Source organism: Kogia breviceps, chromosome X (genome assembly GCF_026419965.1).
Source record: "Kogia breviceps isolate mKogBre1 chromosome X, mKogBre1 haplotype 1, whole genome shotgun sequence".
Lineage (NCBI taxonomy): Eukaryota > Metazoa > Chordata > Mammalia > Artiodactyla > Physeteridae > Kogia > Kogia breviceps.
In genome coordinates, this window is record NC_081330.1 from 49,165,588 (window position 1) to 49,742,303 (window position 576,716).

The window sequence follows — 576,716 nt, forward strand, 5'->3', positions numbered from 1 at the left end:
CCATTTCCAGTTTATACCTATCAGAAATTTTCAACCCTCTGTCCAGAATCCTTGGTACAGGGCATGTAATCTAAGCTGGCTAAAGCAGTGGGAAATGCTGTGACAGAAGAATTTTTTTTTTTTTTTGTCTAGAAAATATGCTATACATTGTGAACCCTGGAATTTCAGTAGCCGTTTCACCACTATGAAGTAAGCCAGCCTGAGGACAAAGCACACTTTATTTATTTATTTATTTATTGTTTTAATAAGTATAATATTATGCAAATCATGGATGGTTCAAGACAAATTGTACTATTAAAGGCAATGATTATTCCTTTTACAAAATAACAATCATAATAATATAATAGATAATTTATTTGAATATTTACTATAGAAGGCCTGTAACACCTGCTTCTATGTTTTTAGCATGGGTTATTTAATTTAATTCTTACCTAATTCTATGAAGCATGTACATGCTTTGTTGGTTTTTTTTTTAACATCTTTATTGGAGTATAATGGCTTTACAATGGTGTGTTAGTTTTTGCTTTATAACAAAGTGAATCAGCTATACATATACATACATCCCCATATCTCCTCCCTCTTGCGTCTCCCTTCCACCCTCCCTATCCCATCCCTCTAGGTGGTCACAAAGCACTGAGCTGATCTCCCTGTGCTATGCAGCTGCTTCCCACTAGCTATCAATTTTACATTTGGTAGTGTATATATGTCCATGCCACTCTCTCACTTCGTCCTAGCTTACCCTTTGCCGTCCATATATCCTCAGACCCATTCTCTACGTCTGCATCTTTATTCCTGTCCTGCCCCTAGGCTCTTCAGAAACACTTTTTAAAATTCCATATACATGCATTAATATATGATATTTGTTTTCCTCTTTCTGACTTACTTCACTCTGTATGACAGTCTCTAGATCCATCCACATCTCTACAAATGACCCAGTTTCATTTCTTTTTAAGGCTGAGTAATATTCCATTGTATATATATGTGCCACATCTTCTTTATCCATTCATCTGTCAATGGACACATAGGTTGCTTCCATGTCCTGGTGATTGTAAATAATGCTGCAATGAACATTGTGGTTCTTGTCTCTTTTTGTATTATGGTTTTCTCAGGGAATATGCCCAGTAGTGGGATTGCTGGGTCGTATGGTAATTCTATTTTTAGTTTTTTAAGGAACCTCCATACTGTTCTCGATAGTGGCTGTATCAATTTACATTTCTACCAACAGTGCAAGAGGGTTCCCTTTCCTCCACACCCTCTCCAGCATTTATTGTTTGTAGATTTTTTGATAATGACCATTCTGACTGGTGTGAGGTGATACCTCATTGTAGTTTTGATTTGCATTTCTCTAATGATTTAATGATGTTGAACATTCTTTCATGTGTTTGTTGGCAATCTGTATATTTTCTTTGGAGAAATGTCTATTTAGGTCTTCGGCCCATTTTTGGATTGGGTTGTTTATTCTTTTGATATTGAGCTGCATGTGCTACTTGTAAATTCTGAAGATTAAGCCTTTGTCAGTTCCTTCATTTGCAAATATTTTCTCCCATTTTGAGGATTGTCTTTTTGTCTTGTTTATGGTTTCCTTTGCTGTGCAAAAGCTTTTAAGTTTCATTAGGTCCATTTGCTTATTTTTGTTTTTATTTCCATTTCTCTAGGAGGTGGGTCAAAAAAGATCTTGCTGTGATTTATGTCATAGAGTGTTCTGCCTGTGTTTTCCTCTAAGAGTTTGATAGCATCGTGCCTTCCATTTAGGTCTTTAATCCATTTTGAGTTTATTTTTGTGTATGGTGTTAGGGAGTGTTCTAATTTCATTCTTTTACATGTAGCTGTCCAGTTTTCCCAGCACCACTTATTGAAGAGGCTGTCTTTTCTCCACTGTATATTCTTGTCTCCTTTATCAAAGATAAGGTGACCATTAGTGCATGGGTTTATCTCTGGGATTTCTATCCTGTTCCATTGATTTATATTTCTGTTTTTGTGCCAGTACCATACTGTCTTGATTATTGTAGCTTTGTAGTATAGTCTGAAGACCGGGAGCCTGATTCCGCCATCTCCGTCTTTCTTTTTCAAGATTGCTTTGGCTCTCCAGGGTCTTTTGTTTTTCCATACAAATTGTGAAATTTTTTGTTCTAGTTCTGAGAAAAATGCCAGTGGTAGTTTGATAGGGATTGCATTGAATCTGTAGATTGCTTTAGGTACTATAGTCATTTTCACAGTGTTGATTCTTTCAATCCAAGAACATGGTATATCTCTCCATCTGTTTGTAACATCTTTAATTCATCAGTGCCTTATAGTTTTCTGCATACAGGTCTTTTGACTCCCTAGGTTCGTTTATTCCTAGGTAGTTTATTCTTGTTTTTGCAATGGTAAATGGGAGTGTTTCCTTAATTTCTCTTTCAGATTTTTCATCATTAGTGTATAGGAATGCAAGAGATTTCTGTGCATTAATTTTGTATCCTACGACTTTACCAAATTCATTGATTAGCTGTAGTAGTTTTCTGGTGGCATCTTTAGGATTCTCTATATATAGTATCATGTCATCTGCAAACAGTGACAGCTTTACTTCTTCTTTTCCAATTTGTATTCAGTTTATTTCTTTTTCTTCTCTGATTGCTGTGGCTATGACTTCCAAAACTATGTTGAATAATAGTGGTGACAGTGGACATCCTTGTCTTGTTCCTGGTCTTAGAGGAAATGGTTTCAGTTTTTCACCATTGAGAATGATGTTGGCTGTGGGTTTGTCATACATGGCCTTTATTAAGTTGAGGTAGGTTCCCTCTATGCATACTTTCTGGAGAGTATTTATCATAAATGGGTGTTGAATTTTGTCAAAAGCTTTTTCTGCATCTATTGAGATGATCATATGGTTTTTATTCTTCAGTTTGTTAATGTGTTGTATCACATTGATTGATTTGCATATATTGAAGAATCCTAGCAATCCTGGGATAAACCCCACTTGATCATGGTGTATGATCCTTTTAATGTGTTCTTGGATTCTGTTTGCTAGTATTTTGTTGAGGATTTTTGCATCTATGTTCATCAGTGATATTGGCTTGTAGTTTTCATTTTTGTGACATCTTTGATTGGGTTTGGTATCAGGGTGATGGTGGCCTCGTAGAATGAGTTTGGGGGAGTTCCTCCCTCTGCTATATTTTGCAAGAGTTTGAGAAGGATAGGTGTTAGCTCTTCTCTAAATGATTAATGGAATTCACCTGTAAGGCCTTCTGGTCCTGGGCTTTTGTTTGTTGGAAGATTTTTAATTACAGTCTCATTTTCAGTGATTGGGATTGGTCTGTGTACATTTTCTGTTTCTTCCTTGTTTAGTCTCACAAGGTGTGCTTATCAAAGAATTTGTCCATTTCTTCCAGGCTCTCCATTTTATTGGCATATAGTTGCTTGTAGTAATCTCTCATTATCCTTTGTATTTCTGCAGTGTCAGGTGCTACTTCTCTTTTTTCATTTCTAATTCTATGGATTTGAGTCTTCTTCCTTTTCTTCTTGATGAGTCTGGCTAATGGTTTTTCAATTTTGTTTATCTTCTCAAAGAACCAGGTTTTAGTTTTATTGATCTTTGCTATTGTTTCCTTCCTTTCTTTTTGGTTTATTTCTGATCTGATTTTTTTTTTTTTTTTTTTTTTTTTACGATATGTGGGCCTCTCACTGTTGTGGCCTCTCCCAATGTAGAGCACAGGCTCTGGACGAGCAGGCTCAGAGGCCATGGCTCATGGGCCTAGCCACTCCGTGGCATATAGGATCTTCCCGGACCAGGGCACAAGCCGTGTCCCCTGCATTGGCAGGCGGACTCTCAACCACTGCACCATCAGGGAAGCCCCTTATCTTTATTATTACTTTCCATCGGCTAACTTCAGGGGTTTTTTTGTTCTTCTTTTTCTAATTGTTTTTGGTGTAAGGTTAGGTTGTTTATTTGAGATGTTTCTTGTTTCTTGAGGTAGGATGTATTGCTCTAAACTTCCCTCTTAGAACTGCTTTTGCTTTATTCCATAGGTTTTGGGTCATTGTGTTTTCATTGTCATTTGTTTTTAGGTATTTTTTGATATCCTTTTTGATTTCTTCTGTGATCTCTTGGTTATTTAGTAGTGTATTGTTTGGTCTCCATGTGTTTGTTTTTTTTACAATTTTTTTTCCTGTAATTGATATCTAGTCTCATAGCATTGTGGTCAGATAAGACACTTGATACATTTTCAGTTTTCTTAAATTTACCAAGGCTTAATTTGTGACCCAAATCTGGTCTATCCTGGAGAATGTCCCATGAGCACTTGACAAGAAAGTGTATTCTCTTCTTTTTGCATGTAATGTCCTATAAATATCAATTAAGTCCCTCTTTTTTAATGTACCATTTAAAGCTTGTGTTTCCTTATTTATTTTCATTTTGGATGATCTGTCCATTGGTGAAAGTGGGGTGTTAAAATCCCCTACTATGATTGTGGTACTGTGAATTTCCCCTTTTATGGCTTTTAGCATTTGCCTTATGTATTGTGGTGCTCCTATGTTGGGTGCATAAATATTTACAATTGTTATACTTCTTCTTGGATTGATCCCTTGATCATTATGTCGCATCCTTCTTTTTCTCTTATAATAGTCTTTATTTTAAAGTCTATTTTGTCTAATATGAGAATTGCTACTCCAGCTTTCTTTGGATTTCCATTTGCATGGAATATCATTTTCCATCCCCTCACTCAGTCTATATGTGTCCCTATGTCTGAAGTGGGTCTCTTGTAGACAGCATATATATGGGTCTTGTTTGTGTATCCATTCAGCCTGTCTACGTCTTTTGGTTGGAGCATTTAATCCATTTACATTTAAGGTAATTATCAATATGTATGTGCCTATTACCATTTTCTTAATTGTTTTGGCTTTGTTATTGTGGGTCTTTTCCTTCTCTTGTGTTTCCTGCCTAGAGAAGTTCCTTTAACATTTGTTTTTTTTTTTTTTTTTTTTTTTTTTGCGGTATGCGGGCCTCTCACTGCTGTGGCCTCTCCCGTTGTGGAGCACAGGCTCCGGACGCGCAGGCCCAGCGGCCACGGCTCACGGGCCTAGCTGCTCCGCGGCATGTGGGATCTTCCCGGACCAGGGCACGAACCCGTGACCCCTGCATCGGCAGGCGGACTCCCAACCACTGCGCCACCAGGGAAGCCCAACATTTGTTTTAAAGCTTGTTTGGTGGTGCTAAATTCTCTTAGCTTTTGCTTGTTTGTAAAGGTTTTAATTTCTCCATGAAATCTGAATGAGATCCTTGCTGAGTAGAGTAATGTTAGTTGTAGGTTTTTCCCTTTCATCACTTTAAATATGTCCTGCCACTCCCTTCTGGCTTGCAGAGTTTCTGCTGAAAGATCAGCTGTTAACCTTATGGGGATTCCCTTGTATGTTATATGTTGTTTTTCCCTTGTTGCTTTTATTATTTTTTCTTTGTATTTAATTTTTATAGTTTGATTAATATGTGTCTTGGCATGTTTCTCCATGGATTTATCCTGTATGGGACTCTCTACACTTCCTGAACTTGATTGACTATTTCTTTTCCTATATTAGGGAAGTTTTCACGTATAATCTCTTCAAGTATTTTCTCAGTCCCTTTCTTCTTCTCTTCTTCGGGACACTTATAATTCAAATGTTGGTGCATTTAATGCTTTCCCAGAAGTCTCTGAAACTGTTCTTAATTCTTTTCATTCTTTTTTCTTTATTCTGGTCTACAGTAGTTCTTTCCACTATTTTATCTTCCAGGTCACTTATCCATTCCTCTGCATCAGTTATTCTGCTATTGATTCCTTCTAGAGAATTTTAAATTTCATTTACTGTGTTGTTCATCATTGTTTGTTTGCTCATTATTTCTTCTAGGTCCTTGTTAAACGTTTCTTGTATTTTCTCCATTCTCTTTCCAAGATTTTGGATCATCTTTACTGTCATTACTCTGAATTCTTTTTCAACTATAATGCCTATTTCTTCTTCAGTTGTTTGGTCTGGTGGGTTTTTACCTTGTTCCTTCTTCTGCTGTTTGTTTCTCTGTCTTCTCATTTTGCTTAACTTACTGCGTTTGGGAACTCCTTTTCACAGGTTGCAGGTTCGTATTTCCCGTTGTTTTGGTGTCTTCTCCCAGTGGCTAAGGTTTGTTCAGTGGGTTGTGTAGGCTTCCTGGTTGAGGGGACTGGTTTCTGTGTTCTGGTGGATGAGGCTGGATCTTGTCTTTCTGGTTGGCAGGACCACATCCGGTGGTGTGTTTTGCGGTGTCTGTGAGCTTGTTATGATTTTAGGCAGCCTCTCTGCTAATGGGTGGGGTTGTGTACCTGTCTTGCTAGTTGTTTGGCATAGGTTGTCCAGCACTGTAACTTGCTGGTCGTTGAGTGGAGCTGGGTCTTAGCCTTGAGATGGAGATATCTGGGAGAGGTTTCATTTTTTTGATATTACATGGAGCCAGGTGGTCTCTGGTGGAGCAATATCCTCAACTCGGCTCTCTCAACTCAGAGGCACAGGCCTGACATCTGGCTGGAGCACCAAGACCCTGTCAGCCACATGGCTCAGAATAAAAGTGAGAAAAAAGAAAGAAAGAAAGAAAAATAAAATAATTAAAATAAAAAATTAAATAAATTATTTTAAAAAATTAAAACGTAATGAAAAAATAGAAAAGAAAAAAGAGAGAAGAGAGCAATGAAACCAAAAAACAAATCCACCAATGATATCAAGTGCTAAAAACTATACTAAGAAAAAGAAAAATAAAGAGAGACAGAATCCTAGGACAAATGGTAAAAGCAAAGCTGTACAGACAAAATCACACAAAGAAGCATACACATGCATACTTACAAAAAGAGAAAAAGAAAAAAAATATCTTTTGGCAAGTGTGAGGTCTTCTGCCAGCATTCAGTAGGTGTTCTGTATGAGTCTTCCACATGTAGATGTATTCCAGATGTATTTGTGGGGAGGAAGGTGATCTCAATGTCTTACTCCTCAGCCATCTTGAAAGTCTCTCCCAAAAAACACTTTAAAAGGGCAGAGCTGAGAGTTTTGCTGATCATATCACAACTGAAGCCTATCCTACCTTTGAGCTTTGAATTTCATGAGCCAATAAATCCCCTTGTTTGTTTAGTTTGAATTATCTTTTGTGTTGCTTACAGCATAGAGTCCTACCAGATTTAGAAGGTAGAAACCTCGTGAAGTTGGTGAATGATGACTTTCTTAATGATTTGATGTGGGAACAACTGAAGCAAAAATAAGTCCAATTTTAAGAAAAACCATATCATCATTTCATAAAGAAGCACTCTGGGTTCATTTTCACATCATCAGAGCAACAATACCTTTACCACAAATGATTGGAGGGATAAATTAGAAGGAAATGCAGGAATAGATGTCTAGAAATGCTTTTGAAACCTGAAATCTGATTTTAAAGTGAGAATCCCTAACCCACCTCCCCCAATAGAAAGTATCACCCATTTTGTGACCCTCTACTACAGTTGTCACAGCTACTGCTACATCCTCTTGCTAGATTTTAGTCCTTTCACTTCTGTCTTTTATGAGATCAAACAGCAACAATCATTGCAAACTGTTTTAAGAAATAACATAAGCAGAAATGGCATGTAAGCAGCTGCATATATGCATCTGGAGCAAGGGTTTTCAACCTCATAAGAATCACCTGTGCAGCTTTTAAAATTCCATACCTCACGCCCAGGCAAATGTGATGCAAGTAGTCATTTTATAGTTATAAAAGCTGATTTAAGGAAAGTCAGCTAGTATTTCCTATATATTTTCATGGATCTATATTCCCCAAACCAGAAAATTTTGACTCTAATAATATAGTATTTACAATCAAGTAATGATATGAAATTGACATTTATATTTTCATTTAAGTCATTTGTGCAGCTGATTATATTAAGTCTTGATTCCATCAGCATATCTTATACTACTATAAATTGATACTTTAAAGCAGTATCATATATTAAAAGGGGCAGAATTTTGATTTAAGATAGATCTATATTCTAAACCTGATTACTTAAACAGTAATTTAACTAGATTTCATCTCAATTTTTTCATTTCTAAACTGTAAATCATTAGGCTTCTTCAAAGGATTTTGGGGAAAAATAAGTTAGATAATGAAGGTATACACCTACCATAGAATTTTGTATAAAGTAGAAGCTAGTAAATTATAGTTATTGTTACTTTAATTCCTTGGCTATTTAATTCTTTTACATGTAATTTTAAAAAATTTGTTTGCTTTAGAATGGTGGTGGAAAATTACCAGTTTGGAGAGACTTGGTATAGTAATGAGAGACCCATCAGTTTAGTTCTCTGAGCCCCAGCTAGGTTGTTGGTGAAAGGAAACTGAAGGCTCAGTGCCTTAAACCTCCCAAGAGTAGCCTAGTGATCTTTAAAAATCTGTTGCCTGCTAGGATTTATATTTGTCCTGAAACAGAAATTATGTGAAAAAGAAAATAATGGAAAAGGTCATAGTTGTGCATTATGTGTATGTTGTTGACAAGGCACAACATTACTCACGTTTAATGAAGTAATAAGACTGTGACTATGGCAATGATCAATTAAATAACAGTGTAAGCATCCATAGAGTAAGGGTATAAAGATTCCAGGTAAAGTTATACAGTTAGATTTATTCGAATCTGTTGTATAGTATGTTATAACTATCATTCACTATAAAATTGTACCCTAGAGAACTTTAATTACAAAATAAATGATTAAATAGAAGTGTGGTACTAGACAAAAGAAATATTATGCTGCAATAACTTTTCACCTCCTACCTGATAATTTGGAAATGAATGAGAACTAAACAGTATTATGCTCAGTGCAGTGTTATTTTCAACTTTTAAAAAAATGCTATTACTATTTGTCCAGCATCTCTTACGTATCCGGAAGGTTTATGAATTTTCTTAACATAGGAAAAGAAAGAATGTGGGACTCAAGAAGACTATGTACAGGATCATAACATTAATTTAAAACTAGTGGAAGGAAAGGAGAAACTCATATATTACTGACAGTGGTTGTGCCTGGTCATTATATGACTGTTGAAAATCCATAGTGGATAAAATAGATTTTCTTGGGACCTAAGTTTTATACTTATGAGGTCTTTATGGAACCAGAAAATTTTGACATAGTTTAGTTGACTATTTCCATAAAAGATACGTTTTAATCTCTGCTTTGATATTTTCATCATTCACGTTTCATTAGGTTGCTGTCATTAATAATGTCAAATACTGCCTATTATTTTGTACTTTCTTATTGATGAGCCCTTAACCATAATCCATTAAGACATTACGTTCATTTAATGTTTGTTTTCAGCATCTATTTATAAAACATATTTTGTCTCCTGCAACTTTTTTTTTGGTTCAAAAGTAGGGAACTTAAAATTAGTATTCAATCTGGAAAGAAGGAAATCATACTAGTTATATCAAGTAGAAAGAGATTTAGCACAAGGAATTAGGTGCTTGCAAAATCGTCAGAAAGGTGGTGGACTGAATGTCAGGGGTGATGTCACTAGTGTTCAGGCTCACTGCCACAGGGAATCAGAGAGTTACTACCATGCAGAATTAGGAAACTAAAGGAATCCCCTGAATACCTTACAGCTCCTCTTCAATCTTGAGAAGGGTGAGTGGGAGGAGAACACAGAAATAACTTCAAACAATTCGAATCTGGGAAGCCCAAACAGCTGCCTGCCACTACTGTCAGTGGAATAAAATGGCTTTTTCTTCTATTCTTCCAAATCTCACATGAAAACATCTTTATAATATCTTTATAAAAGATAAAATAGATATAGAAAAAAGTGAAGGGTTGGTAATCTGGGAAATGTTGCAACGCTTCAAACTCTTGCAATGGAGGGGGTAGCATAGAAGATAATGGAAAGGTTGCCACAAGTCAGCATACAATATTCATCACAGTCCTCTCCTTTGGCAAATAGCATCCATATACACGCTTCTGTTTAAATTCTTAAGCACCAACAATAGCAAACATCTATTTCACCTAAGCGATTGCAGCTATTCTTCATACAAACAAAAGGAGACCCAAAGTCCTATCAGTCAGGCATCCTTCTCTGCAGGGTGTTAATTCCTCTTCTAGAGAAGCCACATGACACTTTTGATATCCTGTAGCTTAAAGACTAAACTATAAGGTTAACAGCCACTAATACTTCTTCATTTAATAGGGGAAGGAGAGAGACAAAATAAAAGACCGATGTTTGCCAATTACACAAATATATATTTACAAAGAAAGCAAGGATGAGAATATGTCTACCACACCCCTCATTTCTTCAGTAGTTCAAATTAAGAACTTTAGTACCCATTTCCCGTTCATTTGTTCTCAGCAAAATCTTTTGCTGGCCATGGTTACTTGGTGGTACTGTAAGCCAAGACTTCATTCCTTAAGAGTCTCAGCACTTAGTGGTGCTGCTGGTACTGGATTTTTGGGCATCTTCCATTATTAACGTCCACTGGGCATGGAAGTACTAAGAGACACTCTATAAAATCCTCTAGTTTCCAGACATCTCTGTTCTGAGAAGCAGCAACTCTATTTCCCATTGATAATCAGGATCAATCACCCCAGTTATCACAATATTTCAATATGGTGATGCTAATTTTCAACAATAATTATCATCGTACTTGTATTTTCCTTTTTTTTTCCACGCTGAGTTTACATGATGCCAATATATCCGTATTGGATGTTGAAGTTTTCTGTTTTGATATTGGTGTAAGTTATTTTATAGATTGACTTTATTTAAAAATAGCTTTGTTGAAATTTTCTACTTGAACAGGTGGGTTAGCAAATTTCAAACTGTCTGAGATAGATGTGTAGTTTTACCTGGGCTAACAAGGAAATACATTACTTGCTAATATGGCATACTTTTTTTCTGCTCTCACACACACACAAAGGTCTTGAGAGATAAGAAAGTACTATTAACTCCTTGGGTTGAATTCCACATTATAGATAAGACATTTTGTAGATACACCAACATAAAGTAGTCTGAAAGAATATAATTTGGTTTTTCAAAATGTGTTTTTGACATGTTATGGCATACGAGATGAAAAGTTGTTCAGAATAAGAATTTTTTAAAAATCTGATTTGGGTATTATTGGGACCACCAGTCCTTTGAGAGGAGCTTAGGACTTGAATAATTGGGCATTAGCAACAAGCCTGCTGTTTCTGAATAATCTCCTTTTTCTCTGAACTATTTACTTATCAACCCCTTATCTACACAAAAATGTTAAAAGCTAAAACTTTCATCAAGAAGTTTTGAAATACAAAATATGCAGATATTAGGACACACGTTGAAAATTGACATGAAGGATGAGTAGAAGTCACCAGGTGAATAGATATATAGGGCTGGGAATTCAGGAGAATATTCATGGGAAAGCTATGAACACTAGAAAAATTGAAGGAAACTAGGTATATGTGGAGAGCAAGGAGAAGTTAGGAAGAAGAGAAGATGTAAGATGTTGGGGAGGTAAATCAGACCAGGTCCTTAAGGATCTTTTAAAACAAAAAAACAACAAACAGTAAAGAGTTTGTACTGTGTCAGGAGAGCATGGAGAATGTACTGGAGGGAAGTAAGTCTGGAGGAAGGGAGATCAGATAGGTGGTTGTTACAGGAGTCCAGACAGGAGTTGAGAGTGGCATGGACTGGGATATTGGGAGTGGAAATTCAGAAAAATAGACAGATTTAAGAGTTCACTAGAAGATAAAATAAATAACACTTAGGACTAATTAAATGATTGAGTGGGTGGACCAGTCAAGACATTCCCTTGGACAATGGTAGATGGAATACTATAAGCACAAAAAGCATATTTAACTTTGTTCTTTGGCCCATAAGGCTAATTACAACAAGAAAACAAAGGATATATACCATATAAGAAAAGGATATCTACCCTGGAAGAAAACAAAGAAACAAACTGTGCAAGAAAACAAGGGATGTCTACCATATTTTCTTTTTTAAAAAATTGAAGTATAGTTGATTTACAATGTTGTGTTGGTTTCAGGTGTACAGCAATGTGATTCAGATATATATATTCCTTTTCAGATTATTTTCCTGCATAGATTATTACAAGATAGTGAATATAATCCCCTGTGCTGTATAGTAGGTCCTTGTTGCTTATCTGTTTGTGTCTAGTAGTTTATATCTGTTAATCACAAACTCCTAATTTATCTCTCCCACCCACCCCTCTTTCCCCTTTGGTAACCATAAGTTTGTTTTCTATGTCTGTGAGTCTGTTTCTATTTTGTAAATAAGTTCATTTGTGACCATATATTCTTTTGCTCCCTCTTCCTGACATGAGTACATGAACACATCCTGCCCTCACTCCCCTACTCAAACACACAAATATTTACCAGGAAAGTTTAGCAGTGGTTTCCAAATGCTAGTCTACCTACAAATGGGCTGAATCAGAATAATTTTGGAGGGAGGTATGTACTGAAAATACAGATTCCTGGATGCTATATACTAAATCAGCATTACTTATGTGGAGCCCAGAAAGCTACTTTTTAAATAAGTACCCCAGATATGTGTGCACAGGCAGGTTTGTGAACCAAGGTAGTGAACTCTATATTGACCCTGGACTTCTGATATCCACTTAGTATGTGACCGCAGGAGGAAAGCAGAAAAGTGTCCTAGCCAGTGAACTCGCAAAGGGTACTGGTTCCGTTTCAATGATTTTCTCCTCCAATCAACAATGAAGAGACTGGATAAAGTGTTTTCTCCCATTTATGGTTATGCTCTATATAACTGTGAGGGAAGAATGAAACAGAATCAAAACCAGAGTACATCTAAATTTATGGCCTGATTTATAATTTTCCATTCTCTCTTACAGCAACCTCAACTCTTTTTTTCATTCTTTCACTAACTTACTTTTGATACTACTAACTGATTCACCATGAAATACTTTATGTATGGTAATAATTGTATCATTAAATAATGTTTGCTTATAGTAAGTAAAGCAAAAGAGGGAAACTTTTTGAGGAAGTTCAGAACCCAACTATTTTGTTCATAGGGGTTATTATGTTTATCAGTTACTTTAGTTATGAGTTGTTTATTATGATCAATGTTCATAATTAATTGATTAATTATTAATGCATCTCACCCTTTCTTTTCCTTATTAACTAAAGTCACATAATGTGATAATAAAATGTACTTAATACATAATGGCTCTGTTTAAATGTATAAAATTTGCTAATTGTTGAAATAATTCTTACAATATTATTAGCACCCTGTACTGAGCATTATCATTTCGTTAGTTACAGAAATTTTTTTTTTTTTTTGTAGCTCATTCTGTGCGCTTCCTCTATTATTTGAAATTTAAGAAATACATGTGCTGATTGCAGGATGGGCATGAATTGCAGTTCTTGAGAATGTGATGGGAAATGACTTTGAAGAAGATATAAACGTATATTTAATGACATGCAGCAAGAGTGAAGTATTTTTCTTGGCTTTTGAAGATCATCTTCTAAACACTAGCCTATGCCTACCTGTGTGAAGCTAAAGTTATGCATAAAAAAACTCTTCATTCATTCACGTTGTTATATAATTTTAAGTGCTAAGATTTTCCTTTGATGGTTTAAAATAATATAGAACAACTCAGAATTGGAAAACACAAGTAAATTTTCACTGTTATCAACGTTCCTTAATAGTATGCAAGAAGTTTGTATTTATTTTGGTCTTACAATGAATTTCTTCCTTATCTCCTTATCCTATAGTCTTAATCAATTTTTTCTGTAATTTTTAAATTCTTGCTTTTTACATTTAGATCTGCACTCTATCCGGAATTAATATTTGTCTGGAGTAGCAATGTTGTGCTGGAATCCGCTTGCAAGAGATGATTGGGTGCATCTCTTCCCAACTGTACATTCCATGCCATCACAGCAGTAGCTGGATTACCCACGGTGGGAGTCTTTACATCACAGATATCGGCAAGTGCTAAAAATCAGGCTTCAGATCCCCATGTCCCAGAGAATGGGTTGTTAAACATTTCCTGTCACATCACTTGAAGGTAGGGATCTAATTTTGTCTTATTTCCCATATGGAGAACCAGTTGTCACAGCATCATTTGATGAATAATTCATCCTTTATTCATTGAGTTGTGATGCCACCTCAATTATATACCAGAACTGGATTATATACATATCTACGTCTTGTCAGGAGTTTAGCTGAGCTGGAGAGAGCTGAGTTGCTAGGTGTTGGAGTAGCCAGTTAAAACAACAAGCCAAAATGATAGTAACATTCAAGGCTTTAATCACTTAATCACTGTGACAGTATAAGCAAGAGGCTAAACCAGAGAAAGTGCCAACAACCTTGTTCTCTTTCCCCTGCCATGGAATGGTGAACCAGTTGAGGGTCAAGTGGATCAGTGCAGACATGGGGTTTATCTCACTGTCAAGGAAGCCCTGAACAAAAACTCCTGCAGTTTTCTGGACCTGAAGACCAGAGGAGGGTGAGAGGAAAAAACTAGGAATGGAAAAGTACTGGATATTGAGTTAAAGTGGAGAAAAATTGCCCCCACCTCCATCAAGAGCTTTCAGCAAAGATACCTGAGGAAGGCCTCTGTTGAAAGTCCTCTAGAAAGAATCTTTGGAATGAAGACACCGAGGCTAGGTATGTAGGTATGTGTAAGGGGATGGCATACCAAGTGGCCTGAGTCAAGGAGGGCAACTTCCTTCAGAGACTTAATGCACTGGCTGTGCATCAAGTCTGGGGTGGGGACGACAGCTTTCCCCCATGAGGCCTGCCAGGTAAAGCCATTGTGGATGCCTATGGTTGGACCTGAAAAATCACACATAGGATTTTTGGCCAGGAGCCAGACTCCTTAAGTCTGTTTCTTTGTTTATTATTATGCCACTCTGTTCTATTTTTCTATCTCTGGGCTGTAGTTAAAAAATTCAAATTTATATACAACTTTGGATATTTGGGAAGGTGATTCCCTTTTCCTTCTCCTCTTCTTATTCTTCTTCATTTACTTATGGTCACATTGTTATTTGGACTTTCTTCTATAGGAACATCATAGGAAAATTCCCTCAGAAAGCTTTATGCATTTACATCCACCATGTATTTTTATCTGCCGTGTATTACCCCAGACCTAGGCTATATCAATTTCTCAGCTGATAAGTCCTTAGGCTATAATATAAATTTGGATTCTAAATCCAACTGAGGTAAAATCCTAGGGTTTTGGTTTGTCAGTAGAGACCTTTTTTTTGTTGTTACCCAAAGCCCTGTCTTCCTGCTATTCCCCTATGTTGGTAGGTAAGGTTTTTCTAGTGTACCTATTCTCTGAGGATGCAGCTCTTAAAGGGTCCCAGACCTGAATAAGTATCTCAGATTTAACTACCTGTCTGTCTTGGGCCCCAGCCCCGTCTCCTGCATGGATGTGAGAACACAAATGTATCTTTCCATATCATCATATTCTACATTCTATTTTAGTTTCTTGATTTCATATATGTTGTATGTCAGGTTTCCTAAAAGCATAGTCTCAGAGATTTGGCATGAAAATAATTTATTGAGTCAATGTTCTTAAGGAAAAATCTAAAAGGAAAAGGGAAACCAGGATAGGGAAAGGGGAGTACCTGAGCAAGGATGTGGTTTCAGGGAAAATCTAGCTTTGACTTGATCCTCAGTGGAGAGTCTGGAAGGGGTGGAAGATGGAAGTCTGGAGCATAAATCAAATTGTAGAGTTGTCTATCTTTGAGACAAGGGGGCTAGAGTTTTGTATCCTAGTATCAGTCAGTCATAGGGATATTGGGACAGGGTGAGGTAAGGCAGCTCTTGTCAGCCAAGGGCAATTCTCCCACAAATGGAGACAGCTATGAGCTGTTAGTAGTCAACATTCACAGCATCTGGGAGAATGGGTACACAAGCCAGGTAAAAGGTATCTGAATGGGGCAATGACAACATTTGCAATAATGTGTTACCGGCTTCAGCAGCTTGGTGTGCCAATACAGTATCTCTCAATTTTCACTTTTACTGTTTATTGCTCACTTATCTTCATTTATACAAAGTTTGTCATCTCCCTCCAGAGGTCTCTTTCTCTGGTGAAACATTCACAGAGACTATGGACTAATCAAAAGGCTCCTGTTTCCAAAAGCCACATAGATGGAACTCGGAATCTTACTAGCCCCAGTGTATGTAGACTGTAAAGTATAGCCTGCATATTGTCAATCTGCACAGTCCATTGGTCCTGCAGAACCCATTCGAAGTCCAGCACTGCAGTGATGCCCTTGCTCAGCCATGCACTTGCTAGTGCTGTTATATCACCTATTCTCAAACTCCAAGATAACATCTCTTTTAGTCCTCCATATGTGTTTCTTCATTGTTCCCAAAGTATATCCTTCTACAGTGGTGATTAGGTCCAAAGAAATTTCCAGATGTAGCAACTTGGTATATTCAGCCTACTGGTATACCTATTGGCCTTATATTTATATGACTAAGGGAGGTCGCTCAACTGAATTTTCTGTTAATAACAAAAATATGATTCCAAGCAATTTTCTGTCTCTTCTGGACCAGGGTTTCTCAACCTTGGCACTATTAACATTTTATACTGGATAATTCTTTGTTGGAGGGAAAGCTGTCTTGTGCATTATAGAATGTTTAGCAGCACACATGGTGTCTACTCACTACATGCTAGTAGTACTGCCCACCTACTCTCTAGCTGTGACAACTAAGAATGTGTCCAGACATTTCCAAATGTCCCCTGAGGGTCAAAAATCAGACCTGGTTGAGAACCACTGTTCTAGACATAAAGGCTGAATAATTATAAAAATCCCTTATCAGCAGCCATCCCATTATATGTTTCTCATTGTTCCCTTAGTTATGTAACCAGTTGGAGGCAAGTGGCTATACGTCCCTCATAGTACTTAGCATAGTACCTTGTACATACTAGTTGATCACTTCTTTGTATATATTAATCTACTATTTGTTCTTGCCTATTCTTAACATAAAATCAATCCACTTGATTTTAAAAGTCATTACACATGTGCTGCTGAATGAATTGAGAGCCAGGTTCAGTCTGGAGAGAATCGTTTATTCAAATGTTCTAATCAAATTTCTTAAATGTAACAAGATGTATGTGTCATAATTCTCTGCCACATAAGTAAATTTAATGAAATTAAATGTTTTAATTAAAAACCTTATTTAATTTTTTTTTTTTTTTTTTGGTGATATGTGGGCCTCTCACTGTTGTGGCCTCTCCCGTTGTGAAGCACAGGCTCCGGACGCGCAGGCTCAGCGGCCATGGCTCACGGGCCCACCCGCTCCACGGCATGTGGGATCTTCCCGGACCGGGGCACGAACCCGTGTCCCCTGCATCGGCAGGCGGATTCTCAACCACTGCGCCACCAGGGAAGCCCCCTTTATTTAATTTTTATATAGGTTTTCTTTAATGCCATGAAAATATGGTTGAGTATATTTGTCTACAAAAGTTGTAAGCATTTATTCTTAATTGGTTTTACTCAGTTGATTAATTAGTTAGTGATCAGGGAATATTTGAAATTATGTCATATTCCCAAAATATTCTGGCATTACTCTCTCTCGGCAGTTTAGGGACAAGGCCAACTTACTGGTCACTATAAAGTAGGCAAGGGGAGTGTTTATTGAAGGTGAAGATTTTGAGAGGCATGAATTTAAAAGCAGAGGATGAGTTGATAAAAGGAGAGAATGTAAATGTTGAGAGGTAGTTGTATGCTCCATTTATAAAAATGACATAATTTGCTTTAGGTCATAATCTAAATTTTGTGATATCATCTTCTTCACTTCAAGAATTGTTATATCAGAACAGTAAGTTTGCATAGTTAATGAGTGTTTTGCATAGGAAATAGAACATGATTGCCAAAGTATCAGAGCAATTAGTAATAATGAATAGAGAAATGAAAATTCTCTATTCAAAATTCCTCTTTTCTTAGAACTCAGCAAGATGGAAAGGCTTAAACTAGAATATACAAGTGTTTTTTCAATTATTCTTTAAGTTTTATGGAATCTGTACAGTTGGTCCTCCATATCTACAGGCTCTACATCCCTGGATTCAACAAACCACAGATAGAAAATGTTCAGAAAAAAATTCTGGGAAGTTCCAAAAGCAAAACTTGAATTTACTGGTTGCTGGCAACTATTTACATAGCGTTTACATTGTATTTACAGCTATCTGCATTTCATTGTATTAGGTGATATAGTTAATCTAGAGATGATTTAAAGTATATGGGAGGATGTACATAAGTTATATGCAAATACTATGTCATTTCATGTAAGAGACTTGAGCATCTACAGATTTTCATGTCCACAGGGTCCTAGAATGAATCCCCATGAATATCAAGGGACAACTGTATTAAATATTGGTACATTTGGTATAATTGTAATTTATGTTATGTATCTGTTCCTCTGTAACTAGTGTAGCAAGATTCTATGAGGAATTTTAATCATTAAATTTTTCCAAGGGCAAAGTCTCACAAAATTATAGCAAAAATGTTTAATAGGTTACTGGGGTAAGGTAATTTACAGACTATTCTAACCAAATGCAGCAACATTTCATGTTCCTGATCAGTGATGGAACTTTTAAATGAGACTTTTGAATCTCTTGAATTAATGAAGTATTTTGGCAGTATTTCATTGAAATTCTGCCATTAACATTGGCACTCTTGTGTGGTAGAAAGAACATTTGAGCAGCACTAAGAAAATAGTTTCTAGTCCATATTTAACACTCATTCACTGATTATGTGGCACTGGATAAAATACCTTGCTTGCCATGCCTTAGTTTTCTCATCTGTAAAATGAAACATAAATTCCTTCTATGAATTATATCTGATCAGGAATAAAACTTCTACATATTATACTCTGTCTTTCAGCATTCAAGCAATCAACATTTATTTAGAGCCTCTTATATGATAATTCATTCCATCCACCTGTTGGGAACCAAGGTATCGTTCTCAATCTTGGCTGTGTATCAAAATCACTGGTGAGCTGTTTTAAAACTACAGATTCCTGAGCCCCACCCTAGACTTCTTGAGTTAGAAAATCTGGGTGTTACACTGTGGCATCTATATTTTTAAAAAAACATACCACTCCCCATATGCTTCTTTCTTATCTGTAACAGAGTTGAGTGTAACTCCTGTAGGGCATGAAGAATAATAAATAAATCATAAAAAATCTTACAACTTAGTTGGGGATATAAGTTCAGTACTGAATATAAAGCACAGGCTAAAAAATATATAAGCATAAATATTAAAGAAAGGCCAAAATTAAGTAAGTGGAATAAGTAGAGGATGCAGGGTTTTAATTGAGTTGAAGTTGGAAAAGGGGGGGGGTAGGGGAAGAAAGGTGATTTCCAGGAAGGAAAATTTGAGTACTGATGATTAAAAAAGATTAGTTGGCTTTTACTGCAGTGAAGTCTAACCAGATTAGAGAGAAAGATTGGTGAAAAATAGAAATCTGATTCTTGGCTTCTTAAGTTCCTTTTTTATTAAAAATTTTTATTGGGGTAAAATTGATTTACAATGTTGTGTTAATTTCAAGTGTACAGCAAAGTGAATCTGTTATACATATACATATATCCACTCATTTTTAGATTATTTTCCCATATAGGCCATTATAGTGTATAGAGTAGAGTTTCCTCTGCTCTACAGTAGGTCCTTAAGCAAACTAAATGTTCATCAACAGAGGAATGGATAAAGAAGATGTGGTACATATATACAATGGAATGTTACTCAGCCATAAAAAAAAGATGAAGTAATGCCATTTGCTTCTTAACTTCTTTGGTTGTTGTTTGATCACTTTTTTACAAGGTGTATTTAATTTATTAATACAATTACACATAATGGTTTAGTCAGATGTTATAAATAATATATTAAAGTGTTTCCTTTACTATTTCATGAAATAATGTTATTTTAGTATGTCATATGCATCTATGACAACAGTCTTTACCATCATTACAACTACTTTTTTTTTTTTTTTTTTTTTTTTTTTTTGTGGTATGCGGGCCTCTCACTGTTGTGGCCTCTCCCGTTGCGGAGCACAGGCTCCGGACGCGCAGGCCTAGCGGCCATAGCTCATGGGCTTAGTTGCTCCGCGGCATGTGGGATCTTCCCGGACCAGGGCACGAACCCGTGTCTCCTGCATCGGCAGGCAGATTCTCAACCACTGCGCCACCAGGGAAGCCCTACAACTACTTTTTGAATCATTTAACAAAGTTCTCCAGAGCACTTCTTCTGTATAAATAGTTTTGAAATTTTGCTCTCTGTTTGTTGCTGTCAATTTTTCGAAAGCATAAGTACCATTTGCATAACACTAACACAATTTAAAATAATCTTGTAGGTATGTATTTTAAATCTCTGCAATTTTTCTGCTTATTGAATTGCTTTTTACCTTTTAAAAACATTTTAATATAAAATATGATACACATATTAAAAGAGCACAAAACATCACTGCACAGTTATATGAATGATTATAAAGTGAATTTTGTTTTCACTACCATCAATATCAGAAAATAGAACATTGCCAACCACCCCCACCCAGACCGAAAATAATTTTGTGCCCCTTCCTGGTTGCAGTTTCCTCCCTCCTCCAAGAAGTAATCACTATCATGGTTTTTCTGGCAATTACTTGTTTGCTCTCCTTTATAAACTTGCCACTAATATGTGTACCTAAAATTTTCTATTATAGTTTTGCCTGGTTTTTTTTTATTTTTATTTTTTACAATTAATTAATTAATTATTTTTGGCTGCATTGGGTCTTTGTTGCTGTGCGCGGGCTTTCTCTAGTTGCAGCGAGCGGGGGCTACTCTTCATTGCAATGTGCGGGCTTCTCATTGCAGTGGCTTCTCTTGTTGTGGAGAAAGGGCTCTAGGCATGCAGGCTCAGTAGTTGTGGCTCATGGACACCACAGCGCAGGCTCAGTAGTTGTGGTGCACGGACTTAGTTGCTCTGCGGCATGTGGGATCTTCCTGGACTAGGGCTCAAACCTGTGTTCCCTGCATGGACAGGCAGATTCTTAACCACTGTGCCACCAGGGAAGCCTCTGCCTGTTTTAAATTTTCTATGAAAGTTATCACATTATATGTGCTCTTTTGTGTCTTGTTTTTTTTTTCTCAACATTATGTTTATGAGATTCATCCATGTTGCAAATAGCTGTAATTAATTCATTTTCATCACTGAATAGCATTCAACTGAATAATAGTCCACAGGTAATGTATCCATTCTACTGTTCATGGACATTTGAAATGTTTTCGATTTTTGGCTATTTCAAACAATGCTGCTCTTAACTTTAGTTTACATTTACCTGTTGCAGGAGGGGAATTGATGGGTCACAGGAAATGAGTATCTTCAACTTTACTAGATAACGCCAGTCTAGATTCTAAAATGGTTTTTTTGTGTTTTTTTTTTTTTTGTGGTACGCGGGCCTCTCACTGCTGCGGCCTCTTCCGCCGTGGAACACAGACTCCGGACGCACAGGCCCAGCGGCCACGGCCCACGGGCCCAGCCGCCCCGCGGCATGAGGGATCCTCCCAGACCGGGGCACGAACCCGCGTCCCTCGCATCGGCAGGCGGAATCCCAACCACTGCGCCACCAGGGAAGCCCTAAAATGGTTTTTATACTATCACTAGCAGTATGTGAAAATTCAGCAACATTTGGAATTGTGTATCTTTTAATTTTTGGAGGGAAATGTGTTTGTTATAGCTTGAGTTTTTCCCTGATGACTAATAAGGTCGGGCACCTTTTCAAATGTTTATTAGCCACTCAGATATCCTCTTTTGAAAACTGCCTGACCAAGACTCTTATCCATTTTCCCAGTGTTTTTTAATTTTATAAATGTTTTTAATATATCGGGAATATGAATCTCTTGTTAGTCGTATGTGTTGCAAATATCTTCTCCCACTGTTGGTTTATACTTTTACTCTCTTAATGGTGTCCTTTGATGAGTAGAAATTCTTAATTGTAATGTGATATAATTTATCCATCCATACTTTAAAGCTTTATGATTCCTGCTTAAGAAATTCTCTCCTACCCGAAGATAATGAAGATAATCTCATTTGTTTATGATCTAGAAGTTTCATTGTTTTACTTCTCACATTTAGATGTACAATTACTTCCCTGTTTTATTATCTTTCTTTTTTTTAAACATCTTTATTGGAGTATAATTGCTTTACAATATTGTGTTAGTTTCTGATTTATAACAAAGTGAATCAACTATACATGTACATATATCCCCATATCGCCTCCCTCTTGCGTCTCCCTCCAACCCTCCCTAGCCCACCCCTCTAGGTGGTCACAAAACACCAGCTGATGTACCTGTGCTATGCAGCTGCTTCCCACTAGCTATCTATTTTACACTTGGTAGTATATATAAACACATGCCACTCTCTCACTTCATCCCAGCTTACCCTTCCCACGCCCCGTGCCCTCAGTCCATTTTCTACATTGGTGTCTTTATTCCTGTCCTGCCCCTATGTTATTCAGAACTTTTTTTGTTTTGTTTCATTTTAGATTCCATATATATGTGTTAGCATACAGTATTTGTTTTCCTTTTTCTTTTTTTTTTCTTTTTTTTAAAAACATCTTTATTTGAGTATAACTGTTTTACAATAGTGTGTTAGTTTCTCCTTTACAACAAAGTGATTCAGTTATACATATACATATGTTCCCACATCTCTTCCCTCTTGCGTCACCCTCCCTCCCACCCTCCCTATCCCACCTCTCTAGGTGGTCACAAAGCACAGAGGTGAACTCCCTGTGCTATGCGGCAGCTTCCCACTAGCTATCTAATTTACATTTGGTAGTGTGTATATGTCCCTGCCACTCTCTCACATCGTCACAGCTTACCCTTCCCCTTCCCCATATCCTCAAGGTCATGCTCTAGTAGGTCTGTGTTTTATTCCCATCCTACCACTAATCTCTTCATGACATTTTTTTTTCTTAGATTCCATATATATGTGTTAGCATATGGTATTTGTTTTTATCCTTCTGACTTACTTCACTCTGTATGACAGACTCCAGGTCTATCCACCTCATTACAAATAACTCAGTTTCATTTCTTTTTATGGCTGAGTAATATTCCATTGTATATATGTGACACATCTTCTTTATCCATTCATCTGTTGATGGACACTTAGGTTGCTTCCATGTCCTGGCTATCGTAAATAGAGCTGCAATAAACATTTTGGTACATGACTCTTTTTGAATTATGGCCACTACTATGTCTAGTTGTGGGATTGCGGGGTCATATGGTAGTTCTATTTGTAGTTTTTTAAGGAACCTCCATACTGTTCTCCATAGTGGCTGTATCAATTTACATTCCCACCAGCAGTACAAGAGGGTTCCCTTTTCTCCACACCCTCTCCAGCATTTATTGTTTCTAGAGTTTTTGATGATGGCCAATCTGACCAGTGTGAGATGATATCTCATTGTAGTTTTGATTTGCATTTCTCTAATGATTAATGATGTTGAGCATTCTTTCATGTGTTTGTTGAAAATCTGTATATCTTCTTTTGAGAAATGTCTATTTAGGTCTTTGGCCCATTTTGGATTAACCCAATCCAATTTGATAACCCAATTTGATTTTTTGTTAGTGAGCTGCATGAGTTGCTTGTAAATTTTGAAGATTAATCCTTTGTCAATTGCTTCATTTGCAACTCTTTTCTCCCATTCTGAGGGTTGTCTTTTGCTCTTGTTTATGGTATCATTTGCGGTGCAAAAGCTTTTAAGTTTCATTAGGTCCCATTTGTTTATTTTTGTATTTATTTCCATTTCTATAGGAGATGGATCAGAAAGGATCTTGCTGTGATTTATGTCATAGAGTGTTCTGTCTATGTTTTCCTCTAAGAGTTTGATAGTGTCTGGCCTTACCTTTAGGTCTTTAACCCATTTTGAGTTTATTTTTGTGTATGGTGTTAGAGAGTGTTCTAACTTCAAACTTTACATGTACCTGTCCACTTTTCCCAGCACCACTTAGTGAAGAGGCTGTCTTTTCTCCACTGTATATCTTTCCCTCCTTTATCAAAGGTAAGGTGACCATATGTATATGGGTTTATCTCTGGGCTTTCTATCCTGTTCCATTGATCTATATTTCTGTTTTTGTGCCAGTACAAGTATAGTTGCAAAAATCCTCAACAAAATACAAGCAAACAGAATCCACCAGCACATTTAAAGGATCATACACCATGATTATGTGGGGTTTATTCCAGGAATGCAAGGATTCTTCAATATATGCAAATCAATCAACGTGATACGCATATCAACAAACTGAAGGAGAAAAACCATATGATCATCTCAATAGATGCAGAGAAAGCTTTTGACAAAACTTAACACCCATTTATCATAACCCTGCAGAAAGTAGGCATAGAGGAAACTTTCCTCAACGTAATAAAGGCCATATATTACAAACCCACAGCCAACATCGTTCTCAATGGTGAAAAACTGAAACCATTTCCACTAAGATCAGGAACAAGACAAGGCTGCCCACTCTCACCACTCTTCTTCAACATAATTTTGTAAGTTCTAGCCACAGCAATCAGAGAAGAAAAAGAAATAAAAGGAATCCAAATTGGAAAAGAAGAACTAAAGCTGTCACTGTTTGCAGATGACATGATACTATACATAGAGAATCCTAAAGATGCTACTAGAAAACTACTAGAGCTAATCAATGAATTTGGTAAAGTAGCAGGATACAAAATTAATGCACAAAACTCTGGCATTCTTATACACTAATGATGAAAAATCTATGAGTGAAATTAAGAAAACACTCCCATTTACCATTTCAACAAAAAGAATAAAATATCTAGGAATAAACCTACCTAAGGAGAAAAAAGACTTATATGCAGAAAACTATAAGACACTGATGAAAGAAATTAAAGATGATACAAATAGGTGGAGAAATATACCATGTTCTTGGATTGGAAGAATCAACATTGTGAAAATGACTGTACTACCCAAAGCAATTTACAGATTCAATGCAATCCCTATCAAACTACCACTGGCAGTTTTTACAGAACTAGAACAAAAGATTTCACAATTTGTATGGAAACAAAAGAGACCCCGAGTAGCCAAAGCAATCTTTTTTTTTTTTTTTTGCGGTATGCGGGCCTCTCACTGTTGTGGCCTCTCCCGTTGCGGAGCACAGGCTCCGGACGCGCAGGCCCAGCGGCCATGGCTCACGGGCTTAGTTGCTCCGCGGGATGTGGGATCTTCCCGGACCAGGGCACGAACCCGTGTCTCCTGCATCGGCAGGCGGATTCTCAACCACTGTGCCACCAGGGAAGCCCGCCAAAGCAATCTTGAGAACGAAAAATGAAGCTGGAGGAATCAGGCTCCCTGACTTCAGACTATACTACAAAGCTACATTAATCAACACTGTTTGGTACCATCTAGAGTATTTTTAATTTTATTTATTGTGTTTTTCATCATTGCTTGTTTGCTGTTTAGTTCTTCTAGGTCCTTGTTAAATGTTTCTTGCATTTTCTCTATTCTATTTCCAAGATTTTGGATCATCTTTACTATCATTTTTCTGAATTCTTTTTCAGGTAGACTACCTATTTCCTCTTCATTTGTTAGGTCTGGTGGGTTTTAACCTTGCTCCTTCATCTGCTGTGTGTTTTTCTGTCTTCTCATTTTGCTTATCTTGCTGTGTTTGGGGTCTCCTTTTTGCAGGCTAGAGGTTCGTAGTTCCCGTTGTTTTTGATGTCTGTCCCCAAGGCTAAGGTTGGTTCAGTGGGTTGTGTAGGCTTCCTGGTGGAGGGGAGTACTGCCTGTGTTCTGGTGGATGAGGCTGGATCTTATCTTTCTGGTGGGTAGGTCCACGTCTGGTGGCATGTTTTGGGGTTTCTGTGGCCTTATAATGATTTTAGGTAGCCTCTGTGCTAATGGGTGCGGTTGTGTGCCTGTCTTGGTAGTTGTTTGGAATAGGGTGTCCAGCACTGTAGCTTGCTGCTCATTGAGTGAAGCTGGGTGTTATTGTTGAGATGGAAATCTCTGGGAGATTTTTGATGTTTGATATTACATGGAGCTGGGAGGTCTCTTGTGGACCAGTGTCCTGAAGGTGGCTCTCCCAAGTCAGAGTCACAGCACTGACTCCTGGCTAGAGCACCAAGAGCCTTTCATTCACACAGCTCAGAATAAAAAGGAGAAAAAGTAAGTAAGTAAGTAAGTAAGAAAGAAAGAAAGGAGATATAGTAAAATAAAGATAAATTTATTAAAATAAAAAATAATTATTAAGAAAAAAAATTTTTTAAGTAAAAAAAAAAAAACAACAGACGGACAGAACCCTAGGACAAATGGTGAAAGCAAAGCTATATAGACGAAATATCACACAGAAGCATACACATACACACTCAGAAAAAGAGGAAACAGAGAAAAAATAATTTATCTTGCTCTCAAAGTCCATCTCCTCAATTTGGGATGATTCGTTGTCTATTCAAGTATTCCACAGATGCAGGGTACATCAAGTTGGTTGTGGAGATTTAATCTGCTGCTCCTGAGGCTGCTGGGAGAGACTTCCCTTTCTCTTCTTTGTTCACACAGCTCCCGGGGTTAAGCTTTGGATTTGGCCCCACCTCTGCATATAGGTCGCCGGAGGGCATCTGTTCTTCTCTCAGACAGGATGGGGTTAAAGGAGCCACTGATCAGGGGGCTCTGGCTCACTCAGGCCAGGGAGATGGAGGGTTACTGAGGCGGGGCGAGCCTGCAGTGGCAGAGGCCGGTGTGACGTTACACCAGCCTGAGGCACGCCATGCATTCTCCCAGGGAAGTTGTCCCTGGATCACGGGACCCTGGCAGTGGCGGGCTGCACAGGCTTCCGGGAGTGCCGGTGTGGAGAGTGACCTGTGCTCGCACACGGGCTTCTTGGTGGTGGCCGCAGCAGCCTTTGCATCTCATGCCCGTCTCTGGGGTCTGCACTTACAGCCGTGGCTCGCGCCCATCTCTGGAGCTCCTTTAAGCAGCACTCTTAATCCCCTCTCCTCGCGCACCAGGAAACAAAGAGGAAAGAAAAAATCTCTTGCCTCTTTGGCAGGTCTAGACTCTTTCCGGGACTCCCTTCTGGCTAGCCATGGTGTACTAACCCCTTCAGTGTTCATGCAGCCAACCCCAGTCCTCTCCCTGCATCTGTCCAAAGCCCGAGCCTCAGCTCCCAGCCGCCGCCCACCCCGGAGGGTGAGCAGACAAGCCTCTCGGGCTGGTGAGTTCTGGTCGGCACCGATCCTCTGTGCGGGAATCTCTCCATTTTGCTCTCTGCACCCCTGTGGCTGCACTCTCTTCCGTGGGTCTGAAGCTTCCCACTTCTGCCACCCACAGTCTCTGCCCGTGAAGGGGCTTCTAGTATGTAGAAACCTTTCCTCCTTCACAGCTCCCTCCCAGAGGTGCAGTTCACATCCCTATTCTTTTTTTTTTTTTTTTTTTTTTTTTTTTTGCGGTATGCGGGCCTCTCACTGTTGTGGCCTCTCCCGTTGCGGAGCACAGGCTCCGGACGCACAGGCTCAGCGGCCATGGCTCACGGGCTTAGTTGCTCCGCAGCATGTGGGATCTTCCCGGACCAGGGCACGAACCCGTGTCTCCTGCATCGGCAGGCGGATTCTCAACCACTGCGCCACCAGGGAAGCCCCACATCCCTATTCTTTTGTCTCTGTTAGTTCTTTTTTCGTTTGCCCTACCCAGGTATGTGGGGAGTTTCTTGCCTTTTGGGAGGTCTGAGGTCTCTGCCAGCGTTCAGTGGGTGTTCTGTAGGAGTTGTTCCATGTGTAGATGTATTTCTGATATATCTTTGGGGAGGAAGTTAATCTTTCCTCTTACTCTTCCGCTGTTTTCCCAAACTCCTTCTCCAGCTCCATTTTTCTTTCTCAAGATTGCTTTGGATATTCAGGGTCTATTGTGTTTCCATGCAAATTTTGAAATATTTTGTTCTACTTCTCTGAAAAATGCCATTGGTAGTATGATAGGGATTGCATTGAATCTGTAGATTGCTTTGGGTAGTATAGTCATTTTCACAATGTTGATTCTTTCAATCCAAGAACATGGTATATCTCTCCATCTGTTTGTATCATCTTTAATTTACTTCATCAGTGTCTTATAGTTTTCTGCATACAGGTCTTTGGTCTCCTTACATAGGTTTATTCCTAGGTATTTTATTCTTTTAGTTGCAGTGGTAATTGGGAGTGTTTCTTTAATTTCTCTTTCAGATTTTTCATCATTATAGGAATGCAAGAGATTTCTGTGCATTAATTTTGTATCCTGCTACTTTACCAAATTCATTGATTAGCTCTAGGGTTTTTCTGGTAGCATTTTTAGGATTCTCTATGTATAGTATCATGTCATCCGCAAACAGTGACAGCTTTACTTCTTTTCCGATTTGGGTTCCTTTTATTTCTTTTCCTTCTCTGATTGCTGTGGCTAAAACTTCCAAAACTATGTTGAATGATAGGAGTGAGAGTGGACAACCTTGTCTTGTTCGTGATATTAGAGGAAATGGTTTCAGTTTTTCACATTGAGAACGATGTTGGCTGTGGGTTTGTCATATATGGCCTTTATTATGTTGAGGTAAATTCCCTCTATGCCTACTTTCTGGAGGATTTTTGTCATAAATAGGTGTTGAGTTTCGGCAAAAGCTTTTTCTGCATCTATTGAGATGATCATATGGTTTTTCTCTTTCAATTTGTTAATATGGTTTATCACATTGATTCACTTGCATATATTGAAGAATCCTTGCATTCCTTGGATAAATCCCACTTGATCATGGTGTATGATCCTTTTAATGTGTTTTTGGATTCTGTTTGCTAGTATTTTGTTGAGGATTTTTGCATTATGTTCATCAGTGATATTGGCCTGTTGTTTTCTTTTTTTGTGACATCTTTGGTTTTGGTATCAGGGTGATGGTGGCCTCGTTGAATGAGTGTGGGAGTGTTCCTCACTCTGCTATATTTTGGAAGAGTTTGAGAAGGATAGGTGTTAGCTCTTCTCCTAATGTTTGATTGAATTTGCCTGTGAAACCGTGTGGTCCTGGGCTTTTGTTTGTTGGAAGATTTTAAATCACAGTCTCAATTTCAGTGCTTGTGATTTGTCTGTTTATATTTTTTATTTCTTCCTGGTTTAGTTTCGGAAGGTTGTGCTTTTCTAAGAATTTGTCCATTTGTTCCAGGTTGTCCATTTTATTGGCATATAGTTGCTTGTAGTAATCTCTCATGATCCTTTGTATTTCTGCAGTGTCAGTTGCTACTTCTCCATTTCATTTCTAATTCAATTGATTTGAGTCTTATCCCGTTTTTTCTTGAAGAGTGTGGCTAATAGTTAATCTATTTTGTTTATCTTCTCAAAGAACCAGCTTTTAGTTTTATTGATCTTTGCTATTGTTTTCTTCATTTATTTTTCATTTATTTCTGATCTGATCTTTATGATTACTTTCCTTCTGCTAACTTTGGGTTTTTTTTTTTCTTCTTTCTCTAACTGCTTTAGGTGTAATGTTATGTTGTTCATTTGAGACGTTTCTTGTTTCTTGAGGTAGGATTGTATTGCTCTAAACTTCCCTCTTAGAACTGCTTTTGCTTCATCACATAGGTTTTGTGTCATTGTGTTTTCATTGTCATTTGTTTCTGGTATTTTTTGATATCCTCTTTGAGTTCTTCAGTGATCTTTTGGCTATTTAGTACTGTGTTGTTTAGTCTCCACATGTTCCTATTTTTTACAGATTTTTTTTCCTGTAATTAACATCTAGTCTCATAGGTTTTTGGTCAAAAAAGATATTTGATATGATTTCAGTTTTCTTATATTTACTAAGGCTTGATTTGTGACCTAGGATATGGTCTATCCTGGAGAATGTCCCATGAGCACTTGAGAAGAAAGTGTATTCTGGTGTTTTGGGTTGGAATGTGCTATAAATATCAATTAAGTCCCTCTCGTTAAATGTATCATTTAAAGCTTGTGTTTCCTTATCTATTTTCATTTTAGATGATCTGTCCATTGTTGAACGTGGGGTGTTAAATTCTCCTATTTTGATTGTATTACTATCAATTTCCCCTTTTATGGCTGTTAGCATCTGCCATATGTATTGAGGAGCTCCTAATTTGGGTGTATAAATATTTACAATTGTTATATCTTCTTCTTGGATTGCTCCCTTGAGCATTATGTAGTATCCTCTTTGTCTCTTGTAATAGTCTTCATTTTAAAGTCTATTTTGTCTGATATGAGAGTTGCCACTCCAGGTTTCTGTTGATTTCCATTTCCATGGAATATCTTTTTCCATCTCCTCACTCTGTCTGTATATGTCCCTAGGTCTGAAGTGGGTCTCTTGTAGACAGCATATATACAGGTCTTATTTTTGTCTCCATTCAGCCAGTCTATGTCTTTTGGTTGGAGCTTTTAATCCATTTACATTTAAGGTAATTATCAATATGTATATTCCTTTTACCATTTTCTTATTTGTTTAGGGTTTGTTATTGTAGCTCATTTCCTTCTCTTGTGTTTCCTGCCTATAGAAGTTTCTTTAGCAGTTGTTTTAAAGCTGGTTTGGTAATGCTGAATTCTAGTAGCTTTTGCTTGTCTGTAAAGGTTTTAATTTCTCCATCGAATCTGAATGAGATCCTTGCTGGGTAGAGTAATGTTGGTTGTAGTTCTTTCCTTTTCATCACTTAAAATACGTCCTGCCACTCCCTTCTGGCTTGCAGAGTTTCTGCTGAAAGATCAGCTGTTAACCTTATGGGGATTCCCTTGTATGTTATTTGTTGTTTTCCCTTGCTGCTTTTAATATTTTTTCTTTGTATTTAATATTTGACAGTTTGATTAATATGTGTCTTGGTGTGTTTCTCCTTGGATTCATCATGTGTGGGACTCTCTGTGCTTCCTGGATGTGATTAACTATTTACTTTCCCATATTAGGGAAGTTTTCAACTATAAACTCTTCAAATATTTTTTCAGTCCCTTTATTTTTCTTTTCTTCTTCTGGGACCCCTATAATTCAACTGCTGGTGCATTTAATGTTGTCCCAGAAGTCTCTGAGACTGTCCTCAATTCTTTTCAGTCTTTTTTTCTTTATTCTGCTCTACAGTAGTTCTTTCAACTATTTTATCTTCCAGGTTACTTATCCATTCCTCTGCCTCAGTTTTTCTGCTATTGATTCCTTCTAGAGAATTTTTATTTCATTTACTGTGTTGTTCATCATGCTTGTTTGCTCTTTAGTTCTTCCAGGTCCTTTTTAAATGTTTCTTGTATTTTCTCCATTCTATTTCCAAGATTCTGGATCATCTTTACTAACATTAGTCTGAAGTTTTTTCAGGTAGACTGCCAATTTCATCTTCATTTGTTTCATCTGGTGGGTTTTTACTTTGCTTCTGTATCTGCTGTGTGTTTCTCTGTCTTGTCATTTTGCATAACTTACTGTGTTTGGGGTCTCCTTTTTGCAGGCTGCAGGTTCATAGTTCCTGTTGTTTTTGGTATCTGCCCGCTGTGAGTAAGGTTGGTTCAGTGGGTTGTGTAGGCTTCCTGGTGGAGGTGATTAGTGCCTGTGTTCTGATGGATGAGGCTGGATCTTGTCTTTCTGGTGGGCAGGTCCACGTCTGGTGGTATGTTTTGGGGTGTCTGTGACTTTATTATGATTTTAGACAGCCTCTGTGCTAATGGGTGGGGTTGTGTTCTTGTCTTGCTTGTTGTTTGGCATAGGGTGTCCAACACTGTAGCTTGCTGGTTGTTGAGTGGAGCTGGGTCTTAGCATTGAGATGGAGATGTCTGGGAGAGCTTTCACTGTTTGATATTATGTGGAGCTGGGAGATCTCTGGTGGACCAATGTCCTGAACTTGGCTGTCCCACCTCAGAGGCACAGGCATGACATCCGGCCAGAGCACCAAGACCCTGTCAGCCACACGGCTCAGAAGAGAAGGGAGAAAAAAGAAAGTAAGAAAGAAAAATAAAATAAAATAATTAAATTTTAAAAAAATATTTAAATAAATTAAAAAGTAATAAGAAAAAGAGGAAAGAAAGAAAGAAAGAAAGAAGAGAGCAACCATGCCACAAAACAAGTCCACCAATGATAAAAAGTGCTAAAATCTTTACTAAAATAAAAACCAAAAACGGACAGACAGAACCCTAGGACAAATGTTGAAAGCAAAGCTATACAGACAAAATTACACAAAAATTCATATACCTACACACTCACAAAAAGAGAAAAAGGAAAAAATATATATGTATCGTTGATACCAAAGTCCATCGCCTCAATTTTGGGATGATTCGTTGTCTATTCAGGTATTCCACAGATGCAGGGTACATCAAGTTGATTGTGGAGATTTAACCCACTGCTCCTGAGGCTGCTGGGAGAGATTTCCCTTTCTCTTCTTTGTTCGCACAGCTCCTGGGGTTCAGCTTTGGATTTGGCCCTGCCCCTGCATGTAGGTCGCCAGAGGTCATCTCTTCTTTGCTCAGACAGGACGGGGTTAAAGGAGCAGCTGATTAGGGGGCTCTGGCTCACTCAGGCGGGGGGAGGGAGGGGTACCGAATGTAGGGTGAGCCTGTGACCACAGAGGCCAGCATGATGTTGCAACAGCCTTAGGCGCACCATGTGTTCTCCCAGGGAAGTTGTCCTTGGATCACGGGACCATGGCAGTGGTGGCCTGCCCAGACTCCAGGTTGGGAAGGTGTGGATAGTGACCTGTGCTTGCACACAGGCTTCTTGGTGGCTGCAGCAGCAGCCTTAGCTTCTCATACCCGTCTCTCTTGTCTGCGCTGATAGCCGCAGCTTGTGCCCGTCTCTGAAGCTCGTTTAGGTGGTGCTCTGAATCCCCTCTCCTCGCACACCCCGAAACAATGGTCTCTTGCCTCTTCGGCAGGTCCAGGTGTTTTCCTGGACTCCCTTCCAGCTAGCTGTGGCCCACTAGCCCCCTTCAGGCTGTGTTCACACTGCCAAGCCCAGTCCTCTCCCTGGGATCTGACCTCTGAAGCCCAAGCCTCAGCTCCCAGCCCCCACCCCTCCCGGCGGGTGAGCAGACAAGCCCCTCAGGCTGGTGAGTGCTGGTCGACACTGATCCTCCGTGCGGGAATCTCTCTTCTTTGCCCTCTGGACTTCTGTAGCTGCGCTTTCTTCCATGCTTCTGAAGCTTGCCCCCCACCACCCCTGCATCTCCGCCAGTGAAGCGTCTTCCTAGCGTGTGGAAACTTTTCTTCCTTCACAACTCCCTCTCTGAGGTGTAGGTCCTGTCCCTATTCTTTTGTCTCTGTTTTTTCTTTTTCTTTTGCCCTACCCAGGTAGGCGGGGAGTTTCTTGCCTTTTGGGAAGTCTGAGGTCTTCTGCCAGCATTCAGTAGGTGTTCTGTAGGAGTTGTCCCACATGTAGATATATTTCTGATGTATTTGTGTGGAGGAAGGTGATGTCCATGTCTTACTCCTCTGCCATCTTGAAGGTCTCTCCTGAATGTTATCATTGTTCTTATCTGTAACTACTGAGTTCCTCCTCTAATTGTACCAAATACTTTTCTAGGAACTTTTTTTTAACTTTCTTGTAATATCTGCTTTTATTCTTACTTACCATCCTTTCTGCATCACTATGAGGAATTCAGTATAAAAATTAATTTACCTATTTCTTTGAATTGGCCAGCCAGTTCAAGTAAAATGTTTGATTTGGTTTAGCCATTTAGACCCAACTTGGGTAAACTTTTACTCAATTCCCAAGGCCTGTAAAATAAGTAAATCTTCTATTTCCTATTTATGAGGTAATTCCTTTTAATTTAATGAAAAAATGGTGTTACTTAGTGAAGAGTACATATTTTAAATTCCACACAAAGGAGACTTTCATTCTAGTGCCAAGGATGATAGACTAATAGTAATTGGGACAGTTAGTAAGTCTGAGTTATCACAAGTCTACATACTTGAATTTTAAGCAAAATGATTCTGTCAGCTACCATCCTAATAGCTTTTAGATTTTGTGAAAATGTTCAGTGGATAAATGACCATGTAAAAACCCTCTGAATGCCCCTATTCCCCTACTCATTTAATCAATGGTCATAATACTAGCAACTTTTCCTTTGGCCTGTCCTTAAACTGAGTTTATGAATATCTGAGAATATTGAAAGCATTAAGAATGAGGGGGAAATATGCCTTTCCAAATGAATACTTGGAGAGTGTTGGCTTGATTATCTTTTTTTGCTCTGGCTGTTTTGTTTTGATTGTGTAAAAACTACCATCATCCAAATTTCTGTTCCATTTCATGAAGGGGCAAAGTTTCCCTGTAGTATCCTTCACGCCATTTGTACATGCAATTGATTGCAGCTGTATCCAGAAGAAAGGGAACAAATGTTTTGCTGATTCTACTGCCAAGAAGTAGATTAAATTTGGAAACATATCATTGATGGACAATTAAAGCTTAGAAACATGGGATTTGCTAACTTAAACCCGGAAGCAAAGATAAGACACATCACTGTGTTTTCAGTCATGATTCTTATTCAGTTGGTTATAGTCTGAATATTTAGATTTAACATTTAATGAAAAAAGGTTTATTTCTAAATCATTTTTGTTCATTTTGTAAAGAACTGATTCCTTCCTATAGAGGCATTTTTAAATGTGCTTCTTTTTCAAAGCCATTGTTTATATACGTTAAAGGCAAGAATCATCTGTTTGCAAAAATTTATATCTGAAGTCTACCTGGGTGCATGCCCTACTCCCCTCCCCCCCACATAAACACAGACATAGACAGAATTGTATATAAAAGCGTGTTTTGTGAAATGACAGTAGAAGGGAGGTTTTCTGAATCAGGTTTTATGAGATAAGAATGAAAATCCATTTTATTTGAAATGTATCGTGCCAGGATAATTTCTCAAAACAAACAAAATGTTATCTTGTTTACTTATTTTCTTGCTAATTTTAGGACTTTTGAGTATTGTTTATTTTATGATATCTAGGTCTCAGACATGGGACAAGTCCCTAAACCTCTTTTCAAATGATGTTCATGCCTTGATTTTCTCTTCCTCTGTTGTTGAAGATTTGGCCTAATTCAACAGAGTGCCTTGTTTATCTCTATTTGAGGGGCTTCTCTGGTCAAAAGAAATCTGCTGTGGATCATCATGCTATCAGAAATCCATGCCTCTTCAACTTGATGAAGGCACTGGCAACATGACTGCCTTGGATGTCATTTGAGGCTGGATGGATATCCTGAGGTTTCTCAGAGAAATCTGACAAATACTTGGCAGAGTGGTCACCATTTCTAACAGATTTCATCAGCACTACTCTGTCAGATGGAGGAACATTTCAACACCAACCGGGTATATTGAACACCAGAGCTGCAGAGCTGGCAGCATCGCATACATTTGTGAGAGAACATTGGGATGAACTTGTAACAATCATCAAACAGCTGCAGTCAACATCCGTGTCATGGGAACACATTTTTCTCCTGACTGCAACATGTCAAAACAAAAACCCATCACTAGAGGCCAATGGGAAAGCCGTATGAATGCCAGGATTTAGATAATTGTGTAAGGTTTTGAGTCCATTTGAAAAAAAAAGGTATTGAGTGTTAGACACATGCACACTTGCAATGGCCCCCTCTTCTACTTTAGAGTTAGTAGATAGCTTTTCAGTAAATGCTGGCTTTTGTTCTCTTAATAGCTTACCTCTGATCTCTCCTTTCTTTCCCAGGAGTCTAGCTGTTTTTCAAGGCCTGGCTGGCATAACAGAAGATAATTATATCTTTTCCCTGAGATCTGTGTTGTAATTTGACTTTTGTGGATTGACCCTGGTATCAGGGTCAAAAAATAGTGCTACAGGGCTCTGGAACTTGCTGTACATAGACAATAGTTCATTTCCAGAATGAGCTTATTATCCCTTAAAACCTTATATCAAAGTGAGATGGGGAATTTAGGTGACTAGCAAGATAATTCAGAAAATACAGCCCTAAAAAATCTACTTCTGCCTGAACTACTTGAATGAATCAAGAGAATTTTCTTTTTGCCTGAATTAGCCATCTAATTGCTTCAATTCTATACCTAATTTAGTTTCACTTCCAATAAAGATCTCTACCCTCTCTTTTTCCCCTTTTTACTCCAACCTATCTCCCCATCATCATGTACTTTTACTTTCCTAGTAATTCATACAAAAAATACACATTGAAGATACATAATTGTAAACAGCTTGTTTTACTTGCATTAGAATATTAAATAACTTCAAAAAATTTAACCATTTTTAAAATTGAAGTATAGTTAATTCACAGTATTGTGTTAGTTTCAGGTGTACAGAAAAGTGATTCAGTTATACACACACACACACACACACACACACATACATATTCTTTTTCAATTTTAGATTCTTTTCCACTATAGGTTATTACAAGATATTGAATATAGTTCCTTGTGCTATCAGTAGGCCCTTGTTGTTTATCTATTTTATATATAGTATTGTGTATTTGTTAATCCCAAACTCCTAATTTATCTCTCCCTCCCAGCCCCCTCTATCCCCTTTGGTAACCATAGGTTTGGTTTCTATGTCTCTGAGTCTGTTTCTGTTTTGTAAATAAGTTCATTTATATCATATTTTTTAGATTCCACATATAAGTGATATCATATGATATTTGTCTTTGACTTCACTTAATACGATAATCTCTAGGTCCATCCATGTTGCTGCAAGTGGCATTATTTCATTCTATTTTTATGGCTGAGTCATAGTCCATTGTGTGTATATACCACTCTTTTTCCATTCATCTGGTGATGGACACTTAGGTTGCTTCCACGTCTTGGCTATTGTAAATAGTGCTGCTATGAACATTGGGGTATATGTATCTTTTTGAATTAGCATTTTCTCTGGATATATGCCCAGGAGTGGGATTGCAGGTTCATATGGTAACTCTATTTTTAGTTTTTGAAGGAACCTCCATACTGTTTTCCATAGTGTTTGTACCAATTTACATTCCCACCAACAGTGTAGGAGGGTTCCTTTTTCTCCACACACTCTCCAAAATTTGTTACTTGTAGACTTTTAAATGGTGGCCATTCTGACTGGTATGATGTGATACCTCATTGTAGTTTTGATTTGCATTTCCCTAATAATTAGCAATATTGAGTATCTTTTCATGTGCCTACTGGCCACCTGTATGTCTTCTTTGGAGAAATGTCTATATAGGTCTTCTGCCCAGTTTTTGATTGGGTTGTTTTTTGATATTAAGCTGTATGAGCGGCTTGTATATTTTGGAAATTAATCTTTGTCAGTAGCATCATTTGAAAATATTTTCAAATATTTGCAAAAATCTTTTCAAATTTAACTTCTGTTTTAATTTAATTTTTGGTTCTGAAGCATCTTATCTAATTTTGCATTAATATTACATTTTATATGTGATGATATTACTTTTACCTGTTAAAGATGTTTATTTGAAATATAACGTAATATGTTCCAATAACTACTGTCCCACTTTAATACAGTAATAGCGGTAACTAAGCATAAGAAGGCAACTACACTAAAGTTTTCTACATGTTAAATAATAATGAAGCCTTGTCACCAAAATGAAATATATCATATCAATGACTATGCTTTCCAAATTAATGTTTTGTAGTAACACAGGAGACAATTAAGACAAATACTCTAGAAAACCTGAAATGCTATAAGATTGAGAAAACATACACTTGTTTAGTATACCTGAAGGTCAAGAGAAGTAAGTTTATTCACACACTAATCAACTCACTTTAGTCACAAAAAATGAGATGTTATCTTCTAGAATAAGAAGAAAATAGACACCAAATTAGTAAGAATATCGAGACATAGATAATTTTTGTTTATAATATTAGAAGTCATATAAAATATTAAAATGATATAAAGGATGAAAATCCACTACAAATCTTATCTGAACTTCATCTTAGATATATATGCTGTAAGGAATGTGTTTGACTTAGGTGAAATTTTTGACAACCTGTGAGGTATATTAATACAGTTCAACTTGGAAGATAAGAATAAATTCATGATAATGACAGACATGGAATTAATTTATCAGAAATCCCAGTGTTCTTTACCAGCAAAAGTCATTTCCAGATATGGACCACGGCAAATGAGATTTTAAGGTAACCTACTGTCAGATGAAGACTTGCATTAGATTTCTTTAGGTCAAAGGAGACAAGAGAATTCCCTTGTTTGGTATATAAAGAATGGAAATTACTTTGAAGAACTGAATTTTTTGTTTATAAAAAAGAGATTTATGAAATATTTAGTAAAATAATTGAACCAAGACTAAACTTTATAGTTAATGACCTTATCTTTGTTTCCTTCAACTGGGAAATGTAATGTATCTGCCCTTAGATACAGGTCTGCTGACATTTTGCTAGACCCCGGAGCCACTTCTCACCTTCTTCTTTGATTATTCCTCTGATATTCTTTGAATTTCACTTTCAGCTTTCTGAAAACAAATCCCAAATTATTGTTCTGCAGTGCACAGACTATATATTGGTTTGTGTCTGAAAACTCTCAGATTATTGTGGGAGGAACAGTCTGGGTGAGGAATGGCTTAGGTTTCAACTAAAAGGGCCAATCATGAAGTTTTCTTAAAGCAAAATGTACAATCCAACCTGAATATATGCAGCCCCAAATCTCTGACACATTCAAAAAGTACTGGAAAAAAACAAAGAGGTATAATATTTATTTGTACTAGAGGACCAAACCAGTACAGTAAAGCAAGAATAAGTATTACAAAGCATAAGGATGCATAAAGAGTAAAACTATTAACAGACATTATGATTTTTTAATTTAAAAGTTTTATTAAAATATAATGTTTAAAGTTAAAAACATGACTCATGTAAATAATAAATACAAGTCAAACATTTATTCAACTCATTAATTAAAGAGGGATCCAGTAAGATGTTAACAGTGGTGCAAAAGGAAAATTGAGGAACAAAAATTTATATAGTCAAAGTCCTGCTAAGACAAATTTGCTAATAAATGCAAAACAGTTAATATCCTACATAAAAATAAACTGTGTTTATCTTTTCTACTGGTTAGAAATCAATTGCATCTTGCTGGATAAAATTAATGTGCATGCCATGAACAGGAATCATTTATGTTGCCGTCTGACAAGAATTATTTTAATTGTTATTATTTTTTCTACAAGGTAACTTCTACCTCTACAGAGATATAAAATAACTTAATGAATAGAATGTCAGAGGTACAGGCATACCTCATTTTATTGTGCATTACTTTATTGTGCTTCACAGATACTACATTTTTTTACAAACTGAAGTTTTCTGGCAACCCTTTACTCAGTTGAGCGAGTCTATTGGTGCCATTTTTCCATCACCATTTGCTCATTTCATGTCTCAGTGTCACATTTTGGTAATTCTTGCAACATTTCAATCATATTAATATATTAATATAATAAATTATATAATATAAATATAATATTCAATATAATATTATATATAAATATATAATATATTAATATTATCATATTTGTTATGGTGATCTGCATTGATGTTACTATTGTAATTGTTTTGGGGTGCCATGAACTGTATTCATATAAGATGGTAAATTTAATTGATAAATGTGTGTTCTGACTGCTACACTGAATGGCCTTTCCCCCAATTATCTCCCTCTCCTCAGACCTCCCTATTCCCTGAGACACAACAATATTGAAATTAGGCCAGTTAATAACCCCACAATAGCCTTTAAGTGCTCAAGTGAAAGGAAGAGTCACGTGTCTGTCACTTTAAATCGAAAGCTAGAATGATTAAGCTTAGTGAGGAAGGCATGTAAAAAGCCAAGATAGCCCAAAAACTCAGCCTCCTGAACTAAACAGTTAGCCAAGTTGTGAATGCAAAGGAAAAGTTCTTGAAGGAAATTTAAAATGCTACTCTAGTGAGCACAGGAATGATAAGAAAGTGAAACAGGCTTATTGGCGATATGGAGAAAATTTGAATGGTTTAGATAGAAGATCAAACCAGCCACAACATTCCCTTAATCAAAGCCTAATCCAAAGGAAGGCCCTAACTCCCTTCAATTCTATGAAGGCTGATAGAGGTGAGGAAACTGCAGAAGAAAAGTTTGAAGCTAGTAGACATTTGCTCATGGGATTTAAGGAAAGAAGCTATCTCCATAATGTAACAGTACAAGGAGAAATAACAAATCCTGATGTTGAAGATGCAGCAAGTTTTCCAGAAGATCTAGCTGAGATAATTAGTGAAGTTGGCTACACTACACTACACAACAGATTTTCAATGTAGATGAAAGAGCCTTCTATTGGAAGTAGATGTCATCTAAGACTTTCATAGCTAGAGAGGTCAATGCCTGGTTTCAAATCTTCAAAGGACAGGATGACTCTCTTGTTAGGGGCTAATGCAGCTGGTGACTTTAGTTGAAGCCAGTGTTAATTTACCATTCTGAAAATTCTAGGGCCCTTAAGAATTGTCCTAAATCTACTACTCTGCCTATACTCTATAAATGGAACAACAGAGCTTGGATGACAGCACATCTGTTTGTAACATGGTTTACTGGCTATTTTAAGCCCACGGTTGAGATCTTCTGGTCAGACAAAAGAAGATTCCTTTCAAAGTATTATTGCTCATTGATAATACATGTGGTTTCCCAAGATCTCTGATGGGAATGGGCAAGGACATTAATGTTGTTTTCATGCCTGCTAACACAATATCCATTCTGCAGCCTATGGATGAAGGAGTAATTTTGATTTTCTTATTATTTAAGAAATACATTTCATAAGGCTATAGCTGCCATAGATGGTGAATCTTCTGATGGATCTGGGCAAAGTAAATTGAAAACCTTCTGGAAAGGATTCACCATCCTAGATGCCATTAAGAACATTCATGATTCATGGGAAGAGGTCAAAATATCAATGTTCATAGGAGTTTGGAAGAAGTTGATTCCATCCCTCATGGATGACTTTGAGGGGTTCAAGACTTCAGTGGAGGAAGTAACTGCAGATGTGGTGGAAATAGCAAGAGAACTAGAATTAGAAGTGGAGCCTGAAGATGTGACTGAATTGCTGCAATCTCATGATAAAATTTGAAAGGATAATGAGTTGCTTCATATGGATGAGCAAAGAAAGTGGTTTCTTGAGATGGAAACTACTCCTGGTGAAAGTGCTGTGGAGATTTTTGAATGACAGCAAAGGATTTAGAATATCACTTAGACTTAGTTGATAAAGCAGCAGCAGGGTTTGAGAGGGTGGACTTCAATTTTGAAAGAAGTTCTTCTGTGGGTAAAGTGCTGTCAAATAGCACTGCATGCTACAGAGGAATCATTCATGAAAAGAAGAGTCAATTGATATGGCAAACTTTATTGTTCTCTTATATATAAATAATTTGCCCCAGCTACCCTAACCTTCAGCAACCACTACCCTGATCAGTCAGCAGCCATCAGCATCGAGGCAAGACCCTCTACCAGCAAAAAGATTACAACTTGCTGGAGGCTCAGATTATGGTTAGCATTTTTTATCAGTAAAGTATTTTTTAATTAAGGTGTACATTTTTTAGACATAATCCTATTGCACACTTAATAGAGTATACCATAGTGTAAACATAACTTTTACAGGCACTGGGAAACCAAAAAATTCGTGTGACCTGTTTTATTGAGATACTCACTGTATTGCTGAGGTCTGGAGCTGAATCTGCAGTGCCTCTGAGGTCTGCCTGTACACTCACACTTTAAACAGATAATCCCCAGAGGTTCTGCTAGACCAGGAATCTGCAAACTCTAGCCCTTTGGCCAAATCTGTTTTTATAAAGTTTTATTGTTACATAGCCATATCTGTGTTGTCCATAGTTGCTTTTGGAATACAGTGACATAGTTTAGTAGTTGTCACAGAGATTATATGGCCCCAAACCTAAAATATTTATTACTTTACCTTTTACAGAAAAAATTGCTGAGCCCTGCACAGGACATTACACAGAACTCCATTGAAAAGACACCCAGTAATCTCTTTTGCCCATTTCCAAAATTTGGATGAATGTTTTTTAAAATCCTATGGATATTGAAATAGAGTGAAATTAGCAATCTTACAACATACAAATCAAAATTGAAAAAGTGTATCTCTATATAGTAGCATAATAGAATTGGAAAATAAATATTAGGGACAGGAGGGTGAGTGTGGCTATAAAGGGGTAGCACAAGAGAGCCTTATGGTGATGGAACAGTTCTAGATCTTGACACAGTTTATGGTTGCATGAATCAACACGTGATAAACCTGCATAGAACTACACACACGTAACAAGTGCATGTAAAACTGGTGAAATCTTAATAAGCTCTGTGGATTATACCAATGTCACTTTCCTGGTTTTGATATTATTCTGCTATCATTATGCAAGATGTCACTATTGGGGGAAACTGGGGGAAGTGTACACAACTTCATGCATTTGTTTGAAAAGTCCTGTAAATCTATATTTCAAAGTAAAAACTATATATATGCTCACAAAAATCATAGTTTTCACAAAAATAATTGTTCTCTTAGAATGTTCATAGCAGCTTTATTAGCAATAGCCAAAAATTGGAAACAACTCAAATATCCACCATCAGGAGAATGGATAAAGGTATTATAGTATATTCATATAATGGAATACTACTCAACAATGAAAAGAATTGAACTTCTGATACATGGAAAAACATCAATGAATCACATAGATATTATGTTGGGGAAAAAGCTGAACTCAAATGTATCCATACTATATGATTCATATGTAGTTCTAAAACAGGTTAAAAATATTAAAAATGACATATGGTTGTCTTTAAGTGAAGGTGGTGTGGTGGGATTGACTTATAAGGGGCATAAGGAAACTCCTCAGAATATAGAAATATTATGTATCTTGTTAAAGAGTAGGTCAAGCAGATATAAGTTTTACACACACATTCGAAAATAAGTATTAGATTAAAGTTAATAATTTTGCATTGTTGGTGGTATATTTTAGACTTGAGCTAATGAATAGATATTTTGAGCATAATGGAACCAGTGTTTTCACAGTAGAGAACAGAGGTACTAGTATAACTCATTGTTCCAGAAAGTAAGGAAGTACCCCAAGAATGATGGAGACAATTCAGAATGACACTGAAGCTAGCTAGAAGTGTTTTCACCGGTCAAATCTAGAATGATTTGAAAATCAAAACTAATAATGAGATTACTAGTTTCTATCCCATTTAATAAAATAAGAATCTATGAATAAATACTGATAAAAATTAATCAGTTATTTAATAAGCCAGTGAATGAGAAGGAAAAGCTTTCTTACAGTAGAATGCCATTAGAAAGAATGATTGAGTGAGGAAATCATCAATAAATGCTAAAATTACTGGGCAAAAGTTTGATGAAGAACAGGATATTTGCATAATTTCAACACATCTCTCCACAAATCATTAATTTTAAGTGAAAGAATAGTAAATTTATAGTGGAGAAACTTGGCATTCATTAAGTTAACTAAGTGATCAAAGTTATTATCACCAATTATGGAGCATATCAACATCGTGTACCTCCTGACATGATGTGCTGAGAAGGGTGTATCACCTCTGCAGTATTTCTTCCAAACTACATAACTTGAATATATTCATGAGGACACATCCAACACAGCCCAACTTAGGAATATCCTACAAAATAATTGTCCTGTACTATTAAAAAATGTCAAGGTCAACAAAGATAAAGAAATACTGTGAGACTGTTTTAGATGAAAGGATACATGACAAATAAATATACTGTTTGATCTTAATTGGATCCTAGAGTAGGAAAATTAGATATGAATATATAAATGTTCCTGGGACAATTGACATAATATGTTATAGTTATGGACAAGAATGATTGTGTTTTTAGGAAAAACATACTAAAATGTTCGGGGACAAAATAGTACAACATATCCATAGTGATTCCAACTTGCTCTCAAACAGTTAAAAAACTAACTAACTAAATAAATAAATAAATGTGTGTGTGTGTGTGTGTGTGTGTGTGTGTGTGTGTGTGTGTGTGTGTGTGTGTGTAGGAGGGGGGAGAGAGAGATTGTAAACAATCAGTGAATCTGGATAAAGAATATACAGGACTTCCTAAATACTATGTTCAATGCTTTTCTTTCTTTTTTTTTTTTTTTTTTTTTTTGTGGTACGCGGGCCTCTCACTGTCGTGGCCTCTCCCATCGCGGAGCACAGGCTACGGACTCGCAGGCTCAGCAGCCATGGCTCACGGGTCCAGCCGCTCCGCGGCATGTGGGATCTTCCCGGACCGGGGCACGAACCCGTATCCCCTGCATTGGCAGGCGGATTCTCAACCACTGCGCCACCAGGGAAGCCCCAATGCTTTTCTTTAAGTGTGAAATTATATAAAAATAAACAGTTACAAAAATACAATGTTTGCTTAGCTGTTCACAGATCATTTTTTTAGGCATCAAACCTGTACCAATAGTTTGCAAATGGAAGAATGTGGAGAGAGTAGGCACTGATTTCCTTCTGCCAGAAAAAACCTGAGGCATTCTGATGTTTTTTCCTGATACATACATAAGGGATTTTGCACACAATAAGCACTTGAATACATGTCAGCTATTGATATTATGGATCTTTAGCTACCAGATTTCTTTTCTGCTCTCATACAGTGGGCCTGAAGTAAGTGCTCTTTGCCTCCAGGCTCCTCATTTATCTCCTATGGAGAGTTATATGGTCTTTTAAATTGTATCATCTCGGTGCTCCTGTTTGCTGAATAACAAACTGCCTCAAACTTAATGATATAAAACAATAAACATTTTATGTTCATGGATACTGGTGGGTCAGGAATTAGGAAAGGACTAAAGACAAGGGAGAAGAGCTTGTCTCTGCTGTATAATATTTGGGACCTCAAGTGGGAAGACTGACAGGCTGGCTGTGACTTGACATTGGGGACTGGGATCATGTGAGGGCTATTCACTGACATGTTGTGCACTGATGTGGAGATTGAGACGGTCCATGGGTGCACCTACGTGTGGCCTGTCTGTGTGGCTTGGTTTCCTCCCACAGTGGAGGACTCTGGGTAGTCAGACTTTATCTATGGTGGCTCAGGACTCCAGGCAGGAGTCTTCTGAGAACAAGGCAGAGGCTGCACTGCCTTTTCTGACCTTGCCTCAGAAGTCATGCAGGTCCTCTTCTGCAACATTCTTTTGATTACAAGAAAGTCAAAACCCACCTAGATTCAAGGGAAGTGTACATAGACCCCACCCCTCAATAGGTGGAGAATCAAATTTATATTGCAGAAAAGCAGGTGGGGTGGGAATTATTGTTGCAGCCATTTGGGGAAAATACAGTCTATCCCACCAAGTCTTTTTCATTTCAAGGAACCACTCATCTGCCTTAGACCCTTTACCTTTCTCACCATTTCCAATGATTTCCTCTTTAATTTTACAGAAAGAGTCCAGAAAAGCTGTTCTCTAAAAACTCACTATACAATATCAGTGGTAACTATATCAATCCTACAAAAATCAGTCTCCAAAAATTTGGAAACAGAGTGTGACCAAAAGAATGTAGATATATTGAATGTATTATAGATGCATTCTTTTAAATTGGAAATGTATTCCCATTCTACTGATATAAGAATCTCTGGGATGGGACTTGTGAATCTATCATTTAACAGCCTTTCTAGCATCACCTGGGATCTTATTAGAAATGCAGAATCAGAATCTGTATTTTAACAAGATCCCCAGGAAATGGGTATGCACTTGAAAGTTTGGGACTCTTGGCTTAATTCTGATGATCTTCCAGGTGTGGAAACCAATTTCTTTAAAAGCAGTGTTTATCAGAATGTGGTTGACCAGGACCACCTGCAGCAGAATCATTTACTGAAGCTCTAGAAGTTGAGGCCATGGAATCTGCATTTTATTAAAGTCCTCTCCCCTCATCAAAAGTGATTCTTATGCTAACTGAGGTTGGAGAACCGCTTCTCTTAAGCAGTGTTCTTGGCATGGACATCACACCAGCAGCATTAGTATCACCTGGGAACTTAGAAATGCACATTCTTTTTTTTTTTTTTTTAATTTTATTGAAGTACAGTTGATTTACAATGCTTTGTTAATTTCTGATCTACAGCAAAGTGATTCAGTTATGCATACATATACATTTTTTTTCATACTTTTCCATTATGGTTTCTCACAGGATATTGAGTCTAGTTCCGTCTGCTATACAGTAGAACTTTGTTGTTTATCCGTTCTCTATATAATAGTTTGAATCTGCTAATCCCAAACTCCCAGTCCATCCCTCCCCTACCCCTATCCCGCTTGGCAACCACAAGTCTGTTCTCTATGTCTGTGAGTCTGTTTCTGTTTCATAGGTATGCTCATTTGTGTTGTAGTTTAGATTCCACATATAAGTGATACTATATGGTATTTGTCTTTCTCTGTCTTACTTCGCTTAGTATGCTAATCTCTAGGTCCATCCACGTTGCTGCAAATGACATTAAGAAATGCACAATCTTGGGTGTTATTCCAGACCCACTGGATCCAAAACTCTAGGGGTGGGGCTCAGCAATCTGTGTTTTAGCAAGCCACTGGATGAATCTCATGCACACTAATCTGAGAACTACAAGGCTAGGCAAAGTACCCAGAAATAGCTAACATCAGATTATTAGCTTACCAGACCCAGGTTTGTGTTGCTGACACTAAAGAATTTCACTCAGTTTTCCAAACCTTGTTCATTACTTTAGCTAAAAATTATGAAAAATTATTTTGCATCATGTCAGTGCTTTTATAGGGAAACACATCTATTGTCATTTCTACATTTTGGCCGAGTGCTTTCATTTAAATTTCCAGGTACAGCTTTGGTGTTTCCAATTTGTCACATGCACTTCATCAATATTAAATAGCATAGAATATTGCACGTAGCCCCTTTCTTTCGTACCATTTACCATTACAGATGAGTGACAAGTATAGCCCTTTCAAATCATATGTAAGTGACTGATAGCCCACCTGTATCTGTTGTCTACCAACTGTTTAGTTGTCACGGGTATAACAGCATGTCTGTCGGCCCGAATAGACCCAGTGTTAATGAAAAGGAACGCCTGGGCAGAGCAGAGTCTCTGACTCTTGCCCCATCAGTTGAAACAGCTGTGATGTACAGCCTGCCAAGAAAGGGTCAAGAAGGGCAAGCAAGCTTTGTAAGAAAGAAAAAAATAAAAAGAGGATACAACTTATGCTCCTCTAAGTAAGCTGGTCCCACTGGATATGGAGAATGACTGTAAAAAGGCCCAAGAGGTGTCTCTGGGGAGTGGGTTTAAAAGGAGAGGAGATCCTGCCTCTGTCCCCACTGCATATGTAGCTATGACATCATTATAATACTTGTGGTATACCACATTTCAAGGTTTTGTAGAATTGTCACTGTCCTGCATTACAGTGTATAGATAACCAGCTGTGAGTTTGCTGGGTGGCTGATAGCTGGTATTGTATGCAAAGTTCTGCATGATGGATATGTCTGGGATGAAATGCATTATTTGGAGATTTGATAGAAAACTGAGTTTCAGCAGTGTGAGATGGTCTAGATATGGTTGTTACATCAAAATGAAAGGGATGGTAAGATATCCATTTTGTAAAAGTAGATGTATGTGCACTGAAAACAGACTGGAAGGAAATATAGCCAGATGTGAGTAATAGTTATGTCTGGGTGGTCAGATTACATTAATTTAATCTCTCTACTTGTCTGCTTTTCCAAGTTATCTATAATAAAAATGTATGACTAGGTGTTACTTTTACAGTATAATTTTATAAGATGACTTAGTTTTGCTTAATGAAAAAGGGCACTGAAAAGGTATACATCTCACTACTGCTAAATCAGATGCAGTGCCTTCTCTGGTGCAGTGTGGTCTTGGACCAGTAGCAACGACATCACTTGGAATGTTAGAAATGCACCCAAGTCCTACTGAATCAGAATCTTCAATTTTACGAGATTCCCAGGTGATGTCTGTGCACAAAAATTTTGGAGAAGCATTGCGGTAGTGCATTAGTCTCATTAGCCTTAGGAAAGAGAAACATCCATGCTAAAATGTTAAATTGCTATATCAGGTATTGCATTCAGATAGACTCTACTGAAAGTAGAATTTTCAAATTGAGTCAGGCTACTTAATTTAAATGTTACCTATGCATAAGATGTATAGGTAAAGGAAATTAAAGAATCTATAGTAGAGAAAATTTATTAAGGAGGGAAAATGAAACCAAATGCAGCTTATTTCTCATTTGGTTTTCTTTCTCACTAACATCACTTTGTATTGCAGTGGTTCAGCACCTGGAGATAAAGTTTGCAGCCAACCAAAAGTAATAGTAAGCTTATGTAAATGTCAGGAATTCCCACGGTGCCCTCCTTTCTGCAGTTTCAGGGAAAATAGCTTCTGCAAAAGCTTGGATTGTAATTATTACAGCTGGTGGGTTTTTCTAATGCCACAGCCATTCAAGAATCATTTATAATTGGTGATGTACTTATTACCAAAGTGTGAAGCACAGCAAGTCCAGACTCCTGTTTTTTTGGTATGATTTACGCCTCTATTCTTTCTCTTTTTACGCTCTTCTATAAGCTGTTATCAAATGTAATATATTTCATTTTTTCTGAATATTTCCTAATATATTATTTAGTAAACACTTCAGAATCCAAATAGGTGACAGAATATATATGGAGTTTTAAAGATCCCAGTTTACGAATGCATCCAGTATTTACATAGGTTGTTAGAAAAGAAGGGTGTATTGCTACTTCTGACTTTTTTAGTAGATAGTTACTTATACCGCTTCCTCTCCCCCATCCCCCATTCTGTGTGTGAGTGTGTTTCTGTGTTTGACTAATGAGAGAAACAGAAGGAAAGCAGCATGATGTGTAGCCTAATACAGTGTTTCTCCAATTTAATGTGCAAGTGAAGCACCTGGGAATTGTGTTAAAGTGCAGATCCGGAATATTTCCTTAGCAAGATCAGAGAGGAAAGAACCCAGACTTCAGAGGCAAAAAAGACCAAAAAACAAACAAAAAAAAAACTTAAAAAACAAAAAACCCACAAAACTTAGCCCAGATAATTGATCTTGTGTAAGTTACTTCAATTCTATGATTACTTTAACTTGGATTTCATCATCTGTAAAACGGGGCTGAAAATTGTGAGGATTCAAAAAACAAAATAACACTTGTAAAGCACCTGACACATAGGAGAAACTCAATAGATAGTAGTCATTGTATTATTGCCATTAGATGAATGGTCTGGCATTTCCAACAGATTGAAGGTAAAGAGGTGTCAAATGAAACATCTAACATATGTCATGATGTGAAATCTCGAGCTTGCTTATGTCTGATCCTTTTCTGCTCCTTTAACTGCAAGAATATCCCCCTGGGCCATGAATTGACAGAGAAGAAAAATGGGATGCTAATATCATTTCAGCAATCCCAACTTCAGTCCAGAGCCTGGATTGCATCACTATCAGTTTGGGATATCATTTTTTTGCAGGATCTTTTTTCCCTTACAAGGGATTGAACCTGTGCCCCCTGTAGTGGAAGCATGGAGTCCTAACCACTGGACTGCCAGGGAATTCCCTTGGGTATCATTTTTGTTCTTGCCTTAGCAATGAATAGTAGTGTTGGGCTGCACCCCACGGGACTACAAGGCCTGTACTTGCCCAGCTTCAAGACCTAAGAAAGAGCCCAGAGTCAGCAAGAGACATCAATGGTTTAATGGATGGGGGAGCTTACACATCTGAAGCAAGGTTTTGGAGCGACACACACCACCATGTGTGATGGATGGCAGGCAGGACACAGCGACAGTCTTCACTCTGAGGTGGTGGGGGCGGAGATTACCAGTTATAGGGGAATTGATGTCAGGTGGGCTCATTAGTTACCAGGGAAACCAGTAGAGGGGCATGCCCCTCATCACCCGTTTGATAAAAACAGTCATTAGCTGGGGCCTGGGGCAAGTACTTAGGAAGGTCAGTCATGTGCATAAGATATAGGTAAAGCAGGCACTGGTCAGGCAGGGGATGTACAGAGAGCAAGAGAACAGCCATCTTCAGCGGCGTGACCATACAGGTAGCACCTAATCCTTCAGACTTCATAGACTTTTTATTTTCTTGGTTATAACCTCACATCATTTTGTTTTTTATTTTTGTTCTTTTTGTTTCTTTGTTTTGGATAAGAATTGGAATTCTCACTCCAGCTAAGTTGCCTTAAGCTTCCTTGCAATTCCAGAAACACTCCAGTTCTAACTCCAGCTAATCCTATGACAGTCCTTGGGTTTACCCCAGTCCTTGGAGAGAGAACCAGATGGTTTTAGACCTGCCAATAAAAATATTGAAATGAATTTGAACAGATTTGTTAGTCAAATATTCTAGCCTCTGATTGCACATGGAGATCCCCACACAAAATTCCCTGCACATCCACAAAATTATTCCCTCATGCATACTGTTTATATTATACTAGAATGACACACTCAACCGACAGTAAGGGTAAGAAAGGGAATCCCAGCCTTTTGTGTTGGTGTTTGTTTCCTAGGAGTTCCATTTCCTTGTATAGATTTTATACAATACAAGGTTAGTTCGCAGGTACCCTTCACACGTCGAGGTGTTCTGAGTTAAAACTGTACTTTTTTTCTGTGAAAAATGCCATTGGTAATTTGATAACGATTGCACTGAATCTGTAGATTGCTTTGGGTAGTATATTCATTTTCACAATATTGAGTCTTCCAATCCAAGAATATAGTAGATCTTTCCATCTGTCTGTGTTGTCTTTGATTTCTTTCATCAGTATCTTATAGCTTTCTGCGTACAGGTCTTTTGCCTCCTTAGGCAGGTTTATTCCTAGGTATTATATTCTTTTTGTTGCAGTGGTAAATGGGATCATTTCCTTAACTTCTCTTTCTGATTTTTCATTGTTAGTGTATAGGAATGCAAGAGATTTCTGTGTATTAATTTTGTATCCTGCAACTTTACCAAATTCATTGATTAGCTCTAGTAGTTAAAAAATCTACAAACAATAAACACTGAAGAGGGTGTGGAGAAAAGGGAACCCTCTTGCACTGTTGGTGGGGATGTAAATTGATACAGCCACTGTGGAGAACAGTATGGGGGTTCCTTAAAAACTAAAAATCGAACTATCATATGACCCAGCAATCCCACTACTGGGCATATACCCTGAGAAAACCATAATTCAAAAAATACATGTACTGCAATGTTCACTGCAGCACTATTTACAATAGCCAGGACATGGAAGCAGCCTAAATGTCCATCAACAGAGGAATAGATAAAGAAGATGTGGTACATATGTACAACCAAATATTACTCAACCATAAGAAGGAACGAAATTATTCCATATGCAGAGATGTAGATGGGCGTAGAGTCTGTCATACAGCGTGAAGTAAGTCAGAAAGAAAAAAACAAATATCGTATATTAACGCATATACTGTATAGCACAGAGAACTCTACTCAGTGCTCTGTGGTGACCTAAATGGGAAGGAAATCCAAAAAAGAGGGGATATATGTATGCGTATAGCTGATTCACTTTGCTGTACAGCAGAAACTAACACAACATTGTAAAGCAACTATACTCCAATAAAAGTTTTTTTTAAAATGGTACTTTTTTCTTAGTCATGGTTGAATGCATGATTTCTACTTTGACATCTAACCTTCAGTGAATGGTTCTGAAATTTCAACAGCTAGGTATTCATTAGGTCCAGAATGACTAGTTGGACTTATTTTTCTTAGCTCTCTTTGAACTTATTCCTGTAAGTAGTGTTAAAACTTTTCTCACACTTGTCCTATTTTCTGGCAAACTCAGAGTCACATTTTTTATTTTCCATAGTCACTTACACATATAACTCATCAGTTTCATTTTATTTCTGCTTGACTTACTGGCATAAAGTTATCATTCAATGTACAATTATTATGGTGTATCTATTCAAAATATATCAAAGCTTAGTAAATCACCAGTGTAAACATCACTAATACTATCAATACTAATGCAATTGCTATTGCATTATTGCTAATCATGGACACTATTATTAATATACAGGCATACTTTGTTTTATTGTGCTTTGCTTTATTGTGATTCACAGATACTGCAGTTTTTACAGATTGAAGGTTTGTGGCAACCCTGTGTCTGTAACAAGTCTATCAGTGCCATTTTTCCAACAGCATTTGCTCACTTCATGTCTATGTGTCACATTTTGCTAATTCTCATAATATTTGAAACTTTTTCAGTATTATTATACTTTTTATGGTGATCTGTGACCAGTGATCTTTGATATTACTACTGGAAAAAGGTTATGATCTGCTGAAGGCTCAGATGATAGTTAGCATTTTTTAGCAATAACCTATTTTTAAATTTATGAACATTTTTTAGACATCGTGCTATTGCACACTTAATAGACTACAGTATAGTGTAAACATAGATTTTATATATATACCGAGAAACCATAAAATTCATGTGACTTGCTTTATTGAGATATTTGCTTTATTGTGGTGGTCTGGAACTAAACCTGCAATATCTCCAAGGTATGTCTGTACTGTTATTATTAATAATGTATGATACCTTATGGTGTGAAATACTCAGATTATAGATTTTAATCATATTGTGAATGTATGTATTTTTTTTCTAAAAATTATTTCAAACATTAATAGTTTTATTCCAGTATAAATTTTATGGTCAGTCTTGACTGATAAATATTTATTGAGCATCTACTAAGTTTAAGGTCCAGAGCTAGATACCAAGGGTATGTAGTTATTTGAAAGTTTAGGCCTTTGAGGAACTTGTAGCCTAGTTGGGAAGACAAAGCACATTAAAAATCAGAAAATCCGTGGGTGGAAATAGTCCCTGTCTTAGTCTGCACAAGGTGCTTTAATAAAATACCATAGAGTGAGTGAGTGAACAACCTACATTTATTTCTGAGTTCTGGAAGCTGGGAAGTCAAAGACCAAGGGCCAGCGGATTTGGTGTCAGGTGACAGCCCACTTCCTGGTTTGTAGACAGCCAGCCTTCTCACTAGGGACCAACGTGATCTTTCCTAGGTGTGTGCTCATGGGGTGGGAGCAGTAAAAGAGAGAGAGAGAGAACTGTCTTCCTTTTCTTATAATCCCATCATGTGGCCTCCACCCTCATGGCCTAAACTAATATTCATTACATCCCAAAGGCCCCACCAAATACCATCACATTGGGGGATAGGCCTTCAACACATGAATTTTCAAGGGAACACATTTAGCTCATAATAATCCATAACATTTATCTTGCTTATCTGATCCTTAAGTCCTCTCTACAACCCCATAAAATAGTCACACCATCTCTTATTAAATATTTCCAATAGCAGGGACTTCATTATCTCCTGAGGTAGCAGTTGATTCTGTGTTAAATCTGTTCTGACTATTAGAAATTTCTTTTTCAACTTGAGTTGAAAGTGATCCCCCATAGTTTTTGACCATTGGCCCTGGTTCTATCTTTTGGACCCTATAGAACCATTCTGTTTGCTTGCCATACAGGAATACTTAGAGTAGTCAGAAATAATTAGCCTATTGCCTCTTACAATAGCTTCTCTTCTCCAAGATAAACATCCCTAGATTCCTCGGAAATTCATTCTGTGCAAGTCATGGTTTTAATTTTTCTTAATCTCCCGGATTCTGGCCTTTCTACATGCATAAAATTTTAAATAATAATATGATATTGTATACATTAAGTGCCTAATAAGTAATTCAGGCAATGAGAGTTATAGGAGTTCAGAGAGAATATTAACTGAGGGCCAAGTGATTGGGCAGCGTTTAGTGGATGAAATCATTCTTGCAATGGTTCTTAGAAACATGAAGATGAGAGAGGGAAATGTGAAAAAAAGCCTGAAAAGCTGCATTGTATGTGGCTACTTCAGGAACCATGTTCAGATCAGTTTATCTCAACTGGGTGCCGAGTATAGGCATTGAATCATTCCACTGAAATCCATTTAAAAAACATCTGTACCAAAGTTTGATTAATTTTTGTCCTATATCCTCCCTAACAAATAATAGCCAATTTTTATGCATTTCCATGTAAAGCAAGAGGCAAGTGTATTTGAATTTCAGTAACTTACCTCAGTTTTGAGAACACCTCATGAAAGTTTTAAATGGATTATTTTGAGTGGGCTGATTTCCTTGTGATGTGATGTGCTAGGGAGAGACCTCCCCTGCCATGAATTAGATGCTTCTAAAGCAGGAGGTTCTGATGAAAACACCAAATTATCTAAGCTTTGGTTTCAATGGAGTCCAGTCAATCGAAGACCCAAACATATGTAACATATTCTGTGAAACTTTCACTGACTCTCACAGGCTGGAAGTAAAAAGTACTAAGGAAAGAAAGGAGAACATGGGGTCAGGATGAGTAAGGACACATTGGTATAATTATGGGATAAGCTGTGGGTAGGATACATGTTCTCTGCTAGCACATATGGTGTTCAAAAGAGAGCTGGGTTGCATGTAGCCACATGGTATAGTATGTTTATGATATATATTGTGTAACCTGTGTGGTGGAGGCAAATATCTAGTAATGCTTGTTAGTTTTATCTACTTAGGTCAGAGGATGGCTGGCTGTATTGGGATGGGTGAGCTATTTTTTTGTATATTTTATTGAAGTATAGTTGATTTACATTGTTGTATTAATTTCTGCTGTACAGCAAAGTGAGTCAGTTATATATATACTTTTTCATATTCTTTTTCATTATGGTTTATCACAGGATATTGAATATAGTTCCCTGTGCTGTACAGTAGGACTTTGTTGTTTATCTATTTTATATATAGTAGTGTGTATATCTTAATCCCAAACTGCCAGTTCTTCCTTCCCCCATCCCTCCTCCCCCTTGGCAACCACAAGTCTGTTCTCTATGTTCGTGAGTCTGTTTCTGTTTCATAAATATGTTCCTTTGTGTCGTATTTTAGATTCCACATATAAGTGATATCATATGGTATTTGTCTTTCTTACTTCACTTAGTATGCTAATCTCTAGGCCCATCCATGTTGCTGCAAATGGCATTATTTCATTTTTTATGACTGAGTAGTATTCCATTGTATATATGTACCACATCTTCTTTATCCATTCATCTGTTGATGGACATTTAGGTTGTTTCCATGTCTTGCTTATGGTAAATAGTGCTGCTATGAACATTGGGATGCATGTATCATTTTCTTTTTTTATAAATTTATTTATTTATTTATTTTATTTTTTGGCTGCATTGGGTCTTTGTTGCTGTGCATGGGCTTTCTCTAGTTGCAGCAAGCAGGGGCTACTCTTCATTGTGGTGCATGGGCTTCTCATTGTGGTGGCTTCTCTTGTTTCGGAGCATGGACTCCAGGCACACAGGCTTCAGTAGCTGTGGCATGCAGGCTCAGTAGTTGCAGCTTGCGGGCTCTAGAGCGCAGGCTCAATAGTTATGGCACACGGGCTTAGTTGCTCTGTGGCATGTGGGATCTTCCCAGACCAGGGATCGAAGCCTTGTCCCCTGCATTAGCAGGCAGATTCTTAACCACTGCACCACCAGAGAAATCCCAGGGTGCATGTATCTTGTTGAATTGTAGTTTTGTCTGGGTAAATCCCAGGAGTGGGATTGCCGAATCATATGGTAACTCTATTTTTAGTTTTTTGAGGAAACTTCATACTGCTTTCCTTAGCAGCTGCACCAATTTACGTTCCTACCAACAGTGTAAGAAGGTTTCCTGGTGAACTATTTGAATGAAACCCTAAGAAGTAGCTTGTCAGAAGGGCCAAGTCTAGGTACGGCTATTGTGTGAAAGCTCTCATAATAAATCTCTTCCTGTAGCTTGAAAACATTTATTCATTACTTACGAAATAATAACTGACCATCTCGTGTGTCAGAAACCTAACAAACCCTGGAGATGGTGAACCAAAACAGACAGTCCCTCTCTTTGAGGTCCTCATGATTGAGGCTGACAGACAGAAATCAATGTCATATTCATGTGCAGAACTATCTGTTAACCTAACTGATCCAAGGAAAAAGAAGAGGTGCTATGAGAATAACATGGTGTGTGTCCTTTGTGTGTTCTGTGTATTCCCTACTGTACCTAGAGACACCAGCCAGTTGCTGCTACAGGCCTCGATGGGGTGACCCTCAATTTGCTGCTGCTTTTTTTTTTCTCATTTGAGGTTATGATTAAATTTATTTATTTATATTTATTTAGTTTTTTACACCTTTATTGGAATATAATTGCATTACAATGTTGTATTAGTTTCTGCTGTATAACAAAGTGAATCAGCTATATGTATACCTATATCCCCATATCCCCTCCCTCTTGCACCTCCCTCCCACCCTCCCTATCCCACCCCTCTAGGTGGTCACAAAGCACCTAGCTGATCTCCCTGTGCTATGCGGCTGCTTCCCACTAGCTATCTGTTTTACATTTGGTAGTGTATATATGTCCATGCCACTCTCTCACTTCATCCCAGCTTCCCCTACCCCCTCCCTGTGTCCTCAAGTCCATTCTTTACATCTGTATCTTTATTCATGTCCTGACCATAGGTTCTTCAGAACCATTTTTTTTAGATTCCATATATATGTGTTAGCATATGGTATTTGTTTTTCTCTTTCTGACTTACTTCCCTCTGTATGACAGACTCTAGGTCCATCCACCTAACTACAAATAACTCAATTTTGTTTCCTTTTATGGGTGAGTAATATTCCACTGTATATATGTGCCACATCTTCTTTATCTATTCATCTGTCGATGAACACTTAGGTTGCTTCCATGTCCTGGCTATTGTAAATAGTGCTGCTATGAACATTGGGGTGCATGTCTCTTTCTGAATTATGGTTTTCTCTGGGTATATGCCCAGGAGTGGGATTGCTGGGTCATACGGTAGTTCTATTTTTAGTTTTTTAAGGAACCTCCATAGTGTTCTCCATAGTGGCTGTATCAATTTGCATTCCCACCAACAGTGCAAGAGGGTTTCTTTTTCTCCACACCCTCTCCAGCATTTATTGTTTCTAGATTTTTTGACGATGCCCATTCTGACCAGTATGGTGATACCAATGAGGTGATACCTCATTGTGGTTTTGATTTGCATTTCTCTGATGATTAGTGATGTTGAGCATCCTTTCATGTGTTTGTTGGCAGTCTGTATATCTTCTTTGGAGAAATGTCTATTTAGGTCTTCCACCCATTTTTGGATTGGATTGTTTCTTTTTTTGATATTGAGCTGTATAAGCTGCTTATATATTTTGGAGATGCAATCTACAGATTCAATGCAATCCCTATCAAACTACCAATGGCATTTTTCACAGAACTAGAACAAAAAATTTTACAATTTATATGGAAACACAAAAGACCTTGAGTAGCCAGAGCAATCTGGAGAGAGAAAAACAGAGCTGGAGGAATCAGGCTCCCAGATTTAAGATTATACTACCAAGCTACAGTAATCAAGAAAGCATGATACTGGAACAAAAACAGAAATATAGATCAATGGAACAGGATAGAAATCCCAGAGATAAACCCATGCACATATGGTTACCTATCTTTGACAAAGGAGGCAAGAATATACAATGGAAAAAAGACAGTCTCTTCAGTAAATGGTGCTGGGAAAACTGGACAGCTACATGTAAAAGAATGAAATTAGATCACTTCCTAACACCATACACAAAAATAAACTCAAAATGGTTTAAAAACCTACTGTAAGGCCAGACACTATAAAACTCTTAGAGGAAAACATAGGCAGAACACTCTATGACATAAATCACAGCAAGATACTTTTTGACCCACCTCCTAGATTAATGGAAATAAAAACAAAAATAAACAATGGAACCTAATGAAACTTAAAAGGTTTTGCACAGCAAAGGAAACCATAAACAATATGAAAAGACAACCCTTAGAATGGGAGAAAATATTTGCAAACGAAGCAACTGACAATGGCTGCTTCTTTATCTGGGCCCTCACAACACTCAAGTCAAGTCATGCTTAATTTATGACAATTACTGGATGTCAGTTTAGTTAGCTGTTTATACATCTGTCTCCCCAAGTAGAATGAGAATGCTTGGAGGGACACTCATTCATCCCAGCCCTGTACCCCTAGCCCAGTGCTTGGCACCCAGTAAAGGTTCAATAAATGTTAGCCAGAGGACTAAATAAATCCCACTGCAGTATAGTTCAGCTTAAAATTATATCCTGAGCCAGCATTTTTTCCACAAATAGTGTGGAACCACAAGACCTCTTTACATCTGTAGGACCTTAACTATACTTACACCCTTACCCCCCTGGGCAGAAACCGTTCCGAGCAAACAACAAAGGCCTGGAAAACAGGACATGTCTGAGACATGCCCTAACCGCGAGCAAACAACTACGGCGGGGGGATAAGAATGATTAAGCCAAAGAGTTTAAAGGTCGCCCTAGCCAACCATAACTCATGTGACTCAACCCCCCACCACAAAAACACGAAAATGTAAAGTAGGCATCCGACAGCTAACCAATCAAGGAACTAGAGCCAAGTCCCCACTCCGGTCCGGAACAAAACAAACCAATGAGAAAAAAACCCTTGATATATCCACACTTTGCATAATGAAAAATGAAAGCTATAAAATGTATGTGATTCCGCTTGGGGGGGTTCCTCTTCGGCCTCCTGCGTGAGGACCAAGGAACCCCGGTGCACCGGCTCCTAATAAACCTCTTGCGTGTTGCAGCGACTCTCGACTCTTGGCGGTTCTTGGGCGAGCTGGGATCCCTCGGAGACCGTTCAGGTCTAACACATCAATTATGTTCTCATTTTCCTGCATATCCAATGGTACTGTTTTATTATAGAACGAAACTGTGTAAGTTCCATTCTTTTAAACTCTATGCTCAATTTCAAAGTATGTGTTTGAAGCTCAGTTAGAGATAAATCAAAAAATGTTTAAAGATATTATTTAGAAAATCAGCAACCTTGCATTAGAGACTGAAGTTCACTGAATTATTGGCTTGGGAGCAAAGCTTTAAAATGTCAAATAAATCCCGAGTGTCTTCAGTGAATGTGTTGGGCAGATTGTGATGTTGCTAAATATAAACTTGATTGGGACTGTGGTGATGTGTTTGAAACATTTCCACCATGATTATCTTTCTTTTTCTGGGGGGGGGGGTTAATTGCTTTTAATAGGCATCCAGTTTACTGCTTTATCAGCCCTTTTGCTTCTCAGTTTTACTACTAACACTTCTGCTAAAACTCTTTCCAGAGGCTAAAATATGTCTGCATACATCCAGTCTATTTAACGTATACCATAGGATGAGATTAGGATATTACAGAAGGAGGACTGTGAAAAGAATTTAGAAAAGTAAATTTTTTCTGGTTGGCCTGCCTTAATAAATATGGGTAACTCAGTAGATGATTGTACTGCAATAAGTATGCTAAAAGATATCTCTGAGTCAGACAGTGACACAGGCTATGAGACTCTTGACCCTCATGATGGAGGCCTCAATTCATTAGCCAACTTGAATTTGGTCAAGGAAAGAATAGACTCCCACAAAAGCGAAATTCTCCTTAATGAGCTGTTAATTGTTTACAGGCAACAGAAGTTGCCTGATGATATTTCTTCTAATTTTACTAATGTATTCCTGGCACTGCTGCTCTGATGGCCTCAGGCAACTCTATCATAAAAAAGCAGGTGTGCTTAGCAGGTATAATAAAAGTATAATAAAAGTGCAGATGTGCATAGCAGGTTTGTCAGTTGATATGCTCATATCAGCTTAAAAGGACTTCACATTTCTATAAACTAAGAAATGAATCACTACTGCACTGATTCTCTGATTGCCCTCTCTTCATCATTTTCTCTGCAGGCCCAGACTGACTAGGCTATTTTACAGGAGTTGGAGATGACACATTAACCTACATTACTTTGTCTCACAGATGGCATCATTTTATCTTATGTACAAAGAGACTGACAAGTGACATTGTTGCATTGATTTTATTGTGTTAGGATATGGAGAGCACTGGATGTGATGAATATGTTATCTGGGACCGGAGTTTGCATCTGGGACTTGGCGCTCTGGTAGGATAGAGGGAGATTTTTTAAAAGGGCATATAGAGGGTGGAAAAGGAGAAGTTAAGAGAGAGTGTACCCCTTCTATAAGCAAAATATTATTTTCTATACATCAGGGAATACTGAAGACCCATAGATGGTTCTCAGGCTAATATAGTCATTTGGCACTGAAAAGTGGTTTTTAAACTGTGCTAAAACTGTCGACTGAAGGTTTTTCAATTCCTGCCCATAGTTACAGACTTGCTGGTAACTTTCATTAACCAAGGAACCTAGAGATGCTGTAGGGCTGAGCTAATGATTGGCTTCTTGTCAATGCTGAAATGATAGGGCAGCAAGTTCCACTATTAAGTCATATATGAGATAAGAATCCTCTAAAATGTATATGTGTGTGTGTGTGAGTGAGTGTGTGTGTGCAAGTGTGTGTTTATATGTATGCTTTTCTTTAGTGGTGGTCCCTGATTGCAAGTGTGGAAGGAGTGGGAGTATGTGGAAATTCAGAAGAAATACAAGTTTTATCTGACCATGTAGGATGAGTCAAGAATAATTTTGTACTTTCTTCTGACATATTCAGGGGAAAGAAAACTGTCAACTGGGTAGAATCCTCTGTCTATTTCTTCTGTCAGAAAGCTATATTTTTTGTTATAGGTACCTGCCGTTGTGAGAATGGAATTATCAAACTTGTTTTTATACGAAAAGGGCTCATTAAACTCAGCAAAGCATGCAAATACCAGTGTAATTTATTATCATAGCCAATAATGAAGTGTTCTTTTAAGGAATTTAATGCCACCTGTTAAAACGCAGCTTTTCTAGATCAGAGCCAGAGATACTTTCTTGCTAGTGCATCAGGCATTAATTTTACTCCCACAAGATATATCCCATATATTTCTGGGTGCAAGAAATATCCCATTATTTTCTAAACCAAATGAAATCTGACATGAAATCCCTCTTATGGGGGCCATGGGAGGGATTTAATGTCACTCATTATGGGATCTCACTTCCCACCATGGGTTGTGGGAAGGCTTTGGGGTGTTATGCAATCCAGAGTTTGAGAAAGTCCCTCAGTTACTTGGTGCATGAAGGTCCCAAGCCTTCGTTTTCCACTGGGAGTTGTGGTACTGCTTCTTTTCTGACTGACTTGGGCACAGGTCTTGGGACTGGGATGGAAGGACTAGTGTATTTGTTCTCTAGATGGAACTTACCTGAGGTTCCATCTCTTCCCTATCAACTCTCAGGGCTTAAAAGCATATGTCCTAGCTCTTTGGGGACCACAAAAAGCACAGTCATTTTCCAGTCTTGGAGACTCTCTCATAGCCCCAGGATCAGCTATTTCGCCCGCCTATCTCTCCAAGCACTTCTCTCCATCCTGTCTCTCTTTGGGATGATTTTGCATATTCCCTTCCCAGTGGACCTTTAGAGACACAAGTTTGCCACTCTCTCCAGTGGGAGAGTGGGGCAGGAAATATTGAAATCAGTCTGTATCATTCAAATTACCTCATCCTGATAGCAGTAGTTTCATGAACTCAAGAACAATGGCTCCTATCACTGCAAAGTGAAGAATTGTTCCTGTAGTTGTGTCTATTGTTGAGTAACAAATCATGAGGACAGAGAGGCAGACTGTGTCTCAGACTAAAAGCTCTTTGAGACTAACATTCCCCAGGTATGGCTCCATTGCATCACTCCCCTCCTTTAAAAAATTGTGTTTCTCCCGAAACAGACTCACAGACATGGAGAACAGACTTGTGGTTGCCAAGGGGGAGGGGGGTCGGGGAGGAAAGGATTGGAAGTTTAGCAGACTCAAACTATTATATAGAGGATAGATAAACAAGAAGGTCCTACTGTATAGCACCGAGAACTATATTCAATATCCTGTGATAAATCATAATGGAAAAGAATATAAAAAAGAATATGTGTATATATATGTATAACTAAATCACTTTGCTATACAGTAGAAATTAACACAATATTGTAAATCAACTATACCCCAGGAAAATAAATTTTTTTTAAATGAGTGTTTCTCATTGACTATCAAAATAAAACTTTTCTCACCTCTTCAACATAGTCTCAACCTACCTTTTCAGTTTTGTCTCCTGTCCATACTTCATACTCAGGCAAAATGGACTCTGTTATCTGAACATTCCAATATCTGGTCGGTATCACCTGAAGGCCTTTGTTCTTGCTCTTTTGACTCGAATGCTCTCCCTTTGTATCTGCCTTTTGAGAGCCTACTCATTACTCAAAGTTCAACCCAGATGCTATTTCCTTCAAGGATTCTTTCCTGATTCCTTTGATTTGATTTTCTTTCTTTCTCCTTTGAACCTGAGAACATTTTGTTTGTCCTTTTCTTTCTATAATTCTCATATTCTTACACTGTAGACTGTAGTTGATTATATTTTTGCTCTAGCTTTTCAGCTAGATTGCACATTTCCTGATGGCAGGCACTGTGACTAAGGGCTGACAGATTTCCTAGCATAGTGCCTTGAGAAGCTAGACATGCAACAATTAATTTCGAAATTAGTACATCATATCCCGAGCTATTTTTAGGTCAGACATTGTTTTTTCTCTTTTTTCTCACAGTGCCTCCAGATGTTTGTGGCTCTAGCTGTTTTTATACATGTGAATTTCTCTCTCCAGCATTTTTACACCTTGGCCTCCTGCAGAATAAACACATATCTAGCTGTTTGTTCCTGTTTTTTTTTTTTTGTTTGAGCTTTCCTTGTAGTTTCTGTTCTGATTTATTACTGACAAACCATTTCTTTGTCCCTTTTGCTATGTTTCTCTTGGATGTCATTCAATTGTAATGGAATAGAAGAGGTGATGCTAGACGACACATTTATCTAACTTTTAAAAAAGTTGATAGAAACTCTAGGCATTATAAGAATAATTCTAAAACAAACAAGCAAACAAAATAACATTGTAGCTTTTTATTTAAAAAGTGGAAGGGGGGACTGTTCCAAACTAGAAGGAGCTTATTTGTGCCTTTGTGAAAACTGGGTCCCCTGTTTTTCATACTATTCACCTCCACCTTGTAAACGCCTACACATACTTCATAAACCGGGTCAAGTAACTTTTTTAGTAAAGTTAGTTCCACTTGGTGTGTGCCACTACTCTACCTTCTACTAATATCAAATATAACAAGTATCACATTGTGCTGTCCCTTTAAAATACTCCTCACTATTTTTTAAAAATTTATTTTATTCAAGTATAGTTAATTTACAATGTTGTGTTAATTTCTGCTGTACAGCAGAGTGATTCAGTTATACATATATATATATATTCTTTTTCATATTCTTTTCCATTATAGTTTATCACAGGATATTGAATATAGTTCCCTGTGCTGTGCAGTAGGACCTTGTTGTTTATCCATTCTATATATAATAGTTTGCATTTTCTAGTCCCAAACTCCCACTCCATCCCTCCCCTACCTACCCTCCCCTTGGCAACCACAACTCTGTTCTCTATGTCTGTGAGTCTGTTTCGTAGATAAGTTCATTTGTGTCATATTTTAGATTCCACATAAAGGTGGAATCATATGGTATTTGTCTTTCTCTTCACTTAGTATGAAATCACTAGATCCATCCATGTTGCTGCAAATACTCCTCATTATTGTAACGAATTATTTTATGAATCTTCCTTAAACACAGACATTGGCATTAGCCTATGATTCCATAGGGCAGGTAACATTTCTCTTTCTCAGTTAAAATCCCAAGTGCTTGCCATTTAGTAGACTATTCATAACAGTCTGTTGCATAGGATGTGCAAATATTTCTTTTATTTGTTCACATACTTTTCTTCCCTATTCAGCTATGCAGTGACTATATTCATTTTTGTCCTATGCCCAGCACCTAGTTCAGCACTTAAAACATAGAGAACACTTAGTAAATGTTTGATAAAGGATACATTAGTGAACTATAAGGTATGTATATCAGGTGCACAATAGTTCCTGCGCCAGAGTCTTTGCTCTTCAAAGGTGTGGTTGGACCCAACTCCTTTTTATCTTTCCAGAATTTAACATAGTACCTAATGAATTGATGGTACTCAATAAGATGAAAGAACCCCTAATTCTAAATTCTAATGCTGACTTGCTCTGTATCTCAGTAAATCATTTGCTTAGTCAATACATATCAACTGAGTGTTTTCTGAGTGGAAGGCATCTACCACCTTTTAAATTTTCCTACGTTTCAGAAATGGAGGAAACACTTTCTAGATTTTGTATAGTCTGGGATATTAGAGAGTATTGGGGATAATATTAGCAATATTTTGAAAATAGGGAAAGTGAAATAAACAGTGAACTTGGAGTAACCTAAGTATTTTGGTTAATTTCATATTTATGATAGTTAAATGTTGCCATATACAAAACACATGGTTTCCATTTCTCAAAGCATTAAAATAAAATAGCCCTAATACTACGGTGAGTGCATTTTTTTGTTGTTAATTTGGAAGGTTTTCTGGTTCTTGGAGTACCTCTGAGGAGTGATGGAATTGGATGATTCCTCTTCAGCTTAATTCTCAATCTATAGACCTGGCATGTGTAATCTTGGGAAGACAAGTCCTTGATTTTTCTGAGCCAGTAAGGCTTTAACCTAATGTACTGTTGTGAGACCCTCCATGTAGCAACCTTGCCCAAGCATGTTATCCAGAAGAAGCCTGTCCATACTTTTGGCCAATGCATAGCCTTTGACTGCTTGGGTAGATGGCTAACTATCTTAGAAGCCTCTATACAATAGAAAGGTAGAAAAGGGGCGGGATACATAGACATCTGAGCCCTGCTGTGTAAAGGGGTCTGTTAATGTTTAAAACTCATGCTGTGAAAAGCTGAAGAACCAAAAATTGTGTAAAAAAAGTGGGCTCACATACCAAAAGAAAAGATTTCTGTTTGCACACGACAAAACTTCCAATGTTGTGCCATTAATCACTCCAATAGTTTGCTTTATACAAAACTAAAAGTCACATGTCACGATCCTAATATGCTGAAGAGGGAGGAAGGGAGAGAACGTTAAACATAATCATTATGCAAAAACTAACTTTATAGAAGGGATAATGAACATTTATGATCATCCAGGGACAGAACCCTTGGTGAGAATAAGACAGTGCTAAACGCATGCTAAACAAATAATAGGTGCAGAATCTTGATTTAATATCATTTAAAAATATACCTGAGTGATGCCAAATGAGCATCTAACTATGAAATATCATTTACATGTAACACAAAGAGTGAGAGGCTTATTTGGAACTGCATTAACATTGCAAACACAGAGGCCCAGTATTTCAGTAATGAAAAACTTGTTAACCTGTCTGGATAATATATCCGTTTTAATCAATTTTATTGTATTTCATACATTTGTTAATATATATGTGGAAAAATGTTCAGGATTAGAATATATTTAAAATCATCAAGTGTACCAAACAAAGCCAGTATAATTTTCTGGGTTTCAGTCTAATCCAAGGAGAGATTTTTGGTTTTGATCTAATTCCTTAGAAGTTGAAATAATGAAGTATACAATATGTACTATTTCCATAAGTGATCATGCCTCTGTTAACCTTATAACAGAACTAGATATTAAAATGCGGACACTTACTGAGGAGATTAAATATCCTTTTATTGTAAGACTGTAGTGAAATTAATCAGAATTTGAATATTATTCTGACCTTGATATAATGATAGTATCTGAACACAATATAAGCCATCAACAGTTTTTTCATCTTCTGTTTTTAGTTTTTTATTATTGAAAAGAAATGAAATTTGAAGTTAAAGCAATGTATCAGTAAGGCTTATTCATTCTGGTGAGACCCCCAAGCTACATAGGTTCTGGTTCTGCCATTAGCTAATATATGGCTTTGAATAAGTCCCTTCAGGTCCTCAATTTCTTCATTTGTAAGTTTACTCTTGAAATACCAATATGTCATAATTCTAAATACATGAGAAGATTAGGGCTCTGCTCTCCTGACAGTACTTAAAGAGGGGTAGGAACATCTTATGCAAAAAGATGGGCGGGTACTTTACCTGACTAAATTTTTCTTGAAAGCCAATGATGCTGAAAACGCAGCCTCTGTGCACCAGTGCCTAATCAAATCTTGGAGACAGAGTTTTGGGTGAAGTTGAAAAGAATGGCTTTATTGCTTTGGCAGGCAAAGGGGGACGTGGCAGGCTCCTGCTTCAAAAACTGTGTATCCCAATCCAGGATGATTTGGTGAGGAGTTGTATAGCAATGGTTCAAGGGCGGGGTTGCTGATAAGGATTAGGGTGTGTGAAGAGCCTGCACTCCTTAAATCTAGTCTCAGGTAATCTCTTGATGAGCTTCTCTGGTTCCTTTAATCTGGCCTCAGGTGGTCTTCTCTGGAATGAAGAATGCTAACATCTTCCATTTGTTGAGGGTTTTAGTTCTGTAAAGAACTAAAATATATTGTTATGTGTATCCCTTAAGGTGGAACCAGGACCCTGCCCCAAGGCTGCACTATTGTTTTTGGCTGCTCCTCCCTTGTCTCTGCATCCCCTTCCCTGATTAGCAACTGTTTGAACCTGCCATTTGGAACTCATGGAAGGTCATGGAGGCTGAATAAAGCCTATTTCCTACAAACAAGAAACAGGGGACACAGAAAGGATTTGTACCCTGGAGTCCACAGGTTCCTGCTCAGTTTCAATAAGAACAGGTGTTTGGTGGTTAGATGTTTGCCCTGCCATACAGATGGGTCCACTTAGATAAACTTTCTCTCTGGTAATAATTCTTTTTCTGGGAAAAATCCCCAATTTAAATTTTTCTAGGTAGTTAGGGAGGGGCAATAGTTTCTCTTAAACCCACAGGGCCTCAGCTGCCTTTAAATTCAATCCTCATGCCAAACTCGCACATCCTGGGGAGGATGCCTGTTCTGAACCCCTGCAATACCTTATCATTACCCAAATATTTCATCCTTTTTATAAGTTATGAATATTCGAAGGAATATTTCTTTAAAGTCTCTCAGTGATCTTCAGTGATAATTTTAAAACAAACATCACTAGTTCCTTTTGCTTTGTTTCTTGTATTAAAAAAATGAGCTCCAAAATAGGAAATATGTTTGTTTTTAACCACTGAAAGATATTTTAGAAGTCTCCCTGACTATTAAATATTACCAGTTGACATTCAGCATAACCCAAAATGTAACACTAATTTCTTCAGAGGATAGAAGATAGCTCAATTTACTGGGCACAGTTTAACAGTGGCATAACTAAGGTGCAGCCAGGCCAGAATGCTTACTAATTAGGACAGATTCCTGACCCTCCATTTCACTTGTGCAACACCCACTAAAATCACTAGGAATCTTGCAGCAACTCAGTTTTCTCATGTAGCCCTCAGATCTTAAAAGTATTGAAGACCTTAATCAGCATGTAAATGTTGTATTTTCATAAAAAGAGGAAGAATTTGCACATCCTCAAAATAATTCTCTGTGGACTTTTACATATGAGGAACCACCAAGGTGATTTAACCAGATTGAAGACCACAACCTAAACAAAGAGAAATTACAGTCTCATCTCTGCCTTGGCCTTGGACCAGGTCTCCATTGGCAACACTAAGTAGAGGATTGGAGTTTTTCTCGAGATATCTTTATGTTTGAAGCAGAATTTAAAAATGATCTTTGTTATTTAAATACTTATCAGGACTCTTAGGATGAAAGTAATATTTTGGTGGTAATAACAATGTTGCCTTCATGAATTGGAACATAAAAATAACAAAACTGAGCATGCCTTTGTTGAATTACTCTGTATGTTTCTTTGTGCATGTCCATATATATATATATATATATATATATATATATATATATATATATATATAAGTTCAAATTCCAGTTATGCTTTATTTAAGAAACACACACTTTAAAAAAAAGTTTATGGGACTTCACTGGTAGTCCAGGGGTAAAGAATCCACCTTACAATGCAGGGGGTGTAGGTTCCATCCCTGATTGGGGAAGTAGGATCCCCTGTGCCGTGGGGCAACTAAGCTGGTGTGCCACAACTACTGAGCTTGCGTGCCTCAACTAGAGCCCGTGTGCCACAAACTAAGGAACCCATGCACCACAACTAGAGAGAGAAAACCCTCACACCACAGCTAGAGAGAAGCCTGCATGCTGCAACGAAAGACCCCACGTGCCACAACTAAACCCGATGCAGCCAAAAATAAATTTAAAAAAAAATGTATGAAGAATTTTCCTACTGAATCTTTTTAAAAAGTAGCAGGTGACAAAGTTTTTACATGGCATTATTAAATTAAATTGTTCCCATATAAAACATCGTCCCTAAAATCCTAGCTAGATGACTGACAGGGAAGGGATTTTGCTTTTCTTTAGGACTTAGTTGGATATTCACCTCTTTCTGATTGATTGAGTTTTGTTTTTGTTTTTTTTGGTTGTTGTTGTTTTGGTTTTTTGTTTTTTAATTTCTCAAGATAGAAATACTGTATAGCTTTTGTTACATTTGTGCCTTGGGAAAAGATAGTGTATTCGTTTCCTAGGGCTGATTTAAAAAAGTACCCAACACTCACAACAGAAATTTATAGTCTCACAGTTCTGGAGGTTAGAAATCCAAAATCAAAGTGTCAGCAGGGTTGGTTCCTTCTGAGGGCTGTTAGGGAGAACATTTTCCATGCCTGTCTCCTAGATTCTGGTTTTCTGGCATCACTCCAATCTCTGTCTTCATCTTCACATAGCGTTTCCTCTAGTCTCTGTCTCTTCATATCATCTTACCTCTGTGCACATCTGCCTTTGTGTCCAAATTTACCCTTTTTACAAGGACATAGTCATATTGGATTAGGACCCACCCTATTGATCTCATCTGAACTTCATCAGCTGCAAGGACCTTATTTGCATATAAGGTCACATGCACAGGTATTGGGGGCTTAGGACTTCAGATCTTTGTGGGGGAACACAATTCAACCCATAACAGATGGAAAGTTGAAATCTGAAATTAGAGGAAAAACAAAAATGAAAAGGGAGGACATTTTGGTGACAGACTTACATGAGTTGAACAGAGATAACCAGAATGTGCCATGTGGGATTCTGAACTACTCTGATAACTACTGAACCACAAATCCAGAATGTTTAGATAAGGTAGGCAAGAGCAGGTACCTACTGAAGGTTTAGCTAGATGAAGGGCCAATATTCCAAAAGGTTGAAGAGTCAGTGCAGCATTCATGGACATGGTGATCTTAAAATACAGATTGTTCTCTGCATTATTTAATTTTGCTTGTTTTGAACATATGTGTTCATGGTTACCAAAAGGAGCTCAGATTTCTATAGTGGATTTTGCTATTTTTTGGAACTAGAATATAAATGATCAAATAGATGCTAGGGAACTCTATACAGCCTGTAAAAGAAAATCTGTTGTAATAAATTACCCTGCTACAAGAATCCAGCCAATATTTGCTCCCCCACCACCCCGAACTGGCCTGATATGGAGTGATGTACTAGTCCCCAGTTTCAGAGTATACTAGAAAAAGTATTTTAATTAAAGTTTGGAGATACATTGTTAGTTAGATTTAAGTATGATTGGTATAAAATAAAAGAGATTGCTAGTTATTTATTTATACCCTAGGCTTATTGCTTTAAAAAGTGCTCAATTATAATTATTTAATTTATTTATAAATATATTAGCTATGATTGTATTAATTTAATTTAATTTACTAGGTTATCTCATTTAAATCTCATTTAATTCTTAAAATAGTAATTTTATTAGTTTTCAAAATTAAGGTATAGAACATTTTTATTTCAATTTAAATTTCTGTTAAACTTTATGCTTTGTAGTTCAAACACAGACCTCTATCACTACTTGCTGGCAATATATTCTAAAGCTGGGGAAAAATCAGATTGGAAAGAAAGATCTCATAAAAACTGAAAGTATACTCTAAAACTATTGACCACAGCATCACAGCATGGGTAAAAATGGATGCATATTTCACAATCTCAGTTGAAGTAGATATAACCATGTCTCATACTTGACTGGAATATACTGGTGGCCTTTGAGGGTAATAATAAACATTAACAATCAACAGAAATATCCCAATCTCTTTATGTAGTGAATATTAAAGTTTTCGACTGTGGGTAATCAGCATGACATTTTGCAACTTTAATCATTAGTTCAAGTTCAAAGCAATATTCCTCCAAATTGTTGTCTGTCTTCAACTCCTAGTGGAGTTTCCCTGTGGAAGAAGATAGTCTTTGAAGTCACTGAAGCTCTGCGGTAGTCATTTATATTTAACAAAACAGAAATTACCAGTGCCACTATCTTTTCAAGCTTTATTGAAATCCTTAGACATCTTCTTTTTCCCAAGTTCTAAATGAACAATGTGCTACCAACTTAACTAAACAATAGGGTATGCTGTCATGAATTGTCAAGTAGCTGAAGTACCTTTAGTGGAAAGCAAGTATTGTTCTATTGCCTGTACTAGCTTAAGAGTACGGTACAGAAAATCAATAACCATATTCCCAGAGCTGGGACTAACTCACTGTGTGACTTTAGGAAAGCTACCTTCTCAGGTTCTCAGGGTACTCATTTGTGAAATGAACAGGTTGGACAAATTAATCACTTAAGTTCTTTTCAGTTCTAATATTCTATGATTGTATGGTTTAGTGTTTCAACCTGTTTGGTGGCCTTCAAGTAATAATTAGAATTAATCTCTCTCAATTCAAAATATCATCCTTTGATCATAACATAAAACACAGGAGAACCACACAAAACAAATGTATAGTTTAATGAATTATTGTGAGGGGAGCAGGTGTATAATCACCACCTGGTTCAAGAAATAAAACATTGGCAACTGCCCCATGAGCCCTTTCATGTGCTGCATCCCAATATCAACTTCATCCTTCCTTCTCCTCAAAGTAACCACTATCTTCACTTTTCAAATAATTGCTTTCCTTGTATTCATTGAATTCAATGGTTATTTTTTACTTTATAAATCACTTTATTGAGGTATAATTTGCATACAATAAAATGCACTTACCATTAAGTGTTTGATTGCTTTTAAGGAATATATACACTCATGTAACCAGCAGCCAAGTTAAGATGTAGAATATTTATTTCAATTAACCCTAAATGTTTCTTTTTGTCCCTTTGCAGTCAGTTCACATCCCTCCTCCATTCTTAGTCCCAGGCAACCTCTCTTCTTTTCGAGCACATTCTATGTGGAAGTCACTGTGTTTCAGAGAGTGAGATAATGGATACATACAGGCTTTTCCATCAAGAAACTTATAAGACAATTGCCATTTCTATTTTGCTCACCAGTGTATCACCAAACACAAGTGGAGTGCATGGCAATAGTAAGCACTCAATAAATATCTATAAAATGAAAATTCAAGGAGTATACAGATACATACACGGCAGAATATTACAAAAACTATAAGAAAGACACAAACAAACGTTCTATGACATAAAACACAGGAAAGGTTTGAGATAAGGCTGGAAAAATAGATTGAGACTTATATAGTGAATGCCTTTGAAAATCATGCTCTTTTCCTTTATTTCTAGGTAGTGGGACAATCACTGAAGTTTTTGGACAGGGGAGTGATGTAATTACATTTGTATAATACTTTAGGAAGATTAAGTTTGTGGCAGTGTATAGGATATATCAGAAAGGAAGATATAGTTGGCAAAGACCAGTAAGGAGATAATTATGGTCGCCCAGACATGAAGTAATGAGGTACTGAACTGGGGGTTGTAGCAGGAGAGGACTTTGTGAAGATACATTCTACAGACCATTGTTCCTACCATACAAAAGTCTTCTCCATTGAGTGGCCGTTTTCTTCTTCAACTAGAAGAATACTGGATAAAATTACAAACGTTTTGCTGATTCAGTAGTTTTACATCTATAGTGCATATCTAATTTCTTAACAAAAGTACTGGCATCATCTTCTACCCTAGCTACATGTGTCACAGAAGTATACCATGACACCCTTGCAGAATCCCCAGGGATTTTCCCTTAAACATAGTGATGAATTCTAAAAAATTTTCATGTGTTTGCCAAAATTATAAGTTGTGGCATTTCAGAGATTCGTCTCTCCCATCCCTGAAACAACCTCTTTTTTTCAATCTTGTAAAATCCAGGTAAGTTACTTAACTTAACCACATGGGTCTCAGATTTTTGGTGGGTTTTTTTTTCCATTTATAAAATGCAGATGATATTTTCTACCTTATAGAGCTATTGCACAAATTAAGTAAAATTATTTTTCTAAAGTGCTGAGCCTGCTGAGCAGCATAGGAGAAGCTCAGTAAATCTTAAATACTATTGATATTGCTATTATCGGTTTTATCACTGTTAATCCTGTAGCAAAACAATTCACACAACTTCTATTAGTGTGGGCACAGCAAGTAAAGAATTTAATGCTGGTAATCCAGTGTCTTTGTTCTCAGAATTTAAATTTCCACCATCTATGGAGCTACAGTGTACCTCATAATGATCATTGCCTTTTCTTTAGAGGAAATGTATTGGGAGTACTAGTCATAGTTATTAAAAAAAAAAAAAACAAACATGGTTTACATTTGGAAGAGAGAGAAAATGAGAATGCTTATGTTTTTTTCTCTTTTGCCTTCACGTTAGTTCTCTGATTGTCATCTGTTCATTCTCCCCTTTTGTAACAAACAGGAAAACCAGTTTTCTAGAGCCATTTCTTACACCACTGATTTTTCATGACCAAGGTGGTGATGGGCTAGCTCAATCTATCTTGTGAAATGTTTAAAAAGTGGGTCAGTTGGAATTCCTCTGAATATAGAAATGCTTTCTGATGAATGAGTTATTTCCTAGAATTTTTTCCAATGTTTGTAATGTTCTCCATGAACCAGAGATAGTTATCATGATTTATTATAGAAAGTCATAGTTTGGGTCCATGCCATGTAAAGAAAGAAGAGAAACAAATAAATGTAGAGGGAAAAAACCCACTTAGTACAGACAGTCATTAAATTAACATTATTAAATTATATTTGTTTCTTGAATACAATTTTGGAGAATATCAGATGTGGATAATTTAGAAACATTAGCATGAGCTAATTATGCAAACTTTCATGGTCAGTTTCAACTTGCATATGTTAATATTAAATGCAGTTTGATTTATACACATTTATTATAATTTCTTATGATTTATCAATGACAAAATGAGTGATGATTATCTCAGTAAGGAAAAATAGAAAATTTTTTAAAATGAAATATACATATTTAATATTCAAAGTCAATATTAACTCTAGTTTCCCCTTTGAAGCTATATGAGAAAGATAAAATGCCACAGTAAAAGCTTGGGGAACTAAATCGTATTAGAGAAGTATATTTAAAGGATAAGTGAGCTCATTTTATAAGAATCTAATAAAATATCATAGTGGAAAGAAATGTTTCTTCCTCCCCATTAATGTCAATTGTCAGATTAGTTCTAGATTTTAAACCCAAATTTGTTCTTGCTGGTTTTGAAATTTTGTTTAAAGTTGTGAGTCTTTATCTTTCGTTGACCTATGCTGTCACAGATGTGATGCTTTTGATTTCCCTTCCAGCTTATATAATGGAACTTTTCTTTTTGGAACCTGGTAATTTTAAGATTAGAATTCTTTGTTTGAAAGGAAGCTACCATTGGCTGACCTCAACCCTTTTCATTTTTGATCTCAGGTTCATCTAAACCCCATGATAGCACCAAGGTCCAAAGTTTTTAAAGATACAAATTTCTTTTATTCCCTATTCTCCTTTACAGAAAATAACATCAACTAAAAACTCCTTCTGTCTGAAATTCTTCCTCTTTGTGTTCAAGGAAAGTTGAAATGGCTCTTGAATCTCTTTATGCAAAGGTGTTATTTCAGTGTCTTGACCCTCTAGTCTTCAGCTTCACTTACAGCAAGTGCATTATTGTTTAAAGGTGATTCATTCTTCAATATTAATTAATGTGTAAATTTAGATTATACATATGTGAAATATTCTGAAATTAGAGGTAGAACTTCTAAAACAAAGTTTCTATGATGGTCTGTAATTTCTGAAAATGGATAAGAGCAAATTACATTAAAATACAGAGTTTAAGTTTTTAAAAATAGTTTTATCAATTTTTTTTTTTTTTTTTTTTGCAGTAGGCGGGCCTCTCCCTGTTGTAGCCTCTCCCGTTGCGGAGCGCAGGCTCCGGACGCGCAGGCTCAGCGGCCATGGCTCACGGGCCCAGCCGCTCCGCGGCATGTGGGATCTTCCCGGACCGGGGCACGAACCCGTGTCCCCTGCATCGGCAGGCGGACTCTCAACCACTGCACCACCAGGGAAGCCCTATCAATTTTTTTTTTAATCAAAGAACTTGCAAATAGGAAAGCAGGAGTAAATCAGTGCATCAGTGACCCAGAAACTTGAGGCAGGTAATTCTCCTGGAATTCAGTCCATTGGAACAAAAGGAAATATAAGAGAAAAGTTAATAGACATAGAACATAGATTCACAAGTTCCAAGATCACTATAAATGGCATTATTTGAATAGAAACAGAGAGAATAGAAGAAAAGAAATACAGAGTAATAAAAGAATACATACATTAATTCCTTTAGTCAACAAATTAGTGCCATGTCCCAGGCACTGTTCCAGACTCAGGGAAACATTAATAATAATATTTTAAAAAGCAGATAAAAGTCTCTGCATGCATGGCACTTACATTTTGCTTGGAAAGACCTACACTAAGCAGGATAAATAAATAAAATATAATGTGTTAGAGTATGAAAAGCATTGAGGAAATAAATAGGCAAATAATAAGAATTTGAAATAATGTGATAAATTTTTCATTTTGGATGTGGTGGTCAAGAAAGGCCTCACTGCCCCAGAGACATATGGGCATTGAGGTGAAGTGAGGGTGTGAGCCATGCTGCAGTCTTCAGGAAGGGCATCCCAGATAGAAGTAATTATAAGTATGAAGACCCTTGAGTCAAGAGCATATGAGATATGTTCAAGGAACAGAAAGGAGGTTCACTCTGGAGAGAACTAGGGAAGAATAGTAGGAGGTAATGTCAGAGGAAAAAAAGGACAGCTTGTGTAGTTTTGGTTGTCACAGTAAGAACTTTGATTTACTATGGAAAGCCATTAGAGGTTTTTGAGAAGAGGAGTGACATTATCTGACAGGTGTTTACAGGGTCGTAGACCATATCTCAACATAATAAAAGCTGTTTATGACAAACCCACTGCCAACATAATACTCAATGGTGAAAAGCAGAAAGCCTTCCCGCTAAACTTTGGAACACAAGGATGCCCATTCTCACCACTTCTATTTAACATGTATTGGAAGTCCTAGCCTAGCTACTGTAATCAGACAAGAAAAAGAAATAAAAGGTATCCAAATTTGAAGGGAAGAGGTAAAATTGTCACTATATGCAGGTGACATGATACTATATATGGGATCTTAGACAACTCTTTCAATGTTTTGTTGTTTTTTTATATAAAGGAAAAAAGAGATGTAGCCTGGTATCTAGAGGGAAAACCGGGTCAGAGATTTCTTGTGTGTGTAATGGGAGAAGTAACAGTTTATATACCAATAGGAATTATTCAATAAAGAAGAAAAAATTCATAATAAAAGAGAAGAATATCTGGAACAATGTCCTTGAAAGGTGGAATGAAGATAGGGGCTTATTCACAGGAAGAGGCATAGGCTTGGAGCATGGGCAGTCCATTCATAGAAATAGAAAAGTACAATATATGGGTAGAGATACTGGTAGGTAGGTAAATGTGGTGGTGAGAATAGATGGAAGTTCTCACCTGGTTATTTTTTGCTCAGTGGAATAGGAAGCAAGGTCATCATCTCTGCATGAAGATGGGAGAAGAGGCACTAAAGGTTTAAGAAAACAGAGCAAGTATAGAATAGTCAGCTAGAAATGTTGGAGAGTGAATGTGCTAGCGGAAATATGGCATGATACCCATTCAGCATTAAAGGCTTACTTGAGGTTAATAGTCATGAATTAAATGTGAGACCATTCAGTACGATTGTGTGTTTTCTACAGCCATGTTCAGCTGCAGGGGTTGCAAGTATAATAAGCAGCTGGAGAATTTGATTTAACCAAGGTTTTAGTCTCATGATCTAAATAAAATGAAGTGAGAAAGAGAGGCATGGGAGGTAAGGGGAGGCATAGGATGGTATATGCACAAGATTCATTACACTAATTGAATTTGGAACTTAAGCTGCATCATGAGTGAAGGCCATATATCAAGGAGGTGATAGCCAGTGAAAAGGGTTAGGATCAAAGTTTGTGGGTCTTAGTTCAATGGAAAGACTGTTAGAGTCAAGGTAGCAGAGGAAGTTAGCTGGAAAGATAAGTGGTGGTTAAAAATTGGAATCTTTGAAATTAGAATTATGGAGTAATTTCAGTTATTTTAAATCTAAGGTCAAAGGTGTGACTATGGGATTAAGTGACTGAGGTAGTTGGAGGAACAGATTATGGGAGGAAAGGATGTCCAGAAACTGAGAGGCCAATTTATTGGAATGATCTTCTAGGTGAATTTTTAAATCTCCAAGAATTATGACAGTTAGTGTTTGAGAGTGACAGTGAGACTGGAGCTAAAGAAGTGAAGGTGAATGAACTGGGGATCTGCAGACCATTGAAATAAGAGAGTAAGTGGGTGTTTTTATGGGGGAGAAAGAGTGTGATCTCAAAAAGTCTAGATAATGGTCATGAGGAAGGTGTGCCACTGTCCCAAATCCACCTGTTTGTTCTCTGTATCTATAACTCTGTTTCTTTTTTCTTATGTTTGTTCATTTGTTTTATTTTTTAGATTTCACATATGAATGAAATCATACAGTATTTGTCTTATTTCCCTTACATAATACCCTCTAGGTCCATCCATGTTGCTGCAAATGGCATAATTTCATTCTTCTTTATGGCTAAGATATATTGCATTGTGTGTGTATATATATGTGTGCATGTATATTTATGTGTGTCTATACACACACACACACACACACACACACACACACACACACACACACCACTTCTTCTTTATCCATCCATTGATGGGCACAGAGGTTGCTATCATATCTTGGCTACTATAAATAATGCTACAATGAACATAGAGTTGCATATACCTTTTCAAATTAGTGTTTTCATTTTCTTCAGATAAATACCAGGAGTAGAATTGCTGGATCATATGGTAGTTCTATTTTTAATTTTTTTGAGGAACCTGCATACTGTTTTCCATAGTAGTTCTACCCATTTACATTCCCACCAACAGAGCACTGTGGTTCCCTTTTCTCCACATGTATGCCAACACTTGTTATTTGTTTTTAGTTTTTTTTTTTCATAATAACCATTTTGGCAGGTGAGAGCTGATACTCACTGTGGTTTTGATTTGCATTCCTTGATGATTAGTGATGTTGAGCATCTTTTCCTGTGCCTGTTGGCCATCTGTATGTCTTCTACTGAAAAGTGTTTATTCAGATCCTCTGCCCACTTTTTAATTGGGTTGTTTGGTTTTTTGATGGTAAGTTGTATGAGTTCTTTGTATATTTTGGATATTAACCAACCCCTTTTGGGGTATATCATTTGCAAATGTCTCCTCCCATTCAGTAGGTGGTCTTTTTGTTTTATTGACAGTTTCCTTTGCTGTGCAAAAGCTTTTTAGTTGGTGTTACCCCATTTGTTTATTTTTGCTTGTTTCCCTTGCCTGAGGAGACATATCCAAAAAAAATCACTAACACCAATGTCAAAGTGTGTACTTCCTATGTTTTCTTCTAGAAGTTTTATGGTTTCATGTCTTACATTTGTCTTTAATCTATTTTGAATTTATTTTTATGCATGTTGCGTAAGAGTAGTCCAGTTTGATTCTTTTACATGTAGCTGTCCAGGTTTCCCAATACCATTTATTGAAGTATCTGTCTTTTCCCCATTGTATATTCTTGTGTCTTTTGTCATAAATTAATTGAACATAAGTGTGTGGGCTTACTTATGGGCTCTCTATTCTGCACCACTGATCTATGTGCCTAATTTTATGCCAGTACCATGCTGTTTTGATTACTGTAGCTTTGTAGTATGGTTTAAAATGAGGGAGTGTGATGCCTCCAGCTCTGTTCCTCTTTCTCAAGATTGTTTTGACTATTCGGGGTCTTTTATGTTTCCATACAAATTTTCAAATTATTTGTTCTGGTTATGTGAAAAATGCCATTGATATTTTGATGGGGATCGCACTGAATTTGTAGATTGCCTTGGGTAGTTTGTCACTTTAACAAAATTAATCATTTAAATCCATGAACACGGTATGTCTTTCTATCTGTTTGTGTCATCTTCACTTTCTTTCACAGTGTCTTATGGTTTTCTAAGTACAGATCTTTTATCTCCTCAGTTAGATTTATTTCTAGGTTTTTTATTCTTTTTGATGCTATTGTAAATGGGATTGTTTTTCCCAATTTCTCTTTCTGATAGTATGTTATTAAGTGTATAGAAATGAGACAGATTTCTGTATATTAATTTTTTATCCTGCAACTTTACCGAATTCACTGATGAGTTCTGTTAGTTTTTTGGTGGTGTCTTTAGGATTTTCTATAGTACCATGTCATCTGCAAACAGTGACAGTTTTATTTCTTCCTTTCCAACTTGGATTCCTTTTATTTCTTTTTCTTGTCTGATTGCTGTGGCTAGAACTTCCAATTGTATGTTGAATAAAAGTGGTGAGAGTGGCATCCTTGTCTTGTTCCTGATCTTAGAGGAAATAATTTCAGCTTTTAACTGTTGAGTATGATGTTTGCTGTGGGCTTGTCATATACGGCCTCTATTATGTTGATGTATGTTCCCTTTATATGCACTTTGATAAGAGTTTTTATCATAAATAGATGTTGAATTTTGTCAGAAACTTTTCCTACACTCATTGAGATGATCATATGATTGTTATTCTTCAGTTTGTTAATGTGGTGTGTCACACTGACTGATTTGCAGATGTTGAACCATCATTGCATCCTTGGGATAAATCCCACTTAATCATGGTGAGTGATCCCTTTAATGTATTGTTGAATTCAGTTTGCTAATATTTTGTTGAGGGTTTTTGCATCTATGTTCAAGACTGATAATTGGTTTGTAATTTTCTTTTTTTGCAATATCTTTGTCTGGTTTTGGTATCAGGGTGATGCTTGCCTCAAAGAATGAGTTTGGAAGCAATCCTTCCTCTGCAATTTTTCAGAATTGTTTGAGAAGGATAGTTGTTAACTCTTCTCTAAATGTTTGGTAGAATTCAGCTGTGAAGCCACCTGCTCCTGGACTTTTGTTTGTTGGGAGTTGTTTTATTACTAAGTCACTTTTATTACTGATATTAGTCTGTTCATATTTTCTATTTCTTCTTGGTTATTCCCTCTTTACTCTTTTATTTATCACTGTAAAATGGGGAATATAAAATGTACTGCAGATGGTGAGGAAAGGCCAATTCATGATCTAATCAGTGGAAACCATGTGTCATACATTTTTCCTCTGATTAGCTCTTCAAAGATTTTTCCTGAACCTTCAAAGAGGCTTCCCTAGGTAAAGTTTACTTCTCTGTGAGGTTTATTTAGGTGCTTAGTAATAGTTAATCACCTTATCTAGGTGAGTCAGGAGAACTTCAGCCATAATAGCTGAAACAATTCATTCTCTTTTTTCAAAAGATATTCAGTGTGTCTGTGGATAAGCAAGAACTAAAAATCATGGCATCTGATATATATCTATATATATATCTATAGATCTATATATCTACATCTATATATATCTATAGATCTATATATCTATAGATATATAGATCTATAGATATATCAAATGCTATATCTATATATCTATATCTGTATAGATATATAGATATAGATATATATACATACATCTGGCTGATTCAGACAGTTTTTCTAAGGAGTACACAGCACAGATGGAGAAAGAAGTAAGAGAAAAAAATTAACATAGAAGGATTCTGTAATGATAGTACGACAGGTTTTATACAAGAGAAGAGCCATGTCGTTTGAAACATCCTTTGAGACAAAACAATGGGATATACAATTGCATGACTATAACTAAGCTTTTGAAATTTCTTTTATGGCCAGTCTTTAGGATAAAGTGACCTGAAAAACAGAGATTCAAAAGAATTATACTTTTGTATATGATGTTTCAACTCTTTTAAATAGTCATCTTTAATAAGAAGAACCTAGATATGGCTGAAATCATCTTTAGTGGAGATTTTTAGAAGGGTGGTTGTTTCTAAAGTTATGTCTCTCTGCCTCATGATACCTTTCTATGATTAAAACCTGAATAGAATGCTAGACTGAATAGAATGCTAGGGCACCTATTGACTCTGTGATCATCTTCAGCCCCTGCTCTTCTTAAAACCAGAGGAATAGAATGTCCTAGAAGCCTGCAAAAGATAATTGATCAAAACTTCAAGCCTTGACATTCATTCTCCCAATAAAAAGCCTTTTTACCTAACTGAACTTGACAAACTTAAACCTAAGTTCCACTTCACTGCTCCACCTGGAACACTGTTTCACCTGTGAATGTGTTTAAGTTGATAGCTGTTAACATCTCAAAACATGATCACTATTTTTTCCCAAAACTCTCTTTTGCTAAGTCCTCTAGATGTCGAAGATGTTTCCTTCCCTCATCCATTTTCACTCTGAGAATTGTTTAAATCTCAGTCTTCAGAGCTTACTGACTACAAATTATCTCCCTTTGCTCCTTCAATAGACTGATTTCAAATGGCCACAAATCTGACAATCAAGGAATTGCCCAAATATAGGTAGATGAGCTAGACCTGTCCAGGAATATTTGTTAGCAATAACGTACTCATAGTATCATTTGTTTCCAAAGATCTATATGTTTGACATATAAATTCTTTCATCTTAATATACTTAGACTTTTAAACAATCTAACCACTTGACCAAGTAATATGGCAGACTGATAATATTGGTGTCTATAATGCTAAATGGGTAATTTCTAAGTTATCTAGTATTTACAATATGACTATTCATTTCCATGTAGACTGTACTCACTGATAAAATAGACACGACAGATCTTAAGTTATGTATTAATATCTGTGTATCAAGTCAGATATGGATAGCCCAGTTATCTGTCCACATGAAACTGTTTTGGTTTCCTTTACCTAATATTTTGGGTGTCTACTGAGGAGAAGCATGATGCTAAGCAATGTGTAGTCACAGTCTCTCATAATCATCAAACTACTGTATTAGCTTTGAGGTAGGTAATTTATAGAAGAAGCAGCTGAGGCTCAGAGAAATTAAATATCTCATGGAAGGTCACAGAGCTATCCACTGGAAAATCTCAAATAAGAAATGAGATCCAAATCTGTCTTATTTAAGCCTGTGTCTATTCCACTACACCCTTCCTCTAGTCTACTTGATAATTAGAGACTACCAGATTTCTAGGACCAAGGATGATACTGCTAAAACTAAATATAACACACATGGACTGGAAAGATGACTCACTTGAAGGCCATGCTTCGATAGACACCCATCAAAGAAAGAGGATAAATTTACTAAATCCAGTCTATGTGAAATGGCAGTGACTGAATTCAGTAGGGTTGCTAGGTAAAATACACCTAGTTAAATTTGAATTTCAGATAAATAAGTAATTTTTTAGTATAAGAGTGGCCCATGCAATATTTAGGGCATACTTGTATTTTAAAAATTATCCCTTATTTGAAATTAAAATTTAACTGAACATCCTGTATTTTTATTTGCTAAATATTGCAATCCTATGAATAAAGCAATTGTGGTTAGAACTTCCAATTTCAGGGAACCATTCAGTTGTGTTTTCTATTAGCCTTTTAGAAAAATAGTCTTGATCTAGTACATAGTGATTGGATAATCGCATGAATGTTGTGCTCTGAAGTAGGGAAAGGGTTTTGTTTGAGGTGGAGGGCAATAAATTTAACAATATCCAGAACTTTTGTTCCATGCCGAATACAGTTTCTGAAATCGATTCCTCATATATTATGGCACATACAAGGTGGCACTCATTGCACCTGAACTTTTAGAATAAAATTCACTGATGGAACTAAACTATTGGAAAAAGAAAATAACCTTTTATGGGCCATGTTTTTTCACTCCATGACTACACAGTGTAGTAGGAAAAAAGCACTGACCTTGAATTAGAAAAGCTGAGTCCTGCTCCCAGCTGTCACATATTAGGCAAGTGACCTAGGAATAATATCTCTCTGAACTTAATAATACCTCTCTGAACTATCTTCTCTGAACTTCACTTTCTTTATATATATAATAGGGGCAATAATTCCTGTCCAGTCTATTTCACATAATTGTTAATAAGCCTAATGAGGTAATAGATACATAGCATTCTGTTAAATTGTAAAGCACTCTTCAAAAGGTAAATAATTATCTTCATTTTCCCCCAAAAGAGCTTTAACTGATAACTAATTATGATATTGAAAATACTAATAATGAATAAACAACTTGCCTTTCAGAGAGACTTGGTTGTTTTCTGATTTTTGGTTTTTGGCAGCAAGAAAATATTTCATTGCTTTGTGATTTACTATTCTGGTATTTTGCATCTATAAAACCATTTGAAATGGACTAGTTCCAAGATGAGTAAAAGTAAATAAAAAATTAAACTATCCTGAGAGAGATTATATGATATTTTGTGAATGTGGATTATGTGATCCCGTATAACATATACTCATGGAAGTGTGATAAACACTATCAGTCACATGATGTATGCTGATGATATAATAAGCCTTGAAAATAATGTTGAAGCAATTTTATTCAGTGACAGGATGAAGTTTCATTAAAATCTTGTCAACCAAAATTATCAGAAAGAAAATTTCCAAGTTTTTTTAATGGTTAAGGAAGCTGATCCCCTATCAATTTAAATCTGTTAGGAATTAAGTGGGAAAGTATTTTAATAATAGCAATAGTTTCAATTATTAGAGTTAATGATTTACATCTCCTTCATTGCACATATACAAATATGTAAGAAGGTACCGTGAAAATCATCCTTATATCATGACATCTTTTTTTTGGGGGGGGGGGCTTTTTTGTGGCTTTCAGGATCTTAGTTCCCTGACCAGGGTTTGAACCCTGGCCCTGGCAGTGAGAGTGCCAAGTCCTAATCACTGGGCTGCCAGGGAATTCCCATGACATCTATTTCTGTGATTTAGGACTGCCTACTGGAATATTGCCTCAAATAGTTATTGATGTAAAGGAAACAAAGCTATTGACAACAAGCAGAGATGGTTCATAGTGCTACGTATTAAGAAAGAATCAGTCTATTTTTAACTAAACTATTTTTTTTTGTAAAGCCATTAGGGTTCTCTCTCTCTCTCTCTCTTTCTCTCTTTCCCTCCCTCACATTCCCTCTCCCACTCTTTCTTCTCTTCCCTCTTCCTCTCCCCCCTCTTTTCTCTCTCTCCTGTATCCTCTCTAATTTTAATTTTTCTTCCTTTCAAAGAGTATGTTTGTTGCACATTAAAATGAAAACTTAGGGATCACTAGTCTTTTCATCACTATTAATTCTGCCTTCTCAGAGTGGCTTCCAGCAATACTTTGAGAATTATTCTCAAATCTTTCAAACTAATCTTTGAAACCCATAGGATGTTTATTTATTCTCTTCGATGTCATGGCAGTGATATGTAGATTTTTATCAAAGAACTGCTTCTGAAAATCAAAATTGCTGTCAGTGAGACCAAGGAAAAAAGTTACTTGTTAAATGGGGTTGTTTAATTTTGATACAATGTTTTACTTTTTTCATTAAAGCATTGAGATGTCACATGTAAAGCATCCCATTAAGCCACAGTCTGGTTGGAAACATGGTGTGGACTTAAGAGTGGTCATTGCAGCAATGGCCACTATGAACTGTTTTCTTTTATGGAAGTATTTTTAGCTTTGATTATTTGGTCCCATTAAACCTTAATTAAAAGTTAGATATTTTTGGAAACCATAAAGAAAACGAAAAGACAACTTACAGAACGGGAGAAAATATTTGCAAATGATATGGCCAAGAAGAGCTTAATTTCCAAAATATACAAACAGCTCATACAACTCAATAACAAGAAAACAAACAACCCAATCAAAAAATGGGCCGAAGAGCTAAATAGACATTTCTCCAAAGAAGACATACAGATGGCCAGTAGGGATATGAAAAGATGCTCCACATTGCTAATTATTAGAGAAATGCAAACCAAAGCTACAATGAGGTATCACCTCACACCAGTCAGAATGGCCCTCATTAAAAAGTCTACAAATAAGAAATGCTGGAAAGGGTGTGGAGAAAAGGGAACCCTCCTACATTGTTGGTGAGAATGTAAATTGGTGCAGCCACTGTGGAGAACAGTATGGAGGTTCCTTAAAAAACTAAAAATAGAGCCACCATGTGACCCAGCAATCCCACTCCTGGGCATATATCGAGAGAAAACTCTAATTTGAAAAGACACATGCACCCCAATGTTCATAGCAGCACTATTCACAATAGCCAAGACATGGAAACAACCTAAATGTCCATCAACAGAGGAATGGATAAAGAAGATGTGGTACATATATACAATGGAATACTACTCAGTCATAAAGAATGAAATAATGCCTTTTGCATCAATATGGAAAGACTGAGAGATTATCATACTAAGTGAAGACAGAGAAAGACAAATATCATATGATATCACTTATATGCGGGATCTAAAATATGATACAAATGAACTCATTTAGAAAACAGAAACAGACTCATGGACATAGAAAACAAACTTATGGTTACCAATGGGGAAAGGAGGGTGGGGGGAGGGATAAATTAGGAGTTTGGGATTAGCAGATACAAAATACTGTATATAAAATCGGTTAACAACAAGGTCCTAATGTATAGCACAGGGAACTATATTCAATATCCTATAATGAACCATAATGGAAAAGAAAATGAAAAAGGATATTTTTCCCCTGTTCTATATAATTGCAAATTTCCTCCATTTTTAGTTCTATTTTCAGAATGGATTCTTACGTTGCCAAGAGTAAGACTCCAATTTAACACATTATTTACTATCTGCAGATACTGATCTGGGCAATGTTGAGGTAGAAAAATTTTATTCTTCAGCACCAAAGACCACCTCCCTTCCCTTTTGTTCAAGGCATCTGCTTCCATTTCCTTTGCCTGGCTCAGAAAGCTGATCTTATTTTATTTTCCCTTTACTATTTATGTCAAAAGTGTCATATGATGATCTTCCCAGGATTATTTGCTTTTTAGAATTGAGTACTAGGAGAAGAACTAAAGATACATACAGACACACACACACACACACATACACACAATGTTTTCATATATATACATACATATCTATATCTATACATATTTATCTTTATATCTGTATGTATATATAGAGAGATATTAGGTAAGGGCCAGGAGAATCAGAACCTGAAAGACCTAGAGGTTGTGAGAACACTGCCCTTTTCCCCGCATTCATATTCTACTGAATCAAGACCCTGGTTCTTTTTTTTTTTCCCTGGTACGCGGGCCTCTCACTGTTGTGGCCTCTCCCGTTGCAGAGCACAGGCTCCGGACGCGCAGGCTCGGCGGCCATGGCTTACGGGCCCAGCCGCTCTGCGGTATGTGGGATCTTCCTGGAACAGGGCACGAACCCGTGTCCCCTGCATTGGCAGGCAGACTCTCAACCACTGTGCCACCAGGGAAGCCCCCTGGTTCTTTTTAGGATCACTATTCTTGCTGAATCCTTCCTTTGCAGTAGACTTTTAGTCCCATGAAAGCAGAGGCCTTTTACCACATTGGTCATTTTTGCATTCTTAGTGCCTATAAAAATGCTAACGTATATTTGTTGAATTAATAATCAGAGAACTTTTAAAATTCACATATAATCTCATCAACCAGAAGTAGATGCTGCTAACATTTTAGTGCATTAATTTTCAGTTGTTTCTCTGTGTCACTTTCCCTCTCTCTCATTGGTTCTCTCTACTTCATTTAATATGAGTCGTCATTTTTACCAAATCTCCAAGACCCATCTCAGCAGTGTATTAGAACCACTAAACAGCATCCTTGCCACAAAAAAAAGTCACAATATCAACAAACTTTCATTTATCCATTTATATTTTCTGCCCCCTTTGATACAACACCCTGAGGATCTATTCCAAGATTTACTCACTCAGTTCCTGCCATTCCATGTTAGCCAGGTCCTTCAGCTCCTTTGGTGTATAAGCCATCTACTCCCTTGGTAGACCTAGCACTTCTCCAGTAGGATCAGGCTGAACTCTGACTCTGGTTGTTGGTCTGGAGTCTAGGACAGGAGATAGGGCTAGATCCTGAGGGGGGCCAACATTGTCTTATAATACATTTACCTCACTTGAGCCTTCTGCATAGTCTTCAATCAAGGGAACTTCTCTCTTCTAACGAGGAAGGGTGATGGCATTTTTTGGGTCCAGAGGGTTAGGGGGAATCTAGGAGTTCAAGTTGATCAAGTGAATCTACTCAGATATTCTCATTCAAAATTTGTTAAGGCCCCATTCTTTCTCTATGAGGACCCAGACTTTGGCATAAAGACTGCCCTAGGCTGAGAATTCAACCTCCTCTGATGCTCAGTCTCATGATCAAATCCCATGTCAGTCTGCATTCTGGCTATAGGAGATTAAGGTCTTTTTAAAATGCTTCCAAGGAGGTCTCACTCATTGCTTTGCATTGGTAATAAGCGATCTGAGCCTGTCATTTGCTTTCTTCAAAGCATCACTGGTGCTTAGCAAGAGTCATCCAAAACCAGTCTGAATAGTTACTAAGCTCCCTATATTTTGCAAACACCAGAGACTTTACAAAAGGTAGTGCATCTCTGCATTCCACCTACCACTACTAATAGGTACTATTTGCCATTTAGCCACTGAGACTCTTTTCTACAACCTCTTGTGTTACCAAGCATATTAGTTCTTATTTCATAGAAGCAAGCTTGAAATGGGATTTTTGAGAAATTGATTTATTGAGGGGTCACCTGCCAGTAAATCCTTTAAGGGAGTGAGGAAGGGGGATTAGAGCAGAGGAAGATCCAAGGCAAAGATGTGGTTTGAAGTGTAGTCTAGCTTGTTTCAAGTGGGAGGCCCTGCAACATGAATGATACCACAGAGTTATCCCTCCTTGAGACAACGGTTGGGCATTTTGCACTATAAACTCCCAGGTATTTCCAAGAAAGACAGCTCCTTGCTGCTGAGGCCAATTCTCAAGAGGATGGAACTGTGAACTGTTAACATCCAATACTTATAGCAGCTAGGAGAATAGTTGCATCACTCAGTAAAGTGGATCCAAGCAAGGCACCAACTTATACTGTGTGGGCTCAGGGGCAAAGTTTGTGCAGAAACCTGGACACTATGCTGATGAGTGGGGGAAGAACATTCTAGGCAAAGTAAATGGCAAGTGCAAGAGCCCTGAAGTGGAAATATTCTTGATGCATTCTAGTAATACCAAGAAAGCTTAATGGAATATTACTCAGCCATAAAAAGAATGAAATAATGCCATTTGCAGCAACGTGGATGGAAGTAGAGATTATCATACTAAGTGAAGTAAATCAGACAGAAAAAGGCAAATACCGTATAATATCACTTATATGTGGAATATAAAAAAGTGATACCAATGAACTTATTTACAGAACTGAAGTAGACTCACAGACATAGGAAACAAACATGGTTACGGAAGGGGATAACAGTGGTGGTGGTGGAGGACATAAATTAGGAGTTTGGGATTAACATATACACACTACTGTATATAAAATACATCACCAATGGGAACCTACTGTATAGCACAGGGAACTATATACAATGTTTTGTAATAACCTCTAATGGATAAAAATCTGAAAAAGAATATATATGTATTCAGTTTTACATATATATGTGAATAACTGTATCACTTTGCTGTACACCAGAAATTAACACAACATTGTAAACCAACTATACTTCAATTAAAAAAAAAAAAAGAGAGAGAGAGAGAGAGAAAAGAAAAGAGGGCTTCCCTGGTGGCGCAGTGATTGAGAGTCCGCCTGCCGTTGCAGGGGACGTGGGTTCGTGCCCCGGTCCGGGAGGATCCCACATGCCACGGATCGGCTGGGCCCGTGAGCCTTGGCCGCTGAGCCTGCGCGTCTGGAGCCTGTGCTCCGCAACGGGAGATGCCACAACAGAGAGGCCCGCGTAGCACACACAAGAAAAAAAAAAAAAGAGAGAAAAGAAAGCCTGTGCTATGGGCGTGCTGTGAGTGCCGGGAGAGTAGTAGATTAGGTCAGAGAGGTAGTTGGGCTCGAATGTGAACAAACGGCTTTATAGGCCATGGAATGGACCTTGGATTTTACTCTGAATGAGATGAGAACACACTAGAGGATTTTTAACAGGGAAGTGACATTGTCTGACTAACATTTTAAAAGACTCAACCTGGCTGCTGGGCTGAGAATAGACTGTAAAGTGGTAAGGGTAGAAGCAGGGAGACAAGTTAGGACACTTTTGTCCTAAGGCAGCAGATGTCTGTGGTTTGAATTAAAGTTGTAGTGGTAGAGGTGATGAGAAGCGATTGGATCCTGGATATATTTTGAAGGTCGTCCTAAAAGAATTTGTGGATGGATTTGATGTACAATGTGTGAGAGAGAAGTAAGGAAGTTTGGGGCCTAAACATCTGGAAGAATAGATGAGCTAAATAAATCCTGGGAGGCACAGATCTTTGACAGTGGAAATCAAAAGTTTGGTTTTGGGTATCTTAATTTGGAGATGACATTTAGAATCAATTGCAGATTTAGAGTAGGTAATGCAATATACAAGTCTGGAGTTCATAATTGATTAAAATAATTCCCTATTATTGAACATTTAGATTACTTCCATTATCTGTTGCTGTTATGAATGACATGGCCATAACTATTTTGTTGTATACATTGTTATACATTTGTCAAGGTTCCTAGAGGTGGAAGTTCTTCCTTCAGACTTTAGATACATGGCATTAATTGTGTCCTCCACAATTTTATAATCACTTCACCCTCTAACTAGCAGTGTACTGTTTCTCAATACCATTACCAATCCCAAATATTATTATTCTTTTAAATAGTTGTCATTTTGACAAATAAAAAATGGCATTTCTCCTACTATTGATAAAATTGAGGATCTTTGTTCTAACGTTTGTCCCTCTTTCTTTCCTTTTATTTTTTGCTAAATTATTTGAGCTTCTTTAACAAAGTACCACAGAATGGGTGGCTTTAACAACTGAGTGGTTGTTCTAGAGGCTAGAAGTCTGAATCAAGGTGTTAACAGGATTATTTTCTTCTGTGGTCTCTCCTTGGCTTGTACATGGCCATCTTCTTTCTCTGTCTTCACATGGTCTTATTTCTGTGCATGTCACTGTTCTAACCTCCTCTTTTTATAAGGACACCAGTCAGATTGGATTAGGGTCCATCCACATGCCTCATTTTACTAATTACCTCTTTGGAGGCTCTATCTCCAAATACATCCATATTGGCTGCTACAGCATCAACATAGGAATTTTGAGGGTACATAATTCAGTCTTTAGAACAAACGATATTAACTCTTTTCATAAATATTCCAATTGCATTTGTTCTAGTGTTTAAATTGTCCATTGACTTTGTTAATGGAGTTTTTTGCCAGTAAAGAAGTTTAAATTTAACCCCTTAATTCGTCTAAATTCAAGTGTGTGATATGGTACAAGAGAAAGCTCTAATTTGACATTTTCTCCCATGTATCCCATTATCTTCATACTCTTTATTGCAAAGTTATTCCTACATTAATTTGTATTTCTTTACTTACCATGCATTGAGAACTGTTTCATCAAGCATCTGTTCATGCTTGGGTCATTTCCATGTTGTTTTAACTTTTATAACTTTTTAATTTGTCTTTAATATTTGGTTTGATCTCCCACTCATTTTAATTTTTAGACTTAGTTATTTTATTTTCACTTGTTTCAAAATGATCTTTGGAATCATTCTAAGTTTCCCCCTACAAAAAAATCCATTGAAATTTTCATTGCAAAGTAGTCCATATTTTATGTTAGAGTTGTTCCTTAATAGCTTGTAGTTTTGGTTGTTTTGAAAATGTCACCTTTTCCTAACATTTTTTCTTACAAGTTATTTCTAATATTAAGGAATACATTTATTTTTGCATACTTTTATATTTTTATTTTGTTTACCATTTTTTTGAACTCTTGTGATACTTCTAATGATTTATAAATTCATACTTTTGCATTTTTAGGCATATGGTAATCTAAAAATAGTGATAATTCTGTGACCTTTTTTTCTAACATAACTCAAATTTCTATTTCATGCATTATTGAATTAGCCAGAATATCCATATAAATATTCATTTCTATTGTTAATAGCAATGGTTCCATAGCTTGAACTTTATTTTCATTGGAACGTTACAGGTATTTCTGTATCTTTTACCTACACCTGAAATTGGATCTATTGAGGTAATCTGTACAAATGATCACATGAAAAACATGTTTGTTTACTGTTTTTCATTGAAGTTCCTATTACATAGACTGCATTTCATTAGGTAATCCCTTTACTCTGTGAAATGTGGTGAGTGAAAAGAAGTGGGTGATATTTTCTATCCCATGCCTCTTACGATTCTCTGAGTGATATCTTTAATAGTGTAACTCATTCTTTTCTTAAAAATGTTAATTTGAATCAATAAAAATCACTGCATACCTGTAATATACAAGGCTCTGTGCTGTGAGCTGAGAATATAGATGAATTAAGCTTTGTCCTTAACCTCAAAATTTTCTTTCTATTGGGGGAGACAGATACATAAACCAGTGGATGCAATACATTATGACTTATGGAAGATAGAATGAGAACACAACAGATGGTATAGTAAGTTTAACCTGGGTTAGTGGGAAAGTCTTTTTCTGAGGATATGGAGGAGATAACACTTAAGATGAATCTTCAAAATTGGTTTTGCATGTTTGGCAGGCAAGCAAGCAAGAAAAGGCCATTGCAAACAGGAAGAACAGCATGAGCACATCTGTCTGTAGGTGTGAAATGTCCTAGTGTATTTGAAGCTTAATGGTATTTCAATATTGCCTGCTTTGATTGTTTAGGCATCAAAGAGCCAGAACATTCAAATAAAAATAAACTATTAATCATGTTTGTATTACTTGCCACTTTCAATTGTCTGTGATTCTCCTCTCCTCCCAGGTTTTAGTGTAGATTATTAAGAATTGACTAAAGTGAGACTGAAGTTAGATAATTGAAAGAGCTCAGAAAAAAAGTGCTACACAAATGAAAGGAATTATTGACTGAATATTAATTTTCATTTCCCTGACTAGTACAGTGGTGAAGACTGCTAATTATCTCCCAACTTCATTCTCCCTTTTGTATATAGGAATAGAATTTATTTTGGGCATATGACCAACTAGTCAAAGACTACATTTCACAGGCTCTGTGCTAGGTATGTAAGGCTAGCCATTGTGACCAGGTTTTTGCCAATGGAATGTGAACAGAAGTGATGCGTCTCATGTCTAGGCCATTCATTTAAAAGAAAGGGGCATTTCCTCTCTTGTGTCTTTATGTCCTTCCTTCAGGCTGGAATGTAAACATGATAACAGGAGCTATACAACTCTCCTGGACAAGGAGATGGTAAGTATGTATCAATGATATCAGATCAGTATGTTAGAAGGAACCAGGATCCCTGCTGATTTTGAAGCTGCCTACCCAGGTTCTGATGTGAAATAGAAATAAATCTCTCTAGTTTAAGCAGCTAAACCTAGTATTAGGACCTAGTATTCAAGGTCTCTTGTTCATAGCAGCCAAATCAGTATCTAACATAACACAGGCACTATTTCTAGAAAAGGATTAAAAGAAATTCTTAGTGATTGTGGACTTGTCAATAAGTGAACCAACTGACCAAAATGAGAATTCTGCATTGGTAACCTTGGCTAATGCTCATGAAACAGTTAGAGAACTCTGCTGTAGCATCTCTCTCCATCTATAATGGAGAAAACACTTAAAGCAAATTTTTATTTTCATAATTTAAATATGTCTAATTACACAGGAAATATTTTTCACATATCAACAGAATTAACACTAAAATAAATGTAATAGTCACCGTGGGGGAATTTTCCTAATGTGATATGAAAATAACTTATATAATTAAAAAATATATATTGATTAAGCTATTTCTGACGTATTGTCTTGAGGGAGTAAAAAGAAAAATTATCATATTGATTAATCCAGAAGCTCTGTGCCATTCTAAGCCCTCAGAGGGAAGTCTTCTTACTTGCAAGGAGCAGAGTGACTTTGTGCCTGATAATTTTGCTCAGAATGATCAGTAGAAGAAAACGGAGGTTGTGAGTCTAACAGATGGCTTTAAAATTTCTCCTTTTGACAAGGAAAGCAAAGCAAGCTGAAAATATATCAACAGAAATGTTGATTTGTAAAGGTTGTACAGCTGGTGCACTACTATCAGATGAATCAATAATTAAAGGATGATCTCTATTTTTCTGTGGTACACAAAGCAATAAATGGCTGCTGAGATTAAGTAATAATTGAATTGACTCAAAGGGCTTTAATCAATCTTAAAAGCTGCTTATTGTAAGCATACCGCAACCAAACACACATATCAAAACAGAAAAAAGTCTTTCTATTCAATTAGCAGGTTTGGAAAACATCATACTTTCTGGGAAGCATCCCAGGGAGATGCTGATTAGTCAGAATGAAAGACTGATCAAAGGTATAGTTAAAAAGGGAATGTTTCTTAAAATGTCAGCTCAAAAGACTGAATTATGTTTGATAAGGGATTTGGAGTTAGTGATTATTTTAGAAATGATGTCATTTAGGTCTTATGTATAATTGGAGATTTAAAATATCTATTGCAGCCAATTGAATCAAATTAGATTTCTTTGAGACTTTGATGCTTCAAATAAATCATTGGGCACATGGAGAAGTAGTGTTCAGCAATAGAAAAAACACTGAAATGGGAAAACAAGAGACCTAGGGTCTCGTCCTACCTCTGCCATTAGCTAAATGTTGCCAAAGGTCTCTTCCAGCTTTGAATTCTGTGATTTCCAAAGGAAATTTCAGTCTTGCCAATGACAAAATTTTATGTATGTCCCTGAATTTGAAATTTGCATGGAAAAGGATTTAGAAAATTTAATTTGATTCAGATCTCAAAACTCAGACCTCAACCTAGTGAATGAGAGAAGACTTTTTCTGGTTATGATTGATAATGAACCAATTATAAGTGTATTTACCTGATTGGGACCATTCATAAATGCAAACAACTCTATTCTTGGAGGGCAAAGGAGGTTACATCTGCTTATTATATGCACAAATGAATTGTATTTTATTAAAAGCCACAGCTTGCTCATAAGTGTTATGAATAGCATACATGGATTTGCTTTTCTCAGAGATTTAAGAGGGAAATGATACTTACAACACTGGAATGGTGAAAAAGCATTTGATTTAGCAGAAAGGAATTTTTATGTTTCAGGTTTTACGGGCTTTTGGTTTTTAGGAGAACTTCATTAAATGGATTGTAACCATATATTCTCAACTCACAGCCCACATAATAAGCAATTCCATAAAGTCACCTTTCTTTATACGATTGTAAAGTATTACACAGAGTGTCCTAGTATCATTACTATTATCTATTTGTGGTCATTGAAGAATCTTAGTTATACAGATCTCACTACACTAGTCCACTACAGAAGACTACATAAGAAAGATAAGAGTATACCATTAATTATACTTTTATTTACATGAACTAATGATTTTCTTAAAACAAGTGCTGAAAGGTATTCGCTTAGAACTAGTCCCAGTAATAGAGTGACAACTCTGTATATTGTTTCTAGACTTTTTTTCATAATGATACTAACTTTATTTCATTAGCAGAGGAGAATACCCTGAAGGGTGCTTCAGTACTTGGCAACATTCAAAGTGGCACCAATCAGTGGCAGCTACTTCTGTTAATCTTTAGAAGCAGTAATTAAATTAAAATGAATTTTCCGCCTCAAATCTCATATTCCATGTCAGTAATATTCTTTATTTGCCAAGATATTTTTTTAACTGAGTTAGACAGATGGTTGTCTCTCTTTGAAAGACAAGGCAAAAAGCCAAAATAAAAATGTCCAAAATAGCATGCTTCTATTAGAAATAGGAATTTTGGGATTTCCTATGTTTGAAATATATTATCTCGAGGCTTAAAATATCCTTTTTTAAAGAAAAATAAGCTTATAAATCTAAATTTGTAAAATGTAGACTCATACCTTGTCAAACCTGAAGCTCAGGGTACTATAGGCATAATAATAGTGTGAATTATAAGCTATTGTAACAGGTCTAAATCAAAGTGTTATGGGATCAATTGTCCACACCCCGCAAAAAAAAAAAGAATAATGAGGTCCTAACCCCCAGTACCTGTAATGTGACCTTATTTGGAAATAGGATCTTTGCAGACATAATCAAGGTAAGATGAGGTTATACTGGATTAGAGTGAGACCTGAACCCAATGACTAGTGTCTTTACAATGGGAGAGAGATTTGAAGACCAACATACAAACAGGGAAGAAGACCATGTGAGGACAGAGGAAGAGAAATGCCAAGGATTGCATTAACCACCAGAAGCTAGGAGAGAAGCATGGGACAGATTTTCCCTCACTGCCTCTAGAAGGAACCAATTCTGCCAACAACTTGATCAGACTTCTGGACTCCTGAACAGTAAGAGACTAAATTTTTGTTGTTTTAAGCCACCCAGTTTGTGGTACTTTGTTAAGGCAGCCCTACGAAACTAATACAAAGATATTTTGGTAAAGAATCACTCACTTAGGGAGTGAGTGAGGAAAAGGAAGGAGAGAATTTACTTTAAAGATTATATGCCTACAATATTTGTCTTTCTGTTACTGGCTTATTTCACTTAGCATGATGTCTTCCAGGTTTATCCATGTTGTCACAAATGGCAGGATTTCCTTATTTTTTAAGGCTGAATAATATTCTATTGTATGTTTAGACCATACTTTTTTTTTTTTTTTTTCGGTACATGGGCCTCTCACTGTTGTGGCCTCTCCCGTTGCGGAGCACAGGCTCCGGACGCGCAGGCTCAGTGGCCATGGCTCACGGGCCCAGCCGCTCCGCGGCATGTGGGATCCTCCCGGACCGGGGCACGAACCCGCGTTCTCTGCATCGGCGGGCGGACTCTCAACCATTGTGCCACCAGGGAAGCCCTAGACCATACTTTTTTGATCCATACATCTGTCAGTGGACATTGGTTATTATTGGTTATTGTGCATAATATGGCAATGAACATGGGAAATCAACTATCTCTTTGATATCCTAATTTCAATTATTTTGGCTTATACTCAGAAGTGGAATTGCTGGATCATATGGTAGTTCTATTTTTTAATTTTCTGAGGAACCTACATTACTGTTTTCCATAGCTGCTCTACCATTTTACATTTCTACCAACAGTGTACAAGGGTTCCAATTTCTCTACATCTTTGCCAACACATACTTTTTGTTTTTATTTATAATCTCCATCCTAAGAGGTGTGAGGTGATATCTCATGGTTTTGATATGCATTTCCCTGATGATTTGTGATGATGCACACCTTTTCATGTACCTGTTAGCCATCTGTATGTCTTCTTTGGAGAAATACCTATTCAAGTCCTTTCCCCCTTTTTTAGTCGAGTTGTTTGGGCATTTTTTGCTATTGATTTATAGGAGTTTATTTCGGATATTAACTCATCAATTATATGATTTGTAACTGTTTTCTCTCATTCCATAGATTGCCTTTTCATTCTGTTGATTGGCTCTTTTGCTGTGCAGAAACCTTTTAGTTTGATGTAGTTCCACTTGGTTTTATTGCCTGTGCTTTTTTGGTTTTATTATCTGGGCTTTTGGTGTCATAGCTAAGAAATCATTGCCAAGACTAATGATTCCACTTATATGACGTATCTAAAATTGTCAGCTCACAGAGAATACAATAATGGTTGCGGGGGGCTGTAGGGATGGGGAAATGGGGAGTTGTTCAATGGGTATAAAGTTTACTTACATAAGATGAATAAGTTCTAGAGACCTGTTGTACAACATAGTCCCTATAGCTAACAATACTGTATGGTGGGGGGGGTGGGGGAGAGAAATAGGTGAGGCAAAATTGTTAGACCTGAACGGTCTCCGAGGGATCCCAGCTCGCCCAAGAACCGCCAAGAGTCGAGAGTCATTGCAACACGCAAGAGGTTTATTAGGAGCCGGTGCACCGGGGTTCCTTGGTCCTCACGCAGGAGGCCGAAGAGGAACCCCCTCAAAGCGGAATCACATACATTTTATAGCTTTCATTTTTTATTATGCAAAGTGTGGATATATCAAGAGTTTTTTTTTCTGATTGGTTTGTTTGTTCCGGACCGGAGTGGGGACTTGGCTCTAGTTCCTTGATCGGTTAGCTGTCGGATGCCTACTTTACATTTACCGGAGTGGGGACTTGGCTCTAGTTCCTTGATTGGTTAGCTGTCGGATGCCTACTTTACATTTTCGGTTTTTTAGTGGTGGGGGGTTGAGTCACATGAGTTATGGTTGGCTGGGGCGAACTTTAAACTCTTTGGCTTAATCATTCTTATCCCCCGCCGTACTTGTTTGCTCACGGTTAGGGCATGTCTCAGACATGTCCTGTTTTCCAGGCCTTTGTTGTTTGCTCGGAACGGTTTCTGCCCAGGGGGGACATTCCAGTATCTTATTGCCAGCCGAAAAAGCTCAAAGCTCAAAAGTATCGATAGGGAAGTAGGGGTGTAAGTATAGTTAAGGCCCTACAAAATAAGTGACATAAGGATACGAAATGTACAGTGTGGGGAATATAGTAAATAACTATGGAATATCTTTGCAAGGTAACAGATCATAACTAGACTTATGGTGATAATTTTGAAATGTATAGAAATATTGAATCACTGTGCTGTGGAACAGGAACTAACATAGTGTTTTAGGTCAATTATACTTCAAAAACAAATAAAGAAACTCATAGAGAAAGGGTTCAGATTTGTGGTTACCAGAGGCAGAGGTTGTGGGGAGAGGGAATTGGATGAAGGCAGTCAAAAGGTACAAACTTCCAGTTACAAGATAAATAAGTACTAGGGATGTAATGTACAACATGATAAATATAATTAACACTGCTCTATGTTATATATGAAAGTTGTTAAGAGAGCAAATCCTAAGAGTTCTCATCACAAGGAAAAAAGTTTTTTCTATTTCTTTAAGTTTAATCTATATGAGATGGTGGACATTCACTAAACTTACTGTGATAAACACTTCATGAGGTACGTTAAGTCAAATAATTGTGCTGTGTGCTTTAAGCTTATACAGTGCTGTATGTCAATTATATCTCAATAAAACTGGAAGAAAAAAACAGGGAATGTAAAAAAATGAACAAAAACAACAAAAAACCCAATACTGTTTGGTAAACTGAAGAATGTCTTGAGAGGGTAGATCTCATGTTAAATGTTTTTACCATAAGGAAAAAACAAAGGGACACAAGAAGCCTTTTGGAAGTGATAGATATGTCTACTACCTTGATTGGTGGTGATGGCTTCATGGGTATATGCATATGTCTAAACTCATCATATTGTATACATTAAATATGTGCAGTTTCTTGTATATCAAAGATACCTCAAAAAGCTGTCAAAAAGAGATCACTTTTATAATTCAATTTGTATAACAATATTTGTTTTGGGAATGTGTACAGCCAATTTCACCAGATTATGGTTGAAAGAGGAGGTGGTTTATTTTATATAGATGTATTTTTATTTTGGCAAGGCTCTTTACCCTATAAACATCTATGTTACACTTATTAAGAACTTTGGCAAACCTAAATTCATAGTCATCTACCAAGCATTTCTTACTCTCAAGGACATTAAATCACTTTTAAAGTGGAAATGCTATCACACTGGCCTAAAAAATTCAAGCCACAGAATGGTGTATCTGTCTGTCTATCTATTTATCTATCTGTCTATATGATTTTGACTTTTTGCAATGTAGACTGCTCTGTAACTGGGATAAGGCCCTTAACTGTGTTTCCTGTTCGACTTTTGGTGAACTCATGTAACCACTCCTCATATTTACCATGTTTTTGAATTTCCATTTAAAGACATAAGAGTATCATAGTGAGTCTGCTAAAAATATTTATTGGGTGCCTATAGTGGTACAGATGCTTTCCAGGTGCTAAAAATCCTATGCTAAGGATCCAAGATCGACTCAGTCCCTATCGTCAATGAACTTACATTTCAGTGGGGAAAGCAGAGAATAAAATGCAAATAAGTGAGAAGATTTCTAGTACTGAAAATAATAAGAAGAACTATACTTTCAGGGAGGGTGACCAGGTGGCCAATTTAGCCAAGGGTTGGGGAAACCTTTGTGGAAAAATGGTATTTGACTTGAGACTTGAAAGATGAGAAAGAGGCAGCCATATAAATATTTGGGAGAATAGTCATCCAAGCACAAGTCTCTCTATATATATACATCAAAGTGTATACATATAGGATTGGCCAAAAAGTGCATTTGGGTTTTTCCATAACATTTTATGAAAAACCCAAATGCACTTTTTGGCCAACCCAGTATTTCTTATAATATATATTTCAAAGTATTTCATATATATTTATTTATTCATATTTCAAAGTCCTTGGAACATAAATAAGAAATAAGCTTACTATGTAAGTAGAACCAGTTTGACTGGAGCACAATTAATGAGGAGGAGGATGGAAGGACCTGAGAGTGGAGATACAGGAAGAAGCTACATCATATATGAGTTGTAGTGCAAGATAAGGAGTTTGTATTTTATTTTAGGTTTCATGGAGAGATACTGGAAAGTTTTAAGCTATGAAGCACCCTTATCTGATTGATGTTTTCACAAAATTATGGGAGGTGCTGTAAAGCAGACAGGTTGTAGGGGAAAATGAGTAGAAACAGGGAGACAAATTAGGGGACTATTGCAGTAGTCCAGGCGAGAGATGATAGTGACTTGGACTGGGATTTTCAAATCCAGTGGAAATGTATTTGAAACATTTTAAGGGTAGAAATATCTTTGGAAATAGATTTTTGGAGGTATGACAGGACTTACTGATGGAAGGACCTGAAATCTGAAGGAAAGAGAAGAATCAAGGATGAGTCCTACCTTTTGTTATTAGTCTCAAGAACTGGGTGTTTACTCAAAAGGAGAAGGGTTGGCAGGGAGCAGATTTAGAAGTAAAACCCTCTAATCCTATGTGGGCTCTGTTAAGGTTGAGAAGTCTATTAGACTTTGCAAGTGGCAATGTGGAGTAGGGAGTTGTATATATTATATGATTTCTGAAGTTCAGAAGAGCAGTCCAGGCTGGAGCTATAAATATGAGAGGCATCAGTATATAGAATTGAGCTCATGGTACTGGATGAGATAGCTTAGGGAGAGTGTGTATAGAGGAAACAAGGGGTAAGGAAAGACTCCTGGGGCACTCCAACTTCTAAAAGTCTTATCCGGGAGGAAGACCCAGCAAAGGAGACTAAGAAAAAGTGTCTAGTGACAGAGAAAAACTAGATGATGATTCAACGAGAGCCAAGTGCTGTTGATGGGTCAATAAAATTAGAGCAGAGATTCCCCCATTGGCTTGGGAAAAATGTAAGTCATTGGTTTCTTTAGTGAGAGCTTTTTCAAGACAAAAGGAGTTGAGTTCCCGAGTATAGATAAGTATTTGGAAGAGCATTTCAATACCATGGTTTGAAAAATAAATGAAGAAATTGAGTTAGTGAGTAGAGACAAATATTTGGAGAATTGATACCCTTGAAGGAGAATAGAGAAATGGAGATTTTTTTGTTTATTTGTCATGTTTTTAAGATGTGTGATAATGATGCATATTTGAATGACAATGAGGATGGTTCAGCAGAGAGGAAGAAACATAATTGAGTAGGGTAGGACATAATTACAGGAGTAAAGTGTTTCCGAAGGTGAGAAGGGATAGGATTCAAGCAGGGCCCAAGGGAGCGTACTCCTAGAGGATACTTCTCCTATGATAGCAGCAAGGCAGTTCAATATGGAGTTTATTCAGTTCTCTTGAGGCAGATTTTCTGGGTTCAGATCTTGTGTTTGCTACTTTTTTTTCCCTATTTTTTTTGCTGTTTTGTTTTGATAAACTTGGACAAATGCTTTCATTTCCTCGTCTCTAAAATGTGGATGATGTATGGTATCTAAAAAAAAACCAAACACAAAGAAACAGAGATCAGATTGGTGGTTGTCCGAGGCAGTGGGAGGGGGAATTGGGTGGAGGTGGTCAAGAGATACACACTCTAGTTATAAAGTAAATAAGTCCTGGGGATGTAGTGTACAACATGGTGACTATAGTTAACAGTCCTGTTTTATATATTTGAAATTGCTAAGAGAGTAGATCTTAAAAGTTCTTATCACAAGGAAAAACAAAATCTTTTTAACTATGTGAGGTGATGGATGTTAACTAAACATACTGTGTCACCATTTCACAATATATACATATATCAATCATTATGTCATAAGCCTTAATCTTATAAATTATAATATATAATTATATCTCAATAAAACTGGAAAAATTAAATATGGATGAAATAATAGCACACACCTCATAGAGCTGTCATAAATATTAAATAGATTGAAGTGGATGAAGTGTATAAAGTAATGCTTGGCACATAGTAAGTTCTCAATAAAACCCAGCCAATGTTGTTGTTGCTGCTGCTGTTATATATAGGAACAGATGCAAGTGTGTAGTTGAAATTATTGATGAGAAGATGAGGAAGTTGTCAGCTGATTGTACCTCTTATGTCTAAGAAGAATGCCATGAGATTTTCAGAAGGATTAGTGAAAAAGAAGTTGAAAATTTGAGGAGAAAGGAGAAACTATTAAATGGTTATTTTTTTCTAATTAAATACATTCTAATATCAGTGGAAATAATCTAGTACTGGGAACTCTATATCACTGAATTGTTATGAGGAGTAAATGAGATAATGTTTAAGAAATTCTTAAAAAGTACTATATGAATGGAATTATTATTTTGTCAACACTGGTAGTTGTAAAGAGAAATGTTTCCTCAAACAATTTGGGGTAAGGAAATGATAAAGGATATTATGTAATTGGTTTGATTTTGCTCCTTGAATCATCAATTTATTATTTTTTAATGTTTCATAGACATTGACTATATTAGAGCATGTCTTTACTTATTCATATAGATTGCATTTTTACTAAGTTTGAGGCAAAAAGTAAAGTCCATAAATTCAACATTTATTTAGGTAGTGAAGGATTATAGTTTCAAAATATGGAATATACCACTTAGTGTTTACAGTACTCTTATACTCCAAATGTGACTATTTAACAGGCTAAGTTTATTTTAAAACAAGACTTAGGTATTCATGTTTGTAGCAAATAAATGGCATCTAAAACTCCTGGCAAAGTTACCATTTTGACAACATGAAATTTTCCCATCCAGCTGGTCATTAGGCCTTTCCAACTGTCAATGTCTCTTGCAATCTGCTTTAATAGTAGCATATAATTAGCTTTATACAGATCAGAGACATCGGGGGGGTAATATTCCAATGCAAATATCAAAATCCCAAGAAAGTTAACTCAAAGAGACATATGTCCCCACCATCCTTCATGACATTCTTTAGCTCTGAAGGCTGTAACAGTTGATTTGTGTAAGGTACTTTGAATCATAATATGGAAATATTGTAATTAAATACCTACTGGAGTTCTGGAAAATATATTCAGAAGAATGATATAAATGGCAATATGTCATTAATGTACATTGTCCTTGCATATATAGTTCAGTAATCACTTCAAAGAAATATGCCAAATAATTAGGAAAAAATGATTTCTAATCCTAGAGTGAATTTTTCAAGATTTGGGCATATGGGGAGTTTAAAATCAGTACAACTTTGTTTGTAAGGTAATGTATTATCAGAATAATCTAAAATTAATCTAATAAATTTAATGTATCACAATGAGTTGTGTACACATTTCCACACCTATACACATAGACACATGAAGATTCTCTAGGATAAAGGGGACAAGATTGTGATGCTCAAATAGAATTTGAGACATCTTTTTAATCTCTTGAGTTAAGGAATTCCATTTTGGAACTTTATGATTTCAACACCTAATGTCTTTAATTCTCCTTTAACAAGAATGTCTTCCTCCTTGGGTAGTTTCACACTACCATAGAAAGTGCCTTTATGAAATGTAATCTTTAGAGTGTCTACTAGATAGAAGTATAGTCAGCTGCTCTCCAGGCTCTGATTACGTAGAAGTATTTGCAATAGTTCTTTGTGGGGCTTCCCTGGTGGTGCAGTGGTTGAGAGTCCGCCTGCCGATGCAGGGACACGGGTTCATGCCCCGGTCCGGGAAGATCCCACATACCGCGGAGCAGATAGGCCCGTGAGCCATGGCCACTGAGCCTGCGCGTCCGGAGCCGCAACGGGAGAGGCCACAACAGTGAGAGGCCCGTGTACCGCAAAAAAAAAAAAAAAAAAAAAAAAAGTTCTTTGTGAAAGTGTTGTCTAAGCAGAGGACTAATGGCAAAACTGTGAATAAGACACATCCTGTGTGTGGAGGATATGACTTTTCACTAGCAGATAAAAGAAAATCACATGTGCCATTACTAAGAGTTTCAGTTGCTTTGCAACACATTAATTTGAGGACTATCAATAATTAAATATTCCTGTTCAGTGAAAAATGGAATCTACCAGGCTTCAGATCTGCCTATAGGAGACTTGCTGTTTGGCAGAACAAGTCCAAGACACCAACTGTGTGTCTCAATTTGTAACGTAGCCAGGTCCATGATGCCAACTCACGCGAAAGTGCTGAGTTTACCATCTACTGAAGACTAGCTTTGGCGGTATGCGGGCCTCTCACTGTTGTAGCCTCTCTGGTTGCAAAGCACAGGCTCCGGACGCACAGGCTCAGCGGCCATGGCTCACGGGCCCAGCCGCTCCGTGGCATGTGGGATCTTCCCGGACCGGGGCACGAACCCGTGTCTCCTGCATCGGCAGGTGGACTCTCAACCACTGCGCCACTAGGGAAGCCCTAGTGTTAGCTTTATTACAGCTGCTAATGATGAATTGGGCAATAACCAGAATCCATTGATAGTAAGAAGGAAACCGCAGTCTGGAATTTACATGCGAATATCCTAAGTGAAAAGTGTTCACTAATAAAGTCTGAACTAAATGTCAGATGGGATTTCTTTATTCCTTTTGAGTTTTTCATAAGCCTATTGCCTGCACCCCAGAGAGTTGACAGGAAATTCCTGACTCGACTTTCTCATTCTCCATCGAGTTATTTGTGTTCCTTGATGATTATACTCTTTTCATAAAACCATACTCATTTTCTGGCTGAGAATCATTAAGGATTTGTTTACAAAGTCATTTATGTTTCTGTATAAACCACATATTCTAGCTCCTGGTCAGTACTAGAGTGGACCAACTGAGGACTTAAAGGACAAGCATTCTCACTCATCTCTGAAGCTTCATGGCAGCTCATTAAATTACCCACGTGACTGGGATTTTAGGCAAGTCAGGGCAGGGAAGGGCAGAGCAGGGATATTATATTAATACCCCCACTTGAAGGCTGAAAACTTGGAGACCCAGAAAAGATAAGTGATTTGTCCAAGGTATACAACTGGTTACATTCAAACACTCATTAGGAAATCATAGGTCCTATTTTGATTGTTTTCCATCACTTTATTCTGACCTTTAATATCTTATGGCAACATAAGTACAGCTTATTTCCACCCCTGATTTCTCAGTTACAGTTCAAGAGTATAGTCTATGTAGAAAATAGATCTCCCTAGTTTCAGTGACTTATGGAATATTATGATTGCCTTGCAATAAATAAACCCTAATATAAATTCCACAAATACTGCAACATGTGAATATATTAATGAATGACTTAAAATCCTCTACTAAAAAAGTGATTTTTATGAATATTTCAGTTACCTGGCCAATTCATGATTCACCTGATATGGCTGTTAAGCTAGATGTCCCCTTGCTTCCCTTAAGGATTCCTTCTAAAGCCACACACACTACCTAGTGTTGCTTTTTTTGGTTATAGTTCCATATACCTTGAGCAAGTGATAAGCATGTATAAATATTGAGAAGATTATAGACCTTCCAATCATATAGCACCTACACTCTCCTAGAGATCAGGGCAATTTACTAACTTCACCTCCAAAGGACACAATTATACAGTGGTTAAGTGCATAACTCCCAGAATGAAATGGACTTGGGTTTGAATCTGAGCATAGGTTGATTTATTTATTAGCTGTCTGACCTTGGGCAAGTTACTTAACCACTCTTGTTCTGCATTTTTTCATCTGTGAAATGGGAAAAAGACTGGCTCCTGCCTCAGAGCATTGAGGAAAGAAGTAGCAAATTGACTATTGTAAAGCGCTTAGCAAAATGCTAAGTGCATATTATGTAGTCAATATTTAAATGATAGCTGCTGTTGCCACCACCACTGCTGCAGCTGCTATTGTTGTTATTGGAGCATCATTAGAAATCCCACAGAAGCAAATTGGGAAGGGGAATGGACAGGCAAAGAATAAGGAATAAGTGATACATTGCCTCTGTGTGTAGTAGAAGTAGAAGAGAATGATGGCTTACTAGCTTATTTCTTGAACTTCCCCACATAATTCTGAAGACAGTAAAGTGCCATTTCTGGTTTGTCAACTATGCCTCTAACTATTTTGAACAATCAGGGTTATAAAATAAAAACCAAAGCACAATTTTGCAAGCATTTTTGCTTTTCTTGTAAAGTATGTGCCACATGCTTAGGAGAAATTTAATCAGCTGGTGATGATTCACATATTCCTAAATCATCACTACTGATGTGGAGAAGCCTTTTGATAGGCAAAAGTTTTTTATTCTTGTTATAGCCATACAATCTGTCCTATGGAAAAATTGGTTACTTTGTTTCTTAAATAAATGTATTTAACATTAAAGATTTGGTTTCAAACTCTGAATTTGTTGATTTGGGAGGTGGAGGGGACAAGGGAGAGAAGGGAGAGTTTAGAACATTGTAGAACGAGCATTTCCATCCATAAGAAAGAATTCTGATAGACACAGAATGTTTGAGAGCGAGGTGATTATACAACAGAAACTGATTGCTTGTCTCTTTGTTCTCCTGAACACCCACAAAACACTCAGAAACATCCATCTGAAAGGTATTTTAACTAACGTAGTGGCAAAGAATGTCACAGACAAATGATCTAAGTGACGAAGTAATTTTAAGTGGACAAGACTGGTATAACATGTAAAAGAGCATAAATACTGGTGTTTATGCCAAGCAACTGATACTCAGGATCATAAAGGAAGTTGAAGAACAGGTCAAAATCTATATAATTACAATGCTTTGTCATGGACAGTATAATAGCTTTTAAAAATGAGCTTTTGACTGCAGAAATAACTCTTTGTATAGTATGGAGAGACACTTATTTATTATTTGCCAGAACTCCAAACACCATTAAGTGGCTACAAAATGATAGGTCTAGTCCATTTATTTCTTGGACAAATCAGGCAGGTTCTTTGGCACACAATGAGGAATAAGCTTCTGTGAGGTCTTTACCAAGATTCTGTTCCAAGGTCCTGCCAAGAAAGAGGGCTGGTATAAGATTGCTTCCCCTAGTCTAGCAGCCCATGTTCAAGTGTTCCTAAACATGTTAGGTATTAGAGTATAGAATTTCAAAATACCAAAAGCAAGTTACAGGCAGAAATGCAGGTGGTCCAGGGCCTTGCCTTCAGAAGCCCGACATTAGTAACACACCTGAAGAAGACGAATGTCTCAAGAAAGCACTTGTATTTAACCAAGTCATAACAGCAAAAACATAATGGCTATTTATTAGTTTGCAGTGATTAAAAAAATAATCACAGTTGCTGAAATATTTGAAGTCTGCATAACCAGTATATTCCCTCTCTGTAGGCATTTATATGGAACCCAAGTTATAGTCAGAAATTTGCTTGGTGAGAATGGAATCAAAACAAGAGATATTAGATTGAAGTTTTAATGTTATCAAGCTAAAATAGATAATCACAATAAAATTGATCTTACCAATAGAACTAAAATTCTTGACGTTTTGCCAGCAATTCCCTGTCCCCATTTTTATGCTAGAAATAGCTGTAAATATGAAAAGGTTATGATTAAAGGCCCTTTATCTACTGGTTAGTGCTTGCATGGTCTCTGCTAACCTTTGCCTCTGTGATGCTCCTTTTCCATTTCAATGACTTATCATTACCTTCTGATTTTCCTTTGATTTGATAATAACTTCAAGCAAGTTAGAGTCAAATCCTGTGGGCTTTGGAGTTGTATCAGTCAGGGTCCCAGGAAGAAAAAGCACACTTTAGGTGGTTCAAACGAAGAAACATTAATGGATGGATGTAAATCACCCAGAAACTACCACTAGTTAAAAGTTGTTACAACCATTAATCCTGAAGGGATTATAGTAGTTGAGTAAAAGCAGGAACCATGGAGGGGACTCTCAAGGGCAGGAGGTGTAATCATGAAGGGGCTTGAGTACCTCTAGTGACAAGGTGCTGAAGTAAGAAGGCCTTAGGGAAGAAGGACTCTGACTTTTTCTTCTCCTACCCTAATATTCCCTGCTGGTGCCTCCTGTTTGCCTAACCTCATGGAAAGGTAGCTGGCAAGGGAGCATGGGTAATTTAGTCCACAGAAGTCAGACTGCCAGGGAACAGAGCAGGAAAGAGAGGGGGTGGAGGTGGATATTGCTGGTAGTTGTGGAGAAGGGAACAAAAGATAATAACCAGCATAGACTCCTGTCTTTGTACATCTTTCTAGAGACTTTTTTGTCTTAGTCTGCTTGGCTCCTATAACAAATAAAGTACCATAGACTGGGTGACTTGTAAAAGGTAGAAATTTATTGTTCATGATTCTGGAGGCTGGAAGTTTAAGATCAAGGTGCCAACATGGTTGGGTTCTGGTGAGTGCTCTTTTCTGGGTTGTAGGCTGCCAACTTCTCCTTGTATTCCCATGTGGTGGAAGGGGACAAGGGGAAATTTCTTAGACCTCTTTTGTAAGGACACTAATCCCATTCATGAGGACTCTGGCCTCATGGCCTATTCACCTCCCAAAGTCCCCACCTCCTAATACCATCACCTTGGGGGTCAGGATTTTAACATATGAATTTGTGAGGGACTTAAACATTCAGACCATAGTGCATTTTCTGTGGTCATCTGGCTCACTGTGTCCTGATCTTATGTTCTCTCAAAGGAAAGTCTTGTTTATCTCATATCTGATGTCTTGGTCACAGAGTGTTTACTGTAGTCCCCCAATCACTGAAATCATAATCTAGAAAAATAAGACTGGTTCATTACTGGAACCGTAGAACTAGTGAACATTGGGAGCATATCTAAAAACCAAAGTCAAACTTGCTTATTCTCTAATCTGGAACAGAGTATAGGAGTAGAAGAAAGAAAAAGATAGAAAGGAAGAAGATGTGCACGGTGGTGAGAATACATGTGTAATGGGAATGTATGTGATCCATGATCCATCATTGTGCACCAAGACACAGGGTTTTTTTTTTTTTTTTTTTTTTTTAATCATGAGGGAACTAGTACTGCTGCTGCCCTACATACTCAGGAATTCTCAACCAGGGCAGAGAAGAGAGAGAAAAAATGATAGTGTTTGTTGGAAAGACAAAACCACTGAATGATTTCTAGGGAGAAAAAAGAGAAACTTTGGCTTTGACATTGCTTTCAAATAATTAGTTATCAAGCAAGCCCACTACTAACTTTGAATGAAATATGCAACGATCAAGGCAAGGAAAGTTTACTGGTTTTTACCACTTTCAAGTATAATCATATCCTCCTGCAAATAACATGTCCTCTAGCCAAACCGGATTTTTTGTCATTTCCTTGCTTCCCACTCCAGTATAGTCCCTCATTCTGTTTCTTCATCTTTACCTATCAAAATTCTGCTCATCCTTCAAGGCTCATTTCAACATTACTTCTGATCTTTGATGAAGCCTTTTTTTTTTTTTTTTTTTTTTTGCGGTATGCGGGCCTCTCACTGTTGTGGCCTCTCCCATTGCGGAGCACAGGCTCCGGACGCGCAGGCTCAGCGGCCATGGCTCACGGGCCCAGCCGCTCCGCGGCATGTGGGATCCTCCCAGACCAGGGCACGAACCCGTGTCTCCTGCATCGGCAGGCGGGTTCTCAACCACTGCGCCACCAGGGAAGCCCTGATGAAGCCTTTTTTTAAATTATTATTTTTTAAAATAAATTTATTTATTTGTTTTTATTTTTGGCTGTGTTGGGTCTTTGTTGCTGTGTGTGGGCTTCTCATCGTCGTGGCTTCTCTTGTTGCAGAGCACAGGGTCTAGGTGCGTGGGCTTCAGTAGTTGTGGCTGGCGGGCTCAGTAGTTGTGGTTTGCAGGCTCTAGAGCGGAGGCTCAGTAGTTGTGACGCACAGGCTTAGTTGCTCTGTGGCATGTGGGATCCTCCCAGGCCAGGGATCGAACCTGTGTCTCCTGCATTGGCAGGTAGATTCTTAACCACTGTGCCATCAGGTAAGCCCAAAGCCTTTTCTTGATCAACCTGTATTACTGTATTTATTCTTCCCATGTAGTTGATCACCTTTTGCATTATTTTAAAGTTGCCTGTAAGATCTTTGAAAGCAGAGGCAGTATCGAGTTAATCTTTGTTTTCTCAGCAACCACTAGCATAGTGCCTGGGATACCCATCTTTGGCATAAAGAGCCTTTGGACTCCTTAGATGCCAACATAGTGGGTGCAGCTTTTTGCTAGTGTTATTGACAACAGTGGCATCATTATTATATATGCTAATAGAAACCATGGAAGCAGATGTTCTTAGGAGTAAGGATTTAAAATGTCAGTGGATATGGATGTTGATGATATGAAAACGTCTGTCTTCACAGGACTGAGTTTCCCTCACAGAATGCTAATAATTCTATTACTCTTATGAGCACTTCTTTTCCTTGTAAATCACCTATTTCATAAAACTTTTTAAAAAGTTATCCTCAAGTTCTGTAAAGAATGAAAAATGAAGATGCTGTTCTTTTCTAATTTGGTACTATTCACAACCATGACTCCCAGTTCGTTACTTATACCCTAACAAGTATTCTCTATCACAGGATCTATTTCCAAATTACAAGAGGTAATATACATTCTAATTGGATCCTTGTTATCTATCTAAAAACTGCAAATGAAATAATTACTTAACATTCTGCCTTCAAGATTTTATCAATTTTTAATGACTAAATTCTACTTTCACGTTAAAAAAGTTCAGCACTTATCAGCAACTATGAATATAAAAATAAAGTCTAATGTTGTAATAAAATGCAGTACATAAAAATGGTATAGAAATATAACTGGTGGTTAATTAAGAGATAATGCTTGCAGTATTGAATAGTGTCATCCTTTGGCACAAATATTAAGGTGAAGGAAAGTCATTATTTTAAGAGCAGGGAAGTAATTTATAAGCATCATATTTATGCTGCAGCCTGATTTACAGGAATACCATCAGATGATGAAGACAAGGAGGGTTATGTAGAAGAATGGTGTTCTTGTGCCCATCGACTCTCTGCAACAGATGCCTTTCTGTTCTTAGGCACAATGCCCTACCTTGACTTTATTTTTCTTCTTTGTAAGATGGAGGACACTTCTCTGCTTTAATTACTTCATATGATTTTAGTGATTGCAAAATAAAGAAAAAGATAAGAGAGAATATTGACAAATTAAACAAATGTTATATAAATGTGGGAGAAGGCATACATACACACACACCGAACAGACGTAAGCTGCATTGGTATTGGTTTTTTTTCCCTTTTCTTTTTTTTTTTTTCTATTGAAGTACACTTAATTTACAATGTTGTGATGGTTTCAGGTGTACAGCAAAGTGATTCCATTATACATATATATCTATTCTTTTTCAGATTCTTTTCCATTATAGGTTATTACAAGATACTGTATATAGTTCCCTGTGCTATACAGTAGGTCCTTGTTTATCTATTTTATACATAGTAGTGTGTATCTGTTAAACCCAAACTCTTAATTCATCCCGCCCCCCAGTTTTCCCCTTTGGTAACCGTAAGTTTGTTTTCTATGTCTGTGAGTCTTTTTCTGTTTTGTAAACAACTTCATTTGTATCATTTTTTTTTAGATTCCACATATGTGATATCATATGATATTTGTCTTTCTCTGTCTGACTTACTTCACTTGGTATGATAATCTTTAGGTCTGGTATTGATTTGAAGTAGGACTGTTTAGTCCATTAGAAGACAGTATGTGCTTCACAATAATTTTCTTAACTATTCCACAGTATATGCTCTAAGATGCATATATGACTAGGAATTAAGGTAAAACAGAGAGCCCTTAAAGTTATCCATTCATGAAAAAAATATGAACTCACCAGGGACTTGCAAGATATACTTCCTATGTCACTTGTAAGATGGACTCCAATGTCATTTTTAAGATTCAAAATCTCCAATTTTTGTTAAAAAAAGAATATTTGAAGTAATTTTAGCAAAAAGATTGAAAAGAATATAAAATTATATACTATAGATATATATAAGATCAAGCCAATAAAGTGACCAAATCTAGGGCAATTAAAAATGTCCTCAAAAATGTACTTTGTAGTGAATCAAAGGCCAGTTAAGAAGGCCTTTCTCTGTGTGTGTTGACATTTTCTTTATATTTCCATTACAAGTTATAATATTGTGATTTTTTTAAACATCTTTATTTGAGTATAACTGTTTTACAATAGTGTGTTAGTTTCTCCTTTACAACAAAGTGAATCAGTTATACATATACATATGTTCCCAAAACTCTTCCCTCTTGTGTCACCCTCCTTCCCACCCTCCCTATCCCACCCCTCTAGGTGGTCACAAAGCACAGAGATGAACTCCCTGTGCTATGCTGCAGCTTCCCACTAGCTATCTAATTTACATTTGGTAGTGTGTATATGTCCCTGCCACTCTAATATTGTGATTTTTAAGGAAAAAAAATATATATTTGGTCATTCAGATGACCAAAATATATTCCTCATATATATTTGGTTTTCATCCACAGTTCCAGGCTTACAGCTCCCAAAGCCCTTGGAATTTCCTTAGCAGTAAGACCAAGGGGAGCACCTCTTATTATAATATTTGGTATCTTGTCTTCAGTTCTTGAAATCACTTCAGAGCCATAAAGCTGAAATGGGTATCATGTTATTTTTATAACAAGCACCTTTTCACCACAACTGGGTTTGTGTTCATGAAGATGACTTTTAGAAAGCACCTAAGCACCTGGCTGGTTGCCAGGGTAACCAATCACAAATAAAGGGTTGGAACTTTCAGTGCCACCCCCTGATTTCCAGGGAGGAGCAAGGGGCTGCAGATTGAATCAATCACCAACGGCCAGTGAGTTCATCAATTATGCATATGTAGTGAAGCCTCCATAAAAATCAAAAAGGAGGGGATTCAGAGAGCTTCCAGGTTGGGGACCAGAATGCTTTCATGTGCCATTGTGCTGGGCCCCAAGCTCCACTATGACAGAAGCCCCTTTGCTTGGGACTTCACCCTATGTATCTCTTTATCTGGCTGTTGATTTGTATCCTTTAATATCCTTTGTAATATATTGGTAATCTAATGAGTAATCGGGTTTCCTGAGTTCTGTGAGCCATTCTAGCAAATTAATTCAACACAAGGAGGGGGTCGTGGGAACCTATGACTTGTAGCCAGTCAGTCAGATGTTAGTTATCAACCTGGAATTGTGATTAGCATCCTGAGTTGGAGGGGGAAGTACAGGTAACATCCTGGGTTTGCGATTGGTGTTTGAGGTGGAGGGCAGTTTTATGGGACTGAGCCCTTTACCTGTGGAATATGAGTCTATCTCTGGGTAGATAGTGCCAGAATTGAGTTGAATTCTCAGACATCCTGCTGGTGTCCAAGAATTCCTTGTTGGTGGGGACAAGCCTCCATATACATGTTGGAATTGGGTCTAGGAGCCCAAAAATACTAGTAATTTAAATCAACTAAATATCTAGTATTTATAATAATAGTAGTTTTGATAGACTAGTCAGTGATTAATCTGTTGTTTGACAATCAGTTGTAACAACAATAAAGAATCAACAATGCTAATCATCAGTGAATGACTACAGATATGGCACTTGGGAATCTGTAACGTGTTATAACCAGATACCACATAATGAGGTTAATAAAAGTTTTTTGAAAGAATAAGTGAATGAATAAATAAATGCTAGAGATTCTCATCACTCATTTAGCAATTTTGTTTCTGTTTTCATGTGTTATATTTATGCTTTCTTGCAATACATATTATGCAAATAAATGCATATGTATTCAGGTATACAATCTCATGGGGGCAGATGTATTTTGGAATTCAGAAGTTTTTTTGATTTAGAAAAGTGATATGGAGCATATACTGATTTGGGGTAACAGCTCAAGTGGGTCTGAATCAATACCTCATCCAAATATTTACAGTATATGGGAAACAAAGTTTATGAAGCACAAACCTCAGTCGGTTAAGTTCAAATTTTGTTGAACTGAATAAGTTGGTCACCAAATTTGGAAAAACTCTTTGTTTTCAGAGCATTTTGGATTTTAGAATGATAGATAGGGTATAGTGCCCTGTAGTAGTTTCTACCAAGGCTAACTGAAATGACAAGTATGATTATGTTGGCCTCCTTTCAATCTGAGAAGTTTTGTTTTTGTTTTGTTAACCCCTTTTTTAGCTGAAGGAGAGGGCTTTGAGTTGACCTGAGGCTCTTTTGGAATATGAAAGGGATGGTTTGGAGTCCTTCTGATGGAACAGAAGGCAGAATCAGAGGCAACTCTTTTCATGAGGGGATCTCAGAGAACTAGGTAAACACCAGCTTGAGAATGCCAGAGAGTTGGAGAAAGGCATTTTCTCCATTTTTGCTTGCAACACAACATGGCTCAGTCAGACACCTGAGTCCTGAGGCCTGAATATGGGACAGTGATATTTTTGCACTCAAAATGTTTTGCAGCTTTAAGGAGCATAGGGAGGCAGCATTGCCAGAGGCGAGACCACCCTCATGTGGAATTAACCAGTAGCACACAGGGACAAAAGATCTTAAATTAACATGAAAAAAAGATTTGCCCTCTGGATTTTGGTGAGGGTGGAGGGCTCCCATGAATTCCCAGACACAACTGAGGGAGGATTTGGTGGGAGCTTGAGATCTAATTGCAGGTGGATGAATGTAAAAAGCTAGTGAGATTTGAGCATTAATGTTATTATAACTTTTTTTTTTTCCCGGTACGCGGGCCTTTCACTGTTGTGGCCTCTCCCGTTGCGGAGCACAGGCTCCGGACGCGCAGGCTCAGCGGCCATGGCTCACGGGCCTAGCCGCGGCATGTGGGATCTTCCCGGACCGGGGCACGAACCCGTGTCCCCTGCATCCGCAGGAGGACTCTCAACCACTGCGCCACCAGGGAAGCCCTATTATAACTTTTATGCAGTGCAAACTGAAAAATCCCTGGGGAAATTCTGGTTACACTTACATTTCTGAGGATTATGTATTTAGACTTAAAATGCAACTTTTATACCATCATAAACTAAAGTTATTTAAAATTTATAATTATTTAGCAGGTGTGGTGGCGAGGTCTTGAGTGGGTTGCAGAACGATACTGATGCCTGAATGAGATCATTCATTTGGTTAATAATCATTTTAGAAATAAAAATGGGGACCAAAGAAAATTTTACACTGCCCTCCTCCCAAACTAGCTAAACAAACAAAAAATACTGTCAGTATGAATATGTGGGTCAAGAAGGAGGGATGGACTTGTGCTTGGGCAGTGACCATCTGAATGTTAGTTGGGTCTTTAAAACAATCATTTGGTTTGTTACTCTGTCAATATTCACTCTTTAAATAATATTTATCCCTGTAAGAATCATGATTGACCCATTTTTGTGTGTGTGGCATTTTTACCTCATTATGAAGTACATTTAAGAAAAAAGAAACATTTTCAGAGGGAAAGATCAGGGTTATTTCCATGATATCCTAAATAATACAAATGAGTGATAAAAGACACTGATTAAAGTCTTTTAAGACAAAAAGAATAGAATAATTTGGAATTTAAATTTAATTTTCAAAAAGTTATTGAAGCAATATAAAAATCACTATTTATGTTCATTTGTATATAGTTGAATGTGAATTAATAATGTATATTTATTTTATTGCTTATAAAAGGTTTTAATATCTGCAATTATAATGTTACAGATATTAAATTCAATTAAAGAACCAAATGTGCTAATTTTTCCTTTAAGTAACAAAGTCATTTTCAAGTTTTAAGTGTATAAGAAGCATTTTCAAATTGGATGCAACTTTTTATATTAAGAGAACAATTTAAACCCAAAAGCATGCAAATACATTTATGTTTTAATTTGAAAAAAAAAATGTCAGTGAAAACAACCTTATAAAGATATATCAATTTGCAGCCACAAAAGCCAATTGTAATATCAGGAAAAAAAATTGCCACAATAAGAATTTACTAAGGAAAGAGTGGCATCACCTTTAAGTTCAATCACATGTTCACTGCATGCAGTCATTTGTTAAACTCTAGTCTGTCTGTTCTAATTTGTTTTCGATAAGCCACTAATATTGTCCCTATCATTCCTCTTCAAAGCTCTTTATATCGGTTTTTCTCTTTGTTCTACAGCATTGCCAATAGTAAGGGATTTCAATTGTGTAACAGAAAGAATGGCTAAAAATTCCATTGATTCATTGTTAACCAGAGAGCATTGAAGAGAAATTTGAAAGTTATGCATAACGGTAACAGATTGGAGACTGAAAAGAAAGGAAGAAAATAAATGTAAATATTAGTGAACTCATTTTCCCTGTAGGAGTATTGATTTCATTCATCTTGCTTGATAGATAGGATGACTAAGCAAAAAATCCAAATCCAAAGGCATCAATTGAACAGGAGACAGGAGTGTAGTAGAGGAAAGGTGAAATGATGAATGTTATTTCGTTAAAAGAAGGAAAAATGCAATCCTTCTTCATGAGGGATTCATCATTTTTCTTCTTGTTTTCAAGCCATCTTAATAAGCATTTGATAAATGCCCATTTAGCTATAAGAGAAAAATTATGCTTAAAACCTTAGCTCATGGGTCATTTTTCAAATATTTCATCATAATAAAAAAAAAACTTTATCAGACTCCCTGTACGATTGTTTAATGTCTTGGCTTTAACTTTTCTAATAGTCATAGAGAAACACTAAGAAATTTCATCATGAGCAATAGCAAATTTATGACCAAATAGTGTATCATATATATTTCCCCAGCAGCACTAAGAACAGTTTATATGAAAATTTCACTGCAGATATTGGTCTCAGTAGATAGCACATTATTCCAACTGCATATATGCAGACTTAAGATGAAGCTATGCTCACAGGGATTCCATGATATTAAAATGTGGGGGGATTGTGAAAATTATAAAAACTGTGGAATGAAAGTTGAGAATACAAATATTTACAACTGTTAGTGTGCAGGCCAGCTGTCATACATATACATATGGAAGTTTCAGAAAGAATTGGAAGGGATAAAAGAACAACCACGCTTTCTCTCATTTCATATAGAAAACTAGTCTTTACATTTATCTCCATTGAATAGATAGTCTATTCCAGATAGTTGTGCTAGAAGGTATTTGTCTAGCAAAGATGTGTTATATTCAGCATGAAAATAAAAGAAAAAACAAAGATTTATTTAATGTTTTATTGACCAGATTGGGAAGATAAAATCTACTTAAAAATACATATGAAAGTATATTATGTGTACAATCTAAAAGTCTTCAATGGTGTCTTAACATTTGTTGCATTGTTTGCAATAGTATACATTTAATGTCTTAGCAAATAAGCGATATTTTGTGTGACTTTACTGAGAACAAAAAATAGTATTTGATCTGACCACATCCCTGATAAAAATATGAGGGAGTGAGAAATGAATAATCTATTTGTTAGATAGCTAGTGGGAAGCAGCTGCATAGCACAGCGAGATCAGCTCGGTGCTTTGTGACCACCTAGAGGGGTGGGATAGGGAGGGTGGGAAGGAGGGAGACGCAAGAGGGAAGAGATATGGGGATATATGTATATGTATAACTGATTCACTTTGTTATAAAGCAGAAACTAACACACAATTGTAAAGCAATTATACTCCAATAAAGATGTTAAAAAAATCTATTTGTAAAAGCATCTTTATTAAGTGGGAAAAGAAATGTAATTTGGCTGACATTCTAGACTTAATATTAACAACAGCTACTCTGAATTTAGTTCCTATTCTGTGGCAGGACGTTTACAATATTAGATTAGATAATTATCAAAATATGCCAGTGAGGTATTACAGGTACCCTGCTTTTTGAAAGTTTGCTTTGTCACTTCGCTTTTACTTAAAACCTACGTTAGTACCAGTTTTTGCTAACTGAAAGAAATCCAAAGAATATTTCCACTTTTATGAAAAAATGGTGAAAAGCAAAAATAGCGTTCAGCGTTTGTTTTCAAGCAGCGCATACCCTGAGCAAGGGAAGTGGCATCGCCAAGCTTCTTTCCCTGGGGAACTACACTCGGCGTCTCAGCATCAAGCCACCATAGCTTTGAACTGTGTCTGCGAGCATTTGTGGTTTATCTGTCTTGATTTATTTTGGGCATCTGTTAGCAAGATGTGACTAAGATAATTGCTTCTTCGTTTTACGCCATTTCGGAGTGGGGGATAGGAGAACCTGTATTACTGTTATCAATGTTATCTCCAAATTACAAATTCTGTTACAGAAGCTCAGAGAGATCACATGACTCACCCATGTTTGCATAGCTAGTAAATGACAGAGTTGGAATTCAGACCCAGATGTTATTCACCCAAGTTTGCCTGAAACAAAGTACCTTAGCTCTTAACGATGAAACACAAATCTTGAGGAATGGGTATAATGCAGGGTTTTTTCACTGATAGAGCAGGGAGAGAGCATAAGGACTGCACTGTTTTGAATTTTCCCATTGTTTAAGGGAAATAGAGTAAAAGTGTCAAACTTCTTACCTGGAAATGTTTATCTGAAATGAAGTAAAACTAGCCAAAATTCCTGGACTGGTCTTTGCCATATGACCAAACACAGATGAGAACGAAAAAATCATTCTGGGATTGCTGTTCATCATAAAATATTTTGCAAAATGTTGAAAATAGCAAAAATAACACTTTTTTCCAAGATAGATTTAGGTAGTCAGAGATGATTTGCTCATTAAAGTTAGAGACACCAATTATCTCCGGTGGGTTTTAGCAGCTGGAGATATTTCATTTGTGTCATCTAGACATGACTGTTTGTCAATATACTCACCGAACAGACAAATAGAACTACTCTTTATTGCTGTGCATGATCACTGATTACAAAAGGCAGTTAATGTTCCAAGAATGTTATATGTATTCCATCTCATTTAATGGAAACGTAGTACTCTTTCCTTTGTATTTCTTATTCAAAATTGCAAACACCAGCTCTGGATATGCATCTGCAGTGTTGCACACAGAATAATTTGCACCAGATAATGTGGATGTTTGACTACTTTATTTAGTCAAATTAGATCTAGTAATTAGTACTGTGGTACCACTCTATTTCATATGGAAAACAATTCATTGAGTGGGAAAAATAAAGCTAAAACACTGGGCTATTGCTCACCCTTGGATCTCGTGCTAATTTTTGGTTGAAGAGATTCTACTAATTTGGGAAAATTCCTTACACATTTACTCTAATATGATGAGCACTTTTAAAATTGGAGGAAATCTTACAAAAGCAAAATTGACCACCTGTGGCTCTCTCCTTATCACCACTTTTTAGATGAATTACACTTACTGGTAAGTTAGGATGCCCCTGCATCCCTAGTTCTCACCCAAATAAGTCCATAAGGTAAATATGACCAAATGGCAGGATCCAACTTTAATCGTGTGCTTATGCTCCAATCTACTTGTAAAATTTGTAATGTGTTCATTACAGCACTTTGGAGCTGGGAAACACCTTTCAGGTAACTTAATTAGAGAGAAGAAAATGTCCAGAGAAGCTAGTTTGTGACAGAACTAGGACCAGAACCAAAAATTTCTCTATTCCGATCCAGAATGTATTCTGTATTGCACCTCTTCAATTTTATTTGCAGATATAAGAAACAGATAATTGTCTCTTTTCTTTGTACTACTTATGCACTTAAGACATGCACTCATGAAAAATATTTCCTGAAAAATGTGATTTAAGAGATAATTTCCTTACAGTTACGTACATAAGCTCATTGCTTGTGCTGAGGAAAAGAATATGAGGACAATTTAGGTTTTATTATAAGCATCCTTTCTATTGTAATACTCTTCTGCGGGCTAGGGAACCCTTCAATATGTCTATTTCACTGAAATTTGTTTCCTACACTTAAAATTCAGGTGCTCAATCCATAATTTAGAAAGATTCATTGAAAGAGAAATGTTTAATTAAAAAAAAATCTATGGAACAAAGAAAATGATCATGAAACAAAAGCCTGAAACACTTAACGGAGCATCATGTCCCTTTTTGGAAAGGATTAAGGACAATCGAAAAAGGAGGAAAAAACTTTTGTTTTCTGATATTGAATGATAATACTAAATGATAATGTTTGTTTTGCTTAACCTCGTGTCATTTCATGCATACTTCACAGTATTACTATACACTGTCATTATATGCCGTCAGGATTCCATCCCCAATTGAATGTTTCTTATATAAGTAAAACAAATCATAACTTTATGAATATGGATGATTGATGTAGAAAATGTGCAGCTTAGAATTTGGCATTTGTGGGCTTCCCTGGTGGCGCAGTGGTTGAGAATCCGCCTGCCGATGCGGGGGACACGGGTTTATGCCCCGGCCCGGGAGGACCCCACATGCCGCGTAACAGCTGGGCCCGTGAGCCATGGCCGCTGAGCCTGCGCGTCCGGAGCCTGTGCTCCACCACGGGAGAGGCCACAACAGTGAGAGGCCAGCATACCGAAAAAAAAAAAAAAAAAAAAAAAAGAATTTGGCATTTGGGGTTTTCTAAATATACACATTTAAGGCTCTTCTCTTGTTAAAAACTGTCTTGCTTAATTCCATCAACACTTTTCTTTGAAATACTCTTTTCTCATCATCTTTTCTCTCTTCCATTCTCCTTTCTCGAGCCTTCTCCTGTATATGCTAGTGTTTATGTTGTTTCCCTCGGTCAGTCCTATTACACTCCCTTTACTTCCTTCCTTTGACATTTTCTAATTGAAGGTCCTAGATGTTGTGGTGATTAAGGGCTCTGAATTCACAGGATGGCTGAAATAGATAGGCTTATCACAGATTAGCAGTGAAGCCAGCTACACATTCTTAGTGCCTCTGAAGTGGAAATGGCTTCATAGTTTAGTAGCCCAAGTCATCCTTTGAAACAGATGCCCTTAATTTTTCTTCAACTAAATGCAGTAGGCTTTATTGATATGGCTTAAATTTCTTTGATTCAGGTTTCTGACAGGGACACCCCAGGGGTTTCTGGATTCAAAGGGGGAAGGGGAATAGAGAGATAGGACTGATTAAGATCTTTAAAGAAGAGTTGGCAGATACACAAAATATAACCTCCCTATCAACCAAAAAGAGTCCCTGAACCAGTTAGATGATAGACCAGTAAATAGAGGTGAGAGAAATTTTAAGTAAGACAGGTAGACATGTATCTTCGATGGTCCAGGAAAAGCAGGCTTAATAACATTACCACTCACTTCAGATCTCTCGGCCTTGTACATAAAGGAATCCAAAATTAAAAGTTGACTGACTTGATCATTAACAATAGGAATGAGCTAAAATAATACATCAGTAGACATTTTACTCTGGATCCTCAGTATCCAGAAGAGGCTGAAGCCCTTTCAATGGACCACTGGATATTCTCGGAAAGGACTCTTCTCTCCTAAAGAAAGATAGTATGGTACCTTTGTTTCAACAATTATAAAGATGACATTTATTAGCATAGGAAAGAGTCCAGAAAGGTTTGTGGGTAGCTTATAAGTATTTATTTCTTTGCTTGTTGTAAGTAAGGTTCGTGTTATCAGAAGCCCTTTCTTTTTAGACTTGTGTTTTTCAGAAAAGTGTGTCCTGATCTATTAAAGTAAATCATCATCAATAACATTTGGGGTTGAGTGGCCTTTAAAAATACTCATAAACACTGTACTGCATTGTTCTTTTAGGAATGAACCAATAATGGGCTTGTGGAAAATAATAAAGCCATACTTGATTTATCTCACATTAAAACTCAGTTGCCATGGATAAACAGAAAGGTCATAATGCATAGCACAGGGTACTATACTCAATATCCTGTGATAAACCATAATGGAAAAGGATATAAAAAAAGAATGTCTGTATGTGTATAACTGAGTCACTTTGCTGTACAGCAGAAACTAACACAACATTGTAAGTCAACTATACTTCAATAAAATTAAAAAAAAGATTCAGATGCCAACATACAGGGAACATAGAGGCTAAGATATTCTTGTTCCTTTGTTTATATACAGTATTGACTTACTGTTTATTGACCATACTTTGTGTATCATCTTCTAAGCGATTATATTACTGATCTTATTGTGTTTTATATAGTAGAACTGATCTATTCATAAGCACATTTTCAGGAAAATAAAGACAACTTCCATGATAGAGCTGTATAAGCTTAACTGAAACTATTTAGACCTAATTTGTCTTCAAATTGCCGTGAATTGTATACATCTTCCCACTCTATTGTTATTGACTGAAAATGTTTCCCGCTCTATTGTTATTGACTGAAAATGTAACTCATAAATGGCATTCACACCTATAAATTGCCATAATCAACTTTGCTCTTTAACTGCTCATGATAGTTTGTAATTTCTCTTTAAATACTGCTTTCCTTTATTGTAGAAGTGAAACGGAATGGAAACCATGTAAGTAAATAAATGAAGTAAAAGATATCCTTCAAATATATATTCTTCAAGTATCTAGAACAACTTGCTAATTTAATTTTCTTTGGTCCTTCAAAAAAAGGTCTTTTTTGGGTCACCTTTTCTTCTCTGTGTTCTCTCTCTAGTTAAGAGATTACATTTATCACACAGCATTATTAATTCCTGCATGCCTGCCTCTCCAAATATACTGTGTCATCTAGTTTATTCTCACATCTTGTTCCAGATATTTATTGCTGTGTAAAAAATACTCCAAAACTTAATGGTATAAAGTGGTTTGAAATGACAACATTCTTCTTCTTCTTTTCTTCTGCTGCCTCTTATTAATAGTAGTGGTAGTAATAGCTGTAATAGTAATAGTATTATATTTTATGAATTTGTGGGTCAGGAATTTGGCAAGAGCTTGGCTAGGTTGTTCAACTCTGACTGACATGGCATAAGTCTAGGCAGCTGGTGCTGGAGGACCTACATACAAGATGGCTTCTTGACACAAATATCTGATGTCTTGGGCTCCTTGGCTTCTCCCTCTTTCTTCAACTGTTGTCTCATTTTTTTATAGGACGTCTCTGTGTGGCTTGGACTTCTCACAGCATGATAGACTCAGAGTAATCACGCTTCTTATATGGCAGCCACTTTCCCCAAAGCAGGTGTTCCCAGGGACCCAGGCAGAAGTTGCAAGACTTCCTGTGACCTGGCTTCGAAACTCTTAGAACATCACTTCTCCCACACTGAATTGGTAAAGCATGTTTTTAAGCCAGGCTCCATTCAAGAGAAGGGGAGGAATAGACCCCACCTCTCAATGAGGGGATGGTATACACATATAAGAGAGGGAAGGAATCAATGATAACCATCTTGAAGAAAAGATCCCACACATCTCCAAGCTTTAGAGAGCAAAATGTTACGTCTTTATTCATCTTTGTTTCTTCAGTGCCTTATAGAATGCTTGGGTTTAGTAAATTTATAAGTGACTGACTATAGTTCTCACTTCTAAGCAGAAGATTCAGTATCCCTCCCAAAAAGAGTTACTGAATTTACAGTTGCCTGCTCAATACCTCTATCTTGCTGGTATTTCAAATTCCAGAGGCCCAAAATGGAGCTCATAAAAATAGCTTATCTTCTAGGCTACCTTAATCTCACCATTCTCCCAGTCATGGTGGCTCAACAGCTAAGAATCCTTGAGTCCACCATCTTTATAGCCTTTCACATTCATCAACTTCTGTTGATAATACTCTTCTCTCATCTGTCCCTTCCTTTCCACTATTATGATAGCCTTCTAATTTTCTATGTCCCCACCCTGACTTCTATAATTTATCCTATACTGCCAATTAAATTTTTGTAATACATAGCTCTAATCAAGTCACTTCTCAACTCCATACTATTGTGGGTGAAATGTACAGTACTCGGTCATGTATGACCACATTTTTTTGTGAAAGTCCTATTTGCTGCCAATTTATAAGTGAATGCTGAAGCCCTTACCCTTTTTAGATTCACAAGTGACCCTTCTAGAGGCTCCCATAGCAAGCTGTACTCACTGCTGTGTTTTGTAGTGTGCCATTTTGCTTCTGTCTCCCTCTGTCTCTCTCTGTTTGTCTCTTTTTTCTCTTTCTCTCTTTGTATCTCTCTGCCTTTGTCTCTCTACCTCTCTCTCTCTATGCGTGTGTGTGTGTGTGTGTGTGTGTGTGTGTGTGTGTGTGTGGTGTGTAATTTCTTCACTGAACATTGAGGGAGGGACTATATCATGTGTGTTTATGTGTCCAGAGCCCAACTCAGTACCTTACATGTAATAAGTGTCTAAAAATATGTGATAGAAAAATAAGAAAAATGAATGGTGGCCTATTATGGCCTATGCTTGGATAAACCATGTATAATGGATAGACATCAGGGAAAACTGAATTGGGAGAGAGGTGCTTTTGAGAACTTCCATTATCATCTTTCAGTGCCACAGTTCATGGGCTTTGCCCTGGCTTCTCAGGATCCTCATTAGTGTGTGCCAATTGATGGATTTCTGGGAGTAGCCATGAACACATTAAACTATATTTAAAATTGTGCATATTGTGTGTGTGACCATGACCAAAATGGTTAAAAACCACCTCTCTGGGTTTATCTTTCTCTTCTTATTAAAATTAACCTTAGCTATATTTTATTGCCTAAAGGATTTGTGAGGTTACTAGCTTGTGTATCTGACACCTAATTCCTATTTTTAAAAAATACATTAAGATATAATTGACATGTTATATTAGTTTCAGGTATACAACATAATAATTTAATATATGTATATATTATGAAATCATCACCACAATTAGTCTAGTTAGTACCCATCACCACACAGAGTTTCAAATTTTTTTTCTTGTGATGAGAACTTTAAGATCTACTCTCTTAGCAACTTTCAGATACACAATATAGTATTAACTATAGTCACCATGCTGTACATTATATTCCCAAGACTTATTTTGTAACTGGAAGTTTGTACCTTTAGACCCCCTTCACACATTTGCCCACCCACATCCCCCACCTCTAGCAACCACCAATTTGTTCTCTATATTGGTTTTTTTTTTTTAGATTTCACTTATAAGTAAGATCATATGATATTTGCCTTTCTCTGTGTGACTTATTTCACTTAGCATAATGCTCTCAAGGTCCAGCCATGTTGTCAAAAATGGCAGGAGTTCCTTCTTTTTATTGCTGAGTAATATTCCATTGTGTGTGTGTGTGTGTGTGTGTGTGTGTGTGTGTGTGTGTGTGTATAGCACATATTTATCCATTCATCTTTCGATGGTCACTAAGTTGTTTTTATGTCTTGGCTATTGTAAATAATGCTGCCATGAACATGGGGGTACAGATATCTTTTCAAATTAGTATATTATCATTATTATGTTAATCTAATAATATATAACCCTTGTTATGTGGGAAAGGCATGGCCTAAAAGGATACATCCTTATTGATGGTAATTTGTAATGTCTGATAGTGTGTTATATACAGGTAGATTTTATTTGAATCCCCACATTATCATATACTAGTTATCACTTTTTATCTATGAATCTCAGTTTTCTTATCTGAAAAAAATAGGAACAATAATACCAATTGTAGAATTTTTTATTTTTTTTCAGTATGCAGGCCTCTCACTGTTGTGGCCTCTCCCGTTGCGGAGCACAGGGTCCGGACGCACAGACTCAGCGGCCATGGCTCATGGGCCCAGCAGCTCCGCGGCATGTGGGATCTTCCCAGACCGGGGCACGAACCTGTATCCCCTGCATCGGCAGGCAGACTCTCAACCACTGCGCCACCAGGGAAGCCCCTGTAGAATGTTTTTATGGAGAGTAAATTAGATAATATACATAAACCACTTAGCAGAGCTACAAAACAAGTACATTTCTAATAAGTGTTAGTTCTCACTCAGGCTGGTTGAAAATTTATTTGGAGGGCCTGCTCCACCAGTTATTAGCTGAGGGAAAGTTATTTAACTGTTCTGTGCCTCAGGTCTTCATCTGTACAATGTGAAGCTTGAATAAGAAAGTAGATATAAAGACCTTAGAATAGTGCCTTGCACATAGCAAACACTCAACAAATGTTAGGTGATTGTATCATTGTTATGGAAGATTGGACTTTGCATGTATTGTCTTCTTTTTATACAATCTTTGTAGTTCAACATATATACAGTCTTGTACAGTAGGACCTTGTTGTTTATCCATCCTATATATAATAGTTTGAGTCTGCTAATCCCAAACTTCCAATCCTTCCCTCCCCACCCCTGTCCCCCTTGGCAACCACAAATCTGTTCTCCATGTTAGTGAGTCTGTTTCTGTTTTGTAGATATGTTCATTTGTGTCTTATTTTAGATTCCACATATAAGTGATACCATATGGTATTTGTCTTTCTGTTTCTGACTTACTTAGTATACTGATCTCTAGGTCAATCCATGTTGCTGCAAATGGCATCATTTCATTCTTTTTTAAGGCTGAGTAATATTCCATTGTATATATGTATCACATCTTTATCCATTCATCTGTTGATGGACATTTAGGTTGCTTACATGTCTTGGCTATTGCAACTAGTGCTTCTGTGAACATATGAGTGCATGTATCTTTTCGAATTATAGTTTTGTCTGGATATATGCCTAGGAGTGGGATTGCTGGATCATATGGCAACTCTATTTTTAGATTTTTGAGGAACCTCCATACTGCTTTCCATAGTGGCTGCACCAATTTACATTCCCACCAAAAGGGTGAGAGTGTTCCCTTTTCTTCACACCCTCTCCAGCATTTATTATTTGTAGACTTTTTAATGATGGCCATTCTGACTGGTGTGAGGGGATACCTCATTGTAGTATTGATTTCCATTTCTCTAATATTTAGTCATGTTGAGCATCTTTTTATGTGCCTATTGGCCATCTGTACTGACATCTACTCTTTTAGCAAATTTCTTGGCTTTCTTTTAAGGCTTCCATGATGATAGCAAGGTTTCATTGTGCTGGTTTTTACCATCCTTATTACTATCCATTTCTACTTTTCTAGGTAATACACAGAACACTACTCATGGGGGCTAACAGAATGTACCTCCCACTGATGTGTTACAAGGGCCTGCATTATGGTAATGATACAGAGTTCTTTTTCATTTTTGTAAGAAGATTCACTGAACTAGATTTGTATTTAATTATGAAAATATCACAGTAGCATTTCCCTCAAAAGTAATCCGGATTATATCTCTCATTCTGATTCCTCTTCCTAACCTACAAGGTCCTATATGTCTGGCCTGCACCATTCTCCTCACATTTATCTCCTTACTCCTTCCTGAGAGTCTCTCTGGACCTACTTCTGTCCCTCCAGTGCACTGAGCACCTTCCCTCCTTAGGCCGTTTGTAGATGCTGTTCCCCCTCCCTACAATGCTCTGTCCTTTATCTGGCTAACATCCTTTTTTTTTTTAACCCAAAGGAACCATCTGTTCCTAGACTTTAAAGTTGTGTAATTGTTATTTTCTAAGTAATCCTTTTTTTAAATTGAAGTATAGTTAATTTACAATGTTGTGTTAGTTGCTTTTTTTTAAAACATCTTTATTGGAGTAGAATTGCTTTACAATGGTGTGTTAGTTTCTGCTTTATAACAAAGTGAATCAGTTATACATATACATGTGTTCCCATATCTCTTGCGTCTCGCTCCCTCCCACCCTCCCTATCCCAACCCTCTAGGTGGTCATAAAGCACCAAGCTGATCTCCCCGTGCTATGCAGCTGCTTCCCACTAGCTGTCTATTTTACATTTGGTAGTATATATATGTCCATACCACTCTCTCACCTTGTCCCAGCTTACCCTTCCCTTCCCCTCAATGTTGTGTTAGTTTCAGGTGTACAGCAAAGTGATTCAGTTGTGTGTATATATATATATATATATATATATATATTCTTTTTCAGATTCTTTTCCATTATAGGTTATTACAAGATACTGAGTATAGTTCCCTATGCTGTACAGTAGGTCCTTGTTTTTTATCTATTGTATATATAGTAGTGTGTACATATCAATCCCAAACTCCTAATTTATCTCCTCCCACCCGCTGCTATCCCCTTTGGTAACCATAGTTTGTTTTCTATGTCTGTGAGTCTACTTCTGTTTGGTAAATAATTTCATTTGTATCAATTTTTTAGATTCCACATCTTATCTTCCTTTTTGTTTCAACTTAAATGTCACTTTCTTCAGGAGGCCTTTCTTTATCTCTCAGAAAGGTAAAACTTCCCCAGTTATCTGCTCACTCAGGTTGTTTTACTTTCCCTCATAGACCTAATGCAAATAGTAACTCTTCTGCTGTTTGTGCAAATCATTGTCTAATGTCTTTCTCCCTCATTAGACTCTGAATTTCAGGAAGATAGAGACTCTCCCTGTCTTGTTCATGGTGCTATCTGTGGCACCTCCCATGGGGCCTGGCATTGTGGAGGTTTTCAGTAAATATTTGTTGCATGAATGAATGAGGTCTTGGAAGAACTGCAACCTACTCCACTGTCCTTGGGTTTATATTCAGGGCATGTGCTGTTTTCAAAGGCATTAATATAATTTACATTAAGGGTACCACCTTAATTAGAGATTTTCTGTCATTCTCTGTGCCCATGTGGAAAAGCCCTAATTTCACATGCATATGATGGGGACAGATGTAAGTAAGTAGAAAGGATGAATAAAATATTTAACTTATAACAGAACCAATTTTATGAAGGCATTAAAACATTTAAGACCTTTTGTTTCCATTTCGCTCAAGCTCAGTTCTCATCTAATTCGTTTGTTTGTTATATTAAGTCAATTGGTAACAACAGAAAGTGGGAGACACCTGATTTTTTTTAAAAAACCAGCACTTAGCACTGGGTATTCCTCCAACATGGCTCTGTAGTACTAATTAAGCCGTTGAAAACTGCCAGGCCTAAGGTATTAGCAGGTAATAAGAAAAATAGAAGTGGTAAGTTACAAGAAATGAAAGAATAGATTGGGGAGTCAGATCTGAGTTCAAACTACAGATCTTCCATTACTCGTTGTGTGACTTGGGGAAAGTTACTCAACTTTTCTAAACCTCAGTTTTTACATTGGTAAAATGTGCTTACTAAAATTTGCCTTGCCCGCTCATTGTGAAAAGCAGAAGAGATTATATGAAAGATTAGGGAGCCTAGCATTTTATATAATAGTAACTCATTACAAATGAGGGAAGTTAGAGGAAAAGGAAAAAAAATCAGAGAGACAGCTAACAAAAGGAAAAGAAAGAAAATGGTGCAGTTGGTTTGAAGCAGGGCTGGCTTCAAGAGGTGAGTAAGCAGTTACTGAAGTGGGAGGAGACACAACAGGTTAAGGTTTTACAAATCCAGCTGTAACAGGTTATGCTAGAGTAAGTTTATAGAAACCATTGTTATGGGCTGGATTGTGTTTACCTCCAAAATACATATATAGAAGCCTTAGCCTCCAGTATCTCAGAATGTTACTGTATTTGGAGATTGGGCTTTTAATGAAGTAATTAAGGTAAAGTGTTTTCATATGGGTGGGCCCTAATCCAATAGGATTGGTGTCCCTATAAGAAGATGAGATTAGGATACAAACACAGACAGAGGGATGATCATACGAGGACACAGAGGGAAGGCAGCCATCTGCAAGCCAAGCAGAGGGTCCTCAGAATGAAACTAGTCCTGCCCACTCCTGGATCTTGGACTTTCAGCCTCCAGAAATGTAAGGAAATTAATTTCTATTATTTAAGTCACCTAGTCTGTGGTATTTTGTTATGGCAGCCATAGCAAACTAATACAGCCACAAAGGTTGCTTCATTTTAAAAGGAACCCATGAGAGATAACACATGTGAAAATATCTACTACAGTCCTTAGTTCATAGGAAATGCTCCATAAGTACTAATTGAATCTGTTGACAAGCAGAATGTTCTAAAGGAAAGCTCAATATGTTGGCGACAGAGGAGCCGACCCTATTCCCTGTTGGGTTGCTAACTAGCCTTAGGACCTTCATTTCCCTGGACCTCAGAACTTTCACCTGTAGAAGGAATAGTTTAGGGCAAATCAATTCTGCTTTTCTGTAGAATTGAAGAATCGAATTGTTGGAAAATCCTGATCTCCTAAATGTGTTACCGGCAGAGATGAAACTTGAAATCTGATCTTCAGATTCTCAGAGCAGTGTTCTTTCTTGCTGTAAATTTTCTGCAACCCTGAAATGTACTTAAGAGACTTAGAGAGGGATATTCCTGCTTTTTTTTTTTTTAACATTAAAACTTTTCAATACCAGAAAGTTGCTGTTGTGTTTGCTGTGGAAATCTTCTGATTTCAGTAAATATGGTGTTGAAATGTTCATTGACTGTGCTGCATTAAAGATTGCTTTCAAGAGGGCTAATTTAAATGAAATCAACATGTAAAAGAACAAGCCACAAGCTAGTCTGCTTTCTGATTAAGAAATTTATCTTCTGTAATTGCATAGCCAAAAGAAAGGGGTGGGCGGGGGGGAACCACCGCTGTAGCCTACTTGTGGCTTGGTCAGAAGCAGCTGTTTACATTTTGAATTGATGTTTTCTTGGTGATGAGGCCTCAAGGTCCAACCCATGTGCTGTTGCAAAATAAATTGGTGACAGCTGTGAGTTTATCCAAGAAAAGGTAATATTCACCTCTTCAGTTTCATCATATAAAATAGTTTGGGGCTCTACAGTAATGGCAAAGTTTTTGTTTAATACAATTTAGACAGGAATAGTTGTTAACCTATGTTTTTGAAACTAACAGAAGGTAAATCCTACGTACAATACTGAAATTTACCAACTTGATCTTAAACTGGAAATGTGGAACAATCTTATGTGCTTTATAACTTGTACTCTGCGTTGTGTGAGCTCAAGTTTGAACTGCGTTTATTCAGAATGGTAAAAGCCATTTGACTTCTTGCTTTGATTATATTACTTTTTAAAAGTCAAAATAATAATTGCTAATGTTTATGTGGTACTAATTATCATCCAGATACTGCTCTAAATGCTTTAACTATATTAACTCATTAATTCTTCACAATAAATCATTTAATCTTCACAACTATGAAGTAAGAGGTATGTGACTAGCTCAAGATCACAAAGCTCACAGTGGCAGAATTGAGATCCAGGCAGTTTGACTCCAGAGTCCGTGATTAGAGAATCACTTTGTGAGCTGTTTCCCCAAAGGCAACACCCTTAAATTACCAATATCCCACATGCAGTAGCTTGGTCTTTTATTGACCTCTGATTTTACTTACTTAAGGCTTGATAATCCTCAGACAAGTTATCTTTGACGAGTAAGGTATGAGATAGAAAAGAAAATTTGCTCTTTACTAATATCTTGAAAGTAATCCTAAAAAGCTGATATTTGGGCATGCAAATATGAATTTCCAATACTTCCAATCAGCTTCAGCTCCAGCTGGTCTGCTGTAATGCACAAATTAGGATCTGAGCCCAGATTCCATTAAAGAGAAAGCAGGAGATTTGAGATGATGTGCATTTTAACTGTCACACAGGCTCTACATCTGCTTAGCAGAGTGTGGCTATCTTATTACATTTGTTTTTCCTGTTAGAAATAACCTTAACACACATCTTTGAAAATTTGAAGGTGGTAAAGTCACAAGTATCAAAATTTAGATTGTTGGCTTCATTAGATATATGTCCTTTTCTTTCCAAACTCAAAGTTTATTAAATGTTTGAATTTCATTTTACCAAAAAGATTTCTATCAGCAGAATGTTATGAAAACTTTCATTAAATATTTTAAGCATATATATGCTTTTTAAATTTTATGTACTTTACTTTCTTTTTAAACCTGTTTCAAAAATGTACAAATGGAATGAATCTATAAAGTATGTGGATATTTCCACAAAGTTGGATGATTTTATATATGTGTATATAATATATATGTAATATAAGCATTAAATATTTTTTTCCTTTTGATATTTGAGAAATCACCAAATTTCAGTATGGGTTATTCTAGTCAATTAGATGCTTTGTGCTCTCTCAACCCCACTGGGGCAAACATCTGGATCTCTGGAGCAAATGAATGACTAGCCCATTATTTAGGATCACTCTCTAGATAGCTCTCTAGCCTCTGAGCTGTGCACCTTCTTCTAACTGGTAGCTTCCTGGTTAAAAGCATCCTGTCCAGTCAGTCTTTCAGTCCCCTCTAATTTCATATTCTTTTTTTTTTTTTTTTTTTTTTTATGCGGTACGCGGGCCTCTCACCGCTGTGGCCTCTCCCACCGCGGAGCACAGGCTCCGGAAGCGCAGGCCCAGCGGCCATGGCCCACGGGCCCAGCCGCTCCACAGCACGCGGGATCCTCCCGGACCGGGGCATGAACCCGCGCCCCCTGCATCAACAGGCGGACTCCCAACCACTGCGCCACCAGGGAAGCCCTAATTTCATATTCTTGTCATCCCCAGCCACTTCTTTGAGGATACCAGGCCAGCTGTATATATTGATATGGGGCCAGAGGCCCCAGGCCCTCTCCAGACCTGAACCCAAACTTAACTAAGGCAGAAAATATAACAAAGGCCTTAGCTTGGGGCTTAAAATCTTGTTGCCCTAAATTGAGTATCTGCTGTGATCTGGGGTCCAATGTAGCCTCCAATCCTCTTTATCACCAATACTCACTGCCACCAATGCCTAGCTCCTCAGCTGGCTCAGTATATATAGTTGAGCTTCAATCTCAGTTGTCCTGTCTAGCATTCAAGTTGTCTGTTAGAATTTAAGCCTATTCTAAGTCACAATCCAACTATCTGGTACTTTAATACTCTATTGAAATTTTGCCTACCACTATCGTGAAAAATAGACTCAATTTCTCATATCTTGAGCTTTTGGATGGAGTCCTACCTTGACTTGACCCAACACCCAAAACTATAATGCTTAGCACCTTAATAATATCCCACATGTCACCAATAATTACTTGAAGCATAGTTAAAATTCTCTACCCATTGGCTTACTCAGCTAACATTTTAAGGCAAGATAATTCAGCGAGACAATTTCTGCTGCCTCAGAACTTACTGGCCTTTATTCCATCACCAGGTCCAAGCATGTGTAAACCTAGAGCCTCTCACCATTTTGCTATGGAAGAAGATTTTTTTTTCTGATAAAATATACATAACATAAAATTTACAATTGTAACCACTTTTAAGTGTGCAATTCAGTGGCATTAAGTACATTTATATTGTTGTGCAACCATCACCACTATCCTTCTCCAGAATCCCAAACTGAAACCCTGTACCCCCTAAACAATAACTTTCCATTCCTCCTTCTCTCTGGGCTTCTGGTAACCACTATACTACCTTCTGTCTCCATGAATTTGCTTATTCCTTAGTACCTCATACAAGTGGAATCATAATATTTTTACTTTTGTGACTGGCTTATTTCACTTAACATGATGTCTTCAAAGTTCAACTATGTTGTAGTATGTATTGGAATTTCATTCCATTTTAAGGCTGAATAATATTCTAAGTAAGTGCTATATTTTGTTTATCCATTCATCCATAAATGGATATTTGGATTGCTATCACCATTTTTATTGAAGTATAGTTGATTTACAATGTCTTATTAATTTCAGGTGTACAACATGGTGATTCAATATTTTTATAGATTAAGATTTATTAAAAGTTATTACAAGATAATGACTATAATTCCCTGTGCTATACAATATAACCTTGTTGCTTATCTATTTTATACACATTAGTTTATATTTTGTAATCCCATACCCCTATCTTGCCCTTCTCTCCTTCCCTCTCCCCAGTGGTAACCACTAGTTTGTTTTCTATATCTGTGAGTCTGTTTAGGTTTTGCTATACATTCATTTTTATTACTTTTTAGATTCCACATACAAGTGATATTATACACTATTTGTCTTTCTTTGTCCTTATTTTACTAAGCATAATGTTCTGTCGGTCTATCCACATTGCTGCAAATGGCAGAATTTCATTCTTTTTATGGCTGAGTAATATTCTATTCTTTATACATTTGTCTGTTGATGGACACTTGTGTTGCTTCCATAGCTTGATTGCTAATTATTAGAGAAACGCAAATCAAAAGAAGATGAAGTCACGCCTGTCAGAATGACTATCATCAAAAAGTCTATAAATGTTGGCAAGGACATGGAGAAAAGGGAACCCCTGTGCACTGTTGGTGGGAATGTAAATTGGTGCAGTCACTATGGAAAACATATGGAGATTCCTCAAAAAAACCCCTAAAAACAGAACTACCATATGATCCAGCAATTCCATACCTGATATTTCTCTGAAGAAAACAAAAACACTAACTTGAAAAGATACATGCACCCCAATGTTCATAGCAGCACCGTTTGCCAGAGCCAAGATATGGAAGCAACCCAAGTGTTACCACCTTTTTGGATATTGGTGAATAATGATGCTATGAACATGGGTGTACAAATACCTGTTTGAGTCCCTGACTTAAATTCTTCTGGGTATATAATCAAAACTGGAATTTTTGGATCATATGGTAATTCTGCTTAAGTTTTTGAAGAACTACCATACTGTTTTCTACTGAGGCTGCACCATTTTACATTCCCACCAGCAATACACAGGGCTTCCAATTTCTCCACATCTTGCATGCTTGTTATTTCTTTTTTTAAAAAATTTTTCAATTTTTGATATGGCAATAGCCATCCTAATGGAATTGGAATGGTATCCCCTTGTAGTTTTGATTTGAATTTACCTAATGACTAGTAATGTTGAGCATCTTCTCAAGTGCTTATTGGCCATTTGTATATCTTCTTTGAAGAGATATCTATTCAAGGCCTTTGCCCATTTTTCAGTGGGGTTGTTTGGGGTTTTTTTTCCCCCTTTGTTCTTGAATTGTGGGAGTTCTTTATATATTCTAGATAGTCATCCCTGATCAGATGTATGATTTCAAAATATTTTCACCCATTCTGTGTGCTGCCCTTTTACTCTGTGGATAGTGTCCTTTTGATGCAAAAAAGTTTTTAATTTTGATGAAGTATAATTTGTCTGTGCTTTTAGTATCATATCAAGAAATCACTGCCAAATCTAATGTCATGAAGCTTCCCCCTATGCTTTCTTCTGAAATTTTTAGTTTTAGGTCTTATGTTTAAGTCTTTGATCTACTTTTATTTTTCTATATGGTATAAGATAAGGATCCTACTTCATTCTTTTGCATGTGGATATATAGTTTTCCCAGTACCATTTGTTGAAAAGACTGTCCTTTCCACATTGAATTGTCTTGGTACTCTTATAAAAAGTCATTTCACCATATATGTGTGGGTTTATTTCTAGATTCTCTATTCTATTCCAATAGTCTATGTCTCTATCTTTATGCCAGTGCAACACCATGTTGATTACTGTAGATTTGTAGTAAGTTTTGAAATCGGGAATTCTGAGTCTTCCATCTTTGTTCTTCTTTTTAAAGATTTTTTTGGCTATTGAGTTCCCTTGAGATTCCATATACATTTTAGTATGGATTTTTTATTTCTGCAAAAAATGTCATTGAGATTTTGGTAGGTATTGCATTGCATCTGTAGATTGGTTTGAGTAGTATTGATATCTTAACTACCAAACCATGACCATGGAATGCCTTTCCATCTATTTATGTCTCTTAAAATTTCTGTTAGCAATGTTAAGTAGTTTTTAGTGTACAGGTCTTTCAACTCCTTGGTTATGTTTATTCCTAAGTATTTTTTGATGCTACTGTGAATGGAATTCTTTTAATTTCCTTTTCAGATAGTTTATTAGTCTATAGAAGTGCAATTGATTTTTGCATCTTGCAACTTTGTTAGAACAAATCCAGTAGGGGTGTGTGTGTGTGTGTGTGTGTGTGTGTGTGTGTGTGTGTGTGTGTGTGTGTGTGTGATATTTAGGGTTTTCTACATAGAGGTGGTGAAAACAGGCATCCTTGTCTTATTCCTGAACTTAGAGGAAAAGATTTTAGTCTTGTCATTATGGATTATGATGTTAGCTATAGGTTTTTTATTTGTGGCCTTTATTATGTTGAGGCAATTTCCCTTTATTCCTAGTTTGTTGAAGTTTTATCATGAAAGGGTGTTGAATTTTGTCAGAAGTTTTTTCTGTATTATTTAGAGTAACATATGGTTTTTTCCTTCATTCTGTTAATGTAGTGTATTACATTGATTGATGTTCAAACATCCCTAAATTCCAGAAACAACTCTCACTTGGTCATAGTGTATAATCCTTTTTTTTTTTTTTCCCCAGTACGTGGGCCTCTCCTGTTGTGGAGCATAGGCTCCAGATGCGCAGGCTCAGCAGCTATGGCTCACGGGCCTAGCTGCTCCGCAGCATGTGGGATCTTCCTGGACCCGGGCACGAACCCATGTCCCCTGCATCGGCAGGCAGACTCTCAACCACTGCGCCGCCAGGGAAGCCCTATAATCCTTTTTATATGCTTCTGAATTCAGTTTGCTAGTATTTTGTTGGATTTTTTACATCAATATTCATCATGAATAATAGTCTGTAGTTCTCTTTTCTGTAGGATGTTTTTCTGGCTTTGGTTTCAGGCTGGCCTCATAGAATCAGTTAGGGAGTGTTTTTTAATTTATCCATGTATTTACCTTTGCCAGAGATCATTATATCTCTATGTATAGTGAGTTTCTCTGTACTGTCATTTCATTTCAACCTGAAGGACTCCCTTAAGCAATTCTTATAGGGCAGGGCTAGTGGTAATGAACTCCCTAAGCTTTTGTTTATCTAGGGATGTCTTATTTTCAAACTCATCTTTGAAAAAATAAAACAGTTTTGCTGGGTATAGAACTCTTAGTTGACAGATTTTTTTCTTTTGGTACTATACTCTTAAAAATATAGGGCTTCCCTGGTGGCGCAGTGGTTGAGAGTCCGCCTGCCGATGCAGGGGACATGGGTTCGTGCCCCGGTCCGGGAAGATCCCACATGCTGCAGAGCGGCTGGGCCCGTGAGCCATGGCCGCTGAGCCTGCGCGTCCGGAGCCTGCGCTCCGCAATGGGAGAGGCCACAACAGTGAGAGACCCGCATACCACACACACAAAAAAATCATCCTGCTGCTTCTGGCCTCTAAGTTTTTGGGAATCTACTGATATGTTATTAAGGATCATGTACACATGATTATATTTTTGTTGAAAATTGGACATTTGGAAAACCAACCACCTCTTTCAGTTTATGTGGATGGGCTCTCTGCTAGAGCAGTCCTATACTTATTAGCTGGATGTGCTTTGAGTTGTAGGAAAAGCCCCAGGTGAAGGCTTAAGGTATTCTCAAATCTTTTCCCATTCTGAGATCCAAGTTATGCTGATTTACCCTGTCTGAGCTATGTGTTAGGTAAAACAGAGACTAGTTTGTCAGGCAACCCTCAGACAGGTTAGAAGATTGCAGATGAAGTACGTTCTGCCTCCTCTGGATTCAGGCTAATTTGGAACCAGATTTCCATCTTTTCCAGAGAAGATTATGCCATACCAGGGAGGGGATGATACCAAGGCAAGTGAAAACAAACTACTCTACAAACTACTCTTCTTGATTGGACATTTGCTTGATTGCTGTAAGACTTTTGACTATCTTTGAGAGCTCTTATAAAGCCAGTATTTCTCACCTCTCTCTCATATATATATATATATATATATATATATATATATATATATATATATATATACATGTAATAAATTTCCATAGAGAATGGGCACCTAGAGCTTCCTAGTCCACCATTTTGCTGACCTCACATGGAAGTCTTACCTTAAGACTGTTGTATGAATACTCAGCCCCTCTTTTGACCCCCCTCACAACATGGCTTATCTATTTGGAGAAGGGCCTTGAAGTGGTGTACTGCTATAGCTAAAACAGAGACTTGAGTGAAAGGGATACCTACAGCTATGAAATATAAATTAAAACCACAGTGCTACTCAGCACATACCCACCAGAATGGTGAAATAAAAGATGGAAAAAGCAAGTATTTGAAAGGGTATGGTACAACCAGAACTCACATACTACTGGGGCGGAAGTGTAAATTATTATAAGCTCTTTTGTCATTATATAATAAAACTAAACATAGGCATAGATAAGACCAGAAATTTTATTCTTAGGCATGTACCCAAAACAAATTCACACCTATGTTTACCAAAAGATATATACTAGAATTTTCAAAGCAGCACTATTTGTAATAGACAAAATTTGGAAAGTAGCCCAGTGTCCTCTGAATGTAGAATGGGTCATTTTGTTGTGGTATAGCCATACAACACAAGGCTCTACAGCAATGAGAATAAAGGATTTACAACTGTACTAAATAATATGGATTAACCTCAGAACCATGAAAACAGCAAGACACAAAAGAGTACATACTATATGACTTTATCTGTATTGAGTTCAAGAACAAGCAAAACTGGCCTCTGTTTTAGAGTTAATACTGTGGTTATGCTAAGGAGAGGAAGTGACTGGACAGAACATGAGAAGGATGGGTTTTCAGTTTCTGATATTTAAATTTTTCAAACAGGCTTGTGAAAAAGCATCAATCTGTATACTTTTTATCTTTCCATTTTCCTATAAGTGTGTTTTATTTCAATAATTAACAATAAAGAATTAAAAAGAACAATTTGGAATGACCTAAATTTAAAATCCAGCCCTACCACTTAGTAGTTTTATGAGTCTGGTCACATTTCTTAATTCCTCTAAAAGCCACAATATCCTTACCTGTATGATGATGTGGATGGTGGTGATGATGGGAAGAAGAAATATAATCACTTTGTGTCGATTTCACCCCCACAGTAACCCTGTTTGGTAAATAATAGGTAATAATGTTATTTTCATGTAACAAATGAGGAAAGCCAGGCACACAAATGTTAAATAACTAACCCATTTCATCCTGATCCAGAATTCAAATCTAGGCACTCTTGCTCAAAAGTCCATACTCTAAACCCACTATATCCTTCCCTAAGTAGGACTAATAATAAAAAAAAAAGATGTATTTAAAAGAGTTTAGAAAACTGTAACCCAATAAACATGTTAGGCCTCCTTAATTTTCATTAATGATACAACATTACCTCTAGCTCTCTTTCCCATGCCTACTTTTCATAGTTATACTCTGACTGTATCCCACAGGTAGCCAATCCAGTATTCCTTTGACCACACTTCTGGAATTCCCTGTCTTTCTGGTAGTGGATTGCTCCTTAAATGCCCTTTGAGGAAGCATGGTGAAGAGGTTACAATTTCCTCCTTAGGCCAGTTACTTTCCACATTTACATATGGGCATTTCTTATCTGCTCCACAATCATATATTTAAGGGCAGAAGACCTTTTAAATCTCTATTTTCAGTTCCTAGCTGATGGTTTAGAACATATTAGGTACTCAATAAATGTTGAATTTGTTATTCAAATTAAAGACCTTCTACTCCTTGGGGACCTGTCATTATTTTATGTATATTTTCTTGATTAAAGATGTTTTCTAATGCTATTAAAACCAAGGAGTTGACGGTGACTGGAAAGCAACGTGGTAGGTTCTTCGGAGCAAAGAACCTATCATACTGTTTTGGTAACAACTTATTTAGTCTGTAAACATAGCACCAACTCAGCTAGTCACCAAAACTTTTCAGTTCAGTCTATTGGAATATCTTTCTTCTGGGGACTCATCTCAAATTTTATCATGGAAACCAATGAAACATAAGATTTGTTTTACATAAATTAGTTTTACAGCTACATTTTTGGAAACACATCTGTTCCATAAAGAGAAAGAGCTTTACTTACTGCAATAACTTCCTTTGTGCAATGTGAATGACATTGTATCTCTTGTGTTTAATGAACCTTCCCATTATCTACTTGTCAGTTGGATGTAGACATTAGCAATTTTGGATCATGGCTCCAAATCTGGTCTCATTCCTATACTATGAAATCCTTGGCTGAACCTCACATTACAGTGCAATCCATTGCATTCCTTGCCAGCAAAGATAACCACAGAGCCATTCTAATCTTTGCAATTGCTAAATTTCCTCTCGAAGTTTTGGTAGACTGGCTGGGAGCTATCTGTAGTGTGTTTTCCTGGCTACCATCAAGTTTTCCATCTGCCAGTATTTCACGCTGCCCAGGTATGAACTCATAAGCTAAATAGCTCTCTCAAATCTATAATTATATTATAGGGACAAAAAGCTGAAATGGTACACACTTTATTTAAATTAAGAAAGAAAATAATGGAGGAAATACAAATTATTTGCTTGCCTCATCTGAGATTTGGTAGCACTTCAATGATAATTTGAGGTCTGAGAGGAAGCTTCTTCTTCTGGCCTTGGAATAAAGCCACTTGAAAAAATAGAGTGATGACACAGAAAAAGCAAGTCAGTTACCGTGTTTTAACTCATGAATATTCAGCCAAAGTGATTGGGGTTCTGTTTATCATCTCTAAATGTCAGGTGTGTGTGTGTGTATGTGTGTGTGTGTGTGTGTGCGTGGTGTGTGGGGTTGTGTTTTGCTTTTTGGGGTAAGGCTGTAGTTCTTGGGGAAGAGAAAAGAAACCATGGATATTACAACTGGGTGACAGTGGCCGTGGCAGCTGTGGCTTTTAGAAACTTACCAACTACTATGATTTATAACACTTCTTTTCAAACTACAAGTTGAGAACTATTAGTGGGTTATAAAATTTAGTAGGTCACAACTAGCATATTTAAGAAGTAGAATAGAATAGAAATATCAGTATGCATCACATATAAAGTATTGATTTATAAAACCAGGTTTCATGTGTACATGCAAAGGTATGCAGACACACATGTATGTGTACTAGGTCACAATGTAAAACAATCTGTGTTAAGGTAAAAAAGTTTGAGGTCCTCTGATTTAGAGATTAAGAGTCTTTGTCCACCTTTTATAATCTTGTCAGAATAAAAGATGATGTGATTTCTCCTGAGTTGAGAGGATTGAAAGAAACACTAGTATTAACATGTTAAAATGAATTATACATTTTCTTGGTGCTGAAAAATATCAAGATAATTTAGAAAAATCTTAGATTAAATTATTTCATGAGATATATATTGATGTTTCAAATAATCTTTCTAGAAAAACTCCATTTTGAACACAAACAACAAGAATCCGGGTAAATTTAAATCTCTGGGAGTACTTCAGAACCCCAGGGATTGTCCAACTTCATGAGCCTGCCTGAAGCCGAAACAGAACTCCCCTTCTGCTCACCCCCCAACACACATACACACAGACACACAAAACCTGTTGGCTGCAGTGACCATGAAGTTGCCTGTCTAAACCCACAGTCCCAGCAGGGCTTGGGCCCCTTCTTGGGCTCCTGTGGTGCTCCTTTGAGGCCTCTTCAACATGATGCTGGTGCAGCTACTCATAGCATACTTCAAGCTATTTTAGTTTTCAGTTATTTTCACTTCAATGAGAAAATTGAGTAGGCTATTTGATGATTCATTCGTTTTCGACATCCATGGCCTGAAACCAATCAGGTTTTTCTTGTCTGCAGAGCCTGTGATGGTGTCCATCTATCTATGAGCTGTCTTTTCTAACCCTCCATCCAAGTATATATACTCCCTGACTTCAGATACAGACAACTTCTAAACCCACAACTGCTTTCACCTGAATTAAGAAAAATGCTTTGATTCTATCCATGTGATGTCAGATTAGAATTGTAAGTAACATTTCCATTTTTTTTCAGCTAGGCTTGCTGTTTTATAGAAATTGTCTGAGATATTTGAGTATGGTTCTACTTATGTGGCAACTGTTCTGTCTGGCATTGACAAAGTAAAATAGCATTTTTGAATGGCAAACCCATTTGTTTGCTAGCCTTGTTTATCCAGAGGATCAGAGGGAGTATGACTCTGCCAGTATGCACAAAATAAATGGTGTATGGAAATAAAAATTCATTCATTTTATATTGCCTCAGTGATCAATGAAGATCACTACTTGATTGATCCAGCTGTGGTGATCAGAATTAATCAAGAAAATGGCTAAAATTAATGGATTGACAGTGCTATGGTATGGGTTTGCCGCTACCTAGAGCTACTCCTAATCGTTCAAAGAACACCACACTTATTGTTTATTTTACTTTATTATTATTTTTAGCCAATTTTACTATTAAAATGGGCATGTATTTTACAAATGACAATAAGCCCATCAGTGTGATAAATATAATAATGTAAAAGTCTTTGATTGCATTTGTAATGACCATCAATTTTCCTCTCTAATTACATTAATTATAGCATTACATACCTTTGCAATTTGTACAGGATTGTACTCAATTAAGTTCATGTTGTATTTCAATAAAGCATTTTTGCCACCATCATAAATCTTTGGAACACTAGGTCATGGAAATAGTGGCAACCGAAGATTGATCTGCAGTGTTGGAATTCAGTGGGAAATCATGTCTTGTTATTGATTACTAAAATAGTCATTAATTTATGGAAGCTGGTTGGAGAGTTTGGCAAGTTTAGAACTTATTTCAAAATCATTCCTAATTTGAGCCACAGCTTTTCTCAGAGATGGAGTGAGGATGGGAGGGAGGAGGGGGGAGAGGTAAGGGAGGTAAGAAAGGAGAGAGAGAGAAAAAGAGAATATAAATTAAAATTTTAAAATTGCACAATGATTCTATGTTGCATTTTGTTAAACAGAGTAGGGTGAAGTGTGTGGAGGTAGTTATATCAAGGTCAATAGCAACCTGATATTACCAGGCCGCAATCAGTTTGAGTAATTGGTTTCTGACAGTAATCTTTATTCTCTCAGAAATGTTAACTGACAGAAAATACCTAGCTATTCAGTCTAAAAGGAGATGGCTCGCCGTAAGAATTCAAGTAGCTGGTGAAAAACAGCCCAGGGTAAGCTCTTTCTTTGTTTTCAAAATGGAAATAATCTAAAGGTACAGTCCTGTTTTCAGGCAGTAATTAAAATGGTATAAAAAAGAATCTAGAACTTGTTTGTAAAAGGAAGGCAAACTCCACGCCTAGGAATTTCATAATTTGTCATTTAGTTTAGGATACAGTATGAATACCATATAAGAGTATTTTTTGGTCATGAATACCATAATGGAGGTCTTATTCTGTTCCAGGTTTCAAGTGTATGTTTTATTTACCTTATCTTCATTTAGAGCTTTGAAGTACCTGTGACTAATTACGTAAGTTGACAGATTGGATATAAATGACTCTCACTTTTTTTTTCTTTCTCATTTTTAAATTCTGAAAATGTGTTTGGAATAGTATAGGTTATGTAATGATAGGGAGCTTCTGAGCTTTCACCTACGGGTGGAAGATTTGAACACCAGCAATGTAGCATGGCTGATAAAGAAAGAAGCCTAGTATTGTTGTTAGATTTTTATTTCTATGGTAACCATGATGTCACTGGTGCCTGCAATGCTTAAACCTTCCATCTCTAATAACTTGAGCTGATCTAGCAGGACAGAAATGTAAAAATGAAAAAAAAAAAAACCCTAATTAATAGAATGTAATCACCAGATGTAATGATATAAATAATATTTGGGAATGTAAGAGCTGAATCTTGGCTGGGACTGAAAGAAAAACATAGCACAAGGTTTATTTTATTAAAAGAAGAAGCACTTTTTTGATATAATGACTATGATGTGAGTGTAAAAGAGGTTAAAAAATACAGTAGAGAAGGAACTATCCATATGCTATAGGCTTTATTTGTAGCTAGAGAAGACAGACTGGGGGAAAAAAATCATGCATTGGGGATTAATGTTTAATTCCTGTTAAGAAATGCAGAAAATAAGTGACATGTATATAATCCAACAATAATATTGCTAAGAAGCATATTAATGATTTTATTATATTTCAGAATATTGTTTGCTATTTATACTCCTTTTCCTAAACTACCTTCATTCTCTTCCCAGTGCTACAGGAAGCTTCTTTTTTACTCTTGCTATCTTTGGCAAAGAATAAGAGGCCATTTGCTTGCTGAGCTATAGTCTATACTCTCAGGGAGGAGTGGACTTCTTAACTACATAGGTTTGGAAAGAAGAAAAGATGTGCCTTGCCCATAATTTTAAGAGAGAGAAACAAAAACATTGCAGGTACTAATAACAACCAGAAACCTCCCAGAGGGTTTTTGAAGGAGATAACTGAGTGACTAGGAGTGGGGCTTGAATTCCATTCTCTTCAAAGTGATCTTTCTTATTCCTCAGCAAAGGAGCTTTTTCTAGTCAAGCCAAGGTAATGGAGAGAAAAATCAGAAGTTTGCTGTGCCTGCCTTCCTCACTCTGGTCCCTGCCCAGTCTTACCCTCGTGGCCAAGAAGCCTGGTTCTCAAGTGCAGAACAGGAGTGTCACACAATACTGCCTCACCTACCTCACCTATTCATGGTAATTGTGGTTGAGGTGGAGCCGAGTGGGAGTGGCATGCCAGGGGACTGTCCCTCCTACCTTCCATCACCCTAGCTAGCCCCATAATGGTGGAAGGTAGGGAGGGGGTGGTTTCTAGGTAGGTCAGAGTTCGAGACTCTCCTGGGTTGTTTTTGTGAAGCCACTCTGCCACAGTACTGGCTGGATTTCCAAACTAATGAAACTCCTTGTTTGCAATCTAATGTTTTAAATATTTACAGTGGACAGTTCTTCCCCATTAGAGAGAAATAACTTGCTTAGCTTGATCATATGCCTTCCAGCACTATTACTTTTCTATTGTTATCTGACTGCAGCTATCAACTATATAGACACTAGAGTGATAAAAAGGTGTCCGGTTGACATACAAGCTGAAATCCAGCTGACTATGAGCTCTGTAAATCTCTGCTTTATAAACACCTCTATCCTGGATAACATATTGAGGAAAAAAAGACAAAATAAGAATAACTCTTTGTACTGCATTGACAGCACAGTCATTCAGCTTTCAGTGGGCAAGACACAACATTTCCCTAAAGAAAATATGGTCTTGTATTTCGGGTTTGATTGTACCATGACTTAAAATTACCTCTTACTTATTTATAAATCTATGTATCCTAACAGTGGAGACAAAAAGAAACTATTTTACACATAAAGAGATTGCTAATTGTACAATGACAACTACCATAGATTAATAATACTAATCATAGCTGACATCTATTATAAAAGTGTACTTTTTTTTTTTTTTTTTTTTTTTTGTGGTACGCGGGCCTCTCACTGTTGTGGCCTCTCCCGTCGCGGAGCACAGGCTCCGGACGCGCAGGCTCAGCGGTCACGGCTCACGGGCCCAGCCGCTCCGCGGCATGTGGGATCTTCCCGGACCGGGGCACGAACCCACGTCCCCCGCATCGGTAGGCGGATTCTCAACCACTGCGCCACCAGGGAAGCCCGAAAGTGTACTTTTCAAACACCAGGTGTCTGAGACTATATGCTAAGCAGAGGACAGAAAATGACATGGACTTAATCTGTGCCCACACTGAAAAAGGATCTGAAGAATTTCTGGCATGACTTGCTTGCAATGTTATCTAGAAAGGAAAATTAAAGACTCTCTCTCTTTCATAATGCCCTCTAATGATACTAACACTAGGCCATGTACTTTAAAGGAAGCCATGCGGTACAGGGTAGAGATTAAGAGGATGCCCTTTAGAGACAGATTGCTGCATTCCAGTCCCACCTCCACAAAGTACCAAGGACAGTTAGATATTGGGCAACATTTTCAACTTCTTCATGTCCCAGTTCCCTCAGCTGTAAAAGGAAGACAGTAGTACCTACCTCAGAATATTGTTATGTGGGTTAAATAATGCATGCAAAGTTCTTAAGGAAGTGCCTAGTCCACAGTTTGTGTTCAACAAATGTTAGCTACTTTTATTAACTGTTGTTTTTTCATTGGATCAAAATTGCCCAAGTTTGAAAAACTGGGAGGAGAGGGAGGCAAAGAAAAAAAAAAACAGTACTTCATATTTCAAAAATATTAAAAGGCTATACATGTGTTCAGAATACTAATAGGATTTGGAAAAGTTTCTGGTCTTTGTCCTCTGTCTTTTCCATTCCCTGTAGCTTTTCAAATTATTATTTTATTTACCACTCCCAACCTTAAAAATGTCAGTTTGTTGACACATGTAGTCATTTATTTCCCATTGTAGAGGTCAGTATGGCCCATTTCACACTGTTCCCATTGCCCAGTGATGGAAGTAATGAAAACTTTTTCTAGCATCTCATCCTTTAGCCTATAATCTTCTCCAAGCAACTCTGACTGTGCCTGACAGACATCTTAACCATATAATTATGCTATTATTGCTAGTTGTTGAGTGATTCATCAAGAGTGATATTCCCTGTAGGTGTTGTGTCATTGCCATTTTTTGCTAACTGTGGCTTTCATATAGTGTCACATGTTTCTAGCCTCCTCTCTTATTAGATGATTAGCTATCTGATGGAAAAGACCTTTTTCTGTATATCAAACAGACTCCAGAGTGTCAATAAATGTTTGGGGAATGAAAGTAAGGGAGGCCCACATGAGTGACCACCAAATATGAGACCAAGTAGTCCTAGGGAAGGAAAAAGATCAATATCTAGAGTCCAAATTTGACTCTATCTCTTATTAGTTGAGTGATTTTGTACAAATTAGCTAACTTCTCTGAACCTCGGTTGTCTATTCTATAAAAAGGGTTAGTGGTCCTACCTGTCTTCTAGAGTTGTTATAGGCATCAAGTAAGATGACGGTTAAGAGACTGCTTTGTAAACTACACATTTCTGGACAAACATTTGCTGTCGTGGTGATGGTACTTCATGCCTTAGCCTGCAATGGAAGTGACATTTCTGTCAGATTTTGGTGACTAGTCCCCATGTTGTTTCAATGATGTACCACTTCTCTGTTGCTATCTCTGTTGCTATATAACAAACCACCCCCAAACTTTGTGGCCTAAAACAGCAGCAACGACAATAATTATTTTTCTCGTGAATCTGTGATTTGGGCAGGCCTTGGTGAGAAGAACTCATCTCTGTTTTGCTTGATATCAGCCTGGGGATATTTGAAGGCTGAAGGCTAGAATCATCTGGAGGCTCACTCACATGTCTGCCAGTTGCTGCTGGCTGTAGGTCAGAATTTTTGATAGGTCCATGAACTGGAGCACTTATATGTACATTGACAGAGAGGGAGAGAGTGAGCACATCAAGAAGAAGCTGTATTTGCTCACTCATATTCAGGGAAGGAGGATTTGTTTTCCATGTCTTGGTGGGAGGAATGTCAAATAACATATAGATCACCACCACCACACTACTAGCTGGCATTTTTTTGAGTATTTAATACATGCCAGATACAATACTGCATTATATCATTTAATTCCTGCAAAATATCTATGGGGTTAACACCATTGTACCCATTTTAAAGGTGACAGATATGACCCTCAGAATGTTAGATAGCTTCCCAAAATTACATAAGGAAGGCACTAGGACTAAATTCAAAGTCATGTCATTAATCACTACAATATACATCCTTTCCCTTTGACATTACACTTGTGTGATGATAGGAATGCTTTTTCTTTTGTGGAGTGGGGACTGACTGCTAAGCGATGAATCAGTGAATAAAATTCATTTGGCTTTACTGCTCTGATAGAGGAACATATTTGGCACCTTTAAATGATGCTGCATTAAAGTAAGAACCTGCCAGCAGCTCTTTCTGAAATGAGTGCCTGACTCTAGTCAATAGAAAACAGTTGAAAACTCTTACAATCGGTACCCTTTGAATAATAAGCTCTCAAGAACTTATAAGATACTTAGTGTTAGAGAAGATACCCAACAAGTAGGTGTCTAATCTAACTCAGTCACCAGTCAGGAAGCCTGGGAGCGTGTGGTTTAAAAATATAGAGAAAATGAAAGTTAGTGACTCAGCTTCTTGGACTTGATGAGCTCTGTGCTTTAGCAACTACAGCAAATGGAACCCCTCACTAGATGATGGCCAGAGACATTGGATGCAGTGACCGTGATGGTTCATTTCTATGACCAATGCTGAGGATTGCCTTGTGATTACAGTAATCATTGCCAGTGCCATTCAACTTATGAACTCTGCCCAGCCTTGTTCATAGAGCTAACAGGTTGCACACTTATTTGTTGGCTTTGGAAAATCCCAACATGTTGCCCCTGCCTGAAATGCCTTGATTGACAGTAGGGATGTCATTAATTTAACTAAATAAGTGCAAGGCCCTCTGATTTCCTTGGCTCTGTCAGCATAGCCTCATGGAGGGTGGTACTTATATGTGGGAGGCAAACAGCTGTATATGGCTGTCCTTGAATGTGGAATGAATTTGGAAGGAGAAAGAGACCCACAAAGGAGAGGGAGATAAATTTCAAAGGATGTTTAATACATAGTGTCAAATGAGATGGGTGAAATGAGTTTGATAGTATCATTAGTTAGCCATGCCTTTTGGGACATTCAGATTCAAAATTGAAAAAATAAAAATGGCTGTACACATACAATCACACATTTATTTTCATATTCTTGCTTTACTCAGATTCAACTGTATTGTCACTGCAAGGAATGTTCCCTTTTAAAAAATTCATGTATTAAAATAAATGAACTATTTAAGCTACCGTCCAGATCTCAGTCTTTTAGTTTTGTTTTTGTTTATGGGGAAATTCAAGTGAAGCAAAGTAAAACTCTTTCATACATGAGCTAAATATTTTTGGTCCACTAAGTCAACTAGTAAAGACCATTTCTATAAGACTGTGGTTTGTCTTAATGGAATGTTGTTCCAATTTGGACAGAAAAGAATTCCAAGAATAAAATCTTTGGGGAGAAGAACATCAATGCATGAAAACTGAACTTAAGATGCTATAGTATCTGTCACTTTTTTCTCTTGCTCAAATCTTTGTTTCTTGAAAGTTTAAAGCTATTTAAACTGAAGGGATAAGTCCATTCTAGGCCTATGTAGCTTGCTGTCCTTTTTTTCGCCTGCTAAGCATGAAACACTTTGGAATCTGTCAAGTGAAGTTTAAAATGGGCAGTTATCCATGAGAACGACACATGTTTTTACTCCACAGAGGTAGATATTTAATGAACATATGGGCATTTGATGAACACATAATTATCTTATAAACATTTGTGATGTTTTCAACAAAAATACTACTTTTAAAGAGAGCAAGAGAAGTACATTTGGTGGTTCATCACTGTAAGTGTATTATTTCATTCCAAGATTGAAGAGGCAAAAGTTGATGCTGTACCTATCTGCCAAGTCATAACTGTTTATTTCCAGATGACTCCTGTTTTGATAGATCTTTCAAGAAGCTACATTCAATTTTTCACTGTATCCATATAACTCCAAATATCTAAGCACTTAAGTTTCAGAAGTCAGGGCCTGGGAATCCAGACTACAGGTTTAATATTGGGGAAAATTTTAGATGTTATTAAATAGCAAGCAGATCTTAAATTTTCTCAAGGTTTATGAGTGTAGCAAATGACAAATGTGGCACAGATGAGATGTTTACTAGTATATACTCTGTACACAAAATCAGCCAAGGTATGTATCATCATTAAATGTTTCATCCCACAAAATGGCTATACTCAAAAGCCTATATTATTTTGATTGATTCAGAGCTGTCTTCAGAATTCATGACATTAAGATTGTACTTCTCTCAAATCTAATAAGATTTCCATATAAATATTTTATTAATGCCTGTATCTATATGTACTCCAACTAGAAGAAAAATTTTCTTTTATGTGTGAGGACAGTGGATTTTTATGTAGATTTGGAGGAGAGGGCAGATATATGGAATGTTCTAAATTATATGTTCACAGCCCAAATCTAAGCTTTCCAATTGGGTGTCTATACCTGCCCCCAAAGAGTTTTAAGGTAATTATTGTATAATATTTGGCTAAAAGTAATCTACTCGTAGTCTTTCAGGACCCACAGAATGGTAGGAATTAGCATGCCTATCTGAATACCTCAGCCTCAAATACGTGCTTTCCCCCAGTTCTTTTGAAAATAGAAGACTAATGCATTCAGCCCACAAATATTTTTTGAGTGTCTAACATGTGCCACTTTTATACAGCTCATCATACTGAATTATAATTATTGTTTACCAATATTTTTTTCCTGACTAGACTATGTTCTTTAAGAGAAAAGAGATTATGCCTTAATCATCTCTATACTCTCCTTATTCAACACAATGAATGACACATAGGTGCTCAATAAATGAATGGTGAATATGTGAATGAGTATGTAAATAAAGGCCTAAGCACATGACTGAAAAATCTGATCAACCTTGTAGCAATGGGTACAGGGAAGTAGAGGAAGGAACTATTTCTAGCTTGGAGAAGAGAGTGGTAGGAATACCACAAAAGACATTGGGAATGAGGTGACACTTGAGCTGGACCTTAAAGGATGGATAAGAGGCCATTAGATTTGGTTATCAGTCCTTGGTCACTTTAGAAAACAGGTTCAGTGAAATGTTGAGGGCAAACAGCAGATTGCAAGAGGCTAAAGATCGAGGTAGGTATGAAAAAATAGAGATATAACCTCTCCGTTTAAATAATGTTACGATGAGTATAAACTATCTAGAGCCATCCAGACCTAGATTTGAATCCTGGTTTTGCCCCTTAAAAGCTGTGTGAATCTCTTGGTGCTCTAGCTTTCTTACTTCTGAAACAAGAAAAATGATACTATCTTTTGTGAATATCGAATGAGAAATTAAATACTCACTAATTAAGCTATAAAACAAGGAGGGAAAGGATGGTAGCAGGAGAGAATTGCGGATTAGAATAAGGAAATTTATTTTTCACCAAGGATCTTGAGATCTCAAATGAGTGACGATGATTTTCTCATAGTAAAATCTTATATAAGATTCCTTGATACTTCCTAAATCAAGAATTTTAGCAATCAAGCAAATGATTTTATTTGACTTTGGTGTCTCTCCAGTTCTTATCTGTTTACCTTTTCCCAGTGCCTTTAAACTATTGAGCAGTCTTTCCTAATGAGTCTTCATACTTACAGAGATTCTCATATCTGTTCAGCCTGCTTTTGAAATGTACCTGTGATGTGTCCTTAGGATCATGCTATAAGAATTACAAGGTAACAAAATCATATTAATGTCACTTTTTCAACTAATATATTTGAATTTCAGAAGGGGTCTTGCAGATGCACAATGGCTTAAGCCATTTGCCTGTAGATAATTTATATTCTGCCAGTTTCCACAAAGGATTTGTCATGGCACAATAAACTAAAACAGTGACTCTGATTAGTGATGAGAATTTTAGATGTGATTTTACTCATTAATTTTTTGGAACTCCTTGGATAGATTTGCTAGGAATCTGATGCAGGCCTGCAAGAGAACCATTTGCTGGAAAACAGGTACCCAGTGAGCCTCAAAACGTATTCTACTCAGGTTTTCCCAATGGATTAGCTTTGGATCCCAAATCAAATTCCATTTGGAAAATATGCTGCTTCTAAGTTTCAGTATCTTTGTTTGTATCAGTATTATTGGGGTGGCTTATGTGCAACCAGATGCATCTATTTAAAATGTATAATTTTGACAGATGTTTATCTCTGTGAAACCATCACCACAATCAACACCTCAAAAGGCTCCTCGTACCACTTTGCATTCCACCCCTACCCAGGCAACACTGATCTGCCTTCAGTCATTATAGGTTTGTTTGCATCTTCTAGAGTTTTATATTAATAGAATCATACCTATGCATTCTTTTGTGTCTGACTTCTTTTCAGTCAGCATAATTATTTTGAGTTTTATGCTTGTTGTTACATGTTCCAGTTATTCATTATTTTTATTGATGAGTACTACCATTGATTATCCATCTATTTATAGATATTTGGATTGTTTCCAGTTTTAGGCACTCTGAATAAAGCTGCTATGGACATTCATGTACAAGTGTTTTTGTGGACACATATTTTGATTTCTCTGGGATAAATATCATTCATGGAATGGGTAGATTATATGGTAGGTGTATGTTCAATTTTTTAAAAGTAATTGCTGACCAGATTTCTAAAGTGGCTGTACTATTTTACATTCCCACATGGAGTTTACAATAGTTCCATTCAATCCACATCCTTGCTAATATGTGGTATTTTCTTTTTCTTCTTTTAGAATTAGTCTTCTAAAGGGTTTATAGTGGTATCTTGTTCTCTTAATCTGCATTTCCCTGATGTCATACATCTCTTCATGTGCTTACTGGCTATTTATATATTTTCTTTTGTGAAGTGCTTGTTTAAATTTTTTCATGTTTTTATTGTTTTTGCCTTATGATTATTTAATTATGAGTCATTTTTATATTCTGGATATAAATCATTTGTCAGAAAGACGTAATGAAAACATTTTCTCCCATTTTGTATCTAGTCTTTCTTGGTATGTTTTGAAGACCAACATTTAAAAATTTTTAAAGAGTAGAATTTTTCAGTTCTTTATTTTACCATTTGTGTGTTTGGTTTTTATCTAAGAAGTTTTTGTCTAACCTAATGTCACAGAGGTTTTCTCCTTTGTTTTCTTCTAGAGCAAAACTGTTCAATAGAACTTTCTGAATGATGGAAATATTCAATATCTGCACTGTCCAAGATAGGAGCCACTAGCCAATTTTGGCTATTGAGCACTTGAGATATGGCTAGTGAGACTGAAGAGCTGAATTTTTAATTTAATTTACTTTTTAATATTAAATATAAATTGAGATATATGGCTGGCTGCTGTATTACACACTGTCATTCTAGAGGCTTTGTAGATTTAACTTTTATTTTTACATATCTGATCCACATGTTAATGGTGGTATATTGTATAAGGTGAAGGTCTATGGCCATTACTTTTCATTTGAATATCCATTTTTCCTAGCATTATTTGTTGAAAAGACTTTCCCTTCTCTGTTGAATTAGTTTGGCACCTTTATTGAAAATTAATTGACCATATATTTATGAATCAATTTCTGGATTCTGTATTATGCTCTGGATTCTGTATTTTGTGGATCTGTATTTCTACTCTTTTACCAATGCCACATTGTCTTGATTTACTGTAGCTTTAGTGTAAGTGTTGAAATCAGATACTGTAAGGCTTCCATCTTATTCCTAGTTTAAAAATGTCATTTTTGCTATTCTAGGTTATTTACCTTTTCACATAAATTTTAGCATCAGCTTGTCAGTTGCTATAGAAGTGTGCTGGGATTTTGACTGAGATTGTGTTGACTCTATAGATTGGTTTGGGGAGAATTGAAATCTCAACAGTATTGGGTCTTACAATTCATATATGTAGAATATCTCTGTTTATTTAGGTCTTTAATTTCTCTCAACAGTGTTTTGTAGCTTTCAGTATACAGGCCCTGCATAGCTTATGTCTAATTTATTCCTTTGCAATTTTTATTTTTAGATACTATTTAAATGGAATTATTTTATTTTCCAATTGTGTCTCTTTGTACATAAATACAATTAATTTTTGTATATATTAACCACATATTCTGTATCCTTGCCAAATTCACTTATTTTGTATATGCCTTAGGGTTTTTGACATAAACAATGAAACCATTGGAAAATAGGGACAAATTTAATTCTTCCTTTCCTATATTTTAAAAACTATACTTTTTCTTACATCACTGCAATGACTAGGACCTCCAGTAAGTGTTCAGTGTGCTAAGAGTGGGCATCCTTACTTTGTTCCTTCTTTACTGTAGAAGAAAAGTGTTCTATATTTCACTATTAAGTATATTATCTGTATAATATCCATTGTGTGTATTTGCGTGTGTGTGTGTATATAATTTATTATACCACGGTTTGTCCATTCACCTTTTGGAAGACATCTCAGTTGCTTCCAGTTTTTGGCAATTATAAGTAAAATTGCTATAGGCATTCATGTGTAGGCTTTTGTGTGACCATACATTTTCAACTCATTTGGCTAAATAACTAGGAGTGTCATTACTGGATCATTTGGTAAGACTATATTTAATCTTGTAGGAAACAGCCAAATTATCTTCCGAAGTGGCTGTATCTTTGTGCATTCCCACCAGCAATGAATGGGAGTTCCTATTGCCCTACAGCCTTGTCAGCATTTGGTATTGTCAGTTTTTTATGATTTTAGCCATTCTAATGGGTGTGTAGTAGTATCTCATCATTTTAATTTACAATTTCCTAATGTCATATTATGTTGAGCATCTTTTCATATATTTATTTGCCATCATATTTGGAGAAATACCTATTCAAATCTTTTGTCCACTTTTTAAGTGGGTTATTTGTTTTCTTATCATTGAGTTTTAAGTGTCCTTTGCATATTTAGGATATAAGTCCTTTATCAGATATGTATTTTGCAAATATTTTTTCCCAGTCTGTGTTTTTACCATTATCTTAATGGTGTCTTTTGCAGAACACATGTTTTTAATTTTAATGAAGTCCACTTACCAGTTTTTCCTTTGATGAGTCATACTTTTTTGAAATTTAAAAAGCCATAGCCAAACCAAATGAATAGGGGTTTCCCCCACACCACCAAGCAGTTCTCCAGCACCATCTGGATGTACTATTGGGTTGGCAAAAGGTTCGTTTGGGTTTCTCTATAACATCTTACAGAAAAACCCGAACAAATTTTTTGGCCAACCCAATACAATTCAACTCAATTCTGACACTAAGGGTTCAGTCCTACAAGACTGTCCCCCTATGCCCTGCCCTTCAGATGTCAATTGCAAGTCCAGGTTATCACCTGTGCTTCTGTCCAATTGGCTGTGCATCAGAAGTTCCCAGGACTTCTTCCTCAGGTTTGATTGATTTGCTAGAGCAGTTCACAGAACTCAGAAACATTTAACTTACTAGATCACCAGTTTATTACAAAAGGATATAACTCAGGAACAGCCATATGGTAGATATGCATAGGGCAAGTTATGTGGGAAGGGGCAAGGAGCTTCCATGTCCTCTCCAGGCATTCCACTGTCCCCGCACCTCCATGTGTTCATCAACCCAGAAGCTCTTCAAAACCTTTCCTTTGGGGTTTTTATGGAGGTTTCCTTATGTAGACATGATTAATTAAATTACTGGCTATTGGAGACTAATTCATCCTCCAGCCACTGTCCTCTCCCCAGAGGTTGGTAGAAGAGGGCGGCAAGCAATCAGCCCCCATCCCTAGGTGGGGGGTCCAAGTCACCTTATTAACATAACAAAAGACACCTTGAGCACTCTCATTATTTAGGAAATTCTAAAAGTTTTAAGAGTTCTATGCCAGAAACAGAGATGAAGGCCAAATATATATTCCTTATCACAGATCATAATATCACAATTATCTCCTAGGATTTTTATAGTTTTGCATTTTTATATTTAGGTTTACACATCATTTTGAGTTAGTTTTTGGTAAGAGGTCTGTGTCTAGATTCATTTTTTGCATGTGAGTGTTGTTATTCCAGCATCATTTATTGAAAAGACCATCCTTTCTCCAATGAATTGCATTTGTTCTTTTGTTAAAGATTAGTTACCTATATTTGTGTGAGTCTGTTTCTGGGCTTTCTGTTTTGTTCCGTTGATCTATTTGTCTATTCTTTTCACCAATACCACACTCTTGATAATTGTGGCTTTATGATAACTCTTTTTTTTTTCTCTTATTTAATGGAAGAATAACATACTATGAAAACTACAGTATGCAAAGAGTACAGCTTAATGAATTATGACAGAAGATGCTAATATAGTAACCACCCAGTTCCCACCACCAGTTCCCAAAGCCCACTGTGCACCCCTCTCAATCACCAATCCCTTCCTTCTCCCGAGACCTCTTCCCTAGAGGTAATTACTGATAAATTTTGCCTGTTTTTGAACTTTATATAAATAGAATCATATAGACACTGGCTTCTTCACTCACCAAGTTTTTGAGGTTTGTCTATGTCATAGTATGTGGTTGAAGTTTGTTCATTCCCAGTGTCATGTGGGTTACACCCTCATTTATTTATCCACAGTTAACGACTGCGGATAAATTTCAGTTTCCAATTTTTGTCAATTACGAATCGTGCTGTCAGGAGCACTGTTGTACATGTCTTCTTGTTGTTCATATGCCTTGTACCAGGAGGTATATCCTCAAGAGTGGAATTGCAGGGTCACAGGCAGAAACTGCCAAATAGTTTCCCAAAGTAGTTGTACCAGTGTACTCTCTATGATAACTCTTGAAATTGGATAGTATCAATTTTCTGACTTTGTTCTCGTTCAGTATTGTGTTAGCTATCTGCATTTTGTGCATTTGCATATAAACTTAATAAGCAGTTTGTCAGTATCCACAAAATTAATGACTGAGCTTTTGTTTAATTTGACATTAAATATTGGGAAGAATTAACATTTTAATAATATTGAGTCTTCCTATCCATGAACATGGAATATTTCCCCATTTATTTAAGTCTTCTATGATTTCTGTAAATGGGATTTATAGTTTTCATCACATAAATCTTGCATATATTTTGTTAGATTTATTCCTAAATCATTTTTTGAGTGCTAATGGAATGGTATTGTGCTTTTAATTTCAAATTTCAATTGTTCATTGCTAGTATTTAGGAAAGCCACTGACTTTTGTATATCAGTCATGTATTCTGCAACCTTGATATAATTATTAGTTCTCGAAGTTTTTTCTTGTTGATTCTTTGGGATTTTCTATAGAATCATGTCATCTGCAAACACAGTTTTATTTCTTCCTTCTCTCTCTGTATATCTTTCATTTCCTTTTCTTGTCTTGTTGCACTAGTAGGAGTTCCAGAACAATGTAAAATAGGTGTGGTGAGAGGGCACTTCCCTGTCTTGTTCCTGATCTTAATGAGAAACTATTTCGTTTTTCACCACTAATACAATGTTAATTGTAGTTTTTTTGTAGATTTTTAAAAATCACCTTGAGGAAGTTCCTCTCTATTTCTAATCTGCTGAGAGTATCATGAATAGGTGTTGGGTTTTGTCAAATGCTTTTTTTCATCTAGTGATAGGATCAGATGATTTTTCTTCTATAGCATGGTAATATGATGGATTAGATAATAGTAATTGAAATTTAAGTGTTGAATCAGCCTTGTACAGTTGGAATGAATACCATTTGGTCATGGTGTATAATTCTTTTTATGCATTGTTGGATTGGATTTACTAATATTTTGTTCAGTTTTGCATCTGTGTTTATGAGAGAGATTGGTCTGTTGTTTTCCTTTCTTATGACGTGTTTTTCAGTATTAGCCAGACCTCATAGAATGAATCAGGGGGTGTTCACTGTGCTTCTAGTTTTTGGAAGAGGTGTACAGAATTGATATTTTTTTTCCGCTTAACTATTTGGTAGAAGTCATTAACAAAACTATCTGGGCTTAGTGCTTTCTGTTGAAAGGTTATTAATTATTGATTGAATTTCTTTAATAGATATGGGCAAAATAGATTAGCCAGTTTTTCCTTCCGAGTTTTGGTAGATTATGTCTGCTAATGACTGAATGTTTGTGTCCCCTCAAAACTAAGATGTTGAAACTTATTCCCCAATGTGTTGTTGTTTAGAGGTAGGGCCTTTGGGAGGTGACTAGTTCATGAGGACAAAGCCCTGATAAATGGGACTAATGACCTTATAAAGAGACCCCAGAAAGCTCCCTTGCCTCTTCAGCCATGTGAGGATGCAGTGAGAAGACAGCCATTCATCTATGAACCATGAAGTGGTCCTTACTAGACACCAAGTCTGTCAGCACCTCGATCTTGGACTTCCCAGCCCCCAAACTGTGAGGAATAAATTTCTGCTGTTTATAAGCCACCCAGTCTATGGCAGTTTGTTATAGCAGCCCAAATGGATTGAGACAGTGTCTTTCACTGTCTTTCCAATTTCAACTGAAATTGGACCATTTCATCTAAGTTATCAAATGTATGGACATAATATTCCTTAATGTCTATGCAATCAGTAGTGATGGTCCCTATTCATTTCTGATATTAGTAACTAGTGCAATCACTCTATTTTCTTGGTTATAATAAAATAGCCTCTAGCCAGGCTAAAATCGGATCAATTATTTTATTGATCTTGTCAGAGAACTTACTTTTGGTTTTGTTGACTTTTCTCTATTGTTTTCCTCTTTTCAATTTCATTCATTTCTTTTGTCACTTTTATTTGTTTTCTTCTTCTTGCTTTAAATTTATTTTGCTTTTCTTTCTCTAGTTTATAAGGTGGATATTAGATCATTGATTTCAGATCTTTTTTCCTAATATACACATATATATTTAATGCTATAAATTTCCATCTAAGCTCTGATTTCACTGTATCCCACATATTTTGATAAGCTGTGTTTCCATTTTCATTTAGTTCAAAAGATTTTTAATATTCTCTTGAGATTTCTTCTTTGACCCATGTGTCATTTAGAAGTGTATTATTTAATATCCAAATATTTTGGGATTTTTCAGCTGTCTTTCTGTTGTTGATTTCTAGTTTAATTCCACAGTGGCCTGAGAGCATACTTTGTGTGATGTCTATCCTTTTAATTATTAAGGTGTGTGTTTTATGGCCCAGAAGGTGTCTCTCCTGGTGAATATTCCAAGTGAGCTTGAGAAGAATGTGTCATTGGATGAAATATTCTATAAATGTCAATTAGATACAGTGGATTGATGATGCTTTGAGTTCAACTATATCCTAACTGATTTTCTGCCTGCTGAATTGGTCAATTACTAATAGAAGCGTGTTGAAGTCTCCAACTCTAATAGTATATTTGTGTATTTTCCCTTGCAGTTCTATCAGTTTTTACCTCACATATTCTGATGCTCTGTAGTTAGGTACATACACATCCAGAATTGTTAAGTCTTCTAGGAGAATCTACCCCTTTATCATTATGTAATACCCCTATTTATTCTTGCTGATTTTCTTAGGTCTGAAGTCTACTTTGTGTAAAATTAATATAGCTACTCCATCTTTTCATTTGACTAGTGTTAGCATGGTATATATTTCTTTATCTCTTTATTTTTATTCTATCTGGTTAGAATGCAACATTACTAAACTGATACAGAAATGGAGGTGAACTATTTTGGCCAGAAAGTATACTATGATAGATTGTTGGCAAAATTGGCTGCTATAATTTATCTATCCCATATGTATGTACTTTTGAAATTTGACTCTACTGCTCCTCCCATCAAGAAATAGACTCCACACACATTTCCCTATGAATCTGGGCTGAATATTTGACTTCCTTTGATCTATAAAATGTGGTGGAAGTGATTTTTGGTGTTCTAAGCTTAAGCCTATGAACTTTTGCTCTCACTATAGTGTTGTCCTGAGACTTTTGTGTTAATAAAGCCTGGGAATATTACTCAGTCATAAAAAGAAATGAAATTGAGTTATTTTTAGTGAGATGGATGGATCTAGAGTCTGTCATACAGAGTGAAGTAAGTCAGAAAGAGAAAAACAAATACCGTATGCTAACACATATATATGGACTCTAAGGAAAAAAAATAAGTCATGAAGAACCTAGGGGCAAGAGATGGGAATAAAGACACAGACCTACTAGAGAATGGACTTGAGGATATGGGGAGGGGGAAAGGTAAGCTGTGACAAAGTGAGAGAGTGGCATGGACATATATACACTACCAAACATAAAATAGATAGCTAGTGGGAAGCAGCCGCATAGCACAGGGAGATCAGCTTGGTGCTTTGTAACCACCTAGAAGGGTGGGACAGGGAGGGTGGGAGGGAGGGAGATGCAAGAGGGAAGAGATATGGGAACATGTGTATATGTATACCTGATTCACTTGGTTATAAAGCAGAAACTAACACACCACTGTAAAGCAATTATACTCCAATAAAGATGTTAAAAAAAAAACCAAAAAACAATACAACCTGGGATGGTCTTTTTGAGGATAAGAGATCACATCGTCCATTTTATAGCTCATATCAACTACCTGATAAGTGATTGGGGCCATGTGGAATGATTCATCCTCAGTTGAGTCAATAAGCAACTGCAGTCACATGAATGACTGCAATTAATAGCATCAGAAGAATTGCCTAACTGAGCCCATCCTATGGAATCAATAATATATAAAATAGTTGTTCTATTAAGCTATTAAATTTTGGTATGCTTTGTTATACAGCAATGAAAACTGATATTCCTTCTCTGTGTGCAACAAATTCCTCTTTTCTCGGTTTGTTTTCTTCACTTCTTTGTAGTAACTAAAACCAGGCTCTTTTCAGTTTTCTCACATTCAAAGAAACTGTTCTTATACCACATAAACCTTAGGTACAGGACATGGAGTAAGTATATTCCTTGATCCCCATCATTCTTTATAGATCATTGTTCCTCCTTTGTCCTGTTTAATACTCTCTATATCTTCTACTTCCATGCTGTAACACTGTCACCTACTAATCCTTCTTCTGGTCACCTACTGACATCCTTGCCAAACTCTCTGATTCATGCATACCTGTAGAAACCTGCTCACTTTCTTTCTCCTCATACCTAAACTTTCTACCATTCCTAGTGATTTAAATACCTTTCCAAATCATTCACTGGCTTGGCAACTCAATTCCTTGATCTCCATTCACTTCCAGCAATCTTTTCCTACACTTTATCGAAGTCACTTTTTGCAATTGATCATACCCTGGATCTTATATTCAGTCTTTTTTGCTGGATTTTACTCCTCTACACAACCTCTAAATATTAGAATAACTTAGGGCATGTTCCTAGGTACTTTTAAAATCCATATTCCCCCATAAATTGGTCTTATTGATTTTTATTTATTATTTAAATGCTGCACCAGATGTATATCTCCTACCCATACCTCTTCCTTGAGCCATTGCCTACTTGCCATTTCCACTTGCATGTCTTGAAAATATCTCAAATCTACTATGTCCAAAATAGACCTTATTTTTCCCATTTAAGCTCATCTCCCCACTCAGTAAATCCATGGTACACAGCAGTACAAGGCAGCTTGATTGTTCTTGATTGCCCCATTCCCCTCATACTTATATCTAATTATTTATTAAGTATGATTTAGTCTTCTTTCAGAATATATTTTAAATCCATACAGTTATCTACATTTATACTTCCCCACACCAGTTCAGACCAAGAATGTCTTACCTAGACTACCCCAACAGCCATCCAACTGGTTGTTCTGTTTCAACATTTTATAAACCTATGGTTTATTCTATGCAGAGAAGCCAGAGAATTATTTTTTAAGAATTTGAATGAAATCGCACCACATCTCTGCTTTAAAACTCTTCAATGGCTACACATTGAACTTATAATAGATACCGTGGTCTTTAATGTGGTCTAAAAAGACCCTGCGGAATATGGCCACTGCCTACCTCTTTGACCTTATTCACCATGATCCCCCTCATTTGCTATGTTCTGGTCACAGGAGTCTTCTTCCTGTTCCTGAAACCTATCAAGCTTTTGCCTGACTTAGATCATTTGTACTAACTACTCTTGCTGCACACTATCATCTGCCCAAAATCTTCACATGGCTTCCATTACCACCAATTTCAACTAGTTTCCCCCCCCTCTTACTCCCCATTTTAGCCTTCTTTATTACTTTCACAACTTTCTATTTTAATTATGCATCGTAACAACATTTTCTTGTTTTTGTTTCTTTCCTCCTCTGTAATAAAAACTCCATAAGAGCAGGCACCGTGTCTCTCATGTTTAATGCTGTATCCTTGGTGCTTAGCATACTAGCACAGTGTTGCCCACGTAATACATGCTCAGTAAGTATATACTGAACGAATGAATAAATCGAGTGACTGCATTGTTGACTCTATCGGTTGCTTCAGCATTACTTTCTAGGTAGGTCTCAAGATTGTGGGGTCAGAAAATAATCTATGCCATCAGTAATAATTACCAAATAGCGGCTGTAGGAGGTGTGGAAAGATTTAATTTGTCTAATAAATATTGAATAAATGATATTTAATATGTACCAGGGATTTTGCTAAAGATTGTGTATTCATTGGTAAATATAAGAAAGGAGATTTACGACCTTATGGAAGCTGCAGTCTTGGAAGCTTTTTAGATAGCATTTGGTGATTGTTTTGTGCAGAGCACTGTTCTGTACAGGCTCATGAGAGGGAGAGTTGATTTGTGGGGCTATAGGAAATAGGAGTTGGTGTAAAATTTGAGAAACTGAGAAAAATGAGTTACTAAGAGAGGTAGAAGGACAAAACATCATTTATTCATTCCCAGAATCTCCCAGCCTGTGTTCTCCCAACACGTACATACACACACAGTTTACCTCTTCCTCTACATGCTAGGTTGCACAGTGTGAGGAGAGGAGGTTTTTATACCTAAAGTAGTTTGGTGAATTCCTTACAGATTTCCTAGGCTCAAGTACTGAGATACTGGAGTTACTATTGGAAAGGTAACTGAATTGTGTGCTCAGAATATACAGTTATAGGGCCAGAAAAAGGCTGGGGAAAGGTGAGTGATATCTGATGGTGAAGCTTTATTTTGAGGAAAAAAGCAGAACTAAGTTTTTAGATGGAGAAGTTAAAGGATCCAGGGAAGTATGCGCTCATGGAACTAAAAATGGTTTTTGTGAGGAGTGTCTTTTGTTTGCTTAAAAAGAGAATCATGTCAAGGATAAGAAATTTAATTGGTTGAAAGGAGAAAAGTAGCATTATTTGTAGAAAGTATAATTATACATCAAGAAACCCATGAAAATAAAGTGTAAAATTGAGAATAAGAGGTGGCAGTGAAATGACCCATTACAAGATATGTATACACAAATCAGTGTCTTTTCTATATACCAACAATAGTAACTCTAGTGGGGATGATCTCATATTTACAATAATATAATATGCATAGGAATAGCCCAAGTCCAGTAAATAAGTGAAAAATATGATACTTTGTAACAGATACATTTAAATTTTTTTGCAAAAAAGAAATATGCCATGTTCTTGGGTGGGAATATCAACAATAAACAAATCAATTTATAGGATGTATAGAATTAATACAATCCCTGAAATTGTTCTAAAGTCAATCTTGAAGAATACCTAAATGGATTTTGAAAAATAAGTTATAAAGAAAGGTACTTAACACAAAATATAACGCTTTCTTAAAATATAATTAAAACCATAGCACAGTAATGCTACAATCTATAGTAAGATAAATGGAATACAATAAATTGCCCTGTAATAGTAGAATAGACAAGAATTTAATATATGATAATGGAAGCATTGTAAACCAATGGTAAAGGTTAGTTGAGAGTGGAAATTTGTCCATATAATTGGCCAAAATATATCCAGTAAGATTTTCACTTCTACCATAGATTACGTCAAAAAAAATTCCAAAGAGATAACATTTTAAAAATTAGTTAAATATAGGTCAGTTTAGAATGGATAGAAACTTTTTAGCATCTAAGTCATTTTAAAAGGTACAGAATGATTGATAGAGTGAACTATATAAAATATTGCAAGTTTCTGAACAATGAAAACACCATGAATCAACTCAAATTGAGGACGAATTAGGAAAATAAATGAGGCAGATGAAGGGCTAATAACTATAACATAGACAGGGGGCATACAGTTTAAGAGGGGGAAAAAACCCTGTAATACTCCCATAGAAAAAGCAGGCAAGGAGTACAAATGGCTAATAAACAGGGGTAAACACATTCCATGTCACTAGCAGTTAAAAAAATACAAATTAAAACAGTAAGGTGTCATTTTCTTGACCAGCATATTGGATTATTTTTGTCTCTTATATTAGTGTTCAGTGGTACTGAGGATAGTAGCAGGGAGTGTAAATTGATAGTTTCTAGAGAATCAAATAAAAATATGTGTTAAGAACTTCAAAAGGGTTTGTGCCACTTAACCAAGCATTCTACTTCTATGAATATATCCTAAGGAAATATATTAGAGATGTGGACAATGATTTATATACAGAGTTATTCAGAACATTTAAATTGCACAAAAATTAAATTAAAACTATTAAATATTTGAAAACAAGAGTTTGTTTAAATAAATATGGTAGATCCATATTTTCAAGTTATAAACATCATATTTTTAAAGTTTTTAAGGGTGAGGAAAAATGCTCTTAAAGATATATGATCTAGAGTTTTTTAAATGGGTCACAAATCCATAAATTTAAAAAATTAAAATACTGGAAATACACCAAAATGTTAACAACAATTGTTTCTGGGAGTTGAAATTTGTACCATTTTACTGATTGATTTACTGACTGTTGGATTGATAGCTAGTCAGAAAGAAAAGCATTATTTACCCTTCACATATATTACCTCATGTGATCCTCCCAATAATGCAGTGAGGTGAGGTATTGAAATTATTATGTTTATTTTACATACAATGAAGAAGGAATTGAGAAGTCAGTTGACGTATCTAAGGTCTCACAATTCCTAAGTGAGGATCTTTTATCCCTTGTGTAGTACCTGGTACATCGTAAGTACTCAATATATATCTGTTGAATGACTTAGCTCAAAATTATTCTATATGAATATCTGTAGGATTCTTGCTATTGTTGTTCAGACTTCTAAAGTAACTTATCATGGTTCGGGTCTTCAACACTTGGCCACTTCTGGACTTTCTTTGCAAGATATTACAATACTTTATTTGCATTCACAGAGCATTTAACTGGAGCCAGAAATATTGAGTGCCATTATGTTTCATCAGTTTGATTTGGTATTATAACAATAATGTTTTAGTAATTTAGAAAGTAATTGCCTCAAGATCAGGGGTTGTGCTTTCTCTATGTCCAACTCTATACAGAGTTACTCAATTGGCCGTGGCACAGTCAATTAGGTAGTTTAGAGTATCTTAATGGTTGCTTGTACAGCAATCCATCAGTTTGAATGTGCTTTGATCCAATTGGATTGTTAAAATGGACAGACACATTGGATTGACTATGCCATGGTACATTATTTTTGGGTCATAGGCAATGTCCTGTAAAGTATCTAACATAGTGCCATGAACATTAGAACACTCAATAAATAAATGTGATAATGATGACAAAAGCGAACTTAATGACAATTAAAACCCTTTTTTCCAAATGATCAGCAATTCTGCTTTGAAAATGGAAGAGCACAGATGGCATTTTTTTTAAGCTCTTTGATTTACATTTTCAGAAACCCCAGCTGAAAGTATAATTAAATTCAACACTTAGTATTTTATTGTTTTGTTTGTTTGTTTTCTTTATGTCATGGAGACATGCTATTTTGACACATTTTAGTTTTGTAACCTGGTTCCAATGGAGTTTTGTTAAAACTCATATCATGATAGCATTTATAACAGTCTCTACAGATTTCTATTAAATTATCATGAGACTTTTATGAGTTATTTATATCAAATGTCTCTTAAAAGCTTATGCTTTTGAGAAGATGTTACACAATGTTTATACTTTAATACAAAAGTATTTCTTACAAAACAAAACCAAAAACATTTCATACCAAAATTTTAAATCATTTAATAGAGGTGAATTACTTGGATGACTATTGAAAGAGGAATATTGCAGTGAGGAAAGCAGTATGCCAGTATTTTAGCATAACACCAGAAAGCACATATTACAGCAGTAATGATGCTCCCATCCAGGATGTTATAAACAGAATTGTGTCCCCTTAAAATTTATATGTTGAAGCCATTAACCCCTTAAAGGCCCCTGTATTTGGAAATAGGGCCTTTAAGGAGATAAAACTAAATGTGGTCATAATCTGATAGGATTGGTGTCCTTATAAGAAGAGGAAGAGACACCAGAGCTCCCTGGCTTGCCCTCGCTCAAGCTCTTGATTGCTCTTTTCTCACTTTCCTCATGTGCACAAAAGAAAGGGCATGTGAAAATACAGTAAAAAGGCAGCCATCTGCAAGCCAGCAAGAGAGGCCTCACCAGAAACCAAACCCATTGGCACCTTAATCTTGAACTTCCAGCTTCCAAAACTGTGAGAAAATAAATCTCGGTTGTTGAAGCTACCCATTGTCTGGCATCTTGTTATGGTGGCCCAAGCTGATTAATATTACAAGATTTGTGGATAAAATCTCCCTCTTCAACTACCTGCTAAAAATCAGTTTTTACCCAGTTCAAACTAAGAATTACATTTCTTAAAGATGGGTGGAAGCATGCCAGAACAGTTCCTCAGAAATTATTTTCAAGAGAACCATAAAATATAATATTTTGCTATTGATCCTAATAAGGGAATAAAGGAAGAAGTGCTATAGCTTCACAAGAAACCTTCCAGTGAGCTCCAGTTTAGATATCTTTTTTTAAAATCAGAGATGCTCATTTATAAGGACAAAGCTTTTTATAATGTTAAGTGTGGAAAACACTATTTTTTGTGTATTTTAGTGGTACTGAGAGTTGGGCTGATATCAAGTCATGTGCTGGTATAGTCATTTGATTTAGAGCAACTATTCTGACTATTCAGTGTCAGTGTCATACTAATTGTTAATTTTTCAACTGTAATTGATGTTTAGAGCAAGAAGAACAAAAAGATGAGTATTTGCTGAATAGCCATATGGGTACCTCAATGCAGAAAGCTGACCTGATCAACTCCTTTTTTGGTTCAGTCTTCCCTGTCAAAATAAATGATTACAGATAAGAAAAAAAATCAGAAGAAACTTTGACATAAGAGAAATGACTCTCATTCTGGGGAAAGATGTTCAACCTTATGAAGAGGAATTGATCTTTAGGAGCTTTGTTACTCTTTTAATCTAACATTTAAGTTCAGAGTTTTGCCACTATTGAGAATACCCATGATAATGTTCTACAGATTGAGAGAGCATGTCCAGAAAAGGAGATTCAAAATTGATTTGAACAGAAGTATTGTTTATTATAGTAAATGTAGAAGTTTTTATGATGATTACTTTAAAGAGGGCAACATTTTTCAGAAATCATTTTTCAACAAGGTTTGTTGGAAAAAATCAGACTCAGGACTTTAGCTAGTCTTTTAATGAGCTAAATAATCTACTCAACATTTACTGAGTGATACTATATGTAGGGTATTAGGTTAAGCATCTGTGATGATCAATAAGACCCAATACCTGCACTAAAGTAGTTTATATTTTGTATAGTGATGATTAAAGTATGATGATTCACTAGCTACTGGACAGAGTAGCTAGTGAATACTGCAAAAGCATGCCTATAATTTGTTTACTTTCTGTATTAATATTAGGGATACAAATCTAAACTGCCCTTGTCCTTAGAGGTCAGGAAAAGAAACTCTAATCCAGCATTGTTCAAGAGAAACATAATATAAGCCACAAATGCAATTACACATATGTAGTTTTAACTTTTCTAGTAACTACATTAAATAAAAGAAAATGTTTAAATTCATTTGAATATATTTTATTTATCCTCTATATACAGAATATTTCAACATAAATCAATATTAATAATGAAATATTTTGCATTTTTTTGAACTAAGTCTTTGAAATCCTATGTATATTTTACACTTACTGAATGTTTTCATTTCAACTAGCCATATTTCACATGCTTACAAGGCACAAATAGCTAGTGGCTACCATATTAGAGGGTACAAGTCTAATCCATAGATCCTGAACTGCTCTGGGAGTTTGAATCTATTGTATTCTTTCTGAAGCTTGCCTTTTAGATGACCCCAATGGTGAACTATTTTTTCTGAGATGCCAGTTTCAGCTTATTAGCTCAATTGGATAATGTCTACAGATTTGATCCCAATAAGGGCTCCCTACAAAGAAATGCTGTTCCAGTTTGAGTCTCTCTAAACCCCCAACAGCCATCTTTTAAATGTTTTCTTTCATGCCTTACTGGACATACTTCTATTATAACACTCATAAAACTTAAGGGCATTTATTGCATAAACATGTCTTTTTCTATACGATACAATATAAAAAGGTGTAAGGTTTTCAGTCAAACTGACCTGGGTTCTGATCCCAGATCTTCCATGTGGCAAGTTCCTTAAACCCTTCTCATCTTTAAAGTGAGGATAGTAACAATACCTACTTTATTATTGTAAGAGATACATGAGATAATGTTTATAAATTTATATAAAACATTTAGCACATTGACTATCACTAGTAAGCATTCCATAAATAGTATCCTCTCTTATTGTTAATAATATTAGTAAAACAATGCCCTTTTTATTTTTGTATTCTTTATGCCTAGCATAGCAGCCTTTTAATATATTTTACTGAATTAATTAGTTAAGGCTCACCAGATAAGATAATGTATAAACTTGCTCAAGCTTTTAACTTTCCAGAAAATGGAAACCTGAGAATTATTACTGCTAAGCAATTAAATTGAACAGTCTTGGCTTAAAGTTTAGGAAATTAGTCATAGATTCTATTATTTCTCTAAAACTTCAGGAAACAATTTTTGGACTTACTTATCCAGAGAATGTAACTAAAACAGCCAAAATTCTGTGGGCCTACCATGACCTTCATGTGTATTCAGGAGCATGTGTTGTTCTTGATCTTTTCCTAATGTCTATTGGAAATAAGGAAGGTCCTTTAGTAACCTGTTACAAAACACTTGGTCAAAGCAAAAAGGCAAAGAATGGAAAAGTCAAAAATCAATTGTCTGGGCTTCCCTAGTGGCACAGTGGTTAAGAATCTGCCTTCCAGTGCAGGGGACACGGGTTCAAGCCCTGGTCCGGGAAGATCTTACATGCTGCGGAGCAATGAAGCCCATGCGCCACAACTACTGAAGCCCGCGCACCTAGAGCCTGTGCTCCGCAAAAAGAGCAGCCACCTCAATGAGAAGCCTGTGCACCGCAATGAAGAGTAGCCCTCGCTCACCATGACTAGAGAAAGCCCACACGCAGCAACAAAGACCCAACGCAGCCAAAAATAAATAAATAACATAAATAAATAAATTTTTAAAAAATCAATTGTCTGACTTTACAAAGAGTGTCATTTCTTAGAAATAAAGTGCTTTTGGGAGAATAGTGTTTAGAATCCATGGAGGCTGAGATATTGTTAGAAACAGACATACTCAACATATACATACACATCCATTCAAAGACATGTACAGTGTACACACACACACACACACACACACACCACCCAGGCTGACACATGCTGGAATCCTCTAACATTTTCAGGAATCATTAAGCAATCTGTCAGGAACTTCTTTGACTATTCCAGTGTTTTAGTGGTGAATTTACAGGTTGAGTCACTGTTAAGTTTATTTCATTTTACCCTCATTACTTTGGCTGTTCTGCAGTGATGTCCTGTATGGTAGCAAACTCTGAGCTACATTGTCACAGGAAATGGTGTGGTAGTAGGTGGATTGGAGCCACTCTCAAAGGATTGCTCATTCAGATAAGCCTAGTCAGGGAATAGGCAATTAAACAGCAAAAATAGGCCCACAACATACTAGTTACTCCCCCCACCCCAAATGTGAATGTTTCAATTTTTCAGATTGAAAAGAACATCATCCTTAAGGATAAAACACTGAAATTTTCCTCAGCCACAGCTGCATTTTTTGCTACAGATTTATGTTCTCAGATTGTACAACCCTTAAGAATATGGATGAAATTCCCAAGTGAAGGACTAACCCATTAGGGATCAAATAGATGAAGGAAAATGAATCTCCTTGTTACATTTGATAAGGGGAGGTATTCAATAATGTTTTTGAACACTAGCTGCAGGGTCAGGTTTTTATAATTATTTTATGTGCAAAATTGTTATAATTAACATTATTATCATTCTATATAGATCAGCTCTGTCACTAATAATTAGGTAATATGTTGCAATAAATTATGGCTTTGGGCAATTAGTAAAGCCTGGCATGATGTTTCCAAAGGTGCCTGGCAGGATAAAGCAAATGTAGCATATGCTGACAATTTGTTACTCTGGGTGATAGGTATATGGGAATTCCTTGTACTATTCTTGAAATTTTTCTGAAAGTTTGTAATTCAATCAAAAATTTTAAAAAGTTACAAAGGTGTCTAAACATGTAACGTCTTTGAATTCCCACAGTGTGTTTGCCATTAGGCAACAACTCAGAAACCATGGTGACCCTAAGAGTTTGTGATTCATTTGGTTACAAATAGTCTGAGTACAGCACCTCTCTTGGGTTTTATGCTTGTCAATACGTTTGTCTTATTGTGATCATTTCTCTAACACTGAGTGAGTGGGGGTTATCCAAACATTAATGATGTTCTCATTTTAAGCAAGTTTGCAATCAGCACTCAGCGTAGGATAATGACCTCAGCCACGGGCTTTCTCTGTGGTGAGTGGCCTTTCTGAAGTCTGGGACTCTTTTCTGCCCTGGGAAGTCCTCTAGTTGATTCCCCACCCCACTTCTCACCCCCAGTTTAACCCAAGGTTCCTAATATAAAGACTGATCATTGCAGTGCCCTTTTCCCAGCCTGCCTGTCATCTAGAAAAACACTGAGGCTTTTCAAATAAATTCTCATCCAGCTTGGAACTCTTTACCTAGGAAAGTTTTAAAATCTATTATAGAGTTTCAAGAGTAAATCTAAAACAACCATGAAAGTGCCTTTACATTGCAAAGAAAGCCTTGGGTAAACTTTTCATGTGCTTCCAAATTCCCTTTCCTCAATAAATCAGGTAAGGGGTGTGAAGGTGCACAAACATGGCAAGGCAAACTATGTTGGCTTGATTTCAGTTTTGAAATTAAAATGGGATCATCCTTGACCATGAAGGTCAAATTCCAGACATAAAGCCCTTTGGAATATCTCCATAAAGGCAATGTTGTGTAGTACTTGGTTACAAGAAAAAGAACTGACTGTTACTGCTGTCTGTGTCAGTTTCTGTGAATAAGTCACCTGTTGAATCATTTCCATCTGGGAGAGATAATCAGACTTGTCCTTTGCCTCTTTGGAAATACTTTGTAAGGACAAAAGCTATAAAAAATGTTCGGGTATTTGCTTTCAGAAATGCATAATGAAATTTTATAAAACACCAGGAATTTTTGAAGTCTCTGTGAGAAGTCCATTGAAGGGAAGTTGGTACAAAAAGTGTGTAAAGCTTTCACCACATGGGTGTGGCTTCTTGATAAGGAAATTTCTTGGATTTCCATCGGGAGCTTCACAATTCTGATTATTATTGTATTTTTGTTGTTAATTGGGGGATAGAGAGAAATTCCTTAGTGTTGTTTATTTGGGAGAAGGAGCTAGCTACCTTTGATAAATCTTGGAACCCCTCTGGCCACATAACACCTAGCATAAAGGAATTCTTACTAAATAAACGTTTATCAAATGGCCATATGAATTAGCATTGTAAAAGCAGGTGGGATTTCTTTCTAAGGTGTGTGGTCATCGTCTTGCGATATTGATGACAGGGAGTACAACTTGAAGTTTGGTTTTGAGCCTCTGAGTTCTAAACAGTTTGCTTTACTTCTTATTGGGGGGGGAGGGGAATGGCACCTCAATCCTACAGTGTTCTCAGTGAACATAATGTACATTCTATATTAATAGCTTTTCATAGTCTCCATTTTTTATTAATGCACCCTGAATATGCTGTGCTTTTTATTGTGAATAACCAATAAAGGATGGCTGTAAAAATACTCATAACACTATACTATTTTCTTCCATACTTTTACCTACCACTGTAAATTTAGATGCTGCTCAGAAATGCAATTAAAGTAAAATGAACTCACAAAGAAAAACATTTAGGAATACAACAACAGCTCATTCAGCTCCCCATGGCTTCTTTCACTGGACATTTTCATAATAGCACAATGTTTGCTTGGCTTATTTCTTTATATAGTATTATTTGTAATGATCTAATATCAATGATTAAAAATTGCATATGGAAATTGAAGACAGGCATTTCATAGGTATTTAACTCCTGGGAGCCTGGTGAATATTAGTTAATTGTGATAAGAGGAAAAGTTTACTACTCTGAGATAAAAATGTTTCTGAAGGGTAATTCAATCCCTTGGGATGCATGAGAACTTTACTTTAAATGGTTACTGTCCACTAAGCTACACTACCCCGTAAATATGTTATCAGCAAGTACTAATTAATCACCTAATATGTGCAAAGTATTTTTTTCATGGCACAGCCCTGGCCCTCAGGCAATGTATGATCTGAGGGAAAATAGAACATAGTTTAGTAAACAGTTAATATGCATAAGCAATGACTAGTTTAACACTTACAGAAGAGAAAGAATCTTGCTTGGCTTATTTTCCAAGGAAGGTTTCACTATTACAGGGGGATTTGGGCCAAATCTGGGTCAATTCCTAGGGGTCAGCTAGATGTAGAGTAGTAAAATGACCTTTCACGTTCCAAAGGTAGGAAGGCAGGATTGTATTTAGGAGGACCAGAAGTAAAATCCTTTTTTTTTTTTTTTTTGGCAGGAATAAAGACACATGCACCATGAAACCAAAGAGAAGGCTGGAAAAGAAAGGTCAAGGTAGATTTAGAGATTCTTGAATGCAAGGCTGACAAATTTGGGCTTAATCCTGTAGTTGGCTGAAATCCATGGAGGGTTTTTAAGCAGAAGGGTAACATGATTTAAGAGCATCACACAGTGGCATATGGGATCATGGGAAGGGAAGAAACTGAAAGCAGGGAGGCTAGCAAGTGTTGTATAATCATCCTTAGACCAAGCAGGAGGGCACTCAGACTGGAGCCCAGAACTGTAGAGGGAAACTGCAATTAGAAACCTGGAGGAGTGATATATTGAAGAATACAGGGGTGTCGCTGGCACTTGGGATCCATTCCTCAGTGCTGAACACCTACTTCCATGACCAAATAGCTATTGTTTCTTTTGTTGTTTGTAATTTTGATTTTACATTCAAAAAATAATTGCCTAACCCAAGGCCATGAAAATTTCTCTATTTTCTTCTAAGAGTTTTGTAGTTTTAACCCTAATATTTAGGTTTTTGATTCACTTTAAGTCATACCCATTGCTTTTCAGTTGTACTACTTTAACCCTGTCTCATGTGTGTGTATATATGGGTGTGTGTATTTTTATTTGGTATTTTCTGAAGGTGAACCCTGGGCTCTTTTCACTCTATGTTCTGTTTTTTTGTTGTTTTTGTTTTGTTTTGTTTTTAATACTTCACTCCATGTGTCTTCTGTTCCATATCTGACCTGTCCCCACTCCCCCTCATCTCAAACCTACAGCAATTTTTATAAGCCAGAGCTATAGAATTATGACCTTAGGGTGAGTACCTCATGTTTATGAATATATATGTATACATATATACATAGACACATATTAACATACATATATACACACACATTAACATACATATGTATACATAGACACATATTAACATACACACATTAACATATACACACATTAACATATACACACATTAACATATACATACGCACATATATATACATGTGCACATATTGTATATATACACACGCACATATGATTACATATATACATAGGAACATATTAATGTTTACATATATAATATATATATATATATACACTTTTATAATTTTTTGCTAGTGTTTCTGAAGACATACTGCTGTTGGAATCTGTTTACTTAGCCCTGGAAACTTTTTGCCGTACTTCACACACAGGATCTCTGCACAAATCTGAGTTGTGTTTTGCAGGCATTATGTTTTCATTTGCAGTTTATAGCTGAGGCTTGGTTTCAATGAAACATGATTTGTATGGTTTTATACATTCATTTTTTGCATTCTTATTATATTCAAGAGGAAAAAAGGAAACTTTCTCTATTATACTGCCATAAACATACTAAAAATATCCTCTCTTGATGTTTCCCCGTCACAACACCGATTCTCTACCACCCACGCCTTATTCCTCATTTATAATTTAGAGTAGTTTTCTTTTTTTTTTTAGCATAAATCAAAGATACCAGGTTCTTATAAACCTTGTAACAAGCTTATCAAATCTTTTTTCTACAACTTAGCCATAGTTGTGAGCAATAACTTATATACCAAGTTGCAATATCCAGCAGACAATTAGAGATAATGAGTTAGGACTTGGCAAAAGGCCAAGATTAGGGATATATCCATCACTATTAATAATGAGTGTAAGAAGAATCACTCTTGGAATTTTGTGGAGTAGTACTCATGCTAAGAGTAGTTAGCATGTCTAACCTTATGTATAAGTGAAATAGTTGGTCAGCTCTCTACATGGAATTATTTTCCACCAAAATGATTTCTCCTTATGATCTGTGATAATATCTTAAATTAAAAACTTAGGATTTATTTGATTTGATTAGGTATTGTCCCTTGTTAAAATGCAAAAGTCTGTATCACAGGCAACATAATCCTATATGTCCCAAAGTGTGTTCTTTAGAATACTATATTCAAAAGCTGATAATTGTTTTTCTATGACAAATAATAATTGGGGGAAACTAGAGTTTAAGTAAAATTAAGCAAGTTTCTTCTGGGGGGACTTCTTAGCTCCTGTAGTAAGTGCATTGTGATACCTCAAAAAGGTAAAGTATGTAGTATTTCCAAAGCCTATTTGACCATGAAGCCTTTTTAAAATAAATTATCTATTATACTTCTTCTTGATATAGTTTTGGAAATTCTTCACAGTATAAGATCATTTCTCATTGACAGAATTCTGAGATAAGACTGCTAAATGGAGCACAAAACATTTATGTTTTGATAGATGGGTCAGAGGATAAGAGTGTGGGAGAGAGACTGATATCTCTATGATCAGATCAGCAATATCAGGGGTGGCTTAGGTCTGTACAATTGTCCCAGATTGAGTAGCCAGTAGGGAATAGGAGCACTGGAAGGCACATGGGAGAATATCAGTTACACCTTTTGGAACTATAATTTTCATGGTATCAGGCAACTAGTGTGGATGACGGATTAGTAGCCTTTGGATTTACGTAAATCTTCTGCAGCTCTTCAACTTGGAAGTCATTTAGAAATATTCCTGTTACAGTGACATTCACCAGGTATATTATTTCTAATTGGTAAAATTGACAGGGAAATATTTCATATTAGGGAACACAATTTCTATTTTTAGTCATTGAAACCATCATTCTCTCAGTAACTCAGCCTTAAAAAATTGAAATCATCTATGACATTTATGTCTCCCTTGCCCCCATATTAAATCTATCACTGAGTCCTGCTTCATTAATTTTCTTGCATTATTTCCACAATTCTTGCACAGAACTCTCATCTCCCCATTCAAAATCATTCTTCATACTATGGTCAGCTTCATCTTCATGACATTCCCCCCCCCCCCCATTTTTAACAGTCTCTTGTTCAAGCACCTTCATGGATACAGTATCCAAGTTCTTTCAGATGGCATTTAAGGACTTCCATTTCTTAGTCCATGCACACTTTTTCAATCCTGTATTCCACTGTCCCCTAATAGGATCCCTTTGCTCCTGTCAGAATGATCTAAACATTCACTTCCTACTCATTTCCTCCTTTCCCTTACCTCTTCCCCTATCTAAAATTGACCCCTTCTTCAACACTCAGAACAAGCATTATAGCTGGGAAGACTTTTACAATAACATCAGTACATAGTTATATCTACCTCTTCTGGACTAACTGAGCATTTCCCATTTGTACCACTGATTTGGAACTAAGTCCTATATGTCTTGGATTGTTTGTACCTTATCTTCTCAAGTAAATGGTAAGCTCCTTGTAGGAAACAATTCTACATTATACTTCTTAGAATGCTCTAAAACATTGAAAAAGCTTTGAAGAATTCTAGTAAAACAAATACAAGTTTTCATAAATAAAAATGCTTTCAGTGACTGTATCTTGATCTCTGAACACAAACTTGAGCATAATAAAAAGAACTCCACTTTTTGTTTTCTTCAAAAATTAAACATTTCTCTGTATTTTCATTTTATATTAGTTCTTGAAATTGCATCTATTTTCCCTGAAATATTATTTACAGGTATGATGTTGCATCCATGACAAAGCCTCTGATTAATAATTAATGAAATTCCCACTTTTATCAGTGATTTTTTATTAAATGAAAAAGAGTAAAGAAATAGCATTTTTTTCTGTTGAATTTTAAAAGAGAATATGATGCTTTCATGCCATAGAATCTCCCAAACTTAGCACTTCTCTGTCTGAGAACTTCATATTTCCCTAACTGCCAAATGAATAATTCATATTTATAATAAGCAGAGATGTTACTCTTTTTTGGGAGAGTGAGGAACTCATTTTGATGATCCTAAATTGTTTATCAAAACCACCCTGAAAGTGTTGCCTTGATTTCCTTATTGACTAATTATAATTTGAATGTGTTTTGGCACAGCTTATAGTACAGGACCTGATTGCAGATGTCTAGGATAGCAAACCTGCCCTTTCTCATTTTTTTAAAAAGTAAAACCTCTTGGAAAATGCCAGCATTTGGAGTACTAATATGAAATATGTGTCTCCCAGCAAAATTTCAAAGAAAATTAGGAGGCAGCTAGCATGTGTGTGTGTGTGTGTGTGTGTGTGTGTGTGTGTGTAGGTGAGGTAGAGGGCTGTGAAGGAAGAAGGCTAGAACCAGAGTTTCCTTTAACAAGCGCAGGAACAGTTCATCATTAATATGCATATGAGACAACATCATGGTAGTTGCCTGGAAACAAGTAAGAGGGAGTCAAATAATGAAAAGGACTCTGATGCCCCATTGAACCAAATTGAACTTTAAAACTACTAGAAAAAGGAGGTGGTGACCAAATTAGCTTACACAATTCAGTTCTTGAAAATGAGCTTAAAAGAAACAAAAAGAAAAAAAAAAAAAAACGTTGCATTTAATTTGCCTGTCACCTTATCAGACTTTTTTCGATGGACTACTTAGAGGCAGTATTAATTGGCCAAAGAGTTTAGGGAAATAGAATGGTAAAGGCCGAAGTAAATGTTTTACAGGACTATTTGAAATCTTGTAAATGATAAAATATCTCTGAGGACAGCCCCTCACATTACACATTTATAACCCCACACCTAAATATTCTATCCTATTGAAGGAGGTACCTGTTCATCTGATAGTTTAAGACAGTTCTTAAAAATTCCCTGTAACAGCAATGTGAGACAACTTGCTTCAGAAAGTTTGGAGTGACTTCTACAATTCTGCTCTGTGGTTTTCAGTGGAGGATACAAAATATCACACAGTGGGATGAGAAGGTCCCTCTGGCTAAATACATCCCCTGGTAAGTACACAGGATACTCTATGTATCAAACTTGACAGGAGTAAGAAAGACAAATGCATATGCTTTTTATAGAAACACCAGATCATTTAAGTGTGAGAAAAAGTGTGATGGAAGAAATTGGCCCAGGAGTTCTAACATTTTATTGCTGAAAAATGAAATTTACGTATGGCATTATGCTTTTTCATGCTATTAAATAGCTCTTTTTTAAGTACTGGAAACTTCTGTATTAAGACTAATGCAGTTTTTGCTTAGTATCATTATGATATGATAGAGTATCGATTCTCATCTATTCAATAAGCATTGTTATCAATTATGTACTGAGAATCTGTTGCATCCAGGGTCCTGGTCAGGGGGAGATATGAAGATGATATAAGCTCCAATGCCTAAAAGTTGGAGCTCATAGGCCACAGTGGAGAAGTTATGTAAATAAAAACTACAACAGTGCAATAGGTGCTACAAGTTTTTCTGAAACACAGAGGAAATAAATTATTTTTTCTCTAGAAGAATTAGGAAAAGTTTCACAAAAAAGGTATTTGAGTTGGAGCTTAAATAATAAATAAGACATTTTTCCTGGAGAGAAAAGGGGAAAGGGATGTCCGAGCAAGATAATATCATGTAAAAAAAAAAAAATCACAGGGCTTCCCTGGTGGCACAGTGGTTGAGAGTCCACCTGCCGATGCAGGGGACCCGGGTTCGTGCCCCAGTCCGGGAAGATCCCACATGCCATGGAGTGGCTGGGCCCGTGAGCCATGGCTGCTGAGCCTGTGTGTCCAGAGCCTGTGCTCCACAACAGGAGAGGCCACAACAGTGAGAGGCCCACCCACCGCAAAAAAAAAAAAAAAAAAAAAAAAAAGAAAGAAAAAAAAATCACAGAAGCCTGAAAAAAAAAAATGAGGTAAAGAAAGAAGGATGAAAAAGATGTTACCAAAGTGTTGGGAATCTCTGGTTGCAACTATTGAAAAGTTTTTGTAATCAAGGGACCCCAAACATTGCTGATTATATATATAAAAAAATCTTCTGGGAGCTTTCTTATACAGATTACCTCATTTTAACATTCCCCAATTTCTTTTTTTTTTTTTTTTTTTTTTTCAGTACGTGGGCCTCTCACTGTTGTGGCCTCTCCAGTTGCGGAGCACAGGCTCCGGACATGCAGGCTCAGCGGCCATGGCTCACGGGCCTAGCCACTCCGCGGCATGTGGGATCTTCCCGGACCGGGGCATGAACCCGTATCCCCTGCATCGGCAGGCAGACTCTCAACCACTGCGCCACGAGGGAAGCCCTCCCCAATTTCTTAACCCATTCTAGCATCCACTCTAAGTCCAAAAATTTCATCTAAATATAATCAGCTCAGAAAATCCCAAATATCATATTCCAATCACAACAACTTTCTTTGTGAAGTACTATTACTATCTCTGTTTTATTTTTTGTAAGTCCCATCTTTTTTAATTGAAGTATAGTTGGTTTGCAAAAATTAGATTCAGGTATACAGCATAGAGATTCAATATTTTTATGGATTATACTCCATTTAAAGTTATCACAAAATAATGGCTATAATTCCCTATGCTGTACAATCTATCCTTGTTGCTTATTTATTTTATACATAGTAGTTTGTATCTCGTAATCCCATACCCTTAATTTGTCCCTCCCCCTTTCCCTCTCCTCACTGGTAACCACTAGTTTGTTCTCTATATCTGTGAGTCTGTTTTGTTATATGCATTTGTTTATGTTATTTTTTAAGATTCTACATATGTGATAACATAGAGTATTTGTCTCTGTATGACTTATCACTAGGCATAATACCCTCTAGGTCCATCTGTGTTGTTGCAAATGGCAGAATTTCATTCCTTTTTTATGGCTGAGTAATATTCCATTGTGTACATATACCACATCTTCTTTACCCATTCATCTGTTGATAGGCACTTAGATTGCTTCCATATCTTGACTGTTGTAAACAGTGCTTCAGTGAACATTGAGGTGCATGTTATTGGCACATAGGAAGGATATGAATTTGGGGGAGGACCAAAGCGCAGACTGTTGTGGGCAGAATTGTGTCTCTCAAAAGAAATGTTCAAGTCCTAATCCCAAGTACCTGTGAATGTGATTTTACTTAGAAATAGAGCCTTTGCAGATATAATTAACATGAGGTCATACTGGACAAGGGGGGGCCTTAATCAATGGCTTGTATACTTAAAACAAGAAGGGAATTTAGATACAGTCAGATACAGAAGAAAAATGGCCATGGGAAGACAAGGGCAGAGACTGGAGTTATACTTCCAGAAGCCAAGGATTGCCAAGGATTAGTGGCAACCACCAGAAGCTAGGAAGAGGCAAGGAAGGATACTCCCATACAGAGAAGATGGTCCTGCCAACACCTTGCTTTTGGATTTCAAACTCAGAATTGTGAGAGGATAAAATTTCTGTTTTGAGCCACCCAATTTGTAGTACTTTGTTACCACAAAGTACGCTGAGAAACTAGACCAGTTCATATCCCTTCAACCTTACTGAAAAAGTTGCAATGATTTCCCATTATTCTCAAGATGAAGACAGAAACCTTTAACAATTTCTGTCAGACTCTGCAGTTTGACCTTGTCTACCTGAGTTTGACCTTGCCTACCTCTCCAGCCTCATCTCACACAACTCTCTTCCTTACTTCCTACACTCCAGGCACACTAACCTTTTTTCCTATGATCAGATGAATCATGGTTAACTCAGTGACTATGTCAGAGCTTACTGTTATCTGTTCTCATGGCACTTTCACAGGTATGAATTTACATTTCTTTCTGTGATCTTGAGATTAACATTTCTCTTTTTCACTAGATGATAAGCCCTGTAAGGCTGAGGACCATGTCTGGTTTTGCTCACAGTTGGTACTTGCGTGCCTAGTATAGTGTCTATCTTGTAGTAGACTTTTAACACCTATTTATTAAATAAAGAATTTAGTGGATGAATGAGTGATAAATGGATAGGATTGTCTAGCAGGGTGTTTTCAATAGTCCAGTTGTTTTAGAAAGAAGAAAAGAGGTCACTGCATCTGTCAATTATGATATTGGTGAGCTTAGCAATAGCAGTTTAAATAGCACTGATTATACTAGACTGGGGAAAGAATGAAGGTTAGGGATGTATATATAGTTCTTTTTAAGAATTTTGAGAAAACCATGAAAAGAATACTCTGAATCCTGGGTAACCCAGTAATTTGAAGAGAATGTAGCATCTAGGTAATGATGTAGAAGGAACCAACAAGGAGGACGTATGAATGATATAAGAAAGGAAGAATCCAGAGTCAGTAGGAAGATATGGATAAAGAGCACCAATAAAAGTGACATATTTTTCAAAGAAGGGGACCTCTTTCTCCAGCAAGCAAGTAGGAGTTAAATACAGGTGCATAAACACATGCATTTAGAAGTAGAAGAGAGGCATGTTGAGAAAGTTGATCACTTACAGTCTCATTTTCCTTCTGCAAAATAGATGCTAGGTCACAAGTGGAGAGTAGTTATGCAATTTTCCTTAGTAACTCTTTAACAATTCTGTGGCAAGAGATAGAAAAGCAAATTTTAGGACTTCCCTGGTGGCACAGTGGTTAAGAATCCACCTGCCAATACAGGGGACGTGGATTTGAGCCCTGGTCTGGGAAGATCCCACATGCTGCAGAGCAGCTAAGCCCGTGTGCCACAACTACTGAGCCTGCGCACCTAGAGCCCATGCTCTGCAAAAGGAGAAGCCACCACAATGAGAAGACCATGCACCTCAACCAAGAGTAGCCCCTGCTCGCCGCAACTAGAGAAAGCCTGTGCACAGCAACAAAGACCCAACACAGCCAAAAATAAAAATAAATAAATAAATTTATTTTTAAAAAGAAAAGCAAATTTTAGTGTTAATTTAGGATTAAAGAGTGGTAGTGTAGGTTGTATAGAAAGACAAAGTTGTAAAGACTTCAACTTTGCAGGTGCAGGTGATATTTGTGTTAATATAATTGTAGTAAATATAATTATCATATTACATATCATATAATTGCTAAAGTGTTTGGCCAACAGCTCCCATATGGTATCTTTTACATTCTGACATGACTGTATATGATTGATTATTAAAATACTCTGAATCCTGGATAACCCTAAGAAAAAGGCTGCCACCTAAGTTTGTGTTATTCTATACATCCTCCAATAAAATATAGACATCAACCAAAAGAGCAAATAAAACCACACGTAAGCCAGACCTTTAGAATAGCTAGAAGACAGAGAATACTCTTTACTTCAAATTACCTGAAAATAGAAAAAAAAACATTTAGTCAGCAAACATCTCTCAGGTTCCTACTGAAAGTCTTTTCAGAGAGTGAGGAAAGTCTGGAAAAATTATGTGGAAAAGAGAAAAGTAAAGTTAAACTCACTCCCAGAATAAGGAAGTCCACCAAAAGTGTGAAAATACTGAAAAGATATTAGGTGAGCAAGAGAACTGACCTTGGAATTGTGTAAGACTCGTATCTCAGCAGGCCTTACCTCTGGGCGTGAAGAGAATAAAGGGAAAGGGAAGATGCTTTTAGAAGACAGGAAGTTAAAAGAGAGAAAATAGAAGGGGAAAAGTTAGAGTCCTAAAAGCAAAACAACCAAATAATTAGAGAACACAACTTATCCCTTCATCACTCTCACCACCACCACCAACAAAAAATTCAAAACTACTCACTAAAGAATTTGCACTTGCTGTACTTAAAGAAAGGGACACTTTTGAATTAGAAATCTTATAAACCACCCCAAACATCCATCTCTGCCTATAAAATGAATAGGTGAAATCAATTTGTATCTGTAAAACTTACTGTAGTAATAAACCAGAAACTGAGTCAAAACATTTCAGGTGCTGACCCTACCTCCCCCAAGTAAACAACCATAAAGTAAAAGGAAATTATATAAAAATACTTCAAACTGAATTTAATATCCTCAGTCACTTGGAGAAATGAAAATGTACCTAGAAGGTGAAATTCAAAAACTACAGATAGAAATGGATAAGCAACAGGAAGAAATGAAATGATGGTTGATTGAACTCATGAAAGAAATCAAAGAGAAGGACAAAATCATCTCAGAAATAAAGACTGTATTTCAAGCTGCTGTGCTCGAAGCAATCTAAATGTCCAATAATATGGTGTTTAAAAGTAAGTATCAATAAATAATGGCTATTTAATAGAAACTGTGTGGCCCTTAAATATGATGTGGCAGGAAAGAGTTTTCAGTCTGCTCTGTGAAGTCTTACAGATTCCTCAATATGATTTAAAACAGCGGTCCTCAACATTTCTGGCACCAGGGACCAGTTTCATGGAAGACAGTTTTTCCACGGACCAAGGGCTAGGAGGATGGTTCAGGCAGTAATGCGAGTGATGCGATGGGGAGTGGCAGATGAAGCTTCACTCGCTCGCCAGCCCCGCCGCCCACCGCTCACCTCCTGCTGTGAGGCCCTGTGAGGGGTGGGGTTGGGGACCCCTGATTTAAAAGGTTTCCAACAAAGGGAATGAAAACAGGTTATCAGGTCCTTTAGATCCCTATGCAGTGGTCCAAATACACCATTCCTGTTTTTACTTACTTTACAGATTGGTCCATTCTGAGACTTTTCTAATAGAGAAATGTTTTTAAAACTTACAAAGAATATTAAATATCATTGAAAGTTTTTCATGATATATTGACACAAAGCAGAATGCAAAACAGTATGTATTTGCCATCTGTCTGACTTTGGCCATGTATTTAACCTCTCTTTTCCTCATTCTCATTGTTTGAAAATGGGGTTAATAATCACACTTATCTCATAGTATTATTCTGAAGATTAAATTATCTAATTAGCACCTGGAGTTTAACAAGTGCTCTATAATAGAAAAGATTCTCAAAAGAATATACCAAATGCCTACAGTGATTAACTCAAATTATGAGATTACATATAATTACTTCCTCCATTGGCTTATCTCAAGTTTATCATTTTTTCCTACAATGGTCACAGCAAAAGCATAATAGATGTTGTTGAAAGGAATAAAGACACCTCCATAAACAGGCAGCACTATCTATGCTGTACAATGACAATGACTGCCTCTATGGCTTTCGTTACCATCAGTAGAACCTGTCACTGACTGAAGCTGTTTCTTTGCCTTATAATCTCAGAAATAGCAATTTCTCTTGTGATTGAAATCAACAAAAATGGCCTGCTACACTGAATGATCATGTTTTTGCAGTTGTGCTTGAGAGTTTGTTGGGACTGTTTCTTTACCCCACACTCAATCAATAATGGCCTCACGTTGTAGCATTCAGTTTCTGTATGTGAAGTGCTGTGGCAGCATTGTTTATAGCTAACTTGATTCAAGGATCTTATTATTATTTTTGAAATAGGTCATATGGTTATGGAACAAAAAGTGGCCCCCTTTGAATGTTGTTCAATATTTTCATGACTATATTTTTATGACTTTTAACTTCCATTTCATCTTTTCCATCTGTATATTAAAATTCAGTTTTACCCACTTATATAGTCTCAATTCTCTTGAACAAAGCTGCTGGCAAAAGAAACCACATTTGTTCCATGTGTGGTTTACCACATAATTCTAAGGTAAGGAATAGGTAAACAGGAATACAAACTAGGCTAATTTATAAACCCAGCAACATTTTAAATGTTATTTTTCCTAGGTAGAGACTTCTAAGTTGAAAGATATTTGTTTTCTTTCATTCCTTTGACACTGCTATATATAAAATAGATAAACAACAAGGACCTACTGTATAGCACAGGGAACTCCACTCAACTTGCAATAAATAACCTATAATGGAAAAGAATCTAAAGAAAAATAGATATAGATATACATATGTGTAACTGAATCACTTTGTTGTACACTTGAAACTAACAGAACATAGTCAATCAACTATATTTCAATAAAAACTTTAAAAAAACAGTTGAAGAGTGTCAGGAAAAGAATAAATGAAGGTTAAAAAAAAAAAAGAGTGGTACTGTTGCCAACATTGCATAACATGGATCTCATCATAAGGAATCATCAGAAAACCCCCAAACCAACCAAATTTTACAAAATAGCTAGCCTGTACTCTTTAAATATGTAAAGGTGAATAAAGATTAAGTGAGGCTGAAGAAGTGTTCCAGATTAAAGAAGACTAAAAGACATAACTAAATGCAATGCATGATCTAGAATTGGATCTTGAATGGAGAAAACAAATACCTGTAAAAGACATTAGTGTGGGGCTTCCCTGGTGGCGCAGTGGTTGAGAATCCGCCTGCCGATGCAGGGGACACGGGTTCGTGCCCTGGTCCGGGAAGATCCCACATGCCGCGGAGCAACTAAGCCCGTGAGCCATGGCCGCTAGGCCTGCGCGTCCGGAGCCAGTGCTCCGCAACGGGAGAGGCCACAGCAGTGAGAGGCCCGCATACCGCAAAAAAAAAAAAAAAAAAAAAAAAAAAAAGACATTAGTGTGTTGATTGGCAAAATTTGCATTAGGAAATAGTATTTCATAATGTTAACCTTGATTTTTCTGATAATTGTATTGTACTTATATAAGATAATGTCTTTGTTCCTAGGAAATGCACACTGAAGTATTTTTGGAAAAAACATAAAGTTGGTAACTTACTCTTTAAAGATTGTTTGGGAAAAAGTATGTATATATGTATGTGTATATATATTATATATTAGAGAGAATGATAAAGCAAATGTGGCAAAATGGTAACAACTGGTGAATCTAGGTAAGGATAGAAGAGACAAAGGGCTTCTTTGTACTCATCTTGCAACTTTCTGGTAAGTTTTACATCAGCATTAAAAAGTTAAAATGGGAGGAGAGGAAGTAAAGATAACAAGTGTTGGCAAATCGAGAATTTGCTGTGAGGAGGAGCAGCAAAAGGGGGCAATTACTGAAGGGGAATGTGAGATCAAGTGGGACTTTTACAAATAATAATAGTAATAGTACTGACAGAATAATAATACTGGTACAGCACTTACCAAGCCCCAGGTATAGTTCTAAGTGCTTTACCTATCTAACTCATTTAATTCCTACACACACACACACACACACACACACACACACACACACAGACAGATATTAATGAGGAAACAGAAGCACAGAGCAGTAAAATAACTTGCTGAAGGCCATACTGCAGTATGTGATAGAAAGTGAGATATTGCAGAACGTTTGTATGCTGATGGGAAAGATGCAAAGAGGGAAATAAGAGACAAGGCCATCAGATGAGAGTAAGGGTGGGAATAGAGATATTAGAGGTTTAACAGAGAAAGCAGAAGGTGTGATTTAATCTTCATGGACAGTGGAAGAGTAAATTAGTTAGCAAAATGTACTTAGATTGCAAAGCAGTACTAATGACCTGCTTGAGGCTTTATATCATACATTGAAGATGAGATGAGCTGTCATGGTTCTGTTTTTCTCCAGCCATGTCCAATTGCCGGCATAGCATAGAGTAGGTACAGAATTATGGTTTTTTTCCCATCATCATGGTAGAGAGAGAAGGAAACAAGGGATTTGAAAGTGTTTGCAATGGAGTTGGAAAGCAACAATCCCATAGTATTTATTTATGTACGTATGTATTTATTTATTTATTTTAGACCATGGTATTTAAATGGGATAAGGAGGGGAATGAGGATTTGATGGTGAGAGATTGTGAAAAGATGGTAGGATAGAGACATTTTGGGCCCCAGGAAGATAAAATTCTTGCTATTGTTGAGGTACTAGTGGGAATAAGCTGGAAAGATAGAAGATTGTGGTTAGAGATGTGCATATGTGAATCGAGATTAGGGAGGCATTGTAGTTAGTGGTAATGACAAAATCTAGGGTTATATCTGTGGGCAGCTGAGGTAGGTTGGAGGACAAGATCATTGGAGGAAATGATGTTAAGAAATAGAGAAGCCGTGATATTAGAAGGATTGTTAATGTATATATAGAAATCACTGAGAATTATGGGTCAAAGCTAGTACCCATGTTCTTTTGATCATTAATTCATTCACTCCCTTAGTCAGTAAATACTTATGAATACTTTTTAATACATTAGGCACTTTACCAGGTGCTAGCAATACAGTGAAGAAAAGACAAAGTCCAGTGCTACAAGAATCTTATATTTTAGTTGGATAGATAGATAATAAATACATGATGTGAGGTAATACTAATGCTGTGAAGAAAAAAATGTAGAGTCAGTGGATATTTTAATAGATACAAGCATGGATTCATACATTGTTTTAGATAGCATTTGTGTCAAAGAGCAAGTCATGCAAAGATCAGTGAAAAATGCCTTTAGGCAGAGGACGGAATAAGTACAATGATCCGGAGGTGAGAATGAGCTTGACTTATTCAAGGCCAGTGTAACTAGAGTAAAGTGAACAAGTAGGAGATGATGTTGGAAAGAAAGGTAGGGCACAGCTATTGGGCCATTTTGAGCAGGGTAGTCACGTAATCTTAGTAATTCTTTTTTTAAAAGATTTACTTTGGTTGCTGTGTGAAGGATTACCTAAGGGAGGGCACAAGTAGAAACAGGGAAATGGTTTATTTAGGAGGCCATTTCCGTAGTCTGGGCAAGGGATGGTGATGGTGGATGGTGATGATGATGTTGATGATGTTGAGAAGGAGGAGGATGATGAGGATGATGAAAATGTATTACCTGAATTCTTCTCCATTCCACTCTTTACCACAGTTGTTTTAAGTTAGTTCAAAAATATTTAGTGGTCTCTAATGTAGAAAAATAAAAGACCAAGCCTTTTTAGTAGAGAGTTGCTTTAGCCTGAAAAATGTTTCAAAAGTGTCACAAGTTTTAGTGTTGAAATTTAAATCCATATAAATTGTTCATGCAAAAAGTGTGGGGCAGTGAAAAACTTTAGAGTGAGAGGTGTAAAATAAAGAATAGAACTGGCTAAGATAGTAACATGATCACCTATGTAATCTTTGCCATATTGAGAGGGACATACCAGGGGAGTTGTATGGTTCTTATCAGACTATCTTGAAAGAGTCATTGCATTATATTTTCTAAATTGTGAAGTGTTATTTAAATGTAAATATGTATTGTCCTTATTAATTGAAGTATAGTTGAGTTACAGTGTAGTTTCAGGTGTACAGCAAAGTGATTCAGCTATACATACATATATATATATTTTTTCCAGGTTATTTTCCATTATAAGTTGTTACAAGATATTAAATATAGTTCCCTGTGCTATATAGTAGGTCCTAGTTGTTTATCCTATTTTATATATAGTAGTGTGTATCTGTTAATCACAAACTCCTAATTTATCCCTCCCCCCATTTCCCCTTTGGTAACAATATTTTTTTTTTCTATGTCTGTGAGTCTATTTCTGTTTTGTAAATAAGTTCATTTGTATCATTTTTTTTAAGATCCATATATGTGATATCATATGATATTTGTCTTTCTCTGACTTATATCACTTAATATGATGATCTCTAGGTCCATCCATGTTGCTGCAAATGATGTTATTTCATTCTTTTTAATGGCTGAGTAATATTCCATTGTGTATATATACACCACATCTTCTTTATCCATTCATCTGTTGATGGACATTTAGTTTGCTTCCATGTCTTGGCTATTGTAAATAGTGCTGCTATGAACATTGGGGTGCATATATCTTTTCAAATTAGTGTTTTCATCTTTTCTGGATATATGCCCAGGAGTGGGATTGCTGGATCATATGGTAACTCTATTTTTAGTTTTTTAAGGAATCTCCGTACCGTTCTCCATAATGGCTGCACCAATTTACATTTCCACCAACAGTGTAGGAGGGTTCCATTTTCTCCACACCCTTTCTGACATTTATCGTTTATTGGCTTTTTGATGATGGCCATTCTGACTGGTGTGAAGTGGTACCTCATTGTAGTTTTCTAATAATTAGTGATGTTGAGCATCTTTTCATGTACCTCTTGGCCATCTGTATGTCTCCTTTGGAGAAATGTCTATTTAGGTCTTCTGCCCATTTTTGGATTGGGTTGTTTGTTTCTTTGATATTGAGCTGTATGAGCTGTTTGTATATTTTGGAAATTAAGCCCTTGTTGGTCACATCGTTTGCAAATATTTTCTTCCATTCCATAAGTTGATTTTTGTTTATGGTTTTCTTTGCTGTGCAAAAGCTTTTAAGTTTAATTAGGTCCCATTTGTTTATTTTTGCTTTTATTTCCATTACTCTAGGAGATGGATCCAAAAAAATATTGCTGCAATTTATGTCAAAGAGTGTTTTGCCTATGTTTTCCTCTAGGAGTTTTATAGTATCTGGTCTTACATTTAGGTATTTAGTCCATTTTGAGCTTATTTTTATATGTGGTGTTAGAGAATGTTCTAATTTCATATTTTTACGTATAGCTGTTCTGTTTTCCCAGCAGTACTTATTGAAGAGACTCTTTCCTTGATTGTATAATCTTGCCTCCTTTGTCATAGATTAATTGACAATAAGTGCATGGGTTTATTTCTGGGCTTTCTATCCTGTTCCATTGATCTATGTGTCTGTTTTTGTGCCAGTACTGTACTGTTTGGATTACTATAGCTTTGTAGTATTGTCTGAAGTCAGGAAGCATGATTCCTCTAGCTCCGTTCTTCTTTCTCAAGACTGTTTTGACTATTAGGGGTCTTTTTTATTTCCATGCAAATTTTAAAATTATTCTAGCTCTGAAAATTGCTCTTGGTAATTTGATAGGTATTGCACTGAATCTGTAGATTACCTTGGGCAGTATGGTCATTTTAAGAATATTGATTTCTCCAATCCCCAAACATGGTACATCTTTCCATCTATTTGTGTTGTCTTCAGTTTCTTTCATCAACATATTATAGTTTTCAAAGTACAGGTCTTTGCCTCCTTAGTTAGGTTTATTCCTAGGTATTTTATTCTTTTTGATGCGATGGTAAGAGACTGTTTCCTTAAGTTCTCTTTCCGATATTTTGTTGTTAGTGTATAGAAATGCAACAGATTTCTGTGTATTAATTTTGTATCCTGCAACTTTACTGAAGTCATTAATGAGCTCTAATAGATTTCTGGTGGTGTCTTTAGGACTTTCTATGTATAGTATCATGTCATCTGCAAATAGTTTTACTTCTTCCTTTTCAATTTGGATTCCTTTTATATCCTTATTTTTTAAGTTTCTGATTTGGAAGAAGGAAAGCTCATTTCTGGTAAAGACATAAAATAATATGATTTTCCTGCCTTTGGCTTTGCTGGTATTAGAGAAGGACAGTGTTGGATAAAGAGTATAGTTGTTCTAGAGAGGAAAACCTGAAATGAAAAAGGAGAAACTGGAAGTAAAGGTACTACTCTGTCTCAAGGAGCAAAAAAATTGGCTGTTATAAGCTGTTAATGGGTGCAGAAACTGTTACAACACCAGAGCCATAGAAGTGCAAAACAAAGGTTTATGATTCTGACAAAAAGAAAGGTTTTCAACCTATCTGTTGTAGAAACAGAAATGTGTCAATATAGGTCTGGGTTCTTAAAAAATATTTATTTGTTTCTGCTTTCACTTATCCTTAATTACTACATCTCTTTAATGGCATATATGTTTAATATAAGGTAATATTTTAATAGTTAATTTGTCCAATAAAAAGCAATACTTAGTGTATTCCTTGATGCAGTGGGGAAGGATATGAAAATTACAGAAGTGAAAATAAGGTCTCTGTCCTCTGCCACCTTAAAATTAACAGTACAGTGGTTATCTCTGGAGATATCAATGAAATGGAAACTTTTACTCATATAGACCAAGATACCTGGTAATGCCATAAAGATAATTACCCTATACTATTCAGTCAAGAGCCCAGAGGTCTTAGGGCTATGCCTGCCTAATTTAGTTATATATAGTGACTCAGAATTTAAGACCTCAGAATGTTTGTGTGTTTCACTTGCCTGGAAAAAAGCAAGTGCCAATTTTTTTCATAGTCCTTCTTTTACTGCTTTTGAATGCCTCAGAGAACTAGATATTTAAAAGAAGTACCCATTTTTGTTATGGTTACCAGCTGGTTCAATAAACGGGGGTATGCTAGATAAAACTGCAGAGCAAATAAGAATCTATGGAATGCCTATTGGTAATGATCTATATTGCAGCTTATATATTTATTTACATTACATTTCAAAGGGTATTTGCATATATCTTGCCACCATTTTATAGGAAGAAGAACTGGAAACTAGGACCAAAAATAAGGTTTAAGGGCAACCATTATAGCTAAAATTTAATGGAAATTAATAATGAACATCTTTTTAAATGAAAATGTAGAGCAAGATTTACTAATTCAAGAAGATCCAATTTGGGGCTGTCTTTCCTTTTTATCTTCATTCATGGGGTGATTTGTTAGATCCTGACACACTGAATTATAGATTTACCATTTCCCCCTAAAATAAATTTTATTAAATTACTTTTGACAAGCACACACTAATGAAGAAAAACATGGAGAATGATAATATTCCCTACCTTTATGGAAAAAAATGATGATATAATCCACGCATTGCTGCTTGATTATTTAATTGCCAGACATCACCTAAGCTGAAACAAAATAAACAGGAAATTCCTGTTGACTTCCCATTGGGTGTGACCAAATCCCATCTCTCCAGCTTGGGGTTTTGAATAAAGACACTAAAAAAAGGATTTGGCTAGTCCATTGAAAACAGCTATGGAATGTAAAAAAGCAGATGTATTCCATCTTTTTGATATGAACAGGAAATGCCTAGGGTGCAGAAACAGTCTGTCTTGCCACATTGTATAATGCCTTACCCATATCCTCTTTTATTTGTTTTTTCTTGCTCCTACTTGTTATTCATTTCTCGTCTTAGTTTTCATATAAGGGTGAAGTATTTTCTGGTTTTTAGAAAACTGACAGAGGAGGGAATATGTTACATGTCAATGATTAATTTTAGTGTTAGTTTATATAATTAGGCACAAGGACTACATGAAGTTGCTCAAGTTTTGAGACACCATTAAATTCTCCTTCCAAAGCCTTGTGCAAGTCTTTCCTGGTTACAGAAAACATCTGATCACTCTGCCTATGAAGGCTCCTTTTTCTCATGCCCTTTAATAATTATCATGTGCATTGTGTTTTGTCTGTTTTATTTTTATTTTCTATTTGTCTATTCATCAGGTATAGTGCCTTGAGTTGCAGATATTTAAAATCCCATTTTCTTCTCTTCATTTTCTTTCTCTCCTTTCCTCTCCCCCCAGGGCTGTGTAGCTCAGTATCAATCAGTATTTCAGGTCACAAAAAAAGTACATTTCTGCTTCATTTTCATCCTTTATCTTTAGTCAAGACACTCCTTTGTATGTCTTATATCCTTCTAAAGCTATGCATTTGTGGAAGGGCCAAGGCAGGGGAGAGGGGTCATCATGCATATCAGGATCAGAGTTATTTGTCAGTTCTCCGAGGATAGTATTTCAGTCCTAGGCATATCCTTGCCAGTTATTTATAGTGTAAATGTTTGTTGAACACATAGTGCCATTGTATTAGGGTTCTCTGGAGAAATAGAGCCAATAAATATATACATCCTATTGATTCTGTTTCTCCAGAGAACCCTAATGATAAATCATAGTCCTTATAATAAATATCATACTAACATATCACTGTCCTTATAATAAATATATATCTTTATAAATAAGCAAGGTTTTTTAATATATATTATATACATTTTCATGATAAAAACCATGATTTATTATAAGGAATAAGTCCCAATATCGGCTGAGAGAATAAACTGGAGAGCCAGGAGATCTGATGGTTTAGTTCTAGTTTGAGTATGAAGGCCTGAGAACCAGGAAAGCTAAAGGTGGAGTTCTGGTCCAAGGCCCACAGGCTCAAGACCCAGGAAGAGCCAATATTTCAGTTCAAGTCCAAAGGCTGGTGAAAACCCAGTGTCCCAGTTTGAGGACAGTCAGGCAGGAAGAATTTTCTCTTACTCAGAGGAATATCAGCCTTTCTTTCTATTTAGGACTTCAGCTGATAGGATGAGACCCACTCATATTGGGGAGGGCAATCACTTTATTCAGTCTACAGATGCAACTGTTAATCATATCCAAAGACACCCTCACTGACACAACCAGAATAATGTTTGACCATATATCTGGGCATCCCATGGCCCAGTCAGGTTGACAAATAAAATTAACCATGACATATCCCTAGTAAACTAATTCAGATTTTGATTGATCCTGACCATCAAGGAGAAATTAGACTGCTATTCCACAATGGAGATAAGAAATAGTATGTCTGCATGGAATATAGGAGATCCCTTAGGGCATCTCTTAGTAATATCATGCCCTGTGATTAAGGTCAACGGAAAACTACAACAACCCAATTTTGGCAGGATTACTAATGGCCCAGACCCTTCAGGAGTTAAAGTTTGGGTCAATCCACGAGGTAAAGAACCATGACCAGCTGAGGTACTTGCTTGAGAGCAAAAGAAATACAGAATGGGTAGTAGAAGAAGGTAATTATAACTACCAGTTATGACCACATGACCAGTTAAAGCAACTAAGACTGTAATTATTATGAGTATTTCTTCCTTATTTTGTTATGAATGTGTGTGTTTCAAATATCTTCATTTTCTTTCTTCTCTTATGCCCTTATCTTGAAACATAAGATGTATTGATTTTATATTATAGTGTTTAAGTATGGATAACTTTACATCATCGTATTTAATGAGGGGATATTGAAGAGAAGATTGAACATCACCCAAGGACTTTACATCCTCTCTTGGGGAAAGAGTTAGTGCATTTTCAGTTGTACTCAGAATAATCGTATCATGTTAGATGGAAATATAACCTTGTTATTCTCTTTATTTGGAGATTAAACATCATTTAAAGAGATGCATATGGATGCCAAGTTGACAAGGGGTGGTTTTTTTTTTTTTTTTTTTTTTTTTTTTGCGACACGCGGGCCTCTCACTGTTGTGGCCTCTCCCTTTGCGGAGCACAGGCTCCCGGACGCGCAGGCTCAGCGGCCATGGCTCACGGGCCCAGCCGCTCCGCGGCATGTGGGATCTTCCCGGACCGGGGCACGAACCCGTGTCCCCTGCATCGGCAGGCGGATTCTCAACCACTGCGCCACCAGGGAAGCCCGAGGGGTGGTTTTGATGGTTAACTTTATGTGTCAACTCGGCTAGGCTGTGGTGCCCAGGTATTTGGTCAAACATTATTTCACATGTTTCTGTGAAGTGTTTTATGAATGAGATTAACATTTAAATCAGTGGACTTTTAGTAAAGGAGATTACTATCTGTAATATGGGTGGGCTTTATCCAATTAGTTGAAGGCCTTACTAAAACAAAGACTGACCTCTGTCAAGGAAGGAGAAATTTTACCAAGAGTCTGCTTTGAACTTGGACTGCAACTCTTCCCTGGGTCTCCAGCCTGCTAGCCTACTCTGCAGATTTTATATTTGTACCTCTACAATCACATGAGCTAATTCCTTAAAATTGACCTCTCTCTATCTTTACCCCTCTCCACCTGCTCCTGTCTCTGTCTGTCTCTTTCTTTGTCTCTCATGTATATGTATATATGTATGTGTGTGTGTCTGTGTGTGTATATAACATATATGATACATATCCTGTTGGTTCTTTTTCTCTGGAGAACCCTGAATAATACAGTATCTTCATGCATTATGGGTGGGAATTTAAATGGTATAATTACTGTTGACACAGTATGGCAGTTCCTCAAAAAGTAAAATATAAAATTATCATATGATTCACAATTCCACTTCTGGTGTATACCACAAAGAATTGAAAGCAGGGACTCAAAACAGATATTTGCACAAGCACATTCATAGCAGTATTTTTCACAATAGTCAAGAGGTGGAAACAACCCAAATGCCTGTTGATGGATGAATGGATACATAAAATGGGTGTGTAACTACAATGCAATATTAGTCATCCTTACAAAGGAATGAGATTCTGACACATGCTACAACATGGATGAGTCTTGTGTTAGACCTGAACGGTCTCCAAGGGATCCCAGCTCGCCCAAGAACCGCCAAGAGTCGAGAGTCGTTGCAACACGCAAGAGGTTTATTAGGAGCCGGTGCACCGGGGTTCCTTGGTCCTCACGCAGGAGGCCGAAGAGGAACCCGTAAAAACGGAATCCCACACATTTTATAGGTTTATTCACTTATAGGGCGGGTATATTTGGAGTTTCACAATGATTGGGTAAACGGGGCGACCTTTAAACTCATTGGCTGGGGCGACCTTTAAACTCATTGGCTTAGGCATTCTTGCCCCCGCCGTACTTGTTTGTTCGCGGTTAGGGCATGTCTCAGACATGTCCTGTTTTCCAGGCCTTTTTCTCGGAACGGTTTCTGCCCAGAGGGACATTCCAGTATCTTATCTACACCCGCCAGCCAGAAAGCCCAAAAAGTTTTTGGGTATCGATAGGGAAGTAGGGGTATGAGTATAGTTGAGGCCCTACACTTGCAGACATTGTGCTATGTGAAATAAGCCAGACATAAAAGGACAACTATTGTATGATTCTGCTTCAGTGAAGTACCTAGAATAATCAAATCATAGAGACAAAGTAGAATAGTGATTGCCATGCGCTGGGGAACAGGGGATCGGGAGATACTGCTTAATGGGTATAGAGTTTCAATTTGGCATGACGAAAAATGTTTCCAGAGATGGATAGTGTGATGATTTCACAGCAATGTGAATGTACTTAATATCGATGAAGTGTACACTTAAAATTATTAAAATTATAAATATTATGTTGTGTACACTTTACCACAAAAATGTAGTTAGAGATTTCCATTTTACTATTTCTTAGATTTAGGAAACTTTTATTGTATGACATTAAAACTGAATTCTGCCTTGGATCAAAGCCTATTAGGAATTTTTCTGAATTATTTTAAGATCTGAATTTTGTTTGTGTCGGTGTAGCTTATTTATTTATTTTCATAAATAAATTTATTTATTTTTTGGCTGCTTTGGATCTCCGTTGCTGCACACGGGCTTTCTCTAGTTGAGGCGAGCAGGGGCTACTCTTCATTGCGGTGTGCGGGCTTCTCATTGCAGTGGCTTCTCTTGTTGCGCAGCACGAGCTCTAGGTGCGCGGGCTTCAGTAGTTGTGGAACATGGGCTTAGTAATTGTGGCTCATGGGATCTAGAGTGCAGGCTCAGTAGCTGTGGTGCACGGGCTTAGTTGCTCCGTGGCATGTGGGATCTTCCTGGACCAGGGCTCCAACCCGTGTCCCCTGCATTGGCAGGTGGATTCTTAACCACTGCACCACCAGGGCAGCCCTGTGTCAATGTAGTTTAGAATGAATGGGACTGAATGAACTTTGATTATGCTTTTTGTATATAGACCTCTTTCATATATAGACCTTTTTGTTTGTGTTAAAGTTATCTGAAACTATTCCAACCTCTGTAATATAAACTGTCATGTAGGACAAATTTAAGATGGCAAGCAGTGCTTCTATAGGAAACATAGTTTTGCCAAATGAATATCAGTCACGGTGGATGTGACCCTCTTCATGATAGATTATGGCAGGGGGCACAGTGAGAGTATAGGAGTTCAGATACCTCTGTCACTGTCCTAGAATTAGTCACATTAGTCACAGCCCATTTAGTCACACTTTCTGTGCCCCGATAATTAAACTGAATAATTATTTAAGGCTATCTAAAGCAATTCTAACCTCAAAATTCAAACCATTCTCTTAGTGTATCAGGCAATAGAATGTGAGGTTAAGACATTAATAAATGAAGAAAAAAATTGATGCGTGTGGTGATAGTTCTCAGATAGTTTTGGCTTTAGGAAACAGAGCAAATTTATGACATAAATTTGAGGAAAAATCAAAGCAGTTGTGATACAGCAGCTCAAATATACTGGGCAGATTCAAGGTAAATAACTGGTAAAATGAATTGTTCAGAAAAGGTATTAAGTGGTTAAATAGAAGTGAACACAAATTTAATTGTTTGCTGCTATTAAACTATCCAATAAGACAACATGTGAGCAAGAAATAAGTTGGCAAAAAATATATCATCAAACAGCCTGATCTGATATCTAGGTTATGTGAACAACTTGTCACAGTTCAGAGGCAGACCATTGTGAAAAACAACAACGGCTAGTTAAATACAGCTAAAATTAATGCCATCCAGCATGAGGTTAAAGAAACATTTGGATTTAGCCACACCATAAATAAAAGAGGCCATGCTGATAATGAATTTGGAAATTGATTATATATTCTCAAGTAACAGAGAAAGGTGAAGAGCCATCAGTGATTACAAATGAAAAACATGATGCTCTATAGTTCTTTTTCTTCATTTATTAGGAAAATATTTTGGCCATGAGTGAATTTAGGAATACTAACCAGATATGTACTGAATCAGAATCTCTGGGGCTAATGAATGCCATTTTTAAAAAGTAACCATATGATTGATTCCCTTTTATGCTAAGGTTTCAGAATCACTAGAATTGACATAAATTCTGGAGTTTGAAAAAAACTTAAAACAAATCCTGACTCAGTCACTTAATGAGCTGACTCTCATCCCTCTCTTGCTAACTCCTGGCTTTTAAGACCTCTTATACCACCTGCTCCCCTTCACCAAAATACCGTTATATCATCCTTTCTCAATTGCACATGCTCAACCACTTTGTATTTTGTTCTCTGTCTCTGGACATGTCTCTGGACAAAGAATGTTCCCTCAATGGTATTGCCATCCCCTTCCTTTAAAGCACATGTGCATTTATCTATTTGACAATCATTTCATATTCCTTTGTTACCAATCTTCAGTCTTAAGATTGCTACCAGTCCTGTATACATCCAAAAAACAAACAAAAAACAAAAAATGAAAGCACTAATTTGAAAAGATAAATGCACCCCAATGTTGATAGCAGCATTATCTACAATTGCCAAGGTATGGAAGCAACCTACATGTCCATCAACAGATGAATGGGTAAAGATGTGGTGCATATATATGTATACACACACACACACACACACACAGTGGAATACTACTCAGCCATAAAGAATGAAATTTTGCCACTTGCAACAACATGGATGAACTTGGGGGTGTATTATGCCTAGTGAAATAGGTCAGACAGAGAAAGAAATATACTTTATGATATCCCTTATATGTGGAATATAGAAAAATAAAACTAGTGAATATAACAAAAAGGAAACAGACTCACAGATATAGAGAACAAACTAGTGGTTACCCGTGGGGAGAGGGAAGGGAGAAGAGACAAGACAGAGGTAGGGGATTAAGAGGTATAAACTATTATGCATAAAATAAATAAGCTATAGGATATATTATAAGTATAACAAAGGAAATATAGCCAATATTTTATAATAACCATAAATGGAAATTTATGAATTTCAAAATTGTGAATCACTATGTTGTACACCTGTAACTTATGTAATATTGTACATCAAGTATATCTCAATTTTAAAAAATTAATTAAAAAAAAAGATTGCTGCAAGTCTTGCCAAACTTGTTTGATCTGTGGTAGGCATTTCCTTCTCAGGCCTTCAAAGATCTGGTGTTTATTATTGTTTTATCTAGTTTATTGCCATTGTAGCAACCTCAACTCAAATTCACAAACTCCAGTGTTAGAGATTAGGCAGATTCCTAAAAGTGTGTCTAGGGACCATCTTCATGGAAATCATATGAGATGTTTGTTAAAAATTTTGATCCTAGACCCCATACTCAGTTCTGCCCAAAGGGTCTCTGGGAGTACAATCCAGAGATTTACATTTAACAAACTCCCAGATGATTTTATTATACCCTGGAGCTTAAGAGCCACTGATAGAGAATGATTCCCTGGCTTGAAAAATATATACCTCTAAAAGAGGGGAAATAATTATGGGCCAATACTGTAAGACTCCAGGGAAATGGGCACTGAACTAACAATCCAGAGTCCTGGGGTTTAGTGTAATCTCAGTTCTGCCACACCAAAATATGTTTAGCAAATAATTTCCCATTGTGGACCTCAATTTCCTAAATGTGTTGGAAGAGCAAGTCAAAGGAAACGTATTACTTACTGTGTACCAGATGTTTTATATATTTTTACCTCATCTGTTCCTCAAAGCATCCTGTTAGTTAGGTACCATTTTACAGATGAAGAAAGTGAGCCTGGGGGAAATGGAGTAACTTGCCCAAGGTTGCATAATCTAATGAGTGGCAGAGATATGTTTCAAATATAGGTGGGCCTGACTCCAAAGCCAGTCTTCCCTCCAGTATGCACATCTGCCTTTTAAACTTGAACTTGAAATGGTTTCAGTTGGTCCCTTCCACCTCCTAACATTCTGTATTCTTATGCAATAGTTCTCTGGCCAGTGCTGATACAACTCAGATAATAATATTCTTATTAGTTTTATTATAAATATGCAGTTTATATTGGAGAATTTTAGAGATTAAATTCATTGAAGAACTAGGAAACAGTGGTCAAATTACCAATCAAAATTCACAAAGGCAGCAAATCATGGGTGAATAAAGTACTCATGACCATAAACCAAGTTTGCCTAAGCAATTGCCTATTTTTTGCCTTTGTTTTTCTCAGAAACCATTCACTCCTGATGTTTGTCAAGCAAATTAGACTACTCCTTTTGAATGTTCAGTACAATTCATATTTACTTCTCATGACATTTAATATAGTCCATCTTATATGATAGTTTTTGCATTTTCTCTAATAATAATTTATATAGATGCTCCATCCTCAAGGAAGTGGAACCCAGCTCCCCACTCCTCAAGTGTGAGCTGTGCATAGTCATTTCCTGATGTCAATATGGAAAGGGTCAAGAAAGGGCACCTTTATAATGGTTAATCCTGATTAGCACTACCTCAGCAGGTGATCAAGATTAACATCATTGACACATCATGTTGATAGTATGTACTCTTGCTATGTGATGGGAATGGCACTTTACCTCTGTGAGCTTCCTTCCCTAAATCCATAACCCTAATCTAATACTGAGAAAAACATCAGGCAAATCCCAGTTGAGAGATATTCTACAAAATATCTGACTGGTACTCCAGAAAACTCTGAAGTTCATTCCAAATAAGGAAAATCTGAGAATCTGTCACAGACAAGATGTGCCTAAGGAGACATGACAACAAAATGTAATGTGGTATCCTGGATGGGATCCTTGAACAGAAGAAGACATTAGGTAAAAAACTAAGGAAATATAAAGTGTGGACTTTGGGCTTCCCTGGTGGCGCAGTGGTTGAGAGTCCGCCTGCCGATGCAGGGGACACGGGTTCGTGCCCCGGTCCGGGAAGATCCCACATGCCGTGGAGCGGCTGGGCCCATGAGCCATGGCCGCTGAGCCTGCGCGTCCGGAGCCTGTGCTCTGCAACGGGAGAGGCCACAACAGTGAGAGGCCCATGTACCGCAAAAAAAAAAATAAAATTAAATAAAAAAAAAAAAAGTGTGGACTTTAATTATAATATATCGGTATTGGTTCAATGATTGTAACAAGTGTACCATACTAATATAAGATATTGATAATAGGGGAAATTGGTTGCAGGGAATGCAGTAACTCTCTGTACTCTCTTCATAATTTTTCTGTAAATCTAAAACTATTCTAAAAGGCTCATTTAAAAATTCATTTGGCCATGAAATAGAGTTGCCATATGATCCAGCAATCCCATTCCTGGGCATATATCTGGATGAAATTATAATTCAAAAAGATACATGCACCCCTGTGTTCATAGCAGCACTATTCACAATAGCTAAAACATGGAAACAACCTAAATGTCCATTGACAGATGAATGGATAAGGAAGATGTGGTATATATAAATATATACGATGGAATACTACTCAGCCATAATAAAGAATGAAATAATGCCATTTGCAGCAATGTGGATGGAACTAGAGATTATCATACTAAGTGAAGTAAGTCAGAAAAAGACAAATATCATATGATATCACTTATATGTGGAATCTAAAATATGACACAAATTAGCTTATCCATGAAACAGAAACAGACTCACAGACATAGAGAACAGACTTGTGGTTGACAAGGGGGAGCAGGGTCGGGGAGGGATGGAGTAGGAGTTTGGGATTAGCAGATGCAAACTATTATATATAGAATGGATAAACAACAAGGTCCTTCTTTATAGCACAGGGAACTTTATTCAATATCCTGTGATAAACCATAATAGAAAAGAATATTAAAAAAGAATGCATATATATATATATATATGTATAACTGAGTTACTTTGCTGTACAGCAGAAATTAGCATAACATTGTAAATCAACTATACTTCAATAAAAAAATTCAATTGGGCATAAAAAAGTATTTAGAAAATGTAAGTGACTAAGGTTACTTGGACTACCTCAATTGTATGCCATAGATTTGTAAGCACGAAGAGAATGGTTTGCCTAGAACCTTACTAAGAATCTCTCAGTTTGAGCACCCACCAAGAAATTGAAGAAACACAGCCCTGTACTTCCTAACTGTAGGTAACTCTAATTCAATAAAAAAGAACTTCTGATTATAATTCAGCAACCTGCCTCTTCTGTCAACTGTACATTTATCTTCATTGTGAGCAGTCCCAAGTGCACATCAAATCCAGACCATGTGCATTGCTAGTAATTTCTTCCCCTAGACACATACTGCTGAATGCAGTCTAAGTGTGCTACATCCAGTGCCCTTGTGTATGTTGTAGCTATCTCATTCTGGCTAGCCTGTAGCAGAGCACTTCTGCTTAAAAAAAAAAAAAAAAAATGAAAAAAAGAAAGCTAGCTTAATTTTTTTCTTTGCTACAATTCTTTAAAATCTTCTAGGAAGTGTATATATGTCCATGACACTCTCTCACTTCATCCCAGCTTACCCTCCCCCCCCCATGTCCTCAAGTACATTCTCAACATCTGCATCTTTATTCCTGTCCTGCCCCTAGGTTCTTCAGAACCATGTTTTTTTAGATTCCATATATATGTGTTAGAATACGGTATTTGTTTTTCTCTTTCTGACTTACTTCACTCTGTATGACAGACTCTAGATCCATCCACCTCACTACAAATAACTCAATTTTGTTTCTTTTCATGGCCGAGTAATATTCCATTGTATATATGTGCCACATCTTCTAGATAGCTAGTGGGAAGCAGCCTCATAGCACAGGGAGATTAGCTTGGTGCTTTGTGACCACCTAGAGGGGTGGGATAGGGAGGATGGGAGGGCGACACAAGAGGGAGGAGATACGGGGATATATGTATACATATAGCTGATTCACTTTGTTATACAGCAGAAACAACGCACCATTGTAAAGCAATTATACTCCAATAAAGATGTTAAAAAAAATCTTCGTGGAAAACATCATCTCTTTATACATTGCTGTGTAAGACTCAGAGTTGGAGTTTGTGAGCAGATCCAATGTTGCTTTTTGTGAAAAGTCTTGGTCCCACCATCATATATTCCTAAGCCTTTTTCTGGGATGAGAAGACATGGTCCTACAAATACCTTAGAAGGCAAGTCGGATTCTTCTGTTTTCAGAACAAGAATTAATTAATCCACAAAATGCTTTTATTTAAATGACACTTCTTTTAAACAAACTGTTAAGCAGTGGAAGTTGTAGTGAATTCCACCAGACCACTCTCAGTTCTCCAGAGATTGATTGTACCTCCATTTATAGCTATGAGGTAGTTAAGTGAATTAAGATAGGTCAAGTTCTTAGAATAGTGTCTGACATACTATAAATGCTATATGAGTGTTCACCATTACTATGAAAGTACCTTATACATACCGATTGCACATGCAAGAGAAATAACTGTCATTAGCTACAAACAATTGTTCCTGTTGGGAAAGAGTGCTGGTGGTGAGTCTCATTCTCAGTGATCTTGAAGGGTCACTGGGAGGTGATTAATGGCAGGAATCTCAAAAGATCATTCCATAAAACAAATGCCAGGACATCAATCCTCATGATTAAGAATCTCTGATTATGTATTTTTAACATAATTAGTCTCCAAATTGCAGGAATCTTAGTTTCTTTTTGAGCGTAAGTCATAACAATAAGCCTCTTCTCAAGGCAGTTTACAAGAGTGTCTCATGTATTTTCTCATTTGATCATCACAACAAACCTATGCAGTCAGTAGGAAACTAAAATAGAGCAAAATGTTCGTGCAACTGTGTGGAATATACTACCTATCTTATAATTTCTGCCTTCACATTTGGTGAAAATGTAAGGCTAGAATTGGATTTTTTTTCCTTACATATTATGTTAGCATTTTGTGATGTCATTACATAAAAATAAGTTGCTGGTTCTGAATGTAATCCAATTAAAGTCCTGAGATTTTTGAAAATATTTATGAATGCTTAGTTTTCATTGCTTTACTATTTATAAGAGCATTTTCTACAATTGTGGGTAACAGTGGCCATCCTATAGTAAAAATGTCATAGTTTATGATGATCTAGGTCAAAAACCAAAGCCCAGACCTTCAAAGCCATAGTGAAGTGGAACTGAATTTATCAGATAATATTTATCAGATAATTCAGAATCCCTCATTCTTCTCACCTTCATATTTTTTTTTTGCTGTATTGGGATAGATGATTGATTTAATCTTCTACTATACCTCACCTGAGGAAGTACGGGTTCCAAAATACTTTTATTTGCCCCAAATGTGTAGTATCTAGCAGATTCTCTGTCTAAATTTAAGTGCTCAGTATTTGTTGAATGTGTTTGGATATATCAGCCCGTGAGGACTTTAACCATGAATTGTGAAGAAGAGGTTATTAATCATTAAAGAACATGTTAATTGTTCTCCTTGAAATTGTAAATTTTTGTACATCTTCAGTGCCTGGAGAAGATCTATAGCTTTCATCAGATCCTTCAAAGAGACTTTCTATTAAAAAGTTTGTTAAGAAGGATAAGTAAAAGCACAATAGACCTAATCCCAAATCATCCCCATTTTGCATTGATGCATACCAGATAGTTAGAAGGAAACCAGTGTTATTTGGGTATCATCTTTCATAGTTAAATAACTTAATGTTACTTTCAAGTCTATACTCAGATATTACCTTATCAAAGAAATCTCTCCTGACCAACCTTCATAAAACAGTAACTGCTATCATTCTCTTACTATCACTCCACTTTATTTTTTTTTTTTTTTTTTTTTTTTTTTTTTTTTTTTTTGCGGTACGCAGGCCTCTCACTGTTGTGGCCTTTCCTGTTGCGGAGCACAGGCTCCGGACACAGGCTCAGAGGCCATGGCTTACAGGCCTAGCCACTCCGAGGCATGTGGGATCTTCCCGGACAGGGGCATGAACCCGTGTCCCCTGCATCGGCAGGTGGACTCTCAACCACTGCGCCACCAGGGAATCCCATCCACTTTATTTTTTTTAAAGAATATAGCAGCAACTGAAATAATGTTTTTGTTTGTCTCTCCAAACTGCCTCCTTTATTAGAATGTATGAGCCATCATAATAGAGACTTTGCATTGCTCATTCTCTTATCTTCAGAGCCTAAAACTGTGCCTGGGGAAGTAGCAGATGATCAATAAATATATGTTGATGACTACATGAACTAATGCTAAGAAAAAACTGTTAACTCTTGAGCAACTAAATGTGTATGAAGCTTAGTTAACAATCATGAAGTGACCAGTAAAATACAATAATCCATCAAAAACAATGACATAAATAAGTATCACCTGTTTCAAAACGGGTATGAAATGGTTAGATAACGATACTAGGTTCTTCTGCAGCTATAGATTTTAGTGTGGCTCATTGTGGGAGCCATTTTCACCTCTTTCCAAGATAAAAATATGCTTTAAAAATTAAAAGAAAATGGTTTCTATTGAAATTCTTGTATTGATTTTGTGGGGTCATAAAAAATTTAGAGTTGCACAGAGAGACACATAAAGAATATATGAAGAATATATGACTCAAAGAGTACTGTGACTTGAAGGTGTACATTACTGCCTAAATAATTATGTGATTCCTGGCATGAAAAGTATCTATTCCAGGAATTTTGTAAAGTGCATTAAAGTAGAACAAACATTCGGAAATTTCACAACAGAATGAATCTTAGCAGTAGCTATGGCTAGAAACATACTAAGTGAAGAGTGTACTAGAAGTTTAAATTTTGAATTATTGTAGATCAAAGAATTACAAGAAAATATGAAGTACACAGACCTAAACTTAACAGAAAATATACAGAGTCTATATGATGAAAACTATAAAACTTTCTTCAGAAAAACATAATAAAAGTTTAATAAATGGGGAAACATATTCTTGTTGCAGTTTTATCAGTTTTTGCTTTCTGTATTTTGAAGCTCTGCTATTAGGTACATAAACATTTAGTATTTTTTTGTCTTGTTGAATAAAACCCCTATCATTATAAAATGAATTTTTTTTTTTTTTTCAGTACACGGGCCTCTCACTGTGGTGGCCTCTCCTGTTGTTGAGCACAGGCTCTGGATGCACAGGCTCAGCAGCCATGGCTCACAGGCCCAGCCGTTCCGCGGCATGTGGGATCTTCCCGGACCTGGGCATGAACCCATGTCTCCTGCATTGGCAGGCGGACTCTCAACCACTGCGCCACCAGGGAAACCCATAAAATGAAATTCTTCATCCTTAGTAATATTCTTTGCTCTGAAATGGACTCAATCACTCCAGTTTTCTTTTAATTCTTGTTAGCATGGCATATTTTTTCCCATTCTTTTGTGCTTGTGTGTTTATATTTAGAGTGTGTTTTTTTCAGGCAGCACATAGTTGGGTCTTGCTTTTTATCCAATCTGAAAACCTCTGCCTTTTAACTGGGGTACTTAGACAATTTAGATTCAATGTAATTATTGACATAGATTTAAATTAACCATCTTACTATTTATTTTCTATTTGTTTAATCTCTTTCTGCCTTTCTTCTGCTAATTGATTTTCTTATGGTTTATTTTATCTTCTTGTTGCCTTATTAGCTAAAACTCTTTGTTTTGTTACTTTATTGGTTGCTTTTGGATTGATAGTATATACATCTTTAACTTATCACAGTCAAGCTTCAAATGATATACCACTCAGTGTATACGATTATGTATAAAATGTATAAGAACTTTACTTTTACAGTTTTTAATTATTTTTAGTTAAATAGTCAAGAGATTTTAAAAAATAAGGATAAAAAAATCCTTACTATCTACCCAAAATGGTGCCATTCCTAGTGTTCTTCTCTCCCTGTGTAGACCCAGATTGTCATCTGGTATATTTCCCTTTTGCCTGAAGGACTCACTTTGATATTTCTTATAGTATGGGTCTGCTGCTGCTGAATTCTTTCAGCCTTTATATATCTGAAGTAGACTTTATTTTATCTTTATTTTTACAAGATAGATTCCTGGAGTATAGAATTCTAAATTGATTTTTTTTTTCATCTTTTAGTATTTTAAAGATGTTGCTCCACTATCTTCTCACTTGCATTGTTTCTGACAAGAAATTGGCCATCATCCTTATTTTTGTTTTTCTGTATGCAGCAAGTTTTTTTCCTTCTCATTGCTTTTAAGGTTTTATCACTGGTTTTCTCCTTTTAAGGTTTTATCACTGGTTTTGAGCAAGTTGTTTATCATATGCCATGCTACGGCTTTCTTCAAGTATTTATGCTTATGGTACATTGTGCTTTTTGCATCTATAGGATTATAGTTTTCACCAAATATGGGAAATTTGTGGCCATTATTTCTTCAAATATTTTTTCTATCTCCCCTTTGAAAACTCCAATTACATATATATTAGACTGCTTTAACTTGTTCCACAAATCATTGTTGATTGTTTATTATTCTTATTTTAAAATTCTGTTTTCTCTGTTTCATTTTAGATAGCTTTTATTGCCATGTCTTCAAGTTTATCACTAATTTTTCTATAATATCTAATCAGTCATGAATTAATCCAATATTTTTACCATCTCAAATATTATAGTTTTCATCTCTAGAAATCTAATTTGGGTCTGTTAAAATATCTTCTAAGTTTCTACTAAACTTTTTGAACATGTGGAATGAAGTTAAAATAACAATTTTAAAGTCTTTATATACTAATTGTAATACCAGTCAGGTTTGCTTTTCATGATCTGATTTTTCTTTTCATTATTTGTTGTATTTTATTGTTTCTTTTCATGGCTGGTGATATTTGAATGGATGTCAGACATTATAGATTTTACCTTTTTGGATGCTGGATATTTTTGCATTCCTATAAATATTCTTGAGCTTTGTTCTGGATAGCAGTTAAGGTAATTGGAAACAGTTTTATCTTGGATGTGCTTTTAAGATTTTTCAGTCAGAACAAGAGCAATATTCAGTCTGGGGCTAATTATTCCATATTACTGAGGGAAGACACTTACTTATGATCCTCAATACACCATGAATCATGAGGTTTTCCTGTCTGGCTGGTGGATGCAGGCACCATTCCCAGCCCTGTGTGAGCACTCTATACCATTACTCCCAATCCTTTATGGTGGTGCTCTTCCTAGTCTTGTGTAGTTTTCTAACATACTGTTCAGTAGCAGCTGAATACTTGAGGGGGACCTTCTATGGATCTCTGGAGTTTTCTCTCTGTGCAGCTCTCTCATCTCTAATGCTCTGTTCTGCAAGCACAAGCTGCCTGGATCCCTCCAGACTCTCAGCTGTGTTTTTTCAACTTACAGAGTTTGCCAGTCTCTACCTGTGTTCTCCCTTCCCCTTGTTGAAGTCTGGAACTCTCTCAATACATTAACCTTGAGAAGTCATAGACCTCAACTAGTTTAATTCCCACCTCACAAGGATTATTGTATTTCCTTGTAAGGAATATTATATTTCATTGTCTATATACAGTGTCTTGACAACCATTGTTTCACATATTTTTGTATATTTTTTCACAATTGCTTCAAGTGGGACAGGATATCCAGTCTTTGTTACTCCATGTTGGTTGGAAGCAAAAATCTGTGTCCTTTAGTCTCATTTTGTAATGACTTACTGAATTAAATGCTTATTTCATTGATTGTTTTTCTCACTAAAAGTGAACATTAAGTCTGTCTTTGCCTCTGTATATTGTTTTCACTAAATCTCTATTTTTGTATTTTTATTATTTTATTTGAGATTATTTTTCAAATATTCTTAGTTTTATTGATTTTTTTTTTTTTTAGTTTTATTGATTTTTGATCAAATAACATGACTTGAAATTTTTTCTTTTTGGCTTTTTAGATAGAGTCTTTATTGCTCAATATAAGATCAAGTCTCATTAGCACATCTGAATGTTTACACAGAGTATACACATTAGTTTTGTTAACATAGTCAAGTTCAAGTAAGCATTTTAGAGTACTGTGTATATTTTTTATTTAATACTTTATCTTCAGAACCTCTACATATTATAATACATACATTTCTGAACCTCATCATGGAAAATTGTTGTTTCCCCATTTCTCACATAAATAATACCTTCATCCATTATAGGGCAAGTGTTTTATATATGGTTACCTCATTCAGAACTTGATTGGCTTAAGCCAGTCACCATATGCAATCCCCCAGGCAATAGCGATTGGTTCAAGGGAGGTTAATTTAGGTCACTTGGAAGTAGTACAATTTCTACCACAAAGGACTTTGTTCTTCCCTTTGAGAGCATGGGACAAGGATATGAGGCCTGCAGGTGCTAAAGCAGTTTTATGGCTATAAGGCAAGAGTCTGGATTTGACAGATACAGAAATTTCAGTATAGAACCTGAGCATCAAAAACACTATGGATCAAGTTTTGCCTTAAGCCAGCCCACCTCTAAGTTTTCAGTAACTAGAAACAATAGATTTCTTTCCTTTATGTTTTTTTCTATTGCTTTTGAGGGCTTTTTGTTTGTTTGTTTTGTTGTTGTTGTTTTGTTACTTACAACCAAAGGTATCCATAGATCCTGACTGATGTTTTCAATCAAGATGATCATGTCCAGAGTGGGCAAAATAGGTGAGCAGTGCCCATTACAGAAAAAGTATGGCTGCCTGGGGTTTGCAACACATTACATGTGCTCTAATACTTATGTATTTTATAAATACACAATTTCTTTAGGCCCTGGTTCAGAGTCTTTTGCCTTCTTTTCAAATGACAAAAAAGCTTTATTTGGTTTATTTGGTTTCTAAAGCCATTAGCAGAAAAGTTGCAGATGAAGAAAGGGAAGTGCTACTATTATAGGCAAGCTCTCTGATGGCAGAGGGAAGTCATAGTAAATTTTCTTATATCCAGGAGAAGATGGACAAAATGCACAAAGCATAGTAGTCTGATGGGGCACAGACTCCTATTCTACTCTATATACCTTGAACTCATTAAGGTGACCCTTAATCATCAGGAACAGTAAAATTATTTTTATAATCTTCTAAACATTATCTGTATTTAGTATGTTAATTTAAAACACATATTCAGTGATAACAAGAGTTTAAAAACTGAGGGTTCTAGTTAATCAATTTTACTAATTATGAAGTTTGAAAAATTATGAGCTTTTTCTGTAGGTTCTTTAGGGATAAGAATAAAAAAGAAAGGTCCTTGGTCATATGACTATGACTAAGCATATTTCTTAAATAATTTTTATAACACTGCCATTCTATTTGCTTATAACTTTGCCCTTGTTCCATTTTCTCTTTACACTTGCAAGGAATATTCTAATAGGCTTCCTTTCCTTTCTGAAAAGAAAAAAAAAAAAAAAAAAGACCATAAAATAGTACTGACTAAACCATTTCCCAGAGGGAAAAGAAGGGGCATATTTTGCCTTGAAAGTGCTTAAGAAAGGAAGTACTTTATAGTTGAAATTGAAAGACATTTTTTTAAAGTGGTGGTATGATAGCTGGTTGCATGGTTTTCTGGGGGCGGGGGGGGTTGTTATTTTTGGGTCAATCCCACTTAGAACACTATAACAGCAGAATATCCTATTGCATATTAATTACTTCACAAGTAGTCTGGCTTTTGCTGAATCCTAAGAAAAATTTATCTAGTATAAAAGAAAACCATTTCTATTTTTCTTTTATCCTCCTAGTTGCCTTAGATTTGTTTGTTTCTCCAGTGGAAAAGGTTGTATTCTTTCCCAAAGAGCTAACCTCAAAGAGAAGAGATGCTGATATCAGTCATAATTTCAAGTAACATTCAGGTACCTGGTGTTTCTAACATAAGGTGAGGAGCAATGGTAGAGAAACATTTCAAATCTAAGTTATAAAAAGCATGTGCATATGTTTAAATGATTAAATGGAAGTAAGCATTTCAGTTATAAAACTGTGTCTTAGGATGCCCATCAAATGTTTAAAGAAAGGGAAATAGGCAAATTGGGTTTCCATTGAATCTCTTAAGGACACAGTCGATCACACTGTTTGACTCCAGTATCTGTCCGAAAAGATGGTAAACTCTTTAATCAAATAACCATTTTTATTTTAACAGCGGCCTATAAAGAGTATCCTATTGATGTAATGGTTTTTCTTTCTCTACCACATAGATCTGATTAATATATCCATGAGTGAAAGAATGGTCAGTTTTCACAAGAAGCTGGGTGACTTTGTTTTCCTTTTTTGTTGATGTTGGATTAGAGTAGTTGTCTTTTTAATTTATTTTATTTTCATGATATTGTTTCTAAAGAACCGGAGGAGATGTGAAGCAAGTCATTCAATTCTTTCGAGGCTCCAGTAATATGAGGATAGTGATGAGGTCACTCACAAAATTGTTTGTTCCTTAGGTTGATCTATTTGTTTGGCTCTGTGTAAATAACTATAAAACCATTATTTCAGAACAAAAATTCAAGTTTTCTTTAAATCAGTGTCATGTTGAGATGTGACCTCATCTGAGTTTTGACCTCTATATTCTGAGCCATGTTATGAAATTACAAGGCATAAGTTGTAGGTATGGATAGTGCATCAGTTTAATTAGCAGGTAATTAAAAAATAAGAATCTCTGTCATTTCCAATTGTGAAAATGTTTAAAGACTGTATGTGCATGTGAGTATGTGCATGTATCTGTATCAGTCAGGGTTCTCCAGAGAAAGAAACTAAACCAAGAGGAGATATATATGTATAGTGTGTGTGTGTGTGTGTGTGTGTGTGTGTGTGTGTGTGTGTGTGAGAGAGAGAGAGAGAGAGAGAGAGAGAGAGAGAGAGAGAGAGAAAACCTAAAGAATTCGCTCACATAATTGTGGGGGCTGGCAAGTCTGAAATTTGAATGGAAAGCTAGCAGGCTGAAAACTCAGGCAGGAGTGTCTGCAGTCTTGAGACAGAATTTCTTCTTGCTGGGAAACCTGTTTTTGCTCTTAAGGTCTTTCAACAGATTGGATGAAGCCTACCCAAATTATCGAGCGTAATCTCCTTTACTTGAAATCAACTGACTGTAGAGGTTAACCATGTCTACAAAGTACCTTCACAGCACACCTAGATTCGTGTTTGATTAAATACCTAGGTATTGTCACCTAGCCAAGTTGACACATAAAAGTACCCATCACAGTATTGAAAAGGTGGAAAAAATTTCTTTTCTTTGCTTCTACATTCTTTTGCTTGTCTAATAATCAAATTGACATAAGACAGATTAATAGGAGAAAAACAAAAGTTTAATAACATGTATACCTCTTGGATATACATGAGAGAGACCCAGAGAAATGGGAGTAACTCTCTGAAATGGCCAAAGCCATCACCTCAAATACCATATTTGGCTAAAGACAAAAGAAAATGTTTTGGGTGGGGAGTCAGTTATGGAAGGTGACCAAGAAAAGCATAGCAAGCAAGGTTATGGTTGTTATGCAGATTTAAGTCCTTGCCTTCTTCATTGATAAGAATTTCTAGTGATTTAGTCATCCTTCTCCTCCTGGTACAGAGATGGAGACACCCTTACAAATGGATATTTCCCTTATAAATGTAAATCTTTCTTATAAAAGGATAACTTCTCAGTTTTAAGAGCTTCTCTTATGTCTGCAGTTTTTCTGAAAATAATCAATATACCAAAGAGGCATATTTTGGGGTTGCAAAATCTGCTCTCCTTCAATATCTTACAGGAACATACAATTCTTATTTTCAAAGTTTTTGTGAAATTGATTAATTTCTTAAACAATTGTCTGTTACATAGAGAAATTATCCTTATATCTTTCTGTAAATCACTGAGTGAATATTCTTCATAGAGATTAGGTTTATTATCTCTAACATTTTTATTCCTGGAAAGAAGCACCATCACACTTATTACTTGCTGTCTCTCACTTGCTGTCTCAACATAACCTGTTTCTGATCATGTTCATGTTTTTGCAAGATTTTGGTGGGTGGATTTGTTACCGAAAGCTCAGCCTCTCTGTACACCTGGTGCTGAATCAAATCTCAGAGACAAAGTTTTGGGTGAAGTAGAAAAGGATAGCTTTATTACTTTGCCAGGAAAAGGGAAACACACTCAGCTTCTGCCTTGAAAAGCTATGTGTCCCAGCCCTGGAGGATTTGATGAGGGGTTTTATAACAGTGATTCAAAGGTAGGGTCTCTTACAAGATTATGGTGTGAGCGGTGCTTGCACTCCCTTAATCTTGTCTCAGGTGGTTGTTCTCCTAATCTTAATGAGCTTCTTCTGGTTCCTTTAATCTTGCCTCAGGTGGTTTCTTGGCTGCTCCTCCCTTGATTAGCAACTGTTCCAATCAGCCCTTTGGAACTCAGGAAAGGTCATGGAGGCTGGAGTCTTATCTACAAGAAAATGGGGACAGAAACGCTTCCATGCCAGGGTGCCCCACAAGGCCTCACTCGGTTTCAGTCTAAGGTCATTTCAGGTACATTCACTGTCTCCAAATTGGAGAAACAACAGCTTGCTAGAGCCTCATGGGCAAAGGACTATTTTGAAATAGTCCATCTTGCTTTTATGAAACAGATAATTATTGCAGAGGAAAACACATCCCATTTTCAACCAGGTTTATTCTCTTTTCCTTTTATTGCTGTTTTTGGTCCTAAGGGCCTACCATAATCCATTATAAGGATGTGATTTTTAACATGGTAATTAACTATTTAGTATTCCATTCTTTTACTGTCCACATTTGTGAGAAATCTCCTCCTGGTCCTTTGATAATGACAGTGACAAAAGTAACTTTATTCATAATTATAGCTCTAAGTATTTTATAAAACTCTCGGTATTTAAATATCATTCTCTTGAAGATACATCATTTTGGATTGTGAGTTGTCCAATAGATCACAAAACTTACTATGGCCGAAGATAAAATTAAGTAATATCTAGCATATTTGGATAGTCTTAGGCTGTTTATATCTAGATGAAAATAATGAATTTTTTGTTCTCTGATTACATTGGATAAGTAATTTGAAATTCAAATCATTAAAATATTATAGATATAGATGCTATTCCAAAACATATCTTATCCCTGCTTCTCCATAACCAAAAGAAAATAGCTTTCAAAATGGGCCAGAAATACATTCTCATAGGGCTGATTAATGAGATTTGAAGAATAGGAAAAAAAAAAATCCAGTAATAATGTTGGAGGTTATTGAGTACATGCTGTTGCCTTCAGGAAGGATGCACCAAGTTGTCCCAAACATGTACAAGCTTTGCATTTTAAGACCTTTAGGGAAAAAATCACCTTCACTAATCCATTTTAGTGTTTAAAAGCCCTAAAAATGCAGGTACACAGCAGATACCTGTTGTGATCAATTAGCTCTGATGGTATTATACCAGAAAGTGCTTGCTTTCATGAATAATCAACAAATCTAACAATACTTTTCTTTGAAATTGTTGAGCTATGTCCCATTCTTATTTCAGAAGATTATGCAACAGGCATTCTGAAGTCGCAAATCTAATGTCACGGTTGTTAGACTGACTCTATAGGACATCTCAAGTCAATAGTGACCTTTAGTAAAATTTCATAGAATCTAAGCTAGGAAACAATTTTTACCTGACAAATGGTTGGAAAGAAGGTGTTTGGTTAAATTTGTGTACTTTGTCTTTTAGGTAGTGTATCCATTAGTGAGATGCCTTTAAAACACAGATGCCTTTATAACATGATGCGTGATGGAGTAAAATTTTGTGTAGTACGATTTCATTATTGATCCTGATTTAAAAAAGAAAAGGTTAGCCCATAGGAGTTAGTTTCATCTTTAACATCTCAATTGACACTTGATTTCATGCATGGCACTCATAAAAAGAAGGTTATATTGAGGATTCAGAATCCAGGGTATTAATAACTGTATTTATCAATACAGATCTAGAAGTGGCAGTAGGATAATTAAACTACTTTAAGAAAATTGTACAACTGTACTCATGAAAAGAAAAATAAAATCATCAACACAGGAGTTCAGCCAAGGTGCTGCATTTGATTTGTGTACCCCTATACAACCTTGACCTATGCTACCTAGAAGATTAATGCATTAAATATATCTTAGCCTTTTAAACACAGTAAGAGAAATTTGCTCAAGCTTTTATTACACACATGTACACAAAATATTCGGCAAAATAAGGGGGAAAGTAATTTTCAATTTATTTGCAAAGTCTTTGTATAGATAATGGAAAAAGAGATTATTGCCAAGTTATGGACTTGATGTGCTATAATTAGAAATAAGACCTAAATTATTTATTGAACTAGAAATACATTCAGGATCACAGAGCTTGGATGCAATGTATTTTCCTATGTTATGAAAATAAACACTATGATAAGCTACCTTCTGTATTTAATATAAGTAGTGACAAAATAAAATAACTCCAAATCACATAAATGCTCCAGAGATTTTCAAGGAGATAGGAAGGTGTGTTCATTCATTTTCAAGCATGCTATTCTATGGCACTGGGAGGAATCCAAATGAGTTTGCCTCATTCTTTGATATGGGTTATGTTGACTGTTGTGCCTATTGCATTTTGATCTTTGCAGTATACAACTATATTTTACACAGTAAATAATAAAGCTGTTCTGAATTGATTCATAGAACAGCAGCAATTCATGAAATTCTTATATTACTTAACGATTCACTCTACCACCCAATGAACTGGAGTTTTCCCGACTACCCTACAGAGGAGGGATTGTCCACTGTTTGAAGTCACCTGGGAGAGCAATTTGACTTTCAAGATCACTGAGTTTAAATTCACTCAATTTTATGAACTCAAATGACATCATTCTGAATTTTGTACTGTATGTAGCAGAATTGAAATACAGCAAAATTTTAAAGCGGGTGAGGTTAATCTTTAGTTGCCTGTTATCTCTACATTGAGAACCCCTTTCTCCTTTTCTGGTAGCAGTATAAGTCTCAAAGGACATTGTATCTCATGGTGGAGTAGATATCTTTCGGCTTCACAGATTCGCATATTCTAGTTCTGCTTCACTGAGAAAAGCTCACTGCTTCTAGAAAATTCCCTGAGAAAAATCATTAAAGGTAATCTTACTCTGAAGTAATATGCATTATTATTATTTGTATAATTCACTCTAACACATTGGATAATTTACAAAATACATAATTCACACTTATTGTTAGCATATATAGTTTATAATGTAAATAAGACAAGACAACCATTTAAAGTGATGCACCCATAATGTGATTGGTATGGCCGGGTTAAGCACATAGATAAAATCATCAGCAAAGGCCTGCACTCCAAATGCACAAATTTCTGTATGGTTAAACAATGCCTTTCGTGATTTACATTAGAAATAAAGCTTATATAGACTTGAAAAATAGCAAAATGGGTTACAAGATGATCGCAAACTTAAAAACCAGAGTGGATCTTTAAAAATCCCTACAGTAAGGTAAGTAACACAGGTGTCTATACTGCAATGACTGCATTTCTTGAAGCCATAGGAAAACTTTGTTTTTTGCAATGCTTCACTGTTCAGCAGAGCCAAGGTAAATCTAACTGCATTTGGTAAGGCTTTTGCTACTGCTCTGAGCAGTTAAAACATTTTGGCATATCTCCTATTCATTTTTGGCCCTTAAGGCATCTTCCATTCACTGAGGTTTTTCCATATTAATATTCATGCCTTCTACTGGCTTTCCCTGTTCTTTCAACTGATGTCTTATTAGTTGACATAATGAAAAGAGCGGATTGCCTAATCAGGCTTTTTATAGTACTAAGAACTGGGGAAAGATTTTTTAAAATTATATGCATATAATGCATGTCATCAAAATCAGCGGCATTGTTAACAAGAATGAGCTCACCACATAGTCACTTGAAAAGAAAAACTATTTCTGCCCTCCCCCTATGATCATCACACAGAAAGGAGAAACAAAGATATACAGACTGTCAACATCTGTAAAGTGAAATTTCCAAATTTATAATGGAATTAATGCTTTCGAAGCTATAAATATCAAAATGTTGCTCTGCATCTGCTAACTCATGCTTTTTGACAACAAGCTGTGCTGAAAGGCAGTCAGTTGGTGTTGCAGGCGAGCACTATGGGCTGTGAGTTGCAACTTGTTTATTGCTTCTTGATGCACATCCATGGGCCATATGGTCAGGGTCTTCATGGAAACAAATTGTCCATAATTTTCTACCAGCATGAACATAGGGTAGTAAAAGTCTTTCAGAGGTGCAGAACAACTTCAACAAAACCTTTTAATTATACACATTGTATGAAGGTGGATTTGATCTATCATTCATCTCATCTACTTGTCTGCATATATCTCAGTCAGGTATGCACACTATTATAATTTGTGTATCAGAGATAGTTTATGCCATCTTCTCCAGGACTTAGATGTTTTTCTCTCCATCAAGGTGAGAACTGAGTAGCACACCTCCTGATTGTTCCCAGAGTCAAGGAAACCCAGCTTAGAAGAATAATCAAACTCACCATAGTTTTTTAAAACTAGCTTAAAACTGTGACAGAGTTGTTACCAAGACTCAGAATGTGTATGTTTTTCTACCACAACAGATTTATGTCTTCACATTTGTTTTCTTTTGATTTTGTAGTTGTGTGTTGCTAGTATCACTGATTCAGAGTATTATCCTGGAAGCTGTACTTTCGAAAGCATTTTGTTTTAAAAAGTCTTTTCTAATTCATTTACTAAGTGCACATCATTATAATAGAAGTCAATAAGAAAAGTTAGGACAGATAAAGTAAATATCAGCACTGTGTGCTTTGCACATGGTTAAAAAGCTATATATCATGGAAATCAAGTGTTTTAATAAGAAATGTGATGTCTTTAATATTCAGAGATAATAGTGGTCAACAGTCTGTAGGTACTGAGCTTTGAGTTGTTTAGTAAGAAGCAAGATGAGGCTGTGTGCAAAATAATTTTCATTCCTTGTGCCTTGTGACCTGTGACACAGACTTGCAATCGAGCCAACTAATTGGAGGTGCCTTCTCTAATCAGAAAGTGAAATTAAACCAAGTAGCCTATGTGGGAATTTACCCCATAATGTGGATCTTTTTAGTACCATGTTGTAACCACTGCAACAAGTAGGTTCTAGCTCAAAGTAGAAATAAGAGTATCTATTGTCCAAATTGCCCATAATTATTGCTATGATTGCAATTCTGAAATTCTGGTTCTAGTGAGTGAAAAAATAAATGTATTATATATTATAGGAGAGGCAAAGAGTTTTCGCTTGATGTAAAATGGAAGGTAAAACAACATGGTGACATCTTTTATTTTTATGGTACTTAAGAAATTATTTGAAATGAAAATTATTAAATTGCCTGAAAATGGATCTGACTTAATTATCTATAAATGCAAAGTGTTGGGGCAGTTGCCTTTATATCTTCTGATTTGGATAGCATTAAGTTAAATGTACCCTCAAGTTCTTACACTATGGCAGAAATTCTAAAGCCTTGTCATCACCACTGCTATTCCCTCTGAAAGACCACCCACCTTTGGTAATAGCAAGTGCTCCACACTAAAAAGATGTGCGGATTTTCTCCTTTATTTAAGTTTGTCTTAAAAGGATTTGAATGGCAATTTCAACTAGTAAGTTGTTACAACATATTTTATATTACCAGTCACATTCATGCGCTATTTAAAATCTGTGATGAAAAAATCTGCATATACTTGGATTTGGCTGAAAAATGATATTATGCTTATCCAGACCACTTAGGTTTGATAATGTGAGTTTAATAGCTCAATCTCACAAGAACAATTTCCCATGAGATTTCCAGATTGTACAGCTGTGCTCTTAGCTGTGTATCCTGTAAGAACTGCCTGGATTGTACATTTCATCTTGGGTTTACTTGGCATAAACCTGCATTTTCTAGAACTGTTTTTAGTCACCACCTCTGATATGCACATATTCTTTTGCCCGTACCTCATGTTAAGAGTTGATAAGTTATTAGTTAACTAGTTAATAGTTTATGCCTTGGCAAATTCATTTTCTTTTTAGAGAGGATGATTATATCACCATATTTATCTTAGATGTTTGTTAGAATTCTGGAGAGCAAAAATCAAGTGAGTTAAAAGCAGTAGCAACCAAGAACTTATTAAAATGCTACTGTGTATAAACGTATAAAGCACTATTACCACACTTTACTGGCAGCACTGAGATATATGTGATATCTGTGGGAGGGGATTATAAATATCTAGATGTGGATTAGTGAGGCATGTAAAAAGATCACATAGAGGTTGGGTATTGAATTAGAAATTGCAGAAAAACAGACCTAGACAAGTAGCAAAGAACGATGGGAGCGCATAAAAGGCAGAGCATTCTAGACCATAAAATGACAGGAGCAAAATGTTAGGTTATTGAGAGCTTCACCCAGTACCTCAAACAAGTGCTAAGAAAGGGTCTTTTATGTTAATCTTGCTGTTAATTGCATGTGTATATGCAATTCCATAAAAGCTATGGTTGATTGACTGCAAAGTGGTATCATTATTATTGTTATTTCAGACAGAATTCTTTTTACATGAGAAGTAGCATTTCAGGCAAATTTCGGTTCACACGACTATCATCAATGTATGAAAAGTGCCCACTTATGTATTTTGCATTGTTTGTCTCCTGGTGGGAGCAGGGAGGGAGAAGGAGGTAAGCTAAGGGGTAGCTGTGGTTGGTCCAGTTCTCTTGACTCGTGGTCTAATAGCCATTACTGACCCCTTCTTTTTCATTTTCTCAAACAGTTCCAATACCTGAAACTAGGAAGATATAAAAACTTCCACGCTTCCTACTAGCACAAAATGTGCACAAAATAGCATGTAAACAACAGACCTGCAAGTTCACAAAAAGGAGTAAGACACTGGGATGGGGTAGCTTATAGGTGTGTACATGAAACCTTCCTTGTCATCTCTTATTACCACCCTCCCCGAGTATTGTGTTCTCTTTGTTTTCCTCCATCAATATCTAAAATACTGCTTTTCGCTTGTTAATTTAAAGAGAGAGACTAGGTATCAACTCCTGTGGGTGGTAACAAAATAGCACAGAACAAAAATGAATTCTGAAGTCTAATTTTCATAATAGTGAGATTTTTACCTGCTCCCTAATGTGTATAATTGCAATCTCCCTGACATACGATTTCAGAAAGCATCCTCCGTTTTGTTCACTGAAGCAACAGTGCCCTGGCTACTAAGTGCATTATGTGGTCAACAAAGGGCTATCCAGTAAAGTCTGTGCTGGGCAGGCTGGAGGGTAGGCAGGTGCTCTGCTATAGGGTTCAGTAATTAGAGAACTCCATCATTTGAATTTGACTGGCCTCTCTTTCATTCCTGACAATTTGAGCCATTTCAGCTGTGCTATGCCAGTGCATTAAAAGGTCACATTTCCACTGCCAGAGTGAAAAGTGGAGAATTGAGGAATTCAATTACACAAATGATCCAGACCTTGACTTTTATTTTTCATTTTTGCCTAAAATTGCCCAAGTATTTATTCCATTGTGTTTTGACCTCAGAATATATTTACCGACAAGAAAATACAGATTAAATATATCCTTATGGTATAAACAACTCTTGCCATCCTTTGTTACAACAATGTTTAAAATGTGAAATGGATCTATGCCATGGAGAAAATCTAACCAATACAAGCTGTTAAAATGTAATTCAATTATATTTAGTATACTGTTTGTACTTGATGGGACATAATGTTTTGGGAGCTGCATTTTACTTCTTCATTCATGGCCATCATATTTCTACCAAAAAGAAGAGGCATTTAAGCAGTTCCTCTCTCTATCCCCTCTGGCTGACCGTGTAGGTGATGGGAAATTTTCACTGATCTCTTCTGCATTTGTCTCAGGATCTTCTTTTTCCTGTTTGATTGAAGCCGTAAGGAACAGCTGTTGAATGCTGATGAGACACTGGGTAAAGCCTCCAGCCAGTTTTTGCTTGTTTTTTATTTTTCTTTTATTTTGGCAAATTTGTTTCAGAAAGTTAGACACCTGTCTTGCTTTTAATCGGGAACCTCTAAGGTCAGTTAAAACCATTTCGCATAGCTGTTTAAGTTGTGCTTATGACTGCCTGACCAGGTGAATAAAACATTTCAGTCATTGCTTGGGAGAATAAATCACCTTGCTTGCACAGGGCTTGGAGAGAAAAGTGAATCAAATGCCACAGTCTTAGCTGTAGCTGTCTCTGTGCTTGGTGGAATGCTTCCATCTTTTGTGATGCAAATAGTAATTTATTTTTGCCCAACAGCAGGTCACCCACAAGGATTTAGTTTTCTTCCAAGGTAGGAGAGCTGATCTAACCTGCCGTTATGCTTTTCTACAAGATTCTTATTTACAACAGTTTCTTAATGAGTTATGTCAGAGTAGCTGCTGGTATGATCCTCTTGATATCAGGACCTGTGAAGCAGAATGGTTAATGATGCACACCTTGCTAGTTTCCAGTGGAGAACATTACCAAATGACTATAGCGCTGTGGACAGTATGCCAAGCTCATAATAAATGGAACAGTGCCACCTTTTGGTCATAAAATAGGAAAACAAATTAAGATGGTTGGGATTCTGCAAGTCAGAGAGGTGGTTTCAAACTAACTGACTGATCTGGTGGTCATGCAATCTACAAATAATAGTAACCTAATTCTTTTCTCTCTTTCATCCTTTATTTCCCCTTTGTGGCAGCACCTATGATTTGACTGTATGCATTTCATATAATAACGCTGCTTAGGGAGAAACTGAAGTATGCTACATACTAATTATGTTTTGCACAGGAATGAATTACTCATGCATTATGCAGATAATCTGAAGGATTCCATGGTTACCATTGTACACATGGCAACTTCTTTTATACAGTGACAGTTAATCTGAGGAAATATTTGGGAAGAATTTTGAAAGAAGGAAACAATTGAGCATTGCAGTATTTGTTTAAGATTGTGATTTGGACACTGATTTTAATTAAAAGAATTTTGGGGGTCTGCCTTGTTCTTTCCCTACATAGCCTTTCTTAAGATGCAATAAAATACCAATTACCTGAATAATAATCATTCAAATATTGAAATTCATTTTTAAAATCAATTTTTTAGAAGAAAAGCAAATTACAAGAAAGCAAGGAGATAGCAGGGACTTAATCAAAAAAGAAAATCCTAGAGTACATCCTTATAGATATCTATAAACAGTCAACCCAGTCTCCTATACCATCTGCAGGTCATTGCAATGGTGATTGATGTCCAGAACATGCAAGATCCAAATTCTAAAAGAAACGTAAAAATATGTTCCCTGGGTACCAACTAGAAGAAAAATTTTTAAAATAAATATTAGTGTCCAAATCACAATCGTAAAAAAGTAGTGCAGCACTAAACTAGAATTTCCTTCTTTCAAAATCCTTCCCAAATATTTCATATTAATTGTCACTATATAAGAGAAGTTTCTCATTTTCAAAAGAGTTTTCAGCTTTTATTAAATGAGAGGTTTAATCTGCATCTTAATGATGAATTATTGGAGATAGTTTCTCTCAACTGGAAGGAACAAATAGTGCAACTTTAAGCATATTATCAAGCTTGGTAAAAAAAAAAAAAAAAAGATATTATTAAATGGTTGGGCCTCTCCAGCAGTGAAAATTGACACTTATTCAACTAGGAATAGGATTACCCTTTCCAAAGTGAGAAAAGATGAAGACTGTATTTCAGTAGCCAAAAAGTTTGCCTTAATGGCTATTATTCAAATACCATGCCCACCTAAGTCCTTCTTTGCCATTGAAACATTCACTGATGACCCTTGGGCTGGCTCCTGGAGCTTTTCTGCACAGATTCTATGTTTTGGTTGTCATCATTCCAGACAAAGGATGAAAACAGGAAGAATGTTTGCTTTTTTTTTTTTTTTTTAACAATCAATACTATATAATCCAGCATGTTTCCTGTTGTGCTTTAGCTGGATAAAACAGAGGGAATTTCAGTCCCAAACAGTAGTAACTAGCATATCTCAGATACCTTAAGAACATTTAGTTTCTCTAGATCTATTTAATGATGTCTATTCTGTTTTTAGCTTTAATTATCATGAATTACATTGGTTTGATAACATCTTAGCTTGGGCTGCTATAACAAAATGGCATAGACTGAGTGGCTTAAACAACAAATTTATTTCTCACACTTCTGGAGGTCGAGAAGTCCAAGATTAAGGTGCCAGCAAGGTAGGTTTCATTTTAAGGCCTCTCCTCTTGGCTTGTAGGGGGCTACCATCTCACTGTGTGCTCATATGACCTCTTCTTTGTGCACACTGGGAAAGAGGGGAAGAGAGAGCTCCCTGGTGTCTCTTATAAGGGCACTAATCCTATCACGAGGGCCCCGCACTCATGATCTCGTCTAACCCTAATTATTTCTAAGAGGTCCCATCTCCAAATACCATCACATTGGGGTTCAGGATTTCAACATGTGAGTTTTAGAGGGACACAAAACTTTCAGTTTATAACAAATAGCTTCTTCAAACCCTTTAGGAAAGAAATGGTACCTAACTATAAAACTATAAATATCACATATATAAGACACTATATTAGGGACTAGAGAGGATAGAATACATTTAACAAGGACTCTATATTTGAAGAGTTTTTGTCATTAAAGCAAATGCAAATAAGTATAGTTCAGTTCGCTTTGTGAATTAAACTTACTTTCCAAAAGTAGCATTTATATATCATATAAAGTATATGTAATATTAAAAGCAATGAAATGTATTTCAAATGTAATTTTTATCTTCTACTTGCATAAAATGTGTTCAATTTAATATGTTTAGATATAGAAATGATCTTGTCGCAGGAAACTGAATATATTTAATTTTCTCTCTTCTATCTTGATTGAAAATACTACAAGCTAGTTCCATTCATTATCTTGATGTAGTTGAAACATATTGTTATATTTGATATACTTGGTGAATAGACATAATATGCTGTATGATATATCAAAGGTAATGAATTTTTAGTCCTGTGGAAATGTACCAAATGATGGAAATTAGAAAGATGAAATATTCACTCCTCTTCAAGTCAACATATATTTAATTAAATATAATATTCTGATTAAGGAAACTCTCAGGGTTGAGGGACCATAAGTTTTGAGTTATGTTTTCTTTCTTAAATGCCTTGAAAATTCATGTAATATTTTTTCTATGTGTATTTCTTTTCCTTCCCGAGGAACCTACTTCAAAGCCTTCTTAAATATTTAGTTTACTGCTTCTTAATGTATCATAAACAAAGAGAATGTCCTTTCCTCAAATAGGCTAGGCTCTGAGGAGATATCACTGGTGAACCAAACAAGAATCAAGACCTTGCTCTTTCATTAGCATTTTCAAGTCCTATCCAGTAGTGAAGGACTTGTAGCAAAGGCATATGATAGGCCAACATTTAGACTTGTTTTGCCTGATTCACTCCTCTCAGATTGCAAGGGACCAGCAGAAACCAAATTTCCCTCTGCTTTGGGCTTATTTCCTCTTCTTGAGCCATGGCTTCTGCCACCTTTGGATAGAGATTTGCTGAATCATAAAATACTGATTTTTTTATGGTTCATTAGATAGGGTCAGCGCATGGTCAGAGATCTACACTATCTTCTGACTCCAAACTAACTCCCCCAACTGGCCTGACCTAGTACCTGACTAAGAAAGACCCTCCTTCTTGAACTAGACTCAGCTGACAAATGAAAAGTAAAATGTAATATTCTTTTTTTTTTTTTTTTTTTTTTTTGCGGTATGCGGGCCTCTCACTGTTGTGGCCTCTCCCGTTGCGGAGCACAGGCTCCGGACGCGCAGGCCCAACGGACATGGCTCACGGGCTTAGTTGCTCCGCGGCATGTGGGATCTTCCCGGACCAGGGCACGAACCCGTGTCTCCTGCATCGGCAGGCGGATTCTCAACCACTGCGCCACCAGGGAAGCCCCTAAAATGTAATATTCTTTAATAGCCATTAATGCATTCAGTTTTTCAGATTTGATATGTTTAAAAATTAAAAAGGACTTAGAGAACACAGCAAAGAAGAGAGAACTGGAGAGAAAACTTTCCATAGTGGAGGGTGATGACTTGGTTCATAAAGGCTGAATCTAGGAAGGTATTCTATAGGAGTTCTTTTAGAAGTTAGTGTATATGTGTGGGTCCAGGCTCTGGATAAGGTGGTAGAAAAGGGAAGAGCAGAGAGACAATTTTGCAAAATATCAACTAAGCCTTCTTCACAATTTTGCCTAAGATTGAATCTACTCTATGTCTGTCAGTAAATCATACCTGAAGGACCAACTCTTGGAAAAATAGAAGCAGAAAGGGAATAGTAGGGAACAAGGTATTATGGAAGCCCTATACTACATTCTCAAATGACGTGAAAGTTGTCAGATTTATTCTCAGAGAATACTAACATGTATGTGCTGAAAGAGTTTGGCCAACCAGTTATTCTTCCAGTGTGCATATTTATATAATAAAAATTACATTATGTTCTTTTGTTTTAAATTTTATTTTTCTTTGGGATAATTAATGCACATGTCAAGCATTGTACTAGTCAAAAAGTTATATGGTGACAAATGAGTCTCCCATACCTAATCTCCATGCTTCCAGTCCCCTGTTGCCCAGAGAAAATCTATATTACTAATTTTCTTGATATTCTTCCAGAGATATTCTATGAATATAGTCATATCTATGTGTACATATCTTCATTTAACAAAAATGGGAGCACACTCTACACTCTGTTGTGCATCTTCCTTTTTAAATTAAAAATGTATCTTGAATATCATTCCATTTTAGTATAAATAGAGCTTTCTATTCTTATTAGCAGTTGCATAGCATTCCATCTTATGGATGTACTGTAATTTATGAAACCTATTACCTATTGAAGGACCTTAGGGTTGTTTTCAATCTTTCTGTACTACAGACAAATTTGCAATGAATATTCTTGCATGTCTATCATTGTGTGCATATGTAAGCATATGTCTAGATAAATTCCTAGAAGTGCAATTGTTGGTTCAAAGGGCATGTGCATTTTAAATTTCAATAAATATAAATCACAATTAGTTTCCAATATTATGAGTATTAGATAACACGGTGGACATTCAACATTGAAGGATGACTGCAAAAACCTGTTGCTGTAAGCTTGAGTTTGTTCCACATTTATTAAGCAAATACTTATTGAGCATCTACTATATGTCAAGCACTAATCTAGGCACCAGTGAGACAGCAAAGTCCTTCCCCTCAATTACGTTCTAGTAGGGAGCTTACATGGATGATATGGAGGGCAGTTTACATAGTTACTCTCATTTATTCGGGCACAGGGCTTGGTGAAAGATAGGTCTATCTTCCTGCATTGCTCCTATTTTGCATCTCCTTTTTTCCCAGTGCTACTGTTATAGGAATTAGTTTGGGGGCTAGAAAGGAATATCCAGAAAATCCCTAGGGACATCATCGTAAATGTTACACTTCTCTCAGCAAGCTGCACCCCCAGAGTGGTGGCAATAAAAATCAACTGTAAACTATACCTTCCCAATGTAAATAATCATTCTTAATCTGAGCACTTTTTGCTGGTAGTGGACCTCTTAGGGTATTCACCACCTTCCAAATTTGTCAGCTCTTAATATTTACCTCCATTTTGCAGATACATGTTCCATGTGTAAGTGAATGTGTTGTCCACATTGAGTTTTCAGGGAGCACAGCTGCTTCTAGTCAGCAGTAATAAAGTAATCCCTACACCCAATTATTTGACCAAACAATTAGCACCAGCCTGTGTACTCAATAAATTGTTGGTTGGTTGCTGGCTCTATTGAGAAACTGAGAATGGTAATTATAGCAGTAGCATATTTCAGCTGGTGATACAACAGGCAAGATGAGTAAGGCATTTGTTTAGAGCAGCTGGTTCTTTGGATGGACAGAAACCCAGATGGAGTAGTTCTGAGTGACTGAGCATTAGCAAAGGTTATGTAGTGTTCTGGCACACAGTCATCTCTGATTTGGGAAGATTTCAGTGGGGCCTTCGCAGTTAAGAACTTGGAACAAGAAGCTAGAACATAAAGAAAATACTTTGAGTGAAAAAAGTGATTTAAAAAATGAATGAAGAGCCTATTTATCCCAATCATGTCTTAACATTATTTAGGCACACTCTAGTTTTTAGAAAGTATAAGCAAAACTAATTGTAAATTAAATTTATAGTGAAATTTATGGAATTAGAATACATTTTACAAACCATTATATATAGAATGGGTAAACAACAAGGTCCTACTGTATAGCACAGGGAACTATATTCAACATACTGTGATAAACCATAATGGAAAAGAATATAAAAAAGGATATGTGTATATATATGTATAACTGAATCACTTTGCTGTAGAAAAGAGATTAACACAACATTGTAAATCAACTAAACTTCAATTAAATAAATACATTTTATTTTACTCTGGCTATAAATAAGACTGTATTGACTTTTAAAAAGAGGGTTTTATTTATTTTTTATTTTTTGGCTGTGTTGGGTCTTCATTGCTGCGTGTGGGCTTTCTCTAGTTACAGTGAGTGAGGACTACTCTTTCGTTGTGGTGTGCGGGCTTAATGTTGCAGTGGCTTCTTTTGTGGTGGAGCACGAGCTCTAGGCACTAGGGCTTCAGTAGTTGTGGAACGTGGGCTCAATAGTTGCAGCGCATGGGCTCTAGAGCGCAGGCTTAGTAGTTGTGCATCATGGGCTTAGTTGTTCCACAGCACGTGGGCTCTTCCCAGACCAGGGCTTGAACCCATGTTCCCTGCATTGACAGGCAGATTCTTAACCACTGCACCACCATGGAAGTCCTCGACTTTTATGTTTAATGAAATAGGGTGAAAACCAAACTGGAATTTGTACAATGTATATTCTTAAATATGAAAAGAGAGTTGGGAAAAATAAAGAGACCATTGGGATAGCCTGGTGGTTCCTCTATTCTGGTTTCTAGATGTTCTTTTGATAGAGTTTCTCTGGGACAAGGTATGCTGCCCAGAACAGTGAGAAAACTACTTTTGTGTGTCAAGAACTAGATGTCTATTAATCACTAAGATTTCATATAAAATAAGCCTTTTTTAAAAAATAAGCCTTTTTGAGAGAATTTTTTTAAATTCCAGAAAATATATATTCCTACAAGGAGAAACTATCATAATTTTGGATTTCCCTTATGGAATATCATCTGCTGAATATATCAAGGATATTGATATATTTTGTTACATTTATTGATGACTCAACTGGTTATCAATTAAGTACTGTTAATATGATTTCAGTAGCCAGAAGAAGTATTTATGGTCCTGTGATTTCTTAACAAGTAAATTGGTGCAACTACTTGACCATGCAATCCAATGCTTGGTGTCTGAAATGCAGATTACCATGAAATCTGCATTCCACCCATGAGGTCTCTTAAAAAAGCAGGTATTTGCAAAAGGCTATGCAAAGAAGTGAAGTAAAAAGTGAATCCCTCGGGCTTCCCTGGTGGCGCAGTGGTTGAGAGTCCTCCTGCCAATGCAGGCACATGGCTCCGAGCGGCTGGGCCTGTGAGTCATGGCCGCTGGGCCTGCACATCCGGAGCCTGTGCTCCGCAATGGGAGAGGCCACACAGTGAGTGGCCCATGAACCGCAAAAAAAAAAAAAAAAAAAAAAAAAAAAGCGAATCCCTCATTTAATAAAAAATTTACTTATTTTGTGCCATGAGATAGTATAAACAAAAATAAAATGAAATAAATTTAATTAGGCTAAAAAGCCATGTAAAATTTAAAAAGTTGTCTCATAGGTGCAAATGTGTTGTTAGCTTTTCCATTTCCTTGCATTCATAACATATAGCTACCCAAATCTAGAAATTACCACATTTACTTAAATATTTTCCTTTCTCTTATATAGACCCATTTTTTTTCATTTCTCCCACATAGTACCAATATTGAAGACAGTTTGGGTAACAATTAGCATCTCTTTACAATTATATAAATTCTGAATTTCTGAAGTCTCTGCAAAACTAGGAGGTAAAACCTTGTTTTGTGTTTTTCTCTGGCCCAGTTTTGGAGGGAGGTGGCCTGTCTCTTCCAGTTTCCACACGCAGTGTATTCCCAACAGTCAGCATGGTACCGACTCTATTCTGCTGGATTTCTTGACGATAGATGTAATTTTTTTCCTCCCACATTTTTCTAGTCTTTTTCAAGGGAGTTTAAGATGCTAGGGAATAAGTAACATTTAGACAACCCTCTAAATTTCTGATTTTTCAGAGGACTTCTGATTCTTGTAACCATAAAGCCTGGCAATGGAATTTATGTTACAAGCTGCTCTGACTGCCAAGATACACCCTGTCAAAGCAGTATATTTGTATAATCCCACCCTAAAAACTCTGGGTGCACAGGGTAAAGTTTTTAAGGGTAAACAATGGTAACAGGAGCTTTTATTAATGTTGCTTGTGATATTACCTGTACATTTTTTTCTTTCAGGTCATTATGCCACTAGTAGTGTTTCAAAGTATTTTAATAACCCCAAAGAATTAGTATCCTTTTTTACAAATCCTTACTTATCAAACATGTTTTCTTCCACTTAAATCCAGTTAAAGTCTGGAGCAGTAATTTCTACAAAGCAATTTCCAGGTTTTCCTAGATTCCTTTTCAGAGTTGTCACTATTTGCATATAACATATATCACAAATGAGGTATAACAATCAGAATAAATTTGAGAGAGCTATAATATCAGAACACTGAAAATAATTTCTAGAAATAAGAATGATACCAAAATCCATAACTTTAGACTTTAAATATTGTATTTTTTCCACTAGAAATATTTTACAAAACTTCAAGATTGACAATGATTTTTATTGTAAATATTTATTGCAAATATCTTACAGTCATGTACATGTCTAATCCTTCTAAACCTCCCATTTGATCCTGATATCTTTCATATACTAAGGAGAGGGGAACCTCAGATATACTTTACATCTATATAGCAATTTGATTATAAAAATATTCCAGAGAATTCACCATCGAGTATAAGTAATTTCAATAAGTTTCAAAAAGTTTCCTTTCCTGAATCGGAACTCCTATGTTTTTCTATCCCATGGAGGTATTGCTTTCATATTTGGGACAACTGACTATAAACTATAAGATTCTAGTCAGTAAAGTTCAGTGCTCCTGTGGTCATACTGTCTGCTGCCTATTATTTCCTTATTAGTGAAACAACAACACATGGTCTTTTAACTGCGTGGGAAAGGCAAATTCAATGGGTTTCTAGTTTCGTGCCAAGATTGTACTGCTTTTCTTAGGTTAACAGTTGGCTTTGGCATTTGGCTGTTCTCCAGGTATGTTTTTGATAAACACTGCTTCACATGAAAGAGAAAGGATATCATTACACTACATTAATATATGATGGCAAACTGCCCCCAGAAATTTTATTTCAGCTGCTAAGCTGGAGTTTGATCTTGTATTGCTTACCACATTCATTAAAAAATGAGAAATTCTATTGCTTTAAAAAATTTTATTCAACACTGAGTATATACAAAAGAATACATTATTTATAAATATGTAATATATAATGCATTATAATGAACACTTTTCTCACCCAGTTTAAGATAAATAGCATTATCATTTCTTTCAAGTCTGGAGTGCCCCACCCTTCCCTCCTCTCATTGTAGTAGTCTTTATCCTGAATTTTTTATTTATCATTCTCTTGCTTTTCTTTCTACCTTTATTGCATATATTTGTATCCCTATACAACCATCTTTTTAGTTTTGCACAGAATAATCGCTTTTTAAATTTTTTTAAAAATTGAAGTATAGTTGATTTACAATGTTGTATGAATTTCTGGTGTGCAGCAAAGTGATTCAGTTATATATATATATATATATATATATATATATATATATATACATTCTCTCTCATATTCTTTTCCATTATGGTTTATCACAGGATACAGAATATAGTTCCCTATGTTATACAGTAGGACCTTGTTGTTTATCCATTCTATATATAATAGTTTGCATCTGATAATCCCAAACTCCCAATCCATCCCTCCCCCATGCCCCCTCCCCCTTGGCAACCACAAGGCTGTTCTCTATGTCTGTGAGTCTGTTTCTGTTTCATGGATAAGTTCGTTTGTGTCATATTTTAGATTCCACATATAAGCAATATCATATATTTATATTTCTCTGTCGGGCTTACTTCACTTAGTATGATCATCTCTGTGTCCGTCCATGTTGCTGCAAATGGCATTATTTCATTCCTTTTTATGGTGGAGTAGTATTCCATTGTTTTTATATATATATATATATATATATATATATATATATATATATATATATATATATATCACATCTTCTTTATCCATTCATCTGCTGATAGACATTTAGGTTGCTTCCATGTCTTGGCTATTGTAAATATGCAGTTTAATCTTTATATACAGGAAATCATATTGTAGGCATTTTTATGTGACTTCTTTTTAAGATAAGTAGTAAGTTCTTCAGACTTATTCATGTTGTTTCATGAAGTTCCAGTATGTGACTACTCAAGAATGTATTTAATAATTCTACTACTGATGGACATATGAGTTATTTACATTTTCTTTTTTTGTTTTGTTTTGTTTTTCTTTTCAACATCTTTATTGGAGTATAATTGCTTTACAATGGTGTGTTAGTTTCTACTTTATAACAAAGTGAATCATCTATACATATACATATATCCCCATATCTCTTCCCTCTTGCATCTCCCTCCCATGTTCCCTATTCCTCCCCTCTAGGTGGTCACAAAGCACTGAGATTATCTCCCTGTGCTATGCGGCTGCTTCCCACTAGCTATCTATTTTACGTTTAGTAGTATATATAAGTCCATGCCACTCTCTCATTTCGTCCCAGCTTACCATTCCCCATCCCTGTGTCCTCAAGTCCATTCTCTACATCTGTGTCTTTATTCCTGTCCTGCCCCTAGGTTCTTCAGAACCATTTTTTTTTAGATTGCATATATTATGTGTTAGGATACAGTATTTGTTTTCCTCTTTCTGACTTACTTCACTCTGTATGACAGACTCTAGGTCCACCCACTTCACTACAAATAACTCAATTTCGTTTCTTTTTATGGCTGAGTAATATTCCATTGTATACATGTGCCACATCTTCTTTATCCATTCAATTGTCAGTGGTCATTTAGGTTGCTTGCATGTCCTGGCTATTGTAAATCGAGCTGCAATGAACATTGTAGTACATTACTCTTTTTGAATAATGGTTTTCTCAGGGTATATGCCCAGTAGTGGGATTGCTGGGTCGTATGGTAGTTCTATTTTTAGTTTTTTAAGGACCTCCATTCTGTTCTCCATAGTGGCTGTATCAATTTACATTCCCACCAACAGTGCAAGAGTATTCCCTTTTCCCCACACCCTCTTCAGCATTTATTGTTTCTAGATTTTTTGATGATGGCCATTCTGACGGCTGTGCGATGATATCGCATTGTAGTTGTTTTTTTAACATCTTTATAGGAGTGTAACTGATTTACAATGGTGTGTTAGTTTCTGCTTTATAACAAAGTGAATCAGTTATACATATACATATGGTCCCATATCTCTTTCCTCTTGCATCTCCCTCCCTCCCACCCTCCCTATCCCACCCTTTTAGGTGGTCACAAAGCACCAAGATGATCTCCCTGTGCTATGTGGCTGCTTCCCACTAGCTATCCATCCCACATTTGGTAGTGTATATATGTCCATGCCACTCTCTCACTTTGTCACAGCTTACCCTCCCCCCTCCCCATATCCTCAAGTCCATTCTCTAGTAGGTCTGTGTCTTTATTCCCATCTTACCCCTAGGTTCTTCATGACATTTTTTTCCTTAGATTCCATATATATGTGTTAGCATACGGTATTTGTCTTTCTCTTTCTGTCTTACTTCACTCTGTATGACAGACTCTAGGTCCATCCACCTCACTACAAATAGCTCAATTTCATTTCTTTTTATGGCTGAGTAATATTCCATTGTATATATGTGCCACATCTTCTTTATCCATTCATCTGATGATGGACACTTAGGTTGCTTCCATGTCCTGGCTATCGTAAATAGAGCTGCAATGAACATTTTGGTACGTGACTCTTTTTGAATAATGGTTTTCTCAGGGTATATGCCCAGTAGTGGGATTCCTGGGTCGTATGGTAGTTCTATTTTTAGTTTTTTAAAGAACCTCCATACTGTTCTCCATAGTGGCTGTATCAATTTACATTCCCACCAACACTGCAGGAGCGTTCCCTTTTCTCCACACTATCTCCAGCATTTATTGTTTGTAGATTTTTTGATGATAGCCATTCTGACTGCTGTTCGGTGATATCTCATTGTAGTTTTGATGTGCATTTCTGTAGTGATTAGTGGTGTTGAACATCCTTTCATGTGTTTGTTGGCAATTTGTATATCTTCTTTGGAGAAATGTCTATTTAGGTCTTCTGCCCATTTTTGGATTGGGTTGTTTGTTTTTTGTTATTGAGCTGCATGAGCTGCTTGTAAATTTTGGAGATTAATCCTTTGTCAGTTGCTTCATTTGTAAGTATTTTCTCCCATTCTGAGGGCTGCCTTTTCGTCTTTTTTATGGTTTCCTTTGCTGTGCAAAAGATTTTAAGTTTCATTAGGTTCTATTTTCTTTAGGGTCCCAATGTTTTTATTTCGGTTTCTCTAGGATGTGGGTCCAAAAGTATCTTGATCTGATTTATGTGATAGAGTGTTCTTCCTATGTTTTCCTCTTAGAGTTTTACAGTGTCTGGCCTTACATTTAGGTCTTTAATCCATTTTGAGTTTATTTTTGTGTACGGTGTAAGGTAGTGTTCTAATTTCATTCTTTTACATGTAAATGTCCAGTATTCCCAGCACTACTTATTGAAGAGGCTGTCTTTTCTCCATTGTATATTCTTGCCTCCTTTATCAAAAATAAGGTGACCATATGTGTGTGGGTTTATCTCTGGACTTTCCATCCTGTTCCATTGATCTGTATTTCTGTTTTTGTGCCAGTACCACACTGTCTTAAATACTGTATCTTTATAATATAGTCTGAAGTCAGAGAGTCTGATTCCTCCAGCTCCGTTTTTCTTTCTCAAGATTACTTTGGGTATACAGGGTCTTTTGTGTTTCCATACAAATTGTGAAATTTTTTGTTCTAGTTCTGTGAAAAATGACATTGGTAGTTTGATAGGGATTGCATTGAATCTGTAGATTGCTTTGGGTAGTATAGTCACTTTCAAAATGTTGATTCTTCCAATTGAAGAACATGGAATATCTTTCCATCGGTTTGTGTCATCTTTAATATCTTTCATCAGTGTCTTATAGTTTTCTGCATACAGGACTTTTGTCTACTTAGGTAGGTTTATTCCTAAGTATTTTATTCTTTTACTTGCAATGGTAAGTGGGAGTGTTTCCTTAATTTCTCATCTAATATTTCATCGTTAGTGTATAGGAATGCAAGAGATTTCTGTGCATTAATTTTGTATCCTGCAACATTACCAAATTCATTGATTAGCTCTAGTAGTTTTCTGGTAGCATCCTTAGGATTCTCCATGTATAGTATCATGTCATCTGCAAACAGTGACAGCTTTACTTCTTCTTTTCTGATTTGGATTCCTTTTATTTCTTTTTCTTCTCTGATTGCTGTGGCTAAAACTTCCAAAACTATGTTGAATAAAAGTGGTGAGAGTGGGCAACTTTGTCTTGTTCCTGATCTTAGTGGAAATTTTTTCAGTTTTTCACCATTGAGGATGATGTTGGCTGTGGGTTTGTCATATATGGCCTTTATTATGTTGAGGAAAGTTCCCTCTATGCCTGCTTTCTGGAGAGTTTTTATCATAAATGGGTGTTGAATTTGTCAAAAGATTTTTCTGCATCTATTGAGATGATCATATGGTTTTTATCCTTCAGTTTGTTAATATGGTGTATCACATTGATTGATTTGTGTATACTGAAGAATCCGTGCATCCCTGGGATAAATCCCACTTGATCATGGTGTATGATCCTTTTGATGTGCTCTTGGATTCTGTTTGCTAGTATTTTGTTGAGGATTTTTCCATCTATGTTCATCAGTGATATTGGTCTGTAGTTATCTTTTTTTGTGACATCTTTGGCTTTGGTATCAGGGTGATGGTGTCCTCGTAGAATGAGTTTGGGAGTGTTCCTCCCTCTGCCATATTTTGGAAGAGTTTGAGAAGGATACATGTTAGCTCTTCTCTAAATGTTTGATAGAATTCACCTGTGAAGCCATCTGGTCCAGGGCTTTGGTTGTTGGAAGATTTTTAATCACAGTCTCAATTTCAGAGCTTGTGATTGGTTTGTTTATATTTTCCATTTCTTCCTGGTTCAGTCTTGGAAGGTTGTGCTTTTCTAAGAATTTGTCCATTTCTTCCCTGTTGTCCATTTTTTTAATATATAGTGTCTTGTAGTAATCTCTCATGATCCTTTGTATTTCTGCACTGTCAGTTGTAACTCCTTTTTCATTTCTAATTCTATTGATTTGTGTCTTTTTCCATTTTTTTCTTGATGAGTCTGGCTAATGGTGTATCAATTTTGTTTATCTTCTCAAAGAACCAGTTTTTAGTTTTATTGATCTTTTCTATTGTTTTCTTCATTTCTTTTTCATTTATTTCTGATCTGATCTTTATGGTTTCTTTCCTACTGTTAACTTTGGGGTTTTAAAATTCTTCTTTCTCTAATTGCTTTAGGTATAAGGTTAGGTTGTTTATTTCAGGTGTTTCTTGTTTCTTGAAGTACGCTTATATTGCTATAAACTTCCTTCTAAGAACTGCTTTTGCTGCATCCCATAGGTTTCGAGTCATTGTGTTTTCATTCTCATTTGTTTCTAGGTATTTTTTAATTTCCACTTTGATTTTTTCAGTGATCTCTTGATTTTTAAGTAGTGTATTGTTTAGCCTCCATGTGTTTGTATTTTTTACAGTGTTTTTCATGTAATTGATATCTAGTTCATAGCATCGTGGTTGGAAAAGATACTTGATATGATTTCAGTTTTCTTAAATTTATCAAGGCTTGATTTCTGACCCAAGGTATGATCTATTCTGGAGAATGTTCCATGAGTACTTGAGAAGAAAGTATATTTTGGTTTTTTTGGATGGAATGTCCTACAAATACCAATTAAGTCCATCTTGTTTAATGTATAATTTAAAGCTTGTGTTTCCTTATTTATTTTCACTTTGGATGATCTGTCCATTGGTGAAAGAGGGGTGTTAAAGTCCCCTACTGTGATTGTGTTATTGTCAATTTCCCCTTTCATGACTGTTAACATTTGCCACATGTATTGAGGTGCTCCTAATTTGGGTGCATAAATACTTACAATTGTTTTATCTTCTTCTTGGATTGATCCCTTGATCATTATGTAGTGTCCTTCTTTGTATCTTGTAATAGTTTTTATTTTAAAGTCTATTTTGTCTGATATGAGAATTGCTACTCCAGCTTTCTTTTGATTTCCATTTGTCTGGAATATCTTTTTCCATCTCCTCACTTTTAGTCTGTATGTGTCCCTAGGTCTGAAGTGGGTCTCTTGTAGACAGCATATATACATTTCTTGTTTTTATATCCATTGAGCCAGTCAATTTTTTTTTTTTTTTTGGTTGGAGCATTTAATCCATTTACATTTAAGGTAATTATTGATATGTATGTTTCTATTCCCATTTTCTTAATTTTGGGGGGTTTGTTTTGTAGGTCTTTTCCTCCTTTTGTGTTTCCTGCCTACATAAGTTCCTTTAGCATTTGTTGTAAAGCTGGTTTGGTGGTGCTGAATTCTCTTAGCTTTTGCATGTTTGTAAAGTTTTTAATCTCTCCATCGAATCTGAATGAGATCCTTGCTGGGTAGAATAATGTTGGTTGTAGGTCTTTCCCTTTCATCACTTTAAATATGTCCTGCCACTCCCTTCTGACTTTCAGAGTTTCTGCTGAAATGTCAGCTGTTAACCTTATGGGGATTCCCTTATATGTTATTTGTTGTTTTTCCCTTGCTGCTTTTTAATATTTTTTGTTTGTATTTAATTTTTGACAGTTTGATTAATATGTGTCTTGGTGTTTTTCCCCTTTGATTTATCCTCTGTGGGAGTCTTTGTGCTTCCTGGACTTGATTAACTCTTTCCTTTCCCATATTAGGGAAGTTTTCAACTATAATCTCTTCAACTATTTTCTCAGTCCCTTTCTTTTTCTCTTCTTCTTCTGGGACCCCTATAATTCGAATGTTGGTGCATTTAATGTTGTCCCAGAGGTCTCTGAGACTGCCCTCAATTCTTTTCATTCTTTTTTCTTTATTCTGCTCTGCAGTAGTTATTTCCACTATTTTATCTTCCAGGTCACTTATCTGTTCTTCTGCCTCAGTTATTCTGCTCTTGATTCCTTCTAGAGAATTTTTAATTTCATTTATTGTGTTGTGCATCATTGTTTGTTTGCTCTTTATTTCTTCTAGGTGCATGTTAAATGTTTCTTTTATTTTCTCCATTCTATTTCCAAGATTCTGGATCATCTTTACTATCATTACTGTGAATTCTTTTTCAGATAGGCTGGCTATTTCCTCTTTATTTGTTAGGTCTGTTGGGTTTTTACCTTGCTCCTTCATCTGCTGTGTGTTTCTCTTTGTTCTCATTTTGCTTAACTTACTGTGTTTGGGCTCTCTGTTTTGCAGGCTGCAAGTTCGTAGTTCCTGTTGTTTTTGGTGTCCGCCCCCAGTGGGTAATGTTGGTTCAGTGTGTTGTTAAGCTTCCTGGTGGAGGGGACAAGTGCCTGTGTTCTGGTGGACGAGCCTGGATCTTGTCTTCCTGGTGGGCAGGTCCATGTCCAGTGGTGTGTTTTGGCGTGTCTGTGACTTATTATGATTATAGGCAAGCTCTCTGCTAATGGGTGGGGTTGTGTTCCTGTCTTGCTAGTTGTTTGGCATAGGTTGTCCAACACTGTATGTTGCTGGTTGTTGAGTGGAGCTGGGTCTTAGCATTGAGATGGAGATCTCTGGGAGAGCTCTTGCTGTTTGATATTACATGTTGCTTGGAGGTCTGTGGTGGACAGATGTCCTGAACTTGGCTCTCCCACCTCAGAGGCATAGGCCTGACACCCAATCGGAGTACCAACCCCCTGTCAGCCACACAGCTCTGAAGAAATGGGAGAAAAAAAGAAAGAAGGAAAAAATAAAATAAAATGATGTTATTAAAATAAAAAATATAAAATAATGATTAAAAGTAAAAACAAATTAAAAAGTAAGAAGAAAAAGAAAGAAAGAAGAGAGCAACCAAACCCAGCAATGATAACAAGTGCTAAAAACTGTACTTAAAAAAAAATGAAAAAATGGATGGACAGAACTCTAGGACACATGGTAAAAGCAAAGCTATACAGACAAAATCACACAAAGAGGCATACACATACACACTCACGAAAAAAGAAAAAGGGAAAATATATATATATATCATTGCTCCCAACGTCTACCACCTCAATTTTGGGATGATTCATTGTTTATTCAGGTATTCCACAGATTCAGGGTACATCAAGTTGATTGTGGGGATTTAATCCAGTGCTCCTGAGGCTGCTGGGAGAGATTTCCTTTTCTCTTCTTTGTTCGCACAGCTCCCAGGGTTCAGCTTTGGATTTGGCCCTGCCTTTACATGTAGGTCACCTGAGGGCGTCTGTTCTTCACTCAGAGAGGATGGGGTTAAAGGAGCAGCTGATTCGGGGGCTCTGGCTCACTCAGGCTGGGGGGAGGGAGGGGTATGGATGCGGGATAAGTCTGCGGCGGCAGAGGCCAGCGTGACATTGCAACAGCCTGAGGCACACATGTGTTCTCCCTGGGAATCTGTCCCTTAATCACGGGACCCTGGCAGTGTCAGGCTGTACAGGCTCCTGGGAGAGGAGGTTTGGATAGTGACCTGTGCTCACACAAAGGCTTCTTGGTGGCTGCAGCAGCAGTGTTAGCATTTCTTTCCCATCTCTGATGTCCTTGCTGATAGCCGTGGCTCACGCCCATCTCTGGAGCTCTTTTAGGCCGTGCTCTGAATCCCCTCTCCTCACACACCCTGAAACAGTGGTCTCTTGCCTCTTAGGCAGGTCCACACTTTTTCCCAGACTCCTTCCCAGCTAGCTGTGGTGCACTAGCCCTCTTCAGGCTGTGTTCACACAGGCAACCCCAGTTCTCTCCCTGGGATCTGACCTCCGAAGCCCAAGCCTCAGCTCCCAGCCCCCACCCTTCCCAGCGGGTGAGCAGACAAGCCTCTCGAGCAGGTGAGTGCTGGTCGGCACTGATCCTCTGTGCGGGAATCTCTCACTTTGCCCTCTGCACCCCTGTTGCTGTGCTCTTCTCTGTAGCTCTGAAGTTTCCCCCTGCCACTCCCGTCTCACCAGTGAAGGGACTTCCTAGTATGTGGAAACTTTTCCTCCTTCACAGCTCCCTCCCACTGGTGCAGGTCCCTTCCCTATTCTTTCATCTCTGTTTTTTCTTTTTTCTTTTGCCCTACCCAGTTACATGGGGAGTATCTTGCCTTTTGGGAGGTCTGAGGTCTTCTGTCGGCGCTCAGTAGGTGTTCTGTAGGAGTTGTTCTACATGTAGATGTATTTCTGATGTATTTGTGGGGAGGAAGGTGATCTCCAGGTCTTACTTTTCCGCCATCTTGAAGGTCTCTGCTTTTTGTTTTCAACTCTTGCAAACAGTGCTGTTACGAAAATTCCTGTAGCTAGCTCCTGATGTACATCTGCAAGAGTTTATCCAGTGTACATACCTAGGAGTGCAATTACTGGGTCATAAGGTATGTGTGACTTCACTAGATAACACCAGTTTATTTTTCAAAATGGTTTTGTATATGTGCTCCAGTTACTCTGCGTCTTTTACAGCACTTAAGATCGTCGAACTTAAATGTTTGCCAATCTGGTGGATGTAAAACAGTGTCACAGTTCGGTGAATTTAGCATTTCCTCTAGTAGTGAGGTTGAGCTTCCTCCATGTGCTTCATGGCCATTTGTGCTTCTGTAAAGTGAGTGGCCAAAATTTGCCCATTTGTCTATTAGAGTTTTGTAGTTTTCTTATTGATTTTAAAAAATACACTCCAGACACTAATCCTTTGTCAGTTGTATGTTGCAAATATCTCCTCTCAGTTTGTGATTTGTCTTTTCATTTTGATGACATGTTTCAATAAACAGAAGTTTTACATGTAACCATGATCAAATTTGATAATCTTTTTCTTTCTGTTTTTTTCTTTGTGTGTTTTCATAAATTCTTCCTTACCTTAAGTTCAGAAAGGTATTTCCTACATTGTTTACATTCTTGCCTTTTACATTTAACTTTCTAAATCTATTTGGATTTTTAAATTTTTTTTATGGTGTTAGGTAGGGATTCAGTTCCCATATGCAGAGCAAATTGTTCCGGAATTATGTACTGAGATGTTCTTCCTTTCCTCACTGATCTGCAGTGCCAGTTATGTCATAAGTCAAGTTTTTATATATGTATGAGTCTCTTTCTGGGCTCATAATTCTATTTCATTAATTGATTTGTCTACCTCTCTGCTAATACTAAATTATCTTAATTATTACAGCTTTATAAAAATTCTTAATCAGTGGTTTTTCTGCTTCTGGTTTGTTATGACTATTCTTGGTCTTTTTGTTCTTCCATATAAATTTTTGAATCATACTTCAAAATTACACATGCACACACATACACATACATACACACATATCCCTGTTAGGGTTTGGGTTTGGTATTGCATGGAATCTCTATTTTAGTGTGAAGTGGATTGACATTACTATAATATTGAGTTTTTCAATCCATAGCTGCAGTGTATCTCTCAATTTGTGTTTAAGCTATTTTTCTAAAATTTTAGCATTATCTCCATAAAATTTTTGCAGTTTATTTAATTTTATTCTTAAGTACCTGATATTCTTGATACTGTTGTTTAAGGTAGTTATTCTTACATTTTCAAACAATTTGTTACTGGAATATAGAGATGCAGTGGATTTGGTTTTTTGATTTTATATTCAGCAATCTTGTTAAACTGCCTTATTCTAAGTATTTATCTGTAGATTACATTGGGTTTCTCTAAATATAATCTTATAACTTGTAAATAATGGTAATTTTATTTCTTTATTCCCAATGATTTTTCCTCACCACTCCCTTTTGCTTGCCTCATGTGCTGGTAAGGAATTCCTGAAAAATATTGGGGAGAATTTTTGAGAGCAGTTTCCATTTCTTGTTCCTGATCTTAAAAGGAACAACTTTAATATTTTACCATTGAGTACCATGTTTGTTGAAGGAGTTCTTTAAAATATTCTTTATCAGGTTAAAGAAGTTTTCTTTGGTTTTTAGTTTGTTGAGTTGTATCTTGAATGGTATTGAATTTTATTGAAAATTTTTTTCTGAAGCTCTTGAGATGATTTTTTCCCTTTTAGTTGTTAATGTGGTGAATTATCGTATTGTATACCACTTGACCAAACCTTTAGATATTTCAGTCTACCTTTTACTATACTCCTTGTGGTGGCAGGCAGGGCAACCAGCTTTGTGCAGGTGTAATCTGAGAGGGCTCACCTCTGCTGTACTTCTTTTTTTTTTTTTTTCTTAATTAAAGTATAGTTGATGTACAGTATTGTGTTAGTTTCAGATGTATAGCAAAGTGATTCAGTTATATATATATATGTATATACACATATTTTTTCAGATTATTTTCCATTATAGGTCATCACAAGATAGTAAGTATAGTTCCCTGTGCTATACAGTAAATCCTTGTTGCTTATCTACTATATGTATAGTGGTTTGTATCTGTTAATACCATACTCCTCATTCATCCATCTCTCCCCTTTCCCTTGGGTAACCCCCCTTGCTGTACTTCTTATCTTTCACCCTCTGCCGCAGGGATTTCTCTGATGGCATGGTGTCGAAAGCCCCAGGTACCTGCTTGGAGGTTAAGTACAGATTGGAAATAATAAAGAGTTAAAGTCCCCCTGGGACAACTCAAGCCAGTCAAAAAATATTTTTATCTTCTCTGTTTGGAATGGATAATTCTGAGGTGTTTTCTTTGTGGCTCCACAGTGGTCAAAGCCAAGTTACCCATGTTTGAAATTGCTCCATTATACTGGCTGTCCATTTTTTCACTTTCAATTTCCCCAAATAATTACTTGCATGCAAATCTTTATGCATGGATGGAGAATGGGGTGGAATGAGGACTCAGGTTATGACAATTATATTGTTTATTGAGTGTTATCAACTTTAAATTCCAGGATAAGCCCAGCTTTGTCATGGTGTCTAATGTTGCTTGCAGTGAATTTGACTTACTGATAATTTGCTTATTATTTTGCATCAATTTCATGAGACATATTGGCTTATAAACTTTCTTTTTCTTCTGAGACTCTCATATCATGGTTTTGCTAGTCTCAATAAGCCAGGGGTATTTCCTCTTTTTTATACTCTGGAATAGTTTGTGAAAAATTAAGGTTATTTATTTCTTGATTGCTTGATAGATCTCACTAATACAACCATCTGGTCCTGAAGTTTGCATTGTGAGACTATTTTAAACTACTGATTCCATTTCTTTAATATTTGGATATTATCTTTATTCCTGAAATACCTTTATTAAGTCATTTTATTAAGTCCTTTTATCTAAGCTTTTTAATTTATGAAGATAAAGTTATTTCCAAAATCCTATTTCTGTCTTTTTATTCCAAAGGTTTTTTATTTGTAACTTTCTTTTATACTCCCTCATTTTTTCTCTTTTGCCATTTTACGTTTTTACTTTTATTTATCTATTTTAGGTCATTTTTATCAGTCTCTTCAAAAAAACATTTTGCTTTATTTATCTTCCTTATTCTAAGTTTGCTTTGTAGTTCATTTCTGCTCTTTTTTTTTTTTAAATCTTTATTTGAGTATAACTGTTTTACAATAGTGTGTTAGTTTCTTCTTTACAACAAAGTGAATCAGTTATACATATACATATGTTCCCATATCTCTTGTGTCACCCTCCCTCCCACCCTGCCTACCCAACACCTCTAGGTGGTCACAAAGCACAGAGGTGACCTCCCTGTGCTATGCTGCAACTTCCCACTAGCTATCTAATTTACATTTGGTAGTGTGTATATGTCCCTGCCACTCTCTCACTTCGTCACAGCTTACCCTTCCCCCTCCCCATATCCTCAAGTCCATGCTCTAGTAGGTCTGTGTTTTATTCCCATCCTACCACTAATCTCTTCATGACATTTTTTTTTTTTTTTTTTTTAGATTCCATATATATGTGTTAGCATACGGTATTTTTTTTATCCTTCTGACTTACTTCACTCTGTATGACAGACTCCAGGTCTATCCACCTCATTACAAATAACTCAGTTTCATTTCTTTTTATGGCTGAGTAATATTCCATTGTATATATGTGACACATCTTCTTTATCCATTCATCTGTTGATGGACACTTAGGTTGCTTCCATGTCCTGGCTATCGTAAATAGAGCTGCAATAAACATTTTGGTACATGACTCTTTTTGAATGATGGTTTTCTCAGGGTATATGCCCAGTAGTGGGATTGCTGGGTCATATGGCAGTTCTATTTGTAGTTTTTTAAGGAACCTCCATACTGTTCTCCATAGTGGCTGTATCATTTTACATTCCCACCAGCAGTGCAAGAGTGTTCCCTTTTCTCCACACCCTCTACAGCATTTATTGTTTCTAGAGTTTTTGATGATGGCCAATCTGACTAGTGTGAGATTATATCTCATTGTAGTTTTGATTTGCATTTCTCTAATGATTAATGATGTTGAGCATTCTTTCATGTGTTTGTTGGCAATCTGTATATCTTCTTTGGAGAAATGTCTATTTAGTTCTTCTGCCCATTTTTGGATTGGGTTGTTTGTTTTTTTGTTATTGAGCTGCATGAGCGGCTTGTAAATCTTGGAGATTAATCCTTTGTCAGTTGCTTCATTTGCAAATATTTTCTCCCATTCTGAGGGTTGTCTTTGGTCTTGTTCATGGTTTCCTTTGCTGTGCAAAAGCTTTTAAGTTTCATTAGATCCCATTTGTTTATTTTTGTTTTTATTTCCATTTCTCTAGGAGATGGGTCAAAAAGGATCTTGCTGTGATTGATGTCATAGAGTGTTCTGCCTATGTTTTCCTCTAAGAGTTTGATAGTGTCTGGCCTTACATATAGGTCTTTAACCCATTTTGAGTTTATTTTTGTGTATGGTGTTAGGGAGTGTTCTAATCTCATACTTCTACAGGTAGCTGTCCAGTTTTCCCAGCACCACTTATTGAAGAGGCTGTCTTTTCTCCACTGTGTAGCCTTCTCTCCTTTATCAAAGATAAGGTGACCATATGTGTGTGGGTTTATCTCTGGGCTTTCTATCCTGTTCCATTGATCTATATTTCTGTTTTTGTGCCAGTACCATACTGTCTTGATTACTATGGCCTTGTAGTATAGTCTGAAGTCAGGGAGCCTGATTCCTCCAGCTCCATTTTTCGTTCTCAAGATTGCTTTGGCTATTCGGGGTCTTTTGTGTTTCCATAAAAATTGTGAAATATTTTGTGTTAGTTCTGTAAAAAATGCCAGTGGTAATTTGATAGGGATTGCATTGAATCTGTAGATTGCTTTGGGTAATAGAGTCATTTTCACAATGTTGATTCTTCCAATCCAAGAACATGGTATATTTCTCCACCTATTTGTATCATCTTTAATTTCTTTCATCAGTGTCTTACAGTTTTCTGCATACAAGTCTTTTGTCTCCTCAGGTAGGTTTATTCCTAGATATTTTATTCTTTTTGTTGCAATGGTAAATGGGAGTGTTTTCTTAAATTCCCTCTCACATTTTTTCATCATTAGTGTATAAGAATGCCAGAGATTTCTGTGCATTAATTTTGTATCCTGCTACTTTACCAAATTCATTGATTAGTTCTAGTAGTTTTCTGGTAGCATCCTTAGGATTCTCTATGTATAGTATCATGTCATCTGCAAACAGTGACAGCTCTACTTCTTCTTTTCCTATTTGGATTCCTTTTATTTCTTTATTTTCTCTGATTGCTGTGGCTAGAACTTCCAAAACTATGTTGAATAATATTGGTGAGAGTGGGCAACCTTGTCTTGTTCCTGATCTTAGTGGAAATGGTTTCAGTTTTTCACCATTGAGAACAATGCTGGCTGTGAGTTTGTCATATATGGCCTTTATTATATTGAGGAAAGTTCCCTCTATGCCTACTTTCTGGAGGGTTTTTATCATAAATGGGTGTTGAATTTTGTCAAAAGCTTTCTCTGCATCTATTGAGATGATCATATGGTTTTTCTCCTTCAGTTTCTTGATATGGTGTATCATGTTGATTGATTTGCGTATATAGAAGAATCCTTGCATTCCTGGAATAAACCCCACTTGATCATGGTGTATGATCCTTTTAATGTGCTGTTGGATTCTGTTTGCTAATATTTTGTTGAGGATTTTTACATCTATGTTCATCAGTGATATTGGCCTGTAGTTTTCTTTCTTTGTGACGTCTTTGTCTGGTTTTGGTATCAGGGTGATGGTGGCCTCATAGAATGAGTTTGGGAGTATTCCTCCCTCTGCTATCTTTTGGAAGAGTTTGAGAAGGATAGGTGTTAGCTCTTCTCTAAATGTTTGATAGAATTCGCCAGTGAAGCCATCTGGTCCTGGGCTTTTGTTTGTTGGAAGATTTTAAATCACAGTCTCAATTTCAGTGCTTGTGATTGGTCTGTTCATATTTTCTATTTCTTCCTGGTTCAGTCTTGGCAGGTTGTGCATTTCTAAGAATTTGCCCATTTCTTCCAGGTTGTCCATTTTCTTGGCATAGAGTTGCTTGTAGTAATCTCTAATAATCTTTTGTATTTCTGCAGAGTCAGTTGTTACATCTCCTTTTTCATTTCTAATTCTATTGATTTGAGTCTTCTCCCTTTTTTTTTGATGAGTCTGGCTGATGGTTTATCAATTGTATTTATCTTCTCAAAGAACCAGCTTTTACTTTTATTGATCTTTGCTATTGTTTCCTTCATTTCTTTTTCATTTCTTTCTGATCTGATCTTTATGATTTCTTTCCTTCTGCTAAATTTGGGGTTTTTTTGTTCTTCCTTCTCTAATTGCTTTAGGTGCAAAGTTAAGTTGTTTATTCGAGATGCTTCCTGTTTCTTAAGGTATGATTGTATTGCTATAAACTTCCCTCTTAGAACTGCTTTTGCTGTATCCCATAGGTTTTGGGTCATCCTGTCTCCATTGTCATTTGTTTCTAAGTACTTTTTGATTTCCTCTTTGATTTCTTCAGTGATCACTTCGTTATTAAGTAGTGTATTGTTTAGCTTCCATGTGTTTGTATTTTTTACAGATCTTTTCCTGTAATTGATATCTAGTCTCATAGCGTTGTGGTCAGAAAATATACTTGATATGATTTCAATTTTCTTAAATTTGCCAAGGCTAGATTTGTGACCCAAGATATGATCTAATGTGGAGAATGTTCCATGGGCACTTGAGAAAAATGTGTATTCTGTTGTTTTTGGATGGAATGTCCTATAAATATCAAGTAAATCCATCTTGTATAATGTATCATTTAAAGCTTGTGTTTCCTTATTTATTTTCATTTTGGATGATCTGTCCATTGGTGACAGTGGGCTGTTAAAGTCCCCTACTATGATTGTGTTACTGTCGATTTCCCCTTTTATGGCTGTTAGTATTTGCCTTATGTATTGAGGTGCTCCTATGTTGAGTGTATAAATATTTACAATTGTTATATTTTCTTCATGGATCAATCCCTTGATCATTAGGTATTGTCCTTCTTTGTCTCTTGTAATAGTTTTTATTTTAAATTCTATTTTGTCTGATATGAGAATTGCTACTCCAGCTTTCTTCTGATTTCCATTTGCATGGAATATCTTTTTCCATCCCCTCACTTTCAGTCTGTAAGTGTCCCTAGGTCTGAAGTGTGTCTCTTGTAGACAGCATATATATGGGTCCTGTTTTTGTATCCATTCATCCAGTCTGTGTCTTTTGGTGGGAGCATTTAATCCATTTACATTTAAGGTAATTATTGATATGTGCGTTCCTTTTACCATTTACTTAATTGTTTTGGGTTGTTCTTGTAGGTCTTTTCCTTCTCTTATGTTTCTTGCTTAGAGAAGTTCCTTTAGCATTTGCTGTAAAGCTGGTTTGGTGGTGCTGAACTCTCTCAGCTTTTGCTTGTCTGTAAAGTTTTAATTTCTCCATCAAATCTGAATGATATCCTTGCTCTGTAGAGTAATCTTGGTTGTAGGTTTTTTTCCTTCATCACTTTAAATATTTCCTGCCACTCCCTTCTGGCTTGTAGAGTTTCTGCTGAAAGATCAGATGTTAACCTTATGGGGATTCCCTTGTGTGTTATTTCTTGTTTTTCCCTTGCTGCTTTTAATATGTTTTCTTTGTATTTAATTTTTGACAGTTTGATTATTATGTGTCTTGGCGTGTTTATCCTTGGGTTTATCCTGTATGGGACTCTCTGTGCTTCCTGGACTTGATTGACTATTTCCTTTCCTATATTAGGGAAGTTTTCAACTATAATCTCTTCAAATATTTTCTCAGTCCCTTTCTTTTTCTCTTCTTCTTCTGGGACCCCTATAATTTGAATGTTGGTGCGTTTAATGTTGTCCCAGATGTCTCTGAGACTGTCCTCAGTTCTTTTCATTCTTTTTTCTTTTTTCTGCTCTGCAGTAGTTATTTCCACTATTTTATCTTCCAGCTCACTTATCCGTCCTTTTGCCTCAGTTATTCTGCTATTGATCCCATCTAGAGTATTTTTCATTTCATTTATTGTGTTGCTCATGGTTACTTGCTTCCTCTTTATTTCTTCTAGGTCCTTGTTAACTGTTTCTTGCAATTTGTCTATTCTATTTCCAAGATTTTGAATCATCTTTACTATCATTATTCTGAAATCTCTTTCAGGTAGACTGACTATTACCTCTTCATTTGTTAGGTCTGGTGTGTTTTTATCTTGCTCCTTCCTCTGCTGTGTGTTTTTCTGTCTTCTCATTTTGCTTATCTTACTGTGTTTGGGGTCTCCTTTTTGCAGGCTGCAGGTTCGTAGTTCTATCTGTTTTTGGTGGCTGTTCCCAGTGGCTGAGGTTGGTTCAGTGGGCTGACCAGGTTTCCTGTTTGGGGGGACTAGTGCCTCTGTTCTGGTGGATGAGGCTGGATCTTGTCTTTCTGGTGGGCAGGTCCACGTCTGGTGGTGTGTATGGGGATGTTGGTAGCCTTATTATGATTTTAGGCAGCCTCTCTGCTAATGGATGGGGCTGTAGACCTGTCTTGCTCTTTGTTGCGTATAGGGTGTCCAGCACTGTTCGTTGCTGGTCCTTGAATGAAGCTGGGTCCTGGTGTTGAGATGGAGATCTCTGGGAGATTTTCGCCGTTTGATATTACGTGGAGCTGAGAGGTCTCTTGTGGACCAGTGTCCTGAGCTTGGTTCTCCCACCTCAGAGACACAGCCTTGACACCTGGCTGGGGTGCCAAGAGCCTTTAATCCACACGGCTCAAAATAAAAGGGAGAAAAAAATAGAAAGGCAAGAAAGGAAGGAAGGAAGGAGGAAGGGAGGGAAGGAAGGAAGAAAGGGAGGGAGGAAGAAAGTAAGGGAGGAAGGAAGGAGGGAATAAAGAAAGGAAGGGAGGTAGCAAGAAAGGAAGGGAGGAAGGAAGGAGGGCATAAAGAAAGGAAGGGAGGAGGGAAGAAAGGAAGGGAGGAAGGAAGGAGGGAATAAAGGAAGGAAGGGAGGAAGGAAGGAAAGAGGGAAATAGGAAAGAAAGGAGGGAAGAAAGGAAGAAAGAAAGGGGAGAAGACAAGATAAAGTAGGGTAAAATACATTTATTAAAATAAAAAAATAATTATTAAGAAGAAAATTTTCTGTTAAAGAAAAAAAAAAAAAAAAAACCAAAAAAAAAAAAAAACCCCAAAACGGGTCGGTCTAACCCTAGGACAAATGGTTAAAATAAAGCTATACAGACAAAATCTCACACAGCAGCACTCACATACACACTCACAAAAAGAAAAAAAAGGGAAAATAATAGTATATCTTGCTCCCAAAGTCCACCTCCTCAACTTGGGATATTTTGCCGTCTATTCAGGTTTTCCACAGATGCAGGGCACTTCAAGTTGACTGTGGAGCTTTAACCCGCTGTTTCTGAGGCTGCTGGGAGGGACCACCCCCTCTCTTTGTTCGCACAGCTCCTGGGGTTCAGCTTTGGACGTGGCCCCGCCTCTGCGCGTAGGTCGTCCGAGGGTTTCTGCCCTTCGCTCAGACAGGGCGGGATTAACAGAGCAGCTGATTGGTGGTCTCTGGCTCACTCAGGCGGGGGTGAGGGGGTGGGGGCACGGATGTGGGGCGAGTCCGCGGCGGCAAAGGCCAGCGTGATGCTGCACCGGCCCGAGGCGCACCGTGCGTTTTCCCGGGGAAGCAGTCCCTGGATCCCGGGACCCTGGCGGTGGCGGGCTGCACAGGATCCCGGGAGGGGCGGTGTGGAGAGTGACCTGTGCTCGCACACAGGTTTCTTGGTGGTGGCAGTAGCAACTCTAGCGTCCCACACCCGTCTCTGTTGTCCGTGCCGACAGCCGCAGCTCACGCCCGTTTCTGGAGCTCCTTTATGCGGTGCCCTTAATCCCCTTTCCTCGTGCCCCAGGAAGCGAAGAGGCAAAAAAAGTCTCTTGTCTCTTCGGCAGCTCCGCGCCCGTTTCTGGAGCTCCTTTAAGCGGTGCGCTTAAACCCCTCTCCTCGCGCAGCAGGAGATAAAGAGGGAAGAAAAGGTCTCTTGCCTCTTCGGCAGCTCCAGACTTCTCCCGAACTCCCTCCCGGCCAGCCGTGGTGCGCTAACCCCTTCAGGCTGTTTTCACTCTGCTAACCTCATTTCTGCTCTTATATTTCCCTTGTATTTTATTTAGGTTTGTTTTTCTATTCTTTTTCTCACTTCTTAAACTGGATGCTTAGCCCATTAATTTTCAGCCCTTATTCTTTTCTAATGTCATAATCTAAGATAATAAATTTCCTTCTAAATACTACTTTAGATGTACTCACTCGTGTTCTCTCTCTGCCTCCCTCTGTATTTCTCCACACTGCCTTTCAAACTGCCCTCTGTTAGGGCTTTTTCAATGTGTAGTAGCATTAGGGTAGTTGGACTTATTACATGGTTGCTCAGGGGTTCAACAGAGTGAAACAGAAGCTTCCCAGTTCCTAAAGATTAGACGTGGAACTGACAAAGCTGTACTTCCACGCTACTCTATTGGCCATAGCAATCCTAGTCTCTCCCAGATTCAAGAGGAGGGGAAAATATGGGGAAATAGAACCAATATCTCAATGGGAAGAGCGTCAAAGAATCTGAAGCCAATTTTAATGTGATACAAGTTCTGTCCCTGAAATTTTAATATGTAGTATTTTATTATTGTTTAACTTAGTACATTTTAAAATTTTAACTATGATTTCTTCTTGGACCTAAGAGTTACTTAGAAGTATGTTTCTTAATTTTTTAAGAAACATATGGTTATTTTCTAGTATATCTTCATGTCACTGACTTATAATTTAATTGTATTATTGTCAGTGAATTTGCTCTGTGTAATGCTGATATCTTTAAATTCCTCCAATCAGTTAAGATCTTAGAGTACATTGAGGACAATCTTCCCTTCCCACTCATATGTTATTGCTGTGTTATTTATTTCTATATTATAACTCCATGAAATATTATTTTTATAGAGTCAATATTTACCACTGTCTTTGCTCTTCTTTCCTTCTTTATCTCAGGCATTCCATGGGGGATAATTTTTCTTCTGCTTGAAGTACTTCCTTTGGCATTCGTTTTATTGATGGTCTGATAGTATAAATCTCAGTACATTTTGGTTACCTTTAAATTGTCTTTATTTCACCGTCATTGTTAAAATATATTTCTCCTGTAAATAGATCTCTTGGTTGACATCTATTTTTTTCTCAGCACAATGAAGATATAAATCCACTGTTTTCTGGTTTCCACTCTTGCTTTTGAAAAGCTAGCCATTAGTATAACTACATTTTTGTATGTGATTTTTTCTTTTCTTTTCCAGCTGCTTTAAAAATCTTTTCTTTGTAATATTCTTCACTTTCACTATGATGTGTATAAAAGTAAGTTTCTTTTTGTGTAAACTCTGAGATTTATTATGCTTGTTGAACTCGTATATTACTACGTTTTTTAAATTCTGGAAATTTCTCAACCATTAAATCTTCAAATATTACCTCTGCCCCTTTCTCTTCCTCTTCTTCTTTGGAACTCCAATTATATAGGTGTTAAAACTTTTACTCCATGTTCCATGTCTCTTAAATCCTTTTTGTATATTTTGCATCTCTGTCTTTCCATATGGCATACTAATGATTTATTTAGATCTACTTTCCAGTTTTCTATATTGTTAGGTGCATTTAATGCTTTTACTAATGGTTGAGATTTTTAAAATTATTAAAGTATAAAATATAAATTAGGTAACTTGAAATAATTTTTTCATTTTTATATATGCTTGCCATAACTTTTATTTTCAAACCTCACCTTTAGTTTTTAAAACTTTAAACACAATTATTTAATATTATGTGTCTTATAGTTCCAATTCCTGAATTCTTGTTGGATTACTATTCTGTTGTCTATTTCTGTTGGTTCTCAGTCATGTTACTTTGTTCTCTTGTTTTCTTTTTTAAAAATGGTCATGGCACTTGGATGGTCATAGTGGTAGAAATGGAAGTCCCATAAAGTCTATTGATGTTTTACAGGAATTCATTAGTATGTGAAGAGAATTGGATTTCTTGATAAATAGTGGATACCTGCTTATATAAAGAGGTACCTCTAGGGAGTTCCCTGGTTGCCTAGTGGTTAGGATCCTGGGCTTTCACTGCAGTGTCCCAGATTCAGTCCCTGGTTGAAATAATACTCAATTGATTTTAAATATCTCAGAAATTGGTATGCTGTAAAATTGGAATGTCAATTGGGTTTAAAATTGGGGGTCAAAATAAAATGCTCCTCCTGAAATTTTGAGGAACAAGTTAGGCTGCCAGCTTTTGATTGTGCTAGGAAAGTGTACTGTTTAAGACACACGGTATCATATACTTATTTCATATAAGAAAAGACATGTTAACATCAAAAAAGTAGGAAAGATGAGCAATCTTTTTGAAAAAGGGACAGTGGGGGGTTAAACTGACTGTATATAAAATTGTGATTTTTGTAATTTTACCATAGATCAGTAAAAGAAGAAGCCTTAACCAGTACCGTGGTCCATGGATTAGCATTTTAGAACCATTATATTAGAAACCAAACCTGGAAATTTGAAATTTAGGAATTCAAACTCCATAGAGATCAGTTACTTTTCTCCATTCAAATAATATAGACTCTATCCTTGACTCCATCCATATGTCTCCTAATGCATATTACTGATTGTAACATTACTGGTGACAAAATGTGGCTAGATTGGAGAAAATCTATTCCTTCTACCTAAAAGGAAATTTTAAAAATAATTAGAAACTTATACCATAATACATACAGATTATCAGTACCCCTTCCTGTCTGAAAAGTAGCCTCTTATTCAGTAAGTATTCACTTTTCTTTTTACTTTTAATTTTGGATACTCAGGAGTCTGGGAGTGATGATTATAACATAAACACATTGTCCTTATTGTATAATGCAAACTCTGAGAAAAAGGGCCTAGTCACTTCTAACAGTTCCTCACCATCCCTTGTAAAAACAGAATATCTCAAGTCCTTTCTGTAGTTGTGCCAATCCTAGCATTAAAGTGGAAAAGCACATCTTTTCCTTCTTCCTTTCACCATCTTTCCTTCCTTCTGTACCAACAGACAGTTGAACCTTTCATCATTGCTTTATCTTATCTCTCTGTCAAACATATTTCTCCTGAGATGCTGGAACTGCTCAGCTTTCTTATTTGTGGGGTGAAAAATCAGGCAGAGTTTAGTTTTTGCTTCTTATTTTCCAGTAGTCTGAGAAAGAGCACACTAAGTGTGATAATAGTGATTGTCTCTTTATTCTCACTACCCATAACCCTCTGGTCCTGCTACCCTCACCTACACCCACCCTCACTCCAAACAGCTGGAAGGAAATTTGCTATGTGCTAGACTTTGAAGTGAACCTTTGCTGACATTAGTTTTGCCTTTGTAATACAATAAAAAGTACCCTATTACCTCCTGGCAAGTACAGAACTCATTAACTTTAATTGTACAAGTTTACTTCATAGATGCTGAAATAAATGGAAACAACAAGAACAGGTCCAGATGTACTACAATATTTATTTGAGACCACAGTTTTATCATTCAAATTCTTCTAAGAGTTAATCACACTTTTCTAGGTGTGAAGTTAAAAAATTATGGCAACACTGTAGGAAAGGAAAAAAGGGATGGTGTTTATATACTGGAGACCAAGTCTTAAATCATAAGCAAAGACTGAGTCATGTTGCTTCACCCTTTTACTTAACTAAGTTCACTAATTAACTAAGCCACCTGTCTTAGTTCTTTTAGTAGGTAACTTAATAATAACATCCTTTATTGAATTAATTCAGTTAGAATATGTTTGCTTAATGTAACCTCTGCTCTTACGTTACTTCTTTTTAAGCATAGAAATCTAACATAATTTATAATTTGATCAGTCTGATAAGTTCAAAGAATTTTTGAAAATAATTAAAATAGTGTTTTTATATAGATTAAACATTAATTGGAACATTTAATAGTCTTTCTTTTTTTCTTCTCAATTATAACACTAACAGTTCTCCAGATGTCTTAGATATTCCACCAACCAGACTATTTTTTTTCTTCTTAAGCCTCTGGCAGTGTTCTCTTTTTCAGATCATATTAGCCTGGATCAGAATTTCCAAAAGGTGTTTGTTCTGTAGAACACTAGTTCCTTTAGATGTTTAATATGTATTACATGAGGGAAGAATACCATGATCAAACAATTTTGGGAACACTTGGTTAAGCAAATGTGAAGAGGATTATTTATTCATTTATTCATTCATTCATTCATTCAATGAATATTTGTGCTCCAGGTATTGTTTAACCATTGTTCAACAAGACAGAACAAGGCCTTACCATCATGACACTTAGACTTTAGGGAAAGTCATAGATGAACAGCAAATATGTCATATTAATATCAGATAGATAAAACTGCTATGAAGGATATTAAAGCAAGAAAAATGATGAAGACTGATGGAGTTTTGAGGTTCATTTTAGACCAGAGGTAAAGAGAGATATTGGAGAAGGTGTTATTTGAACAGAAACTTGAATGTAATGAGGGAGGCAACCATGCTATGATTGGGGGTGGGGTGGGGGGAGTTTTCAAAGTAGAGGAAAGAATAAATTCAAAGGCTCTAATATGGGAATAAGCTTGATGTATTTGAGGACCAGCATGAAGGCCAGTGTGGCTGAAGTGTAATAGTGAGGTGGGGCGAGGTGGGGAATGAGGTCCAAGATGCAGTGAAGGTCTAGATTATGTACAGCCTGTTAAACCATAGCAAGGGTTTTAGATTTTATTACTAGGAGACTTCTTAGGACTTTCGAAGCATTAATATGCAGTGATATACTGTGAAGCAAAAGTAGGGTATTGTATATGCTTTCCCAAAGCTATATAGCCATGGATCCCCCTTTTAATTGAATATCTCTCAGGATTAGGCATTAAGTGTGATCCTTGAAAAACACTTTGAGAAAGACTGGACTAGATGCTTCTGAACCACTGGTTTTATGTAGAATATATGAATCAGTATGATTGATTGAAGTGTAAAGTACAAAGAACTCAATTCACATTTATATTTATATTCCCACATCCCAACATTAGTATGAGTTACATTTCAGTCCACTTTTCAAACCTAATTCACTATAAATTTCCTTTGAAATAAATGAGCCAATTTATCTTAATGAGAGTTTTTGGAGGAAGAGAGACTTTGGGAAAGCAGTTTATTTAAATATTGAAAAACTTGCTATTTTTATTGAAATGGCTTTTTCCTTGCTCTTTCCACAGGCATTTTAGATTCAAGAACCATGTAATGTCTTGTTATTTTTATATTACGAATTAAGAATTGGTGCACTCTAGAAAAACTTCATCTTGCGGATTCTTGTAAAACACTTTAAATCATGGGACGAATGAGATTTACACATTAGAATAATTGTCTCCCTTGTTCTTTCATATCTCTTATCTACCTGTGCCTAAAGTCATGATTTGATATATTTACTCTGTACTTTCATATATATGGTGCTGTATTAGGCATTGTAGAGTACAACTCAATAAATCACAGGTTCTTTTATCTATGAGTTTCTTGTTGAAGGCTGGCTACACTACATGTAAGCATACAACATTTATTAAATACTTAGTATGTGAAAGGCAGTCTTGAAGAAGTGTATAGTTATAGGGAACACATGCTAAAATTAGTAAAGAGATTTTGGTACCTATATATATATATATATATATATATATTTTTTTTTTTTTTTTTTTTTTTTTTTTTTTTTTGTGGTACGCGGGCCTCTCACTGTTGCGGCCTCTTCCGTTGCAGAGCACAGGCTCCGGACGCGCAGGCTCAGCGGCCATGGCTCGCGCCCAGCCGCTCCGCGGCATGTGGGATCTTCCCGGACCGGGGCACGAACCCACGTTCCCTGCATCAGCAGGCGGACTCCCAACCACTGCGCCACCAGGGAAGCCCATATTTGTTGTTTTTGATGAAAGATGTTAGCCTACTTCCTAGCTCTGAAAAAACAGTGAATTACTACTATCTAGCAAGCCAGGAAAAGTTAATAGGGAGAATGGGTCAATTAGTCTCCCTTAAATCCATGTTCCCAGGAGCCCCTAGAACTAGGAAATCAGAGGCTAAAATCTATTTATAGATTTTCTAGAAGTTTAGTAGTTTAATTTCAGCCATGTAAAGTCTGGTCAGTGGGGGAAAAGCTGCAATGTTTGTGTTCTGGCCTGAGGTATCCACCACTTCTGCATAGTATAAATGAAAACTGGTCTTCCTGCTAGTAACAGAGGTAAAAGAGTTCATCCAGGAGGTGATCTTGGCCTCTTCTCTGAGCTACACATGCATATATTGAGTTCTTTACTTGACATTGCCACTTGGATGGATCAAAAGTAATATTCCATTGTATGTATGTACCATACCTTCTTTATCCATTCACCTGTTGATGGGCATTTAGGTTGCTTCCATGACTTGCCTATTGTAAATAGTGCTGCAATGAACATTGGACTGCATGTGTCTTTTTGAATTATGGTTTTCTCTGGGTATATGCCCAGTAGTGGGATTGCTGGATCATATGGTAATTCTATTTTTAGTTTTTCAAGGAACCTCTATACTGTTCTCCACAGTGGCTGTATCAATTTACATTCCCACCAACAGTGCAAGAGGGTTCCCTTTTCTTCACACCCTCTCCAGCATTTGTTGTTTGTAGATTTTCTGATGATGACCCTTCAAACTGGTGTGAGGTGATACCTCATTGTAGTTTTGATTTTCATTTCTCTAATAATTAGTGATGTTGAGCAGCTTTTCACGTGCTTCTTGGCCATCTGTATGTCTTCTTTAGATAAATGTCTATTTAGGTCTTCTGCCCATTTTTTGATTGGGTTGTTTGTGTTTTTAACATTGAGCTGCATGAGCTGTTTATATATTTTGAGATTGATCCTTTGTCTCTTTATTCATTTGCAAATATTCTCTCCCATTCTGAAAGTTGTCTTTTCGTCTTGTTTATGGTTTCCTTTGCTGTGCAAAAGCTTTTAAGTTTCACTAGTTCCCATTTGTTTATTTTTGTTTTTATTTCCATTACTCTGGGAGGTGGAGCAAAAAAGATCTTGCTGTGATTTATGTCAAAGAGTATTCTTCCTATGTTTTCCTCTAAGAGTTTTATAGTGTCCGGTCTTACATTTAGGTCTCTAATCCATTTTGAGCTTATTTTTGTGTATGGTGTTAGGGAGTGCTCTAATTTCATTCTTTTACATGTAGCTGTCCAGTTTTCCCAACACCACTTATTGAAGAAACAGTCTTTTCTCCATTGTATATCCTTGCCTCTTTGTCATAGATTAGTTGACCATAGGTGTGTGGGTTTATCTCTGGGCTTTCTATCCTGTTCCATTGATCTATATCTCTATTTTTGTGCCAGTACCATATTGTCTTGATAAGTGTAGCTTTGTAGTCTGAAGTCAGGGAGTCTGATTCCTCCAGCTCCGGTTATTTCCCTCAAAACTGCTTTGGCTATTCAGGGTCTTTTTTGTCTTCATACACATTTTAAGATTTTTTGTTCTAGTTCTGTAAAAAATGCCTCCACACCCAAATTCAATGTTTTCTTTTGTTATTAAGATATAATTAAAATGTTTAACATGGCTTATAGTGTTTGGCTTTTGCTTTTGTCTCCAATCTTAACTTCCTGTACGCCAGTCATTCTAATATTTTTGTTCAGTTTCTCAAAATGTCCTTGTGCTCCCTTGCTCCAGGTCCATGCACATCCTTTTCTTTCTGCTGGGAATTCCTTTATCCCCCTATGCTTTGCTTACTTAACTGATATTCATTCTTCATATTTAAGCTCAAATATGACTTCAGAGAAGCCTTCCCTGACCTCCCTAACTAGTACAACCCCTTCTATTAAATGCTACTCAATGCTCCTCTCCTTCATACCCTTAGCATTCTTAGAGTTTTTTCTTTAAATAATTACTTTTTAACCAGGTCTGTCTAGATGACTATACTGTGATCTTCATTCTGTCAGAGTCCATGTCTATTTTTCTTTACCTATTTGCCCCCAGAGCCCAACACAGTGCCTGGCATATAGTAGACACTCCATATTTGTTGAAAGGATGGATATATTAATGAGCTTGAAGAATGAGTTCCTGATCTCTGGTATACTTGATAGGATCAAGGAACCTTATAGTGAATGAAATGATGATCATAAAGAAATTCATAATAAGAATCATCCTAAGGGGGTAAGGAGCTGAAATCAGTATCAAGATACTGTAGTGAGTTTGGTGTGACACAGAGGAGAAAGTGGAGCAGAAATTCAGTAGCACTGGAGTTATGCCATGCATCTATGATTCTTAACTTTCAATGAAGCAGGAGTGTTCCCCATGACAGGAATAATAACTGAAAAAAGAGAAAACTTATGAAACACAGGCTACCAACTAGAAGACTATGTAGACTTCATGGAGTCTCTTTTGTCTCACTAGCTGGAAGAACTTTCACATCATTAAACTTTCCTATCCATTGGATAGGCTGCCTCGTAAGACCAGGAACTCTCTCACAGAAATTGTTTAAGCATAACCTAGATTATTATCTGAATGATATTAAAAAACAGCTTCCTGTATTATATGGGAAATAGTACAAGATGAATTCTCTGCTATATCAAAATTCCATGATTTTAAGACATGATGTTTTCTACTTCAGGAACTAATTATCTAGTGAGGAGATACAGTGAAAATATAAAGAAGTGTATGTTAAATGACCTAAAGAGATAAATGAAGTATTATTGAACTTGTGAAGAGCAAAGATCTCTTCTGGATGGGGAGACCAAACCATTTTTATTGGAGAAGGTGGAATTTGAGCAAGGCCTTAAGAGTGGATGAAGTATTCAATAGACAGAAAAAGAGAGAAAAGAGAGAAATTCATGGTAAAGTGTATGGCCATGGCTTTCCTTTGGCTGAGTCCTTGCCAGGAAAGAAGAGGAGTCTTTCCACTTCCTGCTGAGCTCTGCTATCATTTCAAGGTGTGAGAGTGCCTCCTTCTGGTCTCAACTCTATTTAAGTTTCTGTTTATTAATTTGTTCAGAGACTTGTAGGACAGTGTTCTATGGTGCAAAGAGATGGGAGAAGATGAAAGTTGAATACAGGCTGTTGATGAGATATTCAAAACACTTTTAACAATGCTTCCATATTCACAGAATACTGTGACCCAGGCGAAGGGAGAAAGACCTTTCTTCCTTTCTGCTTCAGTGGGACTTGAGCCTGTTTAAGCAGAGAATTGCTCAGCTGTCATCCAGGGGCCACCAACTAACATGGGGTACTAAGTATGTTCAAAAGCTGCTTAGGAAACTGTCATATCTGAAGCTTAGAGGCAGCTGCTGCATGTATCACAAGGGAAAGTGTATGTTTCATTTTATTGCACTGACTGTACCAGTCCCTATATAGAGGGCAAATTGAGTGATATGCTGCTGTGAGGTTCTCTGACTTGTTGGATTAGATTTCTCTGACAGCCATCCTCCTTTTCACTCAATTTTTTGAATTGTCAGGGTATAGAAATCATAATCTTCAATGGCCCCCATTGTTATTTTCCTCTTTCTTTCCCATTCTACCATTTCTTTCTGTGTTTTATAATAAAAAGATGAAGGCAGTCCTGGCATTTACATTGTAACTCACAGTATGATTAAGAGAAGACAATGTGATTATGACTAATCTTTTCATTTTATTTTATTTGGCTATCATTAAGTTTCCTTCCCACCCCTCTGAATTGTTATATTTTGTATACCGCTTATGAAAACTTGACATTTATTAAAGATATATAATTGTTATAATGGAGATAAAGTGCCTTCCTTTAACACTGTAGAGGACCCACTCCTGGATTGTTCCTCTAACTGTCTCATCTGGGTGAATCAAAATGTAACATCTATAAAGATGTTAAAAAAACCAAACCAACCAAACAAACAAACAAAATGTAACATCTATAGGTCATACAACTTGAAAGTTTTTTCAAATGGGGTTTGTACATGCATAAATTTCCACCAAATTATCTATGCAACAGTATTTATAAAATTGCTATCTAGAATAAGAGTGTAGCAAATAGAGAACAGAACAAAGTTGTGTGGCTTAGAATTACTTTTTTTTAAGAATCAGGAGTTAGTATTCTAGTTAAAAAAGCACTTCATTTCATTAACTGTACTGTTTCAAAATCATTTTAGAGTCATTAAATCACATGTAGATACAGGTATATGATTTAATCCAGTGGATTAATCAATGGCAATCATGAGGTTAACGTCTCTGCCCCTATATTAGTTTAAGCCAATGGTTTTAATCAAGGGTTTTTCTGCCCTGCAAGGGACATTTGGCAATGTCAGGCAACAATTTTGTTTGTCACAACTGGGTGGGAGAGTGAATGGGCCCTACTACTGGCATCTAGTGGGTAAAGGCCAGAGATACTGTTAAACATCTTCCACAACAAAGAATTATCCAGCCCAAAATGTCAATAGTCCTGAGGTTAAGAAATCTTGGGTAAAGCTCTACTCTTCAAACAGACCCCTCATTCTTTCACTGTAGCCAATCTTTTCATAAATATATGGTATAAATTACTGGGATTCCTGAACATATCAGTGTAATATCTCCTTGTAAGTCTTTCCCACTAGAGAAAGGATTGGGGTGTGGAGAGGAAGTTCTAGAAAATCTGGCACTTATAAGAGCTTCCACTGTGTACCAGACACTCTGTTAGGTGTCTGCATGTATTATTTGACTTAATCATCATACAGAAACCTTATAAGGTAGGCCATTTTTACAAATGTTCAAAATGAGGCTCAGAGCAGGGAGAATAACTTTCCAAGGTCATACTGCACATCAGAAGAATTGCAATTTGCCACACCTCAGTGCATGTTCTAACACTGAACTGGAAAGGCCATGCAAAGTACTTACTGTAGATAGTGTAGCAATGGCATAATATTCCTATATGAAAGCCCTCTCATTATTATTCAGTAAGAGTACTGACACACAGAAAAAAATTTGCTTGCAAAACTGATTCAAGAACATATCAAATTCTGTCCCATCTTTGACAAAAAATAAAGAGAAGGTGACAATCTTGCCTTTATAATAGAACATTCATTGTTCAGCGAAAGTGAAGGTCTTTTCAAAGCACAATTTGCTTCATCTTACTAGATATGAACAAATTAGATGTTCTCTCTAGGTCCTTTCCATTCTTAAGAGAGTATGGTCACACAAACTTTCTTTATTCCCCCAGTTTCTGTTACTTAAGTCCTAAATTGCTATTTCATGAACAAGCAAATATTCAGGAGTAGGCACTAAAAGAGAGACAGAGGGAGAGACACAGAGATGGAAAGGGGAAATATACATGTGCCTAAGAGTGTGCTTTTAGGATACTTCGGTACCAAGATGTGGCTGTATCACAGTTGTTGTAGTGAAAATTAACTGACAATGTTTTTGAAATAGTGTTCAGTGCCAGTCTCCATGATAGGACCAGCTTAATTAAAATTCCTAAGCAACAAGGTCCTACTATATTCAATAGCACAGGAAACTATATTCAGTATCCTGTGATAAACTATAATGGAAAAGAATATGAAAAAGATTTTGTATATATATATATATATATATATATATATATATGTATAACAGAGTCACTTTGCTGTACAGCAGAAGTTAACAACATTTAAAATCAACTATACTTCAATAAGATAAATTTTAAAAATTAAAAAAAAATTCTTATATCCTACTATCTTGGAGACTGATAACAAGAACAACCACAAAAACCTACTGGGTGGACTAATTTTTGCCATAATATGTCTAGATACCTGGCGTTTAGCAAGTATGCACATAAGAACAGAAATATGTCCCCATATTTAATACAAACACTTTAGTTTGAAAACATCTAAACACTGTTCTTATGATAGATATTTCATTGAATTGATTTGCCAACTGTTGTGTGGGAGCTGATGTGGGAAGTCGCCATCTTCCCAGCCTCCCTCAAGGACTCCACTCAGATCTCTAAAATTAGTGATTAGTGACTGTTTCTGATGAACAGAGATATTTTATCAGATTCACAATTTTATGACCCATACCATGACCTTAATTTTTTAAACAAATTCTACACCTCATACAGCATAATTAGAAAATGCTGAAATTGAAAGCCTCAGACTGAAAGTGGAATGATTGAGGTGGGAGCTATGTGTGCCATAGAACATAATTTCCCCTCTCTATAGTTCCAGAGGACAAAACAGAGATGTAGTGTGGTGATTTTTCTGTATTCCTTTATAGGGGAGCATTTGCACACCCCTTGGGGGGGTGAGTAGTTTTGGAAGCATGTTCTTACACTAGATATTTTAAGTCCACCAGGGATTCATAAACAGGAAGTTTTAATCCCTAGACTACTTTTAACCAAGATACCCTAGGAAACAAAGCACCCTTGGTTGCAGAGTGCTAGTCAGGCCAGAGAAAGAAATATTCATGTAATGCTGGCATTTGGATTCTTGAAATGACTTCTTCATCTTGCTCTCAATTCATGCCGTGATAAAGGAAAAATAAAAACAGCATTGAAATTGGAATGTAAGAGATTGCATGGAGACGGCTGTTTATATTTTAGAGTTAATCTAATCTAGTGTCAGGGGGAGGAAAAGCAGCTCTTTATCACTAAAATACCCTAAAGTCAAACAAAAAGTCAAATATTTGAGTTAAGTTTTAAACACAGGGACAAAAATATATAGATTTAAGAAATGTGGTGTTTTACTGTCCTGTAGAGCACTGCACTAATGCTTCTTTATAGCCATAAGATTGGCCATTTATAAGGTGCAAATGTAGAGTCCATTAGGATCTTGTTTAAGTTCTTTATGGTCTTCCTTTCATTTGCATCCAGTTTTACAGTTTTAAATCCACCATATATATTGGTGACTTGAATTTGAAATGCAATAGAATTACTTTAAACTTTATTGGAATGAGACTTTAGTAAAGGTAGGCATTAGAACTTTGTTATTCTTCATGTTGACCTCTAAAAGCTAGGTAAGTTTTAGTGAGAGAAAGATGGAAAGAAAATGACTCATCCCAAATATTTACAAGATGAAAAAAGATGACCATGAAATTCACTGATGTAAAATGCAAAAATGTCTTTTCATTTTGTATTAATGTCATCTCCTACTTTCCAGTGTGTCTCTATTGCTCTCAAGAGACCCATCTTTAAGTAAGGCTACAGTATGTCTGCAAAGTAATCTAAAGCAGGATGACAGCCTATTGAGGAAGTCCTGCCCAGTGAATATTTATGATACCTCTGATTATTTAAAAATGTATTGACTTTTAACTTTTATTATGATCCATGAAATGCGGGCTATGTACCTGCATATGGATGGTGTGGACATATACATGTCCTTGTATATCATGTCACCTGGCTTAGAAAGTTCAATCTTTATTAAGAACAGTGTAGTAGATTAGTTTTTGAAGCTCACCAGAAGTATTTTTCTGGAATGGAAATTATCATCCAAATGACTAAAACTCCCACAGAGATGATATAAGTTATTTGTTTTGCATTTGACAGGTTAATTATAAAGATGAGGATGACAATGGTAACTCAATTTGTCAATTTAAAATTCAGGTATTAAACAAATAGAGAGCGTGTAATTTAAATTTGAAAAAATAGGCAATTAATGACCACTAATGGTAATCAAAACAGGTAGGAATTTAAGTGTTATAGCTTATAGAATTAGATCTTTAGACTGATTTTTGAATACTCTTTTTGATACTCGGTGTTCAAGAACCTGCTCAAGCAAAAACAGGTATAAACAGAATTCATAAGGTCACAAAATGCATAACATGAATGCAGAATACTTGGTTAATAAAGAAAATTGACTGTGCAAAGGACTTGAACATAAGGATTCAATTGGTCCTTTAAAAAGATTCCTAGCACATCATCATATGTGACCATGAGGGAAACTTGAGTTGCTCGTGTTACCATAAAAATATTAGAATATAGGTATTTGAAAGTGTTCTTTCTTCCATTTGAGACTATTCTCAAAAGTCTGAACTCCTACAGATCAAATTCCCATCAAAGGAAATAAAGGTGTTTTAAAAAGTAGGGTCTGCAGTCTCTCCAGCAGCATAATCCTGTGACAAAGAGTATAGCAATTCCAGCAGCATCCGGACAGCTGCACACAGTCCCAATCTGCCTAATGGTCTGTCAGCTCACAGTGCTGCAAAGCTTTCACACATTTTGGCACTCAGCTTTAGCAAGCCCCATCCAGGCTGGCTGCATGGCCACCAGGCCGAGTCTGTGCTTTTTGGGCTAAGGGAAATGGAATCTAAAATTCAGGGAAGAAAGAATATGTGCCTCATTTAAAAAGAGGTATTTTAAACCAATTCTGTTTTTGACTAATTTGAGAACTTATCACATGATTGCCTTTGAGGCAGAAAGTATTTCAGCATTCTTGTAAGGAGGCTGAATATTAAAGTATTCAGTGCTTCTCTCTTTATGGCTGTAAGTACACTGAGGCATAATTCTCCATGGTTTGACACAGATGTGTTTTGCAATGATAATGGTCAATCTTTGCTAAGATAGAGGATGTTGTCTGAAATACTGATGAACCACCTAAATTGATTCTCTGATAGATTGTGGAATAGGTTGTGGAATGTAGGTGAGGGAGAAAAGAAACAAAATAATACGAATCTAGATACTGAAAATGAAATCTACGTTTTTAAAAAAACATTATGCATTTGGTTACCATTAGAACATCAAGAAAAACTTAATGCTGAAGGTACTTGGCTAAAATAGGTAAAGTTGACAGAAATGTTTTATCAATAGATTTTTGGTTTAGTGGTTGTTTTATCTACAGTACCAGGAAATGGACATGAGTGTGCCAATTTCCATAGTAATCTATGTCCTTCCTAAATTCAGACAAGCACTGGAATATATAAGGCCCAAATCAATGCTACTAAGCCCCCTAAAAGCATGAGTAAGCTATTCTAATGATTTAGACCCGCTCTTTCTCTAAACCCTTGGCAGAAAAATTTGCAGTAGGGATTGTTAATAAATATATTTTGTTATAATATGCTAATGATAAAATATCTATTTAAATATATACATATATTTACACATATGTAATCGTGCCTGCTTTAAAGGACCAGCACTTGCAGCTGACCCTTAGAGGGTATGGCGATCTCTCCACTTTTAGATAAGGAGAGTTTCAGATAAAAATAGTATTTCCTGCAGTTAGGTAGGGACCTCTTAGGATTATAGCTGTAACTCTTCATTCCCCTTTCCATTTTCTGGTTGTAAACTGACTTCCTGGTTTAGAGACTAAGTATGTTCTCAGTTATTTTATATCCATGCCTCATTGAAGATGCCAATTTAGAGGATAAATGATTGGAGTATGAGAACCATGTTTTACTCTTCTTTGAATATTTGTACAACTTTATACTGTGTATTAATGATCACTTAATATTTGTAGATAAAGTGATCAACATATATTGAATATTAATGAGTCCCGACTAAGAACCAGATACTATGCTAGAAACTGGAAATAGATGGGTAAACAGATAAGATCCCAGCTTTCATTTTATAGGGTGGGGGAGGGCAGACAATAAACGAGTAACGCATTGTGATAAGTGAAATGAAGAAAGCAAAGGAGGGTGATGTGATCAAGAATGGCTATGCCTGGGCTTCCCTGGTGGCGCAGTGGTTGAGAGTCCGCCTGCCGATGCAGGAGACACGGGTTCGTGCCCTGGTCCGGGAGGATCCCACATGCCGCGGAGCGGCTGGGCCCGTGAGCCATGGCCGCTGGGCCTGTGCGTCCGGAGCCTGTGCTCCGCAACGGGAGAGGCCACAACAGTGAGAGGCCCGCATACCGCAAAAAAAAAAAAAAAAAAAAAGAATGGCTATGCCAAGAGGTGGAGAGTAATTTTAGAAAAGTCTGAGTAGGTTATGTTTGAACTAGGACCAATTTTTTCTAATTGATGGCATTCTTCTTACTTGCATTTTGATCTTGTCCTTATAACTAGATTTTTAAGCAAAAACACATGCCTTTTTTTTTTTCTTTACCTGTAACATTAATCGTGGTCTATAATTTTGCTTTAGGTTGAATAGGAAATAAGCAAATTTTGTCTTTCTGATGATTTGGGGCAGTTGAAAAAATACAAAAAAGAAAAATGATCATGTTGTTAAGGTTAGCAAACTTATATAAAGTACATTTTAAATAAAATGCTTGATTCAAGGCTTGGGCGAGAGTTCATGGCAGGTCTTATTTTATTTGAACAAGTTTGCTGCCTCTAATCACATCCCTACAGTACTTGATGCATACCAATAAAATATATCTAATTATCTTTCTGACAGTTCCATAGCCAGGCAGTGCTATATATCTCTTTCTAGAGCTCTGGAAAGCATTTTTTGACTTAGAATGTGCAGCCAGCTTGGATTTATTTCAGGAAGATGGTAAATTTTACATTAAAATTGGTATATCCCAATAAGCTTGAAAGTTCTTTTAAGTTCTAAAATGATAATATCACTTTGCTGACTAAAATCCACCAATGGATCCTCACTGTCATTAGAATTAAATCTTAAATCCTTACTGTGGTTTACAAGGTTCTACAACTTCCCGCCTCTCTGACCTCATGTTGTCACCCTCTTGCACTCATTCACTTTGTTAGAACCACCCTGGACTGCTTTCCGCTCCTTGAACAGGCTAAACTCTCCTGCTTCAATGTATGTGCACATGGTACTTTTAGGTCTCAGTGCAAATATCACCTATCTGTAAAGTTGTGTATCCACAGTCACCCACTATCAAACTGGGATATTTTAATTTCCTATTAGTGTTTACCAGTATACGATATTATACCATAATTTGTTTGTATATTGTATATCGTTTGCTTTCTTCTTCTAGAAGTACCATGGGATTAGAACCTTGTCTTTTGTATTGATTTCGTACCCAGAACAGTGTCTTGCATATAGTGGGTACTCAACAAATATTTCTTTTTTTTTTTTAAATTGAGCTATAGTTGATTTGTAATGTGTTAATTTCAGGTGTACAGCAGAGTAATTCAGTTATACATATATATTTTCTCAGATTCCTTCCCATTATAGATTATTACAAGATATTGAATATAGTTCCCTGTGCTATATAGTAGGACCTTGTTGATTATTTTATATATAAGATCTGTTAATCTGTATCCGTTAATCCCAAACTCCTAATTTATCCCTCCCCCACTTTCCCCTTTGGTAACCATAAGTTTGTCTTCTGTGTGAGTCTATTTCTCAACAAGTGTTTCTTGAATGAATCCAAGAATGAACAAGTTTGCTTGTTGCTTTGGATCAGTGTGTTGCTACACCACCAAATTTCATCTGTCTTTGTCCTCAAAATGATAAACCTTCATAGTTATTTTTTTTAACTTTCAATTTCTTGAAAATCTGCTATGAGAAATCAACTACAGGAGTCCACAAATCTGTAAACTTCCTTTATAATACAGAATTATGTCATGAAACATGTTTTAAAATAGATTGTTTATTGCCCTGCAATCAAGGTATCTTTATGAACATAGCTACACCAGTTCAGGTGGTCTCCTGACTGATTTCCCTATGAAAATGGCATTTTCAACATTGCATTTGCTTATTGTTTGGTTGTCTCAATGGCATTAATTCAGCAAGCATTTAATGTGTTGAATATCTTCTTAGATCTGTGACTCAAAGATGAATAAAAAGTGCTCTTTACTCTTGAAGATCTCACAGTCTAGTGTAACTGAGATTAGTGCAAAATAACATTTCAGTACTACAGTAGGATAGGTAATCTGGCACTTTCCTAACTAGAACCCTCAACTAATGTGAATTCTTTTCAGTACTAGTGCGAAACTGTATTTATTGTCTCTGGAGAGAGTCTACATGTTATTTTAAATTTACCTCTTCCCCTTGTTAGCTGTGAACCTTGGGCTAGTTGCTGAACTTCATGTGTTATATCTTCCTCATCTGCAAAATTGGGGATAATAACAGTACCTACCACATAGGTAATTTAATAGATGATTCATATAAAGAACTTAAATTAGCACAGTGCCTAACACTTAATATATTCTCAGTAAGTGATGATGATGATGATGATGATGATGATGATAACTATTTCAGAAGTTCTGTCATGCAGACAGTCTGATTCATTTGACTAGGGAGAAAAAATTTCATCTAAACACCTGCATCTAAACACAACAGCCTGCATTGATCACAATCATCATGTTTTTGCTTATTTTGTTTTCCTCTGCATCTTTAATATCATGTTTCATCAAGAAGGAAGGGACATTGCAGTGATATTTGTTTATTAGCTTCTTGGAATTTGTTTTCTTATTTTTTGTTTCCAAGTTGTTTGTCTTGATGGAATTAAATTTAACTGTGTCTCCAAGGTAGTTTAGTAGCGTTACAAGCTGAATTAACATCGTGAAGTTGTTAATATCATGAAGTTGTTAACCTAACTCTTGAAATTTTTTTCAACATGGGTTTGAACTGGGAGGGTCCACTTATACACACAATTTTTTCACTAAATACATACTACAGTTCTACACAAGCCATGGTTGGTTGAATCTCTGGATTTGGAACCTCGGATGTGGAGGGCCAGTTATAAAGTTATACAGAGATGTTTAGCTACACAGAGTTGGTGTTCCTAACCCCACATTGTTCAAGGGTCAACTGTAGTTGTCAACCATGTAGTTTGCAAAAGCTCTGTGAGGTGGAGATATGGAGTGTTTAACCATACTGGTGGGTTTTTTGGTTTGTTTGCTTTAATAATTTAAATATTTAATATTTTAATAATTTAAAAAATAGAAAAAGGAGATATAAGAGTTTGATATAGAATTTTGTTAAATATGTTCTAAAGATTTGTAAATATTGTTATAAAGTTCTTTCTCTTTGTTTAGCTGAGGGTTGGGAGGTTAGGGGCAGAAATCTAATATCCAGAAAAAAGAAGGAATTGAGAGGAAGGAAAGTTATTTATAGCTACACTTTACTAGGGGGATGTAAGGGCATTTGGTATATTTTGACATAAGATCATTTTCACCATTTACCTGTAGCCATAAATGGCTAAATGACCCTTATTTGACCAAATGCCACATTTCCTCAAGCATTGTGATCAAAAAGTGTTTTACTTTATATCAATTTCAGGTAATAATGTTCATTGATATTTCTTAAATGAATAAAATGCTTAGTGAATATATTAGGCAGCTGCTATAGAAGACCACAACATATAAAATATATGATTATTTAGCTTAGGAGCTAGCACAGAGTAATAACTTGTTAGCTAATATGAAAAAATATTTTGATAGCATTCTTGCCTTTAAGGGAATTTTCTTGAAATGAACAGACACAAAGACAGATATCCCTACATAGAATTAATTTATTCACTAAGCATTAATTAAGTGTATGCTATGCTTAAGTTACTGGCTGAGAGGAAAGGAAGAAGTAAAGATCATTAAAAAAAAAAAAAACAATGGACAAAAAGCTCACAGTCTACTTTGTGATGGGTGAGGGACAAAAAATTATTTATTGACCAGCTTACATACTAATCTCATTTAATTCTTAGAATTTTATCAGCTAAGTATAACTATACCTATTTGACACATGATGAAATGGAGGCTCAGAGAAGTGAAGGAGCTTAACCAAAGTCACATAGGTAGTTAAGTGGTAGAATCTGAATTCCAACTCACATCTGTCTCAATCTGAATATGGTACTGTTTCCATTATGCAGTAGGTGCCTTAATAGCAGAGACTATGAAAACAGAAAATTAGTATAATGCAGAACAAAATATTAGGATCATAAAAATATATAAATAAAGTGCTATATTATGAGGATTCAGGGTGAGAGCAAGATAAACGTATAGCAGGTTTCTTTTGGGCCACTTATTAATTTTGCCCACATTTATTGTATACTATGCCCTATGCACTATGCTAGGCACAAAATGCAACACCAATATACTATGCTCTAGATTTTAATATTATTTATTTAGTTTTGAGTTAATTAAAAACATTTCAATGCAGTGGTGGTTTGTGTGTGTGTGTGTGTGTGTTAAATTTTATAAAAAGCAAAAGGAATGCAGTTTGAGGAAGAATGGGTAACTGAGATTTTATATATATATATATATGTATACTACATATATATATGTATACTACATATATATGTTGTATACATATATATATATATATATATATATTTTTTTTTTTTCCCATGAAAATATACCAAGACAGCAAATTTTCTCATCTTGAAGATTATTGACTATTGGCTGTGATCAGGGAAGGAAAATACTAGATGTAGGGGAGAATCAGCTGAGAATATCTTGAAGTGATTTATTGAAAGTATTTATTCTGGAAATAAGAAGCCATGAAAAGAGAAATGGCCATCTTGTCTAAAGAATGTAAAAAAAATCTGTTTGCCTTAAGCAAAGAAGATGATCATGAGTGGTGCAGAGACTCCCTTTGGAAGTTAGTGATAGCGACTTCTGTATGACAAAGTAATGCACAAGTGGCTTATTATTTTTCAAAAATACAAATTTATGAACATCACTAGAATCAAGGATATTGATTGACTGTTTAACATTCTTAAATGGTTGGCTATTCTCTGTGTACCACATACTTGGAACTGTAACTCTGTTCTTTCTGACACATCACTCAATCAGTATAATTTATAGGACAAGAGCAGCAACCAGCAGCTGCTGTAGTTAGAGATGTGGGTGTTTCAGATGGAAATCCTTACGTGCAGGTGACTTTTAAAATTTGATCTCAAATATGTTTTGTGTTGAAACTTGCAAATCTCATTAAACAAAATCAAAAGTGTTCAAGTCTTTCACTTAACTGCAGAGCATTTTGAGGACGAGTAGAATTCCTCCCTATTCACTTCCTAGCTAAATGCATTTTAGTTTTCTTTCTAATGGAAAATAGAGCCCTCTCTTGTAACTTTTGCATTTTAACTCCTTGTCAATTGAAGAATATATATAAAGAGAAGACTATTTTCATATCAACACACCCCTCCCCAAGCAGTCTTCATCATTGGAAAGTTTCTAATATATTTCTAATCATATTTTCCAGAAACAAAACTGAATCAGGAAATGCAAATTTTCAGAAATTCTTTAGGGAAACAAAGTTACTTCATTTGTTTTAAAGAAATCTTTTGATGTACAAGATAGTATATTTGATACCAATAATAATAATAATAATAATTTTACAATGATGATCACTCTACTAATAGAATATATTGCATTAATAAAAATTAATAAAATTCCATGGGTATCATTTTCAGTGAGTTATTAGTGTATAATGTTGATTTTGATTATATATTTCAAATTTGTTAATGATCACTATTATTTTTATTGGATATTATTACATTAACTAAAATATCAAGCATTTTAAACTCACATATAATACTAACATAAAATGGTACTTTTCATTATTATACATTTTACAATTATGTTTATTTTCTACATAGCTGCAATTATCCTAAATACCTATTGCTTATTTTCTTCTTCACTCTTAATATTATATCAGGAATAGCGTTCAGTTTTCTACAGTTTTTAACAATTATTAGAATTTTAATGCATACTTAGTAGCTTACAGTGCTGATAAGCCATAATTTATTAAGCTGCTTTCCTAGTCATGTGGGTCGCATCATAATTTTTACTGGTTTAAATAATACTACAGAGGATTTTGATGTTCCTTTTTTGCTTTTAAGAATTCTTTCTCTTTTTTGAGAAGAAACAACAGTAACTTTATGTCTTTCATCTGTAGGAAATTATATTTAAGTACATTGAAAAACTATAAAACTTCTAATTGGAAAAATGGCAGACAATACCATTCAAGAGTTTTAATTTTATAAAATGTGTCTCACTTTGCCCTTTTACCAGTACTCTTCCTTTTACCCTTCCTTATACGTATCTGAAGTGATAGAGGATACCATATCATACAAATGCCTTCTATTTGATACATTCAAAATTTATTTTTTCTTTTTTTAAAGCAGAATTCATGTATAAACATAGTACATAGTACAGACTTCCATGGCAGCAGTTGGTCTGTATCAGTTTAACTCCCCACAAAGAATATATCAGCAGAGCTGATGCCTCATACATTTACTTCCTTTGCATTCTGAAACAAGTGAACTTGATTCCTTTTTGTCACCTCCTCTCTCAGCCTCCAAATTCTTTCCTGCTTCTTGTAATTCATATTCATATTCTGGTGTGTGCACTTCAAAAATGTACACTATCATCATCCAGATCATCTTTACTTATTCTACCCAACAGGCAGTTCTTGGAGGAGATGTCATCATCCACAAGGAACTTTGCTTTCTTCTTTCTCTTTTTCATTTGTGTCATCAGCTTAGTCAACTGTCCCTGTTCTTGTGTTGGGCACGCTGGGCTCAACTTTCAAGTCTTTTCTCTTTCTTCCTTTTTGTATTCCATTATATGACTGTTGAGTGCCTCCTGATTGATTCTGCACAGATTTGAGAGCAAGGCAGATTCCATGCTATCAGACCGTAATGGACTGTCCAGTCTTAAGTTCCCTGAAGTCATTTTGTATAAAGTCATCTTTTTAATTAGGAGATCCAAAATCAGCAATTGCTATAACTAATCAATCACTACAACAGCTGCATTTTCTTTGCCTTGAAAAAATGCTATAGGTGGTACATTCCTTAAGTCTGGTGGGACATCCGATGTTTATTGCAGCATTACGCACAATAGATAGTATATGGAAACAACTCAAATGTCCCTCAAAAGATGAATGGATAAAAATGATATGGTACATATACACAGTGGAATATTATTCAGCCCTGAGAAAGGAGGATATCCTTCCATTTGCAACAACATGGATGGACCTTGAGCATATTATTAGGTGAGATAAGATAGACAAAGACAGTTACTGTATGAAATCACTTATATATGGAACCTGAAAAAGTTAAACCTGTAAAAAACAGAGAGTAAAATGGTAGCTACCAGAGGATAGGGGGATGGGGATAAGTGTGATGGTGTTTAAGGGTAAAATTTGTGACAAGTAGTAAATAAGCCATGGAGATCTTATGCACAGTATAATGAATATAGACAATAATATACTATAATTATGTAATGTGACAAATATTGCTACATCAACAATCGCACTACAATATATAAATGTATCAAAGTAACACACGGCACATCTTAAATTTACACAATGTTACATGCCAAATTTATTCGATTAAAAATAAAAGATGCGGGCTTCCCTGGTGGCGCAGTGGTTGAGAGTCCGCCTGCTGATGCAGGGGACACGGATTTGTGTCCCGGTCCGGGAGGATCCCATGTGCCGCAGAGTGGCTGGGCCCTTGAACCATGGTCGCTGAGCCTGCACGTCCGGAGCCTGTGCTCTGCAATGGGAGAGACCATGACAGTGAGAGGCCTGTGTACTGCAAAAATAAAAAATAAAATATAAATAAAAGGTGCCTCATATGTGTATTACGTTCCTGTAACATGGCTTCTATGTACTCCTGAAAAAGTTTTCTCCAATATACTCCATATACTGAGAATTCTTGGAAAGCTCCATGTTTGGGTCATAGATCTTAGTTCACTTCAGAGGTACACAGCAAATCTGTCAGTGCTTTATAAAGAAAGCCGTTCAGTGTTCTTAGGTGCACATGGTTTTCCTTCTTGTTTTTTCGTTTTGTTTTGTTTGTTTGTTTTTAAGGCATTCTTCATTAGGAATTCCAGCTTGGGTGGTTTGTAAGTAAAGTGAGATCCCAAGGAAGGATATTCATATCAATTTTCCTTCCTGAGACAAGTTTCTTGAGCAAGTTCTTGTTGCTATGGGATACAGAGAAGCCCAGTGTTGCAGGCTTTCAGCAGTGCCCAGAGCCCTGCTCAGGGCCCCCTAGCACTGTGGATAGTTGCCCACATGACTACCTAAATGCCACCTCCTCACTGTCATCTACATGCCACCTGGTCTAGGGCCAGGGTGCTGGAGGCATCTGTAGGAGTGTGGAGCAGTGTATGGGCAGTGTGCACACAGGACATGGAGTGGATGAAGCATAGGTAGAAGAATTATTTCTTGAGAATAAAGTTCTAGGAGTGGAATTACTAAGTCAATTTTAACATAATTATGGCCCTTGCTTCAAAGGTTTTACCAATTAAATTAGTCAACAGAAATAAGTTGCTACATTAGTTTCATTTCATTCTTGTCAAAATCAGGCATTGTTATTACTTTTCTAGCTGTTGCTATTTTAGTTTTTGTAGTTCACTCAATGTAAATTTACTGAGCTTCTTTTGTATGCCAGGCACTATGCTAGGTTCTGGGAATAAAAATATGAATAAGACTATATGTCTACCCTGGAATAAGTTATGATCTACCAAAAATAACAGTTGTAAAAATAGATTTACAAAAATTACTGTTATGAGAGTATGAAAAAAGTACTATTTGACCACCACAGACAAAGCAATTAACCTCACTTATGGTAGGTAGGGAAGATTTCATAATAAGGAAGCACTCTTTGATTTGGGTATTGAAGGTAGAATGATGCCAGCAAAGAAAGGGAACTTCTTTAGCCATCAGAAGGAATGCTAAATCAAAGGCATACAGTTACTAAAAATCGTGTAACAGGAGTTTAGAGTGCATATGGGAGAGTAGCAGATTACTGAGACTGTAAAGATTGTTTGAAAACAGATTGTGAAGGCCTGTGATAAATTAAAGAGATTTACTTCAATCTTTGGAAAAGGGAGGAACCACAAAGTTTTTAATTTGGGTTATAAAGATGATATTATTTTATTAGAAATATGCAATGTCCTCTACATGAAGGATGAGCTGGAGTGGAAAAAGACTGATTTAAGGAAGATTATGACTGTTCCCAAATAAGTCAAAAATGAGGATTGAGAGAGAAGACCAGATTTGAAATATTGGTCATGTAGAATCAAGAAGATTTTGTGATCAACTGGATTTTGGAGTGGAAGCAGATATTACACGAGTTTCTGGCTTGGAAGTCTGAGTGAATAGGGATGCCATTAACTGAGAACAAGAATAAAATAGGCAGGAGACTTATGATTCCAAGTATGATGGAGTAGTTTGTAGCAGACTAATATTCCTGCTATGAAAAAATAGAAACTGGATATAATACAAAACCATATGTTAAAAACATCGGAGAGCTGCTGAGCCAACTGAGGGGAAAAAAGGAATCTCAGAGAGGTAAGCATACATTCTGTGAGTCACTTTTTCCTCAGGGCATTTTTCAAATCTTGCTGTAAAGAAGGAGGCTGAGAATCAGAACATAGGGATATAGCTAAGAGGTAGAGAAGCTAAACAAAGTTTCAGGCAATCTCACAGGGCTGGAGAGTGAAAAATTAGAGTTCAGGGATACCAAGTCAGCCAGAACTTGAGGTGCCCAGAATCCAGAGAGAAGTGTAAGAACAGAAAATTGAGTCTGACACTCTAGAATTTCCCTTTGAGGTATTCATTAAATTCTTAACCTATGCAAGGTCAGAGGCTAAGAAACTAAACAGAAAACCTCTGAAAAGCAGAGTGAAGTTTTTGGTATTCTTAGACAACTAAAGTGACCAAAAGTAATTCAGGACTTGCCAAGGAGGAAGGACCCTAGTAAACACTCCAGACTTTCACTTTGGACCCCTAGAGGACTATTCCCTGGGAATAGAAGTAAAACTGAGGTAGTCTAAACTTATAAAAACTGTCACCCCAATTTCAAGCTGGCTCAGTCCCTAAGTTGACTAACATGACTTGCCTCCATTTTATCTGCCTACCAGTATATAATGTGAATTTTCTCTGGAAAAATAAAACAGGATCCAGAGCCTCTGTAATTTTTATTTACAATATCTGGCATTTGAACAAAAATTACTAAGTATGCCAAGAAACAGAATGAAGAGAAAAAATAATAGAAACAGATTCATCCTCATTTTTGGAGTTATCAGACATGGACATGAAATAATGGTGGTTAATGTGTTTCAGAATATAGATGACAAGATGGAGACTTTTATCAGAGAGAAGGAATCATAAAAAAATAAAATGGTAATTATAGATCTGAAAAATGTAATAATTAAAGTAAATGACTAACAAGATAAGTTTAATAGCAGATTAGATTCAGCAGAATATAGAATTAATGAAATAGAAGATAGTCATATGAAATATGCAGACTGAAACACAGAGAGCAAAAAAGATGAAACAGAAATGAGCATAAGAGATTTATTGGACATGGTGAAATGACTAATATACTTGCAGTTGGAATCTTGGAAGGAGAGAACAGGTAAGAAGTAATATTTGAAAAAATAATGGCTAAGAATTTTCTAAAATCAATAGAAGATATCAAGACACAAATTTAATAAGCTCTATAAGCCCCAAGAAGATGGATTAGAAAAAAACCACACTTAGACATATACCATAGTGAAATTGCTAAAAATAAAAGCATCAAAATATCCAGGAAAAAATTATCTTCAAATGAGAAACCATAATACTGACAAGTGACTTAAAAGAGATAAGGAAGCCAGAATACAGGAAAATGACATAAAGTGTTCAAAAGAAAATAATGGCCAAGCTAGAATCCTATATTTAGCAAATATATCCTTAAAATATGAGGAAAAATACATTTTTAGACAAACAAAAAGGTCATTTATTGTCAAATGACTCTCCCTAAAAGCAATAGCAAAGAGACTTCTTCTGGTAAAGTGAAAATGATCCAAGACAAAAAATGGAAGGCAGTTAAAAAAAGAAGAGTAACAGAAATGATAAGTGGATGGATAATTATCAATGAATATTGATTGTAGAGAACAATAAGAATAATGTCTTTTTGAATAGAGAATTCAGTACACTGACAGGGAACTGAAATCTGCTACTCGGGGATAAGTGGGAGCTGTGCCTGATGAATTTGATACGAAGACTTGTGGGCCTACTAAGGAGGGGGATTTGCCATTGAGTCACTTGAGGCCCTCCCAGTTTTCCCCCATGTCAAGGCAGCACATAATATTGGTCCTTTATTTTAGGCCATATGCTGCAATTAACCTCTGGATGCCTTCTTATCAATTTAAACTTTGTTGTTGACTAAGACTTTGAGGAGTAGGATGAGGATGTTAAGTAGGCGCTTGACCAAGAGGTAGAGGGCTACAATGTAAGCTGGTCATAAAGAAATGAACTTCGGGCTTCCCTGGTGGCGCAGTGGTTGCGAGTCCGCCTGCTGATGCAGGGGACACGGGTTCATGCCCCGGTCCGGGAAGATCCCACATGCCGCGGAGCGGCTAGGCCCGTGAGCCATGGCCGCTGAGCCTCCGAGTCCGGAGCTTGTGCTCCGCAGCGGGAGAGGCCACAGCAGTGAGAGGCCCGTGTACCGCAAAAAAAAAAAAAAAACAAAGAAATGAACTTCATAGTCAATGAAAGCAACTGATGGCCATGTGTGGCATTGGTGTAGGGAGCTGTAAATTTAGACTAATTAATGCTTCTGGCAATAGTGATACCCAGCAGGGAAGTATAGCCATTATTTTATAATAACTTTAAATGGAGTACAATCTATAAAAATATCACTATGTTGTACACTTGAAACTAATATATTGTAAATCAACTATATTTCAATAAAAAAATTAAAAATAAATAATAATGACACCCAGTTAGGGGCCCATTTGCAACTTTGTAACTTAAACAGGAGTGCTTTGCGGAGCTCATTAAACTAGCTGCAAGGTCCTGCAAGAGAGGTGGAAGTTCCATTGAACACGTCTTCAAGAGCACAGAACTGTGTGCTCTGAGAATTGAAATGAGTGCCTTGGTCATTATGAATAATCGCTGCAACTTCATAGGGAATAAGGAATACCCTGGTGAGATTTTGTATTATGGCCTTAGTATTATATTTATAGAAGCATCTGTCAGCTTGATTTATATTTTGGGTGTTGTGAGGCAAGAAATTTCTAGAGTTCTTAATCCAAACAGGATATATCAGTTTCCTGGGGGGTTATAACAAAGTACAGCAAACTGGATGACTTAAAACAACAGAAATTTATTCTTGCACAGGTCTCTAGGCTAGAAGTCTGAAATCGAGGCTGTGCTGTGCTCTGAAACCTTCAGGGGAGGATCGTTTCTTGCCTCTTCCTACTCTGGTGGCCCCAGGTGTTCCTTGGCTTGTGGCAACATACCTCTCATCTCTTCCTGTATCTTCACATTGCATTCTCCTTGTGTCTTTGTGTCTTCACATGGCTGTATTCTTGTAAGGACATCAGTTATATTGGATTAGAAGCCCACCTTATTCCACTAGGGCATTATCTTAACCAATTATGTCTATGATGATCCTATTTCCAAATGAAGTCACATTCTGACATACTAGGGGTTAGGGTATCAACATAGTTTTTAGTTTTTCTAGGGGATACAATTCAACCCATAACAGAAGATAACTGTTAGGCAATGGCTCAAAGGTTTTTGAAAATGTAAAGATGGGTCTAATTATTGGCAAGGGCACCAGTGCTAAGATGACTGCCTGAAGTTCAATCAAGTGTACTAACTTGGGGTCTCATCCTTGATCAGAAACATACTGGTTAAAAAATGAAAACCAGAAATTCTCCACCAAGTTCCATTATGCAAAATTGTGGCCATGCCATTTGTAAAGTATATTGCTATTCACTCAGTTGATCCCAAGGGGCTTTTCAGGTAGCCAAGAAATCTGGGAGAGGGGTGAAATCCTCTAGCATCATGGCGAGGGACTAAGGACAGGGGAGGCCACTGCCCCCTGCATTTGGGATATTCCAGAGGACCCAGGTTTGGTTCAGTTCTGTAGAAAGGAGACCTTGATAGCGATGCCAAGCTTGCAGGGTGCTGCTTCCATGATCCAAGACATAATGGAGAGCTGAACACAGAGGGTCACAGGATGATAGTCTGTGAGATCCTCTATTTTCAGGAAGGCCAAGTATGTGGCCACTAATTACTGCTGTAATTATGTAGAGTGTGGGGCTGAAGAGAGCAGTCTTTTGCATCAGAAGCCCAGGGGCCACTCATGAGGCATGAGAGGAGTTTGCTAAAGCCTCTATACTGCCCTCTGAGGGCACTAATGGGGATGCCTATTACACTGTAATTTGAACAGATTCTAAAGCCTTTTGTTGGAAGAGGCACCATTCAAAGGGGGATGATTCACACGTAACACGATAAATGGGCTTAAGTAAAATTTGTAAATGAGGAATAATATGTTGCCTCCAGATCTCAAAAAGGCCTAAAAGTTATTGGGCTTATATTAATATTGTGGGTGCTAAGAGATTCAGTAAGCTCTTTCTTGATGGTGGCAGCCCTTGGTTTACTGAGTAATTTTCAGGAGTTTAATGAATGGAGTCAGTTATTTCAATAATATTGTATATCGGGACCTTAATAGATGTGACCTTAATAGAATTAGGTTACAGTAATCTACTGTCAGGCACTATTCAATCTTTCCAGATTTCTGAATAGGACAAATTGGGATGTTAGATGGAGAAGAAGTGAGGATAATCATCCCTTCATTAATTAGGTCTTTTTTAGGTTTCCATCCTTAAAGGTCCTCTTGTAATTTACTTTGGGCCATATTAACTATTTTAACTGCAGGGTGGAGTGTCAGTTAGTGTCCCATTTTGTCAAGCAAATTTGTACGTGCCAGAGATTCAATTTTAATTTATTACTCATTGGGTCAGAGTGGTCATGCATACTGTGGAATTTTTTTAGGGTAATGACATTGGGGCTTTTGGTGAGACAATAATTCTTACAGTTAAGATGAGGCATAACTAGTCGTCTATTTTATATGTAGATATTCCCCTAAGGTTATAGGGAATGACATGTTTAAATTTAGTGGAATCCCCAGATAAAATGGTATTTGAGCCCTGGTATTAAGGTCATGAAGGTTTGCCAATTAGTGCATTTCAACAGATGTTAAAGTTAATTCAGAACCTATGTTGTAGAGGTACAAAACCCATTCAGTGCCCTTTTATATTTTTTATGAATAATTAATTTTAGTAAACTTTAGATTGCCAATTGGGTGAAAATGTAAATCTTTGTTTCACATTTTTTTGTTTGTTTCCTTTCCCTGCATCCAGGTTTCTTTCTTTTCTTTTCTCTCTTTTCCTTCTGAGATACAGTAAGACATATATATTTGGTCTTTGTTCCTGGTTCCTGGCATGCAACTAAAATCCTTGGAATCTCCAGAGTGATAAAAGGGTCTTCTGTATGCTAATGGGATAATGAGATGACTGGCGGTTGGGGGCCCTAGATTGGATGGGGGTTGATTGCCACAAAGACCGAGGTATGATTAGAGGCTTGGACCTTTGAGCCCCACTCCATGACTTTGAGAGAGTGGAGAGGGGCTGAAGATTTTTAATCACCAATGGCCAATTATTTAATCAATCATGCCTACATAATAAAACTTCTATAAAACCCTAAATGAAAGGGTTTGGAGAGCTTCCAGGTTGGTGAACAAATCAAAGTGGTGGGAACGTGACAAGCCTGGAGAAGGAATGGAAGCTCTACACCCCTTCTCTCATACCTTGCCCTATGTATTCCTTCCATTTTGCTGTTTTTGAGTTGTATCCCTTATAATAAACTAGTAATAGTAAATAAAATGTTTTCATGAATCTTGTGAGCCATTCTAGCAAATTATCAAATCTGAGGAAGGGGTTGTGGGAATCCCCAATTTACATCTGGTTGGTCAGAAGTGCAGATGGCAACCTGGGACCTGACTGGCATCCGAAGCAGGGGAAGTCTTGTGGGACTGAACCCTTAACCTGTGGGGTCTGTGCTAACTCTGGGTAGTTAGTGTCAGAATTGAATTGAACTGTAGGACAGCAGTTGGTGTCAAAATTGGTTGGTGTGGGAAAAAATTCCTCACATATTTGGTGCCATAAATGTTGTGAAGTAGAAAAAGTTCCCCTCCCTCTCTTCTTCCTTCCTTCTTTTCCTCCCAGGTGTGAGAACCCAGTGGCCTGCCTCATAGGTGTCCACCTCTTCCTCCAGGAAATAACCAGTCAACCTCTCCAGAGTTGGGGTCCATATCCAGTAAGTTAATTTTGTCTATGGTCTGGATGAGGCCGGCAAGTCCCATCTCCCTCTCTTCTCCTTCTGGGATACCCATTATCCTTATGTTGCCTTTTCTAATAGAGTCAGATAGTTCCCATAGGGTTTCTTTATCTTTAAAAATTCTTAGTTCTCTCTCCTTTTATACCTAAATCATTTCTAGATTTCTATCTGTAAGCTTGCTAATTCTCTCTTCCATATGGTCTGCTCTATTTCCATTGCTTTCTAATGCATTCTTCATCTCATTTATTGAGTTCTTCAGCTCCAGAATTTCTGTTTGGGTTTTTTTTAGTTTCAATCTCTTTGGTAAAGTTTCCTTCTGTTCATTAATTTTATTCCAAAGCTCATTGAACTGCTTTTCTGAGTCTTCTTGTAGCTCATTGAGTTTCTTCATGACAGCTGGTTTGCATTCTGTATCAGATCACAGTCTTCCATGACTTTAACTTTGGTTTCTGCAGAATTGTCATTTTATTTTTGTGATACTGCATTATCATGGTGTTTTATGGTGCTTGATGAGTTGTTTCTCTGCCAGTGAGTTTTTTTTTTTTTTAACATCTTTATTGGAGTATAATTGCTTTACAATGGTGTGTTAGTTTCTGCTTTATAACAAAGTGAATCAGCTATACATATACATATATCCCCATATCTCCTCCCTCTTGCGTCTCCCTCCCATCCTCCCTATCCCACCCCTCTAGGTGGTCACAAAGCACTGAGCTGATCTCCCTGTGCTATGCAGCTGCTTCCCACTAGCTAGCTATTTTACATTTGGTAGTGTATATATGTCCATGCCACTCGTTTAAAGTAGTGAACACCCTTCTTATTTAGGCAAAACCGTGTTTATTTCCTTTGATTCTAACAGTTCAGCAAATTGGTAATTAGAGGCCCTTTGTTTTGTTTTGTTTTTCAATAGGTGGCAGTATAGCAAAAGTTTTTGGTTTCTCTTATCTGAGCTGCCTCTGGCTATATTTGAGAATCGGCACCTTCCACCCTCTACTGCCTCTGGAATAGGCGTCACTAGTGCCCTCTTCATCACTGCCTGTGCCTCCAGTGTCACTGGTGCCTTGCTACTGTCAGTATTGCTACTGTTGCTGGTGTCGCCGACCTGGGTACTAGGATGGCTGGCGCCACCACTGGGTCTGGGGTTGCTTGGGTCACAGGCACCACTGCTGTGGTGGAGGGGGAGGGGGTAGGGGTGTGGGACTTCAAAGAAAAGGAAAACAGTTGGAAGATGGAAAGAGCAAATGTTTGGTAGACAAATCTTTGCAATGCCATGCAGATAACTTTTTCTGATGTATTGGGTTGGCCAAAAAGTTCATTCGGTTTTAAGTAAAAATAAAACACATTTTTCATTTTCATGAAGAACTTTATTGAACAAAGTATTTACTAACTGAATGAACTTTTTTAGCCAACCCAATAAAAAGTTAATCTCTGGTAATAGCTCTCTTCCTAGTATGGCTCCCCATCCAAATTATTTTAGGCAGTTATAAGAGAGGTTTAAACAAACAAACAAAAAAAACTATTCCTGAGTCTGTTAGGGCTTGATTGCTTTCAGCTCAAAATAATACACATGCCAAAGTGGCATATTTTGGGGTCACGTGTTCTGCAACCCCTCACTATTCAGTTATCTCAACACCATTTATTAAACAATCTCTAAACAGCCCTTGTTTTGTAATGCTTACTTTATCATGTAATATTATGATTTATAATAAGAAATATATATATTTGATCTTCGTCCCTATTTCTGGCACAGAGCTAGTAAAACCCTTGGAATTTCCTAAATGATGAGGGCCAAAAAGATGTCCTTTGTTATGTTAATGAGATGACTTTTGGAAAGCACCTAAAGATGGAGGATGGTTGCCAGGAGAACCAACCAAGTGATTAGAGGGTTGGAACTTTCAGTCCCAAATCACCCCCCTGACATCCTGGGAGGAAGGAGGACCTGGAAATTGAGTTCAGTTGTCAGTGATGAAGGGTTAAATCAATTATGCCTATGTAATGAAGCCTCCATAGAAACTCAAAAGAAGGAGGTTCGAGAGCTTCTGGGTTTATGAACACATGGGGATTTGGGGAGAGTAGTGTGCTTAGATACAGCATGCAAGCTCCATGCCCTTTCCCAAAACCTTGCCCTATGCATCTCTTCCATCTGACTGTTCCTTAGTTATATCCTTTTATAATAAACCAGTAATCTAGTAAGTAAAATATTTCTGAGTTTTGTGAGCCATTCTAGCAAATTAATCTAACCCAGGGAGGGAGTTGTTACAACCTGGACTTGCATCTGGCATCTGAAGTGGTGGTGGGGGGGCAGGCTTGTAGGACTGAGCCCTTAATCTGTTATAGTGTCAGAATTGAGTTGAATTGTAGGACACCCAATTGGTGTCAGATAATTGCTTGAAATTGGGTGCAGAACCTTTAATCATATATTGCTTTTATACATGACTGTATCTATTTATGGGCTTTTTATTCTATTCCATCGAAATGTATCTCTGTTTCTGCCCCAGGATGAATTCTATTTCTTGATATTTTAAAAAATGTAAAAGAAATGTTTTAAAATACAAAAGGGCTGTAACTCCAGTCCTCACTTCAACCACAGTGCCTTTTATTCTCAATATCTTTGTATATTCTTATCATGTATTTTTCCATATACATTTGAAAATCATTTCACAGACATCCTGTCTCTGGATCTGACCCTGGTATGATTTTTATGGTAATTATATTAAACATATAAAATAATTTGTAGTATATAACATATTTTTACTTCATCTTCTCACTCAAGACACTCCATTTATGCATTTATAAGGTTTTAGAGTACATTTGAAGTTACATTTTGTAAAGATCTAATACATATCTCTTTAAGTTTATTCCTAAGAACTGTTGTCATTATTAATAAAGTCTCATGGTTCTTTATGCTTTTTAGCTGGGTAGTGCTGGTAGACAAGAATGCTCTTGACTTTTCAACATTTATCTTATACATGACCACATTTTTTTAAAAAGACTTTCTTTTTAAAGAGCAGTTTTAGGTTTACAACAAAATTGAGAGGGAGGTACAGAGATTTCCTTTATGTCCCCTGCCCTCACATATGTATAGCTCCCCCCATTATCAACATCACTAAGCATAAGTTACATTTTTTCATTAAGGATTAATAAATCATAATCACCTAAAGTGCATAAAGAGTTCACTCTTGATGTTGTACTTCTATGGGTTTGGACAAAAGTATAATGGCATATAACCATCATTATAATATCATACAGAATATTTCCATTGTCCTAAAAGTCCTCTGTGCTCTGCCTATTTATCTCTACCTTCTAGTCACCCATGGCAACTACTGATCTTTCTATTGTCCCCATAGTTTTGCTTTTTCCAGAATGTCATATAGTTGGATTCATACAGTATGTAGTCTTTTTAAATTGGCTTCTTTCACTTAGTAATATGCATTTAACTTTATTCCATGTCTTTTTAAAAAATAAATAAATTTATTTATTTATTTTATCTTTGGCTGTGTTGGGTCTTCGTTGCTGTGCATGGGCTTTCTCTAGTTGCGGCGAGTGGGGGCTACTCTTCATTGTGGTGCATGGGCTTCTCATTGCAGTGGCTTCTCTTGTTGCAAAGCATGGGCTCTAGGCATGCGGCCTTCAGTAGTTGTGACATGCAGCCTCAGTAGTTGTGACTCTCAGGCTCTAGGGCGCAGGCTCAGTAGTTGTGCATGGGCTTAGTTGCTCCACGGCATGTGAGATCTTCCCAGACCAGAGCTCGAACCTGTGTCCCCTGCATTGGCAGGCATATTTTTAACCACTGCACCACCAAGGAAGTCCCACTCCATGTCTTTTCATGGCTTGATAGTGACTTTTATTTTAGTGCCAAATAATAATCCATTGTCTGGATGTACTACAGTTAATTTATGCATTCACCTACTGAAGGACATCTTGGTTGCTTCCACGTTTTGGCAAATATGAACAAAGCTGCTGTAACCATCCCAAGGGGCACAATTGCTGGATCTTGTGGTAAGCGTATATTGAGTTTTGGAAGAAACCACCAAACTGCCTTCCAAAGTGGCTATACCATTATGCATTTTCACTAGCAATGAATGACAGTTCCTGTTGCTCCACGGTTAGCATTTAGTGTTGTCAATGTTTTAGATTTTTGCCATTCTAATAGGTGTGTAGTGGTATCTCGTTGTTTTAATTTACATATCCCTGAAGACATATGATGTGGCATCTTTTGATATGCTTATTTGCTATCTCTGTCTTCTTTGATGAGGTGTCTGTTAAGGTCTTTGGTCCATTTTTTAATCGGGTTGGTTGTTTTCTTATTGGTAACTTTTAGGAATTCATTGTATATTTTGAATAACAGCACTTTATCAGATGTGTCTTTTACAAATATTTTCTCCCAGTCTGTGGCTTGTCTTCTTATTCTCTTGACATTGTCTTTTGCAGAGCTGAGGTTTTTAATTTTAATGAAGTCCACCTTATCAATTATTTCCTTCATGGATTGCATCTTTGGTGTTGTATCATCATACCCTAGGTCGTCTAGATTTTCTCCTAAATTATCTTCTATGGCTCTATAGTTTTGCATTTTACATTAAGGTATATGATCCATTTTGAGTTCATTTTTGTGAAGGGTGCATGGACAGTTGTTTCAGTACCATTTATTGAAGAGCCTGTCTTTGTTCCATTTTATTGCTTTTGCTCCTTTGTCAAAGATCAATTGACTATATTTATGGGGGTCTAGTTCTGGGCTCTTTTCTGATCCATTCATCTATTTGTCTATTTTTTTCACCAATACCACACTGTATTGATTACTGAAGCTTTACAGTAAGTCTTGAAGTTGTATAGCATCAGTCCTCCAACTTCATTCTTCTCATTCAATACTATTGTGAGTCTTTTGCCACTCCATATAAACTTTAGAATCAGTTTGTAAATATCCATAAAGTAACTTGCTAGGATTTTTATTGGGATTGCATTCAATCTATAGATCAATTTGGGAAGAACTGACATCTTGACAATATTGATTCTTCCTATCCATGAACATGGAATATCTCTAAATTTACATAGTTCTTCTTTGATTCCATTCATCAGAGTTTTGTAGTTTTCCTTATGTAGAACTTGTATATATTTTATTAGACTTTTATCTAAGTTTTTCACTTTTTTGGATGCTAATGTAAATGGTATTGTGTTTTAATTTCAAACTCCACTTGTTCATTGTTGATATATAGGAAAGCAATTGACTTTTGTATATTAATCTTGCATCTTGTAAACTTGCTATAATTGCTTATTAGTTTCAGGAGATTTTTTGGTCAAGTTTTCAGATTTTCTATGTAGATGATCATGTCATCAGCAAACATAGACAGTTTTATATCTTCTTTCCCAATTTGTATACCTTTTATTTCCTTTTCTTGCCATGTTGCATTGGCAAGGACATCTAGTACAATGTTGAAAAGGAGATGGGAGAGGGGGCATCCTTGCCTTGTTCCTGATCTTAGTGGAAAAGTAGTTTCTCATCATTATATGATGTTAGCTGCAGGGTTTTTGTAGATAGTCTTTATCAAGCTGAGAAAGTTCCCTTCTACTTTTAATTTGCTAAGAGGTTTTATCATGAATGACAGTTGGATTTTGTCAAATGCTTTTCCTCCATCTATTGATATAATCATGCGAGTTCTCCATTTTAGTCTGTTGATGTAATAGATTATATTATTTGATTTTCAAATGTTGAACTAGCCTTCCATATCTTGGAAAGAATCCCACTTAGTCATTGTGCATAATACTTCTTACACTTTTTTGGATTTGATCTGCTAATATTTCATTGAGGATATTTCCAACTGTGTTCATGATATATTGGTTTGTAGTACTCTTTTCTTGTAATGTCTTTGTCTGGTTTTTATATTAAGGTAATACTGACCTCATAAAATGACTTAGAAACGTTTCCCTCTGCTTTTATCCTCTGAAAGATATTATAGCTAATTAGCAAAATTTCTTACTTAATTGGTACAGTTCATTAGTAAACCCATCTGGGTCTGATACTTTCTGTCTGAGAAGGTTATTGTTTATTGGTTCAGTTTTATTAATGGATATAGGCTTAGTCTGATCATCTCTTTTTGTGTGAGTTTTGGCAGATTGTGTCTTTCATAGAATTACTAAACTTCATCTAGGTTATCAAAGTTGTGGGCATAGAGTTGTTTGAACTGTTCTTTTATTATCCTTTTGCTGTCCATGGAATCTGTAGTTAATCCTCTGTTTCATTTCTGATATTGGAATTTGTGTCTTATCTCTTTTCTTAGTCTGGTTAAAGGCTTATTGATTTATTGATCTTTTCAAAGAACCAATTTTTGGTTCTGTTGATTTTTGTCCATTGTTTTTCTGTTTTCAATTTCATTGATTTCTGCTCTGATTCTTCTTATTTCTTTTCTTCTGCTTGCTTTGGATTTAATTTGCTTGTCTTCTAGTGAAAACAGATTATTGATTTGAGACCTTTCTTCTTTTCTAATGTGTGTATTCAGTGCTATACAATTCCCTCTAAATAGTGCTTTCACTGCATTCTACAAATTTTGATGTTGTATTTACATTTTTATTTAGTTCAGAATATTTTAAAATTTCCATTGGGATTTCTTCTCTGAACTATATGTTATTCCAAAGTGTGTTGTTTAATCTTGACATATTTGGGGCTTTTCCAGTTATATTTTTGCTAATGATTTCTAGTTTAATTCCATTGTGGTGTGAGGGCAGACATTGTATGATTTATCTTCTTTTAAATTTGTTCAGCTTTGTTTTATGACCCAGAATGTGGTCTATCTTAGTGCATATCCCATGTGAACTTCAGAAAAATTTGTATTCTGCTGTTGCTGGATGCAGTAGTCTATAAATGTCAATTATATCAAGTTGGTTGATGGTGTTGTTGAGTTCAACTATGTACTTACTGATTTTCTGTCCACTGGATCTGTCCATTTCTGAGAGAGGGATGTTGAGTTTCCAATTATGACAGTGGAGTCACCTCTTTTTCCTGCTGTTCTATCAGTTTTTGCCTCAAATAGTTTGATGCTCTGTTGTTAGGCACATACATATTAAGAATTTTTATGTCTTATTGGATAACTTGACCCCTTTCTCACTATGTAATGACCTTTATCCCTAATAACTTTCCTTAGTTTGAAGTCTACTCTGTCTGAAATTAACATAGCTACTCTTGCTTTCTTTTGATTAATGTTAGCATGGTATATTTTTCTCCACTCATTTCCCTTTAATCTATTGAATATATGTGTCTTTATATTTAAAGTGGGCTTATTGTAGATGACATGTTTTGCATTGTGTTTTTTGATCCACTCTTAGAGTACTGTCATTTAATTTGTGCATTTAGACCACTGGCATTCAAAGTGATTATTGATATATTTGGATTAATATCTATCATATTCATTACTGCTTTCTATTTGTTTCCCTTATTCTTTGTTCCTAATTTTATCTTCCATTTTTTTTCTGTCTTTTGTTGTATTAATTGAGAATTTCATAAGATTCAGTCTTCTCTCCTTTCTTAGTGTATCATTTATACTTTTTTTTAAACTTGTTTTAAATATTTGGTCTGATAATTCCAATGTCACTGCCATGTCTGGTTTTGATGCTTTCTCTGTCTCTTCATGACTTTTTTTTTTTTTTTTTTTTTTTTGCTTTTTGGTATGCCTTGTAACTTTTTCTTGATATTCAGAAATGAAGTATAGACTAAAAGGAGCTGCTGGTGGTGGTAGAGGAAGGTCCTGTAGCCCTATGATTAGGACTTAGTCTTTTATTGAGCTAATGCCTCTGGACTGTGAACTTCACAACTATTTCTGTTTTTTCTCCCCCCTTAAGAGGGAGAGAATTGCTAGAGTGGCCTGCAATTGGGTATTTTCCTTTTCCCATGTGGGAGGCTAGAGCTGGCTAGAGTTGGGTGTTTCCTTTCTCCCACGTCAGTTAGGTTCTGATAACACCCAGCAGGTTAGGCTCTGGTTAACTAGTTTCTTCTGAGGGCAGGCCTTACTAAGAAGAACAGAGAGCTCTAAAATATTTCAAAATGGTTCCTTTTCCATTCCCACTGCTGAATGCCTGAGGGGATTTTTCTCTGATATTTACTGTGGAAATCCAATTGAGCTCCTGGAGTTATATCTGACAATATTGTGGAGTTCCCTATGACTGGGTCCCTCTGGAGTTTTTAAGTCTCAGAGTTGTCCATACTAATCCTCCAGTAATTTGTCAATTACATTTCCTGTTTTCCTTCCTGGGCACTGGTTTTCAAGGCTGTTTCCACAGGTTAGTCTCTGTTCTGGTAGACTGAGAGTCCTTTTATTTGCCTGTCTCTCTAGTCTTGAGGGCAGTGGTTTGCCCTGTTTCCTCCTCTCTCCTGTGGACCCAAGAATTGTTGATCTTTTGGCCTGTTCAGATTTTTACTTGTTGGTACATAGCTGTGACTTCTAAGGTCCTTACTTATAGAACCAGAAACATGACCACTTTTAAAAATTATTGCATTATTTCTGATACTGTTGAAAAACTAATTTATTTTATTTTCTAGGTATATTATTGTGTTATCAGTGAATGACATACTCTTTTCTTTCCTACCAACATTTATTCCCCGTATTTCATTTCATTTCTTACTATTTTAAGCAAGAATTAAAATAGTACATAGATACTTTTGTTTGTTTCTAAAGTTAAAGAGAGTGCCTAGAATTTTGTTATTGGTGAGATTTTGTTTTGTTTTGTGAAAGAGGTGTTCTTTGTTTTGTTTTGTTTTTTTTGCAGTACACGGGCCTCTCACTGTTGTGGCCTCTCCCATTGCGGAGCACAGGCTCTGGACGCGCAGGCTCAGCAGCCATGGCTCATGGGCCCAGCTGCTCCATGGCATGTGGGATCTTCCTGGACTGGGGCACCAACCCGTGTCCACTGCATCGGCAGGCAGATTCTCAACCACTGCGCCACCAGGGAAGCCCAAAGAGGTGTTCTTTAACATTATGTTTGCCAATAAATTCCCTGTTAGTTTTTTGACACTTACACTAAATTTACAGAACACCAAATAATTTTTTTCTTTATGAAATGAACAAGTGTATTTTGGACCACAATTTTCTTCATATAAGAACCAATCCACTGTGTGTGTGTGTGTGTGTGTGTTTTATTTGTATATCCACTATTCATAGTTTCTCTGCTGCTACATAAAGATGATGTAAAGTTTTTGGATGGAGTTACATAAAACTTATGTGGATTCAGCTTATTGCTAATTTTTGTTGCAGATTCTCTGTATTTGAACCTATGTCAATTGCACTTTCCATTTCCATGAGTTTCCCAGAAAATTAGATTATGGAAGAGTGCTCATGCATTTTCCCCTTCCAACACATTCAGAAATACTTGAAAGTGTTAGCTTAGTTACCTCAAAGTGATTGGTATAGGGACTCAGCTACTAGGACATAACTTCTGAAGGAAAAATTCGCTTGTGCATGTCCTTCAGTTTCACTCACAACATTTTTAGCTTCTACTTATTGATCAATTACTAAGGATGTGGTAGTGTGTAAAATAGATACCACTGGTTTACTGATGAAGAAACTGAGACTTTACTTAACCTAAGGCCATAGAATCAATAAAAGATAAAGCTTGGGTTCCTACTGATGCTTATTTGATTCTGAACCTTCTCCCCATAACTAGATGTCATACAGTATTTCTTTTTCAGTGGCCAAAGGATGTAGTGAATCTCCTTGAAGTCATTTTCTCCACTGGCCTCCTTCATATTTCCTTTATTTTGGAACTTAGATTTGGATATCACCTCCAGTCTTTCCCAATACTGCTAGCTACTCTACCATATCTAGTATGCCCTCAATTGTCTTCCTTTTTTTTGAAGCCACAATGAAATATTTAGCTCACATGTTATGTCTTAATAGAAAGAATGAGAAGAAATTATTGGTGTGTGTGTTTATGTGTGTGGACACAAACTTGTGCTACCTCTTTTTCTTCTTTCATCTGCTGCCATCTTTCCTCTCTCTGTTGTGTTGTTTCAATGATATTGGTTGTTTTTAACCCTTCTTTTTCTCTTTGCCCAGCAAGTCACTTCAGGTCCCCCCTGTAGTCACTTCCCAATCAATCTTACACAACTCCCATCCCCTTATCCATTAAATTCCTGTTGAAGAACAGTTTACTAATTTTGTCTACTGGCAGTCATAAGTCATAAGGCATGTTAGATGATCTTTTAGTTTGTTATTGACAGTAAAGTTATGCCAATACATGTTTAGATGAGTATCAATACAGTGAAAAGCTGAGTTCTAAGAATTGAAAGATTTTCATTTAGTCAAAAAAAACCATTCACTATTTAACTACTTCATTATTATAACAGTTGAGGTAAACCCTTGATAGCAGAAAAATGAACTCAAAGAAATGACTTTTTTCCTCTTCAAAGCTTGATGGTCCATATTACATTATGTGAGATACAGGTTAATTGAATATAAATATGATGTGTATAACTATATAAGCTCACATATAGATCACCACATGTATTTTGATAACCGTCCATTTGATTACTCAGAGTTCATATAATGAATATGTGATTCAGATTCTCATCAGAGATGTCTAGAAATGAAAGTTAATGCCAAATGTCAGCAGTGTTGGTAAATCAGCACATACTAGTTATCAAGCCTAATATATTACTGTATAACATGACTTCTATATTAGAGATTTTTGTGATTTAATTTTAAGTAAAATGTCCTCATCTTGTAGAATTAGAAATAAACTAGGTTTTAAATCAATCAGCAAAGGAACTTAGAATCACACTATTCTGCAGAAGTTTATCTGTTCCCCTTGCAAATATTTGTTATGAAATACTGGGATTTTTAAAATATAAACTTTGTATTTTGCTGTTCAGAATTTAACAGCTTAGGTCCAGAAGTATATTTCTTACTCTCTTAGATTTTATGCTACCACATGTCTAATCAGTATATACAGTATTGAACACCACTGACAATCTCTAGCATACTCTCCCTCTAGTTTCAGCAGTGTAGAAAGTGACATATTTAGCTATACATCACCTTAGTCATTTTCCTGTCTTGATCAGATGGGATAGTAGAGCCATCACTTGGGTAGTTGGCCATTTTAGGATTGTATCCCACTGATAAACACCAAAGACTTATAATTACATGTGCTACTAACGCTTTATAGTGCTGTTAGGGGTTTAATTTAATGGTGCTTGAAGAATCATATGAGTCTTGTGTTGATGTCTTAAGTGCTTGAAAAGGAATTATCATCAGTTTACAGTACCATATTAACCAGATAAAGAAATCCCTCAGACTAGCAGAAAACAGGTAAAAATGGGCAGAGTTTACAAACATTTTGTAGAGTAAAGCAAGGAGGAAGTCTTAAAATGTGTCTATTGAATAATTTCATAAAAATTGTGAGTAAGGCAACCAGAATAACCTATACTACTGCACTGCAATATTACTGTATATTTGAAATCACTTTCCTTTCTCAAATTGTATCTCTTTTACTACTGAGCCTTGAAGTAGTAAATCCATAAATGTGTTTTAACTGGAGATGGAGCATTTTTAGTAAAACATTTTCTAATAGAATCTAAATTCCTTAGCCTGACATTCAAAACCATCATAAACTAGCCTTTACCAACCATTCCAGATTTTTTCATTTATACTTATATATGAACCTGCCATTTTAACAGAACTCATTTATTTACTCCACTCCAGGTATGCCTGTGGAATTTCATATTTGTACATTTATTCTTAATAATAACAACTACCATTTATTAAGCATTTATCACATGATGTGCAAAGTGCTTTTCATGCATTATCACCTGATGCCCTAAGCCTTCATTTAGATATTATCTCCTCTGTAAAAGCAGACACACTCATTCTGTATGCTTCTATAACATTTTGCTCATGCATCAATCATTTATTTTTCACATTCTATTGTAAATAGACTATTGTGGACTAGACTATAATCCCCTTGAGAGGAAGGACCATGTTGTATTTGACTTCGAGTTGCCCCTACCTAGTACCTAACAAAGTAGGTAGGACAGAGAAGGTGTCCAATCAACATATGTATGAAGGTTATCATTAGTGAGCCACTGTGGATGATTGCTAAGGGAACATGAACAATACCCAAAGAATTTATGTTATGGTAGAGAAAACATGAAAAATGCAAAATAACTATACTACTAGGCCAGAAGCAGTAAATGCCTTCAGAGATGACAAACTATTTGACAAGATAAGAAAAGGAAGAGATGACTTCTGATACGGTGGGGTTAGGAGATAGCTTAATGTTCATAGATTTTGAAGTCATTTTGGTCATCATTCAACAAGCATTTCCTGAGAGACTGATGTGTGTCAGACACTGTGCTAGACTCACTAAGGGATAAACATAAGACATAGCCTTGCTCTCCCAGAGTACAAGTCTAGTGTGGGAGAAACATGTCTAAACAGACAATTTAAAAACAACCTGGAAACACAGAAAGAGGCACGAAGCACTTTAACACCTAGGAAGATTTCTGAAAAACAACCGCAGTAGTAGCAGGCATTATGGTGTTAAGGAAGAGTTTCTGAAGAAAGTAATGGTTAAGCAAAATGGAACAGAGCTGGATTTGACCATGGTATTAGTATTTAATGGCTGTATAACTTCCAAACCACCTGAGTGATGTATGTGAATAATAATTATAATTGCAGGGTGCTAGTGAAAGTTAAAGTAGGTAAAGCACATAAAGTAGGATGAACTTAGTAGATCCTGCTCAACAATGGTTATTTCCCTGTCCCCTCTCCCTTTTGTGAACTAAAATATCGCCTGCCATATCAGTAAACAAAGGATGTTGCAGCCGTCAAGCTACCACATTATAGCCGCCCAGATGGTGAGCCCTGAGGGAACTCAGGAAGGAAACAAAGAATGCCTGCCATGTAGCAGTCATCAGACTGTAGCTACCCTCAATGGTGTACCCTGAAAAGACTCAGGATGAGAAAGCACAGGATGCTGGCCCCAGATAGCTGAGGTGCATAACAAAGGAATGATTTCAGTGAGTCCAGGCTCTTGCATCTTCCAATAGGTAGAAAAGTGCTAAATTCCTTAACTTGAGATATCTGGATCATTTATTAACAGTAATCTTTTTATGTTCGACTACCTGGTCTTTTGTTGCAAAAACTCCTATATATCCTGGCCTGCCCCCTCCCCCACCACCGCTGCCACCTTGCCTCTTCAGAACAGTTTCTCAGCGTTATCTGATACGCTGTGTCCCAGGCTTAAAGTCCTCAGAATGTCTGCCGACTAAAACATAACTCTCAACTTTTACGTTGTGCAATTCTTTTTTCATTCGACATTTTCCTCATCTCCACTTGTTGCTTTCATGTATGAACATTTACATTTAGGTGCAGGAAGAATGATACATCATTCCTCCAAGCTGACACATACACATGATAAATTTCCTGTTTGGTAAATCATGCACTTAGGAAAAGCTTGTCAGTGAAATCTGTAGCTATTCCTAGATTGAAGTTATTTAGAAAAGAAATGTGTCAGCTGCTGTAGAATCTACAAGTAGCATCTGAGTGACCACATTGTTTATTCTTTTAGACTAGATTATCTCCTCTTTTTTTGCTCAGTTCTTCAAAGACTCTTGGCTCCCTTGAATCATCTTACACATTTATGACCTCTGTGTGAAGTTCAAAGATTAATTGACCCCACAGGTATACCATCTTTATGTAAATTGAAATTTTCTATTGGGTTTCATTTCTAACAGAGCATGACTATGGTGTTAAGTGGAGTTGGTGTTAAAAGGAAGTAATCTGTTTTACTGAGAAGATACTGAAAAGGAAAAGAAATAATTCCCTGGTCAAGCACTTCAACCAGTCAATTAGTGTTGAGGAAAAGATGTTAACCTCTTGTTCTCTAACTACGAAATGGTAGACTGACAATATTCATTAGTGCTGTTCTTTGAAGAAGGCTGCAAAAAAGCATTTTCACCCTGGGCATAAGCAATAAAGTCTGAAGCCTCTTAATACCCAGTGTTCATTGTAAGCTGTGTGAAAGCTTGGTCACTGGGTCACAACAGCCCAGTTTCCTGACAACTTAATCTGCAAGTCATTACCATCTGCAAATCAGTCACAGAGGATCATTCAAATTGAAATAATATGATGTAATGGAAATCTCAGCTTTTATATTTCAGTTATTTATCATAAATGGCTTTGTTTTAAATTTTTGTTTGAAACTAAGCAGTATATTGATTAGTTTTCAACAACTCGTGAATCACAGTTCAACACAAATTACCTTAAATTGAGGCAATCAGGAAATACAGCAGACCAATTTCAGCTTAGCTGCATACATTATAGGGAATGATGATATAAAAATTCTTGGCTTCATCTAGATGCTTCTGATTTTTCCCAAGACATGGCTTGTGCCCTGTGATATTCAAAAATGAAAACAGATATTGAAAGTTAAATGGGAGACTTTGGTGGTCTGAGGTGAGGCTTTGGCAAAGGAGCAGAGTAATGAATCTGTGTATAGTTTAGAATAAACAGATATATTCTCTGAACTAGTTTAGGAGAAATGAAAATTTTTATCAGGATGACAAAGATAATATATACCTTATTTTTCCTTTGCTGTGATTTCTGATTGAAAGTCAGGTCATCTTATATGAGAACAAACTAATTATCCAAGAGCATAATTCAAGTGTTAATGCCAGTTCCTTAAATGGTACTCATAATGAAATGATTCAAATGAATATTCAGTTAGATCCACATAAAAGTAAATGTAAACCCACAGAAAATGAACGTGTGTGTGTTATTCTTCTTGGAACACATTCCTCTTTATATGTCTAATTCCTTTTACTCCATCCCCCAAAATCCACAGTGACTCCTTTGGAAACAGAGGAGAGGGGTGTTGTACTCCTGTTTTCCAAAATTTGCTACAGCAAACTTGGTTTTACTTTTCTACTTGTGTTCTCTGTTCACTTGGGAAAATATTCCTTAGTTGACCTTATGGTGGCATTTTTTTCCTAATCATGGGAATACAGCACAGTTCTCATTAAGTCAACAGCTAGAGGTGACTAGAGAGATTCCCTTTTAGCCTGAGAATACAGTGCCATAAGATATGTGGTTCTTCAACAAGTATTTATTGATTGTCTTCAAGATCAGTCAAGCTCCCTCCTTCTCTCTTTAAATTTTTAAAATTCCTGCTACAGCAATAAGTTATCTCAACTAGCAATAAGTTATTAATCCTTGAAGTATAGAATGCTCTCTGTATCATATTTTTCTCTCTGACTTTGGCACTTTGGTCATTGTGTTCTGATAGTGTTATCTTTTGTGTACTGGGTCATGTTAAATTACTTAGCTTTTGTTGCAATTTTAAAACTACTACAATCCTTTCTTGACTGCAGTCTACAATGTCAGATCGCAAATTGTTATAGGATGGAATTATTGAGAAGTGGCTTTCTTCATCCTTTTCAAGTTAGACTATAGATTAGACCCTTGCTACTCAAAGTACAGTTGGTGTAATCTGATTTGTTAGCAATGCAGAATCTGGGGCCCTAGTCCGGACACACTGAATCAGAATCTGCATTTTAGAGCTCATGCATATGTATATTAAAATTTGAAAAGTACAGATGGATCAGTGTCTGGCATACGGTAGATGCTAAAATGAATATTAATGGAATGAATGAATATAATAAAAGTTACAAAAGGGTGTTAGAAATCATACTATATTATTAGATTCAATTTAATTTAAACAACAAATAAGTATTGGAATGACTTTTTAAACTTCCAAACAAACTTTGAACATTGAAATGTGGAAATAAATTGTCAGAAAGAGGTTACGTTATTTCTGGAACAATAGCTTTACTTTTGCGTAAGAAAATTTAATGAATCATAAGTGTAGTCATTGATTTTAGATATGAGATCATGTGCCCAGCTCCAACTTATAAATTATATTACTAAATGACAGTCCTATTAACTTTAAAAAAAAATGGCACAACTTTGGAATTAATAATTATAAGGAAGATTTCTCTTTAAATGAAGTTATGGTCATTATGATATACCACCTTTCACACTCCAATATGTGACCAAGTAGTATCTCTGCTTTTTCTGTTGTGCCCTGTATCTACTTCCAGATTCTGGCTCTGTCCTTACTCCATAGGGATCAAAATGTATAGCATGACACTGTGACACAGATGGGGAAGAGGACAAGCTTTTCACAAAAATCGATTGATTTAGAAAATTAAGTAGGTGATCAAATGGAATAATAAATGGCAAAAATTGATTGAGCTATCAGTAAAGTGATTTATTATTCGTTTAAAAAAATACACAGATAAATCTGGTCAACCTGAAACCTTTAATGAGTTAAGTGTGAGCATCTGCTCTAATGTAAATAAATAAGCAAACAAAAACAGTATGTCAAAATTATGTAAAATATTATTTGTATTAACAAGGGATATTGAAGATAAACAAGGTTTAAAGAATTCAAACTGTCTTGTTCCTTGTCCAACATCCTTTTAAAAAGCTCTTATTCAAAATGGAATAAATTGGATAAGCAAAGAACAAAATACAATGTATTGTTATGAAATATTGATGTTCTTTTTTAAAAGCATTTTATTAGAATAATATATAATATATAAAGAAGAGTACAAATATCATAGAGATACAGTTCAACAAATTTTCACAAGCTGAAAAACTCTCTGAACCATCACCTGATGAGGAAACATATTTTTATCAGCACTTCAGATGCCCCTCCTGCATTTTTTTTTTTCTGGCTATGCTGTGCAGCATCTTAATTCCCCAACCAGGGATCAGACCCCCACCCCCTTTAGTGGAAGGGTGGAATCTTAACCACTGGACTACCAGGGAAGTCCCCCTAATGTTGATCTTAAAAAACATTCACAGCTTTTTTTTTTTTTTTTGGCTGAGTGGCATGCTGTATCTTAGTTCCCTGACCAGGGATCAAACTCATGCCCCCTGCATTGGGAGCTCAGAGTCATAACCAGGGGACCTCCAGGGAAGTCCCTTACAGCTTCCTCTTTTAAAGTAACTGGCACAAACTGGTTAAAACTGGTAAGGTCTTCTGGATTAAGGACTTTTTTACTAAAACTCTATGGAATTGCCTTGGATTCTGAAACATACATGGGGACATTTATGCTTTAGAAGTTAATGGACTTGCTGAAATATGTTGTATTTAAGGCCATCATATCTGTCTCATAAGGCAATCAGTATTACAACAATCATTTCTACTGATCTAAAATAAGTAGAAAATATCTGAGTTCTTGCTAATTTTTAAGGACAGTATTGTTATTTGTGTGTAATCTGTAAAACAGTATTAGCTGTTTCAGCACCTCGTATTTTGTATCTACAAAAAAAAATGGTCAAATGCAGTTTAATCAATCAAGAATTCTTGACAATATTTTCCTGATAATATTGGTGTCTTTAGTAGGTTTCATGATGCTAATTGCGAACTGTATTTTTTTAAAACTAAGAATTCTCCACCAGTGGATTAGTGTAAAATCCATATTAATTGTCCAGGAAAAAAAATCAGATGCATAATTAAGCATTTTAAGCCTAACTGTTATGCTCCGATTTTTAAATGGCTAAGCAATGAGGATTTTTTGAATTCTTAGAGACTGTTCACAGAAAACGCACATATAAGCTGTTTTGGAAATGTCTTTGTACAGTTTCACATCATTACTCCTTTTGGTTTAACCTTTACAAATAAATGTCGCCTTCTGTTTAACCTTTACAAATAAATGTGGCCTTTTTATCTTTATTTGGTCAACACTTTCACTGACAGTTATGCACATTTACTAAACGTTTTAAAGCCTCAATTGCCTGGAATGTTCAGGGCTAGACATTTTGTTTACTTTGAGTTCCTGGGAAAGCTAGGGGTTAAATAAAAAAAATATTTTATTGTATAACTTGTTATTGAAAATACTTGTAAAATGTATTCATCTGATGTCTGGTCCTAGAGAGCTCTGTATGCTGAAGACAATTTCATATGTCTTTCTTTGCCGGTTGAATGACTTGTAGGGACATCTGAACATCAATGATTCATGTATGACACTATACATCTCAAGGTATTAGAGGACTGGGCTAAATTTGTACTGACCCTGGATCTCCAGAGCTTTGACCAAATTGTGTATATTTTATTTGACATGCAATAAAAGAGGACTCTGTGTGTGTGTGTTTGAGAGAGAGAGAAGGATAGAGACAAAGAGAGATGGAGCTCTAAACATTCTTCTTTTCCAAGTCTGGAATAGAACCTTTCACTTATCTATGCCTATTTTAAGGAAAATATATCCCAAACTAAGTATTTTGTGAAAAAAATTATAGCCAAATATGCTAGAATAATAAAGGTCATTTATCCCTTTTGGGGGATCTAAAGGTTAACTTTTAAAAAATGCAATAACCAAGAAAATAATCTTGCTTAAAACCTCATCAAAAAGAATAAAATAGGAGACGGCTTAAAGATGGAGGAAGAGTAAGACGCAGAGATCTCCTTCCTCCTCACAGAGACATCAGAAATACATCTACACGTGGAACCTCTCCTATAGAACACCCACCGAACGCTGGCAGAAGACCTCAGACCTCCCAAAAGGCAAGAAACTCCCCACATACCTGGGTAGGGCAAAAGAAAAAAGAATAAACAGAGACAAAGAATAGGGACGGGACCTACACCAGTGGGAGGGAGCCGTGAAGGAGGAAAGACTCCCACACACTAGAAGCCCCTTCGCGGGCAGAGACTGCGGGTGGCGGAGGGGGAAGCTCCGGAGCCGCAGAGGACAGCTCAGCCACGGGTGCGGAGGGCAAAGCGGAGAGATTCCCGCAGAGGATCGGTGCCGACCGGCACTCACCAGCGGGGGCCGGGAGCTGAGGCTCGGGCTTCAGTCGGATCCCAGGGAAAGGTCTGGAGTTGGCAGAGTGAAAACAGCCTGAAGGTGTAGTGCGCCACGGCTGGCCGGGAGGGAGTCCGGTTGAAGTCTGGAGCTGCCGAAGAGGCAAGAGACCTTTTCTTCCCTCTTTGCTTCCTTGGGCGTGAGGTGAGGGGATTAAGAGCACCGCGTAGAGGAGCTCCAGAAATGGGCGCGAGCTGCGGCTGTCGGCACAGACAGTAGAGACGGGTGTGGGACGCTAAGGTTGCTGCTGCCACCACCAAGAGGCCTGTGTGTGAGCAGAGGTCACTCTCCACACCGGCCCTCCCGGGAGCCCGTGCAGCCTGCCACTGCCAGAGTCCCGGGATTCAGGGACAGCTTCCCCGGGAGAGCGCGTGGTGCACCTTGGGCCTGTGCAGCACTATGGAGGCCTCTGCTGCCGCGGACTCGCCCTGCACCTGTGCCACTCCCTCCCCCTAGCCTGAGTGAGCCGGAGCCCCCGAATCAACTGCTCCTTTAACATCGTCCTGTCTGAGCAAAGGGCAGACGCCCTCAGACGACCTACACGCAGAGGCGGGACCAAGTCCAAAGATGAACCCCAGGAGCTGTACGAACAGAGAGGAGAGGGGGAGGTCTCCCCCAGAAGCCTCAGAAGCGGCGGATTAAAGCTCCACAATCAACTTTAAGTGCCCTGCATCTGTAGAAAACCTGAATAGACAACGAATCATCCGAAGTTGAAGAGGTGGACTTTGGGAGCAAGATATACTATTATTTTCCCCTTTTTTTCTTTTTGTGAGTGTGTATGTGTGTGCTGCTGTGTGAGATTTTGTCTGTATAGCTTTGCTTTCACCATCTGTCCTAGGGTTAGACGGACCCTTTTTTCTGGTTTTTTTTTTTAATAGAAATTTTTCTTCTTAATAATTATTTTTTATTTTAATAACTATACATTATCCTACTTTGTCTTCTCCCTTTCTTTCCTCCTTTCTTCCTTCCTTTCTTTCTTCCCTCCTTCCCTCCCTTCCTTCCCCCTTCTTTCCTCCCTTCCTTCCTCCCTTCCTCTCTTCCTTCCTCCATTTCTTCCTCTCCACCTTCCTTCCTTCCTTTCTTGCTTTCTTCCTTCCTTCATTTCTTCCTTCCTTTCTTCCTTCCTTCCCTCCCTCCCTCCTTCCTTGCTTCCTTCCTTCCTTTTCTTTCCTTTCTATTTTTTCTCCCTTTTATTTTGAGCTGTGTGGATTAAAGGCTCTTGGCACCCCAGCCAGGCACCAGGGCGGTGTCTCTGAGGTGGGAGAACCAACCTCAAGACATTAGTCCACAAGAGACCTCCCAGCTCCATGTAATATCAGATGGCGAAAATCTCCCAGAGATCTCCATCTCAACACCAAGACCCAGCTTCACTCAAGGACCAGCAACGATCAGGGCTGGACACCCTATCCCCAACAAAGAGCAAGACAGGTCTACAGCCCCATCCATTAGCAGACAGGCTGCCTAAAATCATAATAAGGCTACCAACATCCCCAAACACACCAACAGACGTGGACCTGCCCACCAGAAAGACAAGATCCAGCCTCATCCACCAGAACAGAGGCACTAGTCCCCCCAAGCAGGGAACCTACTCAAGCCACTGAACCAACCTCAGCCACTGGGGACAGCCACCAAAAACAGATAGAAATACGAACCTGCAGCCTGCAACAAGGAGACCCCAAACACAGTAAGATAAGCGAAATGAGAAGATAGAAAAACACAACAGATGAAGGAGCAAGATAAAAACACACCAGACCTAACAAATGAAGAGGTAATAGCTAGTCTACCTGAAAAAGAATTCAGAATAATTATAGTAAAGATGATTCAAAATCTTGGAAATAGAATAGACAAATTGCAAGAAACAGTTAACAAGGACCTAGAAGAAATAAAGAGGAAGCAAGCAACGATAAGCAGCACAATAAATGAAATGAAAAATACTCTAGATGGGATCAATAGCAGAATAACTGAGGCAAAAGGACGGATAAGTGAGCTGGAAGATAAAATAGTGGAAATAACTACTGCAGAGCAGAAAAAAGAAAAAAAGAATGAAAAGAACTGAGGACAGTCTCAGAGACATCTGGGACAACATTAAACGGACCAACATTCAAATTATAGGGGTCCCAGAAGAAGAAGAGAAAAAGAAAGGGACTGAGAAAATATTTGAAGAGATTATAGTTGAAAACTTCCCTAATGTAGGAAACGAAATAGTCAATCAAGTCCAGGAAGCACAGAGAGTTCCATACAGGATAAACCCAAAGAGAAACATACCAAGACACATAATAATCAAACTGTCAAAAATTAAATACAAAGAAAACATATTAAAAGCAGCAAGGGAAAAACAAGAAATAACACACAAGGGAATCCCCATAAGGTTAACATCTGATCTTTCAGCAGAAACTCTACAAGCCAGAAGGGAGTGGCAGGACATATTTAAAGTGATGAAGGAAAAAAACCTACAACCAAGATTACTCTACCCAGCAAGGATCTCATCAGATTTGATGGAGAAATTAAAACCTTTACAGACAAGCAAAAGCTGAGAGAGTTCAGCACCACCAAACCAGCTCTACAACAAATGCTAAAGGAACTTCTCTAAGCAAGAAACATAAGAGAAGGAAAAGACCTTCAAGAACAACCCGAAACAATTAAGTAAATGGTAATAGGAACGCACATATCAATAATTACCTTAAATGTAAATGGATTAAATGCTCCCACCAAAAGACACAGACTGGCTGAATGGATACAAAAACAGGACCCATATATATGCTGTCTACAAGAGACACACTTCAAACCTAGGGACACATACAGACTGAAATTGAGGGGATGGAAAAAGATATTCCATGCATATGGAAATCAGAAGAAAGCTGGAGTAGCAATTCTCATATCAGACAAAATAGACTTTAAAATAAAGACTATTACAAGAGACAAAGAAGGACACTACATAATGCTCAAGGGATTCATCCATGAAGAAAATATAACAATTGTAAATATTTATGCACCCAACATAGGAGCACCTCAGTACATAAGGCAAATACTAACAGCCTTAAAAGGGGAAATCGACAGGAACTCAATTATAGTAGGGGACTTTAACACCCCACTGTCACCAATGGACAGATCATCCAAAATGAAAATAAATAAGGAAACACAAGCTTTAAATGATACATTACACAAGATGGACTTAATTGATATTTATAGGACATTCCATCCAAAAACAACAGAATACGCATTTTTCTCAAGTGCTCATGGAACATTCTCCAGGATAGATCATATCTTGGGTCACAAATCTAGCCTTGACAAATTTAAGAAAATTGAAATCGTATCAAGTATCTTTTCCGACCACAACGCTATGAGACTAGATATCAATTACAGGAAAAGATCTGTAAAAAATACAAACACATGGAGGCTAAACAATACACTACTTAATAACGAAGTGATCACTGAAGAAATCAAAGAGGAAATCAAAAAATACTTAGAAACAAATGACAATGGAGACACGGCAACCCAAAACGTATGGGATACAGCAAAAGCAGTTCTAAGAGGCAAGTTTATAGCAATACAATCATACCTTAAGAAACAGGAAACATCTCGAATAAACAACCTAATTTGCACTTAAAGCAATTAGAGAAAGAAGAACAAAAAAACCCCAAATTTAGCAGAAGGAGAGAAACCATAAAGATCAGATCAGAAATAAATGAAAAAGAAGTGAAGGAAACAATAGCAAAGATCAATAAAACTAAAAGCTGGTTCTTTGAGAAGATAAATTAAATTGATAAACCATTAGCCAGACTCATCAAGAAAATAAGGGAGAAGACTCAAATCAATAGAATTAGAAATGAAAAAGGAAATGTAACATCTGACACTGCAGAAATACAAAAGATTATTAGAGATTACTACAAGCAACTGTATGCCAATAAAATGGACAACCTGGAAGAAATGGACAAATTCTTAGAAATGCACAAGCTGCCGAGACTGAACCAGGAAGAAATAGAAAATATGAACAGACCAATCACAAGCACTGAAATTGAAACTGTGATTAAAAATCTTCCAACAAACAAAAGCCCAGGACCAGATGACTTCACAGGCGAATTCTATCAAATATTTAGAGAAGAGCTAACACCTATCCTTCTCAAACTCTTCCAAAAGATAGCAGAGGGAGGAACACTCCCAAACTCATTCTATGAGGCCACCATCACCCTGATACCAAAACCAGACAAAGATGTCACAAAGAAAGAAAATTATAGGCCAATATCACTGATGAACATAGATGCAAAAATCCTCAACAAAATATTAGCAAACAGAATCCAACAGCACATTAAAAGGATCATACACCATGATCAAGTGGGGTTTATTCCAGGAATGCAAGGATTCTTCAATATATGCAAATCAATCAATGTGATACACCATATCAACAAACTGAAGGAGAAAAACCATATGATCATCTCAATAGATGCAGAGAAAGCTTTTGACAAAATTCAACACTCATCTATGATAAAAACCCTGCAGAAAGTAGGCATACAGGGAAGTTTCCTCAACATAATAAAGGCCATATATGACAAACCCACAGCTAGCATCATTCTCAATGGTGAAAAACTGAAACCATTTCCACTAAGATCAGGAACAAGACAAGGTTGCCCACTCTCACCACTCTTTTTCAACATAGTTTTGGAAGTTCTAGCGACAGCAATCAGAGAAAATAAAGAAATAAAAGGAATCCAAATCAGAAAATAGGAAGTAAAGCTGTCACTGTTTGCAGATGACATGATACTATACATAGAGAATCCTAAGGATGCTACCAGAAAACTACTAGAGCTAATCAATGAATTTGGTAAAGTTGCAGGATACAAAATGAATGCACAGAAATCTCTGGCACTCTTATACACTAATGATGAAAAATCTGAGAATGAAATTAAGAAAACCCTCCCATTTACCATTGCAACAAAAAGAATAACATATCTAGGAATAAACCTACCTGAGGAGATGAAAGACTTGTATGCAGAAAACTATAAGGCACTAATGAAGGAAATTAAAGATGATACAAATAGGTGGAGAAATGTCCCATGTTCTTGGATTGGAAGAGTCAACATTGTGAAAATGACTCTACTACCCAAAGCAATCTACCGATTCAATGCAATCCCTATCAAATTACCACTGGCATTTTTTACAGAACTAGAACAAAAAATTTCACAATTTGTATGGAAACACAAAAGACCCCGAATAGCCAAAGCAATCTTGAGAACGAAAAATGGAGCTGGAGGAATCAGGCTCCCTGACTTCAGACTATACTACAAGGCTACAGTAATCAAGACAGTATGGTACTGGCACAAAAACAGAAATATAGATCAATGGAACAGGATAGGAAGCCCAGAGATAAACCCACACACGTATGGTCACCTTATCTTTGATAAAGGAGGCAAGAATATACAGTGGAGAAGAGATAGCCTCTTCAATAAGTGGTGCTGGGAAAACTGGACAGCTACATGTAAAAGTATGAAATTTGACCACTCCCTAACACCACACACAAAAATAAACTCAAAATGGGTTAACAACCTAAATGTAAGGCCAGACACTATCAAACTCTTAGAGGAAAACATAGGCAGAAGACTCTACTACATAAATCACAGCAAGATCCTTTTTGACCCATCTCCTAGAGAAATGGAAATAAAAACAAAAATAAACAAATGGGATCTAATGAAACTTAAAAGCTTTTGCACAGCAAAGGATACCATAAACAAGACCAAAAGACAACCCTCAGAATGGGAGAAAATATTTGCAAATGAAGCAACTGACAAAGGATTAATATCCAAAATTTATAAGCAACTCATACAGCTCAATAACAAAAAGACAAACAACCCAATCCAAAAATGGGAAGAAGAACTAAATAGACATTTCTCCAAAGAAAATATACAGATTGCTAACAAACACATGAAAGAATGCTCAACATCATTAATCATTAGAGAAATGCAATTCAAAACTACAATGAGATATCATCTCACACCAGTCAGATTGGCCATCATCAAAAACTCTAGAAACAATAAATGCTGGAGAGGGTGTGGAGAAAAGGGAACCCTCTTGCACTGCTGGTGGGAATGTAAATTGATACAGCCACTATGGAGAACAGTATGGAGGTTCCTTAAAAACCTACAAATAGAACTACCATACGACCCAGCAATCCCACTACTGGGCACATACCCTGAGAAAACCATAATTCAAAAAGAGTCATGTACCAAAATATTCATTGCAGCTCTATTTACAATAGCTAGGACATGGAAGCAACCTAAGTATCCATCAACAGATGAATGGATAAAGAAGATGTGGCACATATATACAATGGAATATTACTCAGCCATAAAAAGAAATGAAACTGAGTTATTTATAATGAGGTGGAAGGACCTGGAGTCTGTCATACAGAGTGAAGTAAGTCAGAAGGAGAAAAACAAATACCGTATGCTAACACATATATATGGAATCTAAGAAAAAAAATGTCATTAAGAGATTAGTGGTAGGACGGGTATAAAACACTGACCTACTAGAGCATGGACTTGAGGATATGCGGAGGGCGAAGGGTAAGCAGTGACGATGTGAGGGAGTGGCGGGGACATGTACACACTACCAAATGTAAGTTAGATAGCTGGTGGGAAGCTGCTGCATAGCACAGGGAGTTCACCTCTGTGCTTTGTGACCACCTAGAGGGGTGGGATAGGGAGGGTGGGAGAGAGGGTGATGCAAGAGGGAAGAGATATGGGAACATTTGTATATGTATAACTGATTCACTTTGTTGTAAAGGAAAAACTAACACACTATTGTAAAACAGTTATGCTCCAATAAAGTTGTTTAAAAGAAAAAAAAAAAAAAAGAGTAAAATACCAGAAGCAAACGTAACCAAAGAGGTGAAAGTCCTATACTCTGAAAACTCTAAAACATTGATGAAGGAAGTTGAAGAAGATACAAAGAAATGGAAAGATGTCCCATGTTCATGGATTGGGAGAATTAATATTGCTAAACTGTCTATATTACCCAAGTAATCTACAGATTTAATGCAATTCCTATCAAAATACTTATGACATTTTTCACAAAACTAGAACAAATAATCCTAAAATTTGTATGGAACCACAAAAGACCCCAAATAGCCAAAGCAATCAAAAGCAAAAAGAACAAAGCTGGAGGTATGCTCCCTGACTTCAGATTATACTACAAAGCTACAGTAATCAAAACAGTATTGTCCTGGCCCCAAAACAGACCCATAGGTCAATGGAACAGAATAGAGAGCCCAGAAATAAATCAATGCACTTGTGGTCCATTAATCTACAACAAAAGAGGCAAGAATATACAATGGGGAAAAGACAGCCCCTTCAATAAGTGGTGTTGGGAAAACAGGACATCTACATTTAAAACAATGCTATTAGAACATTCTCAAACACCATATAGGGAAATAAAATCATAATGGATAAAAGACCTAAATGTAAGACCAGAAACCATAAAACTCCTAGAGGAAAACATAGGCAGAAACCTCTTTGACATAAATTGTAGCCTTATTTTTTTGGATCTGTTTCCTAAGGCAAAGGGAACAAAAACAAAAATAAACAAATGGGACCTAATTAAACTTAAAAGCTTTGCACAGCAAAGGAAACTATTGAGAAATTGAAAATGCAACCTACTGAATGGGAGAAAATATTTGCTAATCATATGACTGATAAGGGGTTAATATCCAAAATATATAAACAACTCATACAAGTCAATATATAAAAAAAACCCAACTGATTAAAAAATGGGCAGGATATCTGAATAGACATTTTTCCAAAGAAGTCATACAGATGGCCAAGGGGCACATGAAAAATGTTCAACATCGGTAATCATCAGAGAAATGCAAATCAAAACCTTAATGAGATATTGCCTCACACCTGTCAGAATGGCTATCATAGAAAGGCCCCAAATAACAAATGTTTGAAAGGATGTGGAGAAAAGTGGACCCTAGTACATTGTTGGCAGGAATGTAAATTGGTATAGCCACTATGAAAAACAGTATGGAATTTCCTCAAAAAACTAAAAATAGAACTACCATATGATCCAGCAATTCCACTCCTGTGTATATATCAGAAGAAAATGAAAACACTAATTTGAAAAGATACATGCATCCCAATGTGCATAGCAGCATTATTTACAATAGGCAAGATATGGAAGCAACCTAAATGTCCATCAACAAACGAATGGGTAAAGAAGATGTACACACACACACTCTCACTCGTAATGGAATACTACTCAGCCATAAAAAAGAATGAAATTTTGCCATTTGCAACAACATGGATAGACCTGGAGGGTATTATGCTTAATGAAATACATCATACAGAGAAAGACACATACTGTATGGTACCACTTATATGTGGAATCTAAACAATAAAACAAACTAGTGAATATAGCAAAATAGAAGAAGACTCACAGATATAGAGAACAAGCTAGTGGTTACCAGTGTGGAGAGGGAAGAGAGAAAGGTCAAGACAGGGGTAGGGGATTAAGAGGTGCAAACTATGATGTATAAAATAAGCTACAAGGATATACTGTACAGCATAGGGAATGTGGCCAATATTTTATACCTTTAAATGGAGTAAAATCTATAAAAATATTGAATCATTATGTTGTATACCTGAAACTAATATAATATTGTAGATCAACTATACTTCAATTTAAAAAAAAAAGGAAGAACCAGTGTTGAATTCTAGTTCTCAAGTATCAGTCCATAAAAAATTTTACCAAACTAGATGATAATAAAAGCAGCACTTCTTGCTATGAGGTACACATTTTAAGTTTTCTTCTCATATGTATTTTCATTTTACTATTAAAATTTTACATTTAAAAAGACATTTTTTTCTTTACAACCATATAAGTAGACTAACTCTGCCCATTATTATCTGCATATATGACTATTCAGTTTTATGCTCTAATATCCTTATGGATTGAATATTGTCTAGCAATAACTTGCCCAAATTCATAACCATTCCAATATTTTAAAATTATACTCTTTTTATTGTTTTTGGATTTCCCCATTTGTGGTTGGTCTAGTCCTATTTTGGTTTCATTGCTTTCTTAAAATTGTTTGCTTCTTTTCATTTAAGTTCATTAGGTAAACTTCTTTCTTCCCCCTGACTTTGTTTTCTTTGGGGAAAAAGATGTTTTAGGTTATTTTATATTCAAGAATTTTCAGCATATACATAATGTCTGTATCTGAATATGGTGAAAGTTGTATTATATCATGTTAGTGCTTAATATTTAAGAACACCAATCTATAGTTTTATATAGGCAATTTATGAAAGGGAGATTAGTCAGTTTAGTATTTTTCTTTTCCTATTTAAATATTCATTGGCCTGCTTTTTCTTTAGAATTTCTGGTGTATTTGCAAAAATCCCTTTTTTATTTCCTTTATAGGCCTCTTGACTTGAATGAACTCCTTTTTCTTCTTTTCCACCTTTATCTCTTTCTAGGCAGGCCTTGACTAACTGGATATTTATGTTCTGGTTTCTCCTCACATCTCTGCTTTCAATAAGGTCCTCTTTACATTGCTACAATGTGGCTAAGCTCAATCTCCTTGTTTGTTTTCTTCTTCCATTCCATTCACAGAACTAGTGGCAATGTCTCATGAAACCAGAATGACTCTTATTTTCTTTTTTTTTAAGTTGGTGACTAATTACCACATTTTATATGATTCTTTATTTTTAGCTAGTTCAATTATTCCCAACTCTTTCTTTTAGGTTTCCTCTTTTCTCAACATACTTTCGTTTCATATGTCCTTGTTTTTCTGTGCTTTACAAACTAGCTGTAGTTATAAACCCTGTAGTTACGGTTCACTGAGTCTGAGCTTCCTTCTCTGTACAGTCTCAATTGCTTTTCTTTTAAAATGAAGAAATAAATCCAAGTTTTACATCCTTTGATCCTTAATACTTCATTTATCTGTAATTGCTACCTTAGCATTTCCTCATAAATTCTGCATCCAGTCAGTCATTTTAGGCACCTAAGTACTTTATCCAGACAGTATTTTCTACTCCCACCACCAGATTGTCAATGACACGGAGAATTCCCAAACTTTATATCAACCATATAAAGGCTATCATAATAGTTTTGAACCTAAATACATAATATTTATGAGGTAAAGTAGCCTACAGTGTCAACCATATCATTGTGTGCTTCAGGTAAGTATGCCAGTGGTTGAACTATGTCAGTATCCATTTCAAACCACTATTGCTTTTCTATTCAAACCACTATGCTTTCTAAAACATTATAATTTAGTAGGCAGATATAATCTGTGCAAGGGCAAATTGAAAGTTAGTGATATATGGGAAAAAACCCACTGGATTCCTGATTCTCCATCTAGGTGACTATTCTCATCAATAGAGGCAGCAAAATAGACAATAAAGTAGAAAGTGCCCTAAACTGAGACCCCAGATGCCTTGGCTCTATAGTCCTAACTTGATTACTTAATTGCTGTGTTTCGAGTAAGCCACATTCCCCTTTTGTACTTCAGTTGGTATTAGGTAATTGAAATAGGCAATTCTGCAAGTGCATTCTAGCTCTAAATTTTTGCTTTTCTATAAGAGGTGGGGACTGGATGGGGCTTGGGATCAACCTTGGTTTCTGATTGAATAAATGGCTCATAAATGTCAATTTCATAAAGAACTACTGTTGGATTGAGGGTTCTGGGAGAGGTGTAAGGATGAGTCATCCTCTTTAGATATGTACTTTGGATTCAAATATTAGGTGAGTCAAGAGCTATACACTCTTACCAGATAAATGTTTGCCTTCTGGAAAATTAGCCTTTTAAATTAACTGGGCATGTACTCTACACTGCTCTGGAATTTACCTCTCATGGTTTATCACTTTCTTAAAAGTCAGCTTATCCTACTACTGCTTGTGAGCCATTAAATGTCATCGGTTCCTTAAAGATTCAGGCCTAACAGCCGTAATTCCTTCTAGTGTCTCAATTAGATATTCTTAACTTCATAATGTTGCTGGGTGCTGCTTCACAGATGTTATTATTCAGACTGAGGATAGATACATTTTAGTATTAAATGATCTGATCCCTTTAAATGATGACATTTGGGAGATTCTTGGGTCTATTAGATCTGTTACTGTGATTGTGATTTATTAGCCAAATTTATTTTCTATGTCTCTCTGGCTCATGACACTTGAAAAATAATATAGCTACTAATTATTAAAATTTTGTTCAATTTTACTGCCATATTTAGTATAACCCAAGGAAGAAAGGATCAGAAATGAAATGTGCATCGATGTGCTTGCTGATCCTTTCCAAAAAGGGCATTTGTCTTGCAGTGCACCAACCAGCTCATCAATGTAAGTGTAGAAACTTAAATGGTAGTATCAGTTGCATCAATAAACATTCTCGGAGCCCACTTAGAATCATTCCCACAATCTTGCTAGTTTTTGACAGCACTGTTGAAGCAAATTGCTGAATTGAAAACTACTATCTATTATGACATGAAGTCATCTAATAGGTCATTGGAGCATTGAGTACATTAATAGAAATTTCAAAAGCATATTATGATTCTTACCAATTGAGTACCAAAAAGTTGACCTTACATGGTGGCTCTTTACCTAGAAAGATAAACTTCTTATAAAACAGGATTGGCTCTATTGCATTCAGCATACCTTAGATTACTGAAATGTTTGGCAGTGTCTCTAAGACTATCAGTAGTAATAACAATAAGGAAATCTGGAGATGTATCTGATTGTTTAAAAAATACACCCACAGGAAATGATAGCATTCCCTTTCTGTATTTATAGGGAAGAAATGTTAAATAGCCCAGTAACCACAGATCTGATATTAGTTAGAGGGATTTTGAATAAAGAAATGAGTAAGCATTAGGCAAATACTATTTTCAGTAAAACTAGTTAGAGAAAGATCACACTTTGTAAAGCAAGTTGTGACAATTAAGAAATGGGAGCTAGTTTTAGAGAAAACTAATTTTGGTTACAGATTTTGATTCATATATTTGTATTTTGCATGTTTGATTACTGTGAAATGTTAGACAACTGGAAGTTATAACTGAAGTATTAGAATATCTGTGGGGAAAGTTTTTGTATTGCCTGGCCATGCTTAACAGAAAAAGATGGTAGAGTCTGGTGAGACAGGATGTTGATAATTCAATTTACATCTACATTGTATTTGCTTGACTAATGGCTAATATTTTGCATGGTATCTAAATTTAGATGCTTATTTGAATTTAATGGTCAAACTCAAGCCTTCGGAAACATCACATTTTAAGTCATGACACAAACAGATAATCTTTGTTTCTAATTCCTACAAACCCAATTGTATAAATCTTGTACTTTTATTTTCTCTCTCTCTTTTTTTTTAAAGACCTTAAATTTTAGAGCAGTTTTAGGTTTAAAACAAAACTGAGATGAAGGTACAGAGGTTTCCTGTGTACCCTCTACCTCTACACATACATAGCCTTCCCCATTACTAACATCACTCACCAGAATGGCACATTTTTTTATCAAGGATGAACCTACATTGACACATCATAGTCACCTAAAGTCCATAGTTTACCTTAGAGTTTACTCTTGGTGGTGTACTTTCTATGGTTTTAGACAGATGTATAATGGCATATAACCGTCATTATAATATCATACAGAATATTTTCACTGCCCTAAAAATCCTCTGTGCTCTGACTATTCATTTCTCTGTGCTGCCCACCCCTGACAACTATTGATCTTTTTATTGTCCCCATAGTTTTGCTTTTTCCAGAAGGTCATATATTTGGGATTGTAAATTATGTAGTCTTTTCAGATTGGCTTCTTTCACTGGGTAATATGCATTTGTTTCCTCTATGTATTTTCATGGATTAGTAGCTCATTTCTTTTAAGCACTGAATAATATTCCATTGTCTAGATGTACCACTGTTCATTTATCCCTTTGCCTCTTGAAGGGCATTTTGGTTGTTTTCCAGTTTGGGCAGTTATCAATAAAGCTGCTCTAAACATCTATGTGCAGGTTTTTGTGTGGATATAAGTTTTCAACTCCTTTGGGTAAAATATAAGGAGCACAATTGATAGATATTATGGTAAGAGTATGTTTTACTTTGTAAGAAATTGCCAAACTGTGTTTTAGAAAGCAGCTGTACCATATTTCAGTCTCACCAGCAGTGAATGAGAGTTCCAGTTGCTCCACAACCTCACCAGTATTTACTGGTGTCAGTGTTCTGGATTTTGGCCATTCTAATAGATGTGTATTGGTATCTCGTTGTTTTAATTTGTATTTCCCTGAAGACATATGATGTGGTGTCTTTTCATATGCTTATTTGCCATCTGTATATCTTCTCTGATGAGGTGTCTGTTAAGGTCTTTGGCCCATCTTTTAAATTGTGTGGCTTGTTTTCTTATTGTTGTGTTTTAAGGGTTCTTTGTGTATTTTAAATAACAGTACTTTACCATATGTGTTTTTCTGCAAATATTTTCTCCTAGTCTATGGCTTGTCTTCTAATTCTCTTGCTATTATCTTCCACAGAGCAGAAGTTTTTAATTTTAATGAAGTCCAGCTTATCCATTATTTCTGAGAACCAGGAGTGCCAAGGGCAGGAGAGAGAAGTTTGATGTCTCAGCTCAAGAAATAAGGCAGGAATGGCTGAGGCTGACTTCTTCCTTCCTTTGTCTTTTTGAAATATTTAGGCCCTCAACAGATTGGATGATGCCTACCCACACTGAGGAGAGCACACTGCTTAACTGAGTTTCCCATTTCACATGCCAGCTTCATCTGGAAATTCTCTTACAGACACACTGAGAAATAATGTTTAGTCAAATATTTGGGTACCCTGTGATCCAATCAAGTTGACACACAAAATTAACACTATCAGGGTAAATTGGTTTTTATAACTAGTAATATTAACATTTGTTTTGAATTAAAAATTAGATTTGATTTTGAAATAAAAATCCATGGGACTAGTGAAATTCTTAGTGTTTAATAGTCATGAAAGTTATACTTGTATCTGATAGTATACATGCCATCATTAGATATGAAAAGGAAACTATAGGATATCAGGGTATGTAGATGGGGTATTGTAGTTATAGAAAAAATATTAATGTTTTGTATGTGCTTATTTGTTACATACTTTGAACACTTTTCAGCATAAATGCACATGTTTCAGATTACTTTTACATATATTTTCTTCTTATGGGGTAGTGTGTTAGTTCCTATGGCTGCTATAACAAACTACTACAGACTTAGTTGCTTAAAACAACATTATTTATTATCTTACAGTTCTGGAAGTCAAATGGGTTTCACTGAGCTTAAATCAAGATGTTGGCAGGGCTGCATTCATTTCTGGAGATTTTAGGAGGGAACCCACTTTCTTGACTTTTGCAGCTTCTAAAGACCACCTTCATTCCTCGGCTCAGGATCCCTTCCTCCATCTTGAAAGCCTCCAATGGCTGGTTAGGTCTTTCTTATGATACAATTTATCTGGTTTTGATTCTTCTGCCTCCTTTTTTTCCATTTAAGGACCCTTATGATTACACTGGGCTCATTTGGACAATCAAGGATAATCTCTTTATCTTAAGGTCAGTTGATTAGGAACCTTAATTCCACCTGCAACCTTAGTTCCTCTTTGCTATGTAACATAACATATTCATGTGTTCTGGGAAGTAGGATGCAGACACCTTTAGTGGCAGGGGGTGGAGGGGACATCGATCTGCTTTAATAAATTACCACAAATTTAGTGACTTTTAAGAATAGAAATTTATTCTCTCACTGTTCTGGAGGCCAGAAATCTGAAATCAATATCACTAGGTTGAAATCAAGGTGTCAGCAGGTCTGCACTCCCTCCAGAGGCTCTAAAGAGAAAAACTGTTTCCTTGCCTCTTCCAGCTTCTGGTAGCTGTTGGTATTCCTTGCCTTTCTTGCCTTGTGGCTGTATCACTTCAGTCTCTGCCTCCATGATTATATCACCTTCTCCTCTTCTGTGTGTGTCAAATCCCCCTCTGCCTCTCTCACTTGTGATTTGATATAGGGTCCATCTGGATAGTCCAAAATAAATCTCTCCCTTTCAAGATCCTTAATTTAATCCCATCTGCAAAGATTCCTTTTTCTTATTAGGTAACATTTATAGGTTCTAGGGATGAGGACCTGATATCTTTGGGTGGCCATTATTCAGCCTACTATACAGTCTTTGAATTTACGTTTGTAGAATCCTGTAGAGAAATGATAAAATCTGCTTTAGAATACTCTGCTTCCTACAGCTTCAGGATCTGTGGGAAGCTTTTGACATGTAAAGATAATGAATATAAAATAACAATATAAGATAAATTATTGACATGAAATTCTAACATCAGTTACTTCTAAACATCAAAAATACAGGTTAATTCAAGGCATTGGCTGACTTTTATAATGTTCCTATTGAAATTTTCCAAATACTATGAACTCCACCCTACCGTGAATGTCATGAAAAAGGAGAAGTTAGGGTCATATTCTCACACTGCCATTATTCTTCCTGGCCTCACTTAATGGTTGGATCAATGCTTTCATCTTTCTCTGACCCATTCCAGCTCAGGACAAGTGAGGATATGCCCATAATATGCAGGAATTTTGTCTATCTACCACTCCCCCATCGGCCTGAAAGAAAATTGGATTCTCAGAACATTCTATAGTTTTGTGAGGCATAGTTTTTCTTGAGGTCCTACAAAAATTATAAACAAAATTCTCAACCTCTAGGAATGTCACATGTTGGCAAGGTGGTGGTATCATATTGTCATTACTTCTCAATTCCAGTCAAAGATTAACAGAGCCCCCTATACCTTAGTCATGACCACCATTCTATTCCTAATATGAACATAGCTAAGATCATGTCCCCCCTAATCTATCAATATATGTTAAATCCTTTCTTGAACATGGAAGAACAGAGGAGGAAGTCTCAGATTCTAGCTACATTTATATTTTCTACCTCATTTGGCTTTTGCTTTACCTCACTGTCCCAGCTTAACTTTAGTCACTTCAGTTACTCCCCTTGAAAGGAACAAAGTCTGTACTGTCTCCTACAATGTGATTAACATCAGGAAGAGTTATGTTTACCTATCAGAAAACAAACAAAAAAGGAATGGAATTGTAACAGAATAATAGGGGCCGTGTTATGTAGAATAAGCATACATCTGAAGTAAATGGTAACCTCTGGATATTTATGTGAACCAAATTACAGATAAAAACTTGTACTCCAGTAATAACACAGATTGAATAAACCACAAACAGAAACTTTGTGAGAATTAATGTAAACCTGATCTAAAGTTTTATCAGGAAATCTCAAATGTAATAAAACTTATTTGCATTGAATCCTATAATTTCAAATTTTGTAGAAGAGGTTGTAATACAAAAAGAATTAAGATTTCCTACAGATATTTAAAAACATGCTAGAAATATGTCTAGCAGTTCTTCTAAACACTGAGATCACTTATTTTATTTTTATATTCAATTAACATTTTTCTTATTTTAACTTCTTGAAAAGTCTTACCTTTTTTGTCACTGATGCAGTACATTTAAATGCCACTCTCCTATTTTATGACACTCTCTTGATTAATTGCATTTATTTTAGTTTTAATATATTTTAATCATTATCCATTTGAAAAATCCCAGAGTGAGTAAATTTATTTTTTATCCTTACAGATTTTAAACAAAGGACAGCTTATAGTAATAGTTGTTAGAACAACTCTACTTTGCATTTCAATGAGAAAAATGGGGCTGCTCAAATTCACTCTGTTAGTCTCAGTACGGCCTTTAATTTAAAAAGTAAGCACTAATAATAATTTAAGTAAATTCAAGAAAAAAAGAGCATAATAGTAAAATCCTATGCTCAAAATTGCTCCTAAATAAGTGGATTTATTAATCAATTAAAGTTCTATTCTGTTAGGAACTGTACGAGCTAAGAGCCATGAGAAAGTAGTCTTGAAGCAAATGGCTTCATTGAAAAAAGTTTTATCTTCTGCATGATAATGAGATATGTGAAATATAAAATAGAGATGATGACACTAGGAGTCTGCATTTTAGACAACACAGCCATCCTAAAGCTGGGGATTCACTGTCCTAAGTTCTCTAAGCTTTATATTTTTTTCTTTTTTCTTATGTTGGAGTATAGTTGATTTACAATGTTGCGTTAGCTTCTTCTGTACAACAAAGTGATTCAGTTATACATACACATATATCCATTCTTTTTCAGATTCATTTCCCATATAGGTTATTACAGAATATTGAGTGGAGTTCCCTGTGCTCTACAGTAGGTCCCTGTTGATTATCTGTCTTATATACAGTAGTGTGTATATGTTAATCCCAAACTCCCAATCCATTTTTTCCCCCCACCTTACCCCCTTGGTAACCATAAGTTCATTTTTGAAGTCTGAGTTAGTTTCTGTTTTGTAAATAAGTTAACTTGTATCATTTTCTCAGATTCCACATATAAATTATATCATATGATATTTGTCTTTCTCTGTCTGACTTACTTCATTTAGTATGATAAACTCTATGTCCATCCATGTTGCTGCAAATGGCATTATTTCATTCTTTTCTATGGCTGAGTAATATTCCATTGTATATATGTACCATATCTTATTTACCTATTCCTCTGTTGATGGACATTTAGGTTGCTTCCATGTCTGGCTATTGTAAATAGTGCTGCAATGAACATTAGCATGCATGTATCTTTTTGAATTATGGTTTCTCCAGATATATGCCCAGGAGTGGGATTGCTGGATCATATGGTACCTCTATTTTTAGTTTTTAAGGAACCTCCATACTGTTCTCCATAGTGGCTGCACCAATTTAAAATCCCACCAACAGTGTGGTATGGTTCACTTTTCTCCACACCCTCTCCAGCATTTATTGTTTGTAGACTTTTTGATGATGGCCATTCTGACCGGTGTGAGGCAATACCTCATTGTAGTTTTGATTTGCATTTCTCTAATAATTAGGAATGTTGAGCATCTTTTTGGACCTCTGTATGTCTTCTTTGGAGAAATGTCTATTTAGATTTTCTGCACATATTTTGATTGGGTTGTTTGGTTTTTTTGATGTTGAACTACATGAGCTGTTTGTATATTTTGGAGATTAATACCTTGTCAGTAGCTTCATTTGCAAATATTTTCTCCCATTCTGTGGGTTGTCTTTATGTTTTGTTTATGATTTCCTTTGCTGTGCAAAAGCTTATAAGTTTCAATAGGTTCCACTTGTTCACTTTTGCATTTATTTTCATTACTCTAGGAGGTGGATCCAAAAAGTTATTGCTGAGGTTTATGTCAAAGAGTGTTCTGCCTATGTTTTCCTCTAAGAGTTTTATAGTGTCTGGTCTTACATTTCGGTCTTTAATCTATTTTGAGTTTATTTTTGTATATGGTGTTTGAGAATGTTCTAATTTCATTCTTTTACATGCAGCTGTCCAGTTTTCCCAGCACCACTTATGGAAGAGACTGTCTTTTTTCTCCATTGTATATTCTTGCCTCCTTTGTCATAGATTAATTGACCATAGGTTCGAGGGTTTATTTATGGGCTGTCCATCCTGTTCCATTGATCTATATTACTGTTTTTGTGCCAGTACCTTACTGGTTTGATAACTGTAGCTTTGTAGTATAGTCTGAAGACAAGGTGGCTGGTTCTTCCAGCTCCACTTTTATTTCTCAGGATTGCTTTGGCTATTTGGGGTCTTTTGTGTCTCCATACAAATTTAAAAAAAATTTAATTCTAGTTCTGTGAAAAATGACACTGGTAATTTGTTAGGGATTGCATTGAATCTGTAGATTGCCTTGGGTAGTATAGTCTTTTTGACAATGTTCATTATTTCAATCGAAGAACATTGTATATCTTTCCATCTGTTTGTGTCATCTTTGATTTCTTTCATCAGTGTCTTATAGTTTTCTGAGTACAGGTCTTTTGCCTCCGTAGGTAGGTCTATTCCTAGGTATTTTATTCTTTTTGATGAGATGGTAAATGGGGTTGTTTCCTTGGTTTCTCTTTCTGATCTTTCATTAGTGTATAGAAATGCAACATATTTCTGTGTATTTTTTTTTTTTTTTTTAAATTTTGGCCTGGTCTTACCATTATGGCTAATTTCTTTTTTTTTTTTTTTTAACATCTTTATTTGAGTATAACTGTTTTACAATAGTGTGTTAGTTTCTCTTTTACAACAAAGTGAATCAGTTATACATATACATATGCTCCCATAACTCTTCCCTCTTTTGTCACCCTCCCTCCCACCCTCCCTATCCCACCCGTCTAGGTGGTCACTAAGTACAGAGGTGCACTCCCTGTGCTATGCTGTAGCTTCCCACTAGCTATCTAATTTACATTTGGTAGTGTGTATATGTCCCTGCCACTCTCTCACATCGTCACAGCTTACCCTTCCCCCTCCCCATATCCTCAAATCCATGCTCTAGTAGGTCTGTGTTTTATTCCCATCCTACCACTAATCTCTTCATGACTTTTTTTTTTTTTTTTAGATTCCATATATATGTGTTAGCATACGGTATTTGTTTTTATCCTTCTGACTTACTTCACTCTGTATGACAGATTCCAGGTCTATCCACCTCATTACAAATAACTCAGTTTCATTTCTTTTTATGGCTGAGTAATATTCCATTGTATATATGTGCCACATCTTCCTTATCCATTCATCTGTTGATGGACACTTAGGTTGCTTCCATGTCATGGCTATCGTAAATAGAGCTGCAATAAACATTTTGGTACATGACTCTTTTTGAATGATGGTTTTCTCAGGGTATATGCCCAGTAGTGGGATTGCTGGGTCATATGGTAGTTCTATTTGTAGTTTTTTAAGGAACCTCCATACTGTTCTCCATAGTGGCTGTATCATTTTACATTCCCACCAGCAGTGCAAGAGTGTTCCCTTTTCTCCACACCCTCTCCAGCATTTATTGTTTCTAGAGGTTTTGATGATGGCCAATCTGGCCGGTGTGAGATGATATCTCATTGTAGTTTTGATTTGCATTTCTCTAATGATTAATGATGTTGAGCATTCTTTCATGTGTTTGTTGGCTATCTGTATATCTTCTTTGGAGAAATGTCTATTTAGTTCTTCTGTCCATTTTTGGATTGGGCTCTTTGTTTTTTTGTTATTGAGCTGCCTGAGTTGCTTATAAATTTTGGATATTAATCCTTTGTCAGTTGCTTCATTTGCAAATATTTTCTCCCATTCTGAGGGTTGTCTTTTGGTCTTGTTTATGGTATCCTTTGCTGTGCAAAAGCTTTTAAGTTTCATTAGATCCCATTTGTTTATTTTTGTTTTTATTTCCATTTCTCTAGGAGATGGGTCAAAAAGGATCTTGCTGTGATTGATGTCATAGAGTGTTCTGCCTATGTTTTCCTCTAAGTGTTTGATAGTGTCTGGCCTTACATTTAGGTCTTTAACCCATGTTGAGTTTATTTTTGTGTATGGTGTTAGGGAGTGTTCTAATTTCATACTTCTACAGGTAGCTGTCCAGTTTTCCCAGCACCACTTATTGAAGAGGCTGTCTTTTCTCCACTGTGTATCCTTCTCTCCTTTATCAAAGATAAGGTGACCATATGTGTGTGGGTTTATCTCTGGGCTTTCTATCCTGTTCCATTGATCTATATTTCTGTTTTTGTGCCAGTACCATACTGTCTTGATTACTGTGGCCTTGTAGTATAGTCTGAAGTCAGGGAGCCTGATTCCTCCAGCTCCATTTTTCGTTCTCAAGATTGCTTTGGCTATTCGGGGTCTTTTGTGTTTCCATACAAATTGTGAAATATTTTGTGTTAGTTCTATAAAAAATGCCAGTGGTAATTTGATAGGGATTGCATTGAATCTGTAGATTGCTTTGGGTAATAGAGTCATTTTCACAATGTTGATTCTTCCAATCCAAGAACATGGTATATTTCTCCACCTATTTGTATCATCTTTAATTTCTTTCATCAGTGTCTTACAGTTTTCTGCATACAAGTCTTTTGTCTCCTCAGGTAGGTTTATTCCTAGATATTTTATTCTTTTTGTTGCAATGGTAAATGGGAGTGTTTTCTTAATTTCATTCTCAGATTTTTCATCATTAGTGTATAAGAATGCCAGAGATTTCTGTGTATTAACTTTGTATCCTGCTACTTTACCAAATTCATTGATTAGTTCTAGTAGTTTTCTGGTAGCATCCTTCGTATTCTCTATGTATAGTATCATGTCATCTGCAAACAGTGACAGCTTTACTTCTTCTTTTCCTATTTGAATTCCTTTTATTTCTTTATTTTCTCTAATTGCTGTGGCTAGAACTTCCAAAACTAGGTTGAATAAGAGTGGTGAGAGTGGGCAACCTTGTCTTGTTCCTGATCTTAGTGGAAATGGTTTCAGTTTTTCACCATTGAGAACAATGCTGGCTGTGGGTTTGTCATATATTGCCTTTGTTATATTGAGGAAATTTCCCTCTATGCCTACTTTCTGCAGGGATTTTTATCATAAATCGGTGTTGAATTTTGTCAAAAGCTTTCTCTGCATCTATTGAGATGATCATATGGTTTTTCTCCTTCAGTTTGTTGATATGGTGTATCACGTTGATTGATTTGCGTATATTGAAGAATCCTTGCATTCCTGGTATAAACCCCACTTGATCATGGTGTATGATCCTTTTAATGTGCTTTTGGATTCTGTTTGCTAGTATTTTGTTGAGGATTTTTGCATCTATGTTCATCAGTGATATTGGCCTATAGTTTTCTTTCTTTGTGACGTCTTTGTCTGGTTTTGGTATCAGGGTGATGGTGGCCTCATAGAATGAGTTTGGGAGTGTTCCTCCCTCTGCTATCTGTTGGAAGAGTTTGAGAAGGATAGGAGTTAGCTCTTCTCTAAATGTTTGATAGAATTCGCCTGTGAAGCCATCTGGTCCTGGGCTTTTGTTTGTTGGAAAAATTTTAATCACAGTTTCAATTTCAGTGCTTGTGATTGGACTGTTCATGTTTTCTATTTCTTCCTGGTTCAGTCTTGGCAGGTTGTGCATTTCTAAGAATTTGTCCATTTCTTCCAGGTTGTCCATTTTATTGGCATACAGTTGCTTGTAGTAATCTCTAATAATCTTTTGTATTTCTGCAGAGTCAGTTGTTACATCTCCTTTTTCATTTCTAATTCTATTGATTTGAGTCTTCTCCCTTTTTTTCTTGATGAGTCTGGCTAATGGTTTATCAATTTTATTTATCTTCTCAAAGAACCAGCTTTTACTTTTATTGATCTTTGCTATTGTTTCCTTCATTTCTTTTTCATTAATTTCTGATCTGATCTTTATGATTTCTTTCCTTCTGCTAAATTTGGGGTTTTTTTGTTCTTCCTTCTCTAATTGCTTTAGGTGCAAAGTTAAGTTGTTTATTCGAGATGCTTCCTGTTTCTTAAGGTATGATTGTATTGCTATAAACTTCCCTCTTAGAACTGCTTTTGCTGTATCCCATAGGTTTTGGGTCATCGTGTCTCCATTGTCATTTGTTTCTAAGTACTTTTTGATTTCCTCTTTGATTTCTTCAGTGATCACTTCGTTATTAAGTAGTGTATTGTTTAGCCTCCATGTGTTTGTATTTTTTACAGATCTTTTCCTGTAATTGATATCTAGTCTCATAGCGTTGTGGTCAGAAAAGATACTTGATACGATTTCAATTTTCTTAAATTTGCCAAGGCTAGATTTGTGACCCAAGATATGATCTATCCTGGAGAATGTTCCATGGGCACTTGAGAGAAATGTGTATTCTGTTGTTTTTGGATGGAATGTCCTATAAATATCAAGTAAATCCATCTTGTATAATGTATCATTTAAAGCTTGTCTTTCCTTATTTATTTTCATTTTGGATGATCTGTCCATTGGTGAGAGTGGGGTGTTAAAGTCCCCTACTATGATTGTGTTACTGTTGATTTCCCCTTTTATGGCTGTTAGTATTTGCCTTATATTTTGAGGTGCGCCTATGTTGGGTGCATAAATATTTACAATTGTTATATCTTCTTCATGGATCGATCCCTTGATCATTATATAGTGTCCTTCTTTGTCTCTTGTAATAGTTTTTATTTTAAAGTCTATTTTGTCTGATATGAGAATTGCTACTCCAGCTTTCTTTTTATTTCCATTTGCATGGAATATCTTTTTCCATCCCCTCACTTTCAGCCTGTATGTGTCCCTAGGTCTGAAGAGGGTCTCTTGTAGACAGCATATATATGGGTCCTGTTTTTGTATCCATTCATCCAGTCTGTGTCTTTTGGTGGGAGCATTTAATCCATTTACATTTAAGGTAATTATTGATATGTGCGTTCCTATTACCATTTACTTAATTGTTTCAGGTTGTTCTTGTAGGTCTTTTCCTTCTCTTATGTTTCTTGCATAGAGAAGTTTCTTTAGCATTTGTTGTAAAGCTGGTTTGGTGGTGCTGTACTCTCTCAGCTTTTGCTTGTCTGTAAGGTTTTAATTTCTCCATCAAATCTGAATGAGATCCTTGCTGGGTAGAGTCATCTTGGTTGTAGGTTTTTTTCCTTCATCACTTTAAATATGTCCTGCCACTCCCTTCTGGCTTGTAGAGTTTCTGCTGAAAGATCAGATGTTAGCCTTATGGGGATTCCCTTGTGTGTTATTTGTTGTTTTTCCCTTGCTGCTTTTAATATGTTTTCTTTGTATTTAATTTTTGACAGTTTGATTATTATGTGTCTCGGCGTGTTTATCCTTGGGTTTATCCTGTATGGGACTCTCTGTGCTTCCTGGACTTGGTTGACTATTTCCTTTCCTATATTAGGGAAGTTTTCAACTATAATCTCTTCAAATATTTTCTCAGTCCCTTTCTTTTTCTCTTCTTCTTCTGGGACCCCTATGATTCGAATGTTGGTGCGTTTAATGTTGTCCCAGAGATCTCTGAGACTGTCCTCAGTTCTTTTCATTCTTTTTTCTTTCTTCTGCTCTGCAGTAGTTATTTCCACTATTTTATCTTCCGGCTCACTTATCCGTCCTTCTGCCTCAGTTATTCTGCTACTGATCCCGTCTAGAGTATTTTTCATTTCATTTATTGTGTTGCTCATCGTTACTTGCTTCCTCTTTATTTCTTCTAGGTCCTTGTTAACTGTTTCTTGCAATTTGTCTATTCTATTTCCAAGATTTTGCATCATCTTCACCATCATTATTCTAAATTCTCTTTCAGGTAGATTGGCTATTACCTCTTCATCTGTTAGGTCTGGTGTGTTTTTATCTTGTTCCTTCATCTGATGTGTATTTTTCTGTCTTCTCATTTTGCTTATCTTACTGTGTTTGGGGTCTCCCTTTTGCAGGCTGCAGGTTCGTATTTCTATCTATTTTTGGTGGCTGTCCCCAGTGGCTGAGGTTGGTTCAGTGGGTTGAGCAGGTTTCCTGGTTGGGGGGACCAGTTCCCCTGTTCTGGTGGATGAGGCTGGATCCCATCTCCCTGGTGGGTAGGTCCACGTCTGGGGGCGTGTATAGGGATGTCGGTAGCCTTACTGTGATTCTAGGCAGCCTCTCTGCTAATGGATGGGGCTGTAGACCTGTCTCGCTCTTTGTTGGGGATAGGGTGTCCAGCACTGTTCGTTGCTGGTCCTTGAGTGAATCTGGGTCTTGGTGTTGGGATGGAGATCTCTGGGAGATTTTCGCCATTTGATATTACGTGGAGCTGAGAGGTCTCTTGTGGACCAGTGTCCTGAGGTTAGTTCTCCCACCTCAGAGATACAGCCTTGACACCTGGCTGGAGTGCCAAGAGCCTTTAATCCACACGGCTCAAAACAAAAGGGAGAAACAAGTAGAAAGTCAAGAAAGGAGGAAGGGAGGGAAGGAAGGAAGAAAGGAAGGGAGGAAGGAAGGAGGGAATAAAGAAAGGAAGGGAGGGAGGAAGAAAGGAAGGGAGGAAGGAAGGAGGGAATAAAGAAAGGAAGGGAGGGAGGAAGAAAGGAAGAGAGGGAGCAAGAAAGGAAGGGAGGAAGGAAGGAGGGAATAAAGAAAGCAACAGAGGGAGGAAGAAAGGAAGGGAGGAAGGAAGGAGGGAATAAAGAAAGGAAGGGAGGGAGGAAGTAAGGAAGGGAGGGAGGAAGGAAGGAGGGAATAAAGGAAGGAAGGGAGGGAGGAAGTAAGGGAGGGAGGGAGGAAGGAAGGAGGGAATAAAGAAAGGAAGGGAGGGAGCAAGAAAGGAAGGGAGGAAGGAAGGAGAGAATAAAGAAAGGAAGGGAGGAAGAAAGGAAGGGAGGAATGAAGGAGGGAATAAAGAAAGGAAGGGAGGGAGGAAGAAAGGAAGGGAAGGAGGGAATAAAGAAAGAAGGGAGGGAGGAAGAAAGGAAGGGAGGGAGGAAGAAAGGAAGGGAGGGAGGAAGAAAGGAAGGGAGGAAGGAAGGAGGGAATAAAGAAAGGAAGGGAGGGAGGAAGAAAGGAAGGGAGGAAGGAAGGAGGGAATAAAGGAAGGAAGGGAGGGAGGAAAAAAGGAAGGGAGGAAGGAAGGAGGGAATAAAGGAAGGAAGGGAGGGAGGAAGAAAGGAAGGGAGGAAGGAAGGAGGGAATAAAGGAAGGAAGGGAGGGAGGAAGAAAGGAAGGGAGGAAGGAAGGAGGGAATAAAGGAAGGAAGGGAGGAAGGAAGGAAGGAGGGAAATAGGAAAGAAAGGAGGGAAGAAAGGAAGAAAGAAAGGGGAGAAGACAAAATAAAGTAGGGTAAAATACAGTTATTAAAATAACAAAATAATTATTAAGAAGAAAAATTTCTATTAAAGAAAAAAAAAAAAAAAAAGACCATAAAAAAAAAAAAAGGTCGGTGTAACCCCAGGACAAATGGTGAAAACAAAGCTACACAGACAAAATCTCACACAGCAGCACCCACATACACACTCACAAAAAGAAAAAAGGGGAAAATAATAGTATATCTTGCTCCCAAAGTCCACTTCCTCAACCTGGGATATTTCGCTGTCTATTCAGGTTTTCCACAGATGCAGGGCACTTCAAGCTGACTGTGGAGCTTTAACCCGCTGTTTCTGAGGCTGCTGGGAGGGACCACCCCCTCTCTTTGTTCGCCCAGCTCCTGGGGCTCAGCCCTGGACCTGGCCCCGCCTCTGCGCCCAGGTCGTCGGAGGGCTTCTGCCCTTCGCTCAGAGAGGGCGGGGTCAAAGGAGCAGCGTTAACGGAGCAGCTGATTCGTGGTCTCTGGCTCACTCAGGCGGTGGGCGGGGGGCACAGATGTGGGGCAAGTCCGCGGCGGCAGAGGCCGGCGTGACGCTGCACCGGCCCGAGGCGCACCGCGCGTTTTCCTGGGGAAGCAGTCCCAGGATCCCGGGACCCCGGCACTGGCGGGCTGCACAGGCTCCCGGGAGGGGCGGTGTGGAGAGTGACCTGCGCTCGCACACAGGCCTCTTGGTGGCGGCAGTAGCAACCCTAGCGTCCCACACCCGTCTCTGTTGTCCGTGCCGACAGCCGCAGCTCGCGCCCGTTTCTGGAGCTCCTTTATGTGGTGCCCTTAATTCCCTTTCCTCGCGCCCCAGGAAGCGAAGAGGCAAGAAAAAGTCTCTTGTCTCTTCGGCAGCTCCGCGCCCGTTTCTGGAGCTCCTTTAAGCGGCGCGCTTAAACCCCTCTCCTCGCGTAGCAGGAGGTAAAGAGGGAAGAAAAGGTCTCTTGCCTCTTCGGCAGCTCCAGACTTCTCCCGAACTCCCTCCCGGCCAGCCGTGGTGCGCTAACCCCTTCAGGCTGTTTTCGCTCTGCCAACTCCAGACCTTTCCCTGGGGTCCGCCCGAGGCTCAGTTCCCAGCCCCGCCCGCCGCGGTGGGTGAGCAGACAAGCCTCTCGGGCTGGTGAGTGCTGATCGGCACCGATCCTCCGTGCGGGAATCTCTCCGCTTTGCCCTCCGCACCCTGTTGGCTGAGGTCTCCTCCGCGGCTCTGAAGCTTCCCCCTCCGCCACCCGCAGTCTCCGCCCGCGAAGGGGCTTCTAGTGTGTGGGAACCTTTCCTCCCTCTCTGCTCCCTCCCACTGGTGCAGGTCCCGTCCCTATTCTTTTGTCTCTGTTTATTCTTTTTTCTTTTGCCCTACCCAGGTACGTGGGGGGGTTTCTTGCCTGAGGTCTGAGGTCTTCTGCCAGCGTTCGGTGGGTGTTCTATAGGAGAAGTTCCACGTGTAGATGTATTTCTGATGTATCTGTGAGGAGGAAGAGTGATCCCCGCGTCTTACTCTTCCGCCATCTTCTCCTTGACTCCCCGATTTCTGTGTATTAATTTTGTATCCCGCAACTTTACCAAATTCCTTGATGATCTCCAGTAGTTTTCTGGTAGCATCTTTAGGATTTTCTATGTATAGTATCATGTCATCTGCAGTCAGTGACAGTTTTACTTCTTCCTTTCCAACTTGGATTCCTTTTGTTTCTTTTTCTTCTCTGATTGCCATGGCTAGAACTTCCAAAATGATGTTGAATAAGAGTGACAAGAGTGGACATCCTTGTCTTATTCCTGATCTTAGAGGAAATGCTTCCAGCTTTTCACTGTTGAGTATGATGTAAGCTGTTGGTTTGTCATATATGGCCTTTATTATGTTGAGGTAGGTTCCCTCTATGCCCACTTTCTGGAGAGCTTTTATCATAAATGGGTGTTTAGCCATTCTACAGCTGGAGATTCAATGACTTAGGTTCTCTAAGCTATATATATATTTTTTCAAACTAGAATCCAGAAAGCAGCACTGGAGTACCTTTGTATAACCTTCACTGTTGTGCATCTTTTCCGAAGTACAGATGCCTTTGTACTCCCCCAGAAATTTTGATTGAATACATCTGCATTGAGGCCCTAGAAGCTGTAATTTTTCAGGTGCTTCAAGGATTCTGATGCACTCCTAGTTTTGGGACCCAGTGCCTTTGGGTAATTCCAAATCCACAGAAAATGAGAGTTGTAAGGGACCCTTATGGTATTTGAGTCCAATCTTCTTATTTTATAGATGAGGAAACTTAGGTTCAGAGAAGTAAAGTGCCTTGTTCAAAATCATACTTGTTCAAATCCATAGCCATTGTTATAGCTGAGCCAGACTAGAGGACAGATGACCTCGTGTACAAAGTATTTGTTTCATTAAGGGAAAGAAATTGCAATAGGAAAATTCGGACAAAGGGACTGTAATGGGACCTACAATTCTGGTGTTCCTAACAGCTCTATCTAAAGTCAATAACTTTATAACAGGGACTTGGCCCTTTGGATATAATACTGTATTCTCCTAGAGAGAAGAAATTTAATAATGTTGCCCTCGGCTCTCTATTTACCTATGTGTCTGCCATCCTCCAGAGCCCAGTTCAAAATGTCACCACCTCCAAATGGACTCCTCCCACCTCTTCTCCAAATCCCGTTGTTCACCCCTTCTCTGATTTCTCGTTCGACCTGTGGTCTCTACCTCTTGTTTGGACCTAGTATTTGTTCCTTTGCCGTATTTCTTTTGGATATATTTTGTCTCTTTTCCCCATATAGACTGTGTAACTCCTGAAGGTTGTGGTTTTATTTTTGTCTTCTTAGTACCTGGTTCTATGCTTTGCTTGCATAAGCCCTCAGAAATATCATTGACTGAATTTGATGTTTCCATTAAGTACCCCACCAGCATACTGCTATGACAGTAAAGGGCCAAAAACACAAGCAAACAAGACAATGATTTTATTGGAGTTTGTGATTCTTATGCTGACTTTGGGGAAAATGTGAAACCAAGTTTAAAGAAAAAAATGAACTATCCAATGAAATTTCCTGATAAATCAGTCAAAAGGTGGTGCATATCTTATACAATTAGGTAGATGTGAAATTTTCATACATGCTAAACTGAATACTTTCTGACCCATGTATACTTTAACCATCAATTAAAGGTAAGATGGGTTCCTAGACTGTACTACTTTTTACATTTTTTTCCTCCCTCTTTACTATCATCACTAGTTGTTTCTTTTTTCCTATTATTTTTGGAAAATTTATTTTAATTATTTGCTACGTCAGTGATTGAAAGCCACCTATCCAGCCCAGGTACTAAGTGGAGCATTTAGTTGAATGCCACAAATGCCAAAAGTAATAGTAGCAAATGAAGTCATCTGAGAGAAAAGAGAAGAGAGGGGGAAACTTTTGGGGGGATCAAATTAAAAAAATATGTATTTGGAAGTAGGCATCAGGTATTTTGTGGGTCTTTTACTTTTTACATGAAAAATGCAAAATAATTTAAGACCTAAATGTTACTATTACTAAGAAATATCCATTTTATATTTAGAAGAAAGATCATGTAAAGAAACGAATATAGGCTCTGAAATTTAAAAGAAGGCTTCTATTTGTTGCTTAAGTATTTTGAAATTTAAAAACGGTAGGTTTCAGCAAGGTAAAGCAGATGATGCTCTGTGTTTTTGCTTTACAAAAATGTGAATGTGTGTGATGTGTTTAATAGAATGGTGAAACTAGATATGAAGTGTTCACTACGTTCACTGATGTGGGGGATTATAAAGATTATATTACAGAGTTCTTAAAAAGGTAGATTAATCTTTTCTTCACAAGTAGATGTTCCTACTGTAGGGCATTTGTTTAGTCAAACGAAGCAAGAAAGAAATGAGATAATAGGACAATTTGTCATTCAAAGCTTAAACAGAATTGGAATTGTGAATTTTATGCTACTGCAGATGAATTTTATTAATAAAATGTAAGCTTGCAGAGAATTTCCAAGAAGAGGAAGAGCTATAACTTTTGTAAATGCCAAGTATATTTGACTTTTAAATGAATCTACATGGAAGAAAAAATAGCAAATTACCAGATTTTAAATGGTTGAAAGAAGTTATACAAGAGCTAAGGAGACTAACTGTATCTGTGTGGCATCAAAATAAGATTATAGTAAAGGAAAATGTGTGATATTAAGTAGCATAGAACTTTTCTATGGAAGTAATTATTACATATACAGAAACTGATTTTTTTCCTGATTTCCTTATTAGGTTGGTCATATTCCCAAGCCTTAAATATTGCTTTAGAAAAAAAAAAAAAACAAACTTTAAAGAATGTACTCATCTTAAGTCCTCTGATTAATTACAATCATTTAACACATGGAGCATTAAGATTCTAGGATGATATTGAATAAGGCTTAAGAACTTTCAAACACACAGCATGAGGGTATCTACTATATAAATTATTCCATTAGTAAAGGAATTTGGGGGGAGAACATTTTCTTAAATGAAGACAACAATTTTTTTACTGTAATGTGAAAGCCATTTTCTAGTTGGGGGAGACATACACATACACACACACACACACACACACACACACACACACACACAATCTTTTACTGTTATTAGAAGCCAGTGTCTTGAGCATATTAAGGCTTGAGGGGAGAAAAACACAAACCCTAGGAAATGCCGAACATGAAAGAATGCCACTCAGTCCAACCTGACATAAATTATCAATTATATCAGTCTAAGACATAGGCGTTTGATTTAGCTATGGTTGGTCACGTAAAAACTACAAATTTAGCTTGTTCCAGCAAATACTGGTGGTGAAGCATGCTGTTAATTCAAAATTGATCATTTATGCTCACTAGGTATGACTCACTGAACTGTAAGAATGGCCTAAAAGAGTCAATATTCTACTGGTAAACCTTAACTTGTTACTAGTAAATAACCAAATGCTGATGACCAATAATCTAGTGTCAGACAAGTATAGGAAAGAGCTATGTCAATGAATAACTTTACTGATGATTTTTTTTCCAAAATAATCTTGAAAATAATTTAATACTATGTTGTTCAACACAGAAATAATGATCAATTTAAGCCTGCTTCTTAAGGAAGTGTTTGTTCCTGTTAGGCACAGATCATGTATCTTGGTCATCCATGAGGCAAGTGCTGGTATCTGTTAGGGTAACCGAGGAACAGCTGTTAGATCATCCTAAAGTACAGTCAGCTGAGAGCTTCAGACTATTTGGAAGATGAGTCCATCATGGAAACACACCAGAGGCAAGCCCAGTCATGCATTTTCTTCTAAGATTAAACAAAAATATAAATAAAATCAATATTACTTGTTACTTAATATTGGTTTCAAGTTACTATGAATATATATTTCATTCATTTATTCAAAAGCTATTTTTGAATATCTGTTTGACGCCAAACACTCTATGATCTGAGTATGTACCAGTGAATATGATAGACAAGGTCCCTACCCTCAAAAAGCTTACAGTTTAGTGGGAAAGACTATTGTTAGACAAGTAAACAAATAAAACATTTAATTACAGTTTGTAATGAGCTATTAGTACAAGGAAGGAGTTAAGTAGGGAAATTATTACAGAATAATGTGGTGGTGGGAGAAGGCAGCAGGAAGATATTTAGATAGGATAGAAAGGGACGTCCCTCTAAGGAAGTGACATCTAAGCTGAAAGCTTTAGGGTAAAGTCAAAACTGGCTATTGAGACTTAATGCTTCGAGATCTCTAGGAAGAGAAAAACAGGCTATGTAAAGACTATAAGATGACAGAGAACTTGGACATGTTACAGAAGCTGAAATGAGGCCAGTAGACTTGTGGCAGAGTCAACCAGGTAGAGATTGGCAGGGGATGCATTTGGGCAGGTAGATGGGGCTCCGACGCAGCTAAGCGTTATAGGGCATGCATTTGTTGGGGACATCAGTGATTTGGGGGCTTGTCAGAGCAGTACGTTTTAAAAATAAACTTCTTTTCTTTTTCTTGCTGTTTAAAAATTTTTCCTGTCAATTTGTTAAGGCAAACTAAGACTTACCTACTGTTATTTCACCAATCTACCAGTCAGAGAAGTGAAAGGTTTATTTTTTCTCCATGGCTACTCTCTGCAGCCCCTATGACTTCTTCTTCTCTCATAGGCAAATTCTTGAGATTCAAAGTAGACTACTACATGGCTATAGGCATCTGTAAATTATTTTCCCATGAACACCACATGATGGTCTTTTTTTCCTTATGGGAGAAAAGCTTTCTTCATAACCAGCATGCAAACCTTTAAGGAAATCCATTTGCCAGGTGAAAAAGAACATTACTTTACCATCTTTCTAATGCTGGAACTCTGAAGATTTTAGATTCTATCAATCTGAACTATCAGTAGACAATATCTTTCTTACTGACATGTAAATTCCTTAAGAGGAGATATCAGGGCCTTATTTTATTTTACCACTGTGCCCAATACAGTACCTTACATAGAATAAGCTCTCACATATTAGGAAATTTACATAGGTGAGCTAGAGAGTCCAGCTGTGTTTTTAGGTCACATATACTGTGACCACTCATCCTTTACAGGCGTCTTTTTTTGGTGAGTAAGAAATGGGAAGAAAAGTGGTGGCAAAGAGGTTCTCTTAGCATTGTGATTACTTTGTTCTATTCCATTTAAATGTTATATGTCTTCCCCTCTAAATTATAAGCTGTAGTGAGGGCAGACACTGTGGTTGTTCTGTTCACCACTGTGGCTTCCACCCCAGCTTGCACCCCACCTCCCATGGAATCATTTGACTAATTATCTGGGAGCGTGATTCATTTTAAAGGGGATGGGCCTAGCTTGGGCACCACTTTTCTACTAACTGAAGCTTTGGGTAATACTAGGAGATGAAGGGGTAGGGTTCAAATACTTGAGAAACAACAAAACTAAGTACACAGGATCCAAAGATGAAGATTTACTTCAGGATCAAAAAGCTTAGAGTTAAAGCCAAATGGAAATGGGATTAGGGTACAGGCAGGTTAGGAATAAGCAAAGAAGGTGGAAGAGAATTCTGGGGTGAATATTTCAAATATTCCTTGCCAAAAGGGGGTAGGGCTGACCAAAAGAGCTAGAATGAACAGTCATTACCTTTCTGAGCAGCACTGAAATTCAGTTTATAAGTACAGGCTTTGAATCTTGTAGTATTGAGAAACACTTATTTTTTTCATATAACACTTCCATCTATGCAATGTTTGTGAATTCCCTAAGGTAATTAGTTTTTTGTGGAACTTTCCAGGTGGTATAGTTCTCTTTGCTATGGGTCCTGGAAATATATAAAATATAGGACAAACACTTTTGCCACAAAGTTATATTAGGAAATTTGCAGCAACTGATATTATAACAAATATATAGTTCACCCCTGAACACACTTGCCTTACAAATAAAACAAGGAGGATGAATGGACAGGGGGTGAGTAGGGTCTATACTAATATAGGGGTTAGTAGAACTCCTTTCACTCTACTTTCTTTAAGGCCTTTTGACTTTATTTTTTTAACTTACTGTGCTCATGTCTCTCTGTATCCAGGGTTTTTGGTGGTGTCTTTCCAGACTGAGTCTGGTCTTGCCCATGTGCCTTGCTTTGGTCAATGTGACGTTAGCAAAATTAATGCAAGTAGAGACTTTCAAAGTTTGAGTGCATTTTTGTTTCCTCTCTTTGACCTCTGCCAACATCACTACAAGATGCCTGGGCAGGCTTGCTGGAAAGATGTGAGAAACACATGGAGGAGAGCTGAGTTATCTAAGAAGATTCCATGCTGTACAAGTTAGCCCCTAGTTGACCCATCAGCTGACCACACAGACATGAGCGATCCCAGTGGCAATTAGCCAAGCTTGGCCTAGATCAGCAGAACCATCCAGTGACCCATAGACTGATAAACAGTTGTTCTTTCTTTATTTTAGGGGACGGTCGGCAATATCTAACTGATATTCCTACTATATTTAAAGCCTTATCCTATCTTTATCTTTGAGAACTTCCATCCCCTCAAACGTTGCATAGTTCCTTAGAATTGAAAAGTTGCTCTCACCTGTAAGAACTTCAGATGTCCCAGTTGTCTGGGCTCCTAATCTGTCCCCTGCCTACCTGTTACCTATAGCTATGTTTGAGGTCTCAGATTCTCTGTCTTAACCCTGCCTTAAAAGTCAGCTGTCTTTTTTTTTCAGGTTTCCAGTTTGGCTGTTTATCTGTGGAGACAGAGTGGAGTATCTTCAAAAGTAGGGGAAGACTTTGTATTTGATATGTTAAGCACTAGGTTCTTAGGTAGAGGAGTGTTCTTAGGTAGAGGAGTGACATGACAAAAGGTTATTTAAGTAAAATCTGTCTGGAAGCTGTAAGCCTGATGAATTTGAGTGGGAAGAGACTAGAGATAATAACTCTAGTTGATAGTTGAGTTCAGGTAGAAGAGGGAGTGATTGTACATCTGTGTCCTGGAGAAGAGGTTGGGAAAGTGAGACTGAACATGTGGATCTTTGGTGGGAAAGCAGATGAGTATGCTCTCTTGTTAATATTCTAATATGAGGAGTTGTTTAAGAATTGTTGCTGAATTTTTTCCTGAACTCTCCAACACGATATCTGTTGTTTGTAGTTTTCTAACTATACCCTAGCCCTGGGGTTTCCACTATAAACTTTAAAGTAGACTAGGCTGATATCACATAAGATCAAAACAGCAACATTCATATGTGTAATGAATACCAAGAAAAAGCCTTCAAACTAGAATTATTGTGATAATTAAAAGCAGTCCAACCAGCATCATGAGATATTATACCGAGCCCCTCCAATATAGGAATTTGCTCCACATTTGGTATCAAAGAGTTTTGCATTTTCTGAAATAGATGCAGAAAATATTTAACCTGAAAGTATTAAGGTTTTGATAGTATAGCTTCAAAATTAACTAAACATGATAATGGTGACAACTTCTAAACATAGTCTACTGTGACTAGCAGCCTCTCTCAGAAATAGCAAATAATAAAAGGAAATGATGGAGCAAGATAGCTGGTCTGTCATTCACTAACTTGTACAGATTGAGAAATAACTGGTTTATTTCCATAGTGATGTTCCCTCCCCTTTTCTATAAATAGACTTTTTCCCCACTAATCCTGCCAAGCAAATAAATTACTTCTAGAGATACAGTTCAATATTCATCCTCAGGGTTCTATCTTACACCTGGTATTTTATAGGCAAGTCATACCCATTAATTGTTTTTGTAGTTTGTTTGTTTTGGTGGAGAGAAGGTTGAATTCAAGACTTCTCTCTAGGAAGTAGGAGACTAGTATCGAAGTTTTACAAGTATATATGTAAGCATGGTTGAAGGCTTCCTAAACAAAATTAAATCCAGAAGGTAATCAAGCATGAGATGCCTAAATAGGTCATCTCTGCTATTAAAACTTCTTTGAACAAGATACCATACTTTTAAAAAAAATTTATTTTATTGATGTATAGTTGTGTTAGTTTCAGGTATACAGTAAGGTGATTCAGTTATACCTATATATACATTATTATTTTCATATTCTTTCCCATTATGGTATATCACAAGATATTGAATATAGTTTCCTGTGCTATACAGTAAGACCTTGTTGTTTATCCATCCTATATATGATAGTTTGCATCTGCTAATCCCGAACTCCCAATTCACCCCTCCCCCACGCCCTCTCCCCCTTGGCAACCACAAGTCTGTTCTCTATGTCTGTGAGTCTGTTGAATAAGATACTATTCTTTTGTCACCCTTTCTAAATGGCCATGGTCTATTTGACAGGTAGTAAAAATAATAGTAGAATTTAGATATGAATTTTTCTAGTCTAATATACTAGAGTGAGATATTTATTATTCAATAGTCATATTGAATATTGTGAGTATAAAAGTAACCAGAAAATGGAAAAGTCAGTGTAGTCTAATATTAGCAAAATAAGCATAGGCTTATTGATGTGATTCCCAAATCCTACAAGATTGATTTGGTCAATTTGGCTGGGTGTCCTTAAGTGACTAGTTAAGAACTGAGAACGTATTTTATTGTAGTTTGAGTCCCAGAGATAAGGAAAGAGCAGATGAAGGACATTTTAATGTAATTATATTAATCTGCCTTATTTTTTGAATACATAATCACTTCTCATCTGATTTGTTCTATTTGGCTAGAAATTGAATGCTGTGAAAATTTGCAATTCAATATAAAGCTTAGAAACAGAATATGACACAGATTCAAGGGAATAAGAAAAGAAATTGGGCATATGGAGAAATATCATGCTATCTAAGGGTGACCATATAAGAATTATATTTTTATATATCTTAATAAAAATCTTTGCAAACCAACTATTTATTCGAGACATATTCACTCTTACAAAGTAACTCGCAAATAATCTGCATGCATTTTGAGGGAGCTTCAAAGTTACCCAAATCATTTTTATAATCTTTTTCTAATATTGGTAAGTGATATTTATTTGTTTAAAAATTCTAATTAAATATCTACTGTCATTAAAATTGTTTATTTTATTTTGCATCTTGAAAGTTTAAATAATAATTTAAAAAACAACAAAGGCAACTGGTTACCCATATGTAAATGCTGTTTTCTTACTATTGGTGTCAAATACCTCATGATATTGAAGATCTAATTCAATTTAATTATTTATTGAGTGCCAGTATAACTGTGTGAGGCAGCTGGAGTATGACAGTGAAAAGGACAGTATCCCGACCCCTCAAGATGTTATAATTCAGTTGGGGATGCAGACAACCAAAGGAGCAATTTCAGTAAAATTCTATTTTGGCCATTTATGAGAAATATTTAAAATTCTGGTGAATATCTCTTCTTAATTTCCTTAATTGGCCAAGTACACCAAAATTTACAGTTCCTCAGACTTAAGCTAAACTATCTCAAAACCTTATTAACTGGGATGTAGGAGTTATAGGGAGTATTTATACTGAATTTCTTTAAACTGATCATTTATTCGATCCAGAGACTGCTCCAATTTCTAAGATCATTGCAACTTTCAGCTTGACTAAAACAAATGAATGAAAGATAAATCACCTGCCTGGTTATTGTTGTATAATTGATCCTAGAGATATAGCAGAATATGAAAGGTATAACTTATGCACAATAATACAGATAGGCTGTGTTACCTGTTTTTACTGCCTAATCGTCCACTCCGTGTTTCTTTCAATTTGAAAATAAATAATACCTAACCCCTAAATAGTGTTTAGGAATTTTCATTAATATTGAGGCAGAGTGAGCTACCTGATGAATCTGTTGTGATCACCTGGATTAGAAAGCAACAGTAAAGGCTGGAATGTGAAAACCATAGGTAGCAGTTCTATTTCAAGGATGAGTAAAAATACCAGCATACCTAGGGTTATCTATCATTACTATTAGAAAATCTGTAAGATAGGTACTTCAACAGTGCTTTGATATCTGGATTCACCCCAATCCCTGCCCAGTCACTTACCACTCCTAAACAAAGGACCATTTAACCAGCTTTGCATTTGACTGGACTGAGATTGCATAGCTTGGATGTAATTTTCAGTTTGGCTGAACACCAATAGAGATTCATTCATTCTAGCTCATATAGTGTGCCATGCATTCAACTTCTTTACCATTAAGTCAAAGAAAAGAAAGGAAGAAGGCAAATATCCATCCTTCAGTAGGTTTTGTGGTGGTGATAGGTGGTGGTGGTGGTGGTGGTGGTGGATGTTACTGCTGTTATTTTACCTTAAGTGGCAGCTGTGTTCTCATTTAATGGAAATACTGATAACATGCTTTTGTGAGGTATAATGGGCCTTTGTGAACTATGACAGGAATTTCTTGTGATTGTTTCTGTTCCTTTAAGAAGATACACATTCTAGTCTATTTGCAAAAACCCATGAAGTCCTGGCCATTTTCTATAGATATGTATGTGTACAGCAAAGATGAAACTGAAATCCTGAAGGCCATTACAAGAAAGCCAGATAAGTGAACAGTTTTGCTTTTAATCTAAACTGCAGATTTGTTTAGGAATTGTAGCATTTTCCCCTGGGCTCTCTGGTACCAGCTTTCAAAATTGTGAGGGATTTATCCCACTCTAAAAACAATAATTCAAGCCATGTTTTCTTCATATTTCCATGTTAAAATAATACACACATAGGTACATACACATAATACACATATATGTACATTTATTCACCAAAGTAGCTCAAATAACATTTAAAAAACAAAGAAGGAAAATTAAAATATAAATGATGAATGTCACTTGATTTTCAGATAACTCTAGATAGAGCTTATAAAGCATTCCTGGCAGAGTACAGAACTTGGCAATGTTTGGAGGCAGTAGCAATAGGTGTAGCCTAAGGGTCCCTGAAAATTGCTTCATCTGCACAAGGTTCCTGAGCAACTTCCTGGGAGTCCAGCAGTGGGCTGGGCACTAAGGAGAACAGGGAAAAGAACACGATATAGTGATAAGAACAGGAATTGGAAGTCAAAAGATCTGGATTCTAGTCTTGTTACAATCTTCCCTGGATCTCAATTGTCTCAACATGTATACAATGAGCAAGGTCACAGGATGAATGACGTTTGGATTTTTATATGATTCTGACTCAAGAGAAATAGAAGACATTGATTCCTAACCCAGGCACATAAAGCTACTTTAGAGATGTTAGACTGGCAAACATGAAGCTATTAGTGAAGTGTTTAAAAGATACCATGAACAAGTGCTTAAAAGATAACAACAATATAGAATATGATGTAGGATGTCAAGTAAGATTGATATCAGTGCTGTGGAAGGAAGGCTTTTTGGAGGATGCAGTCTATACTTTGGGTCTTACAGGCTGAGTAGAGAAGAGCAGAAAACATTGTTGGCTAAAAAAGCCATGGAACAACATAGTTGGACTTACACCTTCATATTTAAACTATAATTAGGGTGACCCAGTCACTTAAATTGATCTACAAGAAATGAAGACAATGTTCAGTATTTTAAAACTGAACTAAAATGTTTTCAGAGCTTTGGATTTGTGTAACACCCTTGCTATTACCTTGGTGTTTCTCTCTCTCTCTTTTTTTAAAATGTTATTGAAGTACAGTTGATCTACAATGTGGTAATTTCTGCTGTACAGCAAAGTTATTTGGTTATATGCATATATACATATGTCCTTTTTTTAATATTCTTGTCCATTATGCTTTATTCCAGGAGATTGGGTATATTTCTCTGTGCTATACAGTAGGATCTTGTTGTTTATCCATTCTCTATATAATAGTTTGCATCTGCTAGTCCCAAACTCCCTATCCTTCCCTCCCCCACCCCCCTCTCCCTTGTATGCTGCTCTCCCTTGGCAACCACAAGTCTGTTCTCTATGTCTGTGATTTTAGATTTTATGTTTCATATGAACATATGTCTATGTTCTCTATGTCTCTATTTTAGATTCCACATATAAGTGACATCATATGGTATTTGTCTTTCTCTTTCTGACTTACTTCACTTAGTATGATCATCTCTAGGTCCATCCATGTCACTGCAAATGACATTATTTCCTTCTTTTTTATGGCTAAGTTATATTCCATTGTGTGTATGTGTATATATATATATATATATATATATATATATACTACATCTTCTTTATCCTTTCATCTGTCAATGGACATTTAGCATTTAGGTTGTTTCCATGTCTTAGCTATTGTGAATAGTGCTACTAAAAATGTAGGGGTGCATGTATCTTTTCAAATTATAGTTTTGTCTGGATATATGCCCAGAAGTGGGATTGCTGGATCATATGGCAACTCAATTTTTAGTTTTTTGAGGAATCTCCATACTGGTTTCCATAGTGACTGCACCAATTTACATCCCTACCTTGGTGTTTCTAATACAAATAACAATTATGTTTGGAATTCCAGAACACATTCTCTAGTAATTCTTGAAGTTAAAAATAATTATTCCTCTTGGTGAAAATAGAACACAAAAAGTACTTACTAGGTTATTGATACAAAGTGATGATACTAAATATTAAGGGAAAGACAAATTATAACTTCAGTACATATAATGTGATTCTTAGGTGTAGGTGTGCATGATACTTTCTGCATGAATGATTTAATTTTATAAAGCTGTTTAATACAATTGCTAGAGACCAGTAAAAGCGTGACAAATAGTTGGAGTGAAACTTTCTGTGTTAGGTGTAATTTAAGAGTATATTTGACATCCATTTGATCATCATTTTTAAATGTTCAGTTGTTATTTCCAGCCAGAAAGACATCCATTGCCCTTTTATTGGTGCTTCATGATTAGGGTACTTATTTATACTTTCTTCTGGATATTTTTTAACTTTTTCAATAGAAAATTGCCTTTTATTTTTGATGAAATATGTTCCCTAGGATGCCAAGGAGTTAAAATATGAATATGGGGATTTCCCTGGTGGTGCAGTGGTTAAGAATCTGCCTGTCAATTCAGGGGACATGGGTTCGAGCCCTGGTCTGGGAAGATCCCACATGCTGTGGAGCAGATAAGCCCATGTACCACAACTACTGAGCCTGCACTCTAGAGCCTGCGTGCCAGAACTACTGAAGCCTGCGTGCCTAGAGCCCGTGCTCTATAGCAAGAGAAGCCACTGCAATGAGAAACCCATGTACTGCAATGAAGAGTAGCCCCCGCTTGTTGCAACGAGAGAAAGCCCATGTGCAGCAACTAAGACCCAATGCAGCCAAAAATTAATAAATAAATTTATTAAAAAGAATATGACTATGGTGACTTCTTTTTGTAATTAAAACCATGACAGGGATGACTGGTTTCATGATATATAGTCATGTGATACTTTACAATTAACCTTTACTGACTCAACATAATTTTGTGTATAGTGATACCCATTGATTCAGCTATTAAGGAAGGAAAAGGAAACTAAGAGACAATTTTCAATTTTTTGAGGAACCTCCATATTGTTTTCCATAAGGGTTGGACAAATTTACATTCCCACCAATAATGTATAAGGGTTCCCTTTTCACCACATCCTCACCGGCACCTTTTGACTCTTCTTGATAACACATTCTAACAGGTGTGAGGTGATATCTCATTGTGGTTTTGATTTTCATTCCCTCGATGATTAGTGATCTTGAGCATCTTGTCATGTGCCTTTTGGCCATTTTGATGTCTTCTTTGGAAAAATGACTATTTAGTTCTTCTACCCATTTAAAAAAATATTTATTTATTTATTTATTTTGGCCGCATGGGGTCGTAGTTACTGCACTCAGGATCTTCGTTGTGGCATTCGGACTTCTTTGTTGTGGCATGTGAACTATTTAGTTGTGGCATGCATATGGGATCTTGTTCCCTGACCAGGAATCGAACCCGGGCCCCTACATTGGGAGCACAGAGTCTTACCCACTGGACCACCAGGAAAGTCCCTCTTCTGCCCATTTTAATTAGTTTGTGTTTTTATTATTAAGTTGTTTGAGTTCTTTACATATTTTAAAATATTTATGTATTTGGCTGCACTGGGTCTTCGTTGTGACACGTGGGATCTTCAATTGCGGCATGTGGGATCTTTAGTTGCAGCATCCAAGATCTTTTAGTTGTAGCATGCTGGCTCTTAGTTCTTTATATATTTTTGGATATTAATTCCTTATCTGAAATATGGTAAAATTTTTTTTTCCATTCTGTAGGTTGTCTTTTCATTTTGTTGTTTCTTTTGCTGTGCAGAAGCTTTTGAGTTTGACATAGTCCCACTTGTTGATTTTGCCATTTCTTGATATGAAAGAATTAAGGCAATACACAATTTTCACTTAAGGCTTTGTTTACCAAGAATAAAAAACAAATAATTTTCAAAAATCTACGTAAGTTGAGATATGTAGAATTTGACTAGCATGGATTTGGAGCAATGGTCAATGGTTTAATGTGTGAATATATCACGAATTTCAAATTTTTAATAAAAAATTATTCTTATGCTAGAAGAAGTCGATTAGAAATCCTCTGTATATTAGCTATGTTAAGCCTGTTTAGTTTCAGAAATTAACCAAAAGTTTTTGTTTGTTTGTTTGTTTGTTTTAAGGAAGGTGTTATCTTAGGTTCTAAGCAGGAATTATGGAACATTGTGACATACTTGAAAACAAGAAAATCAGAAAGTAAAATTTTGAATATGGTATCAGTCTCAAATGAGAACTTTTGTTTTTCATAATACATTTCCTTAGACAAGAGGAATTGGACTTAGGAGTGGATAGGATAACAATGGGCTTTAAGGGAGTACTGTCTCAGATAATGCACCCTTAAAATACCCCTAGAGTCTACCACGTTGAAGGCTTTAGCTATTTAAAAGCAAATATTCCATCAGAGGGATCATGCTTTAATTTGCTACCAATAACTTTTTAGCTATAAATTGATAGCAATAAATCAATAGAAACATCATCTAGCATAGGAACTTGGAATGGGGAAAAGGAGAGAGGGAGCAATGAATACTGATAATGGGGAAGTGAAAGGGTACCAGGCTGGCCCCTTCAGACTTTCCTAGAGTTAATTACACATGTGCATCAATTACTCATTTTATCTGGAATGGAGCACCTTGTGGTCTCCTTAGGTATGGAAATCCTCTCGAGGATCTAAGGTGTCACCTCCATGTCACCCCCAACTTGCAGTATTGGAGTTAAAAAAGAAAATATCCTTCTGCCAAAACTTTTATTTAACTAGCTTCAATTCACAATAGTGTTAAGTTTAGCAGATCCTAGTGACACCTGTTCTGCCTTCACCAAATTTTAATTACACGCAACTCTGCTCAGGAAAAGATGAGCATTTTTCTGCATTTGGTGGTGGGAGAGATGCTGACTGCCTGGGGACTAGAGTGAGCTCAGCAAACACAAATCTTTGCTTCTTAAAACATGCTAGCAGAAAGTCACCAATAAAAAGCAGCATACAAAACAGAAACAAAACAAAACAAAACAGAAACAATCCCTTAAAGGAGTGTAGCATGAATGTTTCTTGCTGGAATTCCAATAACCCTCTTCTTAATCTGTACTAGGTTAAACTCCTTTGAGCAGAAAAGGATGCTACTCTGTTAGTGAAATTTATTTAATGTGACAGATTACATCCTTTTAGGGGACATCAGAGAAGGGAATGAAAGCATTCTTAGATCATTGCCACTAGCTGTGCAATCTTGAAACCCTGCCAGAATGGGAGAGTGAGTCTCAAAAAAATATAAATAAAGGATTGTGGGTCAAAGTTTTAATGGAACAAATCCTGAATCTGAGTAGTCAAAAATTGAGTGACATGCTTTAGTTTCTTTTGTTTAGTTTTAGTTCAAAAGGAAACAAAATTTTTATAGTCATTTTAGCAGTTACCTTTATTATGTAGTTTTCTTGTTTGTGTATAAGGATAATAAACTAGAATATGGTAGGTTATCTCTCTAATAAAAACTGCCATTTAAAATAAAGCATGTATCAGAAGTAGGCAAGGGTAAACAGCACTTCTCCTCTCCCCAGGAAGACAGTAACTAATAGAACTTCAGGAGATTTGAGAGGAAGATGTGGTTTGGAGGAGGAAGTGGTTAATCTTTATGTCCCTTAAGTTGTTACCTACTATCTGTTCTCCTGTTATAAACAGTAGTAAAATCATTTTAATAGGGGGTTCTGAACATGCATTTATAATTATAGAAACTGCATTCTACTCCACAATCAGACTTGGGGGTAGAAGATCCAAGAGATACTGTGACTGGTGGCAGCCTTAAAAAAATAAAATAAAATAAAATGGACTGAGGAATACTTTTAGAGTATGTATGTGTGAAGCATAGTACAAGATCATTGTTGAGTGATAGGGCCTGTGGCAACCTGGATAATAAAATGTGTGCCTGAATGCTGTCAAATTCAGATTCTTAAGAAAACAATGTATTGGCCAAACAAGTAAATCTGTGGGCTAGTGCCTGCCAACAGTTGCTAGTTCATCAATGATTACTAGTTCACCTCTGCCCTAGGTCCTGGCAAATAAATAAATGAATAAACACATGTCTCACTTATAAAAGGGACACTGAAAATCCTTCACGAGGCTGGAAAGTGATCCTAAACTTTAACTTTGGAAAGCTTCTGTGTGGTTCTCTATTATGAGTTGGCAAAGGTTTCATAAAGGAGTTGATATTTGACCTAGAAATTGAGGGATGTGTAAGGTTTTACAGATAATGAATTGGGTTTTGGATAAGGGCATGAGTAAAGGCAAAGAGGTAAGGAATATGTTTAGGAAACAGAAAATAATCTGATGTAATAATGGTGATAAATGAGGCTGCGAATATAGGTTGGGGCATTGTGGACAAATTGAATGCCATGTTAAGAAATTGGCCATGTCAAAGTCAATACTTGGCCAGCTGGGAAGATTTCTCAGATGCATTCTCTACTGCTCTTTGAAAATGAGTATGTGAGGGAAAAAAGTTTCTGGCACATTTGATGTGCAGTGGATTCTAAGGTCCACTGTCCTTCCACAGGGACATGAAATAAAAGAGTATCAGGCTGAAGAGAACACTTTTATCTATTTCAACCTTCTCATTTCACTGATGGGTAAACTGGGATCTAGGGAAGTGATGTAGCTTGATTAAGGTTACACAGATACAAGAACTAGAATATTCTTTCTACTACCCCAAACAATCTATCGCATCAAGTTTCAGTCCAGTTTCTCTTTGCATGGCTGCTACATTTTGCTTTCATTTTTGCTGATTTGGAAATTCTTGGAGTTAGGCAAAGCTGCATATCACCTGTAAAGAGCTATGAAAATTTCTGCCAATGAAATCAATAGTACTTGGTACTCTACAGTCTCCAGGTGTGAAGAAAGATTCTTTCATGGGATTCTGGGTAGCCTCTGCTATTTTAGGTAGGCTGTGCAAATGATTTGAAATGCATTGTAAATTAACGATGTCATGTCTGTTACCACAATCTTGGGCATGTTGATTTACAGGCAGTCATTCTCTTTTCAGTGCTGATTCATTTTCTAATCATGAGCTGTCTCCCCCATTTTGCATCTAGGCAAGACTGACCTTATTCAAATGTAGAAGAGATAGATGCCTATGCGGTGTGATTTGAAGTCCAATCCACATCTAAAGTTTTTAATTCATATGCTTAGGTTCATTCTTTAGGGATCTGCTATACATTTTAATAATGTCATATCTTCATTATTGATTGGAGTTCATATCACTAGAAAATGACCCTACTTGTTTCCTTTAATATATTTTGCTCTAAATTTTACTTTTATTATATTCATAATGCCATTTCTGACACTTTGTTTCTGAGTTTGATTAATATATCTTTGCAATGTATGAATTTTAAGTGTATTTAGACATTCTGTTTTTGAGAAGAGAACACACATTAACCAGGTAGCATATTAGTGAGGATGAGTTTATCTTATTCATTCATTGTGTTAGTTTTGTAGTGCTACACAAAAAAGTATCACAAATATTTTAGCTTAAAGCAGCACAAATTTATTAGCTCCTAGTTCTGTAGGTCAGAAGTCCAGCAAAACTCAACTGATTCTCTGTTGAGGGTCTCACAAGACTGAAATCCAACTGCCTGCTGGGTTGAGTTCTTATCTGGAGGTTCTGGGGTAAAGTCTACTTCCAGGCTTTTTCAGGTTGTTGGTCACATTCATTTCCTTGCAGTTGTAGGACTGAGGTCCCCATTCTCTTTCCAGTTGTCAGTTGGGATCCTCTCTTAGTTCCTGAAGTCTTCTGCATTCCTTCCCCATAACCTCCTCCATCTTGAAACCAATAATGGCCAAGTCCTTCTCCTGATTCAAATTCCACTTGCTTTTCTCTTGCTCTCCTGCTATCAGCTGGAGAAAGTTCTCAGCTTTTAAGAGTGCCTGTGATTAGGACAGGCCCACTTAGTTAATCTCAACTTTTTAAGAAGTAAGGCACCTACTAAGAGAATGTGGAGCTCTCTTTGTTTTGAGGGGAATAGGAATTATGAAAATTCCTGGGATGAGTTGGTTCTCAGTTTTTGTTACAGCACAACATGTAGGGATATTGATGAGGGATAGAGAGCAATAAAAGGATGCAGTGTGGTTGTCCAGCAGAGGGAATGAAGGGTGGGGGGAAGCATGTTGGAAAGTGTGTAGGGGAAAACCACATAAAAACTTTCTACTTTCCACTTATTTTTCTGCCTTGGTCCAGAGGACAATGTAAACTTGCCTCAAAACCACAGAGCAACTGATATGTGTGATCCCTTCTTTTACTTTTCTTTTTTTTAAAATTTTCATTTTATTTATTTTTTATACAGCAGGTTCTTATTAGTTATCTATTTTCTACATATTAGGGTATATATGTCAATCCCAATCTCCCAATTCATCCCACCCCCCCACCACTTTCCCCCCTTGGTGTCCATATATTTGTTCTCTACATCTGTGTCTCAATTTCTGCCCTGCAAACCAGTTCATCTGTACCATTTTTCTAGGTTCCACATATATGCGTTAATATACGATATTTGGTTTTCTCTTTCTGACTTACTTCACTCTGTATGACAGTCTCTAGATGGGTGATCCCTTCTTGAGACGTGTGTTTCAATTGCTATGGAAAGAGTGGTACTCATTTTTCCTATAGAATCTTACAGTGCCTATTAACCATTGATAGGAAGAGGTGGAAGTTCATTCTTCCAGCCTCGTATAACAATAGAGGTATGTCTACAATCTACAAAGTAATATTAGCATCATTTGTTTATCATGACACAGTTCCATTAGGCAAAATATATCACAGAAAAGATCCCAAAGCAACTTTGGTACTGTGAGTTTAAGTAGGGCAATTGCATCATGAGTGCCCCCAAACTTCTTGACTATAATTTCGAACTATTAGGGCTATTTGTAGACATCAAGGAAGCAACAGCAGACTGATTGGCTTAGTGTCCAGCAATCATGGATGTGGCAGCTATCTTTAAAACAGAACCAGAATCCCCCAGAGACTTCAACTAGAAATCAAATGGCAAATTTATATGCATCTTCCAAAATGGACTGGTCATACTGCATTAGTCTCCTCAGCTCTATAATTTAACAAGCAGTAATGCCATCATCTCTGAATTATACGAGCTAATAGAAAAAAATGGTGAAGGAAAAAGGAGGGCTTATTTTGGGTTTTGTTTTTTTAGTGGAAATGGGTTATATAATCCAAGATAAGTTGGACTCTGTCCTATGACTCTGGTATCTTCAACCCTCTCATTTACTCAATTCCTTCAGAATTGATAGAATCAGTTGATGTACCTTCATTTGTTAAGGACATTGAAAAGGTCAATCCAGTATGTCATGAATAAAGTTATTTAGTCATATCCCATAGGTATGGTTCAAATTTCTGACTTCTCTTTCTGCTTTTGGTCTTTACTTGCCTCCAAATAACATCATTACAGTAAATGTTGAGGTGTTTGTTTTTATCAGCATTCTATTTCCTGTGGAGTTTCATTGCCTATGGATATGAAAAATTAGAGTGTACAATAACTATAAAGATGAAGATGTCTTTCTGTGAATAAAGACAGCAATATAAATTTGAACTCTGACCTTCAGATTTTTATATTTTTCTCTGATGCCTTGCTAAATTATTTTTTGTTCTTAAAATGAGAAAAGGGGGTTTAAGTTATTATAAAATGCTTTATTATTTAGACCATATTGAAATGGCATTTTATGACTTTCAGGAGTGGCAGTAAACCACATGTCACTGATCTTGTTTTATAAGTCACAATGCTTTTTTTTTTTTTTTTTTTTTTTTGCAGTATGCGGGCCTCTCACTGTTGTGGCCTCTCCCATTGCGGAGCGCAGGCTCCGGACGCGCAGGCCCAGCGGCCATGGCTCACGGGCCCAGCCGCTCTGCGGCACGTGGGATCTTCCCAGACCGGGGCACGAACCCGTGTCCCCTGCATCGGCAGGCGGATTCTCAACCACTGCGCCACCAGGGAAGCCCCCACAATGCATTTTTAAAGATGAGATACCAATTCATTCTGCCGAATGTAGTTGGTTCTGTAGATGATAAACATCACACGGGAGAGAGCAGGTTCTTAACTGTTCTCACCTTGTTTCAGGAGAATGAGAGAATAAATAACTTATGAAAAAGTGAAACCAGAGGTGTGTATGTTTGTATTCTATGTGTGAGATTAAAAGCATCCAGCATCAACTATAATATTGTAGTAGCAAGCAATCTACTTATTATCTATTTTTCCATGGAATCAAAACAAATGCTCCAAAATATGTTTCCATTTCTATATGCTTCATTTCCTCTTACTTCCTCTTTGACTAGGACTTATTTGCTATAAGTGCACAGTGGTTAGTGGTATATGGACTTCTTTTCTTTTATGGATGAGGAATGTGCTATATATGCTCCCTAAAGGAGGTTCAAATATCATTTAATCACTGTCAAGAAAAGCCTCAAAATATTATCTAGGCAATCATCCTGTTATCAGAGTAATCTTCTATACTTTCTCAGATACATGATTGTCACCTTGATTTTGGAATTAGCCCCAATAAATCCTAGTGTTCTAAATTCCACACGCAAAATTTCATTGGTGACAAAATGAAACACAGGATCATTTGCCCATTTTACATACACTGGGCTTGATCCTTTATTGTGCCTGAATTAGGGAGAAGGTGCCTTAAACACTTATGATAACCCAAACCCAGGCAGCACAGCTTTCAGGACAGACAAGCACAGGTCACTAAGAATACCATTTTTGCCCCTGACTAGGCATAGGATGTATCATTTCTTTTTGTAGTTAATTCCATTAAACCCTTGGTGATACTGTTCAGGCCTGGCTACGTAGGTCAGGTGTGTATAATTGTGCTTATTGGGGGGTATAGACCCTTGTTCATCTGTTTCCCTAGTCATACAATGGCACCAAACTACCCGAATGCACTTATATAACAATTTGTATCCCTGTTATTGGGGACAGGTCAGAGATTTGTCCCTTTAAGGGGATATTTCAAATGAAGATGCCCTTTTTGATATAATAGATATATGGCTCACTCATGTTAAAATTTGTATACATTTGGAATTGAGATGCAGGTTCTACCTCCATCAGAGTACAGGAGGGCCCTCAAATCTATTTCACAAGATGCAAGAAAGGTAAATATTAACTAACATCAAAAGATTTGCCTCTTCAGGACACTAATTCCAATGTGCAAAAAACCCTGAAAAAATGATGTTAAATCACCTAATGGAATGTAGCTGAAGTAAGGCATAGAGTTTTTGTTTCACCACCATCGTATCAAATTTTCACGGATGGTTTTCAGCGAAAGAGTGAAAATGAAGCATGCACATTTTAAGGCTTATACATAAAAGACATCAAAGCATTACATACAGACAAACTAGGGCTACAAATTAAGTTTTGGGGAAAAGAAACAGAATAGTTCTTCATGAACTGATGTTAATTTTCACCCAATATAAACTGATAAGGTATTGTAAATAAGAAGCAGTGGTAATTGGAATTATGGCAAGACTGCCATTAAACATAAGAAAAAAGGTAGAGTATGTATTTCTCATGGGCTAGTCCATATTTATCCATGGAGAATTTGAGTGATTGATACTTATAATTCACAAATCTTAGACCTTGGTTAAATTATCACTCCCCCCTAATAGTAATGGCCATGAATTCATTTCCAGGAAGATGCAAAGAAAGTTGGATTCAGACCAGGTCAGGGATGGTGTCTGACCTCCAGCAAGTAGTCATGTCAATTGTGGAATTAGAACATTGCTAAGAAGCAAACACATTAGTCCAAGTACAGGAGACTAAACTAGAATAAAAAGCTAAGGAAAATTTCCTATCTTACAAAGCCATGTCTCCATCAGAGTAAAGAGTTTGCTTAGGTGAATTGCCTTTAAGCAAAGATTAGGATCAAATTATTAGAAAAGAGTGGCAGGCATGATTGAGACTTTAGCAACAGCAAGATTGAATAAAATGATTGGGAAGTTAAAGAAAACCCATGCAGATGTGTAGAGTACATACTGAACCACTTAGCCGAATCCCGTTTTCTTCTTGGTCTAATGCAATGAACTGTTGCAGATTGAGGAAAAAAGTCAAAAATGAAAAATAAAAAGAAGAAAAAAATGAATCCTATTGTTTACAAGTAAAACCTTTAGGAAAAAGAAAGATAAGATAAATCAGGTGGAGTTTGATTTAAAAGAAAATCATCATCGAAAAGCATGTAAAAGTCTACATTCACGTGGACCTTATTGAAGAGTTAGGATCTTATCCAAGATTTGGGAGCCTGATCTCAAGCAGCTGCAAGGATAAGAAGGCAACATCAAAGGCATACTAGCAAATGAACATAAATTGCATATACATGGATTTTTAAGTTTTTGACTTCCCACAGTTGAAGTACATCTTATTTTTCAATCATATCACACTATAGCTCATTCCTCACAGATTACTTTGGTTAGATCACCCAGATTTCCCCCTACCAGTATGACTACCTCATCCCCCCCCCCAAAAAAGCACCTTGGACAAACAGTGCATGAAGTAAAACCTTTAATAAATTAGATGCCCTTGTAACAGAAATGGACAACAATAACATTAACAACTTAAGAGGAAGAACTATTGTATATAAAGAGAATAAAAGTTAGTATGATGTATAAATGGGGTATAGAAGAGGGACTTGAAAAGACAGAAAAGATGTCTGGAAGAGGAGCAATAAGGTTAGAGTCAAAGAAATCTAACAGTAATTCTAGCTTGTCTTCTTTGTTCTATTTTCCTGAGGTTACTTCCTCTATATCAGTTTATGTCTTGAAGTGTTAGTCTTCCTCTTTCTCTTTAGCACAAACTCTTAGGTGAAAGAGAACTCAACCTACCTGATATTTATGTAACCATTACCTAGCTTCATCATGATCAACAGGCTCCAATACTCCTGTTGAAGCAGTGATTCTCAACCATGGCTCCTCAAAGAAGCACATAGGAGATTTTACATTTGCCTATGTCTGCTCCCAATAAAAGACAATCTCCATTAACTGAGAGGGGCTTAGGGATTGGTATTTTTTAAAAGCTCTCTAGTTATATCTAATGGACATCCAGAGTTGTAAACCAGTGCTAACTCATTTGTTCTAAAATTTTTATGAAGAAATAATTCTCTGGGGAACTTGTTAAAAATGTAGATGTCTGAGCCCCAGAATTTCACATCCAGTAGGTCTGAGAAGGAGCCTGGGACTTCACATTTTTAAAAAACACCCAAGTGACATAGATGCAGATAGTCCAGGTGCCCATTTTGACAAATCCTACATTAACTGTCTTCTCTGTTTCACATGCTCCCGAAGCTCTAGTTTTCACTACATGATATATGAAATGTGACTATAAAATAAAGGTAATCCATAAGCCCCAATAAAAAATCCTGCCTCATTGCTATGTCTGAGTAAATTGCTTTGGAGATTGTCATAGGTGTTGACCATTTAGAATCTTAGGGAATTTTCTACCCATCTTCCTGTTATTTAAGAAGAGGTTCTTAGAAGTGAGACTTCATTGATTGGAAGAATGAAAGTTTCTTAGAAGTGAGAATTCAATGACTGTGTTAGTTTTCTATTACTTGTTGACCTGAAACAAATAGACTGCCAGTTATTTCTCTGGCAAAGATGGGTTTATTCCAGATCAGCAGAGAACTGCAGTTGAGAGTCTGCAACCATGTTGAGCCACGTGCAAGTCCTGGCACAGCAAGGGAATGAGACTGCTTTTATAGAGAAGCAAAGGAAGCTGGAAGGGCTACAGGAAACAAAGAGTCTGTGGCTTTTCATTGTCTGAGTCCTTGCCAGGAAAGAAGAGACTTTCCTCTTCCTGTTGGGCTCTGCTATCATCACAAAGTATGAGAGTTTCCCCTTCTGATCTCCCAGGTCTATTTAATTGAGGTTTCTATTTATTAATTTTATACACTGCTTAACAAGTTACCACAAATTCAGTGCCTTAAAAATAACATATTTATTATCTCACAGTTTTCATGATTCAGGAATCTTGATATGGCCCTAACTGAATCAGAAGATCTCTGATTTTAGTCAAAGGATCAGAGATCTCAGGATCTCACGAGGCTGCGCTCTAGGTCTTGACCAGATTGTGTTCATTTCTGGAGGCAACAAGCTGTGATATTGTGATTTATAATTTAAAAAAATATGTGTTTGGTCTCCACTCACTGTTCCTAGCACAGAGCTCCTAAAACGCTTGGAACTTTCTAAATGATAGGAGCCAAAAAGTGTCTTTTGTTATGTTGGTGACTTTTGGAAAGCAGCTAAGAATGGGAGCTGGTTGCCAGGAGAACCAACCCTGTTATTAGAGGGTTCAAACATTCAGTCCCTGCCACTGACCTACCAGAAGGAGAGAGGGCCTGGAGATTGAGTTCAATCACAGTGGCCAATTGCTTACTCAGTCATGCCTATGTAATGAAGCCTCCATAAAAACCCAACGGGACTGGGTTCAGAGAGCTTCTGGGTTGGTAAACACATGAATATTTGGAGAGAGTGGTGCTCTCAGAGAAATCTTTTTTAGGGTTTTAATGAGTCAGTTACAAGTCCTGTGTGTTCATGTGACTGTATAAATGTAATTACAAAAGTGAATTTCAGCCGAAAAATTTTGGAGACAGCTACCATGTGTCTTTTCCCTGTAAGCAATATATGCTCATCGTTTTATTCTTTTTTTGGTGCCTTTTTAGCACTTCTGTGACAACCCTTCCCCCAAGCAAATCAGGGAGTATCAAAGAACAGTGGGAGCTATTAAAAATGGTATTCTGGAATATCAGTCAGATTTCCCTTAGGGAACCATTTTGACATTTTATTGGACTGTGTCTAGTAGTCTACAGAGCTTTTACTTATATTTAAGACTCAAAATCCATAAATATCTATTTTATTTTTTGTTGTATTTGCATTTATATAGATCCTTTAATATATTTTATATCATAGTTCTTTTACAGACCAATGAATTATATAGTTTTATAGCAAGGACTATAGCTAGCAAAATTGACAGCTATTATTTATGAAAGTCCCTGTTTTACACATTTCTGCATGTAAGAAAGAATGTTGCAGATTATAGAAAAGTGTAAATGGAGAGGAATTAACACCTATCAGTTACTGTCTTTCAATGTCAACAGTGATTGTAAAACATATTATACTGAATAAAATTATACTAAGAGATTTTTATCAGCTCAGGAAACCAACTACATTCATCTCAAGTATCATCACATCAGAGCTCCCTTCCATAGTATGAGGATAGGCTTTTGGCTATGATATATTTCTAGAAGTGACAAACATTTATTCACAACTTGGACCCTTGGCTATATAAGGGATGCTTGAAAGCTATGTATCACTAAAAAGGATTCTAAGCAACCACTAACATAAAATATAGAATCTTGTCTGCACTTCAGGGCTAGTTTTACAGCAGACATTTGGGAAGATTTACCATGTATTTGTAAGCATACAGATTGTAGAATTAGCAAGTGAGAAATCTAATGATTGGGGGAAAGGGAAAAAAAGAGACAATTTATAGAAAATGTAATTTATTCCATAAATTAGAAGTTTTACAATTTTCTAAGCTCAATTCCATCTCCAAGGTCCATCTTTTTAAAAAAATATTGCATGCCTTACAATACTACTGTATCATAGTGTGTTAACTAGCAGGAACCCTGCTAGTTAACACAGTGGGGGTCTCCTCTACTTCTCTGAAAAGAGATGTTTGATCTTTCATATAACTTAAATTCAATGGAAATATGCTTCAAGGACTACTATAAAATTTTTTAACTGATGCTGTCTTATACAGTTGAGGATCCTTGGGGTATATATGAAGTAAAAACTGACTGATTCATGTGAATATTAACCCTATAGTCATAAAGCCCTAGAGTTGAAAGAGCTCTTCATATGACACTTATCACAGAATTAAGAATCTGAAGGTTAAAAGGTTTCTGCCATAAACTGAATGTGTTCCCCCTCAAATTCATTTGTTGAGACCTAATCCCCAGTGTTGATGGAATTTGAAGGTGGGGTCTTTGGGGGGGGTGATTAGATCATGAGGGCAGAGCCCTCAGGAGTGGGATTTGTACCTTTTTGAAAGAGACCTTAGAAAGATCCCTTAACCCTTCTGCCACATGAGGACAGTGACAAGATAGCCAGCTTTGAACCAGGAAGCCAGTGCCGGACACCAAATCTGCCAGCATCTTGATCTTGGACTTCTATTTAGTTATATCCATGGGATTCATCATTAGAATCCAAGTGAGGAGCTTTACAGAATAGATTCCTGGCTCCAAACCAGACCTACTGAATAAAGTTTTCCAGGAGTTATAGAGTGCAGGAATTTTTTTCCAGTGCCTTCTAAGGAATTCTTATGACAAGCCAGGTTTGAGAACCATGGATTTAGACCAAAGACAATAAAGTTTTATCTCTAAGTATATACAGAAATGGGGATTCCACTAAGTCCATAGATAATATGTATTTGGAATTAGTTACACTGTCATGACATAATTTTAAATGTCTTTTTTCTGTAAAACAAAACTATAGACTCCAGCTTGACTCACCTCAGAAACTGCATCTAGCTTTGCTTGCTTTTCTTTAGGAGCTACTCAAAATGTTAAAGGATTGTGTTTTATTATCCCTCAGGCAGATTTTCTCTATAATAACCCAGTCCCCTTAAAATTTTTTCTTATACGTCCTATTTTCTCACTTTTTAACAGCTTTTGCTCTTCTCAAAAATCTAGTTTCCTCAAATATGGAGATGTAAACACCAGTAGCATATAAACTCTGAGAAGAATAAAGTTGACTAATAACTAGTCTTACTAGAATATCCATTTCTAATGTCAGGAATTTAAACTTGGCTGTTTCAGTTTGGGTCAGCCATTAGGGCTTATAATTATTACTACATAAGCATTTCTACAGTCAATCCAGACCTAATGAAAATATGACTTAGCCATTATCCTAAGAACCATAACAAACTCTTGAACTGGGACTTTCACATCTTATTTTTTTTAAATATAGCATCTAAATACATACATATACATAAACACATGCATAGCCGTCTGAGGGTTAATTGGACCACTGTGATCTGAAATAGTTGATTTGACATAACTCTGACAACATTGCATAACCTAATTTCTAACAACTAAATTAACATCCTTGAACTAAGCATAAGACCCCCACATGAAAAATAATGAATTTAAGCTAATTTGCTGAATTTATATAATATGCTGAAATCTGAACCAATCCCTACTTCTTTTCTACTGAATTTTTTAACCTTAATCAACAAATGAACCAGCTGGAACTGGAAAAAATAAATTTATATAATTCAAAAACTGAAATATCAAAACATCTGCTATACTGATTCTGAATTGCCTGAAACCTTATTTAGTTTAATTCCTTAGTTCAAAAAGCCAAATGTGGATATAGCTATATTTTGTCTGGCTCAATAGACAAGTTAATTCTCAGTGGGACCAGGAACAAAAGCTCTTAATCAAAATCACCTAGCTTCATCAAGTTAACTCCGGTAAATTAAAGCCAATTCCTCCTAAATACTTTCTGTTGGAGGAATCTGTACGTTTGTCCTTGGTCTTGGATACATACAGACAGACAGATTCATGATTTCAACTATTGCATAATACCATTTAGTTTTGTGAATTTTCTTATTAGCCTACCTGGGGATTCTCCTTTACTTTGTGGCAACACAGCATACCTATTTTTATAGAGTTTTCTAAAAAGAAAACATTATGTGGAACAATATTTAAATTAACTCAGTTGATTGATCTCCTGGTATTTTAAAACTGCAGTTTGATATAATATACTGTAGTACCAAAGGGCAATGAACATCAAAATCTCCATTGCAAGCCTATCCTGGAGAGAGAGAGAGAGAGAGAGAGAGAGAGAGAGAGAGAGAGAGAGAGAGAGAGAGAGAGAGTGTGTGTGTGTGTGTGTGTGTGTGTAACACCTGATTTCTGTACAGTTATTTCAACTTTTCAAAACAGTTTCACATCTATTATTCCATTTAATCTCCATGTTTTTAACAAACTGTATTAACATAGTATATATTTAAAATTCCTCCACCATCAAAGCAATACAACTTGCTCAGATATTTAAATAATAAACATTTTCTACTAAAAATGAAAATAATTACCTCATGTTTTCTTTATGTTGCCTCCTCCTGTTTCTTTCTCTTATTCATAATAGTGTATCTGATTCTCAGTTTTGCTCCTGTGTCATTATTCAATATTTGTTTTTAAGTTCCTACTCTGTGCAAGAGCTATAGTTTGCTATCAAGCTATCTAGCTTGCTAGATGCTAAGGAGAATACAGAAAAGAGTGCAATATATTTGGCATCAGGATATTTGTATTCTAATAAGGAGATTAAATACATATGACTCTTTCTAAGTAAACTGAATTCCTCCTCACATTTTAAATTTAGTCCCACCAGAATCTTGGTTTCATGTCTGTCTTTCCTTCTCGACAATGAGTTACCTGAAGGCAGAGATTGAGTCTCATTGATTTTAGAATCCTAGCATGGAGCTCAGTGTTGGGCATGTATATTTGCTGTTTCATGTAACTCCCTGTTTTAAATCCTTTAATTACTCCTTATTGACTTAAAGATAGAATTCAACCTCTTTTTTTTTTAAACATCTTCATTGGAGTATAATTGCTTTACAATGGTGTGTTAGTTTCTACCTTACAACAAAGTGAATCAGTTATACATATACATATGTTCCCATATCTCGTCCCTGTTGCATCTCCCTCCCTCCCTCCCACCCTCCCTATCCCACCTCTCTAGATGGTCACAAACCACCTAGCTGATCTCCCTGTGCCATGCGGCTGCTTCAAACTAGCTATCCACCCTACGCTTGGTAGTGTATATATGTCTATGCCACTCTCTCACTTTGTCACAGCTTACCATTACCCCTCTCCATATCCTCAAGTCCATGCTCTAGTAGGTCTATGTTTTATTCCTGTCCTACCCCTAGTCTCTTCATGACATTTTTTCCTTAGATTCCATATATATGTGTTAGCATACGGTATTTTTTTTTCTCCTTCTGACTTACTTCACTCTGTATGACAGACTCTAGGTCCATCCACCTCACTACAAATAACTCAGTTTCATTTCTTTTTATGGCTGAGTAATATTCCATTGTATATATGTGCCACATCTTCTTTATCCATTCATCTGTTGAGGGACACTTAGGTTGCTTCCATGTCCTGGCTATTGTAAATAGAGCTGCAATGAACATTTTGGTACATGACTCTTTTTGAATGATGGTTTTCTCAGGGTATATGCCCAGTAGTGGGATTGCTGGGTCACATGGTAGTTCTATTTGTAGTTTTTTAAGGAACGTCCATACTGTTATCCATAGTGGCTGTATCAATTTACATTCCCACCAACAGTGCAAGAGTGTTCCCTTTTCTCCACACCCTCTCCAGCATTTATTATTTCTAGATTTTTTGATGCTGGCCAATCTGACCGGTGTGAGATGATATCTCATTGTAGTTTTGATTTGCATTTCTCTAATGATTAATGATGTCGAGCCTTCTTTCATGTGTTTGTTGGCAATTTGTATATCTCCTTTGGAGAAGTGTCTATTTAGGTCTTCTGCCCATTTTTGGATTGGGTTTTTTGTTTTTTTGTTATTGAGCTGCATGAGCTGCTTGTAAATTTTGGAGATTAATCCTTTGTCAGTTGCTTCATTTGCAAATATTTTCTCCCATTCTGAGGGTTGTCTTTTCGTCTTGTTTATGGTTTCCTTTGCTGTGCAAAAGCTTTTAAGTTTCATTAGGTCCCATTTGTTTATTTTTGGTTTTATTTCCATTTCTCTAGGATGTGGGTCAAAAGGATCTTGCTGTGATTTATGTCATAGAATGTTCTGCCTATGTTTTCCTCTAAGAGTTTGATAGTGTCGGGCCTTACATGTAGGCCTTCAACCCATTTTGAGTTTATTTTTGTGTATGGTGGTAGGGAGTGTTCTAATTTCATACTTTTACAAGTACCTGTCCAGTTTTCACAGCACCACTTATTGAAGAGGCTGTCTTTTCTCCACTGTATATTCTTGCCTCCTTTATCAAAGATAAGGTGACCATATGTGTGTGGTTTTATCTCTGGGCTTTCTATCCTGTTCCATTGATCTATATTTCTGTTTTTGTGCCAGTACCATACTGTCTTGATTACTGCAGCTTTGTAGTATAGTCTGAAGTCAGGGAGCCTGATTCCTCCAGCTCCATTTTTCGTTATCAAGATCGCTTTGGCAATTCAGGGTCTTTTGTGTTTCCATACAAATTGTGAAACTTTTTGTTCTAGTTCTGTAAAAAATGCCAGTGGTAGTTTGATAGGGATTGCATTGAATCTGTAGATTGCTTTGGGTAGTAGAGTCATTTTCACAATGTTGATTCTTCCAATCCAAGAACATGGAATATCTCTCCATCTATTTGCATCATCTTTAATTTCTTTCATCAGTGTCTTATAAGTTTCTGCATACAGTTTTCTTGTCTCCTTAGGTAGGTTTATTCCTAGATATTTTATTCTTTTTGTTGCAATGGTAAATGGGAGTGTTTTCTTAATTTCACTCTCAGATTTTTCATCATTAGTGTATAAGAATTTCAGAGATTTCTGTGCATTAATTTTGTATCCTGCTACCTTACCAAATTCATTGATTAGCTCTAGTAGTTTTCTGGTAGCATCTTTAGGATTCTCTATGTATAGTATCATGTCATCTGCAAACAGTGACAGCTTTACTTCTTCTTTTCTGATTTGGATTCCTTTTATTTCTTTTTCTTCTCTGATTGCTGTGGCTAGAACTTCCAAAACTATGTTGAATAAGAGTGGTGAGAGTGGGCAACCTTGTCTTGTTCCTGATCTTCGTGGAAATGGTTTCAGTTTTTCACCATTGAGGACTATGTTGGCTATGGGTTTGTCATTTATGGCCTTTATTATGTTGAGGAGAGTTCCCTCTATTCCTACTTTCTGCAGGGTTTTTATCATAAATGTGTGTTGAATTTTGTCAAAAGCTTTCTCTGCATCGATTGAGAAGATCATATGGTTTTTTTCCTTCAGTTTGTTGATATGGTGTATCACATTGATTGATTTGCGTATATTGAAAAATCCTTGCATTCCTGGAATAAACCCTACTTGATCATGGTGTATGATCCTTTTAATGTGCTGTTGGATTCTTTTTTCTAGTATTTTGTTGAGAATTTTCATCTATGTTCATCAGTGATATTGGCCTGTAGTTTTCTTTCTTTGTGACGTCTTTGTCTGGCTGTGGTATCAGGGTGATGGTGCCCTCCTAGAATGAGTTTGGGAGTGTTCCTCCCTCTGCTATCCTTTGGAAGAGTTTGAGAAGGATAGATGTTAGCTCTTCTCTAAATGTTTGATAGAATTCGCCTGTGAAGTCATCTGGTCCTGGGCTTTTGTTTGTTGGAGGATTTTGAATCACAGTTTCAATTTCAGTGCTTGTGATTGGTCTGTTCATATTTTCTATTTCTTCCTGGTTCAGTCTCGGCAGGTTGTGCATTTCTGAGAATTTGTCCATTTCTTCCAGGTTGTCCATTTTATTGCCATACAGTTGCTTGTAGTAATCTCTAATGATCTTTTGTTTTTCTGCAGTGTCCGTTGTTACTTCTCCTTTTTCATTTCTAATTCTATTGATTTGAGTCTTCTCCCTTTTTTCTTGATGAGTCTGGCTAATGGTTTATCAATTTTGTTTATCTTCTCAAAGAACCAGCTTTTAGTTTTATTGATCTTTGCTATCGTTTCCTTCATTTCTTTTTCATTTATTTCTGATCTGATTTTATGATTTCTTTCATTCTGCTAAATTTGGGGGGTTTTTTGTTCTTCTTTCTCTAATTGCTTTAGGTACAATGTTAGGTTGTTTATTCGAGATGTTTCCTGTTTCTTAAGGTAGGATTGTATTGCTATAAACTTCCCTCTTAGAACTGCTTTTGCTGCATCCCATCGTGTCTCCATTGTCATTTGTTTCTAAGTATTTTTTGATTTCCTCTTTGATTTCTTTAGTGTTCACTTCATTATTAAGTAGTGTATTGGTTAGCCTCCATGTGTTTGTATTTTTTACAGATATTTTCCTGTAATTGATATCTAGTCTCATAGCATTGTGGCCGGAAAAGATTTCAATTTTCTTAAATTTACTGAGCCTAGATTTGTGACCCAGGATATGATCTATCCTGGAGAATATTCCATGAGCACTTGAGAAAAATGTGTATGCTGTTGTTTTTGGATAGAATGTCCTCTTAGTATCAATTAGGTCCATCTTGTTTAATGTATCATTTAAAGATTGTGTTTCCTTATTTATTTTCATATTGGATGATCTCTCCATTGGTGAAAGTTGGGTGTTAAAGTTCCCTACTATGATTGTGTTACTGTTGATCTCCCCTTATGGCTGTTAGTATTTGCCTTATGTATCGAGGTGCTCCTATGTTGGGTGCATAAATATTTACAATTGTTATATCTTCTTCATGGATCGATCCCTTGATCATTATGTAGTGTCCTTCTTTGTCTCTTGTAATAGTCTTTATTTTAAAGTCTATTTTGTCTGTTATGATAATTGCTACTCCAGCTTTCTTCTGATTTCCATTTGCATGGAATATCTTTTTCCATCCCCTGACTTTCAGTCGGTAAGTGTCCCTAGGTCTGAAGTGGGTCTCTTATAGACAGCATATATATGGGTCTTGTTTTTGTATCCATTCAGCCAGTCTGTGTCTTTTGGTGGGAGCATTTAATCCATTTACATTTAAGGTAATTATTTATATGTATGTTCCTATTACCATTTACTTGTTTCGAGTTTGTTCTTGTAGGTCTTTTCCTTCTCTTGTGTTTCTTGCCAAGAGAAGTTCCTTTAGCATTTGTTGTAAAGCTGGTTTGGTGGTGCTGAACTCTCTCAGCTTTTGCTTGTCTGTAAAGGTTTTAATTTCTCCATCAAATCTGAATGAGATCCTTGCTGGGTAGAGTCATCTTGGTTATAGGTTTTTGTCCTTCATCACTTTAAATATATCCTGCTACTCCCTTCTGGCTTGCAGAGTTTCTGTTGAAAGTTCAGCTGTTAACCTTATGGGGATTCCCTTGTGTGTTATTTGTTGTTTTTCCCTTGCTGCTTTTAATATGTTTTCTTTGTATTTAAATTTTGATAGTTTGATTAATATGTGTCTTGGCGTGTTTCTCCTTGGATTTATCCTGTATGGGACTCTCTGTGCTTCCTGGACTTGATTATCTATTTCCTTTCCCATATTAGGGAAGTTTTCAACTATAATCTCTTCAAATATTTTCTCAGTCCCTTTCCTTTTCTCTTCTTCTTCTGGGACCCATATAATTCGAATGTTGGTGCGTTTAATGTTGTCCCAGATGTCTCTGAGACTGTCCTCAGTCCTTTTCATTCTTTTTTCTTTCTTCTTCTCTGCAGTAGTTATTTCCACTGTTTCATCTTCCGGGTCACTTATACATTCTTCTGCCTCAGTTATTCTGCAATTGATCCCATCTAGAGTATTTTTAATTTCATTTATTGTGTTGCTCATCATTACTTGCTTCCTCTTTAGTTCTTCTAGGTCCTTGTTAAATGTTTCTTGCATTTTTTCTATTCTATTTCTAAGATTTCGGATCATCTTTACTATCATTATTCTGAATTGTTTTTCACGTAGACTGCTTATTTCCTCTTCATTTGTTAGTTCTGGTGGGTTTTTACCTTGCTCCTTCAACTGCTGTGTGTTTTTCTGTCTTTTCATTTTGCTTATCTTACTGTGTTTCGGGTCTCTTTTGCAGGCTGCAGGTTCATAGCTCCCGTTGTTTTTGGTGTCTGTCCCCAGTGGCTAAGGTTGGTTCAGTGGGTTGAGTAAGGTTCCTGGTTGAGGGAACTAGTGGCTGTGTTCTGGTGGATGAGCCTGGATCTTGTCTTTCTGGTGGGCAGGTCCACGTCTGGTGGTGTGTTTTGGGGTGTCTGTAGCCTTATTATGATTTTAGGCAGCCTCCCTGCTAATGGATGGGGCTGTGGTCCTGTCTTGCTAGTTGTTGGGCATAGGGTGTCCAGCACTGTAGCTTGCTGGTCGTTGAGTGAAGCTGGGTCTTGGTTTTGAGCTGGAGATCTCTGGGAGATTTTTGCCATTTGATATTACATGGAGCTGCGAGGTCTCTTGTGAACCAGTGTCCTGAAGTTGGTTCTCCCACCTCAGAGACACAGCCCTGATACCTGCCTGGAGCACCAAGAGTCTTTAATCCACACGGCTCAGAATAAAAGGGAGAAAAAATAGAAAGGAAAGAAAGAAAGGAAGGAAGGAAGGAAGAAAGGAAGAACGGTAGGAAGGAAGAAAGGAAGAAAAGAAGGAAGGAACGAAGGCAGAAAGGAAGGAAGAAAGGAAGGAAGAAAGAGGGAAAGAAAGAAGGTAAAATAAAGAGAACCCTAGGACAAGTGGTGAAAGCAAAGATATACAGACAAAATCTCACATAGCAGCACATACATACACACTCACAAAAAGAGAAAAAGGGGAAAATAATAGTATATCTTGCTCCCAAAGTCCACCTCCTCAACTTCGGATGATTCGCTGTTCATTCATGTATTCCACAGATGCAGGGCACTTCAAGTTGATTGTGGAGCTTTAATCCGCCGCTTCTGAGGCTGCTGGGATCGACCTCCTCCTCTCCTCTTTGTTCGCACAGCTCCTGGGGTTCAGCTTTGGACTTGGCCCTGCCTCTATGTGTAGGTCGCCGGAGGGCATCTGTTCTTCGCTCAGACAGGACAGGGTTAAAGGAGCTGCTGATTAAGGGGCTCTGGCTCACTCAGGATGGGGGAGGGAGGGGTACGTATGCGGGGTGAGCCTGCGGTGGCAGAGGCCAGCGTGACTGCACCAGCCTGAGGCACGCCGTGCGTTCTCCCAGGGAAGTTGTCCCTGGATCCTGGGACACTGGCAGTGGTGGGCTGCACAGGCTCCCGGGAGGGGAGGTCTGGAGAGTGACCTGTGCTGTCACACAGGCTTCTTGGTGGCGGCAGCAGCAGCCTTAGCTTCTCATGCCCGTTTCTGATGTCCGCGCTGATAGGCGGGGCTCGCACCCGTTACTGGAGCTCCTTTAAGCAATGTGCTTAAATCCCTCTCCTCGTGCACCAGGAAACAAAGAGGCAAGAAAAATTCTCTTGTCTCTTCGGCAACTCTGCACCTGTGTCTGGACCTCCTTTAAGCGGCGCGCTTAATCCCCACTCCTCGCACCCCAGGAAGCAAAGAGGGAAGCAAAGGTCTCTTGCCTCTTCGGCAGCTCCAGACTTCAACCGGACTCCCTCCCGGCTAGCAGTGGTGCACTAACCCCTTCAGGCTGTGCTCACGCAGCCAACCCCAGTCCTCTCCTGGCTTCTGACCCGAAGCCCGAGCCTCAGCTCCCAGCCCCCGCCCATCCTGGCGGGTGAGCAGACAAGCCTCTCGGGCTGGTGAGTGCTGGTCGGCACCGATCCTCTGCGGGAATCTCTCAGCTTTGCCCTCCGCACCCTGTTGCTGCATTCTCCTCCGTGGCTCTGAAGCTTCCCCCTCTGCCACCCACAGTCTCCGCCCGTGAAGGGGCTTCTAGTGTGTGGGAACCTTTCCTCCTTTACGGCTCCCTCCCACTGGTGCAGGTCCCGTCCCTATTCTTTTGTCTCTTTATTCTTTTTTCTTTTGCCCTACCCAGGTACGTGGGGAGTTTCTTGCCTTTTGGAAGGTCTGAGGTCTTCTGCCAGCGTTTGGTGGGTGTTCTATTGGAGCAGTTCCACGTGTAGATGTATTTCTGATGTATCTGTGGGGAGGAAGGTGATATCCGCGTCTTACTCTTCCGCTATCTTCCCAGAGTCCAGAATTCAACCTCTTAGCATGTAACATAGGCCCTTTGTAATTTATGTCCGCACTATCCTCTATGATAGCCACTAGCCACGTGTATTGAGTACTTGAAATGTAGCTAGTCTGTACTGAGATGTGCTGTAAAAGTAAAATACACACTAGAGTTTAATGTCTTTTTACCAAAGCAATGATGTAAATGGTCTCATGAATAGTTATCTTGATTATATCTTGAAATGAAATTTTGTTTATATTAAATAGTTTATTATTAAAATGAATTTCATCTTTTATTGCTTTTAAAAAATGTGATTAAAAAATTTTAAATTACATATGTGGCTTGCATGAGATTCTGGCAGACATGCTCAAGCCGCCTGCCCACCTCCTTTTCCTTATTTTCCACATGCAGTTTGTTTCCACCCTTAAAAACTTTCTTTGCTCTCTTCCAAAAGTGTGTGCTCAATTCCTGCTTTGATTCCTTTGCATATTTGCTTGGTATTCTCTCTCTTCTTAGCACAGTCCATTGGCAAAGGCCTATCTACTGCACTCCACCTTGGACCACTCCCTCTCAAGACCTGTTTTAGATGCCCTGTGTCTGTAATACCACATCATCCTTTATAAAGCCTTATTTAGGACTTACCACACTATATTGTGTTTCCTGGTTTACTTCTGCCTCTTTTAACACTGGAGCTGATTCTCTCTGAATCTCCTGCTTTGAATATACTTTCTGGCTTAGAATAACTTTAATGTTTTTTGAATGTAAGAAGGACCTGGTTGAATAGCAAATCTAAAGGGGAACTTTAAGGTCTGAATGTGGATGATAGTTCTAACCCAAAACCACCACCCTAGACCAAAAAACAAACAAGAGGACCCCAAATTCCCCCACTCTTCTCACCGAAAAAAACAAAGCAAACAAAACAGCAACACAGAACGGAAACCACTATAGAGCTACATATAAAACTAGTAAACATTTATTTTTTGAGAAAACATTAACTTTCATAAAATAAAAGTCTCAAATACTTGTGTTATCTTCTTGTTGCTCCAATGTCAAAAGGTTATGGAAAATAAAAACTGTTTCTTATAAACAGCTGGAAACAGTTTCGAACGTTAATGACAACGTCCTACTAAACAGTCATTCAGTCATTTCTTATTTCAGTAACATAACTTTTTCATTTGAGGATAGAGTGGCTCTGCAGTGGCTTCATTCTTCACCTTCAGAAAAGCTGGTAAATCCTTGGTAAGCAGTACCAAAGGGAGCCGCTTCGTTTACTTGCACATTTTAATTAGTAAATGCAGTTCCACACCCATGGGTCCCATAGTTATGGCCAAGAAAATAATCTTCACCATAGGTATTAAAAATTGGCTGATTATTGTAGGCATTAGGGAAACTGCCATACATTTGATCAGAAAAATTAAACCCTTCATTACAGGCTGAGAAGGGAACAGGCATAAAAACAGTAGAAGGGCTTCTGCCAATGCCGCCTCCAACCGCCCCACAAACATTTGGGTCTGTGCCAAAAGCATTTGTGTTTGCTCCGCAAGGCCTTGGATTTGCCTGGGAGCTTATTCCTCCACAGTAGTTGCCTAGCCTGGCAAATGGAACATCTCTTCCTCCTCTGTGTTGTGACTTCAAATATATTTTCGAGAGTGCAATTTTTATTTCACACCACCCAGAGTCAGTCAGATGGTACCTGGCTTCTAACAGCTTTCTCACTGGTTTTTCATCAGTATATGTGATAAAACAGAAAGCTTGTCTTTTGTTTGTTCCTGGACAAAATGGACGCTCAATATTCTCAATCACACCAAATGCCCCAAAATAGTTTCTGATTTTTGCTTCAGACATACGAGGATTCAACCCCCCCGACAAAAACTCTTCTTGGCGGAGGTTTAAATTCTATGGCTTCAGACCTTTTAATATCAATTTTTTTGCCATCCAGTTTGTGCTCTTTGACTTGGAGCACCTTTTCAACGGTGGCACTATCTTTAAAAAGCACAAATCCAAACCCCCTGGAAACACCGTCTGGATGGGTTTTAATAATAAAATCTATCATCTCGCCAAATTTGGTCAAGTACTCAAGAAGAGTTTGCTTACTGGTATCGCAGGGTATTCCCCCGATGAACATTTTTCTGGCGTCATGGAAATTCTTGGTGAGTTGTATTAGGAGTCCCTCGGGGAACTGTTGTCTGTTGTACATTTTGCTCATCTCAAAGCTGATGGTGTCCACCGAAGAGAGGCTGGCGGCGGGGCGGTGTAGTCGGCGGTAAGCTGGCTGGCTCAGGCTCAATTGACCGAGAGAGGGGGAATATGGGAATTGGCCGGCGAGGTGACGCGAGAAGTGCGTGGTGACGTAGGACCATGAGAGAGAGCGGTTTGAATTTTGAAATGGGCGGTAAAGACAGTGCCTGGCGGTAAACGAACCATGTTTGTCCCGCAGAAGTTGGCTTAATTCCGGGGTCTGATGTTTCTGCCTTTAAGACAAAAATAGTAGCCCAACAAAATGAAAGTTTGTCACGAACCGCAGCCACCCCTCATCTTGTTCACTTCAGATCGCGTCTCCTTTAAGTTTTGTTACAACTCGTTAGTTCTTTCAAGATGGAGCCTTTTATTCATTGCTGTCTTTTTCTGTCCTTTTCGTATCCGTGTCAGTATTTGGGGGCAGGGATGGGAAAGGAGTTGAGGCAGGTAGACTGGAAAGCAGACTATAGGGAAAACACAATGCCTGTTGGTTACCCTGAAGGGACCTAAAAATCACATTAAAAAAAAAGTCACAGCTTCATTGAGATGTAATTTACATACCATCCAGTTCGCCCTTCTAACGTTTTTAGTATATTTACGGACTTGTGCGATCATTACCACTATCTAATTTTAGAAACTATTTATACCCCGAAAAGATTCTGTACCCCATTAATTAGTCACTCCTCATTTTCCCCTCAACCCTCCCAAATCATACAATCTGCGGCCCTTTAGGTCTGGTTTCTTTCACTTAGCCCAGTGTTTTCAAGGGTCATCCATGTTGTGGCATGTTTCAGTATTTCATTATTTTTTTAAGGCTGAATAATATTCCATTGTATGGATATACATTTTGTTTATGTGTTTCTCTAGAATAATATTTGAAAGCATTGATATTGTTATATTATTTCATACCTGCATCATAGTTAAAATAAGTATAAGGGGTTTTTCTGTCAGTCATTTGCATTTCTGATTTCTGGCATGGTCAGTCAGTATAGATAGGATTTGTCACAATTATCTAGATTATCAAGGTGGTATTTAATATTAGCTTAACTTTCCTTCCATTTGAAGACAAAAACTCAAATTTGTGAATGCCTTAGTTTGGCTACTTTCTTCCTTGGTCATTGCCTTATCCAACATAATCCAGTAATTTGTGTTTGTCTTCTTCCTTCAAATATTAGATTTTTTGAGGGGAGGGTTTTTAAAATTCTTACACAGCACCACACCACAGATTCTGTCTCTACATACTTGTACTTGGTGAATTTCTGCAATTACTCATTTTAAAAAAATATCCTATTGTTAATAATAATACCTGCCTATTTCTCTGCAAATATGTGTACTTGCTATCATTTGGAGATAAGAGAAAGGAAACTGTATTTTTAAAACTCCCTCTATGAAATTAAACCATAGGGAAAATGTATTTCACAGCAAAGGTAAAATGAAAACTCTAGGGAAAAAATCCCTGGCTCACATATTAATTATAAACTATTTGAGGCCCCATCTGCTCCCACATCTCTGATGTTATTCCACATACCTGTGCCTTTGTTCATTCTGAACATTCTTCCTCAAATGCCTTTGTTTTCTCCTCTGCCAAACACCCCATCCTCATTCTGTCTGCCTAACCTTTATAGCTTCCTCTAAGAGCCTCCCCTCTGTGAACCTATTATACCCTTTTTATACATTTTTATCAAGATATATATATATATGTGTGTGTCTGTCAGTTAGCTTCTCATGGACAGACATGGTGCCATACTTAACCTAAAGGTTTCAACACAAAGCATAATACATATAATACCTGGCACATTTTTTTTTTTTTTTTTTTTTTTTTTTTTTTATGACTATTGACTATTTTTTTTTTTTTTTTTAACATCTTTATTGGAGTATAATTGTTTTACAATAGTGTGTTAGTTTTCCCTCTACAACAAACTAAATCAGTTATACATACACACATGCTCCCACATCTCCTCCCTCTTGCATCACCCTCTCTCCCACCCTCCCTATCCCACCCCCCCAGGCGGTCACACAGCACAGAGGTGATCTCCCTGTGCTATGCAGCAGCTTCCCACCAGCTATCTAATTTACATTTGATAGTGTATATATGTCCCTGCCACTCCCCCACTTTGTCACAGCCCACCCCTCCCCCTCCCCATATCCTCAAGTCCATGCTCGAGTAAGTCTGTGTTTTATTCCCGTCCTACCACTAACCTCTTCATGACATTTTTTTCCCTTAGAGTCCATATATATGTGTTAGCATACGGTATTTGTTTTTCTCCTTCTGACTTACTTCACTCTGTATGACAGACTCCAGGTCCATCCACCTCATTATAAATAACTCAGTTTCATTTCTTTTTATGGCTGAGTAATATTCCATTGTATATATGTGCCACATCTTCTTTATCCATTCATCTGTTGATGGACACTTAGGTTGCTTCCATGTCCTGGCTATTGTAAATAGAGCTGCAATGAACATTTTGGTACATGAGTCTTTCTGAATTATAGTTTTCTCAGGGTATATTCCCAGTAGTGGGATTGCTGGGTCGTATGGCAGTTCTATTTGTAGTTTTTTAAGGAACCTCCATACTGTTCTCCATAGCGGCTGTATCAATTTACATTCCCACCAGCAGTGCAAGAGGGTTCCCTTTTCTCCACACCCTCTCCAGCATTTATTGTTTCTAGAGTTTTTGATGATGGCCAATCTGACCGGTGTGAGATGATATCTCATTGTAGTTTTGATTTGCATTTCTCTAATGATTAATGAGGTTGAGCATTCTTTCATGTGTTTGTTAGCAATCTGTATATCTTCTTTGGAGAAATGTCTATTTAGTTCTTCTGCCCATTTTTGGATTGGGTTGTTTGTTTTTTTGTTATTGAGCTGCATGAGTTGCTTATAAATTTTGGAAATTAATCCTTTGTCAGTTGCTTCATTTGCAAATATTTTCTCCCATTCTGAGGGTTGTCTTTTGGTCTTGTTTATGGTATCCTTTGCTGTGCAAAAGCTTTTAAGTTTCATTAGGTCCCATTTGTTTATTTGTGTTTTTATTTCCATTTCTCTAGGAGATGGGTCAAAAAGGATCTTGCTGTGATTTATGTCGTATAGTGTTCTGCCTATGTTTTCCTCTAAGAGTTTGATAGTGTCTGGCCTTACATTTAGGTCTTTAACCCATTTTGAGTTTATTTTTGTGTGTGGTGTTAGGGAGTGTTCTAATTTCATACTTTTACATGTAGCTGTCCAGTTTTCCCAGCACCACTTATTGAAGAGGCTGTCTTTTCTCCACTGTATATCCTTCCCTCCTTTATCAAAGATAAGGTGACCATATGTGTGTGGGTTTATCTCTGGGCTCTCTATCCTGTTCCATTGATCTATATTTCTGTTTTTGTGCCAGTACCATATTGTCTTGATTACTATAGCCTTGTAGTAGAGTCTGAAGTCAGGGAGCCTAATTCCTCCAGCTCCATTTCTCGTTCTCAAGATTGCTTTGGCTATTCGGGGTCTTTTGTGTTTCCATACAAATTGTGAAATTTTTTGTTCTAGTTCTGTAAAAAATGCCAGTGGTAATTTGATAGGGATTGCATTGAATCGGTAGATTGCTTTGGGTAGTATAGTCATTTTCACAATGTTGATTCTTCCAATCCAAGAACATGGTATATTTCTCCACCTATTTGTATCATCTTTAATTTCTTTCATCAGTGTCTTATAGTTTTCTGCATACAGGTCTTTTGTCTCCTTAGGTAGGTTTATTCCTAAATATTTTATTCTTTTTGTTGCAATGGTAAATGGGAGCGTTTTCTTAATTTCAGTCTCAGATTTTTCATCATTAGTGTATAAGAATGCCAGAGATTTCTGTGCATTAATTTTGTATCCTGCAACTTTACTAAATTCATTGATTAGCTCTAGTAGTTTTCTGGTAGCATCCTTAGGATTCTCTATGTACAGTATCATGTCATCTGCAAACAGTGACAGCTTTACTTCTTCTTTTCCTATTTGGATTCCTTTTATTTCTTTTTCTTCTCTGATTGCTGTGGCTAGAACTTCCAAAACTATGTTGAATAAGAGTGGTGAGAGTGGGCAACCTTGTCTTGTTCCTGATCTTAGTGGAAATGGTTTCAGTTTTTCACCATTGAGAACAATGCTAGCTGTGGGTTTGTCATATATGGCCTTTATTATGTTGAGGAAAGTTCCCTCTATGCCCACTTTCTGCAAGGTTTTTATCATAAATGAGTGTTGAATTTTGTCAAAAGCTTTCTCTGCATCTATTGAGATGATCATATGGTTTTTCTCCTTCAGTTTGTTGATATGGTGTATCACATTGATTGATTTGCGTATATTGAAGAATCCTTGCATTCCTGGGATAAACCCCACTTGATCATGGTGTATGATCCTTTTAATGTGCTGTTGGATTCTGTTTGCTAATATTTTGTTGAGGATTTTTGCATCTATGTTCATCAGTGATATTGGCCTGTAGTTTTCTTTCTTTGTGACGTCTTTGTCTGGTTTTGGTATCAGGGTGATGTTGGCCTCATAGAATGAGTTTGGGAGTGTTCCTCCCTCTGCTATCTGTTGGAAGAGTTTGAGAAGGATAGGTGTTAGCTCTTCTCTAAATGTTTGATAGAATTCGCCTGTGAAGCCATCTGGTCCTGGACTTTTGTTTGCTGGAAGATTTTTAATCACAGTTTCAATTTCAGTGCTTGTGATTGGTCTGTTCATATTTTCTATTTCTTCCTGGTTCAGTCTCAGCAGGTTGTGCATTTCTAAGAATTTGTCCATTTCTTCCAGGTTGTCCATTTTATTGGCATACAGTTGCTTGTAGTAATCTCTAATAATCTTTTGTATTTCTGCAGTGTCAGTTGTTATATCTCCTTTTGCATTTCTAATTCTATTGATTTGAGTCTTCTCCCTTTTATTCTTGATGAGTCTGGCTAATGGTTTATCAATTTTATTTATCTTCTCAAAGAACCAGCTTTTAGTTTTATTGATCTTTGCTATTGTTTCCTTCACTTCTTTTTCATTTATTTCTGATCTGATCTTTATGATTTCTTTCCTTCTGCTAAATTTGGGGGTTTTTTGTTCTTCTTTCTCTAATTGCTTTAAGTGCAAATTTAGGTTGTTTATTCGAGATGTTTCCTGTTTCTTAAGGTATGATTGTATTGCTATAAACTTGCCTCTTAGAACTGCTTTTGCTGTATCCCATAGGTTTTGGGTCGTTGTGTCTCCATTGTCATTTGTTTCTAAGTATTTTTTGATTTCCTCTTTGATTTCTTCAGTGATCACTTCGTTATTAAGTAGTGTATTGTTTAGCCTCCATGTGTTTGTATTTTTTACAGATCTTTTCCTATAATTGATATTTAGTCTCATAGCGTTGTGGTCGGAAAAGATACTTGATACGATTTCAATTTTCTTAAATTTGCCAAGGCTAGATTTGTGACCAAATATATGATCAATCCTGGAGAATGTTCCATGAGCACTTGAGAAAAATGTGTATTCTGTTGTTTTTGGATGGAATGTCCTATAAATATCAATTAAGTCCATCTTGTGTAATGTATCATTTAAAGCTTGTGTTTCCTTATTTATTTTCATTTTGGATGATCTGTCCATTGGTGAAAGTGGGGTGTTAAAGTCCCCCATTATAATTGTGTTGCTGTCGATTTCCCCTTTTAAGGCTGTTAGTATTTGCCTTATGTATTGAGGTGCTCCTATGTTGGGTGCATAAATATTTACAATTGTTATATCTTCTTCATGGATCGATCCCTTGATCATTATGTAGTGTCCTTCTTTGTCTCTTGTAATAGTCTTTATTTTAAAGTCTATTTTGTCTGATATGAGAATTGCTACTCCAGCTTTCTTCTGATTTCCATTTGCATGGAATATCTTTTTCCATCCCCTTACTTTCAGTCTGTATGTGTCCCTAGGTCTGAAGTGGGTCTCTTGTAGACAGCATATATATGGGTCTTGTTTTTGTATCCATTCAGCCAGTCTGTGTCTTTTGGTGGGAGCATTTAATCCATTTACATTTAAGGTAATTATCGATATGTATGTTCCTATTACCATTTACTTGTTTCGGGTTGTTCTTGTAGGTCTTTTCCTTCTCTTGTGTTTCTTGCCTAGAGAAGTTCCTTTAGGATTTGTTGTAGAGCTGGTTTGGTGGTGCTGAACTCTCTCAGTTTTTGCTTATCTGTAAAGGTTTTAATTTCTCCATCAAATCTGAATGAGATCCTTGCTGGGTAGAGTAATCTTGGTTGTAGGTTTTTTTCCTTCATCACTTTAAATATGTCCTGCCACTCCCTTCTGGCTTGTAGAGTTTCTGCTGAAAGATCAGATGTTAATCTTATGGGGATTCCCTTGTGTGTTATTTGTTGTTTTTCCCTTGCTGCTCTTAATATGTTTTCTTTGTATTTAATTTTTGACAGTTTGATTATTATGTGTCTTGGCGTGTTTCTCTTTGGGTTTATCCTGTATGGAACTCTCTGTGCTTCCTGGACTTGATTGACTATTTCCTTTCCTATATTAGGGAAGTTTTCAACTATAATCTCTTCAAATATTTTCTCAGTCCCTTTCTTTTTCTCTTCTTCTTCTGGGACCCCTATAATTCGAATGTTGGTGCGTTTAATGTTGTCCCAGAGGTCTCTGAGACTGTCCTCAGTTCTTTTCATTCTTTTTTCTTTCTTCTGCTCTGCAGTAGTTATTTCCACTATTTTATCTTCCAGGTCACTTATCCGTCCTTCTGCCTCAGTTATTCTGCTATTGATCCCATCTAGAGTATTTTTAATTTCATTTATTGTGTTGCTCATCGTTGCTTGCTTCCTCTTTATTTCTTCTAGGTCCCTGTTAACTGTTTCTTGCAAATTGTCTATTCTATTTCCAAGATTTTGCATCATCTTCACCATCATTATTCTAAATTCTCTTTCAGGTAGATTGGCTATTACCTCTTCATCTGTTAGGTCTGGTGTGTTTTTATCTTGCTCCTTCATCTGTTGTGTGTTTTTCTGTCTTCTCATTTCGCTTATCTTACTGTGTTTGAGGTCTCCTTTTTGCACGCTGCAGGTTCGTAGTTCCTGTTGTTTTTGGTGGCTGTCCGCAGTGGCTAAGGTTGGTTCAGTGGGTTGAGTAGATTCCCTGGTTGGGGGGACTAGTGCCTCTGTTCTGGTGGATGAGGCTGGATCTTGTCCTTCTGGTGGGCAGGTCCTCGTCTGGTGGTGTGTTTGGGGATGTTGGTAACCTTATTATGATTTTAGGCAGTCTCTCTGCTAATGGACGGGGCTGTAGACCTGTCTTGCTCTTTGTTGGGGATAGGGTGTCCAGCACTGTTCTTTGCTGGTCCTTGAGTGAAGCTGGGTCTTGGTGTTGAGATGGAGATCTCTGGGAGATTTTCGCCGTCTGATATTACGTGGAGCTCGGAGGTCTCTTGTGGACTAGTGTCTTGAGGTTGGTTCTCCCACCTCAGGGACACCGCCCTGGTGCCTGGCTGGGGCGCCAAGAACCTTTAATCCACACGGCTCAAAATAAAAGGTAGAATAAATAGAGAGGAAAGAAAAGGAAGGAAGGAGGGAGGGAGGGAAGGAAGGAAGAAAGGAAGGAAGAAATGAAGGAAGGAAGCAAGAAAGCAAGGACGGAAGGTGCAGAGGAAGAAAGGGAGGAAGGAAGAGAGGAAGGGAGGAAAGAAGGGGGAAGGAAGGAAGAAAGGAGGGAAGGAGGGAAGAAAGGAAGAAAGAAAGGGAGAAGACAGAGTAGTATAAAGTATAGTTATTAAAATAAAAAATAATTATTAAGAAGAAAAATTTCCTTTTAAAAAACAACAAAAAACAAACAAACAAACAAACAAACAAACAAACAAAAAAAAAAACTGAAAAATGGGTCGGTCTAACCCTAGGACAAATGGTGCAAGCAAAGCTATACAGACAAAATCTCACACAGCAGCACACACATACACACCCACAAAAAGAAAAAAAAGGGGAAAATAATAGTATATCTTGCTCCCAAAGTCCACCTCCTCAACTTGGGATGATTCGTTGTCTATTCAGGTTTTCAACAGATGCAGGGCACCTCAAGTTGATTGTGGAGCTTTAATCCGCCGCTTCTGAGGCTGTTGGGAGAGATCTCCCCCTCTCCTCTCTGTTCGCACAGCTCCTGGGGTTCAGCTTTGGACTTGGTCCCGCCTCTGCGTGTAGGTTGTCCGAGGGCGACTGCCCTTCGCTCAGACAGGACGATGTTAAAGGAGCAGTTGATTCGGGGGCTCCAGCTCACTCAGGCTGGGGGGAGGGAGTGGCACGGGGGCGGGGCGAGTCCGCGACGTCAGAGGCCGACGTGACGCTGCACAGGCCCAAGGCGCGCCGTGCGTTCTCCCGGGGAACCTGTCCCTGGATCCCGGGACCCCGGCAGTGGCGGACTGCACGGGCTCCCGGGAGGGCCGGTGTGGAGAGTGACCTGTGCTCACACACAGGCCTCTTGGTGGTGGCAGCAGCAACCTTAGCGTCCGACACCCGTCTCTACTGTCCGTGCCGACAGCCGCGGCTCGCGCCCGTTTCTGGAGCTCCTCTACGCGGTGCTCTTAATCCCCTCACCTCACACCCGAGGAAGCAAAGAGGCAAGAAAAAGTCTCTTGTCCCTTCGGCAGCTCCGCGCCCGGTTCTAGGGCTCCTTTAAGCGGCGCACTTAATCCCCTCTCCTCGCGCCCAGGCAGCAAAGAGGGAGGAAAAGGTCTCTTGCCTCTTCGGCAGCTCCAGACTTCTCCCGAACTCCCTCCCGGCCAGCCGTGGCGCACTAGCCCCCTTCAAGCTGTCTTCGCTCTGCCAACTCCAGCCCTTTCCCCGGGATCCGACTGAAGCCCGAGCCTCAGCTCCCGGCCCCGCCCGCCCCGGCGGGCGAGCAGATAAGCCTCTCGGGCTGGTGAGCGCTGGTCGGCACCGATCCTCTGCGGGAATCTCTCCGCTTTGCCCTCCGCACCCCTGTGGCTGAGCTGTCCTCCGCGGCTCCGGAGCTCCCCCCTCCGGCGCCCGCAGTCTCCGCCCGCGAAGGGGCCTCTAGTGTGTGGGAGTCTTTCCTCCTTCTCGGCTCCCTCCCACTGGCGTAGGTCCCGTCCCTATTCTTTTGTCCCTGTTTATTCTTTTTTCTTTTGCCCTACCCAGATATGTGGGGAGTTTCTTGCCTTTTTGGAGGTCCGAGGTCCTCTGCCAGCGTTCGGTGGGTGCTCTACAGGAGAAGCTCCACGTGTAGATGTATTTCTGATGTCTCTTTTCTTGAGTGTAGAGAAAGTTTCATCTTCAGCCCCTTCCAGATGATAAGAAGAAATTGCTGTGTACCATCTTTCATCAGACCTCTTCATGACATTGGGGAAGGCAAATTTTTCTTATGCAGGACACAAAAAACACTACTTCACTCTGTACGACAGACTCCAGGTCTACCCACCTCATTAGACGCTTGGGAGGCTGGCACATTTTTTTTTAAAGGAACTCGCTAAATGCTTGTTGAAATAAACTAAGCATTGGAGTTCTGTGGGCCACATTTTTAAAAATCCTTGGTCTAACTGGCCTCTGGGAGGATAAAACAGTTGCAGATAACTTCCTGAATGCTGACCTGCTACAGTTTTGGAGATCTGACCTATCTTCTTATGGAAGAAGCTGAAATATTGAAATTTTCTTATTTTGGGATCATTTGTAAACCAACTGAGGAAACCACAAAGAAGCCAGAGCTTCTTTAGCTCCTGCTTTCCCTAGAATGAGACTCTTAGGGGCATTTTACCCTCTGTATTTCTAAACTAATGAGGCACCTTGATGGCTACTTATTTACCTGTGGCTCTTTTTCTAATTAAACCACTGCTGATGTTATAGTTTTGACCCCTGTGTGGGCTGGTTAGCTTTATTCAATTACATGGCTACAGGCTGCACTCATGGCCCTAGTCCTTGCCCTTGCAAAAGCATGTTCCTGGTCACAAAGGGCTGCTGGGTCAGAGCACATCAATGAATTGGTGAAAAGACAGTCCTCACTTCTGGATATACAATTCAAAGCCTTTAACCTACTGATCTTGGGTCAGTAGTGTCATACTGGTACATGAAAGACAACACATGATTACTGTAATTACTTCTGAGGCAGGAAAATGGAATAATTTTAAAAAGATTGTGTCTACTCCTTGTCCCTTAATGAAAATAATTATGCTCACTGAGGTACTGGCCTCCCACACACATGCTCCGTGATCTTTAGCTATCTAAAATGTTTTAAAATGACTCCTTTCCACTGTAATATCTAAAGAAATTAAAATCTGTACTGTTTAGCTTTAGTTTCTCATGGCGACGGTGCCACACAACATAATATATTTTAGGTATTAAAATATTGTCATCAGATTCCTAATGTTAACTCTCCTTATGAGCAGTACAGTAACAATAATTCTGACTAGCAATTTATTCTTATTCCACATTAAATCAAAATACACATATATTGGAGAATTGAAGGAACTGGAGATTTCTTTAAGAAATGAATAAATGAATGAATGAATGTTAGGCACCCAGACAGTTGTCAAAGGTATTTTACAAAAGTGGACTGCTTGTAAAAACAAACCCCATAACTCAAAGAACAAGTGGCACAGAAGCTAGGGATATAAAGTCAGGAATTGCTGCTTTTGGCGGTAGCGGGACCAAGAGCTATAATACATGCAGGCTGTCATATTTCTTGTATTTTAGGGAACATGGGATGCCTGACCTGGGTTTGTTTTACTGTGATCTAGACCATGCCTGCTGTATTTATAGCTCTTAATTTGATTGTCCCTTGGATGTTAATATCTTATTTATAATTGTTGGAGAATGAGGGAGAAGATGAAGGATGACATATGCCTTTAGAATTAATCTGCCTCTCTTATCATGGGAGTCAACGTTGGCAGAAGGATGCTGTGGGGCCCATAAATCAGGAAGGTAACCTGGATGTATCCTGATTTGATATGCTGACATAGACCTGTCTCTGTGATAATATATTCTTTAATGCTCTGTTGAACCTGTTCTCTTTAGTGAAATGAAAATGCATGTGTTTGACATACTTGGTCTAGTTAGTTTGATAAAGTAAGATTTCCCTTACTCTTTTTCCTCTTCATTTTCCACAGAAACTGCCGATGCCCATGACTTAAATTGAGAGCGCTAGCAGGTAGTTTGAAAAATGATCATTTAGGAAATACTGTTCTCTGCTAACTTTGAGTGTATCCAAATAGTGATCTAGCTGAATGTAGTCCACTGGATATAGACTAAAAATTAATTTGACATCAAAAGTTTTTAACAGCTGAATCCACCTGCTGGACTTTTGACTAGATGACAGTCATTTAAAAAGTACTTTTTGCCATCTGCAAAGGAGGCAAATGTGCCGGGTTGTAGGAAGACCACATAAATGTGTTAGTTTCAAGAACTGCTTGACAAGACACATGTAGGTATTAAAACACCCATTTCTCTTGAGAATACCACTTAACATAGGCTGTTCAATTATGCTAATCTCAGACTAAACATTTACAGGTTTTTTTTAAAAGAGGGAGGATTGGTAGAGAGGAAGACTCATTCTCCATCACTATGCAGTATATGGTAAAAGAAAGTCTACTGAGATGCACTCTGTGTCTCCCAGTCTTCCTTAGAAGAATTATGAAAGCCTCAAAGACTTCCTAGTTGTGGTTTTAGGTAGGATCTACCACGGAAGGAATGGGAGTCCATTCCCCGAGCACCTATGCATAACCTGGAGAATACTGGAATAACAGTACGTGACCTTGTAATTCTCTTTTTCCCTCTTGACCTTCTAATTAACCAGTGTCATCTCAAAGAATGGGGGTGCCCTATGGATGTACAGATAAAAAGACAGATTCTAAAACTGGCTTTTTTTGGATATAGGTCAGAGTTTCCCACAACTGTTGAGTTCAATTAAAATCCATAAAGTTTGTAGCCTGTTTCGATATTTTGCCTCATCTAATTATTTGTTTTTGTGACTTTAACTTTAACTTTTTGGTAGAGGGAAAAAGCTCTACCTGCCAACTCACTTTTTTTTCTTTATAAAAGTCATTGGTGGAGGGGTTTTGCTTGGATTTTTTAAATTAATGGAATCTGTATTGCTTATACGTGAATTTGTAAAAGTCATAAAGGTAACCATACTTGCATATGAATCATGGAAATGTAGAGTTTAGATATTCTTGTGCAAATATAGATATAAATAAATATATGAAATCAACTTATACACTATAAGAAGTATATGCGTATGCTATTTGAAGACTTATAAAGAATGTCTGATTACTTGATTCATATACAGTCGTCCCTGAGTATCCTCGGGGGATTAATTCCAGGACCCCCTTCTGACCAAAATCCATAGATGCTCAAGTCCCTATCCATCTGTATACTTTAAATCATTTTTAGATTACTTATAATACCTAATACAGTGTAAATGCTATGTAAATTGTTGCTAGCACACGGCAAATTAAATTTTTGCTTCTTGGAACTTTCTGGAATTTTTTTCCCAAATATTTTCAATCTGAATTTGGTTGAATCCGCAGATACAGAGAACCAGCTATACTATTTAATGTGAATTTCTTTCTAGTTATTTTTGTTGGGTCAAATAATCATCTATATTTAAATATTCATAGACTCTGGTCTTTAGTCTAAGAAATGAAAGTACTGAGAAGAGGTTTTATTTCTGTTGTGCTTTTATTTTTTGGCTCCTAAATAATTTTTTCACATATCTCCTCTAGGGAAAAATACACTGACCAATAATTTCCAGTCTTGATTATTTTATAATGCCTGATTTTGTAAAGAAGAACATGCTTAAAAATCAAAATATACAATCCTTGTGTTTCATGTCTCATGTCTAACCCCCTACCAGTTACAACCCACACAATCTAAGCTGATCACAGAAAGAACAGTTGTGGAGTCAGAATCACAGAGGTCTGTGCCAAGTGCATAGGACACGCAGAAAGGATTCAAGAATACAATCAATACCAACTGAGGTGGTATTGAGAATAGTCTGACAGAGATGGACAAAGGAAGGCTAATGCCATTCCAGTGAAACCTTTGAGTCAGGTCCTAAGACAAGAGAGGTTTTGGGTACATCTAGAACTAGAGGAATCAGAGATAAGAAAACAAATAAAAACTTACAAGGATATCTTCTGGACTAAAACAAAAAGATGAAGGTGAACACTGCATTAGAAAGAAATGGAATATGGTGACTCAGTAGTCAGTTATAAACTAATTTTAGGCTTTTCACTGTTTCCTTTGGCAGTGATTTGCTTCTGTATGGAAGTATTCTCTTCATTAAGAGACAGTGGCTGAAGAATCCAAATACCAAGTATTTATGCCCGTCCAATTGCTTTTCGCTTTTTCTTTGTTCATGCAAATAGCAGGCTTTAGAATTCTGAACTGAATAGTTCCCAGTACTTTTGTGTATGTGGGGAGCAATAATCCTTACCTGGCAGTTCTCTTTTTTCTGTCTGCCAATATCCAGTTTAGTCTTTCGCCAATGCAGACTCTCTGCCTGCAAACAACTACACAGGTTTGTCTCATCTTGTTTTTTCAACCTCTGGTAATCAGGGTTTCAGTTTTTCCCCTGACAATTTAATATCCAAATTATCTGTGCCTTCCCTCTGTAGATATTGTTTCCTAATAGATTGTCTGTTCCAGCCTTAATAACCATTCCTAGGCTTGTCAGAGACTGAGCTTAAGGAAGAGTGTAACACTTATATAAATTCAGTGTTTTCAAGCATTCAGCCAACATGTAATGAGCATCAGACAGAGAAGGGGGAATAACGGTATCTCAGGCAGAGAAAACAGTATGCACAAAAACTTAGGTTTGTTCTTAGAGCAGTAGTGGGGTAGCTTGGGTACCGTTCATATGGAAACATATGATAGGAGATGAGGTTGGAAATATAGGCCTTTTTTATTTATTTATTTATTTATTTTTGTGATACGCGGGCCTCTCACTGTTGTGGCCTCTCCCGTTGCGGAGCACAGGCTCCGGACGCGCAGGATCAGCGGCCATGGCTCACGGACCCAGCCGCTCGGCGGCATGTGGGATCTTCCCGGACCGGGGCACGAACCCGTGTCCCCTGCATCGGCAGGCGGATTCTCAACCACTGCGCCACCAAGGAAGCCCTTTTATTTATTTATTTATTTATTTATTTTTGTGTATAGGCCTTTTTTGAGTATGTAATAAACATTTTTGAACCTCCATGTGTCAGGCACTGTACTAGGATTTGTGGATACAAGGATGAATAGAGAATTTTATGAACTAACAGTAGGATGGTGATAGGCTTATAAACTCAAGCTTCATTATAATGTAAATACAGTCATAGAGGTAAACACAGGTTGTTCAGGGAGTGGAGGAGGGGAGTACAAATCATAGCCTGGATGCAGAAAGAAGTAAGATGTCATGAAGAAAGAGAACAGAATGAGAAGCCAAGGGAGGCCATCATTAAATCCCGAGATGCTCCAGCATTTAAGGGACCAGGAAGATTTTCACAGTGTATGGAGTTTATGGCAATTTAAAGTTGAAACCTATTTGGTCTTTAGAATGCTTTAGAAAAGTGCTTCCTCTTGAAGATTCAGAAAATGATTAAACTACAGTCACCATATTTAGTTGATTTCCCCTCTAGAGAGTGATATATTTACATAATAACCTTTATGTATCTTTGTGACCACACATGAATGAGCCAAAAATATATGGTTTTTGGCTTGAATTAACAGTCATTTATTTAAATATAGGACACCAAAAACAGGAGTAATAAAAGAAAAATTTGTTTTATCAGACTTCATCAAAATTAAAACTTTTGCATTTCAAAAGGCACCATTGACAAAATGAAAAGGAAGGCCACAAACTGAGAGAAAATGTTTTCAAATCATATAACATCCAATAGTGAACTTGCATTCAGAATATATGAGGGGTATTTACAGTTCAATTATAAGAAAACAAATAATGCAATTAAAAAATGAGGGAAAGATATGAATAGAAATTTCACCAAAAAAGATATTGAAATGGTCAATAAGCACATGAAAAGATGCATGACATAATTAATCATGAGGGCAATGCAAATTAAACCCACAATAAGATACTACTTCAAACCCACTTGAGTAACTATAATAAACATACATAAATAATTATAAGTGTTGGTGAGGATGTGGAGAAATAAGAATTTTCATATATTAATAGTGGGAATGTAAAATGGCAGGCTGCTTTAGAAAACAGTTTGCTGTTTCTTAAAAAGATAAACATATTTACAATATGCCCTAGCAAATCAACCCCTAGGATCTACCCAAGAGAAATGAAAACCTATGTCTTGTGCACAGATGTTTATATACATATTATTCATAATAACTCAAAAGTGGGAAAAAAATGTCTATCAACTTGTGAATACATAAACAAGTATGGTATATACATATAATGAAATATAAAGAAATATAAAATATAAAAGGACTGCGTACATGGATGAATCTCAAAAACATTAAGTGCAAGAAGTCAGATGTAAAAGATCACATGTTGTATGATTCCATTCACATGAAATGTCTAGAAAAAGGAAATCGAGAGAGAGAGAAAATAGAGTAGTGGTCGCTTGGGACTGGGGGTGCGAACAGGGAGCAACTGCAAGTGGGTATGAAAAATTTGGAGGGATGATTGCAATGTTCTAGAATCAGATTATGTGATATCTGCATATTTCTAAACTTACTAAAATCATTAAATTATACACACAAAATGGCTTTATGGTATGTAAGTTACACATTAATAAGTCTATTATAAAACAAACAAAAAGTCAGTTATAAAACATGCCAGGGGGCTTCCCTGGTGGCGCAGTGGTTGAGAATCCGCCTGCCGATGCAGGGGTCACGGGTTCATGCCCTGGTCCGGGAAGATCCCACATGCCGCGGAGCACCTAAGCCCGTGAGCCGTGGCCGCTGAGCCTGCGCGTCCGGAGCCTGTGCTCCGCAACGGGAGAGGCCACAGCAGTGAGAGGCCCGCATACAGCAAAAAAAAAAAACAAAAAACCATGCCAGGGCTCCTCAAGTGAAAATATCATAAATGAGAATTAAGTAGTTGATTATATTGAAATGGTTATAAAAATAGATATTTTGTATGGTTTAATCATAGAAAAATTAACTGAACATTGGAGAGTCTAAACTTAAAAATGAAATGAATTCCTGAAGTTCTGGAATTACCTATCCTTTATTTTAGCATGCTGAATTGTATGTTCATTTCTTTGTATACATATATTGTTCCAGTTTCCTTCAGATTTTTCTTCATGCTCTTGTGTTTTTAACCCTAGAAATATTAAAGGAAGATTTTAATATCAATAAAATGTTAAAAAATAATGAAGCAAGCATTTGCTTGCATAAGATAATTTTGATTACATTTTCATAACCTGTTTGAAAGATTTTTTTTTTTTTTTTTTTAGCGGTATGCGGGCCTCTCACTGTTGTGGGCTCTCCCGTTGCGGAGCACAGACTCTGGACGCGCAGGCTCAGCGGCCATGGCTCACGGGCCCAGCCACTCCGCGGCATGTGGGATCTTCCTGGACCGGGGCATGAACCCGTGTCCCTTGCATCGGCAAGCAGACTCTCAACCACCACGCCACCAGGGAAGCCCTGAAAGATTTTATGTATAAATACACACACACAATTTGGTTTCAGATGTATGGAATTCCTGAAAATTCTCTAGGCTAACTTAGAAAACATCTCAATATATCTCAAGTTTGATCTATGTTGTAGTAGCAAATATATGTTGTTTATAGTGATTTAACATCTATATTCTAGAATGTTTCCTAGAGCAACTAGAAAAGTGCAATGGAATTTTGTGAGGAAATGCAAGGATCATGAAGCTTTAAAGTACTTATTTCTATATATGCTATGAGTAGATTAGTTGACTTTTTTAAAATAACAACTTTTGAAGTGTATGCAGAAAAGTATACAGTACCCATAATATAAGTGTATAGGCTCCATTTTGACAAACTGAACAACTGATTTTTTAATTACAATTCTCAGGTGAAAGATGAATTTGGAAATATTCAGTAAGCACTGAAAAAACTTAATATAAATGTTGCAAAATAATTATGACATTTTGTTACTCTAAGGATTATTAATACTCTTTAACCACCTTAATGTCAGTCACATTCAGTGTTCTGAAATGGAGGTTCTGAGTCAGCCCACGGTGGAGGTGTATTTTTCCTTACTTTATTGTATCATTTTTTAGTTGCCTTACTGGATTTTGAGCACAAGAGTGCACCCAGCATCAGTAAAATCCTCTTAGAGGATTTTGTGAAGGCTTAAAGATTTTCTCAAAGAATATATATAGAAAACTATTTTCTTCAAATGGTTATAAGTTCAGGAGTCATCACCTATGGCAATATAAAACAAGAAACAAACCCTTTAGTTTTCTATTAACAGAGCAATATGTGTAAAATAATACCTAACATGGCTGCCAAATAATTTATTGAATTACCTGCTTCTCATTTTGTTTTCTGAGATTCCACAGCAAACCTCCTGAAGCCTCACAAAAGAGAAACATTTCAGCTTCCCAATATCTAAGGAGGTGAGTAGGAAACAGAAAGGGAGTTGATTTTTCTACACTTAGGGAGAAGGGAGAATTTTCCTGGATCAGGTTTCTATCTTGGTCTGTTTGAATTAGATATCGGCTAGGTACATTCATGTATATTCCAAGAGAATCTCTGAAAAAATATTTATACCTATAGTGGACAGCTTGGAAAGAAAGGAAGGCAGGAAGAAAAGTTTTATAGTTATATGGTTATAATATTTTATAAATATAGTTATATATGTGTATATATATAGTTATATATGTATATATATATATATAATTATTTGGGTGTAAAATATGTTTGAGAGATTCAGATAGTTTTTTTTAATAAAATAAACATGTTTATAATTATGATCAAACAATGGAGCCACAAAATAGCCAAACTATGGATTTAATATCTTGTCACAATCTGGACTCTAGAAGGTGAAAGTTAACTGGTAATTGTAAAGGTCCTACTTCAAAAATATTTTGATTCAGAAAAGGTAGTATGGATGGTAAAAAGATTTCATAGTTTTATTTTTTTCAGACAGATTTAGTTGGTTTTTATTTTTTCAATAAAGAATTTTTTTCTTTAATTGTAGAATAGTAGATTTATAGAAAAGATGCAAAGACAGTAGAGAGTTTCCAAATACCCAACACTCAGTTCCCCTTATAGGACTGTAGTACATTTGTCACAAGTAAGGAACCAACATCTGTACATTACTATTAACTAAAATTCACAGTTTATTCAGGGTTCACTAGTTTTTCCTTAATATGTTTTCTCTGTTACATTTGTCATATCTTCTAGTCTCTTCTGGGCTGTGATAATTTCTCAGACTTTCCTTGTTTTTGATAACCTTGACAGTTTTGAGGCGTACTGGTCAGGTATTCTGTGAAACATCTCTCAATTGGGGTGTCTCTGATTTTTTCTCTTGGTTAGAATGGTGTTATGGGCTCTTGGGAGGAAAACAACAGAGGTAAGTTCCCTTTTCATCAGACATCAGATCATGGATACATGCAAAGAACATGACTTGTCACTGTTGATCACCTTGATTGCCTTGGTGAGGCAGTGGTTGCCAGGTTAATCCAATGTAAAGCTACTTTTTCTCCCACCCCATACTCTACTCTTTCATGGTTTAGTCATTTAAAAGTATGTTCTTTATGAAATAGTTTTAGAATGACATTTTATTTCATCTTGCTTCTTGTCTAAGAGTAACATCTTTTTCTGATCTAGTCAGAAATATCTAACCATTTACTTAATATGTTCCATGTGTGAGTCTCAATATTGCTTGTCTTAAAAAACAAAAGTCAAGATACAATTATGACTTTATTGATTCTCAACATGAATATTTTTATGTCATTTGATTATTTCTCTTCATGATATAGCAATATATGGTTATAAACTTACTCATTCTTTAAAGATACTATGCTTGGACTTTATATTTTGGCTATTGCTCCAGGTTTGTGATAGAATCTTTTGGCCTAAAGAAGGCATTGAACGGCAATGCTATTGCTTCTCCTGCCACATGACATAGAACTGGAAGATGATCCCTGGTAGAATATCAGATCTTGTGTCCGTGTAGTGCCTCCTCCCACGCAACTGACTAGGATTATCTCAGTCGAATCCATCTTTCTGTAATCTCCGTAATGGCCCAAGTACCTAGATGTGCTTCCCTGTATTAAGGTTAGGGCAGTGATTTGACTAATTAATATAAATAGTAATAATCCTTTTACAGCTGGTGGGTGCACCCTTTGTAGTGGGTGCACTCCAAGACACATATGTAGAGAATTTGTGATGTTACCATAAAAAATACAGGCCCACCAGGATAGCTAAACTCATCCTTAACCTACCAAATAAATCTTTCAAGTGACTGACTATAGTGTTCAGGCTTTCAGTGTTTTCTCTGCTTCTCTGGGGCTTTATGCTAATGCAGGAATTCCTCAAGATTTTGAAACTGGAAGACTTCACTCAGTTTGACAGGTTATCTTTCCTGATCCTGGAGTTGGCTGGTGAGGCCTTTATTTTAACCATTAAACACCTTTGTAATTTTGTTGTTCTTGCCTTTGTTTTGCAAGGCTAGAGCTCAATTACTGCAGTTTAGCCTGTTAAAGTGAGGGGTAGGTAGCATGAGGCTGCAAGATTAACAATATATGTCAGAGGACAGATAGGGAATGAAGCAAAGAACCATTAGTGATTGCTCCTGGAATCAGTTTTATTTTTTTTAATGGGGGTCGATGTGCAACTCTGGTATTTTTAGGGGCATCAGCAATAGCTTTGACTTGAATGTATTTCTCTTTTTTTTAAAACTCTGCTCTGATGCAAGTAATCGATATTGTAGTTTTGGTGAAAAAATCCTTTTTGACAAAAGCTCCAAGATTGATTACGTAGATCAATACCATTTTTAAGAACAATTCATCAAGATTGTATTTAAACAGAGACCACGATGCATTTAAACCGTTAATAATACAAATCTTTCCCCCTTCTCTCCTCCTTGTGGGTTATCTCTTTTCACCCAGCAGTAGACTTCACAGTAGAGTATAATGTCACAGTTTTCCAGGCGTTAAAATAAGATGACAGTTCTTACAAATTGTTGTTACTCTCCTCTCCCCTGTTCTTCTCACAGTTTTGTTGTTCCTAATTTGCAAATAAACCCTCTATTGTTCTCACAATACTGAGGTTCTGGAATCTCCTGTTTTCTTGGTCTTATAAAAATTGAGAAAACACATCCTGAAAGAAAATGAAGACAAAGAAATGCAGAGCTTTGCTGCAATCAAGCTCTTCCACTTTTCAATCAGCAGCCACTCTAGGGGTAGGTGTAATTGTCTTGATAATTCAGGCGAAAGCACATTTTTGGCCTGAATGACTATAGTAATTGTGGCTGTGTGGATCCAGTTTAGTGGAGGTTAAAAACTGTCCTTGTATGTCAGGGTGTACTTCTAAAAATCATAACAATGAGAAGCAGCAACTAGCCATTACTGAAGCTCAGAAGGGTTTACTGAAGTAAATTTCCTCCAACATCTTTAAGAATTAAATAATTATCCGTCTGTCCAGAATGCAAAACTAACCTGGAAGCACCGGGGTGAGCATGGTCCTCCAAACCACTTTTGCTACATTCTTGCTGAAAATATGAGGAAAATGAAAGGTGGAAAATGGGGGAACTGGGCTAGATATAAGTTCTGTAACAACTATCAACTGGTAGCTTTAAAATTGCTTCTAACTTTCACACTGATGGGAACAATTGAGACTCTGCTAAAGGCTGGAAAAGGATCCACAGTAATCCAATGGGGGGTTGCCTTGGAATTCAGGTGTCATTTTCAAAGCTCTTTCTATATGTCCTTTATCAACTTCTCTTTAGATTGTGTTATGTGCAGTGCCAAGGGGGCCAAGAAGTGCTGTATGAAAACTAAGGACATATAACTCAGGACCAGAAAAGGTAAATTGCATGGTGACTTAGGATGGTAAAAGACCCAAAATATAATTGATGCATGAGTTTTTCTTGGAAAGAGATTCACTACAAAAGAGTTTCTGGGCTTCCCTGGTGGCGCAGTGGTTGGGAGTCCGCCTGCCGATGCAGGGGACATGGGTTCGTGCCCCGGTCCGGGAGGATCCCACGTGCTGTGGAGCGGCCTGGCCCGTGAGCCATGGCCGCTGAGCCTGCTTATCCGGAGGCTGTGCTCTGCAACGGGAGAGGCCACAACAGTGAGAGGCCTGCGTAACGCAAAAAAAAAAAAAAAAAAAAAAGAGTTTCTGAATTCCAGGTAAAAGTATTTATCATGAAAGTTCATTTTTAAAGGCATCAGTGAAATTGAGGTTGAGGCGAATTTAGGGAGCATTCTAAGTTGGTGTGCTACAAAGTTTCAAAAGTAATACTCAGTTCACTTGGAGTGTTCTACACGTCCTCTGTGTGGAATTTATTTAGAAGTGAGCTGTACCTGGAAGAAATGAACAAATTCTTAGAAAAGCACAACCTTCTAAGACTGAACCAGGAAGAAATAGAAAATATAAACAGAATGATCACAAGTAATGAAATTGAAACTGAGATTAAAAATCTTCCAATAAATAAAAGTCCAGGACCAGATGGCTTCACAGGTGAATTCTATCAAATATATAGAGAAGAGATAACTCCCATTCTTCTCAAACCCTTCCAAAAAATTGCAGAGGAAGTAACACCCCCAAACTCATTCTATGAGGCCACCATCAACCTGATACCAAAACCAGACAAAGATGTCACAAAAAAAGAAAATTACAGACCAATATCACTGATGAATATAGATGCAAAATCCTCAACAAAATACTAGCAAACAGAATCCAACAACACATTAAAAGTATCATGTACCATGATCAAGTGGGATTTATCCCAGGGATGCACAGATTCTTCAGTATACACAAATCAATCAATGTGATACACCATATTAACAAACTGAAGGATAAAAACCATATGATCATCTCAACAGATGCAGAAAAATCTTTTGACAAATTCAACACCCATTTATGATAAAAACTCTCCAGAAAGTGGGCATAGAGGGAAATTACCTCAACATAATAAAGGCTATATATGACAAACCCACAGCAAACATCATTTGCAATGGTGCAAAACTGAAAGCATTTCTGCTAAGATCAGGAAAAAGACAAGGATGTCCACTCTCACCACTATTATTCAACATAGTTTTGGAAGTCCTATCCATGGCAATCAGAGAAAAAAAAGAAACAAAAGCAATGTGAATTGGAAAAGCAGAACTAAAACTGTCACTGTTTGCAGATGACATGATACTATACATAGATAATCCTAAAGATGCCACCAGAAAACTACTAGAGCTAATCAATGAACTTGGTAAAGTTGCAGGATACAAAACTAATATGCAGAAATCTCTTGCATTCCTATACACTAACAATGAAAGATCAGAAAGAGAAATTTAGGAAACAATCCCATTCACCATTGCAACAAAAAGAATAAAATACCTAGGAATAAACCTACCTGAGGTAAAAGACCTATACTCAGAAAACTATAAGACACTGATGAAAGGAATCAAAGATGACACAAACAGATGGAGAGATATACCATCTGTTCTTGGATTGGAAAAATCAATATTGTGAAAATAACTATACTACCCAAAGCAATCTACATATTCAATGCAATTGCTATCAAATTACCAGTATCATTTTTCACAGAACTAGAACAAAAAAACTTAAAATTTGTATGGAGACACAAAAGACCCCGAAGAGCCAAAGCAATATTGAGAAAGAAAAAAAATGGAGCCAGAGGAATCAGGCTTCCTGACTTCAGACTATACTACAAAGCTACAGTAATCAAGACAGTATGGTACTGGCACAAAAACAGAAACATAGATCAATGGAACAAGATAGAAAGCCCATAGATAAACCCACACACCTATGGTCAACTAATCTATGACAAAGGAGGCAAGAAAAGACAGTCTCTTCAATAAGTGATGCTGGGAAAACTGGACAGCTACATGTAAAAGAATGAAATTAGAACACTCCCTAACACCATACACAAAAATAAACTCAAAATGGATTAGAGACCTAAATGTAAGACCAGATACTATAAAACTCTTAGAGGAAAACATAAGAACACTCTGACATAAATCACAGCAAGGTCTTTTTTGACCCACCTCCTAGAGTAATGGAAATAAAAACAAAAATAAACAAATGGGGCCTAATGAAACTTAAAAGCTTTCGCACAGTAAAGGAAACTATAAACAAGATGAAAAGACAACCCTCAGAATGTGAAAAAATATCTGCAAATGAATCAATGGACAAAGGATTAATCTCCAAAATATATAAACAGCTCATGGAGTTCCATATTAAAAAACCAAAAAACCCAATCAAAAAATGGGCAGAAGACCTAAATAGACATTTCTCCAAAGAAGTCATACAGATGGCCAAGAGGTACATGAAAAGCTGCTCAACAGCACTAATTATTCAAAAAATGCAAATCAAGACTACAATGAGGTATCACCTTACACCGGTCATAATGGCCATCATCAGAAAATCTGCAAACAACAAATGCTGGAGAGGGTGTGGAGAAAAGCAAACCCTCTTGCATTGTTGGTGGGAATGTAAATTGATAGAGCCACTATGAAGAATAGTATGGAGGTTCCTTGAAAAACTAAAGATAGACTTACCATATGACCCAGCAATACCACTACCTGGCATATAACCAGAGAAAACCATAATTCAAAAAGACACATGCACCCCAACGTTCATTGCAGCACTATTTACAATAACCAGGTCATGGAATCAACCTAAATGCCCATCGACAGATGGATAAAGAAGATATGGTACATAGGTACAATGGAATATTTATGTACAATGGAATATATATATATACATATAATGGAATATTTCTCAGCCATAAAAAGGAACAAAACTGGGTCATTTGTAGAGACGTGGATGGACCTAGAGACTGTCATACAGAATGAAGTAAGTCAGAAAGAGAAAAGGAAATATCATATATTATCACATATATGTGGAATCTAGAAAAATGATACAGATGAACCAGTTTGCAAGGCAGAAATAGAGACACGGATGTAGAGAATAAATGTATGGACACCATGGGGGGAAAGCGAGGGTGGGGGTGGTAGAGGTGGTATGAATTGGGAGATTGCGATTTACATATATACACTAATATGTATAAAATAGGTAACTAATAAGAACCTGCTGTATTAAAAAATAATAAAATTCAAAAAAAAAGAGAAGTGAGTTGTAGAAGATTTTCTTGAATGCATGGTGGGTTTACTAATGGCAATTCTGCTTTCCATGGAGGCAAAAGCCACTCTGCTTTGCTTTTGCTTTATCCATCTTCAGTGAAAAAATGTAAGTGAAGTGTCCAGTCCATTAATAATGTTTTCTAGGGCTTTCTGCCATTTATAGATGAGAGTGCAAGTGGCTCTCCTGTGTCCTACACCTGGATTCGATGTCTGTCAGCACAGGGGATGGTGGATCAAAGGAGGCCTTTGGAATTTCAGTAAGTTTCCTGCAGTACCTCCATTGTCACTTTACAGTCTATCTTCTCTACCCTAATATATTAGCAGTGTTCAAGAAGAAAATTAAACCCAGTAAATTTGAAGGTCTAACTGACTTTGTTCAATGATTCATGAATTGGGCAACATCCTATCTAGTAAATAGAAGAGCACTCTGAGGAAGTGTACAAAGTGTAAGGATTTTATAGAAATGGGGTGGGACGTAGAGGTTATTAGGGAAATAAAAGATTGTTTCAGGCAAGGTTACCTCCCTAGTGCCGACCTAGAAATTCCAGATACTCCTTTCCTGGGAGAGGTTGAAACTGCAATTAATTCTTGGTTTGATGTCCTGGAGGCATGTGGCTCCACCTTGGGCCTGTTTCTTTATTCTTTTTTTTTTCTCTCTCTCTCCTTTTTTTTTTTGCTTAGACAGTGGCTAACTCAGGAAAGGAAGGTTTGTCTTTTGAGAGTTCAGTGTTCCTCTTCAGAGTATTTTTTTCTTAAAAAGAATTATAATTTTTTTTCCCAGAAGTATTTTTAAAAAGTGGAAAATGCCACAAGCAAGTACACTTATGTTTCATTACCTGTAACATTTCATATTTGAGGTTCAAAATGTTTTGATATATATATGGTTTTTGAGTCTTAATGGAACAAAGGAAAGCTAGTCTTCTAGAATCTAGGACACTGTTTCTCAAAACTTTACTGCTGAAATGTCTGTAACTTTCTCCCCCTCATTCTCATAGAAAAGACCCATTCCATCCTCCCCAATTATTTTTTCATATCTAAGAAACATCTATTTTGCTTATTTTAGAAATATATAATGACTAATATATTTTATATATTAATTATAAGTATAAATTATATATAATATAATGATTACATTCTTACCCAAGTTAGATATCATTCACGATCAGCAATTATTTGAAGATATACTTAAGTGGATGCATATCATGCATAGGATGAATTGCTTAGCAAAGCTTGCAACTTTTCTTGATGTGGCCCTGTAAGCAGCTCTTTTGCCTCTTTTCTGTTTGTCCATCTGTGTTTTCCTCAGACCTTAATTATAAAAATGAGACCACTAGGTAACATTTAACCTAACTCCTGACTTCTGCTCTACTGAATATACACAATGAATTGATTAACCCGTTGATTCCTTTCCTGGATTAAAAGGAGTAAGAATGAAGAATTAAGTAGTTAAAGAATGACTGACTCTCTATTCCCAGCTTCCCCCTTAGCAAATTTGCAAGCAGGATAACACCCAGTTGCAAGTGGATCACGTAGGCAAGAAAACATCCGAAGAAAGATCAGGAGAAATCATCAGGATTGCACGCAATGGAAAAGTGATGAAGAATCTGATCTCCTACCTTATTGATTAACTGAGATTATTTCCCCCTTTTCCCTTTAAAAACTTTCATGGTCAAGTAAAATCTTCAGAGTTGTTTTTGGGACATGGGTCTGCCTTCTCCCCAGGTAGCCAGCTCCCTGGTTAAAGCAACCTCTCCTTTTCCAACCAACACTTGTCTTCCGAGTATTGACTTTTTGAGTGGCAAGCAGCCGAACCTGAGTTGGATACCAGCCCTTGTTTGCTTTTTCAGGTTGCCCATTTTGAAACTCCCTTCCCCACTCCCCACTATTATACTGTTCAGCAGACTGACAGATTCAGCCAGTAAGAAACAATGAACTCAGATATATTTAAACAGTTTTTATTACTTACATAGAGAGCAAAAGCAAGATCATGTCCTTTGTCCCACAGTATGACACCAAAACAAGCTTTTTGCTTCACCCTCTCCCACTTTAGATAGCTTCAGGCTATAAAAGCACTTAGTTCCCCTACACACTCAACCAGCTATACTGAATTACCTCACAGGTCTATTAATTTTCCCTTCTCACTCTTACTTCAGGGTCTTTGTGCAAGTCTGTGCCCACAGCTTTACTTTCCTTCACCTCTCTTGGTGGTTTCTGGGATTGACCCTGAGACCTAAATCTCAGATCCTGAAAATAGTTCTAGGTCAAAATCAACTAGTCAATTCATAACAAGTGTTGAAATAAATTTCTAGGCCCAAGATGGAGCTGTCCCTGCCTGGGGTGTCACATCAGCAAACCAAACCTGAGATAACTTTGATATCCCTATAAATACTCTGCTTGACAAGAAATGCAGTATATTCAGTTAGCCCATCCACAAATGCCAAGTTAACTTTGGTCTTTCTCACCCAAACAAGGTTGACTATGTGGTCCCAGCTAGTCATATATTCTCTATTTGTTTCTTCCTTGTTCTTTATCCTTTATCATATAAAAACTTCCTGCCTTTTATTCCATTGTTCTTTAAAAGGAGATTGTCCACTTCATGAGTACTAAATAAAGTTTGTCCTCTTTGATAATTTTTAAGTTTTTGGTGATGAGGAATGGGATCTGAAGCTGACTGTTAATGGCCTACAGGACAATGAGATGCACAGGGGAGGTGCCCTTAGAACCCTTTGAGTTCACCATTCCTCCCATTGTTACCAAGGGCCATGGGTAAGTCATTCTTGGATTTGAGCTTTGCTGTCTTTTGTGCAGCCCTCTGAGCCAAACAAATCATTTTAAAAATACTGTTCCCAGAAAGGTGCTAAGTCCCTGGAAAGGTTCTGGGATACTTATATTGAGAGTCCATGATGGGTGACAACAACTAGGGTACTTACAAAGCCTTGAGGTAAGTCCACAGCCTAAACTACTGAGGGACTTGGCAAAATAAATGAAGACAAAAAATTCAGAATGTTTTGACCTGAAAATCAAAATCTAAGGTAGAACAAGTCACACTATTAAAAGCCATCAGGGTGTCTGCCACTAAAATCATCCCTTAGTATCTGTGGGGGATTGGTTCTAGGATCCCTTGCAGATACTAAAATCAGTGGATGTTCAAGTCCCTTCTATAAAATAGCATCATACAGTTGGCCCTCCGTATCTGTGGGTTCCACATCCACAGATACGGAGGGCCAACTATACAAAGAAATCTTCTAGTGAATGGAGTAATAGGTCTATTGCTAATGGAAATCTTGGAATCCAAAGCTGTGAAACTGGTGGGCATGGGTCAAGCACTTAAAAGCTGTTACAGTGCTCATCACCTGACTCTAAGACTCCTGTGTTAGGATAAGTTAGTCATGGAACAGGTTAGATTGACACTAGGTCACCCACCAACCTCAAGAAAATTTCTGTGCAATAAGGTATGCTGTAAAACACTACAAAATCCTCAACCCGGCAGCACATCCCTTTTAGGTATTAATTTGGCTTCAAGAGACCCAAGGCTTAGCTAAAGAAATGGGGTCCTCAAGTTTCAAAGAATTAAGTGCATCCCCTTATGGCACACTGCTTATTTTATATCTAAGAACTGTGGTCTCAGAAGCTATAGGTACCTATAAAAACAGCAAAATCTTACAAACACACCCTAGAATTACAATGGTCATTATGGGGGACATTCCAATTAAATAAGATCGTTTATTTTAGAAGTGTACTTGAAAGCAGGGGTTCCCAAATCAACAAATATGCTAGGATACCTATTTTAATTGGCAGGCAGAAGACTCCAAAATGCCTCAAAATTCCATGATAGTCCATTGCAAAAGGCTAATGAAAAATTAAGACACAAGAAATACCTTAAACAAAAGACCATAAGACTGACATGATTGCTATTACTCCCCTCTATTATCCTTTACTGAGTACTCATTCTACTAATCCTCTATCGAATTGTCTTTTCACTGTAAAGAGACCACAAGACTAGAAACAAAAGTCCACCAAGTTAGTGGCCTTACAACTGTAACAGCTCCAAGACCAGAAACCTAAAATACCTGGTCCTCCCTTGTTGGACCCTTCTAGGGGTCTATCATCCAAACACGGGCCCAGAAATTGGTGTCTCATTTGTAATCAACTGGGATACTAGAAAAAGATTGTCCTTGAAGGTTTTTGTCAATTCCTTCCATACCAACTTGAATGCCCCCATATCTACTCCCCATATAGCCCCTCCCCATACAGAACTCAGAGGGATTCTTCAGTAAGCTGCTACCCATCATTCCCTTAAACAGCCAAGGGGAAATTAAAATTAAAATTAATGGAAAATCTTGCCAAATTCTGGTAGATACCAGGATAAAGAGGAGAGTAGATACTCTCCTCTTTAACCCCCCACTGGCTCAGGAGCCTGCAGAGGGGATCCTGGGAAAACTGGCAGAAGCCAGTAAAGGGTGAGAATTCTTACCAGTGTCAGTTCCTCTGAATCTGTGTCTGGTCAAGTAAAGGAAGGTAAAATGTTGTGTCATCTCTTCCTTTCCAAATCCAAAATCTTGTGAATTTGATTTTGGGGTTCCCATTGGTTATCAACGCTTTCTCTACCAGGGACAGCTATTGCCTTCTTTTTTGTCTAATTTTGTGTCCTGGGAATTTGGCTTGATTTTCTGCCTGACAGGTTGGTGGCCCGCAAATATAGCCAGACAGAACTGTGGTTGCACTCCATTTACAGATAGGGTCCTACCAACTGTTGTCAGCTCTCAGGGATATTCTTTAAGTGTTTTTCTTTCTTTCTCTCTTTCTTTCCCTCTTTCTTTCTCTCTCCTTCCCTCTCTCCTTCCCTCCCTCCATCCCTCCCTCCCTCCCTCCCTTTCTCTCTCTCTCTCTCTCTTTCTTTCTTTCTTTCTTTCGGCTATCTTTGGGAGTGCCTCTGAATCTTGGGAGTACTGTACCTTTTGCACCTTCTTTGGGGATGCCATTTTCATACATGGGGTCATTCAGTACTGCCAGGAATGTTTCCTGTTTGTATCAACTGAAGCCTGATAAGAAATCTGAAAGGATTTTTTTTTTTTTTTAAGTATCTCTATTTTCAGAAGTTGGCCAAATTGTAAGCTGATATTCAGAGCCTGATAGGAACATTCTTTAGGCCTTCTCCCCTAATCTAAATGAAGCTATGTACTCAGACAGAAAGAAAAACATTCCGAAGATGAACAGCTCAAAATCTAGAACATAGGAATCTTTTGATTTCTATCATAGTTCAAGATTTCTCTGATATAAAGAAGCAAATTAAAGATAAGATAGTTGGATGGGTGGGTCAGGGCCTTAATATCATTCAGGTTACAACCCAATTCTTTGAGGAATTTAAAACAACTGTCCTACAAGTTGAGGACAACTTGTCTTAAACATTGAGTCTTTACAAAAACAGAAAAAGCCTACCTATCCTTTTTACCAATCCCCAAAACTCCCCTATTCTTCTCAAAAGTCATGTAGGTATTGTAAAAATTCTGGCCTTAGGAAACAAAAACCTTTCTTGGAGGAACTTGTATTCTTTCTATGTACTTTTGAGATGTAAACGTTCTACATTTACATCTAAATGGTCCTCTCTAGGAACCCAGGTAATTTTTTTCAAAAAGAAACAAAAATATAAAAGGGAAAGGCTCTTTGGAAACTAGGTGAATGAAAAATCTTAAAAGTCTTCTCCACAAATATTAATAAAATGTGTAAGCCATTTGAGCAAGTAACCTTAACTTAACCCTTCTACCAGAAACATGTTTTGGATCCAACTGTTCTTTTATAAACCAGTGAGTTTTGCATTATCATACCCATTCATGGCTAAATTTTTAAAACAAAAGTTATAAGGTCTCTGTTTCTATCTGTATGTTTATCTACATATGTATGTTGTAGATGTGTGATATTTTCCTGCCTTTCGATGGTATTGCCAAATTAACTTGTAAAAAGCTCTACTTAATTGGCTTAAAGAAAATTAAACATTTTGTAAATCAAGCATACTCTCAGAAATATAAAACTAACCCAAATATTTTTCAAGTTCATGTGGTTGAGGATAATCTTCAGTAAATAAAAGCTAGTTTAAGTATAATGGTTTAATTAAAACAGGCATATCTTTAGAGCTGTCAGAATTAAATATAATACAGACATACAACATTTTTCTATCTAGTTTTACTAAAAGTCAAGTAAGCTATAGCAGAGATAACTGTTATAGAAATTGTCATTAAGAAGCATAACTTAAGATGATGATTAGCTCCTTAATGTCGCATGAAATTTTCACGAGTAATCTAAACATAATTTTTAAGAATAAGTAAATTAAATAAATGTAAGATAAAAGCTTATAAATGAACTTTTCAACAGTAATTATGCTTTATGGTATGTCTACCTAAAAATAGTTTCCAAAATCTTTTTTGTAACTTGAAACCTTAAAGTTACACTGATATAAGTTAAATGATGGATATTCATAGAATATCTAGATCTTTTCCAAGTAAGATAAAATACTGAAACATTAATTACTGAATACAGGTTTATCCACTTTTGGCTTCCTTTCACAGAGGAACTAAAGATATTTTGTTCTATTAGTAAACATGTTCTGTGCCACATTGAAAGATTTAATATAAGGGAGAATATATTCCTGAAATTATGAAATGTATTTATAAATTTGCCAATCCACAGGATGCTGGTGTAACAGACAGATCACCATTGCTCACTTCTTAGTTTTCTCTAGGAATTAAGGATTCTAAAAAAGAAAAAGTCAGAGAAGGTTTGTGGAAATGGAATCTTGGGAAAGGAATTTTATATGTGATCAAGCTGCCTAAGATTGGAATGGATTTATCTAATTTTTTAAAAATGAGTTTTAATATCAAAAGTACACTGGTGCAAAATTAGAATTTGGTTTTCTCTCTGTTAAAAGGACAACATTTTCATAGCTTATTAGTATACTCTTAATAAGAAATTGTAAGCAAAAGTTTTTCTTTACCTTTTAAGTAGTCCATCAGGACAGCAAAGAATTTGTCTTACTGAAATAATTTACCATGCTTCCCATTGTCTGCATCAGTTCTTTGATTACTTAAGGAAATCCAGTCTTCTCAGTATTAAAAGAGCTAAATTTTGTTCACAGCTATGTAACTTTCTGTGTTTTCCTTCAAAGTGTTTGTTTAAACAAACACTTGGTTAAATGGATATTTTTGACAAACTTCCCCCAAATCAAATTCTAAATGGAGTCATTTTGATCTCAAAGTAACTTTGAGATTTCTCAGAGGGTCCCTGGAAAAGCTCAAAGGATTTCTCTTTCATCTTGTAAAAGAGAGATGCTCAACTAATTAGGTTTATTTGGTATGCTAAATTATATGGAAGCATTGCCAAATAAGAAGTGATGATAAACCTTAGGTTATGTGTGTATGAGTACATGTTACTAAATAGGTATTCCAGAAATGGTTTGAAATTTCTAGAAATTTGTCAATACTCTCATTGTCCATTATTATACTAAATTATTGTATGCCACAGAAATAACTTTTCCTTATCAAATGAACACTAGTCAGATCTTTAACAATGGGCATTTTAAGTCTTTTGTCATTTACATACAGTTATTATTTTACTCTGATGCTTTTACAAAAGTGAGATTAATGGAAAGAACTCTATCAGATACTCGAAAACTGACACTGTTGCCAAATTACAAGGTGTCAAAACTAGGATTACTTATTTCAAAACTGAAGAAGCCTCCAGCTGACACCTGGTCCTGTGTAAATGCCAGAGACCCCAAAATCAAATTGACTAGGAGGAGAAGTAGTTGACATTGAGGTACACTGCTTCTTCCCAAGATGTCAAATCAAGAACATTTCTTGCTATTCCTCCTTCCCTCTCTGACCATCCTTTTTCTAATTCTTAAACCGTGAAAGTCTTTATTATTATTTTGCCTACTGTTTCTTTGCTCTGGTCTGAAAAGATAATGCCATTGTTCACTTATCTCAGGCCATTGCAAAGGAGGGTAATTCAACCTCCAACCGACTGTTAAATTTGCTAAGATGCTGGTGATCCTGTAGGTTTTTCTGCGTGTTACAAACATCTCCCTGATTTCCAATGCTTGAGTTTTTCTAAAACAAGCTCACTTCTGGAGAAGTGGAGACACAGTTACATGAAATACGTAAACAGACCAAGTGGCTCAGAGAAGTATCCTCCTCTTCTGGATTATTTCTTGACTTGATTCTAACTGGTTTGGGTCATGAGGATCCTGGCTCAGGAACACATAATTATTACTGTCTCCCTAATACGCTGAATTCTCTCAAAAGTTTTAAATGCATGTGGGCACCATTGACCAGCCAGCAGATTGTCTCTCTCTGATTGGAACAACAAAAGAAGATAGAAGAATATAACCAGCTCCAAGAATAGGAGCCTGACATCTCCTCTTGTGAATATTACAATGAGACCTGGAGAGGCAATGGTAACTGAGAGTCACCCTAAGACCAATTTTTTTTCTCCCAGTTTTACTGAGGTATAATTGACATACAGCACTGTATAAGTTTAAGATGTACAGCATAATAATTTGACTTACGTACATCATGAAATGATTATCACAATAAGTTTAGTGAACATCCATCACCTCATATAGATACAAAATTAAAGAAATAGGAAAAAATGTTTTCCTGATGAGAACTTTTAGGATTTACTCTCTTAACAATTTTAATATATAACATACAACAGTATTAATTGTATGTATCATGTTGAACATTACATCCCTAGTATTTATTTATCTTATAATTGGAAGTTTGTACCTTTTGACTGCCTTTATCCAACTTCCCCTCCCCCACCCCCCACTTCTGGTAATGATAAATCTGATCTCTTTTTTTTTGGAGTTTGTTGGTTTACGAAGTATAATTGACCTATAACACTGTATTAGTTCCTGCTACACTACATAGTGACTCGATATTTCTATAGCTCTCAAAATAATCACCATGATAAATCTAGTTATGACACATCACCATACAAAGATATTATATAGTTATTGACTATATTTCCCACACTATACATTTCATACCTATCACTCATTTGTTTTGCAACTGGAAGTTTGTAGCTCTTAATCTCTCTATTCTTTCCTCTCTCCACACCCTCCCCTCGCAAATACCTGTTTCTTCTCTGAATCTATAACTCACTTTCTGTTTTATTTGTTCATTTATATTATCTTTTAGAGTCCACATATAAGTGAAATCATATAGTATTTGTCTTTCTCTGTCTGACTTACTTCATTTAGAATAATACCATATAGGTCCATCTATGTTGTCACAAATGGCAAGATGTCATTGTTTCTTATGGCTGAGTACTATTCCACTGTGTGTGTATGTGTGTGTGTGTATACATACATACATTCATATCACATCTTTATCCATTCATCTATTGATAGGCCACTTAGGTTGCTTTCATATATTGGCTATTGTAAATAATGCTGCAATGGACATAGGGGTGCATATACCTTTTCAAATTAGTGTTTTCATTTTCCTCAGATAAATACCCAGAAATGGAATTTCTGGATCATATGGTAGTTCTATTTGTAATTTATTGAGGAATCTCCATATGGTTTTCCCTACTGGCTCTACCAATTTACACTCCCACCAACAGTAAATGAGGGTTCCCTTTTCTTCACATCTGCACCAGCACTTGTTGTTTGTTGTCTTTTGGATAATAGCCATTCTGGCAGGTGTGAGATATCTCGTTGTGGTTTTGACTTACATTTCTCTGATGGTTAGTGATGTTGACCATCTTTTCATGTACCTGTTGGCCATCTGTATATCTTCTTTGGAAAAATGCCTTTTTAGATCCTCTGACCATTCTTTTAATTGGGTTGTTTTTTTGATGTTGAGTTGTATGGGTTCTCTGTATATTTTGGATATATTGTTTGTAAATATCTTCTCCCATTCAGTAGGTGACCTTTTCATTTTGTTGAGAGTTTCCTTTGCTGTGCAAAAGTTTTTAGTTTAATGTAGTTGCATTTGTTTATTTTTGCTTTTGTTTCCCTTGACTGAGGAGACATACCCCAAAAATATTAGGAAGACTGATGTCAAAGAGTATTCTGCCTATATTTTCTTCCAGAAGTTTTATGGTTTCAGGTATAGCATTTAAGTTTTTAATCCATTTTGAGTCTATTTCTGTATATGGTCTGAGAGAGTAGTCCAGTTTGATTCTTTTGCATGTAGGTGTCTAGTTTTCCCAACACCATATATTGAAGAGCCTATCTTTTCCCCACTGTATATTAAGCCTCCTTTGTCATAGATTAATCACCAAAATAAGTGTGGGTTCATTTCTGGGCTCTCTATTCTGTTCCATTGATCTAAGTGTCTGTTTTTGTGCCAGCAACATATTGTTTTGATTACTGTAGCTTTGTAGTATAGTTTGAAATGAGGGAGAGTGATACCCCTAGCTTTGTTCTTCTGTCTCAAGATTCTTTTGGCTATTCAGAGTCTTTTGTGTTTCCATACAAATTCTAGAATCATTTGTTTTAGTTCTATGTAAAAATGCCATTGGTATTTTGATAAGGATTGCATTGAATCTGTAGATTGCCTTGGGTAGTATGGACATTTTAATAATATTAATTCTTCTAATCCATGAGCAGGGTATGTCGTTCCATGTTTTAGTGTCATCTTCATTTTCTCTCATCAATGTCTGGTAATTTTCTGAGTACAAGTCTTTTACATCCTTAGTTATATTTATTCCAAGATATTTTATTATTTTGATGTGGTTGTAAATAAGATTGTTTTCTTTTTCTTTTTTTCACATGCAAGATGTATCCTTATTTATTTCTTATTAAAATATAGTTGATTTACAATGTTATATTAGTTTCAGGTGTAAAACATGGTGATTCAATATTTTCATAGCTTATACTCCTGTTAAAGTTTTTACAAGACAGTGGCTATATTTTCCTGTGCTATACAATATATCCTTGTTACTTATGTATTTTATAAATAGTAGTTTGTATCTCTTAATTTCATACTCTTATTTTTCCCCTCACCCCTTCCCTCTCCCCATTGGTAACTAGTTTGTTCTCTATATCCATGAGTCTCTTTCATTCTCTTTCAGTTTTGTTATATACATTCATTTGGTTTATTTTTGAGATTCCACATATAAGTGATACTGTACAGTATTTGTTTTTCTCTGCCTGACTTATTTCACTAAGCATAATAATCACTATGTCCATCCATGTTGTTGCAAGTGGCAGAATTTTATTCTTTTTTAATGCTGAGTAATATTCCAGTGTGTGTGTGTGTGTGTGTGTGTGTGTGTGTGTGTGTGTGTGTACACCATTTCTTTTTTATCCTTTCACCAGTTGATGGACACTTAGGTTGTTTCCATGTCTTGGTTATAATAAATAATGATGCAATGAACATGAAGGTGCAGATATGCCCTCAAGATTGTGATTATGTTCTCATCAGATGTATACCCAGAAGTGGAATTGCTGGATCATATGGTAGTTTTATTTTTTGATGAATATCCATAGTGGTTGCACCAAGTTACATTCCCACCAACAGTGTACAAGTGTTCCTTTTTCTGTACATCCTTGCCAACATTTGTTATTTGTAGACTTTTTGATGATAGCCATTCAGACAGGTGTGAGGTGATATTTTATTGTTTTGATTTGCATTTCTCTAGTAATTAGTGATGTTGAACATCTTTTCATGTGCCTGTTAGCCATCTATATGTCTTCTTTGGAAAAATGTCTATTCGGGTCTTCTGCCCATTTTTTTGATTGGGTTGTTGTTGTTTTGATACTGAGTTTTATGAGCTATTTATATATTTTTGATATTAACCCATTATCTGTCATATCATTCACAAATATTTTCTCCCATTCAGTAGGTTGTATTTTCATATTGTTGATGTTTTCCTTTGCTGTGCAAAGGCTTTTAAGTTGAATTACATCTTATTTGTGTACTTTTTTTTCACTTAAGAGACAGATTCCAAAAATATTGCTACAATTTATGTCAGTGTGTTCTGCCTATGTTCTCTTCTAGGAGTTTTATGGTTTCACGTCTTACTTTTATGTCTTTAATCCATTTTTAGGTTATTTTTGTATAGGATGTGAGGAAATATTCTCATTGACTTACATGTACCTGTCCAATTTTCCCAGCACCTAAATGAAGAGGCTGTCTTTTTCCCATTGTATATTCTTGCATCCTTTGTTTTAGATTTATTGACCACAGGTGTGTGGGGTTTTTTCTGGGCTTTCTATTCTGTTCCATTGATGTATGTGTCTGTTTTGTGCCAGTACCAAGATGTTTTGATTACTGTAACATTGTAGTATAGTTTGAAATCAGGGAACATGATACCCCCAGCTTTGTTTATTTTTCTCAATATAGCTGTGGCAATTCAGGGTCTTATGTGGTTCCATATAAATTGTAGAGTTATTCTAGTTCTGTGAAAATTTGCATGGGTATTTTGATTGGGATTGCATTAAATAAATATTTGCTTTGGGTAATATGGACTTTTTTTTTTTTTTTTTGGCGTTACGCGGGTCTCTCACTGTTGTGGCCTCTCCCATTGTGGAGCATAGACTCTGAACACACAGGCTCAGCAGCAATGGTTCACAGACCTAGCTGCTCTGTGGCATGTGGGATCTTCCAAGACTGGGGCACAAACCTGTGTCTCCTGCATCGGCAGGCGGACTCTCAACCACTGCGCCACCAGGGAAGCCCTGGACTTTTTAACAATATTCTTCCACTCTGAGAACATGGGATGTCTTTCCATTTCTTTGTTTCAGTTTCCTTCACAAATATTTTATAGTTTTCAAAGTATAGGTCTTTCACTTCCTTTGTTAAGTTTATTCCTAGGTTATTTTTTTTATGTGATTTTAAACAAGATCATGTTTTTGCTTTCTCTTACTAATAGTTAATTATTACAGTATAGAAAAGCAACAGATTTCTTTATCTCAATCTTGTATTCTACAACTTTACTGAATTCATTTATTAGTTCTAATAATCTTTTGGTGGAGACTTTAGGACACTATAGAGAATATCCTGTCATCTGCAAATAGTGACAGTTATACCTCTTCCCTTCCACTTTGGACACCTTTTATTTCTTTTTCTGATTGCAGTGGCTAGGACTTCCAATACTATGCTAAATAGAAGTGATGAGAGTGGGCAACCTTGTCTCATTCCTGAGTTTCAGATTTTCACCACTAAGTATGACGTTGACTGTGGGTTTGTTGTAAACAGCCTTTATTGTGTAGATATGCTCCCTCTATACCCACTTTGAAGAGAGTTTTTATCAATAGATGCTGAATTTTGTCAGATGCTTTTTCTGCATTTAATAAGATGATCATGTGATTTTTATCCTTCTTTATGTTAATGAGGTACATCCCACTGATTTGCAGATATTGAATTATTCTACCATCCCTGGAATAAATCTCACTTGATCATGGTATATGAAACTTTTAATGTACTGTTGGCCTTGATTTCCTAATATTTTGTTCAGTATTTTTGCATCTATGTTCATCAGTGATATTGGCCTGTAATTTGTGTGTGTGTGTGTGTGTGTCTTTGGTCTTGTTTTGGTATCAGGGTGATACAGGTTTTGTAAAATGAGTTCAGAAGCATTCCTTCCTTTGCAGTTTTTTGTAATAGTGTGAGAAGGATAGGTGATGCCTTTTCTCTAAATATTTGGTAGAATTCACCTGTGAAGCTATCTGGTCTTGTACTTTTGTTTCTTGGGATCTTTTAAAATTACTGATTCAATTTCATTACTGGTAACTAGTCTGTCCATATTTTCTATATCTCCCTGGTTCAGTCTTGGGAGGTTGTACATTTCAAGGAATTTTTCCATTTCTTCTAGATTGTACATTTTATTGGCATATAATTGTTCCTAATAATCTCTTATGATCATATGAATTTCTGTGGTGTTGTTTGTAACTTCTCCTTTTTCATTTCTGATTTTATTGATTTGGGCTCTCTTTTCTTGATGAGTCTGACTGAAGGTTTATCAATTTTGTTTATCTTTTCAAAGAAATAGTTCTTAGTTTCAGAGATCTTTCTGTTGTTTTTTTTTAGTCTCTAATTCATTTATTTCTGCTCTAATCTTTGTGATTTATTTCCTTCTACTAACTTTGGGTTTTGTTTGTTCTTTTTTATCTGGTTCCTTTAGGTGTAGGGTTAAATTGTTTATCTGAGATTTTTTTTTCCTTCCCTGAGGTATGCTTGTATTGCTATAAACTTTCCTCTTACAACTGTTTTTACTGTGTCCCATAAATTTTGGACTATTGTGTTTCATTTTCACTTGTCTTCAGATTTTAAAAATTTCTTCTTTGATTTCTTCAGTGTTCCATAGGTTGAAATTTTTTCATTTAGTTGATATTTATTCTTATAATGTTGTGATTGGAAAAGATGATTGATATGACTTTAGTTTTCTTAAATTTACTGAGACTTTTTTTGTGACCTAGCATGTGATCTATTTTGGAGAATGTTCCAAATGCACTTGAAAAGAATATGTATTCTGCTGCTTTGGGATGGAATGTTCTATATACATCTTTTAAGCTCATCTGATCTAATGTGTCATTTAAGGCCTATATTTCCTTATTGATTTTCTGGCTGCATGATCTGTCCATTGATGTAAGTGGTGTGTTAAAGTCCTCTACTATTTTTGTATGACTGTTGTTTTCTCTACTGTTTGATATTTGCTTATGTATTTAGGTGCTCCTATGTTGGTTTCATATATATTTACAATTGTTATATCTTCTTCTTTGGATCGATCCCTTGATCATTGTATAATGTCCTTCTTTGTCTCTTATTACTGACTTTGTTTTAAAGTCTATTTGGTTTAAGTATTGCTATCCTGTATTTATTTTAATTTCCATATGCATGGAATACCTTTTTCTATCCCCTCACTTTCAGTCTATTTGTGTCTGTAGATCAGAAATTAGTCTTGTGTAGGCAACATATATACAGGTCTGGGTTTTGTATACATTCATCCACCCTATGTTTTTGGTTTGGAGCATTGAGTCCATTTATATTTAAAGGAATTGTTGATTCCTAAGTATTTATTGCCATTTTGTTAATAGTTTTGGGGTTGTTTTTATAGTTTTAAAATTTCTTCTTCTTATGCTCTTTCCCTTGTGATTTGATGACTTTTAGTGTTTTGTTTGGATTCTTTTCTCTTTTCTCCATTCATATGTATTATAGATTTTGGTTTGTGGTTACTATGAGGTTGTATATAACTCTACATATATATGATGATTTTCAGTTGCTGATCTCTTAAATTAAAACGCATTTAATAACCCTGCATTTTTTACTCCCCCTTCAACTTTTACTGTTTTTGGCATCATATTTTACAACTTTTGTCTCATGTATCCATTATCTTCTTATTATGAATATAGATGATCTTACTACTTTTGTCTTTTAACATTTTTACTAGCTTTATACATGGTTGATTTACTAACTTTACTGTATATTTGCCTTTAGCAGAGATATTTTTCTCTTTGTAATTTTCATATTTGTAGTGGTGACATTTCTTTTCCTCTTAGAGACGTCCTCTTCACATTTCTTGTAACGCTGGTTTGGTGGTGCTGAACTCTTTCAGATTTTGCTTTTCTGTAAAACATTTTGTTGTTGTTGTTGTTTGTTTTTCTTTTTTAAAAAATTATTTATTTATTTTCTTCTTAGTCATCCATTTTATACACATCAGTGTATACATGTCAATCCCAATCTCCCAATTCATCACACCACAACCCGCACCCCCAGCCACTTTCCCCTTGGTGTCCATATGTTTCTTCTGTACTTCTGTGTCTCAATTTCTGCTCTGCAAACCAGTTCCTCTGTACCATTTTCTAGGTTCCACATATATGTGTTAATATACGATATTTGTTTTTCACTTTCTGAGTTACTTCACTCTGTATGACAGTCTCTAGATGCATCCATATTTCTACAAATGACCCAATTTCATTCCTTTTTATGGCTGAGTAATATTCCATTTTATATATGTACCACATCTACTTTATCCATTCATCTGTCGATGGGCACTTAGGTTGCTTCCATGACCTGGCTATTGTAAATAGTGCTTCAAAGAATATTGAGTTGCATGTGTCTTTTTGAATTATGGTTTTCTGTGTGTATATGCCCAGAAGTGGGGTTGCTGGGTCATATGGTAATTATATTTTTAGTTCTTTAAGGAACCTCCATAGTGGCTGTATCAATTTACATTGCCACCAACAGTGCAAGAGGGTTCCCTTTTCTCCACACCCTCTCCAGCATTTGTTGTTTGTAGATTTTCTGAGGATGCCCATTCTAACTGGTGTGAGGTGAAACCTCAGTGTAGTTTTGATTTCCATTTCTCTAATAATTAGGGATGTTGAGCAGCTTTTCATGTGCTTCTTGGCCATCTGTATATCTTCTATGGAGAAATGTCTATTTAGGTCTTCTGTCCACTTTTGGATTGAGTTGTTTCTTTTTTTAATATTGAACTGCATAAGCTGTTTATATATTTTGGAGATTAATCTTTTGTCTGATGATTCATTTGCAAATATTTTCTCCAGTTCTGTGGATTGTCTCTTCATCTTGTTTATGGTTTCCTTTACTGTGCAAAAGCTTTTAAGTTTCATTAGGTCTCATTTGATTATTTTTCTTTTTATTTCCATTACTCTCAGAGGTGGATCAAAAAATATCTTGCTGTGATTTATGTCAAACAGTGTTTGTCCTATGTTTTCCTCGAAGAGTTTTATAGTGTTCGGTCTTACATTTAGGTCTCTAATCCATTTTGAGTTTATTTTTGTGTATGGTATTAGGGAGGGTCTAATTTCATACTTTTACATGTAGCTGTCCAGTTTTCCAAGCACCACTTATTTAAGAGACTGTCTTTTCTCCATTGTATATTCTTGCCTCCTTTGTCATAGATTAGTTGACCATAGGTGTATGGGTTTATCTCTGGGCTTTCTATCCTGTTCCATTGATCTATATTTCTGTTTTGGGGGCAGTACCATATTGTCTTGATTTCTTTAGCTTTGTAGTATAGTCTGAAGTCAGGCAGTCTGATTCCTCCAGCTCCCTTTTTGAATATATTGAAGAATCCTTGAATTTCTGGGATAAATCCCACTTGACCATGGTGTATGATCCTTTAAATGTGTTGTTGGGCTCTGTTTGCTAATATTTTGTTGCGGATTTTTGCATTTATATTCATCAGTGATATTGGTCTGTAAGTTTTCTTTTTTTGTAGTATCTTTGTCTGCTTTTGGTATCAGGGTGATGGTGGCCTCATAGAATGAGTTTGGGAGTGTTTGTTCCTCTGCGATGTTTTGCAAGAGTTTGAGAAGGATGGGTGTTAGCTCTTCTCTAAATGTGTGATAAAATTCACCTGTGAAGCCATCTGGTCCTGGGATTTTGTTTGTTGGAAGATTTTTAATCAGTTTCAATTTCCTTACTTGTGATTGGTCTGCTCATATTTTCTACTTCTTCCTGGTTCAATCTTGGAAGGTTATACCTTTCTAAGAATTTTTCCATTTCTTCCAGGTTGTCCATTTTATTGGTGTAGAGTTGCTTGTAGTAGTCTCTTAGGATGCTTTGTATTTCTGCAGTGCCTGTTGTAACTTCTCCTTCTTCATTTGTGATTCTATTGATTTGAGTCCTTTCCCTCTTTTTCTTGATGAGTCTGGCTAATGGTTTATCAATTTTGTTTATCTTCTCAAAGAACCAGCTTTTAGTTTTACTGATTTTTGTTATTGTTTTCTTTGTTTCTATTTCATTTATTTCTGCTCTGATCTTTATGATTTCTTTCCTTCTGCTAACTTTGGGTTTTGTTTGTTCTTTCTCTAGTTCCTTTAGGTGTAAGGTTAGATTGTTTATTTGAGATTTTTCTTGTTTCTTGAGGTAGGCTTGTATAGCTATAAACTTCCCTCTTAGAACTGCTTTTGCTGCATCCCATAGGTTTTGTATCATCATGTTTTCATTGTCATTTTTCTCTAGGTAGTTTTTGATTTCCTCTTTGATTTCTTTAGTGATCTCTGGGTTATTTAGTAACATATTGTTTAGCCTCCACGTGTTTGTGTTTTTTACGTTTTTTTCCCCTGTAATTGATTTCTAATCTCATAGCATTGTGGTCACAAAAGATGCTTGGTATGATTTCAATTTTCTTAAATTTACTAAGGCTTGATTTGTGACCCAAGATGTGATCTATCCTGGAGAATGTTCCATGCACACTTGAGAAGAAAGTGTAATCTGCTGTTTTTGGATGGAATGTCCTATAAATATCAATTAAATCTCTCTGGTCTGTTGTGTCATTTATAGCTTGTGTTTCCTTATTAATTTTCATTTTGGTTGATCTGTCCATTGGTGTAAGTGAGGTGTTAAAGTCCCCCATTGTTATTGTGTTACTGTTGATTTCCTCTTTTTATAGCTGTTGGCAGTTGCCTTATGTATTGAGGTGTTCCTATGTTGGGTGCATATATATTTATCATTGTTATATCTTCTTCTTATATTGATCCCCTGATCATTATGTAGTGTCCTTCCTTGTCTCTTGTAATATTCTTTATTTTAAAGTCTGTTTTATCTGATATGAGTATTGCTCCTCCAGCTTTCTTTTGATTTCCATTTGCATGGAAGATCTTTTTCCATCCCCTCAGTTTCAGTCTGTATGTGTCCCTAGGCCTGCAGTGTTTCTCTTGTAGACAGCATATATGTGGGTCTTGTTTTTTTATCCTTCCAGCAAGCCTGTGTCTTTTGGTTGGAACATTTAATCCATTCACATTTAAGATAATTATCTATATGTATGTTCCTACGACCATTTTCTTAATTTTGCGGGGTTTGTTTTGCAGGTCTTTTTCTTCTCTTGTGTTTCCCACTTAGAGAACTTCCTTTAGCATTTGTTGTAGAGCTGGTTTGGTGGTGCTGATTCTCTCTTAGCTTTTGCTTTTCTGTAAAGCTTTTGATTTCTCCATCGAATCTGAATGAGATCCTTGCCCAGTAGAGTAATCTTGGTTGTAGGTTCTTCCCTTTCATCACTTTAAGTAGGTCATGCCACTCCCTTCTGGCTTGTAGAGTTTCTGCTGAGAAATCAGCTGTTAACCATATGGGAGTTTCCTTGTATGTTATTTGTCATTTTTCCCTTGCTGCTTTCAAAATTTTTTCTTTGTCTTTAATTTTTGCCAATTTGACTACTATGTGTCTCAGAGTGTTTCTCCTTGGGTTTATCCTGTATGGAACTCTCTGCGCTTCCTGGAGTGAGTGGCTATTTCCTTTCCCATGTTACGGAAGTTTTCAGCTATAATGTCTTCACATATTTTCTTGGGTCCTTTCTCTCTCTCTTCTTCGAGCATTTTTAAATTTAGCAATATACATTTAATGGAGCTCTGTTCTCGATCCTCTACAAAATTTGATGATTAAGGCCCAGTATGGATCTTATTACAGTCAGTATTTCTTGTAAGTCTGTACATTTACAACACTGTTTCAAATGAAATTTTTAGCATGAACAAAAATGAGATTCATAATATGGCTTCATTGTGTATTTTGAAAATCTTGCTCCCCCCCATTTCCTTCAGTAGTTGTGTTTCATATCATGACTTCGAATAGATTGCTTGAATTTGCTTTAGCTACCTGATTTAGAATTTATCTTTTCTATATTTTTGGTATGAAATCACAGCACATACTTATTATGCCCCTAGGATTTAGAAGTACAGGGAGAAGCAAGAGGCACATAGATTATGGTGAAAATTCACTCATTATGAAGTGATCATTATACAGGTTAAGTTCAGGGTCTAAAGGGAAGAAAATATGATACAAAGTGATGAAAATAGTTAAATCTTCTTTCCTCTCAAGAATTCTCGCACTGAATCTCAAAGCTATGATACTCATTGAAGTACTCTGGAATGATCACTAAGGAGTATGGTTCCAGAAATACCATATGCTCCCTATGAAACAACTAGGGTAGAAATTACCTGTTTCCTGGTTCCAGGGCTATTAGGTTACAATCTATAATTAAATGATCAGGTTTTTAAAAGAAAATTAGAGAACTAATTGGTTTTTAGATACTGATGTTCACAGTACAATTTATAGTTTTTCTAGAGGTAAATATTGAATCCCCTCACCCCTAGAGAAGAAGACCTAACTCAAAAAGAAGACGTTTTCAGAAACAATTGCCTCAAAAACAAGCAGGAGGAAAATAGGACAGTGTCCACTTTATGTCTTTGGTATAGGAGACGTATCATTTTTAAACATAAATTTATTTATTTATTTACTTACTTTTGGCTGCATTTGGTCTTTTTTGCTGTGTGCAGCCTTTCTCTAGTTGTGGAAAGCAGGGGCTACTATTTGTTGCAGTGCATGGGCTTCTCATTGTGATGGCTTCTCTTGTTGTGTAGTACAAGCTCTAGGTGCACAAGCTTCAGTAGTTGTGGGACCCGGGATCAGTAGTTGTGGCTCACGGGCTCTAGAGCACAGGCTCAGTAGTTGTGGTGCCCGGGCTTAGTTGCTCCACGGCACGTGGGATCTTCCCGGACCAGGGTTCAAACATGTGTCCCCTGCATTGGCAAGTGGATTCTTAACCACTGTGCCAACAGGGAAGCCCAACATATCATTTTTTATAGCTTGTCTTTCTTTCCCTTTCACAAAAAAATGTATTCTTGTGTGAATTTTAGAAAGACAAAAAATTATAAGAATAACCCATTTAAATATTAGTGCCATTGTCTATTACATATGCTATCTCTCTTCTCTTTGCCATGGTGTTCCATATCTATATTATCAGTGCCATTTTTATGTCTTACTTTTCAACTGAGTCTGCTATTGAGTTGAAGAGATGTTAAGCAAAACGAACTGTGAGAGGAATAGATCTAGATCTAGCAGTTGGAACAGGAAGTAATTTGAAATTAAAACCACTAGGGACTAGTAGATATTGAGAAATAACTAAGAGAAGAAGTGAAAGGATATGAAAGGAAGGAAATTAAGTTTCTTTTTGCAACAATATAGGAATGCTTCTCTACGGTTCATTTACTTATGTTCCATGCATAGAAATGTCTCTTTTGGGGGAGGTGAATCATGAAATTGCAAGCATGAAATAATTGTCCCTTAATGAATCTTATTCCTTTAGAGTTTTACTGAAATACAACTTCTATTTCTGCTGTCCCTAAAGCAACACAAAATCTCTTGTTTCGTTAAAGACAGCTAAGTTGAAGGTGTTTTGTTCTCTGGAGTTCAATTGTTGCTGTGTTCTTTTTTTAAAAATAAAACATGCCAAAGTTAAAAACAACACAGCCACAGGAGAAGCATTAGAGAAAGCTGCATAGCTGAAAGTAAATTAAAAAAAAATTATGATCACAACATGATGCTAATACCCAGTACCTGTTTCTGTACTCCGTGCCATGCCTGTAGGTCAAGACCAATCTCTTTTTCAGCCTGGTATTTCCCCCTGTTCAAATTGGGAAATGAGTCTCCTGTGATGTTACCTAGAAGTACTATCACCCTTAACTCACTTTTTTTAAAAAAAGCATATTTTCCCTCCTGAAATGCCATGTTTGCTGTGTCTTTTATTACCAATGGGCCATTGAATGGCATGTTATTCTATTATTTGCCTGATCAAAGAAGAAAATATGTGTGTGGGGGGTTTATGAGAAAAAAAACAGTTTTTTTATATAAAGTCAGACTCATATCTAGATGCCGTAAACAGGAGCCTTCTTACAATTTGAGTTGCACAAAGAAAGTGCAACCTATATGTCCATCGACAGATGAATGGATAAAGAAGTTGTGGTACATATATACAATGGAATATTACTCAGCCATATAAGGAATGAAATTGAGTCATTTGTTGAGATGTGTATGGATCTAGAGACTGTCATACAGAGTGAAGTAAGTCAGAAAGAGAAAAACAAATATCGTATATTAACGCATATATGTGGAACCTAGAAAAATGGTACAGATGATCCGGTTTGCAGGACAGAAATTGAGACAAAGATGTAGAGAACAAACGTATGGACACCAAGGGGGGAAAGCAGTGGGGGTGTTGTGGTGGTGCTGTGATGAATTGGGAGATTGGGATTGACATATATATACTAGTATGTATAAAATGGATAACTAATAAGAAACTGCTGTATAAAAAACAATAATAATAAAATAAAAATAATGTTCATCACTGCTAGTCATTAAGGAAATGCAAATTAAAGCCACAATGAAACACCATTATGCACCTATGAGAATAGCTAAAATTAAAAAAGCACTGACACTTGGTAAAGTGTTGATGGTGTTGGAGAGCAAATATACATTGCTGCCGGGAGTGTGAAATGGTGCAGCCACTCTGGAGAACAGTTTGGCAGTTTCTTACCAAGTAAATATACACTCACCATATGAACCATCAGTCCCTCTCTTCGGTGTTTACACTAGAAAAGTGAAATTGTCAGTTCACACAGAAATGTCACACACTGGAAACAATCCAAATGCCCTCCAGTGGTGAATGAGTAAATAAAGTGTGGTATATCCATACCATGGAATAAGTCAGTGATAAAAATGAAAGAACTGCTATTGATACACCAATAACTTGGATGAATCTCAACGGCATTATGCTGAGAGAAAGAAGCCAACCTCAAAAGATCCGTTTATGTGATGTTCGCACAAAGAAAAATCTCAGGGATACTGCAAAGATCAGGAGTTTTCAGAAGTTAGGGGTGGGAAGAGATTGTGACAACAAAGAGAGCACGGAGGGAGGTTTTTGGACTGGTAGAATTGTTTTGTGTTCTGATTGTAGTGGTGGCTGCGTGAATCTAGACCTGTGTTAAAATTCATTGCATTGTACACCAAAAAGTCAATTTTACTGTATGATACTGTTTTTAAAGTAAAAGAAAACCAATTTTAATGAGTTGGAATTTAGTTGAATATGAAGCCTCAAAGAATTTGCCATCTTTATTTCTGTTGAATATAAAAGAAATTGAGCTGCTGTGTATAAAACATTTTGAATAAAAATATTTTTGGTGTATTTAAAAAAGAAAACAGAAATAAAGTCACAGATGTAGAAAACAATCTAATGGTTACCTGGGGAAAAGGGGGGGAGGGATAAATTGGGAGATTGAGATTGACATACACACACTACTATATATAAAACAGATAACTCATAAGGACCTACTGTATAGCACAGGGAACTCTACTCATTACCCTGTAATGACCTATATGGGAAAAGAATCTAAAAAAGAGTGGATATATGTACATGTATTACTGATTCACTTTGCTGTACAGCAGAAAGTAACACAACATTGTAAATAAACTCTACTCCAATAAGAAAAAAATTCCCGTGACATGACTTTTAATCACTATACAACACTGTCTCCAACAATGAAATATAAAAATGAATAACATTTTCTGTCAATAGTCTATTGATAAATTATTTTATAGCCCTACCTTGAATGATGCCAGGCATGGTGAATTGTTAAATCAGAAAACATTTATGTTTTCTATGGATATGTAAGTGATTGATAAAAGAATTAAAATTCTTAACAGTGTTCTTCTGGTGGTACAATGAAAGCCAAAAGAATAAATTTCCAACGACAGAATGTCAGACATTATCACAGGATAGTCTATCAGCCAGAGTGCTGGTGGGTTCTAGGATCAGTAACATGGGGTTAGGGGTGATAGTGTCAGTTACCTTCCTAGGTCTGAAAGGTCAAAGGAGAAGGAACAGAGAGAAAAGGAACTGTGTAGGGACAGCTTCCTGATATGAGCTGTGACCTTTAGTCAAGGGTATAGCCAGCCCATGGAGTCTATAGGGAGAAAGACAAGAGAGTAAATTTGCCACCTTCATTCTCCTCACACCTGCTAGTCTTCTACCAGGGCTCCCCATTAATCAAACCCAATCCAAAGCTAGAGGACAAGGGAGCTGTGTTCATATGATTCTTGCAGGTAAGTCTCCTGGAACACAGGGTAGGGTATAGCATGGATGTATAGGATGAATGAAAGATATCCAGAGCAGATGGTAGCATAAAATTTTTTTTAAAATTTCTATAACAACTATTAAGTCACGTCACTCTTTCCCCATATAAGGCCAGCTCTGCTTCTCAATAGTGCCAATAAGAACAAGAAAATGTAAAAGAGGGTCATGGTTTGGGATTTATCTTATTTGTTTAAATAAATGACCCACTAAAATTCCAAACTTTCAAGTCTGTTAAGATCCACTCCGTGCCACACTTATTTGAATTCTTGGAAGATGAGTGAAGCCTCAAGCTTCTCACCAGAAAGGTGCTATTAAAATTCAAGGCACTGGACTAGCATCATTAAAATGATGCTTCTGGCCTCCACTCTGATTTCTGACCCAAGGTGCATTGAATATAGATAAGTAAAACTAGTGCTCAAAAAAAAAAACACTAGTGCTCTGCCTGGTTCCCATTATATTTGTATGTTGTGGAGTAGCTCTGATAATACATAATATTCTTATGCAGAGTTAGAACACAAATGAAGTTTCAGCCTCCAACTGTTTGTCACACAGAAAAAAACTGCTTGCTTATTTGCTGAATGTAGTAAAACTGGCTTGGCATAAGTTAAATTGGCTGATGCTTTCTTAAACTTAATTAAATTAATTTATTTATTTTTGGCTACGTTGGATCTTCGTTGCTGTGTGCAGGCTTTTCTCTGGTTGTAGCGAGTGGGGGCTACTCTTCGTTGTAGTGCGCGGCTTCTCATTGCAGTGACTTCTTTTGTTGCGGATCATGGGCTCTAGGCATGCGGGCTTCAGTAGTTGTGGCACGCAGGATCAGTAATTGTGGCTCACGGGCTCTAGAGTGCAGGCTCAGTAGTTGTGCCATACAGGCTTCATTGCTCAGCGGCATGTGGGATCTTCCTGGACCAGGGCTTGAACCTGTGTCCCCTGCATTAGTAGGTGGATTTTTAACCACTGCGTCACCAGGGAAGCCCCGGCTGATGCTTTTTGATGATCTGTTAGATCACTCAATGTTATGGGTACCAATTTCAACACCTGAAAAATGAGAAAAGATATTATAAAATATTAATGAAAGTTGCACACCTTAAATCCCCAATATCCAAATGAATATTTACTCCAGGTCTTCACATGTTGAGATCTGAACATTCCATCTTGATTAGTTCTCAATTTCTTCTGCTGAATTTTATATTGCTGAAATTAATAATGCCAATAATTATATAATCAAGCAGGGATACTAATAATGGCTGTCAGGCATAATGTTTTGAGAAGGTTGGCTGGGAAAAGATGAGGACATAAGACAAAGGATATAAAGCTATTATAATAGAGGCTCAAAGGAAATTGAACATGGCTTTAGAAATTATTTCAAATGGGGGAGTTTTGTGGAAAAGAATCTCAAAACCCAAACCTTTTCAATCAATCTTATTAGTGATAGTTTAATTACATTTAATTTTGCTTTGATGAGCACTGGACATTTTATGTACATTTAAAACTAATTCCTGGACTTCCTGGTGTGGCACAAGTAAGAAAAATGTTGGATCACTCACATTATTCCATTTACAGACTTGCTATAAAGCTACAGTAATCAAGACAGTGTGGTAGTGGTGAAAGGATACATGCAGACAAATTGAGTAAAATAAAGATTCCAGAAATAGACTCACACAAATAAACTGATTTTTGAAATAGATGCAAAGAAATTCAATGGGAAATGGATAGTCTTGTTAACAAGTGGTGCTGAAAAATTTGGAAGACCATATGAAAAAAATTTTCTATATCTATACCTCACATCTTTTGCAAAAATTAACTCAAAGTGGATCATAGACCTAATTATAAAAATAAAAGAATATAAAACTTCTAGGAGAAAATCTGCATAACCTGTGTTTGGCAACGAGCTTTTAGACACAGCAAAAGCATGAGTCATGAAGGGAAAACCCCAACATATTGGACTTTATCAAATCTAAATGCTTTGATTTGCAAAAATATGTTGCTAAGAGAATGACAAGACCAGGAGTGAAAGTCTAGGAGGAAATATTTTCAAATTATATATCTGATGAAAACAGTCAAATTTGTATCTAGAATATACATGGAACTCTTTAAACTCAATAATAAGGGGAATAAATGAAAAAATGAATAAAAGACCTAAACAAATATATACTAATGGAAAATAAATGTATGAAAATATACACAACATCATATGTCATTAGACAAATGCAAATTTAAAAAAATATAACTGACAACACCAAATGCTCACAAAGTTGTGGAGTAGCAGAAACTGTCATTCATAGTGGGTGGGAATGCAAAATGGGACAGCCACATTGAAGACAGTTTAGTAGTTACTCATGAAGTAAAAAACAGAATTACCACAATCCCATCAATCATACACCGAAGTATTTACCCCAGTGAACTGAAAATTTATATTCACACAAAAACCTGTACATGAATGTTTATAGCAGCTTTACTCATGATCACCAAAAACTGAAGCAATCAAAATGTCTGTTTTTTACTTCAATAGGTGAATACAAAAACAAATTGTGGATATAATTATAAAGAGCATATTATTCAGTTAAAAAAAAAGAACTAAGTATTAATTCATGCAACAACATGAATGAAACTTAAATGCATTTTGTTAAGTGAAAAAAGATCAAAAAGGCTACATATTAAATGATTCCATTCATATGATATTCTGGAAAAGGCAAAAATATAGAGACAGAAGACAAACATGTGGTTTCAGGGGTTTGGAGGGGGAGTGGTTGGTTACAAGGGTATGCACAGGCGATTCTTTAGGGTGATGGAATTTTTCTATGTGGTACCGATGTGGTAGATACATAACACTGTATTTGTCAAGCCACATAGTACTGAACATCGCAAAGACTGAACTTCAATGAATGCAAATTTAAAAAAATCAACCAGTAGGTCAGGGATCCAAGGATGAAATGCAGAATCTAACTGTATTAAAACAGCATGACTTCACTGAAAGGAATGGGGGAAAAAAAGTTGACCTAAGTAAGTTTTGAAAATGGTGATTTGACTAGAAACTTTAAGGCTAAATATAGAAAGAGCTACACATAAACATTGTACTCTAGTTGGTAAAGTTGTTTCTCACAGAGGTACAGGTTACTACTGTACTACTATAGTAGTAGTAACTATTTTACATGTATACTGGGGTTGAACTAAGTGGAAAGTGCATGGTAGGAACTATGCTTTTTATGGTTGGAGAAGGAAGTTCCAGGTAAGAAAGGGGAGAAAGGCTGGTATGAACCATGTGATATTGCATTGTGATTGAAGACATCCGTATGATGGAGATACAGATGGAGAGATAAAGAAATAATTATAGATAGGTGTGTATACATGGGTTAGTATACATACATGTATTTCCCAAATCCATCAACTGAGAGAACTGGGAAGAAATGACCCCAGTAGCATTGAGCACAGTAGCACCATATCTATGTTTCTAGGTACCATTCCCCCAATAAAAGAAAATCAAGGCTTCTAGGAAAAATTATTAGGGCTGGGGTAGGGAATATACAAATGAGCCTGGAACATTTTGTAGGGTCAGAAAGTAAGGTAGTGCTCAGAAAGTAGGGTAGTGCTCAGAAAATAAAAGGATAAGGGAATATCAAAGGGACACAGGAGGCAACCTAAAATATCTCCTAATAAGCAAAACTGGAACAATTTGTGTAACATAATAAACAATATAGTACTTGATTATAAAGCAAAGAGTAAAACAAATCTCCACAAGTTCATACTGATATAGATAAATGATTGAATAAATATTAAATATTAAATAAATAAATGTGAGAGAAGTGGGAACAGTTCCTTACAGAAAAATTCCAAATAATTTTTGTAGACACTCCTCTTTCCAAGAAGTACAGCTTAATCCCCCTCCTCCCATTGCATGTGCACTTTGTTTGGTGACTTGCTTGCAAAGAATAGAGTATAAATAATGGAAAAAGTAAATATTTTTGAGAAACCTGGAGAACACTACTGGGGGCAGGGTATTATGTTTAACATCATCAGTGATAAGTCATGTTGATACCATGTATCCCTGATGTGATGTGATGAAAATAGCACTTTACCCCTGTGGTATTATTCCCCCCTGAGAAAATTTACTCCAGTCTAACACTGAGAAAAATAACAGACAAACCAAAATTGAGGTATTTTCTACAAAATACTTGATGAATACTCTCTAAAACTGTCAAAGTCATCAAAAACCAGGAAAGTCTGAGAAACTCTCACAGCCAAAGAGCTTAAAGAGACATAATGACTAAATGTGATGTGGTTTCCTGGATGGGAGTTTCTGGAACAGAAAAAGGACATTAGACAGATCTAAGGGCATCTGTACAAAGTATAGATTTTATATAATAATAGTTTATCAACAATGGTTTATTAGTTGTGACAAATGTACCATACCAGTGTAAGAGCCAACAATAGGAGAAATTAGGCCTGAGGTTTATATGAACTCTCTGCACTATCTTTGCAACTTTTCTGTTTATCTAAAACTATCCTAAAAAATTAATTTTATCCTATTTTTAAAAATTTATTTTAAAAACTAGAGACTCCCTGTTTCTGGTCCAGCATGCAAGAAGCTTAGAAGTCACCACTTCATCCTAGAAACAAGTAAAAAGCTGAACAAACTGAAAAAAACTACTCTTCTTTGATTCATCAAAGAAGTGAGGTCACAGGGCAAACCGATGCACCCAAATTGGAGAGAGAGACAGGCAGATACAGAGAAGCACAATTTACAGAGCAGAAATCCATGAGCAAAAAGTTCTGTGGGGACCAATGCCAGGGTAGGAAAACCTGAAGTGTACTTGACAAATGGCTAGAGGCACAGTGTGGACAACTCTGAGAGTTAAAACTCTAGGAGGACCCAGTCACAGAAAGGCCCGTACACTTTTGTTAGATTTACCTAAAGGAGCTCTACCAGGTCCTCACAGTGAATATTGGAGAAAAATTCCCTCATGTTTCTTGCTGCAAGAGGGGAAAATGAACCATTTTGAAATATGGCAGAGGATTCTTTTCTTCTTAACGAGGCATGCCCCAAGTAGAAGATATTTTACCACAGCATAATTTGCAGGGCTTCTATCAGAGCCTAAGGGGAAAACTTAACTCCAGGTAGCTCTAGCCTTCTACGTGGGAGAAGGGAAACACTCAACTGCAGCCCCCTGTAAATTTCCTATGTGGGGAAAGGGAAATACATAATTATGGCCACCTACAGCCATCCTTTCCTACCTGAGGTTGGGAGGGAAGGACTGAGAAAAGTGGTGATGTCCACAGTTCAGGAGCACAGGCTCACCATTAGATTGAGACCCAATCACCTTACAACTACCTTATTAAAGGCCTACATACTGCAGTTCCTTTCACACAGTATATTATGTCCAACTTTGAACAAAAAAAACTACAAAGCATACCAAAAAGTTGAAAAAAGATAAAGGTAGGGAATTAAGAGGTACAAACTACAATGTAAAAAATAAATAACCTACAAGGATATATTGTACAGCACAGGGAATAGAGACAATATTTTATAATAACTTTAAATGGAATATAATCTATAAAAATTTTGAATCACTCTGTTGTACACCTGAAACTAATATAATGTTGTTAGTCAGCTATACCTTGATAAAAAAAGAAAAGGAAAAACTATGATTAATAAGCTAAGGGCTATAATGGATAAAAGTACACAACATGAAGGAACAGTTGGAAAATGTAAACAGGGACGTGGAATTCTAAGAATCAAAACAAATGTTAGATGTTGAAAATACTGTAACAGAAATGAAGAGTGTCTTTGTTGGGCACATTAGTAGACTGAACACAGCTGAGGAAAAATCTGAGCTTGCGGATATCTTAATAAAAACCTCTAAAACTGAAAAGCAAAGGGAACAAAGACTGAAATAAACCACAACAGAATGTCCAAAGACTGTGGGATAACTACTAAAGGTGTAACATATGCATAATGGAAATACCAGAAGAAGAAAGAGAGAAAGGAACAAAAGAAATATTTGAAAAAATAATGACTGAGAATTTTCCCCAAATTAATGTCAGACACCAAACCACAGGTACAGGAAGCTCAGAGAATGCCCCGTAGGATAAACTACAAAAATCCTGTACCTAGGCATATCATATACAAACTTCAAAAAAACTAAAGACAAAGAGAAAATATTGAAAGAATCTAGAGGGTAAAACCACAGTCTTTATAGAGGAGAAAAGCTAAGAATTATAATTAACTTTTCAGAAACCATGGAAGCAAGAAGAGAGTGGAATGAAATATTTAAAGCATTGAGAGAAAATTTTACCAACTTAGAAATCTATACCCAGTGAAAGAATTTCTCAGATAAACAAAAACTATCTTAGAGAAACAAAATTGAGGGAATTTATTGACAAAAGACCTGCCTTGCAAGAAATATTAAAAGAAGTCCCTCAGAGAGAAGGAAAATAATATAGGTACAAAATTTGGATCTGCATAAAGAAAGGAAGACCCACAAAGAAGGAATAAGTAAAGATAAAGTAAGAATATTTATTTTTCTTATTCTTTATTGATCTAGCAGACAATGATTTGCTTGAAATAATAATACCAACATTGTATTCTCTTTTATATACACACATATTTTATTAAGTATGCTTATGTATGAGTGAAATGAATGACAGCAATGATACAAGGGACAGGATGGAGGAATTAGGAATATTTTGTTATTATAAGGTATTTTCATTACCTTTGAAGTGTTATAGTGTAATTTGAAAGCAAACACGTATTATTTGCAAATGGATATTTTAAACTGAAGGGCAACCACTAAAAATACGTTTTTAAAAAGTATATTTGATATGCTTAGAAAGAAGAGAAAATGCAAGCATAAAGAATACTCCATTACTACCACAGAAGGTGCAAAAGTGTGGAAGACAAAAATAGGAATAAAGAACAAAGGCAATAAATATAAAATAACAACAAATCTGGTATTAATCCAAGTATATCAATAATTACTTTAAACATCAATGTTCTAAATATATCAATTAAAATACAGAGATTGACAGAGTAGATAAAAAAATAAGACCCAACTTTAAATTGTCTACAAGAAACTCACTTTAAATATAAAAACACTTGTAGATTAAAGTAAAGGGATGGAGAAAAGTATACCATCTAATACTAATCAAAAGAAAGCACTAATCAAAAGAAAGCAGAAGTATCTATATTAATTTCAGACAGAGGAGACTTCAGAGCAAGAAAATTTTCAGGGATAAACTGGAGCATTATATAATGATAAAATGGTAAATATTCCAAGAGGATGTAACAGTCCTTAATGGGTATGTGCCTAATGACAGAGCATGAAATTAAGTGAGGATAAACCTGATAGAACAACAAGGAGAAATAGATGAATCCACTATCATAGTTGGAGACTTCAATATCTCTCTATCATAAATAGACAGATCCATCAGGTAGATAATCAGTAAAATGATCCCAGGAGCACAATTAATCAACTGGATATAATTGACATGTACAGTCAGCCCTTTGTATCCATGAGTTCTGCATCTGATTCAAACAACCAAGAATTGAAAATATTTTTTGAAAATTCCAGAAAGTTCCAAAAAGCAACATTTGAATTTTCTGTGTGCCAGCAACTATTTACATAACATTACATTGTATTTATAACTATTTACATAGCACTTGCATTGTATTAGGTGCTATAAGTAATCTAGAGATTATTTAAAGTATATTGGAGGATGTGCATAGGTTAAATGCAAATACTACACCATTTTATATAAGGAACTTGAGCATCCATGGCTTTTGTATTGCCTGGGGGTCCTGGAACTAATTTCATGTGGATCCTGAAGGATGCCTGTATAGACTACTTCATCCAACAACAGCAGTTCTCAAGCTCACGTGGAATGTTCACCAAGATACACCACATTCTGGGCCATAAAACACACCTCAAATTTAAAAAAAAAATTTAGAAATCATACAATATCTGCTCTCAGAACACAATGAAAGTAAACCAGTAATCAGTAACAGAAGGATAACTGGAAAATCTCCAGATATTTGGAGATTAAGCAACACATGTCTAAGTAACACATGGGTCAGAAAGATCTCAAGAAAAATTAAAAATATTTTGAACTAAATTAAAATGAAAACACAACTTAAAATTTATGGGATACAGTCAAGCAGTGTTTTGAGAGAAATTTACTGCATTGAATTCATATATGAGAAAAAAAGATCTAAAATCAATCACCTAAACTTCTAGCTTAGGAAACTAGAAAAGAGAAAAAAAATTAAATCCATAGTTAGCAGATGATGTAATAAAAATTAGAGCAGATGTCAATGAAATTGAAAACAGAAAATCAATAGAGAAAATTAACAAAATCTAAAACTGGCTCTTTGAAAAGAACAATAAATCAATAAGCCTCTAGCCAGGCTAAGAAAAAAGAGACAAGACACAAATTACCAATATCAGGAATGAAAAGAGAGAATATCACTATAGATCCCATGAGCATTAAAAGGACTATAAAACAACACTTTGAACTCTATGCCTATAAATTTGATAAACTAAATCGAATTTAGCACTCCCTGAAATATACAATCTTTCAGAAAGAAGAAATAGATAATCAGAAAAGGCCTGTATCTACTAAAGAAATTGAATCAATAATTAATTACCTTCTAAAACAGAAAGCACCAGGCTCAGATGTGTTCCCTGGTGAAGTGTACCAAACATTTAAGGAAGAAGTTATAACATTTCTCGACAATCTCTTTCAGAAGATAGAATCAGAGAGAATACTTTCTAACTCATCTATGAGGCCAGCATTATTACCAGACAAAGATAATACAAGAAAAGAAAACTACAGAACAATATCTCTCATTAACATAGATGCAAAAATCCACAAGAAAATAAAATATTAGCAAGTTAAATCCAAAAATTATAAAAAGAATTATATACCATGACCAAGCAGGATTTATCCCAGGTACGTAAGTCTGGTTCAATATTCAAAAATCAATTTATGTAATCCATCACATCAACAGGCTAAAGAAGAAAATCATATGATCATATCAATAGGTGCAGAAAAAGCATTTCACAAAATCCAATACTGATTCTTGATTTAAATAAATCACAGTAAACTAGGAACAGAGAAGAACTTCCTCAACTTGATAAAGAACATCTATATAAATCCTACAATCTAACATCATACTTAGTGGTAAGAAACTCGAAGCTTTCCTGTTATGGGTCAGAAACAAGTCAAGGATGCCCCCTCTCACTACTGCTATTGTGCATCACACTGGAAGTCCTAGTTAATGCAATAAAGGAATAAGACAATAAAAGGAAATAAAAGGAATACATATAGGGAAGGAAGACGTAAAACTATCTTTCTTCACAGATGACATAATTATTTATGTAGAAAATCCAAAAGAATTGACAAAAAACTCTTGGAACTAATAAGTGATTACAGTAAGATTTCAGGATACAGGTTAATATACAAAAGTCCGTCAATTTCCTTTATACTGGCAATGAACAAGTAGAATTTGAAAATAAGATAATATTACCATTTACATGATCACTCTCCAAAATGAAATATTTAGGTATAAATCTAACAAAATATGTACAAGATCTATATGATAAAAACTACAAAACTATGATAAAAGAGATCAAAGAAGAATTAAATAAATGAAATGATATTCCACATTCAGTGATAGGGCTTTTCCTCTCCCCTAAGGGTTCACTTCACTGCCTTTTCTTACTAACCACTACACATAGCTTTTGATAGACCTCTGCTATGTGGTACTTCCCCCACATACAAACAAATCAAATATCACCCAATAAAGCTTGCATGTGCAACTGCAATCTCATGGTCATATTTTTGACTTGATCAGTCCCAAAGTCCCTTGACTCTCCTACAATTATTTAAAACATTCATATTTAATGTTATTATTGATATGGTGGGATTCATGTCTATCATTTTTATCTGTATATCTTATATCTTTTTTCCTTGTTATTGCCTTGATATTAAGTATATAGTTTTTAGTATGGTACTTTAATATCTTTAAGAGTTTTAATGATGTATTTTAAATTATTTACTAGTGATTCTCTAGAACTCACAATATGCACATTAACTTATCAAAATATACTTGAAATTTATACTAACTTAATTCCAGTAAAATAGTGAAACTTTCATAGTATACAGCTCTTTTCACTGCCATTTTCTTCTTCCAATACAATTTTGCTCCCCCCTGCTTCCTTTGTGATTTTATTGTCAAATATATTATATTTCTATATGTTTTTGATTCTTTTTTAAAATTTCTTTATTGGAGTATAATTGCTTTACAATGGTGTGTTAGTTTCTGCTTTACAACAAAGTGAGTCAGTTATACATATACATATGTTCCCATATCTCTTCCCTCTTGTGTCTCCCTCCCTCCAACCCTCTCTATCCCACCCCTCTAGGTGGTCACAAACCACCTAGCTGATCTCCCTGTGCCATGCAGCTGCTTCCCACTAGCTATCCACCCTACGTTTGTTAGTGTATATATGTCCATGCCACTCTCTCACTTCGTCCTAGCTTACCCTTCCTCCTCCCCATATCCTCGAGTCCGTGCTCTAGTAGGTCTGTGTTTTATTCCTGTCCTACCTCTAGTCTCTTCATGACATTTTTTTCCTTAGATTCCATATATATGTGTTAGCATACGGTATTTGTTTTTCTCCTTCTGACTTACTTCACTCTGTATGACAGACTCCAGGTCCATCCACCTCACTACAAATAACTCAGTTTCTTTTTTTTTTTAAATTAATTTATTTATTTTTGGCTGTGTTGGGTCTAAGTTGCTGTGCGAGGCCTTTCTCTAGTTGCAGAGAGCGGGGGCCACTCTTCATTGCGGTATGCGGGCCTTTCACCATCGTGGCCTCTCTTGTTGTGGAGCACAGGCTCCAGACACGCAGGCTCAGTAGTTGTGGCTCACGGGCTTAGTTGCTCCGCGGCATGTGGGATCTTCCCAGACCAGGGCTCGAACCTGTGTCCCCTGCATTGGCAGGCAGATTCCCAACCACTGTGCCACCAGGGAAGCCCCAGTTTCATTTTTTTTATGGCTAATAGTCCATTGTATATATGTGCCACATCTTTATCCATTTATCTGTTGATGGACTCTTAGGTTGCCTTATACATAATTGTTTTGTGCAATTTTTAAATCAGAAGATGGGGATAAATATGCAATTACATCATCCTGTATAATTACCTACATAATTACCTTCACAGTTGTTTTTTGTATATTTGTGCAGATTTGAATAAATGACTGATGTCACTTGCATTAAGCCTAAAGATCTCCCCTTAGTATGTCTTTTAAACTATATCTGCTGGCAACAAATTCTCTCAGTTTTTTTAAATCTAGGATGTATTTATTTGCCTTTATTTTGAAAACATAATTTTGCTTGATATAATGTTCTTAGTTGACAGGTTTTTTTCCCCAGTACTTTAAATATGTCATCCCAATGCATTTGGTCTCTATTGTTTCTGATGAGAGGCCAGATGTTAAAACTTATTAGTTTCCCCAAACATGACAAGTCATTTTTATTTTGTTACTTTTATTGTTCTCTCTTTGCCTTCGGTTTTCAAAAGTTTGACAGTGGTGTCTTTTCATTTTTTTTTCATTCTTTTTTTTTTTTTTTTCTGTATTTGAAACTCTATTGATCCATCAAGCTCAACGATTCTTCTGTCTGCCTATATCTGCTGTTGAGCCCCTCTACTGAATTTTTCCTTTCAGTGTTTCAACTGAAGAGTTTCTGTTTGTTTCCTTAGTATCTTTTATGAGTACTTATATTCTCTATTGAGAACCTGCTCTCATAATTTAGTTCTTTAGAAATGGTTTCCTGTAATTTTTGGAACATATTTATGACAGTTGATATTTATCTTTGTTTACTAAGTCTAATATCTAGGCGTCTTCAGGGACAATTTCTTTTTTTTTAAACATCTTTATTGGAGCATAATTGCTTTACAATGGTGTGTTAGTTTCTGCTTTATAACAAAGTGAGTCATCTATACATATACATATATCCCCATAACTCCTCCCTCTTCCATCTCCTTCCCACCCTCCCTTTCTAAGCCCCCTAGGTGGTCACAAAGAACCAAGCTGATCTCCCTGTGCTATGTGGCTGCTTCCCACTAGCTATCTGTTTTATATTTGGTAGTGTATATATGTACATGCCACTCTCTCACTTTGTCCCAGCTTACCTTTCCCCCTCCTGTGTCCTCAAATCCATTCTCTAGTAGGTCTGCCTCTTTATTCCTGTCCTGCCCCAAGGTTCTTCATGACCTTTTTTTTTTTTTTAGATTCCAAATATATGTGTTAGCATATGGTATTTGTTTTTCTCTTTCTGACTTACTTCATTCTGTATGACAGACTCTAGGTCCAGCCACCTCACTACAAATAACTCAATTTTGTTTCTTTATATGGCTGAGTAATATTCCATTAAATATATGTGCCACATTTTCTTTATCCATTCACCTTTCGATGGACACTTAGGCTGCTTCCATGTCCTGGGTATTGTAAATAGAGCTGCAATGAACATAGTGGTACATGACTCTTTTTGAATTATGGTTTCCCCAGGATATATGCCCAGTAGTGGGTTTGCTACATCGTATGGTAGTTCTATTTTTAGTTTTTTAAGAAACATCCATACTGTCCTCCATAGTGGCTGTATCAATTTAAATTCCCACAAACAGTGCAAGAGGGCTCCTTTTCTCCACACCTGCTCCAGCATTTATTGTTTGTAGATTTTTTGGTGATGGCCATTCTGACTGCTATGAGGTGATATCTCATTGTAGTTTTGATTTGCATTTCTCTAATGATTAATGAAGTTGAGCATTCTTTCATTTTGGCAATCTGTATATCTTCTTTGGAGAAATGTCTATTTAGGTGTTCTGCCCATTTTTGGATTGGGTTGTTTCTTTTTTTGATATTGAGCTGCATGAGCTGCTTGAAAATATTGGAGATTAATCCTTTGTCAGTTGCTTCATTTGCAAACATTTTCTCCTATTCTGAGGGTTGTGTTTTCATCTTGTTTATGGTTTCCTTTACTGTGCAAAAGCTTTTAAGTTTCATTAGGTCCCATTTATTTATTTTTATTTTATTTCCACTTCTCTAGGAGGTGGTTCAAAAAGGATCTTGCTGTGATTCATGTCATAGAGTGTTATGCCTATGTTTTCCTCTAAGAGTTGTATAAGGTCGGGTCTTACATTGAGGTCTTTAATCCATTTTGAGTTTATTTTTGTGTATGGTGTTATGGAGTGTTCTACATTCTTTTACATGTAGCTCTCCAGTTTTCTCAGGACCATTTATTGAAGAGGCTGTCTTTTCTCCATGGTATATTCTTGCCCCCTGTATAAAAAATAAGGACCATATGTGAATGGGTTTATCTTTGGACTTTCTATCCTGTTCCGTTGACCTATATTTCTGTTTTTGTGCCAGTAACATACTGTCTTGATTACTGTAGCTTTATAGTATAGCCTGAGGTCCGGGAGCCTGATTCTTACAGCTCCGTTTTTCTTTCTCGTGATTGCTTTGGCTATTTGGGGTCTTTTGCGTTTCCATACACGTTGTGAAATGTTTCGTTCTAGTTGTCTGAAAAATGCCAGTGGTAGTTTGATAGGGATTGCATTGAATGTGTAGATTGCTTTGAGTACTATAGTCATTTTCACAATATTAATTCTTCCAATCCAAGAACATAGTATATCTCTCCATTGATTTATATCATCTTTAATTTCTTTCATCAGTGTCTTATAGTTTTCTGCATACAGGTCTTTTGTATCCTTAGGTAGGTTTATTCCTAGGTATTTTATTCTTTTTGTTGCAATGATAAATGAAAGAGTTTCCTTAATCTCACTTTCAGATTTATCATCATTAGTGTATAGGAATGCAAGAGATCTCTGTGCATTAATTTTGTATCCTGCTACTTTACCAAATTCATTGATTAACTCTAGTAATTTTCTGGTAACATCTTTAGACTTTTCTTTGTATAGTATCGTGTCATCTGCAAACAGTGACAGTTTTAGTTCTTTTCCGGTTTGGATTACTATTATTTCTTTTTCTTCTTCTTTTTTTTTTTTTTTTTTTTTTGTGGTACGTGGGCCTCTCACCGTCATGGCCTCTCCTGTTGCAGAGCACAGGCTCCAGATGCGCAGTCCCAGTGGCCATGACTCACGGGCCCAGCCGCTCCGCAGCATGTGGGATCTTCCCAGACAGCGGCACGAACCAATGTCCCCTGCATTGGCAGGCAGATTCTCAACCACTGTGCCACCAGGGAAGCCCTCTTTTTCTTCTATTATTGCTGTGGCTAAAACTTCCAAAACAATGTTGAATAAGAGTGGTGAGAGTGGGCAACCTTGTCTTATTCCTGATCTTAGTGGAAACGTTTTCAGTTTTTCACCATTGAGGACCATGTTGGCTGTGGGTTTGTCATATATGGCCTATAATATGTTGATGTAAGTTCCCTCTATGCCTAATTTCTGGAGGGTTTTTATCCTAAATGGGTGTTTAAATATGTCAAAAATTTTTCTGCATCTATTGAGATGATCATGTGGTTTTTACTCTTCAGTTTGTTAATTTGGTGTATCACATTGATTGATTTGCATATATTGAGGAATCCTTGCATTCTTGGGATAAACCCCACTTGATCATGGTGTATGATCCTTTTACTGTGCTGTTGGATTCTCTTTGCTAGTATTTTGTTGAGGATATTTGTATCTATATTCATCAGTGATATTGCCTGTAGTTTTCTTTCTTTGTGACATCATTTTCTGGTTTTGGTATCAGGGTGATGGTGGCCTTGTACAATGAGTTTGGGAGTATTCCTCCCTCATATATTTTGGAATAGTCTGAGAAGAATAGGTGTTACCTCTTCTCTAAATGTTTGATAGAATTTGCCTGTGAAGCCATCTGGTCCTGGGCTTTTGTTTTTTGAAAGCTTTTTAATCACAATTTCAATTTCAGTGCTTGTGATTCATCTGTTTATATTTTCTATTTCTTCCTGGTTCAGTCTTGGAAGGTTGTGCTTTTCTAAGAAATTGTCCAATTCTTCCTGGTTGTCCATTTTATTGGCGGAGTTGCTTTTATAATCTCTAATGATCCTTTGTATTTCTGCAGTGTCAGTTGTTACTTCTCCTTTTTCATTTCTAATTCTATTGATTTGAGTCTTCTCCCTTTTTTTCTTGATGAGTCTGGCTAATGATTTATTAATTTTTTTTATCCTCTCAAAGAACCAGCTTTTAGTTGTATTGTTCTTTGCTATTGTTTCCTTCATTTCTTTTTATTTTTTTCTGATCTGATCTTTATGATTTCTTTCCTTCTGCTAACTTTGGGGTTTTCTTGTTCTTCTTTTTCTAATTGCTTTAGGTGTGAGGTTAGGTTGTTTATTTGAGATATTTGTTGTTTCTAAAGGTAGGATTGTATTGCTATAAACTTCCCTCTTAGAACTGCTTTTGCTGCATCCCATAGGTTTTGGGTCATCGTGTTTTCATTGTCATTTGTTTCTAGGTATCTTTTGATTCCCTCTTTGATTTCTTCAGTGATCACTTGATTATTAAGTAGTGTATTGTTTAGCCTTCATGTGTTTGTATTTTTTACAGATCTTTTCCTGTAATTGATATCTAGTCTCATAGCATTGTGGTCCAAAAAGTTACTTGATACAATTTCAATTTTCTTAAATTTACCAAGGCTTGATTTGTGACCCATGATATGATCTATCCTGGAGAATGTTCCATGAGCACTTCAGAAGAAAGAATATTCTGTTCTTTTTGGATGGAATGTCCTATAAATATCAGTTAAGTCCATCTTGTTTAATGTATCATTTAAAGCTTGTGTATCCTTATTTATTTTCATTTTTGGATGATCTGTCTATTGGTGAAAGTGGTTTGTTGAAGTCCCCTGCTATGACTGTGGTACTGTCAATTTCCCCTTTTATGGCTGTTAGCATTTGCCTTATGTATTGAGGTGCTCCTATGATGGGTGCATAAATATTTGTAATTGTTAAATCTTCTTCTTGGATTGATCCCTTGATCATTATGCAGTATCCTTCTTTGTCTCTTGTAATAGTCTTTGTTTTAAAGTCTATTTTGTCTTATATGAGAATTGTTGCTCCAGCTTTCATTTGATTTCCATTTGCATGGAATATCTTTTTCCATGCCCTCATTTTCAGTCTGTATGTGCCCCTATGTCTGAAATTGATCTATTGTAGCAAGCATATATATGGATCTTGTTTTTGTATCCATTCAGCCAGTCTATGTCTTTTGGTTGGAGCATTTAATACACTTACATTTAAGGCAATTATTGATATGTATGTTCATATTACCATTGTCTTAATTGTTTGGGGCTTTTCCTTCTCTTGTGTGTCCTTTCTAGGGAAGTTCCTTTAGCATTTGTTGTAAAGCTGGTTTGGTGATGCTGAATTCTTGTAGCTTTTGTTTGTCTGTGAAGCTTTTGATTTTTCTGTCAAATCTAAATGAAATCCTTGCTGGGTAGAGTAATCTTGGTTGTAGATTTTTCCCTTTCTTCACTTTAAATATGTCCTGCCACTCCCTTCTGGCTTGCAGAGTTTCTGCTGAATGGTCAGCTGTTAACCTTATGGGGATTCCCTTGTATGTTATTTCTTGTATTTCCTTTGCTGCTTTTAATATTTTTTCTTTGTATTATTTTTTGATAGTTTGATTAATATGTGTCTTGGTGTGTTTCTCCTTGGATTTATCCTATATGGGACTCTCTGTGCTTGCTGGACTTCATTAACTATTTCCTTTCCCATATTAGGGAAGTGTTCAACTATAATCTCTTGAAATATTTTCTCAGTTCCTTTCTTTTTCTTTTCTTCTTCTGGGACTCATATAATTCGAATGTTGTTGCATTTAATGTTGTCCCAGAGGTCTCTGATACTGTCCTCAATTCTTTTCATTCCTTTTTCTTTATTTTTCTCTGTAGTAGTTTATTCCACTAATTTATCTTCCAGGGCACTTATCCATTCTTCTGCCTCTGTTATTCTGCTTTTGATTCCTTCTAGGGAATTTTTAATTTCGTGTATTGTGTTATTCAGGATTGTTTGTTTGCTCTTTATTTCTTCTAGGTCCTTGTTAAACGTTTCTTGTATTTTCTCCATTCTATTTCCAAGATTTTGAATCATCTTTACTATCATTATTCTGAATTTTTACTTTTTCAGGTACACTGGTTATTTCTTCTTCATTTCTTTGATCTGGTGGGTTTTTATTTTGCTCCTTTGCTGTGTTTCTGTGTCTTCTCATTTTGCTTAACTTACTGTGTTCGGGGTCTCCATTTCACAGGCTGCATGTTTGTAGTTCCCCTTGTTTCAATGTCTGCCCCCAGTTGCTAAGGTTGGTTCATTGGGTTGTGTAGGCTTCCTGGTGGAGGGGACTGGTGCATGTGTTCTGGTGGATGAGGCTGGATCTTTTCTTTCTGGTTGACTGGTCCACCTCCAGTGGTGTTTTTTGGGCTGTCTGTGACCTTATTATGATTTTAGGCAGCCTCTCTGCTAATGGGTGGGTCTGTGTTCCTGTCTTTCTAATCGTTTGGCATAGGGTGTCCAGCACTGTAGCTGCCTGGTCATTGAGTGGAGCTGGGTCTTGGCATTGAGATGGAGATCTCTGGGAGATTTTTACCATTCTATATTATGTGGAGCTGGGAGGTCCCTGGTGGACCAATGTACTGAACTCAGCTCTCCCACCTCAGAGGCACAGGCCTGATGCTGTGCCAGAGCACCAGACCCTGTAATCCTCACAGCTCAAAATAAAAGGGAGAAAGAAAGAAAGAAAAAAATAAAATAAAATAAAAAGTTATTCAAATAAAAAGTAAAAATTAAAAAGAAATGTAAAAAGTAATAAAATAAATAAAGAAAAAAGAGAGCAACCAAACCTGAAAACAAATCCACGTATGTCAACAAGTGCTAAAAACTATACTAAAAAAAAAAAAAAGTCACACAGATCCCTCAGACAAATGGTAAAAGCAAAGCTATACAGACAAAATCACACACAGAAGCATACACCTACACACTCACAAAAAGAGAAAAAGGAAAAATGTATATGTATACATCATTGTTCTCAAGCCCACTTCCTCAATTTGGGATGATTTGTTGTCTATTTAGGTATTCCATAGATGCATGGTACATCAAGTTGATTGTGGAGATTTAATCTGATGCTTCTGAGGCTGCTAGGAGAGATTTCTCTTTCTCTTCTTTGTTCGCAAAGTTCCTGGGGTTCACCTTTGGATTTGACCCTACATTTGCATGTAGGTCGCCTGAGGGAATCTGTTCCTCGCTCAGACAGGATGGGGTTAAAGTAGCAGCTGATTAAGGGGCTCTGACTCACTCAGGCCGGAGGGAGGGAGTGGTATGGGATGTGGGGCGAGCCTGTGGCCACAGAGGCTGGCATGACGTTGCAACAGGCTCCTGGGAGGGGAGGTGTGGACAGTGACCTGTGCTTGCACACAGGCTTCTTGGTGCCTGCAGCAGGAGTCTTAGCATCTTATGTCTGTCTCTGGGGTCCGTGCTGATAGCAGATGCTTGTGCCCATCTCTGGAGCGCCTTTAAGTGGTGCTCTTAATCCCCTTTCCTTATGCACTTGGAAACAAAGAGGCAAGGAAAGAGTCTCTTGCCTCTTAGGCAGCTCCATACATTTTCCTGGACTCCCTCCCGGTTAGCTGTGGTGCACTAGTCCCCTTCAGGCTGTGTTCACGGAGCCAAACCCAGTCCTCTCCCTGGGATCTGACCTCCGAATCCCGAGCCTCAACTCCCAGCCCCCACCCATCCTGGTGGGTGAGCAGACAAGCCCCTTGGGCTGGTGAGTGCTGGGCAGCACCGATCCTCTGTGGGAATCTCTCCGCTTTGCCCTCCGCACCCCTGTTACTGTGCTCTCCTCCATGGCTCTGAAGCTTCCCCCCCTGCCACCCTCATTCTCTGCCCGCAAAGGGGCTTCGAGTGTGTGGGAACCTTTCCTCCTTCACAGCTCCCTCCCACTGGTGCACGTCTCATCCCTATTCTTTTGTCTCTGTTTATTCTTTTTTCTTTTGCCCTACCCATGTATGTGGGGAGTTTCTTGCCTTTGGGGAGGTCTGAGGTCTTCTGCCAGCGTCCAGTAGGTGTTCTGTAGTTGTTCCACATGTAGATGTATTTCTGATGTATTTGTGGGGAGGAAGATGATCTCCACTTCTTACTCTTCCGCCATCTTGAGGCTCCTCCCAGGAACAATTTCTATTAACTACTATTTTACTCCTCGGTATGGGTTATTCTTTTGTATTTCATTTCCATGCTTCAAAATTTTTTGTTGAATACTAGTTATTTTAGGTAACATGGTAGCAAGTTGGATACTGATCCCTCCCAGGCCCCACTGGGGGGCAGGTGGTGGTGATGCTGCTATTGTTTGATTAGTCATTTATTAATGTATTTGTTTTATGTTTTGGCTAAAGTAATTCTGTGAAGTCTATTTTCTTCATAGTGTGGGGACCCTGATATTCCTGTCCAAATTTTTTTCCTTATGTTTATCTTTTAGCTTTGCTACCCAAGTGTCACCTCTGTGTCACCATAAGCCACTTATTGGTCAAAGGTTGTGCTTAAGCTACTTTGAATAATTATATTTTTGCATTTTATCATTGGATCTGTGAGTGGCTTGGAGGCAGCTATTCAGGAAATTTATTGTTTTTGCCCCATGGTCAGTCAAAGCCTAGTTAGATATATTTTCCTGAGAGTTTGCAGCCTCTGACATGCACACAGTTTCCGAGACTGCCAGGGATGCATCTGATTTTACGTTTACATCTGGCTTCCTTGGAGTTGGTACTGGGTCCAAGTACCTTATTGTTCAGGCAATGTTTTATTGGAGGTTATATGTAGGCCCCTCGTGCCAGTGAATCTTCCATCCTTTGTTGATTGATATGCGTATGACTTGGAAATGTTTTCAGGTCTGTCCCACATAATTCTCTTATTGTAACTAGGATTGGGGATAATGGATTGGCCATGGCTGAAATCCAGACAGACTCTATTTTAGCAAGATTTATTAAATTTTCTTGAATGAATATCTCTCCATTTGTTATATGCCCTTAGGATTATTTCCAGAGACATTAAGTAATTTAAAAAAATAATTTTCTCCAGTTAATTTGTTGTTTCCTGGGAAGAGAGTATGTTTGCACTTCTTACTCCACCATTCTGGAAGTCAATCACAATTGATTTTTTGTACATAGATTTTGTATCTTGAATTATTACAAGGTTAATTGATTAATTCTAGTCACTTTTTTGATGGATTTCACCAGATTTTCTACATAAACATTCATATCATTTGCAAATAAAGACAGATTTACTTCTTTCCCAAACTTGTATGAATTTCATTTTTTTCTTATCTAATTTCCCTGGATAGAAACCCCAGTACAGTATTGAATGAAGTAACAAGAGATGACATCTCTGTCTCATTTGTGGACTTAGGGAGAAAACAGCTAGTCTTTTACCATTAAATATGATGTTGACTGTGGATTTTTTGTAGATGTCTTTCATCATGTTGAAAAAGTTCCTTTTTATTCTTGATTGGCTGAGAGGTCTTTTCTCCCCCCCCCCCTTTCAGTAATTGATATTGGATATTTTCAAATGCTTTTTCTTTTTCTATTGATACAGTCATATGTTTACCCCCTTTTAATAGGGTAATACAGTGAATTGCAGTAATTGGTTTTCTAATGTCCAACCAATCTTGCATTTTGAGGCTACATCCCAATTGGTCGTGTTATGTTACACTTGAGATTTATAAATCTTGTTAATCTTCTTAAAGAAGATTTTTATTATTTTTTGTTTTCTATTTTGTTGATTCCTATCTTTTTTTTTTTTTTTTTTTTTTTGCGGTACATGGGCCTCTCACTGTTGTGACCTCTCCTGTTGTGGAGCACAGGCTCAGTGGCCACGGCCCACAGGCCCAGGTGCTCCGCGGCATGTGGGATCCTCCTGGACCGGGGCACAAACCCGTGTCCCCTGCATCAGCAGGCGGACTCTCAACCACTGAGCCACCAGGGAAGCCCTGTTGATTCCTATTTTGATCTTCACTATTTCCTTTCTTGTTTTACTTTGGGTTTAATTTGCTCTTCTCTTCCTAGTTTTCTAAGATAGAAGCTGAAATCTTTGATTTGAGACGTTGCCACTATTCTAAAAAGAAATTTAGTGCTACAAATTTACTTCTAAGTTATGAACCCAGTTGAATTGCATTTTCTGAGACAAACTGAAAATATGCTAAGTGATAAATAAATGGTCCACTTTTCTTATTTCAAAATAGCTTTCCACAGATAACACAACCTGGGACAGAGGATATGTTTATAGGTTGGCTTAGATTTTCTCTAAATGATTATAACTTGTTTGCATGCATTCTTAGTGGTGTATAATTCTTTTTATACATGCTGAATTCTATTTGCTAATATTTTGTTGAGGATTTTTGTATTTATGTTCATGAGAGATATCATTCTGTAGTTTTATGTTTTCTTGTAATTGCCTGGTTTTGACATTAAGGTACTTCTGGCCTTATATAATGAGTTGGGAAGCACTCCATATACTTCTATCCTCTGAAAGAGATTCCAGAGAAGTTTTATAATTTTTTCTTTAAATATTTGGTAGAATTCACCAGGAAACATATTTGAGCCTAGTACTCTACCTTTTGGAATGATAATTAATGATTCAATTTCTTTAATATATTTAAGCTTATTCATATTGTCTATTTCTTCTTGTGTGAGTTCTGGCAGATTGTGTTTTTTAAGAAATTGGTACATTTCATCTAGGTTATCAAATTTGTGGGCATAGATTTGTTAATAGTATTTATCTTCCTTTCTTTCTTCCTCTTTCTTTCTTTCTTTCTTTCCTTCTTTCTCTCTCTCTCTCTTTCTTTCTTCCATTCTTTTCTTTCTTTCTTTTGTGTTTGCTGAGGGAGTATTTTACATACCCAGATGGCAGAAATTCTCATCTGAGAATAGTACTGTTTAAGAAGCAGAATCTACAATTTTTTCATATTTAATGTTTTATAATCAACAAAATTGAGCAACTTGAAATTTAACAGAACTCTCATGTTGCACTGGTTTTTGTCAATGTTGTAAATGTTGAAATTTTGCAATTGTCCACCCTAAAGCTTAACAAGATTCACATTCCTGAATAGCTTCAAATATGTCCTTGATTTCATGTTTTATTTTTAATATACATATAAGTGAATCTTCCCAACTGTTACTAGTGTTATTAAAAGCAACCCTCTCTTCTTCATATTATCATGTTATCATACAGCTCATATTAACTCCTTTAAATCTTATGATGTTAACAGTCTTTAGGGCATAATTACCATTGATTTTCATATGTGTGGCCCATGATTCTCAAATTAGTTTTCAAGCACTTTGTGGATTAAAGGCTTTAAGTGATTTTATAGCCAAATAACCCTGTTTTAAAAACAATTTGATCATTAAATTCTTTTATATCTTTCATTTTTTAAAAAATTGAGATATAATTGACATATAACATTATATTAGTTTTAGGTGGTAACATAATGACTTGATATATGTATACATTACAAAATTATTACCACAATAAGTTTAGCTAACATCCATCACCACACATAGCTATAATTTTTATGTGTGATGAGGACTTTTAAGGTATACTCTTTGAGCAACTCTCAAATATACAATACAGTATTGTTAACTATAATCACCATGCTGTACATTACATTCCAGGACATATTTCTCTTAAAACTGGCAGTTTGTACATTTTGACCACCTTCTTCCATTTCCGCCATACCCACCCCTCACCTCTGGCAACCACCAATCTGTTCTCTGAATCTATGAGTTTTGTTTCCTTTTTAGATTCTATATATAAATGATATCATGTGGTTTTTGTCTTTTTTTGTTTGACTTATTTCACTAAGCATAATGACCTAAAGTTTCATCCATGTTGTCACAAATGGCAGGATGTCCTTCTTTGTCATGGCTGAGTAGTGTTCCATTGAATATATACACCATATCTTATTTGTCTGTTCATCTGTTGACTAGCACTTAGGTGGTTTCCATACCTTGGCTATTGTTCACAATGTTACAGTAAACATGTAGTGCATACATACCTTTGACATACTGTTTTCATTTCCTCTGGGTGTATACCCAGAGGTGGGATTGTTAGATCATTTGGTAGTTCTATTTTTAATTTTTTGAGGCACCTCCATATTGTTGTACATAGTGGCTGAACTATTTACATTCCTAACAACAGTGCAGAAGGGTTCCCTTTTCTCCACACACTGACCAACACTTGTTATACCTTGTCTTCTTGGTGATAGCCATTATAACAGGTGTGAGGTGATATCTCATTGTGGTATTGTTTTGCATTTTCCTGATGATTAGTGATGATGAGCATCTTTTCATGTACCTGATGGCCATTTGTATGTCTTTGGGAAAATGTCTGTTGAGTTCTTCTGCCCATTTTTCAATTGGATTGTTTGTTTTTTGTTATTGAGTTGTATCATTTCTTTATATATTTTGGATATTAATCCCTTATCTGATATATGGTTTGCACATAGTTTCTCCCATTCTGTAGGTTGCTTTTACTTTTGTTGTTTCTTTTGCTGTGCAGAAGCTTTAAAGTTTAATGTAGTCCCACTTTTTTCTTTTTAAATTAATATTGAGGTAAAATTTATATACAATAAAACACACTTATTTTAAACTACAGTTCAACAAGTTTTGACAAATGTATATACCAGTGTAACCACCACTATGATCAAGATATAGAATACTTCTACTACCCCCCAAATTTCCTTCTTACTCCTATGCTTTCAATCTGCCTGCTTCCACTCTCAACCCCAAGCAAACACTGAGCTACTTTCTATAATCCCAATATTTTGAAACTGGATTACTCTAGACACACATAACAACAATCAGGATCAGTTTAAAAATTGCATAATAAAACTGTTTCCAACATTTTAAATAAAATAAGAGAACCTAAAAATCTAGTTTTAATTTTAAAAGTTCAAGGAAATATATATGCTTCAATGTTCTTGATTATGTATAATATTCTCAAATTATTACAATAATTTAAATGATAAAATAATGTCAGAAAAAGTACTAAACTCTAATTGCACATTTTACACTTGTCTGTCTTAAGGCCTGGTTCCACATTCAACTTTAAAGTCCCACAGGAGCCAAGTCTTTTATTCAAGTTGATATTGCTGGTACCTAACACAGCACAGCAAATGTTCAAAAATTGCTGAGTTACTGATCTAGGTAACTAGATCTAATTTTATGCTGAAACTGAGTAGCTCCTAAACCTGTTCCAATTAACAAGTTAAATAACTGTTGCAGGCTCAAACACCATTTAAAAAATGCTGTATAAGTAATCAGATCTTCCATAATTTTACAGTTTTAACCAAAGAGCTTAAGAAAAACTTGCAAGATGCTGATAATACAGAACAGTGGCTTTTTAAATCCTACTATTTCCAAAAAATAATTCATTCTTAAGTTGTTTAGTACTAAAAGATGTTAGATTTTGAGTTGGAATGTTCTCAGAGCCTAGATTCAGCATGAGCTTGTGTAAGCTCTAGGCTCTGAGAGTGCCCCAACTCACAACCACTTTTTTGTTTTTAATATTGTTCAGGGAATTATGCACACACAGTATATTAATGCATATTAGTAAGGGAATGGTAACTTTTTAAAAAAATTATTTATTTATTTATGGCTGTGTTGGGCCTTTGTTTCTGTGCGAGGGCCATCCTCTAATTGTGGCAAGCGGGGGGCCACTCTTCATCGCGGTGCACGGGCCTCTCACTATCGCAACCTCTCTTGTTGCGGAGCACAGGCTCCAGACGTGCAGGCTCAGTAGTTGTGGCTCACGGGCCCAGTTGCTCCGCGGCATGTGGAATCCTCCCAGACCAGGGCTCGAACCCGTGTCCCCTGCATTAGCAGGCAGATTCTCAACCACTGTGCCACCAGGGAAGCCCCCACAACCACTTTTTGATTTTTGCTTTTGTTGCTTGTGGTTTTGGTGTCATATCCAAAAAGTCATTGCTAAGACAATGACTTTGAGGAGCTTCTTTCCCTAAGTTTTATTCTAGAAATTTAATAGTATCGGGTGTTATGTTTAAGTCTTATATCTATTTCAAATTATTTTTTGAGTGGTGTAAGATAGGGGTCCAATTTTATTTTTCTGCATGTAATTATCTCATTTTTACAACACTATTTGAAAGATTATTCTTTTCTCATTGGATGTTCTTGGCTCCTTTGTTGAATACTAGTTGATCCTATATGCAGGGCTTAATTCTGGGCTTTCTAGTCTATTCCATTGATCTATGTGTATTTTTTTTTTTTTTTTGCTAAAACCGTACAATTTTGATTCTTATAATTTTGTAATGTAGTTTGAAATCAGGAAGTATAATGCCTCCAGCTTTGTTTTTCTTTTCCAAGATTACTTTAGCTATATGAAGTCTTTTGTGCTTTCATATAAATTTTAAGATTGTTCTATTTCTGTGAAAAATGCCATTAGAAGTTTGGTAGGGAATGCATTGAATCTGTAGATTGCTTTGGGTCACATGGACATTTTAACAATATTATTTCTTTTAATCCATGAGCATGGAATGTCTTTCCACTTATTTGTGTCTTTTAAAATTTCTTCCATTAATGTCATATCTTTTCAAAGAATTGATCAGTCTCAACTACATTATCAAATTTCTGGGCATAGAGAGTTGTTCAAAGTATTTATTATTCTTTTAATATCCATGGGATCTCTTTCCAATAGTAGTAATTTGTGCACTCTCTCTTTTTTCTTAGTTTATTTTTAAGTTAGCCTGACTAAAGGCTTATTAATTTATTGATCTTTTCAAAGAAGCAGATTTTATTTTGTTGATTTTTATCTATTGATTTTCCCATTTTCAATTTTAGTGACTTCTGCTCTAATTTCTATTATTTCTTTTCTTCTGCTGTGGTTTAATTTACTGTTCTTTTTCTAGTTTCCTAAGCTGGAAGCTTAGATGATTGATTTTAGATTGTTTTTCTTTCTTTCCTTATACATGAATTCAATGCTATAAATTTTCCCCTAAGCAATGTTTTCCCTACATCCCAGAAATTTTGATAAGTTGTGATTTTATTTTCTTTTAGTTCAAAATATTTTAAAAATTATCTTGGGATTTCTTCTTTGATCCATGTATTATTTAGAAGTATGTTGCTTAATCTTTACATATTTGTAGATTTTCCATTTACTTTTCATTACTGTTTTCTAGTTTAATTCCATTGTGTTCTGAAAGCAGATATACAATTTCAATTCTTTAAAAAATTTTAAGCTGCATTTTATGATCCAGAATGTAGTCTACCTTGGTGGATGTTCTATGTGAGCTTGCAAAGAATGTGTATGCTGTTGTTTTTGGATGAAGTAGTCTATAGATGTCAATTATATCATCCTGATTGATGGTGTTTTTGAGTTCAACTATGTCCTTAATGATAGCCTGCCTGATAGATCTGTCCATTTCTGATAGAAGACTGTTGAAGCCTCCAACTATGATAGTGGATTTATCTACATCTCCTTGTAGTTCTATCAGTATTTTCCTTTCTTAGTTTGATGTTCTATTGTTAGGTGCATACCTTTAAGGATTGTTATGTGTTCTTGGAGAGCTGACCCCATTATAGTTATGTAATGCCTGTTTTTATCACTGACCATTTTCCTTGCTCTGAAGTCTACTTTGTCTAAAATTAATATAGCTATTCCTGCTTTTTTTTGATTAGTGTTAGTCTGGTATATTTTTCTCCATCCATTTACTTGTATTCTATATGTATCTTTATACTTAAAGTGGGTTTCTTCTAAACAACTTACACTTGTCTTATTTTTTTGATCCACTCTGACAATCTGTGTATTTTATTATTATTATTATTTTTTGTGGTACGTGGGCCTCACATTGTTGTGGCCTCTCCCTTCACAGAGCACAGGCTCTGGACGTGCAGGCTCAGTGGCCATGGCTCATGGGCCCAGCTGCTTCGTGGCATGTGGGATCCTCCCATACCGGGGAATGAACCCGTGTACCCTGCATTGGCAGGCAGACTCTCAACCACTGCGCCACCAGGGAAGTCCAATCTGTGTATTTTAATTGGTGCATGTAGAACATTGACATTCAAAGTAATTATTGATATAGTTGCATTACTACCTACCATATTTGTTACCATTTTCTATTTTTGCCCTTGTTCTTTGTTCCAATTTTAATTTTCTACTCTCTGTCTACCTTTTATGGTATTCATGCAGCATTGTATATGACTGCATTTTTCTCTCCTTTCTTAGTTCATCAGTTATACTTTGCTTTTTTTTCTTTTTTAAATGGTTGCCCTGGAGTTTGCAATATACATTTACAACAAATCCAAGTACCCTTTCATATAACACAGTACTGCTTCAAAGGTAGTGTGATTACATTATAAAAGCAAAATAATACTCATTCCTCCCTCCTTTCCCCTATATCATTCATTTCACTTCTTTATAAGCACACATAAGCATTTATTTATTTATTTAATTTTTTTAAACATCTTCATTGGAGTATAATTGCTTTACAATGGTGTGTTAGTTTCTGCTTTATAACAAAGTGAGTCATCTATACATATACATATATCCCCATAACTCCTCCCTCTTCCATCTCTTTCCCACCCTCCCTTTCTAAGCCCCCTAGGTGGTCACAAAGCACCAAGCTGATCTCCCTGTGCTATGCGGCTGCTTCCCACTAGCTAGCTATTTTACATTTGGTAGTATATATAAGTCTATGCCACTCTCTCACTTCGTCCCAGCTTACCCTAGTCCCTCCCTGTGTCCTCAAGTCCATTCTCTACATATGCGTCTTTATTCCTATCCTGCCCCTAGGTTCTTCAGAACTTTTTTTTTTTTAAGATTCCATATATGTGTTAGCATACGGTATTTGATTTTCTCTTTCACACATAAACATTTATATGGTATATACATAAGCATATATAATTGAGTACATTATTAATATTGTTATTTTGAACAATATCTTATCTGTTAGATCAAGTAAGAATAAGAGAAAATAAACGGTTTTATTTTACCTTAACATATTCCTTCTTCATTTGTCTTCCTTTCTTTATGTAGATCTGAGTTACTGACTTATTTCCCTTCTGTCTAAAGAAAATTTTTTAACATTTATTGAAAGGTAGATTTACTGGCAACAAATACCCTCTATTTTTGTCTGAGAAAGTCTATTTCTTTTTCACTTTTGAAGGATAATTTAACAACATAGGGAATTTTGTGCTGATTTTTTTTCCTCAACACTTTAAATATTTTACTCCATTCTCTTCTTGGTTGCATGGTTTCTGAGGAGAAATCAGATGTAATTCTTATATCTGTTCCTCTATAGGTAAGGTGTTTTTCACTTTAGCTTCTTTCAGAATTTTGAAAAAAGTTATCTTTGCTTTTCTATAGTTTGAAAATGGTATGTCCAAATGTAGGGGCTTTTTGTTTTTGTTTTTCATTTATCCTGTTTTGTATTCTCTGAGTTTTCTTTATCTGTGGTTTAGTGTCTGATGTTAATATGGAAAAATTCTCAGTCATTATTGTTTCAAATATTTCTTTTTTTTCCTTTCTCTCTTTCTTTACCTTCTGGTATTTCAATTATACGTATGTTACACCTTTAGTTTTTGTCCCAAAGTCCCCATACATTCTGTTTTTTGTTTTTTCTTTCTTTCAGTCTTTGTTCTCTTTGATTTTCAGTTTTGGAGGTTTCTATTGGGATAACCTTAAGTTCAGATATTTTTCCTCAGCTGTGTTCAGTCTATTAATATGCCCATGAGAGACATTCTTCATTTTTGTTAGTGTTTTTGATGTCTAAAATTTTTTTTGGGGGGGGTCTTTCTAGGATTTTCACCTCCCTGATTATGTTGCCCATCTGGTCTTACATGCTATCTACTTTATCCATTAGACCCCTTAGTATATTAATCATAGTTATTTTAAACTCCTGGTCTGATAATTCCAGCTTCCCTGCCATGTAGGTCTGATGCTTGCTCTGTCAGTTCAAAATGTATTTTTTGATTTTTTGGTATTTTTTTCTTGACAGACAGACATGATGTACCAGGTAAAAAGAACTACTGTAAATAAGCCTTTAATAGTGGGGTGGTAAGTTTTAGGGGAAGAGGAAGCAGTCTATAGTCTTCTGATTAGACCTCAGTCTTTTGGTGAACCTATGCTTCTGGACTGTGAACTTCACAAGTTTCTCAGTTTTTTTCTCCTCCCTTAGGTTGGACAGAATGGCTAGAGTGGACTGGGGTTGGGTATTTTGCTTCCTTCAGTTAGACTTATAATACCCCAGTAGGTTAGGTTCTGCTTAACAAGTTTCCCTGAAGGCTGGCATTTTTATGAAGAATGGAGCTCTGGAGTATTTCAAAATGGTTCTTTTTTCCCTTCCACTGCTGGAAGCATGAGTTGATTTTTCTCTAACAATTATTGTGAGAACTTGCCCTACCTTCTGTATATACAACTTACACAATGTGGGGACCTCCCTATGACAGGGTCAGTCTGGGGTTTTCAACTATTAGAATTGACCATGGTGAGCCTATAGTAATTCATCAATTATAGTTCAGGTTTTCCTACCATGACAGAGTTTCCTGAGGCAGTTTCTGCTCATGAGTGTCTGCTCTGATAAGCTGTGACTCTTCCCATATTTGCTTGTCTTTCTCTCCAACCTTGGGCGTAGCAGTTTGCCCTGTGTTCTCTACTCTCTTATAGATCCAGGAAGAGTTGACTTTTCAGTTTGTTAGGATGGACTGGCAACTTCCAAGCTCCTTACATGTGGAACCAGAAATCTTCCATTTGAACCTATAGTGAGAGCAGAAGGACACTAATGGAAAGGATCTATGTCCATGGCTCTCTTCTTGTGGCACTAGGTTTGATACTCTGCTTTTCTAGTTCTACTTTTATAAAAAGTCTTCCCTCTCTGCTAATCATGGAAATGAACCTCAGTTCCTCCAATTTTCTTAGTTTACCCCACTACTTCTTTTAACCTCTTCATTTTTTGAGCCCCTTTTATTCTAGTTTTCAAGACTTAGCTTTCAGCTAACATTTACTCTACTTGAAATTTAGAATCCAATTCTTTAACTTTGTCACTTCATTTTATTCATGTATATGAAAAACAAAAATGGAAATAAAACTTAATGGATTTCCTAAGTTCTAAGTAAAAGAATCACTATTTACCTCTTTTTAAAAATTTTATATTGGAGTATAGTTGATTAACAATGTTGTGTTAGTTTCAGGAGTACAACAAAATGATTCAGCTATACATTTACATGTATCTATTCTTTTTCAAATTCTTTTCCCATTTAGCTTATTATAGAATATTGAGCAGAGTTTCCTGTGCTATGCAGTAGGTCCTTGTTGGTTATCTATTTTAAATATAGCAGTGTGTACATGTCAATCCAGGAGTTTGGCATTATTTACCTCTATTAGCAATCCTGGTGCTTTTTTTAACTCTTAAATAAACCTCCTACTCTAGTCTCAGGAAGTTCTCTTGGTCATGGATATTCTGATTTTCATAGGCATGTTAAAGCACGTTAAGATTGCCTATTTTTGAAACATATTTCCTGGACCTACAGTGTAGTTCTGGAGAAATATGATGTTGGAGTGTTAAAGTAGAGACTGACCATCATTAACTGACACTTAATGAGAACCTTACTATGTGTGAGGCGTTGTACTGGGTGCTTTCTTATGATACTTTGTTTCTGACTTATACCCTATGCTCTCTTTTCAAATAGGGTATTTGAGGCTTACAGAGATTTAACAACTTATTAAGCTTCTAAACAGTGAATTCAAACCTACCTACTTAGATTCCAAACACTAGGTTCTTTTTACTATATCACATTCCCTTCCAACATAATTATAAGCCTATCCCTCCAAAGATCTGCTAGTATACTGTGGGTTTTTTCCCCCATTACTATACATTTTCTAAGCCAAAATAGCAGAGAATTAAAATAATTGTTTCCAGTTAGTATAATCTCATTAGTTAACCTAAATTTTGATGCCATCCAATGCGAGGATTGTGTTTTTCATGACAACAAGAAAATGATAGCTATCATTTTTGGTAAGTGCTCACCTATTTGGAAATTTTTCACCATCAGTCAAATAACAGCATTAACAACTACCATTTAGTGAGAATCCCCTATGAATCACTTTGTATTCGTCAACCACTAATCTCACAATAACCTTCCATGGTAAAGATTTTTCCTGCCACTTTACAGTTGGGCCAGCAGAAGTTATATATTGCCAAAGTCAGGCAGCTAGTAAAGTGAAAAAAGTCAGGATTAAAACACAGTTCCCTTTTACTTCAGAATCCCTGTGCTTTTTCCACTACATCATACTGATGATACTACTCATCACCCAATGACATTAATCATTTCATCCCCCTGAACTACTTTCCCCATCATTGACAACTTTGTTTATTAGATGATTATCATTTATTATAATTTTCTTCACTTGTCAACCATAATTAGTTTATATCTCTTTCTACATCTTTTTAAACCACACTCTTTCTGATGAAATGGAGCAAGAATCCCATCACTCTACCATATACCATCACACCTCACATCACACCACTATAAGTGAATATCTATAGTAATTGTTGCCCCATAAAAAAATAAAACTGGTGTATCTTTCCTGCTCCATTGAACAATGACTATATAGCCATACTGGAATTTTGAGGCATGGAAAAGCAAATTAAAATATTGATCATTTAGTTTCTGGCTGCATTAAGAACTATATTCAAATGTGTAGAATTAAGAGAAATTAGTTGCTTTGTATACACAGTTGCATATTGAGGTAACTAGTAAAGTATAGCTCAAGCATACTGAGTTTACTTGACATCAGAGGTAAGTCTCTGAATAGGAAATGTGTATATACAACTATCTGGCTATTAATCTCTCTCCCTTCATACTTTCCCCTCCTTATTTAGTTAAGAATGAGTTACTTACATCTTCTTATTTCGCAAATTGTTTTCCCAAACCATCTAGCATATGGTAATAGAATTAGGAAAGACATAGTTTCAGGTATTTAGTGTTTTAAAAGCACAAGATATTCTCTCTTCCTTCCCACCTGACTTTACCCCTTAAAAGAAACCCAACCGAATACTCATTAGAGGCCACCATAGGTATGTGAATACCAATTTCTTTACTTCCCAAATTTTAGACTTGTCATAGGACAAGGAGATTAAAAAATAAAATGTGTATTTGTTTCTCCTTCTTAAAAAACACCTTGATATGTGCTAATATCTCGGTTCTTACCATAAAATGTAAGCAGGTTTTAACATAATAGTGTACAAAGACACACGATGGAATGCTGAAGTGCTCCATGGTGCTTTAATGTTCTTTTTAAAATCACACTAAAACATTTATAGCTAAATTTTAACACTTGCTGTCATTAAGAAAAATGTGTAGCTCCCTCCTCCATTTGAGAATCACAATAGCCAATGAATGGTTATTGATCTGAGATAACTAAAAGGGTAAAATGCAGGGATTGAAATTTGGATTGGCCTCTTTTTATTGGGCTTTAAAATTTCCCAAAGAAGAGGTCACATGGTCACAAAACAGAGGTCATATTACTTCCCTGATCAGGTGTAAAGCAAATAACATTTAGGTGATCTTGTTTGGCCAATTGCAGCAATGAGCCTGATTGTCCCTTCTGCATTTGGAAACAAAGTACTGTCTGAGGGCAGAGGTGATATTACTCATTTCCAACCCCTCTCTGGTATTTCTCTCTAGCTCCCAAAGCACACTGACAGTTAGGTGAGAATTCCTGTCAGCCCAGGCAGTTATCTATCTGAACATTATGCAAGAATTGGTTCCTGGGGACTGATGCTGTTCAGATATGAAAGTGTGCAAACCCCTTTTCCCCTAGGCTGCTCTCACTTTCTCAACATTATGGCAATCTCATCACTCTTGTTTGATATTTCATCACAAACAGCTACTCATGATCTAAATTTACTCAGTCCTCTTATTGCTAAATTTACTCAGTCCTCTTATTGCCATCACTCATTCCTTCTTTTCGCCTCATTGCTAGCTCCCTGGTAAGGAAGTGGTCATATATGGTTAATATTCACTAGGGTGTTACTGAGTGACTACTCCAGCCTAATGCCTTACCCTTCTCAGTGATGCTTATAATTTAGAGTAGGATTCTCAGAGAGATAAATATTCAAAGTCTAAATGATATGCCCTGTTGTGAACCATGATGAAGAAATATTTTCATTTGTTTACAGGGAGTAAGATTTATTGTGAAATAGTATACAAAGATAATAATTTACTTGGGCAAGAAACATGGAATGGTAAATTCTTACTATTAATAAAATCATTCAAGCTAACAAGTTATTTAGATTAGAATCTTCTTTGGAAATCTTCTTCACTTAGAATAGGCCAGGGTTACCTTCAACTAACAAATGCAGAATTGGTACTGGTATTAAAGGTTGCATGAACACAGAAATCTATAACACACTCTGTTGAAAAGTCTAGTTACCATGAATGAAGAAATATTAATATTCAGATATTTTCTCCCATTGTTTTCAAGGTTGAATCCACGACTATTCTGACCTTTTTCACCTAATTTTCACTTAAATAATCCTTCTTATTTCCATGGAACAAGCTGATTCAGCCTTTACATGAAATGAAATTGTTCTAACAAGAATAAATAAACTTTGTCGGTTGTGCAGTGATATTCTTATGGGAAACTGTAACTTTCCACTACTGAAAGGCCTAGCTACACAGGAAAAATATTACTGAGCAAAGTATTATTTGGGGAAAAATATTATTTTCATTTTTTCTCTATAAAATGAGAACTAATTATGCTCACCAACACTGTAGTATTATTAATTCCAAGAGAATGGAAGATTCATCATTGAATTCTTGCAATGCACCATAATGTCAATGTAAGATCAAGATTTATGAAGTAAAAAGAAGAAAAAGTCTAATAAATAAAGGCTTAAAGTTTCTTCACAAAAATAGAACACTGAGTATTGCCGTGTCTTTGTTATTCTTTCTTTCTCAGAATAATCTGAGCAGAACCAATTTTTACTGTGTAATCAATGAATTGAAGAATAAGATGTAAAATGTTTAGTTTCTTCCTACAGAATCAGAGCCAACAATCAATAATTGAATTTTTTTTCACTTTTGGGTAGTTTAAGATCCTCAAACTGTTTTAAAAACTATAAAAAATATATCTGGCAATCATTTTGCAGGGAAGCTAGATCAAGGTAGCTTTCGCAAGTTATTTGCTTGAGAAGGTATTTTGAAATATTGAAAGCACAGGGCACATCTGATTAAGTAGCATTCAAAGAATAAATGATTCTCATGATCTAGAGTACTTATGTTAGTCTGTGAAAGGACAGCTAGATCAACTTAAAAGGGCAAATCTATGTATGCATAACCCTATAGCAGTTTACTCTCTGCCTTTGATGAAACCAAGGGTTAGATAAAACTAGGACTATTTTGTTTGATACTAACAGAAAAAAAATGTTACTTAAAGTTGAATGAGTTAATCTTTATAACAAGTAATAAATCTTTAGCTTATATTTAATGACAATAACTTTTTCCAATTTGATATTGAAGAAGGTACAGTAATAGAAAGAGGTCATGGTATTAGAAAGTGTTGGGGTTTACAGTACAGTGGTTATCAAACTTTAGCATGTTTCGGAACTGCCAAGATTGCTTGTTTGAACAAAGATTTCTTATCCCCACACCAAATGATTATAGGTCTGGGTTGGGGCCTGAGAATTTGTGTTTCTAACACAGTTCCAAGGTGATACCATGTTACCTGCCCAGGGGCTACATTTGGAGAACCACTAGTGTAGCATAAAGAATGAGCCAGAAGTAAAGAAATCTGGGTCCTAATTTATCGTAGTCACTGAGCAGTTTACCCTCTCTATGTATTTTCTTAAAATTAGTGAACAGTTATTGAATCTTTATTTTTGAATATATTAGTTTCAAACTCTTGGCAGTCGCTCATTAATTTGATAAATATTTGAATACTTTCAATGAGATAAACCATGATACTGGGGGTATAGCAATATAAAATAAATCCTTTTCCTTATGGAACTTACATACTAGTGGGAGAACATAAAATGAACAAATTAAAACATATGCAATATAATGTCAAAGGGTGATAATACTATTGGAGAAAAAATAAAGGCAAGTTGGGGGACTAGAGAGTGATGGATAGGGAGGTGAAGGGTCAAAATTTTAAAATCTCATTTGATCGTAAAACAATCTCCCTGTGAGATAGGCATTTGTATTCTCATACTGTTGCTGAGGAAACCTCAGCTCAGAAAAGTAATCTTCCCAGTATTACACAGCTAGCAGATAGTAGAAATAGGAATTGAACTCAGATCCGACCCCAAATGTTACTCTCTTAACTAATATACTATCTCCTTAATAGACAAAACATCTAGGCACAGTGACTGGCACAGAGGAATCATGCAATTAATTAATTAAGTAAGTAATTCAGTTAATTCCATAACTGAATTTATTTATCACATAACAATCCTGTTTCAAATATGGAGAAATGAGGTCTCAGAAAGATCAAATGCTTCGACTAAATTCATCCAGTTAGCAAGCAATAAATCTGACATAAAAATTCTGGCCTGATGGATGACAAAATGCATACTTTTTCTACTATGATAATCTGCCTTTTCTCCATAAAATGAGGACAACAGTATAACTACACAGGAAAATCCACCCAACACTTGTGAATAGGCTTTGAAAAAATTATAGAATGGCATGTGTTTGTAAATTGTATGTTTATAGTAATTGTTATTTGCTTTTGTACTAGCAATGGTTAATATTTTGGATATTGGGGAATCTAGAATACCAAAGAAGGAAACATTTCTCATGTGGTTTTGTTGGGATTATTAAAAAGTTCACCTAAGCCTTTTAGTCTCATTCAATTATAAAGAATCTTTCAGAGATATATGATTTTAATTAAGGTATTCCTTTGCTGAACATCATGAGGGAAATGAGCATATATGAGCATGTAAACACATAGTCCTAGTCATTCCTAAGTGAAATGCAGGCTGAGATTCCAAATCATAATGCTCCCTCTACTGAAGATCATGCTCAATATTTTGCAGGAGTCAAGAAAACTGGTTTAGCAGCAGTATTCATCAGGGTGATACTTCAAAAGAGTGGGGAAGTTCAAACTACTCTAGCCATCCTATTCATGGTTTTCAGCCAGCCTTTGGAAGTACTTACTGCCAGTTGAAGATGGAAGTTGAAAGACTTCCCTCTCAGTATTGATCAATTTTCCCTTTTCATTATATAGGAGCATTAGTTCCAATGAAACTTTAAACTCTGTCAAATCTCCTGGGAAATATTGTATTCAAGCTAAACCTAAGGGTCATCTTTGCAATTGTCTTGCACTTGCAACATCCATAATTAGAAAATAATAAAACTAAGATACGCTTAGTGATTTGAAGTGCTTGGAATCTGAATTACTATTTTAAAGATTTTGCTGATGGCATCAGCAAAACTGGGCTGTGGGAAACAGACACTAGGAGTTATTTTCTTAATTTCCTCAACTGGAAAGCACCAAACAAAAACCTTTTGGGGGTTAGTATTCTGCTTCCAACTCAGGGTGTCTAAGGGAAAATATAATACTGTGATATGCCTATAGTTAGAGCATAGGGTAGTTGGAATAGCACACTAAATTTCAAACTCCATACACATTCATATATGATTGTACCATTGAATGATTTTCCAGTGAGTTTTATCTGCTGTTCTTGGTAGTTTATAGTTTATCGTTAGGTTGCTTACATGGAGGTAGGAGGGGACCTCTTTGGACCAAAAAAAGAAATGAAAACTTTAAAGTAATTCTCAAATATCCCCATCCTCAGAAAAATTTAGTCCTTCCTGGGAAAGCAACATAAAGTTTGAACTTAAAAATAGCAGTTTTCCATTCTCTCATCTTGATGTGATTTAAGCTTTCATCAGCAAAGAACAAGACATGTTATTTCAAATCAAAAGAAAATGTCAAAAATTCATCCTAAAAGGTAAGGTCTATGCATTGAAAAGTAATTGAGCATTTCATTCGAATCACTGAAACTTTCTCATTTTCAACAACTCTGTTTTGAATTTTCCTGTGTTTCCAATTCAGATGTTGAATATTACCCCCTCAAATTTACCATTTTTGCTTTTCAGAAATTTATTGAGCCAAATATTTGACAAAGTTAGTGTGTATAAGGGCTGAGATGCAGGTGTACATGGCTAAGTTTGGCACCCAGAGGTGGTCATTGATGCCAAACCCAAGTTCATTGTACTTATATTGCTGCGGGCACAACAGATGTAGGTGCAACTTGTTTTGGAAATCGTTCCTATTTTCTGTAAAACTAGTTAGTGCTTCAACAACATTCTCCAATTATGAAACCAAGCCAATTTAGAAAGTCATCACTGGTAAATATATAGAATTATAAAATATGAACCTCATCACAATACAGTGCTCATGTATTCGTTAGTCATCTAGATCAAGTACATTTCTCAGGGTAGTCAGAAATGAATGTCAAACTTGCAAGGTTTTGGAACTCTCATGCCTTTGTTATATAGCAGGTGGCCACATGCTGGTCTTTCAATAATGAGTGTGGCCTGAAAAATTGCTCATCTGTGCCTTGATGAAGATCTTATGACAGGGAGTTAGCATAGATGGTGCTTATTTGAATTGATCCTTATTCATAATCAGAGGCCAGTTGCAATCAGCCCTATGATTTGAATCTCCTTTTCAGCTCTTCTAAATATGCAAATCTTTGTTTCTCTTTACATAGATTTATATGTTTGAGTGTACACTGGAAAACTTCGAGTGTTACAACTGCACATTTGACACCCTGCAGGAATTGAAGGCAAAACATTATTTCATATCCCTGTTGCAATACTGTTAGAGTTTAAAATTGGGTCAACTTAGTAACCTCTATTTAGGAGAAGGTGGAGGTGGAGAAGAAAGATCATCTCACACTTTTCGATTTGCCAGTACACAGATGTAATTGTACTTGTGGCTTAGATTGTACATGCAGCTTGGTACCTGTGTATTCTTTAATGTTTAAAGAAAATTTTATTAGACATGGATAAAAGTGTTTCTGTTAATTTTTGACATATTATATATGACACTGACACTGAATTCTTGAAACAGATAACAAATGGTAGGTAGATATATGAGCTTATTTACTAGAATGAGCAAACACCTTGATGTGTAAAGGCTATGAAATTGGCTTCATGTAAAGCACACTCCAATTTGTGGGGTCATATCTCAGGCCTCTCTTTGATACAGTTAATTAGTCTGACCATGGTATAGAGTAGCCAGAGCCCAACAAGTCTCTGAATTATTTTGATAGTACAGTTTAGAAAAGAGATCTTTCCTGAGAAGCCAGGTGAGTTGCCATTTTTGAATTGATGTGGCTGGATGGAAAAAGGGTGTTTAGTTCAAGGTAACTTGGGATCACTGGAAAGCTATATGAGCACGTCAAAACATGAATTTCTTATGTATTATATCAACTGTTTTAATAGGTTCATATAAATTCAATATGCTTGTTATCTTTGTAGCTCTCACAGATTTGCATGGTAGCCTGTTCATCTTCAGAAGGAATAATAAGCTTCTCAAGGAAATGTATGTATTTTTATTTCTATCAATGTCTAAGTATCACCTGGCACATATTTGGAGCTCCATAACTATTTGTTGAATGGATGATATTGTAGAATGAGTTTTGAGGAATTAGGAAATGTGGGCCTTTTAAAGCTGAGTTGTAAAGATGAGACTCCATAATGATCTTATTTGAATGAATGGAGAGGAAAAAGTAGAATGATAATGAATATGACCACAATTAAAAATAACATCAGCTTTCAATACTAGATAATCACTAATAAAATTATATTTATTTTGTGAAATCTGTGAAAGGGCTTCTGTCATTACAATACTAAAATCAAAGAAAAGTTCTACATTACCTTCTAAAGCCGAGTGGTTCTTTAAAATAAGCCTTTTTCAGAGGTAATGAATCATCATAACTTATCATGCCTCTTAGTTTTAACAATTAATTATCGTAACAAAAACTAATTGTCAACTTCATAGTGTATGAGTTAGTGATATAAACTTATGTTTGGTTTAAGTGCGTGTTACATTTTATGTCGTTATACAGATTGTCATGTCAGGCCAGATTGTTCATTTGTTCATATTCATATTATATGCTCAAAAAGCATATAATATGGTTGGTTTCTTTGTGCACATCATTAAATTTTTTGAACTGTTGACTTGAGTTCATTTAAGTCTATTGTACTAATACAGCTATTTAATATACCTATTAATTTTCTGATCTGCAGTAAAGATTGAAGCAGTTGTCTTATTTAAAGCCATGCCTATATTTCTGATACTCAAGAAACAGAATTATCATCATGTTTATATTACTCAACATAAAAGTGATTTGATTTTATTATGCATACTTTGGGTGTGGGATATTATTTTTAATGCATTTGAATTATGAAGATTCTATTCAAAACCAGAAAATGGGTATTTCATGATAAGAAGTAAAGTAATTTTTTATTGAATATCTAAGTATTTAAGTGAACTATTTGCAATTTTTAAGGCACTGAAATTGGTTGGTTGCAATTTATTTTAAACCATATTGGTAAAGAAATAATTAGAAAAATTTTTCCTTGGAACAGCACATTTGCTGAATTTCCATACACTGGGAATTTATATATTTTCAGAGTTTTATAAGTTTCCTGTGGTAGTTTCTAATGAAATATCAACACTCAGAGTAACTGTTGAGGTAAAGTGCTGCAATATTATTTTAGAATATAAACATTTTAGACAGGCTGCTGCATCACTGAATAAATCTCACTGCAGCACGAGCTCAAAACTGGCAGTGCAGTCTATCACATAGGTAATGATTTCTAGGTTTTTCCCCTTTATTAACATATTAAGCACAAGAGTAATATATGCTCATTGTAACTAGTGAAACAATGCAAATATATATAAAAATTATGCCAATAACCTTTCTCATCCTTTCTCGACACATTTCTCCATGTTCCTATAAGCATAGACATATGTAATTATATTTATATGAGATTTTGTGGTTGTCTATTTTTAAAAGCATATTCAAAATGTATACATTATTTTGTAGCTTGCTTTTCTTAGTCAACAATATATTATGGACATCAGTCAAGAACACTAGACATAGATTTAAGATATTCTTTTTAATAATATGGATGTTCCATAATTTAATGGCTCTCATATTAATGGAGAGTTAAATTGATTTACTTTTTTCTAGCATTAAATACAATGCTAAAATAAACATTTATGCACACATATATTTATAGACTTGTGCTTTTATTTCTGTAGGGACAAATGTATGCATTGTGGGTGATACCACAGGTATCTTTTTCAAAAATATTATAGTAATTAATATGTCCCCAAAGCAACATGTAAGTGTAATTACTTCTCCATATTTTTTGCCAGAATAAATGCCATTGATTTGTTAATTTTGCAAATTTGATAAATAAAATATGGTTCTCATGGTTGTATTAATGTGCATCTCCTTATTAGTCTATAGTTTCATGTATATAAGCAATATATACATATATATGTAACCTTTTTTTCTTCCATGAATGTATAATCGTAGCCCTTTCTTATATTTGGTCTCTTTCTTTTTCTTAATAACATATAGAAACTTTATATATTAGAGAAATTGATCCTTTGTAAATGATATGCACTACAAACATTTTAGTATATATGTTTTTTTGTTTGATTCATTCTTTATATCTTTTCCCTTTATTATTTTTATTATGAAATCAAATATATTGTTCTTCTCTTTATGTCTTATTTTTCTGACATGTTTGGGAAGATTTCTCCCACTCCTAGATTAAGAAAGCATTTACTTAGATTTTATTTTAATACACACACACCAATACCATAAAATTCTTCTAGAATTTTTAAAAAATTCTTTTACCCAGAAGGGAGGTCTGTCTTTTTTATTCAAAATTATTGGTTTATCATGCTAACTACATTAATTAAATGAAACACTCATTTGGCACTAAATTGAAATAAAACTCTACCAAAATTTAATTTCCCATAGACATTTAGACCTATTTTAGGTCAATATGGTCTCGGCCTGCAGCGGCTAGAAGCAGAATTTCAGTTCCCGGCCAGAGATTGAAGCCAGGCCGTGGCAGTGAGAGCACTGAATCCTAGCCACTAGACTACCAGGGACCAATGGCAAATGACAGGCCCTGGTCTGTCAGCTGTATAGAAATGAATTTCCACATAGAAACAGAAAGTAGTGAAATAAGTAAAGTGTTTATTAGGAGGAAAAAGAGTACATGTGGATAGACACACAAGCGGGCTCAGAGAGAAAGTCGCACCTTCATGGTAGTTTGAATCACTTATATGGGGCATTTCTTCCCAGTTTCCTTTAACCAATCATCTTGTTTTGCCTGGTTCTGAGTCCAGATTTGGTATATCTCAGGGTCCTCAGCTGTGTGCATGCACATATCTTAGTCAAGGTAGATTCTAGTGAAGAGGCCCATGAGAAGTTGACATCATTTACTATGCAGACTTTCGTCACTCTGTATGACAGACTCTAGGTCCATCCAATTCACTACAAATGACCCAATTTCGTTCCTTTTTATGGCTGAGTAATATTCCTTTGTATGTATGTACCACACCTTCTTTATCCATTCATCTGTTGATGGCATTTAGGTTGCTTCCATGACCTGGCTATTGTAAATAGTGCTGCAGTAAACATTGGGGTGCATGACTCTTTTTGAATTATGGTTTTCTCTGGGTATATGCCCAGTAGTGGGATTGCTGGGTCATGTGGTAGTTCTATTTGTAGTTTTTTAAGGAACCTCCATACTGTTCTCCATAGTGGCTGTATCAATTTACATTCCCATGAACAGTGCAAGTGTGTTCCCTTTTCTCCACACCCTCTCCAGCATTTATTGTTTCTAGATTTTTTGATGATGGCCATTCTGACCCGTGTGAGATGATATCTCATTGTAGTTTTGATTTGCATTACTCTAATGATTAATGATGTTGAGCATTCATTCATGTGTTTGTTGGCAATCTGTATATCTTCTTTGGAGAAATGTCTATTTAGGTCTTCTGCTCATTTTTTGATTGGGTTGTTTGTTTTTTTGTTATTGAGCTGCATGAGCTGCTTATACATTTTGGAGATTAATCCTTTGTCAGTTGCTTCATTTGCAAATATTTTCTCCCATTCTGAGGGTTGTTTCCTGGTCCTGTTTATGGTATCCTTTGCTGTGCAAAAGCTTTTAAGTTTCATTAGGTCCCATTTGTTTATTTTTGTTTTTATTTCCATTTCTCTAGGAGGTGGGTCAAAAAGGATCTTGTTGTGATTTATGTCATAGAGTGTTCTGCCTATGTTTTCCTCTAAGAGTTTGATAGTGTCTGGCCTTACATTTAGGTCTTTAATCCATTTTGAGTTTATTTTCATGTATGATGTTAGGGAGTGATCTAATTTCATACTTTTACATGTAGCTGTCCAGTTTTCCCAGCACCACCTATTGAAGAGGCTGTCTTTTCTCCACTGTATATCCTTCCCTCCTTTATCAAAGATAAGGTGACCATATGTGTGTGGGTTTATCTCTGGGCTTTCTATCCTGTTCCATTGATCCATATTTCTGTTTTTGTGCCAGTACAATACTGTTTTGATTACTGTAGCTTTGTAGTATAGTCTGAAGTCAGGGAGCCTGATTGCTCCAGCTCCATTTTCATTCTCAAGATTGTTTTGGCTATTCGGGGTCTTTTGTGTTTTCATACAAATTGTGAAATTTTTTGTTCTACTTCTGTAAAAAATGCCAGTGGTAGTTTGATAGGGATTGCATTGAATCTGTAGATTACTTTGAGTAGTAGAGTCATTTTCACAATGTTGATTCTTCCAATCCAGGAACATGGTATATCTCTCCATCTATTTGTATCATCTTTAATTTCTTTCATCAGTGTCTTATAATTTTCTGCCTACAGGTCTTTTGTCTCCTTAGGTAGGTTTATTCCTAGATATTTTATTCTTTTTTTTCCAATGGTAAATGGGAGTGTATCCTTAATTTCTCTTTCAGATTGTTCATCATTAGTTCATAGGAATGCAAGAGAATTCTGTGCATTAATTTTGTATCCTATAACTTTACCAGGTTCATTGATTAGCTCTAGTAGTTTTCTGGTGGCATCTTTAAGATTCTCAATGTATAGCATCATATCATCTGAAAACAGTGACAGTTTTACTTCTTTTCCAATTTGTATTCCTTCTATTTCTTTCTCTTCTCTGATAGCTGTGGCTAGGACTTCCAAGATTATTTTGAATAATAGTGGTGAGAGTGGACATCTTTGTCTTGTTCCTGGTCTTAGAGGAAATGTTTTCAGTTTTTCACCATTGAGAATGATGTTTGCTGTGGGTTTGTTGTATATGGCCTTTATTATGAAGAGGTATGTTCCCTCTATGCCCACTCACTGGAGAGTTTTTATCATAAATTTGTGTTGAATTTTGTCAAAAGCTTTTTCTGCATCTATTGAGATGATCATATGGTTTTTATTCTTCAATTTGTTAATATGGTGTATAACATTGATTGATTTGTGTATATTGAAGAATCCTTGCATCCCTGGGATAAATCCCACTTGATTGTGGTGTATGATCCTTTTAATGTGTTGTTGGATTCTGTTTGCTAGTATTTTGTTGAGGATTTTTGCATCTATATTCATGAGTGATATTGGTGTGTAATTTTCTTTTTTGTAGTGTCTTGTCTGGTTTTGGTATTAGGATGATGGTGGCCTCATAGAATGAGTTTGGGAGTATTCATTACTCTGCAATTTTTTGGAAGAATCTGAGAAAAATGGTTGTTAGCTCTTCTCTAAATGTTTGATCGAATTCACCTGTGAAGTCATCTGGTCCTGGACTTCTGTTTGTTGGAAGATTTTTAAGCACAGTTTTAATTTCATTACTTGTGATTGGTCTGTTCAAATTTTCTTTTTCCGCCTGGTTCAGTCTTGGAAGGTTATACCTTTCTAAGAATTTGTCCTCTTCTTCCAGGTTGTCCATTTTATTGGCATAGAGTTGCCTGTAGTAGTCTCTTAAGATGCTTTGTATTTCTGCAGTATCTGTTGTAACTTCTCCTTTTTCATTTCTAATTTTATTGATTTGAGTCCTCTCCCTATTTTTCTTGATGAGTCTGGCTAATGGTTTTTCACTATGTTTTTTATCTTTTCAAAGAACCAGATTTTAGTTTTACATTTGCTACTGTTTTCTTTGTTTCTATTTCATTTATTTCTGCTCTGATGTTTATGATTTCTTTCCTTCTGCTAACTTCGGGTTTTGTTTGTTCTTTTTTCTCTAGTTCCTTTAGGTGTAAGGTTAGATTGTTTATTTTTCTTGTTTCCTGAGGTTGGCTTGTAAAGCTATAAAATTCCCTCTTAGAACTGCTTTTGCTGCATCCCATAGGTTTTTCATCGTCGTGTTTTCATTGTCATTTGTCTCTAGGTATTTTTTAATTTCCTCTTTGATTTCTTCTGTGAGTTCTTGGTTATTTAGTAACGTATTGTTTAGCCTCCATGTGTTTGTGTTTTTAACATTGTTTTCCATGTAATTGATTTCTAATCTCATAGTGTTGTGGTCAGAAAAGATGCTTGATATGATTTCAATTTTCTTAAATTTACTGAGGCTTGATTTGTGACCCAAGATGTGATCTATCCTGCAGAATGTTCTGTGCACACTTGAGAAGAAAGTGTATTCTGCTGTTTTTGCATGGAATGTCCTATAAATATCAATTAAATCTCTCTGGCCTATTGTGTCATTTAAAGCTTGTGTTTCCTTATTTATTTTCATTTTGGATGATCTGTCCATTGGTGTAAGTGAGGAGTTAAAGTTCCCCACTGTTATTGTGCTACTGTCAATTTCCTCTTTTATAGCTGTTCACAGTTGCCTTATGTATTGAGGTGCACCTATATTGGGTGCATATATATTTATAATTGTTATATATTCTTCTTGGATTGATCCCTTGATCATTATGTAGTGTCTTTCCTTGTCTCTTGTAATATTCTTTATTTTAAAGTCTATTTTATTGGATATGAGTACACCTACTCCAGCTTTCTTTTGATTTCTGTTTGCATGGAATATCTTTTTCCATCCCCTGACTCTCAGTCTGGATGTGTCCCTAGGTCTGAAGTGGGTCTCTTGTAGACAGCATATATATGGGTCTTGCTTTTTTATCCATTTGTCAAGCCTGTGTCTTTTGGTTGGGGCCTTTAATCCATTCATGTTTAAGGTAATTATCAATATGTATGTTCCTATGACCATTTTCTTAATCGTTTTGGGTTTGTTTTTGTAGGTCCTTTTCTTCTCTTGTTTTTTCCACTTAGAGAAGTTCCTTTAGCACTTGTTGTAGAGCTGGTTTGGTGGTGCTGAATTCTCTTAGCTTTTGCTTTTCTGTAAAGCTTTTGATTTCTCCATTGAATCTGAATGAGATCCTTGCTGGGTAGAGTAATCTTGGTTGTAGGTTCTTCCCTTTCATCAATTTAAGTATATCATGCCACTCTCTTCTGGCTTGTAGAGTTTCTGATGAGAAATCAGCTGTTAACCTTATGGGAGTTCCCTTGTATGTTATTTGTCATTTTCCCTTGCTGCTTTCAGTAATTTTTCTTTGTCTTTAATTTTTGCCAGTTTGATTACTATGTGTCTCATCATGTTTCTCCTTGGGTTTATCCTGTATGGGACTCGCTGTGCTTCCTGGACTTGGGTGGCTATTTCCTTTTCCATGTTAGGGAAGTTTTCAACTATTATCTCTTCAAATATTTCCTCGGTCCTTTGTCTCTGTCTTCTCCTTCTGGGACCCCTATAATGTGAATGTTGTTGCATTTAATGTTGTCCCAGAGGTCTCTTAGGCTGTCTTCATTTCTTTTCATTCTTTTTTCTTTATTCTGTGCCACATCATTGAATTACACCATTCTGTCTTCCAGGTAACTTATCCATTCTTCTGCCTCAGTTATTCTGCTATTGATTCCTTCTAATGTATTTTTCATTTCAGTTATTTTATTGTTCATCTCTGTTTGTTTGTTCTTTAATTCTTCTAGGTCTTTGTTAGACATTTGTTGCCTCTTCTCGATCTTTGCCTCCACTTTTTTTCCTGAGGTCCTGGATCATCTTCACTATCATTATTTTGAATTCTTTTTCTGGAAGGTTGCCTATCTCCACTTCATTTTGCTGTTTTTCTGGGGTTTTATCTTCTTCCTTCATCTGTTACATAGCCCTCTGCTTTTTCATCTTGTCTATCTTTCTGTGAATGTTCTTTTTGTTCCAAAGGTTGCAGGATTGTAGTTCTTCTTGCTTCTGCTGTCTGCCCTCTGGTAGATGAGGCTATATAAGAGGCTTGTGCAAGTTTCCTGATGGGAGAGACTGACGGTGGGTGGAGCTGACTGTTACTCTGGTGGGCAGTGCTTAGTAAAACTTTAATCTGTTTGTCTGCTGATGAGTAGAGCTGGGTTCCCTCCCTGTTGGTTGTTTGGCCTGAGGCAACCCAACACTGAAGCCTAACTGACTCTTTGGTGGGGCTAATAGTGGACTCTGGCAGACCTCACACCAAGGAGTACTTCCCAGAACTTCTGCTGCCAGTGTCCTTGTCCTCACCATGAGCCACAGCCACCCCCATCTCTGTCAGACACCCTCCAACACTAGCAGGTCTGGTTCAGTCTCCTGTGAGGTCACTGGTCCTTCCCCTGGGTCCTGATGTGCACACTACTTTGTGTGTGCCCTCCAAGAGTGGAGTCTCTGTTTCCCCCAGTCCTGTTGAATTCCTGCAATCAAATCCTGCTAGCCTTGAAAGTCTGATTCTTTAGGAATTCCTCCTCCCATTGCCAGACCCCCAGGTTGGGAAGCCTGATGTGGGGCTCAGAACCTTCACTCCAGTGGGTGGACTTCTGTGGTATAAGTGTTCTCCAGTTTGTGAGTCACCCACGCAGCAGTTATGGGATTTGACTTTATTTTGATTGTGCCCCTATTGTTCAGCAGTTAGTTGTGATTCCATTGTTCTTGCAAGAGTGAGTGAGTGCACATCTTTCTACTCCACCATCTTGAACCAATGTCCCCTTCTAGAGTGTTTTTAATTTCAGATATTGAATTGTCTGTTTTTGATTGGGTCTATTTATGTTTTCTAGTTCTCTGTTAAAATGATCTCTGTTTAGATCAATTATTTTTCCTAATTCAGTTAGCATTTTAATTTACTTTTATCTGATAAATTGTTTATTTTTGTTTATATATTTTTCACAGTTTTCCTCTTGATCTTTCATTTGAGATTAGTTCCTCTTCATTTTCATTTTACTTAACTTTCTCTGCTCCTATGAATTTAGATAAAACAGTTATCTATTGTGGTGTTGAAATGTGTTCTTATGTGGGAACATCCCTATGCAGGCTGCATGTGCCCAGTGTCTTTGGTTGGAGAGCTGGATTTGATGTGAATCCAATCACATCTTTCCTCAGGGTGTGCTGGCAGCTATCAACTTGAAAGAGGGTGTGTCAGGAGCTGAAGTGGATAGAACAAGTGCAGCATGTGAGGTGGGACTTCTTATCTGCTCAGTGGCCATCACCACCCTGTCAGGGGCTGGGTCTGCTCACAAGTTGCTGGTGCAGAAGCCCTGAGGGTCAGGTCTGAGTTGGCTCTGTTTCCTTCAAGTGTGTGTTTTTCCTTCCCTCAGCAGTGGGACATTTTCCCCAAAGGAGAGGAGTGCTGAGGCAAGTGGGTTTTGTGTGCCTAGGGTTTCAGTGGATGTTCTGGCTGTGTAGATGTCTGTGCCTCTGCTCAGATGCAGCTCACTGTCACATGTTTTCCCCAGTCATGGTCATCCCAGATCTAGTGTTGTGCTCTGAATTGGAGTTTGCAGAGCTGGGGCATTTGCTTGGCTTGGGCTTGGGAACCCAGTGACATGGTCACAGGAAACCCAGCAGTTGCTAGGGCAGGCCTCACTCCTCCTTGCCTGGGGTCAAGCCAGCACTTGCATGTTCCTCACAAGTAGAGTCTAGGTTTCTCTAGCCTTTCTATCTTTCCCAACAATTCTCCAACCAGCCAATGGAGCTTGTCTCCTATGTGTGAGACCCCAGGACTGAGACACCCATTCTGTTGCTCTTTCAGAGTGGTGTCAACCCATGCCATTCCCCTTTTTTCTTTGAGTTCCATCCCAGGGGCACAGATCCCAACCCAATCACTTCCCCCTGCCCACCCAATTACATGTGTATGTTTCTTACAGCCTTGGTTGTACAGGAGTCCTTCTGCCAGTTTCCAGTTAGTTTTCAGTGAGAATTGGTCCAGATATTGATTTATTTTTGATGTGTTTGTGAGGGGAGGTGAGCTCCACATCCTCGTACTCTGCCATCTTGATCTCTCCTGATAGAACTTTCACTACCTTTCTAATAATATTCATGGTTACTCTGTTGGTTTTTCTTTTACTATTTCTTCTTATGTGAATTTTATGAATTAATTTTTTTCTGTGAAATCGTCAGTAATTTTCCCTTAATACTTACACCCCTTTTATATCTATAATTATTACATATGCTTTATTTCTAATATTGAAAGACTTTAAGCTTTTCAAAGTTTTATTTCTAAGAACAAGTTTTTAATATTATTTATCCATTTTACTATTTTTCTGGTTATTTCATTACATATTTCTTTATGTCTTTTATTCCAGTTTCATTGTTTTTTATTGATATTGATTTTATAATGTGTTAGGTTAATATTTGGTTAATTTATTTTCAGTTTAAAACACCATGGAAATTTCAAATTTTAGGTGTGTCTCGTGTTATGATAATGGCTCTCTTTTTCATATGTTTACAGATAATTTGTAATTTTTGTTTCTATTTGCTTGCTGATCAGGGGCTATTGGGAATAAGTTGTTTATTAATTCTCATATATTTCAAGTTGTTTTTTATTAATTTTAAATGTTACTGTGATTGAGACTATAACCTCTAAAAGTTTTACTTTGCTGAATTTATTAACCTTTTTAATGGATAAACACATTAATTTCTGTAAATATTCCAGGATTATAAGAAAAATGTATGTTTTCTTTTGTAAGATAAAAATTTTGTATAATTGAGCTTGTTGCATATATTTTCAAATCCTTATATTCTTATTTGTTGATTGCTTCATCTCGCTCTCTCTAGCTTATGTTTCACATATATAAAGTTAATGTCCATCTTTTTTCTATTAAATGCTATTTGACCATGGAATCAACTTTTTATGATAATAATGGTAACCTTCTGCTGTCTTTTCATTTATATTCACTTGTAATATAATAGTCCATTTAAAAGTTTTAAACACTTTTCTACTTTGTTTTAGATATATTTCTTGAAAACAGCATATGTTTTGATATGGGTTTTAACTACACCTGATTTTTTATTTAAAAATATGTAGATTAGGCATTTCACATTTAATGCAATAGCTGATATATTTGGTTTTCTTCCTTCAATCTTATTTTATATTTGCTATTTATTTTGTTGTTGTTGTTTTCCTCTGTTCTTATTTTTGCTTAATTGATCAAGATTTTGTTCATTACTTCTTCTTTCTTGTTAAATTTGACATTATACTATGCTTTTTAATTCTTCAGGTGGTTACATTTCTATTTTTAAAAGTGATTTTCAAACGAAACTTAAGGCACTAGTTTTAAAAAATTAGTTCTAGGCTATAATATTTTATTTTATATGTTTCTTTTCTGTTTTAGAAATCCTATTAAACTTGTATGCTATAAATTCTCAATTACATAAAAAGCATTAGTCTAAATTTTAAATACTTTAAGAAATACATTTATCACTAATTTTTCTTTACATTGCTCTTTCCCCTCTATTGATTTCTCTGTTCTAACTAAATTAGCATTTGTAACACTTTCTCACATATTTTCTTAGATTAAGGTTCATGCTGTTAATGATATATGAATACTCATGTATTCTTAAAATATTTTTTTCCTTTACAGATGAATACAATTTGGCTTGGTATTATAGTTTTTGATAATAAAACTTTTCTCTCAGTGGTTTGTGGATCATTCCTCTTGTCCTCTAACCTTCAATCTCATCTTGCAGCTCTGAAGTCCTATTGGTACATTATAGGTAATGGCCTGATTTTATTTCCTTTGTAAGTAGGCTATTCTTTCCTTTGGTAAGCTTGTAATATTTTCTTTTATCATTAAGTTCAGAAATTTCACTATGATATATCTACATTATTTTTCTCCTAAATCTTACCTGTTATTCAGTGAAAATTTTCAACCTACTCTCAGGTCTTTCTTCAGCTTGGAATAATCTTTTACTCTATATTTAATTACTCCTCCTCCATTTATTTCTTTATTTCCTTTTGAGAATTTCATTATTCATGTACTTGATATCCTGTACCTGTCCTCTGAGACTCTTATTTTCTTTTTAGTGTGTGTGAATGTGTCTGAGCTAGAGAGAGAGATTGGAGATTTCTTTTCTTATTTTTGTTGATGCTTTTGTGCTTTGGGGACTCAAGGGGAAGGAGCGGAATACTAGGTTTTCTTCTCTATGGAGGCTACAGTGAAATAAGTGAAATTTAGGACTTTTAGATTCCCAGAGGAAGTTTGTTTTGCTGAGGCTCATGAGTCTCTTCCAGTAAGTGATGAACTTACAAATTCCTTGGCTTACTTTGATACTCTTAGAGATATCCAATATTTTTACCCTAGTAAACCTGTAGGAGACCTGCACTGGTGAGGCAAATGGATTATTTTCCTCTGATTAGGAAAGGTCTGCTACTTGAACTTGGAGAGGCCTGAGAATAGGATATTGTTCTCAGACCCTCACCTGAGAGAGTGGTTTGTCATGTGTATTTAGTCAGATCACAGGAGTAGCAACTGCTCTACCTTCAACCACTTACTTGTGTAGTGCAGAGTGAGTGTGCCCAGTAACCTGATTTATATGGGTAATAAAAGAACACAAATCCATTAGCTGGCAAAGAGAACAAAACTGCAACCCACTTGAGTACTCGGACACTTGAGGGAGAAAGGCAAAGCTCAACATAGAACAAATGCTTCCACTGAAGGTGGAAAAGAGACATGAGAATTTGAACAACAACAACAATAATGCAAGAACAATTATAGAAGCACTAAAGAGCCCACGTACATAAAAATAAATGTTTTATGGAACAAAAACATTCTTTTAGTTAAAAAAAAAATCAATCAAATACATATCCATTTGTCTCTAGGTAGTCAATCAAATCTGTTAAAGTATTTCTTATGCAACTAAGTGGCTAGACCTATGTGAAGCACTACTCACAGATAAATCCTGTTCTGTCTAGTCCTGTCAGAGCAGATGTAAATTTTGACTATATTCTGGTGTAAACTTATATATATTTTCATGGTCTTCTCATCACAGTTCTTCAACTTTGTGTATAAGAGAATGTTAAGTGATCAGTGTATTTGCCATATTTGGCCTTTAATCTTAATGGGGTAATAAGAACAGTGCTAGAAAGGAGAATGAATTTTTTTTCACAGACATAGGCTATGTGGAAATAATACTAAACAAACTTTAAATGTCATGCACATATGTTTCCATTTCCATTGTTTTTAAAGTCAGTGAAATGATTGTTTGATAGTAAATAGAAAAACAATCAGTTGATTCAATTATTTTCTGTGACATTTGTCATATTATTCAATTGAAGGACAAATTTTTATCTCTTTTGTAACATAATTGAGATTAAATGTCTTCCTGCTTAAAACCTGAATGAGCCAGGTGGGAGCCTATATTGATAATATTACCTATAAAATTATAAACTTGGTTTTACTTTTGTTTTTTAGGTTTTGCCTGTTTGATCTACTTATGGATGTTTAAATAAATAGCATATGGAAAAATATACTTCAAACATGTATTTTTTAAAAATTGGTTGCCCTCATTCTGCATAAGTGAATAGTAACATTATTTTTGAATGCATTAAGGTAATTATATTAAGATTTATTTATGTGCTGTATGAAGAATTTTTTCACTTGTGCCATCTGTTATACATTTCATTTACATTTTTCACTTTATGCAAAAGTATTTTTAGATATTTTATGCAAAAATATGTCTTCATCACAACCTTTCCATATGTTTTTCCTACCTATTTCTATTGGCATGTCTTTCCTTTTCAGTTATTAGATACAAAGTGATAAGTGCATGCTGATTTGTACCTGGTATCTTCTGAGAAATTACTGAGTATATGCTTTTATGAATCATTCCTTACTCTTTTACTTGGTTCTGTTTAATTAAAAACTATAGATGTAGTGCCAGCTGTGGGTCAGGCACTGTGCTAGGGAATAAAAATGTCAGTGTTCCTACCTTCATGGAGATTATATTCTAGTGTAGAAGGGTAACTTGTAAGAATCTAAACATAGTGCTATTTAATCAGATTTATAAGCACTAAAAAGTAGATGGTTGTAAGAAATAAACACACATTTAGAACATTACCCCTATAAACAAGGAAGTATATTAGATTGTGGGTAATCAAAATTACATATGATGCAGTCCCAAATATCAAGGACTTTTTGAGTCTAATGTGGAAAACAGACAAATAACAGGCAATGCAAATAGGTGTCATATGTGCTCTGGGAACACATGGGAGGACCACCTAGTCCCATCTTTGGAGCTCAAGGAAGGCTTCTTAGAGAAGGGGATATCTAAGTTGAGTATCCTGAAGTAGGATTAATAGATCATCAGGTGAGGATGGGAAAGGGGGTGGTGGAATTATTCTGAGGCCTAGAATCTAGGCAGTGAAGATAGAGGCCAGAGAGAGAATAAATAATTGAGGACCAAAAGTAGTTAATTATGACTAAAGCATTACATTTTGTCTTATTTTTCATATACATTAATGTGTTTCCAAAGGAGTAGAGGGTTCATAGCTTCCTACTTGTGTTGAATGAGTTCATGTAGTGTTAGGAGTTTAAACTTTGGAGCAAGAGTCTCTGAGTTTGAAAACCATCACTTCCTGGCTGTGTGATCTTGTGTAAGTGACTTAATCTCTCTGTACCTCATTTTCCTTATCTGTAATTTGATGATAACAATACCTTCCACATATGCTTCTCATGAGAATCATACATCTCTACATTAAATGTGCTTAGAAGAATGTGTGGTACATAGGCAGTACTGAATATGTATTAGCTATTATTATTTTTTTCTTTTTTTGCAGTATGTGGGCCTCTCACTGTTGTGGCCTCTCCCATTGTGGAGCACAGGCTCCAGACGTGCAGGCTCAGTGACCATGGCTCACAGGCCTAACCGCTCCATGGCATGTGGGATCTTCCCAGACCAGGGCATGAACCCGTGTCCCCTGCATCGGCAGGTGGACTCTCAACCACTGTGCCACCAGGGAAGCCCTATTAATATTTTTAATAACAGACATACATATTAATGGACAACAGGCAAGGATGATCTAGGGTAAGGCATTGTGATGGAATAGAAAGGGTATGGACTCAATATTCAAAAGACATGGCATAGTCTTGGCTTTTCATTTACTACTTGCTGTATGACCAGGAAAGTTACTCAACCTCTTTGAGCCTTAGTTTCCTCATTTATAAAAAGGAAATAATGATATCTTACCTTTCTCACTAAATCAGTATAAAAATGATAGTTGTTGTTGCTGTTGTTAGCAATATTAATTACAGAGGAGGAATATCCAAATATGGATAGATATTATTTATCATAAAGAACAGCTATTAACCTGGGCCCCCTTAATATTTGCATTGAGGACCATTTATAGTTATAAATGTGATCATTTGTCCTTATGAGAATTATCATCCTGTAAACATAGGATGAACTAGTTTAAAATACCATCAACCTCATATATACGTAAAATATGAGCTCAATAATCCTTAGTATAGGTAATAAGAAAAACCTTATTTAAACATATTAATTTGTTTTATAAAATATTATAGATATTTTATATTATAACATTATAAATATGGTTCTGACTAATAATTTGCTTATATTTTAAATGTGTAGACTTTCAATTTACATCAGCTTTCATCCTGAGATGGATCAGAAGTATCTCCTTTGTCTGCTGAAGATTCTCTTGTAGAACTTACAACATGTCATGTTTTCATTTGCCTTCTTGTCTTTACTATTGTGTAGTACACTTAGGGAAAGGAAGGGTGCCATATTTCTTAGTGAATCTCTATAATATCTAACCAAACTCTTTGAATATAACATCTACATAAATGCTTATTGAATGAATGAAGAACATGCATGGATTTTCAACTGTCTGTTCTCATCAATGTTATAAAATACTGACAATCATACCTCAGGCTTCTTGTATTTGTGTATATAGTGACTATGACATTGAACACCAATTTTGGAATAAAACTATGATTGACTCTCCTCCTGTTCCCTACTGTGTTAGTTAACGCCTACTTATCCTTCATGTCTCATTCTAAATGTCTGTTTATTATTGCTGCTCTTCCCTAGATCCCTAGAGTAGGTCATTTTCCTTTGTCACATGCATTCACAATAGTTTATTTCTCCTTTGTTTCACCTATTACTATTGTAATGAAATAATTAAGGTGCATCTATTTGCTTAATGTCTCTCTTACCTGCTAGACCCTAAACTTCATTAGGAGGCTGTCTTGTGTTTCTCTGGTGCAGCACTGTATACCTACCCCCTTGAATAATGGTTTATATAGGTGCTCAATAAATATTGGTTGAGTGAATGTATCAATACAGTGTCAATGTCTGTGTAGTCCAGTATATTACATACTTTTCTATGTGGTGGTTACAACTTCCTTACTATACAATGTTTATCTAAAATTCAGTTAGATTTAATAAAAGGATAACCAAAACTAATGCTATAGGGTATACGTCACAAGTGGAGTTCTCCAAGAACCAGACTCTGAAATGGACAGTTGCTTGCAGAAAGTTCATTGGGTTGTACTTTCTGAGTCAATACCCGTGAGTGAGTAAAGGAAGAAGGGTTGGGAAGAGAGGGAATTTAAACTGTAAGGAAGTCACAACAAAGACCTCAGCTCATTCCATGGGGAGCTCTGTAGCTGGGAAAACCCTTCAGATTTGTCCTGAACTGTGGCAAGGAAACCAGATCTTTGTACTTATTCATCAATTAATCATTGGATATATGGACTATGCCTCAAGGGGTTGTTGATCTTTAGTGAGGTAGCCCTCTTAAGCTGAGGGTACATGCTAGCAGATAATACTCAACTGTGATCTTTCAGCTATCAACCTTCTCAAAGAATGAGTGTATCAGTCCCAAATTGGGGGGAGGGCAGTGTAATCTGAGAAACACATCATAGTGCCCATTACAGTCTACTCTTGTCACATGGATCTATTTACTTCATTTAAGTTGGAGATGCAGCTCCTTCTGCATTCTAGTGGGCCTATTGTATGAGGGGAACATTACAAGATGAAGGTGTGCTAAACAAACTACAGCCTCTACCACAGCAGTTGGTCTTGACGCCACAAGTGCTATTCATTTTCCTCCCTTATTATGCATTTTAGATGCCTTTTATCTACTGCCTCTGCTGGTCTACGTGACTTCCTCATGGGATGACTCAAACCCTCATTCATGAGGGGTCTGGGCTTCTACTCACCATGTCCTTTCTGAGGCTATAGCTGCTTTGTTTGTTCATTTACCTTCAAAATTAGGAAAAAGTATTCCAAGAAATAATAAAATGGGTCACCTGAGTGCAAACATATTATTCCATGCCCTCACTGAGTAATGGCATCCCTACTTCCTCCTTGATGATCAGGGCCAATTACCCTGCAATGATGGCGACTCCTTTCCTTGTCTGCTGATCTCTTGGTAGAATGAGTCCAAAGTAAGAGCGTAGCAATGATAGTTTGAAATTTAAATGGGAATTTTGCTTTGTCTCTTGGTAGATGCATTTACATCTTAAAGCCAAGACTCCTAAACCTACAGAGCTCAAAATTGTCATTTAGGGAAACATAGTTTCTACAAATTGGTCACTGAAAGTGTCAGTAAGCAAGTTCACTCCCGTTTTTTTCTCATCTTCGTCCTTGGATCTATATATTCTACCAATCTGGGACACCAGCCCATGTAATGGTCATTAATTTAGAATATTCCCTGTGTTCTGGAATATGGCACTACCCTTTTCTCACAGGATAATAGCTCTAAACGAGTGCCTTAGCTGTGCCTTTAACACATTATTGCATTGCTCTACCAGACCAGCAGCTTCAGGGTGGTGTAGCATGTAATTAGAACCAGGTACCCACTACTGTACCTTCTTTGTTTTAAAGTGGGCCAGTCTCTTGGTTTGATGCCACATTAGGTAATGTTCAGTATCAGTGAAACACTCAATAAGCCTTTGCTTCAGGCTTTGTATGTAGTTAAGGCAAACATTTACCCAGTCAAGATGAATTAATATTTAATGTATTCAAGTTACTACTAAGTGGATGGTTGGTCTCCTCAAGGAATAGAGCCATATCAGTGATTTGAAAATAGTCTTTATTGATGGCATGTTGGCTATTTGGGAGCTACAGTTGTAATATCATCTTTGGTGTATGCCAGCTTATGCTGGTGGCCACCATAGGTACTCTGTTCTTTTTTTTTTTTTTCTGGTTTTCATCCAGCCCTAAGTCTATTTTTTTAATTGAGGTATAGTTGAGTTACAATATTATATTAGTTTCAGGTATACAACATAGTGATTCAAAACTTTTATGTGTTACACTCCATTTATAGTTATAAAATATGGGCTATATTCACTGTGCTGTACAATGTATCCTTGTACCTTATTTTATACATAGTAGTTTGTACATCTTAAAGCCCTACCCCTATCTTGTCCCTCCCCCCTTCCCTCTCCCCACTGGTAACCACTAGTTTGTTCTCTATATCTGTGAGTCTGTTTCTTTTGTTTGTGTGTTGGTTATATTCATTTGTTTGTTTTATTGTTTAGATTTCACATATAAATGAGAACATACAGTATTCCTCTTTCTCTGGGTCCAGGTCCATTTACATTGTTGAGAATGACAGAATTTTATTCTTTTTTATGGATAAGTAATATCCATTGTATATATATGTATCATATGTTCTTTATCTGTTAATCTGTTGATGGACAAATTGCTTCCATGTCTTGACTATCGTAAATAGTGTTGCTATGAACATTGTGGTGCATGTATCTTATAAAATTAGTGTTTTCATTTTCTTCAGATATACAATGGGTACTCTGTTCTTCTGCACATTGTGCCAGTACTATGTGTGTGATGACAGATACTTGCTGCTGTCAACTGGATGAGTCATTCTATTTGGTTGTTTAGTGATACTTTTGTGATGGGTGCATTCTAAAGGATATCACCATGAGATATAAATGTCTTCACAGTTTGTTTCTATTCCCATAGGACAAACCACATGATTCTTCCCCAAGCCACCTTATCCTTGATCTTCCAGTCTTCCTTCTTTCAGGATCCCAACCAACTATCCACAACACTAGCTATTGTCTATGAATCTGAACAACTTCTAATCTCAGGCCACTTCTATTTCTACAAGTGGATAACCCAGTGTACTAACACTCTGGATAATTTGGGATTTTCCCAATTCTGGGTTGCGATAATTTCTTCCACATGGCTTTCTTTCATCCCTGAGTGGGCTTGTAGTATAGCCATAGTCCACTTTCTGCTTCCACCCACATCCCAAACCAGCCCATCTATAAACTGAACTCAGTCTTTCTCTTCCTTTACCAGCTGGTTGAATGTGACCCACCTCTCCCAGTATCCATTAAGCATAAGCTGAAGGAGAGGTTCTAGGGTTACACTGGCAGATGATATGGGGGTATAGGCCACATAAGGATCTATTTTGTGATTGATTCTTCTATTGGGATTTGCCATACTTCTGCACGGTCACTTTACTTTTGCAAACATTTAAATACAATAGAGTCTTATGGATCACAGTAGTTGCTTACACTGCCGTCTGACCTTGCTACAGAGTGTTTTCTTGCTCTGAAGTGCACCCAAAGCTGACAGAGTTTTGTGTCACCCATTACATGGGTCAGAATAGTATTCCCAAATATGTAATATGCTTTCCACAGAACCTGTAGAGGCCTAGCAGGATTTGTTCTTCCTTCTTAGTAGTTAGAAATGTGGGTTGCAATAATTTGTCCTGTATATTGGGAAGATATCCTGTCATGCTCCAGACCACTAGGCCCTTCGTTATTCACTGATGTGGTTGGCCCTTGAACCTTTGTATATCTCCCATGTTCTGGAATGCATGCTTCCTAAAAAAAGGTCTCTAATGTACTTTTCACTTCTTGCTACCCCAGTTTGATTAACATCATATCATGATATGTTGGATCAGTAGGATGTCATACAGCATATTCAGATTGTCCAGATAGCTTTAGACTATTTTATGACAGGGAGCAGGGGAGTTAACACAGCCATAAGGCAAGACTATAATTGTACACCGAGGTCCATCCCAAATGAATGAGATCTGCTTCTATCCTAACTACTGATTAGGATTGAAAAGAACACATTTGCCATATCTTGAACTACATGCCAGGTACTTGACGGCCTTGTTAACCTGCTCTATCAACAATATCACAGCTGGCACAGCAGCTGGAAATGGAGCTAGTACATAGTTGAGTTTGTCATAGTCCTCTGTCATCTTTTAGGATCCAATTGGTTTTTGTATGGGCTAAATTCAGACTAGTGAATTAAATACAGATATGATGGGGATCACCACCCCTCTATCCTTTAGGTCTGTATAGTTGGCATTAATCTGTACCACTCCCCAGGAGACAACATTTTTTGCTATCTTGTCTTGTATGGGAAGTAGACAGTTTGAGAGACTTTCAAATGGCATTCTCTACTAAAAGAGTTGTAACCCAAGGAACCAATATGGAGCTACCTGCCAACTACCAAGTATATCCATCCCAATTATACATTCATGGATCATGAAAATGACCATTAGCTGGATGTGAACCCAGTAGATTCACTGTGATCCAGACCTAGACCAAGACTCCTCCATTTATTACCTGCTCACATATACCCCCACTTCATTTGGGGGCCATAAATGACACCTTGTGTCCCTGAGTATCAGTGTTAATTCAGACCCTGTGCCCAACAGTCCTCAAAATGTTTGGTGTTCCTCTATGCATAATATACTCTTATATAAGAAAATGGTCATAGGTTTCTTTGAGGAATGATTGGCAGAATCACTGCTATATGCTTGCCACATTGCAAGTTTCTTCAGACAATGGGTTATAGGCTCAGTCTAGAAACTAGACAAATGATCATGACATTTTTGAGGCAGCTGCCCTCAGTAAACCTTGACTTCTTTCAACTTCATAATTTGAGCTGTACAGGGCACAATATCCTTTTAACCATCTCCATTGCTCTCTGAAGATCACACTCCCCTCCCATACTGCTATGACCCTGCTGCTTATAGTAATTATACTTGCGTTGCTTCTGATGGCAAATCAGGGAGTTCATTCTTAATAGCATTTCCCACTGTCACAGTTGAGCTTCTCAGTGATGTTGGTGCTCCTCTCACCAGAAAGTTCTTTATTGTTTGATTAATGATGTCTCTTCCAGGGCCTCCAATGAAACACAATTATCTGGTAGTTTTTGAGCCTTACCTGATATATCTACTCTATCATGATTAATTCTCTAAGCCTTTTTTTTTTTTCCTCTTAGCCTTTTGATCTATTATTTCATGTTCTTCCATGGCTGTTTTGCCATTTCTACTTTACTTAGTGAGGTTAATTTCTTTCTCTACATTTCTAAGAGCCATTCTGGTAGCCTGGTAGTATCATCTATTGTGAATCCTTTTTACAGATCAGGTGTTAGCAAACTTTTTTTCTGTAAAGGGTCAAATAGTGAATATTTTAGGGTTTTCAAGCTATATAGTCTCTGGATAAAGAAAGCTTTCTCTATAGAAACAGGAGTGGGCTGTACTTTGCTGACCATCATTATAGACTATATTCTGGGGTATTCTCATATTGATATTCTCTCATATTGAAAAATTCTCTCTCATCCATATTTATCTTTTATCTTCCTTGAGCCAGGATCCTCAGAATTCTTGATCCAGTATCCTCTGAATCCAGGGCTATGTATTCTGTCCTGGCCACTACCAGTATATGCTGCCTAGATATCACAGCTCCTTTGGGCTATATACTCTGTTTTCTCCTAGCCAGCACAACACTTCTCTGGCAAAATCATGTTGTAATTTAACACTAATAATTGGCATAATTGACAACAAGAGAGATGAGAGAATGAGTATTTTAGTCCTGATGAGGGGAGATCTTAATGGCACACCACATCATCTGCTATAATTCAACATCTTTCTAGTCAGGTTAGTATGAGGCTGAGTAACTACAAATTCAAATGGATAAACAGCTATGAATAAAATCAAATTTAAGCATTCAGCCTACAAACCTCACTTTGGTATATAAATTAACCAAATTTGTTATGTACATAAATGTGTTGTTGGAAGATTACTGTATCTTCATTTCTATTTCTGAAATATGTAGTGCCAATCTTATTCAAAATAGGACCAGGCTTCTTCAAAACAGTAAAGCAAGGAAAATATCACTAGTACCCTAATTTCTGCAACTTTTCCCTATCTTGAGAATAGGAAATCCCTATCCCATCCTTCCCCACACCTTAATATCAGGTATCCAGTGTCATGTATGCTGACTTTTCTTTTTTCTCACAATAAGGAATTTGATCCATAGAGCTTCACGGAGATTTACCTGACTGATAAGCCTTCTTTTCTTCCAAACATATTTAATATATTTGAGTCCTACTTTGTGATGTTTTTTCATGTGCTAGGACTACAACATTGAGCAAATATAGAAAATCCCTACCATATTAAATCTTACATTCTAGTGTATATGTGGGCAACATAAGTTGTAAAATAAAATATTTCAGAGAACAAAATGTCTTATAAACCAAATGGAAAGAGTGACTGGAGGTGGAGGGCAACTTTAGTTAGACATGTTAAGTAAAGCTTATTAGCTAAAGCCTGAATGATGCTAAGGAGCTGGTCAAATGAAATTCTGAGATTTTTTTCCAGGAAGTAGGGTAGAAGGAGAAAAGTCCCTGATGCTGGAATGTATTGAGCATATTTAAGGCCTATGAGAAGGTCATTTTGGTTAGAGTGAAGAAAGTAAGATGGAGGAACATAAGAAATGAAGCTAGAAAGACAGGAGCCAGATCATGTTAAATCTTGTTAATAAAGAGTTTGAATTTTATTATAATTATAATAAGAAGCCTTTGAAAGATTTTTCCATGGAAATAATATCAGAATATCATTTGAAAAGATTATTATTTCTACTGTGTAGAGAATCAAAGCAATAGTAGAAGCAGAGTACTAGGAAGATGCTATTGTAGTCTCAGTGAGAGATTTTGGGATCCTCCAACTAGGATGGTAGCATTTTCAGGAATATTTTCACTGTCAATAGGGATCGAAGCTCTAAGTATGTTGGATAAAACAATAAGGGTATAAAATAAACAACTAGCCACTGGTGGATGGACATATATTTTGTTTAACAGAAAATACCCAATCCCATGCAATCTCACCACAGATGTAGCTAGACAATGGGCCAGAGCATATACACAACTTTGAGACTTTAAAACAAAAGCATGAACCTAAAAGATTCTGAAAATATATTGGTGGTGACTTTTTCTTACTCTTTAGAAGGAATTCATGTCAGATTTGAAGTAAGAACATTGTATTACAAAATATTTGTAGTATCATAATTAGAACCGACTTAAGGTAGCCAACTTTCTACACAGTGAAATGAAGTTCACCCTTTGAAAATTATTAAAATTTCATGAAAAAACTTTCCAAATATTTTCTCAAAATGCAAATATCTATAATTTTTATGTACTATTCTTGTTATGATTTAAAAATCCTAAACTTTTCATTTTTTGAACTCCTAAAATCATCAAAGTTTGACTAAATTTCTAAAGGAACTTGTTATATCATATTACATGTCCCAAACTATAATTTAATATGTTTTCTCTAGATGTACTATTTATTGTTACCAGCCAGCATTTTATGTTGAATTCAGATAAATATGTATACTGTGGAATCTTGGCTCATGTCCTAGAAATTTGTTGCAAAATGACTCTGGGAGTTACTACGATTCCAAATTTAAAAAAATATTTATAGATTTTCTGGTACAGAAATACCTGTAAAAGTGGTTAAAGACCTAAGGCAAGAAAGAAAAGTTTGGCCTCATTAAACTAAAGACTTTGCCAACCTAGAATACCAAGAATTTAAGAACACTTAAGGAAAGTGACTATGGAAAGTTGAAACTAGGAGTGAGGTTAATATTTGGGAGCAATACTGTGTTAGTTTCTGTTGTACAACAAAGTGAATCAGCCATATGCATACATATATACCCATACCCCCTCCCTCTTGATCCTCTCTCTCTCACCCTCCCTAACCCATCCCTCTAGGTGGTCACAAAGCACTGAGCCAATCTTCCTGTGCTATGCTGCTTCTTCCCATCAGCCAACTATTTTATATTTGGTAGTGTATATATGTCGATGATACTCTCACTTCACCCCAGCTTCCCCCTCCCACCCCATGTCCTCAAATCCATTCTCTATGTCTACCTCTTTATTCCTGCCCTGCAACTATGTTCATCAGTACCTTTTTTTCTTGTCTTTAGATTCCATATATGTGCATTAGTATATGTTATTTGTTTTTCTCTTTCTGACTTACTTCACTCTGTATGACAGACTCTAGTTCCATCCACCTCACTACAAACATCTCAATTTCATTCCTTTTTATGGCTGAGTAATATTCCATTGTATATATGTGCCACATCTTCTTCATCCATTCATCCGATGATGGACACCTAGGTTGGTTCCATGTCTTGGCTATTGTAAATAATGCTGCAATGAACATTGTGGTACATGTCTCTTTTTGAATTATGATTTTCTCCGGGTATATGTCCAGTAGTGAGATTGCTGGGTCATATGGTAGTTCTATTTTTAGTTTTTTAAGGAACCTTCATACTGTTTTCCATAGTGGTTGTATCAATTTACATTCCCACCAACAGTGCAGAAGGGTTCCCTTTTCTCCACACCCTTTCCAGCATTTATTGTTTCTAGATTTTTTGATAACAGCCATTCTGACTGGTGTGAGGTGATAGCTCATTGTAGTTTGATTTGAATTTCTCTAATAATTAGTGATGTTAAGCAACTTTTCATGTGCCTGTTGGCCATCTGTATGTCTTCTTTGGTGAAATGTCTATTTAGGTATTCCACCCTTTATTTTATTTTACTTTTTTGCGGTACACAGGCCTCTCACTGTTGTGGCCTCTCCCGTTGCAGAGCACAGGGTCTGGACACACAGGCTCAGCGGCCATGGCTCATGGGCCTAGCCTCTCCACAGCATGTGGTATCTTCCCAGACTGGGGCATGAACCCGTGTCCCCTGCATCAGCAGGCGGACTCTCAACCACTGTGCCACCAGGGAAGCCCCTTCCACCCATTTTTTAACTGGATTATTTGTTTCTCTAATATTGAGCTCCATGAGCTGTTTGTATATTTTGGAGATTACTCCTTTGTTCCTTCATTTGCAAATATTTTCTCCCATTCTGAGGGGTGTCTTTTTATCTTGTTTATGGTTTCCTTTGCTGTGCAAAACCTTTTAAGTTTAATTAAGTCCTATCTGTTTACATTTGTTTTTATTTCCATTACTCTAGGAGGTGAGTCAAAAAAGATCTTTCAGTGGTTTATGTAAAAAGTGTTTTTCCTATGTTTTCCGCTAAGAGTTTTATAGCATCTGGTCTTACATTTCATTCTTTAACCCATCTGGAGTTTATTTTTGTGTGTGGTGCTAGGTAGTGTTCTAATTTCATTCTTTTACATGTAGCTGTCCAGTTTTCCCAGCACCACTTACTGAAGAGGCTGTGTTTTCTCCATTGTATGTTCTTGCCTCCTTTGTCATAAATTAGGTGCCAATATGTGCATGGGTTTATCTCTGGGCATTCTATCCTGTACCATTGATCTATATTTCTGTTTCTGTGCCAGTATCATACTGTCTTGATTACTGTAGCTTTGGAGTATAGTTTGATGTCAGGAGCCTGATTCCTCCAACTCCCTTTTTCTTTCTCAAGATTGCTTTGGCTATTCAGGGTCCTTTGTGTTTCCATATGAATTGTAAAATTTTTGTTCTAATTCTGTGAAGAATGCCATTGGTAGCTCGATAGGGATTGCATTGAATCTGTAGATTTCTTTCTTTGGGTAGTATACTCATTTTCACAATATTGATTCTTACAGTACAAGAACATGGCATATTTCTCCATCTGTTTATGTCATCTTTGACTTCTTTCATTAGTGTTTTGTAGTTCTCTGAGTGCAAGGCTTTTTCCTCCTTAGGCAGGTTTGCTCCTAGGTATTTTATTCTTTTTGTTGCAATGGTAAATGGGAGTGTTTCCTTAATTTCTATTTCTATTTTTCATTGTTGATTTACAGGAATGCCAGAGATTTGTGTGCATTAATTTTGTATCCTGCAGCCTTACCAAAGTTATTGATTAGTTCTAGTTGTTTTCTGGTGGCATCTTTCACATTTTCTATGAATAGTATCATGTCATCAGCAAACAGTGACAGTTTTATTTCTTCTTTTCCAATTTGGATTCCTTTTATTTCTTTTTCTTCTCTGATTGCTGTGGCTAGGACTTCCAAACTTATGTTGAATAAGAGTGGTGAGAGTGGACATCCTTCTCTTTTTCCTGATCTTAGTGGAAATGCTTTCACAATTGAGTATGATGCCTTCTGTGTGTTTGTCATATATGGCCTTTATTATGTTGAGGTAGGTTCCCTCTATGCCCATTTTCTGGAGAGTTTTGATCATAAATTTGTGTTGAATTTTGTCAAAAGCTTTTTCTGCATCTATTGAGATGATCATATGTTTTTTATTCATTGATACGTTAATGTGGTGTATCACATTGATTGATTTGCATATATTGAAGAATCCTTGCATCCCTGGGATAAATCCCACTTGATCATGGTATATGATCATTTTAATGTGCTGTTGGATTCTTTTTGCTAGTATTTTGTTGAGGATTTTTGCATCTATGTGCATCAGTGATATTGGTTTATAATTTTATTTTGTTGTGGTATATTTTTCTGGTTTTGGTATCTGGGTGATGGTGGTTTCATAAAACGAATTTGGGAGTGTTTCTTCCTCTGCAATTTTTGGAAGAGTTTGAGAAGTATTGGTGTTAGCTCTTCTCTAAATGTTGGATAGAATCCGCCTGTGAAGGCATCTGGTCCTAGACTTTTGTTTGTTGGAAGATTTTAAATTACAGTTTCAATTTCATTACTTGTGATAGGTCTGTTTATATTTTCTAATTCTTCCTGGTTCAGTCTTCGAAAATTGTTCCTTGCCAAGAATTTGTCCATTTCTTCCTGGTTGTCCATTTTATTGGCATATAGTTGTTTGTAGTAGTCTCTTATAGTCCATTGTTTCTGCAGTGTCCGTTGTGATTTCTTCTTTTTCATTTCTAATTTTATTGATTTGTGTCCTCTCCCTTTTTTTCTTGATGAGTCTGACTAAGGGTTTATCAATTTTGTTTCTCTTCTCAAAGAACCACTTTAGTTTTATTGAATTTTGTTATATTTTTCTTCATTTCTATTTCATTTATTTCTGCTCTGATCTTTACGATTTCTTCTACTGACTTTGAGTTTTCTTTCTTCTTCTTTCTCTAGTTGTTTTAAGTGTAGTGTTAGATCATTTGAGATGTTTCTTGAGGTGACATTGAATTGCTATTAACTTCCCTCTTAGAGCTGCTTTTGCTGCATCCCATAGGTTTCGGGTCATCATGTTTTTATTGTCATTTTTTTTTCTATTATTTTTAAATTTATTCTTTGATTTCTTCAGTGATATCTTGGGTATTTAGTAGTGCACTGTTTAGCCTCCATGTATTTGTGTGTTTTACAGTTTTTTTCCTGTAATTGATTTATAGTCTCATAGCGCTGTGGTCAGAAAAGATGCTTGATATGATTTCAATTTTCTTAAATTTTCCAAGCCTGGATTTGTGACCCACAATGTGATCTATCCTGGAGAATGTTCCATGAGCACTTGAGAAGAAAGTACTTTCTACAACTTTTCAGTGGAATGTTCTATAATGATCAACTATATCAATCTGGTCTGTTGTTTCATATAAAGTTTGTGTTTCCTTATTCATTTTCTGTTTGGATGATCTGACCATTGGTGTAAGTGGGGTGTTAAAGTCCCCTACAGTTATTGTGTTAGTGTCGATTTCTCCTTTCATGGTTGTTAGCATTTTCCTTATATATTGATGTGCTCCTATGTTGGGTGCATAAACATTTATAATTGTTATATCTTCTTCTTGGATTGGTCCTTTGATCATTATGTAGTGCCCCTCCTTATCTCTTGTAACAGTCTTTATTTTAAAGTCTATTTTATCTGATACTAGTATTGCTACTCCAGCTTTCCTTTGATTTCCATTTGCATGGAGTATCTTTTTCCATCCCTTCAATTTCAGTCTGTATGTGTCCTTGGTTCTGAAGTGGGTCACTTATAGATAACATATATATGGGTCTTGTTTTTGTATCCATTTGTATCCATTCAGCCAATCTTTTGGTTGGAGCATTTAATCCATTTATATTCAAGGTTATTAGCAACATGTATGTTCCTATTACCATTTCTTAATTGTTTTGCTTTTGCTTTTGTGGGTCTTTTTCTTCTCCTGTGTTTCCCACTTAGAGAAGTTTCTGTAGCATTTGTTGTAAAGCTGGTTTGGTGGTAGTGAATTCTCTTAGCTTTTGCTTGTCTGAAAAGCTTTTGACTTCTCCATCGAATATGAATGAGATTCTTGCTGGGTAGAGTAATCTTGGTTGTAGGTTTTTCTCTTTCCTCACTTTAAGAGTATCCTACCACTCCCTTCTGGCCCGCAAAGTTTTTGCTGAAAAATCAGCTGATAAACTTATGGGGATTATTTGTATGTTATTTTTTGTTTTTCCCTTGTTGCTTTTAATATTGTTTCTTTGAATTTAATTTTTTTTTTTTTTTTTTTTTTTTTTTTAGTTTTATTGATATGTGTTTTGGTGTGTTTTTCCTAGGGTTTATCCTGTATGGGACTCTCTTTGCTTCCTGGACTTGGGTATTTCTTTTCCCATGTTAGGGAAATTTTTGACTATAATCTCTTCAAATATTTTCTCAGACCCTTTCTTTTTCTCTTCTTCTTCTGGGACCCCTATAATTCGAATGTTGGTGAATTTAGTGTTGTCCCAGGGGTCTCTGAGATTGTCTTCAATTCTTTTCATTCTTTTTTCTTTATTCTGCTCCTTGGCAGTTATTTCCACCATTTTGTGTTTCAGCTCACTTACTCATTCTTCTGCCTCAGTTATTCTGTTATTGATTCCTTCTAGTGTATTTTTCATTTCAGTTATTGTGTTGTTCATCTCTGTTTGTTTGTTTTTTAATTCTTCTAGATCTTTGTTAAACATTTATTTTATTTTCCTAATCCGTGTCTCCATTCTATTTCCGAGATTCTGGATCATGTTTACTATCATTATTCTGTATTTTTTTTCAGGTAGACTGCCTATTTCCTCCTCATTTATTTGGTGTTATAGGTTTGTACCTTGCTCCTTCATCTTTGACATACTGTTTTTGCTGTCTCTCTTCATTTAAAAAAATTTTTTTTATCAGTGGAATTTTGTTTCTGTCTTACTGGTGTTTGGCCTGAGGCTTCTTACACTGGAGTTTGTAGGCTATTGTGTAGAGCTGGGTCTTGGTGTTGAGATGAGGAAGTCCATGAGACCTCACTCCAGTGAATATTCCCTGGGGTCTGAGGTTCTCTGTTTACCCAATGGCTCAGGCTCAGAGCTCTCACCACAGGTGCTTCAGACCAACCCCCAACTCATGAACCAAGATCCTACAAGCCATGTGCAATGGCAAAAAAATAAAATAAAATAAAATTAGACTAGGAAACTAACAGATATGTTAGAAAGAATGTAAAAATAAAAGTATAGATGAATCAACAACCAAAAGGTATATCAGTACCACAATAGTAAAAAATAGGAGGAGGGAAAAGAAAAAAAAAAGAATGAAAAAAAAAAAAAAGAGGGGGAATGCCTTTGCTGTGGAGGGCGGAGCGTAAGCAAGGGCAAGGTTTGGGCAGCGGCCGGGGCCTATGCTTAGGACCAACAGGGCTGGAAAAGGCCCTGGAGGTTTTGCAGGGTGGGGCTTCAGCTCAAGGAACAGAAGGACCCCAGGTATGCCCCCCATCCCTGGTCTCAGAGGGCAGGGAACTTCACCTGGGAGCCCAGCAGGCTTCCTGCGCTTGAGTGAGAAGGACAAATGCCCTCCTCTACTCTCCTGCTCCTCCAGTCTGGGGGCGCCCCTCCTGCCTGCCTCTCCTGATCATCCCGGCCTTGCTCCTGTGCTCCCAGGACCAATGCACCCAGGGTAGAGGGAGGGGCCTTGGAGGGCAAGGGACTGGCCTGGGAGCTCAGCAGGCTCCCTGTGGCTGCATGGATGGGGCAATTGCTCTCCGCTCCTCTCCCACCTGCCTCCCTTGATCTTCCCGTCCTCCCTCCTATTCCCCCAGGACCCACACAGTGCAGATGAGGCTTTGAGGGGGGGTACTGGCTTGGGAGCTCAGCAGGCCCCCCAGCCCAAGTGGGCCAGGAAATTGTCCTCTGCTTCTCTCCTGCTCTTCCCAGAGAGTCCCTCCTGCCTGTCTCTCCTGATATCCCCAGCCTCCATCCTATGCTCCAAGCACCCACATGGCCTGGAGGGGGCTTTGGAGGGCATGCGACCAGCCTGGGAGCTCAGCAGGCTCCCCACACCCCAGTGGGTGGGCAATTGCTCTCTGCTTCTCTTCCCTTCCTCCTGGAGGGCCCTCCTGCCTGCCTCTCCTGATGTCCCTGGCCTCAGGGGTGCCAGTCCTGTCTGGCCTCCACTTCTCCTCCTCCCTCAGTCCCCCCACATCCTACCAGTTCACTTGGGAGTTCCTCCTGTCTCCTTGGGCATCAGAGTCTCCCACCAGCAGCTGGCAGGTACCCTAGTTGTGGGGAGAAGCTAACTCCACGTCTTCCCACACTGCCATATTGACTTGGCCTCTGACACTTTTTATAGATATAAGAAAATTATTTTCTCAATGGTTAAGTGAAATATCACTATGTCTAAAAATAGTTTCCTTTGGTGAATTATAAACTTAAATCACCAGGGAATTAGAAATGATAAGATACTTTTTTTAAGGTTGTATATGGCAAATCCCTGTGGCTTTCATTCAAATATCTAAAGTTCATTTATGTAGTACCTCTTAAAGTTATTGCATGGTTTAGTATCTGTTAGTGAACTTTATTATTATTATTATTTTTTTAAAGACAGTTGTGTTTCTTTCTTTTTTAAAGATTTTTTTTTTTGATGTGGATCATTTTTAAAGTCTTTATTGAATTTGTTACAATATTGCTTATGCTTTATGTTTTGTTTTTTTGGCCATGAGGCACGTGGGATCTGAACTCCTCAACCAGGCATTGAACCCACACCCCCTGCATTAGAAGGTGAAGTCCGAACCACTGGACCACCAGGGAAGTCCCAGTTAACTTTAATATACAATTACTTTTGCTTATGTGCTTTGCAATTTAATATTCTAAATTGTGCTTGGGACATTTTTGGAAATAGATAGGTAATCTCTTGAAGACATATATTTAAGAGTAATATATTGGTATTCACTGTTTACTATTTTGGGTTGTGGTTTTTGAAATATGTAGTTTGGGGTTGACTTTAAAGTTTTGTACATTCTGTACTTATTTTCTCACATTCTAGATTAAGCTTTGTTTTTAAAAGCACAGTCAAGTACATGTTTTTTAGTTTTTTTCCAAAATATATATTATTCAATATATATTTTGCCAGTTTCCTTCATCCCTTGCCCTTATTTATCTTTCTTAGTGATTTTAAGTATATAAAATGAGTCAAATGCCTTGCTCTTGTGAATATTGCAGTTTGTACAATAACAATGTATAATGTAGTGATGCAAGAATTTTAAATATGAGGATTAGAAAAGCATGCAAAGAAAATCACCTAGGTTTTTGTCTGAATGCAGTATATGACAGCCACGTAACCTTAAAAAAATTGTTCAAACAACCTGAATCTTTGTTTTTTAAAAAATCCATAGAACAAGAATGATGATATCTTTCTTGCCTGCCTCACCAGGTTCTTATAAGAATTAAAAGTGTTAAAATAACTGAAGGGTTAATAACATAGTTTAAGACAATGACAATGGGAAATGACACTGGACATACATATAGACAAAAAGCATATTCTCTTTTACATAAGGTTTTGAAAACAAACTTACTATCTTAATAAGTATTTTTGATGCCTTACTGTGCAGGAGTCAAACGTAGACTTTCTCTGAAGGTGATCACATGCTTATGAAGGAAACATTCAACTAAACAGAGAATAATGAAACAATATGAAACCCCTTGATGTAGACACCTATTCTCTATATGAACACAATATCATGTCACTATATCTATCTCTGAACTAACTTTTAAGGATTAGAAGAGAAAGAGGAGCTTCTTAAAAAAGAAAGAAAAATAGTGGTCAGAGATATATGAGAAAATTTAGGTGAATTTGGAGTCACAGAAGCCAGGGAAGAAGAAAAGTTAAAGCAGATATCATCAATGTCAACTATAGGGGTGAGGACCATCAGGACATATAATAGAAAATGCCCATTGAATTTGGCAATTGGTGGTTATTGGTGAATTTACTTAGACTGCTTTCAATAGAATGTGGAAAGCATAAACAAAATTACAGTAGATTGAGAATGCAGGAAAGTGTAAGGAAGTACAGGCGTTGTATGTATATTATTCATTCAGAAAGCTTAGCTAAGAAGGGTAAGCAAGTTTGGGTAGTGATCCAAGAGGAGGTAAAGGATCAAGGGGTGGCCACCAATCCTTTAACATTTATTTTGGGCAATTTGTAAAGGTAGGTGGGTTGACCTTGTGTAGCAATAGAGAAATCATTATTCTTTGAGTCTGGAGATATCTATATTAATTGCATTGGTTTTAAATATGAGTCATTTTTAGATAGAGAAATATGAGTATGAGAAAATCATACTTTACCACCACATATTTCTCAGTGAAATACAATATTCAACACCAATTTATACAAATTCTCCAGAAAGTGGGCATAGAGGAAACATATCTCAACATAATAAAGGACATATATGATAAACATACAGCTAATATCATACTCAACGTGAAAAGCTGAAAGCACTTCCTCTAAGATCAGGAACAAGAAAAGGATGTACAATCTCACCAAGTTTATTCGACATAGTTTTGGAAGTCCTAGGAACAACAATCAGAGAAGGAAAAGAAATATAAGGAAACCAAATTGGCAAGAAGTAAAACTGTCACTGTTTACAGATGACATGATACTATACATAGAAAATCTTAAAGATGTGACCAAAAAACTACTAAGGCTGATCAATGAATTTTGTAAAGTTGCAGGATACAAAATAAATACACAGAAATACCTTCCATTCCTATACATTAACAACAAAAGATCAAAAAGAGAAATTAAGGAAACAATCACATTTACCATAACAACTAAATGAATAAAATACCTAGGAATAAGCCTATGTAAGGAGGCAAAAGATCTGTACTCAGAAAATATTAAGATACTGATGAAAGAAATCAAAGTTGATACAAACAGATGGAGAAATATACCGTGTTCTTGGATGGGAAGAATCAATATTGTGAAAATGACTATACTACCCAAAGTAACCTACAGATTCAGTGCAATCCCTGTCAAATTACCAAGGGCATTTTATTCAGAATTAGAATTAAAATTTTTACAATTTGCATGGAGACATAAAAGATCCTGAATAGCAAAAGCAATCTTGAGAAAGAAAAATGGAGCTGGAGGAATCGGGCTCCCTGACTTCAGACTCTACCACAAAGCTACAGTAATCAAGACAGTATGGTATTGGCACAAAAACAGAACTATGGATCAGTGGAACAGGATAGAAAACCCAGAGATAACCCCACACACCTATGGTCAATTAATATATGACAGAGGAGGAAAGAATATACAGTGGAGAAAAGAGAGTCTCTTAAATAAGTGGTGCTGGGAAAAGTGGACAGCTACAAAAGAATGAAATTAGAACACTCCCTAACACCATACACAAAAATAAACTCAAAATGGATTATGAGTTTGTAAGGCCAGACACTATCAAACTCTTAGAGGAAAACATAAGAAGAATGACAAAAATCACAGCAAGATCCTTTATGACCCACTCCCTAGAGTTATGAAAATAAAAACAAATGGGACCTAATGAAACTTAAAAGCTTTTTCACAGCAAAGGAAGCCATAAACAAGAGGAAAAGACAACCCTCAGAATGGGAGAAAATATTTGCAAAGGAAGAAACTGACAAGCAATTAATTTCCAAAATATACAAACAGCTCATGCAGCTCAATATCAAAAGAACAAACAACCCAATTAAAAAATGGACAGAACACCTAAATAGACATTTGTCAAAAGAAGATATACAGATGGCCAACAAACACATGGAAAGATGCTGAATGTCACTAATTATTAGAGAAATGCAAATCAAAACTACAATGAGGTACCACCTCACAACAGTCAGAATGGCCATCATGAAAAAATCTACAAACAATAAATTCTGGAGAGCATGTGGAGAAAAGGGAACCCTCTTTTGCTGTTGGTGGGAATGTAAATTGATACAGCCACTATGGAGAACAGTATGGAGGTTCATTAAAAAACTAAAAATAGAACTACCATAGGACCAGCAATCCCACTCTGGGCATATATCTGGATAAAACCATTATTCAAAGGGATACATGCACCCCAATGTTCATAGCAGCACTATTTGCAATAGCCAGGACATGGAAGCAACCTAAACGTCCATCAGCAAAGGAATGGATAAAGATGTGGTACATATAAACAATAGAATATTACTCAGCCATAAAAAGGAACAAAATTGGGTCATTTGCAGAGACATGGATGGACCTAGAGACTGTCATACAGAGTGAAGCATGTCAGAAAGAGAAAAATAAATATTGTATAATATCGCTTTTATGTGGAATGTAGAAAAGTGATACAGATGAACTTATTTGCAAAGTGGAAATAGATACACAGAAGTAGAGAACAAACATGAATACTGAGGGGGGAATGTAGGGGGTGGGATGAATTCAGAGATTGGGATTGACATATATACACTACTCTGTATAAAATAGATAACTAATGAGAACCTACTGTATAGCACAGGGAACTCTACTCAGTGCTCTGTGGTGACCTAAATAGGAAAGAAATCCAAAAAAGAAAGGATATATGTATGTGTATAGCTGATACTCTTTGTTGTACAGCAGAAAATGACACAACATTTTAAAGCAACTATACTTCAATAAAATTTAATTAAAAAAACTGGTTCAACACAAAGGAATGAAGAGCATTGGGAATGGTAATTATATCAGTAAATATACAAGTGTTTTATTAGTATTTAAATCTCTGTAAAATGTAACTGATGCTTAAACAAACAAATAAACAAAATAACAATTAAATTTGGTAATAGCACAAAGTCCAGGGGACGAGGATTGGAAGTAAATGGAGTTTACATTATATGTGAAGTGTTATAGTATCACTGAAAATGGACTGTTAAGTTAACAATGCATCCTATAAACCCTAAAGCCAATGGTAAAATTAGAAAACAAAGAGCTATTGGTAATAAGCTAAAAATGGTGATAAATGTTAATCATAAATATAAACTTAGTCTAAAATAATACAGAAAAAATAGGAAAAGGAGGACAAAAACAGATGAGACAGATAGAAAACAAATGGAAAGATGATAGACTTAAACCTAAGCACAATAATAAACACGTTAAATGTTAATGTCTAAATACCTCCAATAAAAAGGAAGACACTGTCAGATTGGATGAAAAAGATAGATCCAATTATATGTTGCCTACATGAAACCTGCCTCAGGAAACTAGAAAAAGAAGAGCAAATTTAACTTGAAGAGAAAGAAAATAATAACGATCAAAGAAGGAATCAATTAAATAGAAAACAGAAAAAACAATAGATAAAATCAATATAAATAAAAGTTGGTTCTTTGATAAAAAGCAATAAAATTGATAAATCTCCAGTCAGACTTATCAGGGGAAAAAAAAGAGTGAAGGCATGCCTTAAAAATATTAGGAATTAGAGAGATGATCTCACTATAAATTCTAAAGAGATTAAAATGATAATTTGAGAAATATATAAATAACATTATATCATCAAATTCAAAACTTAAAGGAGACATTTCTTTAAGAACACATAAAACCAAAATTTACTGAAGAAAAAAGAGAGACATTTGTTCATTATATAAATTGAAATTTTAGTGGAAAACCTTCCCACTATGAAAACTCCAGTTTCAAAGGTAGGTATCTCTGAAAATATCTACAAACTAGGAAGAAGTAATACCAATTATACACATATTCATCTACTAAATTGAAAAGGAGAGAATACTTTCCAATTCATTCTGGGAGAGGAGCATTACTGTAATTCCCAAATCAGGAAAAAAAAACATGTGATATTTCAAGTAACTGAAGTTCAATATCCCTAAGTTCAATATCCCTGTAAAAATTTTAAACAAGATTTTATAAGATACAGTCCAACAATACATAAAAACTATAATATACCATGACCAAGATTGGATTAACATTTTTAAATCAGCCAATGTCATTCACCATATTAATAAGCAAAAAAAAAAGCATAGTAGCATCTCAAAATATACAGAAAAATAACGACAAAATTCAAGACACTTTTATGATAAAAACATTCAACAAAAAAGGAATAAAAGGGAACTTCCTCAGCCTGAGAAAGAGCATCTATTAAAGTTTTCTGGTATCATCATATATAATGGTGAAACACTGAATGCTTTCCTCTAAGATTAGAAACAAGACTAGGATGTCTGCTCTCAACAATTCTATGTAACATTGTACTGCAGGTTGTAGCTAGTGCATTAAGGCCAGCAATTTTTAAAGGCAATCACACTGAAGGAGAAAAGTAAAATTGTTTTAATTGGAGATGACATGGTTGTCTATGTAGAAAATTTGATGTGATCTACAGAAACATTACTAGAACTAGTAAGTAAATTTAGCAAATTTACAGGTAACAAAATCAATATACAAAACTCAACTGTATTGTGGTATACTAGCAACAAAAATTAGAAATTAAGTTTAAGGTAATATTACTTCCAAGAGCATAAAAAATATGAAATAGCGATAAATCTGATAAATATCTGCAAGCCCTCAACATTTCTGTGGGAATTTAAATTAGACCTGAGTACTTAGAGAGATGTGTCTTTTGCATGGTCTGAAGATTCAATATAGATACAGTGTTAAATTTCCTGAAACTGATGTATGTGTTTAACACAATTCCAATCAAAATCCCAGCAGGATTTTGTGTGTATGTGAATTTGACAACCTGATTTAAAATTTACATGTAAATACACAGGGCCTGGAATAGCTAAAGAACTTTGAAAAGGAAGAACAACATCAGAGAGGCAATACTTACCTGTTTTAAAGACATTATAAAGCTACATTAATCATGCCTGTGTGGTACTGGTGTAACAACAAAAAATACATCAATGAAACATAATAAAGTCCCTCAATAGACCCCCCCACACACACACTAAAAGCTGATTTTTGACAAAATTGCAAGGACAATTTAGTGAGGAAAAATATGGTCATTTCAACAAATAGGGCTGAAACAATTTGTTACCCCTATGCCCATATGCAAAGAACAAAAACAAAAAAAACTTTGATTCATAACTCAAACCACATGCCAAATTAAACTCAGAATTGATCATAGACATAAATGTAAAACAAAACTATAAAACTTTTAAAAAAATAATAGGAGAAAATATTTGTGTCCTTGAATTATTCAAATAATTTATAGGTATCATGACCGTCTATGAAAGAAAAAAATTAGTAAATTGGTCTTCATTGAAATTAAGAACTTCTCCTTTCTGAAATATGCATTCAAGAGAATGAAAAGACAATCCACAGACTGAGAGAAAGTATTTACAAAGCATGTATCGGATAAAGTTCTTATGTCTGGAATATGCAAAGAACTCTAAGGACTTGATAATACGGGAAAAAAATAACAAAAATGTACAAAATATTTGAACAGATTATCACCAAAGAAGATACATGAGTGGCAAATGAACTATGAAAAGAGGCTCCACAGCATTAGTCATTTTGGATATGCAAATTAAAAACACCATAAGATACCACTACATATCCATTAGAATGACCCAAATTAATTTTGACATACCAAGTGTTGTTGATAATGTGGAGTAACAAGGTATTTTTTAACTGTATGTTAAATTCCCTTGCATTCTTGGGATACATCCCACTTGGTTATGATGTATAATCCTTATCATATGCTGCAGCATTTGGTTTGCAAGTATATTGTTGAGAAATATTGCATCTATTTTTAAAGGGATATCAGTCTGTATTTTTCTTATGTCTTTGCATAGCTTAGTATCAATGTAATTCTGGCCTCATGTAATGGACTAGGAAGTATAACCTTTTCTTGTATTGTTTGGAAGATCATGAGAAAGATGGGTTAATTCTTCTTTAAAGGTTTGGTAGAATTCACCAGTGAAACCACCTGGTACTGTTCTGTGTTGGGAGGTTTTCAATTACTCACTCAATCCCTTTATTTATTAGAGATCTATTTAGCTTATCTATTTCTTCATGATTCATTCTTTTTATTTTCATAAATTTACTTATTTTATTTATGTTTATTTTTGGCTGCTTTGGGTCTTTGTTGCTGCATGAGGGCTTTCTTTATTTGCTGTGAGCAGGGGCTACTCTTCGTTGTGGTGCACGGGCTTCTTATTGCAGTGGCTTCTCTTGTTGGAGAGCATGGGCTCTAGGCACCTGGGCTTCAGTAGTTGTGGCTCACAGGCTCTAGAGTGCAGGCTCAGTAGTTGTGATACACTGGCTTATTTGCTCCACGGCAATATGGGATCTTCCCAGACCAGGACTCGAACTGGTGTCCCCTGTATTGGCAGGCAGATTCTTAACTACTGTGCCACAAGGGAAGCCCATTAGACTGTTTCTAGGGATTTCCATTTCATCTAGGTTATTGAATGTGTTGGTCTACAGTTGTTTATTGTATGCTCTTATAACGTTTTTATTTCTGCTAAATCTTTAGTGTTTCCACTTCCAATTTCATTTTAGTAATTTGAAAGTTCTGTCTTTTTTCATAGTCAATCTACCTAAAGGTTTGTCAATTTTGTTGATCTTTTCAAAGAACTGACTTTTGGTTTAGTTGATTCTCTCCATTGTTTTACTATTCTCTATTTCATTTATCTCTGTTCTTATATTTATTATTTCCTTCTTTCTGCTTGCTTTAGGTATACTTTGCTTTTCTTTTTGAAGTTTCTCTAGGTTAGATTATTAAGATATTTCTTCTTTCCTAATATAGGCATTCAAAGATCTAAATTTACGTCTAAGCACTGCTTTAGCTGCATTCCATAAGTTTTGTTACGTTTTCATTTTCATTCATCTCAAAATATTTTGTGACTTCCCTTTTGATTTCTTCTTCGACCCATTTAGGAATGTTTTGTTGAATTTCTACATATTTGTGAGTTTCCCAAATTTCTTTATGTTACTAATTTCTAACTTCATTGAATTGTGTTAAAGAACATATTTTGTATTTCTTCTATTCTTTTAAACTTATTGAAGTTTGTTTTATGACTTAGCATATAATCTATCCTGAAGAATTTTCCATATCCACTTGAAAAAAGTGTATTTTCTGCTCTTGTTGAATAGAATATTCTCGAGATATATGTGAGATCTAGTTGGTTTATAGGCTTAAGGCTTCAATTTTTTTTTTTTTTTTTTTTTTTTTTTTTTGTGGTACATGGGCCTCTCACTGTTGTGGACTCTCCCATTGTGGAGCACAGGCCTCCAGACGCACAGGCTCAGTGGCCATGGCTCACGGGCCTAGCTGCTCCACAGCATGTGGGATCTTCCTGGACCGGGGCACGAACCCATGTCCCCTGCATCGGCAGGTGGACTCTCAACCACTGTGCCACTAGGGAAGCCCCTAGTCTGCAATTTCTTGTTGGGATTTTCTGCCTAGTTTTCTACTCATTATTCATAGAGGGGTATTGAGGTATTTCAACTATTTTTGTTGAATTGTCTATTTCACTTTAATTTTTTTGTCAGAGCTTGGTTCTTGTATTTTGGTGCTCTGTAATTAGGTATACATATGTTTATAATCATTCTATCTTCCTGGTAGATTGACCCTTTGTCATTATGAAATGTCACTCTTTATCTCTAATAATATTTTTCATTTAAAGTCTGTTTCATCTGATATTAATTTAGCCACCCCAGCTATGTTGGTTGCTACTTTCCTGGTATATATTTACCCATCCTTTCACTTTTAACGTATTTGTGTCTTCAGATATAAGTACACTTTTATAGACAGCATCTAGTTAGATTATGTTTTTAAAAATCCATTTGGTCAGCCTCTGCCTTTAATTGGAGTATTTAATCCATTTACAATTAATTTAAATGTTGATATGGAAAGAATTACTTCAGCCAGTTTTCTATTATTTTCTATGTTATTTTTTTAGTTCTCAATTCCTTCATCACTGCCTTCATTTGTGTTTAATTGATTTTTATACTGTACCATTTGATTCCCTTCCTCTTTCCTTTTCTGTATTTTTTTTGTTATGCTCTTAGTAGTTATTTTGGGGATTACAATTAATGTCTTAAGTTTATAATGATTTAGTTTATATTAATACCAAAATAGCTTCAGTAATATACAAAAATATCTCTCTGCTCCTATATATACATGTTCCTCTTTATATGTTTTTATTGCAAAAAAATAACATCTTTATATACTGTGTGACCAGTAACATAGATTTGTAATTATTGTTTTATGCATTTTTCTTTTAAATCACATTGAAGAGTATTTATAAACCAAAAATATAAAAATACAGGATTTGTATTTGCCAATGTAGTTACTTTTACTATGTTCTTTATTTCTTTATACAGCTTTGAGTTACTGTCTAGTGGCCTTTTATTACAGCCCAATGGCATCCTTTTACCATTTCCTACAGGGCAGGTCAACTAGGGAAAAACTCCTTCAGCTCTCATTTATTTCAAAATAGCTTTATTTTTCCTTCATCTTTGAAGTATAGTTTACCACATATAGAATTATAGATGATAATTTTTTTCTTTAAGCACTTAAAAAAATATTACCCCACTGCCTTTTCACCTCTGGTTTCTCCTGAGAAACTGGTCACAATACTTTTTTTTTAAACATCTTTATTGGAGTATAATTACTTTAGAATGGTGTGTTAGTTTCTGCTTTATAACAAAGTGAATCCACTATACATATACATATATCCCCATATCTCCTCCCTCTTGGGTTTCCCTCCCACCCTCCCTATCCCACCCCTCTACATGGTAATAAAGCCCTAAGCTGATCGCCCTCTCCTCTGCAGCTACTTCCCACTAGCTATCTATTTTACATTTGGTAATATATATAAGTCCAAGACACTCTCTCACTTCATCCCAGCTTACCCTTTCCCCTCCCCATGTCCTCAAGTCCATTCTCTAGATCTGCATCTTCATTCCTGTCCTGTCCCTAGGTTCTTCAGAAACTTTTTTTTTTTAGCTTCCATATATATGTGTTAGCATATAGTATTTGTTTATCTCTTTCTGACTTACTTCACTCTGTATGACAGACTCAAGGTCGGTCGACAACCTCACTACTAATAACTCAATTTCATTTCTTTTTATGGCTGAGTAATATTCCATTGTATATATGTGCCACATCTTCTTTATCCATTCATCTGTCAACAGACATTTAGGTTGCTTCCATGTCCTGGCTATTGTAAATAGAGATGCAATGAACAATGTGGTACTTGTTTCTTTTTGAATTATGGTTTTCTCGGGGTATATGCCCAGTAGTGGGATTGTTGGGTCATATGGTAGTTCTATTTTTAGTATTTTAAGGAATTTCCATACTGTTCTCCATAGTGGATGTATCAATTTACATTCCCACCAACAGTGCAAGAGGGTTCCCTTTTCTCCAAACACTCTCCAGCATTTATTGATTGTAGATTTTTTGATGATGGCCACTCTGACTGCTGTGAGGTGATACCTCATTGTAATTTTGGTTTGAATTTCTGTAATGATTAGTGATGTTGAGCATCCTTTCATGTGTTTGTTGGCAATCTGTATATCTTCTTTGGAGAAATGTCTATCTAGGTCTTCTGCCCATTTTTGGATTAGGTTGTTTGTGGGGTTTTTTTGATATTGAGCTGCATGAGCTGCTTGTAAATTATGGACATTAATCCTTTTTCAGTAGCTTCATTTGAAAATATTTTCTCCCAATCTGACAGTTGTCTTTTCGTCTTGTTTATGGTTTCCTTTGCTGCGCAAATGCTTTTAAGTTTCATTAGGTCCCACTTATTTATTTTTGTTTTTATTTCCCACTCTCTAGAAGGTGGGTCAAAAAGGACCTTGTTGTGATTTATGTCATAGAGTGTTCTGCCTATGTTTTCCTCTAAGAGTTTTATAGTGTCTGGCCTTACATTTAGGTTTATAATCCATTTTGAGTATATTTTTCTGTATGGTGTTAGGATGTGTTTTAATTTTATTCTTTTATATGTAGCTGTCCAGTTTTCACAGCACCACTTATAGAAGAGGCTGTCTTTTCTCCATTGTATATTTTTGACTCCTTTATCAAAAATATAGTGACCATATGTGTGTGGGTTTATCTCTGGGTTTCTATCCTGTACCATTGATCTATATTTCTTTTTTTGTGCCAGTACAATACTATCTTGATTACTGTAGCTTTGTAGTATAGTCTGAAGTCTGGGAGCCTGATTCCTCTGGCTCCGTTTTCCTTTCTCAAGATTGCTCTGTCTATTCAGCATCTTTTATGTCTCCATCCAAATTGTAAAAATTTTAATTCTAATTCTGCAAAAAATGCCCTTTGTAATTTGGGAGGGATTGCACTGAGTCTGTAGATTGCTTTGGGTAGTATAGTCATTTTTATCATGTTAATTCTTCCAGTCAAAGAACATGGTATATCTCTCCATCTATTTGTATCATCTTTAATTTCTTTCATCACCATCTTATAGTTTTCTGCTTACAGGTCTTTTGTCTCCTTAGGTAGGTTTATTCCTACATATGTTATTCTTTTTATTGCAATGATAAATGGGAGTATTTCCTTAATTTCTCTCTCACATTTTTCATCATTAGTGTATAGCAATGCAAGAGATATCTGTGCATTAATTTTGTATCCTGCTACTTTACCAAATTCAGTGATTAGCTCTCGCAGTTTTCTGGTAGCATCTTTAGATTGTCTGTGTATAGTATCATGTCATCTGGAAACAGTGAAAGTTTTACTTCTTTTCTTATTTGGATTCCTTGTTTTTCTTTTTCTTCTCTGATTGCTGTGGATAAAGCTTCCAAAACTATGTTGAATAAGAGTGGGAAGAGTGGAAAACCTTGTTTTGTTCCTGATCTTAGAGGAAGTGGTTTCAGTTTTTCACCATTGAGAACGATGTTCCCTGTGGGTTTGTCATATATGGCCTTTATTATATTGAGGTAAGTTCACTCTATGCCTACTTTCTGGAGGGTTTTTATCATAAATGGGTGTTGAATTTTGTCAGAAGCTTTTTCTGCATCTATTGAGATGATCATATGTTTCTTCTACTTTAATTTGTTAAAATGGTTTATCACATTGATTGATTTTCATATATTGAAGTATCCTTGCATTCCTGGGATAAATCCTACTTGATCATGGTGTATGATCCTTTTAATGTGATGTTGGATTCTGTTTGCTAGTGTTTTGTTAGGGATATTTGTATCTATGTTCCGTGATATTGGCCTGTAGTTTTCTTCCTTTGTGACATCTTTGTCTGATTTTGGTATCAGAGTGATGTTGGCCTCATAGAATGAGTTTGCGAGTGTTCCTCCCTCTGCTATATTTTGGAAGAGTTTGAGAAGGATAGGTGTTAGCTCTTCTCTAAATGTTTGATAGAATTTGCCTGTGAAGCCATCTGGTCCTGGGTTTTTGTTTGTTGGAAAATTTTTAATCAGAGTCTCAATTTCAGTGCTTGTGATTGGTCTGTTTATATTTTCTATTTCTTCCTGGTTCAGTGTCAGAAAGTGGTTCTTTTCTATGAATTTGTCAATTTCTTCCAGGTTGTCTATTTTATTGGCATAGAGTTGCTTGTAGTAATCTCTCATGATCCTTTGCATTTCTGCAGTGTCAGTTGTTACTTCTCCTTTTGCATTTTGAATTCTATTGATTTTAGTGTTCTCCCATTTTTTCTTGATGCGCCTGCCTAATGGTTTATCATTTTGCTTCTCCTCTCAAAGAACCAGCTTTTAGTTTCATTGATCTTTGCTATTGTTTCCTTCATTTCTTTTTCATTTATTTCTGATCTGATCTTTACTGTTTCTTTCCTTCTGCTAACTTTGGGGTTTTTTTGTTCTTCTTTTTCTAATTGCTTTAGGTGTAAGATTAGATTGTTTATTTGAGATGTTTCTTTTTTCCTGAGGTAGGATTGTATTGCTATAAACTTCCCTTTTAGAACTGCTTTTGCTGTTCCCATAGGTTTGGGGTCATAGTATTTTCATTGTCATATGTTTCCAGGTATTTTTTGATTTCCTCTTTGATTTTTTCAGTGATCCTTTGGTTTTTAAGTAGTGTATTTTTTAGCCTCCATGTGTTTGTATTTCTTACAGATTTTTTCCTGTAACTGGTAGGTAGTCTCATAGCATTGTGAATGGAAAAGATACTTGATATGATTTCAATTTTCTTAAATTTACCAAGGCTTGATTTGTGACCCAAGATATGATATATCCTGAGGAATGTTCCATGAACACTTGAGAAGAAAGTGTATTCTGTTGTGTTTGGATGGAATGTCCTACAAATATCAATTAAGTGCATCTTTTTAAATGTATCATTTAAAGCTTATGCGTCCTTACTTATTTTCATTTTGGATGATCTGTCCATTGGTGAAAGTGGGGTGTTAAAGTCCCCTACTATGATTGTGTTACTGTCGATTATGTTATTATGTTTCTATCAATTATTATGATTATGTTACTATCAATTTCTCCTTTTATAGCTGTTAGCATTTGTCTAATGTGTTGAGGTGCTCCTATGTTGTTTGCATACATATTTGTAATTGTTATATTTTCTTCTTAATTGATCCCTTGATCATTATGTAGTGTCCTTCTTTATCTCCTGTAGTAGTGTCTCTTTTAAAGCCTATTTTTTTCTGATATAAGAAGTGCTACTCCAGCTTTCTTTTGATTTCCATTTGAATGGAATATCTTTTTCCATTCCTTCACTTTCAGTTTGCCTGTGTCCCTAGGTCTGATGTGGGTCTATTGTAGACAGCATATATATGGGTCTTGTTTTTGTATCCATTCAGCCAGTTTATGTCTTTTGGTTGGAGCATTTAATTCACTTACGTTTAAGGTAGTTATCAATATGTGTGTTCCTATTACCATTTTCTTAATTGTATTGGGTTTGTTATTGTACATCTTTTCCTTCTCTTGTGTTTCCTGCCTAGAGAAGTTCTTTTAGCATTTGTTGTAAAGCTGATTTAGTGCTGCTGAATTCTCTTAGCTTTTGCTTGTCTGTAAAGGTTTTAATTTCTCCATCGAATCTGAATGAGATCCTTGCTGGGTAGAGTATTCTTGGTTGTAGGTTTTTTCCCTTTCATCACTTTAAATATGTCCTGCCACTCCTTTCTGGTTTTCATAGTTTCTGCTGAAAGATCAGCTGTTAAACTTATGGGGATTCCCTTGTATGATATTTGTTGTTTTCCCTTTGCTGCTTTTAATATTTTTTCTTTGTATTTAATTTTTGTTAGTTTGTATAGTATATGTCTTGGCCTGTTTCTCCTTGGATTTATTTTGTAGCAGAATCTCTGTGCTTCCTGGACTTGATTAACTATTTCCTTTCCCATAATAGGGAAGTTTTCAACTATAATCTCTTCAAATATTTTCTCAGTCCTTTTCTTTTTCTCTTCTTCTTCTGAGACCCCTATAATTCAAATGTTGCTGTTTTTAATGTTGTCCCAGAGGTCTCTAAGACTGTCCACAATTCTTTTCATTATTTTTTCTTTATTCTGCTCTGCAGTAGTTATTTCCACTGTTTTATCTTCCAGGTCACTTATCCTTTCTTCTCCTCAGTTATTCTGCTATTGATTCCTTCTGGAGAATTTTTAATTCATTTATTGTGTTGTTCATCATTGTTTGTTTGCTCTTTAGTTCTTCAAGGTCCTTGTTAAATGTTTCTTGTATTTTCTCCATTCTATTTCTAAGATTTTGATTCCTCTTTACTATCATTTTTCTGAATTCTTTTTCAGGTAGACTGCCTATTTCATTTTCATTTGTTTGTTCTGGTGGGTTTTTACCTTGCTCCTTCATCTGCTGTGTTTTTCACTGTCTTCTCATTTTGCTTAACTTACTGTGTTTGGGGTCTCCTTTTCACAGGCTGCAGGTTCATAGTTCCCTTTGTTTTTGGTGTCTGCCCCCAGTGTCTAAGGTTGTTTCAGGGGGTTGTGTAGGCTTCCTGGTGGAGGAGGCTGGATCTTGTCCTTCTGGTGGGCAGAACCACATCCGGTGGTGTGCTTTTGGGTGTCTGTGACTTTATTATGATTTTAGTCAATCTCTCTGCTAATGGGTGGGGTTGTGTTCCAGTCTTGCTAGCTGTTTGGCATAGGGTGTCCAACACTGTAGCTTGCTGGTTGTTGAATGGAACTGGGTCTTAGCATTGAGATTGAGATCTCTGGGAAAGCTTTCACCATTTGTTATTATGTGGAGCTACGAGGTCTCTGGGGAATCAATGTCCTGAACTCGGCTCTCCCACCTCAGAGGCACAGACTTGATACCCTGCCAGAGCACCAAGACCCTGTCAGCCACACGGCCAGGTACATGGGGAGTTTCTTGCCTTTTGGGAAGTCTGAGATCTTCTGCTAGCATTCAGCAGGTGTTCTGTAAGAGTTGTTCCAGATGTAGATGTGTTTCTGGTGTATTTGTTGGGAGGAAGATCACCTCCACATCTTACTCCTCCACCATCTTGAAGGTCTCTTAACCCAACTTACAATGCAAGGACATGATACAATGTGGTTTTCAATGGCACACATGATCTGGAGATGAGGAATTTACTCTCTGGTTGAGTGGCTTGAGTTGCATGGGTGCCAACGGGGGTTGAGACAGTGAGAGGTGACATCCCAACGCCGGTCAGAAACAAGAAGGAGCGTGAGCGTTGGGCCAGACAAGCAAGCGTCCATGGTGCCTGAGCCCCAGGAAGCCAGCCTCCAGTCACAATTCGTATTGATAATCCCTGTAAATGAGGAACCATATCTCTCTTGCTGCTTTAAAAATTTTTTTCTTTATCTTTGCTTTTGAATAGTTTGATTATAACTTGTATTGATGTGGAACTCTTTGTGTTTATCAGTCTTTGAGCTTTTAAGCTTCTTGGGTGTGTACATTTATGTTTCTCCTCAAATTGGGGAAATTTTGGCCAGTAATTCTTCAATTATTCTTTCTGACTCTTTCTCACTCTCTTCTCTTTTTTGGACACAGTCACCATTAACCTATATTAAACTAGTTTATATCTCTCCAATGCCTGGCATAACCTAAATGTGATGATGGTTGTTAGTGTATGTGTGTGTGTGTGTGTGTGTGTGTGTGTGAGTGTATGTGTGTGTGTCTGAACTTATCAAATTGAGCAATTTATTTTATGTCAATTATACTTCAATGAAAATAGATAAAAGTGCAGTCTTTGCAAGTTGTCCTCTCATGAAAATATCCTTGCTTATATAGAGAAGGGGCAGAAAAAACACCTGAATTATTAGAACAAAACTTTTAATAGGCTAAGGACCATACAGATAAGAGAAATGCTCAATAAAATGCTGTGAAACTGTAAAGTGAAAATTTTATATATATGTTAGAGTTTTCCCTGACTTAACACTCGCTATGTTATGTTTATGTTACATCTCTCACAGGATGCATCATAGCCCCGAGGATTTTATCTTTCATAAAGTTTTCAAGGTCTAAATGGAAAAAATATTTTCCCCAAATCCTTGGTACTCTATTTTGGAGGAGGCCAGTCTCAGTCAGTGTTTCATAGAAATCTAGAAATTCTGTTTGTTAAGACAGAAACATATCAAGGGAACTCTTGTAAATGCAGTTTCATTACAGTAACTCAAATCTTGTGTGAGGTAGAGATCTGGGTAGAGCAAACACTTCCATGCAATAAATCTCACTTACCAATATAAGCATTTGTATGAATGCTCAAGTGCACACCACCTCTTACCAACCTGCACACAGATACATTTTTATGTATATGTAGGCATTTTTCACAAGACTCCTTCAAGAAACATCATTGTTAATAATACTTTTATTCTAACTGTAAAATAATATATGTCTACTATTGTGGTCAAAATACCTATTAAAAACATAAGCTAACTTTTATAGTTAATATATTTTAAAATTAACCTATTTAGCTTCTACATTACACTAAATATAATAAGAGTGAAAGATGAAACAACAAGGTCCTACTGTATAGCACAGGGAGCTATATTCAATATCCTGTGAAAAACCATGATGGAAAATAATATGAAAAAGAATTTACCTATGTAAATTTACCTATGCTGCTGAAATAGCATATATTTGACAAATAGTAGAATAAAGATAATTAAACATTACAACATTATTTTAAATACCGTAGGCTAACACATATATATGGAATCTAAAAAAAAAAAAAAGGTTCTGAAGACCCTAGGGGCAGGACAGGAATAAAGACACAGACGTAGATAATGGACTTGAGGAGATGGGAAGTGGGAAGGGTAAGCTGGGACAAAGTGAGAGAGTGGAATGGACTTATATATACTACCAAATATAAAATAGATAGCTAATGGGAAGCAGCTGCATAACACAGGGAGATCAGCTCGGTGCTTTGTGACCACTTAGAGGGGTGGGATAGGGAGGGTGGGAGGGAGATGCAAAAGGGAGGGTACATGGGGATATATGTATACATATAGCTGATTCACTTTGTTATACAGCAGAAACTAACACAAGAATGTAAAGCAATTACACTCCAATAAAGGTGTTAAAAAAATAGTGCGCTACATTGCCTCTTGAAGTTCTTTGCTCACAATTGAAATTTGTGAACTCCACTGATGGGGTTTAAAACTTTGAAAGTGTCTAATTCAGATTATACATTTTTTTCTATCCAGATTTCTTGCTTTTGAAAGAAACATTAATTTGATCCAATTTTCCTAAGGGATCTGAAGGGCTGAGAATGAAAGAGAGATTTTCAACTTCAGGGAAATTTTGTATTCACTTACATGTACAAACTTCAAAATCCTTGACAGTGCTATTAATACAAAAAAGAAATCCCAATGATATGTTTTATGAGTTCATTAAAATATACGTTGTGAAAAGGACCTCTGTTTAGTCAGAGGGGGATAATGTCAAATTTCTTGGAATACCATTACCTGGACAATTTTCCTAGAAGTAAAGAGAGTTGATGAGGTAAAGGAATTGATCATTAAGTGGTTTTCTTTGATAATAAAGGAGAAATACATACTATAATAGACCCTGGGCCTAATCTTTTACCATTTTTAGAAGATATCATGAAAGTTGATTAATAGCTTGTTTTTAAAATATGAGTAAGGAAGAAGTGTTTTTTAATTAATAATTTTAGTATCTTTAGAAAAATCAACATAGATATAGATATGTATCTCTAAGATATTAGAAATACAATAAAATATTATATGTTTGGCTAAGAAGAAAAGTTCTAATAAGATTCATAAAATATTAGCTTTGGATAATACTTTAAAATGAATGTGAAATCCGCATTGTAGATCACTGGTAAGGATATTCAGTTTATTACTTTTAACCATAGGCCATAATAGTAAAATAAAATAAGGTAAACTAATCACAAAACTCTTCAAAATAATTGATCACAATACATAATAGGATATTATACCAAAAATGTTCTAATATATAGCACTTATTTCTAACTTTGTGAATATTAAACTTTTTGAATATTATGCTTTATAAATCACATGATTAGAATTAATGCATTAAAAATGATGCACTTTACTATAATAATGTGTGTCCCTATATATACCTGGGAAGATATATCAGCCAGAAGCCTAGCAATTTTCTTAATTCCTTGGCTGAACATTGCTCATTATGCTTTTTTAGCCATAGGTTCTTGCATACAAGTCAGCTGCACAAATATTCCATTAAAAAAACAAAACAAAACAAAGTAACAGTTAAATTTGCAAAGTTACCCATTTACTGTGGTCATAATAAAGATGCCTCATTTCCTTACCAAAGTATTAACTTATATATGTTAAAATATTGCATTTAAGTAAGGGATCAAATAAATGTTCCCACTGAATTTTTAAAATCCCCTACTATCTCAACTCAGATATTCTCCACAGGAAAGATAACTGGAAGATTATGTTATATTTTCTGGTTAGATTATGAAGTGAAAAAAAAAAAAGAATTAAGGTGAAAGAAGCACTGAAAGAAAGCACAACCTCCCCCACTCACAATTTTACTTGGTGTAATGTTGAATAGATGTTCTTTGAATCTGTGATGGTAATTGTGAGGGGTTTAAGTGAATGCAGTCCCTTTTTTTCCTTATAGACACAGCCTATATTTATAGATCACTGATTCTTGGTAGGAAAAGTAAATAGCAAAAACAGTTTGGTGCTGTGGGAAAGATTGAATTTCTAATTTAAATTTCACTTAGATTCATCCAAATCATTTTATTTCTTATTGCCTTAGCTTCTCAATTTATAAAAAAGATAGAATAATCTATTTTGGTGGGATGTGTGAGTATCAAATAAAATACTAGACAACAAAGTGTGCTGGAGAAAAGTGAAAATATCATACAATTCCAAGGAATAATTATTTATATTTAAATTGACCATTGGTAACATGATGTTTTAAATTAAAGAATTGGCTAATTTATTCTCTACTATATATTTCAATAGAATAGATTAGCTGCAGAAGTCTCTATCTCCTCCTGATCATAGACGTTGGACCTATCTTTGGAATCAGAATATTAGCAATGATTGTGATTTATTTTTTTATTATAACAATAATACTCCCATGTTGTTAGAATCCTCAGGGATCTAATAGAAATATATGTATATATATACTAGTATATATACACATACTAGTCCCAGTTAGGTAAATTGAAAACTTTAGCTTAAGTAATTTTAAGTCAATCATTATATGGGTTAATAAATGGTCTTCCTCTACCTTTAACACAGTATAATGTCAGCTAGATAATTTTTATTACAAACTAGTTTGGTAATCTCTTTTAAATGAAGGGGAAAGCATAATAAATTATAATAAATAAAGATGTATATTTAAATGGTTTAATGAATATTTGATCCTTTCTGCTGTATTTGCACATAGGACTCTCATAGTAGATGTGAGGATGATTTGTTCATTGTGCTATTGAACAACAGGCTCTGTGGCTTTTAATTAACATATATTGAAATATGATATTGAGCAAAAATTGAAAACTTTAAAGTTAAACCAAGATTACTATCACTCTACATGTCATGCATTTTAGTGCCACATGCTTTATTATATATAGAAACTAAATTCTAACTTATCAAATGATGAGAATGTTGATACAATCATTAAAAGTTGATATTAGTGAATGTGGATTGAAAGTGTCAAAGTAAAACACATATCATAGTAACATTTTTGTGGCACTATAGGACATAAAATACTACAAGTATTTGACAGAAGTACTGAAATTGCAGTGAAAGCATTCCCATATGGATGTAAAAATTCTAATGTAATTTTAATATTGCTTTCAACAAGGGACAGATTGAAATATAAATAAAACATTTATGAAAATGCAGAGAGGACCAAGGATTGTAGGAAAAATGTCTCAATAGGTAAAGCATTCTTGTCTCAGATGTCAAGCCAACATTGGTCAAACAAGATTTTTAACAACCAACATAGAATTTTAAAAAAAAATTAATGAGCTGTTTCAATGTTTCTGTGGGTATATCAAATTTTTATTTGACAAAATTCGGACATTATAAGGCAGTATGTTGCAGAGAAAAGTGATCAGGCTTTGGAGTCTCCACAACTTGGAATTGAATCCCACCCAACTCCATTACTTAATACTGCATGATATCAGGCAAATTACTTCATCTCTCTGAGCCTCAGTTTCCTTATCTGTAAAATACATCTGAAAGCACTTTGGTAAGGACTCTAATGTCCTATTACTAGAATACATAGTTTTAAATCAGTTTAGTCAAATCCCCATATGTATTTGTGTTGAGATAAATTGATAATCATTTAGAAGGAGAATGTCTTATAGCAGAACAAACATTGGGCTAAAAATCAAATAACCCAATTCTTCTAATAACTGTCTGTGCTATATTAAGCAAGTTCTTTCCCAAATCTGAATTTTTCCAATCCATAAAATGAGGAGGGAGAACTATATCGTCTTCAAATTCATTCTCTGTTCTTACTTAAAGTACACAGAATAGCTATATATTTGCAGCTCTGTGGAATGTTAGCTGACTGTTTAATGAACATCTTTTCTTTAACCACACAGTACTAGGCACCATTACATATATTATTTCACTTTTTAAGGACTGAAATTAATTGTTAAGTGTGTTATTTGTCATATACATACATAATTATGTGCAAATTATACAACTTATTTTTACTAAGTTTATATATTTGTGTAACCAACACCCAAATTTTGTTTGTTTGTTTGTTTTTAATTTTTGTTTTATACTGGAATATAGTTGATTAACAATGTTGTGCTAGTTTCAGGTGTACAGCAAAGTGATTCAGTTATACATATATATGTAGCAATTTTTTTTCAAATTCTTTTCCCATTTAGGTTATTACAGAATATTGAGCAGAGTTCCCTGTGCTATACAGTAGGTCCTTGTTGGTTATCTGTTTTAAATATAGCAGTGTGAACACGTCAATCCCAAACTCCCAATCTATCCCTCCCCTCTACCCTTTTCCCCTGGTAATCATAAATTCATTCTCTAAGTCTGTGGGTCCATTTCTATTTTTTAGATAAGTTCATTTGTATCCTTTATTTTTAGATTCTGCATATAAGCAATATCATATATTTGTCTTTCTTTGACTTACTTCACTTAGTATGATAATCTCCAGGACCATCCATGTTGCTGCAGATGGCATTATTTCATTCTTTTTAATAGATGAGTAGTATTCCATTGTATATTTGTACTGTATCCTCTTTATACATTCATCTGTCAATTGATTAGGTTGCTTCTATGTCATGGCTATTTTAAACAGCACTGCAATGAAAATTGGGGTACAAGTATCCTTTCAAACCATGTTTTTCTCTGGATATATACCCAGAAGTGGGACTGCTGGATCATATGGTAGCTCTATTTTTAGTTTTTTAAGGAACCGTTATAATCTCTACAGTGGCTGTACCAATTTACATTCCTACCAACAGTGTAGGAGGGTTCCTCCCTTTTCTCCACACCTTCTCCAGCATTTATTGTTTGTAGACTTTTTGATGATGGCCATTCTGACTGGTGTGAGGTGATATCTCATTGTAGTTTTGATTGGCATTTCTCCAATAATTAGTGATGTTGAGCATCTTTTCATGTGCCTCTTTGTCATCTGTATGTCTTCTTTGGAGAAATGTCTATTTAGGTGTTCTGCCTATTTTTTGATTGGGTTGTTTATTTTTTTGATATTGAGTCACATGAGCTATTTGTAAATTTTGGAGACTAATCCCTTGTTGTTTACATTGTTTGCAAATATTTTCTCCCATTCTAAGGGTTGTCTTTTTGTTTTGTTTATGGTTTCCTTTGCTGTGCAAAAGATTTTGAGTTTAATTAGGTCCCATTTGCTTATTTTTGTTTTGATTTCTATTACTCTAGGAGACGGCTCAGAAAAGATATTGTTGTGATTTATGCCAAAGGGTGTTCTGCCTATGTTTCCTCTAAGAGTTTTATAGGGTCTGATCTTACATTTCAGTTTTTAATCCATTTTGAGTTTATTTTTGTGTATGGTGTTAAAGACTGTTCTCATTTCATTTTTTTACATGTACCTTTCCAGTTTTCCCAGCACCATTTATTGAAGGGACTGTGTTTCCTCCATTTTATAATCTCACGTCCTTTGTCATAGATTAAATGACCATAGGTGCGTGGGTTTATTTCTGGGCTTTCTATACTGTTCCATTGATCTATATTTCTGTTTCTGGTGCCAGTTCCATACTGTTGTGATGATTGTAGCTTTGTAGTATAGTCTGAAGTCGGGGAGCCTGATTTCTCCAGCTACGTTTTTCTTTCTCTAGAAATCTTTGGCTATTTGGGTCTTTTGTGTCTCCATACAAATTTTAAAAGATTTTTTTTTTGTTCTAGATCTGTGAAAAAAGCAATTGGTAATTTGATAGGGATTGCATTGAATCTGTAGATTGCCTTGGGTATTATAGTCAGAATGTCTCAAGATGGCAGAGTAGAAGGATGCAAGCTCACTTCTTACAGAAACACCAAAATCTCAACTAACTCCTGAACAATCATCTACAAAAAAAGCTGGAACCTATGAAAAAAGATACCTTACATACAAAGACAAAGAAGAAGCCACAATGAGATGGTAAGAGGGGTGCAATCATGATAAAATCAAATCTCATTATCTGCCAGATGGGTAACCCACAAACTGGAAAATAATTATATGACACAAGTTCTCCCATGTGGTGAACGTCCTGAGCCCCAAGTTAGGCTTCTCAGCCTAGGGATCCAGCTACATGAGGGGGAGCCCCCAGAGAATCTGGCTTTGAAGGCCATTGAGGTTTGACCCCAGGAATTCCACAGGACCAGGGAAAACAGAAACTTCCTTCATAGAGGGTGTACACAAGGTCTTGTACATAGCAAGACCCAGGGAAAAAAGCAGTGACCTCATAAGAGACTGGGCCAGATCTACCTGTTAGTATTGGAAGGACTCCTGCCAAGGCAGGGGGCAGCAGTGGCCCACTTCAGGGACAAAGACCCTGGCAGTGGTAGTTCTGGGGAGTACTCATTGGCATAAGCCCTCCTGGTGGCCACCATTTTCTCCCTAAGACCTAGCTCCACCCAACAGCTTGTAGGCTCCAGTGTTAGGATGCCTCAGGCCAAACAACAAAAGGGGTGGGAACGTAGTCCAACCCATCAGCAGAGAGGCTCTAAAAGTCTTCCTGAGTAGGGTCCTGCTTGCCAGAGGGATAAGAACTAGCTCCACCCACCTGTGGGCAGGAACCAGTCACTCCAACCCAGAAACCTGCACAAGCCTCTTAGACAGCCTCATCCACCAGAGGGCAGACAACAGAAGCAAGAACTATGATCCTGCACCTTCAGAACAGAAACTGCAATTGCAGAAATTTAGACAAAATTAAACAGCAGAGGAATATGTCCCAGATGAAGAATCAAGATAAAACCCCAGAAGAACAACTAAGTGAAGTGGAAATAAGCAATCTACCAGAAAAAGAACTCAGAGTAATGATAGTGACGATCTAGGAAAAAGAATGGAGGCACAGATGGAGAAGATACAAGAAATGTTTAACAAAGATCTAGAAGAACTAATGAACAAACAGAGATGAACAGTACAATAACTGAAATGAAAAATATACTAGAAGGAATCAACAGCAGAATAATTGAGGCAGAAGAGTGGATAAGTGAACTGGAAGACAGCATGGTGGAAATCACTGCCATGGAACAGAATAAAGAAAAAAGAATGTAAAGAAATGAAATCAGTCTTAGAGACCTCTGGGACAAATTTTTCATTAAAGAACATTTTTTTTACATTGCCCCTCCCCCAAAACATTGAGCTAGCCTCGATTTTAATTTATTCTAATGTAGTCATTTGAAAGAAAATACTAAAAGGAGATGATGTTGGCTAAGATTACAAAGTCTAGGAAGTCATTTGAAAAAAATTCTCTCTCTTAAACTACACCATTAAACAGTACACAAATTGATTATCCTGTTAGGGGAGTGGTGGTGCATGCCAACATTTCACATAACCAAGACTCCCTCATGGCTTCCTACCAAGTTGAATTACTTTCAGAAAGTTCTTACAGAGCAAACCCTGGGAATGGAATACTGACAGTCATAATATTGCTTAATCAAATTAAAATGGACTCAGGTTTTTTCTTTAAATATCAAACTTCTTTCAACTCAAGTTAGGCATAGAAGAATCTGGCACAAATAGTATGCTTTTGTTATTGTTTTCCTTACAATCTACTTTGTAGAAATATCTTGGATAACATCTGTGGACCAATTCAGAGGCTCAAGTTTAATCTGTGTTTCTTAAAGAATATATACTAAAGGTGTCTTCTCTTTCCAGTTTTATGATGTATGACCTTACTCAGTGTTTATTTGAAAAAATATCTCATGGTTTGTGCATTCATTCAAAGAAGAGACTATGCCATTGGCTGTGGCTATGTGCCAGTAACTTCAAATTGTTGTATCTCAGTGATAAAAAATATCTAACTATTTTAAACTAGAACATTTATTTTAAACTAAACATTTCAGATTCATCTAGATATTCAGCACTGTTTAGACAGTTTTATACCCACTTATTAATCCCCCTCTCTTTCCTTTTAACTAGTGCCAAGTGACAAGAAATTATATGAGTATGCTTTTGTGTGTTTGGATTGGTGGTAGGAAAGGAGAGTGAATAGATGTAAGGGTAGGAGGGAGATGGGTAAGAGGGTGGAGAGGACTGCTCAAATTGGATAAGAACAATTTAAACTAGAGCTTTGAAAATTCTTTTCTTGCTAGTTGATGGCTTTTCTTTCTGTACTTTACAACTCTCTGAAGCTCATTATCTCAGCTTTCCCTGAGAAAGTTGTGATTAAAACCCAATGTAAACTGCACAGATCCCCTGACTCCTTCACTATGACCTAGTTCTACCCTTTCAGACTTAAGATTATGTATTTCAAAAACACCAGTTGCAACTATTTATTTAATTTATTGGCTCCCTTGAGGACACAGTTCTGTGTTTTCAGAAAATTAAAATACAATTTATTTTAGTGGTTTGTTAAATGATATGAACATATAAAAGACTACTTTGGGACCTAGTCTAAATTTGCCAGTTTATCCTATTAGCTTTCTTTTAATTTTTTTAAAATTTTGTATTCTTGCTTCCATCTCTTCGAGATTCTCATCAGTATCCCAAAGATTGCTGCTATTTAGGAGGAAATGGCTATTTTCTTGAGGCATTGAGTAAGAGAAACAAGTCCTAAGGCCTGTTGAGAATTAAGTGTTTGTATGAAAAAAAGTTACCTATGAGAACAAACATCCTGTGTGATACTTGGGAAATCAAATAAAATTAGAAAAGCCCATCTAGGTCAACATACATGAAACATTTGAGGAGGATATGTAGTCTTCTTTTCCCTATCTAAGAAATGATATTAGTATTATATTTCATGTCTTTATCTTAATCTGCATCTAAACTGCCAGAATTAAACCGAGTTTCAAAAACCATCTTACTGTGGTTGTGTCTGGAATTTCTCAAACTATGTTGATCCCAAAGAGAAGAAACCTTTTAAAGAGAACTGAAACTGTGTATATGGATTATAGCTGGGATCTTAATGACTAAAATATGCATCTGATACAATGTTTGAACCTATTGCTTTGGGAAACTGTTTTGTTTTACTACATTAAAGTCTTTCTTTGGTCAGCTGGCTGATCAAAAATATGGTGTCCAAAATGCTATTTGTTTAAGTTTTCAAGCTGCTCTGCTGGCTGCAGATTTCACCAATGTATAAGTAACCCTAAGTATCTAATTTCCCTGTGCTTGTTTCATCATTTCTTCTGGATTTCTTTCTTACTTTTCAATTAATTTTCTTGTTTCAGTATCTCTGAGTGCAAAACTTTGTAGTTTTATTTTAGAAGCTTTCCTAGCTTCCATATAGTTCAATTCATTATTTTGGTTTGGCACAGCAAACACAACTAATTTTGTGTGCAATAGCTTATTATATCTTGCATCTTTGTATACAACTTCTATGTCAAAAATGCTTGATGGAGTTAAATTCATTTGCCAGGTTGATTTTGACACTTAATGTTTGTTGTAACTACATCTTTGCTTGGTGCAACATTAAATAATGGACATGGATAGTATGTGAGGTATAATCCCATTCCTTGAATGTTCCCATAAAACTCCTCTAAGCCATAAAAGGGTGCTCCTAAAATTAGAGGAGTTACCACCATATCTTTGGCCAGTAATAGAGCAATGAATCGTTAAGGGAATTGTGTAAATAAAATTATAACATAGTGAGGAAGATATGAAAATTAAACTTATGAGTGGGGATAAAACACCAGGCACTTCATGCTGAAGAGAATAAAAATTAGTTATGTGGGAGAGCAAATGAAAGTATGTTTAGAGACAGGGGAATATCAGCAGTAGCTGGCTCAGGTAATAATGATATTACTACCATTGTTGCTGACTTTGCTGACAGTTTTTGCTGAAATGTAGTCTCAGTCTTATGTATAGCTTTAAATCTGCAATTCACCTAGGGGACAGAGAGAGAAAGCAATACAACCCTAAGTATAGCACAATATCAGAGTAGCTGGTGTCATATTTTCAACATTTATGGAGACAAATATTAGTCAATTTCTAAAGAAAAGTAATTAAACTCAGAATTCATAGAAATCATATAAATTCTGCTTTAAATTGAACTGTATATATTTTAAAATATATTTCATACATATGCATATATTATATGTACATACATACACATAGATATATTTTTAAATATTGCATCTTTGAATTGATGTTTTCTTGGAAATTAAGAAGCAAAGAATCAGGTAACCAAGGTCTGAATATTCCCTCAACTCTCCAGTTATTTTGGAAATAAGCCTGTCATCTTCAAATGATGGCCATTGATGGATACAAGAAAGATTCATTCATTCAACAAATATTTTATAGAGTACCTACGAATGATACTTCTAAAAGCATTAAGTCTTAGGGGCTTTTAAAAAACATGTTGGCCCTTGGTAACCCTATAAAACAATCAGGTCAGCTTCATCCCTAGTTTTTGTATTAGTTGAATATAGGAGAATCATTGAAAAGTGAAGTGGAGGAAGAGAAAGAGCATTTGGTGTCTAGAGTTTATTGAAAGTCCCTATCATGTGTTCAGAAATTCTTTGACAGGCTGTTATTATATGGCTCCATTGGCAGATTAGGTTCTCCATTCTGCACACTAATTGCCAAGCATTATTGCCTAATAATTGTGCAATTAACCTAAGCTGTGTAACTCTTTTGTCCCCTGGACCATGCCAGAAATAGTTGTTACCTCTAAACTTTTGAAAATGGAGAATAAGTATATAGTGGGATGTATTTGTCTTTGAATATTTGTAGACATATATCTGCACAGTATTGTTATTTTTCTGACACATTTTTCTTTCTACATATTTACTTAGCAAAATGAGATATTGATCCTTCCTTCCCTCCTACATACTGTAATAAGTGCTTACTATCAAGTCACCATCAATAACATACTGAATTAAAAATGGTTCCTGACTTCAAGATTCTTAAAGTCTGGTAAAGGAGACATAAAAATAGAAAATGAGAATACAATATAAGAACAAATGCAGCAGTATGAATAGGGCATCAAGGGCACCATAAGCAGTGATTGTATGTGTTGTAGAAGGATGCCAGAGCAAACTTATTGGTGGAAGTACTACCTAGGCTGAGTCTTGAAGAATGAACAGGAGTTGCTAGTCAGGGAAAGGTTGGGGGAAATGAAATTTTCAATAGAAGTTGAGTATTGAGTACCCAGTGGGTACCCAGTGATCCTCTCTACCACTGGTCTCAAAATCATTCTGAATATCCTCAGTGCCTATGTGAAAAACATCTAAAATGAAAACCCAATAGTTCATTGATTTCTGAAAATCTAATGAATCCTGCATAACACTGCAGTGCCATTTTAAATTTGTGACCTCCAAACTTAACTAGGATATCAACACTGCAACTATGTCAAACTTGTACTACTTTCCATAGACACATAACTCATCCTTTTCTTTCTAATTCTTGCAAATTATTCTTCCTTCTACTTTGTGAGAAAATTGAAGTCCTCAAGCAGGGTAAATTCACTTTCCACCTCAATTATTTACAAGTGATTTCCGTTGGTGTTCATCTTCTCCTCATTCTTTGCTGTATCTCCTGCTAGAAATTGCTACACAGACCATCCCCTAACCCTCTTGGGGGTCCAGGAGGAAGAGAAAAATGAAAGATCTAGAAATTATGTAGAATACTGTGAATTTAATTCTACATGTTTTATCTAATTCTATGTACTATTATATGAAAACATTTAATATTATTCATATTTTGAGAACTTCAGAAACTAAGGAAGGAGAGAAAGTAGATAGAAACTCTAGGGCAAAAAAATTGTGGGGAATTTTTTGATCAATGAATTATTGTCTGTGCTTTTATTTTCTATTGTTAAATAGCAACATATAGCCTTTACTACAGTTTAGAAAATTAGTGGCCTAATTTTATAAATTAAAAAAATTTTATATGGGAACAATGTCAATACTACTTCTAAAATATATCCCAGAACTGTCCACTTCTCTCCATTTCCTTTTCTACCACCCCATTACAAGTCACCATCATCTCTCCACCCAAGAAAATGTAATAATCTCCTCTCTGATACTCTGTCTACACCACCGCTTCACTAAATTACAATATTAACAGCAGTCTGAGAAACATATTTGAAATACAAATCACATCACAATTTACTTCAGCTATTTTCATTGCCCTCAGAATAAACTCCAAACCCTCCAAAGCCGTTACCATACAGAGGACATATTATTTATTCTTCCTGAAATATTTTATCCAGTTATGTTTAAAATAAATAAGGAATTTTAGATACATAAATGCTTAAGAATGACCTGTGTAAAGATGAAAAAGCCTTTCAAACTACCATGATCCAATTAATTCCATATATTCTCACTATAGCCATTTATTCTTTATTTATTAAAAAAAATTTTATTGAGGTATAGTTGATTTACAATGTTGTGTTAGTTTCGGGTGTATAGCAAAGTGAATCTGTTATACATATACATATATCCACTCTTTTTAAGATTATTTTCCCATATAGGCCATTACAGAGTATTGAGTAGAGTTCCCTGTGCTATACTGTATGTCCTTATTAGTTATCTATTTTATATATAGTAGTGTGTATGTGTCAATCCCACTCTTCCAATTTATCCATCCCCCCTTAACCCCCAGTAATCATAAGTTTATTTTCTACATCTGTAACTCTCTGTTTTTTTTTTTTTTTTTTTTTTTTGCGGTACGCGGGCCTCTCACTGTTGTGGCCTCTCCCGTTGCGGAGCACAGGCTCCGGACGCGCAGGCTCAGCGGCCATGGCTCACGGGCCCAGCCGCTCTGGCGGCATGTGGGATCTTCCCGGACCGGGGCACGAACCCATGTCCCCTGCATCGGCAGGCGGACTCTCAACCACTGCGCCACAAGGGAAGCCCTGTAACTCTGTTTTGTGGATAAGTTTATTTGCAGCTGTTTTTTAGATTTCACATAAAGTGATATCATATGATACTTGTCTTTCTCTGGCTGACTTCACTCAGTATGACAATATCTAGGTCCATCCATGTTGCTGCAAATGGCATTATTTTGTCCTTTTTATGGCTGAGAAATATTCCATTGTATATGTACCACATATTCTTTATCCATTCCTCCATCAATGGACATTTAGGTTGCTTCCATGTCCTGGCTATTGTAAATAGTGCTTCAATGAACATTGGGGTGCATGTATCCTTTCAAATTATGGTTTTCTCTGGATATATGCCCAGGAGTGGGATTGCTGGATCATATGGCAGTTCTATTTTTGGTTTTTTAAGTAACCTCCATATTGTTCTCCACAATGGCTGTACCAATTTACATTCCCACCAACAATGCAAGAGGGTTTCCTTTTCTCCAGACCCTCTCCAGCATTTATTGTTTGTAGATTTTTTGATGATGGCCTTTCTGACTGGTGTGAGGTGAGGTCTCTTTGCAGTTTTGATTGGCATTTCTCTAATAGTTAGTGATGTTGAGCATCTTTTAATGTGCTTTTGATCCTTCTGTATGTCTTCTTTAGAGAAATGTCTATTTAGGTGTTCTGCCAATTTTTGGATTGGGTTGTTTGTATTTTTGATATTGAGCTGCATGAGCTGTTTGTAAATTTTGGAGATTAATCCCTCATTGGATGATTCATTTGCAAATACTTTCTCCCATTCTGAGGGTTGTCTTTTCATCTTGTTTATTGTTTCCTTTGCTGTGCAAAAGCTTTTGAGTTTAATTAGGTCCCATCTATTTATTTTTGTTTTTATTTTCATTACTCTAGGAGGTGAATCAAAAAAGATCTTGTTGTGATTTACATCAGAGAATGTTCTGCCTATGTTTTTCTTTAAGAGTTTTATAGTATCCAACCTTACACTTAGGTCTTTAATCCATTTTGAGTTTATTTTTGTGTAATATCCATAAATCAATCAGTGTGATATAGCACATCAACAAATTGAAGAATAAAAACCATATGATCATCTCAATAGATACAGAAAAAAGATTTTGACAAAATTCAACACACATTTATGATAAAAACTCTCCAGAAAGTGGGCATACCTCAACATGATAAAGGCCATATATGACAAACCCACAACTAATATCATACTCAACAGTGAAAAGCTAAAAGCATTTTCCCTAAAATCAGGAACAAGACAAGGATGTCCACTCTCACCACTAGTATTCAACACAGTTTTGGAAGTCCTAGCCATGGCAATCAGAGAAGAAAAAGAAATAAAAGGAATCCAAATTGGAAAAGAAGAAGTAAAACTGTCACTGTTTGCAGATCACATGATACTATATATAGAAAACCCTAAAGATGCTACCAGAAAACTTCTAGAGCTCGTCAATGAACTTGGTAAAGTTACAAGATACAAAATTAATACACAGAAATCTCTTGCATTCCTATACACTAACAAAGAAAGATCAGAAAGAGAAATCAAGGAAACAATCCCATTTACCATTGCATCAAAACAATTAAAATACCTAGAGATAAACCTACCTAAGGGGACAAAAGACCTATAATCAGAAAACTATAAGATACTGATGAAAGAAATCAAGGATGACACAAACAGGTGGAGAAATATACCATGTTCTTGGATTGGAAGAATCAATATTGTGAAAATGACTATACTACCCAAAGCAATCTACAGAGTCAATGCAATCCCTATCAAATTACCAAGAGCATTTTTCACAGAATTAGAGCAAAAAATTTTACAATTTGTATGGAAACACAAAAGACCCTGAATGGCCAAAGCAATCTTGAGAGAGAAAAACAGAGCTGGAGGAAAGAGGCTCCCTGACTTCAGACTATACTATAAAGCCACAGTCATCAAAAGAGTGTGGTACTGGCACAAAAACAGAATATAGATCAATGGAACCGGATAGAAAGTCCAGAGATAAACCCACGCACCTATGGTCACCTAATCTATGATAAAGGAGGCAAGAATATACAATGGAGAAAAGAGAGTTTCTTCAATAAATGGTGCTGGGAAAACTGGACAGCTACATGTAAAAGAATGCAATAGTAACACACCTTAACAGCATACACAAAAATATTCTTTATTTCTTGATTTGCATTCTTCACCTCTCCTCTCCTTCAGAACCATTCATTGAACCATTCTTTGCTTTTTTCATGCTCTGTATTGATGAAAGAACATAAAAGCACTTTTGAGAGTATGGCTGTACCCTATGAGCACATATCTTCTTTTTGTGGCTCATATTCTCTGGTTACTCACCCTAATACTGACTTAGCTTATTAAATTACAAATTTATTATTGGCTCTGAGAATTTATAGATGTCTCTAAACCAAGGGTCAACAAACTTCAGCCTTTGCCTTATTACAGCTACTCATTTCTTCCTTTGTGGTATGAAAGCAGCCATACATTATATGTAAATGAATGAATATGGTTTTGTTGCAATAAAACCTTATTTAATTTTTTTTTTTTTTTTTTGGTGCTAGGCGGGCCTCTCACTGTTGTGGCCTCTCCCGTTGCGGAGCACAGGCTCCGGACGCGCAGGCTTAGCGGCCATGGCTCATGGGCCCAGCCGCTCCGCGGCATGTGGGATCTTCCCGGACCGGGGCACGAACCTGCGTCCCCTGCATCGGCAGGCGGATTCTCAACCACTGCACCACCAGGGAAGCCCTAAAACCTTATTTAAATAAAGACACAGATGGTCAGATTTGGCCAACAGGCTGTAGTTTACTAACTCTTGTTCTGAGAAGAAGGTTAACTGCCTTGTCTTACCCAAAATGGCAATAGATTATTGTCTATTACCCCATAAACCCTGTGATTATTGCACTTTTAGCCCAACCTGCTACTCAAGGATCTGGTACCTTCATATGCCATGTCTGCCTGGTATTTTTCACTACCACCTCCAATCTACTAGTTCCAGAGAGCACTTGATGGTCCTTATCTCTTCTCAATAAATATTGTTCTGTAAGGGTTTTTTTTTCTGTTACTTTAGGTAATAATCAGGGTAACCATATAATTGATCATTCAAATGACAATTCTTTTGAGAGTGATAAAGGAGCACACACCATAACTTTCCTAGGTAAACTGGGATGCATGATCACTCTAGTTATAATGGACCTACCCAGATAAATGAATCCTTTCTATTGGGTTAGCTAGCTGTTGAGTCATTCAATTAATGTTACCATCTCTCATTAATCAAGGTAAAATATATCACTGTCTGTAATTGGAGAGAGATTTATTGGAAATTCCTTCATGGGGTGGATGAGTGGGGATATTTTCTTTCCTAGGATATTCACATCAGGCCATAGGTAAAAATAAAAAAAAAATAATTAAACTATCATTAAGTGAAAGAGTATTAGATGCTAGTCACATGCTAATAACTTTCAATACTTTATCTCATGATTCCTTCCAAAATATTAAGAAATAAATACTACTATCCTTTTATAAATGAGGATACCAAGTTTCTGATAGAATAAGTACTTTGTTCAGTGTTTCACAATTAGCAGGTTTAGTGCTCCTCTCATGAGAATCCTGGGAATAATTAGGGTTAATCTTGTATTTGAAAATGTCTACTCAATTCTAGCATTTCCATTCAATCCACCCAAAGGGTCATAAACAGATTGTTGATTTAAGTGCATCTTTACTTAAAAATGCTCAGTCCACTATTGTGGGGTACAAAGGTGCAGGTGAGAATTAAATGTTCCTTTCAAATATGGGTTCCTTTGGGGTTATTCTTGTAACAATAGAAAAAAAAGTTTTCTCTTGGAAAAATAAAACAGAATACCTAGCTGGAGAGAATTAGAAGAAATTGATTATGAATTGCTATTGTTTTCCATTTTAATGAGTTACATAGCTGTCCCTCATGGTTTATAAAAGTATTTCAACAACAAATAATGCTCTGGACTCTGCAAAATGCTATTTAAAATACTTGACAACTCATAAGCTGCTGTTGATACAGACGTGAATCTTTCAGCTAACAGTAATTGAACACTATAATTTAGGAAAGTGCAAAGTGATACCCCTCTTGTTTTCTCTTAAAAAGAAGTTACTGTTAAACATGAAAAAAAATGCTGATTAAGTACCCATGTCCAATACACAAATCAGATGCACTATTAGATTATTATTTGGAAAAATGATTTGCAAGTACAAAACACTCAATATTTGTTAGATTTTTTTTAAAAAGGCAAAGTCATTTTCTTCTCTCTTCTTATTTACTTCTGACACTGATATACTTTATATTAGTGTCCTAGGTCTGCCCTAAAAAAATACTACAGACTGGGTGGCTTAAGCAATAGAGATTTATTTTATCACAGTTCTGAATGCTGGAAATCCAAGATCAAGGTGTTGGCAGGTTTGGTTTCTTCTGAGACTTCTCTCCTTGGCTTGTAGATGGCCAGCTTCTCATCATGTATTCACATGGTTGTATCTCTGTGTGCACACATGTCTGGTGCCTAATCTTCTTTTCTTATAAGGACACCAGTCATGTTGAATTAAAGCTCACCCCAATGACTTTGTTTACCCTTAATTACCTCTCTAAAGACTTATTTCCAAATATAATCACATTTTGAGGTACTAAGGGTAAAGGTTTCAACATATGAACTTTGGGGAGACACAATTCAGCCCATAATACCTTTGTTTCCACTTGGATTATTAGTTTTATTTGAAAGAGATATGGGCTATGCAGTCATACCTGTATCTGCTTATGCAATCCAAATGTACCCTCTGTCTCACTGCTGTCACTCTTGGCTACCGCAGCTTAATGTTTCTTTTGAGATTTAGGAATGGAGATTCTTATATCAAGTAAAGTGGAGGTGACCTAAAATAAAAACTATCAAACTTTTAGTTAGTAATACTTCAAAGGCCCTACTTATCCACCACCCCTTTGGCTTCAAAATTCCATGAAGCTGACATCAGCAAAAAGTGCCAAGCCCTTGTCACTCTATAGAAATAATAATAAAAAAAAAAACACCAAACCCCAGAAACTGACTAAACAACCTTATAGGAACTCTGGAAAACAACCAAAAATCTACAGCTAAATAAGTGAATGCTCAATCACAGCAAAGCCACATTTAAAATGATAGAAAATGTCATGGTACTTTTACTTATCTATGTCCCGAAACGTTCCTGGGGTGTGATCTGGAGGAGACAGCAGCCCAGTTCCCAATTCCTTCCCTTAAACCAGAGAACAGAGTGTAGATCTTATGTGCAATGTTTCATGTGTCTAATCTGAGGCAAAGAAAGGCAGAGGTCATTGGTCATGAAAGCTACAGGAGGACCACAGAACCGCAGATGCACAGGGCAAGAGATTATAGGTAAAGTCATAGAATATTTAGAATGTCTATGGCTCTGAGAAGAAGCTGGGTGAGTCTGTTTGGAAATTAAAATATTTCATACAATTCTATTTATGGGGAGGTTGAGAAAGCTATACATAGACCCATGCAAAACACATACTCAGAATGGACCAGAAAAGGCCTTAAGCTTTCATTTTGTGCTGATACTTTTTCTCAGAGCATACTCAGCTAACCAGTGAAGAACTGCCTTCGCATAGAGCCAATCTACAAAGACTGGGAGAGGTTTTTTTTTTTTTTTTTCTTTTTCAAATGCCCAATTTTCAACAACAACAAAAAATGCAGACATACAGAGAAACAGAAAAACATGGTAAATTCAAAGGAAAAAAAAATTGCAGACAGGGCTTCCCTGGTGGTGCAGTGGTTAAGAATCCGTCTGCCAATGCAGGGAACATGGGTTTGAGCCCTGGTCTGGGAAGATCCCACATGCCATGGAGCAACGAAGCCTGTGCTCCACAACTACAGAGCCTGCATTCTAGAGCCCACAATCCACAACTACTGAGCCCACGTGCCACAACTACTGAAGCTTGCATGCCTAGAGCCCGTGCTCTGCAACAAGAGAAGCCACTGCAATGAGAAGCCCGAGCACTGCAATAAAGGGTAGTCCCCGCTCACCTCAACTAGAGAAAAGTGCACACGCAGCAATGAAGTCCCAACGCAGCCAAAAAAAAGAAGAAAAAAAAATTGCAGACATACAGAGAAACAGAAAAACATGGTAAATTCAAAGGAAAAAAAATCTAGAAAACTATTTTGCACATGGATATCCCATTTTCCCAACATTGTTGAAGAGACTATTCTTTCCTTACTTTGTGGTCTTGGCACCCTTATTAAAGATTATTTGCTTTTTACACAAAGGTTTATTTCTGGGCACTGTATTCTTTTCCACTGATCTATGTCTGTCTTTATGCCAGTACAACACGGCTTTGTTTACTATAGCTTTGTTTAAGTTGGTACTAGGAAGTGTATGAGGATTCCAACTTTGTTGTTCTTATTTAAGATTGTTTTGGATATCAGTGTTCCTTGAGATGCCATATGAATTTTAGGATTTTTTTTCTATTTTAACAATATTAAGTCTTCCAATCCATGAGCATAATATGTTCCATTTATTTATGACTTCTTAAACCTCTTTTAGCAATGTTTTGTAGTTTCAGTGTACAAGTCTTTTGCCTCCTTGGTTAAGTTTATTCAAAATATTTTGTTTTTTCTCATGCTATTGTAAATGGGATCCTTTACTCAATTTCTTTGTTTTGTTCTTTATTAGTGTATATAAACACAACTGATCTTGGTGTGTTAATTTTGTATTCTGCAGCTTTGCTAAATTTCTTTGTTAGTTCTAACAGGATTTTTTATGGAATCTTTAGGGTTTTCTCTCTATAAGATCATGCCATCTGTGAACAGAAAAAAAAATACTTCTTCCTTTACAATTTGGATGCCTTTCTTTCTATTTCTTATCACTCTGGCTAGAACTTCTAGTGTTATATTGAATAGAAGTGGTGAGAGTGGGTATCGTTGCCTTACCTTAGAGGAAAAGCTTTCAGTCTTGTGACATTGAGTAAAATGTTAGCTGTGGCCTTTTCACATATGGTCTTTATTATCTTGAGGCAGTTTTTTTGTGTTCCTATTTTGTTGAGTGTTTTCATCATGAAAGAGTGTTGAATTTTGTCAAATATTATTTTTCTGCCTCAGTTTAGATGATCATGTGTTTTTTGTCCTTCATTTTGTCAATGTAGTATATTACATTGATTGATTTTTGTATGTTGAAACATCTTGTATTCCAGGAATAAATGTCACCTGATTATGGCATATAATTCTATCACTGTGTGGTTGAATTCAGTTTACTCATATTTTATTGAGGATTTTTGCATCAACATTCATTAGGGCTGTTCGTCTGCTGTTTTCTTTTCTTGTAAAATCTTTTTATGGCTTAGGTACCCAGTTGATGCTAACCTGTCAGAATGAGTTTGGAAGTGTTTGATCCTCTTGAATTTTTTTGGAAGTGTATGAGGAGGATTGGTATTAATTTTTCTTTATATGTTTGGAAGAATTCTTCAGTGAAGCCATCTGGTCTTGGGCTTCTCTTTGTTGGGAAGATTTTATAATTTAATCACTGTTTTTATTTTGATAACTATATCACTATTGTTAATTATATATCACTTTTTTTCCCCTTCATGATTCATTCTTGATAGGTTGTAAGTTTCTAGGAAAGTATTCATTTCTTCTAGGTAATCAAATTTGTTGCATGTAATTTTTCATAGTATCTTGTTATGGTTCTTTTTATTTCTGTGGCAGCAGTTGTAATGTCCACTCTTTCATTTATAATTTTAGTTGTTTGAATCTTTTATAACTTCTTGTAGTTAATCTCACTGAGGATTTGTCTAATTTTTAACCTATTAAAAAAATCTCTTAAATTGTGATTTTTTTCTATTGTTTTTCTATTCTCTATTTTGTTTCTCTGCTCTAATCTTTAATATTTCCTTCCTTTCTGCTAACTTTGAGTTTACTTCATTCTTCTTTTTCTAGTTTCCTAGAGATGTAAAGTTAATGTGTTATTTTGAGATTTTTCTTCTTTTTTAATGTAAGCATTTACCTTTATAAACTTCCCTTGTAGTACTGCTTTCACCACAACCCATACGTTTTGCTCTGTTATGTTTTTGTTTTCATTTGTCTCAAGATATTTTCTAATTTTCCTTGTGATTAATTCTTTATCCCATCGTTTAAGTGTGCTGTGTAATTTTCATATATTTGTGAATTTTCCAGTTTTCTTTCTGCTATTGATATGTAGTTTCATTCCATTGTGGTTGGAAAAGTTATTTTATGTGATTTTAACCTTACTACATTTGTTAAGACTTGTTTTTTGGGCTAATATGTGATCTATCCTTGAGAATGTTCTTTGTGAGCTTGAGAAGAATGTGTATTCTTCTGTTGGGTTAAGTGTTCTGTATATGTCTGTTAGCGCCAATTGGTCTACAGTATTGTTCAAATCCTCTGTTTCCTTAGTGATCTTATGTTTTGTTGCTTTATTCATTACTGAAAGTGGGGTATTAAAGTCACCTACTATTATTGTGTGCTACTTCTCCCTTCAGTAGTGTCATGTTTACTTCATATATGTGGAAGGCATACATATTTATAATTGTTACATTTTCTTGGTGAATTGATCATTTTATCATTATACAATATTATGCCCTTTGTATCTTGTGACAGTTATTGACCTAAAGTCTCCTTTGTCTGATATAATTACAGCCACTCTTGTCTTTTGGTTACTATTTACATGGAATATATTTTTTCCATCTTTTTGCTGTCATCATATGCTTGTCCTTAAATCTAAAGTTACTTAATTATAGACAACATATAGTTGAAAGTTATTTTTATCATCCATTCAGCCAATCTTTGTCTTTTCATTGGGAAGTTTAATTTATATTAATTTAATGTAATCACTGATAGGGAAGGGAGCACTATTGCTATCTTTTTTTTTTTTTTTGAGGTACACAGGCCTCTCACTGTTGTGGCCTCTCCCATTGTGGAGCACAGGCTCCGCAGCCATGGCTCATGGGCCTAGCCACTCCGCGGCATGTGGGATCTTCCAGGACCGCGGCACGAACCCGTGTCCCCTGCATCGGCAGGCAGACTCTCAACCACTGTGCCACCAGGGAAGCCCAACTATTGCTATCTTGTTAATTTTTTCCATATGTCTTGGATCTATTTTGTCCCCCTTTTCCTCTTTTACTGTTTTCCTTTGTATTAGTTAATTTTTGTGGTAACGTGCTTTGATCCCCTTCTTTTTTCCTTTTCTGTATCATCTATAGGTATTTTCTTTGCACTTACTATAGAATATCTTAAGGCTATCTTAAGATATCTTAAAAGTGATAACTTTAACCCCCTTTAAGTTTGTTGCATATACTACTCTTGGTTGGCAATTTATTTTCTTTCAGCATTTTAAATATATCATTCCACTTCTTTTTGATCTGCAAAGTTTTTGCTGAGAAATTTTATAGTATTCGTATAAGATTTCTTTTATATGTGACCAGGCACATTTCCCTTGCTGCTTTCAGAGTCTCTCTTTGTCTGTGAATTTTGAAAGTTTTACTGTAATTTATCTTAATGTAAGTCTCTTTAGATTTATCCTACTTGTATTTTATTGAGCTTCTTTAAATTGTATGTCAACTTCTTTCCTCAAATTTGGGAAGTTTTTGGCCATGATTTCTTCAAATAGTCACTCTACCCCTTTCTTTCATTCTCCTGAGACTCCCATAATACATATATTGTTCCACTTTCAGTTTTCCTATAATAACTATAGGCTCTTTTCACTCCCTTTTTTCTCCTCTGACTTGAAAATTTTAAATAACTCCTCTTCAGGTTTGCTGATTCTTTCTTCTACTCGATCTAATCTGTTAATTGTACATCTCTTTTGAATTGTTCAATTCAGTTTTTGTATTCTTGAGCTTCAAAATTTTTGTTTCACTCCTTTTTAGTAGTTTCTATCTCTTTATTAATATTCTCTTTTTGTTTATGCATTGTTCTCTTGATTTTGTGTAGTTGACTATGTGTTTCTTTTTTAGCTCTTTGAGCATATTTAAGATGGTTATTTTGGATTCTTTAAAATGTAATTAATAGATTTCCATTCCTTTGGTGCTAGTTTCTGTAGATTTATTTTGTTTCATTAGTTGGACCATGTTTCCTCATTTATTTGTATGCCTTGTGACCTTTTGTTGAGATTTATGCATTAAAAAAAGTAGCCACCTCTCCCAGTCTTTATGGACTTGCTTCGTACAAATTTCTATAATCTAAACAGCATATTCTCAAACAACCAATGAGTCAAAGTGAAATAACAAAAGAATTATAAAATACCTTGAAGCAAATGAAAACAAAAACAAAACAGCAAAATTTATGGAATGCATAAAAATCAGTGTTAAGAGAGAAATTTATATCTAGATATAAATTCTTACATTAAAATTGAAGGGAGATTTCAAATCAACAACTTAACTTTTCACATTTGGAACCAGCAAAAGAGGAGCAAACTAAACCCAAAGATAACAGAAAGAATAACAAAAAGGAGGAAATAATAAAAATTATAGTGGATAAAAATAATATATCTAATTTTAAAATAGAGAAAATCAAATCTTTATATAGTTTGACTAAGAAAAAAGAGCAAACTCAAATTACTAAAATCAGAAATGAAAGTGGGGACATTACTACCAATTATATGGAAATAAAAAGAATTATAAAGAATACTATTAACAATTGTATACCAACACATTCAATAACCTAGGTGAAATGAATACATTCCTAAAAACACACAATCTAACAAGAATGAATCATGAAGAAGTGGAAAATTGGAATAGAAATATAACTAGTTAGGAGATTGAATCAATAATCAAAAACCTCCCAATAAAAAGAAGTCATGGGGACTTCTCTGGTGGTCCAGTGGTTGGGACTCCATGATCCTAATGCAAGGGCGGGGGTTTGATCCCTGGTTGGGGAACTGGATCCTGTATGCTGCAGCTAAAGATCTGCGTGCCACAACTAAGACCCGGTGCAGACAAATAAATAAATATTTTTTTTAAAAGTCATGGACAAAGTGTCTGCACAGGTGAATTTCTACCTTAACATTTAAAGAATAATTAGCACCTGTCCTTTTCAAACTCTTCGGAAACATTGAAGAGGAGAGAATAATTTCCAACTTATTCTATAAGGTCAGCATTACCCTGATGCAAAACCAGACAAAGACACTAGGGAACACCTCCCCACCCCTGCAAAAAAACAACAGATCAAGAGCCCTTGTGAATCTTGATGCAAAAGTGCAACAAAATACTAAACTGATTTCAGCATCATATTAAAGGGATTATACACCATGACTAAGTAGGGTATATTTCTGAAATAAAAGCAAGTTTCAACATACAGAAATAAACTTATATAATACACCATGTTAACAGAATGAGGGGGAAAACCCCATGATCATTTTGATTCAGAAAGAGCATTTGACAAAATTCACCACCCTTTCATGATAAAAACAACAACAAAAGAAACACTCATTAACACAGGAATAGAAGGAAACTACCTCAATATAACAATGGCCATATGTGAAACCCCACAGCTAACATCACAGTCAGTATTGAAAGCCTGAGAACTTTTTCACCAAGATAAATAATAGGACAAAGATGCCTGCTTTTGTCACTTCTATTAAACACAGTATTGGAAGTTCTCTCCAAAACTATTAGTCAAAAGAAAATAATAAATGGCACTCACTTTGGAAAGGAAAACGTATAACTATCTCTTTGTAGATTGCATGACCTTGTGTATAAATCTCTAATGATGCCAGGAAAAACAAACTATTAGAACTAATAAATTCAGCAAATTTGACAAATACAAAATTAAAACACAAATATTAGTTGCATTCTTACACTAACAATGAATAATCTGAAAATTAAATGAAGAATACTATTCTACTTATAATAGAATAAAAAATAATAAAATACTTAGAAATAAACTAAGCCAAAAGACATATATGCTGAACACTGCAAAACATTGCTGAAATAAATTAAAGATATAAAGAAATGAAAACACATCCAGTGTTCATAGATTGGAAAAATTAATATTTTTATGATGATAGTACCACACAAATCAATCTACAGATTCAATGAAATCCCTATCAAAATCCCAACAATGTTTTTCAGAAATAGAAAAACTTATCCTAAAATTCAAATGGAATCTCAAAGGACCTAGAATATTAGAATGGTGGTTGCTAGGATTTTTAGGAAGGGAGGAATGGGGAGTTATTTTTAAATGGGTATGATGTTTCAATGTGGCAAGATGAAAAGTTTTTAGATGGATGGTGGTGATGGTTACACAAAAAGTGAATGTATATAAAACATGTGGGGGAAAAGCTTCATGGTATTGGATTTGGCAAAGACTTCTCAGATATGACACCAAAAGCACAAGCAACAAAAGAAAAATTAGATAAATTTAATTTCATCAAAATTAGTGGATCTAAGTTCATCTAACAGCACTATCAACAAAGTGAAAAGGCAACCCACAGAATGGAAGAAAATATTTGCAAATCACATATCTAATAAGAGATTAATATCCAGAATATATGAAGAACTCCTACAGCTCAACAACAGAAGATGAACAGCCTAATTTAAAAATGGACAATTGACTTGAATAGACATTTTTCCAAAGAAGATATACAAATGGCCAATAAACCCATGAAAAAATACTCACCATCATTAATCATTAGGGAAACATAAATCAAACCCATGAGATGTCACTTTATATTCATTAAGATGGCTATTATTGAAAGCAAAACAGAACAAAACCCAGAAATAAAAAGTGTCAATGAGGACGCAAAATTGGAACCTTGTACATTGCTAGTGAGAATGTAAAATAGTACAGCCTTTGTAGAAAAAAGTTTGGTGGTCCCTCAAAAATTTAAACATAGAACCATCACCCAGCAATTCTGCTCCTAGACATAGATCCAAAATAACTGAAAGCAGGGACTTGAACATATATTTGAACAACCAATATTAAAAACAGCATTATTCACAATACCCAAAAGGTGAACCAACCCAAATGTCCATCAATGAATGAATAGCTAAACAACATATGGTATACAGATATAGTAGATTATTGTGTCTTAGAAATGAAATTCTGATACATGGCACAATATGGATGGAGCTTGAAAACATTATGCTAAATCAAATAAACCATACAAACAGGACAAATATTATATGATTCCACTTATGTGAGGTACTTAGAATAGTCAAATTCACAGAGACATAAATTCCCTTTACTAGAACTATTGGTAAAGAACAGTTTTTTGGTGCTTGCATTGCCAAGCTGGTATAACATACTACTGAAGATGATTTGTTTATTTTTTTTTCATAATTTGGGTTATGCTTGGTTGAAAATTAAGCCAACACTGACAGAACAGAACTGACAGTTTCCTGATGATGTCGTTTTAACACCTGAATCCACTTGTACCTGGATTATCATTTATGTGAGCTAGTAATCCCAATCCCCTTTTAAAGCCACTTTATCTGTCATTTCAATAGAAATAGTCCAAATAAAGTAAGCTGTGGAGAACCACTGTAACTCACACTGAAGATGATTTTGCTGAAACATATCCTTATTAAGGGCTCTGCACATGGAAATAGTTTTAAGTAGCAGAATCTTGGAGCCATGTAGAGGGTGTGCCAGGTGAAAGAGTGAAAATTGCCAGTTCTAAGCACTTAAAGAATCTCTAATGGCCCCAAGATTGGCATTCTGAATATCAGTTTTCCCTGTACTGAAATGGATATACAGATTATGTAGGAAGTTGTAAGTATGGTAAATGAGACCAAAATTTGTCAATTAATTGATCATAGAAGAGAATATCAGATTAAATTCATCAAATATGTACTGAATGTTTACTATGGCCCAGGTACTATGCAGGTACTGAGGATATAAAGTTGAATGAAACAAACCCTAATAGGAAAGAAGAGGTAAAATAATACTTAGATTATAGTGTCCTAAGTGGAAAATAAACATATGTACAAAGTACAAATATAACTTATTGCTATTTATTCATTTTGTAGGGAGACTGCAAGAGAGGCTTTGTTCACAAAGAATGTGACATGTGAGCTGGATTTTGTAGATAACAGCATTATACCTTGAAATATTTCCAAATTCATCTAAGAGAATATGTATCTGTAGTATAGGCCAGTCATTTTATGTTACTATGTAGTTGGATGTTATATTGCTCCTGATTTTAATTCCATGCACTTGTCTAAGTTCATTGGCCATGTCATGACTTTGGCAAGAGATGAAGCAGTTGACACCCAATTCAGAATATACATAGGTGACAAAATGCTATTACTCCTTTCCACTCCCAAAAAATTAATCCGATTTTCCTGTTTATTTTAATAAATGTAACATGAAATAACAAAATGCAGTAGCTGTAGGACAAATTATCATTGCCTAATTAACATCCAATTAGCAATCAGGACTCTCCACTTTCATTGGAAGAACTACTTTAATATGGTAAAAGTAATCAAGGCAGGTCCACAGATATTTGTGATAGTTCCAGCATACATTAAACCATCTGTCATGTATTTATTCTATTGATGATGAAGGGGGAAAAGTGCCACAATACTTTCATAATAAAGTTAGGTCAGTGAATCTGTGAATCAGTTGTTTTTTCCTACCAATGCTGATCATTCCAACAGTTGTCTTTCGTTGGAATTTTTTGCTTTTTTATTTGGTGTTTATTTCTTCACTTCCTTTCTCATTCTTGTTGCTAGAGTCATAGATTCACTGTTGAATCAAATACCCCATTAAGAGCTATTTAAAACAAATGTCTTTGGTTTCTTTGGAGTGAACAGTCTTTATTCTGTAGTAAATTAATTCTGGTAATGAACACACATCCCAGATCTTTGCAGGCAATTAGCAACTCCCGTTAAGTACGAGCCTCAGTCAATTTCTTTAGAAGCTGCAGACTGATCTGATAAGCAAGTCCTGTGATTTTAGCACATTTTTCATTTGAAAAATCAGCATGTGACAGGTGTAGGAAGTGCTGCAGGAAAATGTTTCAAGGTATACTTTTTGGAGAATACTGACCATAAGTGTACAATGAAGTCACCGAAAAATCTCAGAGAACTGTTTGCAAATGAAGTGTTGATTGTTGTCTTTCCGGTTCTGGGAGACTCTTCAGAATGTTCTTGGTAAATAGAAGCTTTTCATTCTCTTTTTTTGGCATAAAAATTGCACAAATGTCTGGGCTCTTTGGAATATTTCTTGAAACAAAAATTTTACCAACTTCCTTTTAGAAATAGTTTAATATTCATTTGAAATACTGATGAAAACATATCACTATTAAATTCAGTGATTTTTTTTTCTTTTGTTTTAACATCTTTATTGGAATATAATTGCTTTACAAAGGTGTGTTAGTTTCTGCTTTATAACAAAGTGAATCAGCTATACATATACATATATCCCCATGTCTCTTCCGTCTTGCATCTCAATTCCTCCCACCCTCCCTATTCACCCCTCTAGGTGGTCACAAAGCACCGAGCTGATCTCCTTGTGCTATGCGACTTCTTCCCACTAGGTATCAGTTTTACATTTGGTAGTGTATATATGTCATGCCACTCTCTCATTTTATCCCAGCTTACCTTTCCCCTGCCCGTGTCCTCAAGTCCATTCTCTAGGAGGTCTGCATCTTTATTCCTGTCCTGCTCTAGGTTCTTCATAACATTTTTTTTTAGATTCCATATATTTGTGTTAGTATTTGGTATTTGTTTTTCTCTTTATGACTTACTTCACTCTGTATGACAGACTCTAGGTCCATCCACCTCACTACAAATATCTCAATTTTGTTTCTTTTTATGGCTAAGTAATATTCCATTGTATATATGTGTCACATCTTCTTTATCCATTCATCTGTCGATGGGCACTTAGGTTTCTTCCATATCCTGGCTATTGTAAATAGAGGTGCAATGAACATGATGGTACATGAGTCATTTTGAATTATGGTTTTCTCAGGGTATATGCCCAGTAGTGGGATTGCTTGGTTGTATGGTAGTTCTATTTTAAGTTTTTTAAGGAACCTCCATACTGTTCTCCATAGTGGCTGTATCAACTTACATTCTCACAAACAGTGCAAGAGGGTTCCCTTTTCTGCACATCCTCTCCAGCATTAACTGCTTGTAGATTTTTTTGCTGATGGCCATTCTGACTGGTGTGAGGTGATGTCTCATTGTAGTTTTGATTTGCATTTCTCTAATGATAAATGATGTTGAGCATTCTTTCATGTGTTTGTTGGCAATCTGTATATCTTCTTTGGAGAAATGTCTATATAGGTCTTATGCCCATTTTGGGATTGGGTTGTTTGTTTTTTGATATTGAGCTGCATGAGCTGCTTATAAATTTTGGAGATTAAGCCTTTGTAGTTGCCTCATTTGCAAATATTTTCTCCCATTCTGAGGGTTGTCTTTTCATGTTCTTTATTATTTCCTTTCCTGTGCAAAAGTTTTTTCCTTTCATTAGGTCATATTTGTTTATATTTATTTTTATTTCCATTTCTCTAAGGAGTGGGTCAGAAAGGAACTTACTATGATTTATGTCATAGAGTGTTCTGCCTATGTTTCCTCTAAGACTTTTATAGTGTCTGTCCTTACATTTAGGTCTTAAATCCATTTTGAGTTTATTTTTGTGTATGGTGTTAGGGAGTGTTCTAATTTCATTCTTTCACATATAGCTGTCCAGTTTTCCTGGCACCACATATTGAAGAGGCTGTCTTTTCTCCAGTGTATATTCTTGCCTCCTTTATCAAAGATAAGGTGACCATGTGTGTGGGTTTATCTCTGGGCTTTCTATCCTGTTCCACTGATCTATATTTCTGTTTTTGTGCCAGTACCATACTTTCTTGATTACTGTACCTTTGTAGTATAGTCTGAAGCCAGGGACCCTGATTCCTCCAGCTCCGTTTTTCTTTCCCAAGTTTGCTTTGGCTATTTGGGGCTTTTTGTGTCTCCATAAATGTGAAATATTTTGTTCTCATTCTGTGAAAAATGTCAGTGGTAGTTTGACAGGGCTTGCCTTGAATCTGTAGATTGCTTTGGGTAGTAGAGTCATTTTCACAATGTTCCTTTTTCCAATCCAAGAACATGGTATATCTTTTCATCTGTTTGTATCTTTAATTTCTTTCATCAGTTTCTTATAGCTTTTTGCATACAGGTCTTTTCTCTCCTTAGGTGGGTTTATTCCTAGGTATTTTATTCTTTGTGTTGCAATGATAAATGGGAGTGTTTCCTTAATTTCTCTTTCAAATTTTCCATCATTAGTGTGTAGGAATGCAAGAGATTTGTGTGCATTAATTTTGTATCCTGGTACTTTACCAAAATTCACTGATTAGCTCTAGGAGTTTCCTGGTAGAATCTTTAGGATTCTCTATGTATAATATCATGTCATCTGCAAACCGTGACAGCTTTATTTCTTCTTTTCTGATTTGGATTCCTTTTATTTATTTTTCGTCTCTGATTGCTGTGGCTAAAACTTATGAAACTATGTTGAATAGTAGTGGTGAGAGTGAGCAACCTTGTCTTGTTCCTGATCTTAGTGGAAATGGTTTCAGTTTTTCACCACTGAGGATGATGTTGGCTGTTGTCATATATGACCTTTATTATGTTGAGGTAAGTTCCCTCTATGCCTACTTTCTGAGGCATTTTATAAAAAATGAGTTTGAATTTTGTCAAAAGCTTTTACTGCATCTATTGAGATGATGATATGGTTTTTACTCTTCAATTTTTAATATTGTTTATCACATTGATTGATTTGGGTATATTGAAGAATCCTTGCATTACTGTAATAAACCCCACTTGATCAAGGTGTATGATCCTTTTAATGTGCTGTTGTATTCTGTTTGTTTGTATTTGGTTGAGGATTTTTACATCTATGTTCATCAGTGATATTGGCCTGTAGTTTCCTTTCTTAATGACATCTTTGCCTGGTTTTGGTATCAGGGTGATGGTGGCCTCATAGAATGAGTTTGGGAGTGTTCCTCCCACTGCTTTATTTTGGAAGTGTTTGAGAAGGATAGGTGTTGGCTCTTCTCTAAATGTTTGATAGAATTCACCTGTGAAGCCATGTGGTCCTGGGCTTTTTTTTGTTTGAAATTTTTAAATCACAGTTTCAATTTCAGTGTTTGTGATTGGTCTGTTTATATTTTCTAGTTCTTCCAGGTTCAGTCTCGGAAGGTTTTACTTTTCTAAGAATTTGTCCATTTCTTCCAGGTTGTCCATTTTATTGGAATATAGTTGCTTGTAATAATCTCTTATGATCCTTTTTATTTCTACAGTGTCAGTTGTTACTTCTCCTTCTTCATTTCTAATTCTAATGATTTGAGTCTTCTCCCTTTTTTTCTTGATGAGTCTGGATAATGGTTTATCAATTTTGTTTATCTTCTCAAAGAACCAGTTCTTAGTTGTATTGATCTTTGTTATTATTTTCTTCATTTCTTTTTCATTTATTTCTGATCTGATCTTTATGATTTCTATCCTTTGGCTAACTTTGGCATTTCTTTGTTCTTCTTTCTCTAATTGCTTTAGGTGTAAGTTTAGGTTGTTTATTTGAGATGTTTCTTGTTTCTTAAGGTAGGATTGTATTGCTATAAACTTCCCTCTTAGAACTGCTTTGCTGCATCCCATAGGTTTTCGATAATTGTGTGTTCATTATCATTTGTTTCTAGGTATTTTTTGAATTCATCTTTGATTTCTTAAGTGATCTCTTGTTTTTTAATTAGTGTGTCATTTAGCCTCCATGTGTTAGTGTCTTTTACAGTTTTTTTTCCTGTAATTGATATCTATTCTCTTAGTGCTGTGGTCAAAAAGATATTTGATATGATTTCAATTTTTTAAAATTTACCAAGGCTAGATTTGTGAACCAAAATATGATCTATCCTGGAGGATGTTCCATGAGCACTTGAGAAGAAAGTGTATTCTGTTGTTTTTGGATGGAATGTCCTATAAATATCTATTACGTCTATCTTGTTTAGTGTATAATTTAAAACCTGTGTTTGCTTGTTTATGTTCATTTTGGATGATCTGTCCATTGGTGAAAGCTAGGTGTTAAAGTTCCCTACTATGATTGTGTTACTGTCAATTTCCACTTTTATGGCTGTTAGTATTTGCCTTATGTATTGAGGTGCTTATGTTGGGTGCATAAATATTTACAATTGTTATATATTCTTCTTGGATTTATCTCTTGATCATTTTGTAGTGTCCTTTTTGTCTCTCATAATAGTCTTTGTTTTAAAGTCTATTTTGTCTGATATGAGTATTGCTACTCCAGCTTTCTTTTGATTTCCATTTGCATGGAACATCTTTTTCCATCCCCTCACTTTCAGTCTCTATGTGTTCCAAGGTCTGAAGTGGGTCTCTTTTTTTTTTTTTTTTTTTTTTTTTTTTCAGTATGTGGGCCTCTCACTGTTGTGGCCTCTCCTGTTGTGGAGCACAGGCTCTGAATGCGCAGGCTCAGTGGCCATGGTTCACGGACCTATCTGCTCCACAGCATGTGGGATCTTCCGGGACCGGGGCATGAACCCATGTCCCCTGCATCAGCAGGCAGACTCTCAACCACTGCGCCACCAGGGAAGCCCTGAAGTGGGTCTCTTGTAGGCAGCATATATAAGTGTCTTGTTTTTGTATCCATTCAGCCAGTCTATGTCTTTTGGTTGGAGCATTTAATCTATTTACATTTAAGGTAATTATCAATATGTATTTTCCTATTATCGTTTTCTTAATTGTTTTGGGTTTGTTATTGTAAATCTTTTTCTTCTCTTGTGTTTCCTGCCTAGAGAAGTTCGTTTAGCATTTGTTGTAAAGCTGATTTGGTGCTGCTGAATTCTCTTACCTTTGCTTGTCTATTAAGGTTTTAATTTCTCCATCGAATCTGAATGAGATCCTTGCTGGGTAGAGTAATCTTGGTTGTAGTTTTTTCCCTTTCATCACTTTAAATATGTCCTGCCACTCCCTTCGGCTTGCAGCGTTTCTGCTGAAAGATCAGCTGTTAAACTTATGGGGATTCCCTTGTGTGTTATTTGTTGTTTCCCCCTTGCTGCTTTTAATATTTTTTCATTGTATTTAACTTTTGATAGTTTGATTAATATGTTAATTAATATGGCATGTTTCTCCTTGGATTTATCCTGTATGGGACTCTCTGTTCTTCCTGGAGTTGACTAACTACTTCTTTTCCCATATTAGGGAAGTTTTCAACTATAATCTCTTCAAATATTTTCTCAGTCCCTTTCCTTTTCTATTCTTCTTCTGGGATGCCTATAATTTGTATGTTGCTGCATTTAATGTTGTCCCATAGGACTCTGAGACTGTCTTCAATTCTTTTCATTATTTCTTCTTTATCCTGCTCTGTGGTAGTTGTTTCCACTATTTTATCTTCCAGGTCACTTATCTGTTCTTCTGCCTCAGTTTTTCTACTTTTTTTTTCCTTCTAGAGAATTTTAAATTTCATTTATTGTGTTGTTCATCACTGTTTGTTTGTTCTTTAGTTCTTCTAGGTCTTTGTTAAACATTTCTCATATTTTCTCCATTGTATTTCCAAGATTTTGTATCATCTCTACTATCATCATTCTGAATTCTTTTTCAGGTAGACTGCCTATTTCCTCTTCATTTCTTTGGTCTGGTGGGTTTTTACTTTGCTCCTTTGCTGTGTGTTTCTCTGTCTTCTCATTTTGCTTAACTTCCTGTGTTTGGGGTCTCCATTTCCCAGGCTGCATGTTCTTAGTTCCCGTTGTTTCAACTTCTGCCTCCAGTTGCTAAGGTTGGTTCATTGAGTTCTGTAGGCTTCCTGGTGGAGGGGACTCATGCCTGTATTCTGGTGGTTGAGGCTGGAACTTTTCTTTCTGTTGGAATGGTCCACCTGTGGTGGTGTTTTTTTGGGTGTCTGTGGCCTTATTATGATTATAGACAAGCTTTCTGCTATTGGGTGGGGCTGTGTTCCTGTGTTTCTAGTCGTTTGGCATAGGGTGTCCAGCACTGTAGCTTGCTGGTCATTGAGTGGAGCTGGGTCTTGACGTTGAGATGGAGATCCTTGGGATATTTTTGCTATTTGATATTACATGGAGCTGGGAGGTCTCTGGTGGACCAATGTCCTGAACTTGGCTCTCCCACCTCAGAGGCACAGGCCTGATGCCCATCTGGAGCACCAAGACCCTGTCATCCACATGGCTCAGCATAAGAGGGAGAAAAATGAAAGAAAGCTGAAAAAATAAAATAATATAAAGTTATTAAAACAAAAAAATTATTAAAAATAAAAAAGTTTTAAAAAATAATAAAAACAAGAAAGAAAGAAGAGAGCAACAAAACCAAAAAACAAATCCACCAATGATAAAAAGTGTCAAAAACTATACTAAAAAAAACATGAAAGGACAGACAGAACCCTAGGACAAATGGTAAAAGCAAAGCTATACAGACAATATTACACACAGAAGCACACACATACACACTCACAAAAAGAGAAAAAGAAAAAAAAAAAAAATATATATATATATATATATATCATTGCTCCCAAGTCCACCACCTCAATTTGGGATGCTTTGTTGCCTATTCAGGTCTTCCAGAGATGCAGGGTACATCAAGTTGACTGTGGAGATTTAATCCACTGCTCCTGAGGCTGCTGGGAAAACTTATCCTTTCTCTTCTTTTTTTGCACAGCTCCTGTGATTCAGCTTTGTATTGGCCCCGCCTCTGCATGTAGGTCGCCTAAGGGCATGTGTTCTTTGCTTAGACAGTACGGGGTTAAAGGAGTAGCTGATTAGGGGGCTTTGGCTCACTCACATGGGTGGGGGGCTGGGGAAGGTGGTGTATGGAATGCAGGGTGTGCCTGCAGAGGCCAGCATGACGTTGCATCAGCCTGAGGTTCTCCTATGCAAGTTGTCCCTGGATCACAGGACCCTGGCAGTGGTGGGCTGCACAGGCTCCCAGGAGGGGAGGTGTGGATAGTGGCCTGTGCTTGCACACAGGTTTCTTGGTGGCTGCAGCAGCAGCCTTAGTGTCTCATGCACATGCCAGTCTCTGGGGTCTGTGCTGATAGCCATGGCTCACACCTGTCTTTGGAGCTTGTTTACACAGCACTCTTAATCCCCTCTCCTCACACACTGCCTGCGAAACAGAGGCAAGAAAAAGTCTCTTCCCTCTTCTGCAGTTCCAGACCTTTTCCCAGACACTCCTGGCTAGCTTGGCGCCCTAGCCCCCTTCAGGCTGTGTTCACACAGACAACCCCTGTCCTCTCCCTGGAATCTGACCTCCAAAGCCCGAGCCTCAACTCCCAACACCCCCCTGCCCCGGTGGGTGAGCAAACAAGCCTCTTAGGCTGGTGAGTGCTGGTCGGCACCAATCCTCTGTGCGGGATTCTCTCTCATTTTCCCTCTGCACCCTTGTTGCTGCACTCTTCTCCATGTCTCTGAAGTTTCCCACCACCACTCGCAGTCATCACCCGTGAAGGGGCTTCCTAGTGTTTGGAAACCTTTCCTCCTTCACAGCTCCCTGCCACTGGTACAGGTCCCGTCCCTATTCTTTTGTCTCTGTTTATTCTTTTTTCTTTTGCCCTACTCATTTACGTGGGGGAGTTTCTTACCTTTTGGGAAGTCTGTGTTCTTCTGCCAGCATTCAGTAAGTGTTCTGTAGGAGTTGTTTCACATGTAGATGTATTTCTGATGTATTTGTGAGGAGGAAGATGATCTCCACTTCTTACTCTTCTGCCATATTTTTTGGTGTCCAGTGATTTCTTATTAAAGGATTTAACTTGATAAGATATAAATTGCTTGAAGGGCTAAGGTCTTGCTTATCTTGCCAATGTGTGTGTGGATTCCCAAATAAAAGAATGTTCTTTAATAATTCTCCATCATCAAAACTTTTAGATTAGTCCCATTGGTGTCAAGATATTTTTTTCTTATATAAATAGGTTCACATTCTAACATGGATATTGTTGTGAATTACCTGCATTAACACATTTTTAACACATTCTGTCTGACACTACCAATCTTTCTGTGCTAAGGGCAGAATGAATACAAACAGCATGTATTTGGCACCTTAGAAGAAGTGTGTCAAGTGAACCTAGAGGATACAAAAATAATTGGAGCACAAGAAGGTGTCTGGAAAAATGAAAATGGTAATTTCAAACGTTTGAAAATATTCTTGCTCAACTCGATCTAATTCAAAATGGATACTCCTTGAGTGAGATACCATAACTAAGATATTCTGTATAATGGGAACCTAGGCTTGGCTATTTAATCAAATGAAACATGACGGTGTAATAATCTTCCCAATGGAAAGCAGCCAAGTGCCTATCTGTCATAATTGGAGTTGAATGCATGTTTATGAATAAAAAGGATGCCCTTGAATCAATATGTAGGCTCACTTCTCTTTGAACTCTTTATCTGAGTAATGACTGTGACCCCTAGTATGGAGCTGACAATTCAGGAGGCTGTTGCCATTTCTCTGGTGAAATTCATTGTAATTGTAGATGATAGGATTTTCAGGTTATTATATGAGACCACCTGAGAGAGCTCAGTGTATTACTTGTCATCAATGACACCAAATAATATGAACTAGCTAGACCTTCAGCTTCATTTCTCTTTGAAAATGTTTTGGGTATTTCTTTGAGTCAACAGATTTTTTTTCAGTGATTAACGAATCCAGTTAATCCATTTCAGTCTTGAAATTAACCTAGAAGGAGTTTATTGTGTATTACTAAGACTAGCCCTACAGCTGATGATGGTGGGTGAGTAGATGGAGGTGGAGGCATAGTGCAGAGAGAATAAAGTAATTGAGGCATTTCTTTAGTGTTTCATTACTCCATTGTGGTGTTGTCATTCTTGGCATCTACTGAGTCAGTTTACCAAACTGAGGTCTGAGGAGTATCTGCAAAGCCTAGCACTTAACCTCTGATAAAATGGCACCTGCAAAGCTCTGCTTTTTTCTGCCTGAAAATATGCCTCTCACAGACCCTCTCAGTCATCCTTCAGTCTGGTTCATAAAACTATACTTTATATTGTCTGTTGTTCCCTCTCTTGTTTCCTAAGTTGTGAATAGATAACCAGTGAGGTGAACTAGGAAGGCTGGAGTCTACATGTATGACATTGAGTGCCATAATCAAACACAATGTACCACAAAGTTAACGTTAAGGCATATATTTAATAATATGCATAATTATTGTTGAACTGCATGGCAATTAGGCATCAACAGTAGGCACTTCAAGTAAATGACTATAATTACTAACAGATTTATCTGCCAAATCACATTTTTTCTTCTCAATTTGCTGGTTTACTCATCTTTATAATCCATATCAACATTGACAGTTTCCCCTAATATCATACATCTTTTAATCATTATCTTCATTACACACACCCACACGCATATGCATATCAACAGTCACAGAAGTCCAAAGACCAAGTTTGCCTGATTCTTTTTTCCCAATGATTGAGGAGTACCTGTCACAACTCTACCTTATGCCTATGGCTCAGGTTAATATTTCTTTTTGCATGTTGCCCTTGACCCATACAATTTGGAATAGTGTTTCACTCCTTTCCTAATCCCACAAAACAGAGTTTTTTTTTTTTTTTTTTTAACATCTTTATTGGAGTATAATTGCTTTACAATAGTAAACAACATGCTTTATAACAAAATGAATCAACTATACATATACATATACATATATCCCCATATTAAAGTATTACAGTATTCTCAATCTTACTCTATACTTATCTCAACCCGAGTGTACTATTTTTCCATGTTACTAATTAGCTCCTTCTATTTCAGCTTGAAGAACACCTTTTGGCATTTCTTGTAAGGCAGAGCTAGTGGGATGAACTCCCTTAGCTTTTGTTTGTCTGGGAATGTGTTTATCTCACTTCATTCTGAAGGACAACTTTGCCCTAGGTAAAGTGTTCTTTATTTTTTTTTTTAACATCTTTATTGGAATATAATTTCTTTACAATGGTGTGTTTGTTTCTGCTTTACAACAAAGTGAATCAGCTATACATATACATATATCCCCATATCTCCTCCCTCTTGCGTCTCCCTCCCACCCTCCCTATCCCACCCCTCTAGGTGGACACAAAGCACTGAGCTGATCTCCCTGTGCTATGCATCTGCTTCCCACTAGCTATCTATTTTACATTTGGTAGTGTATATATGTCCATGCCACCCTCTCACTTTGTCCCAGCTTACCCTTCCCCTCCCCGTGTCTTCAAGTCCATTCTCTACGTCTGCGTCTTTATTCCCATCCTGACCTAGGTGCATCAGAACCATTTTTTTCTTTTTTTTGTTTTTAGATTCTATATATATGTGTTAGCATACAGTATTTGTTTTTCCCTTTCTGACTTACTTCACTCTGTATGATAGACTCTAGGTCCATCCACCTCACTACAAATAACTCAGTTTTGTTTCTTTTTATGGCTGAATAATATTCTCTTGTATATATGTGTCACATCTTCTTTATCCATTCATCTGTTGATGGACACTTAGGCTGCTTACAATCTGTCAAACTGTTCTAGTCAAACTGGAGTCTCACTCCATTATCCATCCCTCAACTCCCCCCATCCAATATTCCCCAACACATAAACACTTTTCCTGGTCTGCAAAGTGTGCTTCATTCTATTATCAACCCAATCCAAAATATTTTCCTGACTGGAGTAGGAACACTAATTTATGAATATGGATTAATGGAGAGAAAGTAGTTAAAAAGCCTACCAGGGTAAAAATTATATGTATGGCATACTCATTTCCTTTGAGTAGCATAGCGAAAGGTGGAACCCTTTTTTTTTTTTTTTTTTTTTTTTTTTTTTTTTTTTTTTTTTTATTTTTTTTATTTTTAACATCTTTATTGGAGTATAATTGTTTTACAATAGTGTGTTAGTTTTCCCTCTACAACAAACTAAATCAGTTATACATACACACATGCTCCCACATCTCCTCCCTCTTGCATCACCCTCTCTCCCACCCTCCCTATCCCACCCCCCCAGGCGGTCACACAGCACAGAGGTGATCTCCCTGTGCTATGCAGCAGCTTCCCACCAGCTATCTAATTTACATTTGATAGTGTATATATGTCCCTGCCACTCCCCCACTTCGTCACAGCCCACCCCTCCCCCTCCCCATATCCTCAAGTCCATGCTCGAGTGAGTCTGTGTTTTATTCCCGTCCTACCACTAACCTCTTCATGACATTTTTTTCCCTTAGAGTCCATATATATGTGTTAGCATACGGTATTTGTTTTTCTCCTTCTGACTTACTTCACTCTGTATGACAGACTCCAGGTCCATCCACCTCATTATAAATAACTCAGTTTCATTTCTTTTTATGGCTGAGTAATATTCCATTGTATATATGTGCCACATCTTCTTTATCCATTCATCTGTTGATGGACACTTAGGTTGCTTCCATGTCCTGGCTATTGTAAATAGAGCTGCAATGAACATTTTGGTACATGAGTCTTTCTGAATTATGGTTTTCTCAGGGTATATACCCAGTAGTGGGATTGCGGGGTCATATGGTAGTTCTATTTGTAGTTTTTTAAGGAACCTCCATACTGTTCTCCATAGCGGCTGTATCAATTTACATTCCCACCAGCAGTGCAAGAGGGTTCCCTTTTCTCCACACCCTCTCCAGCATTTATTGTTTCTAGAGTTTTTGATGATGGCCAATCTGACCGGTGTGAGATGATATCTCATTGTAGTTTTGATTTGCATTTCTCTAATGATTAATGAGGTTGAGCATTCTTTCATGTGTTTGTTAGCAATCTGTATATCTTCTTTGGAGAAATGTCTATTTAGTTCTTCTGCCCATTTTTGGATTGGGTTGTTTGTTTTTTTGTTATTGAGCTGCATGAGTTGCTTATAAATTTTGGAAATTAATCCTTTGTCAGTTGCTTCATTTGCAAATATTTTCTCCCATTCTGAGGGTTGTCTTTTGGTCTTGTTTATGGTATCCTTTGCTGTGCAAAAGCTTTTAAGTTTCATTAGGTCCCATTTGTTTATTTGTGTTTTTATTTCCATTTCTCTAGGAGATGGGTCCAAAAGGATCTTGCTGTGATTTATGTCGTATAGTGTTCTGCCTATGTTTTCCTCTAAGAGTTTGATAGTGTCTGGCCTTACATTTAGGTCTTTAACCCATTTTGAGTTTATTTTTGTGTGTGGTGTTAGGGATTGTTCTAATTTCATACTTTTACATGTAGCTGTCCAGTTTTCCCAGCACCACTTATTGAAGAGGCTGTCTTTTCTCCACTGTATATCCTTCCCTCCTTTATCAAAGATAAGGTGACCATATGTGTGTGGGTTTATCTCTGGGCTCTCTATCCTGTTCCATTGATCTATATTTCTGTTTTTGTGCCAGTACCATATTGTCTTGATTACTGTAGCCTTGTAGTAGAGTCTGAAGTCAGGGAGCCTAATTCCTCCAGCTCCATTTCTCGTTCTCAAGATTGCTTTGGCTATTCGGGGTCTTTTGTGTTTCCATACAAATTGTGAAATTTTTTGTTCTAGTTCTGTAAAAAATGCCAGTGGTAATTTGATAGGGATTGCATTGAATCGGTAGATTGCTTTGGGTAGTATAGTCATTTTCACAATGTTGATTCTTCCAATCCAAGAACATGGTATATTTCTCCACCTATTTGTATCATCTTTAATTTCTTTCATCAGTGTCTTATAGTTTTCTGCATACAAGTCTTTTGTCTCCTTAGGTAGGTTTATTCCTAGATATTTTATTCTTTTTGTTGCAATGGTAAATGGGAGCGTTTTCTTAATTTCACTCTCAGATTTTTCATCATTAGTGTATAAGAATGCCAGAGATTTCTGTGCATTAATTTTGTATCCTGCAACTTTACCAAATTCATTGATTAGCTCTAGTAGTTTTCTGGTAGCATCCTTAGGATTCTCTATGTATAGTATCATGTCATCTGCAAACAGTGACAGCTTTACTTCTTCTTTTCCTATTTGGATTCCTTTTATTTCTTTTTCTTCTCTGATTGCTGTGGCTAGAACTTCCAAAACTATGTTGAATAAGAGTGGTGAGAGTGGGCAACCTTGTCTTGTTCCTGATCTTAGTGGAAATGGTTTCAGTTTTTCACCATTGAGAACGATGCTAGCTGTGGGTTTGTCATATATGGCCTTTATTATGTTGAGGAAAGTTCCCTCTATGCCCACTTTCTGCAAGGTTTTTATCATAAATGAGTGTTGAATTTTGTCAAAAGCTTTCTCTGCATCTATTGAGATGATCATATGGTTTTTCTCCTTCAGTTTGTTGATATGGTGTATCACATTGATTGATTTGCGTATATTGAAGAATCCTTGCATTCCTGGGATAAACCCCACTTGATCATGGTGTATGATCCTTTTAATGTGCTGTTGGATTCTGTTTGCTAATATTTTGTTGAGGATTTTTGCATCTATGTTCATCAGTGATATTGGCCTGTAGTTTTCTTTCTTTGTGACATCTTTCTCTGGTTTTGGTATCAGGGTGATGTTGGCCTCATAGAATGAGTTTGGGAGTGTTCCTCCCTCTGCTATCTGTTGGAAGAGTTTGAGAAGGATAGGTGTTAGCTCTTCTCTAAATGTTTGATAGAATTCGCCTGTGAAGCCATCTGGTCCTGGACTTTTGTTTGCTGGAAGATTTTTAATCACAGTTTCAATTTCAGTGCTTGTGATTGGTCTGTTCATATTTTCTATTTCTTCCTGGTTCAGTCTCGGCAGGTTGTGCATTTCTAAGAATTTGTCCATTTCTTCCAGGTTGTCCATTTTATTGGCATACAGTTGCTTGTAGTAATCTCTAATAATCTTTTGTATTTCTGCAGTGTCAGTTGTTATATCTCCTTTTTCATTTCTAATTCTATTGATTTGAGTCTTCTCCCTTTTATTCTTGATGAGTCTGGCTAATGGTTTATCAATTTTATTTATCTTCTCAAAGAACCAGCTTTTACTTTTATTGATCTTTGCTATTGTTTCCTTCACTTCTTTTTCATTTATTTCTGATCTGATCTTTATGATTTCTTTCCTTCTGCTAAATTTGGGGGTTTTTTGTTCTTCTTTCTCTAATTGCTTTAAGTGCAAAGTTAGGTTGTTTATTCGAGATGTTTCCTGTTTCTTAAGGTATGATTGTATTGCTATAAACTTGCCTCTTAGAACTGCTTTTGCTGTATCCCATAGGTTTTGGGTCGTTGTGTCTCCATTGTCATTTGTTTCTAAGTATTTTTTGATTTCCTCTTTGATTTCTTCAGTGATCACTTCGTTATTAAGTAGTGTATTGTTTAGCCTCCATGTGTTTGTATTTTTTGCAGATCTTTTCCTATAATTGATATTTAGTCTCATAGCGTTGTGGTCGGAAAAGATACTTGATACGATTTCAATTTTCTTAAATTTGCCAAGGCTAGATTTGTGACCCAATATATGATCAATCCTGGAGAATGTTCCATGAGCACTTGAGAAAAATGTGTATTCTGTTGTTTTTGGATGGAATGTCCTATAAATATCAATTAAGTCCATCTTGTGTAATGTATCATTTAAAGCTTGTGTTTCCTTATTTATTTTCATTTTGGATGATCTGTCCATTGGTGAAAGTGGGGTGTTAAAGTCCCCCATTATAATTGTGTTGCTGTCGATTTCCCCTTTTAAGGCTGTTAGTATTTGCCTTATGTATTGAGGTGCTCCTATGTTGGGTGCATAAATATTTACAATTGTTATATCTTCTTCATGGATTGATCCCTTGATCATTATGTAGTGTCCTTCTTTGTCTCTTGTAATAGTCTTTATTTTAAAGTCTATTTTGTCTGATATGAGAATTGCTACTCCAGCTTTCTTCTGATTTCCATTTGCATGGAATATCTTTTTCCATCCCCTTACTTTCAGTCTGTATGTGTCCCTAGGTCTGAAGTGGGTCTCTTGTAGACAGCATATATATGGGTCCTGTTTTTGTATCCATTCAGCCAGTCTGTGTCTTTTGGTGGGAGCATTTAATCCATTTACATTTAAGGTAATTATCGATATGTATGTTCCTATTACCATTTACTTGTTTCGGGTTGTTCTTGTAGGTCTTTTCCTTCTCTTGTTTCTTGCCTAGAGAAGTTCCTTTAGGATTTGTTGTAGAGCTGGTTTGGTGGTGCTGAACTCTCTCAGTTTTTGCTTGTCTGTAAAGGTTTTAATTTCTCCATCAAATCTGAATGAGATCCTTGCTGGGTAGAGTAATCTTGGTTGTAGGTTTTTTTCCTTCATCACTTTAAATATGTCCTGCCACTCCCTTCTGGCTTGTAGAGTTTCTGCTGAAAGATCAGATGTTAATCTTATGGGGATTCCCTTGTGTGTTATTTGTTGTTTTTCCCTTGCTGCTTTTAATATGTTTTCTTTGTATTTAATTTTTGACAGTTTGATTATTATGTGTCTTGGCGTGTTTTTCTTTGGGTTTATCCTGTATGGAACTCTCTGTGCTTCCTGGACTTGATTGACTATTTCCTTTCCTATATTAGGGAAGTTTTCAACTATAATCTCTTCAAATATTTTCTCAGTCCCTTTCTTTTTCTCTTCTTCTTCTGGGACCCCTATAATTCGAATGTTGGTGCGTTTAATGTTGTCCCAGAGGTCTCTGAGACTGTCCTCAGTTCTTTTCATTCTTTTTTCTTTCTTCTGCTCTGCAGTAGTTATTTCCACTATTTTATCTTCCAGGTCACTTATCCGTCCTTCTGCCTCAGTTATTCTGCTATTGATCCCATCTAGAGTATTTTTAATTTCATTTATTGTGTTGCTCATCGTTGCTTGCTTCCTCTTTATTTCTTCTAGGTCCCTGTTAACTGTTTCTTGCAAATTGTCTATTCTATTTCCAAGATTTTGCATCATCTTCACCATCATTATTCTAAATTCTCTTTCAGGTAGATTGGCTATTACCTCTTCATCTGTTAGGTCTGGTGTGTTTTTATCTTGCTCCTTCATCTGTTGTGTGTTTTTCTGTCTTCTCATTTCGCTTATCTTACTGTGTTTGAGGTCTCCTTTTTGCACGCTGCAGGTTCGTAGTTCCTGTTGTTTTTGGTGGCTGTCCCCAGTGGCTAAGGTTGGTTCAGTGGGTTGAGTAGATTCCCTGGTTGGGGGAACTAGTGCCTCTGTTCTGGTGGATGAGGCTGGATCTTGTCCTTCTGGTGGGCAGGTCCTCGTCTGGTGGTGTGTTTGGGGATGTTGGTAACCTTATTATGATTTTAGGCAGTCTCTCTGCTAATGGATGGGGCTGTAGACCTGTCTTGCTCTTTGTTGGGGATAGGGTGTCCAGCACTGTTCTTTGCTGGTCCTTGAGTGAAGCTGGGTCTTGGTGTTGAGATGGAGGTCTCTGGGAGATTTTCGCCGTCTGATATTACGTGGAGCTCGGAGGTCTCTTGTGGACTAGTGTCTTGAGGTTGGTTCTCCCACCTCAGGGACACCGCCCTGGTGCCTGGCTGGGGCGCCAAGAACATTTAATCCACACGGCTCAAAATAAAAGGTAGAATAAATAGAGAGGAAAGAAAAGGAAGGAAGGAGGGATGGAGGGAAGGAAGGAAGAAAGAAAGGAAGAAATGAAGGAAGGAAGCAAGAAAGCAAGGACGGAAGGTGCAGAGGAAGAAAGGGAGGAAGGAAGAGAGGAAGGGAGGAAAGAAGGGGGAAGGAAGGAAGAAAGGAGGGAAGGAGGGAAGAAAGGAAGAAAGAAAGGGAGAAGACGGAGTAGTATAAAGTATAGTTATTAAAATAAAAAATAATTATTAAGAAGAAAAATTTCCTTTTAAAAAACAAAAAACAAAAAACAAAAAAAACAAAAAACAACAAAAAAAACCAAACAAAAAACAGAAAAATGGGTCGGTCTAACCCTAGGACAAATGGTGCAAGCAAAGCTATACAGACAAAATCTCACGCAGCAGCACACACATACACACCCACAAAAAGAAAAAAAAGGGGAAAATAATAGTATATCTTGCTCCCAAAGTCCACCTCCTCAACTTGGGATGATTCGTTGTCTATTCAGGTTTTCAACAGATGCAGGGCACTTCAAGTTGATTGTGGAGCTTTAATCCGCCGCTTCTGAGGCTGTTGGGAGAGATCTCCCCCTCTCCTCTCTGTTCGCACAGCTCCTGGGGTTCAGCTTTGGACTTGGTCCCGCCTCTGCGTGTAGGTTGTCCGAGGGCGACTGCCCTTCGCTCAGACAGGACGATGTTAAAGGAGCAGTTGATTCGGGGGCTCCAGCTCACTCAGGCTGGGGGGAGGGAGTGGCACGGGGGCGGGGCGAGTCCGCGACGTCAGAGGCCGACGTGACGCTGCACAGGCCCAAGGCGCGCCGTGCGTTCTCCCGGGGAAGCTGTCCGTGGATCCCGGGACCCCGGCAGTGGCGGACTGCACGGGCTCCCGGGAGGGCCGGTGTGGAGAGTGACCTGTGCTCACACACAGGCCTCTTGGTGGTGGCAGCAGCAACCTTAGCGTCCGACACCCGTCTCTACTGTCCGTGCCGACAGCCGCGGCTCGCGCCCGTTTCTGGAGCTCCTCTACGCGGTGCTCTTAATCCCCTCACCTCACACCCGAGGAAGCAAAGAGGCAAGAAAAAGTCTCTTGTCTCTTCGGCAGCTCCGCGCCCGGTTCTAGGGCTCCTTTAAGCGGCGCACTTAATCCCCTCTCCTCGCGCCCAGGCAGCAAAGAGGGAGGAAAAGGTCTCTTGCCTCTTCGGCAGCTCCAGACTTCTCCCGAACTCCCTCCCGGCCAGCCGTGGCGCACTAGCCCCTTCAGGCTGTTTTCACTCTGCCAACTCCAGCCCTTTCCCCGGGATCCGACTGAAGCCCGAGCCTCAGCTCCCGGCCCCGCCCGCCCCGGCGGGCGAGCAGACAAGCCTCTTGGGCTGGTGAGCGCCGGTCGGCACCGATCCTCTGCGGGAATCTCTCTGCTTTGCCCTCCGCACCCCTGTGGCTGCGCTCTCCTCCGCGGCTCCGGAGCTTCCCCCTCCGCCACCCGCAGTCTCCGCCCGCGAAGGGGCCTCTAGTGTGTGGGAGTCTTTCCTCCTTCTCGGCTCCCTCCCACTGGCGTAGGTCCCGTCCCTATTCTTTTGTCCCTGTTTATTCTTTTTTCTTTTGCCCTACCCAGATATGTGGGGAGTTTCTTGCCTTTTTGGAGGTCCGAGGTCCTCTGCCAGCGTTCGGTGGGTGCTCTACAGGAGAAGCTCCACGTGTAGATGTATTTCTGATGTCTCTGTGAGGAGGAAGGAGATCTCCGCGTCTTACTCTTCCGCCATCTTTAATCCGTCCTAGGTGGAACCCTTTTTAAAAATATCCCTCTTCCACTAACTTGACATGACGTGAAGAGGAACATTCTAACAGAATTCTAGAAACAGAAGTATTAAGTCTGAGTTTAAGAAATTGTTACCAATTTTAGACAAAAATAATCAAAGTGGCACTGGATCAATAATTAGATGTCATGCCAGTTTTTATAATGCTAGGCATCTCAAATGTACAAAGCATCGGATTAAAATCCAGGTCTTCTTCAAGTAAATGCATAGTGACTGCAATTTTCCATTTTCTCTTTGCATTAAATATTTTTTCATTTAATTTTTCCAGCTCTATTGAGATGTAATTGACATGAAACATTGTGTGTGTTTAAGATGTATAGTGTGTTGATTTGATACAATTATGTATTGCTAAATGATTACCACCATTAGCACTTGCTAACACCTCCATCACAGCACCTAATTACCATGTCTTTTTTCTGGTAAGGATATTTAAGATCTACTCTCATAGCAATTTCCAAGTATATGATTCAGTATAATTAACTAAAATTACCATGCTGTACATTAGTTCCCCAGAACTTATTCATCTTATAGCAGGAAGTTTGTACCCTTTGACCAACATCTCCCCATTTCTCCCACCCCTTAGCCTCTGTTAACCACCATTCTACTCTTCTTTTTTCTGTTTTTTTGGTCATACATATAAATGATATCATGTACTATTTGTCTTTCTCTGTCTGACTTATTTTGTTTAATATAATGCCCTAAAGGTCCACCCATGTTGCCCCAAATGGCAGGATTTCCTTATTTCTCATGGTTGAATGATGCTTCATTGTGTATATATACCAAATCTGCTTTATCCATTCATCTATTGATGGATATTAAGGTTGTTTCACATCTTTTTCACTTGATGTAGTCCCACTTGTTGATTTTTGCTTTGGTTGCTTGTGCATTGGTGTCATATCCAAATTATCATTGCAAAGAGTAATACCAAGGAAATTTTTCTTATGTTTTCTTCCAGGATTTTTACAGATTCAGTGCTTATGTTTAAGTCTTTAATACATTTTAAATTAATTGTTGTGAGTAGTGTAAGTTAGGGGTTCAATTTCATTCTTCTGCTTGTAGTTATTCACTTTCTTCAACAACATTTATTGCATAGATTAACATTTCCCAATTGAGTCTTCTTGGCTCCCTTGTTCAATGTTAATTGACTGTATATGCAACGATTTATATTTGGGTTCTCAATTCTGTTCCACTGGTCTATGTGTCTACTTTTATAGCAGTGCCATACAGTTTCAATTACTATAGTTTTATACTATAGTTTGAAATCAGAGAGTATGATACTTCCAGCTTTGCTCTTTTTTCTCATAATACTTTGGCTATTTGGGGTTTTGTGTTGTTCCATACAAATTTTAGGATTGTTTTTCCTATGGCTGTGAAAAGTGCTATTGGAATTTTGATAGGAAATGCATTGAATCTATAGATGGCTTTGGGTAGTGTGACCATTTTAAAAATATTTATTTTTCCAGTCCATGAACATTGGATATATTTTCATTTGTTTCTGTGTTCTTCAATTTCTTTTCTTAAAGTCTTTTAGTTTTCAGTGTACAGATTTTGAACCTTCTTGGTTAAATTTATTGTTTATGATACTGTTGTGAATGGAATTGTTTTATTTCTTTTTCATATCTTTCATTGTTAAGTATAGAAACACAATTGATTTCTGTATGTTGCTTTTGGAACCTGCAACATCACTGAATGTGTTAATTTGTTCCAACGTTTTTTTGTTTTTTTTATTTTTTGGTGGCGTCTTCAGGATTTTATATGTAAGATCATATCATCTGCAAAAAAATAACATTTTACCTCTCCCTTTCCAATATGGATACATTTTATTTCTCTTTATTGCTTGATTGCTCTGGCTAGGGCTTCCATTGTTATGCTGAATAGGATTGGTGATTGTGAGCAATCTTGTCTTGTTCATGATCTTAGAGGAAGTTTTCAAACTTTCATCATTGAGAATGATGTTGCTTGTGGGCTTGTCATATACGTTGAGGTATGTTTCTTCTATATCCAAGTTGCTGAGTATTTTTTATCATGAAAGAATGTTGTACTTTGTCAAATGTCTTTTCTGCATCTATTGTGATGATTATATGATTTTATCTTCATTCCATTAATGTGGTGTATCACAATTATTGACTTGCCTATGTTGAAATATCCTTGTTATCACAAAGCTAAATCCCACTTGATCATGGCTTATTATCATTTTAATGTGTTCTTGAATTTGTTTTGCTAATACTTTGTTGAAGACTTTTGCATCCATATTTATCAGGGATGTTGGTCTATAATTTTATGTTTGTTTTGTTTTGTTTTATTGTAGTGTCCTTATCTGGCTTTGGTATCACGGTAATGCTGGCCTTGTAAACTGAGTTTGGGAATGACCCCTACTCTTCAGATTATTGGAATGCTTTAAGAAGGATTGGTATTAATTCTTGAAATGTTTGGCAGAATTCATCAGTGTAGGAGTCTGGTCCTGGTCTTTTAAGCGATGGGAATTTTTTGATTAGAGATTCAACCTCTACTCATTATTGGTATGTTCAAATTTTCTATTTCTTCATGGTTCAGTCTGGGTAAGATGTATGTTTATAGGGATTTATCCATTTTGGGGGGTTATCCAGTTTGTCGACATAATTTTTTATAGTAACTCTCATGGCATTTTGTATTTCTGTAGTATCAGTTATAATGCCTTTTTAAAATTTCTGATTTTATTTATTTGAGTCCTCTCTTTTATTCTGAGTTAGTGTAGCTAAAAGTGTTTTAATTTTGATGATATTTTAAGAAAACTAGCTTTGTATTTTATCACTTCTATTGTTTTTTTCTGTTTCTATTTCATTTATTTCTGCTCTGATTTTTGTTATTTCCTTTTATCTGCTAACTCTGGGCTTAGTTTGTTCTCCTTTTTCTAGCTCCTTGAGCTGTAAAGTTAGGTTTATTTATTTTTTTGAGATCTTTCTTTTTTTTGAAAATATAGGTGTTTGTTATAAACTTTCCTCTTAGAAGTGCTTTTGCAGTATCCCATAGATTTTGATATGCTGTGTTTCCATTTTAAATTGTTTCAAGATAATTTTTTGATTTTTTTTGATTTTTTTTATTTACTCATTTGTTGTTCAGGAGTGTGTTGTATAATTTCCACCTAATTTGTTAACTTTCCAGCTTTCCTGCTGACATTGATTTCTAGTTTTATACCATTGTGGTATAAAGAAAAGATAGGTTTTTTTTTTCATTCTTCTTAAATTTGCTAAGACTTGTTTTGTGACCTATCATATAGTCTATTCTTGAGAATATTCCAAGTGTGCTTGAGAAGAATGTGTATTTTGCTGCTATTGGATGCAACACTTTATATATCTATTAGTTCCATTTGGTCTAAAGTTTGGTTCAATCCGAAGTTTCCTTCTTGATTTTCTTCTGTATGATCATTTCATTGTTGAAAGTAGGGTGTTGTAGTTCCCAATTATTACTGTATTTTTATCTATTTCACCCCTCATACCTGTTAGTACTTTCTCAAAATATTTTGGTATTATGATATTGGGTGCATATATATTTATGATTGTTATATCTTCTTGTTGAATTGACCCCTTTATCATTATATAATGACCATCTCTGTTTCTTATTATCATTTTGGCTCAGTTTATTTTGTATGATAAAAGTATAGCTACCTCTGCTCTCTTTTGGCTTCCACTTGCATGCAATATCATTTCTCATTCCTTCACCTTGAGACTATGAGAGTCCTTAATGCTGAGGTTAGACTCTTCTAGGCAGTATATAGTTGGTTCTTCCATCAAAACTCCACATCCAGCCATTCCACATCTTTTGACTGGAGAATTTAATTCATTCACATTTAGAGTAATTATTAATAGGTAAGGACTTACTAATGCCATCTTAGTGTTTTCTGGTTGCTTTGCAGTTCTCTTGGTCTTTTTTCCTCTCTTGTTGCCATCCCTTGTGTATTGATGATTTTCTCTAGTGGTATGCTTTGATTCTCTTCTGTGTATCTTTTGTAATACTACAGTAGTTTTTTACTTGTGGCTGTCTAATTGTTGATTGTTATGGGATGATGGAGGCTGGGGTCTCCTACATTGTTGTTTTGGTGACACAATTTTCCATTTTCATCTGGTTGTCTGACACTCTATGCAGAAGACCTTAAGGTCTAGATTTCAAAGCTTTATTTTTGGAATGTTTGGACATAAATTTCTAGGTCCTGATCATTTTGGTTTAGTTCTACACAGCATAGTCATGATGTCAGTTAAATTGAACCACTACACAGTACTATGAATCCCCTTATATTCAATATAAGCCACTAAAGGATTAACTTCAAAAAAAGTAAGCAGGAAGAATTTTATTTCCATAAGCAAAGCATAGCTGAAATCACAGTCACAAAACTCCGTAGCTAATTATGTCTTGTGGATTTGAATAGTTATCTAAAAACACAATTCTGTCTAGTAAATGACAAATTTAAATGTAAAATAGAGGAAAAATGGAAAACCAAAGGGCAAATGTGAAATCAGTTAGATGAGCTTTTTTTTTTTTTTTTTTGCAAGAAGATATACTTTTTTTTAAGAGGAAAATGAAAATACTCTGAATTGTTCATCCCATGTTGAGAGGAGAGACAAGGAGTTACTCTGATTCTGACTCAAATCTACCATTTGCTTGATTGGCTGTGGTTTACCCTAGAGCTTGAATATATTCATTATACTTTCAGTGAAAACTAAGTCAGGCTGCAGAAAATAATGAGATACTTAATGTAAAGCAGTCTTTTCCCATCTTCAATGAACAAACCACTTCATTTCATTGGAGTAGAGTAGAGAGCATATTCATGTGGAACCCAAACTGGACCCAAATTGCCAGAGATGTCAACTATGTGGCACTGTGGAGGACAGGTTTTTGAAGGATAAATGATGGAAAACTTGGTATAAAATTTACATGAAGATACCACCATTTTACTTAATTGTCCTTCCTTATTAGACCCTCATCACATTATGGTTTTCAGAATGGTTTTGCCCTAGTTTTCTCTTTGCACTTTGCTATCACATTTTCCGGTGTGTTTGTAAATTTTAAAATATCCATAAAACATCAATAACTGTAGTGCTCTCAAGTTTTTAATAACCTCACAAAAACTAAAAAAGAATTTTCATATATGTTACTCTTCTTTGAGTGATGTTTGGTACATTGTCTAAGAATGTATTTTTAATTTTTATTTTAAAAATAATTCAAGGATTCATTCACTCCAGGTAAAATATTTTATTTATTTTTGAATTTTATTTTATTTATTTTTTAAACAGCAGATTCTTATTAGTTATCCATTTTATTTTATACATATTAATGTATATATATCAATACCAATTCCCAATTCATCCTACCCCCACCCTCAAGCCCCACTTTCCCCCCTTGGTGTCCAAACATTTGTTCTCTACATCTGTGTCTCTATTTCTGCCTTTCAAACCAGTTCATCTGTACCATTTTCTAGATTCCACATATATGTGCTAGTATACGATATTATTTTCCCCTTTCTGACTTACTTCACGCTGTATGACGGTCTCTAGGCCCATCCATGTCTCTAAAAATGACCCACTTTTGTTCCTTTATATGGCTGAGTAATATTCCATTGTACATATATACCACATCTTCTTTATCCATTCATCTGTCAATGGGCATTTAGGTTGCTTCCATGACCTGGCTATTGTAAATAGTGCTGCACTGAACATTGGGGTGCATGTGTCTTTTTGAATTATGTTTTTTCCTGGGTATATGCCCAGTAGTGGGATTGCTGGGTCATATGGTAATTCTATTTTTAGTTTTTTAAGGAACCTCCATACTCTTCTCCATAGTGGCTGTATCAATTTACATTCCCACCAACAATGCAAGAGGGTTCCCTTTTCTCCACACACTCACCAGCATTACTTTTTGTAGATTTTCTGATGATGCCCATTCTAACCAGTGTGAGGTGATACATCATTGTAGTTTTGATTTGCATTTCTCTAATAATTAGTAGTGTTGAGTAGCTTTTCATGTGCTTCTTGACCATCTGTATGTCTTCTTTGGAGAAATGTCTATTTAAATCTTCTGCCTATTTTTTGATTGGTTGTTTGCTTTTTTAATATTGAGCTGCATGAGCTGTTTATATATTTTGGAGATTAATCCTTTGTCTCTTGATTTGTTTGCAAATATTTTCTCCCATTCTGAGGGTTGCCTCTTTCTCTTGTTTATAGTTTCCTTTTCTGTGCAAAAGCTTTTAAGTTTTGTTAGGTCCCATTTGTTTATATTTGTTTTTATTTCCATTACTCTAGGAGGTGGTTCAAAAAAGATCTTGCTATGATTTAGGTCAAAGAGTGTTATTCCTATATTTTCCTCTAAGAGTTTTATAGTGTCCTGTATTATATTTAGGTCTTTGATCCATTTTGAGTTTATTTTTGTGTATGGTGTTAGGGAGTGATCTAATTTCATTCTTTTACATGTAGCTGTCCAGTTTTCCCAGCACCACTTATTGAAGAGGCTGTCTTTTCTCCATTGTATATCCTTGCCTCCTTTGTCATAGATTAGTTGGCCATAGATTTGTGGATTTATCTCTGGGCTTTCTATCCTGTTCCATTGATCTATATTTCTGTTTTTGTTCCAGTGTCATATCATATTGATCACTGTAGCTTTGTAGTATAGTCTGAAGTCAAGAAGTTTGATTCCTCCAGTTCCGTTTTTTCCCCTCAAGATTGTTTTGCATATTCGGGGTCTTTGGTCTCTCCATACAAATTTCAAGAATTTTTGTTCTAGGTCTGCAAAAAATGCCATTGGTAATTTGATAGGAATTGCATTAAATATGTAACTTGCTTTGTGTACTATAATCATTTTCACAATATTGATTCTTCCAATCCAAGATCCTGGTATATCTCTCCATCTGTTTGTGTCATCTTTGATTTTTTTCATCAGTGTCCTATAGTTTTCTGAGTAGAGTTCTGTAACCTCCTTAGGTAGGTTTATTCCTAGGTGTTTTATTTTTTTGTTACAATGGTGAATGTGATTGTTTCCTTAATTTCTCTTTCAGATTTTCATCATTAGTGCATAGGAAGGCAAGAGATGTCTGCACATTAATTTTGTATCCTGCTACTCTACCAAATTCATTGACTACCTCTAGTAGTTTTCTGATACCATCTTTAGGATTCTGTATGTATAGTATCATGTCATCTGCAAAGAGTGACATTTTACTTCTTCTTTTCCAATTTGGATTTCTTTTATTTCTTTTTATTCTCTGATTGCTGTGGCAAAAACTTCCAAAACTATGTTGAATAATAGTGGTGAGAGTGGGCAACCTTGTCTTACTCCTGATCTTAGTGGAAATGGTTTCAGATATTCACCATTAAGGATGATGTTGTCTGTGTGTTTGCCATATATGGTCCTTATTATGTTGAGGTAAGTCCTCTCTATGCCTACTTTCTGGAGGATTTTTATCATAAATGGGTATTGAATTTTGTCAAAAGGTTTTTCTGCATCTATTGAGATGATCATGTGGTTTTTCTCCTTCAATTTGTTAATATGGTTTATCACATTGATTGATATGGGTATACTGAATAATCCTTGCATTCCTGGGATAAACCCCACTTGATCATGGTGTATGATCCTTTTAATATGCTGTTGGATTCCATTTGTAATATTTTGTTGAGAATTTTTGCATCTATGTTCATCAGTGATACTGGCCTGTACTTTTCTTTCTATGTGACATCTTTGGCTGGTTTTGGTATCAGTGTGATAATGGCCTCATAGAATGAGTTTGGGAGTGTTCTTCCCTATGCTATATTTTGTAAGAGTTTGAGAAAGATAGGTGTTAGCTTTTCTCTAAATGTTTGATAGAATTCGCCTGTGAAGCCATCTAGTCCTGGACTTTTGTTTTTTGGGAGTTTTAAAATCACAGTTTCAATTTCAGTGCTTGTGATTGGTCTGTTTATATTTTCTATTTCTTCTGGTCCAATCTCGGAAGGTTATGCTTTTCTAAGAATTTGTCCATTTCTTCCACATTGTGTATCTTATTGGCATATAGTTACTTGTAGTAATCTCTCATGAACCTTTGTATTTCTGCAGTGTCCATTGTTACTTCTTTTTCTTTTCTTTTTCTTTTTGTGGTACACAGGCCTCTCACTGTTGTGGCCTCTCCCATTGTGGAGCACAGGCTCCAGACGCACAGGCTCAGTGGCCATGGCTCACAGGCCCAGCCGCTCCATGGAATGTGTGATCTTCCCGGACTGGGGCACGAACCCATGTCCCCTGCATTGGCAGGGGGACTCTCAACCACTGCACCACCAGGGAAACTCTCCTTTTTCATTTCTAATTGTATTGATTTGAGTCTTTTCCCTTTTTTTCTTGATGAGTCTGGCTAATGGTTTACCAATTTTGTTTATCTTCTCAAAGAACAAGCTTTTAGTTTATTGATCTTTGCTATCATTTCCTTCATTTCTTTTTTTGTTTACTTTTCATCTGATCTTTATGATATCTTTCCTTTGGCTAACTTTGGGGCTTTTTTGTTCTTCTTTTGCTGACTGCTTTAGGTGTAATGTTAAGTTGTTTATTTGAGATGGATCTTGTTTCTTGAGATAGGATTGTGTTGCTATAAACTTCCCTCTTAGAACTGCTTTTGCTGCATCCATAGGTTTTCGGTCATCGTGTTTTCCTTGTCATTTGTTTGTAGGTATATTTTGATTTCCTCTTTGATTTCTTCAGTGATCTCTTGGTTATTAAGTAGTGTATTGTTTAGCCTCAACGTGTTTGTATTTTTTGCAGATTTTTTTCCTACAATTGATATCTAGTCTCATAGGATTGTGGTTGGAATAAATACTTGATATGATTTCAACTCTCTTGAATTTAGGAAGGCTCCATTTTTGACCCAAGTTATGATCTATTTGGAGAATGTTCCAAAAGCACTTGAGAAGAAAGTGTAGGGGGATAGAATGTGCTTTAATTATCAATTAAGTCCATCTTGTTTAATGTATCATTTAAAGATTGTGTTTCCTTATATATTTTCATTTTGGAGGATCTGTCTATTGGTGAAACTGGGGAGTTAAAGTCCCCTAATATGATTGTGTTACTGTTGATTTCCCCTTTTATAGCTGTTAGCAGTTGCCTTATGTATTGAGGTGCTACTATGTTGGGTGCATATATATTTACAATTGCTATGTCATCTTCTTGGATTGATCCTTTGATCATTATGTAGTGTCCTTCTTTGTCTCTTGTAATAGTCTTTATTTTAAAGTCTCTTTTTACTGATATGAGAATTGCTACTCCAGCTTTCTTCTGATTTCCATTTGCATGGAATATCTTTTTCCATCCCCTCACTTTCAGTCTGTATGTGTCCCTCGTTCTGAAGTGGGTCTCTTGTAGACAGCAGATATATGGGTCTTGTTTTTGTATCCATTCCGCCAGTCTGTGTCTTTTGGTGGGAGCATTTAATCCATTTACATTTAAGGTAATTATCGATATGTATGTTCCTATTACCATTTACTTAATTGTTTCGAGTTTGTTCTTGGAGTTCTTTTCCTTCTCTTGTGTTTCTTGCCTAGAGAAGTTCCTTTAGCATTTCTTGTAAAGCTGGTTTGGTGGTGTTGAACTCTCTCAGCTTTTGCTTGTCTGTAAAGTTTTTAATTTCTCCATCAAATCTGAATGAGATCCTTGCTGGGTTGAGTCATCTTGGATATAGTGTTCTCCCTTTCATCACTTTAAATTTGTCCTGCAATTCCCTTATATCTTCCAGACTTTCTGCTGAAAGATCAGCTGTTAACCGTGTTGGGATTCCATTGTATGTTATTGGTAGTATTTCCCTTCCTGCTTTTCATATTTTTTCTTTGTATTTAATTTCTGATAGGTTGATTAACATGTGCCTTGGCATGTTTCTCCTTGGATTTGTCCTCTGTGGGAGTCTTTGTGCTTCCTGGACTTGATTCAATATTTCCTTTCCCATATTAGGGAAGTTTTCAACTATAATTTCTTCAAATGTTTTCTCAATCCCTTTCTATTTTTATTTTTATTCTGGGACCCCTATTATTTGAACATTGGTGCATTGAATGTTGTCCCAGAGGTCTCTAATTCTGTCCTCAATTCTTTTCATTCTTTTTTCTTTACTCTGTTCTGCAGTAGTTATTTCCACTATTTTATCTTCCAGGTCACTTATCCGTTCTTCTGCCTCAGTTATTCTGCTATTGATTCCTTCTAGAGAATTTTAAATTTAATTTATTGTGTTATTCATCATTGTGTGTTTACTCCTTAGTTCTTCTAGGTTATTGTTAAAAGTTTCTTGTAGTTTCTCCATTCTATTTTCAAGATTTTGATTCATCTTTACTATCATTATTCTGAATTCTTTTTTAGGTAGACTGTCTATTTACTCTTCATTTGTTTGTTCTGGTGGGTTTTTACCTTGCTCCTTCATCTGCTGTGTGTTTCTCTGTCTTCTCATTTTGCTTAACTTACTGTGTTTGGTGTCTCCTTTTCGCAGGCTGCAGGTTCATAATTGCCTTTGTTCTTGGTATCTGCCTCCAGTGGCTAATGTTGTTTCAGTGAGTGGTTCAGGCTTCCTGCTGGAGGGGACTGGTGCCTGTACTCTTGTGGATGAGGCTGGATCTTGTCTTTCTGGTGGGCATGACCACGTCTGGTCATCTTTTTGGGGTGTCTATGACCTTATTGTGATTTTAGGCATCCTCTCTGCTAATGGGTGGGGTTTTGTTCCTGTCTTGCTAGGTTTTTTGGTACATGGTGTCCAGCACTTTAGCTTGCTGATCCTTGAGTGGAGCTGGGTTGTAACGTTTAGATGGAGACCTGTGGGAGAGTTTTTGCCATTTGATCTTCTGTGGAACTGGGAGGTCTCTGGGACCAATGCCCTGACCAATGTTCTCACTTCAGAGGTACAGGCCTGACACATGGCCAGAGCACTGAGACCCTGTCAGCCACATGATCAGAAGAAAAGGGAGGAAAAAAAGAAAGAAAAAAAGAAAGAAAGAAAGAAAAAATAAAATAAAATAGAAATAGAGTCATTAAAATAAAGAATAAAAAATAATTGTTAAAAATAAAAAAATTTAAAAGTAGTAGATAAAGAAAAAAAGAGAGAAATAAAGAAGAGAGCAAGCAAACTAACAAATTGCCTAATGATAACAAGTGCTAAAAACTATATTAAAGAAAAAAAGAAAAAGGAAAACTAATAAAAAGACAGAATCTTCAGATAAATAGTAAAACACACCTATAAAGCAAAATCACACAAAGAAGCATACACATACATACTCACAAAAAAAGAAAAAGGAAAAAAGTATATCTGTATATATAAAAAAAAGGAGGAAGAGAGCAACAAAATCAATAATCAAATCTACCAATGATAATAAACTCTAAATGCTAAACTAAGATAAACATAAAACCAGGAACAAATTAGATGCTGCAGAAAGCAAACCCCACGTCTACAGTTGCTCCAAGAGTTCACTGCCTCAATTTTGGGATGATTCATTGTCTATTCAGGTATTCCAGAGTTGCAGTGTACATCAAGTTGATTGTGGAGATTTAATCCACTGCTCCTCAAGCTGCTGAGAGAAATTTCCCTTTCTCTTCTTTGTTCGCACAGCTCCTGGGGTTCAGCTTTGGATTTGGCCCCACCTCTGCATGTAGGTCACCTGAGGTTGTCTGTTCTTTGCTCAGACAGGATGGGGTTAAAGTAGCAGCTGATTAGGCAGCTCTGGCTCACTCAGGTCAGGGGAATTGAAGGGAATGGAATGCAGGGCAGGTCTGCAGCAGCAGAGGCCAGCTTGTCATTGCAACAGCCTGAGGTGAACCGTGTGTTCTCCCGGGGAAGTTGTCCCTGGATCACAGGACCCTGGCAGTGGTGGACTGCACAGGCTCCCAGGAGCGGAGGTGTGGATAGTGACCTGTGCTTGCACACAGGTATTTTGGTGGCTGCAGAAGCAGCCTTAGCCTTTCATGCCCATCTGTGATGTTCGTGCTGATAGCCACACAGCTCGGGCCTGTCTCTGGAGCTCATTTAGGCGTTGCTCTGAATCCCCTCTTCTCGTTCACACTGAAACAATGGTCTCGTGCCTCTTAGACAGTTCCAGACATTTTCCTGGACTCCCTCTCAGCTAGCTGTGGCAAACTAGCCCCCTTCAGGCTGTGTTCACACAGTCAACCCCAGTGCTCTCCCTGGGATCTGACCTCCGAAGCCAGAGCCTCAGCTACCAGTTCCCACCTGTCCCAGTGGGTGAGCAGAGAAGTCTCTTGGGCTGGTGAGTGCTGGTTGGCACCAATCCTCTGTGCGAGAATCTCTCCACTTTGCCCTCTGTGCCCCTGTTGCTGTGCTCTCCCGTGTGGCTCTGAAGCTTCCCCCTTGCCAACCCCGTCTCCACCAGTGAAGAGCCTTCCTAGTGTGTGGAAAATGTCCCTCCTTCACAGCTCCCTCCCAGAGGTGCTGGTCCTGTCTCTATTTTTTGTCTCTGTGTTTTCCTTTTTTCTTTTGCCCTACCCAGGTACATGGGGCATTTCTTGGATTTTGGGAAGTCTGTGGTCTTCTGCCAGCATTCAGTAGGTGTTCTGTAGGAGTTGTTCCACATGTAGATGTATTTCTGATGTATTTGTGCGTAGGAAGGTGATTTCCATGTCTTACTCCTCTGCCATCTTGAAGGTCTCCCCTTATTTTGGTTTTAATTTGCATTTCACTAATGATTAATGATGTTGATCATTTTTTACATGCTTTTTTCCCATCCTTATATTTTTTGTTGTCTCTTTTAAAATATTTTGTCCAATTTGTTTGGGATGGTGTTTTTTATTATTGACTTGCAAATTTTTTATATATTCTAGATGTAAGTACTTTATTGAATATTTGATATGGAAATATTTTCTCATAGACTGTGTGGTTTTTTATTCTCTTAAAATTGTCTTTTGAAGAATGTAAATTTTTAATTATGATAAAATCCAATAATTTTTAATTGAAATTTTATTTTACAGAAAAACTAAGCTGTCTAGAGACTGTCATCCAGAGTGAAGTCAGAAAGTGAAAAACAAATATTGTATATTAACACATATATGTGGAATCTAGAAAAATGGTACAGATGAACGAGTGTGCAAGGCAGAAATAGAGACACAGATGTAGACGAGAAATGTATGGACACCCAGGTGGGAAAGCAGGTAGTGGGATGAATTAAAAGAAAAAGAAAAACTGAGCTGTCTTTAAAAACTACTTTTAACCCAAGTTTACAAAGCTTTTCTTCTATGTTTTCACAGCAAAATATTATCGTTTTATATCTAAGTCTATAATCCATTTTAAGCAAATTTTTGTATAGGGTGTAAAGGATGGATTAGTGTTCATTGTTTATATGGATATTTGTTGAAAAGATTATATTTTCTCCATTTAAAAGCATTTGCACCCTTGTCAAAAATCAATTGAGATGACTTTTGTGGGTAAATTTCTGGATTTTCTTTTTCTGTCTTATTGATCCATATGCCTATCCTTTATCTAATAGTTTTTTTTTCTGGACTATTATAGCTTTTATACTATATCCAGATGTTAGAAAGTTTAATCAAACCTTTGTTCTCCTTTTGCAAGCTTCCTTTTTATATCATAGTTCTATTTCATTTCTATATAACGTTTAGAATCTGTTTGTGAAGTTCCCCAAAAATTTCCTGCAAGAATTTTGATTGGAAATGCAATAATAATGTAAATTATAATTTTGTAGAGAAGTGACAGCTTAACAATATTGAGTCTCACAATTCACTACCACAGTATACTTCTGCATTTACATAGGCTTTGATTTCTTTCGTTAGTGTTTTCTAGTTTTCAGCATGCAGATCTTGTTTGTATTTTGAAATATTTATACCTAAGTATTTTATGTTTTGTGTTGTTGTAATAAATGGCATTATTTTATTATTTCTATTTTCAATAATATGTCATTAACTCAAAGATGTGGTTTTTGGATTGAAGCACAGTTGATTTAAAATATTATACTAGTTTCAGGTTTACAGCATAGCGATTCAGTATTTTTGCAGCTTAAACTCCATTATAATTTATTATGAGATAATGGCAGATAATTCTCTGGGCTATACCTTCTGGTCTAATATGTCATTTAAGGATTGTGTTTTCTTATTGATTTTCTGCCTGGATGAGCTAATCATGCTGTAAATGGGGTGTTAACATCCCCTACTGTTACTGTATTACTGTCTACTTCTCCCTTTATGTTTGTCATATTGGCTTTATGTATTTAGGTGCTCCTACATTGGGCACATATGTATTTACAATTATTATATCTTCTTATTGGATTGATTCATGTATCATTATGTAATGTCCTGCTTTGTCTCCTGGTAAAGTCTTTGTTTTAAAGTCTATTTTTTTCCATTATAAGCATCACTATCCCAGCTTTCTTTTCATTTTCATTTCATTTTGATGGAATACTATTTTCTGGACCCTCACTTTCAGTAGTGTGTCTTTAGATCTGAAGTGAATCTCTTGTAGGCAGCAGATATATAGGTCTTGTTTTTGTATCCATTCAGCCACTCTATGTCTTTTGATTGGAGTATTTACCCCATTTACATTTAAAGTAATTATTGATAGCTATGCTCTTATTGCCATTTTGTTAATTGTCTTCTGGTTGTTTTGGTAGTCCTTTTTATTTCTTTCCTCTTCCTTTGCTCTCTTCCCTTGTGTTTTGATAATTACCTTTACTTTGTGTGTGCACATATATGTATATATATTGATACATATATACACATATATATTATATATATATACACAATTTATGCTTTATATGTATGTGATTATTTCAAGTTGATGATCTTTTATGTTCAAATGCATTCTAACAACTCCCTATTTTTACTCCACTCACATGCTTAGTGTTTTTTGACATTATATTTTTCTTCTTTTTTGTGTGTGTATCCCTTAAGTACTTATGTGGATGTAGATGATTTTACTATTTTGACTTTTAACCTTCCTATTAGCTTTATATGTGTTTGATCTACTACGTTTACTGTATGTTTGCCTTTACCAATTAGATTTTTCCTTTTTAATTTTATATTTCTAGTTGTGTCTTTTCCATTTAGAGAAGTCCCTTTAACATTTCTTGTAAACCAATTTAGTAGTGCTGAACTCTTTTAGCTTTTTCTTGTCTGTGAAACTTAATATCTCCTTAAAATCTGACAGCCTAGCCACATAGACTACTTTTGGTTGTAAGTTTTTTCCTTTCATCACTTTGAATATATCATGGCACTCCCTTCTGGCTTGCAAAGTTTCTTGCTGAAAAGTCAGCTGATAGGCTTATGGGAGTTCTCATGTGTAACTACTTGCTTTTCTATGCTGCTTTAAAAATTCTCTCTTTAGTTTTCATGTTTGCTCTTTTAATTATAATGTGTCTTCATGTGGATCTCTTTGGGTTGATCTTATTTTGGACTCTCTTGTTTCCTGGACCTGGATATAAACTTTCCCAGGCTAAGGAAATTTTCATTTATTATGTCTTCAAATATGTTTTGGGCTCATGTCTCCTTCTCTTCACCTTCTGGGTCCCTTATAATGTGAATACTGTAAGTTCCCTACATACAAACCTTCAAGTTGCGAACTTTCAAAGATACAAACATGCATCTGCATGTCCAGTCACTTAAGTTAATTCATATTTCTGGTGTACATTGTCACATGTATGTATCTTCTACAAGTGGTTGTTCTTTAGTGTACTTTACTGCACAGTACTGTATGGAGTACAGTAGTACAATATCTTTATTTCAAGCCTGGGATGTCTGGAAGCAAGCATAAAAGACGTAGTGAAGTGGCTGGTACTACTGTACCTTTCAAAGTACTGCACTGAAAGATTAAAAATTACAGTTTTAATCTTACAGTACAGTACCTTGAAAAGTACAGCAGTACCAGCTACCATCACTGTAGCTGGTACCTAAAAGTACCTTTAAAATCTTTCATTTTAAAGATTAAAGTGAAATTTTAAAATTTCACAATACAAACAAGATTTAAAATGTTTTCTTTATTTTTTGTGTATTTTTAACATCTTTATTGGAGTATAATTGCTTTACAAGTGTGTGTTAGTTTCTGCTTTACAACAAAGTGAATAAGTCTTACATATACATATGTTCCCATATCTCTTCCCTCCTACATTTCCCTCCCTCCCACACTCCCTATCTCACCCCTCTAGTTGGTCAAAAACCACCTAGCTGATCTCCCTGTGCCATGCAGCTGCTTCCCACTAGCTATCCACCCTATGTTTGGTAGTGTATATATGTCCATGCCACTCTCTCACTTCGTCACAGCTTACCCTTTCCCCTCCCCATATACTCAAGTCAATGCTCTAGTAGGTCTGTGTTTTATTCCTGTCCTACCACTAGTCTCTTCATGACATTATTTTTCTTAGATTCCATATATATGTGTGAGCATATGGAATTTGTTTTTCTCCTTCTGACTTACTTCACTCTGTATGACAGACACCAGGTCTATCCACCTCCCTACAAATAACTCAATTTCATATCTTTTTATGGCTGAGTAATATTCCATTATATATATGTGCCACATCTTTATCCATTCATCTGTTGATGGACACTTAGGTTGCTTCCATGTCCTGGCTATTGTAAATAGAGCTACAATGACCATTGTGCTAAATGACTCTTTTTGAGTTATGGTTTTCTAGGGTATATGCCTAGTAGTGGGATTGTGGGGTCATATGGTAGTTCTATTTGTAGTTTTTTAAGGAACCTCCATACTGTTCTCCATAGTGGCTCTATCAATTTACATTCCCACCAACAGTGCAAGAGTGTTCCCTTTTCTCCACACCCTCTTCAGCATTTATTACTTCTAGATTTTTTGATGATGGCCAATCTGACCGGTGTGAGATGATATCTCATTGTAGTTTTGATTTGCATTTCTCTAATGATTAATGATGTTGAGCATTCTTTCATGTGTTTGTTGGCAATCTGTATATCTTCTTTGGAGGTATGTCTATTTAGGTCTTCTGCCTATTTTTGGATTGGGTTGTTTGTTTTTTTTATTGAGCTGCATGAGTTGCTTATAAATTTTGGATATTCATCCTTTGCCAGTTGCTTCATTTGCAAATATTTTCTCCCATTCTGAGGGTTGTCTTTTGGTCTTATTTATGGTAGCCTTTGCTGTGCAAAAGCTTTTAAATTTCAGTAGGTCATATTTGTTTATTTCTGTTGACATTTCCATTTCTCTAGGAGGTGTGTCTAAAAGGATCTTGCTGTGATTTATGTCATAGAGGGTTCTGCCTATGTTTTCCTCTAAGACTTTTATAGTGTCTGTCCTTACATTTAGGTCTTTAATCCATTTTGAGTTTATTTTTGTGTATGGTGTTAGGGAGTGTTCTAATTTCATTCTTTCACATGTAGCTGTCCACTTTTCCTGGCACCACATATTGAAGAGGCTGTCTTTTCTCCACTATATATTCTTTCTTCCTTTATCAAAGATAAGGTGACCATATGTATATGGGTTTATCTCTGGGCTTTCTATCCTGTTCCATTTATCTATATTTCTGTTTTTGCACCATTACCATACTGTCTTGATTACTGTAACTTTGTAGAATAGTCTGAAGTCAGGGAGCCTGATTCCTTCAGCTCCATTTTTTTGTTCTCAAGACTGCTTTGGCTATTTGGGGTCTTTTGTGTTTCCATACAAATTGTGAAATTTTTTGCTCTAGTTCTGTGAAAAATGCCAGTGGTAGTTTGATAGGGATTGCATTGAATCTGTAGATTGTTTTGGGTAGTAGAGTCATTTTCACAATGTCGATTCTTCCAATCCAAGAACATGGTATATCTCTCCATCTATTTGTATCACCTTTAATTTATTTCATCAGTGTCTTATAATTTTCTCCATACAAGTCTTTTGTCTCTTTAGGTAGGTTTACTCCTAGACATTTTATTCTTTCTGTTGCAATGGTAAATGGGAGTGTTTTCTTAATTTCACATTCAGAATTTTCATCATTAGTGTATAAGAATGCCAGAGATTTTTGTGCATTAATTTTGTATCCTGCTACTTTACCAAATTCATTGATTAGATTTAGTAGTTTTCTGGTAGCATCTTTAGGATTCTCTATGTATAGTATCATGTCATCTGCAAACAGTGACAGCTTTGCTTCTTCTTTCCCAATTTGGATTACTTTTATTTCTTTTTCTTCTCTGATAGCTGTGGCTAAAACTTCCAAATCTATACTGAATAAGAGTGGTGAGAGTGAGCATCCTTGTCTTGTTCCTGATCTTAGTGGAAATGATTTCAGTTTCTCACCATTGAGGACAATGTTGACTTTGGGTTTGTCATATATGGCCTTTATTATGTTGAGGAAAGTTCCCTCTATACCTACTTTCTGCAGGGTTTTTATCGTAAATGGGTGTTGAATTTTGTCAAAATGTTTCTCTGCATCTATTGAGATGATCATATGGTTTTTCCCCTTCAGTTTGTTGCTAATGGTGTATTATGTTGATTGATTTGTGTATATTGAAGAATCCTTGCAATCCTGGAATAAACCCCACTTGATCATGGTGTATGATCCATTTAACGTGCTGTTGGATTCTGTTTGCTAGTATTTTGTTGAGGATTTTGCATCTATGTTCATCAGTGATATTGGTCTGTAGTTTTCTTTCTTTGTGATGTCTTTGTCTGGTTTTGGTATCAGGGTGATGGTGACTTCATAGAATGAGTTTGGGAGTTGCCTCCCTCTTGTATATTTTGGAAGAGTTTGAGAAGGATAGGTGTAGCTCTTCTCTAAATGTTTGATAGAATTCGGCGGTGAAGCCATCTGGTCCTGGGCTTTTGTTTTTTGCAAGATTTTTAATCACAGTTTCAATTTCAGTGTTTGTGATTGGTCTGTTCATATTTTCTATTTTTTCCTGGTTCAGTCTCGGAAGGTTGTGAAATTTTAATAATTTGTCCATTTCTTCCAGGTTGTCCATTTTATTGGCATTTAGTTGCTTGTAGTAATCTCTAATAATGTTTTGTATTTCTGCAGTGTCCATTGTTACTTCTCCTATTTCATTTCTAATTCTATTGATTTGAGCCTTCTCCCATTTTTTCTTGATGAGTCTGGCTAATGGTTTATCCATTTTGTTCATCTTCTCAAAGAACCAGCTTTTAGTTTTATTGATCTTTTCTCTTGTTTCCATCATTTCTCTTTCATTTATTTCTGATCTGATCTTTATAATTTCTTTCCTTCTGCTAAATTTGGGGGTTTTTTTGTTCTTCTTTCTCTAATTGGTTTAGGTGCAAAGTTAGGTTGTTTATTCGAGATGTTTCCTGTTTCTTAAGCTATGATTGTATTGCTATAAACTTCCCTCTTATAACTTCTTTTGCTGCATCCAATAGGTTTTGGGTTGTTATGTCTCCATTGTCATTTGTTCTAAGTATTTTTTGATTTCTTCTTTGATTTCTTCAGTGATCACTTCGTTATTAAGTATTCTATTGTTTAGCTTCCATGTGTTTGTACTTTTTACCTATCTTTTCCTGTAGTTGATATATAGTCTCATAGCATTGTGATAGGAAAAGATACTTGATATGATTTCAATTTTCTTAAATTTATCAAGGCTATATTTGTGACCCAAGATATGATCTATCCTGGAGAATGTTCCATGAACACTTTAAAAAAATGTGTATTCTGTTGTTTCTGGATGGAATGTCCTATAAATATCAATTAACTCCATCTTGTTTAATGTATAATTTAAAACTTGTGTTTCCTTATTTATTTTCATCTTCGATGATCTGTCTATTAGTGAAAGTTGGGTATTAAGTACCCTATTATGATTGTGTTAATTTCAATTTCCCCTTTTATGGCTGTTAGTTTTTGCCTTATGTATTTTTTTTTTTTTTTTTTTTTTTTGCGGTATGCGGGCCTCTCACTGTTGTGGCCTCTCCCATTGCGGAGCACAGGCTCCGGACGCGCAGGCCTAGCGGCCATGGCTCACAGGCTTAGTTGCTCCACGGCATGTGGGATCTTCCCGGACCAGGGCACGAACCCGTGTCTCCTGCATCGGCAGGCGGATTCTCAACCACGGCGCCACCAGCGAAGCCCTTGCCTTATGTATTGAGGTGTTCTTATGTTAGGTGCATAAATATTTACAATTGTTATAACTTCTTCATGGATCAATCCCTTGATCATTATGTAGTGTCCTTCTTTGTCTCTTGTAATAGTCTTTATTTTATTTTATTATTATTATTTTTTTTTGCAGTACGAGGGCCTCTCACTGTCGTGGCCTCTCCCGTTGCGGAGCACAGGCTCTGGACGTGCAGGCTCAGCGGCCATGGCTCACGGGCCCAGCCGCTCCGCGGCACGTGGGATCCCCCCGGACCGGGGCACAAACCCGCATCCCCTGCACCGGCAGGTGGACTCTCAACCACTGTGCCACCAGGGAAGCCCCCTAATAGTCTTTATTTTGATGTCTCTTTTTTTCTGATATGAGAATTGCTACTCCAGCTTTCTTCTGATTTCCATTTGCATGGAATATCTGTTTCCATCCCCTCACTTTCAGTCTGTATGTGTCCCTCATTCTGAAGTGGGTCTCTTGTAGACAGCAGATATATGGGTCTTGTTTTTGTATCCATTCAGCCAGTCTGTGTCTTTTGGTGGGAGCATTTAATCCATTTACATTTAAGGTAATTATCAATATGTATGTTCCTATTACCATTTACTTAATTGTTTCGAGGTTGTTCTTGTAGGTCTTTTCCTTCTCTTATGTTTCTTGCTTAGAGAAGTTCCTTTCACATTTGTTTTAAAGCTGGTTTGGTGGTGCTGAACTCTCTCAGCTTTTGCTTGTCTGTAAAGGTTTTAATTTCTCCATCAATTCTGAATGAGATCCTTGCTGTTTAGAGTAATCTTGTTTGTAGATTTTTCTCCATCACTTTAAATGTCCTGCGACTCCCTTCTGGCTTGCAGAGTTTCTGCTGAAAGATAAGCTGTTAACCTTATGGGAATTCCCTTGTGTGTTATTTGTTGTTTTTCCCTTGCTGCTTTTAATATGTTTTCTTTGTATTTAATTTTTGATAGTTTGATTAATATGTGTCTTGGCATGTTTCTCCTTGGATTTATCCTATATACGACTCTCTGTGCTTCCTGGACTTGATTAACTATTTCCTTTCCCATATTAGAGGAGTTTTCAACCATAATCTCTTCAAATATTTTCTCAGTCCCTTTCTTTTTCTCTTCTTCTTCTGGGACCCCTATTATTCGAATGTTGCTGCGTTTAATGTTGTCCCTGAGGTTTCGGAGACTGTCCTCAGTTCTTTTCATTCTTTTTTCTTTATTCTGCTCTGCAGTAGTAACTGCCACTATTTTATCTTCTAGGTCACTTATCCATTCTTCTGCCTCAGTTATTCTCCTATTGATCCCATCTAGAGTATTTTAATTTCATTTATTGTGTTGTTCATTGTTGCTTGCTTCCTCTTTAGTTCTTGTAGGTCCTTGTTAAATGTTTCTTGCATTTTGTCTATTCTATTTCCAAGAATTTGGATCATCGTTACTATCATTATTCTGAATTTTTTTTCAGTTAGACTGCCTATTTCCTCTTCATTTGTTAGGTCAGGTGGGTTTTTACCTTGATCCTTCATCAGCTGTGTGTTTTTCTGTCTTCTCATTTTGCTTATCTTACTGTGTTTGGGGTCTCCTTTTTGCAGGCTGCAGGTTCATAGTTCTTGTTGTTTTTGGTGTCTGTCCCAGGTAGCTAAGTTTGGTTCAGTGGGTTGAGTAGGTTTCCTGGTTGAGGGGACTAGTGCCTCTGTTCTGGTGGATGAGGCTGGATCTTTTCTTTCTGCTGGGCAGGTCCACGTCTGGTGGTGTGTTTTGGGGTGTCTGTAGCCTTATTATTATTTTAGGCAGTTTCTCTGCCAATGGATGGATCTGTGTTCCTGTCTTTCTAGTTGTTGGACGTAGGGTGTCCAGCACTGTAGCTTGCTGGTCGTTAAGTGAAACCAGGTCTCGGTGTTGAGCTGGAGATCTCTGGGATTTTTTTGCTGTTTGATATTGCATAAAGCTGTGAGGTCTCTTGTGGACCTGTGTCCTGAAGTTGGTTCTCACACCTCAGAGACACAGCCCTGATACCTGCCTGGAGCGCCAAGTGCCTTTCATCCACACGGCTCAGAATAAATGGGAGAAAAAATAGAATGGAAAGAAAGAAAGCAAGGAAGGAAGGATGGAAGAAAGGATGAAAGGAAGGAAGGAAGGAGGGAAGGAAGAATGGAAGAAAGGGAGAAAGGAAGGGAGAAAGGAAGGAAGAAAGGAAGGAAGGAAGAAAGCAAGAAAGGATGAAAGAATGGAAGAAAGAAAGAAGATAAAATAAAGTGGAATAAAATAAAGTTATTAAAAGAAAAAGTAATTATTAAGAAGAAGAATTTTAAAAAGTAAAAAAAAAAGGGATGGTAAGAACCCTGATGCAAATGGTTAAAGCAAAGCTATACAGACAAAATCTCACACAGAAGCACACACATACACACTCACAAAAAGAGAAAAAGGGGAAAAAATAATATATCTTGCTCCCAAAGTCCACCTCCTCAATTTTGGATCATTCGCTGTCTATTCAGGTATTCCACAGATGCAGGGCACTTCAAGTTGATTGTTGAGCTTTAATCTGCTGCTTCTGAGGCTGCTGGGAGAGACCTCCCCCTCTCCTCTTATTTCACACAGCTCCTGGTGTTTAGCTTTAGATTTGGACCCGCCTCTGAGCATAGGTGGCCCGAGGGCGTCTGCTCTTCGCTCCGACAGGAGGGCGTTAAAGGAGCAGCTGATTCGGGGGCTCTGGCTCACTCAGGCTGGGGGTAGGGAGGGGTATGGATGCAGAGCGAGCCTGCAGCAGCAGAGGTTGGCATGATGTTGCACCAGCCTGAGGCTTGCCATGCGTTCTCCCGGGGAAATTGTCCCTGGATCACACGGGACCCTGGCAGTGACGGGCTGCACAGGCTCCCAGGAGGGGAGGTGTGGAGAGTGGCCTGTACTCAAACACAGGCTTCTTGGTGGTGGCAGCAGCAGCCTTAGCGTCTCATGCCCGTCTCTGTTGTCTGCGTTCATAGCCATGGCTCGCGCCCATTTCTGGAGCTCCTTTATGTAGCACACTTAATCCTCTCTCCTCACGCTCCAGGAAACAAAGAGGCAAGAAAAAGTCTCTTGTCTCTTCGGCAGCTCCACGCCCGTCTCTGGAGCTCCTTTAAGAGGCACGCTTAATCCACTCTCCTTGCGCACCAGGAAACAAAGGGGGAAGAAAAAATCTCTTGCCTCTTCGGCAGCTCCAGACTTTTTCCCAGACTCCCTTCTGGCTAGCTATGGCGCACTAGTCCCCTTCAGGCTGTGTTCACGCAGCCAACCCCAGTCCTCTCCCTGGAATCAGACCTCCGAAGCCCGAGCCTAAGCTCCCAGCCCCCTCCCGTCTAGGTGGGTGAGCAGACAAGCCTCTTGGGCTGGTGAGTGCTGATTGGCACTGATCCTCTATGCGGGAATCTCTGCTTTGTCCTCCGCACCTCTGTTGCTGTGCTCTCCTCCACGGCTCTGAAGCTTCCCGCCTCTGCCACCCGCAATCTCCACCTGCAAAGGGGCTTCTAGTGTGTGGAAACCTTTCCTCCTTCACAGCTCCCCGCCACTGGTGCAGGTCCCGTCCCTATTCTTTTGTCTCTGTTTTTTCTTTTTTCTTTTGCCCTACCCAGGTATGTGGGGAGTTTTTTGCCTTTTGGAAGGTCTGAGTTCTGCCAGCGTTCAGTGGGTGTTCTATAGGAACAGTTCCACGTGCAGATGTATTTCTGATGTATCTGTGGGGAGGAAGGTGATCTCCGCATCTTACTCTTCTGCCATCTTCTCTCTCTGTGTGTTTGTTTTTTTGTAATATTTGTGTGAAAAGTATTATAAACATATTATAGTACAGTACTCCATAGCTGATTGTGTTAGTTGGGTACCTAGGCTAACTTTTTTGGACTTACGAACAAATTGGACTTAAGGAACACGTTCTCAGAACAGAACTCATTTGTATGTAGAGGACTTCCTGTATTAGTACCGATTTGTCCCAAAGGTCTCTTAAACTCTCCTCACTTTAAAAAATTCTATTTTTGTCTTTTTCTGTTAAGCTTCAATGATTTCTACCACTCTGTCTGCCAGTTTGCTCGGTCATTCCTCTGTATCATCTAATTTACTGTTGATTCTTTCTAATGTATTTTTTATTTCTATTATTGTATTATTCAACTCTGTTTGGTTCTTTAGATTTTCTAACACTTTGTTAAACTTCTCACTCTGTTCTTCCATTTGTCTCCTGAGTTCATTGAGCATCATTATGATCATTACATTGAACTCTTTAAGGAAGATTGCTTATCTCCCTTTTGCTTATTTCTTCTTCTGGTATTTTGTCTCATTCCTTGATTTGTAACATATTCCTGTCTTTTCATTTTGCCTAATTCTCTGTGTTTGTATGTATTATGTGGTTTGGTTATGTTTTCCAATCTTAGATACATGGCCTTATGTTGGAGATATTGTATTGGGCCCAATAACACACTTCTTTCTGGTCACCAGAACTATATTGTCTCAGTGTGACCCCTATGTGAGCCCTTATGTTTTGGTGGGGCCAACTACTCTGGGCATACTGGTAGGTGAGGCTGGCCCCTGGCCCAGTTTCTGCCAGGCCTTTTCTTATGCTGTGGCTACTAGCCTGCTGGTAGGTGGGGCCAAGACCCAGCATGACTGGCTGGACAGCATGTGGTTCCTGGGCCTGGTGCTGGCCCTTTGGTGTGTAGGTTGGGTCCTGGTGTGGCTGTCTACAGGTCCTGGTAGATCCCAGGGTTTGTATTGGCCCATTGGTGGGCATGCCCAGGTCTTTGGGCATCTGACTGTGGGCCTGGGGGGTGCCTGGGACTGGTGCTAGCTTGTTGTTGAGTGGGTAAGCCTTTGGCACTAATAGGCTAAAGGAAGGACTCCAAAGTTTTGCTTGCCAGCAGCAGAGTCCTCATGGTATAACAAGCTCCATAAAATGGCTTCCACCAGTGTCTATGCCCCAGGGGAAATCCAGTTCCTCCTGTCTCTTGGGGATGCTCTCCAAGATCAGCAAGTGGGTCTGACCCAGGCTTCTTTCAAACTCTGCTCTGAAACTTAAAGCATGTGAGATTGTGTGCATGTCCTTTAATAGCAGAGTCTCTGTTTCCCGCAGTCCTCCAACTCTCTAGAGAGATTATAGACTGGGTTTGTGAGTGTGGTGATCTGATTTATATAGTTTTTTAATCAACACAGGCTTAAGTATTGGGTTGGCCAAAAAGTTCGTTTGGGTTTTTCATAAGATGTTACAGAAAAACCCCAACAAAGTTTTTGGCCAACCTAATAAAAATTCTTTTGCTTTAATATTTCCTGTTTAAAAGTTTTCTGGTGTATTTGTGCTTACACTAAAATGAGCATAAATGCATGTTTTATAGAACATCGTGATACTTTCTCTTTTAAAAAGTTTCACAAAGAGTAAACATGTAGAAAATGAAAAAAACTGGATTAACTGTGAGCTAAGTTATTCACAAATATATGTTGAGTATCTTCTATGTGCCAAGTATGTTATGATTTTTGCCCTCTGGGAGCTCATAAACTATTGGGAGAGCCTAATTAACAATGCCTTATTTCCTAATGTTATTATGAGATAGTAGATGTAGAGTTTCACTCTCAAGGCATCAGGAACCCAGGCAGGAAATATCCACAGACACATAATATATTCATGATTTTTACAAAGTTCCTTCCATTTGGATTCTAGCTTCAGACCCTTGATTGGGTAGACATAAGATTTTCTGATTTGCATTTCTAATAGTAGATCCTGTCTCCTTCCTACTTTTAATTGTCATCTGTTTCATGTTTAGGCTTTGGTACTCTACTTGCTCCTGAGCTTCTTTTTGAGTTGAGTATTGACAACTTTGGGTTGTCTCCAAGGCAGGATATCATTACATATTTGCATATGAAGAAAATTTATGGGAGCAGAAAGAAAGGAGTAATTAATTGAATGTTCAGGGTCCTGTAACCCCATGACTTGAATCCATAGTTGCTTTAAACAAGTCCATATTATTGCCTTGTTTGCTTGTGGCTTGAGTTTTCTTACCAAAAATAGGATTAACTGATGGTTTCAGTCCATTGGACATTGGGTTTTGCTTAGTGAGATCTTGTTTTGTTTTGTCTTCTCTTTTGTACCAGGGTTTCCATTTGATAAAGTAAGTGAGTAACACATTCTGGCTTTTTGGAATACATGAAAACAAGAATAAAATCCAAAAAGCAAAGAGCTGGGTCAGAACAGCTGATGTAATCAGACTTAGGTTAGGCTGAAAAGATAATCTAGCTGTAATAACATTAATCACAAGTAGAGTTGTACTTACTTGAATAGCAGTAGGGACACAAAGGAGGTGATACAGAAAGGACAGCTGAAATGAACAACTCATGCCAGTAAAATAAGACTGTATAAAACTAACTGATAATTTAAACTAACAAAGAATGAAGCATAGCTCTTTTTTAAAATGTTCAATGCGGGCTTCCCTGGTGGCGCAGTGGTTGAGAATCCGCCTGCCGATGCAGGGGACACGGGTTCGTGCCCTGGTCCGGGAAGATCCCACATGCCGCGGAGCGGCTGGGCCCGTGAGCCATGGCCGCTGAGCCTGCGCGTCCGGAGCCTGTGCCCCGCAACGGGAGAGGCCACAACAGTGAGAGGCCCGCGTACCACAAAGAAATAAAAAATAAAAAAATAAAAAAAAAATGTTCAATGCTTAAGTCTGCAATCTCATATAATTTGATTCCAATTAACATTTATTTCTTTGAGTGGATCTGTGAACTGTGTTTTACCTACAGGAAGTATTTTCAGTTTGAGTTAATACACTGAACTAAGATCATTTCAGCACTTGTTAATTGCTCTGGCATGAGTAAATCCACTTAAAAAGTGAAACAAATACTTTTGAACATTGACTTTTTTTCTTAATGTCCAGTATCTGTCCCTGAATTGTATACTTGGAGAATACCTATATGTGGCAAACTCAAGTACGACCAATTTAAATAGCTAGGAACTTGCATGTAATTTCTCTTTTTTTTGTTTCCTCAAACTACCCAGATGTATTCACTTTTTATTATATAGCTGAGTAATTTTTAAACTGTAAATAGACATTTACTCTTCATTTAAAACATTCCTTTCAACATTAGTCCCCAGGGTATATTAAGCAAATTCAAAATGATAAATTAATTGTGATATTTCCAAAATTTGTGCCAATGTACTATTCTATAGTTCATGGCTCTAGTCCAAGATTTTGCACACAGCATGCAATTCACAAAAGTGCATTATGGGTCATTTCTAGAATTATGCTAAGATGCTGGTTATTCTTTGCTATGGGAGAAACATAGTACATATAGGAACTCATTTAAAAGTCATAGCTCTAGAGTAATGTACAATAAGAACAGAGACGGCAACTTTCTTACTTCTTGGTAATAGAGCAGTGGTTTGTGCACTTGGCCCTATATTTATAGCTGAGATATTATTCTGGGCTAATTGGCATTTTATGAATTGGCATCATTCATGGAAATATTAGAACAAATTCAGAGAAAAGCAACAAAAATGATTAAAGGCTAATGGGATTAGCACATGTAAAAGATTAAAAGACTAAATATATTTTATTTGGCCAAATAATATCTTAGGGAGGTGTGATGTTTAATTTTATTTGTAACATGGCTAGGCCATGTTACCCATGTATTTGGTCAAACACCAGTCTTGATGTTACTCTTAAGGTATGTTTTAGATGAGATTAATATTTAAATCAGTAGACTGTGAGGAAAGCAGATAACTGTCCATAAGGTGAGTGGATCTCATCAAATTAGTTGAAGGCCATAAGAAAAACAGACCACAGTCTTTCATGGAAGAAGGAATTTTGCTTCCATACTGTTTTTGGACTTAAGCTGCAACATTATCTCTTCCCTGGGCCTCCAGCTTTCTAGCCTACCCTTCAGATTTTGGACTTGCCAACCTACATAATCACTTGAGTCATTTATTTAAAACAAACCTATCTCTCTCTCTCTCTCTCTCTCTCTCTCTCTCTCTCTCTCTCTCTCTGTTGGTTCTGTTTCTCTGGAGAATCCTGACTAATACCAGAGTTAAATATAAGATGATAGCCTCCATTTATTGGAAGTGGGAAAACAGTTATGAAAGTAAAAGAGGACTCCTACACTTAGGAGTAATGGGATGAAATGCAGTAAGATCAAATGTTATTCTATTTTCTGTACATTATCTACTGCATCTCCTCAAAGTTAAGTCACTTTTTTCAGGTCAGGATTTCATCTTTCAACTTTAGGCATGTGTTCCATTTGGAAGGTGTCAACTCTATCTGAATGAGTTGGGAATTTTGAACACTCTGATAGAACTGTTTATCTGTTTCAAAGGAAGGAAATATGTGCCCCAAAGTCAGATGTTTCCTCTACCTTTAGATAAGCCTTTCCCTCCATATTAGTGTTAAGGCTATTTGGGGTGTCAGGTGTGGAATGAGACTAAGTTCAGTGTTCTTTTTTGGTAAGAGGTAGCTCTGGGCAACGTGCATTTGGGAGCAACTAAAACAATGCTTGGCACCCGGTAGATATACAATAACTTTTTTAAAAATGTGAGATGACATGTCAGTGCTCAAGTCCACCTACTGTAAAAGGCCTTCCTATTTATCCTTCATTTGGAATCAATCTCTTTTCTCTCTCCCCTTTTCTCCCATTGCCACTTGTTCCACTAACTGTACATATTACCCTCTACCTTATGTTTAAGGTATAGTAGGTGCTTAGTAGATGTTTGATGAATTAATAGGAATGAATTTTAGTTTAACATTTTATTTTATTTCCTATAAAGTTAAAAGAGGACAGGACTTGTTGAAATGGACTTATCATTAATCATTAGGAAAATATACTGGTTCAAATAGGACATCTACTTTTCTCCTGAACCTGGCCTACCAGACACAGATTCTCTTTACTGGAAATAGATAATTTTGGTCATCTTTTTAAGGCTTAGTTCTAACAAGGTGTCTGATCCATTCTGCTTCTTGGTGATTCTGTGGTAGATCATTGCTAAATTGATCCAAATCCTACTGGAAAGGAAAGAGAAAGAAGTATCTAATTAGAGAGAGCTAAATTCAGGGAGACTTGCATACATCCATGAATCCGCACACCCCTTATTTCCCCCCACTAGAGAAATGACAGTTTTTAAATGAATAGAGTAGCCAATGACTGGAGCACCTGCAAGTTGAGTTTGTCCCCCTTAAAACTTATTAATCTGGTCTATGCAAGGTGCCAAAGAAGTTTCTAATAAGAAAATCTCTGTCTTGGAAGGGGGGCATAATTTGACTTGTCATTATTTTGGATCACCTAATATATCATCTCCAATTTTATGTCTTTGAGGAACGACCTCAGGCTCTCTGTCAATAGATAACTTGATTCAAAATTTCTCTTTTTATGTATTCACTCGCATCTATAATTATCCTATAAAAATAGATAATGAAATTCACTTAATGGCGATAACAGTGAGAAATAGAGTTAATTACAGGGGATAAAGTACAATAGGAAGTAGAATGTTGCCTCCAGTTGAGTAATTTCTGTTAACTTCACATTTTTTTGCCCTCTTCATTGGAAAGAGGTCTAGTAGAGTCCTTCTAAGGTTGGCTTCAAGGGAACTAAGCTTTACTGCATTAAGAAGATTCACTTCTGACCTGATTTCCAGTCAGTGATATATCTATGCTAATATAGCTATTATAATGTTATATATTGTAGTGTTAATTGAGCCAATATCACAGGCTAGATTCTCCTAAAACAGCAGCAGTAGTAATAACTCTTGTTTACTGAGTGCTTATTCTGTGCCAAGTATTTAATGTGGATTATCTCATTTAATCATCTTTATAATGTCTTGAAATATTATTACCAACCTATCATCTTTTTTTTTTAACATCTTTATTTGAGTATAACAGTTTTACAATAGTGTGTTAGTTTCTCCTTTACAACAAAGTGAATCAGTTATACATATACATATGTTCCCATATCTCGTCCCTCTTGAATCACCCTCCCTCCCACCCTCCCTATCCCACCCCTCTAGGTGGTCACAAAGCACAGAGGTGAACTCCCTGTGCTATGCGGCAGCTTCCCACTAGCTATCTAATTTACATTTGGTAGTGTGTATATGTCCCTGCCACTCTCTCACATCGTCACCGCTTACCCTTCCCCCTCCCCATATCCTCAAGTCCATGCTCTAGTAGGTCTGTGTTTTATTACCATCCTACCACTAATCTCTTCATGACATTTTTTTTTCTTAGATTCCAGATATATGTGTTAGCATATGGTATTTGTTTTTATCCTTCTGACTTACTTCACTCTGTATGACAGATTCCAGGTCTATCCACCTCATTACAAATAACTCAGTTTCACTTCTTTTTATGGCTGAGTAATATTCCATTGTATATATATGCCACATCTTCTTCATCCATTCATCTGTTGATGGACATTTAGGTTGTTTCCATGTCCTGGCTATCGTAAATAGAGCTGCAATAAATATTTTGGTACATGACTCTTTTTGAATTATGGTTTTCTCAGGGTATATGCCTAGTAGTGGGATTGTGGGGTCATATGGTAGTTCTGTTTGTAGTTTTTAAAGGAACCTCCATACTGTTCTCCATAGTGGCTGTATCAATTTACATTCCCACCAACAGTGCAAGAGTGTTCCCTTTTCTCCACACCCTCTCCAGCATTTATTGTTTCTAGAGTTTTTGATGATGGCCAATCTGACCGGTGTGAGATGATATCTCATTGTAGTTTTGATTTGCATTTCTCTAATGATTAATGATGTTGAGCATTCTTTCATGTGTTTGTTGGCAATCTGTATATCTTCTTCGGAGAAATGTCTATTTAGTTCTTGTGCCCATTTTTGGATAGGGTTGTTTGTTTTTTTGTTATTGAGCTGCCTGAGCTGCTTCTATGTTTTGGAGATTAATCCTTTGTCAGTTGCTTCATTTGCAAATATTTTCTCCCATTCTGAGGGTTGCCTTTTGGTCTTGTATATGGTATCCTTTGCTGTGCAAAAGCTTTTAAGTTTCATTAGATCCCATTTGTTTATTTTTGTTTTTATTTCCTTTTCTCTAGGAGATAGGTCAAAAAGGATCTTGCTGTGATTTATGTCATAGAGTGTTCTGCCTAGGATTTCCTCTAAGAGTTTGATAGTGTCTGGCCTTACATTTAGGCCTTTAACCCATTTTGAATTTATTTTTGTGTGTGGTGTTAGGGAGTGATCTAATTTCATACTTTTACAGGTAGCTGTCCAGTTCTCCCAGCACCACTTATTGAAGAGGCTATCTTTTCTCCACTTTATATGCTTCCCTCCTTTATCAAAGATAAGGTGACCATATGTGTGTGGGTTTATCTCTGGGCTTTCTATCCTGTTCCATTGATCTATATTTCTGTTTTTGTGCCAGTACCATACTGTCTTGATTAATGTGGCCTTGTAGTATAGTCTGAAGTCAGGGAGCCTGATTCCTCCAGCTCCATTTTTCGTTCTCAAGATTGCTTTGGCTATTCGGGGTCTTTTGTGTTTCCATACAAATTGTGAAATATTTTGTTTTAGTTCTGTAAAAAATGCCAGTGGTAATTTGATAGGGATTGCATTGAATCTGTAGATTGCTTTGGGTAATAGAGTCATTTTCACAATGTTGATTCTTCAAATCCAAGAACATGGTATATTTTTCCACCTATTTGTATCATCTTTAATTTCTTTCATCAGTGTCTTATAGTTTTCTGCATATAAGTCTTTTGTCTCCTTAGGTAGGTTTATTCCTAGATATTTTATTCTTTTTGTTGCAATGGTAAATGAAAGTGTTTTCTTAATTTCACTCTCAGATTTTTCATCATTAGTGTGTAAGAAAGCCAGAGATTTCTGTGCATTAATTTTGTATCCTGCTACGTTACCAAGTTCATTGATTAGCTCTAGTAGTTTTCTGGTAGCATCCTTAGGATTCTCTATGTATAGTATCATGTCATCTGCAAACAGTGACAGCTTTACTTCTTCTTTTCCTATTTGGATTCCTTTTATTTCTTTATTTTCTCTGGTTGCTGTGGCTAGAACTTCCGAAACTAGGTTGAATAAGAGTGGTGAGAGTGGGCAACCTTGTCTTGTTCCTGATCTTAGTGGAAATGGTTTCAGTTTTTCACCATTGAGAACAATGCTGGCTGTGGGTTTGTCATATATGGCCTTTATTATGTTGAGGAAAGTTCCCTCTATGCCTACTTTCTGCAGGGTTTTTATCATAAATGGGTGTTGGATTTTGTCAAAAGCTTTCTCTGCATCTATTGAGATGATCATATGGTTTTTCTCCTTCAGTTTGTTACTATGGTGTATCATGTTGATTGATATGGGTATATTGGAGAATCCTTGCATTCCCGGAATAAACCCCACTTGATCATGCTGTATGATCCTTTTAATGTGCTGTTGGATTCTGTTTGCTAGTCTTTTGTTGAGGATTTTTGCATTTATGTTCATCAGTGATATTGGCCTATAATTTTCTTTCTTTGTGACGTCTTTGTCTGGTTTTGGTATCAGGGTGATGGTGGCCTCATAGAATGAGTTTGGGAGTGGTCCTCCCTCTGCTATCTTTTGGAAGACTTTGAGAAGGATAGGTGTTAACTCTTCTCTAAATGTTTGATAGAATTCGCCTGTGAAGCCATCTGGTCCTTGGCTTTTGTTTGTTGGAAGATTTTGAATCACAGTTTCAATGTCAGTGCTTGTGATTGGTCTGTTCATATTTTCTATTTCTTTCTGGTTCAGTCTCGGCAGCTTGTGCATTTCTAAGAATTTGTCCATTTCTTCCAGGTTGTCCATTTTATTGGCATAGAGTTGCTTGTAGTAATCTCTAATAATCTTTTGTATTTCTGCAGTGTCAGTTGTTACATCTCCTTTTTCATTTCTAATTCTATTGATTTGAGTCTTCTCCCTTTTTTTCTTGATCAGTCTGGCTAATGGTTTATCAATTATATTTATCTTCACAAAGAACCAGCTTTTACTTTTATTGATCTTTTCTCTTGTTTCCCTCATTTCTTTTTCATTTATTTATGATCTGATCTTTATGATTTCTTTCCTTCTGCTAAATTTGGGCTTTTTTTTTGTTCTTCCTTCTCTAATTGCTTTAGGTGCAAAGTTAGGTTGTTTATTCAAGAGGTTTCCTGTTTCTTAAAGTATGATTGTATTGCTATAAACTTCCCTCTTAGAACTGCTTTTGCTGTATCCCATAGGTTTTGAGTCATCGTGTCTCCATTGTCATTTGTGTCTAAGTACTTTTTGATTTCCTCTTTGATTTCTTCAGTGATCACTTCGTTATTAAGTAATGTATTGTTTAGCCTCCATGTGTTTGTATTTTTTACAGCTCTTTTCCTGTAATTGATATCTAGTCTCATAGCATTGTGGTCAGAAAAGATTCTTGATACGATTTCAATTTTCTTAAATTTGCCAAGGCTAGATTTGTGACCCAAGATATGATCTATCCTGGAGAATGTTCCTTGAGCACTTGAGAAAAATGTGTATTCTGTTGTTTTGGGGTGGAATGTCCTATAAATATCAAGTAAATCCATCTTTTGCAATGTATCATTTAAAGCTTGTGTTTCCTTATTTATTTTCATTTTGGATGATCTGTCCATTGGTGAGAGTGGGGTGTTAAAGTCCCCTACTATGATTGTGTTACTGTCGATTTCCCCTTTTATGGCTGTTAGTATTTGCCTTACGTATCAAGGTGCTCCTATGTTGGGTGCATAAATATTTACAATTGTTATATCTTCTTCATGGATCGATCCCTTGATCATTATGTAGTGTCCTTCTTTGTCTCTTGTAATAGTTTTTATTTTAAAGTCTTTTTTGTCTGATATGAGAATTGCTACTCCAGCTTTCTTCTGATTTCCATTTGCATGGAATATCTTTTTCCATCCCCTCACTTTCAGTCCGTAAGTGTCCCTAGGTCTGAAGTGGGTCTCTTGTAGACAGCATATATATGGGTCCTGTTTTTGTATCCATTCCGCCAGTCTGTGTCTTTTGGTGGGAGCATTTAATCCATTTACATTTAAGGAAATTATCGATATGTATGTTCCTATTACCATTTACTTAATTGTTTTGGATTGTTCTTGTAGGTCTTTTCCTTCTCTTGTGTTTCTTGCCTAGAGAAGTTCCTTTCACATTTGTTTTAAATCTCGTTTGGTGGTGCTGAACTCTCTCAGCTTTTGCTTGTCTGTAAAGGTTTTAATTTCTCCATCAAATCTGAATGAGATCCTTGCTGGGTAGAGTCATCTTGGTTGTAGGTTTTTTTCCTTCCTCACTTTAAATATGTCCTGCCACTCCCTTCTGGCTTGCAGAGCTTCTGCTGAAAGATCAGATGTTAACCTTATGGGGATTCCCTTGTGTGTTATTTGTTGTTTTTCCCTTGCTGCTTTTAATATGTTTTCTTTGTATTTAATTTTTGACAGTTTGATGATTATGTGTCTTGGCATGTTTATCTTTGGGTTTATCCTGTATGGGACTCTCTGTGCTTCCTCGACTTGAGTGACTATTTCCTTTCCTATATTAGGGAAATTTTCAACTATAATCTCTTCAAATATTTTCTCAGTCCCCTTTCTTTTTCTCTTCTTCTTCTGGGACCCCTATAATTCGAATGTTGCTGCGTTTAATGTTGTCCCCGAGGTTTCGGAGACTGTCCTCAGTTCTTTTCATTCTTTTTTCTTTATTCTGCTCTGCAGTAGTTATTTCCACTATTTTATCTTCCAGGTCACTTATCCGTCCTTCTGCCACAGTCATTCTGCTATTGATCCCATCTAGAGTATTTTTCATTTCATTTATTGTGTTGCTCATCGTTACTTGCTTCCTCTTTATTTCTTCTAGGTCCTTGTTAACTGTTTCTTTCAATTTGTCTATTCTATTTCCAAGATTTTGAATCATCTTTACTATCATTATTCTGAATTATTTTTCAGGTAGACTGCCTATTACCTCTTCATTTGTTAGGTCTGGTGTGTTTTTATCTTGCTCTTTCATCTGCTGTGTGTTTTTCTGTCTTCTCATTTTGCTTATTTTACTCTGTTTGGGATCTCCTTTTTGCAGGCTGCAGGTT

The 576,716-nt window shown here is 36.5% G+C and overlaps 1 pseudogene; it reads right to left on the reverse strand.

Annotated features, from left to right (window-relative positions):
- Positions 1 to 359,943: 359,943 nt before the first annotated feature.
- Positions 359,944 to 360,868, reverse strand: LOC131748090 (heterogeneous nuclear ribonucleoprotein D-like pseudogene; annotated as a pseudogene).
- Positions 360,869 to 576,716: the final 215,848 nt, after the last annotated feature.